This window comes from Meles meles, chromosome 13 (genome assembly GCF_922984935.1).
Source record: "Meles meles chromosome 13, mMelMel3.1 paternal haplotype, whole genome shotgun sequence".
Lineage (NCBI taxonomy): Eukaryota > Metazoa > Chordata > Mammalia > Carnivora > Mustelidae > Meles > Meles meles.
This window is the reverse complement of record NC_060078.1, coordinates 25044084-25620799: the sequence shown is the minus strand read 5'-3', so window position 1 is coordinate 25620799 and position 576716 is coordinate 25044084. Positions and strand designations below refer to the sequence as shown.

General features: G+C 38.4%; 4 protein-coding genes and 1 non-coding gene across 14 annotated transcripts; 1 reads left to right on the top strand and 4 right to left on the bottom strand.

Moving 5' to 3' along the window:
* Positions 1 to 37666: 37666 nt before the first annotated feature.
* LOC123955376 (60S ribosomal protein L32-like) lies at positions 37667 to 38150 on the bottom strand. The gene has a single exon (XM_046027356.1). The coding sequence runs from the start codon at positions 38103 to 38105 to the stop codon at positions 37698 to 37700; it is 408 nt and encodes a 135-aa protein (XP_045883312.1). The 5' UTR covers positions 38106 to 38150; the 3' UTR covers positions 37667 to 37697.
* Positions 38151 to 146971: 108821 nt separating this feature from the next.
* On the bottom strand, positions 146972 to 244019 carry REEP3 (receptor accessory protein 3). Of its 3 annotated transcripts, none has more exons than XM_046027803.1 (8): positions 243781 to 244019; positions 198119 to 198191; positions 174722 to 174798; positions 172278 to 172398; positions 171986 to 172099; positions 160048 to 160195; positions 149274 to 149428; positions 146972 to 148585 (listed from the first exon to the last, which is right to left on the bottom strand). In XM_046027803.1, the coding sequence occupies exons 1-8, from the start codon at positions 243810 to 243812 to the stop codon at positions 148529 to 148531; spliced, it is 777 nt and encodes a 258-aa protein (XP_045883759.1). In that variant the 5' UTR covers positions 243813 to 244019; the 3' UTR covers positions 146972 to 148528. The 3 variants fall into 3 exon arrangements, with proteins under 3 accessions (XP_045883759.1, XP_045883760.1, XP_045883761.1); XM_046027804.1 differs by having other exon boundaries at positions 149283 to 149428; XM_046027805.1 differs by lacking the exon at positions 243781 to 244019 and adding an exon at positions 206901 to 206907.
* On the bottom strand, positions 169952 to 170023 carry TRNAD-GUC. Its single transcript has one exon. It is a non-coding gene; the product is annotated as a tRNA-Asp (tRNA).
* Positions 243523 to 561839, top strand: JMJD1C (jumonji domain containing 1C). 8 transcript variants are annotated; one of them, XM_046027799.1, is made up of 26 exons: positions 243523 to 243625; positions 370824 to 370988; positions 471577 to 471690; positions 512415 to 512520; positions 515564 to 515688; positions 516619 to 516762; positions 516860 to 517052; positions 517172 to 518859; positions 523213 to 523385; positions 523833 to 526042; positions 531201 to 531402; positions 534028 to 534242; positions 535372 to 535524; positions 539010 to 539099; positions 540355 to 540482; positions 540672 to 540885; positions 541403 to 541617; positions 542268 to 542543; positions 545574 to 545742; positions 546292 to 546382; positions 546874 to 547004; positions 547404 to 547526; positions 550493 to 550632; positions 552101 to 552277; positions 560463 to 560594; positions 560913 to 561839. In XM_046027799.1, exons 4-26 carry the CDS (start codon positions 512514 to 512516, stop codon positions 561000 to 561002), a joined length of 7086 nt encoding a protein of 2361 aa, XP_045883755.1. In that variant the 5' UTR covers positions 243523 to 243625; positions 370824 to 370988; positions 471577 to 471690; positions 512415 to 512513; the 3' UTR covers positions 561003 to 561839. The 8 variants fall into 8 exon arrangements, 7 of the variants coding, with proteins under 7 accessions (XP_045883755.1, XP_045883757.1, XP_045883758.1 ...); XR_006821311.1 differs by lacking the exons at positions 243523 to 243625; positions 560913 to 561839 and adding exons at positions 298422 to 298604; positions 551603 to 551643 and having other exon boundaries at positions 560463 to 560596; XM_046027795.1 differs by lacking the exon at positions 243523 to 243625 and adding an exon at positions 298422 to 298604.
* On the bottom strand, positions 411306 to 411908 carry LOC123955592 (fatty acid-binding protein 5-like). Its single transcript, XM_046027806.1, has one exon. It carries the CDS (start codon positions 411906 to 411908, stop codon positions 411501 to 411503), a length of 408 nt encoding a protein of 135 aa, XP_045883762.1. The 3' UTR covers positions 411306 to 411500.
* Positions 561840 to 576716: the final 14877 nt, after the last annotated feature.

Here is a 576716-nt window from a genome sequence, read left to right as displayed (position 1 = left end):
TTAAAAGCTTCTGGTAGTCAGAGCAATGGTGGGGACAGATAATGGACATTCATTCTAGGGTAAGAAACATGAATAAAGAAAGGAAAGCAGATCCATTCTGAGTACCACAAGAAGCTTGCCTATGTCCTCTAAATAAAGAGTCTGTGTGTTGCTCTGATAAGTGCAAGGAAGAGGTAAGCTAGCTTTTCTCAACCAAGATAAGTATGGCCTGGAGTTACCATTAAGAATGAGAAAATAGGGGTGCCTGGGTGGCTCAGTTGGTTAAGTTCCTGCCTTTGGCTCTGGTCATGATCCCAGGGTCGAGATTGAGCTCCATGTCAAGCTCCCTCTCAGCAAGGAGTCTCTCCCTCTCCCTCTGTTGCCCCCCTCCACCCTGCCCCGCTTATGTTCTCTCTCTCTCTCAAATAAATACAAATAAATCTCAAATAAATAAATCCTAAAATCTTTAAAAACAAAACATAGGGAATGAACTAAAGAAACTTAAGATGTATATGATATGATAAATAATGAAAACCACTTTTGTGGGTATCACAGGTGGGATGTCACAGTTGGGCCTCCACCATGGAGGGCACTGAATGCCAGAGTAAGGATGCTTAAAGAAGAAGAAATAAGGCAGCCGAATGAAGACCAGAGAGGAAAAGTTTCGAAGCAGGTCATTCTGTTCAGGAATGACTGTCAGTTGGGGAGCGAGGAATTGATGAAGACCGGCAGTACAGGCAATGACAGGAGGAGTGGTGGGCAAAGAAAAGATGGATTTGACAGTAAATTCTTGGAAACTGATCAGTTGTAAATATAAGGAGACAAGAGAAGGATTTAAGAGCTCTAGCCTAATGGATGGCATCTATCAGGGAACCCAGCAAGATAAGCTGTGTAAGAAAGAAGCTAATTCATCCATTAAGGACCCACGAAATTTTGAATATTAACAGTATTTTTGTCCCAGATGTACTATATGCTAATTGTTTGATCTTGAACAAGTTGCTAACCTCTGAGTAACCAGGGTCCTGGGATCGAGCCCCACATCGGGAAGCAGGAAGCCTGCTTCTCCCTCTCCCACTCCTCCTGCTTATGTTCCCTGTCTTGCTGTCTCTCTCTGTGTGTCAAATAAATTTTTAAAAATCTTAAAAAAAAAAAAAGAGCTCTGCCCTAATATCTGAGCGATAGCAGGAGGTCAATAGTGTTAGCTAGCTTCATTATTATTACTATTATCATCATCATTATGATTGCGATCCATGTGGAGATGCCTGAAAGACTGCTGGAAATCAGTGCTCATGAGATAGATGAGGATTTGAGAGGGAGATTTATTATAACATAGACCTGAGAACTGAGTGAGTGAAATAAAAGAGGAGGAGGGGCACCAGCATGGCTCAGTGGGTTGTCTGTCTTCAACTCAGGTCATAATCTCAGGGTCCTGGGATCAAGCCCCACATCGGTCTCTCTGCTTGGCAGGGAGCCTGCTTCTCCCGCTGCCCCTCATCCCTCTCATGCTCTCACTCTCTCTCTTGCAAATAAATAAATAAAATCTAAAAAAAAAAAAAAAAGGGAAAGAGAAGGAGATGGCAAAGAGATGGGTGTAGTTGAGGAGCGGGCTGAGATCAGAGCTTTCATACAAGGGATGAGTGGAACAATAGGCATCAATGACACTCTCTAGGAGACACAATGAGCCATTCTTTGCCCTGCTCCTGAGCGCTACATGGCTGTACCAGATATGTCCAGGCACGGGGAGGCAACATCTTTAGATTCAGATCTTCTCTACATGGTTAAATGTCCACAGAAGCCTAAGCCCAGTATCATCTCTCTTACAAGCGCTTAAGATCCAGAACTGTTCTTCATGAATCATACAATGTCACCAGAATCCTCTCAATCATCTCACTATTTGTTTTCCAGGAAAAGAAACTGAGGCACAGGTCAAATTTCAGTTAATGACAAAGTCTAGACTTAAGTTGTCAAACAGAATGCCACAAAACCTATAGGGAGTATGTCATTGAATCTAGCAGTCTGGGAATGTGAAAAGGCCTTAAAGGGCGCTTTCAATCTTGAACTAAGTTTGGGGTAAAATTGTTTCTTCTCAAAGACTTTGCTTCCTTGGGCTTCTCAACCTCAGCATCATTATTAATATTTGGGACTGGACAACTCTTTATTGCCGAGAGTTGCCATTCCTACTGTAGAATGTTTAAAGCATCCCCTCTACCCGCTAGATGCCAGTAGCCTCACCCCCAACCCATTTGCGACAACCAAAAAACATCCACAGACATCCCACGTGTTGCCTGGGGGACAAAATTTCCCCAAGTTGAGAATCATTATTCTGACAGATACATGTTAATTATTTCTATTAAGAAATGATAAACTCACTGAAAGTCCAGAGTTGTAAAATACATGTACAGATTAATAAAATTGTAACTTTCTTTCTTTTGGCTCCTGATCTTGGAAAGCATTTATCTGTCTCCTTTAGGGAAAAAGGCTTTAGTGTTTGGTTATCTGAACTTAAAATCGCCATTTTATTAAATACCCATTTCAATCATGCAAATGACTGAAATACTCTAAATCATTATTAAAAAGTTCAAATGATTAAAGATGAAATAGTGATTTAGGGTATGGCCACAAAAAAAAAATTCATTTCTCAGCATTCTACCAAATATATGCTTAAATATCTAAACCCTGGTTTTTCTTTTTTCCCCAGAGAGAAAGGCGGGGCGGGGCGGGGGGGAGGAAGGAGGGGGTGCAGAGGGAGAGAAAGAATCTTAAACAGGATCCAGCATGAAGCCCAACCCACGGCTCAATCTTACAACCCCGAGATAATATCCTGAGCCAAAATCAAGAGTCAGATGTTAACCAACTGATACACCCAGATGCCCCTAAACCCTAGTTTTTCTAATTGCTCTGTCTATACCTGTGTTTCTACAAAAATGTTCCACAAAATCCTGGTTTCAAGAGATTCTAATAGACATTCAGTGGGAAAAAGATTTTATACTCAAGCAAATCTGGGAAATGCCGGGTTAGACAAAGTTAAACAGTTTTCTTTCCCACACAACTCAGCAGAGCCTCTACAATATGTATGAGCAATGTAAAATTCCATAAAGCACACACAAGGTGGGTTGTTTCTCTACCGTAATTGGCTATGCAAGGTTTATTTGTTTGTTTACAGAGTTTCTCGGTGTTGACTAATGTTCCCCAGAGCATGCTGGGAAGTCCGGCACTACCCCTGGCTATCTCACTAGTTCCTCTGGTCCTACTGACTAAGCTCTGGAACTGCAAGGACCACATGATGTAGAAGCAAAAGACAACAGAATGCCAGCCTGGATGTGCAGATCAGCTACTAACAATTTGTAGCCTTAGCACTGTACAGTTTCTCATGCAGGCACTAAATTTAATTTTAACTTCTCATCCAGGAATTGCTCTTATACCCGCAAGTATCTGTTGGGTTGTTTGGGGAGGAGGGCGTTGTTTGGTTTTTTATGGCAAACAATGGGAATTGATCCTACTCTATTAAGCTAAAAAGAGGCGTTTATTGAAAATATTCTGGGCGTTCTGAATTCTCAGCATTATGAAGGAAGAACCAAACACCACAGCCACCAGGACAGGAAGCAGGGTTGCCCCAGGGACAGCTGCTTGGGCTTCAGCCATCAGGTGGCCCATCTTCAAACCATCTTCTTTCTGGTATCTCCCCTAAAGTTTCAAATCCCAGGAGAAGATGTTGATTGGCTTAGCTTGGGTCAGGTGCCTACCATCCTTCTCCCCCACAAGTCCCCATGGTCATGTCTGACATCCCATGATTGACAGCCCTATGATATAGAACGACATGGAAGAGGACTAATTCCCCCAAAACATGGATGCTGAACAGAAAAATAAAATATGTGCTTTACATTCACTGAGCAGAAAAAGGAGACATGGGCTTTACTTTGTCGCACCAGTCCTATCCCTTCTACTTAACAGAGAGCACTGAGGTATTCCAAAAGGCTAAGCTTTCTTCTTCAATCACCTTAAAAAGACTTGAGAGCCTATCATTCAGAGAATTCACAAAAGTCCTTTTGAGTCCTTCTTCTAAGAAACCTGGCATTGTTGATTAATGACTCCCAAGGAAGAGACATTTAGTCTAATTATCAGCTAAACTCATTCATTCTTAACAACCACAAAAGACACAGGACAGAAAATTTAAGGCAATGTGAGGAGGAAGAGGAAGAGTTTAAAGACAAACGTAACAAATCAATTCTTCCCAACCTCCAAATGACCCATGTAAAGGAATTCAGTTAGGCATCTGCCCTTCTTCCATTCTCAGTCTATAGGCCCTAAGCTTTTCTTAGTAATTCTAAAATTCTTTTGATAATCATCAATTTCTGTGAAAACAGAGGGGAGTCTGTTTTATGATAATGTTTTTTGATCCCAGACTTAGATTATGTCTCTGCCTCTGGGGAAATTCCTTCTACAAGAAGAAAGTTTTCTGTAGGCCACTGCTTTTTAAGTATTTGCCATCCTACACTTTATCTGGCAGAGCAGAAGGACAACACTAAAGTTAGTATGTTGGGTGATTTTTATTTTTATATTTGAGCCTGCGTAAAAAAATAAATAAATAAAAAATTTCTTGGGCAAGTTCTCATTTGGGCTTAATTATTTGCTTCTTATCTTTGTTGTAGCTAAAGTCTCAATTTTACTGGAAAGAATTAAAGAAGAAAAGCAAGATTTCTAACTAAAATTTTAAACTACATTCATTTTTGTGAAATGAACTACATCACTTTGTTCATCTGTATTCTGGGGTGGAAGAAAGTTTCCAATGATCTTGATTTATTTATCCATTTTATTATACAGAAAACAGAAATCCAAGTAAGATATTATATTGCTTGAGAAAGGACAAATGGAGATAATCAACATATCTTATAAGCACTTCTTCCGAAGGAAACATCTCATTTAATATTCCAGTTCTGCAGAAAACAGCAAGTAGAATGGAAAAATCACCTATTGCACTAAAAAAGCCACACTGTACACTAAAAAGTCTTTCCTTTCCTCTCCTTTACCACAACCACTCTCGACACTTCTGTGGAGGCTGAGAAAAATTAAGGCCATCCCACCTCAGGTTTAGCCTTAGCATAAGTACAGCCATCTGAGCTCCGGTAGCCATCTCAGACCCCTGTGCCCAAGGGCTGAACTTTCCCCTACTTTACTTTATTTCTAAGGACCCCCACCCTGCTTTGGCTCCAGGAAGCCCCACCCTGCTTTAGTACAGGAAGCTCCACCCTGCTTTGGTTCCAGAAACAGGAATCTCCACCGTGCTTTAGTAACAGGAACCCATAAATACCCCTGCCTTAACTAAGCTCGGGGTCCAAGTCCCTACTCTGCTGTGTTGGGTATACTTGGGCCCAAGCTTAAGCTTGTCAAATAAACCCTCGTGTGACTGCATCGGTGTTGGCTCCTTGGTGGTCTCTCAGACCCGAAAACTTGGGTACAACATTTGGAGGCCCCAGCGAGATCTGAGAGACCCCCAGGACTCTGACCCAGAGGGTCCTGCGCCAGCTGGTGAGTGCACTCATTTTCATCTATTTGGGTGCATACTTTGGGAGCTACGCTCTACAATTTTTTTACCTATAGGAATTCCAATCGGAGTATCTGGAGTCGACATTGGCTCAAGCGGACACATGGCGGGCCATCAACCCGGGGGTCTTGAGAGACGTCCCTTTGCTCCCACCTGGAGGCTCGGCTGCTGTTTGTGTCAGGCCCGGAGGATGAGGGCCTTGTCTGGAGGCTTGGCTGCTGTTGCGGTCGGGCCCGAGGATGAGGTCCTTATCTGTGAAGAGAGCCGCTGCCGTTATGGCCGGATTCTCCCTTAACTTCCTTCCAGTTTTGTCTTCATGGCCCCGCCGAATCGTTTGTCTTTGTGAGTGTGCTCTTGTTAATTGTTGTAAGTGTATTTGTCTTGTTGTGGACTGAGGACGTGATGGGACAGACGCAGACAACTCCTCTGTCTCTGATGATTGACCACTTCTCAGACGTTAGGGCAAGAGCTCATAACCTGAGCACGGATGTACAAAAGGGAAAGTTTTGGACTTTCTGCATGTCTGAATGGCCATCCTTTAATATTGGATGGCCCGGGAAGGCCGCTGGGTCTGCGGTTGTCTTTGTCCTGTCTTTTTGTTGTCTGTTGCATTGTTGTTGTGTTTGAAGAAATGGGGCAAGCAGAGAGTAAGGGGACTCTGACTTTATCTCTTTATGTTCCTCCTAATAGATGTGGGGGATTCTCCCTCACTCATTTCCCATGTTAATGGCTATAACTGGAGCCAACTGGGGTTGGTCTAACTCAAGACAGAGACTTTAAGGAATATTCCCAAGCAGCTGCCGAAACTACCTTTGTTTTGAGGACATTCCTTTCCCTCTCTGGCCTGACGTGGACTGCCTACCCCCTCCCTCTTGCTGGCGAGAAAGCATGGCATCTGCTCCTCTCTTGGAGCTGATGAGCCCTACAACTGGGAACCCTTTCTCTGCCTTCTGGTGGCACTTTGTTCTGTTCTTCACTGTCAGGAAACAAGAAGAGCACCCCCTGAACCTAACACCCCCCACTCCGGATCTTCCCACCCATGTCTCAGGTAAACATTCAAAGTGGAGTGGTCCCAGATGGAATATAAATCAGTATTTGAGCCCACGCAGAGATCCTAACTGCCCACACTGAGACAGAGACGGAGCTGGAACCACATCCTTACCAACCCAGGGACTTGGTTTGGATACGCTGCTGCGCTGCTGCCAAGTGGAAAACTTGGAGCCTCGCTGGAAGGGACCCTACATTGTGATCCTGACGACTCCCACCACTCTCAAGGTTGACAGTATTACTCCCTGGGTCCACTACACCCACATCCGGCCAGCTGACCCACACGTCATTCTCAAGGACTTTGTTCCAGAATGAAAGAGCCAGCAGGACAAGGACAATCCCTAAAGCTGAGACTGCGCCATTCTCATGTACCCCCCTAATGTTACTTATACTATGCCCTCTTCTTACACCAGGGCGGGGAGTAAAAAGTAACCCTCATTATCCTCCTTCTCCTCCTTACCTTCAGGCCCTACATTATCAATAGATTAGTATCTTTTGTCAAAGACAGGGACAGTACAGTTCAGCTCATGGTACTCAGACAGCAATACCAACCACCAGACCTTGTTGCTGAGACCAGCCTGGATCCATGATTGGGTCCTTCCTTAGGTTCCTCTGAGAGGGGGAAGTGTGGAGGCTGAGAAATATTAAGGCCATTCCGCCTCAGGTTTAGCCTTAGCATAAGTACAGCCATCTGAGCTCCGGTAGCCATCTCAGACCTCTGTGCCCAAGGACTGAACTTTCCCCTACTTTACTTTAGTTCTAAGGACCCCCACCCTGCTTTGGTTCCAGGAATCCCCACCCTGCTTTAGTAACAGGAACCCATAAATACCCCTGCCTTAACTAAGCTCGGGGTCCAAGTCCCTACTCTGCTGTGTTGGGTATACTTGGGCCCAAGCTTAAGCTTGTCAAATAAACCCTCGTGTGACTGCATCGGTGTTGGCTCCTTGGTGGTCTCTCAGACCCGAAAACTTGGGTACAACATTTGGAGGCCCCAGCGAGATCTGAGAGACCCCCAGGACTCTGACCCAGAGGGTCCTGCGCCAGCTGGTGAGTGCACTCATTTTCATCTATTTGGGTGCATACTTTGGGAGCTACGCTCTACAATTTTTTTACCTATAGGAATTCCAATCGGAGTATCTGGAGTCGACATTGGCTCAAGCGGACACATGGCGGGCCATCAACCCGGGGGTCTTGAGAGACGTCCCTTTGCTCCCACCTGGAGGCTCGGCTGCTGTTTGTGTCAGGCCCGGAGGATGAGGGCCTTGTCTGGAGGCTTGGCTGCTGTTGCGGTCGGGCCCGAGGATGAGGTCCTTATCTGTGAAGAGAGCCGCTGCCGTTATGGCCGGATTCTCCCTTAACTTCCTTCCAGTTTTGTCTTCATGGCCCCGCCGAATCGTTTGTCTTTGTGAGTGTGCTCTTGTTAATTGTTGTAAGTGTATTTGTCTTGTTGTGGACTGAGGACGTGATGGGACAGACGCAGACAACTCCTCTGTCTCTGATGATTGACCACTTCTCAGACGTTAGGGCAAGAGCTCATAACCTGAGCACGGATGTACAAAAGGGAAAGTTTTGGACTTTCTGCATGTCTGAATGGCCATCCTTTAATATTGGATGGCCCGGGAAGGCCGCTGGGTCTGCGGTTGTCTTTGTCCTGTCTTTTTGTTGTCTGTTGCATTGTTGTTGTGTTTGAAGAAATGGGGCAAGCAGAGAGTAAGGGGACTCTGACTTTATCTCTTTATGTTCCTCCTAATAGATGTGGGGGATTCTCCCTCACTCATTTCCCATGTTAATGGCTATAACTGGAGCCAACTGGGGTTGGTCTAACTCAAGACAGAGACTTTAAGGAATATTCCCAAGCAGCTGCCGAAACTACCTTTGTTTTGAGGACATTCCTTTCCCTCTCTGGCCTGACGTGGACTGCCTACCCCCTCCCTCTTGCTGGCGAGAAAGCATGGCATCTGCTCCTCTCTTGGAGCTGATGAGCCCTACAACTGGGAACCCTTTCTCTGCCTTCTGGTGGCACTTTGTTCTGTTCTTCACTGTCAGGAAACAAGAAGAGCACCCCCTGAACCTAACACCCCCCACTCCGGATCTTCCCACCCATGTCTCAGGTAAACATTCAAAGTGGAGTGGTCCCAGATGGAATATAAATCAGTATTTGAGCCCACGCAGAGATCCTAACTGCCCACACTGAGACAGAGACGGAGCTGGAACCACATCCTTACCAACCCAGGGACTTGGTTTGGATACGCTGCTGCGCTGCTGCCAAGTGGAAAACTTGGAGCCTCGCTGGAAGGGACCCTACATTGTGATCCTGACGACTCCCACCACTCTCAAGGTTGACAGTATTACTCCCTGGGTCCACTACACCCACATCCGGCCAGCTGACCCACACGTCATTCTCAAGGACTTTGTTCCAGAATGAAAGAGCCAGCAGGACAAGGACAATCCCTAAAGCTGAGACTGCGCCATTCTCATGTACCCCCCTAATGTTACTTATACTATGCCCTCTTCTTACACCAGGGCGGGGAGTAAAAAGTAACCCTCATTATCCTCCTTCTCCTCCTTACCTTCAGGCCCTACATTATCAATAGATTAGTATCTTTTGTCAAAGACAGGGACAGTACAGTTCAGCTCATGGTACTCAGACAGCAATACCAACCACCAGACCTTGTTGCTGAGACCAGCCTGGATCCATGATTGGGTCCTTCCTTAGGTTCCTCTGAGAGGGGGAAGTGTGGAGGCTGAGAAATATTAAGGCCATTCCGCCTCAGGTTTAGCCTTAGCATAAGTACAGCCATCTGAGCTCCGGTAGCCATCTCAGACCTCTGTGCCCAAGGACTGAACTTTCCCCTACTTTACTTTAGTTCTAAGGACCCCCACCCTGCTTTGGTTCCAGGAATCCCCACCCTGCTTTAGTAACAGGAACCCATAAATACCCCTGCCTTAACTAAGCTCGGGGTCCAAGTCCCTACTCCGCTGTGTTGGGTATACTTGGGCCCAAGCTTAAGCTTGTCAAATAAACCCTCGTGTGATTGCATCGGTGCTTGGCTCCTTGGTGGTCTCTCGGATGCGAAAACTCGGGTACAACACTTTTGACACCAGCTGTGTGGGTTTTCCACACATCAAGCAATTCCACACCAGCAGGATGTCCCATAATCCAATTCAATTCTGAATTCAAGTCAATTCCATTCCATTCTAATAAGAGTTAGTGCCAACCCCACGATTTCGGGGTTGAGTCTCACAAGACTGTCCCCTCGCTCAGATGCCAATCCCAAGTCCTAGGTCCCCACGTTACTCCAAGCTTCTGTCTGACTTTGTTTCAAGCCAGAGCTTCCCATGACTCCTTGCTGTGGAGTCAATCATTTGCTCAAATGGTTCACAGAACACAGGGTAACACATTTACCAGTTTATTATATAATAAAGGATGCAGGTGAGCAGCCTTATGAAGAGGTACATAGAGAGAGGACTGAAAGGGTCCCAAGCACAGGAGCCACTGTCCCTTTGCAGCTGGGGTGCACCATCTTCCCCATTCATGGGTGTGTTCACCCATCTGGAAGATACTCAAACCCCACACTATTTGGATTTTTACAGAGGTTTAGTAGGTAAGTATGAGCATCTAGTAATTCCATTTCCAGCCCCTCTTCCCTCTCTTGTGAATGGAAGGTGAGACTGAAAATTCCAAGCTTCTAATCATGTCTTGGTCTTTCTGGTGACCAGTCCCACGGAGGCCCACCAAGAACCACCTCTTTAGAACAAAAGACACTGCTGTCACATAGGAAATTCCAAGGGATTTTGGAGCTGTGTCAGCAACTGGAGTCCATAACTAAGTGTTAGAAGAAAAGATTCTCATAGCACCCTAATTTACAAAGGTTTTAGGAGCTTTGTGTCAGGAACGTGGGGCATTCAGTATCTGTATTTCTTATTATCTCATGCATTTCTACTGATAATTATAAAGGATTCTGGCTATGTTCTGTTATTTTATTTTTTCCTTATTTCCTCTGTGTGAAAAGAAGGAGCCACGCACTTTTTTAAAAATGGGGTTCTGCCTGGGTGGCTCAGTGGGTTAAAGCCCCTGCCTTCGGCTCAGGTCATGATCCCAGGATCCTGGGATGGAGCCCTGCATCGGGCTCTCTGCTCAGTGGGGAGCCTGCTTCTTCCTCTCTCTCTGCCTGCTTCTCTGCCTACTTGTGATCTCCGTCTGTCAAATAAATAAGTAAAATCTTTTTTAAAAATTAAATAAATAAAAATAAAAATGGGGTTCTGGGGCACCTGGGTGGCTTAGTGGGTTAAGCCTCTGCCTTCAGCTCAGGTCATGATCTCAGGGTCCTGGGATCAAGCCCTGCATTGGACTCTCTGCTCAGCAGGGAGCCTGCTTCTCCCGCCTGCCTCTCTGCCTACTTGTGATCTCTCTCTCTCTTTCAAATAAATAAATAAAATCTTTTTTAAAAAGGGGGCGGGGGGGGTGTTCCGTAGAGAGAAAATTCACCTCTGCATCCAGCCCTGGGGGAGGAAAGAGCTGCTGTCTGCAAATCCACCCACCACCATTTACTCAAACAGAAGAGGAAGAAGAGAATACCAAATAGAAAAAAAACAAAACTACCAGCCCCCACACATCACTGATAATGCCTCAGGCATACATGGATCTACCCAATAGTATCTAATGACAAGATTTGTAGGAGGCATTTATCTTTGAAATAAATTTGAAAAGATGTTATTTAATCTACTTTAAAATTTGTACTGAGTAAATCCTAAGTAGCAAAATCTCAAAGTAGGAAGAGAGGTTATTTACATTCAAGGAGACAGAATTGGTTAATCAGAAGTAAAAAATTACAGCTCTGCTGGGTATGCATTTTAATTTGGTCTGCCGTCGAGGGCATTGTTAGTCGGAGCAATTACGGAATGAACCCACGGACTGGAAGTCATCATCTACGGAGGGTTTCCTGTAGGTTGTAGGTATAATAATATTCTTCCTTTTCACCTTCTGGCCATCCGAACACCATAACAAATTAAAGAAAACATTTTTTCGGTATTTAGCAAACTGTGATTTTGGCAATGGTGAAAGCCACAATAACTGGGGAGAATGGCCGGATCTTGCCAGTAGGGGGCGTTCACGCCAAATTAGCAACAGAGAGCTTCGGAAATGGGAGTTTGGGGAAGAGTAACTCTAAAGGACTCAGCTTACCAATCACAGCCCGAAACAAAAGACGGAGTAAAGTCATTTATGGTAGTACATACATGGACATAATCGCATGGGCCCAAGTGCTTTGAGAGAAACCTCAGTGGCCTGTGGGAGGGCAGCTGGGCGCAGGCGTTCGAGCACGCTGCCAAGGCGCAGGCGCGAGCTGCGTCCTTCCCCAAGGTCAGCTGCGTTCAGTCAGAAAACGAAGTTAAATCACAATCCCTAGGCGGGTTCCCGACTCCAAACTCCACAACATTCCCCCATGTGATTAACTTGGCTTTTCACACACACACAGGGCAGGGCAGAAGACAGGCCACACAGCAAACAAGACAGAAGTGAACGAACCCAACACGCAGTCAGTGTAGGGATGTGCGGTTGAGAAAGACTTCGGGGGTCAGGGGTCAGCTCTGGGCACTTAGGGCTGCTTAACTTCAAGTAGGGAAGGCTCTCGGTTCTGGTTGGAGATCCCTGGGGCAGAGCCTTCGGCAGCAGTTGCCTTTCTAAAGTGGTCAGAGTGGAGGGGTCAGGTCTGAAATTTCTGTCATTTTGCTGCTGTTGGGTCCCCAATGTTGGGTCCCCCAATAATGGGTCTGTGATTAAAGGAGCGAGACTGATACAAAGCGAAGGTCAAACAAAGCTTTATTTCCCGCCAAGAATCAAGAATCAAACCCACCGTCAAACAGACCGGTCGGGGCCACCCCTTTTACAAGAGAGGGCGACCTCTCTCTGCTTCACAGACTAACTTTTATAGAGCAAAGGCCATGTGGTTGGGCCTAGCCACACACAGGTGGCCAATGGAATTGTAACACACAGAGAAAGCTGCACAATCATGCTAGGTGACCAATTGAATTACAATTTACCCTAGTACACATTTGAACCAGCCTACTACCTTGGTCAGAATTAGCGCCCAAAAGGTGCCCAAAGGGTGGGGCCCATACTCCTTGGTATGCGCCCCAGGTGGAATGTCTCCACCTGACCTGACCCACCCTTGTATTTGGGCTTTTTTACCTGGGACTTGTTTTTAAGTAAGTTCCCCTTGGTGGGGGGGGGGGGGGCAGAGTCAATTTAAGTTTTACAACAAAATGGCAGTTCAACTGGGGTGGGGCTGCTCTGGCTGAATAGGCCCTAACACTGCCAAAACCCTCCCCTTTGTAAAGGGATTGAATCGGTCTCAGGTCCCTGCAGACCTGCTCTGGTTCTGCTCGTTTTCAGTTCTGGGGTGTCAGCTGACGGGGGTCCCCGGATATCTCCTAGCTGCGGTACCTTTAACTGCTTGCTTCCTTGCTTGACTCAGGCCCCTGCTTGACGTGAGAGACTCCATTTTGCTCTCTAGAGGGCCACAACAGATTCCATTTAACGTGTGTATCATAATTTAGCCTTTTATTTGCGCCTCCAACCCATTTTTTGTTTGGTGGTGTGTGTGATTTTGTTTTGCTAGCACACATAATGCTAAGATATATATCCAAAATAAGAATTTTTTTTCTTTTCTGATTTTATTTGAGAGAGAGAAAGATAGTGAGAGGGAGCATGAGCAGGGAAGAGAGAGAAGCAGGCTCCCCCCAAGGAGGGAGCCCAACTCGGGGCTCGATCCCAAGACCCTGAGATCATGACCTGAGCTGAAGGCCCACACTTAACTGACTGAGCCACCCAGGAGCCCCCAAAATGAGAATTTCAACAGACAAGTAGGTTACTCATTTTTCCCAAAACCTGTATTTTGGAAGAATTCCGTGGCCAGTATCCTACACATGCTATATAGTAAATGGTTAATCCTTGCAGATCTGAATAAAGATCTTTCACTACCCAAGTTGTCTGAGTCTCACTTTTAAGTAAGATTCATGCACTAATTTACTCTAATTTATCAAATATGGTTCTGTTTCCCTGGGGATACTCTCAAATTTCAGTCTCATTTAAAAAAAAAAAAACAAACAAAAACTTGCCCCTTTTTCTCTACAAGATTATAGATCCATCATTTGCAAGAGAGTCCTTCAAAATTCTATAGCAGCTTTCTCCCAATAAACAAGCCTTGACTTCTTAAAATAGTATTGTACATGAGGGAAGATGAGAATTATGCCAAATGCTACTTTTGAATACACTCTTTTGCATAATTGAGAAAACAGTTAAGAAAAAACATGGAGCTTTCTTGAAATATCTCCGTATTTATTCATCTTTCATCAGGCCACAGAGAGAAGCCCTTCCAACACAGTGGCTTGGAGCCTCCAGCAGTCTCAGGTTCAAATCCTAATTTTGTATTTACTGGCTAGGTGGCTTTAGAGAAGTTATCTTACTTGCTGAGCCTGTTTGTCTATAAAATGGAGTATTCAACTTCTTTTCAAAGCTGTTTGAGAAAAAGAGATAATGTATGCCCCTGGCATATAAACAATGCTTAATAAATGGTTGTTATTCTTAGTAAAATGGTGGTTAAATCGTGTGATCTTCAAAGACACAGATCCCCATCTCCTTCTAAGGAAGAGAGTCTAAGCTAACATTTTTCCATTGTAAAACACATAATAGGTCTTCTCTGGGAAGAGTTAGGCTGCCAAGAAGGTCAGAACCAAATGTTGTACCACTTTTCCTTGAATATACAGAGGGCTGGCTTCAGCAACGTCATCCTGCTAGAGATCTGAACAGCTGTTTTCTAAATGCAATAAAAGCAAGTCTACTTACAGAACAGAATATAAATATTGCTAACCTCCAAGGATTCTCTAAGGAATGGCATAGCTCACAAAAGTCAGAAGTGAGGGGAAGTGTTATTTAATTTCTCACCTTATATAGTGGAGTCAAGAGATAATGTTTACATATGATGGATCAGAAACAGATGTTCAAGTACATGCTTTATACTACTAAGGCAACCGTAGAGGAATTAAAAATAATTACGTTAACACATTTGGGAGGTAGAAGGGTAATGGAAGTGGGAGTTGTGTAAGTGAACAAAATCTCTGACAAGTTTAAAGCATACTAGTTATCGTTTTTAAACAGTTTGTTAAACACTAGGAGAAAAGAAAACAAATAGTTAATGGTGATTATCTATGACGACTGGACCTGGGAGTAGGGAGTTTTTCTCTTCATTTAAATTTTTTTGGCAGTGTCTGATTTTAATGTTTAATAAGCACGTACTTGACATATATAATAAATATCTCTTTAAAAGAAGGAAATAGGGTGCCTGGGTGGCTCAGTGGGTTGAGCCTCTGCCTTCGGCTCAGGTCATGATCCAGGGTCCTGGGATCAAGTCCCGAATCCCGCTTCCCTCTTTCTCTGCCTGCCTCTCTGCTTACTTGTGATCTCTCTCTCCTTGTTAAATAAATAAATAAATAAAATCTTTTTTAAAAAAATAAAAGAAGGAAATGAATACTGTGTGGTTGCAGGCTCCAAAATGATCCCCAACAATTCCCGCTTCCCAGTAATCGTACCTTGTGTATTCCCCCTTCCAGATTGTACCAACAACAGCATATAACCAAAGTGATGGTACATCATTTCCAAGCTGAATGAGAAACTACAGCTTCTGTCTAGGGTGTTCTCTCTTTCCTAATACATTTTTTCTCAAGATCACTGGCTCTGTGGGAAGCCAAGTTGTGAAGAGCCCTGTGGAGAGGCCTATGCAGTGAGGAAATGACGTCTTGGCAAACAGCACCACCAGTTTAGCCGGAAGCGGACCTCCCAGTCAGCTTTTTACATACAGCCAACAGCTTGACTGCAACCTAATGAGTGACTCTGACCCCATTAGGGATGCCTAATTCCTGACCCTCAGAAACTGTGTGAGATCATGTGCTTATTGTTTAAAGCTTCCAGGTTTTTGCATGACTTATTCCAGAGCAATAGATAACTACCACAGACGGCAACCCCTAGAGAAATAAAAGCAACTGAAGAGTCATCATTGCAGGTATCAGAAGCTAAAGTTAGGAGCTCAGAAAGCTTGGTTCTAACTCAGGAAAGCTCTGCCTAGCAATATCACTGAAATGCTAACTGTTTTTTCTGTGACAAGAGAGTCCCATTCCCTGCCTCCATCTCAGTGCAGCCCAACCTGAATGCATCAGCCTGACTCTGATCCATGGTTTTCTGTTTCCATTCCTCTTCACCATCCTCTCGTGTCCACAAGCCTAACCTCTCTCACCTAGTTTATCCCGAAAGCAGAGCTAGAGACGATGGCTTACATTCAAGTGGTTTGTTTGGTAGTGGGATCCCAGGGGTCAGAAGTGAAGGGCAGGAGAGGACAGAGACCACTACAACGATGTGATATCAAGTTGGCCAACATTCCAGGCTACTGGGTGCTCAATCACCTTATCAAATGTATCTCCAGTCTCCCCACCAGAAAAACAGAAAGGATGGGGCACCTGTGTGGCTCGGTTAGTTCAGGTCGTGATCCCAGGGTCCTGAGATCAAGTCCCATGTTGGGCTCTCTGCTCAGCAGGAGTCTGCTTCTCCCTCTCACTCTCCTTCTGTGCGCTCATGCGCTCTCTCTCTCGCTCTCTCTAAGAAATAAATTAATTAAATCTTTTAAAAAAAGAAAAACAGAAAAGAAACATGTGTCTGTTGGCTCCCAGATCCACTGGTCAGGGGAGTCTCCACAGGATATTAATCCCCCATTATCCCCCTGTTAGGAATACTGAGTGCCATGAAGGGCCTGAAAGAGCACAGAAGCCCCAGGGCAGGAAGCTAGAAGCACATAGTTCTAGCCCAAGATTGTTGTTGGATTGAAAAATGCATAAAGCTGCTCAAAACACCAAGAGGAGCTCGTAGCCAAGGCTCTGGCTGGATTCAGGTGAGAGCAGCAGGACTTGGAGCCCTATACAAGACATGTTCCATACAACCTGCAGCCAAATAGTGCCAAATCCTATTTCACAGGCATACATCCCTCCCATCTCCTTCCCCCTTTTTTCCATTTCTCAGCCACAGCTCTCATGACCTCCTGCCACCAGGGTTTTTCTAAGGACACCTCAATGGACTAACTCCCAATGTTATTTCTCATTCATCAAAACACCCCAATCACAGGCCAGGCTGAGCTCTGAGTCACAAAGTAATGATCGCTTTGCCCCCAGCTCACCCTTGTAAAACTACTCAGAGACAGGCTGGACTGGTCACCCAGGGGCGGAAGCCAGGAGAATGAGTCCTTGCTGGGCCAGCCCATTGGACAACACAGAATTCCAGCCTGGAATCAAGTGATGTTTTCCACATCCTCCGTGGCAACTAGGGTGAAGCTGTCACATACCGTGGGCTCAGAAAAGAAGGCCACGGTGAATTCAGGTAAATTGGAGGATATCTTTCACTAGTATTCACTCTGACTCTCAAAAGCATTTCAACACTTCCAAAAAATAATCTATTCCATAACTTCACAGCTAATTGGCTCCTCTGTATGCTGTATATGGCCTGGGGAAAATCATCCCCTGACATACTTTATGGATTAAAATATTAGGCAACATTCTATGATGTAACTTTTCTAGAAGTTGATGATGGATTTTTTTTTTTCTTTAATTTTCTTTGGCAGATTTCTTGACTTGATTCCTGCTTATATTACAAACATATTCCTTGAATCAGAGTAACCCAGATTCTGGTTTCAAGATAATTGTTCCATGCATACTACAAATCTAGTGTACCTTAATTACTTGTAATTAGTTGTACTGTAAACTCCAATCTGTTTAATTAGTTTTAATTAGCTTCATCATAAACGAAACAGTCAATTGTTACAGGTTGTCTTGTTATACTGATGGAGAACACCTGGAATGGATAATTCGTTCCCCCCAACAACAAATTAACCTGGACTACAAGCTGTCATTAATAAATATTTCACTCCCACCCCATTCCTGGAAAAAGCCTGAGATTAAGATCATACCATAAAGTCAAAATAAAGTCGATTCTTCAAAATAATAAAATAATAGTAGTGTGGTACTTTTTGTCTGTCCTAAGGCAAGTCCTTCCCTAAACGGGTGTGTATGTGTGAGAGTGTGTGTGTAAATACAAACATCTAATCATATACATACATACACACATGACTTAGAAATGCATATAGAAGCACACACATTTTACATTTATGTACTCCAGTCATTATCTTTCTAGAAACCAAACTAGCACACAAAATAGAAGTTTCTTTGCACATTTAATAAACAGTTACTCAGGGATAGCCTAAACCACCAAACAGGCATTTTTCCCATAACCCTGTGAAGAAGAGAATTTTTTCCTTTCTGAGAATGAGCTTCCTTGGAGACACAGACTTCCTTTCTGGGTAAATTTTGGCCACTCAAAGTCCATAGAGGGAAAGCTTATATTATAACGTTAAGTGGAAAATGCAGGGTACAAAATGGGAGCGACATCCCAGCCCAGCTATATAAACATGTGAAAAAACTGAAAAGAAATGTGCCAAGATGATAACAGTGTTTGTGTCTCAGCAAGTTTTTCTTCTTTGAGCATTTACAAATTCCAAATCCTTATACAAAAATCTTATACTAATTTTACAGTTGGAAAAACTCAACTTTAAAAAGTCCACGGAAATCCTGACTATCGGGATATTTGCTTAAAAGCCACAATGACCGGGCAGCAAGTACAAGGTTTTTACAAGAAATTATTTTTTACCTCAAGATGAAAAACTGAAAATTGAATTTGTTTTGCAAAACTTTGGTTTGGGAAATTTCAGCTGTGGGAATCAGAAACCCTATTTAAAAGATAAGCAGAAACAACAACTGGGGTTTGAGCTACTGCAGAAAGGACTTTTTATCAGTGATGGTGCTATTGCAGATTGGTGAAAGTCTTGAGAGGTTCTAAGGATTCTTCACAGCATAAGGTGCCACAGTGAGCCCGGGTTTGGGTCCCAGAACACCCCAGTGTGGGTCTAGTCTCCATCTGTGGGAAATTGTAACGCACTCAAAGGCACTGCATAAAGCACAAAATGCCCTTTAAAAATGTCCTTGCAGGGGACACCTGGGTGGCTCAGTCGGTTAAGCATCTGCCTTCAGCTCAGATCATGATCCTGCAGTCCTGGGCTGGAGCCCTGTGTTGGGCTCTCTGCTCAGCAGGGAAACCTGCTTCTTCCTCTGCCTCTGCCCCTCCCCCCTGCTTGTTATCTCTTTCTCTCTAACAAATGAATAAATAAAATCTTTAATTTTTTAAAATATTTTGCTTATTCATTTGTTAGAGAGAAAGAGAGAGCACAATCAGAGACAGCAGCAGGCAGAGGGAGAAGCAGGATCCCCACTCAACAAGGAGCCTGACACAGGACTCAGTCCCAGGACCCCGGGATTATGACCTGAGCCCAAGGCAGACACTTAACCAACTGAACCACCCAGGCATCCTTAGATAAAATCTTAAAAAAAAAAAAAAGAAAAATGTCATTGTAAGGGATATGTGAGATATGTGATACAGGCAGAGAAGATGCTCTTGTTTTATCTTACAAACAAGTGAAATGGGGAAACAGAAACCACTGTGCTTGTAGACTCATTGTAGCAGGAAAAAACTTCACCAACCTAAATATCCTTCATCAAGAGATTAAGTTATAAAATGAAACAAATCAGAGCTATGCAAATCAACAAGTATGAACCTCACAGACATAATTTTGAGGCAAAACATAAAGTTAGAGAATAAAATACAGAGACTATGTTAAATTAAAAAATCCAAACAATATTCTCTCCATCACTTTCAGTAAAAATCTGAAGACATCCACAGGATTGTTGTTACGTCCATGGGGTATGGGGGATTACTTACTATGTATCTAGCATTACTCACTGTTCCATACCTCATTCTACTTAGTCCTCACGATACCCCTACAAGGAAAGCCTTGTTATCCCATTGTAACACGTGAGGATCCTGGCTCAGCCCACTTCAATCATGTGCCCCAAGTCACTCAACTAAAATGTGGTAGAGAAAGGCTTAGGATTTGTCTCCCTTCCACAACATTGTCTCCAAGGATCTTTTTTTTTTATATATTTTTATTTATTTATTTGAGAGAGAGACAGAGATAATGAGAGAGAGCACACAAGTGAGGAGGAGAAGGAGAAACAGACTCCCTGCTGAGCAGGAAGCCGGATGTGGGGCTCGATCCCAGGACCCTGGGATCATGACCTGAGCTGAAGGCAGACGCTTAACCCACTGAGCCACCCAGGTGCTCCCTGTCCCCAAGGATCTTAAACACCCAGGATCCAATAACCCAGGGACCTCATTTGAGAAGAGGTATCAGAACTATAGTCGTTCCTCTAGCTGGCACCCAGCTCTGGCTTTCCCTCTCCACACACAGACATTCTCTTTGTTGGAAATACCATCTTAGAAGGAGTTGTGGCTGTTTTCCGCAGTTAATAAATATTTGTATTCTCCATGAAGACCAATCCCACAGCTACCCTTTCACCCTCAAGTTCCCCTCATCCCAAGCAGGGCCTCCTCCCCAAAGAATACACAATACTCTCTTCAGGGTCTCTCTTCAGGAAGTCAATCACTTTGTGTGGGATAGTCATGGGCTTCTCACTTCTCAGTCAAGACTTCTTGCACACTATTCCCTGTCTGTGGTTTTACTTTTTGTTGTTTGAACGAGAGGAATAAATGCTTGGCATTGAGGGGAGAGTATGCAGACTGTGTGACACAAGTCTTGAGTTCCAGATCCAGGGTGGAGTCTCAGCCTGGACTTCGTTGTACTTCCAAGGACAACAGTTAGCAGGCGGTCATCACAAAGCCACACTTTCTGGAGCTTTGGGAAATGCTTATTTTCCCCGTCAACGGACTCATCACTTCGCACCAACAACAGGCTGCCACTTATAAGACACAGAATGTGGAGGCTGTATTTCACTATTCTTGTAAAGCTACAGCTCAGAACAAGTGTGATATAGAGAGAAAGACTAGGAGGACTAGTGCTAGGAAACCAGGAGACTTGAGTTCTAGTTCTAGACATATATTCTAACCACTTCTGCCTCAGCTTCTTCATGATTGAAATGACAGGGCTGGGCTAGCTGAACTTTGGAGTTCAGTTTCCAGTTCCAACTGCATGGAATAACATACAGAAAACACACACGGCAAAACATAAACAGAAAAAAGAAATATTTAGGATAAAAGTAGCCATAAACAATTAACTTTGAATTCCCTTAACATGGCAAGATTCTTTTGCTATTAGGAACTTTTTTTTTTTAAGATTTATTTATTTATTTGACAGACAGAGATCACAAGTAGGCAGAGAGGCAGGCAGAGAGAGAGGGGGAAGCAGGCTCCCTGCTGAGCAGAGAGCACGACGCGGGGCTCAATCCCAGGACCCTGAGATCACGACCTGAGCTGAGGGCAGAGGCTTAACCCACTGAGCCACCCAGGTGCCCCAGGAACTTCTTTTTAAATTAGCAGGTATTAAGATAATGACATAATCAAAGTAAACATAAAACGTTTAATATTTTTTATTATTTAGCGAGTTTAGTGAGTGCAATGAAATTACGTATGCCTCGTTATTGGAACTCTTGGTAAAATTTTTAGTGATGGAGCAGGGAGACACTCTGGTTCTAGATTCAATTAATTTTAATATTTGGTTTTAATATCTGCTATAGTTGGAAAAAATACCTCACAAAAATTCATCAAATCAAATTGGAAAAAGTATGTCATTAGCTGAACTTACTGAATGGGGACACTCAGTTTTCAATTCCATGCATCAAACTTGAAAAATACCTTTTCTTATATTTTCCTAGTAAATTTTCATTCTCTTGAAGTCTCTCCATCAGCTCCAAAAACATTAGTAAACAGGTTAGAAAAATGTTGTTTTCAATTTGAAGTGTGCAAATATGAAAATTTCTAATGGGTAAAAATCACCCCTTTAATTTTGGCTACAAACTTAACGGATACAAATTCAGATATCTTTTCAAAATTCTCTGTAGCATGTTTCTTTTGCAAAGCAGTCATGTTCTCATTATTTTAAAACAACTATTAAGTTGAAGGGACAGAGTAAGCATGTTTAATTTTTTTGAATCTCCTGAAGAAAGACTACCTCATAGCCACTTGTCTTCACAAAAAAAGGCGAAAAAAAAAATTTTGAGCACTTGTCTGTTTTACGAAAGAAAAATATCGAATGCATTAAAAATTAGTTTTGAATCTTATATTTGTATTTCATTACATTTAAAGGTGTTACTTTTAAAATATTAACCTTGTTAAAGATATGTAGCAGCACAAAAAAACTAATTAAGCACAATATACCAAAGCAAACAAAAGTGAGAACGTTAAAACGTCATGCTCAACATCTCCATGTGGGGGAGCTCCCACTCACCCATCAGAATTGTTCTCTGCTCTACAGATATTACCAAGACATACATCAAACTTATTTCTTATATTTTCTATAGATATTTTCTTCCCAGAACCTAAAGTTCTCGTTAGAGATCCCAGCACTAGACTATGATCAATGTAAGAGCAGAGACCAAGTTCTCCTCTCCTTGGTACTATCTCTGCTGCCAACTCCGAAGGAAAGGTTTGGGACATAGTCGGCACTTTAGGAAGACTTACCGAGTGAAGATTGTTAGTCCTTTGTTTAAAAGGCTTTAACCTTCTTGTAAGACGTTGCTTTAGATGTTGTGGCTGCCAATGTTTCCAGGTTTTTCAAATAGAGAAAGATGAATGAAGGGCACCTGGTTGGCTCAGTCGGTAAAGCATCTGCCTTTGGCTCAGGTTGTGATCTCAGGGTCCTGGGATCGAGTCCCATGTCAGGCTCCCTTCTCCCTCTCCCTCTGCTTCTCCTCCCACCACCCCACCATTGTGCTCTCTCCCGCTCTCACACTATCTCAAAAAAAGTCGGAAGGAAGGGAGGGAGGGAGGGAGGAAGGAAGAAAGGAAGGAAAGAATGGAGGGAGGAAGATGAATGAAAGAACTTGTGATATAGGGGCACCTGGGTGGCTCAGTCGGTTAAGTGTCTCTCTTCCACTGGGGTGGTGATCTCAGGGTCCTGGGATCAAGCCCCGACTGGGGCTCTCTGCTCAGCAGGGAGGCTGCTTCTTCCTCTGCCTGCTGCTCTGCCTGCTTGTGCTCTCTCTTAATCTTAATCTTAAAACAAAAAAGGAATTTGTGATAGAGGTAAAGGCAGGGTTTAGGAAACAAGGGTGGTAAGGCAGTCAGTGACTAGCAATAGCGAGAAATTGTTACCTCCCACCACCCAACCTGGGAGAGCTAAACTGGCTAGGGAGAAAGGACCCTGTAGGAGTTGCTGCTGTGGGGGAACCCAGCTGCTGCCAGGGATATGATGTAAAAATAGAGAAGAAACAGAGAAAGAATACCCCCACATCTTTTCTCTGTCCTGTTGCTGCCTTTTGTTGGCCACACCAACCTGGAAGGCAGCCAGAAGGTGAACAAGGGAGATGTCATCTAAAAGGGTCACCTTCTGGGCACAGAGTGTGGGGTGGGGGGAGGCAGAGCAGAGGCAGGTACAAATGGAAAGCAACCCACTCAGATGAGAGCGCCAAACTTTCAACATTGGTTTGGATCCTTAAAACCAGCCAGCCCTTGTCCATACTATAGATAACTTCCTTCTCCTCTTGTGAAAAAGGAACGGGATCCTATTTCTGCTAACTCAGAGAATTTCCATCAAACCATATATTTCCTATGTCCACTGCGAATTATTCACGATCCAATCTATTTCATCTATGGAGCCTGAGGATGTAAGTACAGTAATGCTCTGGACTTTAAGAAAAAAAATCGCTGTTGTTTCCCATATTTGAATTTTACCTACCCTAGTTAAAGTAACTCTTTCAGCTTGGCTTACAAAGGTGAGTATTTATCAAAATATGAGCCATCTGTAGTGATAATGAAGTCTTATCAAGTATTCCAATGTTTTCAGCTCAATACCACAAACATTTAGGGAGCAGCCTACTACCTGCAAGGTATCATGGGAAATTCAAGGATGAATTACAGGTGGTCCACATCCTTCCTTCCTAGGGAGGTTACACCAGCATCTGAAGATGGACAGTGACAAATCTTCTCATAAAGATTAATTCTGTCAGGACTCAGAGATGGCCTAAGGGAGTAGGACTTACTAGAATCTAGAAAGGTAAGAAGAACTTTGACCAGTGGAGTTTGGGGGGAAGGAGAATTGGCAGGATACTTCAAGTGAAAGAGAAATTATTTCAGTTGAGCTAGTTTCTCAGACCAAAGACTTGTACGGTCATTGACTCTAGCTACTAAAGACTCTAGCACGAAAAAAAAAAAAGAAAGAAAGAAACAATGGCCTCTAACAAATTTGAAATACAATATCTGAGTTAAATTAATAAATAAACATCTCCTCCATCAAAACCACAACCACATCCCAGATTCAGAGCTTCTCATCTACAACACTCTCAGTGCCAAAGGTCTGTGTTGGAGAAACAGTTCTGAATGAATTCGAAAGTTCCAAAAACTCTTCAGACAAGCCTTTTGCAACTCGAGCAAAAAGTGGAAGCTGGGCAATTTCATTTCAGTTTCAAGTCCAGCTCAGCACTGCTCCGGAGGACAACATTGGTAAAATGGAAAGTGAGAATTGAATTTTCCTTGATGGTTCCAATCCCATCAGAAGAATTTACGGGAGAGTGAAAATCATTAAAGATAAAGGAAGCTATTATAAGGATCCAGTCTCTTTTGATTTCATTTTCAGGTTATATTTTAAGACAATACAAAATGGAATGCTAAATGCAATGGTGGTAAACATGTAACTTTTCAAATATATCTCTTGAATCTTCAATATTATGGCTCTACCACTACCAACCTGGCATTAACCAGATAGAACCTCTATCTGAAGGGTAACGATTATTATAATTTATAGAGCACTTACTATGAACCTGTCACAGTTCTAAGTGCTCCACATGTAATAACCCATATAATCCCACACTTAACAGATGAGGAAACAGAGACACAGTGCGCCTAAGGTCACATAGCTTCTAGGCTCCTACAGTTGTCAGATGAAAGACAAGATGCACAGCTGCATTTGAATTTCAGATAAACAACAAATCATGTTCCATGATTATGTCCCCTGCAATATGGGGGACATACTTATAGGAAATACTATTCATTGCTTTTCTGAAATTCAAATACAGGACATTGCGTGTCCTATAGTTTTATAGAGACCCATATTTTGCTAAATCTAGCAACCTTGATACCCAGTAATGGAGGAGCTCAAAGAGTAGTTGGATAATAGTGCATCAGGGAGTTTCCAAGCCCAAGAACTACCAGTGGACTTGTGGCATCTGTTCCTTCTTGAGTATAATAATGACATTAAATTTATTGAGTGTTTCCTAAGACTCTATTATAAGCACTTTACATAGATGATCTCACCTAATCTTCAGAAGGATTCTACCAGTATTAGGTCCATTTTACAAGGGAGATGCCTCAGAGAAACATGCCTAGTTTCATGAAATTAGTAAGCAATAGAAAGCGACTCAGACTGGAGTGCCTGAGAGTGCAGAGCCCAGACCACGCCAGCCTCACTAATGTGAACTCGTCCGCTCTGTGCTATGTCGCTGGATCATGGTATGTCCACAGATCTGTCTTTCAGAGTTTTCCAAAGATAAGCAAGTGTTTAATCTTGGCCCTCTTTGATTCTAAACCGGAAGCTTCTACAAAAAGGACTCCTTGAAAGCAGTAAAGTCGTGTTCATTGTCTCCATTCCCTACCAGGCCTCGCATTGCTATCAGAATACAATATGAGTGCAATGGGTGTTTATAGAGTATGACCCAGTATTACTTTACTCAGCATGCATAATGCATCAGAGTGTCTGGGTTTTATTTTTGGTCAATGACTATCCAGCTCTTGACTTTCAAGGCCCAAATGACCTTCTCTGTGAAGATTTTAAGGAAAGAGAATTGAAATAGCACCCCCCCCCCCAAAAAAAATGGGCTGGAAAATCCTTTCAACGGTCCTTATTTGGTTTCCACTGAGTTTGCTGAACTTCAAGAGCCGTCTAGGTCTTCTGAGAGTGCATCCTATGAATGTTGTACAAGTTCAACTCTGAAACCACTTAGATTACAGGAGATCATTCCTGATTATTAACTATATCTTTGTTACGGACTGAATGTTTGTATCCTCTGCCCAAAATTCATAGGTTGAGGCCCTAACCCCAACCTATGGTACTTTGAGGTGGAACCTTTGGGAGGTAATTAGGTTTACATAAGGTCATGGGGGTGACAGCCTGTGATGAGATTCTTTTCCTTAAGGAAGAAGAAAAGGTGAGCTCACTTGCCCTCTCCCCAGCATAAGGATGCAGAGAGAAGGCAGTCACCTGCCCACCAGGAAGAGGGCCCTTGCCAAGAACCAAATCTGAGAGCACCTCGACCTTAGATTTTCCAGTCTCCAGAACTGGGAAAAACGAAGTGTGTTATTGAAACCACCCTGTCTAAGGTATTCTGTGACAGATTGCAAGCTAGCTAAAACACCCTTCCACGGTAAGATCATCAGGGGCTCACTAACTCAGAGAATATATAACCCATTTTAGTCTATTTTTAATTTTGATCTTAGAAAAACTTCTGCTCTTATCTTGATTCCATTATCTGGCTCTTCAGAGAAGAGCTGGAGACCTGCATCGTTAAGAAAAGAGAGAGAAACTCGGAGGAGCTAATGCAGAAGGGAGAGTAGGGATTGTCAGAGAAAGGAGAGAAGGGACAGGAAACCAGACCTGGCCATGCCCCGCCACCTGCACTATCCTGCAGGCTGACATGCTGCAGCAACATCTGCTGGAGGTCAGGTGGTGCCCAGCAGCAGGCTTCCATCTGGTTCCAGCACCCCACAGGAGTCCTCAGGGACAAGATGCAAAGGACACACCCACGCCATCAACTGGTACAGCCCAGCTGGGGCGCAGACCTCAGAGACGCACTTGGCATGTTCAAGTCCAGGCGCTGATGTGACTCTGTGTTAACAGCAGGAAAATCACTTAACCTTCCCGTGTTTTCACTTTGTCTCAATAGTACAAATAACAGCTCCTCCTATTTTAGGAGGTTATTGAAAGTACTGAATGAAATAATGTCCGTAAAGTACTTACAACACTGTCTGGCATGTAGCGAAACTTCAATAACTTTTAGCACTGTCTGGTATAAAGGTGTTCTGTGGCATAAAGAGTGCCGGGAGATAGGGTTGGAGATTTTGATGGGGCATCCAGAGTTCATGGGGAGCTTTGAGGGCTCTGAACATCGAGAGAGGCCACCCAAGAGGCATTCCAGCACCCTGAAGACAAGGACCAGACCCGACACAGTGACACAGTGCTGAGCACATCAAAGACACTTAGTGCTCATAGAATGACTGACACCTGTCAACGAGGAAAGTGATCCCCGGGCAAGAGCTAAGATGGGGAGAAGGAGGATCGGGATGGAACCAGAAGGCTGAGCTGCAAATGGAGCCAGCAGAGAAGAGCTGTTCCGTGCCACAGTCCTTATGACATTCCTCCCGATCATCCTCCGTGCAGGGAGACAGCGAGAGCAAAAGCTGGTGGGCCATCATTATCACCATCATGATGTTTCTTTTTTAAATTAACGGTAGTATCAACATTTTTTTAAAGATTTTATTTATTTATTTATTTGACAGCAAGAGACACAGGGAGAGAGGGAACACAAGCAGGGGGAGAGGAAGAGGGAGAAGCAGGCTTCCTGTCGAGCAGGAAGCCTGACAGGGCTGGATCTCAGGACCCAGGATCACGACCCGAACCAAAGGCAGACGCTTAACGACTGAGCCACCCAGGAGCCCCCATCGTGGTGTTTATAATGTTTAAATACTAACAGCAACGGTAACTACACTTACTGAATCTTCCTGTGTGCCAGACACTGTGCTAAGTGCTTCCCTCCAGGCTGAAACGCCAGCTCTTAAAATACTGAGAAAATGTTATCATTACAAATGTTTACATTACAAACCAGCTATTACACCAAGCGCCCTCAGCGAGCCCCTGCTCCCCTGAGTACCTGAGCTTCCCCCAGGATCCCCTGGGTCCCCTGTTCCCAGGACCTAAAAGCACAAAAGGAGACCTCAGAGGCCCCTCTCCAATATTACGATCTGAGCCTCTTCAAATTGGTCAGTGCCCCTATTAAATATTTTGAAAATCACTCCTATATTCCATGCATTAACCAACTTAATTCTTACACTATTCTTTCATTCTGGGAGATGATACCGAGGTTCAAAAAGGCAGACTTGACCAGGGCCCCAGCTCAGAAGTGACTGAGCACAGATTCTATCTGACTCTATTTTGAGCTCCTGGTCCCCCATCCCGCCCCGACCCCAGAAGGGTAAGTTTTATACTGGAGACTATGGAACGTAACGCTGAACAGAGTGGTCACACTAAGTAAATCAACAGGCGAAATGTGATTTCCAGAAACTTCCTGTTTTAATAGGTCAGAGAGAAATCACGCAACTCTGTTAAAAACATCAGGCTCTTGAGCCTCAATCCATACCAAATACTAAGCCTGCCTAGCTAAGTTTATGCGATGGGTAACATTTCCTTGGGTGGTGACATTTATAGTGGACTGTTACATCTTCAGCTAGCAGAAAAACCCAAATTCTTTTCCTCCATCCTTAAATTTAACTGATCTCATCCCAGATGCTATGGTTATTTGCCTCTAGCTTCCACAACAAAAGGAAACGGCAGTACCATCTGTTACAGCCGGCTATGTGAAAAGGTCACCAGCCTCTCCCATTGTCTCTTTACTCCAAGTTAAGAGTTAACGAAAGAGAAAGATGTTTATTTAATATAAACTCTTGAGTTTCTTCTGGTGGTAATGGGAGAATCCAAAAATAGGACTCAATTTAGGTTGCCATAATACATGCCTGAGAATTTAACCAAGAAGTCGGAAATGGAATAAAGCCTAAGGAAAGTAAGAAGGACTTATTATAGGGGGGAAAAAAAGGCAGATTAAGGAATTTGAAAACCAGATTAATAAATAAGTCCAGCGGTAGCTTCTACAAGGAAAAATTTACAGATGAATAAAAATATAGATGAATACTTTTTCATTGTTTCAATTAGGCAGTATAGTACACACTCTGTAGGTCCTACGAGCATTTCCAAGGACTCCAAAAAGCACTTGAGAAAATCTGGCCTTCATTTTTGCCTGTTCTAGACAGATAATAACATATGTGCATAGAGAAATATCTAGAAGAATATTCATCAAAATGTTAACAGTATTTATCTCTGGGTGACAGATTTGGAGCAATTTTTCTTTCTTCTTTATACTTCTCTATACTTCTGGAATTGTTTACAGTGAACATTTCTCATTTTTATGGTCAGAATAAAAATTCTAAAGCCATTTTCTTTTTTTTAAGTGTCCCAAACATGATTCAGTGTGAAATATAATACATGAAAAAAAGCTCCATTAAGTGTGAAACAAATCATAGTCACATTTGCTTTGTGACAAATAAGCATCACACACTTTGTATCACAATGAGATCTCACCAAAATACCTACTACTCTCCAGTGGGATTGTGCCCCCCAGCACACGGAGGGCAGCAGGATCCCAGCGAGTGAATGAGTTCAGCAGTACGAGAAAGCCCATCTGGGGGCAACCTGATTAACCTCACCTCGGATCTGGAACACTAGGGCTCGTGGTGGACCTTCTCTTCCACGGCACTTCGGGCTAACACCAAAAAACAATGCCTAATGATCACGTTTACTTTTCTATAGAACAGTTTAACAGACTTGAAGACTAGCAGATAAACTTATGGTCATCTAAACTACTTTTAAATCAATAATCAGACTTGGGGAAAACACTCTATCTCAAATTTTTAATTTTTTTTAAGATTTTATTTATTTATTTGACAGAGAGAGAGAGATCACAAGTAGGCAGCGAGGCAGGCAAAGGGGGAGGGGGAAACGCCCCCCCCCCCCCCCCCCCCCCCCCCCCGCTGAACAGAGAGCCCGATGCAGGGCTCCATCCCAGGACCTGAGATCATGACCTGAACTAAAGGCAGAGGCTTAACCCACTGAATCACCCTCAGAGATAGGTGACCCTATCTCAAATTTTTAAATGCATCTTTCTAGTCATTAATGGAAAGTAATTGAGGCAGACATTTGAAAATTTGTGGGCGTCCATGTGGGGTCATGGGAATGGGCATGTGACCCAGATCTAGCAAGTTATTGCCCTCAATCCAGGGACTGGTCTAAGAGGTAAGCACAGAACAGGACCAATGAGTATTCCATTAGATGAGAAATACGGAGACTGGGAGACACGGGAATCACAAGCTTTAAGGACCACATAGGCCAGTCGCTGCTGGGGCCTGGCTCACCATGGCTGGGGAAGCAGGTGCCTGAGAATAAAGCCAAGCGAAAGCAAGCCGAGCTGAGAAACATGAAGAGACGGGATCCTGATGAACTCAGTGATGCCATTTTAACCCCTCAATCCAGTGCTACCAGTTTGAGTTGTGTGCCCCTCATTTGCTGCTGGTAGTGCTCAATAAATATGAGCTATTTACTTATTAATCCCCAGATGTTCCCTTGAACTCAGACTGAGATAGCATTTACATGGCACTAGAGTCCTCTTCACTGGGAAGTGGGAATCACACCTCTTCAGCTTTGTATTCTTGGTCCATCCCACAATATCACAATGTATGTGTTCTGAATGAAAGAATAAATGAATAACACAAACATACTTTTTAAAAACTGTATTGGATCAAATAGGACAGTGTGTCCTTTAATTAAGTGACTAAACTTATAAAAGCCATAATGATAATTCCTTCAAGATACAGCACCAGTAAAGAAATGAAACAGTTTGTTAAACCAACGAGCAGAAGCCATGGATTTCCAGAATCCTGGTTTTTCTAGAGTTTTCATTCAGGGCCTCCATTTCTTCCTGGGCCTATTAAGATGTGTCTATACTAACATAACACAATTAAAAAAAAAAAAAAAAGGAAAAAGGAAAAATAATTAAATCAGTTAAGAAAAAAAAAAGATGCGTCTATGCTTATATTCAAAACACACAGATAAACACCAGGCATCTGGAAGAACGATCCCAGCATTTGCATCAGCTGGTCTGTGGAAATGGGTGTCTGTTGGTTGGGACCAGGCCTGAGAAGTATGACGGAGCCAGTGGGTAATGTGGACAGAGCTATGTCCTCTGGATCCAGGAATCTGGAGGAGAAAACCAGAACAGAGTCTGGAATCACAGGCCAAAGTGAAGGGGAAAAAAGGTGGAAGGACCACACTTTAAAGGAACTGGAAGCAGGGGCGCCTGAGTGGCTCAGTGTGTTAAAGCCTCTGCCTTGGACTTGGGTCATGGTCTCAGGGTCATGGGATTCATCGGGCTCTCTGCTCAGCAGGGAGCCTGCTTCCCCCTCCCCCTCTCTCTCTGCCTGCCTCTCTGCCTACCTGTGATCTCTGTCTGTCAAATAAATAAATAAAATCTTTAAAAAAACAAAAAGAGTTGGAAGCAAAGTTTGAATTAGAGGCAGGACGTGTATTCAGGTGGAAAAGCAGGCTGGGTGCCGGGGTGGCATCAGGAAGCCAGGTTCCAATAAAGCCGGAAGCACGCTTAGAAGCCAGTTCTGGCCAGGAGGCTTGACAACGGTCCCCAGTGTCAGCACAGGCATGGCAAACCGGCAGTGCCCAGGAAGAATTCTGCCCAGAGAAAGATGTTGTTTGGTCTGTACTCTCTTTCTTTAAAAGGTTTTTAGACCTTTGCGTTTGAGTGTCATGAGCTGGGAACAATACTGGCAGGTACCCTTCCAATGCTTTGCATATTTGAACGCATTTAATCCTCATGAGAACATGTGTGGAGCGCTTACAATATGCCAGGCACTGTCCAAGCGCTCTTTGTTTAAGAATTCATGGATGCTTTTAGCGATCCTATCCCCATATTACCTATGAGAAAACAGAGGCACAGAGAAGTGAGTCGTTTGCCTGAGGTTACACAGCGCATAAACAGCAGAGACCCTCCCCAGGCTAACACTGTTGCCAGCCTCTGTTATGTTCAAAACGCAGTAAGCCTCACACAGGCAACAAAAGAAAAAATAACTGGGCTTGGGGCACCTTGGTGGCTCAGTTGGTTGAGCTTCACTGTCTTGGTTTCCAGTTGGGTCATGGTATCAGGGCGGTGAGATGAAGCCCCACTGCTCGATCTGGCTCTGCACTCAGTGGGGAGTCTGCCGCAGACTCTCTCTCCTTCTTCCCTCCTTTTAAAAAAGATTCTCTATCCCTCTGCCCCTCCACTCCCACCCTACACATTCTCACTCAAAAAAATTAAAGAGAGAGAGAGAGAGAGAAAGAAAGAAAAAATAACTCGCCTTCATCAAAATTAAAAAACTTGTAGAGCACAGAACACTATCAAGAGAATGAAAAAGCCCACAGAATGAGAGAAAATGTTTACAAATCTTTATATCTAAAGAAAGGATTAACATAAAAAAATGCATAAAACTCCTGTAACTCAACAACAACAACAAAAAGCAAACTGATCCAAAAGAAAAAAACGGGCAAAGGATCTGAATGGACATTTTCCCAAAGAAGATATATAAATGGCCAGCAAGCACATAAAAGGATGCTCAAATCACTAGTCATTAGAGAAATGCCATTCTCACAATGGGATACCACCTCACACCCATTCGGATGGCTCAAATCAAAACACTAGAAAGCAAGTCCGACGAGGATGTGCAGAAATTGGATCCCCCGTGCACTGGCATTGGGAAAGTAAAAGGGCGCCAGGGTGGAAAACCATCTGACAATTCCTCAAAGAGTTAAAATAGAAATATCATATGACCTGGCAGTTTCACGTCTGGGTACGTACCTCAAAGAAGTGAAAGCAGGGACTCAAACGGACACTGGGAGTCAGGGTTCCTAGCATCATTATTGACAACAGCCAAAAGGTGGAAACAAGTGGAATGACCCTCAACATATGAACAGATAAACAAAATGTGGTACATACAGAAACAAGTAATATTCAGTCTTACAAAGGTACTAAAATTCTGACACATGTTACAACATGGATGAACCTTAAAAACATCCGGCTAAGTGAAATAAGCCAGACGCAAAAGGACAAACACTGTAGGATTCCACTCACAATGAGGCACTTACGGTAATCAGATTCATAGAGACAGAAAACAGAATAACGGTCACCACAGACTGAGGCGAGGAAGAAACACGCAGTTATTATTCAATGGGTACAGAGTTTCTGTTTGGAATAATGAGAAAGTTCTGGAAATGATGAGTGGTGATGGTTGCATAACATTGTATGAATTGTGAATGTACTTCATGCCACCAAATTGTACTCTTAAAAATAGTAAAAATGGTAAACTCTATGTTATATGTATTTTGCCACAATAAAAAAAAAAAAGTGTTAAGCCTCAAAGAGATGTTATGCAAAAAAAAAATCTCCGCCCATTTGAAATCAAATACTAAAATCTGAGAAGAGACAGGGGAACAGATAGAAAAGAATCTATCCAATTAGCCAAAAGGATAGAAGGAAAAGAAAAAAAGTTTAGTAATAAATCGTCAGCAGAAATTGGGAAATCTTTAGGAGACATGAACAAAGCTTTTTTTTTTTTAAAGAAGCAAAAGGCTTTAAAAAAACTTTCAGAAATAATTAAATGCAAGAATGCCTACCAATTAGATATATGCTCACAGAGACATGTGCCAAGATAATAAAATGTTCAAATTCTCAGCTACCCTAATCCAGCAAAGTTGTAAAGTTAAATGTCCTTGTTTCACATGGATCTGAATGCAGAATAGAGCCCAAAAATTTTAATTACAGCAGAAGCCTACCCAGAGTATATGCAATGTCCTTGCGAGCTTTCAATCACTCCAAAGGACTAACACAAAAATTTAAAAATACAGTCACCCCTGCCTTGTCTGCCAGGGATATATCTGAAGACGAACAATCGATACCTGAAACATCAGACAGTCCCAAACCCTATATATACTATGTTTTTCATATATACATACATATATATATACACACACACAAATATACACACACACATATCATACTATATGATATGACTATATATGATCATATGACTAATGATACATATATAGTATGATATATATATACTATGATAAAGTTTAATTTATAAATTAGGCACAGTAAGAGGTTAACAATAATAATCAATAACAAAATAGGACAATTATAACAATATACGTAATGAAATTTTTGTGAAGTGTTCTCTCTCAAAATACCACTGAACTGTACTCACGCTTCTTGGATGATGTGAGATGATAAAATGCCTGTCAGATGAGATGAAATGAGGTGAAGGACCCAGGCGCTGTCACGTAATGTTAGGTTACTATTGACTTTCAGACCATATGTCAGGAGCGGGGACATCTGCTTCCAGACCACAGTTGACCATGGTAACTGAAAGCACAGAAAGTGAAACCCTCGGATAAGGAGGGACTAATGTATAAATCTGCCATAAAATTATCCATTAGAGACTGACATATTTTAAATAAAATGAATGTGAATTCCACAACTGCACAGCAAGGTCATGGGACTGTAAATTATTCTGCAGTTCTCTGTGTCTTCCATTGGAGCCTTCTGGATTCTCCTAAAACTTTAACTTGACCCACATAAAGTTAACGTGTGCTAGGGACTCCTACCCCTACAGGTATATTGGTTTACTTAAGAGAAGACTAGATTCAACCCTAGGACATGCCACTAAGTCCCTGGGAGGTGTTGGGCGAGTCATTCAACTCCTCCAAGCATCAATTTCCTTTGTCTGCAGTAGAGACTAGACAAAATGATTTCTCTTTAACACACTATGTCTCTTTAACACACTATGAGTCACATTTCGTTCCTTTCTTTTTGGGAGGGGTGACATTTTTTGCTTTTCTTTTCCAAATACATCACTGTCCAAACTGAAAGCTGCAGAGTTTCATAAACCTTTCATAAAAATGTTATTCAGTCCCTCCAAACGTATTTTCTTCTTATCTCCTAGCTGCTCACACACAAAGATGATCAGAGAACCCACTCTCCATTATATTTATTTTATGTATATACCAGCTTAGTCCATAAAGGATTTGAGTCTCTCTCATTTCATTAGCATCTAAAAATTTCAAAATTCTCTTATACAAGTACTGTGCATAATCTTATTTTAAAACTAAATCCTTTTCCCAAAAAAATCATGCTTAAAAATGTTTACTTGGGCTTTTTCTCCATTAAAACGGGAAAGTGACATATGCGTAAAGAAGGACGCTAAATGAATATAGATTTGATACTGATGACTTGCAGCCAACTACCGCCCTTTCTCTCCTGGCTTGATGGCTAATCACCAAAATACATTCCAGAGCTGTTCTCTCTCCTCATATACTTCATTTGAGAATGAATTAATTTCTGTTTCAAGTTGTCCCATCTGGGAAAACCTAGATCCCATCAACAACAGCTTGAGAATAGAATTGAGAGGAGCAGAAAGGCAAAAAAGAAGACTTAAAAATTAAAATAATCTTTCTTCAGTCTAAGTCCAGAAAGGAAGCTTTGGCTTTCGATGTGCAGTCAATCTATGCAAGGAAGATTCTGTTCTCTTTTGGTATTAAGTTAACCAAACACGCAAGTTAATGTTCAACATTAACAAATTAATAAATTAATTATTTAAAAATTAATTAATAAATTAATTAATGTTCAACAACATTAATTAGTCTTTAGTGAGGAGTACAACACCAAAACTCCACAGCGGACCTCTTTCCCCCGGCACAACAAATCTTAACTGAATTGTAAGGCCAGTTCTGGTCTGTCATGTCCCTAGCAGACCTGCCACAATTTAGCTGGAATTTTCTCAAAATAGATGGGAATTGTGTTTTGTAGAATTTAAAAAATGGGAAGACCCCAAGTAGGCATCTATATTTACACTGGCATCTATATTCTATATGAAATTTCTTCAGTTTATTCTATAATAACATCATAAGTGATGAAGATTACAAAGTGAGATCTAGGAAGATGCTATCTGCAAGCCAGTCAGGTCCCAAACCAAAGCAGAACCCAAATGTCAAAATAAATATCACTAACATGATTCATTCATTTATTCATCAAACAAAGCTTAAGCAATATCTCTTTTCAACTACTCCAGGCACTATGGGGGCTCCTACATCATTACAACCCCAGGGCAGAAAAGCGCTACTGGAGAAGTAAAAAATAGTGCCCTATTGCCCTATGAACCCCATTACAAAGATTCTGATGGCTTGGAAAATAGAGGGGGGGCCATATCATCTTCAGCCTCTAACCAGGCTGGGCCAGAGCAGGCCTTATGACAGCTTTGACCCAAAGACAGACAGGTGAGAACACTGGCCTCCTCCCAGAGAGATGCAACATGGGTATAGGGTTGGGTGGGCAGAAGCTGAGCTTACCTCGGGACAGAGAGGAGCTCTGGAGGGGGAGCCTTTGTCAGCTGTTTGACCCTGACCTACCATGGAATCCAGAATTTGGGAGAAATGAGACCCCACAGAGAAGCCATTACTACAATGGAGAAGAACAGAAAGGTGGGAAAGAAATCCTACAAATGAAAGTAATCCTTCCTCAGCCTAAATCAGGACAGGAGCTCAGGACCTCATTCCATCCAAGAAGCACAGAGAAGGTGAAACACAGACTCGAACTAAAAGAAAGAGGACTAAAGCTCTCTGAGGGCTAGGAAAAGAGAAAAGAGTATCCAAGTGAGCCCACATCCCAGAAAATTCTGTTTTGAACCATGGGAAGGAAGGCACATAGGAGAGAAAAATAGAACAGCTCAAGTTGCTGATGCGTGACCAAGAAATGAGACAGCCTGAGGAACGGATGACAGGAGTACATTTCCAAGCGTGGCAGTGATATAATGGAGCACACAGGCGTACTCATCTCCAAAGACGAGAAAAGACTCAACTCATTGTGAAGCCAAGTTTTTAATTTAGAATTCACAAGTTGCTCTTGTAAAAAAAAAAAATCTCTGCCCCAGAGTTTCCTCTCTGGCCAGATCAGACATGTACTTCACAGACTTCCAGCAGAAGACTGGAGTTTCAACAGGTACTGAGGAGTGGCTCAGAAATCCAGTTCCTAGAACCTCCAAGTCTAGGAATCTCACACTCAAGAGAGGAAAATAAAAAGTTGGGAGTGAAACGACTCACTGGTTAGCTGTTTGGGTTGCAAACAGAAAGATGCTAAAGAGTTAGAAGAGCGCAGAGAAACCAGAAGCAGAAGTTGGGTAGAATTAACACTGGGAATGAAAGGCAAGCCTTCAAAATACCCCAAAGTCGTAGACTTAATGTTAGAAGAGCTGGATGCCCCCCAAAATCTGCAGTGTTCAGCTAGAGCCAGCAGACAGATCTGTAATCACGTCGTCTAAGGAAGCTTACGACAACGGTCCTCACAGAATGGAATCCTCTCACAGATGCTAGCTTTGACTCAGTTCTGTCCTTCCCTGGGTTTCCAGTAAAATCATCTGAAACCCTTGCAAAGTATGTATTTTAAAAAGTTAAAAAGGGGGGCGCCTGGTGGCTCAATGGGTTAAGCCTCTGCCTTCAGGTCAGGTCATGATCTCAGGGTCCTGGGATCGAGCCCCGCATCGGGCTCTCTGCTCAGCGAGGAGCCTACTTCCCCCCACCCCTCTGCCTGCCTCTCTGCCTACTTGTGATCTCTCTCTGTCAAATAAATAAATAAAATCTTTAAAAAAAAAAGAGTTAAAAAGGGACTCTCATACAAGTGTCAAATGAACACGTGTCAAAGATGTCATTCAGTTTGTTAATTAACGAGGGAAACAGTGAGATGGTATAGCTCCTCCAAAGAGCATTTTCAGGATCAAGATTCTCCTAAGTATTAGGGACTCCGTTAGAACTAGATCACTGTGTTACATACAAAACAGGCTAACAACCAACGGAGCAAGAAGCCAGACCTTTGAGGTTATCTTTGCTATTGAACATAAATCATTTGCCAAATCTACATGTTAATATGTTACCTCGCTAAATTTAGAAAGTGTACTTAATAGTAATAAGTGGTTTGAACAAAGTATATTCTCCTGCCTAAATACTACTTGGGTATTAAAAGGACATATTACCCAACCTCTTACTTCCAAGTTTGTTTGGGGTTTTTTTTGCAGTTTTATGGTTTTATTAACACAAATATGACGTACACAACAAGCTGTCTATTCATTTTCTTCGCTGCGCAGCCTGGCGTTGGGATTGGTGACTCTGATTGCCAGCTGGGCTGCTCTTTCCACAATAGCTTTGCGGTTCTTGGAGGAGACGTTGTGAGCAATCTCTGCACAGTAAGATTTGTTGCACATCAGCAGCACTTCAAGCTCCTTGACATTGTGCACTAGGAACTTCCTGAAGCCACTGGGCAACATGTGCTTTGTCTTCTTGTTGCTCCCGTAACCAATGTTGGGCATCAAGATCTGGCCCTTGAATCTTCTGCACACCCTATTGTCAATGCCTCTCGGCTTCCGCCAGTTGCGCTTAATTTTGACATATCGGTCTGACTGGTGCCGGATGAACTTCTTGGTCCTCTTTTTAACGATCTTGGCCTTCACCAAAGGTCTGAGGGCAGCCATGATGCCCAGTAACAGATGGCTGCCACCTCCACAGGCAGCGCCGAGGAAGAGCTTACTTCCAAGTTTTAAATGATTTTTCTTAACTCCTTGATGCTTAATTTTGTAATAGAGCGTGAGCAAATCTCATCAATCACAGAAGCTGGAGAACCACCCCCACCTCACGGTTTTCAAAACTAGACTATCCAAACAAAAGGTCGACCTTGGCCTTGACTGATTAGCAGAAAGAATGGTGTGTGAAGAGAGAAGAGACATTGAGATGGCAAAGGGAAACAGCTAAGCCCTGCTAACCTTGGCCATCTGCTGGCCTGCCAGACCTCACTGACCATGCCACGCTGAAGTCTGGAGGTCAAAAGCGGAAATCATGCTCCGCTGTCTGAGCCAGACAGACCACCTAAGCACAGTTTTCTCGAGATGGAACCTCCAGTGAGAAATCAAATGCATATTCTGCAGAAAGACTAGTTTTTGAGTGTCATAAAAAAGCCAGCTTTAAGGTCCTCTTGGAGAGAGCAGGTGGTTGAAACAGTTGGTGTTGCCCTCCAGGACATGCCTTTCCAAGAAGATGTGGTTGGTGCAACCAGCTCCACATGGAATCGGGAGTAGTTACCTCACGTAGAACCCACCCCAGAGAGAAGAACCCAGCATCTGACACCCCAAAACCAAAACCCGGCCCTCCTTAACCCTTGCCTTCCATGCCCTCTTTTTGCATATGATTTTTTTTTCAACTACTTTCCATCAAGGATGAGCAAAAGATCAGTAAAAGCATTTTCCCATGAAGGCAGAGCTGTACCCTAGGAACAGGGTTGACACAGGTGTGAAAGTAAGTGGCCAGGTCTAGAAAACCGGAGAATAAAACCAGATTGGTGTTCTGAATGAATTTTACGGAAGTATTTGCCTGGTTTCTATCAGCTCTTGTGCTAGGTTGGAAGAGTGGGGGTAGGAAAGATACTTTGTGACCTCCTAAAAGTGAGAGCTGAAACTACAATGAGATACCATTTCACATTCACTAGGATGACTATAATTTAAAAATAATAATAATAATAATAATAATAATAACAGGGGCAGGGAATCATAACAAGTGTGAAGGAGGGTGTGGAGAAACTGAACCCTACTGAACCCTTCCATATTGCTGGTGGGAATATAAAATGCTGCAGCCACTGTGCTGTTTCTAGAAAAGTTAAACAGAATTGCCATAGCCATTCCCCTCCTAGGCACAGACCCAAAAGAGATGAAAACCAGTGCTAAAAGAAGTACTTGTATAGATGTGTCCACAGCAGCACTATTCACAGTAGCCAAAAGGTGGAAACAAACCGAACACCCACGAACAGGTGAACAGAGTGACAAATGGCTGCACGCACATGCAAGGGAATGGAGTTTTGTTCAACCGTAGAAAGGAATGGAACGTCGATGCCGGCCACAATGCGGACAAACCTTGGAAACGTTATGCTAAGCAGAAAAGGCCACACACGGAAGGTCACATATTGCCATAATTTCATTTACATGAACTATCGAGGAAAGGTAAATGCATAGCAATAGAAAGCAGACTGGTAGTCATCCGGGGCTGAAGGGGAGAGGCTGGGGAATAACTAGTTAGGTTGGGTGAGGGGGTAGTTATTTGGAGGCAATGAAAATGTTTTGGAACGAGATAAAGGAGGTGTTTTCACAACATGATAAATGTACTAAATATCGAATTGTACACTCGAAAAGAGCTAACCTTATGGTATTTTGAGTTTCATCTCAATAAATGAAAAGAAACAGAAAATAACAACAGGGGCACGTGGGTGGCTCAGTCGTTAAGCATCTACCTTCAGCTCAGGTCATGATCCCAAAGTCCTGGGATCGAGCCTGGGACTGAGCCCCGCATTGGGCTGCCTAATCAGTGGGATGCCTGCTTCTCTCTCTCCCACTCCCCCTGCTTGTGTTCCCTCTCTCTCTCTGTCAAATAAATAAATGAAATCTTAAAAAAAAAGAAAGAAAGAAAATAACAACAGTGACAATAATAGTATTAAGTGGCAAACCGTAAAACCCCAGTTAATCCAATGGCCTTCAGAATGTGAAACTATGCAGAGTAAACTAGAGTTTGGGCAGAAGAGGGAGCAAGAAACACACAAACATACAGAATTTATGTGATGAGAAAAGATTCAGGAACTACACTGATGACTCCCCCCATCATGTTACCGATATTCTACTTGACTGATTATCTCCTCTAAATACAGAAGAGAATAAAAGAGAATAAAAAACACATAAATCCTTCAAAACCAAGAAAAAAATACTGAAGACGCACAAAATTTGCAGCATAAAGAGTTGACCTGATAGATCATTCAGTCCAACCACCCTAACTTTGCATATGGGAAGTCAAGACTCTGAGAGACTGACTCCCTTTTCCAGGGTTCACCGCAGAGCTGGGGCCAGCAGCAACTGGGGTGGCCTGGGGACTCTGCTTTCCATGACAGAAGCTCCCACTGAGTTCTCTGTGGTCTTATTTTTTTCTCTTGAATCACAGATCTAAAACGTTTCCAGGCCTGCAGCAAAGCAGTGTCAGCCACCCCCTCCTCAGCTTTTCAGCATTCCCATCCCACGAAAATCAGGTTAAAATTAACATCTCTAGAGCAGCCTTCAGTGGAAAAGCCCCAAAGATGCAACCTAGCTTGTGTAAGAAATCAGCCCAGGAAGCAGGCACACTCTGCCTGGTTCCCGGGGATAGGGATGGGTCAGGAAGACACTGTAGGCATCTGCAATGTACGCGTCAACTAGGGTCACCGCGTCCTCTGATAGTCAGACCAAAGAGCCTGAACTCCTACCCAGGTGCTGTCTTCCAGATCATTCCTTCCAGCCTTCACCTTCCATTCTAAAAGGCTGATGAAGCAATTTTCCCAAACAAAGACCATTCTCTCCAAAGGCCAGATGTCTAAATAACTTTTTTTTTTTTTAACCCAACTGCATGTATGTCTTGGGACTGCTGTATTCCCTTCCTTCCTTCCTCCCCACGCCAGTTACCAGTAGGGGTTACTTCCTTGTGGGGCCTCCTCCAAGAGCAAGAGTGTGTAGTAGACCCCAGATGGATATTTCAGCACAAGGTTAAATGCAGGTAAGTAGCGGGAGCCGTCGGCAGGAAACCCAGAAGCTTCATACTCCAACAGGCCTACCACCAACTGAAGGCCAGCACCCAATACATTTAATTTATTTAATTAATTTAATTTAATTTTGCTATTTAATTTTGCTAAAAAGGGATCTTTGTCTTCATTATGTTTTCAAACTTTTAGTCCCTGTAACACAATTTACTTATTAAGTGTAGATTTTTGTTGGTGTTTTCGGAGCACCTAATACAGCATAGCATCATGTCAGAAAGGCTTCTCTCCCATAATTATTTAATTTCAAATAAAATTGGGATTAAGAATGTAGCACAGGGTGCCTGGGTGGCTCAGTTGGTTAAGTGTCTGCCTTCTGCTCAGGTCATGATCTCAGGTCCTGGTATGGAGTCTGCTTCTCCCTCTGCCCCTCCCCGCTGCTTGTGCTCTCCCTCTTGCTCTGTCTCTCAAATTAATAAATAAAATCGTGAAAAAAAATAATGTAGGCTCTGGAGTTAGAACAGTCATGTTTAACCTCCCTTGCCCTCAGTTTGCCCAGCTATAAAATAAACATAACAATAAGAACCTCCCTCTTAAAGCCATTATGAGAAAAACATGAAATCAAACATCTGAAGTATGCATGAGTTCCTGGCACATTCCAAGAGCTCAGTAAATGTTATCTATTGTTATCCTTCCCCAAAAGGGGCCCATTAATCATGCTTAAATCATGGAGAAGAACCTGCCCTAGCTCCTGTCCTAACCTGTCTGCTCTGAACTTTCGGAGGGTCAAGATGGATTCATGAGTTGGAAGGGTCTGATCTACAGCCCTCTCCAGACCTTATTCCCTCTCCCACCTCCCAAAACTCCTCTGCTTGAATATCGCTACCAACAGGAAACTCACCTCTTCTCCAGGCTGACCATGTCATTTTTGGGTGACCCACGGCTTCCAAACACACTGGTCCTACCTCTCTCCCCTGGGTGACCAGCAAAAGGCCCTCTTCCTTCTGCATGCTTAGCCTTTCAGACATAGAAAGACACTATCGTATTTCCATATAAAGACACTATCATATTTCCAAGCTGACTATCCCTATGTTCCTGAACTGTGACCTGATTTAAGGTCCCCTGGACAAGAAATTGTGCTTGTTAAAAACCTCAGAACCACCCAGTACCTGCAAGGGCATCCATCCAGCTCCAGAAGGCCAGGCAGGAGAGAGGGATATAAAGGGACAAGGGGACCAGGCCTTCCTTTCTTTCTTCCGCCTGCTGACCCCCATCCCTGTTCCTCTGCACTTTTGAGAATCTTCAGAGACAGGACACTGGCTTTTTTCAAACATTTCCTGAGTTGGATGAAATTGCCAATGACCTTTCAATGGTGCCTTAATGAAGGAATTCATGCTTTCCACATCATTTTAGGAAAGGAGAGAGAGGAAACGGTGTCCAGTGAGGGTTGTGTCAAGCTCAATGCTATTTTCCATACACTGCTTCATTTAAATAAACAACAAGGATAATGGACATCCTAATTATAGTCCCGTTTTAGAGATTAGGAAACTATGACTCAGAAAGGTCCAGCAGCTTTCCCTCAATCACAGAGTGGCTGAGCCCAGATATGAGCTCAGGCCCCCCTTGTGCTATCTCTGTGCAGGACATGTCTTCCAGGGTCATGTGCTCATGGACTCAGCTAGTGCACAGCTACTTGCTCATACTGAGCCTGCAATCCACCAAGCTACCATAGTAATAAAGTACGCCCTGAGACTAGGGCTCAGCAAAGTATAGTCTATGGGCCAAATCTCCCCACTGACTTTTTTTGTGAATTAAGCTTTATTGGGACATGGCCACGCCCATTGTTTTTCATCTTGTCTATGGCTGTTTACACACGTCAGTGGCCCAGTGGTTAAGGTACAGTGAATTCCTATTCTCTAATAATGTAACTTGGCTTCTCTAGGACAAGTGGCTGACTTGTAACAACATATAACATGTAACATGTAACAACATGGTACCTCTAGTATTGGACATCATTAGGTTACATCCCCATCGTTTCCTTCTTGAAGGCATTTGTCAGTTTGTGACAGCAAAGACACAGGTGAGGTCTTTTAACGCCTCCAACTGACAAGATAGCAAAGCACAGCTCACCACTTTGGATTCCTGACACTCACACCAGTGGGGAGAAGCCCGGGAACCAGAAAGACCCAGGAGATCAATGCAAACGAGCACCAAGACTCCAGGCTTCAGCAGGTGCACCCACAGCCCCTGGTCTCAACACCAAAATGTCTGCCAGGCAGTGAGAAAGAGATGGGTCTCCAAAGGACAAAGGAAATGGAAACTATTCCTGCATGAAAAGAACTATAAGAAAGGACTCTCAAGGTCATTGGGGGTGCCTGGGTGACTCAGTTGGTTGAACCTCAGACTCTTGATTTCAGTTCAGGTAATGATCTCAGGGTGGTGGGATCAAGCCCCACAGCAAGCTCCCTGCTTAGCAGAGAATTTGTTTATCCCTCTTCCTCCCTCTCTGCCCCACCCCCTCCCCAAGCCTTCTCTCTCTCTCTCTCTCCCCCTTTCTCTAAAATAAATAAATATTTTTTAAAAATAGGAAATACCCTGAAAAGTGGATGTCATTAGAGAATTAGAGATGTCTAGTTGAATTCCATCAATGATGGTGAACTCATTACCTTTCATTTTCAGACAGCACTGTCAGAAACCTACAACTCGAATTTAAATGAAGCCACACAAAACCACGCTGCCTGTGGCTTCTTCCCTCTGGCTACCCTTCCCAGCTCTCTCATTCACTGTTAACATATCCCCCTTAAATTTTTTCAGCTCCTAATCTAACATCCCAGATGCTCCACATCATTTTTCACGTGGCATGGATTTGATTTTCACTTCCCCGACCGTAGGAATCAATCAGGTCCTAGTAGGAAAGAGATGACACACTCAAAGTTAGTGATTCGAGGACACTTTAATAAAGGGTGCATTTACAAAAGTATGAACAGAGCCCAGGGAGACTACCAGGGATTCTGTAATTCCCCAGCGGCATTCCCACATTAGGCTTGAAGGAATAAGGAAAGCAGTCAGCAGAGTCTGGAGACAGGGCAAGCTATGTAAAGAAGGTTGGCTGGCAGGAGCTGTGACCTTCAGTTATAGATGGTACCCTCAGGGAAAGGAGCTGATGGAATAAATAACCCTTTCTCACACTTCCTCTTAACTCTCATCTCCTGCCAGAGCTTTCCATTGACCAGGAAGCTTGAGGGAAAGGTTGCTCATCAATGCAGTTTATACAAATTAGACCTCCGGGGGCACAGAACAGGGTGGTGGGTGGATCTGAGGGGCAAATGGAAAATATTCGGCACAGAGGACATGTCATGTCTTGCCTGCCTAGCGTGCATTCACTTTTATTCCGGTAAGAGTACCTCTAGTTTTTTTCTGAGGAACTACTCCCTGCCCACCCCCACCATGTGATTTAAGGCGGGTTGATTGCACCTCTGACTCCAGGAGCCCTCCGGTGGCTCAGGACTCAGGGCTGCCCCAGAGTCACAACCTTCTGATCACAGTGATTGGCTCAGAGATAAACATGGAACCCAGTCAGAGACAATAAGAGACAAGCTCTCTGCTGCAGAAGAGGCATGTTCTTCTTTCCTAGGATTGCAGGACATTAGCCTGGAGCTCCTGGAAGCCATACTGCCCCCCAAGAGAAGAGCCTGAATAAAAGGAAGGTCAATTCAAGTGAAGAGCAGAGCCAAGGAATAACTAGACCCTGGGAACTTGTTCGAGTTCCTGGATCCAAATGTGCCTGAAGTCTAGGCTGTTCATGCCAGTCTGAACTGGCATAAAACCTTGCAGTGTAAAGAACAATGGTGGGACATCACCTTCTAGCTGGGCAACGTAGGAAAGACTTAATTTTATGATCCTCAAGTCCCCTGACTCTAAAACAGAAAATTCTAGGCACACCTGGATGGCTCCGTTGGTTAAGCGTCTGCCTTCAGCTCAGGTCATGATCCCAGAGTCCTGGGATCGAGTCTGACACTGGGCTCCTTGCTGAATGGAGAGTTATATATATAAGACCAAAAAACAAAAAAACAAAAACAAAAACCCAAAACAACAACAACAACAAACCTACACAGGAAATTCTAATGCCCTTCTGGGCTTAGTGTGAGCACCAAACAAGATCCCATATCTAAAGGTCCCTTGCAAGCTGTAAGGCATTGTACAAATGTCACAGATGCTTCTTCAGGTCACCCCACCTTCAGATGTGCCACCCCTCAGGACATCGGCAACACACTGTTCCACAGGCAGGAGCACACAGCATTCTAAAATTACTTCCAAAGCTGAGTAATGACATACTGCATAGCAGCTGTCAAGTGCAGTGGCAATCTCAACCTTGCCAGATAGGAAAAAAAAAAAGAAAGAAAGAAAGAAAGAAAAGAAAAAAGAAATTGACAAAATTGGCTTCATTTTAGAGACAGACTGGAATCAGCAACGAAGAAACAGAATGAGAAAAATTCTGCTGAATTAAAAACTATGTCTGCAACAACGTCAGGACAGAGGGCGATCGGCATCGGGCAAAACTACAGAGATGGCCCATGCCTCGTGGGGTGCACGGGGTGATCCAAGCAGCAGGTGTCACAGCTGGACAGTAAAGGGGTCAAAACCAAAACCCACGGACCGACGAGATGGAGGGCTTCCCTGAGGACATAGAACTGTTGAAAGGAAACGTCCTTACATTACAACCATGAAATACTGGGGGGAAATAGAGGGAAAAAGGCCAGCAGCAAATAGGGAAGTAAAACCCAGGCCAGAAAAACACAAAGATAGCAAAATCCAACAGCGGAAGCCACCCCCGACGCTAAGCGGGGAATCCGAGAGCACTTCGCCGAATGGCTAAACCCCACGTGGAAATTTCAGAACTCGAATGGGAAAAATCCAAAGCACAGCGAGGAAAATGTCTTACCACAGAGGCAGAAGAGAAAAACATATGTGCAAATGCTTCACGGTGCTCGGAAGTACTCCTCGCCTCCCAGACACGGATCCCAGGCTCGCGTGAAGCGCTTGGCTCTCTGCTCGTCCTGTAACCCGACTCCACTGTAGACAAAAATCAAAGAGCAAAGGAAAAACTGACTTGAATCTCTAATCAATATGACAAATGCACTATAGCTTACTAAGGGGCTAAAAACTGAAGGAAGCATTTGGTAAAGCCTAAAGGAAAACAAAATTTTTCTTGTCCAACTGAAGAAAGAAGTGCTCAAAAGAAATGCATTTCAAAAAAGAATTTTCAGGATCTGCTATGAGCAAAGGGCAGGGCTAAGTGCTATGGAGCACAGGAGATGAAAGCCACACAGTCTTCTCCTCCCCACCCAAGCCAACTAAGAGTCCAGTTGGGAAGGACAATGGCAGCAGAAGAGAATGTAGAGTGGGTGACTGCGGGACGCACACACGGGCTTACGGGGCGTATAGCCGGTGTCTGCTCAAAGCAAATCACGAAAGACAACTCACAGGTGATGTCTTGCCCTCTTTCAGTGGAGAGAGGAAGTGACTAAATCAAACCGGAAGGAATTGTTGATGCCTTCTTCTCCCTCCACAGCACCTCTCCCCCAAACACAGCATCGGCACATCCTGCCACTTTCACCTGCCAACCGTCCTGGGAGTCCCCCTTCTTCCTCCAACCCCACGGCTACCACCCTCCTTGGGCCGTTGTCACTCCTTGCTGGGACTACCCTGATGACCTGCTTATCCCCGTAATCAGTCCTTCATCCGGCAGCCAGGCCAATGATTTCAAATGCAAACTGAATCAAAGCCCTTCCACAGTTGCCAAGACTAAAATGAAATATCAACTCCTCCAAGACCCGGTATCTTCCCGCCTCTGAGTGTGTCTCCAGGTCCATTTCATGCCAGCCATTTTCATTCTCCAGCTCACTCAGCCTACTCGAACCTCACCAACCTTCACTCTGATCTGTAGATGCCCCACATTCTTTACTAATCAAAGATTTCAGCATACACTGTTCTGTGTCTGCGATGCTGTTCCCCCCAACACTTCCCATAACTCTTACTTGCTTTCAAGTCCCAATGTAAAAGTCACTGCCAAAGAAAAGTCTTCCTGAACTTCCAGTATAAATTAGGTCCCAGAGCATCCTATACTTTTCTTTATCCTAGTAGGTAATTATACATTTATTCTGTGTTCATTAGTAAATGACCCCCCACAATACTAACCAGTGGGAAACCTTCCTGCTTGCTCCCCAATACCCTCATCTCCTAGCACAGCTCCTGGCACCGAGCAGGGGATCAGAAAATGCTTGCTGCATGAAGGGATATACATGCTATACCAAGTAGAACTCACGTCCTCTTTCTTCAAAGTGTTTCCAATCTCATAGACACAAAACAATAGGGAGCAGAATAAAATAGATGAAAATCACGTATAGAAAAGATTATTTGCTAAGTCCATAAGCCGTGCGTGGGCAGGCAGTGTAACTTACAAAACAGAAATACCAAATAAAGAAAAGGTATCCTTTTAGGGCTTTTCTATCTTCGGGGTAATTCCCATGGAGCCATTGGTAATCGCAATTCTCTACAAAGAGAGGAGGAGAATCAGGAAAAACGAAAAGAAACAACAAACCCACCCAACTGGTCCCCCTTGAAGATAAAAAGGGTGGGAAAGCATCACTACCCCACTTATAATAAGAAACAAGCTAAACAAACTGCAAATTAACTTTCACAAAATCCTTCAAGAAAGCTGAGGTCACAGAGCTAACAACTAACTCAAAATCTGAGGAAAGACAGGCATCCACAGGGAGAAAATGATCCAGGCCTTCACTTAGCTGGGACAGATTTCTCAGACACCATATAAGGCATTAGGAAGAATTTAGCTAGAAATTTTTAATGAATTTCTAAAGGCTACATGTAAGCTGGCTAAGGGCTGCAGTAATGGGAACTCCTTGTACTATCTTTGCAACTCTTCTGTAAGTCTAATGTTATGTAAAAGAAAAACCAGTTTGGGACTCATGAGCACTGTTGAATGTGGACAGAGACAAACAAACAACAACAACAAAAAAAAACCATCCCATGGGAGACTTCCCATTCCCAGGCATGCATGGGACTCTCAAAAGAGAAAATGCCCAGGGGCCTGGGTGGCTCAGTCAGTTAAGCCTCCAGCGCTTAATTTTGGCTCAGGTCATGGTCTCAGGGTCGTGAGATCAAGCCCTACATCAGACTCCTTTCTGGGCACGAAGGTTGCTTAGGATTCTCTCTCTCCCTCTCCATCTCCCCTCCCTTTCCTCCCCCCACCAAAAAAAAGACAATGCCCACGAACATGAACTCGCTCACAAAAAATACAAAGAAAAAAAATTAAAATTCTAGCAACCAAATCCATCCACAGATCCAAGTTTATTTTGACCTTCTAGAAATCATAATGAAGTTCACTTCGTATGAAGAAAAATAAATCCAGATGGAAGGTAGCGGATGCATGGCACAGAGGGAACAAAAAGTCAGAACAAGCGCTGGTAAATTTAAGTAAGAATTGACTATAAAAATAAGGAGGATGGGGCAAAAATAAGGGGCATGTGGGAACTCTCAGAACTTTCTGCTCAATTTTGCTGTGAAAGTAAAACTGCCCTGAAAACCAAAGTTTATTCATTTAGATAAATAAATAAAGATGATAACTTTTTTCCACTGGAAAACAAAATGGAAATAAAATACTAGATAAAAATAGCACGGAAGATGGAAAAGCTGCTCAAAGGCAGACAATGGGAGGAATATTTGAAGGAAGTTAAAGCATTCTAAAAATACTGATCTTGTTCAAGAGGAAGAGAGACATACTGATTTGCTCTCAACTTTGTTTAAAAATATATGATTAAGTAATAACATTTAAAAAATCTGGTTGCAGTTCAAGATGGCAACAGAGGATCCTGAACTCACCTGGTCCCACAGAAACACCAAATCTACAGCTGCATAAAGATGGACTTCCTGGGGCAGGAGGTTGGGGAGCGTGAGTAACAAAACCAAAACCTAAACCCCGCCTGAGCAACTCCTCTGCATCCAAGCCCCGGCAGAGGCTGGGACGGGGCCTGGTTCTGGACCCCATGCCAGCTGCTCCCTGAGGAGGCAAGAATTTAAACCCCGTACCAAGGCACCCCCAGTTTTTAAGACCTGCACCTGAGAGAGGCGCCCCTAAACCCACAGGACTCGTGTCCACAGGCCCACAAGCCCCCAGAGAAGCGGCGCGGCTCTTGCAGGCCTCGCCCGCGGGGACTCACGCGCCCAGGGCGCAGCGCTGCAGCCATTGGAGGGCCGCCCAGACGGCGTGCGGGAGAGGCTCCGTGGCTTGCCTCGGACCTGGGGCCTGAGGACAGGCACCTGATCTGACACACATCTGGGGGTTTGCCAGTGTGCTCACTGCCCCCCGGAGCCTGGCGGGGCAATCTCTAGGCTGGGGTCCTCTGCTTCAGCAGGTGGGTGCCCTCTTGGAGTTCCAAAGCACCAGAGCACAGTTCCCCCTTCCCAGCCCAGTGGAACCTTTGCAGGGATCCGGTGCCCCCGCGCCCCCGGTTTCCGCCTGGTGGCCTGGGCTTTGTGGCGTCTGCGCCAAGGAAGCCCCTCGATCACCTGACTTTGGCTGCGGCTCCCCATTGGCTGATAAAGAAACCAAAGAGGCAGTGATCTCATTCAGCGATGCTTAAGGGCCAGGAGACTCAGCCACCTACTCCCCAGCGCGGGCTTCCAAACCTAAGTACAGTCTTTCTGTATTTGTTCAAGTCAGTGAAAGACCTGAAAATGGGAATTTTTTTTAATTTGTAATTCTTATCTTGGAGATAATCCTAAATTTATTTCAAGGAAATAAACATGGGCATTTTTCAAGATTTTAGCTATAAAATATTCATGACATCTTAGAAGTAGAATTAAACATGAATTTTTCTCTTCTCTTGCTTATCTATGTGTTCTATAAAAACAAGAATTACTTTGAAATTTTTTTAAGACTTTATTTATTTATTTGATGGAGAGAGAGAGCAAAAGCAGAGGGAGCAAGAGAGGAAGAATCTCCCTCCTAAGGTTGTGGGGCTCCATCCCAGGACCCTGGGATCATGACCTGAGCCGAAGGCAGAGACTTTAACCCACTGAGCCACCCAGGCGCCCCTATTTTGGGATTTTAAAAAGAGGTTTTAATATCGTATTATTATTACTTTTAAGGTTTTTTATGTTTTCATTAAACTCAATTAATTATAATATATAACGTATTATAAGTTTCAGAAGCAGAGTTTAATGATTCATCAGTTGCATATGACCCCCAGTGCTCGTTACATCAATGTAATGGGCTCCTTAATGCCCATCATACAGTTACCCCATCCCTCCACCCTCTCCCCTCCAGCAACCCTCGGTTTGTTTCCTATAGTTGAGTCTGTCATGGTTTGCTTCCCTCTCTGTTTTCACCTTATTTTATTTTTCCTTCACTTATCTTATGTTCACTGTTTTGCTGTTGTTGTTGTTGTTGTTGTTGTTGTTTTAAAGATTTTATTCATTTATTTGACAGAGAGAGCGAGCAAGAGAGGGAACACAAGCAGGGGGAGTGGGAGAGGGAGAAGCAACTTTTCCGCAGAGCAGGGAGCCTGATGTGAGGCTCCATCCCAAGACCCTGGGATCATGACCTGAACTGAAGGCAGACGCTTAACCACTGACCCACCTACCCTATGTTCATCTGTTTTGTTTCTTAAATTACACATATGAGGGGCGCCTGGGTGGCTCAGTGGTTAAGCCTCTGCCTTCAGCTCAGGTCATGATCTCAGGGTCCTGGGATCAAGACCCAAATCGGGCTCTCTGCTTAGCAGGGAGCCTGCTTCCCCCTCTCTCTCTGCCTGCCTCTCTGCCTACTTGTGATCTCTGTCTGTCAAATAAACAAATAAAATCTTTTTTTAAAAAATTACACATATGAGTGAAATCATATAATTGTCTTTATCTGAATGAGTTATTTCACTTAGCATAATACCATCTGGTTCCACCCATTTCATAGCAATAGTAAGATTTCAATTTTTGATAGCTGAGTAATATTCCATTGTGTACATATATCACATCTTCTTTATCCATTCATTAGTCATTGGACATCTAGGCTCTTTCCATATTTTGACTATTGTGGACATTGCTGTATAAACACTGGGGTGCAGGTGACCCTTCTGATCACTGTGTTTGTATCCTTTGGGTATATACCTAATAATACAATTGCTGGGTCATAGGGTAGTTCTTTTTTAATATTTTGAGGAAGCCCCATACTGTTTTCCAAAGTGGCTGCACCAGCTTGCATTCCCATCAGCAGTGTAAGAGGGTTCCTCTTCAGAAATGGTCTTAAGTCAAACCATGAGAGACTGTGGACTCTGAGAAACAAACTGAGGGTTTTGGAGGGGAGGGGTGTAGGGGGATGGGTGAGCCTGGTGGTGGGTAGTAAGGGGGGCACGTATTTCATGGAGCACTGGGTATGGTACATAAATAATGAATCTTGGAAAACTGAAAAAATAAGATTAAATTTTATTAAATTAAATAATTATTAATAAATAAATTTAATAATAAATTAATAATAATAAAAACAATAGAGCAAATATAATAAAATAAAAATAATAAATAAAATTAATTTTTTAAAAAGGGTCTTAAGTATTATTAACTATCCTCTCATGTTCTACCATTCTATGACTCTACAGAAAGCAAATATTAGATTTTAGGTTATATTAAATCTCAAGCTAATACAAGCCCATTGAAAATATTAGAGATTGACATTTTGAAAGCTATTGGATGTTATAGTCATTATTCTCGTACTGTCCTGTGTTGCTTACAATAAAGACAAGTCACTGACGATGTCCCATCCTACCATGACTGCTTTTTGACTCTCATCTCTCAAGTTTCACCCCCTTCAAGAAATGTTTCCTGGTCCAGGAATCTGGTTTTTATGGCTGCCTGCTGGATCTCCATAGAATCCAATATATACCTGAATCTTTGCCCTTAACCATACTGGATGTGTTGTCTTACCTGCTTCCTAATTAGACTAAAAGATCTCTGAGGATTAGGGGCTAATTCTTTTTTTTCTTATGGTTTTATTTTTTTATTTGTCAGAGAGAGAGAGCACAAGCAGGGGGAGAAGCAAGCAAAGGGAGAAGCAGGCTCCCTATTGAGCAAGGAGCCTGATGTGGGACTTAGTCCCAGGACCCTGGAATCATGACCTGGGCTGAAGGCAGATACTTAACCAACTGAGCCACCCAGGTGTCCCTAGAGGCTATTTCTTAACAGACTTTTTATTCTCAGGTGCCAACACAGTATGTTTGCGAATGAAACACTCCTTAAGAATAAGCGGAAGGTAACTATTTCTTAATAAGATTCTGCATTCCATTCTAGCATATAGTTTCCCCCCCCACACACACACACCAAGTGGTTCTTCAAACACCAGCTGAGTGTTCTACAATTCAGTTCAGTCCTGACACTGTCTATGGAGACAGCTCAGGTAGCACAGGTGAAGGGCTCCCTCCTCCCCCCTCCCCTTCAGAGCCAGTTCGAGTCCAGCTTACCTGAGGTTCTGACAAACCAGCTATAGATCAGAGATTCTAATGACCCCCCTCCTTGAGCTTAAATTGCTAGAGCAGCTCACAGAACTCAGAGAAATGTTTTAATTACTAGATTACCAATTTATTTTAACTGGATATAATTTATTTTTTTTTATTTTTTTTTAAAGATTTTATTTATTTATTTGACAGAGAGAGAGATCACAAGTAGGCAGAGAGGCAGGCAGAGAGAGAGGAGGAAGCAGGCTCCCCGCGGAGCAGAGAGCCCGACGCGGGGCTCGATCCCAGGACCCTGAGATCATGACCTGAGCCGAAGGCAGCGGCTCAATCCACTGAGCCACCCAGGCGCCCCTTAACTGGATATAATTTAGTAACAGCCAAATGGAAGAGACTCATAGGGCGAGGTATGGGGAAAGAATGCAGTTTCCATGCTCTCTCCAAGCATGCCACTGTCTACAAATCTACATGTTCACCAACCCAAAGCTTTCCAAACACCATCCTTTCAGGTTTTTCTGAAGGCTTCCTTGTGTAGGGCATGATTGATTAAATCATTGGCTATTGGTGATTGAACTCAATCACCTCCAGCCCTACCCTCTGGTCAGGAGGCTTTCGAGGCTAAAGGTTCTAACCCTCTTACCACAGGGTTGGCTTCTCTGGCAGATGACTCCATCCTTAGAAACATTCCAAACATCCCCTCATTAGCATAACAAAAGACACCTTTCTTCCTCCCATCAAAGGAAATTCCAAGGGTTTCCGGAGGTCTCCACGGGAGCAGAGGAAGACCAAATAAATATATTTCACGTTATAATTACCATTACCGTGAACAACATAAATTAATGTTTTTAAGTCTTCATGGTCAAGTTTTTAAGGCTCTTCTGAATTTCAGATCATTTCTAAATGAATTTCGCCTAAATTAAGAGAGAGTTTCTTGACATTTCCTGAGCACTCTGCCAATTCTAAGAATGTGTGTGCGGTCACCATGGTTTTTTACCTGACCGTAATATGGCTTAATATTGTTTGGAAAATTTTATCCGTATCTGCCCTAGTTGCATTCATTGTGCTAAGAGAAATACCCTGCATGAATTCTCTGTTTCCAAAGTTAATTTGGCAAACATCTGTTACAAGAAAATGGTCCAGATGGTTTTTGACATGTAGTGATAATAAATAAGTGGTCCTTTTTACATATTGCATGGTGTTTGCTGTAGCTTTCTATTAAAGGGATGTGGTTTTTTAAAGGGGGGGGATAAACCTCATGGCCACCCAAGGCACATGGAAACACATGTGACTCGTGTTTCTGAATGCCAGACCACTCTTTAGAGATTCAAAGAGGGTCACATTACCAGGAATATCTGACATGTTGCTGACCCATGACTCTTTCTGGTATGTCAATATCTCCTACCCGGTGCTATACTCATATTATCTTAATCTTGTCAACAACCCCCTGCGGTCCCTATTATCATCTCTATTTCTAAATGAATAGCCCAAGGTTATGAGTAAGGAGTAGAGCATGTGACACCATGCCCATGTTCCTAACAGCCACACGCTCTACACATCAGTGGTTTCTGAGCATCCCCTACCAAGCTGTGTTCCCTGGGAACATGCTCCCGGGTGACATTTATTGTCCAGACCTTCTTCACCTTCAGAGTAGACAGAGGCACCTTGCCTTCCCTCTGAAGCCCAATGGCAGTCCCCTCCCATCATGCAGAGGGGCACAGGACAGCTGTCCCCTCCCAAGCCAGTGGCCCTCTTTACCATCCAAATGGCAGCTTATCCCTCTATCTCACACAGCATCTTCAAAAACCCCATCTCTGCCCAAGATCCCTCTCTGCCAACAAGGGACCAGAAGACTAGATCTAAGATACAACCTCTGCTTTCCCCTCCCCGGGGAGGTGTTTATCCTCCTGCCAGAACCCACTAGTAACCAAATGACTGTACACCAAGCTGGAGTCAGAGGCAGGCGGGCACCAGAATATCACCGGAAATGTAACCAGACAGAGAATCTGTATTTACCGAAACTCTTTCTGGGAAGGGCGGTGTGTAGTTGAAGGAAATACGTTACTATGTGTTGTAAAATGGTAAGATCCCACGAGGGTGTGTAAAGTGGTTGCTAAGCTGCCTGTTAGGGAAAGGATCTAGGTAGCCTCTGAGTGTGACTTGTGGAAGGTGAGCAAGGTTCAGTCCAGTGTGGACATCCTCTTGTAACAGTGAAGAGGCTGAGGGGGCTGTCTCCCTCCCACAGAGTGTTTAACCTTTTCCCAAGTGAAGAGATTTTGAACAAATACTTAAAGAACACGAGTTTGAAGGCACCAACTTGAGATACAAGCCTGCCCTATACAAACCTGCCCTATAGTTTTTAGCAATAGATATGGCCTGGACTGCTGCCGTAATTCCTACCTTCCATACAACTCTTTCTAGAAACTGACTCAACAGGGAGTCTGCTTCTCCTTCCTGCTCTGCCCCTGCCCCCTGCTCATGCTCTCTCTCAAATAATCAAATAAAATCTTTTTTTAAAAAAAGGTGATAAAGGGCCAGGAGGACAAGCCTTGCAGCAGAAACAGCTTGCATAAAGTGGAGACGTCAGAATAAAGCCCCAGAGTCCAACTTTGGCCGGCAGGACAATCTAGCCTATCACCTGTTTTAGTGTAGATGAGTTTTGAAACCTAAGAATGTCCTTTGCTTTTTTTTTTTTTTTTTTTTTTTAAGATTTTATTTATTTGACAGAGAGAGATCACAAGTAGGCAGAGAGGCAGGGAGAGAGAAGGGGGGAAGCAGGCTCCCCGCCGAGCAGAGAGCCAGATATGGGGCTCGATCCCAGGACCCTGAGATCATGATCTGAGCTGAAGGCAGAGGCTTAACCCACTGAGCTACGCAGGCGCCCTTGCCTTTGCCTTTTTTAATGGTTGAGGTGGAGGGAGAAGGTCACAAGGAGAATACCATTTTGCGTCCAAGAAGTCTTATGAAATTCAAATTTTAGTGTCCAAAACTTTTAGTGTCCAGAAGCTTTATGGCACACAGACACACCCATTCATTTCCACACCATCCGAGGTATAGCGGCAGAGTGGAGTACTGGCAAAGCAGTGTGGCCCCCAAACCTAAGATATTTATGATCTCATCTTTTATGGAAAAAACTGCCGAGCCCCTGGGTCAGAGCAGAGGTTCCTCTCGAGCATGACACAGAGAAGAAGTGTTACCAGCTCACAGGAGAGTATAAAAAAGAAGTATAAAAAAGTAGATATTTCCTAAATAATTGTTATTTAATATTTAATTGTAATATTTAATAAGTTAAACTTATTCAATTTAAAGAAGAGCCCTTTATCCGAAGATGACATCCTTCTTGCTTTTTGTGGGAGCAAAAAGATGTGCTTTCTGTTACCCAGTGAGAGTGAGTGACAGTTTGGTTCTGTTTAATCTCTTCATCGATGCTGGTTGATACGCACGGAAGGAGCAATGTCTTCTCTCTCTCGCCTTTTCTCAGCTTCTGTTTTTGGCATCCGGCTATTCTGCCCACCCTTTCTCATTCTTCCCAGCTCCAATACAGCGCCTCTGCTGCAAAGTTAGCGACCTCAAAAAGAATTCACACCCCACAGAAATAGCAAAGGAGAGATAAGACAGGTTATCTGCCACCTGTGTTTAAAGGTAAATGTCTGGTTTCGTGTGATTAAGTCCCAAGAAGTTCCATCATTTTATAAGCCAGTTTTCCTTCTCAGTAAAAGAAGGGGCTTCCATATCTCCTCATCAGAGCACCGGGCTCGGTACCTCTCCCACGTGGCAGGCGCTGAATGAATGTCTGTGCTGAGTTTTTAGGGGTTGATTCTAAAAGTATCAGTTTTAGGCTGTTGAGTGATCCTGATGAAAGTTGCTGTCAAAGCAGACAGAAAGACTGCCTCCCCAAACCAAGCCAGATACACATTCCTAGGCAAAACGATAATTCTTAAGTGTACGTAATTTTAAATAGATAGATGATAGATAGATAGATAGATAGATAGATATGTTGTACCTTTTTGTAAAACTTTCTACTGGTGTAAAATATGGAGACGTGCACAGACAAACCAGACTAGTGCAACTCCATGACCTCTCGGAAAGCAAACACACCCTGTAACCAGCATCCAGGACATGTCCAGCCCTTAGAATCCCTTAGTGCTCCAGGCCAGTCACTACCCACAAAGGGTTAAAAAGCCATCCTGACTGCCAACAGCATTGATTAGTGTTGCCTGTTTTTCGTGCTTTATATAAGTGGATCACCTAGCATATCCTCTTTGGTGGCAGGTTTATTTCCCTGCATGCTGGAGGAGGCGGGGTGGGAAGAGACATCTGCCCTCACAGGAAAGAGTATTTTATCACCTACGCTGCTCTGAACCATAACACAGGGTGAGAGTGAAAAAGCAAAACTGAGGGCGCCTGGGTGGCTCTGACTCTTGGTTTCGGCTCAGGTCACGATCTCAGGGTGGTGAGATGGAGCCCTGAGCCGGGCTCTGCACTCAGCGGAGAATCTGTGAGATTTTCTGTCTCCCTCTCCTTCTACCCTTCTCTGCCGCCCCATCACCCCGGGCTCTTTCTGTCTCTCTTTCCCTCTCTAAAAATAAATAAATCTTTTTGGGGGTGCCTGGGTGCCTTGGAGTTTGGGTGTCTGCCTTCTGCTCAGGTCATGATCCCAGGATCCTGGAATGTAACCCTGCACCGGACTCCCTACTTGGCAGGAAGCCTCCTTCTCCCTCTCCCACTCCCCCTCTCTGTGTTCCCTCTCTCACTGTGTCTCCCTCTGTCAAATAAATAAAATCTTTTTAAAAAATAAATTAAATAAATAAATATAAATAAATCTTTTTTTTTTTGAAAAACTGATTTTTAGTCCATTTTATTATTATTATTTTTAAATTCTTTACAGACAGGGTACATCCTTATTGTCTACACCTGGGGTGAACTCTTCCCATCACCCCTTGCACAAGTACACCACTGTTTCACCTACCATTCCTTTTAGAAGACGTGTTTATCTGATTGTGTGGGGATGTAGATGATTCCTTTTCATTGCCGCACACAATCTCATTGATCTCTTCTACCAATCTCTTCATTCATCTTCCCTCCGTCCCCTCGCCCCCGCCCCCCAGGAACCTATGCATGCATATGTCCCTCCAGAAGCACTTTCCGCCCTCGGGCCTCTTGGACTTCTAGGCCTGTGTATCTGGGCACACTCCAGCCCCGCAGGCCATCGTCCTGGAGTTAGAGGTTGCTAGCCCTGCAGTGCTCATACCTAGAGAGAAAGGCCGGATAAGACAGACCCCTTGCTGCCCTGTGCTCATTGGATACACAGAGCCTATGAACCGTAACACAGCGTGAGAGTGAAAAAGCAAAACTGAGGGCGCCTGGGTGCTCTGACTCTTGGTTTCGGCTCAGGTCACAATCTCAGGGTGGTGATCTCAGGGAAAGTCATGTCTCCCAGGTGGGCTTCCTGACTCATTTTATTTTGATGCTCACTGTGACTCTGAACATTTTCGTGTGTCCTTTGGTGACCATATGGGTGTATTTCTGCTGGATGAACACGTAAGAGTAGACCTCCTGGGTCATGGGGTATAAGACAGTTAGCTTTGATATGCTGCCAAACAGCTTGCCAAATGGTTGTACCAATTTACCCTCCCGCCCGCAGAGCGTGAGCACCCCTGCTGCCCCACATCCTTGCCACCACTTGGTATTTCTGTCTTTTCATTTAGGCCATCCTGGAAAGTGTGTTTTATATATCCAAATTATGAAATACCAGGGAATACCTAGGTTACTGGGGATACCCATTTCTTCAGAAGGGATCCAAAGACGAAGGAAAATATCAAATTCAAACAGACACAAGAAAGCCTCAAAGATCAACTCTATGTTAAGGGAACATGACCATGAGAAATAGGGAGACCTACGGAAATCAGTGATGTTGATTTAACAAGTATTTATTGAAGACATGTTGTTATGTACAGAATTGTTCTCTATCTCCCCTCAGCCCCCATATTTCATGTGTTTAACATTCAGGCCCAAATAAGCTTACACATCACTTCCTTAGGCATCAACAAGCTTGAGCCACCAAAACAAAACTAATGATAAAAAGGTAACAAAAGGGGGCACCTGGGTGGCTCAGTCGGTTACCGTCTGCCTTCAGCTCAGGTCATGATCCCAGGGTCCTGGGATTGAGCCCCTAGTCAGGCTCCCTGCTCATTGAGGAGTATGCTTCTTTCCCTCTCCCTTTGCTCCTGATTGTGCTCTTTCACTCTCTCTCTCTATTAAATAAATAAAAATAAAATCTTTAAAAAATTAAAGGGTAACAAAAGGGAATTATTCATGGAACTTAATTAAAACTTATAATAAAACTAATTATAATAATAATTAATAATTGGCTTATAAAATAAGCCTTCCTCTCTGTAAATTGTAGACACCTCATCCCATCCTTATGAAAGTAAAGGGAAAGTGGTTTTTTAAAAAGATTTATTTATTTATTTATTAGAGAGAGAGAGAGAGAGTGCTCTCTCTTTTGTGTGCACACAGAGGGAGAGGGAAAAACAGACTCCCTGCTGAGAGGGACTCAAATGCGGGGTGAGGGGGGGCTCCATCCCAGGACCCTGAGATCATGACTTGAGCTGAAGGCAGATGCTTAACTTAGCCACCCAGGCGCCTCTGGAAAATAGATGTTTTTTTCAGAAAAGTTCATATGCCTCAAAATGCACCTGCAAACAAAATTCCCAAATCATAAAAAATAATATCTAATGCTAAGAAAGTTAGCTAAAAATTCTACATTCCAAATATAAATGGATTTCCAAACAATTTAATTTTTTTAAAGAATCTGACAAAATTTGAAAATAAGTATATTAATTAAGTTCAGTGAAGAATGTTTCATCTTTGTAAAGCAAGAATTTGTGAGCAAAAATGATAAGAGAAAAGGTATATGAGAAAGAATGAATTTAAAATCTTTGAAGCAAAAATAGAGTGACTAAAATTAAAAATACAATAATCAGGAAAACTCTAGCCCAGGTACATTAAACAAAAAAATTAATGAAATGGAAGATAACAGTAAAAAACGTCCCCAAAACACAAACAGGTATAAAAAATGAAGGATGAAGGGCACCTGGATGGCTCAGTCTGCTGAGTGTCTGCCTTCTGCTCAGGTCATGATCTCAGGGTCCTGGAATCAAGCCCCATGTCAGGCTCCCTGATCAGTAGGGAATCTGCTTCTCCTTCTCTCTCTCTCAAACAAATAAGTAAATAAAATACATCTCCTATTAACAAATGAAATATTGTAAAATCATTAAAAGGAAGAACTTGAAGTTCAAGTAGCCACACAGATCCATCTTAACGTGAACCAATGTAAGCAAGTTGCAGGATGAAATGCATACTAAAATACCATTTCTATGACCTTGAAAAATACCTACAATATATTCTTCATAGATATGTACACATATGATAGCAGATATTGCTATGGTCCAAATGTTTGTTCATCCCTCCCCCACCCCCGCCCCAGATTCAAAAGCTGAAATCCCACTGCTCTATGGGATGGTATTAGAATGTGGAAGGTAAATAGTTCATGAGGTCATAGCCTTCATGAATGAGATTAAAGCCTTTATACAAGGGGCTCAAGAGAGCTCCTTTGTGCCCTACCCCCATGTTGGGATACAATGAGAAGTCTGTGACCCAGAACAGGGCTCTCCCTTGACCATGCCAACACTCTGATCTCAGATTCTTAGCCTCCAGAACTGTAAGTAGTAAATTTCTGTTGTTTAGAAGCCGCCCAGTCTGTGGCATTCTGTCAGAGCAGCCCAAATGGACCCGGAAAGGATTAAATACATATGGCATTGAAAACATCCTAGGCAAGGAGGGGTGTGGAATTCAGGACAAGGACACAGGGGATTTCAACTAAATCTGTAAGTTTCTACATGTTTTAATCTGAGCAGAATTTAATATGTTAAAAGTGGTTTTCTCATTATCTTTGAAATTCAGCTAAGGCCCTACAGCCAAAGAGACTTCCTAGACACATTTCTGCAGAATTTTATTAAAAAATGATCAAGCTGATCCTTCATATCTTGGTCCCTGTTAGTTCTCTCCAGAGATTTTATTTTATTTTTTAAAGATTTTATTTATTTATTTGACACAGAGAAAGAGACAGAGAGAGAGGGAGCACAAACAGAGGGAGAGGAAGAGGGAGAAGCAGGCCTCCTGCCAAGCAGAGAGCCCAATGTGGGGCAGGACTCTGGGATCATGACCCGAGCCAAAGGCAGACGCTTAATGGCTGAGCCACCCAGGAGCCCCTCTCTCTAGCCATTTTAAAAGAAGGCCATACATTCATTTAAATGGGATTGGGGGGCGGGGGGAGTTGCCCCCTCCCATAATCGAATGTTTCTCACCTACTGCCAAGCCAAGAGAGAGGCTCCAAGCAAATCAGTCACAGGGACCAAGAGTGCCCAAAAGACAGTAAACTGCCATCTTGCCTCTGCTGGATGTTTACAGAGCCCTAAAATCGAAGGCCCTGGTACTACTTGGAGACCAAAGAAGAGAAGAAAGAGGTCTAGGGAAAGACAAGAAGCATCGCAAGCATTTGTTGGCACCTATACCTGGGCTATTCTGTCCATCTGGAGAATTCAAAAGCAGAAGACTGGCTGGACCAGCACATTTACGGGGCAGGGACAGAGGGCCGATTAGATGGGTAGGCATTTGGCAGGAAAAAGCCACATGATGTCTTCCTGTTGACCAAAGGGACCTGTGGGGTATAGCGAGGCATAAGCCATCCTGAAGAGACTCTACCACCCAAGACCACTGAGGGCAGGGGTCCCCAGCAGGAAGAGGCTGTGCAAGGTGAGGCCCCGAAGACAGAGCAAAGGTTGAGAGGATTTCAAGAAGCCAACCAGAGAATGACTTAAAAGCTTAAACAGTATGAAGCCGCATTCACGGGTTCTCTAAATAACCAACATCCTCACCTGAAGAACCTGTCTTTGGATGCTCAGATTAATGGAGGGAATGAGTATCATCTAGAATTAGCCAAGAGAGGACTATTACACTATCAGCTAAATATGAACCCCTTTTGCTCCACTTTAATCCACATACTGGACCCCATGCTAGAGCAATTAGAAAGCAAGAAAGAAGCAAAAAACAAAGTCAAAAAATTCTTGGAAGAACCCTGATATCTTTCTTCACAGAGTCAGCAGCAAGAAGAGGTAAAGAGAATGGAACTGAAGTTCAGAGCACGAAGCTTTTTCATCTCTTGGCACAGTCCAGTGTGAGCCACAGGATCTACCAGAGATGTCAGTCACCGGGCAAGGAAGGGAGATTGAGCAGTGGTTGAAAGCCCTTGGGAAGAAGAAGTTCCTTCCCATTTATATCTCTCAGGGCTAAACTCACTCAGGAGGTAGTTACAAAAACGGGCCAAAATGTTTCTATTTAGTGAAGCGTGAAGGTGGGTGTTCCAGCCAGCCTTCAAGATGGTCCCAAAGACTGCTGCCCCTGCTTTTCACACCCTGTGTAGTCCCCTACCACATGGTACCAGACCCAGGCATACCAGTTTGAGTGACCAGTAACATACGGTAGAAGCCAAACATTCCTTCTGAAACTAGGTTCTAAAAAAAAGACTATGGCTTCCCCCTCTCTCTCCCTCCCCACTTCCCTTCCTTCTTCCCTCCTACCTCCTCTCTCCCTCAGGCTCCCTTCTCCTCTCTTGCTCTGGAGGAAGATGTCAAGAAACTGTGAAGAAACTGAGCCTCTGGCAGATAGCCAGCCAGAAACCAGAACCTGCCACCAAATGAGAGTTAGTTAGGAGGCTGTTCCCTCCACCCCGGTTGGCTTCGAGATGACCGCCGAGCCTCCTGAAGCCTGGAGGGAGACACTAGCCCAGAAGCACCCAGGGAAGTCACTCCCTGACCCCCGACCTTCAAACACTGTGAGATAATCCGTGTTTTGCTGTTTAGTCTGCCTGCACTGAGGCGATTCGTTAAACAGCCGTGGATAACTAATACAGCAAGTACACCGAAATTTGATCTATTAGCTTGATGTTCTTCTGAACGTCTAAACTATCTCCCAGTGATTTACATATAGATCATGAAGATTTTTCCCATGTTCAGCATCTTGAAGCTAAAGTAAAGGGCTCCTTCAGGGGTGAGCACATGATCTCTAACTTGGATGAGCATCCTTATGGTCCCCTGAGAGCCCGCTCATGAAAGAAACCGTGCTTGGGAAGTCAGAAGTGACATGAAAGGTGTTACTCCAAAATCCAGTTATTAAAATAGTCTACAGAACCCGTGGTCGCTGGTAAAGGAATCAAGCCGCAGCACCTGGAAAGGCTAGATAATACAGAAGGAAGAGGAGGGAAGAGGGACAAGCAACATTGCGGCAGTGTTCCTTACTGACACTAGATGGTGATAAAGTTTTATCGTGCAATTAAATTTCAATTACACAGTTTGGCTAGGGTAGAAATCCTTTAAAGAGCATCCCTTCAAGAAAGCTAAGCAAAACCTTTACCTCATTATTACTTGGTTCATACTGGTTTTGAATTATAATTTCTGAGTAGAAATCAAAACTGAGTTGCTTGCATTGATCCCTGACCTATATCCATCTTTGGAAGGAGGTAGTTTAAATAAAGTAAATGTACTTAGAAAAATGCACTTTACAAAAATTAATAGCAATTTTAATAACTGTACTATTAGCATGCATTCAGTTATTCCCAAACAAATCTGAACTTTGGGATAATTTAGGCAGAGCTGAGTCATAGTTTGCTTTTGAAAGATCAATACCTCTAAATCAAACCAGGAAAGCCCTCCAATAATTATAGTACGTTTTCATTCCTTTCCTTCAAAATATTTCCTGTTACAAGAGGTTGTCTAGCTTAATAATTAAGAGCACAGACCCTGGAACCAGATTGCATAGATTTAAATCCTAGTTCCCGTTTGGATTGTATCTTAGTATCATTTTGTAAATGAGTTACTGAAAAAATAATATATGTGAAACACTAAGAATAATACTTACAATTTCAAAATGATGTTTAAATATAAACTATAGTTATCATTCCACATGCGTTCCCTGTGTCTGAGGTACAAAGTGCTATGAAGGGTGCCTGCGTGACTCAAGAATCTGCATTGGACCCAGTTCATGACCCCACTGTTCTGGGAGGGTTCCCTGCTCAGCAGGGAGTCTCCTTCTCCCTCTGCCCCTCCCCACACTAGTGCGCTCCCTTTTTCTATCTCTCCCTCTTCTTGCAAAAACAAATAAATAAAATCATTTAAAACAAAGTGCAATGGAAATGTATAGCAAACACTGAAGCTTGAAATCCAGGTCAATTTCCCAACGTTACACAATAAGCGGAGTCCAAGTCCACGGATAAAAGAGACAAACACCGGGAATTGTACTTTACTATTGACAGAGGAGGTATGCTTCCAAAGAAGAGGCAGGACTGGAACACAAAACTTGTAAATCTTGAGACAATGAACCTTCCACTGCACCACAACAAATAATTCTTAATTATTGCCTGAAGGAACTCCTAAAAGACACGTCTTTGGCAATATTGGCTGCTAGTTCACTGACAGATGAAATTTTGAAATATTAACAAACACTTCCATCCATCTGCATTATTTTAGTTATCACCACCCTCTGCCTCATGGGATGTTCTGCCTTACTTGCCTCAGAGATGGAATGATACAGCAGAATCCAGAAAAAGAAAACATTTTTTTCTCTGTTTTCTTCTTCTTCTTCTTCTTTTTTCTTTAGATTTTTACCTTAACTCCAGCTAGCTCACATACAGTGTTATATTAGATTCGGGTGTACAATAGAGTGACTTGGTGCAAATATCGTGCTCCTCACAACAAGCACAATCCTTCAACCCCATCACCTATTTCACTCATCCCCCACCCCTTTCCACTCTGGTAACCAACAGTGAAAACCAAATATTTTTAAACCTTTGGTCCAGGTATTAAGGCAAAAAGATTTAGAAGGAAACCTGACATGTTAGAACAGAACTTCCCATACTGTTAATACTCAAAGATTCCTCTGATACGGAGGACTAGGGAGATTTGAAAGGAAAGCAAAGATACCAGTAGGCTCCAAAGAAGGGACTCTAGTCTCATCCCACTGATGTCCTAGGCTGAGCCCTCTGATTGAGGCTGGGGAGCGAAGGATAATGAAATGCCCAGATATATTTGGGGATTCTGGAGCAAAATATTCTGCCCCCTCTCTAGGTAGAATCTGGAAGCCAGAGGACTCGCTATTCCCGGGTCCAGCATATGCCCAGGAGTAGATAGAAAATCTGTATGCTGGATCCAGACAGATGGTTCTGTGAGTCCCACAGAGCTTTCAAAGCCACAGACTGGGGTGGTGGCAGCAGAATGATGCCAGAAATGCAAGACAAGCACAGAAGCAGAGTTTCTCATGGTGCAGCTGGCAAGGAAGCATTAGAATATTCCTGACACAGAGAGAGCTACAGCCCTGAGAACCGACAGCAAGAGGCTTGGCTATCAGAAGCCAGGAGGAGCACAGCAGGAACCACCCCGGAAAGTGGGTGTATCCTTTAAGATATTGACCCAGCTGCTTTCACAGAGACCAAAATAACAGCCTTAGCAAGACAGAACACTCATTTCTGTCCTATGCAAGTTCAAGGTAGTAGCAGTCCAGGGAACTGGTTCTGCTCTGCTCTACCAGTCCAACCAGGAGCCACTGCTCCCCCACCCCCGACCCGCCCAGGATATTACCCTTGTGCCCTCCAGAAATCAAGGGGCTCGTCATCACCCTATCTTCATTCCAGCCTTGGAGAGAAAGAAAAAGGAACATGGAAAGCTGAGGGTCAGCAGATGCTGCTTGAGGACATGACCCAGAAGTTGACGCATTGTTCCCGTTCACTACCCATGGATCAGCCAGCCCTTAGACACGTGTCCATACCTAGCTTTAGGAGACCCAGGAAATGCAGTCACTAGCTGCACAGCCATGTACCCAGATTAAAATAAGGTGATTTTTTACTAAAGAAAGAGAAAATGGGTATCTGTAGATAAGTGGTGATCTTTGTCCTGTCGACACCTCATAAAAACCAGGTGGGATATGTAGAAAGGGCAATATTGAACACTGTCAAATGCCTCCATTCTGCATAAATCCATAAATATTTTGAATCTTAGATGCAACCCTGGGTAGGTAGGGGAGGCCTGAAAATTAACAAAATTAAGTTTCTTGCACTTCATGGAATGGAAACATAAAATAGAAATTAAATTCAACTATCAAAAAAATGAAAGATACATTTTAGTACACCTTAGTTTGTGGACTGGCATTTATAAGCTACTCTTAACTCAGACTATTTAAATAGGCTTGAAAAAATAAAGCTGTAGTTCTCTACAAAACCTTGACAGATGCTGATTTTGCAATTATTGTGATATAGTAACAAATTAATAACAACGAAGACCTTGTTAGATATGTTTTTAAATCTTCAGTATTCTAAACAGTTCTGCCAAATTTATTTATTCTGTTTATCTCCAAATTCCTATGCAGTTTATTCCCAAACTTCTTTCCACAGATGGCTATGACAGGTGTGGGCATGTAATCTAGAACAGTCCGTCTGTAGACTGGCCAGTGCGTTTCAGATGGCTTTCAACAAAGGCTCTGCCCAAACCGATTATGATGATAAACAAGACAATAAGACTGTCCCTCTTGGACATCTGATCCAGAAGTAGATTGGAAAGAGTGTGATAGAACTAATTAGAGGAGCAAAGAAGTCACAGAATCAGGCTATGGTCTCAAGGTACCATCAGTTAAATAAACACCTGATGTGAGATAGAAATCACCATCCATCCTTGAGCTGGAAACTCAAAAGCAACTGATCTGTTTCCCTACGTTTTCTCCTTTTTCTTGCAGGTGGGTTGGAGACATGGATCTAGTTCCCGCCCATGAAAGGTGAGAAGAAGTGTCTTGTATCACTTCTGGGTCCAGGTTCTGAGACCCAGGGGGAGTCCTTCAATTCTTCCATTCCTTGTGCAGTGACTTTGGAAGCCACGTGTTAATATGGGAACATCACAAGATGGAGGCGCCTGGAGTCTGAGTGGAAGAAAACCTCTACTGACAACCTCATTTTGTGTGGGCACGAAATAAATATTTGCTGTGTAAAGCCCCTGAGATTTAGAGCTGGCCCATTGTCGTAGCTAGTGGGTAGTTGTCCAGACTAACACAGTAACCAAATGTCTCAGTGTTGCCCATGCTATAATTGTTCTAAGGCTAATAATTGCACAGTTGCAACTTACCTTTAAAAAGAACCAGTAAGTCTGGAATAGTCCTATACAGCTGGGGTCTGTCCTGACCATGGCCGTGTCTGTTCTGATTACGCCCTTGCTATCTCATTTGGTAAACATCATATATTGCACTATGTCCTTCGATATACACTGTGAGTACTTAAAAATGTAACATGTATTTTTAAGTTATAAGCCAGAAACTTTAAATTAATGGATCAAATCCGAGAGACTTACTCTATACATGAGACAAAAAGAGAAAAAGCTTAAATACAGGGGAAGAAAACGAGACCAACTTAGAAAAAAGAAAAAGAAATAAAGTCTTTATGTCTTGAGTTAGTAAGATCAAGAGGAAACAACTGAAAAGAGAAAATCGTTATCTATCTATGTGAGAGGAAATGTATTAACGTGTAGGTACCCTTCAGTTATTTTAGTCTGTAAAATCATGGCATTCCAAGAAGAGATACCATTTCGTCTTGCTTCTTAGTAATTACCTGTGCCTCTTTGTTATATGCCCATCACTTGAATACACTTTGAACAATCGTAATGTATTTCATATACATTCCTCAAGTTACAATTTGTGTTTCATACACTGGTAAAATAGGAAAAGAGGTCATCTAACCACTAACATGAATGTTTTAAAGGATTATAGCCCATTTTCATTTGATTCTCTCTCAAGATAAAAAGATTGCCTTTAGCATGCAGGGAACAAAACTCTCAAATTGTTCTTGTCCTTTCTGGACTTATTGTTGCAATTATCATAGTACCATAGAATACATATGTATCCAAATAGTGCATATTACCTTAGATAAATCTTTAATATTTAATTATATATTAAAATGATATTTCATTTAATATGCTTAGGACATAAAAAGCTACCATTGTTATAGAATGCAAACTAGAATTCCGAAGTTTAAAAATATATTCCATTTATAACCTGCTTTCCCTACAAAGCTAATAACATGAAATCAATTTTTTTAGCATTGACTTAGATAATAAAGTTATTTTTAACCAATAAAAGGACAGTTCCGTTAACTTCCAGGCCAAGAGTTGATTGGGAACCTGAATGTGAGTAAAGCTATTTTCCTGAAACTCACCCTCCCATGGAACGCTTAACCAGCTGAGCCACCCAGGTGCCCCCCCCATAGGGCATTTCTATATTCAAATACCTTTTGGGTCTATTGTACATTGCTGCAGCTTACCACACACTTTTAAATATAGTGATCCTCTGAACAGCTCTGTGAGATAGAGAAGACAAATTCTTATATTCCTAAGGTACACCAACCCAGCATACTGACCGTCCTCAAGTTGAATTCAGTCCATAGACCTGGATGTCTATTTTATGAGATTCATAAACTTTTTTGGAGTTAGTTGCCAATATTTAAAAGTTTCAGACTTTCACACTTAAAAATTTTTTTTTTTTAATTTAAAAAACTTGGGGCATCTGGCTGGCTCAACTGGTAGAGCCAGCGAGCGACTCTTGATCTCCGGGTTGTAAGTTCAAGCCCCACCTTGGGTGTAGAGATTATTTAAACCTATAATCTTAAAACAGAAACAAAAAGAGTCTTGCTGTCCCAGAGGCCCACATTCCCAAGTGGTAACAAGTGGCTTCAGCTGAAGTGGGTAGAGGCTGCCCCATTTTTGAGGGCTCTCTCTCTCCCATTCACTTCGATCCCCACTATGAACCCCCCAAGACCGATAACTGAATCAGTTGCCACTATCTTGTTCCGCGGGGCTCCTTCGCGCAAAGCGTCACCCGCCTGGCCTCTGGGGTGTGTGGGAAAAGGATTCAGCCAGGTCACCCCAGTCAGGCCAGGAACGGTGGGGGTACGCCACTAGAGCCGAGGCTAGTGGTGCTCGTTGGAAATGCACGCAGCTGGATTTGGAGACAACTTAGTAGGTTAAATATGGAAAAGACCTTCACACATCATCTCAAACTCCTCATTGTACAGAAGAGGAAACTGAGGTCCCAGGGGGCCCCGTGACTTGTGCCGTTTCACACCGCGAATTCACAGAAAAGCCCAGCTCAGAGGCCAGGTCTTTCAACTTCGAACTGAATCCCCTGGAAAAACAGAAACAGCGGGGGAAAAAAAAAAAAAAAAACCAACTGCAGAGAAAGGAAGGAGAGTAGGGACGAGCTCTCCCTTCCCCCGCCCCCAGGCTGTGGCAAGCAGCCAACTGCAGCTCACTGCATATTTAATTTAAACCTTTGTCTGCCCTGGCAAGGACAAAGTACAATCTGTTTTATGTAAAAAGTCTTCCCTGAGGAAAGCCTCGGCCTCCAGCTGCGAAACTGATTGATGTTCCTGAAGCCCCCGGGAACCTCGGCCGGGATCCGAGGTTGTGGTTTCCAAAAAAAGAGTTTGTGAAAAGGGAAGCGCTGAAAACAAATTTTTTTTCCTTTATTGTGTTTCTCTCAATCTGGGAGAACTAGACTGCAACATGAGGGGGGAACATGCAAATAAAGACTATCTTTTTTTTTAAAAGGAGCTTTCGGAGTTCCACAGGGGAGGGGCTCCGGAGGCAATCTGCTGGGGGAGGAAGACAGGAGATGTGTCTGGAAGCTTTATTTGCATAGCAAGCACTCTGCTTTACTTAGATTGCCCCTTCCAATCAATAAAGATACCAAAATGTTCTAAAGATGCTTTAGCCACACTTGGCAGAAGACCCAAAGCATTTGTATTTCAAATACAAAGATGTTTGTATTTGAAATGGGTGTGAAATGTTCTAATAGAGATTAAAATCCATGTTATTTTGAGAGTTTTGTGGTATTCCTGATACCCGGTTAAGGAGACCCCGATCTGGGGTGACACTTCTGGCGACACCAAGGCCAGTTTTGAAATCCAGTCCTTGAGTTGCCTCAGAGTGCTCCTGGACGAGGCAGGGTCAGGGCATCTCCTGCCAGGCTTCTGTTCCAGCCCCGGTGATGTTGACACCAACTTGGGGCCCCACGCGCAGACAGCACCGAAGGGCTCAGCCCCAGCGTGAGAAAAACCTACAACAGTTCTGAAGCTAAGATGAACCCATAGGACCGGCCCTCTCCACGGGCCCTAAGTCTCACCTAGAGCAGAGTACGTGGCAGTCTGAGAGGCAGACGAGGGTTAGGGTTCAAGGGCCTGCCTTCACCTTGTGGCTCTGTGGGGGGCTGAACTTCAGCTACGAGCCAGAACAAAGCCACGGCCAGGTCAGGGCTAAGGAGCTGGGGCCAATCTTGGGATGGTGCCAGGACCCAGAAACCACTGCCATGAGCCACCAGCTGGCTCTGGTCCCAAGACCATGTGCAGCTGCCCAGCAGGCCAGACTGGGCCTGCAGACTGGCGCGGAGCCAACGGCCCCATTAGGCCTCCAGGGCTCTGCTCCCGTCAGGCTCACACCCAATGGCCCGTGTACTTTGGCATCAGCATGCCTGTAGGTATATTCTGAGGTGGCTGAATAGACCTTCAGAAAAGCCGCGTGACCTGCTGGTTCTTACAGTTCTGGACACGACCCTGTTGTTCTAAAAATCCACAGAGGTCAAGACGGAGAGTGGCAAATCTCTGAAGCTTGTTGGCCTAAAGAAAATGAAAGAATCGACTACTTCCCTTAACTCTACGTGGTATAAGATGCCTGTCATTAGGACTCTGACAAGAACAATCCAGACACCACTGGCTGTGCAAAATAGAAATCCCACCTCTTACGCCCGAGCCAGGGGAGGCAAATCAATGAATGGCCATATACACAGCTGTTTCTAGATGTGCTTCCCGGTGTCTTGAGCATTACGCTTTACCGAGAGCATTAACGGCAATGCAATCATATTGAGAAAAGACTGAAAGGGGGGAAATTTTGATTAAAAAAAAAATTATAGTATTCCTTTTATATACTAGATCATGTTCTGTATCAGTGGTTATTCTCCAAAGCAACTGGTCCCACTGACCTCCTGGACACTCTGTTCCAAAAGATCAAGCTTCTTCTTCCCCTAATTTTGTTCCCTGACAAACTCGTTAGGCCCTCTCCAGCTTGGGTCCAAATCCCACCGTCTTAACAAGCTGTATACCTAGTCCATCTTTACATTCTCCTCTCATCCGGGAGAATCCTATACAATCGTTTGGTAAACTATGGCCTTAGGCGCGCTCTCTAATGAGAATAAAGGTCAGCATCCTACCATGCGGCCAGCAGGATCAGTCCCATGGAGAGTAGCCCAGTAGGGCTTACTCTATAAAGACAAATAAGAAGAGATCTCTATACTAGGGAAGCTTATAATCTAGGCGAGGCCGTGGATATGCTGCTTAACAAGGTGATAAGTGGAAGCCAGCAGTGTGAACCAAGTGTGAGAGGATCAGAGGCAGCAGTGATTAATTATGCTGGGTGTGGGCATTAAAGATCTGGGACTGCTTCCCAGAGAGAGTAATGGTTGAGCTGAAACTTAAAGGATAAGCAGGCTTTGATCAGGAGGAAATTTAGTGGGCAGAGCGCTCAGCAAGATGCCTTCCGGGAAGAGCCATGGTGCAGAGACTTCCAGACGCTGAGAAGTGATGATGTACGAAATGTCAGGAGCGCGCAAGACCGTCCGTCCGCTACAGCTGAAGTTTCTGGTATAATGTCAGCGTGACACAAGAGAGAATCAAGAGTTAGCTTAGGCCAGAGGATGACGACCTTGGAAAACGAACTCCGAGGACTTTATCCTGAAGGCAGGGGTGAAGCAAGTGAAGGGTTATGAGCAACCGGCTGGGAAAAGAGTTGAGGTTCGTGTAGTGTGGGTGACAAGCAAGATTTTCTAGAAATGACTCTGGGAGGTCACTTGAGGCAGCCTGGGCAGGCCTATGGGAGCAGGGCCTTCCTCTTCTCCTAAGGAGGATGGACTCCGTCCAACTCAACTCAGCTTCCTCTATAGAACTGGAGCCTTCTTCTCCACCCCCTCAAGTCTCCAATCTCCAAAGCTGAAAAACCGGCTTTCCCGGACATTTTGGAAACATTTAACACTACTTAATGCCTGGTGCCCCCAGATCTGTTTGGATCCCCCCTGATGAGTTGTGCTCTCACTTTCCCTATATGGAAAGCAACAAGGAGATAGAACATAAGCCTTCCACATTCAGGTAGATGCCTTTCCTTAGATCGATGAGAGGCTAAGATCACAGACTCCTGCTCTTCCTGCAGACACTCGCTTAGTACATTTCATCAATAAAATCTGTTTCTAAATCCATCTCATAGAGTGTTGTGAAATGCTTTCTGACCGTGGGGCTTTCCAACCACAGTGACTCATGAAGGTACCATCACATTGCACCATAATGGGGTATCCTAGGAATGGAATAAGACATCTCCCATTGTCAGTTAAAACTCTTTCTGCTGTAATGGGGATGCCTGGATGGCTTAGTCTGTTGGGTGTCCAACTCTTGATTTCAGCTCAGGTCATGATCTCAGAGTTATGAGATCAAGCCCCAGGTTGGGCTCTGCACTGAGCAGGGAGTCTGCTTGAGATTCTTCCTCCCTCTCCTTCTGCCCACGCCCCCCCACCCCACCCCAACACTGCTCATGCACATACACACACACACACTCTCTCTAAAATAAACAAAATCTTTTAAAAAAATATTTTTAAAAGACTGTGTTGTAACAGAGGATCCAACTAAAACAGCTTTAAAATTGAAGGGGATTCTTGGTTCTCGTAACTGTTGGGTGGACATAGTTCATCAAGCATTTCAACAGTATTATCAGTGACCCATTTCTTTCTGCCACTCTGCTCTGCCTTCTCTAGTGTCAGCCTCATGAGGCTGACTCCCTAACAGTTGTAGGAAGGCTGCCTTTCATAATCAAGTCTCAAACATTTACCTCGAGTGGCAAAGAGGACTTCCACACCAGCATTCCAAGCCAGTGTCCTGAAATCCATCCTAGTTAGATAAACTCATCTCACTTATCTATGCTCACATCAATCCATGTATTCATGTAACAAATATCTATTGATGTCTACTACCTGTTAGCCACTGTTCTAAATCCTGACCATTGAAATAACATTGAATGATTGTTTGGGTTAAGCCAACTGGTACCCACCAGCAGAACTGAGCATATGTTCACTTTCCTCCAAAGTGCATGGACTATATAGGAATGGAAGTAAATGCTTGGATAAAGATGTCCTTACCATTAGGAGAAGGGGAGGACAGGTGACCAAAAAACTCTTTATAGTCTTGCTACTGAAAGTGTGGTCCATGAACTGCCCTTATTGGCATTGCTTGGGAGTTCACTATAAATGCAGAATCTCAGGTAGTACCCCAGTTCTACTGGATCAGAATTTGCATTTTAAGAAGATCCCCAGGTGATCCATTTGAACATAAAACTTTGGGAAACACTCATTTACAGTAGATAAAAATGGGATGACTAGGCCAGTAAGGGAAAGAAGTTGGAGAACAAACCAGAGGGTCTATGTAACCAACACAAGTTGGGATGACTACCAGATCATACCAGTTCCCCCAGGGAGAAATGTGCAGCTGACCCCTCTCTCAGAGATGATTCATCCAAAGGGAGACATAATTGCCAAGGTGGGCCAATGAATTCTTCTAGGCCTTTGAAACATGAATCAGGAGAAATGGTTATAGAAGGCCATTGGGAAAGAGTCGCAGGTTGATAGAACCCCGGCAGGTCCTGAAGTACCTAATCTAGGGACCCTCAAAGTGCTCTGAGGCTTGGTTATTGGCAACCACTCTGGTTCATCCATCCCCTAAAATATCCCCTTTTTAGCTTCAATTAGCCAAAAGGGTTTTTATTGGTTGTCATTGAAACAACCTTAACTTACATTGCTTTGACCTTCTCAGTCTAATCATCTACTGATGATGATAGTATTTGGTCTGCCTAAGAGGAAGACCACATGTAATCCATTTCCCCACATAGTATCTAAGATGCATACACTGCTTTTTCTCCTCAGCTTCCAAACTTGACTTCCACCACAGGCCATGAACACGGAATTTCATTCACAATTGCCACATGCATAAAAAGCCATTTTTACAGAATTAAAAAAAAAATTCTACATATTCTGGAGGTGCCTGGGTGGTTCAGTTGGTTAAGCATCTGTCTTTGGCTCAGGTTGTGATCCCGGGGTGCTGGGATGGAGCCCCACGTCGGGTTCTCAGCTCAGTGCGAAGCTGGCTCCTCCCTCTCCCTCTCCCCCGCTTGTGCTCTCTCTCTGTCAAATAAATAAACAAAAAAATTTTTTTAAAGATTTTATTTATTTATTTAACAGAGAGATCACAAGTAGGCAGAGAGGCAGGCAGAGAGAGAGGAGGAGGAAGCAGGCTCCCCGATGAGCAGAGAGCCCGATGCGGGGCTCGATCCCAGGACCCTGAGATCATGACCTGAGCCGAAGGCAGAGGCTTTAACCCACTGAGCCACCCAGGCGTCCCTAAATAAATAAAATCTTTAAAAAAACTTCTACATTTTCTGAAATGCTCGTGGGTTTCATAACAAATGTTGTATTTGGGGTTTACTTTCTGTGTATAAATTAATGTATCTTTCTAGAAAGATCGATCCATGTGTCCTCTTTAATCTCACCATCTATTGTTGACTTTTTTTCAGATGCAGCTGCCTTTTATAACTATATCTACCAAATGATTGAATTGTTGTTATACCAATTTTTCCTCTTTTACATGCAAAATGTTTTCAATCAAAGGTTGGCTAACAGCTAGGCTGTTTGGAAATTAACAATCCTAATACATGGGAAAACAATACAGGCATTTAAAGCTTAATTACTCCTTCAGGCTCACTGTGAGAAAATCAAGGCTTTTTTTTTTAATTAGTCTGATTCTGTATTCCTTGGAGTATTTCATCTTATGCTACAATATTCTCATTTTCTCCTTCTTCAAAAAAAAGAAAACAACTCTAATACAACAAAACAACGAGGAGGTCACATCTCACAAGGAACAAACATGACATCACATGGGGAAGTGAGTCACCGTGCATCAGACTGGGAACTGAGTCAGGACTCAACTGACTCACATCTTTCTGGGCCAAGGACCAATTCTAGTTATATCATGCTGGAAAATGACTCATAGACTACCTTTATTAGGTCCCCTCGACATCAAATCAACTGCAAATTGGAGTAGGTCTTATGAAACTTAGGTGGCTCTGCTTGAGCCCTTAGTTCTCTGTCTCTGTTGGTGCACAGAGGATTTGCGTCTATGAAACTCCCGGGTCGTCTGGCCGCAAGAACTCAGAAGCCAAGATTCGCCAGCAGCGTGTTGGCGCTTATCTGAGCTGACCACATCAAAACAAGAGTATGCATAAACTCTGTAGTCTCTTTGCAATGCGCTCATTTGTCCTTAATCTATTGGTTGACTGAAAATCTATTATCTTTCATGTCTTAAAAAAAAAAAAGTTTGCTGTAGAAAATAATCTGAAAAGGCAACTAACTGTTCAATGCTTTCATCAATTGAAAGTCAAAGTTCAGCAATAACTAATAGCAAGCACTCTTCTCTGCCTGAGAGTTACCTCTTGCCATTAAACAGAGTGAAACAGAAAGATGTACTGATAAAGTATTCCAGTTAAAATGGGAAAGGGAGGGGCACCTGGATGGCTCAGTTAAGCCACTGACCCTTGGTTTCAGTTCCTGTGGTGACCTCATGGTCAGAGGTCGAACCCCACAGTCGGGCTCAGCATGGAATCCACTTGAGTGAGGTTCTTTCTCTCTCCTTTTCCTCTGCCCCTCCTGCTCCAGCTCTCTCTCTCTCTCTAAAATAATAATAATAATAATAATAATAAATAAATAAATCTTTTAAAAAAAATGGAAAAGGAGACAGGGAAAATTAGACCTCCAAAATTATAAGATAATTTCCAAAGCATTTTCAATAAATACATTATGAGGAACTATAAGTATTACTATCACCTAAAAGTCTAAAATGGGTATTGTTTTTAGCAGAACCCCCTAATTGGCTAATCTAGTCTTAAACATATAGAAATTCCACGTACATATCCAGAAGTTCGGACAACACCACTGCTACTCTCTCGTGGGACAGTTGGGTAGGAGAGGACATCAACTGCTCCCTGAAGAGAGGACATTTAAAGTGCTCTCCAATCATCTACAGGTCCCCACAGCGCCCACTAGTCCCTTTGGTCATGACCAAATTCATTTCTCATTACTTGCTTGATCCCTGATAAGCATTTGAGTTTGCCACCTCTGATGAGTAGATTACAAAATTTTTCTTACTGCTAAATAATAAAAAGAAATAAAAAATCTTAAAGGAAGGTGAATATTTTAAAATCATATTCATATTGCAACTTGGCCAATCTTGTTTTCAATTTTTCAATCAGAATTTTCTTTATTAAACATGGACCACGCATCCTGTTCGTGCAATACAGTGTGCTGGATGCTTGACATTAAAATGTAGGCTACTGTCCTTGTCCTTGAATTGCTTGTGATGTAATTGGACAGGTCATAAAACCATGTCCTTTATTTAAAATTCAACCTTAAAAAGCATTAACATGAGGCTCCAAGACTTTATATAATTTAAGCAAAACCACAGACACTAGAGCTTGCCTTTGTCCATTTAGGGGTCTCTACCCTCCAATTAAGAACATTGCAGTACTTAATATTTGAGTAGCCCTATGCTAAGGGATATGAGCTCCTGTAGGGCACAGTCTTTAACCACAAGACATCTCTATTATATTAGGATTGCAAAGACATTAACCAAATAATTCAAATATCTGGCAACATGCGATGATACGTAGGGCCGAGAAACCATCTTAGAACTCAAAGATCACTTTCTGCGTGGCTGTGTGGAGAAGGCCCCATCCCACCTCTGAGGCTTGAGCAGCTCTTCTCTAAACATCATCCTTGACTTAATTATTCTAATCTTAAACCAAGGCTGTAAGCCAGCTGAAAAAGAGTTGAGGTTTTCCCCAGAAAACCTACATAATTCTGACTAGTAACCACAGGGAAAGTTTAAGCAAGGAAGTAGTGGTGAGAGTGGGAGGAAGGAGAAAGAGAAATAGAAAGTCCCAAAGGGAAGCTCAGTCAGGTCCTCCAAGAGCCACAGCAGGCTCCGGATAACCTTCAGATTCTGTAGTCCCTGCCCACTTGGATTCATCAACTGTCAATGAAGATTTTACCAGTAATGGGGTCAAGAGGATTCAGTTAAAGTCAGATGGTGACTGTCGTGTGGGGGTTCTGAGCCTATTCACTCTATGATCCATTCTCCTCTCCCTTCCCTTCACGTCCTTCCTCCACCATCCCTCTCTGACCTGTATTGCTGGCTAAGGGAAGCTGATCTCCACAGTTTGTTTTCCCTGAGCTCCCAATGTCACTGGCTGCCCTCTGCAATGGGCCAACAAGAGGCACCAGCATGAGATTGTGGAGGAGATGGGGGGAGGGGAGAAACATAAGGCCATAAGTCCCTCCATCTTGGGTGGCCTCTCAGATGACTGAATGGTCTCCTCTCTGGCTTTAGCTCCTGGGACAGGGCTGTCATATTTTCAGTCAAAGCTAGGTGACCCTTCTTCCTGTGTCCTTGCCTGTATGTAACTCTGCCTCCCTCACCTCCCTCTCTGTTGATGAGCCCATTTCTCCCATCTTCTTCTTCACCTGTGTAAACAGTTCCTATGTTGAATTTCTTCTCCTGAAAATACTTAAAGTGCTTTCTAATTTCCTTGTTAGATATATATACATATATATTTGATATATTAAAATATATATACATATATGAAAAAACATCTATTAGATACATTAAAATGATGACTTGCCAGGTAGTCCAGTTACAATATTCAAGAGCAGAGCACAATTACTAAGTCTTTCCCACCCTCCATTTGCCACCCTCCAATATGTTGGAATTGCACAAATGACTATCCACAGAAAAGGTCTATCTCCCTGAGCTTCAGGAACAACCGGGCCCCTAGCTGAGTAGGAGAAATTGTAACATGAATGCATTGTCCTAAAATTGTGTAATAAGCACCCAAGTGCCCACAGTCACCATATCTTTGGCTCATCACCTACGAGAAACGAGCATTGTAATAGGCATGCAGTTCAGCCCACAAACTTGGGTGTGCCAAGAGCTCTTGCAATTCTTGGGCTTATTTAAATAAAGAAGATTTAAAGAGGTAGTGAGAGGAGATAAAAGCAGAAACGTTTCTACTTTTTTTAAAAAGAGGAAGGCAGAGATGAAAATCAGAAAGAGAAGGGGTGAAAGGAGCTAACTTGTGGGGTCTTGTGGTCTGAACAGCAGTGCACTCAATCATGGGACAAGGACAAGAGGGAATGAAACGTGCTAGTTCCTCCTTAGTTAGGTCATCCTTGTGGCTTCACAATTGAGCCAAAATCCCGCATTTTGGAAAAATACATATTTCTTGACAAAAATTCAACACTGCATTTCATAGTAAACAAGAATGATTTGCAAATGGACTTCCTTCTTACAAATCAAAATATAAAGTTTCTCTTCTTGAATATATAAACACATAGATAGGAACACGTAGGTGGCTCAGGCCGTTAAGTGTCTGCCTTCCACTCAGGTCATGATCTCAGGGTCCTGGGACTGAGCCTGCTTCTCTCTCTGCCCATCCCCCTGCTCGTGTTCTCTCTCTCTCTCTCTCTCTCTCTTTCTCTCTCAAATAAATAAATAAAATCCTTAAATAAAAAATAAACACATGTAATATATAGTAAAGGGTGGCTTACATACTAAATTTTTTTATCTCTTAGACTACAACTTATGAACAATCATACAAAGGATACACAAATGCAAAGCATGGGCATATATAAAATGTTGCCACATATTTAAAAATTATACTAATTATTTATTAGTATTATAATAATTAGTATAATTAAACAATTATACAATCTATAAGTCGCTAAACCAAATCCTTTATGTCATACTTTCCAAAGCCTGGCTATTTTCTTTTTTTTTTTTTTTAAGAATATATACACAACCCTCCCCCCCATTTCTCGAGATACTTTTAAACAAATTCACTTTATTAATAGAAACCAGGCTTAGATTTTTTTACATTCTATATTCACCTGCATTTTTCCATTAAAAAATGTAATAAAAATGCAGGCACATGCTGCAAATACTAAATTAGAAAAACAGCTGTGCTTTTTACATTGTCCTGCCCTAGAAAAAAAACACCCAAGACAATCCCAGCAGCTGGCATCCTCTTCACGGTGTGCTCATTACCACAAGTAAATAAAGTCAGTAAATTACTGGCAGAGCACAGGAGGCCATGATGAGTCTAGGAAATCACGCTTTCATCAAACTCTCTGCACACTGTATATTGCCAAGGCAAAAAGCAAATAATGATGATCAATGGAGGATTAATATTTTAGTCAAAAGAGGAATGGAGATGAATGCATACTATAAATTATTAACCAGCACTTGTACTCTATCCCCTTGGCACAGCCTGAACTGGGCTTCTAAAGAAACAGGATACGTATCTTCTACTTACCTAGCAATATTTTCTTCGAACAATGAATAATATTCATGAGACGCACATTTCTGAGATATCCAAGAGGGAAATTTATACCTGAATTTCTCTACCTTTCTGTAACAGAATGTAGGCAAAACATAAATATTTCTTTGTTGGTATTTTATAAATATAGATGTGTGCTGTGTTATGTCTATAAATATTACTGTGCTGTGAAGCACAGCAATTTATTGGGAAGTCACTGGGCTGGGAAGCAAGATGGATCTGGTCTAGCTCTCCCTTGGCTGTGACCGGCAGGGACACGCAAACCCTCCCTGAGCCTCAGGAGTTTTTTTTTGTCTTGTTTTTTTTTAAGATTTTTTTTATTTATTTGACAGAGAGAGAGATCACAAGTAGGCAGAGAGGCAGGCAGAGAGAGAGGGGGAAGCAGGCTCCCCACTGAGCAGAGAGCCCGATGTGGGGCTCGATCTCAGGACCCTGGGATCATGACCTTAGTGGAAGGCAGAGGCTTAACCCACTGAGCCATCCAAGGGACCCTTTTTTTTTTTCTTTTGTATTTTTAAAATTTTATTTATTCATTTGTCAGAGAGAGAGAATGAGCGAGATAGAGAAGCCAAGCAGCGGGGAGCAGCAGGCAGAGGGAGAGGGAGAAACAGTCTCTTCACCAAGCAGGGAGCCCGATGTGGGACTCGATTCCAGGACCCTGGGGTCATGACCTGAGTCAAAGGCAGATGCTTAACTGACTGAGCCACACACATATCCCTGAGCCTCAGTTTTCTGAACTGTAAAAGAAAGGGTTGCATGAGAGATGAACTTAGAGGATCTTTTCAGCTTTAAAGCTCGTCTAAGGGCTTCATACTAAGTAAATAGTAGGAAGAACTAGGAGCTGGTTGTAACTAGAGGCATAACAAAAAGTAAAAACAAATATAAGAATTGTTCAGTTATTTAAGCCAACCATATACACACTGGCCCAGGAGAAAATGTGTATGTATGTAGAAAATCATATGTACCCGCAATCATACGCACATATAAGTTGCTCTTCCCTTAACTGAGAAAACAATTAATTGTCAACCACTAACTATACACTGAAATAAAGGAGTTGTATATCTGCGTATCAGTAGCATGCCACGAAGGTTGCACAAGAGATTATGAAATACTTAGCATTTAAAATTTAAGAAATAGTGATACTTGAAACACGGAGCAATCATAGACTTGTAATTTCCTAGGATATGCAGTTCTACCAAACAAAGGCAAGGCAGCATTTACTATGTGTTGTAGTGACCCTGAAATGAAATGAGTGACTTGTTTGCCGAGAGCCCACCACAGAAGGGAGGGGAATCACTCTCAATAATATAAATTAGGGTGTGATGAGGACACTCATAGGAAAGCTAGAGAGAACAGAGCCGGCAGAAGGAGACCATAGAGAAAGAAATCCTTCTGATTCCTGTTAAGATTTGTTTTTGCAAATTAAGAAGCCTCCACATCACAGCTGTGCACAGAAGTGGACGTCAGAGCTCAGACATATTTAGGGACCATTTAGTTATACCCTCCCATTCTATAGACTGGAAAAGTTAGGGTCAGAAAGGGTATATACTTTGTCCTGTGGTAAGTGTTTGGCAGAGCCAGACTAGAAGTAGATTAAGTCTTCGAACTTCCAGTCAGGCTTGCTTTCCTTCACTGCCTCCCTTCTCTCTGTGTGGGTCCAAAACAAATTCTTCCCTGACTGACTTATGGCAATTGGTCCTCCTGGGATGAATAGAATGTACTGTTACCTCTCCCTCCCTGAGAATTTCCTCCCAAGTCATAAAGTTTTTCCCAAGCTGACTAATGCTTTGCTTGGTCAGAATTGTTTTTCAGCCATCATTCTAAATATCATCTCCCAGCTGAGTGATCTGGGAACCAAGCTGTTCATCCCCACTGACTTTACCGTGTTAGTCCCAGAGTGGAAGAACCAGCACGGCCTGGGTGATGTAGGTCAGTGACTCACAGACAAAGTATCACACGAAGGAACAGAAGCTCTCTGAAGGACTCAGGGTTTGATGTGCGATGAGCTATAAATGTCTCTGTGTCTCAGTTCTCTTATCTGTTTGTTACACAGGGATAAATATTCATTGACGTTTCCAAGACTGTGGAGATAGAAAACAATCCTTCATGTTTTTTAAAAATTCGACTTCAGAAATACAGATGTGACTCTTCAAGTAGGAAGCACATCTTAAAGATGATCTAGTTTATTTCCTCATTTCACAATTTCTCACATGAGAAAAAAAGGATCAGAAAAATTTCTCTTTGTTTGATATGAGCCCGCTAGATGGTTCTAGAGTTCAGGCTGTAAACTGGGCCTTTCCACATGCAATGCAGTGCCTTGGGCCTCAGCTGCATTGTTCGCCTCTTTAAAGGGCTTCATAAATGTGACGCTTATAGAACACGGGAAACCCTGTATTCATACTGAGTCGTGGTAGACACAAGATGGCAGTCTCTTACACTAGCAAGACAGAGGTTCCCCCCACCCCCAACATACACCAAATTAATTGTGTTTCTCGTAAATTATGTGGTAGGCCTTACCATATAATTTCAGATACGGAGACGGATTGGGAGTCATCTCCTACAACCTAACAATTTGAGGTAATCAAGCTGGGTCACGATGAAGGAGGAAGCCAGAGGAGGAGGGGCTCACAATACTAAAAGAAGGCTTCACAGGACCGTAGGTCCGCAGATCATAGAGGGGACCCATCCCTCCCTCTCCCAGCCACCCCCTCCCCCACCCCCCACCCGCAACATGGGGAGTTGGTTGACCTCTCTCTCACCCACTTGGACACATATCACTCAAGCTCCAGATTACTTTCTGGCAATTTCATTCAGGCTCCTAATCATGGGACAAGGCCTGGATGAAAATGACAGGTATGGAGAAAAAGACCCAAAGCGTCAAGGCTCTAACTCTCCACTGGGACCGGTCATTACTTGGCACTTGCCCTAGGCTGCTGTCGTCCAAAGCACTCAATTATATTATTCTTTGGAGGAATGAAGTCTACTCTCCTAGTCAAAATGGCTGAAAACACCACAACTGGATGGATTCTAGAGGGAAAAACACCCAGAGCTCTCGGTTCGGGTGGGAGGGAGAGGTGGGGAGCAGGTTTTAGTATGGGAGGGAGGTAAGGAAAAGGGCTAGCTATTTGGGCGAGTTTCTGCGAGGACGAGGCTAGTACGGGGTGGGAACACCTTGCAGGAGTTCAACTCTTTGCCTGTGCAAGCTTGGGCGCAGCGGCCAGAAATGCATCTCAGACCAGTCTTTTCTGGACAAAACAACAGCAACCTTTCAAAATTAGAAAAGAAGGATTCTTCTCAAAGACAGGAATCATTCTACAGACTTGCAATCAGACCACACTGAAGCCCTGTCTACAAAAATAATGGTTTTTCCTGACATTTTAAATAGCACAATTTAACGGCTCAATGTTGCATTTGACATTTAAAAAGTCATCCATCTCCAAGAAGCTTATTGGCAGATCTTCTCAGTTCCCAGAATTAGCAAATGTAGTATGCATGTGAACTCATTCTGCAAGAGCCCAAAACACTGTTTGAAAAGGAAGCCCAGAACACTGAGAACTGGCTGTTACCCATACTGAGCTCGCTCTGCCCCTTGCCTCCGGCCCCGCCAACCCCCTTCTGTATGCCATTCGCCCTTTGTGTTCATCAGTCTCCCCATGACAAGAAGGAAGAAAAATCATAGGCTCAACCTAGTTCACTGTTGCAGTTAAGAAGGTGTCTGTACCAGAGAGGAGGCTGGGTGACTCAGTTGGTTGAGTGTCCGACTCTTGGTTTTTGCTCAGGTCGTGATCTCAGGGTCGTGAGATCGAGGACTGCGTGGGGTTCTGCACTGAGCTGAGCATGGAGCCTGCTTAGGATTCTCTCTCTCCCCCCTCCCTCTGCCCCTCCCCCACTCACATGCTTTCTTTCTCTCTATCTCAAATAAATAAATAAGTAAAACAGACTTTAAAAAAGAAGATGGCTGTGATAGAGACAATGAAAGAATTAAATTACTCAGGGTACAAAGTGGGAAAGTAGGTATTCAAGAGCAAGATTGCCTCAGATGGAATTGGGGCTATTCTGCAGATTACAAGCTGCGTCACCTTGGGCACATTACTTAACCTCTCTGTGACTTGGTTTTCTTATTTCTGAAACGGGGACAGTGCCAGTACCTATCTCATTCGGTTGTTAAGACGGTTAAATGGGTTAATATTTGTAAAGTCCTTAGAAAGAACTGGCCGAGAGGGGTTATATGATTGTTAGAAAATAATAAATAACATGTATATATGAACTCTTTCAGATAATTTGTGTAAAATTCTCACTGTATGTGACACAAGCCGAAGCCAATCAACGTATCCCGTTTCTCCTGGTCTCTGTGACCTCTCTGGAAATGTCACATGTGCCCCCTCAGAGCTAATAGGATGATAGCAGTCTACTTCTGGAGCTCCTGACTCTTTCCTGAGAAAGATGAGAGGATAGAATCTGAGAGGATATTGAGTCTGGAGCTGTTGGCACCATCTCTCACAGACGGAAGAGGAGTCTGTCAGAGAACAATAGAGGAAATGGGTTCTGCTGACATTACTTGAGCTGTCAGATTGTGGGAGGCTTGAAGCCAAACTTCCCTCTAAACTCTTTACTTGTAGTAAAGAGCCAATAATTTTTCTTCTTTTCCTTAAGTTAGTTTAGGCTGGGTTTTTGGTTTTTTGGATTTTTAAATCACTTGCAACTGAGATAGACCCAGCTGATACAACTCACAGTATATCTCAGGGCCCGTAGTAGGTATCATGGCCAAAAAATTACAGCTTCACCAGCACTTAAAACGTCAAGTTCTGGTTTTGTACATTTTGTTAGGTCATTTAATTTTTCCTGGTCTCAGTTTCCTCATCTGAAAAATCCAGAAATTGAGCTAAAATTTTTTATGGACCCTTCTAAACTCAAAAATTTTATGACCATGACTGAAATTAAGGTCTTCTTGGCAGCCTTCAAGATTGCTCTTAAATTCATTCCTTCCATTCACTATAAAGCCAAGAAGAATAATTCCAAAAGAATGGTTTGTTTGTTTTTGGGTTGTTGGCATTTTGAGGTGGAAAGTGGAAGGAAGTGGAGAGTCAATCTAGTGATGACTTACATGAACTTTCAACAGCTTTACTTTGTTTCATACATCCTAATTAGAATTATGCACCTACACTCATATATGGAAGACATGGGTTACGTTTAAAAAAAAAAAAAAACACAAAAAGGGGGCGCCTGGGTGGCTCAGTGGTTTAAGCCTCTGCCTTCAGCTCAGGTCATGATCTCAGGGTCCTGGGATCGAGCCCCGCATCGGGCTCTCTGCTCCACGGGGAGCCTGCTTCCTCCTCTCTCTCTGCCTGCCTCTCTGCCTGCTTGTGATCTCTGTCTGTCAAATAAATAAATAAAATCTTAAAAAAAACACACACACAAAAAAAACTTTAAAGAAAACCTCGAGAGTCCAGAAGCTCACAGAGAGTTATATGGCCATTCTCTGAGAGAGAGTATGTAACCATCACCTTCCATGATAGCCATTCCTTTTCCCGGAGGCCAACACATTCTTTGCTGTCCCGGAATGACTGCCAGGATATGGAAGCATTTGTAGAAATGGGGAGGAAAGAGTAAAGAACTGGGATACTCGATGCAGAATATATATTACCAAATAAAAGGGAGTATGATAAAGCAGTTAGCAATTACACTCAATTATTCAGAATATAATTGGTGTTTGGAAGAGGAGGAATAAAGGCCATTTCTGAGTAAGTCAGGTAGATGTCTCTTCATCCAAGAATTAAAGATCATACGCATGATTCATAAGAAAGATCTTTAAACTATTCAACTTAATTTTATTTTATTTTTTAAAATATTTTATTTATTTATTTGACATAGACACAGTGAGAGAGGGAACACAAGCACAGGAAGTGGGAGAGGAAGAAGCAGGTTTCCTGCTGAGCAGGGAGCCCGATGCAGGACTGGATCCCAAGACCCTGGGTTCATGACCTGAGCCAAAGGCAGCCACTTAATGACTGAGCCACCCAGGCACCCCTCAACTTAATTTTAGACAAAATTCTAGTAAGTTGATGTCTTCATTTCCCAGGTCACCACAAATTAGCAACACTCGCTTAATAAGAGAGTGAGACTAGGTACTAGAAATGGACTCAACTGGCAACCACCAGAAAGAGAGGAGGCAGAAAAACTATAAAATGCCCACATAGGGGCGCCTGGGTGGCTCAGTCAGTTAAGCGTCTGCCTTCAGCTCAGGTCATGATCCCAGAGTCCTGGGATGGAGCTCCGCCTCAGAGCCTGCTCAGCAGGGAGCCTGCTTCTGGTTCTTCCACTTCCCCCACTCTCTTCTTCCCCGCTCTCTCTCTCTCACTCTCTCAAATAAATAAATGCGAACATAACTTAAAATGAGTACCACAGCAGTCCAAGGTCATTCACTTTCACCTCAGTAGCACTTGCTGAAACACTTATTTTCATGTAACATACACAGAAATAGTGCTGACTATGTGACAAGTACTATTCTAAGTGTCCTGCAAATATTACCTCACTTAAGCTTTTATAATAACCCTATAAAGTACGAAGAAGTTGTATAACTTGCCCAAGGCCATACAGTTCATTATCAGCAGAACCAGGATTCAATCCAGGCAGCCTAGGCCCCTGGGCCCTTTCGCTCAACCACCACACCACGGTGTTGCACCTGCCACTGTCAGACAGCAAGCTTCCTAACTACTCTTCACTATTCATGATGACCACCGGCAAAAAATACTGAAGAGATAATCCACACATTCTGGGCAAGAAACCCAAAAAGTGAAAAATTCAGTGTAAAATATTTTTCTTCCAAAGTTATATACAAATATTACTAATATCATAGCATTGTAATAATCATAGTTGGCCTTTCAAAATAAAAACTTGAGGTATCCCAATGTTTATTGCAGCAATGGCTATGGTCGCCAAACTGTGGAAAGAACCAAGATGCCCTTCAACAGATGAATGGATAAGGAAGATGTGGTCCATATACACAATGGAGTATTATGCCTCCATCAGAAAGGATGAATACCCAACTTTTGTAGCAACATGGACGGGACTGGAAGAGATTATGCTGAGCGAAATAAGTCAAGCAGAGAGAGTCAAGTATCATATGGTCTCACTTATTTGTGGAGCATGACAAATAACATGGAGGACATGGGGAGATGGAGAGGAGAGGGAGTTGAGGGAAACTGGAAGGGGAGATGAACCATGAAAGACTATGGACTCTGAAAAACAACTAGAGGGTTTTGAAGGGGCGGGGGGGGGGGGGTGGGAAGTTGAGGAACCAAGTGGTGGGTAATAGGGAGGGCACGTACTGCATGGAGCACTGGCTGTGATGCCAAAACAATGAACACTGTTATGCTGTAAATAAACAAATAAAAACAAACAAACAGACCAAAAAAAAAAAAAACCTTGAGGTATCCGGGATGTTCATTAACCTGAAGGTCCTCATTCCCGATTAATGAGAGATAAGTAAAATAGGAATGTTATATCTCAAATTCCTTCCATTCTAAGCAACTGTCATTGCCTTGAGCCTCTGCATTGAAATTTACTTACTCTATAAAACCTTTAAACACCAAGACAAAAACCTGTGGACAAAAAGAGAAATCATTAAGTTGTGGTCACAGAAAAAGTTGGGGGATGCAAGCTCTATCTGGGAATGAAATTTATGATCATCAAAAGTTTTTTCTTGGGTAAAATATTAAATCTATCATGTATAGTAATATCATTGAAATACTTAGATTTGGGCTGTGGGAATGGAGAATATGATAAAGAATAAGAAATTTTGGTCCCTGATTATCTTTCTTTGTGGAACAAATGGCTTCTTGGAATTCTCTGGAATGTTTTTGCTCATTTTATCATATTTATACCATATTTATATCTTTTACCCTGGGATTAAATATCACTCTAAGGTCACTAATTGTAGAGTTGGCTTTATTCAATGTCTTAGGAGTAGCTCTGTGTGTGCGCCAGAGAGAGGGGGGTGGGAAAAGGGAGAGCGTTTACATTGTGTGTGGCCAAAGCAAGAACTATTTACTTCTTTAAAAGAAATATCAATAATGTTCATGCCAAGACAGCAGCCAAAGGAAGAGGAAGCCCAGAACTGGCCATAGAAGCAAGCCAGAGAAAGTAGAGCCAAAAATAATCTGGCTGAAAGAAGGAAAAATGACAGAAACAATGAAGTTGGTGAGTGTCCAATGCTGAGAATATTTAACCTTTCATTATTATCACATATGGATTTCCTGTACGTTTTTCAAGACCCAAACCTAACCCACATTCACACATATGAATTGAGGAACCGAGTCTAATATATAAATTCTGGCTGTTTCTTTAAATTCACCTTTCCTAATTTTATCAGTAATTTTGAAGTTATACGAGACGCTTTTTACTGCCTGTGTTTGCTAGTTGAAATTTACGTTTCATACTTTCTCAGTCAGTATTTTTGGTGTTGATTCTTACAAGTCCCTAGTCTTTCTTAAGCAAGTGACTATTACCGAATTGTGTATGTGCCCAGGACTGAGTTAATCAAGCCTTTTCTTTCATAGCACCCTGGATCACTGGTCCGCGCAAGGTTCCTCTTTCTACCATCACACCCCTTCTTCCTTCATCACCATGCCCAATACCAGCCTGGACTGTGGCACCTGGTGTATTTGATGTATGTATACACCTATCTTTGTAATATCCACTTATCCACTTTATAAATATCCACTTATCTTAGTAAAACACATACTGTTATTTTGTGTTAAAAATAAATGTTTGTAATTTATGTAACTGGTATTATTCTGTAGAGGTGATTCCTCATATATATATGTACGCATATTATATATATATATTTTACTTTATGCTATATTTTTAAGATCGATTTACATGCAGTAAGTACATCTAGTTTAGTGCTTGTAATAATTGAGTGATAGCCCACGGTAATCATGTTATCCAAGTTATTTACCCATTCTCCGTGCATGGCTCCCTAGGTAACTTCCAGAACTCTCCCACTAGCAATAATGCTGGCATCAACATTTTCATACATCAGTCTTCTGTAAAAACACTTTTTTAATCATAGACTGTTTCAGAGTTCCAATACTTTTATTTCATCGCCAAGGATTGCAACTGAAGGAGGTACATTGAAAGAGGTTAAGCATTTTGCACCCAAAGGAAAGAACTCCTCACGTAGGAGAAAAGTAGTTAAGTATCAAGAACAGGAGCGAGACTAGCTCTCCCCAACTCTCAGACTGCATCCTCTAACACACTTACGTCCCAGGTGTATAAGATACAACCTTTTAAAATCAGGTATTTTTCATCCCCTGTGTATTGGAAGTGGGTATTGAAGTGGCTTGTTCAGATAAATTCAATATGCTCTATCCTCGAAGTCCTAAGTTCTGAATATGGGACTGTATCCCACTAACTGAAAAAAAGGATAAAAGCATGAGCTTCGAGGAGCTACACTGGTCCGACACGGGCTGCAGTTATGTAATGTCTTTAAAACGAAAACGTTGGGAAATAACCCAAACTCTACCTCCGACCAGCTGTGTGGTTTGTTATTTTTGTGAAGAAAGCTTCCAAAGGGATGTGAATCTGGTATCTTTGGGGGAAAGATTCTGTGCTTCTGCACGGGGAATGGCCTCATTTATCATTTTGCGTCTTGTGCACTAGGCCCTCGACAGAGCACTTGAACACAGTCATTTTGGAATCGCTGGTGGGAGGCTGGAGTGGTAGAATACAAATAGCTCCATCTCCTTGGACAGCTTGCTCTACTTCCACGAGCTTCTGTTTCCTCATCTAAAAACAAGGGAGAGTCTGGCATGTAACAGACAATGAATAAAAGGTATCATTTTTCCTTACCCTTATTTTTTAAAGCCCATGTGTGCCACGACACTTTATGACAAATGGGCTTTTGTTCTTTTATAATGACATAAAAATGAGATATGCATGCCTTTAATTTCTGTATTATACTGTGTCTTACAATTAGTGAAATAGTATGCATGATGTGTGCTGAAGCGGATTTACCACGAAGCTGATGAAGCCGCAAACCCTGGCTGCTGCTGGGGGTAGCGGAATCTCCTTCATGGGGAAGGGAAGGTACACTGTGCTTGGAAATATCACTCTGTGTTTTTGGTAAGTCACCTCAAGAGATCTCCAAAGAAAGGGACTAGAATCTCAAAATCTTCAGTAATTTGTTTGATAGGTTTTCTATTCTAAATAAATATTCCCTTTTTTTTTTTTTAAGATTTTATTTATTTATTTGACAGAGAAAGATCACAGGCAGGCAGAGAGGCAGGCAGAGAGAGAGGAGGAAGCAGGCTCCCTGCCCAGCAGAGAGCCCGATACGGGACTCGCTCCCAGGACCCTGAGATCATGACCCGAGCCAAAGGCAGCGGCTTAACCCACTGAGCCACCCAGGCGCCCTAAATATTCCCTTTTATACCTAATTTTATATTTGCAATTTTGTGTCCTTTAAAACCCCTCCCCCAAATTAAATGACTTTAGACTCCACAAAATCTGGGTTTGCCCTTGAACGTATGAATAACATTGTAATTAAACAATTTGAGAAAAGCACGTAGATAAATCTCAATTCACCTAGAAGAGTTTTCTGGAGCAGAACGGGTCCCCTAAGCTGACTCTTTGGACAAGTCCCTCTTCTTTTGTCTGAACCTTACCTTTTTTACCTTAAAACATTCGCCTTTGACTGGCTCTGTAAGATCCCTTCCAACTAGGCAATCCTGACTTGATACCTGTCTTGCCATACTTCCAATATTATTTTCTAACAAATCATATTTTGAAGGAATTCCAAAATGAATTCTCATTTTAAAAATTTTAAGGTTTTAGTACCAAGAATAATTACATCCTCCCTCCAACAAGTATTTGTTTTGTAAATGTAAACAAATGAATGTAGACCTTAAAGCACACTCATTACAGCATGTCGCTATACAACTAATTTGCTTTATAAGGTCAGGAACATTTCTTCTGGTGGTTCTAGTTCAAAATAACCAAGATAAAGCCACGCACTGATTTTCATTTATATCATTACTCAAAATAATCCATTCTGAAAGAGGAAGAGGTATTTTTACAGTCCCAATGAGACCAAGTTGTTTTAGAAAAAATGAAATAGATGAGCCATTTATGAGAAATCAATCGTAGTTGTTCTCTTCTGAGCTTAGATAGTTGACAAGATCGGGGAGGATTTTAAAAGGAAGAAAAAAACCGATAATCTAGTTTAGTCTGCAGACATAAGAGCAAAACTCAGAGCTTGGAGTCATTCTTTCCTAGCAGTGAATACCGCCACATATCACTCTTATGGGGCACGGGGGATCGGTTCTTGGAAATCTGGAAAGACAGTTCTGATGGAGTCAGAAGGATGGGAAGGAACCTCATGGAGCCAGTAGAATTCACATATTCTAAGATGGAAAAGCTGAGGCCCAGACAGAAGCTTGACTTGCCTCAAATCAAAGACCCAGATACGGCAATACTGAGGCCTTTGTGACCTTTGTGACTCTTGTGACCGCAAGTCTGTCTGGTGCAGTTTCTTCCTCACGCATCTGGGTTCGCAGAATCATCTGAGTACTTTCGTACTTCAGAACCCATCAGGGAGCTTATGGTACAAAACATGGGGCAATTTTTGCTCTACTCAATATTAAATCTAACAGTAAATTTATAGTAATTAAGATAATGGGTATTGATGGAAAGCTAGGCAGAGAACACAATGTGGAACACAGTGGGGTACCTCAAAATTAGGTTCACACACAAATGGAATCTTGATGCATAAAAGTGGTGCATTTGTAGAGAGTAACAACGGCCAATCAATCAAGACTGCTTGAACAAATGGTTACCCATATGGAAACTAAACAGAACAAAACAAAACCTAGGTCACTGCTTCAAACTGTACACTTGGTCTCTCTCTCTCTCTCTCTCTCTCTCTCACACACACACACACACACACACATTCCAGTCTGTGAAATGTAAAAAAAAACAAAAACTTTATAATGTTTAGAAGAAAAATAAGAGAACGTGTTTATGACATTGGGATGGGGAAAGATTTCTTAAACAAATCACAAAACACAAGCCATAAAGGAAAATATTCATTAATTCAACCACATTCTAAAAATGCATCAAGGGATGCCTGGATGGCTCAGTCCGTTAAGTGTCTGCCTTTGGTTCAGGTCATGATCCCAGGGTCCTGGGATGGAGTCCTGCATCAGGCTGCTTGCTCAGCAGGGAGTCTATTCTCCCTCTGCTGCTCCCCTTGCTTGTGCTCCCTCTCTCTCTCTGACAAATAAATAAATAAGATTTAAAAAAAATAAATAAAAATAAAAATGCATCAAGATACATAATATATTTATATATATATTCATATGGTATATTTATTTGTTAAAATTTATTGAACTGTATCTTTACGATTTGTGTACTCTACATGTATCTCTTACATTTTAATTTTTTTAAGTTTACCAAAAGCAAGATACTATAATAAAAGTGAAGAGGTAGGCCACACTCTGGGTAAAGATATTAGAATACCTGTAATCGACAAAGGATTATTATCCAGAATATATAAATTACTTCTGCAAATCCAAGGGAAGAAGATAAATATTTAAACAGAAAAATGTGCAGAAGATGTGAATAGGCAAGTCATAGAATAGGAATCCAAAATGGCCAATGAACTTGAAAAGATGTTTAACCTCCCTGGTCACATGAAAATAACCATAATGAGAAAACATTTTATACACATTTAATTAGCAAACTTCAATAAGTCTGCCGCCAAGACCAAGTTTTGGTGAGAATGTAAAGCACCAGAAACTTCATACATTGCTGGTGGGAGCAAAACTTGGTAAAAAATTACTTAGGAAGTTTTGGAAATATATGTTAAGTTATACACAAATGCCATAATCCAGCAATTCCTCTTTAAGCAAATACCAAAGAGAAATCCTTATACACATTCCCTCAAAGACATGTACAAAAATATTCTTACAAGCATTGTTTGTAATAACAAAATAGCAAACGACCTAAAAGTCCAAACAATAGAACAGATTAATAAATTATAGTATAGTCAAGCAATAGAATATAGGTTGTGAAAATGAATTAATTAGAGCCATATGTATCAACATGGATAAATTTCAGTAAAATGACATATTAAATGGAAAAGAGGAATTTACAGAAGGATGTTTACAGTGTGATTGTGGGTCTTAGTCTGGCATTATTTCATTGATTTTACCAAAACCCTTTGGGGAGATAGCAGGCTAGGCCAGGAGTGAGTCCTAAGAAACACTGGGCTCACCTAGTTGGGACACTTGGCAGGGCATAGTATGGCCTAGATTCTGGACATCAGGCAGGAATATGGTCTGTATTTGCTGCTTCTGATCTCACCTTGGTTAGCATTTAGCTCTCAGGAGCAGGTCCAAGTAGAATGCATATACAGAGGGAACAAGTGTCCTCACCTGACCCATGCAGGAAGAGAAGAAAAGGAGTTTTATCTGCACATGACCCAAGAAAGCAAAGTACAGATGAGCATAGAGCCAGACTCACCCAGCCATTTCTAGGTCGAAAAGATGATGACATATATGCCTCTGAGTCACACTGTGCCAATCTGGACCATGACATACAGTTGTCACTTGGGGAACTCCCTTCTCCATCATTTTGGGGAGTCCCTTCATCTTTTCCCTGAGTGGTGTATCCTGTTTTTTGCATCCTATGTCTTCCTCTTTCTTCATTTGTTCATTTATTTTGGTGGAACGTATCACCCCACAACTTTCTTAGAAATTATTTTGGGGAGATAAATGTTTTGAGTCTGAAAATGTCTTGCCTTGATACTTCATTAATAGTTTGGCTGGATATGAAATTCTAGCTTACTCTCTGCTTTGCGGGGAGCCTGCTTCCTCCTCTCTCTCTGCCTGCCTCTCTGCCTGTTTGTGATCTCTGCCTGTCATATAGATAAATAAAATCTTTTAAAAAATAAGAAGATAAAATAAAATTCTAGCTTAGAAGTCATTTCCTTCAGAATTTTGAAGACATATTCCCATGGTCTAGTTTCCAGTGTTGTTGTTCCTTAGTTTGAATCTCTTTCAATACACTGTGCTGAGAACGCTTTGGGACCTTTCAGGTTGGAAAGCCCATGCCTTTTGATTCTGGGAAGCATTCTTGTTGATGATTCTCTCTTCTCCATTTCCTCTCCTACTGCTTTTTTTTTTTTTTTTTTAATTCAGATTTTAGAATCTCTGTCCCTGGTTCTTTACTTGTCTCTAAGATGTTCTCTGCTGGGGTGGCAATGGGGGGCCTTGGGATCTGAGTGCTTCTTACCAGCCAGTCTTCTTTAGGTAACCCCCTGCTTCCTCTCACTCAAACCCCCCTCCCGTCCCTCTCACTCCCCACCCTACCTCTAGCCTGGTGCTACCAATGTTGAGGTTTTTCAGGGCTGTGTGGTATAAACCTAACTGGTTCTCATCTTTTCCCAATATCAGTTTAGGATTTGGCTTTCCCACTCACGCATCTATTTTTAAGCATCTCAAATGCTGTTGCTATGGATTCCCCTTGGCTGGGAAACAAAATACAAACTAAGCCTGGTCATAAAAAGAAGAGACCAACTAGGAAGTATCTATTATCCGTGATTTGTAGGTAGGTTCTCACTGTTCAGTTTGCGGAGACAGTCATACTCTCCTTTTCGTTGTAAGTTTATGCCCTCAACTAAAAATTCGTCTCTGTGTAGCTTAAGTGGGAGTTCATGAGGGACTGAAATGATGTGTGTGTATCAAAGCCACCATCTTTACCCAGCAGTTTATATAATGATGTGACTACCGTTTAATTCTGTGTAGCTTTCATCTTAAGTGTCATCTCATTGATGAATGAAAAAGCTGAGATACTACACTAGAGTCATGAAGTTCAAAGAAATGTACCTCTTTGTACATGGATATCTTGAAAATTCCATCTATGTTTGGACAGGGCTTACAGAGCTTAAGACTATCAAGTCCAACCCTCTCCCCCTTATTTTCAAGAGGAGCAAACAATACTGTGATTTGTCCATGAACATTAGCAGCAGAAGTAAAATTATCAGTAAAATCTTCTGCTTAACGTATCCCAAGACCTCAGTCTAGTGTTTTTTCACAGTAAACTAAACTTCTTCCCCAAACATTCAGTTATTCTGTTTAGTGTTTTTCTATTGATAACATTCAAATGACTCAAACTTCTTATAGGTTCTACTCATCACACCATAATCAAGAACTCAATTTATATACATTGCTTGAAGCAGTCAACCAACTAGATATTTTTATGTGAAAAATCTTTTCTTAAATAAGGGATAAAATGGGACAAACTTAATCAGTTTTTCATGGTGGTTAATCTGGACTAGCTCAGGCCTTCTTTTTCACATGATCACTTAACTAATTTTATATATATATATAATCAGTTTGCCAAGCCCTGGGTGTTTCACTTGGTTTGGGACACTAGATGTTAAGTCACACATTTTCATTATTCCTACAGATGTCTTTAATTTTATATTCAGACTTACATTTGCATTCTCATGGGTGATGTGTTGCAACACCCCCTCTGCCTTTCCACATCGCCTTGGGAACACAGCCATCTTGGGGATTCAGGAAGCACACAACCCAAAAAGGATTTAATTGTGAAAGTTCATTCCATTTAAGCAAGGCTTTTCTCCTTTGTAAACTAATGTGCACGATGGCTTATAAGGTAATTATGCATTCATTTTAAGACTTCAAGAATTGAGGACTCAGATTTTTCAAAGCAAAGAAAATAATCAGATAGTTTTCATATCCCAGAGGGGTTTTTTCGGGGGTGGGGGGTGTTTGTTTGTTTGTTTGGTGCAAAAAGGTGGTGTTTGTTAAAGCACGGGGACAGGACTCATGGGCAGAAAGAGCTACACCCAGGGTCGTGAGGGGTGGCCGACAATATACTTTCAAATTGGGAGGGGGTTAGGGATAATGTAAGTCTCTAAGGAATTTTGAAAGCAAGGTTTCCAGGAACTTATGATTCCATAAAAATGTCTGATAAACACACACACACACACACACACACACTGAGCACTGAGCTACTGGGAAAATATTCTAAATAAATGAATCTTCCAGAATGTTTTCATTTATTATCCTTTTTTTCCACAGAAAAAAATTGAAAAATACACTTACTTTCACTTCAAGAATCTGAACAGAACTTGTAGATGCCTGAACAAAAAGCAGATAAGACAAGCAGAGGAAGACCTCACTCCTCAGACACATTTTTAAACTTAACAGCCACAAACCTGTCTTCAAATACACCCCATTCTCTACTGATTGTGTTAATGGATCCTAAGTATTGGATAGTTTGAGGTTAAATATAGTGCTAGAACCTGATACCAGAATGCCAGATGATTCACAGATCCTTGATTTGTGATTTTAAATGTGGGCATGAGGTAACATTTGGTGGGGCTTTATTTCTACCTGTGCCTGATGTGGTCCCGAATTACCTGCTGTGGTGAGCCGGGTGAATGGCTGGAGAGCAGCTGCCTGCCATTACATTCATCTGCTTCTCAGAACCATGAGGACAAACAATGCTGCAAAGCTCAGCCTTGTGCCTTCTGTTAGTTCAGTCTCCCCTTTTCAGCCCAATGTCCCTAGTCTCCATCCTTTTCCTGGGAATGAACAATATTCGTCTCATGAGAGTCTTACGTACATTATGAAAGAAAAACAAAAACCAGGGAAAAAACAGATTTGTATCTCCACAGACTGCGTTCTCTCTTCTCCGGATCTCCAAGTTCCTGTGAGGGGTGAAACCAGAAATAATAACTATGAAGCATTTCCTGTATCCTAGGCTCTTTACATAAGCTGTTTTATTTAATCTCTACACACTTTACAACATGGAGACCACTGTTATTCCTATTTTATACATAAGAAAATTGACACTTCAAGAAATTAAGTAAATTTCCCAAGGTGACTCAGCCAGCAGCTGGTGAGCTAGGTTCAAATCCTGATAGCCTGAATCTAGAAACATAATGCTTAACCCATGGGTGCCTGGGTGGCTCAGTGAGTTAAAGCCTCTGCCTTCGGCTCAGGTCGTGATTCCAGGGTTCTGGGATCGAGCCTCACATCGGGCTCTCTGCTCGGCAGAGAGCCTGCTTCCTCCTCTCTCTGCCTGCTTCTCGGCCTACTTGTGATCTGTTTGTCAAATGAATAATTAAAATCTTAAAAAAAAAAAAATGTTTAACCCATGCCTTACTGAAAAAGAATCACCTCACAGCAATTGCTAGAAGAGCGTCCCCAATATCACCACCCTACTTTTCAGTAAACTATAAAAATGTTCCCTATGTCACTGCTGGGCACCATGTTGAGACTAATTTGGATGCTCTATGAAAGAATTATCTTGTTAGGGTGCCTGGGTGGCTCAGTTGGTTAAACGATTGCTTTCAGCTCAGGTCATGATCCTGGAGTCCTGGGATTGAGCCCCGCATGGAGACCTGCATGGGGCTCCCTGCTTAGCGGGGAGCCTGCTTCTCCCTCTGACCCCTCCCCCCTCTCATGCGCTCTCTCTCAAATAAATAAATAAAATCTTAAAAAAAAAAAAGAATGATCTTGTGAAAAATAACTTTAGTGCTAAATCATAATGAAAACATTTTAAATCAACTTGATTGAAGTATAATTTTTATACAATATATACCATTTTCTGTGTGTAGGCTGATGATTTTTGACACAGGTATAACCACACACTCTCACCCTAGTCAAAATATACAATATTTCCATCATCTCAGGAAATTCCCTTGTGCTCTTTTGCAGTCAATTTCCTCAGACCCCCCCACAGCCAGTCCCAAGAAACTACTTGATCTACTTTTTACCATTATAGATTAGTTTTGACTGCACTTGTCTCTTCAGAGAAATGGAATCATATGGTATGTACTCTTTTGTGTCTAACTTTGTTAATTTTTTTTAAGATTATTTATTTATTTATTTGAGAGAGAGAGATCACAAGAAGGCAGAAGAGCAGGCAGAGGGAGAGAGAGAAGCAGGCACTCTGCTGAGCAGGGAGCCCGAAGCAGGGCTTGATCCCAGGACCCTGGGATCACAGCCTGAGCTGAAGGCAGCCACTTAACCAACTGAGCCACTCAGGCGTCCCTACTTTTTAGTTTTTTATTTTTATTTTTTAGGTAGGCTCCATGACCAGTGTGAAACCCAATTTGGGGCTTGAACTCATGAGCCTGAGATCAAGACCTGAGCTGAGATCAAGAAATGTACCGTTAACTGACTGATCCACCTAGATGCCCCTCCGTCTTTATAATTTTAGCATTTGAGAAGTGAGATCTTATTATTTAAATTTACATTTTTCTGGTGACTAATAATAATAATGATGATAATGTTGAGCATCTTTTCTCATGCTAATTAGTCAAACATGTGTTTTTCTTTTTTTCTTTTCAACGTATTTACTGCAAACATAGCAAACACTGATAATTTTTTTTTATAATTAAAGAAAACCAGAGGAACGCTACCCCTATACGTTGCATCTCTCTCTGGAAGAGGTTGCCCGTGACCTCCCCAGTTATAATCTGCTTTATGACACCTGGGATTCACATCTAGGTTTGAGCAGCAGCTGTGGCTTCCCGTGTCTGAAGTCCTGCTATTCCAGTGCAAAGTGGACATCCCCCAAATATCTGAATTAAAATGGATCGAATTGATCTATTCTTTAGATGGAGCAGAAGCTGCATTGGGACGTGGGCAGGATGGGACTCTTTTTTACCAAGGTTTATTTACAAATATCTGTCTGGTCAAAGCATTGTTTTTTGTACTGCATTCTACAGTCTCGCATTTCATTATTAACTATTTAATGTCCTTACACACCATGATGACAAAAACTAATAGACTATATTCGCTTCAAAATTAAATGTTACAATCTATTAGCTTATGGTGGGTTAAAAGACATTTTGCTTTAACTCTTCCTGGTAGCTTCTGTTGGTGTCATTTTACAAATCGTTTGACCTTCTGTGAATACTGCAGGAGGGACCAATGTGGGAATGAGAGTGGTTTACTCCACATCTAGCTTGGCTTTCTACATTCCCAGATGCTCAGTGAGTTCACAGTGCTTCTGGCCTCTCAACATAGATCCCCTCTCTATCCAAACTCCTCAAACTAAAAGCCCATGTAGAAGATGAAATTTGAGGTGGCAAATTAATACAAAAATCTTAACTATTATTTTTATCCATCATCCTTACCAGATTGCATTTATTTTCATTAGTAGCACTACCTCTCTTATCCCAAAGGAGTGAAGATTGAAATTCACAAGCCCTGGGGTAGGACAGAGTGATGAGTAGGGAAGTTTTTGGACCATCTTTTTCCATGCTTCTAGTGTAATGTGAATGCTCTAGGACATGCCGTGTTCCAACTTTCCATATAACCCCTTGATTTTAAAAGACAGTCATCAGCCCTCTTGGGAAGCTACATATAAGCTTTGGTTTACTCCATGTGAGTATTTCAATAATCTAAAAAGAAGTGTGAAGGACAAAACCCCAGAGGTATTTGGTACCTCTGCCAAGGGGGGCCAGTCATCATACCAAACCCCAACACTGCACAGAATTTCATGCATAGAACATGCACAGAATTTCATATCATCTGCAATTTTCTTTCTTTTTTAAAATTTTTAAGAAAGATTTTGTTTATTTATTTGACAGAGGGAGACATAGCGAGAGAAGGAACACAAACAGCGGGAGTGGAAGAGAGAGAAGCAGGCTTCCCGCTGAGCAAGGAGCCTGATGCCGGGCTTGATCCCAGGACCCTGGGACCATCACCTGAGCCAAAAGCAGATGCTTAATGACTGAGCCACCCAGGTGCCCCACCATCTGCAATTTTCTAAACTAACTTAAAGCCAAAGTCCTTTTGAAACTGTTAAAGAAAACCTACATAAAGCTTCTGCATAGGGGTACCTGGGTGGCTCAGTGGGTTAAAGCCTCTGCCTTTGGCTCTGGTTGTGATCCCAGGGTCCTGGATTGAGCCCCACATCGGGCTCTCTGCTTGGCAGGGAGCCTCCTTCCTCCTCTCTCTCTGCCTGCCTCTCTGCCTACTTGTGATCTCTGTCTGTCAAAGAAATAAATAAAATCTTTAAAAAAAAATCTTCTGGGGCGCCTGGGTGGCTCAGTGGTTTAAGCTGCTACCTTCAGCTCAGGTCATGATCTCAGGGTCCTGGGATCGAGTCCCGCATCGGGCTCTCTGCTTGGCAGGGAGCCTGCTTCCTCCTCTCTCTCTCTCTCTCTCTCTGCCTGCCTCTCTCCCTACTTGTGATCTCTATCTGTCAAATAAATAAATAAAATCTTTAAAAAAAAAAATCTTCTGCATAAAACAAAACATAATCCATAACCAATGTTTCTTTTACATGTCTATTATTATGTCATAAAAGCATATTCTTACGCTAATGACAACAAAATCTACTACAAAGAATGCTAGAGTGAGAATCAAGAAACTCATGAGCCTTTGTCTTACCTCTGCTCTCACTAACTTTGAAACTCCAGACAAATCACTTATCCTCCATGTATGAAATAGGATTGTAATAAATATTTCTCCCTCTGGAGAATAATAGGAAGATAAATGACTGTAACAGTGCCTTGAGTTACAACATAAATCTGAGGCATTATTATTTTTAGTACAGAAAGCTTAGAAATAAATACCATATTGTCTTACCATTTTTGTTATTTTAATTGGTCCAAATTATATGTTTTTTTGTGGGATTTTTATTTGGCTCTTTGTGCAAGAGATAGACAAAAAAGAACAAAGTCATGTGAAAACAGAGAAATAAGAAGAGGAAACAAATAAGACAACTTTGATTAACATATTATGCTAAAATTACTGTGAGAAATGAAAGGCGATTCTAAATTAGATAGCTACAAGACATGAAATTCCCTTCCTGAGCTATTTCAAACCAAAACCCTGTGAGAGAAAATGAAGCTAAACCAAGAACACATGTCATGGTAAAAATGAAGTAACAGAAAGCTCAAAGAGCTGAACGGTCTCCATGATTAGAAATAAAGAAGGCGTATTAGCGAGTAAGTGGATCCATCCCGTTGTCAGGAAAGTATACAGATCTCCCTAAGGGTCAGGATGTTCTCTCTTGAGTCTCTTTCAGAGTTAAGAGGCTAAGCACCAGAGGTTTCAGGTCCTTGATCTACATGTGAAATCTGGGCCTGCAGGTTTTTAGCCAAGGGCTGACCCTGAACCTCCACAGCCAGTTTCATCTTCTTTCCTCTGGGATAACAGCCTCCGAAAGCAAACAACATCCATCTTCAGATTTCTATCTAGTTGGTGAAAACCCACACACTTGAGGATCATAAACAGCAACTATTGCTTATTTTCATATTTAAACATATAAGAAGATTCCGTACTCTTGGTCTGAAAAATGTAAATGTTAAAAAGATACAAAAGTTAGTGAATTACATGGATTAAAAAAAAAAAAAAAAGACTGTCCTTAACTTGCCAGGGTAAGAGAGCTCCTCTTGAAACTTAAGCCGGCACACTTAGGACAAACAAAAGGAAGTTCTACTTCGAACGGTGGAATTCACACGCGGAAGGTCTCATCCCAGCTTACCACAGAAAGAGTGTAATTTTCAGGTCCCTTGTCTGAACTTTCAGTTCCTTGAAGGCTGGATCTCAGTCACTGTTCTGTCCCTTCCCTCTCAGCTCTTTCTGCCCACGGGTCCTGTCCCCGTGCTTTAATAAAGCCACCATTTTGCACCAAAGACATCTCAAGAATTCTTTCTTGGCTATCAGCCCCAGACCCTACCAAACCTCACCAAAATGTTCAAAAACTATATCGTATACGTGTGTGTGTGTGTGTGTGTGTGTGCACATACACACACAATTTATAATCTACACTGAGATTATAATGCCATGGACAGATAAAACCAACTCTCAGCAGGAAAAATAGAAATTCTAAGCTAGTGGTTCTCAAAGAGGGATCTCTGAGTCAGCAGCAGCAGCAGCACCTGAGAACTTGCTAGAAATGCACATTCTCAGACCCCATCCCAGACCTACTGATTCATAAACTTTGGCACTGGGACCCAACAATCTGTGCTTTAGCAAGCGCTTGAATGATCAAATCTACAAGGATGCACAATGTTCTACGTGAATGAAATCTCAATTCAAATAAAAAGCAAGTCCTCCACGTGATTCTGATGCACCCCACAGTTTGGGAAGTACTGCCCTGATCCGTATATATAACTATCTTGTTTTACCAACGAGGTAACGTGAACACATACATAACGCAGCTAATGGAGTCTGGGATAGGAGCCAGCCGTTGTGACTGAACCCGATGTGCAGTGATGGAAGAAAAGAATCAAGTCAAGAACCAGAAAATTTCTGATTCCTAAGATGGATACTTTTTTCACTGAGGGAGAAAAAAATTAGTTAAATCTTCTTAGGCTTCAGGGATTTCATTCTGTGATATGGGATTGTAATATTGTACTAACCTCGGAGAGCTCTGGATGAGAGATAAATCAGATAACGTAGGTGATGATGATTTTTGGCCATAAAGAGTCATAACATTTGGTCATTATCATTTCTACAGTTTTTTGATCTCATGAGAAAACATACTCTCGCTTGCTAGTCCACACTTCTAGCCACAGGATATACATAAACTTTTAAACATGATCTACTTGTAATTTTGGTTTTTGCTATAATAAGTTTTCCTCCAAGTTGCAAAATTACATGAGCTATAACTCTACTCAAATAAAAAAAAATTTTAAGATTTTATTTATTTATTTTGACAGAGAGAGAGAGAGCACAAGTAAGTAGAGAGGCAGGCAGAGAGAGAGGGGGAAGCAGGCTCCCCACTGAGCAGAGAGCCCGATGCGGGGCTTGATCCCAGGACCCTGAGATTACGACCCAAGCTGAAGGCAGTGGCTTAACCCACTGAGCCACCCAGGTGCCCCGCAAATCAAAATTATTATGACCTGGGGGCACCTGGGTGGCTCAGTGGGTTAAAGCCTCTGCCTTCGGCTCAGGTCATGATCCCAGGGTGCTGGGATCGAGCCCCATATCTGGTTCTCTGCTCAGCAGGGAGCCTGCTTCCTCCTCTCTCTCTGTCTGCCTCTCTGCCTACTTGTGATCTCTGTCTGTCGGGTAAATGAATAAAATCTTAAAAAAAAAAATTATTATGACCCGTATTTTTGTATAAAGAAAAGAGGTAGTGCTATGTCATATTTTTCTAGAGAAAAAAATCAAGTGATTTTAATTTTACAACAATTTCTCAAAGATTAGATTGGTGCATATCTTGCGCATTTATAATTTCTTTCTTTTTTTTTAATATTTTATTTATTTGACAGAAAGAAATCACAACTAGGCAGAGAGGCAGGCAGAGAGAGAGGAGGAAGCAGGCTCTCCGCGGAGCAGAGAGCCCGATGTGGGGCTCGATCCCAGGACCCTGGGATCATGACCTGAGCCAAAGGCAGAGGCTTTAACCCACTGAGCCACCCAGGCGCCCCTATCTTGCGCTTTTTAGCCCACATAAAAGTAGCTTTCACAGTAAATTACCATTCTACGTTGATTTTATACAACTGGCATTTTTGCGTGCTAAGTGGCCTTTATATAATAATCTCATAAACTATGTGTTCACTTTTTTTAAGTAACTTTAACTTTGTTATAAGGTATAATAAGACCATTATAAGTAGCTGGGAGGAGCACCTCTGTGGTTCAGAGGGTTAAGCATCTGCCTTTGGCTCAGGGCTTGAACTCAGGGTCCTGGGATTGAACCCCAGGTAGGGCCCCCTGGTTGGTGGGGATCCTATTTCTCCTTCACCTTCTGCCACCACCCACACCTGCCCTGCTTGTGTTTGCTCTCTATATCTCTGTGTCAAATAAGGAAATAAAATCTTTAAAAAAAAATAAGTGAAAAATGACAAAAATATATTCCAAAATTGTTTTTGAATTTGTATTCCTACCAATCAGCAATAGCTGCATTCTGGTTTTCGTCTTTCCAGAATTTTTTATATGCATACAACACATTCATACACATTTTAACAAATAGGAGGATCTGATTTGAACATTTATCAGTATATTGTGAAAATATTTCCAGGTAATCATTTCTCCTTTATCAGTTCAAATGGCTCCATTATATCTGATTGGATGGATGGATTTCTTAACCAATCACTTATTATTGGACACTTGGATTTTTCTACTTATTTCATTTTTATAACCGATGGTTCAATGAATACCACATACTGATTTAATTATCCTCTCAGAATACATTCTTAGAAGCAGAGTTCCTGGATCAAAGAGAAGCTTATTTTTAGGGCTTTTGATTTATATCCCAAATGGCCCTTCTAGAAAGATTGTACTTTTAGCCTCACCGGTAGTATAGTATGTATTTTCCAACATTCTTCCTTCTGGAAAAAAAAAAAACAAAACAAAACCTTTTCTACTTGAACATGTCAGAATGATGTCAAAATATGTCAAAAATAATGTTTCATTGTTTTAATTGCATGTATTTGATTGTTAATGAGATATCTTTTCATATGAGTAGCAGACACTGCCAGGCCTTCTCCCATCCTTCTGTATCCACTTCCATGGCTTCTGGTTGCTTCCTCCAATGCTGAGCGTGTTTCTTTGGTTGTCTAGCAGGGGCAAGCTGTACAGGGCACCTGGGAAGGGCCAAGGAATTAATACCTTCAGGAGCAACCTCCACCAAGTTGAGAGATAAAGACCCCAATTGCACTGCCGAGGTGAGATAAGTCTAGGGAATGTTTCACTCTCTCCCACAGTAGGGAGGGAGACTCTGGGCTAAGCCCCAGTGGCCCAGAGGAAATGGCTTGATGACTCACTCTGTTTTGGCTTCCTTGCCTTTCTTGTGTCCCTTCTCCTCTTCCTAATCAGTGTTTTCTAGGATCATCTCCCAAACAAACTACTTGAACTTCAACCTTTATCTCAGGGTCCTCTTCTGGGATGGAGAACCCAAACCAAGAGGATATGAGCTTTGTTCCCTCCCTTTTCTTAGTGGATTACTTTATTATTCATGCATTTCCCCATTTTCAACGTGGGAAACTCCTATATCATATAGGAGTTAGAATTATCTATTTTAAGATATTAAGATGGAAGAAATATTTATGAAGGGCAACCTTAAGAGAACACAAATCAGGAGATTAATAAATAATTATAGTCACTACCAAATTGTTTTAGTAAATAAGATTTAAAATATTACAAATTATTATTACTAATAGTGATAACTATGTTATTAAAAGTTAATTACCTCTTTATGTCAGATGTGTTGTATTGAGCTAAGATTTTCTTGTAGATATAAATTACACTAAAATGTAGGAAAAGGGGGAAAACTAGCAAACTATGGTGAAGAGAAGAGTTTAGCCAATATGTACTAAGTGTGTTGAGTTCTACCAGAAAAGCTACATTCAACCTTGTAAATATGATCGAAATAGATTGCCATCATCTTTAACAGGAGAATTAGGGCTCCATGAGAAGTCTGCTGAGACGGTTGAGACTGGAGAGACATTTTGGGTCAAAAGACATTTGCTAGTATCTAAAATCAACATGTTCTTAATTAAAATACCAATCTCCCAAGATGGCTCTGAAACCGTAAACAATGTTAAACTAAACTGGCTCAGAGCCCAGAAAGTCTGGGGAACTTAGGAGTGCATACAACTAGGCAAACAAAACAAAACAAAACAAAAAACTTTCAAAAGCAGAACTAACCATTTGTAATTGGGGGAAAAGGGCAGCGGTGGAGAAGGGTGTCAGTACACAAAACAAAAGAAAATTGTCAGTTTGTATCTTGCTCTGGGCTAGAAATCAGACACAATCACTCCAGCAAAACCTGTTTGGAGACCATTCTTGCAGCTGCACGATTTAAACTATGCCTTCGCAAAGGTAAAACAAGGACAGTCTAGTCAACCTAACTTGCCTTGTATGGACAATGAAAGTTTTTTTTTTTGTTTTTTTTGTTTTTTGTTTTTTTTTTTTTTTGGACAATGAAAGTTTTTAGGGAGGACACATGAATGTAAATCCATAAAGTCACACTCAAAAACCTCCTAAGGGTTATGACTGCCCTGAACTTTCATGTTAACCTCCAGAAGAGTTAAATGAAAGAAAGAAAGAAAGAAAATTTAAAAAAGCGTTACTCGGTCATTTTAACAGATTTTATCAGGACAGTTTGTAATATATTTTTTTAAGATTTTGTTTATTTGACAGAGAGAGAGAGAGAAAGAGAGTGAGATCACAAGTAGGCAGAGAGAGGTGGGGGTTGGGGAAGCAGGCTGCCTGCTGAGCCTGATGTGGGGCTTGATCCCAGGACCCTGAGATCATGACCTGAGCGGAAGGCAGAGGCTTAACCCACTGAGCCACCCAGATGTCCCTGTAATTTTTTTTTTTTTGAACTTATAAGATACATTAAGGCCTTGTGTCTACAGAGTAGCAAACACTCCCAGAAGATATTTATTTATTTATTTATTAAAAAAAAGATTTCATTTATTTATTTGACAGAGAGAGAGACACAGTGAGAGAGGGAACACAGTGAGAGAGGGTATAGCAGGCCCCCCTCTGAGCAGAGAGCCCGATGAGGGGCTCAAGCCCAGCACCCTGAGATCATGACCTCCGGCAGAAGGCAGATGCTTAATGACTGAGCCACCCAGGTGCACCCCAGAAAATATTTAGACAGACAATTCTGTCCAGATTAAGATCAGTGCAAATGAATGGCTGTTGGATCTCAAATCTGGATATTTGAGTTGTACTAAAAGAGAAACGCCCAATAATCCATCAGCTCTGTGCTAGTCAGATTCAAAGAACTCACAGGGTAATCGGTAAGGAGGAGATTCCCCTGAACATTTCTGCTTCAAACTAAATATTTATTTACTTAAACACATGTATTACGTGTTCTTCGAAATATTATCACTAAATAAAGACGAGGTATTTACATTGCCAATGGACTGAATGCTGTGAGACGGTCAGCAGCCATCAACTAAATAAGAAAGAATAGAGGTAGCCTTGGGTAAACTTCATTAAAACACAAGACAGTTTCAGGTTAGTCAGAATAGACTTGGTTTCTGTGACAACAAGCCACCCCCCAAATCTTGGTGGATTAACCCAACACAGGGTTATTTTACTCCTCATACTCCTTGCTCCCTGTGAATCAGCAAAAACTCTTACACAAAGTCAATAAAGGACTCGGGCAGATTAAGTTTCTACCACCTTACAGCTGCGCCTTTTGCGACACAAGACCCAGAAGAGGTGATGGAAGGAAAGGGAGAGACTGGAGGATCCCACATTGGTCACTTCTGCTCGTATTTCATTAGCCGGAAGTAATGCCATAGTTCCTCCTAACACAAGGGGGTGGAGAAGTTCTGCGTCAGTAGCGCCTGGAAGAGAACTGGATATTAGAGCAATTTCTACCACACACTCCATGACCCGGAACTTTGGCTGATGTCCTAATGCAATGTAAGGACAGAAGCAAACGTTGAGAGGCAAAGCTAAGGACACATGACAAAAGGCTGAGTCGCGGCTCAGAGGAGATTTGGAGAGCTGTAAACCAAGAAGGAACGAAGCATCAAAATCCTGAGAATGTCTTTAAATGGCAAAAGCCAACCTGTTATAAAGCTCTTTTCATTGACTTTATTTTGACACTGAGGAAAATTTTCTCAGGGCATCTTATTTATTTATTTATTTATTTATTTGAGAGAGAGACAGTGAAAGAGAGAATGAGAGGGAAGAAGATCAGAGGGAGAAGCAGACTCCCTGTGGAGCAGGGAGCCTGATGCAGGACTCCATCTCAGGACTCTGAGATCATGACCTGAGCTGAAGGCAGTCGCTTAACCAACTGAGCCACCCAGGCGCCCTCAGGGCATCTTAATATGTCACTTGATATCTGACATTCTGCATTCTGACATATCTGTATTCTGAAAGCGTGTCTCTGCCTCATCAGGAACAGATAATGTCTGAGGGGCTTTACAGACATACAAATTCGTAGGACCCACCCAAAATCTTACAGATTTAAAGTCTCTGAAGATTGTAGGTCCAGGAATCTGCTTTTGAACAAGGATCTTTTTGGTAATTCTAATGCATTCTAAACTTTGAGAATCTGTTTTAGATTTTGCCAAGATCCAGAGCAGGTCTGAGATCTGGGTTGGGTTTGGGCTCTGGGAAAATACCTCCATTTATCCGAGGGATCAAGTCAAGTCTGCTCTGGTACCAGAGGCATTTGGTAAGGTCAAGACTGTTCATTTAGGTAAATGGGGGACTTCTCTAGGTGAGAAAAATTTGAAAGCATGGAAAGTAGGTTGATTTTTGAGATTCTGCTGAATTTGGTTTAGGAAAGACTGGTTGAACACAGAGTAGCTTCAAGGATAACAGAATTTGTAGATGGGTTTGCCAATGGATTGACAATGGTGGGGATGGAGAAGAGCCTGGAGTTTCTGTTGAGGTTTTGGAAATGGTCAGGTGGAGGAGATGAGGGCCTTGGGATTTTCCAGGCACGTGATGCAAGTACTGCTCCTTAAAGAGGCTGTCCTGGGGACAGACACCCAGTGAATCCTATGCTCTCTTTGCTAATAATGGGGGGGGGTAGTGCAAAGTTCTGTCATGGTTAATAGTAACTGTAAGGTAATAGAAAAAATATACATTGATGTCTGCCCCCAGCTTTTGGCAGAGATTCCTAAATCCCTTGGAATTTCCTGGGTAATAGCAATGTTCTTTGTTCTACTGAGGTGACTGTTGGTGGGCTCCCAGACGGAGTGAACTAGTCACTGGAAAGACCAAGTCATGATTAGAAGTTTAGAATTTTCCTCTTCACCTGCCCATTCTCCCAAGACGGGAGAGAGGCTGAGAAAGGAGTTAATGATCTATCATGCCTACACGATAAAGACTTCACAAAAATTCTAATTATGTGGGTTTGGGAGAGCTTCCAGTTGGTGAACATGTAGATGAGCTGGGAGAGGGACATACATAGCCCGTGATGGCATGGAGTCTGCAACAACCCCCTCCCCGAACTTGTCCTAAACCATCTCTTCAGTCGGGATAGCCCTCTGTATCCCATATCATGTCCTTTTATAATAGGCTGGTAAACAGTACGTAAACTGTTCTCATGGTTTTTGTGAGCTGCTCTAACATATTAACTGAATGTGAAGAGTGGGTCATGGGAACCTCCAATCTGTAGCCAATTGGTCAGAAGCACAGGTGACAACGTGGACTTGTGACTGGCAGTCTAGTGGGACTGAGCCCTTCACTTGTGGGGTCTGATGCTATCTCCAGGTCGACAGTGTCATAACTGAGCTCAAGTGTAGGACACCCAGCTGGCGTTATGGAATTTCTTGGTGTGGGGAAAAACCCCACATACCTGTTGCCAGAAATGTGGTTAAGTGTGGTAATAGCATGAGGGTAAAGGAGAAGCATAGGATGAGGACTGGGTTTTTTCCAACACAGAAACTTTTTTAAATTAAGGAGAGGGGCGCCTGGGTGGCTCAGTGGGTTAAAGCCTCTGCCTTCAGCTCAGGTCGTGATCCCAGGGTCCTGGGATCGAGCCCCGAATTAGGCTCTCTGCTCAGCGGGGAGCCTGCTTCCTCCTCCCTCTCTGCCTGCCTCTCTGCCTACTTGTGATCTCTGTCTGTCAAATAAATAAATAAAAATCTTAAAAAAAAAATAAATTAAGGAGAAAAATACGTGCCAGGTCATTGTAAAATAGAGCTATTTACACTTAACAGGAGGGAGTAGTGAAAGCAAAATGGACATACCAGAAAGTTTCAAAGCTTCCACAAACTATGATTAATGGTGAACCATGGTTTAAAATTCCCTGCTGCGAAGTTTGAGAGGAAATTTTGATATTTCCTCTCAAACAGAGCACAACTAGGAATCTTGGGTTGACAAATAAGAATATGAACAAAAGGATTATGATGTCTATGTATATGGAGGAGGGTACCTCCAAAATGTAAAGTGTCTTATCTTAAAAAATTGTTTATTATCCCTGAGGGAATTATTTTGCTCAAATAGAAGTATCTATTACCTGAAGAATGGACAAGCCCTCTGAAACTCTTTGAACCTATGATCAGGAAGTGAGCTCTCTTTGGAAGTATAACTTCATGGCCTGCATAATGTGGGGCCTAGGGTCAGCAGCACAGGTCTTGGAGTGGAGAAGTTCAGACCATTATGTAAGAAGAGACAAGGTACTGAGCACAGTGGCTCTTGGCAAATAAAAGGAAAGGATGGTATACCAATACCTACAAACAATGTTATCATGTTGTGGTAATTAATACTAGCAGGTATTAATATGCACCCCAGTGCTGAAGTACTGCTGAAGTACACTAAAGATTTCTCAGTGGCTTAACAACAAACTTCCTTCTCTCTTTCTTTCTTCTTTCTTTTTTTTCTATTTCCCTTCCTCCCTTCCCACCTTCCTTCCCTACTTCCTTCCTTCCCTTGTTTCATTCTGTTTCAGTTTTACTGAGGTATAATTAACAAAATTGTAAGACATTTAAGGTGTGCGTCATGGTGATTCGATGCAGTATACATTGCGAAAAAAATTCCCACCATCTAATTAAGAGATTTTTCTTTCTCACTTTCCTGTCCAATACAGATTGAGCAGCTCTCCTTAGAGGCCGTCCTCCAGACAGTGCCTGAGAGATCTGGGTCACTTCTGAATTATGGCTCTGCGATCCCTCAGGGCCTCCATGGACTCCTCTGCTTGATCATCACTCAGTGTCGAGTAAGGAGAGGGCACAGGGAAGATCTTTCAGGACTACAGAATATACAACATCCAGAAATCTCCTGGATGTACAATGAAAAGGATCTGGGAGCATCTAGCCAATCTCCATCACACAATGCCTACTAATAACAGTCCATAATCTGTAGTCCATAATCTGCCTCTGTTTCAGTTAAAAGTCATACAGCTTCCTACAGTTGTTTAAGCATGTTTTACAGTGTAGATCCCAGAATATATTGTTATTTTTATTATGTTAGCCACCATACAGTACTTCATTAGTTTTTCAAAATATATTATTAAAAATTGCAAAAAATATTTGAATGTCATTATTGGAATAGCTGATGCTCACTAAAACTTTTAGAAATGAAGGACTCCCTGGCGGTGTGTGGGTTGTTTAAAAAAAAAAAAAAGAAAGAAAGACTCTTCAAAGTTCCAAATGTTTCAATTTAGCAATTCCATCCTGGACTTTGGAGGGTAGCTAAACCCTCATTCTTATAATATGCCTTGTGAGCCCATTTTTGAAAAGGGTATATGATAGAGAACAATGTGGGTTGTAAATTCCAAAACTTATTGATGAATTTCTAACACATCATTTATAATCCAAGATCCATTCTAATACTGTATCTTTTTGCACACTTATGGCAGACCCAGTAGAAAATCTGTTGACTCGTGACAGCTGGTTTTGAGTATTTCTGGGGTATCTCCTCTACATACATACAAATCCTCATTGCACTTTTTTTCATATTCTTACTTTTCAACCCAAAATTTACAGCCTGTATTTTGTTTAAATATTAGCACCTCTTCTCAATATTCTAGAGCAAGGAATTTCAACCTGTGGTTCCCCATTAATTTTTGTGAATTGTGGAAGTTTCAAAACTTTCTGGTGTGTCCATCAGGCATTCAACTCTCTCCCTCCCTATTTCTCTTCCTCCTATAAAATATGTAATAGCCCACTTTATAATTACCCTGCATGTGCCTTTCTCTTTGTTTAAAAATTTTTTCCAATAGCCATGACAACATTTTAAAACTTACCCTAATGAAAGCTATCTAAATATGAAACAGATGAATAAGTATATCTTGGGCAAAACAACTTACAGATATGACAAAGACAATTAGAGTAGGCCTATGTTTGTGGTTCAGAAACCATATCTATCCAAATGCATGGGAGAGGAATTGTATGGATAAAAGAAAAAAAATGTCTATACAGAAGGGTATTGTCGAGTTGTTACATAAGCAACTGAGAATTCTGGGATGACACCCAACCTCTTTGGCTGACAAAGTGTCTTCAACTAGATGCCTGAAATTGGAAACAATTTCAGGTGCCAGGTAGGTAAAAAAGAAAGTTGATTGGGTCTACTTTACCATGGCATTTATTTCTGGGACAAGACAAACAAAATATACATGCATCAGCATCAAATGTTCATTGTGTTTCATGTGTTTGCGAAACTGTCTACAGATATTGGCATTGAAAACATCTCAAACTTTAAGCAAGAGCAGGCCTTTATGAAAGAAATTAATGTAAACCATAGATTAAAATCAGTGTGGAAATCATTATTACCATATTTCAAATAACTAACAGTAAGGAAAACTACAAAAAGAAAAAGTTATTGAGACCCCCAACTGTGAGATCTAATATTAAAATAAAAAGCAGTCTTGCTATTTTAAGTCAATAGTAGTGTTACTTATAAAACTTTGGTCAATAACAGCTTGTTGTATAATCCATCTTTTTTTTCTCTATAAAGATTTTTTAAAATTTTATATTTGTTGGGGCGCCTGGGTGGCTCAGTCATTAGGCATCTGCCTTCAACTTGGGTCACAATCCCGGGGTCCTGGGATCAAGCCCTGTGTTTGGCTCCCTGCTCAACAGGGGAGTCTGCTTCTCTCTCTCCCTCTGCTCCCAGATTGTGTTCCCTCTCTCACTGTATCTCTCTCTCTCCGTCAAATAAATAAATAAAATCTTTTAAAAAATTTTTATATTTGTCATGTAATCCATTATATTAATAGTTACTTAAAAGCTGATTAAAACAGACTCACTTTATCCACCATCTTTATACAAATGGTGGAGCCCTCCTCAGCTGGAATTGTGGCCGAAAAGTCATAGTGTAGACCTTGATCTCTGACCACTTTTGGAGAGTAACCAAATCAAGACAGAAAAATCTAATTTTGCCAAAGACCACATAGGAAGTTCTTGGCAAAGTCAGATGAGAAAACAGAGTTCATGAACTCCAAGGGTGGACATTTTTAACCACTGCTTTTGTTCCTTGTTTTGGAAACCCCTTCCCCCCCCCCAAAAAAGTAGAAAATCCTGGATTTTGCTTGTTTTTTTCCATGATCAGTTTAACAGAGTGGTGCAAAGAGCTCTGCACTAAGAGTCAGAGGCTTAGACTCTTTAAAAACAAAACAAGTTTTATATAATGGAACGTTTAAATGAATCCTTTGACCATCACTTAGTTTTTGAGAACCTTAAACTCATAATCTATCTTATTTCACCTAAATCCCATTGAATTCCTTTCACCCATATAATTTTGAAGCAAACCCAAGACATATCATTTCATCCATAAATAATTCACTATGTATCTCTAAAAGTTGTGTCTTAAAAAAATAACCACAATATTGTTATCATATCTAAAATATTTGATAATAATAATTTAATGCCATCAAATACATAGTGTTCAAAATTCCAACTGTTTCAAAATACAATACTTTTTTTTAAAGATTTTATGTATGTATTTGACAGAGAGAGAGCCAACACAAGCAGGGTGAGTGGGATAGGGAGAAAGAGACTCCCCTCTGAGCAGGGAGCCCAATGCGGGACCCGATCCCAGGACTCTGGGATCATGACCAGACCCAAAAGCAGATGCTTAACAACTGAGCCACCCAGGCACCCCAAAATACAGTAATTTTTAACAGTTTATTTGCATCAAGATCCCAATAAAGTCCACTTATTGTGATTCACTACATGTTACTTAAGTCTTTTAAAAAATGTCTAGGCTTTCCCTCCATCTCTTTTCAGATTTGTAACTTACTCGGGGAAGAAAGAAACCAGTTCATTTTTCCAGTAGACAGAGGTTGGATTTTGCTGACTGCAACCTGTGGTATATGTTTAACATGTTCTTCAATTTTCTGTTTTTAAATCAGTGGTTGAATCCAACAGGTTTGGAAAGATTCAGATGTGATTGGCTTTGGTAAGAGTCTTTAATAACCAGTGTATGTTTCCTTCAGGAGTCACTGACGTCATGTATCTTTTGTTTTACTATGTTAGCAGACGTCGGTGTTCAATGTGTAGATTGTATAATGAGGGTATTATAATTCTATTAGTCTTTTATTTTTCTTAGCCAGGACCCTGGGATTGTGACCCAAGTTGAAGTTAGATGCCTAATGACTGAGCCACCCAGGCACCCTGACAAGAAAATTGCCCTCATTTACTATACAGTTCCCCAGAACTATAGTTCATAAAGCAAAAGAAGGATCAATTCTTAATTCTTTTTATTATCAGTTTTCAAAATAGTGAACTGGGTTACTAGTGTCCTAAAATGATGACTAACTGGTTATTATTACTTGTTAGTGTCATTGTGAACTCATAGGAGTTCATAGTCCAGTGGAGGAAACAGATGTACACAGATAATTACAATTACTATAGTATTTTGTACTTAGTAAAAATAAGTAAATGCACCATAGGCATCTAGAGGTGGGAGTATCTAACCACTTTATTGGGTATGACAAAGGCCTCAGAAAAGGAGACAGTGCTTGAGTTGAACACTGAGGGATAAAGGTCACCAGGCAAAGAAAATCAAGATTTTGGTCGCCTCTGCTGCTATTTCCAAGCTTTTTATCTTGTATAACTGATAGAGTGGTGGAAAATAGATGAAATTCGCTAACTCAGGATATAAAAGGGATAAGCAGGAAGAGTCATGGGATCGGATGTATATAAGAATGTAATGAGAATTCAGTTTTTATGTGCTGAGTTTGTGACACTTTGGGATATCCAGGTAGAAATGTTTGGCAGATGCCTGGAAATAATGGTCTAAATCTCAGGTAAACCTTACTTATCTGGACAGGTCAATTTCAGATTCCCCAACACGTATTACTAAAGTCCTGCAAGTGGGATGGGCTCCCTCAGGAGGGCAGAACAAGAAGAGAAGGCACAGAAGAATTTACCTGGATATTTAAGGGATCTGCAGAGGAAGAGAAATCTATAAGGAATACTAAGAAGAAGCAGAGAAGTAGAAAATGGTATGAAAGCCAAAGGAGGGGAGAATTTCAGAATACACTGAGAGGTCTAGAAAAATACCAGCTGAAAGGTAGCCATTCATCAAAGCCTCATCAAAGGCTCATCAAAGACCCCATCAAAGGCTGTTTCAGTTGGTTAGTGAGGACAGGAGCTACATTTCAGTGGACACAGACTGAATGAGAGGAGCCGAAATAGAGACAGAAGCAAAATTACTTTTTTTAGAAGTTGGCAGGGTCTGACAGCATGAAAACTCATTATTACAGTTTGTGTCCCATATGAAGCATAAAAATCAACCAACCAGTAAATATCAATCATAAGCTTATAACATGTAAGCCATTATGTCAAAGTACTACTAGTGTGAAAAAAGGTATTCTTGACACAGTCCTTGCTATAAGGAAGACAATCGGGAAGGAGAAAGCATGCAAATGTATAAATGCATGTTTAAAAAGAAAGCTTTTCAGAAACCCTAAGAAATCAGATTAAATAGGCATTTTAAAAATATGTTGACCTTGATCAACTCTAAAACTGCACAAAGAATGCACACGAGTCAAAAAAAAAAACAAAAAACCCAAGTAAAATGCATGCTGTTTAACAAGGAAATATATAGGTTAGGGGCGCCTGGGTGGCTCAGTGGGTTCAACCTCTGCCCTCCCCTCAGGTCATGATCTCAAGGTGCTGGGATTGAGCCCCACTTTGGGCTCTCTGCTCAGCAGGGAGCCTGCTTCCCTCTCCCCCTCTGCCTGCCTCTCTGCCTACTTGTGATCTCTCTCTATCTCTGTGTCAAATAAGTAAATAAAATCTTAAATAAATAAATAAACTTTTAAAAAGGAAATATAAAACAAACCTGATGCATAAAACAAAAACCATTCTATAAATCCATATATTTAGGAGTCTTTTGATTAGGAATAAAGCATAGGGTTCTTGTGTTTATTCATTGAAAGATCAGGTTCAGTTTCCCTGACTATAGAAGGGATAATCGCTTTATCTTACCTGCCACAGGTAGACTATGCATATGGATCCCGTACGGCGTCTACAATAAACACATTCCTTATTAACAGCCCAACAAAGTCAGCAGTGGTTACTGAAATGCAACATTCTTTGCGGAGGCCCCCTCCTCAGACTTTTCTTCCCTGTCCATTGACTTGCAGTAAAGACTTTTCATATTTAACAAAAGGACCCTCATAGTTGTCTAAGTGTTTTTTTCACCACCTTGCTTTCGATCAGCTTTCTGATTACAGCCTACTTCATATTTAAGTGGAGAAGGAAACTAACCACGAAAGTCACTTAGGGTTACATGAGTGCTCCCTCCCAGCAGCAGCCTGAACTACGAAGAGTCTTGGCTTTTGCAGCACTTGGAAATCTAGGAACCAGGTCTCAACACAGGCAAATTTTTTGGCAACACAGAGACAAAAAATATGTGTCAACATGAAAGGAGTCCCAGTTGGAGGGCACCACCTCTTTCCCTAAGAAGGAAATGTTTCCATTGACTTTTAGTTCTATCATCCACAGTAGGGTTACGGATAAGAGGTCAAGGAAGACAAGCTAGCAGAAGGATCATCTTTAACACTGGGTCCATCTGTCTTTTCCTCTCCTTCCTCAGACTCAGTCCTGGCCTTGAGTTTTGTCGGGGAGACATAATGAACGCTGGGCAGTGCTCCCACTGAAAGGATTCTCCATGTGTTTTGGCAGGCGGTTCGCACCTCGAGGAAGGTTAGGGAAAATTTTTCCCTGCTCCTTGTCCGCTGGAGAAAAGAGACTGGCTGGTTCTGAGATTGGGTCGTACAGTACCGCAGTCTGACCAGACTGGGCCTTTTTGGTCCGCAGAGTGGACCCTGAATAAATCTTTCAAATATCTTAGAGCAAGGAACTGCAGGTTCATCTGTGTATTATATAATGACCTTCTTTCCTCTAGCGCCTGAGACCAGATGGCTAAGTAAATAAATAAATGACAACCAAGTCTGTTTCAATGTTATGACTGGAATTTGAGATAATTCCTTTAATCAGTCATCCAACGAGTTGAGTCTTCTTTGTGTCCTGACCTAGAAGCAGATATCTTTCACCATGACTTTCAGAGTCCTTTAGTGATAAGAAATTTTTCAGTATCAGTGAATATAAATTCATGCTTTATTACTGAATTTTCTGGGGATGAGTTAATGAAAACCTCTGGGTCCCATTTTCACTGTAGAAATAGCTGCTGACCTTTAAGAAGTGTTAACGAATTGGGGAGCAAAATATAAAATTATATCATTGTTTTAGTCTTAAAACAGAGATTTCAAAAATAAGCCAACTTATTAGAATTCAAAAGAAAACTTCAAAACTCAAAATTCCAAGACACAACTTCTTTTTCAGACAGCCAGATGCTCATCTTCTTTTCACATTAAGAAATATCAAGTACTTAGACAGGGAGCTGTTCTATGCCTATCAGAGATTCAAAGGTGACATAGCCGTAAAAAAACTATAATGGCTGACTTGAAAAACGCTGATAGAAAAAAATCCTATGGGCCCAAATCATACTACTAGAATAAGGAAATATTGTTTTTGTATTAACAAATTGATGGTCCATTAAATCCCTGGATTACTGAATTAGTTAGCTCTTGAGAACGTGGTTGAACAATAATCAGAAACCTTAGTGCAATACACAGTGATTTACTGTATATCAGTAGTTGTAAACTCCAGCTCTATTAAACTCATAAGAGTGGGGACATTTCAAAAATATCGACTCCAGGCCACACTCCAGAGATTCTGATATAATTGGTCTATGAGAGCTCTAAGATCATATTTTTTCAAAACTACTCCCAACCTCCCATCCCTGTCCAGGTGTTTCTAATGTACTATCAGATGAAAAGCTCCTGATCTAGGTTAGTTGTCTAGCTTTTTATGTTACTGAACTTTTTTTTTTTTCTTAAGATTTTATTTATTTGTCAGAGAGAGAGAGCACACACAGGGAAAACAGCAGGGAGAGGGAGAAGTAGGCTCCCTGCTGAGCAAGGAGCCTGACCTTGGAGCTGGACCCTAAGATCATGACCTGAGCCCAAGGCAGACACTTAACTGACTGAGCCACCCAGGCATCTCTATGATACTGAACTTTTATTTATAATTGATATAAGCAATAAAGAGTGACAGGTGTACTTATAAAATATTTCTGTTATGGCTGCCTTGAGCGGCTTAGTCGGTTGCTGCTTAAAAAGGAAATATAAAATAAACCTGATGCATAAAACAAAAATCATCCTATGAATCCGTATATTTATGAGTCTTTTGATTAGGAATATACAGCACGAGGTCCTTGTATTTATTCATTAAAAGATCAGGTTCAGTTGGATATTAGTGTCCCTCATGTCAACTACCCTGTTCCCCAGACATGAGCTACAGTAGCATTTGGAGAATTAGGAGAAATAATATTTGTAAGTTTATTTAACACATCAGTTCCATTTGTATTGTATTTTGGGGGAAGGAGAATTAATTTAACCAAGAAAAGAAACATTTTGATGCCCTTACCCATCAAATAAACTGACTTTCTGCCAAATGAATGTGATCATAGGCCAAGGGTGAGCTTTCCAATCAGGAAACCAGAAAAGGACAAGATGACACCAGGCTCATTTTACAGACTTTGTGTTTGATTTATAGCACTGTAGGAGATTTAAAAAGAAAAGAGACTATACTAAAATGATGTCACCTACTTACGGAAAAACTACATTTCAACATGCCTATATTAACATCAAGGATACAGCTGACAAAATATATTCCAGCCTTAGAAAGGAAAATTTATCATCTTCATTCTTTAATTACCTTGGTTTTTGCAATCAAAGATTGAAGCTATTTTTTTTTTTATATTTTATTTATTTATTTGACAGAGAGAGAGAGAAGTCACAAGCAGTCAGAGAGGCAGGCAGAGAGAGAGGGAGAAACAGGCTCCCCACCGAGCCGAGAGCCCGATGCGGGGCTCGATCCCAGGACCGTGAGACCATGACCCGAGCCGAAGGCAGAGGCTTAAACCACTGAGCCACCCAGGCGCCCCAGATTGAAGCTATTCTATTTCGTGTTTCTGAAAAAATTTCGGCAAATGGTTATAATTAGCTATAATTTCATTTGAGGCAAATGAAGCTTTTGAAAAAACAAGTGACTTTACTATATTCATTAATTCATTTAACAAACGTTTATTGTAAGCCTACTAGGCACTGTGCTATGGAAAATAAGTCAGTGTCTCTACTCTTACAGACATCACAAACTGGGAAGAAGAGGGGTGGGGTAAGAGGGACAATAAATAAGTCAAAAACCTAATAAAAGCACAGCTTTTAAAAAATTTTTAAAAGATTTTATTTACTTATTTGAGAGAGAGAGAGAGAGATTGCATGAGCAGGGAGAGGAGAAGAGGGAGAGGATAAGCAGACTCCACACCAGGCACGGAGCTGACACAGCATTCCATCCCACCACCCTGAGATCATGACCTGAGCCAAAACCAAGAGTCAGACGTTCAACAGACTGAGCCACCCAGGTGGCCCAAACCACAGAGATTTTTTTTTTTTTTTTTTTTTTTAAGATTTTGTTTATTTATTTGAGAGACAGCACAGGCTGGGGGTAGGGAGAGGGAGAAAGAGAAGTGCCCCACCCCCCGCCGGCAGGGAGCCTGATGCGGGGCCATGACCTGAGCTGAAGGCAGACACTTAACCACGTGTGCCACCCAGGTGCCCCTAAACACAGAGATTATTAATGAAGTACAATGAAGAAAGTAAACAGAGACTGTAAAGAAGAATAATGGTGAGGTCATCTTTACATGGGGGATCAGGGAAGTCCTTCCTGAAAATGTAACACCTGAGCCAAGACTTCAGTGATGAGAAGATAGTGCCATTGAAAGTCAGGGAAAGAGTCATTCATGCAGAAAGAGCTAAACATGAAAAGGTCCTAATGCAGAAAAAAGCTTTACTAACTGACAGAAGCAAGGGAGACAGTGGCATGTGGCTTGAGGAATCATAAGGGAATATCATTTTTAGGGCCTTTGGGCCATGCATGGTAAGGGACTTGAATTTTTATCCTGATGTCAAACATTAGAGGTGTTTAAGCAGAAGCTGATACAGTCTGATGTACGTTCAGTGTATGTGTGTGTGCATTTGATTTTATCCTACGATTAGTGTGAGGTGTAAGAGAGATGTTAACATTGGTATGACTCGAAAGAAAAAGAGACTTTCTTTCGGTCTTGATTTCATCCTTAACTATTTGTGGAATTCCAAAGTCAGGCAGATGCAACAGTAGCGAAGAAGAACAGAGATGTAACAAAGAGTGCCAATAGAATAATCTCGGAAAAAGGTATCTGGACATAAGACTTTTCAGGTCTGGTCTGGACACTTAGGTCTAGACTGAGGTAACATCCTGAAAATTTGGTCCCATATTGCAAACCCACTCCAGGACTCAAAGCCTTTTAAAGTCAGTAACTTCTCAGGACTTTATTGGCATGGAAGGAAGTACAGTTATAGAGACATCATCTCGAGGGTAGAAAGAAACCTAAAACAGTGCTTTTTCAAACACAAGATCACCCTGGGATCTTGGTGAGAATGTTTTGATTACAGTGGGGCATGAAATTCTGCACGACTATAAAGCTCCGTAGGGGATCCGTGAGCTCTGAACAGAGAAACAGGCTATTGCGTTCAGCCCCTTCTCGGCCCCCAACCTGAGTTCCCTAGACTAACCTGCATGATTTCTTGTGGCTTTCACCTCAGGATCCTCCATTGTATCAAATATATATGGAGCATGTAGTTGGTGCTCAAAACATTTTCAGTAACTGTCAGTGGATGGGTGAGTGGATGAACGAATACCTCCAACCAGTATTTACCAGCCTCTGATGAAAACCTCCCAATCTCAGGATTATCAATGAAGAAAGCTTTTTTTTTTTTTTTTTTTTGACAGTTCTGGTCATTGGAAATTCCTTATCTGAACTGAGCCAGCGTCTGTCTCTCTGTGATTGAGGCCATTGATCCTTGATCTGTCCTTTGAGGAAACACACTTGGCTCCGCCTTCATTTTTTACATAAACAGGACTGGGTCTTGCTTCGTGAACAAGAAAAGAAATCATTTAAAGTAAAGGGCCGTGTTCTAAAAAGATACAGTAAACATTTTATTTTAACTTAAAATGTATGAATGTACATTCATTCATTCATCTTCTTTGTAGATGCAAGGCTGGGAAAATGGACCCTTTGATTATCTTTATCAGCTTAGGCTGTCTGTCAGCATAAACCACACCTATAATAACAGATCAAGCACACAGGAAACAGTGCTAGAAAGAGAAGTATGTGCATTGAGGCGGAGAAAGAAAAACCTGCCTGGGGACCAATCGGCACTGATACGGTTTCTTCCTAGCAAAGGCATTGTGTTGGGTGGGGTAGAGTCAAAGAGGCCTGGAAATGGTGGCTGTGATCGCTCTTCACCTACACAGCATAAGGCTGATTTATTATTACCTGCATCAAGAGAAGAAAGCATTTATGGGGCTTTCAGACAGGTCCTACCTATATCATAAATACTAATAAAAATATAAAAATAATTCCTGGGGCACTTGGGTGGCTGAGTGGGTTAAGCCTCTGCCTTCAGCTCAGGTCATGATCTCAGGGTCCTGAGATTAAGCCCCACAGCGGGCTCTCTGCTCCGCAGGGAGCCTGCTGCCCCCCTCCCTTCCTGCCTCTCTGCCTACTTGTGATCTCTCTCTCTCTCTGCCAAATAAATAAATAAAATCTTTAAAAAAAATAATAATAATTCCCAAGCTCCCCCAAAGCAAGATAGTATCAAGTATCTGGTTGTCAGTTTTCCTTTCATTTAATAAGACATTTCAAGATTTACCAATTAATGGAATGTTTGGACACTTCTTTGACCTTCATTTTGAGAATCAATTTCTATCTCTGTCTGATAAATGGATTTTTCGTTTATTGTATGGGTTTAATTACCTTTTCTAATAAATTAATTGGTTTTACCTGGTCTCTTTTCCTTGAATTTTTAGGTCCTGCTTCCTTCTATAATTCTTCGAAGAGGTCATCTATTTGTTAACGCTCAATTTAAAATTTAAAGACTGAGAAGAGTATTTGTTCTTAAAATACAGTGACATATTTTATTTAATAGGTAGCACCTAGCCCAAAATACTCATCCTCATATTAAGAATTGAACAGTGCCGTATTTTTTCAGTACAGTGTGGTTTCACATTCATTACCTTGTTTAAGTCTCAAAGCTACTGTGGGAAGTCAGTGGTATCGCTTCTGTCTTGAAAAGACAATGTGAAGCTCAGAGGTGGTCAGTGTCTGGCATCCAGTCCACCCAGCGGGAAAGTGCATAAGGTTGGGAGGACCTAGCCTTTTGATTCTTTGGGCCTTCTTTTAAATCTTATAATTGTATCAACTAAGGCCAAAGAGCAATAAATGGGGCTTCTGCCACTTCACCCCAGGGCGATGCTCTAATGTATTGGCAGTTTCAAATAATGCTATTTATTTGAGCTAAAGACTTTCTTCCTTCTAAAAGTGTGTTAGGTTTCTGAGATGAAAATGAAACCAAATTATTTGGGAAGTCTTTTGTTTATTAGTTTGTTTTAAAATTTTATAATATATCTGGAAGTAGTTCTAGAAATATTCACAGTGTATTTTTTTAAAAGATTTTATTTATTTATTTGACAGAGTGAGAGCACAAGCAGAGAGAGCAGCAGAGGGAGAGGGAGAAGCAGGCTCGCTGCTGAGCAGAGAGCCCGATGTGCGGGGTTGGATCCCAGGACCCTGGGATTATGACCTGAGCCAAAGGAAAAGACTTAACCCCCGGAGCCACCCGGGCAGCCCAAAACTCACATTGTTTTGAAACTAGAATTGAAAATCTCTATCTGATGTTGATTTAGCTGTGAGGACTGGCATCATTGAAGCATGGCATCATTATTGGTTTATGGTAAATAATCATCTCCTTATTGTGTTCTAGCAGAGTACATATTAAAATTTAAAGGGTTATTTAAAAAGTAAACTACAGGGGTACCTGGGTGGCTCAGTGGGTTAATCCGCTGCCTTCGGCTCAGGTCATGATCTCAGGGTCCTGGGATCGAGCCCCACATTGGGTTCTCTGCTCAGCAGGGAGCCTGCATCCCCCTCTCTCTCTGCCTGCCTCTCTACTTGTGATCTCTCTCTCTCTCTCTCTGTCAAATAAATAAATAAAATCTTTAAAAAAAAAAAAAAGTAAACTACGTTGCACATTTTTACCTAGGCCAATGAATAAATACAGATCGACCACAAACCGGGTGGGGGGGGTATTTTCAACAACCCTGAATCATGCTCTGATTTGGATCAGTCCTTGGTAACAACTTTAATGACCTTTCTTAACATTCAAGCTAGGAAATTCAAAATCCAAAGGGAAAAATGTAAAAATAATCCTCCGAATCATTTAGTGTAAATTTGGTTTAAATTTATTCTACCCGAGGGGAGTTTCACTATTAATGTGGTCAAAAGAGCTGGTCCTAGCTTCAGACCTTTTCAGTTTATGAAGAACATTTCTCATATTTTTATTTAGAAGAAAAATATAATTTCTAATTATATATGTAATACCTGAAGAGATAATTCAGTCATCAATATCTTTTTTTAACTCCAAATAAAGAGTAAAATGAGAAAGGCATAAGAAGTTCATGTTTTACCAGAAAATTTTAGGTTCCTCTCTCAGTTACTTTACATGTTATTGTCTCCTTCAGGTGGTCTTACTTGAGTTTGTCATGACTCAGATGACTTTCTTCTTGGTTGGGACAACCTTCTGGCTCCTCACAGCCCAATACAATAAGCAGAAACATATATGCCAAATATTATTTTTTCAAGTGAGACCCATATTTTAATGAATAATAAAGTGAGAGGGAAAAAAATCATATGTAAGTGATTTAAAAAGTCAATATTACTCACCTAAACTAGATTGTACGAAGGACAAATGTTCTGCTGAACAACTAACATTTATCGTAAGTGGTGTTGAATACCATAAAAAAGAAAACAGGGACATAAAAAGAAATGGCTATGTCTTTGGTTTAAATCCACTGTAAAACATACAGATTTTGACTTACATAAAAGACATGGTAAGGAACTTTCAGTTTTAGGCATTGATTTAAAAGATAGTTGAGGGGGTCACCTGGGTGCCTGGATGGCTCAGTGCATTAAGCCTCTGCCTTTGACTCAGGTCATGATCCCAGGTTCCTGGGATCAAGCCCCACATCAGGCTCTCTGCTCAGCAGGGCATCTGCTTCCTCCCCTCCCCCTGCCTACTTATGATCTCTCTGTCAAATAAATAAATAAAATCTTTTTAAAAAATAAAAAATAAAAGTAGTTGAGGGCCTATGGTGAAGGTAGTCATAATACTGTATTAGTGACGAGGAGAGCTTGCAAATCAGAATTTTGGCTGAAAATCCAAACTGAGAGTCATCGCTCAATTATACCCACAGTGACATGACCCTAAATATTTTTTTTAAAAAAGACATTGTTGGGGCGCTTGGGTGGCTCAGTGGATTAAGCCGCTGCCTTCGGCCTTCGGCTCAGGTCATGATCTCATGGTCCTGGGATCGAGCCCCGCATCGGGCTCTCTGCTCCGCAGGGAGCCTGCTTCCTCCTCCTCTCTCTGCCTGCCTCTCTGCCACTTGTGATCTCTCTCTCTGTCAAATGAATAAAAAAAAAAAAAAAAAAAAATCTTAAAAAAAAGACATTGTTTATGCTCGACTAAAGATCCACATCTATCATCATTTTCATTTTTTTTTTGGTCATGCACACTCAAAACTCATCTTTCTTACTTACAATGCTATCTATTGATTCCTACTCTTCCCCTTACTGCACCAGTGGTTTCATACCGCCTGGGAGGTTGAGGATTGACTTGTTTAAAAGGTTGATCTTAAAAATAATATCCATGCATGTATTTTCATCATACACCATTAACTATAGGGTAAAAATAAACTATAATGGTTATTGTAATGTATAAACTATAATGAAATCTACTTGAATTTTCTAAGATCACAGATTTGCACTACAGTAACCCTAACTAGATAGAATGAGTTTACAATGTCCATTTCCAAGTCTAAATGAGAGTACTTGAAGAAGGATGATGTGACTATTGGTGGCACTTTGTTTAGGGTTCTTTGGCTAAACTGAGAAGGAGGTGGACTCTTCTCGGATGCTCACACCTCAGGTGGTCGGTGATGTGGCGCTGTCTCCTGGTTTCCTGGGACACCTACCACACTGCTTTTTGGAGGGAAAATGGCAAGGGGAGAACTCCAAAAGCGAAAATGAAGCTCCCAGTAAGAAGACAATTGCTTCATTCAAGTAGAGGTGACTTAGTTTAGGGTTGTGGTGGTTAATGATGGTGATAATGGTGGTAGAGGTGGGAAAGAGTGAAGAATTTGGGATAGATTTTGGAGAATTAATAAAATGTACTCATGAGTTAGATTTACAGGTTGAGGAAAAGGAGGAATCAAGGCTATTCTTTAGGTGTTTACCTGAGCTGCTGGGTGGGTGGTGGTTAGTGGGTAACACTTATTAAGATTGAGAGGAACAGTTAGCTTTGAGTATTAAAAAAGTGAAAGTTAAGAGTTCTGTTTTAGACATGACCTACTTTAGATACTTTTTAGCCATCCAGTTAGAGATGAGAGTTGGCTGGGAAGTCTGATATTTTGAGCACGTAAGCCTCTAAATGTCAGCTCAGATTCTTTGATATAAGATGTTCCCGTGGAATGACGACTCTGGGAGAACTGAGATATCAGGTAGGAGAGAAGAGTTTCCTTTTTTTTTTTTTTAATTTATTTTTTAAATTTATTTTTTCTTACTTAGAAGAGTTTCTCACCCATGAGTGCTTAAAGTAGAGATAACACAGCTGATATTTCCCACTGCTGTCTGTGCTTACTTGCCTTTATATCACACAATGCTTTAACACTTGGGTTGGAATTTGAGGGTTGATCAGCCTGGTTTCAGAGGGAAGAAGGCACCCAGATGGACGACTCAGCCCTCTCTGACTGATGTTCTTAGTTCTATGTAAATATGCTTGGAGGGTTTGGATTTTCCATATTGAATCTCTTTTAGGTATCATGGCATTTCCCTTTGTCTGGAGGAAGACAAGAAGAGATGTCAGATCTCTTTCACTACACATTTGGTTCATGATTATTTATTTGTTTATTTATTTACTTACTTACTTATTTATATTTTTAGTAGGCTCTGTACCCACATGGGGCTCAAACTCATCACCCCTAGATCAAGACTTGCATGTTCTATACCAACTGAGCCAGCCACACGTCCTACAATTCATGATGCTCTAAATGACTGGAACTCACAAATTAGCCAACTCCTCCTCCTCCAAGATGGTCTGCTAGGGTCATCACCTCCTTGTCTCTATGTCTTGGAGTGATCTCATCCTACATTTAATTAGTGCTGAGGGCTGCCCTGAGCTATCAGTAGGTGAAGATGAATAATTTCTAAGGCTGGCTCATAGAAGCATTGCAGCTTCCGTCTTGTTCTCTTGGATTTCTCACTCTGGTGGAAGCCAGTTTTCATCTTCTAAGGACCCTCAGGTGGTCCTGGAGAGTTCACAAGGAAAGGACCTGAGGTTTCTCCCCAACAGGCAGCACCACTTCACTAGTCACGTGAATGAGTGCCCTTCCCTTGGGGGTGGGTTCTCCAGCCTTGGTCAAGACTTCATAAGGCTTCAGCTGACACCTGACTATAACTCCTTTTATTTTTTTAAATAATTAAATTAATCTTAACTTTTTTTTTTTTTTTAAGATTTTTATTTATTTATTTGACAGACAAAGATCGCAAGTAGGCAGAGAAGCAGGCAGAGAGAGGAGAGGAAGCAGGTTCCCCACTGAGCAGAGAGCCCGATGTGGGACTGGATCCCAAGACCCTAGTATCATGAACTGAGCCAAAGGCAGAGGCTTTAACCCACTGAGCCATCCAGGCACCCCCTGACTATAACTTCTTGAGGTAATAACCAAGTCAGAGCCACCTGTCCAAGCTGCTCTAGAATTTCTGACCCAGAAAAATGAAAGATAATATTTGTTATTATTATTTTAAATTCTGGGGTGACTCAGTATGCAGTAATAGATAACATCCATCTTGTCCTTAAAAAGATAACATTGTTGTTATGAACAACCTTACGAATAGAACTTTCTATTTTATGATGTTTAAAAACATGGAAAATAAATACACCTGTGCGTTTTCCGAAAGAGAAACAATGACACAATCAACTACAGATTTTTTAAAAATTCTAAGCTCCACACGAAGGAACCAATAAAGCAGAAGTTGTGATCATTTATGGATAAAGAAGCCAAATAACCTAAATTTAAACTGTGGTGTTTTAGGAACTCAGCCTACATGACAAAACACAAAAATATTTTGGATCTTTTGTTTTCATGTCAGAAACAGTTCCAAAGTTCAGAGGAAGGAACTCTGGTGTTTCCTTTATACAAAGCAGACTGAGTTGTGCTATTTTATTTATCTGAGAATGGGAAGTTATGTATTTTTGAATTCTGGGTATCAGTCAGAACTATTCACAGCAAATATCACCTAGGATGTAACTTCTAATCAAAACCCGGCTAGAAAGTAAGTCCCCCCGCCCCTTATTTTTGTTCTTTGAAAACTTGCACACATTTAAAAAGAATATGAACTAGTAGAATTTGTTAAATCATAAGTTCATTTTCTGTGCAAGTACCCCCAAAACTTAAAATGTTACCCCCTGCTGTTTTTAAGCGGTGAGAGTCCTTTCCCACCTCCAACGTAGTGTCTAAACAGCTAAGTACTGACAATCCTGTACCATTTTCATCAGTTTCAAGTTTATTTTGCATCCATAATTGCATCTGAATTTAAAACCACCCTGTGGGTGGGCATCTCATCCCCTTAAACAGATAAGAAAACTGAGGCACAGAAAGATGATTTACCCGCCTCATCTTGAACAATTTCTCAAGTTACTTTATTGCTGAGAAACTGGTGGGTTGGATTGTTTAGAACTGTCTTCCAGCCTTAAATTTTCCTTTATTACACTCTATTTGGCCAGATCAAGTCAATGTGTGAGATACAAAAGCACAGCCGTGGAGTTAGGTGGCCTGGATCTTTGTTCGACAGTTTGCTGGCCTTGAACACTGGGAGGAATCATTGAAACTTTCCAAATCTCAGTAGCCTTGTCCGTAAAAGGGAGCTAACAAGATATACCTAATAGAATTATTTTGCAGGCCAAATGAAATGAAACATGTAAGTCACTTATTTGCTCTGGAAACTTGATCTCGTTACTCGCCCTGGGTCCCAGTTTCCCAGGCATAAAATAGGGATCACAGCCAGGAAACAAGTGCACTTTTGGTAAAATACAGGGGATGCTGCGATGAGCCCTCCCAGTTTCCCTTCAGGACCGCAGCTGCCTGGAGCCTGTCAGCTCACAGTGCTCATCTAAGTCTCCCCAGAGAATTGCTTGCTGCTGAAAGCAGCTGCCTCGTCCAAGGTCATGTCCCTTTCCAGGAAGCATCTCATATCCAATGACTATCAATTCAGGGCTATAAAGGACAGGGCCCCTTGCCTCAGTTGGGGTGGGGGGAAGATGAAGGACTATCTCAACTCCAGAGCTCCTTGTGAGGTCGGCCAAGCCCCCTGTTAGGGCACAGAGCAGTTCAACCTCTCTCTGGACCCAGTGCTGTTTCCTTCCACGCCCTCACAAAGACTGTTTCTGAGAGCACTCTCCCCCAGAAAATTCTTGCGTGTAAATTTCCATCTTAGAGTCTGTTTTCTGGGAACCCAACCATCGTGTAGTAACATGACGTTAGTGAGATAACAGATAAGAAAGTGCTTTGAAAACTGTAAAGTTATCAGCAAAAGTGGATACCACTTACCATTGCAGAAGGATTATCTAGAAAGTACTGAACTGATGTGTTTTTTCATTCTTCCCGTCAGTTGTGTTCCTCTGCGGCCATCTGATCACTGTGGCCCCAGAGAAAAGAAAGGGCAAATTTCACCTTGCACACGAGTAGGATATGACACTAGGGTAACACCTTTCTGCCAAGAATGGAAAGTCTAGGACAAGGTTAAGTTTCCAGAGGAGAGGAGAGATAGAAGGAGGGGGTAGGGAAAGGAGGTTGGAGGCTGCTATCCACAATTTACCCCTCTTAGGGTAGGGATTGTGTAGGGAGGTGATAGAAACATCCAGAGAGGTTCAGGTGAGACAGGGGACTTTGCAACTGGTGGCTTTCTCTCCTGGGAAGGTGCACCACAGCAGGGACTGCATCAGCACTGCGAGGCTTATGCAGTGGTAGAAAGAGCCTTGTTTCCCATGATCTGCATACAGCTGGTGGAAAACAGGCAATGCAGAAACTTATGGGTGTCCTTCCCCTGCCCCGGCCAGGGAGAGGACAGGACATTGAGAATTTTGGCAGGCTGGCAGAAGCCCAGGGTTGGGAAGAAGAGAAATGAACTCGGCAAGACTACCAAATCACGAAGGCCTGCTGAAAATATGACAGGCTGACTTCAGGGAGAAATCTGGATGAGATAATGCCAGTCTGGAAGGTGGTTTGAAAATTGCACAATAGTCAGGGAGGTCGGGCAAAAAAAATCGTCTGCCTGTTGCTTACGGAAATAAATGTTTTCCTTTAAAAAGCAAGTATTAAAAACATAAATTTAAAGTAAGTAAAGTGACGTATGTGTTGGTTTGTGGTCTGCTTATGTTCTATGTTTTAAAGATATTACTTCTCATCCTATTTATTTTTTTTAGTTTTTAAAAAAAGATTTTATTTATTTGAGAGAGAGAGAGAGAATGAAAGAGCAAGTGGTGAGGAGGGGTGGAGAGGCAGAGGGAGAAGTAGACTGCCTGCTGAGCAGGGAGCCTGGCAGAAGCAGAGACGCCAAGATCATTACTGAGCTGAAGTCAGGCACTTAACCGATTGAGCCACCCAGGTGCCCCACATCCTTCCCAGTTTTTAACAGCATTAATGCTTTGGCCTCGTTATGTTCTAGTATCTAATGTATTCTTTATTTGTAGCTCTGATAGCTTTCATTTTCCAGAAACTATCAAAATTTCACTATATGTTATACCCTGTGGGAAGTTTTAGAACCCATCATTAGTGATATAGAAGTTATGACTTGTTGCCATTTTCATTGTAAAGCTCTAGTTTTGAATTGTTTATGCTTAACTATGGTTTTACCTTCCTTGGGGCTGAAAGTTGATAGAATTTCAGATAGCCTTCGTGAAGAATGACTTAAATTCATTGTGCACATCAGAATCTTGGTTTCATAAGAGCATGGGGCAAAAATCTGTAATCTGCTTTTGTATTAAAAAAAACTTAGTTACTTTGGTAAAAATTAAACTGGTGGATTATATGAATCAGTGTTTTTTGAAAACTTAGATTTCAAAAATAATTACTTGTGTGCAGTTAAATCATTTAGATATAATTGGAACATTAGCTGAGAACGTGACGCTTTGCTTTCTATGACATATCCTCTAATTGAAAGCCTAAGAGAATAACGTAATGTGTAAAATGAAACATGGCCAACGTGCAGACTTTTTCCTAATTGTATTAAGTAAAATAATTTGAGTGCTTATCTAATGAACCATAAGTGATTCTCTAATAAATCAACAGACACGAGATGTCTTTCATTTATAAATGTATTAACATTTTCCCGAGGAGTAAGGACTTCCAGCATAGTTCTCCAGCATCCAGAATTAGAACTATGCTTTTCTAAGATCATTTGTGTGTAATGATATGTGTACCCTAAAAGTTTTATCTAAAGGAAGCGGTGGTTCAAAATAATTTTGGGGAAAGTCAGGATGGTGTTGATTCTGCTCCTCTAACAAAAACCTTAATGGAAAGGTTTTCATAATACTAATATGAATTTAATCTGATTTCATTGTTTTTTGAATGTTAGACTTTTAAAACTTAAATAATTATATACATGATCACAGTTTAGTGTCTTTATTGTTTTGTTTAGATATGCTGATGTAGTTTTAATAAGGCTTAGTGGTTTTTAAAAACTTTTTATTTTTTTATTAACATATAATGTGTTATTAGCCCCAGGGATACAGGTCTGTGAATCACCAGGTTTACACACTTCATAATACATACCTTCCCCAATGTCCATAACCCCACCACCCTCTCCCTCCCCCTCTCCCCCCAGCAACCCTCAGTTTGTTTTGTGAGATTAAGAGTCCCTTATGGTTTGTCTCCCTCCCGATCCCATCTTGTTTCATTTATTCTTTTCCTACCCCCCAAACCCGCCACGTTAAGGCTTAATGATTATTATTTTTTTTTTTAGATTTTATTTATTTATTTGACAGACAGATCACAAGTAGGCAGAGAGGCAGGCAGAGAGAGAGAGAGAGAGAGGAGGAAGCAGGCTCCCTGTTGAGCAGAGAGCTTGATGCAGGGCTTGATCCCAGGACCCTGAGATCATGACCTGAGCCAAAGGCAGAGGCTTTAACCCACTGAGCCACCCAGGCGCCCCAAGGCTTAATGATTTTTAAAGATCAACTTTCTCTGCGATTATTTTCAAAATCTTGACCATGTGATTTTTTTTTCTTTTAAACACACGCCAATTTTATCAACTATTGTGAAAATACCATGCTTGCCAGATTAGGGGGAAACAGTAATTTGTGATTCTAAGATGTCAGTGTATTGATAATAAAAAGTAGAAATACTATACTGGTATTTATAGAATCATAAAATAATGTCTTGCCAAGCCTTTAATGTAGGACAAATTTGTATTTGGTTTTAGGCCATGATGTGGAAAGCAGCTAATTATCATTGCCTTAAATTATCTCTCCCACTGTAATAGAACAAAAGCTAATAGTTGCATTTATGATTTTTAGATTAAGTTATCTATTAAATTCATTATTAAGCTATTTTATTTAAAACTAAGCAGGGACATACAGTGAGAACCAGTTATGTCTGCAGAGGGCTTTTTAAATGTGTTGTATTTCTGAAATGTAAGCACATGTTTTCAATGCGCACTTGAATAACAATTAAGGAAATAAATGAAAAATTGTAGTAAAGAGCATGTTATCAAACTGAACCATTTGGGTGGTCTCAACATACTTTTGGTTGAATATAAACTTCAATGCAGTAATTCTTGAAGTATGATTTTTAATATGTGCATCAGAGAATTAAAAGAATGCTATACATGCATAGACTAACTATAGTCAGAAGTGACTCCAAATGTTAATAAGAGTTTTTGCCTCATGGCAATTGATTTTTATTTCCTTTTTAATATTTTTGTATTTTTCAAATTTTTTATAGTGAGTGTATTAATATTTGATTCAGAAAATGTACCAGTAAGTGCTAACAAAGAGCTTCAGAAGAATGACTATCTGATTCTACCAGTAAAATTATCTTTGGGGCACCTGGGTGGCTCAGTCGGTTAAGGGTCTGCCTTTGGCTCAGTTCGTGATCCCAGGGTCCTGGGATGGAGCCCTCTCCTTCTGCTTGTCATTCTGCCTACTTGTGCTCTTTCTCTATCTCTCTTTTAAAATCTTTTTAAAAAATTATCTTTAATAAGAAGACTGAAAACAACCACGAGGAGACCATGGAACCTGACATGCCATGGTGTAAGTCTGGAATCTTAAGTCTGGAAGTTTAAGGAAAGTTGTGAAGGATTTGCATCTGGCAAAGATCACTCTGGGTACAATGTGAAGAATGGATCAGAAGGAAGTAAATGAGAGGCACAACATCCACAAACCTGTGTCCTTTCTCAGATGCCCTGACTACCTCCTTCCTCTCCCTCTCTAGATCAGAGCTTCACCTGTGCTGAGCTGCTGCTCTACTTTTGAAATCTGATGACATAGTACATGTTGGGCATGGGATCTGCCTTCCTGGGAGCCACCAAGTGCCCAGATGATTCGACCTGGAAGAAGTTCGGGGGCATTCAGGGTAAACTTCACCAATGACGAATGGAGCCGGGAGAAGGGTCAGCAGATACCCTCCTCCTCTCTAGCTGACCAGTCGGAGATGTAGTTTCTCTTGAAACCCTTCCAGAGAACTCTCATGCCTGCTGAACAATTGTGTCATTGCACAACAGTAGCCAGTGTGGTAACACAGGGTGCCTCACTGTGGTACATCTTCCCTTGCCTCATACCCCTTTCCTCTCTCTCTCACCATTCTGGGCTGATTCTCCTAAACAGGATACCCCAAACTCTGCTCTCTCCAGTAGCTGAGCTTAGCCCACCTTCCCCAGCACGATGATTGGGAAGTGAGTGGAGCGGAGGACAAAAATACAAGTGATATTTGAAGGTAGTATTGATACCAGTTTGGTGGCTGACCTCATATGTTGGGAACAAGGGACAAAACTGTATTTGAAATGACTCCTAAGTTTTCAGCTTGGATAACCAAGTAGCCAGCACTAGGAAAATTCCTAGCACATATTAAACCCTTGGTCAATATTTATTGAAAGAAGGATGTTGGGGCTCCTGGGTGGTTCCATCATTAAGCATCTGCCTTTGGCTTGAGTCATGATACCAGGTCCCAGGTTCCCTGCTCAGTAGGGCGTCTGCCTCTCCCTTTCTGCCCTTCCTCCGGATTGTGTGTGTGCTCGCTCTCTCTCTCAAATAAATAAATAAATAAATAAATAAAATCTTAAGAAGAAGAAGAAGACGGATACTACCATAACTAAGGTAAAGACAAAAACAGGTATGTTTATTAATGCATTATATGTAGAATAATCTCAAGGAGATTTTATCAGACATTAGGAGGGGTGTTTCTTAATCCTTTTTTAAGAGGCCCTGATACAGATCTGTATGAAAGAGTGATTTTGGCCCTGGGCAGAGCGGTGAAATGTTGAGCCCAGGGGAGTACTGACAGACTGTCCACAGTTCAAGGAAACTTTATTCTTGTCGAATCTGATGAGAGCCTAGTCTGTTCCAGAGAATACAGCAGAGTTTAAACCATCTCCATATTCCCCGATTCACAGAGCAAACAGGCACAGTTAATATCGTGCTAAACCCCAAAACTCTCTGCTAGGAGCGGTTTTCATTTTCATGAAAACCACAGAAAAACAGAGCGAAAGAGATGTCCAGAGATTATTCCCCTGGTTCAGGGACGATTTGGCACTCAGTTTAGGAAAAGCACTGATACTTACTGTTCTGCAGGACTAACCCTCAACTACAAAATAACAATATTATATATAGAAAAGCTGGCCAAGGAGAACTTAAAGAACTGAGGAGTGAGGAAAATCTTTTGTTCAACTAAAATAGAGGGGATGACCCCCTGAAGGTACAATTTCTTTTTTGGGAAGTTAGGGAAATTTTGGCCCAAATGGAATTTATGGCCAAGCTAAATGTTAGAGTGTGCTTGATTGTTAAAACTAAAATCAGAGTCTAAAAACATCATGAAAACTCCGGTGCCAATCACAGCAGAGCAGGATCTTACATTAAAGTCCCTGAAAAGGGGAATACTCATACAAGGGCGCCTGGGTGACTCAGTCGGTTAAGTGTCTGCCTTTGGCTCCAGTCGTGATGCCAGGATCCTGGGATGGAGGCCCAGGTCAGGCTCCTTGCTCATCAGGGAGCCTGCTTCTCCCTCTCCTTCTGCCCCTCCCTGCCGCTTGTGCTCTCTCTCTCTCAAATAAATAAATAAAATCTTTAAAAAAAAGAAAAAGAAAAAATACTCATATAAAACTTATTATGTTCCAAGCACTGCTCTAAGAACTTTGCAAATGTGATTTATGTAATCATTATAACAATCTTAATACAGAGGCAGCATTATAGGCCCCTTTCCCAGATAAGGAAGTTGAGGCACTGAAAAGGTAAGTTGCCCAAGGTCACACACCCGCATGTGTGCATTGAGAATTCAAACTCACTTCCCACCTGCTTTGCAGGGCCCATGATGTGCAAACAGTTAACCTTCTAAACACCCAGCACAGCACATTGATCTGACTAGGAAGAGCACAGAGGAACTTGGAGGAGGTGAGAAGAGAGCAGATTCTCTCTCCCATCTCAGGTTTACTTCAGTACCTACATTTGCTAAGCGGCACCTGGGTAGCTCAGTGGGTTAAGGCCTCTGCTTTTGGCTCAGGTCATGATCCCAGGCTCCTGGGATCGAGACCTGAATGGGGCTCTCTGCTTAGCAGGGAGCCTGCTTCCTCTTCTTTCCCTCTCTGCCTGCCTCCCTGCCTACTTGTGATCTCTGTCTGTCAAATAAATAAATAAATAAAATCTTAAAAAAAAAAAAAAAGGTAAGCTAATTACCCACATTATTTACATTGTTTTCTTTTCCCCTCCTGGACCCAGTGAAGTTTAATTCACATATTTATAGGCATGTAGGATTGAACTCTATTCTTAGAGTCAAGATCCAGCTTGGAGCAGGAGACAGTCAGGAACAAGCTCATGAGATCAGGGACATTCCAGGTGAAGACTTTTTATATTCATCCATTCAACAATTAGTTTTTAAGGGCCTTTTATAAGACAGGCACTGTTTGCGACTGGAGATGCTTTGTTGAACAAGATCAACCGAGTCCCTGCACTCACAGAGTGTACATTCTAGAGGTGAGACAAATAGTAATGAAGTAAACAGATAGACATTTAAGAGATTTGATAAAAAATATGAAAGGAAACGAACCAGGGAAGTTGGTGAGGGAGTGACTATGGCTAGGTTGCATCTATATTAAAAAGGATGATTCAGGGCGCCTGGGTGGCTCAGTGGGTTGGGCCGCTGCCTTTGGCTCAGGTCATGATCTCAGGGTCCTGGGATCGAGTCCCGCATCGGGCTCTCTGCTCAGCAGGAAGCCTGCTTCCCTCTCTCTCTCTCTGCCTGCCTCTCTATCTACTTGTGATCTCTCTCTGTCAAATAAATAAATAAAATCTTTAAAAAAAAAAAAAAAAGGATGATTCAGGGGTCCTCTCTTAGGTGACACTTGCCCAGAGACCTGAATGGAAGGGGAATGTGAAAATCTGGGGTGGGAAACAGCAAATGCAAAGACCCCTAAGGAGGAGTCTGCTTGACATTTTTTTAAGGAACTGAGAAGGTTGGTACGACTAGAGAGGAATGAGCAAGGAAGAAAGTGACAGAGGATGAGGTGAGAGAATTAGACAAGAGTCAAATCCTAGAGGCTGTCATTGGAAGTGTGGGTTTTATTCCAAATATGATAGGAGACTGCTAGAGGACTTTGAACGAGAGACTGAGCACATTTCATTTTTATTTGAAAAGGACTGCTGCAGGGGCACCGGGGTGGCTCAGTGGGTTAAGGCCTCTGCCTTTGGCTCAGGTCATGGTCCCAGGGTCCTGGAATCGAGCCCTGCGTCGGGCTCTCCGCTCAGCAGGGAGCCTGCTTCCCTTCTTCTCTCTCTGCCTGCCTCTCTGCCTGCTTGTGTCTGTCAAATAAATAAATAAAATCTTCAAAAAATAAAAATAAATAAATAAAAGGACTGCTGTGGCTGCCAGATAGAGAATGAAATGCAGGGTAAAGAAGTGGTCACAGGGATCACAATGAGGAGGCTACGGCAGTAGCCTTGCCAAGAAACAGTGATGCTTGGACTGGTTGGTAAAATAGGAAATTGTAAGAAGGGGTGGGGTTTCCCATGTATCTACATCCACAGCCATAACCACATGTATAAGTTAGAGCGTCTGACAGGAATGGTTGATAGATTGGATGTAGAGCGAGAGGGAGAAGAATCTAAGGTGATGGGAAGTGGGGGAGCTGCATTTTTATGCGGAAAATATCTCAGGGAAGGTGATGACAGGAAATTGTATGGGAGACATTCTGAAGTAAAATGAGATTAGAGCTGTGGACATAAGGGCTATTGTTCTCCTTCTTTCTTGGGAGACTTTCTTGTTAACACGACAGGAGGCCCTCAAAAGGGCACACTTTTCTCATCCAGTCAGAATCATGAACACCCTCTGGTCCAGCCCATTCTGCTGGTAAGTCAAAGGAAGAAAATTTTACCTTGTTTGCTGGTGGTGGAAAAACTTATTAAAGGATGATCTGTGTATATAGAATCTATGCTGTGGATAAACTATAAATACATATATTTGCTGTGACTCTGGATCTCGAGGTTGTGAGTTCAAGCCCCATGTTGGGTGTAGAGATGACTTAAAAATAAAATCTTTTTTTTTTAAGATTTTATTTATTTATTTGAGAGACAGCATGAGCTGAAGGGAGGTGGGTGGCAAGCAGACTCCCTGCTGAGCAGGGAACCAGATGTGGGGCTCGGTCCTAGGACCCTGGGATCATGACCTGAGCCCAAGGCAGGCACCCAACTGACTGGGCCACCCAGATGCCCCCAAATAAAATCTTTAAACAAATAAAATAGATATACCAGTGCATATGATATAAATATATCCACTGTGTGCATAAAAATGTTTGCAATTACCTGCAAAGTTATAGATACTTTTCCTTGGTTTACAGTCCAGTACTGATCTGAGTTCCTTCATTGCCCTCCCTCATCACCCAGTAATGATCATTCTCAAGCCCAAAGCCTCTCAAAATCCCTTCCTTTCCCCTGCGGGCCCTGGCATACACAGGAAATACCACCTGGACACAGCAACCTTTAGAAACTAAAGAATATCAGTGCAGGAAGGAAAAGGAAATCCAACCCCTTTACTTTACAGTGAAGGAAACTGAGCCTGAAGAATTTAAGACTTAAATAAATTCCCACAGCTGCCCTGTGTTCCCAACAGCCTTGACTTTTTCAGACTTATGCATTATGTGCATCTAAAATAGTTCTAAAGACCCACATTTTCATTTGCTACGGAGGCTGCCCTAATCAGATTCTAGATTAGCAAAGGGAGAGGGGCTGTGAGGAAAAGGAAAAGGAGGGAAAGAAAGAGGGGTTTTGCACTCCCTGGTGAAATTTTCTCAAAGAAGACTGATCTTCTCTGGGAAGGGGTTTTAATGGGAAACCCAATAATCAAACTCATGTTATAAAAAAGTCACATTATAAAGAAAGCTTATGTATCATTATTATCATTTCATCTAAGTTCCTCTTGGAGCTGTGACCAGAGGGTTGCAGGTTTTACTAGTTCAGCAGGTATAAAGGCTCATACTCTTTAAAGGAGGCTACCTTTTCCAACTGCCATTGCCACGATTTTTATTTTAGTCATACATAGAGGCTGCTCTCATGGACAGTGATGATAACAATACTGAATTCTCCTTATGCATTGGGCTTTGTGTTAAGCATTTGATTGCATTAATCCTCGATCCTTACACCATCCGTGTGGTATAGGTATAGTTACATTTTAGAACGGGGAGACTGAGGCAGCAGGCTCTAAGAGGTAACCTGCCACAGGCCACAGAGGTAAGCAGCCGAACAGCTATTTGGATACTGTACTCTGAGTACCTAAAAGCCTGTATTCTTCTGATTGTTCTCAACGAAGCCTGGCAGTCTTTGGGGAGGTGACTCTAAAGCTTGTCCAGTTTCAGCTGGCGACTAAGGTGGGACCAGAGCCCATCCATGCGCTTCGCCCCTAACGGGGGAGATGCGCCATACATTGAAGGCTGTGAATAGAGTTATTTTGGTGGAGAATACGCGATGACTGGGCTGTCAGATGAAACAGGACCAACATCTTTTAACATTTTCCTGTCGGCTGTGATTTATTTTAGGATATTTTTCTCCCGTTGTGACACCCTTAGGATGAACATCTAAGGACACGTTGGATGAAGGAGAGCGTTTAAGAACACGGTCTGCCTTCACCTTGGTTAAACAAATCGAATGGAAACAGTCTGTCCAGATCGGAGCCTCTTCAAAACAGCCCTGACTCCTTGGAACACTCAGCTAGACGTCAAAACTCCAGCGCGCGCCACGCAGCCTTCTCCTGCAAGCTCGGGTTTCTGAGACAGTCTAGACGCGTGTGTAGCTCCTTCCTCTCTTGGTTCGGGACAGGAAGGGAGAGGGTCCGAGGCGCAAGGCTCGCCGGCTCCGCCTCGTCTGGGATGACGCCCTTCGCGGTCCCGGGAAGGTGCAGGGCGAGCGGGGGCGAGCTGCTGCTCGGGAGGAAACGCCTGAGTCTTCGCTCTGGAGCAGAGGGCGAGAAGGAGGGGGAACCCCGCCCTCAGGGCCCGCGGGCTCAGCGTGCCCCCGCCCCCCGGAAAGGTGCCTTTCTGCCCCTCCCTCATCACCACCGCCTGGGGTTTGGGGCTGTAATATCCCACGCAGTGGGGAGGACTCGGGAGCCCCGCGGGGCCTTGTCTCAACTCCAGCACCACAAGCGCCCAGTACCCCGCACGTCTCCAGCCTTCATCCACTATCTCAGCACCCCTGCCCTTATCCCCCATTGTGGCTCCGGCACGCTCAACGGTCCCCGACCACGGCCCCAGCGCACACCTCCCCCTAAAAAATCCCAACCGCCGGGCCAGCCGGCCCTTTCCCGGCCCTGGGGGCGCCTCCCGAGTCCGGACCCCTGCTGTTTGGGCCGCAGGGAGGAGCCGCAGCCGAGGAAGCCCCACCCTTCGAGGTCTTAGACTCCGCGGCCCCTTGAACATCTTGGACGCGGGGGTTAGCGTTCGAGTTGTGGCTCCTGGGCGGCCAGATGTGCGCGCTCCACCGCCCGGGGCCGGGCGGCCGGCGAGTCTGGACCGACGCGTGGGAGGGGCTGGGAGTTTCCCTCCGACCTGACTTAAAAGCCGCCGGAACCTCTCAACCCCTCGGGCTTCCCGCCTTGGCCTCCGAGCGATCCCCGACGCACCGCCAAAAGGAAAAAAGTTTCCAACCTATCCCTGCTGCCCTAGGAGTTTCTCAAACCAGCAGGGAAAACCAGGGCCGCTTTAGAGGATTCTCCAAAGAACAACCCTGTGTTTTGACCCAGCGGGCCTAGCTGTGGCCGTGGGACTCCAGGTGCGCAGCCAGCGGCCCGCAGGTGTGAGAGAGAAGTTGCGGTGGGATTGCATCTGGGGCTTGCTCTAAAGCGCTCTTTGACCGGTTATGGATTCCATTTTGGAAGTTGGAGGTCGTCTTCCACCTGGTACAAGCAGTTCGGGACGGGAGAAGAGCCAAGTGAACCCTGTGACTCAAGCCCCTTGGAATGTGCCTGGAATAATAATGGGGACTTGAAAGGTTTTTACGGCCGGGGTAGCTGGGGGGAGCCGCGGCTCCTGCTCCCGCGGTTGGCGGCCGGCCGAGGGGGGCAGCATTGCCTTGTGCAGAATGCTGCATCTGCTAACTGGACAAAAATAGGCAGAGCATCTGGTTTAAATCAACCCAAAAGCATTTCTATCAGCTTAACCCACCGTCTTATGGAACCGACAGAGCAGGACAAGCCAAGTATATTCCCGGTGCTCTTTTAACACTCCAGCGATTGCTAAACCCAATCACCATTTACCGCTGGTATTTCTAAGTGTCCTAACGCGCAATTGTCGTTATTTTAATGTTGCGAATTAAACTTCCTTTTCTGAGGTTGTGTGTGGGCATGTGCTCAAGTATTTACATTTGCCAGTAACGTTCTGAATGTGTTGCCCTTTATTTCTCTCTCTCTCAATTTATGTTGTTGATCAGGGAGGCCCTCGGATAGTAAAAAGTATCCCAGGCCGACATATGGGTTGTTTACACTACTAAATATATAGCCGCATTTCCCTCCCTAAACGCCCTACTCAGAATTCCAAAGGCAAGTTGGAACAAAAGGAAAATGTGTCTGAGTGTAAAGTGAGGATTTGTGCCAAGAATTACAGTCACAGGGTAAATAACCTTGTTTTCTCCTTCATCAGTGGCCGCTACCAAATCCCGTTCTTGGAAGGGGGCCAACCGTCTGTCTGGTGGAGGGTGCTGCTAATTAGAGAGAGCCCATAAACCTCCCTGTCAAAGAGGGCATATGACCTTCCCTTCAAGTCTAAACAATAAAGCTGGCCAACTGCAGACTGCGTTGGGCGCTGGCTGCCGCGCGGATTCCCTAAATAGGAACAGGATGAAGGCCAGGCTTGAGAGGTTACCATAGCTCTGCTCTCACACTTTGAGGAATCGGTCACTCTACTTCCCAGTATAACTTGTTTCAATTACTCTCCACAATCTATTTAGAGGAGAGCTGCTTTTGGAGAGAGCTCATTGTCTAATCTAAATGAGGAAGCAATTATTGCTTGCTGCAGTCTAATGGGCTTTGAGACTGTGGGGTCAAATAGCAACCAGATCTCATGTAACTGTACTTTGTGCTTTGGAAGATATATAGCCTTTTCATGATAATTACTTACCCTTGCTTCTCTGAGCCCCGTTTTCCCTATTAAGGTTACAATATGAAGGGTCCCCCCTCCCCCCCTTCATGCTCCGTTATCTTTTATAATTTGAGAATGTAAGTTATGGTAAGATAAAGACCACAACCTCACCTATACATCAGATAATGTTTAATATTTAAAAATTTTTTTTTTTTGCTTTTTTATAGGCATCTTCTTGGAATATAGCAAGAGAGTACCCCCAAGTCTTCCCTCCTTTGTCTCATTTACCTCCTTGGAAGCCCCCCTGCAAGCTTTCCTTTTATACAACATGTTGTGAACTATAAATATACAGTCCCACTTTCCTAGAACATATGGAAACTGTCCCCTGCCATATATACGAACTGTACTTGCTTTCAACTTAAAAGATTGAATAAAGTTCATCTCCTGTGTAAAAAGGCATTTGGCCTTTTTTTGTGTGTTTTATTGGTTAAAACCCAGTATGGAACAATGCATGAGAATTCTTGTGAACAGAGCACATAAAAGGGTTTATAAGGTGTGGTGTGAAGGGAGGAAGCCACAGAGCAAGTGCTGGTGGGGAAGGAGAGGAAGGAAGGAAGGAAGGCACTTCCTGAGAGGATACTCCTCACGTTGAAGCTACATCCTCTCTTCAAATCTCTTCCTGTTTGTCTTAGCCAATAATTGATAATAAATTATGTCTTTATTTTTCCTCTCCATTTGAAAAGCATCCTTTTTCTCTCCTGACTGAAGCTAAGAATGAAATCTCTTAACATCACATCACTCAAAAACCTCATTCCATTTAATCTTCTGAGAAATAATCCAAAATTTTTGTATAATACATGCTAAGAATCATTTCTATGTGAGTTGTTTAAATAGTCTGTGATTGCCAAGACAACTGAGTATGATGGAATTAACAAGAGTCTGAAGTCACAAATATTGTAGTTGGGTCCTAGGCTGGTTAATATTGAGTCCTGGGGGGCGTTTGTGTGGCTCAGTCAGTTGAGCATCCAACTCTTGATTTCAGCTCAGGTCATGATCTCAGGGTCATGAGATTGAGCCCTGCCTCAGGCTCCCCGCTCAGCGTGGAGTCTGTTTCAGATTCTTTCCCGCTCTCACTCTCCTGCTGATATGTGTCCTCTTTCTCCCTCTCTCTAAAATGATAAATAAAATCTTAAGAAAAAAAAAATAGAGTCCTGGTTTCTGTATCTGCAAAACAAGGTGATACCTCTATCCAAAGTGTGAAAATAAACTGATATACACATATTAGCTTCATGACTGAATGTAAGAGGCATTAGAAGCCAAAGTAGTTTTCCTCTTCCAAACAAACCCCATGCTGCAACATTCCCTTTTTTTAAAAAATTTATTTTTTTCAGCGTAACAGTATTCATTGTTTTTGCACAACACCCAGTGCTCCATGCAATACGTGCCCTCCCTATTACCCACCACCTGTTCCCCCAACCTCCCACCCCCGCCCCTTCAAAACCCTCAGGTTGTTTTTCAGAGTCCATAGTCTCTTCTGGTTCGCCAACATTCCCTTTCTTTATAAGATATACTCATCAAACCCAAGACTTGCAATTTCGACATTTACTTTTATATTTCAGGATAAATATTTTCTTTTGGAATTTAATTAGGAACACTGTGGTGGTTAATTTTATGTCAACCAAGTAGGCCACAGCATTCAGACATTTGGTCAGTGTTAGTCTAGATGTTACAGTGAAGGTATTTTTTTAGATGAGATTAACATTGTTACTCAAGTAAACTTTTCATAAAGCTCATTACCCTTCATAATGTGGGTAGCCCTCATGCACTTAGCTGAAGGTCTCAAGAGGGAATTCACCTACAGTATACTTTGGAACAGAAACATCAGCTCTTCCCTGGGTCTCCAGTAAGCAGTCCTGGCCTACAGATTTGAGACTTGACGAAGTCCTCCCCTCCTTATCTTTCTCTACACACATGCATGCACTCATACACATTTATTGGTTCCATTTCTCTAATACACATAGTACTCTTGATTCTTGCTACTACCCTGATCTGTTGATAACACTCAAATTTAGAGTAACTGAAATTAGGTATAACATTCTGGTAGGGGGGTGCCTGGGTGGCTCAGTGGGTTAAAGCCTCTGCCTTCAGCTCAGGGCATGATCTCAGGGTCCTGGGATTGAGTCCCGCATTGGGCTCTCTGCTCAGCAGGGAGCCCGCTTCCCTCTCTCTCTCTGCCTGGCTCTCTGCCTACTTGTAATCTCTGTCAAATAAGATAAATAAAATCTTAAAAAAAAAACAAAACCATTCTGAGCGGGGGGAAATCTCTACCTTTTCTGATTATCCCCAATTCTTTCTCAGCACTTTGAAACAGCGTCATGTCAAAACACATTATAATTCAGCCAGTTACTCTAACTTGGCTCCATCAATTATTCTCACTCACCACCCCCCCCCAATTTAGCATTAAAGAATGCTCGGAAGAGAAATATTTCTCTCCCAAGGCTGATGTGCAAGACCACCTGCCCCTTTTCTTCCCCTCCCTGCTTTCTTCATAACCTTTTTCTATTTCCCAAAGATACTGGTTCAAAAGATAAGAAGCTGTGACAGTTTCATGGGATCAAGATTGAGTCACCTTGAAAATTTGTAAGGCTACAAAAAATGTTGTAAGGTCTCAAGAAATTCTGCCCTAAAGGTTATGCTTTGAGTACTCCAGGTGAGAGCTGAAGGGAAGGTGAGTTGAATAGTCAGATTCAGGATTTGGGCATACCTCATTTTATTGTGCTTCACTTTATTGGGCTTTGCAGATTCTACTTTTTTTTTTTAAATACAAATTAAAGGTTGTGGTAAGCCTGCATTGAGCACATGTATGGGCACCATTTTCCCAACAGCATTTGCTCAACTTTGTATTTTTGTGATACATTTTGGTGATTTTCACAATATTTCGAACACTTCCAACTGTATTTGTTATGGAGATCTGTGATCAGTGATGAATGACTGACATTTTTAAGCAATATATATATTTTTAAATATTTTATTTATTTATTTGACAGAGAGAGATCACAAGCAGATATAGAGGCAGGCAGAGAGAGAGAGAGGGAAGCAGGCTCCCCACTGAGCAGAGAGCCCGATGCGGGACTTGATCCCAGGACCCCGAGATCATGACCTGAGCCGAAGGCAGCGGCTTAACCCACTGAGCCACCCAGGCGCCCTTAAGCAATATTTTAAAATAAAAGTCTGTGCATTGTTTTTTTAGGCATAATGCTGGTGCACATTTAATGGACTACAGTAGAAGGTAAATTTATGTCTAACTTTCATTTGCCTTGCTTTATTGCGATACTTATGTCACTGCGGTGGTCTGGAACTAAACTGGCGATTTTTCTGCAGTCGGCCTGTATATTTCGGACAGAGTCAAAAGGGCTTAGGACTGTATTGGATGTAAGAAGTAAGGAAAAGAAGGGAACCAAGGATGAAAAACCAAACAAATAAGCAAACAAAAATCTGCTCTGAGAGAAACCAAATAAATTATTTGATGACCTACAAGAAAACCCAGCATAAATCATCCTCAAATAATTAAAACATTTGGTTTTTAAAAAGCGAGAATTATTTCCCTTAAGTTGTTATGCTACCCTACTTGGATCCAGGCATTGTGCAGAAACACGGTAGTGCTGCTCCACACAGCAGGTACTCGAAGAGTATTTCTACATGAAAAAAATGGATGCTACTCTGATTTGCACACAATGCCAAAATACCATGTTTTCCTTTTTTCCTCCTCTTTTGCCTTTAATCTGGGATTGCCAGAAAAGCTAAGGCTAAACTTGGCGATTTTCCTGCTTCTGCGCAGCAGTCTTTTAGTATCCTGCACGTATAGCCAATGATCAATTTTGTGCTTTAAGATTTCAGTTCAAAGCTTTATCTTATAAAAAGCAATTTAAAGAACACTACCAAATCCAGACCCCAAGGAGTGTTTCAAGGCTAGAATATTGATGGGAGAGGTAAAAGGGGGGGAATGTTTTCCACGAACATGGATCGGTCTCTGAGACATGATTTTTGTTCCATGAATCTCTTTCTTCAGAACAGTGAACCACTTAAAGGGAGAATAAAATACTGGGGAAAATGCTGCTATTTGTATATCCACTGTGTCTTTTTGAATTTTTATTTAAGTTTCTAACTTCTCTGGATCATCACAAGGATATATCTCCTAATAAAGATGAAAACGTAATTCCATTTGGAAATACTTTAACACATTATATAGCATAATGAAGTAACATACAAAAAAACCCTTTTTAAACATAGGATTTCTCTCTAAAGCTTAAATGTGAGGCAGACAGACGTCTGACTTTAAAACAGATGGAACCCCAGAACATTTCCAGGATACATAAATCTGAATTTTGTGTTATATTTTATGTCTGAAACAGCTAACCAATACAAATTGATGGCTAGGGTTTCTGTACTAATTTTTTTTTTTTATATATCTTCCCATTCCAACAACCAAATTTAACAATTCAGTGTTTCTTCTGTAATTCTATGACCATTCCAGAATGTATATGGTTTTTTTTATGATTTGCTCTGTGATTTAGAATCTTAAGCATGTGCAGGTTATCTATTATGTAACATGTAATATGTACATAATATTATATACATAGTCCCTGATAAATAATATAAATTTATGGAACCCAACATAGGTACTCTGACACACACAAAACCATACAAGTTGTCACTAATAAAATGAGTTTATTTTATATTAAAGTTTTCAAAAACACATTTGTAAAATTACCCCATACTAGGCCTAAAGAGAGCCTTTACAAAGAGTTTAAAAAATTATAAAACTGCTTTCTTTTAACTATGAAAGTACACAGATTTAAGAGGTGTTAAGAGGCGAAAATGTTAATTCATGCTCAATTTTTAAAATGTTAATATACAACAAATCTGTAGGATACTACTAGAAGATTAAATCTTAACCACTTAGAAGAAAAAGCTGTATTTTTCTTTCAGAAAGTTTTACTCTTAAATGATATTTACTTAGAAATATATACTGCATATCATAGAAACAATGATCTCAAAATTGCTTAATTGCTTTGGAAATGAATCAGCCTATAGGAACACGTAGGGAATTGCTTGTCAATACATATTAACTCCTTAATTTCCCTGACAAAAGAAAATCAAAATAAAAATTCAGTTCATTCCAATTAAACATACAAATTACTGATATTTAATACAAGATAGCATCGGATTATTTTTAACAACACAAAAGTTCAAGTATTACAGAAGCTCAAACTATGTTATTTCAAAAAAGGAAACAAAAGAAGACATATTTATCTAACCAGTGTTTTACAGAAATTTGGAATATTTACATATTTTATAACACTGTAGGAATCTTTGGTGGTGACATATGGATTCAATTCCCTGAAAACACTTTAATAATTTTGTTCCATCAATCTGTGTAGTCAAGTATTTATAATCAGTAATGCTGGCAGTTACCACTTTCTAGCCAAATCCACATATATACAGTGAATTGTGTGGAGGGAATCTTGTGTGGGACCTACATGGGTTTACATAATTAATTACTTACCAATGAGACGTACTTCTGGCTTGTTTTTTTATCCCAGAAAAAAACATGGTAAACTAAAGAACAGATCAACTGTCACTTCTCAACAAACTCGGGAAATAGTTAATATTAATGCACAAGTTGAATGAATACATAATAAGAAAAAACACTGGGTACAATTTCTGCATACATTTTAACAGCTACCATAATAGCGCCTTATATAGGCTTGTGCAGCATCTGATGCCCCTTCACCAAATGGTGGTGTTGGGGAAGCAAGGCACTGTGGTCGAGAGAGAAATTTACCTCTTTTAAAAGCAGTGGACTCAAGCAGGGAACCAAAAATGACCTGTTCTACCTTAAAAGAGACAAAGGTTTCTAAGCTTCTCATACTAAGTTCCAAGGAAAGGGCATGCTAAAACACACACAAGAGAAAAGCAGCAAAATTTCGGAAATGTAAGGAAAGGAGAGAAAGGAAATGATGGAATAGCATAGTGACATCCACTGAGTCTAAGGCTATAATAGAAACAGATCAGAGGAGGCACTGTGTGGGGAGATGTGATGAAAAAGGACATGCATTACCCCTTTGCGACCTGTGGTGTCTTGTTTGTAGAAGTGTAGAGGGATAAATAATGTCTCCAATTTAGAACAGTACTCATGAATTTACTATAATTAAGGAATTGGCTTAATACTCAGATCTGACTTAGAAAAGATAAAATGGAGCAGAGCAGCCCACACAGGTAATGTTTTCATGCAGAGTCACTTACATGACCTTGTCAGGCAACTTGACATGACACTGCCTTTGGGCAGGAAAGACAGACATGGTGTAGCATTTGTATTAAGTCTGGTACTAGGCAATATATGTAAAACTCTCTTCCAAGAGTTTATAATCAGAATTCCTAGCAATTTTGAACACAAATTAGAGAATATTTCTAGAAACTCAAAGGCTACAAATAAGTCAAGGGAAAGCAGATGAAGATATTCATAGAATTAAACTTTTGGAGAAGGGGCACCTGGGTGGCTCAGTGGATTAAGCCGCTGCCTTCGGCTCGGGTCATGATCTCAGGGTCCTGGGATCGAGCCCCGCATCGGGCTCTCTGCTCTGCAGGGAGACTGCTTCCTCCTCTCTCTCTGCCTGCCTCTCTGCCTACTTGTGATCTCTCTCTCTGTCAAATAAATAAATAAAAAATCTTAAAAAAAAAAAAAAAAAACTTTTGGAGAAAAGAAGTTGAGCGAATTTTTTCTTGATGTTATATATCAAGAATGTGAGATAATCCAGAAAATGTTTTAAGACTTGTATCAAGAGCAGTGTATTAATTAAACTAAGATACTCTTAAATAAACATTCTGTTCTCTGCCAACACTCTGAGGAGGTCCTGAATATACATTGCCTGCTGGTTTCATTTCTTAAAAAGGTAGAAAAGTAAAGGATCTCACAAATCTCACTCATTGGTTTTTTTGTTTTTGACAAACAGAACAGTCAAGTCAATTACCTGAATTAACTGTACGAATCTGACTACCGAACTAAAACCACCACCAGAAATAGAGACTTCATAATGCATAGTTTATCAATTCCACCTAAAAAAGCCTCCGCGTTCCATAATTCAAAATCTCTTGGATTAAAAAACATTTTTCTAATATCTATTCTAGTAGCTTCTAATACGTAAGATTAACAACTGTATTTTGCATTGGCACCTATCTTCAGGAAATGAACTCAGCCAGGAGATGGGAGATTTAAGTGATTCTAGTCAATATAGATTTATAAATCAGCAGCACGTATCAGTGCTAGGCATGTGAGTGGACCAACTGCTGGATAACTTCACGACCCTGTTTCACAAAAACTATTTTTAAATGCTGAAAATGTAACCAGTGTTAACAAGAACATGCTGAGTTCAACTATGATGTATGGAAAACTGGCTGATGTTTAAAACAGTTTCTTACCTACAGAGGATTAGACAGTTGAAAATAGTTCAAGTTGAACAGTGAGCTGTATTTTCATATTATTAGAATCTAATGAACTTAAATGAAACCCACAGGAAAAGAGATGACAAAATTCAAGGCATACATGTGACATGTCGGGATGTGACAAATAAAAATAAAGACGGTGTCAATAAAACTTAAACATACAGTTGCAAATAAGTAAACAATTTTCAAGTGTGCAAAACTAGTCAGGAATAAAAGTGCTATGTGGAAACCTGGCTTTCAAATATTTGTTTCGAAAACTTTCAGTCAATGGTGGAAAAACCAGAAAGTATTAAAAAAGTAAAAATTTAAAGAATACATAAAACACACTGTTATCTTACATTATGCCCTTGTCCTATTACTGCTGGATCAGAGGCCTGTTTAATTATTATCCTCATGTGATAGGCAGAATATAAACGGAGGTAAACACAAATACAATAGCACAAAGGCTGATGTATTTTAAACCATAAAAGGACTCTTTTCAAGTACTCTGTGGGCTTGAGTTTCATCTTAACATCCGAGGCACTCAGTGTCATTGAGGAATTTGAAAACAGATAACACAATTTTTCTATTACTTCTGAGATATATATATACATACACATAAATAAGCTTTGCGTAACTACCTTTAGTAGTCAGGACATGGAAGTAATGGTGAAAGAAATAAAAGCTATTTAAATTTATGAAATTATAAACCCTATCACTGCTGCAATTTAAAGTATTATTTTAATGTGTAAATCCTGAATGAATAACGTTAGCAAAAAAGTCAATGTATTAGTGTAACTTGTCTTGGGATTCTTTAAGTGCAGATGACTAAAAATACACCTGTGGTCTCTTCTTCACTCTGTATTTTAGTGATCCATATCGCACCTGAAGAGAGAAATGTGCCATAATTACAAATCAGATGATGATTTTTGAACTTCGGTAGAACTGAACAGTTCATGATCACAGTAATAATTTTTTAACTTTTCTAATATGAAGAATCTGTTATCCTAGAAGTGTGCCTCTATACTCAGAAGACCTCGCTGCTGACGTCCTCAAAAATGGAGTGGACACTACGTTGCGTAGATGCTGTAGCCTATCACCAATGACAACCAATAAAAACATTAACTGTTGTTAGTTCTGCTTTGCCTGGTCTGCTAATGGTTCAAATGATCAGAGGTCATAGATTGGACTCCTCCTCCACTTTCTGGACACAAAGACGATGTATTATTATGGATAAACTTCTAGTTAATCCCCATGTGCGGTTGGTTCACAGCAGAAGTAGGTAGCTATTTTTGTTAGCTGCTCTCTTCACCTGTGTGTAGGGCTGGCACCGGGTGCTCACGACCACCGCAGGACTTGCTCTATGAGAATACCCTTTTCTACTCACAGGGGAAGTAGGGATTGAGCATTTTGTAAATTTCCAGAGATCCTAATATATCCAATCTGAACAGAGAATTTTAAGTGTAACTGCCGATCTCCCCCTCTGTCCTTCCTTTATGGATCGTTAGTATCCTGAGTGATAATGCAACAGGGAAAGCCTTTAAAAGGAATCATTAGGAAGACAGCTCTGTACCTGACTAACCTCTTTGCGGCCTTTCACGGTTTTCACAGATTTCATGCTTTGCGTTCTTCGCAGCCCTTTGTGCGTTAACATCTCATCATCTGAATAGGGCCCCTCCGCTTCTTCATCGGTTTTTTCGTTTCCGTCCTTCAGTGGGATTCCATAACCTAAACGAGTCGTCAAAACCAGCGTGTTTTGGTGAGAGGACAGCGCTCAGTCCGCCCGAGTGCACGTCTTTGCCTGGTTTGCAGTCGCCCCCTCATCCCCCTGCCTTTCTCATCTGGAAAGTGCTCCCTGCCCCTTATCATCAGTCTCTGCTCTGAGCACTGTTCTAGATGAAGCTGATACAAGTTTCCCCCGACCATTCCTATTTTTACTATGAGCTTTTCAGAACAACTCAAAATAATTTTGTTTTGAGTAGGTAACACCTTGTTCGAAAGTCAGAGAGTATAAGCAGGTATATACTGAGACAGATCTCTTCATGAGCTCTAGACTATCTAAGCCATCTTGTGTTTTACTGAGTTTGTCATTTGTGCCTTTGACTTTCATGAGAAATGAAGGCTTCCTGCCCACCAAGTGTCAAAACTTTCGTCGAGATTGGGAATGGGAGGGTAAATGTAAGGAGTCAAATAATGCCCCAAAGGGGCTGGAACCTGGGGCGAGATGTTCACTGGGGGCAGGTAATGGAGATATTAAGCCAATACTGTTGCAGCTGCTGAGATACAACCCAGCTGGACAGGCTACAGTAATTGGAAACACCCTGGGCTGTGATGACAGATGTTAGTCAAAGCAAACAGCCAACCTCGGGAAGGTCAGCGTGAAGCCGTGCAGGCATGCTAAAAAGGCTGCTCTGCATAGCTCCAGAAGACTGGACATTGGCCAATCCCCAAACATCCAGGTAGTCAGGCTGGTTATTGTCAGGAAGTCTGACAGCATTCCCGTGCTGGGATTCAGAGATCTGAAGCCTCGGTTCTCAAGCTTAGTAGAGTTTATTGGTATAGACTGATTAGCACACATGCGGAGGAGTCATCTGGAGCACTTGGTTAATACAAAGATTGCTGGGAGGAGGGCAGGACTGAGAATCTCTGCCTCCCACAAGCCCCCAGGTGACGCTGATGCCACTCAGGGCCTGCATTTTTGAGAGCCACCACCTGGATGGAGCAACACAGGGGCCCACGTCTATAGCAAGCAGAGTGCTAGAAAGATACGCAGTCAGGTAGAAAGACAAGGGGGAGGTTAGGTTACAAGGCCCCATTAAGTTTCAAATTCTCCTTCACTAAGGATAAGGTGCATGAATATCTAAATCCTCAGGTGGAGGAAAAAAGGAGTTTTCCCAGGTTCAGGAGGGGCCAAGGGATGGACTCCTTGCATGTGAAGAGAAGACATAGTAAACGTTCATTAATTGGCTCTCCCAGGCCACGAATAACTTCAGACTCATGAAACAAACCAAGAAGAGTTGTTAATAAGCTTCTTAGTCTCATAAGATACGCACCTTTAATTGTACATTATACAAGTATAATTTTATGCTGCCAGGCTTCTGGGCTAAAAATTAGGAAGGATTTGGGAGTAGAATCAGTCATAATTTAGGCCAAGATCCTTTGTTCTACTGACTCAGTCCAAGGAATTGTGTTCAAGGTAGAAGGGGGAGCACCTGCTGGGGGTCATGGCAGGGGGCGGGGAGGGGGCGGGGCAGCTGCTTGCTGTTAAGACTAGCGTGGCCCAGGGAGGGACTGAGTCAGTGGTCCAGGCAGAAGTTCATGATACAGTATGACCTGGGGAAAAAATGTACATACAGAAACAGGAAAAACAACAATGAAACCATTAGAGCTCCTGAAAGTGGGCTTTTAGGTCATGTAAACATTTTTTTTAATTTGCCCAATTTTATTAAAAAATTGTATTATTTTTATAATTGGGGAAAATAAGACAGAAAATTGTTTTTAGGTTGCCATTTCTAGATTCTTCTCTATTGCTGTTGCTTCCACAATATTCCTAATCCCAATAAAACTAAGGTAAAACGCAGAATGGGGAATCAAGGAAAAAGTTAGAAAGGAAGCAACTGTGACCAGAAAGTTCTCGAAGGTCACAGATGAAGCATAAGACTACAGGTCAACAAACATGACCCTTGCTATTTTAATTGCCCCTCACATTATGAATATGATTAGGAACTGGACCTTCATTCAAAAGAGGATTATATATACAGCTTATCCTTTCTTTGTTTCCTAATTTCAGGTAACAAATCTCGTTAGCTCCCTAATTATGGTTTCAGAGAAATTGATGGATTCCTTGTTCCACAAATATTAAAAAAATTCTAGGGCAGTGCGCTAAATTATTGGGAAACAATGATCGAAAAGACACAACTGTCATTTTTTACCCAAAGAAACAGTCCATTAGGGGAACCAGACTTGAATGGGCATTACTGCAACAGATGCTGTAAATCCAAGATAAGGATGAGGTACTATGGGAGCCCACATCGAGATAATCAACTCAGCCTGGGTGCAGGGGGAATGAGAGGAGAGAGAGGACTTCTTGTAGGAGGTGGTGGCTAACCTCTGAAGGCTCATGATTCTGTACAACTAGCACAACTAGAACAAGGCAGGGGAGCTACTGAGTTTGGACCTCATCAGAGAGCAAATGTGGGGGGCCAGTGAAGCATTTCAAGCAGAAGGGTAACATGATGACTTCTGGAGTCTTTCAAAGATTCTTTTTACGCTTTGGGGAATGAATCAGAAGTGGATGAAAGCTTGAAGCAGGGAGGTTACTGCAGTATGGCAGATCAGAAATGATGGGGTCCAAACAGCAAAGAAAGAGACAGTAGCCAAACTGGGGCTCTATTAGAAGATGGAATTGACAAGTTTAACTTAGCAATTTATTCAACCAAACCGTGCATTAGAAAGAGAGGGGTCAAGTCAAATACTTTCACTAAAATGTGCATCTTCCATTCCACTTAAAACCTGGAAATGGGGGCGCCTGGGTGGCTCAGTGGGTTAAAGCCTCTGCCTTAGGCCTAGGTCATGATCCCAGGGTCCTGGGATGAAGCCCCGCATCAGGCTCTCTGCTTAGCAGGGAACCCGCTTCCCCCATCTCTCTCTGCCTGCCTCTCTGCCGACTTGTGATCTCTGTCAAGTAAATAAATAAAACCTAAAAGAAAAAAAAAAGCAAAAAAAACCTGGAAACGAATATGAATGAACATTCTGCTGTGAGTGGTGGAAATGTTAATCAAAGTTGTCCAAGCATTTAGAAGTGTTGGGAGCAGCAGGGAGAGGCAAGACTATGAGGGAAGTCCAGATCTGGGTGCCATTCCACAGCAGGCACTCGGCTGGGGGGCGGAGTGCTTGATGGGACTGACAAGCCGGGGCAAAGTGAAGCTGCTGGTGCCATTCAAAGCGTTTTTGATCATCACTGATCTACACTGGACAGGGTCCTCGCACGCAGGAGCAGTGACCGGGGACCCAAGGCTGTATGACCCTGGGCTCTGTCTCCACTTTAGGAAACCGAGCTGGTATTCCCACAGCTCCTCCATCTGAGAGCTGGTGTATTTTAAGATTCTCCCCCTTATGGTAATACCTTATGGTAATAATAAAAGCCAACATTAATCCAGTACTTAGCAATCCACTGCTTTAATTGGGTTCTACATATTAACCTAAGTGCAAAATCACAGAAAGTTTGACCCGGAAGGAGACCCATGTTAGAAGACGGGCGTACTTATAGTCAACTAATCTTCGACAAAGCAGGAAAGAATGTCCAATGGAAAAAAGACAGCCTCTTCAATAAATGGTGCTGGGAAAATTGGACAGCCACTTGCAGAAAAATGAAATTGGACCACTTCCTTACACCACACACGAAAATAGACTCCAAATGGATGAAGGACCTCAATGTGAGAAAGGAATCCATCAAAATCCTTGAGGAGAACACAGGCAGCAACCTCTTCGACCTCAGCTGCAGCAACATCTTCTTAGGAACATCGCCAAAGGCAAGGGAAGCAAGGGCAAAAATGAACTATTGGGATTTCATCAAGATCAAAAGCTTTTGCACAGCAAAGGAAACAGTTAACAAAACCAAAAGACAACTGACAGAATGGGAGAAGATATTTGCAAACTACATATCAGATAAAGGGCTAGTATCCAAAATCTATAAAGTGCTTAGCAAACTCAACACCCAAAGAACAAACAATCCAATCAAGAAATGGGCAGAGGACATGAACAGACATTTCTGCAAAGAAGACATCCAGATGGCCAACAGACACATGAAAAAGTGCTCCACGTCACTCGGCATCAGGGAAATACAAATCAAAACCACAATGAGATATCACCTCACACCAGTCAGAATGGCTAAAATTAACAAGTCAGGAAATGAGAGATGCTGGCGAGGATGCAGAGAAAGGGGAACCCTCCTCCACTGTTGGTGGGAATGCAAGCTGGTGCAACCACTCTGGAAAACAGCATGGAGGTTCCTCAAAATGTTGAAAATAGAACTACCCTATGACCCAGCAATTGCACTACTGGGTATTTACCCTAAAGATACAAACATAGTGATCCAAATGGGCACGTGCACCCAAATGTTTATAGCAGCAATGTCTACAATAGCCAAACTATGTTAAGAACCTAGATGTCCATCAACAGATGAATGGATAAAGAAGATGTGGTATATATACACAATGGAATACTATGCAGCCATCAAAAGAAATGAAATCTTGCCATTTGCGACGACGTGGATGGAACTAGAGCGTATCATGCTTAGTGAAATAAGTCAATCGGAGAAAGACAACTATCATATGATCTCCCTGATATGAGGACGTGGAGATGCAACATGGGGGGTTAGGGGGATTGGAGAAGAATACATGGAACAAGATGGAGGGAGACAAACCATAAGTGACCCTTAATCTCACAAAACAAACTGAGGGTTGCTGGGGGGGGTTCAGAGAGGGAGAGGGGGGTTATGGACATTGGGGAGGGTATGTGCTATGGTGAGTGCTGTGAAGTGTGTAAACCTGGCGATTCACAGACCTGTACCCCTGGGGATAAAAATACATTATATGTTTATTAAAAAAATAAGAAATAAATAAAAAAATTAAAAAAAAAAAAAAAGACGGGCGTACTTGACCATCTTTTAGCGGTGAGACCCAGGCCTCTCCAGGCCTTTGCCTTCTTGTACGGTAAGGTGGTGAGACAGATGAGAGCTGATGAATGCCAACTCTGACCCAGCTGAGCTGTCAGGAGCATTATGCTGAGGGGGCCTGTGAGCCAGAGTGGGAAAGTACCAAAGAAAGTACCAAAGTCCTTCAGCAACGGCTGCCACCGTGGGCACTAGAGCAGGGAGCAGGCATGACACCTGTTTGCCATCTTTGACTAAAGCAGTGCTAAGGTTGTTACCTGCTCAAATTATTGAATTCCTAGTTCCAGCCCAACTGTACCACAAAGTGTAGCCTTTTTATAAATGAGAAAGAGAACCTTGGACACCTCATTTCTGTCACTGACTATGTAGTTATTAGCCCGACAGGTATTTTAATCTCCTTCTGCCTCAGTTTAATTAACTAAAAAAAGGGGCACCTGGGTGGCTCAGTTGGTTGAACGTCTGCCTTCTGCTCAGGCCATGATCTTGGGGTCCTGGGATCAAGCCCCATGTCGGGCTCCCTGCTCAGCAGGGAGCCTGCTTCTCCCTCTGCTGCTCCCCCTGTTTGTGCTCTCTTGCTCACACTCTCTCAGGTAAATGATTAAAATCTTAAAAAATTATTTAAAAAATAAAGATTAGGGCATCTGGTGGCTCAGTTGGTTAAGTGTTTATCTGCCTTCAGCTCAGATCATGATCCCAGGGTCCTGGGATTGAGCCCCACATAGGGGGAGTGGTGTCTGTTTGCTCAGTGGGAAGCCTCTGCCCCTGCTGTTCCCCCTGCTTGTGCTCTGTCAAATGAATAAAATCTTAAAAAAAAAAAAAAAGAAATAAAAAAATAAAGATGAAATACTTAAACCGTGTAGTCATCTTAAGGAGTAAATAAATATGTAAAGCACCTAAAGCAAAACAAAAAATGTTTTATTTCTTTATTTACTGCTATTGAAACTGAATATTGGGCTTTTTTTTTTTTTTTAAAGACTTTATTATTGGGCTGTTTTTAACTGATATGACGCAGCAGTATCTTTGCAGAAAAAATATTCCCACTTATTACAATGTGGTGTTCTTTCAGGGAATGCGAACATCATGTTCAAGGTGTCCATTTTCTTTTTCTTTTTTTTCTTAAAGATTTTATTTATTTATTTGACAGACAGAGATCACAAGTAGGCAGAGAGGCAGGCAGAGAGAGAGGGAAGCAGGCTCCCTGCTGAGCAGAGAGCCCGATGTGGGGCTCCATCTCAGGACCCTGAGATCATGACCTGAGCCGAAGGCAGAGGCTCAACCCACTGAGCCACCCAGGCACCCCAAGGTGTCCATTTTCTTAAATAGAAGCATTTGTGCTGTAGTGACAACATACAAACTTAAATCACTTCATCAAAGTAGCACTTCTCTTGACCACTTAGCCTCAAACCACTCAGAGCAGGCCACTATGAGTTTTCAAATTGGACTAAAATTTCCAGATATTTGAGTTTGCTTGTGGGAACAAGCAGAGCATCTGAGGTGAATGTATTGATCACATGAACCAGTACACAGACTTTGCAATGTGGATGCAATTACCACACTGAAAAACTTACTATTTTTTCTTGAGGAATTCTGGAAGTAAATGAATAAAAAAATAATTCATGACATAAAAAAAAATGAGTATCAGGGCGCCTGGGTGGTTCAGTCAGTGAAATGTCTGCTTTCAGCTCAGGTCATGATCCTGGGGTCCTGGGATTGAGCCCCACATCAGGCTCCCTGCTCACCAAGAAATCTGCTTCTCCCTCTGCCTTTCCACCTGCTCATGTGTTCTCTCTCTCTCAAATAAATAAATCTTTTTAAAAAATGAGTATCTTAAATATTTTTCAAAAGGAAGAGTACTGTTCTTTCTTGTTTTGAAAATAGGTTGATTAAAAAAAAATCACTGAAGTCCCATACTCAGAACTGAACACTTGATATTTCAGCAATACCCTTCCAGACTCTTTCCTATGTATACACATTTGAAAAGTAATTCCAATATATTAATGCATTTCATCTATTTATTGTATCTCTACAGCACTTTGTTTTATTGTTATTGTTTATTTCCCCACGATCTGTATGTTTTCATGTCAGCAAGTATGGACTGAGTGTATGAATCTTCTTGGCTAATAAACCACACTTCTGCTTAACCATTTTTTTTAGGTATTTGGTTTGTTCCAGTATTTTGTTACTATAAACAATGAGATGAACATTCTTAGACACACAACTTTGAACACTTGTCTGATGGTTTCTTTATGACATAGTCCTAGAAGTTTCTTGCTGAGTTAAAGGGAATAAATTTTGATAGTTATTGCCAGATTGTCATCAAAAAGGATCATTCCACTTAAGCCTCATAAAAAGTGTTTGAGAGTGTTTGTTTCCCAACATGCTTGCTGTGGTGATTTTAAAACATGACCACAAATTCTGACACTTTTCTCCTCTCCCCTTAGATTTTTTCCCACTTTTGTTTAAGGTTATCTCCACGTCCAACATGGGGCTTGAACTCACGATCCCAGATCAAGAGGCGAGTCGCACGTTCCACTAGCTGAGCCAGCCAGGCGCCCCTCCTCTTCCCTTAGATCTCCGGGATGTGGGTATGTACTTGTCTCAAAGAACTGCCCTTAGGCAGAAGTGCTGCTGCCTGATTCCTGCCACTTCTCTTGGAACACGGGCTCTGGGAGCTTTTAGCTGCCATGTAGGAAGTGCCAAAACTCAGAGAGCACGTAGAGAGGCGTAGAGAAGCAGAGGCCAGAGAGGCCCCACCTGTTTGAGCCATCCGCTGGGACTCTTCCCACCTACCACACCAGATGTGTGGGTGACGAAGCCTTTGCCATTATGACCCCAGCCCTAGGTGCTGTCCCCTGTGCCTGCAGCAAGAGCAGGACCTGCCTCCCTGAGCCCAGTTGCCCCCAGATTCAGGAGCAAAATAAATGACTGTGACTTTTTTTTAAGGCCATTGTTTGTAGTTCGTTACACAGAAATAGAGAACTAGAAATAGTTACCAACCCAGAACACTGCTCATTAGGAAAATCTTTTTGCCAATCTGGTGAGCAAAAATTACTATTATTACCATTTTAATTTACTGTTTCTTTGACTGTGAGGCTGAGTATCTTTTTCATGTAGTAATTGGTCAGCTGTATTCTTTGGTAGCATTAATAGGAATTGGCTCGTAAGAATTCTTTGCATGGTTAAAATCTGAGCCCTTTGCTTGTATCAGATGAGAATATTTCTTCTAGTTTGTTTTTTTATGGCACGGAATATTTTTCCCTTCTGTGTTATACATTTTTTTAATATAGAGAATGAACTCTCAAGTTTTTTCTTTTATGTCTTCTGGTATTGATGCCATGCTTAAGAAGTCTGGCACCTTAGGGTGCCTGGGTGACTCAGTCAGTTAAGCATCTGCCTTCAGCTCAGGTCGTGACCCCCAGGATACTGGAATCAAGCCCCGCATTAAGCTCCCTGCTCAGTGGGAAGCCTGCTTCTCCCTCTCCTGCTCCTCTCTTCATGTGCTCTCTGTCAAATAAATACATTAAAAAAAAAAAAAAAGTCTGTCATATCCTAAGGGTATAAATAGATACTCAGGAATGTCCCACTATATTATAGCTCAGTGTGTTACATTTAAGTCTTAATCTTTTAGGTATTTTGATGAAAGGCTTGAGGTAGAGATGTAACTTCATTTCCTACCCCATCTTCTAAGTCTACCAATTATTCTGACACCACTTATTTATCTGCCTTTCCCCCACCCACCTGAAAGGCCATCATCCCCATTCGATAAACTTCCACGTATATCTGGACTGTGTTTACACAGACGATCTATAATTATCTTCTCTTCAACTATTCCTGTCCTGGAACCTTACTACGTTTTAAAAATACTTTCAAGAGCGAACATTTTTGTTAAATTTCTTCCTTAGGGAAGAAAGAGCTCAGAATACATAGAATGGTATGTATTCTGAGCTCTTTCTTCCCTAAGGAAGAAATTTAACCATTTAAGTTTAACATTTAACCATTCTGTAGGAAATTTGAAACTTGGGCAAAGTAACGCATATTAAAATTTTAATTTCATAACTGGACAAGTCCCTTTTCTGTACTGCTACTACTTACTTCGTATCTCTCTAACCTTAAGTTATTTTAACTTCATGGCTTAAAATTTAACAGAAGAACTAAATAGGACCTTACTATCTTAAAATAATTTGTCACATCATTTTAAGTTTAATAGATGAATATCATAAAGAGAGCTATGGATTTTCATATTTACTACCTTGTTTTCATTTAAATATTAGAATATCATTCTTAGCCAATTCTAAAGTATAATTATTAATAAACTGCTGGCAAAGGGCTCAGGTAACTGGTCCAAGTGAAACAAAGTATATATAGTAGACCCTAGAATCAAAATCAGTAATTTTTAAATGTATATTAAGAAAATGCTTATATTGGAAACTACTTTTACATTGTTAATGTACTAAGGATAACGGTTCAAAGTTCTATGGTTCTCATTCTTAAAAATATTACTACTTTAATCAATGGCCAATGCTTAATTACTAGCAGTCACCCACTTTCTAAAGTCATTCACTCTAGACAGAATTCAGAAGTAAGTTCACTATTTTTCTCTACAGGATGGAACTTTTATTGTATTTCTCAAATTGGTTTCAATATAAAGGACAATTTTTAACCTCCCTCAAAATAAAACCACTTAAAAAAACAAAACCAAAAACACTGGATAGCCTTGTACCTTATGGACTTTAACAATATAGAAATAAGAAATGTCATGAAGATCTTAATTTTCAGCTGAGGCTTGAACTACAACTTTCTTTTTTTAAAAATATTTTATTTATTTATTTGACAGACAGAGATCACAAGTAGGCAGAGAGGCAGGTGGAGAGAGAGGAGGAAGCAGGCTCCCTGCCAAGCAGAGAGCCCAATGGGGGGCTCGATCCCAAGACCCTGAGATCATGACCTGAGCCAAAGGCAGAGGCTTTAACCCACAGAGTCACCCAGGCACCCCTGAACTACAACTTTCTTACATTGTGGTAAAATGACTAAGGAGCGATGTCTTTTTATTTATGGGTATATTTCTAAGATAAGAATAATTTGTTGACGTTTTAGAACATACTGACTCTGCCATGCTCCTAATTTATGTCAGAAATACCTACAAGTCAGTTCTTGAACAAGAATATGTCATTTCAATATATTCCCCACTGCAGTAATCCTATTTATAAACTGAGTCACCCTTTGTCACCCACTTCAAACTTTTTATCTTGTGAGTCAATACCCTTATTTGTTCACGGCATTTACAGTAAAGAGTGTTTAACTATACAACTCCTTAGATGTCACTACACAGTTTGAGTCGAAAGACGGCTGATGACAGGTCCGAACTGGTGCCGGTGGTGGGGAAGGGGGAGCCGCCACGCAGAGGGCATCTAAAAACTCATGGAGGCCCAAGAGGCTACTGTTCCTTTCTTAGTTGGATCATCTTTAGAGTCAACAAAAGGCAAGCCCCAACTTCATTCAGAGAAAATTGAGAGAAAGAGAACTCCAGTTGAGTGTAAATTCACAGACATCAGCATGCATCGTGTCTACTCAAATTCAGAGAGTTACCATGTATTATTTTCGTACCCACCTGGACTCAAAATTCCAATTGCGAAGGGAAAATATGTCAAAACAAAACAAAACAAACAAAGCGCACCTGCTGATTCACCGGAGACTGATTTACTTTTCTTTCTTGTTTCTTGTAGAGGTTGGAATGGTCTCTGTCCCACAGGCTCATCACCTTGGATAGCTGTTAGATCATGCATACTAAAACTTCGTAAACGCTCGGTTATTGCTCCTTGGCTCTATTTAACAGAGAAGTTAACAGAGAAAAAAAAAACACACATAGACACACTTTAAAATATTTCATAGGCTTATGTTTAAGTTTCTCCCAACATTTTATCATGAGGCTGATTTTATTATGAAACTTTCAGAAAAGGTGAAAGAACAGCACAGTGAACAGCCCTAGATTGTTTCTAGTTTGCTGTATTTTCTTCACCATGCATCTACCATCTATTCATCCATCAACCCATTTTTAAAATGCATTTCAAAGTAAGTTCTAGACATTGCACTCCCAAACATTTCAGCTTCATAATTTGTTTTAAATATAAAAAAAAAAAAAAGTATGATGAGCTTACCCTCTGAGTAGACAGCAACCATTATTTTGCTCTCTCCTAAAACTGGCGCTTTGGGACTTATGATTTACAAGTTTTTAAAGTAAAAGACATACTGTTTAACTTTTTCTTTTTAGATTTTATTTATTTATTTTATTTGAGAGAGAACGCTCATGGCGGGGAGGGGCAGAAAGAGAGGAAGGGGGCAAGAATCTCAAGCAGACTTGCCGCTGAGGGCAGAGCTGGTTACAAGCCTGAGATCATGACCTGAGCCAAACCAAGAACTGGTAGCTTAACACAGACAACCCAAAGACGTACTTTTTTTTTTTTTTTTAACGATTTTATTTATTTATTTGCCAGAGAGATCACAAGTAGGCAGAGAGGCAGGCAGAGAGAGAGGAGGAAGCAGGCTCCCTGCGGAGCAGAGAGCCCGATGCGGGGCTCGATCCCAGGACCCTGAGATCATGACCTGAGCCGAAGGCAGCGGCTTAATCCACTGAGCCACCCAGGCGCCCAAAGACGTACTGTTTTAAAGATAAGCTCAGTCAGGAGTGGCAATGACTCTACTTAGTATAAGGTTAAAAAAAAAAAAAAATAAAGGCCAAAGAATCTTGGATACAAAAATGATACTTAGTTAATGAATTTACTATATGGCAAGGCATATCTACTACTATGCAATTTGACTTTAAGTCATTTTACTTATTTCTTCATTTAAAAGATTTTATTTATTTATTTGAGAGAGAATAAACAGGGGGAAGGGTAGAGGAAAAGGGAGAAGCAGAGTCCTGCTGAGCGTCGGCCCGGATGCGGGCTAATCCTAGGACCTGGAGATCATGACCTGATGGGGAAGTCAGATGCTTAACTGACTGAGCCACCCCGGCATCCCTGAGTTTAAGTCATTTTAAAGCCTTAACAATATGATAGACACTGGGCACATGTGGGTATTTAAATTTAAATGAACTAAAATTAAAAATTTAGTTCCTCAAGTACATATTTCAAATGCTCAATGGCCACATGTGGCTAGTGGCTGCTGTACGGGACAGCACAGACAGAGAGAATATCTCCATCAGAAAATTCAATAATTTTTATCACTGCCCAGCTCTGAAAGGGACATTTCTGAACTTCACAGACCTAACTGCATTTCTTTCCAAAATATAAAGGGAAAAAAATAATTTCTAAATTTACCCACTTAAAATTTGCATAGCATACAGATGACTCATTTCTTATTTATAGCGGTTTTAAAAATATTCTTCTAAAGGTCTTTTTACTCTTATTATTTCTTCTCACACGTGTGAATTTATGATTGCCTCTACTTAGGATTGTACTACAGAAGCACTCATCCTTAATGGTGCATCTCTCAATTTCTAGATTTCAAAGCCTGAGGCACTATGAACACTTGGACCTTATAGTATTTTATGCTGAAAAAAGATCTTGATTCAGCTACTCTGAGCTAGTGATATCATATTATGTCAAAACCAAATGCCATTCTATACCCACTTAGGCTCTGTATTTGTACATTTTTAGATTGTGAAAATAAATTGTTACATTAAAGGGTCTATATTTTCAATAAAAATAATTGGGTTCCACATGTCTTTAAACATTCTTGTAATGGTTTAATCCATTATACTTTCTTCCTCTTTATCAGATATCATTTTAAGGATATAGGGGACAGAAGACATCAGAGATGCATGAGAAGGAAGTGACCAGTGCATGTCTGAAACAGACCTTGTTTTCTCAGAACGGTCAACATTTCTTTTTTCCCAACACTGGTATTTCTGTGCCCCCCTCCCAGCAATTCTTGACTTTTCACCTACTGCCAAATGATGACAACTGGAATACACATCTGTAGGGCCTGCTACCTGACTCAGGAGCAATTTCCAAGGTGGGCTGTGACTGCCACCACTTACAAAGGAATGTCTCAGAATGCAAATAAGTCCAATGGCCACTCAATCAATCCAGCACTGATTCACCTACGAACTTTGGTTTCTTTAACGAGTATGATCCACGAATTATTTAGAGCATACCTCACAAATGAACTCACATATTCTTGTTAGTTCTAGTGTTCTGCTGTGAAAATCCTGTCTCCAGAGGAGGAATTTCAGAAACCAAAGGAGAGTGACTAATTTTAGGCTTCTTCCATTCTCCTGGTGGACTGACTGGTATGTCACTGGTAGTGAGCATATTATAAGTAAACTAAATGTTCTGCTGCTGCTGTTTCTTTTTCATTGCTCTCGACTGCTCAAGAGTTCTCCGCAGACACTGGACTGCAGAAGCAGAGGCTGGGCAGTGAACTGCAGGTATGGTCCTGGGTTCCCATGGGAAGACCACACCATCCACCAGGGGTTTGCTTTAGGCTGATTAATGATGAACAGTGACCAGCCCTGAGGTATCTGGATTTTAACAGAGCTCTTGAGTAACCAACCCTATAGCCCCAAGTATTACCAATATGCTCAAGGCTTCAAGGAAGGCCAAGTACTATAGGGAAAAGCAAAAGGGGGCTGTGTACACTCTTTGAGGATTCCCAACATTTTCAACAGCTACTACCGCCTCAAAGAATCGGGTTTTCCACTGTGTATTTTCTTATGGGCCCAGAATAGAACGAATGTGGGAAGAGAGAATTAATGCAGTATTGTGCACTTCAAAAACATTACATAAATCCTAAGTCTGTAACCACTTTAAAGTGACCAATGTGACCACTTTAAAGAAGTGTAATTATAAAATAATCATGCTTAAAGGCAGACCTATTCCCTCCAATTTTTATAGCACGAAAAGCCCATTAACCAAGAAATTATGTTTAAAATAAAACGTTAAGTGGAAACCTTCCCCTTGACCTCAGAATTCTAAATCATATCCACAATATGGCTGCAAGTATGTAGTATGGCTTAAGCAGACAGGGAAAATATGCAAAAATGAAAACAGTATGATACTGAGGCAGATGGGATGGGTGATTTTATTCTTTTTCTCAATAATTTTTTTCAATATTACAAAATTAGAATTATAGATAGTATAGCTAAGTTTTTGTTTGTTTTTTAAGATTTGAATACTGTTTATTATAAACTGGATGGGATCCTGATTTCTTTTCATTTCCTCCAATGCCTGGCTACAAGACAACTCTCCAAATGAACATTTTCTATTTTTACAGTGATGTTTTAACTGTAATGTTAACTGTAAGAATTTCTGATCTGTTTCCTGCTCATTTCCCTTGTATCCAATCCCTTACTCCTGCTATCAAAAGAAACACTGTTTCTCTATTTTGAGGGCACAAGTCTGGCATTATAGTTATTTGTCAGTAACAATGCTAAAATGTATGGAAGTTTTGTTTAAATTGATACCATTTTATTTATTTTCTTCCTATTTGGTTTAAATAACATTAAGCCAAAAGTATAAAAAAATGCAGACACATTCTAGTTTGAAGAGGAAAAGGCATGTGGAAAAGGCACTTTTGGTCATTAGTCAATAAGGAGGAAGGGAGTTCCCATCTACAAGGTAAGTCGATATTCCAGATTTTAGATCCCATTCTCCATGGAATTATATGTACGCTGCTTATGCTAAAATTGATCCTAAAAATCGAAGAGAAAGCAACAGAAAGATTATGATGAGAACACAAAAATCAAAGTAATTAGGAACTATTTTGCAGAATGTTTTACATTAAGACTGTTCCTCACTAGCAGGAGTATCTTAAAACCTTCAGGTGACTCAAAGTTCTCAGGGTTTGAATTTGGATAGGCCCAGAACATCCATTTAAAATGTTCCATTTAAAACGGGAACACTAGGGACACCTGGGTGGCTCAGTCATTAAGTTGCTGCCTTCAGCTCAGGTCATGATCTCAGGGTCCTGGGATTGGGCCTGCTGCACGGGGCCCTCTCTCAGCGGGATGCCTGCTTCTCCCTCTCCTACTCCCCCTGCTTATGTTCCTTCTCTTGCTGTGTCTCTCTCTGTCAAATAAATAAATAAAATCTTAAAAAAAAAAAAAAAAAGGAAAACACTTGTAGGAGCTGACGGGGTCGGCCCTTGGGTTCAGCACATTCATGCTCTATTTCAGCTGAGAAAAGGGACCTTGTATGTAGGACTAATTCTAACTCTGTTACTCTCGAAGAATTCTGCCTTTGTTTAAATACTTCATTTCCTGGTGACACACTATGTTAAAATTATTCTATGTTGTGTTAAATAAGGGGAATTTACCATGCTTATCAGTATCGTAGGAGAAAACTTTCAACTGGGGCTCCTGGGTGGCTCCGAAGGGTAAGCGTCATGATCTCAGGGTCTTGGGACTGAGCCCCAGGCGGAGCTCCCTGCTCAGGGGGGCAGTCTGCTTCTCCCTCTCCTCCCTGCTTGTGCTCTCTTGCTATCTTTGTCTCTCTCTTTCTCTCAAATACATAAAATCTTTAAAAACTAAAAAACTTCCAACCAATTCTATTCATATTTTAAATTAAGAATTTAAAAACAGGGGTGCCTAAGTGGCTCAGTCTGTTAAGCCTCCAACTGCTGATTTTTCCTCAGGTCATGATCTCAGGGTTCTGGGATTTGGAGCCCCCAAGTCGGGCTCTGTGCTCAGTGGGGAGTCTACTTGAGAATTCCTTCCCCTCACCCCCTTTACATGCTCTTTCTCTCTCTCTTAAATAAAAATAAATAAATCTTTAAAAAAAAAGGAATTTAAAAACATAATCAGTAGTCTTTGTGATCTTACAGATAATCTCCTACAGAATAATTCTTACTATACTGTTCAATAACAAATAGCTATTAAGCTCTATTTCTTGTTGTTCTTTGACATATTACATTAAAATGCAGATAAGGTTATTTCCAAGTTTTTAGGGACATCTCCTTTTCCCCTAAGGACATCTGACAATCTGATTAAGTCTAGAATGGAACTGACTGCATTTGTATTAGGTGAATAATATATTTTAATGCTTTTTTTAAAAAAAAGATTTTATTTATTTATTTGACAGAGAGAGAGATCACAAGTAGTCAGAGAGGCAGGCAGAGAGGCAGGCAGAGAGAGAGGAGGAAGCAGGCTCCCTGCTGAGCAGAAAGCCCAATGAGGGGCTTGATCCCAGGACCCTGAGATCATGACCTGAACCGAAGGCAGAGGCTTTAACCCACTGAGCCACCCAGGTGCCCCTATTTTAATGCTTTTAAGATTAAAGCAATATATATTTATCAAAGGACATTCGTAACAGAGGAAGATATGAAAAAAATAAAATCATTTGTAACCTACCACACCAAAACTGTCTATACATAGTCATGTATCATTTTAAGATTTTTCTGGACTCAAACTTTTTTTTTTTAAAGATTTTATTTATTTATTTGACAGACACAGATCACAAGTAAGCAGAAAGGCAGGCAGAGAGAGAGGGGGAAGCAGGCTTCCTGCTGAGCAGAGAGCCCGATGCAGAGCTCGATCCCAGGACCCTAGGATCATGACCTGAGCCGAAGGCAGAGACTTTAACCCACTGAGTCACCCAGGTGCCCTTGACTCATACTTTTAGATCAAGTTTTCTCAGTCTCAGCATTATTGCTGTTTTGGGCTGGAAAACTGTTTGTTGTGGATCACAGGATATTTATGCAGCATTCCTGACTTCTACCCTCTAGATACAAATAGCAGCACCCCTCACTGTCAGCTGTGACAACCCAAAATGTCTCCAGACATTGCCAAATGTTCCTCTGGGGGCAAAATCCCCTCCCACTGAGGACCAACCACCATTTCAGAGGTCTAAGAGGTTTTAGCAGTCAGATTTCACCTCTTTGATTTATAGGTGAGAAAATTAATACTTAGAGAGATCAGTGCAGACGGTCTGCCCAGAATCTCATGACTAATTAAATTAGGGTAGAATCGGGCTAGAAAATGCAGATAACTAGACTATTAGTAAATTAAATATTCATTATAACATTCTGCTTCCCTAGATTGTAGGGAAAATAGTGTGACCTTTCTTTCTGTTGTCAGGACAAATGCTGTTTTTTTTTTTTTAAATGGATGATACAAAGCAGCTGAATATCCTCAAATCCTCTTATAAACAGAAAGCCTTTAAAGCAGACAGCAAGATGTCAGGAGTATGATCTAATCATTATCATTTATAGTTTATTAGATTTTAGCAATTTTACCTGTAAGACTGTAATTTCTGTGATAGTTGATTTTTTTAAAACAATATCTGCTAAAGATTTCACCAAGAAAAGACTGCCAGAGAAAATTCGGAGATGGTTAATATGACTAACAGTATTTTTCTTCCTCTGTCCTTTATCTGTGTTGCTCATCTGTAAAAACCACCTGCATTTCTCATGTGAAAGCAGTGGAATGTTGAACGTCCTCAGCAAAGTCCTTGAAGGTCCTTCATATGTGTGTGCTTTGCTCAGCCAAAATAAACTTGTACACTGACCTTGCGAACAGATGCCTGGTAATGAGGTCACAGAACTGAGTAACATTTTCAGAAAATTGCTTTACAGTGTCATAAATGTTCTGATTAGATTCCTATTTTCATCTTTAACATGCTCAGGTGGTTCAACCTGGGAATCCTAGGTAGGGCTATTACCCATCTTTAAAGGTCACACCAAGAGTCCAATCATTTTTAGCCTGAAAGATATTTTTAACAAACTATAGGTTGTAAAAATCTTAAATTAATTCTCAAGGCTTACTATTGGCTTTCTTGAAGTTTCTCCTTAAATTTGACCTATTTCCTATTTCAGTTTCAATTTACTCTTTAGTCTGAAATGTCTGGTTCAGTGATTTCTTCCATCATCGTGCCTTTCTTTGACATCTCCAGAGATGAAACTAATTTCACTTACACAGTCCAACTTGAGGCAAACAGTTTTAACATAATGCTACATTCAGCATATTTAATGACTATTTCTAATGAATAAAAGCCAGGATGGCTGAAGCCAACATTCGCTGTGTTCATGCTGGGATGGAGACAGCTACCTCACGCACAGTGATCTTGATAACAAAAGGACCGCCACATCACAAACAAGAAGGGAAAGTTCCAAAATGAATTCAAATTATGGGACATGTGTCTGATTTGCAGTGGTAACTCAGATGATTCTTCTGTTCTCTATTTCCTGCCTTTGAAGTGGGGAGGTGGTTTTATGATGCTAAATATATAGATAAAAACAAACAATGAATCACAAAGAAGAAATGCTTGTATAGCCTTTCTGAAGAAACGCATTTCTGTGAGCTAATGCTTATTTTAATAATGGGAGGGCAGGGGGAAAGCTCTTAGCCACTGAAGATGAGATACAATTTTCAGTCAGTGAAAACAGACCCTCAGCGAGACAGCAGCCTGTGAGAGGAGGGACTGTGTCTGTCTGGCCCACGGCTGCATGCCCGGCACCTGCCATATAGCAGGCACTGAACAAACCCATGTTGAACAAATACACAGGATGCCAAACACCGATCACAGCAAAGGATAAAATACAAATAAACGAGGAGACAGTGAGGAGAAGATAATATAGTGGGGATTTCTGATTCCCCACATAGAGGCTTTGGAAGTAGTAACCGTAAGTCCAAGTAAAATAAATATCCCATGATATGGTCACAGTATGTAGAAAGGGGTCTCACAGAGTTGCAGGACTAGAAATGATACTTAGATGTTAAAGAGAGGAAGAAAAATGGGATTTCTATGCTTTTCTGTTTCCCAGAACAATGTTCTAAAAAGTCCTTATTTTCTAAGCAGTGTTTCAAGTTGCAATTTGATTTTTAGTTGCTATGCCAAAGAATCATATTGAACGATGCTTTTAAATATGTAAAATTCAGAAAGCATCTTCTTGGGGGGATGGTTTAAGACCTGTACCAGTTGACCCTTGAAAAATGTGGGGGTTACAGGCATCAACTCACTGGGCAGTAAAGAAATCTGTGTCTAAGTTTTGACTCCCTTGGGATTTAACTAATAGCCTACTGGTGGCTGTAAGTCACACTGATAACAGTTGATTAACAAGTACTTTGTAGGTCATATGTATCATATACTGTCCTTTTACAATAAAGTAAGCTAGAGAAAAGAAAATGTTACGAGAAAATGTTATTAAGGAAGAGAAAATACATATTCACAGTACTATACTGTATTTACTGAAGAAAATTGGTATATAATTGGATCCAACAAGTTGATAGCCTTGACTGTTCAAGGGTCAATGGCACTTCATTTGTGAAGTCGAATAAAGTTAAATTTTGTAACAGAAGCAATCAGCTTCCTTGTTCTCCTGTCCATCTTCTTGCTGGCACCATTTTAAACCCTCTACTTTCCTATCTGGCAGGTGAGGGTTTTCTTTCTCTCCCACCTTCTCTCCTTCCCCCACCTTTCTGATAGAGCAAAATCACAGCTGTTCAATCTACAGTCTGTATTCTCATGATTATGACGTGCATGCTGTTTGCTGCTGGGTTGAGTCATACTCCATTATTATTATTATTTTTTTAAAGATTTATTTATTTATTTGACAGACAGAGATAACAAGCAGGCAGAGAGGCAGGCAGAGAGATAGAGGGAAAGCAGGCTCCCTGCTGATGCGGGGCTCGATCCCAGGACCCTGGGATCATGACCTGAGCCGAAGGCAGAGGCTTTAATCCACTGAGCCACCAAGGCGCCCCCATACTCCATTATTATACTTCCTTTCCTACATAACTTTCTTTTCCAGAGCTAACAATATCCCATTTTTAAGTATTCATTTGATTAGTCGTCCTATGCCCTTGGTCTTAACATTGCCTCTAGTGCATTTTTCATCGTGTCTCGTGTGTCTTCTGGTTGACTGGTTGGAGCATTTGCTGACCAGTTTAAGTGTCATTCCTGCAGGGGATTAAACCTATTAGATACTCTTCTCCCTGTACTTTTCCCTGAGACCCCTGTCCTGGCACCCTCAACCCATCACATCCCATCTTGGCCTGCTGTACTCTGGCCTTGCACATTCTCCATGTTTACCCTGGGAAGAAGTCCTGTCACCTTCCTTCTGTGTTGGACTCCCTGTCTCCTAGATCCTGTGGGTTTCCTTTTCCATGGATTAGTCCCTAATTTTGGCAGAGCACAGTACCCTGATAAAGAACACACACGAAGTCAATTTTGTGACTTTGCATGCCTCAAAAACAAAAAAAGAAGAAGAACATTTATTTTCTAGGCTCACACGTGACTGATAGCTTGACTGCTACAGAATCTAAAGGTGAAAATCATCATGGTTTCATGGATGGTATTACTCTTCAGTCTTCAAGCTTTCATTGCCACTATTTAGAAATTTAATTGCCATTCTGATTCTCGATCATCTGAATGTGACATACTTTTTTTTTTTTTTTTAAAGACTTTATTTATCTATTTGACACACAGAGAGAGATCACAAGTAGGCAGAGAGGCAGGCAGAGAGAGAGAGGAGGAAGCAGGCTTCCTGCTGAGCAGAGAGCCTGATGCGGGGCTCGATCCCAGGACCCTGAGATCATGACCTGAGCCGAAGGCAGCGGCTTAACCCACTGAGCCACCCAGGCACTCCCCATCGGGGAATCGAACCCCGGTCTCCCGCGTGACAGGCGGGGATACTCACCACTATACTAACGAGGACGGCGGCGGCCATCCGGCCTGAATGTGACATACTTTTAATCTTTGGAATCCTTAAATTTTTTTTCCTTCTTTCTGGTGTTTTGGAATAGTCCAGTGACCTTGCTCCCAGTCAGTCTTTTTTTTTTTTTTATACATTGTGCTATGTACTCTGTGGGCCTTTTCAATCTAGAGGTTCATGTCCTTCAGTTTTGGGAAGTATTAATGTATTATTTCTTTGATAACCGCATCTGTGGTCACTTGTAGAATTCCTAGATGTTGAATATTAGATCTCTTGGATGCTCTTTTTCAGTACATGTGGAAATCAAGCATGTATTTCCATTAAGCAAGAAATAAAAAGCAAATGAACTTTTAAAATGGAAAACAGTCCTTCAATAAGATGAAAATTTTACTATTTACTATTTCAGTATCTGTTTTTATCTATACTAATAAAAGAAAAAGATTTTAAAAGCCAAGTAATGGGCAAACTGTACTTCACTACAGTGCTGACAGTTAATAATCGTTAATAATACAGTTGTCTTATATGGCTAGGGATGCAGAGTTAGTAAGTTTCTACCTAATTCTTTTTTTTTTTTTTAAGATTTTATTTGTTTATTTGACGGAGAGAGATCACAAGTAGATAGAGAGGCAGGCAGAGAGAGAGAGAGGGAAGCAGGCTCCCTGCTGAGCAGAGAGCCCGATGCGGGACTCGATCCCAGGACCCTGAGATCATGACCTGAGCCGAAGGCAGAGGCTTAACCCACTGAGCCACCCAGGCGCCCTCTACTTAATTCTTAATGTAACACTTCTGGGTATATAATTTGAGTATAATTTTGATTTTTAAATCTGTTGATCATATTAATTGTACTTGAGCTAAAGATCACTCTGAAAAATTAAGGATCATTCTGGAAACCCCATTGAACATTTGACATCCCTTCACCATTGTTATTATATAGTATCACCACTTAATTAGAGTATTTATTCCCACAGCATTGGTATTTTGGTTCAAGATAACCGAGTTGAAAAAGCCTAACTCAAAAGCTGGAATATTACTTAATCTCAATTTAAGTTAACAGCAACAAACCCAAATTTTCACTGGAGAGAGAGGGAGAGACATTGATATTAATGTTCAGTGGAGTCCTACTATATTTTGGCAAGCACTATGCTTTTGGATATGCTCTCACAGATAGGTATGTTACCCCCATTTTAGACATGAAGCAACCAGTGAACACAGAGGTAAGTAAATCACCAACAGTTATTTAGAAAGTCACACTCAGCATTTTCTGGATCTGAAGCCCATTTTCTTTCCATATAATACACACACACCAAAATCAATTACGCTACGGTATTTAAAATAAATCACATAAAAAACTACATGCAAAGAAATCCAAATGCCATAATGCGAGTTTTCACAGAAGGCACGCATTGGATAACTTTACTTGCAAAACATGACACATGACATTAGTAACTTGCTGAGTAAAATCTCAAGTTTTAAGAACAGAATTTTTCATGCCTTATTTTGAATAATTAGTTACCTCAAATTGGTTGAAGTAGGGGTGCAGGAGTAAGCCAGAAATCCTATCAAGATATTGCCATCGAGGGGGAGGAGAGAGAGACAGACAGAAAGAGGGGGACACCAGAGACAGGGAAAGAAAGAATTGTCATCTTTACTAGAGGTGATTTATTCAACCTTACTTTAAGATTAAAAAGAAGGAAAATTATGACAGAATGACACCTTTAGGTATGCCTTTCTATATTAACTAGCTCTCATTTTGTGATCAATTAAGACTTCCAAAGTATTGAGTAGTTACAAAAAACATGCATTAAAGTGTTTCTTAAATTATCCACTTGTTCTTTCCTGCATTACAAAAATAAGCAGAAAGCAAAATTCTGCCAAAATTTTATAATGATCTGGAAAAAAGCGCCACCCGACTTTGTCCATTGGCTTAATGTGACACCGGATAAAACACGTAACTAAACAGTTACCTTCACGGCTGCAGTGACAGCAGCAGTGGCTGCTAAAGCCAACCCTTGTCGCCCGAAGTTGACCACCGTCTCGTAGCCCCGCTCCTTGGCTTGTACAATATAGTCATCGATCTCCTGGGGAGAAACAAACAGACTCACAGATAGAAACATGGTGTGATGATAGTGTCAAGAAGCTGAAAATGAGGACCTTCCCCTGCCCATGAAATGACAGTTTCACTTGTTTTATAGCGTAAACCATGCCATGATGTACATTTCTAACAAACAATTTGTAGAAATAATTTATATATCTTACCCTTTCCTTGGAAGACAGAAGTGGATGAAGGAATTTCCTATATATTAAACTTGCTCCTTTGGTATAGGGAGAGAGCAGCCACACAACAAAGGCAATCTTAAGCTCATAGTACAGGGGGAACCTAATAAGAAAAAATTTGAAAAAACTGCTGGTGAAACTAAACGACAAGAGGGAAATCATGTACGCACACACTCACGAACGCACACAAGATTTTAAGAAAGTTCAATCACTGAGTTAAGTCTTCACATGTAAAAGTGAGCAATTAATGAAAGAACTGTATTTGAAATTGACTTAATTTCATTAACTATAAATGAGTTCCAACCAAAGAGGGTTACATTCTCCTGCAGAGAACCAGCAACTTCTAGTACAATATTCTTCTGTTGAAGAGACCACAGGCAAGATGCCAACGGACTGTAGTGGTCCAGAGAGAACATTAATAGCATCTACCCAAGGTGGTGAGGGGCACTCCCAACCCTTCCACAGGTCGGTCGGTACCTGACATCTCTCTGCACACCAGGACTCAGTTTTACATGCTCCACGGGCACAAAGTTATGCCACGAACACATCTCCTTCTCCTTCTCAGAAGCCCCTGAGAACTTCCCTTCCAATCTCATTTGGCTGGAACTGCAACGCTGGGCAGACAATCCTTCACTCTAAGGGGAATGGAATTCCCACGTGGTAGACTGGGAATTAGCGTTATCCACCAACGCATGCCCCTTTCCATGTGACTTTGCAGTGCTCTCTCTCCCTGTAGGCTGAGTGTACTTCCTGTAGGCATGTGACTTGCCTTGGCCAACTTCACGTCAGTCTGACATATCACATGCATGCAAAAGCTTCAAATGCCCCTTGATTTCCTCACCCTGGCATCCCCCAACCTCTTGCTTTGAATTTTTGCTGTCTTTCATGAGAACAGCTGCTTCTTCAGCCTTGGTCCTCAAACAAGAAGACACTTAAAACTGGGCTGAGCCCAGCAACGCTGCAGTCAACCTTCTGCCCTTAAATGACTTGAGCAAGAAATATGTTTGTTTTTCTAACTCACTGTGGTTAAAAGGTTGTCAACTGCCACAGCAAAAGTGAACTAATATACTGTAGGGGACTGGCATCCTCGGGCAGGAACTATTAAGATATGTGACATCTGAACAAATCTGGGCTCTCCTGACAAGGCAGAGGGGTACAGGGCAGTAAGGAATGACTGCTGTGTAGTCAACAAAGGGTCTTTGCCTGGTGCAATTATAGAGGAGTTTCCGGACTTCTACTGTTCCTGGTAAACTTTTTCTACATCACTTGCTTTTTACTAATGTATACATGCTACATCTGCAATCAGGAAAAAAATGAGTCTTGAAAAAGAGAACCTCAAAACTTAAGAGACCTAGCATGCTTTGAAATTGTTCTGCCCCTTAAAACCAAATAAAAACCCTCCCCCAAAGCTCTACCCAAACACTGAACAGGTAAATGAATGAGCTTTGGGATAGAGGAAGGACTACTTAGGTTTCAAATCAGAAGAGAAAGATGGGTGCAGACACAGAGAAGTTCACGAATGAGGGCAACTTGTTAAGAACATTTAAGCCCGGTGACTTCTCTATTTTTTTCTAGCAATCCAACGTGACCTAATGTGCTGTGAGAGTATGATGAGAAGAGCAAAGCCAGGAAGACAGTTTAAGGAGAGAAAAATGTTTGAAACAGAGGCAGGAGGGCATGGAGGTAGTGAGTAAAGGGAATGGGGAGGTTCAGACTGATACCTATATGGGCACCTGACTGATGCTCTGGGGGGGCTGCCTTTGGGAGCCCAGGTAAAGATACAAAGTATTAGGTTTAAAGATTTTAAAAGGAGGACCTCTCCAGTGATGGTAAGGTTTAGACAGAAATACACCAGTGAAATATGGCACAAGGAGATTCAAGTTGTTCCACTTGGTATTACTTCTTGGTAAAATGTTAAATCCTTGAGGATATAAACAGGCTTTAATTTTGTCTCAGCTATTTGGAACAGAGCAGCCAAGGAGTTGGTGGTGAGTGGGTGTCCATGTGGATGCTGACGTCATCCGGTCTGAATGTCTGTAGTTGAGAGTTTTAAGGATGGGGAGGGAGTGCTAGAACCAGATGCTGTGGGCTTCAAAGGGGTAGTCATTTAGGAAATGATAAAGAAAAATAGCCTGAAGTCATCATGTGGAAAAAGGATAATGACAACCAAGTTTTTCTATTCCAAGATACTGGGACCTGTGTGGGATGTGGCAAAGAGTAACCCATGGGGAGAAGAATGAGCTGCCCTTATCATGAGGGGGGCCTGTAAGGAAAGTAATGTTCTTACGCGGAAGCCAGATGAAAATGAAACACTGGATAATTAGGGAACTTTATCCAATTCCCTTGGTTACCAGCAAGAGTAGGTAAGAACTTGGGACACCAGATAAGGAGTCTATAGTCTGGCCCTTTTCAGTGCTAGAACTTACCAAGCAACTGTTTGATCTGCTACTGTTTCAATCACAGTATACAGAGCAAACACAATCCAGTACATCATCCATCGGACCTGGAAATAATAAAAATGCTTATGAAATAAGAGACTAAGATCATCTGCAACTCTCAATAATTACATATGTATTTTTAGATATACAGCAGGCTGGATCAAATGCAGAAGGTGATGGTTTAATTCTCAACAGGTTTATGTCTGTGTTCCTCATATCCTTACATCAACAGTCTTGGGATAGAAGATGAGAATCGAAGAATAACAAATCTCTAGTCCTGACACAATATAACGTAGGAATTTGAAAGACACAATATAACGTAGGAATTTGAAAGAATCAGAACAATAGGTTAATTTTTCTTAAGTGGAGCAAAGTTCTTTAAAAGATCTTATTCTTATCTATATGCTTCTTCATGATGATGATTAGCTATTTATTATATAGTAACAACATAATACGATATGATCACATTTTAATCTTTATTAGTCTTTTAAAGTTTGCATTCCTTAATTCTCAAAATATAGAAACTGGGGGTGCCTGGGTGGCTCAGTGGATTACGCCACTGCCTTCGGCTCGGGTCATGATCTCACGGTCCTGGGATCGAGCCCCGCATCGGGCTTTCTGCTCCGCGGGGAGTCTGCTGCTTCCTCCTCTCTCTCTGCCTGCCTCTCTGCCTACTTGTGATCTCTGTCTGTCAAATAAATAAATAAAATCTTAAAAAAAAAAAAAAAAGAAAATCTCTCAAAAAAAATTAAAAAAAAAATATAGAAACTGTTGAGGAACCAAAGAACGATCCTGGGTTTGTTAAATTCATAAAGCTAGTGACCCAGTTTGAAAGTCCGTTAGTTATTCTTTTCCCTGAAGCTCCTTGTACACCTGCAACCTCCCACACATCATTTCCTTCTTCTATCAACACCACAATGGTAATTGCAATAGAGTGAATATTTGCGTCCTTCCCCTCAAATTTGTATGCTGAACTCCTAACCCTAAACGTGTATTAGGAGGTGGGACCTTTGAGAGGTGATGAGGTCACGAGGGTGGAGCTTATCTCATAAATGGAGTTAGTGTTCTTCTAAAAGGGCCTCCAAAGAGATCTCTCTTCCCTTCCACCAAATACAGAGAAAATAGCCATCTATGAACCAAGAAGTGGGTCTCACCAGATACCAGACTTGCCTTGATCTTGGACTTCTAGCCTCCAGAACAGTGAGAAATAAATTTCTGTTGTTTATAAGCCACTCAGTCTACGGTACTTTTTTTACAGAGTCTGAATGGACTGAGACGGTAGTTCAGGACATTTCTACCTCTTGCCTGGAATATAGCATCCTAATCAGTCCCTGAGACACCAGTGTCTCTCTGTATCAATCCTTTCACAGAATGCTACCAGATTAATTTTTCTGGAACTCACTTCCTCAACTATACTTTTCCAATTACCTGAGCATGGAGACTCTCTTATCACAGGCTGGATTTTCATTAAGGATTACAATCTCTGATCTTTTGCTCAATATTATAATAATGGCTAATACACAAAACCATGCCAACCATGGGCTAGGGATTGTACTGAGTGTATCACATATTAAATCACCCACTCTCCACAACAATATACAGGAAGGAAACATAATTATTTCCACTACAGATAAGGAAACAGTGACAGAGAGGTAAAATGACTTGTTCAAGGTCACTTAGCCAGAATTTGAATCCATTCTGCCTGACCCCAGATTTGGTGCTATTAATTATACTATGTAGAGAAAGAATATGTGAGGATTTGCTAAATGTGAGATCCGAGAATAACCACTACTTCCTTTGTTTCTTATCCCAATGGGATGACCAAAAAAAAAAATTAGGTCTCTATAAATAGCTAGAAAATTGACCTAACTATTTAGTTTTCCTATAGAAGCTTGTTTAGGTATTCCATAGACAATAGAGACTATAACTCAAGTGGCTTTTATGCTTTTCTCTTCACATGGAGAATTCAATTAAAAACAGCCATGAATAACTTTTGAAGCAATGTATCATGAAACAGAAATATCAATTTGCTATAGTTTATAGACTCCTGAAATCTTAAAAAATTTGCCCAAAGCAAATAATAGAGTATATTATCTATTTGAGAAATACAAGGCGACTGATTTACAATGATCATCTCAAATTTAAAAAGAACAGAACAGCCCAAATGTACTTTTTAGTAAGTTTTTTTTACTTTTCATGAGTTCTCATAAATCGCTCACTGCTGCCAATTCCAAACTTTTGTCCAAATATGGGGATTTTCTTCCAGGGCTCACATCCTATGTGTATTTTTTCCCACCCCTCCCTTTTTAAAGGAAAGTGATACTCTTCCCCGAGTTCATTCACCCAGCCTTCCAGCTCCAAACATGAACTCAGTCAGCACCTTTCCCTCTCAACTGTATCCGGAGGGTTAGCTTTCAATCCGACTGACTAAAGCCTCTCCCAAGAAAAAAATGAAGGAAAGAGACTGCAAGCGGAATAATGAGCTTTTCCACAGTTAGGAGGGATCTTAGAAGTGACACAACCCTTTACTGAGAAAAACTGAGAGACAGTCACAGAGAAAAGCGCTCCCACTGGGCCTCGCATTCCGCCCGCGGTGGGACTCTGGAGGAGATGCCAAGAACCCCGAGAGCTCCCAGGGCAGAGCCTGAAAACAAATAATACAGTAAACTCTTAACTATCTTGAGGCCAAAATAAATAATGTGCACAAGGCCAGTGAGCTAAGAGATGGCCGGAGGAGGCACAGTCTTCCCTGACGTGAACACGACAGCTTCTCAATGACTGGGGGTGGCCTTCAGACCCCTCTTGTCAGTCCTTTTCCCTCTCCTTGTACTCAACACAGGGATTTCAGTGTGACTATCATTTTTCCCAGGAAGGTAGAGGTTTAAATTTGGTTGTCTGTCTCATAGAAAATTTAGGAAACTTTCAGAAAGGCAAAATTATTTAAGTCAGTGCTTGTTACTTTTCATTATTTCACTATTTCCCACCACCGTTACAGTCGTGAATTTCCAAATGGATAACAACTTCACAAGGAGTGTAACTTGCTGGTTAGCAGAGTAGAGGAGAAGTGACGGAGACTGTACACAGAGTGACTGGTGATACCTGAATGACTGGTTTTCAGGGAATGAGCAGCTTCATGTCCAACAGATTTCAAGGGCTTATTCGGTTTCCAAATGAAGTTATTAAATTAATTTTAAACCTCACAAAATAACAGTGCTTTAAAGAATGTAATGTTTACCTCATTTTTTTTTTTAAGGATTTTATGTATTTATTTGACACAGAGAGAGAAAGAGAGAGCACAAGCAGGGATGGGAAAAAGGGAGAAGCAAACTCCTCACTGAGAAGGGAGCCTAGTGCTGGACTCGATCCCAGGACCCTGGGATCATGACCTGAGCTAAAGGCAGATGCTTAACCAACTGAGCCACTCAGGTGCCCCATGTTTATCTTTTTAAAAACTCCCATGTATTTATTTAGGTTGTGAGAGTATTTAGTAATGTCAAAAATTTAAAAAGGAGAAAAAGAAGAAGGCCATGCTATTGCCATTTTATTATTTTATTTTTTTTAAAGATTTTTATTATTTATTTGAAAGAGAGAGAGAGCACAAGCCAGGAGAAAGGCAGAGAGAGAGAAGCATGCTCCTCGCTGAGCAGGGAGCCCGATACAGGGCCGATCCCAGGACCCTGAGATCACATGAGCCGAAGGCAGATGCTTAACGACTAAGCCACCCAGGTGCCCCATTGCCATTTTAATTAATACACAACCAACTATCCAACTAAGAGGGTATTCCTGGACATTTTCCTGGAGTATTGACAACAATTTTATATAAGCAAAGCTCCACTATATAGGAATTTGTCTTTAATGAATAAATTCCTTCATAATCTGCTCTTTTTTTAATAACATTTTTTTTTTAAAGATTTTTATTTATTTATTTGTCAGAGAGAGAGAGAGAGAGCAAGAGCGAGCACAGGCAGACAGAGAGGCAGGCAGAGACAGAGAGAGAAGCAGGCTCCCTGCGGAGCACGGAGCCCGATGTGGGACTCGATCCCAGGACGCTGGGATCATGACCTGAGCCGAAGGCAGCCGCTTAACCAACTGAGCCACCCAGGCGTCCCATCATAATCTGTTCTTAAATTTAAGGATTTTTTTGGTTGTCTTTACCAGAAATATGGACCTTAAATTGTAACAGGCAGGCAATAATAATTAAATGAATGTAATGAGTATGTAATGAGTATTCGTGGGAGCGACCACAAAGAAAGTTAACCTTGAAAAGATACTGCTTTCTTTTTTCTATTAATGGATTTGGTTGGGATTTTATACCAAACGATTACTCAGCAAAGCTTTTATTAAAACTATACGTCAAGGTCACACAGCCTAGTGCTTAAGGTTTTGCTCCAAAGAAATAACAAGAAAGAAGTCAAGGTCAAAAGGGGAAAAAGGGGCGCCTGGGTAGCTCAGTTGTTGAGCGTCTGCCTTCGACTCAGGTCATGATCCCAGGGTCCTGGGATGGAGCCCTGCATTGGGCTTCCTGCTCAGTGGGAAGCCTGCTTTTCCCTCTCCCACTCCCCCTGCTTGTGTTCCCTCTCTCGCTATCAAATAAATAAATAAAATCTAAAAAAAAAAAGGTGGGGGGAGACCAAGTCACAAAACTATAGAAGTATAATTAAAATGTGTGAAGATTAAAGATAAAATATTCTTTAGATCAAAAGAAAACATCAATAACAAAATGCAAAAATAAAACCAAAAATTGGTAGGAAAATAATCACACTGATAATCTGTGAATGTATATAACCGAATAAAATCACCTTTAAAAAATGTTACACAGATATAAATTAGTAACTTAACTGGTAACCTTAATAAATTACAACCTCCTTTTAAGTTGCGGGGGTGGCGGGGAGAGGAGAGGATATGGCATCAACTTCATTTGTTAAAAATTTATGTTCTTGGGCAAAAAAAACTGTGTTCTTAGGGAAGTGGAAACAAATAGTATATAGTATCTTTGTAGTTCGGAAACAATTAGCAAAATCAGCAAACCACTGTCTGGATATCTCCACACAAACAACGAGTAGTAAGAAAGCTGTACCTATGGGGCTGAGCCTGGGTGGCTCAGTGGGTTAAAGCCTCTGCCTTCGGCTCGGGTCGTGATCCCAGGGTCCTGGGATGGAGCCCCACATCGAGCTCTCTGCTCAGTGGGGAGCCTGCTTCCTCCTCTCTCTCTGCCTGCCTCTCTGCCTAGTTGTGATTTCTCTCTGTCAAATAAATAAAAAATATTAAAAAAAAAAAAAAAAAAGAAAGAAAGCTGTACCTAACTCTTCTTAAAAAAGTCTCTCTTTGGTCCCAGGGAACTGAACTATCCAGCAAGGTGAACCTTATACCGATAAGCACTAAGATGGGCATACACACCCTACTTTGCTAAATCTTTCCTATCAAACATAATTTAGACCATTCTTAAGGACTCGGGGGCATCATTACATAGAACACTCACCAGTACGATGACAGCACACCCTACTTACTTTATGTTATGAGAATACAAACATGAACAAGATAGCTTCTGTCCTCAAGGATTTAACATTTTACTGGGGAAAAATGAGTAAAAAACTGTGATTAAAAAAAACAACAACAAAAAAAACAAAAACGGGGACACCTGGGTGGCTCAGTGGTTTAAGCCGCTGCCTTCGGCTCGGGTCATGATCTCGGGGTCCTGGGATCGAGTCCCACATCAGGCTCTCTGCTCGGCGGGGAGCCTGCTTCCCTCTCACTCTCTCTGCCTGCCTCTCTGCCTACTTGTGATCTCTCTCTGTCAAATAAATACATAAAATCTTAAAAAAAAAAACACACAAAAAAAACAAAAAAAAAACCGTTCTGCTGTTTTGACTACATTAGGTGTCCTGGCTTCCAGTGTCAATCAAGAGCATGAGAATCGGAGGAAAGCTTACTAAAGGGACTATTTATAAAGTTGTGAGCAAGGTTCAGGAAACCCAATGAAAGGATACGGGTGCACCCTGGAGTTAGCAACAGTAGGAGCTGGCATTACCCCTAGATGTGAAGGGAGGGGGGAGAAGGGAGGGCAGGGAAAAGTTTCCTGGAATCCGGAGAGGGCAGCTGTAGGGGAGAGCTGTAGCCTCAGGCAGACAGTCACTGTCAACCCGTGGTGGCAGGGGAGGAAGGAAGGATGCTGGAGGACAACCCTCCGACCTCATGCTCATCCTGCCTTCTGATCTTCTGCAGAAGCCTCTCATGGGCCAAACCCAAAAGGACGCCAGAGGTGATGCAGTCCTTATGAATCAGCCTCCCGGGCCATAAGCGACGTGGAGAAATGTAGAGGGAAAATTCCACTGGAAGGGCCAATGAAAGGTCTGAGCACTGCCTCGCCTGCCATCTCTTTCATCCACCCAGAATGGAAGTCTTTTCTCACCACTTCCACAGATCCCTCCCCAGCCCCGATGACCACGATCTCCTGTCTGCGTGATTCCAACAGCATCCTAACCAATCACACTCTGCCTTCCTGGGTCACTCCTGCATACAGCAGTCTGAGGCTCTCGTTAAAACGGAAGCCAAATCACATCATTCCTCTCCTCAAACTCCTCTTCCACGGGGGCGCCTGGGTGGCTCAGTGGGTTGAACCTCTGCCTTCGGCTCAGGTCATGGTCTCAGGGTCCTGGGATCGAGCCCCGTATCGGGGTCTCTGCTTAGCGGGGAGCCTGCTTCCCCCCTCTCTCTGCCTGCCTCTCTGCCTACTTGTGACCTCTGTCAAATAAATAAATACATTCTTAAAAAAAAAAAAAAAAGAACTCTTACCACGGCCTAGACGACCCTGTGGATCAGGTGCCCACTCTCTGGCCTCACCTGCTCCTCCTTGTTGCCCTGTTCTGCTCATCACCTTGGCCCTTTTACTACCCCTTGTGTGCGCAGATATACTCCTGCCTCAGGACCTCTGTACATGCTTTCCTTGTTTATTTATTTACTTATTTTTTGGTCTGAAATGCTCTTCCCCCAGTCATCCATACGGATCCCTTTTTCACTTGCTTCGGGTCTCTGCTCGAATATTTACCCTAGAGGTTTTGAAAATATCAATGTCCTCTTAGCTCCCTTATCCTGACTCATTTTTCTCTTTAGAAACATATCACATATCTAGCAAATGTTTAACTTAAAAAAATTTTTTTTTGGGCCTTTCCCTACTAGAATGTAAACGCCTAGAGGAGAAAGACTTTTATTTTGTTAACTGCTGAATTCCCTGTGCCTGGCCTTGACCGAACTCCATAAACACATATTGACTTGCTGAATGAATATGGGCTGTGCACAGCTCAGCGAGCTCCTTTCTTTAAGGACTGCAAAAGGCCAGACACTCGAGAGGAGATGTAGCAGGACCAGTGAGCATCAACCAGCCCTTTGAGAGATCTGGTTTTAAAGGGGGCGGGGGGGGGGAAGAGGGGGAATAAAAAAAAAGTAGCATGAAGCAAAAAGAAAGCAGGTTTACACTCTCAAGGGTTGAAAATTCTACCAGCAAGAAGATCCAAATGAAGAGAAAGCAGGGATACTTAATGGAACAAGATCCCACATGAGAAAGACAAGAATTAGATTATGAAGAAGAGTGGCCTCAAGAAAGCAGGAGAGAGGCATGCTCCTCTGGGATCGAAGAAAAGACTGGCTGTGTTGGGAACAGGACCAGAGCTAGGGACCTCGATCTTTACTCCAGAGGTCCAGAGGGCAGGTCATCCTTTCAGGCTGGGTGTGAGTGGGAAGGAGGGTGGGTTGGAGGACAGTAGTAAAGGTTTAGACAAGCTGTTCATCTGGATAGGAAAAGCAGCAGCCTAGGGAGGTGCTATTTAGATTATGAGACAAAGGATGGCCTCAGCTGCTCTGGAGGTTAGATCCAGGAGGCTGCCCGTGGTCCAGGTTGAGGACACTGAAACAAGAGAGAGATGGGAGGTGACAGATTGCTCTCTGTAAAGCAGCCCAACAGCAGAAGGGTGGCTGTGGAGCCCCCCCTTTGCAGGTAGGTGGGGCCATGCGTCTAGTTCTCCCCAGCAGAATGGGAGGTGAGGCTTTTGAGAAGTGGGTGTATCTCCCCCACAGGCTCTTCCTCCTTCCTGTGGCCTGGGAAGGCAGGGAGCAGGGCAGTGCTGGAAGCCATGTACTGAAGGTGGGTAGAATCCCAGTTCTTGAAGGATGGCATGAGGAGAATTTGTTGCCAAAATGAACACCTAACCTGGACTGTTATATATGAGAGAGAAATACATTTCTATATTCCTGCAGCTGTTGCATTTTTATTAGACACTATAATTATAGTAGCTTCGCCTACCCTAACATGAAAGGTTGTGCTAGGGCAAGGCTGTGGTAGCAAAGGTTCCAGAATGAGGGAAGAAGCATCAGTCCCAGAGCCACCGGCTGCCATGGGCAGCATGACTGATGTCCTGATTGGTGGTGAAGGTGATACCACCACAGTAATCTGAAAATGGAGAAGAGGACTACCATGTTAAGAAACTCTGGTTGAGACCCTTCAGGGGACTCTCAGCAGATTTTGGAAGATAGGAAGCACTGATGTTCTCATGCAGCAGATTGGGGAACGGCCAGAGAAATGCTATTTTAAACTATTTTTGTGATCTCTTGGCAAATGTGGTTCTGTCTCTGTGAATGTGTTCATTCTCATCTGCACTGAAAGTCTGTTATGGCTTCTTTGGCAATCCCCTTCTATTTTCATGAGGCCAATAAATCAGATAAGTGAGCTAGTTAGAAAGATGCGTAAAGTTTTAAAGTGGGTATATTCTGAGTGGGAGGCCAAGATATCCAAAGTATAAAGTACATAGAAGTCAGTGGGAATACTACTTGAAAAATGTTATTTGATGCTTACTTTGCTTTGTCTTGTTTCCCAAGAATATACCTGATGCCTCCTATGGTACCCGGAACAAAAGACATTCTCAAAGATATTTATTAAAAGAACTAAGGAACTAGGCTAACTTATATACAAGACTAATTTCCATTCTTCCTAATTATTTAATAATAAACCTCTTTTGAAAGTGGTCACAATGAACTGGCAATTATATTTAAATCTTGGAACGCAGGGCACTTGGGTGGCTCAGTTGTTATGCATCTGCCTTCTGCACAGGTCATAATCTCAGGGTCCTGGGATTGAGCCCCGCATTGGGCAATATGCTTGGTGAGCCTGCTTCTCCCCTTCCTGTGCTCTCTGTCAAATAAGTCAATAAAATCTTTAAAAAAGAAAAAAATAAATAAATCTTGGAATGCTTTATGTACTATATTTTTTGTGATTAGAGAAATATGAATATTTTAATTTAAAATACAACATTTATAAGTAAAAGATTCCTCAAACGGAATCTTAAAATCATTTAAATATCAAAATGAATTTATATTCCAAGAAAATATACTTTTATAATTAAGCAAGTTCTTTTGGAGATTATGGACTCATCTGTGATACGAAACCATAGCATCTAAAATTACATTCTAGTTTCTATAGTGCATGGATCAGATTAGCTTATTTAACAAGCCAGCACCTGCTTTATTATTACTCAAAATCCATAAGGCTTTTATAAAGCCTTAGCATTTCAGAAACCCAGACAGTCATGTGATGGTGTTCTTAGCTTTACTTTCTCAAAGGAATTAGAGGATATTTTAAGCCTGAGTGAATACTGTAAAATGAATATACCCATAGGCTAAATTTACTATCAAAAGACCATGCTCCATTTAATAGGTATGCATTTACCTACCCTTGATTGCAAAAGAAAAGTAGGCCTCATTTCATGATCTTTTAACATTTTTAAGAAAACAAGTTTTTATGATTTATATCCTTAGACAATGAAATTGATTGAAATCCTCAAACAAATAAAGCAAATAAAAAGTGAAGCAACCGTGAAACCATCCTTCTGATTCCATCACAGAAATTGAGAGCAATGCACAGGCCCCAAATATACAGTGGAATATCATGTTCTCCTGGAAGGAGGCATGTTGCTATAGATTTATGAGTCATGGTAATAGCAGTAATGCCATATTAATTAAAAAATACTGGGGTGTCTGGATGGGTCAGTCAGTTAAGCCCAGCGGAGGTCTTGATGTCAGGGTCATGAGTTCAAGTCCTGTGTAGGGCTCATGCTGGGTGTGGTGCCTATTGAAAGAAAAAATAATTTTTCCTCTTTTTTAAGATTTTATTTACTTATTTGACAGAGAGAGAGAGAGAGAGAGAGAGAGAGCACAAGCAGGGAGAGTGGAAGAGGGAGAAGCAAGGCTCCCCGCTGAGCAGGGAGTCCAACGTAGGACTCCATACCAGGACCCAGAGAACCCAGAGATCCGAAGGCAGTTACTTAACCAACTGAGCCACCCAGGTGTCCCCGATTTTTTTTTCTTAAATTGTATCTTTATAACTTATTCTGTGCTAGGATCAGTGTGATATTATAACAACAGTGATATTAACAGTAACATATGTTAAATGATCTCAGTGTATAATTACACTTGCATGATACAAAGAAAAATTATGTGGTATCTTAATTTGATAGATATTACTCAGGGCCTTTTAGCAACAAAGCCCTTCTACATGAAATAGGCATAAACCTGATGTCAAGGTATTCCTAGCACCAAGAAGCTTTCGTAGGAGGGATTAGTAAATGAGGACATAAAAGAATAAGGTTTGGTGAAAACCAACAGAATGTTTGCCCACCATGTAACTACTAATGTATTATTAAATAGTATATATTATTTATTTGCCTTGCAGGAATGAAGTTTCTTCACTTCCAAAGGAAAGCCTTCCCTAATTAACTCCCGCCCCTCTAAAGGTCATGTATAATCGCTGTGCACCATCCTTTCTTAGCAATGGTTTATATAACACCTACCCCTGCTGCTTAGTCTATAACAACCAACAGGGACAGAAACCATTCTGTCCACTATCATGTTGCCAGTACCTAGCACCCTGGATCAGGTAAAACAAGACCAGAGGAAGACTCTGCTTAATAGTTTCTTAATTTTGGGGGCTCAGTCTGTTAAGGGGCTGCCTTCGGCTCAGGCCATGATCCCAGGGTCCTCGGATCAAGCCCTGCATCAGGCTCCCTGCTCAACCAGGAGCCTGCTTCCTGAGCAACCCCCCACCCCCCACCCCGCTCCTGCACACACACTCTTGCTCTGTCTTAAATAAATAAATAAATAATATAAATTTAGTTTCTTAATTCTAAGAAACTGGACTGATGCAAGAGTCAAACAAGTATGGGGCACCTGGGTGGCTCAGTAGGTTAAAGCCTCTGCCTTCGGCTTGGGTCATGATCCCAGGGTCCTGGGATTGAGCCCCTCATCGGACTCTCTGCTCTGCAGGGAGCCTGCTTTCTCCTCTCTCTCTGCCTGCCTCTCTGCCTACTTGTGATCTCTGTCAAATAAATAAATAAAATATTAAAAAAAAAAAAAAGACTCAAACAAGTAACAAACGAGTAACTCCGGACTGCAAACAGCAGTTCATAACATACAAAATAGTCTATTCTGTCAAAGTTGTTCTCAGACTTACCAGAGAATAAATAATTTTCCAACATTTCACAATTCCAGATTCTTTGAATCATAAAGCAATTAATGCTGGTCTTTAAGAAAAAATGAAAAATTACATATGCCTAATGATTTCAATTATAACCACACTAAGTAAATCCAGATCATAAAATGCTAAAATATGCTTCACAGGAAAAAAAATTTTTTTTGCTGAATCTAAAAAGAAATAAACACTGCTGAATTTCAGACCACCCAAAGAGAACTTTATTTTCTGACCATTATTATTCACTCAAGTCAATTCACCCAAAACATTCATTCTGTACCACATTTCAGAGACAACAGAGAGACCTTCTAATATAGAATTCTTTAGCAATAGTATAGAGTTGAAAAGATTTCTCCCGTTTCATTAACATTATGCAATAATTTGGTTACTTCATAATGATTTTTCCCCACTAAAAACAAAAAGGAACAAAATGTGAGAAATCAATAGAAAAACTCCCTCTTTTATCCAACCCAGATGGCTCAGTTATGGGATTTTTCCCACAGCTGTGCCAAGTTAGAAGCATGCTTGAAAATAAGCTAGTTGAAGTTCAATCCAAAGTGAATAGAGACCATGGCTGAAAAGGTTCTTTTTTTTAAAAGGGGGCATGTGTTTGGGGTGAATACATGAGGCTAGAATTGATTTGGGCTTCCTCAACTTTGGGGTCCTTCTTCCCCCACTGCCCCAATTTAAGAATATCTTAACTTTGTACAGCTCCCCCAAACTCTGATGTCTGGGGATTATACTCTCAGATGGTGAAGCTGCTGCAACACGGCTTACCTGCAGATCCCAGGCATCACTGCCAAAGACCTCACGGATTAATTAACCTGTAGGTATGAAGGACTGTACCTAGAAATGGAAGCCTCTGTCACCCTACTTCCTTGGTCTTCCCCAGTGACTGTGCATCACAGAAGCCCCGTGTATCTCATCCCTAACCTCAGCAGTCTGAGGAACTTGAGAGAAGGCAAAAGTGCAAAAATATTTAAAAACTAGGTGATAATTAATTTAAAAGAGAGTGTTGGAAAGAAGATGTAAAAAGCAGGATCTGCTTATGGGTACTATTCCTGGGAGCAGAATTCAGGAGAGAATGACCTTTTCATCCAAAATAACTCTCTCCACCTATACTGGCTGAGAATTCACAGTTCACTTTTTTATACTATTTAAGGTACTACTGATTTATTTGGGATAATAAATATTTGTGAGAAAAACAGTTCCCTCATAAAAGAACCACACAGAATTTCCTGGGAGGGGCCCAGGGAGAGCGAGACAATCTCAAGCAGACACCCTGCTGAGGAAAGAGCCTGATAGGGGCTCAGATGCCACCAGGCTGAGATGGTGACCTGAGCCGAAACCAAGAGTCAGACACTCAACTGATGGAGCCACCCAGCTGCCCCTTAAATGCGCTTTTAACACTACCTTGTCACTCTACCTAAAAACAAATAAATGAATAAAAAGTAAATGGTCACTACCTTCTTCTTTCCCTAAGTGCTCCCAAAGTCTTAGCCCATCATGTTTCCCACGTATTCCAAGGACTGGTACGGAGGTACCACCATTCCATCTACCTTCACACATGCAATCCCATCTAGCTATTTCCACAAATGAACTAACTGAGCTACTCCAGGATATGCTCCTTTGTCCAGGTGACAGGCAAGACTGCAATGGACACAGAACATGACAAATGTCATTCTTTAGCTAAAATACACTCTTTTATAGGCAACTTGTAGTTTTATATTCTGGGCTCAACAGCATACTTTGAACCTACGATAATCATTCAAACAGTAAGAACCAGCCTTTATGCCACATGGGATAACACAGTGTTCTTGAGAAGCAAAGACTGGTAGGGAAAAAACTCCAGGAAGAATAAATCTCTGTCGTGACTGAAAATGAACTTGGGGTATCAAATTACTTCCCTTCAAAAGCATGTGCAATCAATCTCACCTAGAGAACTGAAGTTCACATTTGGGTGAGTGGAGAAGGATGAGTGACAGGTCACAGGACACTTGGGGGTAAGAAAGGGCTGGCTGAGTGCCACGGTGCAGGACAGCCTGAAGGCCCTGGGTAAACACAGTCTTCGGAACAAAGAGGCAGGAGTAAGGTGCAGAAAGGGGGATGATTCTAGGGAGACTTTACTGATGGAAGAAATTCTGTGTATGGCCAGCCTCACAACACCGGAACTAGGAGAAAGTCCAACTGAATATCTTTACCCCCATAATTGTATTGTATGATTAATTTTGTTAAAGCATTATTTTTCTACAATATGTTCCAAGTTGTTAATTAGTCCATTTACTTACAGATGTTTCTAAAACAAACTATTTGCTATTTGATGTCCACCTGCATACATAAACTTATATTTAAAAAGTACAGTGTGGCAAAAACTATTCACTTTTCACAATAACGTAAGATACCTCTTAATTATTTTCACCTTGGCTGCAGATAAAAATTACTTGGGGATTAAAAAAACATATTTAGGGGCTCATGTGTGGCTCAGTCAGTTGAGTGTCCGACTCTTATTCTCTGCTCAGGTCTTGATCTCAGGGTCATGAGTTCATGCCCTGTATTGGGCTCCACACGGCATGGAGCCTACTCAAAATAGTAACAAAAAAAGGATATAACATAATAAAACTAAAGTGTTAGATCTTCATTTGAAAGAGGCCTATTGGAAGCCTCTGAAAATAATACAAATTTAAAAATAAAACTACTCAACTCCATCGACTTTTGTGACTTTTCAAGATCTTTTGAAGATTTTTTTGCCCCCACTTTACCTACAGAATTTGGAACTGTGGTTTAAAAACAAAGGAATCAGTCTATATTTAATCTGATAGCCAAGACACACCTGTCAGAATGGCTAATATCAACAACACAAGAAACGAATGCTGGTGAGGACATAGGCAAAGAGGAACCCTCTTACACTATAGGTGAGAATGCAAACTGGTACAACCACTCTGGAAACATTATGGAGGTTCCTCAGAAAGTTAAAAATAGAACTAGCTTGTGATCCAGCAATTGCACTACTAGGTATTTACCCACAGAATACAAAAACACTAAGTCTAGAGGATACGTGCACTTTGATGTTCACAGCAACATTATCTACAATAGCTAAATTATGGAAACAGTCCAAGTGTCTATCAATTGATGAATGGATAGATATCTGGTACATACATATACAACAGAGTATTACTTAGCCATCAAAAAGAATGACACCTTGCCATTTGCAATGACATGAATGGAGCAAGACAGTGTTATACTACGTGAAATAAGTCAGTCAAAGACAAACACCAAATATCTTCACTCATATGGGGAATTCAAGAAATAAAACAAATGAGCAAGGGGGAAAAAAAAAGAGAGAGGCAAACCAAGAAACAGATTCTGAGAGAACAAACTGAGGGTTGCTGGAGGGATGGTGGGTGGCGGGATGGGTGAAATAGGTGATGGGGACAAAGGAGGGCACTTGCGATGAGTACTGAGTGTTGTATGTAAGATTTGAATCATTATATTGTACACCTGAAACTACTACTACAGTGCATATTAACTGGAATTTAAATAAAAATTTTTAAAAAAATAAAAAATGTCTACTGGAAATCTTTTTAAGTCAATACAATATTTTAAAATAAAACTACTCAACTCAATATACTTTTGTGACTTTTCAAGACCTTTTGAAGATTGTTTTCTCATTTGACCTAGAGTTGGGATATGTGGTTTAAAAAAAGAATCAGTATATTCTGATAGCCAAGAGACAGACAAAAATTTCATGTATTTGTATAATACAATTTTGGGGGTAATTTTTCAAAAGAATTTCATCTTTTTACATTTCTATTATATTTCTGAACATCTGTCATGAGCTTTTTTTTTATTTCTTAAAGATTTATATGTTTATTTGAGAGAGACAGAGAGACAGAGGGTAAGCTGTGTCCCCATAGTGAGGGTGGTGGCAGTTAAGTGTTTTGGTTGCTGTAGCCTTTCTGATTTTCAGCTGTTCCATCACTGGGGATTGGGGTGGAGGTGGCTAGGCCTCCCTCCAATTTACTCCTTAACAACATTTCCTTTAATGGAAACAACTGTTTCTGTCCCTATTTTCAAAAATCTATTTCCATTGGCACCACACTGGTCAAATTCTTCTTAGATAATAGCAAAAGCCCAAGTTAGCCTATTGGGTTTAAATGTTACTATGAGAATTTTTTTTTTCTTTGTGTATGTTTTCCAAAGCATTTGCATTGGAAGCTAGAAAAGGACCAGATAGCTGTGCTTGGCTAGCAATATCTTAGTGTGAAAATCAGAGGCATGCTTTTGTTGACTTCATAAAGGTCAAGAAGTACTGTAATTCACATTCTAAAATTTTAGAAGGAACTGTGCTAGACATTCACTTAACACACCCCCCAATTATATACCTTACTTAAATTTAACACTTGTTTTCTAAGTGGGTTCATTGTAATGGCCATGAGATGATTATGAAGAAATTGGTTTTAGAAAATGTAAGGAAGTGTATAAGTCACTTAATTATAATAGCATCAATTACTTTAGCAGTGAAAATACATACTGGTATGTATTTAACATATAATAAGTAAATGTGGCATATCAAAAATTAGGTTTACAAATGTAAGTAGATTTATTTCATTGAAGGATAATAAACTGTCCCAAGTGAATTTTTTTAACAGTCCTAAGTGAAAATTGTGATTTTTATTTATTAGTACTTGATTTACAAACCAAATAACCCAAGACGAGATGGACACGCATGTATTCACTGTATGTCAGTAAAATTAACTTTTAAAATGATTGTCAGAGATCTAAAAAATGATATCTATTACTACTTTTAACCTATCTTCTGTGTAGATACATTTAAAAGCCAATGTTAATGATAAAATAAGTCTTATTTGATATCGCAGTATATTTCAACCAGAAATATGCCACTCACAAAGTTAATTTGGGAATCTGGGTAAAGATGATAAACTGAATATACACATTTAATTGTATTCTTACCACAAATCTCATTAAAACAACAATAAAAGAAAAAAAACAAAAAAACAACAACAATAAAAGTGATTTTTTAAAAGATACTGAGTCCGGAAAATATAGAAGAGAAGACAAGGTTGAAATTTTTGGAGCTAGGAAGGAAGAGGATGAATAGCAAGACTTAGGGGGCCCGAAAAAACGGAATATTAAGCTGAGAGTGGGAAAAATTGAGAAGCAATCCAACTTGACACTGCAGAGCTCCAGAAAGGCTCAAGAAATGGTGACATAATTCTTGGCTACTAGGGCAAAAGACAGGAAGAATGGCTGTTAAGTTGGCCTAAGGAGCAGGCAGGCCCCCAGATGCCCTCCCACTCTAGTGGTTTGGTGATGTGCCTCCTTCCTCCCAGAAGAACCTTATGGCTGATTCTCTGGGAAGAGTGAGTCAGAGGAGCTCTGGATTTGCAAATCTCTGACACAGTTGAGAGAGGAATTAAGTTACAGTTTATAAATTAATAACTGAGAGCCCCCAACCATTATACTATCAACAGAATGCTAGCAACCAGTACCTTTCAGAATGGTAGAATCTTCTCTGAAGAATCTGACTTGCATGAGAGAAAATACCAAAAGATACAGACAATTTGACAACCTTCCAAGTAAACAGTTTTTATGGTTTAGACTGTCTCCCTCAGATATGTTGAAGTCTGTTATGGACTGAACTGTGATTGCCCCAAATTCATATGTTGAAGTCATAAGCCCCAAGGTGACTGTATTTGGAAAGGGGGCCTTTATGGAGGTTATTAGGATTAAATGAAGTCATAAGGGGGCCCTAATTTGATAGAACTCATGTCCTTATAGGAAAGAGACACTCACAAGAGTCTTTGTCACACCGGCACCTAGAAAAGGCCACATGAGGACACAAGGAGAAGGTGGCTGTCTATAAGCCAGGAAGATGTGTCACCAAAAACCAATCCTGATGGCACCTTAATCTTGGACATTCAGCTTCCACAACTGTGAAAAAATAAATTTGTGTTGTTTAAGTTCCTTGGTGTGTGGTATTTTGTGATGGCAGCCTGATCTAACTAATACAAAGTTGTAACCCCCAGTACCTCAGAATGTGACATCATTTGGAAACAGGGTCACTGCAGATGTCATTAGCTAAGAAAAGGTCACACTGGGGTATGGTGGGCCCCGAATCTCATGTGCCTGGTTCCTTGGAAGGAGCAGGGAAGCGACTCTGAGACACAGACACATGGGTAAATGACCATGTGAGTGCCGGGGCAGAGTGTGAAGGGCTGCAGCTAGAAGGTAAGGAGCACCAAGGATTGGCAACCACCAGACCCTGGAAACAGGCAAGAAAGGATTCCCCTCAACAGGTTTCAGAGGGAGTGTGGCTCTGTCCACATCTCGATTATGTGCTCCGCACCTCCAGAACCATGAGACATATATTTGTTTGTTTGTTTTTAAAGCCATTCAGTTTGTGGTACTTCCTCTCAGGAGCTCTGGGAACAAATACAATTGCCTCATCAGATCATCCTACACTGAAGAGGACATTCAGGCCTCTTCACGCGCACAGGGTCTCCAGCCAGCTTGTGACTATCATACCCTAACGTGAGCAGAGGACCAAGGACTATCCAACATTTGAGAAAAATCAAACATGAGAGACAGAGGCTGAAACAAACAAACAGAATTCAAAGGAAAGATTATGCAGAAAGCAGACATCTAAAATACCATCATTCATAGATTCAGACAAAAGGGAAGCTATTTTAAACAACATAAGAATAGGACACTAGAGGAAAAGGAACATTCATTGAATGAAAAGCGCTCTTAGAAATTCAACACACAGGAGCAGGAATTAAAGATTAACTAAAGGGTTAGAAAATGAAATTGTGAAACCCATCATAAAATAGAGCAAAAAGAAAAAGTGACAGGAAAGAGAAGAAAAAAGATCAGAAAACCGCCTCTTATACAGCCTTCTGGTAAATAAACATAAGCATGTGACTTGAAAAACTCATTTTCAAAAAATTCCACCTTAATCAGAGGTTAATCTTTGTACTTGCCAAAAGAAAGCCCTTGAATCAAATGAGTATTTTTAATCCAAAATATGAAAAGACGGGGCACCTGGGTGGCTCAGTCAGTAAATGATCCCAGGGTCTTGATCCAGGGTCCTGATATCAAGCCCCACATCAGGCTCCCTGCTCAGTGGGGAGTCTGCTTATCCCTCTCCCTGATCCTCTCCCTGCTCATGCTGTCTCTCTCTCAAAAAAATAAATAAATAAAATCTTTAAACAAAAATATGAAAAGATGCCTGGGAATACTTCCTGACAATATAAAAATGTATACTTCATTGTATTTTTTCCTCTTCTCTATCACCCTAAAACTAGCAGACAGCTTCATATGTTACCAGTTGAAAATAACTATTAAGCTGGTATGTGGTGTATTTGTTCATTTTCATATCACCCAAGTATCCAGGAAAAATTAGGTCACTTTCAAAAACCAAGTCAATAGGGTTTTAGAGGGCTATTTCTAAGCCTTTTAAAAGAGTAATCTCTCGGAGTTTTCACTGTTCTTTGTTCTTGCTCAGAGTAAATCTCGGGACCAAATGTCTGATTTTGATTTTTTAAGTGCTGTCAGCCAATCTTTTCACTGCCACGTTCTCCAACATTCTTAGAGTAAGAACACGGTTTCCTAGAAAAGCTACAGCAATTACACACGACTTGGAAGTAAACACTCTATTTTCAAGTCACGAGATGGTATAAGCCTAAAAAAATTTGCAAAACCATACTAATTCTTCAGTAAGTTTACATTTCAATTACTGCAAGGCTGAAAGACTTTAAGTAGGCCATATCAGCCACACTATACAGGAAATTATATCCTAGGAAAGCTCTGTTTTAAAAATAGGCAAAGGAAGAAAGGAAGGTTGCCAAAATACACAGCACTTTCCATTTGTTTTGATTTGAGCACAGCATCTGTTTTATCAGGTGCAATCTACTATTTGCAGGCTTAAGGGGAATGGTAGTAGTTAGGGTGGAAAGAAGTAAATTAATCTAAAATGTTTGCTTTCTGAAAACAATTTTGAAGTAGATATCAGTGGAATTTAGGTAAAAACCAAATACCACAAAGAAACTTGAGCTTTGGGGTAAGTCAGACTGGACTATAGACTCCTTAATCCAGCAGAATCAAAGCTGAGAAACTAGACCAATCCATTTAAGAAATGTGCACTTTTCAACTCTACTTCCTTTTCTTATTCTTTCTTTCTTTTTTAGATTTTACTTATTCATTTGAGTGAGAGAGAGCATGAATGGGGGGAGAAACAGAGGCAGAGGGAGAGGCAGACTCCCCACTGAACGGGAAGCCTAACATGGGGCTTGATCCCAGGACCTGGAGACCATGATCTGAGCCAAAGGCAAAAGCTCAATCAGAACCACCCAGGTGCCCCTTTCCTTTTCTTATTCTGAATATTCATTCACTCACTCATTCAAAAAATACTGAGTACCTACTATAAATACCACGTCCTGTTTTAGGTAGGGAATGTAGCAGTTAACAAAACAACAAAACTCTGTGGAGCTGTCTCTTGCGGGGGAGGACAAACACACATGCAAACAAATAATGCAGTATCAGATAATATGAAAGCCTATTAAAAATATAACAGGGAAATCTGAAGAAGGTTAACTTTGCTAAGAAACTACCATATGCAAAACAAAGCAAATGTGGATGGGATCAGTAGACAGGAAAACAATGAGCACAGAGTTTTAGTAAAACCGTTAGATCAGAGTTTAAGTTTAGGTGAGACTCAGTAAGAAAATAATATTCAAGCATTTCGTCAAAAGTAAATTTAGACTGGAAATACTTCAAGAACTGCCAGTACTTTCAAAACCCAATTTCACCTTTAACCGTTTGATCATAGTTGATTTAGATGCTTATGAGTTCTGTCCTAGTACCGACTGTTTAAGCAGCCTCAGTGCCCTTCGTAAAAAAAAAATACCCTTATTTTTGTGGCCCTGGCAGGTGTACTTTGGAAGCAGGTCCACTGGCTGGCTGTGAAAATTGTTCCTACTTTTTCCTGAAGCTAGAATCCTCATTTACTTTTCTAAAGGTAGCATGGTAGTAGAGAAAGAATAAACCATTATGAACAAGATATCCAATCTGATACCATTCCTGCCTAAATGATCCATGTGACCCTGGACGAGTTAATTTACTTCTCTGAAACTGTAATACTGAAATATTTCCCCACCTACTTTACTTATTGATTTAGAGTTGTCATGAGGACCAGTGAGATATAGTACACAGGATAATGTCTCCTTCCCCCAAAGATGTCCAAGTCCTAATTCCTCAAACCTATGAATATGTTAAGTTATATGGTAAAGGAGAAATCAGGTTGCAAACGGAATTCAGGTTGCCGACCAGGTGACCCTAAGATGGGGAGAGGATCCTGGTTTATTCAGGTAGACCCAATGTAATCACAAGCACCCTTATAAGTGGAAGAGGGAGGCAGAAGAGAGAACCAGAAGGATGGAAACATGAGACGTCTCACTCAGCTCAATGTTTCTGGCTTTGAAGATTATGAATTTCAGATTTCTGATCTCTAGGACAGTAAGAGAACACATTTGGGTTGGTTTAAGCCAGTAAGTACATGGCAATTTGTTACAGTAGCAGTTAGAAACAATAATGTATCAACGGACTTTGAAACTGGTAGGAAACTAAATAAATGCAAATGTTCTCAGGTGACATCTCAGCTTGGTCTCGCTAGCAGCCCTGATGGCAGACAACCTGGTCGCCAGGTCTTCCGAGTTGTATCGTATTTCCTTGTTAAAGGTAAATGCCCTGCCTTTTCTTTTCTGATACCTGACCATTTTTGCTTTTAGCTTTCATTTCGTTTGTGGAGAGGTGATTACCATGTAACTATCAAACCAACTGCCTTTCTACCTGCCTAGTTTCTCTTCAACTACTCCTTATTCTGATGTTCCCAAGAGCACATTAAGAGAACTTTTCAGAGTCACAATATCACAGCAAAATTATGTACAGATAGTTCCTACTTTGTTAATAATGAGTTATTCTCTGAAAACTACAAGACAATATGTGAAATATATACCCAACTACACACATGTATGCATACATATGTACATATATCAACATATATCCAGTTTTATAGTTTTTCCATCAGTTTGAGTAAGAATGTTACTGGATTCTCTTCCATAGGTTATCTTTAACTTGTGAGACAATTAAAACTGCAGGGTTAGATCTTCTTATTAATCCCAAATTTATAGACAAATACAGTTATAAAAATTTGAGTATTAAGGCATTAGAACACACAAACCCATGTTTTTAAGTCTCTAAAAATTAACACTAACAAAATTAAACAGATGCATAGTAAGAAACAGATAAATATTTTATAATGTCCTTAGGTCAGTCTTTTTTGCTCTTTTAGCATTAACTTACACATGACAGGCCTATTCCTTTTTTTCCCAAATTACTACACTTTCATATTCCTTACCATTATTCCCTTTTTATTTTAGGGCATGGTATTTGTGTGCCCACTGGTAATATCTTCGTATTACTACAGAATCTCATTTAAACTTCATTTTCAATTTGTACTTAATTCTTTTCCAACAAAATCACCCAGATTTAGAGGGAAGATAGGTGAATACCACAACTACGTGGCACACCAGTTTGCATATCCTGGGTTTAAAATGCTTTACAGGTAAAATATGTGCGAAGTTGAGAAACTTCACCCTGTATTTCAACTGTAGTTAATGAGATTCAGGAAAAAAGATCTTTAATAACAGTATGACAAACATTCCAAATAAGAAGGAATGTAAAGGCTAGTACAGTTGACCCCTGAACAACACAGGTTTGGACCGTGCAGGTCCACTTACTCAAATTCTTTTTCAATAAATCTAGCACAGTCCTATAAATGTATTTTCTCTTCCCTATGGTTTTTCTTAACCTCTTTTTTCTAGCTTGCTTTTTTTTTTTTTTTTTTTTTTTTTAAAGAGTAGGCCAGAGAATCCTAAGCAGGCTCCATGACCCTGAGATCACGACCTGAGCTGAAATCAAGAGTCTGAAGCCAAGCCAACTGAATCACCCAGGTGCCCCTCTCCAGTTTACTTTTAATAGAGTATTTAACATACCTGTGTTAACTGACTGTCTACCTTATGGGTACGGCTTCTGGTCAGCAGTAGGCAATTAACAGCTAAATTTTGGGGAAATTCAAAAATTATACTCAGACTTCCCACTGGCGGGGAACCCCTGTGTTGTTCAAGCATCAATTATAGAGTCTGATTTAAGAAGAAAAAGGACTGCAGTTGTCAGTAGTGATGAGGTACTCGTGTATTTAAATCAATTAAAAAGTGACATTAACAGCTATAAAAAAAGGAAAAATGTTTGGGGTGAGAAAGAATTATGTTCTCAGTCTACCTATAAATTCACAGGCTAAAAAACAGTCCACCCAACTTCTTTTTTTTTTTTTTTAAAGATTTTATTTATTTATTTGACAGAGAGAGATACAAGTAGGCAGAGAGGCAGGCAGAGAGAGTGAGAGGGAAGCAGGCTCCCTGCCGAGCAGAAAGCCCGATGCGGGACTCGATCCCAGGACCCTGAGATCATGACCTGAGCCGAAGGCAGCGGCTTAAACCACTGAGCCACCCAGGCGCCCTCCACCCAACTTCTTAAACTGGAACTTAGACAAAAAGAATAGAGATCCAATTACCCATCTGGAAATCATACACTTATTAAATGCCAACTGACAGTGAACTTTTTTTTGAAACTCCACTTTAGAATTGTATTCAAAATCAGTTTATGAAGTTAGTCTTTTTATTTACATAACATTTTTAACCAAAAACATTATCCCAGCTATTTCTAAAATAATTTTTCTATCTTGTATATCATAGATTCATTAAGCCAGACTTAATCACTCATAAATCTATACTTACATATTCCTTCACGTTTTTTGTTTTCACAGCTTTGTAGGAATAATATGCAGGATAAAGCATTCCAAACACCAACCTAAAAGTAAAAAGTAGAAGACTAATCAAATACAACAATGCTTTTAACTGCTTATAAAAACCTCATCTAATAATAAGAAAAGTAGAAATTACATGGGAAACATACAATGGTGTACATTTGTATAAATGCAAATTTGTGCACAAACTAAATCCACTCAGAAAGCAAAAGTAAAAATACTTTTTTTTTTTAAACGAAGAGGATTTCAATATTCTAGGTACAGTATCATGGGAAAATTTTATTTTCAAAATTATCAATTATCATTAACTTTCTCATCGTATACCTGAAACTAATAACACCGTTAATTATTGAATTTAAAAATAAAACCTTTGTCATCACAAAAGTCTATGGTTCCTTGAACACTTGGAAAATGTAGAAAATCCCCCAAAATAAAAATTGTCCCACCCCTACTAGAGAGAACAGCAGGCAACATTTTATTATATGCAAATTCTACTTTTTGTCCACATGTAATATTCCCAAAACCTAAATCTAACACACGTTATATGCAACATGTGTGTCACACACAACTTGTAACACAAAAGTGGTCCTTCACTCTATTTTAAGAAGTACTGGCTTCTAATTATAATGATGGTATTGTCAATACTTGATACATTACAATATGCATTAAAATATTCTCTTTAAACATTTATAAAATGCCTAAATCATTAACAGGATTTAATTTAACTCCACCTGTTAAGATTACTTTGCCAAATCGCAGATCCAACAGATATGTACAATCACACATACAATGAAAGGACAGACCCAAAAATGGACAACACATATACATGGCTTACAACTGGCATTTTCAGGTACTACATCATGGAGTTTTTTTGCCCTCAAATATTCTACGTATGTATTCTTAATAACTTTATTACATTCCTCATTGAGATTCCCTTAGTTTTTTAAATAATCCCATAAAACAGGCTTTTGGTTGACTTCCAGGTTTTTGTGATTGCACATAACGTAAAAACAGTTCTCTGTCCATTATACTCACTTCCTCGTTAGGATGTTGCTGCTTCAAAGAGCACGTACATTTTTACCTCACATCAAAATGCCCTCCAGAGAAGCAGTTCCACTTTTACACTCCTATACATTGCTGATCACTGGCGTCATTATTTAAAAAAATGAAAAAGTTTGCCAGCTAAGTAGGAGAAAAATAATCTCACAGATGTTTTATTATACATTCCTGAAAACCAGTAAACATGACTTTCTGAAGTGTTTACTGGCTTTTTGATGCATACAGTATGATATCCTGTTCTATACTCTTCTGATCTATTTAAAATCTTCTGGAATAGTTTTAATTTTACAGAGAAGTTGGGAATACACTATAGTTACCATAAACCCTACATGTTTCCCCTCTTACCTGTATCTTGCATTAGTATGGTACATTTGTCACACTTCACAAACCAATGTTGCTATGTTATTAACTACTAAAGTCCATATTCTATTCAGATTTCTTTAGTTTTTACCTACATCCTTTTTCTGACCCCAGATCCTATCTAGGATGGCATATTCTATTTACCTACCCTGTCTCCTTAAGTTCTCCGGTTTAAAAAAAAAAAAAAAAGAAAAAAAATTCTCAGACTTTCCTTGGGAAATAGTTTGACAGTTTTGAGTACTGGTGGATATTGGAGGAAATCCCTTTACTGGAATTTGTCTGGTGTTTTCTCGTGATTAAATTGAAGTATCAGTTTTTTGGGAGGAGGACCATTTCCTATTGCATCAAGAACACGCTATCAGCATGATTTATCACTGCTGATGTTAACCTTGACCAGCAGGCTGAGGTAGGGTTTATCAGACTTCACTGTAAGGTTACTCCCTATCCCACCCCCGTCCGTGCTGTGTTCTTGGGAAGCTGCTATGCACAGTCCATACTTCAGGGAATTATGTTCAATCTTCTTCAGTGGAATAGCTACACGAATTATCTGAATTTTTCTGCACAGGAGAGTTATCTCTTCTCTATTTATTCAGTGATTTATCTATATCAATATGGACTCCCAAGTTTATTTTACACTTCGGGTTTTAACACAGTAGTACTTCATTCTGCTGCTCAAGCCTTTGAGCACCAAGGTCTTTCAGTTTGCTCCTGTGTCTCTCTGACAGACCTATAATTGTGAGGTTTATTTGTTTGTTGTTTTTCTGAACAATATGCCACTTTCTGGCACTATATGATGCCCCAGACTCACCCAATGTATATTCTACCTTATTCCTATAATCAGTCATTTCTCCAAGGAGTCTTGGTTCCTTTCACTGGAGGGTGATATTTAAGACCAAGTTCTGGGTGCTACATATGATCACTGTTACTGGAGTGTTGTAGATTCTAGGTCCTTCTTCGTCTCTTTGCATATTAAGCAATTATCTGTCTACGTTCTTATTATCTTCTGAGAGTGTTTTAGTATTGTTGTTTGATACTGTTTTGGTATTATTTACATTATTGCTAAAAATATGTGCTGAACTATGTTTGTTGGGCTGTCATTAAATAGTACCACAGAGTAGTGCCTGGGTGGCCAGGATCCTGGGATCAGGCCCAATATCAGGCTCCCTGCTCAGCAGAGAGCTTGCTTCTCCCTCTCTCCATCTGCTGCTCCCCCTGCTTGTGCTCTCTCTCTGTAAAGTAAATAAATAAAATCTTAAAAACAAAACAAAACAAAAAAACACAGATAGGATGGCTTAAGCAATAGATACTTATTTTCTCATAGTTCTGCAGGTTAGAAGGCCAAGAGCAAGGTGTTGGCGGGTTTGGTTTCTTTTGAGGCCTTTCTCCTTGGATTTGTAATGGTCACTTTCTCACTGTGTCCTCACATGGTCATCTCTTAGTCTGTGTAACCTCTTTCTTCTAAGAACACTAGTCCCATTGGATTAAGACACCTCAAAGACCTCATTTTAACTTAATCACTTTCTTTAATCTTTTCTCTCCAAGTACAGTCACATTCTGAGGTACTGGGGATTAGGTCTTCATATGAATTTGGGAGACACAATTCAGCCCATAACACCCATATTTACGAAGTTTTATATTAAACAGGTGTTTGCATTTATAGTAAATAAGCTTGTCTTACCTTGAGAATGACTATCTATATTCCTATATTTTTAGTTCATTTATAGTTTATTTTTTGGTGGGGGAAGGATAGTAAATCCCTAGTGACTTTGCTATTCTTCATAAAGATGAGCCCTGGGTTTGAGGCTGATGTCACCAGCTCAAAGGAATGCCAAGTCTTCTGCTGGGGATTTTATCTTCACCAATCTCTGCCTTACCTAACAACACTACCCTGTGAAGCTACTTCAACAGAAGCCAATCCATAGACACTGGATGCGGGATTTTTTTTAGCTTAGCCACAGAACCTAGGGCTTTATGATGTGGCACAGGGGCTATCCAGAACAGTAAGTTCTGAGAAAGCAACAAACCTTAAGAACTGAGGGGCCAACCAAAACACAACTTCAAGGCCTCTGCCTTCGGCTCAGGTCAGGATCCCAGGGTCCTGGGATCGAGCCCCGCATTGGGCTCTCTGCTCAGCAGAGAGCCTGCTTCCCTTCCTCTCTTTCTGCCTGCCTCTCTGTCTACTTGTGACCACTCTCTGTGAAATAAATAAATGAAATCTTTAAAAAAAAAAAAAAAGAAAAAAAAACCATAACTTCGAGGTCTGCTGTATTCATCCCCACGGCTGATATAAGGTACAGATCCTGCAGTGAGCCATCGTAGTTCTAGTTTACATACTCAAGTTAATTTCATTCTACTGTGTATTTCCCTTTAGAATTTGGATACAATCAATGAATTATCTTCCATGAGCCTTACAACCCAGCACGACTGCACTTAAATTCAACATGAGACTCTTCATTACTGTCACTCTTGACTCTTCCTTCCTTTGCTGTAATATCTAACCCAGTCCTGTTGGTTTTTCCTTGGTGTGAGTCCAAAAATCCATCTTCCTATTTTATTTTCAAACCCATGGCCAATGATACATTTAGACTCATGCCATCTCCTCTGACTTAACTGTATAATTTCCCAACACACGCCTCTGGCTCCAATGTCAAATCAATCTTCCTAATACACCTGCTGCACTGCCTTTGCTTAAAGACTTTAATAGTCGGCCTCCTTACCGCCTTGTTGACCAGCCCCTGTGGTTGCTCATCAGAACATAATTTGAAAACCTCTTCCTTATATAAGCCATCTGTTCCAACACGGTTTCTTCAATATGCCTCCTCCCCTCCCCTGCCCGCTCAGTTAATGCCTTTTTTCTTCAAGATTTACCACTCTTCCATAGACTTCTAAATTGTTTTGAATTTTAGAGTTTGTCAGGATTAATTGTTTTGCCTTTAGTATATTCTAGTTTATATTTTTTAATGTAACTGACTTCCAAAACATAATTTTCTCACATATTGTAAGGATTTGGTACTAGTTGATACTATGCTTATAGATGGTTTATTTTTTAACCTCTGTATTGAATAGAATACAGAGGTTAAAAAATTGAATTTTAAATTTTAAATTTTAAAAATTTATTGAATAAACACAATATCCCCTAATACCTAACTCTTATAAGAGTAGAAAACAATAATACATTTCATTTGGAACATGGGAAAGATTAAATGTCTTAAACAGTGAGACAATTTTTAAGGACCACCACTATTATAATTTATTACTGCTCTAATGTGAATATTACTGAGTAATTTATTACTAACATCTGTAATATTTTCTAGGTGTTGTTTTTTTCTGGTTTATTTTCTTTAATACTGGGTCCTACTCTGGATGTTTGCAACCTGGGAGGTCGGGCATAAAGCCAAACCATGAGCACAGTGTATAAAATCAAGTAGTTTATTTTAAAAGGCCACCTACAAGATAAACTCATGGTTTATAAAGAAAGTGTTTGCTACAAATGAAATTCACCTATAAATTTGAATACTGTTTCAGTTATAGAGGCAGGAAGAAATTGTTACTCATTTCCTCTTAATCTTTTTTCTGCCTAAAGAGGGAAGACTTTGCCAAAATACTCCCGATACCTTTCCCTCCCACTAAGGTAAAGTTTTCTATATTTACACTGGCTATACTGAAAAATTTATACTATTTTAAAAAGAAATTTTATGAAATGTATAGTAGAGATGGCCCTTGTTTTGTATTTCACATATGAAAAATACTTGAAATGGCTATTTCCTAGACAGATATTCAGACATAAATCCATCCTTCACCAAAACTGTCTTAGAGAAGAACAGTATTGTTCAAAGATGAGTCTCAGAAGCAACTAGTAACAGTGCTCTTAGCACTAGAAGTAATAAAATCCTTAATGCATAAAAATTATCAGTATTCCATTAAAAATTGATTAAAGCTTTTCCTAATTAAGATTCTAAACATAGCTTACGCTAGAATTTTTAGAAGATGTTAAAAAAAAAGACAAAAATCACTAGTAATTCCATTACTGAATGAACCATCTTTTTTGTCAAATGCTATTCCATACATTTATATATATTATAATTTTTATCAAATGTTCTCAAATCTGACCCATTCTCTTAAAAGATTTAAAAACCTTAAAGCACCGGGGCACCTGGGTGGCTCAGTTATTAAGCAACTGCTTGGGCTCAGGTCATGATCCCAGGGTTCTGGGATCGAGCCCCATATCAGGCTCCCTGCTCTGTGTGAAGCCTGCTTCTCCCTCTCCCACTCTTCCTGCTTGTGGTCTCTATCCCGCTGCCTCTCTCTCTGTCAAATAAATAAATAAAATCTTTAAAAACAAAAACCAAAAAACAAACAAACAAAAACCCTTAAAGCACCAATAAAAATTTAATAACAAAATTGACCGAGGGTTAATTGACCTCTAAAGAGGTTACAAAACACTAATTCTAAGGATTTAAACTTTGTTATTGTCATTCTTTTAAAAAATGATTATGAAATATGAAAGTCTACAGTACAGAAACAAGAGTATTAATATAATCCCCCTCTACCTATCACCCAGTTTTAAGAATTATTAATATTGATCCTTAACATTTTGGTATTTCCAATTTTTTCTACAATATCTTTAAAAAAACATTATTTTAAAACAATTAACATATTTAAAGACAATATTTAGGAACAATATTTTATAACAGGACTAAAATATAATTAAAACAATTAACTGACATCTTAGAGCATATAGACTTTAAAAAAAATATTTTATGGGGCGCCTGGGTGGCTCAGTGGGTTAAGCCGCTGCCTTCGGCTCAGGTCATGATCCCAGGGTCCTGGGATCGAGCCCCGCATCGGGCTCTCTGCTCGGCGGGGAGCCTGCTTTCCTCTCTCCCTCTCTCTCTGCCTACTTGTGATCTCTCTCTCTCTATCAAATAAATAAATAAAATCTTTAAAAAAAATATTTTATTTATTTACTTGAGAGAGAGAGACAGTGAGAGAGAGCATGAACGAGAAGGTCAGAGGGAGAAGCAGACTCCCCATGGAGCTGGGAGCCGGATGCGGGACTGGATCCGGGGACTCCAGGATCATGACCTGAGCTGAAGGCAGTCACTTAAGCAATGAGCCATCCAGGCGCCGGAGCATATAGACTTTTATCCTGCCCTTTCTCTAAATGGAATATTATGAGCATTTTCTTAAATCTTCACATATCCTTAAAGAATGTCATTTAAAAACTACAGGGGGGGACACCTGGGCAGCTCAGTGGGTTAAGCCACTGCCTTCGGCTCAGGTTATGATCCTAGAGTCCTGGGATCCAGCCCCACATGGGGCTCCTTGCTCAGCAGGGAGCCTACTTCTCTCTCCACCTCTGCCTGCCTCTCTGCCTGCTTGTGTGCTCTCTCTCTCCTTCTCTCTGACAAATAAATAAAATCTTAAAAAAAAAATAAAAACTACAGGGTATAATAGTCCCTCATATGGATGAAAGTCATTCAAATCCTTTCCTGTGTTTACTATCTTAATGAATGCTATGATGAACAATCTTTCTATGGGTACTAATAAGAGCAATTTTGACATTTATATGATGTAGGATATCAAGTACTTTCCAAATATTGCTGCAGTTAATTCTTACAATAATACCCAGAGATAGGTATGACTTTCATACCTACTTTACAGAAGTGAAGACAGAGGCTGACAGAAGTTAAATTACTGTCACACATCTTGCAAGCTTATTGTCTGGATTCAAAGCATGCACTCTCATTCCAAAATCCACATTTAAAAATCAGTTTTCATCTTCTAATGATATCCTACACATGGAATAACTAGGTCGAAGGGTTTGAAATTTCAAGGGTTTTTAAAATATATTACCAAATTGTTCTTTAGAAGAGTAGCATCAATTCATATTCTTATAGGGAAATACTCATTTAGGATCTATTTTTAATAGGATTAGAAAAATCAAACAGATAGTGGGCATTTTTTTTTTTTTTGAGAGAGGAACTGTTTCTGAGATATGGATTAAAACAATCATATTCTCTGCTTAAAAAAAACAAAACCCAAAACATGATAGCTGATGATATTAACATTTCTGAACTACTTTAATTTCCCTTAAGACTATCTTTAGATAATAATCCCTCTTTAATAATGTAAGAGAATTTTAATTGCAGTTTCTTAAAAGTAAATGCAACAAATACCTTGTTGCCAATAATCTAAACTATATGATACTAATATATAATAAGACAATGTACTTATAGGAACTACTTGGCAAATTTTCCTTGTTCCAGTGCTTTTAGAATCCTACTCCCAAACAAAAAATAGTAATGATAGTGTTCTATTAGACTAAAGGACTGAAAACTAAAAACAATGAGACTAGAGATGAACTAGAATGGGATACCAAATATTAAAATAACAAAATAAACTACAGAATCAAAAATCAGAATGATGAAAGACCGATGGACCAGGCTGTTAGGATGAGTCAGTCATAATTAACATAGATACTGAATACACCCTCAAAGAGCAATACAAAATACAACATTCCAGGCCCTTATCAAAGACCATGGGGGTGCAGGGCTGGCTCAGTCTGTACAGCGTGGCACTCTTGATCTCAGGGTTCTAAGTTCAAGGTCCACGTTGGATGAAGAGATTACTTAAAAATACAATCTTAGGGATGCCTGGGTGGCTTCAGTTGGTTAAGCCGCTGCCTTTGTCTCAGGTCATGATCCCAGGATCTTGGTATCGAGTTCCACATTGGGCTCCTTGCTCGGTGGGGAGCCTGTTTCTCTCGTTGCCTCTGCCTGCCACTCTCCTGCTTGTGTGTACTCTCTCTCTCTCTGACAAATAAATGAATAAATAAAATCTTAAAAAAAAAAAAAAAGACTGTAAGCCCCATTTGTCTGTAATCTACTTTACACTAGAGACTGACTGAGACCAGTGAAATTTATATAAGATAGCCTGGTATAAGAATGGCCAAGCTGCAGAAGTTTCTCTGCTGTTCTCCATTCCTCCAAACAGATGGCTAGTCATTCACCGTAGCCCCTTCCGCTGACCCCGGCCTCAGCATCCTCTTTAGCACAGTGCCTTAAACTCACTCACACCATCTAAGGACAGGAGCTGAGTAGTCTTATTTGCCATCATTTGACATCCTTGTTCTAAATCTTTATTCCTATAGGTGGTGTCATTCTAAATTTGAATCAAGCTTGACCACCTCATTATATTTGAGGAAAAATAGGAGGATAACAGTGTAGACTGTTACACCTATATCCTTTAGGGGAAAAGTCATTTCGACTGAGATGCTTTTTAATATCACATTCTTATTTTTTCTTCACGTACAGGAAACAGCCATATGAAACCCACGGCTCTAAATACTAGAGGAACAGTGTTCAGGGCATTGTCTATTAGTACCCCTATGTATGAATTTTCATGTATGAGGTCTTCTTTGGAACTCCGTACAATGCAATGTTTAGCTTAACAGTCTTTTGTTGCTCATAAATTTAACATAGTAACTAACTTAAAGAACATAAGAATGTAAATGCAAAGTTAAGTCTTTTTCCATTTTGATACACTCTAGTTCCCCAAAGGTAGGCATGGAAATAAAATCTTGGGTATTCTATGGTAAAATAATTTAAATATATAAAACATTAGGGGGTTATGGACATTGGGGAGGGTATGTGCTATCGTGAGTGCTGTGAAGTGTGTAAACCTGGCGATTCACAGACCTGTAACCTGGGGATAAAAATACATTATATGTTTATAAAAAAAAAATTGGAGGGGGAGGCGAACCAGAAGAGACTATGGACTCTGAAAAACAACCTGAGGGTTTTGAAGGGTCAGGGGTGGGAGGCTGGGGGAACAGGTGGTGGGTAATAGGGAGGGCACGTTTTGCATGGAGCACTGGGTGTTGTGCAAAAACAATGAATACTGTTACGCTGAAAAAATAAATAAATTAAAAAAGAGAATGTAAAAAAAAAAAAATATATATATATATAAAACATTAAAAGCCGACCATTAATATTCAAACTCCTCATTTTCTAGTTATCTTATTATATTTTAAGTGGTCTTGGAAGTTAACTTCATCTATTCTGTGTGTATGATGGAAATGTTCCCTATGGCAGGTCTTTCTTCCCACCTCCACATTTGGAGATCTCACATTGGTAGCTTGAAATAGACCATTATTGTAGGGAGAATTTATATCTGGGAAATTTGCAAATGATAGGAACCCATCCTCTTTCCTCCAGTAGTTAAGCATTAGCAGCACACTAGTACACAGTATCGGTCAGAAAAACCATGAAAACACTGTGTACGGGGAATTCACAGAACTTGCTGGAATAAAAAAAGGCAGGTTATTATGGCAACCAAGTTTATAAAGGGCTTCATGCGAGACAGAGAAAAAGGGCAAGGATTTTCTGCCCTTTATCACAATTCACTTTAATTCTGTTTGAATATTAGGTCTCTAATATTAACAAAGACTCTTGTGAATTTTCAAAATAGGATCAGACTCTTAAATGATAAGGTATCCTAGAAACGGTCTATAACAATAGTTTCCTGACTTTTTCCAAAGCAGTATTTTTCTTCTAGAGGAAATTCTTCTTAGGAAATTCAAATAAAACAGATATGAATAAAAGGCAAATATAAGGGGCCCCTGGGTGGCTCAGTTGTTACGCGGCTGCCTTCGGCTTGGGTCATGATCCCAGAGTTCTGGGATCAAGCCCCCAGTGGAAAGCCTGCTTCTTCCTCTCCCACTCCCCCTGCTTGTATTCCTTCTCTTGCTTGCTGTGTCTCTCTGTCAAATAAATAAATAAAATCTTTAAACAGAAAGAAAAGGCAAATATAATTAAGTTGTCCTTAGAGAACTCAATTTCATTGATCCTAGAATCCTCTAAGGAATCCACAAGTTCTTCTGAACTATTTGGTTTTCTTAGAGAGAGAAAGAGACTGAGATTGAGAGAGCATGCATGTGGTTGGATTGGGGGGGAGGGGGGTTGTACAGAGAGAGAGGAAGGAGAGAATTTTAAGCAGGCTCCACACTCAGCCCGGAGTCCCATGGGTGCTTGATCCCAGGACACCAAGATCATGACCTAAGCCAAAAACCAAGAGTTGGATGCTTAACTGACTGAGCCACCCAGGCACACTGCCTACCTTCTGAATTACTTGAAAAGCAGCCTCTATAAACAGTTTAGCTTCCAAATGAATCCATGTATAAGAACCAATTGAGAATGAGAATCTTTGGAAGTGGGGTCCAAGAACATGAATTTCTGAGTTCTGCATCTTCAGCAAACCTAAAGTGTGACAATATTCTTAGTTTGGTTTTGGATTAAAACTGATTATGATTAAGCAATGTGCTATCAGCATCGTAAGCTGGTTTTGGTGTAACAGAATTTTTTAAACTAATGTGAAGATAACTATAGGCGATCTTGACTTCTGACAAACTTTGTCCTTACTCAGACACTAAAACAGATTATAAGGGAAAAGAGGAAGAGTTACAATATACTAAAATTTAATATCCAATAAATATTAAATAAAATTAATATTTAAACTTAATCTTTTGAAAATAATGAATTTATGCCTATTTAAGTCCAAATGATTGCAACTAGTGCAAGGCCCAATAACACACTGTACCTGTATATTCTTCCTACTTGAGTCATTATGCTACTGTTTAAGCAGCCATTGTGGAGCAGAAGTTTGTGCACGATCACTGCCAAAATAATATGTAACTTCTGTCCTTCATGAATTTCGAGAAGGATCTGTTGCAAAGAATCTCTGCTAGTAGAGAATTCCCATTCCGTAAAACAACAGTGAAGTGGCCATCAGGTAACGACAGTCTTGAAGAAAATTATGAAAATTACATACAGAAAGAAAAAGTCAAACCCATGAGAAAACCCCAAATCCTGAATTCTGTAACCAATGATAAGTTTAAAACTGCCAAGGAGAGCCAAAGACAGTAAAAATTCCTTTGAAAGACCTTATGCATGTTTTAATTATAGTCATCAAGCACTAGGAAGCTTGGAATTTTCATGTTGTCAGAGCTGAACTTCTAATTTTACTCCAGAGCTTCTCATTTCTACTCTAAAAGGAGAACTAAAGATAACACTAGGGGAAAGAAATTGGTCCACAGCAAATCAGGCTTGTACTTCATCCTCACACTCTCTCCCCTAGCCACCCACACCCCTTCCCACCACTAGGACCTACTAGGTGCTAGACCCAAACCAAAGAAAAATGTTTAAAAAGTATGCTGAACTCCACAGAGTACATGACAGAACCAGGGGCTAGAAACCCTTGAAGCCCTCAAGTAACCTTGCATCCTGTGGGCAGAGTTCCAGAATGTGGGAACCGTCATCTGTTATGTGAACCAATCTCCAGCACTCCCCAGTTTGCCAGGTATAACTGTTCTGAGTGTCACCACAAATAAACTCCTAGTTGATAAACATAAGGGTCAGGGACATTGAGGAACTTCTGAATTCAGCATCCAGCAAGCGTCAAAGCCAAAATATAATAAACACAACTTCTAATTTTTAAGAGTTGTGCTCTTCTTGCTAGAGCAAAAACACTTTGTACTTCATGTAATGCATAATCCATTGCAAGTGGATGCCCAGTATTAGTTGAAGTCAATATTCAGAAGTTACCTAAGTAATTGTGGCCTGCCAATACACTACTGTCGTACGTAAAAAGATGTCTGAGACCCATTTTTTGATTGTGCACAAAGTCTACACGGAGGAAGACCCCCATCTTCCGTCACACTCTCCAATTCCTATGAAACTGGTTAGGTGCCTATACCAGATGGGGTTAAGAATTACTCCACCATCTGACCAACCCTAGACTCCTCAGTTAACTCTAAACTCTGAGGAACTGCTTTCTTCATTTAGCCCCTTCAGCACAGGATATGTTGAAACTCAAACTTAGCATTAGCTCCATGAACATTAAAGATAACAAGAGTTTGGTTGTAATCTAAGGTTTTAAAAAAGCTTCTTGTGAAGAGAAAGAACACACAAACCACTACTACTGAAAATGCTGGGAAAGTTTTCTGTTTTAAAATACATGCCTCAACACAAATGAGTAAAGGAAAGCCATAAATCTGGATTCCATCTTGTTCTCTGGTGGTCACTGGGTACCACATTGAGTATGAAGTGAACTTCCCTGAATTGAACTCAGCCCTAGAAGTGCTGCCAAGTCCTCCCAATGGACACTTCCGTGTGGCTTGGGTTGCAGAACAGTCAACTCCAGTCACCTCACAGATGCACGTGTCCACCCTGCCAGGCCCCACCCACTCTAACGGGAATTTAAAATTCTGCTTTAAAATAATCTTAATTCCAAAAATAACAAATTAAAAAAAAATTTCTTAGCCACAGGCTCATATGAAGGCAGAAGGCTATGTACATATTAGCACTGAAACCCTGATAATGCATCCATGAAATTCTTTTGTGTAGCAGTATAACCTGTCTTGCTAAAATTCATAGTATGTTTTCAGTTTTGCCATAATTTTGCAAAAACTGAGTGTTACTGACTCCTAGTTTTAAAAATCATCCCTGTTTCCCCAGTGTTAAAAATAGCCTACATTTGAAGCAAAAATTATGACACATTTTTAGCCATCAAACCATAATGGGGGGGGGAGAAGGGTATTAAAAAATCAAAGCTATAAAAAAAAATCTTGATTCCTCTCCAGTGCACAAGACCAGGTATCACTGATGGTATACTATACGCTACGCACTGCATCTTCTAGCACTACGGACACATCTGCAAACTCTCCACCGCTTTCTAATTTAAACTTGCAGTGATTTGGAAACATTCACTTTCATATTTCTTAAAGCACTTCATTTCATTCATTCAACTCTTTCTAGGACCTCCAGTATCGCCGACTCAGAGGTTTTTAAATTTCCCCTTTATGCCTCACCTTAGAACTAGAACAATCTCCCTCTTTCCACAGGCACCCTTCATGGTATGACCTCTCATTAATGAGGTTGAAAGGTTTGACTCCTTTATTCTGTATACAAACAAATAACAGAAATTTTAATGTTCTGATTATTTTTGTAACCTAAACTTAAAAGGATTAAAAACTATTCTTTATGTCCTCCTCTCTTGGGTGGTCAACTGATTAGAGAATGTCTAAGCCCTTTTTTTCGTATAAGAAAATTAGAGGGGGAACATTATACTGTCTTGGGCAACTCACCAACAGAAAAAGAAAGCAAACATGTGCTACAAGAACTACACCACCACCTAATTTAATCCTGACATCAGTAATTACAGCACAAAACCAGCATGCTAGTTGGTTGGTAGTATGAAGCCCTCGGCCTCTTTTGAAACATCAAATGTTATTTCACGAAAAGCAGTTTTGGATGACTGTACTTCCAGTTGTGAGAAATGGTGTAGTCTCTACCAACTGTGACTTTCCTGCGTTTTGCTCCTTAAAAAACATGTACATGTGATTAAACAGGGCGCCTGGGTGGCTCAGTTGGTTTAGCGACTGCCTTCAGCTCAGGTCATGATCCTGGAGTCCTAGATGGAGTCCTGCACTGGGCTCCCTGTTCAGCGGGGAGTCGGCTTCTCCCTCTGACCCTCCCCCTTCTCGTGCTTTCTCTCCTTCTCTCTCTCTTAAATAAATAGTCTTTAAAAAAAAATAAATAAGTGATTAAACAAAGGGCAGCTATCTATCCATTTTCTAAAGAAAGGGGCGTTAAAATTCCTCCTCATCAAGGGAATGTTGTGTGTTAAAGAGACTAAAGTGAAATGACAATTAAATGCAACATGTCATCTCTGATTGGCTTCTGCATTAAGAATGACAGTGCAGCTACATGAGGAATTATTAGGGCAATTTGAGCAATTTGAATATGAACTGTACTTTGGGTGTTACTATCTCAATAACGTTATTTTTTTAGGTGATATTAGTCTTGTGGCTATATAAAAGAATGCCCTTGTTTAGGAGACCTAATAATTAGGACTGAGTGTCATAATATCTTCAACTTTCTAAAAATTTTTAATTTTAATATAGATTTACAGAAAAACTGTGACAATAGTAGATACTTCTCATCTATCACATATGCAGTTTCTGCTATTAAAACCTTACATCAGAATGGAACATTTGCACAATTGATGAACCATTAACAATACATTAGTATTAATTAAAGTCCATACTTCATTCAGATTCGCTAAGGATCTACATCTATCTAGTTTAGGATACCATCTGGGATCCCACCCCATTTACCACATTACATTTATTCATCATACGTCTCCCTAGGCCCCTCAGAAAGTTTTTCAAGCCTTTTTTTTTTTTTTTAAATATTTTATTTATTTGACAGAGAGAAATCACAACTAGGCTGAGAGGCAGGCAGAGAGAGAGGAGGAAGCAGGCTCCCTCTTGAGCAGAGAGCCCAATGAGGGGCTCGATCCCAGGACCCCGGGATCAAGACCCGAGCCGAAGGAAGAGACTTTAACCCACTGAGCCACCCAGGCGACCCCTCAAGCCTTTCTTATTTTTGATGACTTGACAGTTAGGAGTGCTGGTCAAGTATTTCTTTAGAACAACCCTCAGTTGGGATTTTTCCTTTATTTTTTTGTCAGGATTTGACTGGGGATAAGGGTTTTTGGTGGGTTTATCACAAACATGATATGACATCTTCATCACATATCAAGAATGTGTCCAATTAACATGACTTCCTCACTTACAACGTTAACCTCGATCACCTGATTGCAGCAGTATTTGTCTACAAAGTTACTAAACACCCCCCTGAAACCCTGCCCCACTTCCCATATAATATTTTTTGGAAGAAAATTACTATATACAGCCTATGCTTATGGAGTGGCAAGTTATGTTCTACCACCTTGAAGGCAGAGTATCTACATACATTATTTAGAATTCTCCTGCATGGGAGATTTTTCTATTTCCCCCATTCATTTATTCACTCGTTATTTATATCAGTATGAACTCATGGATATTTATTGTGCACTTTGGCTTCTATTACAATAGTGCTTTATTTTGTTGCTCAATTGTTCCAGATTTGGTCATTGGATCTCTTTCAGTTGGCTCTATGTCCCTTTGACATACACCATCATTGTTCTTATTTTTATCTTTTTTGAGCACTTTGTTAACTTTCTGGCACTACAAGATGGTCCAGGCTCGTCTTGTATACTTTTTGTCCCACTCCTAAAATCAGCTATTTTGCCAAGGAGCCCTGGTTCCTTTTACTGGAAAATGTATGGGAAACTAAGATCTGCATATGCTACTACTAGAGTATTTTTTTTTTTTTTTTTTGGGAAGATTTTATTTATTTGAGAGAGAGAGCACACAAGTGGGGGGGAGAGGGAGAGGAAGGCTTCTCACTGAGCACAGAGTTCCTCCCCCCACCACCCAGCAGAACTCAATCCCAGGACCCTGCCTGCAATCATGACTTGAGTCAAAAGGAGACGCTTAACCAAATGAGCCACCCAGGTGCCTCCTTACTAGAGTATTATTGATTCTAGACCCTCTTTTGTCCATTTTATATCTTAACCAATATTTTTCTAGTATCTTTTGATTTTCGTTATGAATTTTGCCAACATGAACGTGTTTTCTGTGAACCCTTATATTAAATAAATTTGCATTTGTATTTGTGTGTGTGTGTGTATATATATATACTTTTTTTATACTGAGAGCAAGTAAATATCTCTTTATATTTTTTGTTCATTTATTGTTTAATTTCTTGTGGTGGGGGAATGGGCAATAAATCCTTGGTGAGTTTGTTATCACTCACAAAGATGAGCCTTGGGTTTGGGGCTGATGTCACCAGCTCGAAGGAATACCAAGTCTTCTGCTGAGGATTTTATCTCCACCAACTGGAAGTCACATTATTAACAATCTCTGCCTTACCTAACAGCACTACCCTGTGAAGTTACTTCAGCAAAGCCAATCCACAGACACTGGATGTGGCATTTGTAGCCTAGCCACAGAACCTAGGGCTTTACTATGTAAGACAGGGCAACCCTTAAAAGGCACAGGGGCTATCCAGCCTAGTGAGTTCTGAGAAAGCAACAAATCTTAATTAAGAACTGAGGTGCCAACCAAACACAATGTCCAGGTCTGCTGTATTCATCCCCATGGCTGATACAAGGTACAGATCCCACAGTGAGTCATCGTAGTTCTAGTTTACATATTCAAGTTAATTTCATTCTACTGTGTATCTCCCTTTAGAACTTGTATATAATCAATGAATTATCTTCCATATGCCTTACAACCCAGTACCACTGCATTTAAATTCAACATGAAATTCTTTTTTTTATTTTATTTTTAAATATTTTATTTATTTATTTGACAGAGAGAGAGAGAGAGATCACAAGTAGTCAGAGAGGCAGGCAGAGAGAGAGGAGGAAGCAGGCTCCCTGCTGAGCAGAGAGCCCGATGCGGGGCTCGATCCCAGGACCCTGCAATCAAGACCTGAGCCGAAGGCAGAGGCTTTAACCCACTGAGCCACCCAACACGAAATTCTTAAAAAAAACAAACAAAAAAAACCTTTACAATCCTTATTTTATTCATAAATTATAATTATGATGATGATGTTCTTTTGTAAAGCTGAAGACCTTAGAAGACATTTTGTAATACTTTGCCATGAAAAAGCCTCTTTATATTTTGTTAGTCTGGAGTGGTGTCAGCTCACTTGTTCTGTCCAGATTTGGTAGCAAGATAGGATTTTTCTTTTTTTTTTTTAATGCTTCTTTCCTTTTTTTTAAAAAAAAAAATTGAGATGTAATTTACCTAAAACATAATAGTTTCAGATGTGCATCATAACAATTTGATACTTGCATATATAGCAAAACGGTCACAGGAAGTCTAACACAGTAGTTAGAAAGTTTTTCATGTGATGAAAACTTTTTAGATCTACACTCAACAACTTTCTTTTCTTATTTTTATTTTTTAAAATATTTGAGAGAGAGAGAGAGAGAGAGAGAGAACAAGCAGGGGGAGCAGCAGGCAAAGGGAGAGGGAGAAGTAGGATCCCTAGCTGAGCAGGGAGCCCAACGTGGGGCTCAATCCCAGGACCCCGGGATCATGACCTCAGCCGAAAGCAGAGGCTTAACCAACTGAGCCACCCAGGTGCCTTACACTCAACAACTTTCAAATATGCAAAACAGTACTATTAACTATAGTCAGCATGCTATACATTACATCCTGATTATAACTGGAAAATTGTACTTTTTGACCCCTTTTACCCATTTCTTCTTCTTTTTTTAAGATTTTAAAATTTATTTTAGAAAATGAGAGAGAGGGCACACACAAAGAGACCAAGCAGGAGGGACAGAGGTAGAGGAGAGGGAATTTGAAGTGAGTCTGTGCTCAGCACAGAGCTCAACACGGGATGTGATCTCACAACTATGAGATGATGACCTGAGCTGAAACCAAAAATTGGATGCTAAACCAACTGAGCCACCCAGGTGCCCATTCCTCACCTTTACCCATTTCAATCAGGGATCTTTGAGTTCTCCTTCCCCTCCATCCAATCTGTGACCCAGTCCTGTTAGTTTTTCCCTGGTGAGAGTCCAAGCATCCATCTTCATCATCAATGTTCAAACCAGCAGTGGTCAGAACCTATTCTCTAGGTTCATACATCTCATCTGACTTTTTCCCAACACAAGCCCCTGGCTCCACTGTCAGATCAAACTTCCTAATACACCTGCTGCACTGCTTTGCTTTAAGACTTCAATAGCCTCCTTAGCCCCTTGCCCACCAGCCTTTGAAGGGCTCATCAGAACATAATTTGAAAACCACTGCTTTATATAAACCACATGTTCCAACATGGTTTCCTAAATACACCTCTAGTATTTCTGCTTCAGTCTGGGGAATGTGTGTTCCCAGCCTGCATGCCTCTCTCCCTCATCTTTCCTCTTTTCCGCATGGTTCTCCCTGTGCTTATTTGTCACCATCCATTCCAACAGTGAGAAACATTTAGCTAATTGTTTAATTCAAGAAAACATGCGTAATGGTTTGAAAACTGTTAACTCATTATTTTCATGGGCTACAACTTTACTAATCAGAGTACAGTGCCATTTAGAGTTCTTTCTTACTTTAGTCTTACAGCCTCTGATTATTTCCCAAGTTACTTAGATCAGCACCTTTTCCCTCCACTCCCTTCAACAAAGTTAATACATTTATACACATTATTTTGTCACATTTAGCATCTTGTCCCGATTCCTCAGTCTCCTAAAATGTTATTTTAAAAATCTGCATAATTAAGGTTTCTTTGTGCTGTAAAGTTGTATGAGTTTTGACAAATGAACAATGTCATATATGCACCATTATAGTATCCTATGCAACAGTTTTACTACCCTATTAAAACCCTTGGGAGTCATCTATTTAACACTCCCCCCAGTGCCTGACAACCAGTGCGGTCTAAAATCTCTATAGTTTTGCCTTTTTCAGAATGTCATACCAGTGGAATCATACAGTATTTAGCCTTTTCAGACTTGCCTCTTCCACTCAGCAATATTCATTTAAGATTTATCCATGTTTTTGTGTGGCCTGATAAGCTCATTTCTTTTTATCCTTGTAGTGTTCTACTGTATGGATATACTGGTTTATTCATTCATTCACCTAGCAAAGGACATCTTGGTTGTTTCCAGCATTTGGTCTATTATAAGCTTTCTTCTATGAACATTCACATAGAGGTTTTTGTGTGGATCTAAGTTTTCAGTTCAGTTGGAGAGATCTGTATGAGCATTATTGCTAGATTCTATGGTAAGATTATGTTCAACTTTTCCATAGCCAAACTGTCTTCCAAAGCAGCTGTACCATTTTGCATTCTCACCAGCAATAGATAGAGGAGTTTTTGTTTTGCACCCTTGCCAGCAATTGGTGCTATCAACTTTTATGATTTTAGATATTCTAATAGGTGTGTAGTGGTATCTCACTGTTTTAATTTCCATTTCCCTAATGACATATGGGATGTAGAGTGTGTCTTTTCACATGTGCATTTGCCATCTGTATATCTTCTTTTGGTGAGGTGTCTGTTCAGTTCTTTTGCCCATTTTTAATTTGGGTTATTTAATTCCTTGTTAAGTTTTAAGTGTTCCTCGCATACATTTTCTTTCAGTCTGTGGTTTGTCTTTTTATTCTTTTAACAGTGTCCTTAGCAGAGCAGGTTTTTAGCCCAATTTATTTTTTTCTTTCATGGACCATGCTTTTGGTGTTGTATCTAAAAATTCATCAAACCCAAGGGCACCTAGATATTCTCTTATATTCTCTTTTGGAAGTTGTATAAAGGTTTTGCATTTTACTTTCAGGTCTGTGATCCACTTTGAAGTCATTTTTGTGGAAGGCATAAGATCTTTCTTTAGCTTTTTTTTTTTTGCACAAGGACCTCTAATTGTTACAGCACCATTTGTTGAAGCAACTTTTAAAGGTGAAGTAAAACCAAGAGTAACAAAAACCTGTTGCTATTGCAGAATTACAGTGAGAGAAGGAGAGGAGGGAAGGGAGGGAAGAGGAACAAAGAGATAAAGCAACTATGACAAATCATTAACAATCAGTGATTCTAGGGGCCCCTGGGTGGCTCTGTCTGTTAAGCAGGGGACTCTTGATTTCAGCTCAGGTCAGGATCTCAGGGTCTTGGGATTGAGCCCTGCGGGCCAGCTCCATACTCAAGGGAGAGTCTGCTTGAGATACTCTCTCCCTCTGCCCCTCCCCCTGTTCACCTGCACACTCTCTCTCTCAAATAAATCTTAAAAAAACAAAACAAAACAAAATAGTAAGTGATTCTAGGTGAAGGGTAAATGGGCATTCCTTAGACTCTCAAATTTTCTGTAGCTTTTAGATTTTTTGTATAAAAACAGTGAAACAATTTTACAAAGAAGGTAGGGAACAATGAAATGCATTTTAGAAGTATTTTCACTAAGTTATTTCTCAAAGGGTTAAGTTTCAGTTATATAAAAGACTGAAATTATGTACAAAACTGGATTATCTGAAACTGAATTAACAAACTCCATATTCCTAAAGAAAAACGTACAAGAGGAACAGTAACAATTGAAGACAGAAATATTTAAAATATTTTATGTTAAAAAGTTCCTACCATAACTGTGGATTTATCTATTCTTGTAGTTTAGTACATTTTTGCCTAAATACATTCTCTTGTAAATATTTAACCAGATTCATTATGCTGTCTGAAATCTGTCTTTTAATTACAATTATTAGTTTATCTGTTTATTATAATTCTGATTTATGCTTAAATCTAACATCTTATTCTGTACTATTTGTTCTACTTGTGTTTTCTTTTTTCTCTGGAATGACTGAGACCTAATTCTCTAGTTCTTGGTTTCTGGCTTTATGGTATTAGACTGCCTACACTGGGTGTTAGTTCTGGTCGCAATATGAACATGAGATTCTTATGGTCCCCAAAAAACCCCACAAGATTCTTATTTTAAGCTATTTTACCCTAAGCATCAAATGATGTTAGGTACTCTCAAATATAAGCAGTTTAGGTGATTAATTACATAATTCACATCGGATACAAGGAACTCCCATCTCTCAGCTAGATCTTTCAGCCCCAGAAGTGGTTGATAGAGACTGCTAGAGGCCTTAATGGGTTTTTGGCCTGTGCGGAGTCTGTGCTTCCTAGTCACCTCAGTGGGATGTGTGTGAATGTGTGTGTGTTTTAAAAGATTTTTAAAATTTGAGGGACAGAACACTTGGGGCGGGGTGAGCAGAGGGAGAAGTAGGCTCCCTGCTGAGCAGGGAGCCCCATGTAGGGCTCAATCGCAGGACCCTGAGATCATGACCCGAGGCACAGGCAGACACTTAACCTACTGAGCCACACAGGCACCTCTTAGTGGTGTATTTTGTTTTCTTTTAAATAACTCCAAAGGCATTTGTTTTGATTGTTAGAGATCAACATCAGACATTTTTAATTTCCAGCCATTATACAAAACCATACTATTTTCTTTACACAATATTGATAGGTTTTAAAGTTTTTAATTGATCATATTGCTAGCTAGTATTTTCATTTTATTTATAAGAATACTCATATGACTTTCACCACCGATACATTTAAAAATATGTCACAAAGTATTTAATCTAGACTTTTCTCATGTTTTCAATAAGAGGGCCCATCATAGCTACATTTTTGTCCACCAGGCTGCTCAAAATGAAACTCTAAACTGCTGTTTAAATTTTCAGAGGCTTTGCTCTGAAAAGATCAGAACACTCCATAAGGAAAAAGGAAATCCTTCTCTATCAAGCACTTCTGGAGCTGGAAGATCTAGCTGAGAGATGGGAGTTCCTTGTATCTGATGTGAATTATGTAAATTAATCACCTAAACTGCTTATACTTGAGTACCTAACATTATTTGATGCTTATGGTAAAAGAGCTTAAAATAGGAATCTCATGTTCAGGGATAGACTTTTTTTTTTTTCAAATGTACAACCATTCAAATTTTAGGCCAAATTTGAACAATCTCAATTTCTATTCAATCCTAAAAATTTAATAGTATAAAAAAAAACCACTTGGAAGCTCTAATTCTTTCCCCAAAGATATATAAGGAGGATAGAAATGTGGTTCAGCATTACATAACGTTGCCACCCACTCCAGAAACAGAACTGAATGCCTAGCAACAGTAAAGGGTCATCTCAGGAGAGTGCTGATTGCTCATTGGAGCATTCTAAACACAGATGCTTTTCTATCCTTATCACTTCCAGTTTCCACTAATCACACGCCGGTTACCTTAGATCCCAGGGCCATCTCATGAAAACCTTCCTCCCATGACCATCAATAACTGCTAGTTAGGGCAGCCTCTAATTTTAGGTTACATTCAAAATAAATTTTCAAACATTATAAGAAAATATGCATTTTTGGGTACAGAATAGTCTCTGCATTTTTCTTCTCCAGTGATAATTCCTTTAAGAGAGGAAATGTTCATTTTCGTGTTGGTATTTTTCTTACCTGGCACCTCATACCCCAGGTTTGAAGGGTCTGAAGAGCAAGGCCAATTAATATCAATTAATAACAAAGGGTTTAGGCAGATACTGCTGAGGCTCATGGTAGGAGAACTCTTCTTGAAACAGTAAGCTCATATTCAAGAGTTGGTTTATATTTTCTTTAAATAGCCATTGAAGTTTTAGTACAATTTGAACAGTCTCAATTCCTATTCAGTCCTAAAGATTTAGTAATACAAATACAGACCCAGGAAGCTCTATTTTTTCCCCCTAAAGATATATGAAGAGGATGGAAATGTGGTTCAGCATTACATAATATGGTCACGACTCCAGAAAAACAAGTGAGGGCACCTTTACTTATGTTTATTGGCTATTTGCATGTGTCCTCCTCCTCTTTCACGGTGTGAAGTCCCTTGTCCATTTTCCTTCATATAGTCTGAATATTTTCTCCCACTCTGCCCTTTATTTTCACTCTTAATGGTGCCTTTTGATGAAGTGTTTAATTTTCATCTATTTCAATTTATCGTTCTCTTTCTTTTACTTTATGAGTAATGCTTTCTGTGCCCTGCTTGATTACTTTTCCTTATTTCCAAGTCACATAGATATTTTCCTATATTATCTTCTAGAAACTTTGTTTTACTTTTTATCTGTAAAGAAAGTGGACATTTTGTGTATGGTCTGAGTCTGGGGCTATGATTATACGAATACATGATATCCAATTGGCACAGGACCATTACTGTAAATAAAAACCTTTTCCCACTGCTCCACGGTGCCACCTCTGTCACAAAATAAGCATCTACCTATGTATGGGAGTCTTTCCAGATCCTATGTTTCATTGGCCTCTTTGGCTATCTTTGCCACAGTATCACATTGTCTTAATTACCACAGCTTTGGAATCTTGAGATCTGATTAACTGATCCGACTATTAATATCTGATCACGTATGTTGTCCCACAATTTTTGCCCTCTGCTCTTTTAATTCAAGATTGTCTTGTCTACCTTTGGTCCTGCATTTCTATGTTTTAGAGATAATTTGTCAATTATCTTCTCTCCTTTTTAAAAAGATTTTATTTATTTATTTGACAGAGATCACAAGTAGGCAGAGAGGCAGGCAGAGAGAGAGAGAGGAGGAAGCAGGCTCCCTGCTGAGCAGAGAGCCCCCATGCAGGTCTTGATCCCAGGACCCTAAGGTCATGACTGAGCCAAAGGCAGAGGCTTAACCTACTGATCCACCCAGGCGCCCATTCTCTTCTCAAGGGAATTTAATTTCATCACTTTGAACATCTACAGCCAATCTGTCAAGCAATCCTCCGGGCTGTATCTTTAAATCTAGAATCTGATGACTGCTATCAACCTGGCCAAGAAACGACCCATCTCTCATGGGCTTATTAACATAGTCTCCTAATGATCAAACTTCCATCCTTGCCCTTTTACAGTCTACTTGCTGTGGTAGAGAAATCTTTTAAACTAAGATCTGGGAGCACCTGGGTGGCTCAGTTGGCTAAGTGTCTGCTTTCAGCTCTGGTCTTGTTCTCAGGGTCCTGGCATCAAGCCCTGCATTAGGCTCCCTGCCCAGTGGGGAATCTGTCTTTCCCTCTCTCCCTCTTGCCCCCCCACCCCGTCCCTGCTCATGTGCTCTCTCACTCTCTCTTTTTTTCTCAAATAAATAAATAAAATCTTTAAAATAAGATCTGATAATGTCACTCCTATGTTTATAACCCCTCAATGGCTTCCTGCCTCCCTCAGAGTAAATGCCAATGTCCTTAACAATGGCCTACATCTCTTGCTGAAGTAGTGCTCTGCCTGCCACACTGACCTCCTTTTGCTGAGCACAACTCTAGCTTGGGGCTGGTACTGAGTCAACTCCCTGAGAAGCTCTTCCCCAGGATCAGAAAGGCTCTTGTCCTTACCTCCTTCAAGTCTTTGCTAAAATAAATGTCAACTACCCACCGAGGCCTTCCCTCACTACCCGATTAAAAATTCCAAGTCACCCAGAGACGAAATGGAAACTATTCCAAACAAGATCTTGATAAAGTAGGTCCTTTAATAAACATAAGCAACTTTAAGAGGAAGATCTTTTTTTCAGGTAGCCTTTCAATCTTCCTTGTATTTGTTAAAAATAAGACAGTCATTGGGGCCTGTGGGTGGCAAAGTGGTTTGAGGGTCCTACTCTTGGTTTCTGCTCAGATCTGATCTCAGGGTTTTAGGACTGAGTGTGGAGTCTGATTGGGTTTCTCTCCCTCTATCTCTGCCCCTTTCCCCTCTCAAATAAATAAAATCTTGAAAAAAAGAAAAAAAGGTCATGGCGGTTGACCTGACAATGATAAGTACCACAAAGCTGCAGAGGATACAGTCCCTTCTGCTGGCCATCAATCCCATGCTTCTTTTGTTTCTTAGTTTTAAATTTTAATGTGTGGGAAAAGGACTAGGTAAATCAAATGATCGTTGCTTTAGTGGCATATGACTAAACTCTAACGCATATAAGGAGAATTAGGATGTTTTCTCCAAATCTTAAGGTATTAGAGTATTTTTTTTTTCTAGAGCAGTTTTACCAAATGCTACTTTTTTTTTTTAAGATTTTATTTATTTATTTGATAGACAGAGATCACAAGTAGGCAGAGAGGCAGACAAAGAGAGAGGAGGAAGCAGGCTCCTCACTGCAGAGAGACCTATGCAGAGCTCAATGCAGAGCTCAATGACCTGAGCCAAAGGCAGAGGCCTTAACCCACTGAGCCACCCATGCACCCCCCAAATGCTACTTTTAAAGATTTTTTTTTTTAATTTTATTTATTTGACAGAGAGAGATCACAAGTAGACAGAGAGGCAGGCAGAGAGAGAGAGAGAGAAAGGGAAGCAGGCTCCCTGCTGAGCAGAGAACCCGATGCGGGACTCGATCCCAGGACCTGAGATCATGACCTGAGCCAAAGGCAGCGGCTTAACCCACTGAGCCACCCAGGCGCCCCCAAATGCTACTTTTAAAGTTTACTATGTACTATCTGATCTCTACTAGAGTATATATAATATCTATACAAGTATAAGGTCCAACAATGCATGTGAACCCAAACCCCAAATTAAAATGAGAGCATTGCCAATAACACCCCATCTAACTCTGCACCCCTTCCCGGTCTCAAGTGCTCTGACCACCTTTCCTAATTCAACCCCTTGTACTTGCTGCTGCTGTTGCTCAAGCTTATTCTCTCTTTCCCTCCCTCAACCTGTCCTTCCTCGTGTTTCCCATTTCACAAAATGGTGACACCTCCCACTCAAGTAATCCAAGCTAGATATCTGAAATTCTTTGCTCGTTCTGTCAAATCCCACCCCCCAATGTCTCTTATATCTGTTGTCATGTCCCAAACACCTATCTCAGCCTTAATTCTGACCCATTTTATTAAAGGTTTTATTTATTTATTTGACAGAGAGAGAGACAGTGAGAGAGGAAACAAAAGCAGGGGGAGAGGGAGAGGGAGAAGCAGGCTTCCCGACGAGCAGAGAGCCCGATATGGGGCTTGATCTCAGGACTCTGAGATCATGACTTGAGCCAAAGGCAGACGCTTAACAACTGAGCCACACAGGTGCCTCCCATTTTATTATTCATGGGGACTGCCTGTCCTCATTACTTTCTCCAAGCTCCCTGTTAATATTACTTAAAATCTTTCACTGCTTTTCCTTGCTTTTCTCAATGAAGAAACAACTCATCACGCTATGCAAGGTTAGACTTCTCTAATCTTATCTTGGCAAGTCTGTGCTCCAATGGTATTGAAATAAGGGTTACAATTCTGTAATACTCATTAGTGCCTTGCTATAATGCAACGGACTGTTTTAAGGGGCAAGGACAAATAATGTATTGCTGTGTAGGCCCACGTCAGTGTTAAGGACATTCACAGAGAAGTGCCTCAAAGCAACCTAAGTTAATCAAGAGCAGAATTATCTCCGTTTTAGGGAGGAAGTAAAGGCATACTACTACAGCTGACCCTTGAACAAAACAGGTTTGTACTACGTAGGTCCACTGACATGAGGATTTTGTTTTTGATAAATACAGTACAGTACTATAAATGTATTTTCTTAATTTCTTTTCCTCTAGCTTACTTGATTGTAAGAATATAGTATATAACACATACAACATACAAAATATGTGTTAATTGACTGTTATTGGTGAGGTGTCCAGTCAATAGTAGGCTATTAGTATGTAAATGTAGGGGGGGGTCAGATGTTACACACAGGTTTCTGACTGTGTGGTACTTAATGCCCCTAACCCCTGCATTGTTCAAAGTCAACTGTACTAACAAGGAGTGATGTCCCCTGCTGTGACTCAAAAAGGTAATGATGTGGGGTGCCTGGGTGGCTCAGTGGGTTAAGCCACTGCCTTTGGCTCAGGTCATGGTCTCAGGGTCCTGGGATCGAGTCCCGCATCGGGCTCTCTGCTCGGCAGGGAGCCTGCTTCCCTCTCGCTCTCTCTGCCTGCCTCTCTGCCTACTTGTGATCTCTCTCTGTCAAATAAATAAATAAGAAATCTTAAAAAAAAAAAATAAAAAGGTAATGATGTGAGATTGCATTTTACAAAACTCCAAAGTCTGTAAATTAGAAATAATGACATGAAAATATTGATATTTTTACCTTATACACAAAACCTGAAATGCGTCTCCAGAGTCATGATAATTTCACAGTAATTCTAAAGCTGGCTGAAGAAAGGAACTGAAATTGCTTTTCTACTGCTGCCACAGAGCATGCCACTTTAGTTGGCAAAAAGAATCTATCCTTCGTTGAGACCTTGTTATTATGAAATCCTGAAGAACTTACACTTGATGTAAAATGCTACCAGCTGAACTCTAAATAAATCAAGCACACACACAGTGCTGTCCTCAGGATAACTGGAGTTTCTTAACCTTTAAAAAATAATTTTCTGTATAATAAATGTTAGTATAAAGGTCATTAATTTCTGTTAAATTACATTGGTAGGTGGTTGTACTTCTCTGCTAACACATATTGCTATTTGGATTTGAATGCTACCACTTAGAAAGATTTCAGTCTTGGTTGGTATTGAAATTTGAAATGAAGTAAAGGCATTTATTTTTCTGAGGGAAACTGTATTAAAACTAGTCTTTGATTTAAAGAATAGGTTATAGGGATACTGGGGTGGCTCAGTCAGTTATGCATCTGCTTGGGCTCACATCATAACCCCAGGGTCCTGGGATCGTCCAGCATCAGGCTCCCTGTTCAGCAGGGAGTCTGCTTCTCCCTCTGCCCTCTGCTCCCCCTGCTTGTGCTTGCACGTGAGCTCTCTCTCTCTCTCTCTGACAAGAAATAAATAAAAGCTTAAAAAAATGAAAAAATAAAGAACAGGTTATATACTTTAGGTTATGTATTTTAAAGAGCAACATGCTTTAAGAATGTTTTTTTAAATAGAAATGTTTCCAAAAAAATGATTCATAGTTTTAATAGAAACATCACCAAAAAGAACAAAGAAATCTAAAACTCAGATTTACTCCTCAGAAATGATCAGTAATAACATTTGATGATCCAAACATTATTCATTAAGTGGGAAAAGAAGATTGATTAAAAAAAGTAAATAAGATGGGATCTTAATATACATATCATTTAAAATAACCCAATATTGTTTAATTTAACAGATGATAACACTGAAGGAATAAATAAAATTTAATTTAAACAGCAGACATGTCAGAACCTCAAGTAATCCTCTGAGTTTAAGAAAAGGATTAGAATGCCTGGTGTTTCAACTCCACACATCATCAGTCCTTCTCCTGGGAATGATGAAATTTGCCTTGAGCTTCCTCCCATCTTCCCCTGGCCTCCAGATTTTCATTACCTGTTATATTTTTAGCCAATTACAACACATTCTGATCTACAATATTAATACTATGGACACTTTCAAAGGCACGGAATGATTTTGATGAATTTAAAAATAAACATAAATCCCCACACCAACAAATTTTAAAGTGATCTTTTTAAGGCAGTCTAAATTGTGTACTGCTGCAAACGTGCTATTTAGCCAATCTGACAAATGTGGTATTTTGCTGTTGGCCAGACTTTGTCTCACATGCTAGCTGGGAATATGAAATGCGTTTCCAAGGTGAATTTCATGAGGCATTACTATAGAGAATGCTGTAATAAAATCCAGACATTCCATCCACTACATTTCTATCCTCTAATACTTCTGTAATTCAATCTAAAAAGACCAAGCAAGTGTGTCTGGGAAGATCACTGCTTTAGACACCACTAATGTTCCTTATTGCTAAGCTTCAGATGTTTTCTGGGTACTCAAATGTTCTGAAATCACTGAAAACCAAACTAAGGATATTTTGCAAGTTTTTTCTCCTTGTTTTAAAGATTTTTTTTTTTTAAGATTTTATTTATTTATGACAGAGAGAGATCACAAATAGGCAGAGAGGCAGGCAGAGAGAGTGAGAGGGAAGCAGGCTCCCTGCCGAGCAGAGAGCCCGATGCGGGACTCGATCCCAGGACCCTGAGATCATGACCTGAGCTGAAGGCAGCGGCTTAAACCACTGAGCCACCCAGGCGCCCTTCTCCTTGTTTTAAATGGTAAAAATTCAGCAACTCAGTTCTGTCATGGTTTCCTGACTCTACTATTTCTTAAGATCCTCAGTACGTTTTCTCTTTCATAACCTTTAGTGCAAAGATTTTCAAACCTGGGTGCACATTCTGATCACCTGGGGAGCTTTTAAAGCTAAGAACGTCCAGGTCTTATTCCAGATCAATTAAGTCAGAATCTTTGAGGATGGAGTCTGGGAAAGTTGTTTTAAAAAGCTTTTAAGGGACGCCTGGGTGGCTCAGTTGGTTATAAGCGGCTGCCTTCGGCTCAGGTCATGATCCCAGCGTCCTGGGATCGAGTCCCACATCGGGCTCCTTGCTCGGCGGGGAGCCTGCTTTGCCCTCTGACTCTGCCTGCTACTCTGTCTGCCTGTGCTCACTCTCTCTCTGACTAATAAACAAATAAAATCTTAAAAAAAAAAAAAAAAAGCTTTTAAATACCATACAGTGCCTTGTGAGTTCTTATTCTAAATGAAGAATCCAAGGCTTCTCTATGTAAACAGATACTCTTAATTAAACCCATGTTCAGAAACAGTGAAAATAATTTTACTAAAATTTTTAAAAGGTGAAAGTCATCATTCTATCAACAATATTTATCATAAATAGCTCCATTTTCAACATTTATAAAGCAATAGCACTGCTTTTCTGGTTCCAAAGCCATAATTTTAAAGTATCCCATCATACAAAACTTTTTTAAAGGATAAATAAGGTTAGGAAATCTTGTCTGTTTATCAGGAAGTTTTAGGGTGAGTTTGAGGGACTAAATGTTAGCAAAACCTAAGACTGACTGACAAAACCTTAAAACAAGGGGCGCCTGGGTGGCTCAGTGGATTAAGCCGCTGCCTTCGGCTCAGGTCATGATCTCAGGGTCCTGGGATCGAGCCCCGCATCGGGCTCTCTGCTCCACAGGGAGCCTGCTTCCTCCTCTCTCTCTGCCTGCCTCTCTGCCTACTTGTGATCTCTCTCTGTCAAATAAATAAATAAAATCTTTAAAAAAAAAAAAAAAAAAAACCTTAAAACAAGAATCCGGCAAAGAGTAAAAGAAATAAATGGTCACTGATTTCAGAGCTCGTTTACACGCTAACTTTTTTTTTCTTATTTGTTTTTTAGTTTATTCCAGCTTTCAAATTTTTTATTGTTTATATTAGTTCATTTTATTTCATGAATTTCTAATTATGTTTCATAAGAAATGTTCCATAACAACCCACTTCATTTATCCCCCAGTATATGGTATACACTTGGGCTTTTGGCAGTATTCCTGCACTTGTTACAGAAGCTATTGATTCCTTTTCTGATTTCCTCCTTTTTAAACCATTCTCACAAAATCCTCCAGTACTCCTCACTCAAATTGGCCAAAAGTCCTCACATTAAAAAAACAAAAAAGTGTTATTCAAACTAAGTTGGCCACCCTGTTGGTATTTCTGGGAGACTGCTACAGTAGTATAGAACCATGGAAAACTTACAAAGTTAAAGCTAGTAAAGTTACTTACTTTGCATTTCCAAACTAGAAATCTCTGCGACAAATCTGCAAATCTACTAGCTAATTACCTCCCAATCACGTTCCTGAGATGCTGCAAGGTTCTGAACGCCCCCCTCCACTAACCAAGAGAACACATGGAATGACAAGGGAGTGAGGGGACAGCCTAACAGGCCAAATAATTCCTGGCCATCAGTGAGTGACAGATGTCTCAGCCAGATCACCCCCACAGCAATGCTGACCACATGGAAAATACAAAGCTCTCTACGATTTTCCACTTTCCTCCTTTTCTATAAATGAGGCTCAGCATGTGTAAGAATCAGAGCTGTATGTTGGTATAAAATGTTACTATTAGACATTATTTCCCAATGATACGTTCAGACCCATCCCAGATTCTAGGACTAACCTCACTCACCTCCTTTGTAATAGTAGGGAATGGCTCTGAAATAGAACCTGAAAGTTAAATTCTTCTTATGGAGCCATTAGGGAGTTTCAAGTAATGTAATATTTCCAACCAACTAAGCTCTCCAAATGGACAAACAACATCGTTAGGAATACAAAGCAGACCATAGAGTTAAGACAATTATTCTATGTTTCAACATTAACACTCTCAGATCTGTTTTAGTCTGGAAGTAGCTATAGTGAAGGCACATGAATTTAAACATTTTTTAGACATTGAGTTGCTTTTTATAGCAATATCCCACATATCAAATGGATAGACAAGAAAATTACTGTCATCTGAAAATAAGTGAGGGGGGGAAAGAAAGCTCTTAAGTGTTTATGCACCTACTTCTAGAACCTCAAAAATCCTTTGGATATGTAAGAAATTGGACGTTCTTCATTGGACTCATACCAGCTTTGAGAAAAAGAAGGGACTAGAGACAGCCTGCCTAGTGATCTCATAGGGGTTTTGGCCTTCTGTTCACAAACTCTTCACGACAGGTGCAGGCCCTTCCCTCCCTCCATCTGGGGCCTGGCTAAGCACTAAAACTGGCCTCTACACCAGCAAGAAGCATATGGGCTGGGACAGGGGCAGCCTCTCCTTTCTGATGGTATCTGCTCCCTGTTGTCTAAGCTTGTCCCCTTAAATACTGTATCTTTGTCCTGTCTTACTGGGTCAAGCACTTCTTCTTCTTTTTTTTTTAAAGATTTATTTATTTATTTTAGAGAGAGTGCAGGTGGAGTGACAGGCCAAGGGAGAGACAGAATCCTCAAGCAGACTCTCTGCTAAGCAGAGAGCCCAGCCTGGGTCTCCATCTGAGGACCTGGAGATCAAGACCTGAGCTGAAATCAAGAGCTGGCCGCTTAGCCGACTGAGCCACCCAGGTACCCCACCCCATGCATTTCTTAAATGTAATAGCTGATATGAAGAAAATATGACACACACTTCTAAGCCATGAAGCACAATGAAGTGAACCAGTCATCCAAAATCAAGATAGAATACCACCATTACCATTGCTTCTGAGCTTTTTCCTTTGCTAGGGTATTCCCTTAGAGATGACCCCGATCCTAAAATCTGCATTTATCATTCTCTTTTCTTTTTGGAAGAATAGTTTGCTATTAATATATATATCTCATATAGTGTTCACTTTTACCTTTGTTGGGGTCTTTAAAATGGTAACCTACTACATGTAATCCTATCTGGCTTTTCTTAAAAACAAGACAAAAAAACAAAACTCACTATAATTTCCCTAACAGACATCCATGTTGAAACTTGTAAGTGGTATCTCATTCAGCTTTACTGCTGTGTAATACTCCATTATGTAAATATACCCACAATCATTTACCCAGTCTCCTCTCCATGTAAACTAGTGTTCTTGGTAGATTCTCGCTTTAAGAACCTTCCTATGAATATCCTTGTAAACTTCTCCTGCTGCAGGTATCAAGGTCTACCAGGTAGTGGAACTGCTGGGTTGCAAGGTATGTGAATGATGAACACTGTAAGTTTCCAGAGCTGTTACATCTTCCTCTCTTGCCATTCCCAAAAAATGTTGTTCTGCCCATCCTTGCCAACACTTGGCATTTTCAGACTTCTTAATTTTTGCAATGTAGAATGTGTGAAATGGAATTTCAATGTGGTCTTAATTTACATTTTCTTGAAAACTAATGAGTTATGTGATGCTTTTTATATGTCTAGTTGCCATTGGTTTCATCTTCTAGGAGATGCCTTTTACTTTCGTCCCATTTTTTTTTTTAGATTGTTAATTTTCTTATTGATTTTAAGGAATTCTTTACATCTTCGATTATACTTTGTCATTTATGTTACAAAACTGTCTGCATTCTTCACCCTCACTGGGCCACAATTCTAGTGCTGGCTTCCATTATAACTTCCTGTCCAGCCCCAACTACTGAGGAATTGAGAAAACAGCAATATGGGTTTTCAAATACAGTTTTAAAACACATATCCTAAAAACAGATATTTAAAATAATTGGGTATTTTTTCGCAGAGATTAGCAAAGATAAAATTGTCAGGGATGGCACAGGTGGTAGAAATACACACTGAACTACCACTGTTGAGAATGTAAAGTGAACCTTGATCTTGATAAGGGTGGTGAGACATGAGTATACGCATTTGACAAAACTCACTGAAATTATTGCATGCAAATTCTTTCACACAGGTTGGTGGTGTGGTATACTGGTTCAGGTCTGGGTCTAGAGCTAGATGCCACTTAGCTCTGGCACTTATTAAGTTATTTCATTTCTCTAAAGCCTTGGGCTTCTCAATGGCAAAAAGGGGATAACAGCAGTATCTGTAACATTAGGGTCATTGTGAGACATAAATGAAATTGTGTGAGAGTGCTTAGAATAATGCCTGATGCAGGAGCATCAGATGTATGTTAATCAATCATTTACAGTTTGTTGCAGGGTATGGAAAGTTCTTCTCCACCAAATCATAACTGTAATGACATTCTCCTATATTTTCTTCTAAAAGTTTAAATATTTTAGTTTTCACATATAGGCAGGTAGTCCACTTATAATTTATTTTTGAGTTTGCTGTGAAAAAAGGATGTAATTTCATTTTTTTTTTGTGAGAGATAACCAAGTTGTCACAACACTATTAAGTTACCCATCCTTTCCCACCGATTTTGAGTACTACTCTGTCACATCAGATTTCCACACGTGCTGGGTAAGTTTCTGGATTCAGTGATTATGTTCCCTTGAGTTTATCGTCAATCACTGCACCAATCCTACACCGTCTCAATTCCTACAACATAATAATCAGTCTTAATATATAATAGGACAAGTCTTTCTTCCTTGTTCTTTTCAACTGTCTTACTCATTGCTAGGGTTTTTACTCTCTCCTGTGAACCTTAGGTCATTAGGTTCCATGAAAACAAAAACAATAAAAATCCTGTTGGAATCCCACTGAATTTATAGATTTAGTTGCGAAGACCTGATAATCATTAGCTAATACTGATTCATCAACTTGAGCTATCCATTTAGATCTTCTTTTAACTTTCATGTTTTACAACTTTCTTTAGTCCCCAGTGTTCCAGACTCTTTTAACAGGAGAATGCAATCTGTGTACATTTACTGTCATTACTGACATATTTGAACTCATTTTCTGCATCTTTTTTTCCCCTGTCCACATGTCCTCCCTCCCTTGTCTCCTTTATTTTGGTCTTCTATATCTCAAATAGCTTCCGTTTCACCCCCCCACCCCCACCCCGCGCTGGTTTGGAAACTATAGATAAATAACCTTTTAAATTGTTGGATCTCTGCATGTGACTAAGGCCTTACCGTTGTCTCCTTGCCTTTCCCCAGAGTGAAAGGAAAAAGAACTAGAAAAAAAGGTGAGAAAAACATAAAGGGGAGGACAAGAGACAGTGAAGACGCACTTTGAACTGAGGAGTGGAACTGAACAATTGAAGGAACAGGGCTGTGCGCTTTCCTTCCTCCTTTATATTTCTTAGTCATTTGAGGTAACCAAGGTCTGTTTTTATTGTAACTATTACTGTTAAAATGGCTTACCACTTTCGTTTTTCTAATTAGTTTTAGGTGAGCTATTTTAGTTAAAGCACTACAAGAACTTGTCACTAGCAAAAATTTAAGGTAATGCGGTATAGATTTACTGGAAGATGGCACATTTTATTTTTTAAACTTAGGAGACCATTTGAAACAAAGCAGTATTTGCATCTTTAACCACATAAAATAATACAAGATTTAGGATTTAAAAATTCCTAAAAAAGTATTTAATCATGATAAGAAAGCATAAACTCTGTGTGTATGGGGGCAGGGGGGAGTTTATCTCCAATTTGTATTTCTTTCATTTACTTGGCAAGGAAAAGACCAGATATCCTTTCAGAATATTTTTATACAAAGCTTTCAGGCCACTTTTCTCATAGAATTTTATTATTTATTATATATATTTTATTATTATAAGGCAATAATGCCTTAATGTTTTCAGGTTAAGATTTACACCCTTCTAAGGCCCTTTTATATGGATCTAGGGTTGTATCTTTAAAGGGTACTTTCTCCTATTCATTAAACACCTTAACACTACAATCATTTCTATTTGCAAGATTAATTTAGGTATATAAAGTGAAAACTGAAAGGATTTATATTTCTGAAAACCAGAAATAAAAACTAAGGTTGATGAAAATTAATGATTTAAAAAAAAATCCAAATAAACAAATACTGAACAAACAACAGTTAGGAGGTTTGTTCACCAATACTGAGATTAGTTGGTGTCCCCAAAAGAAAACAAAAACCATAGGCACAAAGGAGCAAAGAACTGATCATGGCAATTATGACCCCCGTAGACAACTATCACAAGTTCTCTTCTGTTCTCATATCTGCACTTTCTTTAAATCCACACTCAAGAATGCCTACTACCTACTATTTCTGTGGGCCTCTAGAAGTTTTAAACACAGAAAAGAAGGCAGTTTATCCACTCTACTGTTTTGGTGAAAGTGCATTTTAAATTTTGGGAATCCTAAAGATCGGTGATTGAAGTCTGATGATGTGAAAGTATCACATTAGCAGAATCTTTGGCATATAATTTATTCAGTGCTGTATACATTCACGCTATTTTTTAATGCCAAAGAATGCCACTTATTAATCATCACTGATACTCATGTAATACAAGGGTCATATATTCATTTACTTAAATAACCAAGTAGTTTTTTTAACCTTAGATTTTATTTAACTGTCTGAATATAGTTGACACACGATGTTACATTAGTTTCAGGTGTACAAGATGGTGATTCAATTTCTCTGTAGCTTATGCTATGCTCACCCCAAGTGTCGCCACCATCTGTCACCATGCAACCCTATTAACAATACCATTGACTGGGGCGCCTGGGTGGCTCGGTGGGTTGAGCCGCTGCCTTCGGCTCAGGTCATGATCTCAGGGTCCTGGGATCGAGTCCCGCATCGGGCTCTCTGCTCAGCAGCAAGCCTGCTTCCCTCTCTCTCTGCCTGCCTCTCTGCCTCCTTGTGATCTCTCTCTGTCAAATAAGTAAATAAAAAATCTTTAAAAAAAAAAACAAACAAACAAACAAAAAAAAAACAATACCATTGACTGTATTTTCCAAGCTGGGCCTTTTATTCCTATGACTTATTCACTCCATAACTGGAAGCCTGTCTCCCATTCCCCTTCACAGATTTTGCCCATCCCCCCACCTCCCTTCCTTCTGTCAACCATCAGTTTATTCTTTGTAAATATCTAAGTAGTTTTATTAAATACAAAACAGTTCACAGCTTCTCACAGAAAAGTAATTTATCTATGGCTCTCCATAGGAAACATACAAGTAATATAGACAAGATCTTCACTGAGGGTTCTACTCTCCCTTTCCTGCCCCTAGTGACGGAGAACACACTGCTCTTATGAGACTGTCAGTGTCAATGGTGAACAACTCTGGGTATTAGAAAGCTTTCCCTTATATACAAAAATAAAACTGTCTTTCCTATAACATCCACCTATTGCCCTAACCTCATATTCACAATAAGGGAAAAATCACTACTGTCTCCACCATGTGACAACCCTTAAATTAAGAGAGTTATTTTGTTAGACATTAATTTTTCTCCTTTTCTAATCTAATCCTTAAAACCTCCTTGGCATTTTAGTTTTTCTCAGGATATGTAAAAGAGATTGTTATAAACTGAACCATGCTCCTCCAAAAAAGATCTGAAGGAGTCCTAATCCCCACTACCTCAGAATGTAACCTGATTTGATAATCACATTAAAATGAGGTAATTAGCATGGTGGGTCCTCACCCAAAGAGACTTCCAAAGAGACTTCCGTTCCTTATTAAAAGGAGAAATTTAGGGCGGATGTTCTTGGGTGGGGCCGTCTCATACCTAAGGCAGGAAGATGGTGGCTGCAAAGAAGACGAAAAAGTCGCTGGAGTCGATCAACTCTAGGCTCCAGCTCATTATGAAAAGTGGAAAGTATGTGCTGGGGTACAAGCAGACTCTGAAAATGATCAGACATGGCAAAGCGAAGCTGGTCATCCTCGCCAACAACTGCCCGGCCTTGAGGAAATCTGAAATAGAATACTATGCCATGTTGGCCAAAACTGGTGTCCATCACTACAGTGGCAATAATACTGAATTGGGCACAGCATGTGGGAAAGACTACAGAGTATCCACGCTGGCTATCATTGATCCAGGTGATTCTGATAGCATTAGAAGCATGCCAGGAGAGACTGGTGAAAGTAAATCACGCAGAATTTTTCTTTAATAAAACTGGCCACAGCTTATTTTAAAAAAATAAATAAATAAAAGGAGAATTTAGACACAGAGACCTTCACAAAGATGAAGGCAGAGATACAGGTGATGATCTATCAGTCATGGAATGACAAAGACTGCCAGCAAACCACCAGAAGCTGAGAGTCTTGGAACAGATTGTCCCTCACAGCCCTCAAAAGGAACCAAGGAAGCTACCGATACCCTCGCCTTGACTTTTAGCTTCCAGAACTGTGAGACATTAGGTTTCTGTTGATCAGGCCGCCCAGTTTCTGGTATTTTGTTATAACAACCCCAGCAACCTAATACATTTCTTAGAAATGTGACATGATAAAAGGTTAAGGAAATTTTCCACAGCAGAAAGCTTGGTTTTGTTTATGGGTGAGAATAATTCTTTCCTAAAATAGACTTACCATTGCTTGGAAACCTAAATGCTCTCAGCAATAATATATCTGGATACTTCCTGAAATTATGTTTTGAACTATTGGTTAGTACAAACCTATTATGTTTAGTTTTTTCCCTATGACTTTTGCTTTCATGATTTCCTCAGTACCTCTGCTTTTGCACAGCTGATGAAACTGTTAATGGTAGAAGAGCAAATATTCTGGTAACCCTTGGCTCTGTGTTCAAATCCCAGTATCTGAACAACTTACTGGACCAAGAAAACTATAACCTGTAAACTACACTTTATTTACAAATTGAGAAAGTAGGGAATATAAGAGTCGATGAGCAGAATATATGATTACGTAAATAATTTTCAAAGTACACTGTTTCAGCAATTTTCATCAATTTTGCGAACTTCTCTGTAAATACTGAAATAGAAATTAATTTTGAAACACTAAAAAAATTAAGATCAGCAACAATATTTCAGAATTAAGAATTCAGAATTAAGAAAGTTCTTAAGCAAGAGATATCCTGAGATGCTTATGAATTCCCAAATATCATTTTATAGCCTGTAATTTTTTCCCACAAAGTATACTGGAGCAGCCAACAAAACCATTTTCAAATGGAAATGCTGAGCAGACTGTGCCTTGTAAGGGATCACTTCAGTTGAACTTTCTGTAATGATGGAAATGTTTTACTTTGTGCTGTCCAACAGGTAGTTACTAAGCTGGAATGCCTATGGAGCACTTGAAATATACCTAGTATGAAAGAGAACTTAATGTTTAGCTATCTAAATAGCCACAGGGTCTAGTGGCACCATGCTTTTTTTTTTTTTTTTGAAGATTTTATTTATTTATTTGACAGAGAGATTGCAAGTAGGCAGAGCAACAGGCAGAGGAGAGGGGAAAGCAGGCTCCCCGCTGAGCAGAGAGCCCAATGTGGGGCTTGATCCCAGGACCCTGAGATCATGACCTGAGCTGAAGGCAGAGGCTTAACCCACGGAGCCACCAGGTGCCCCAGTACCATATTTTTAAAAAGATTTTATTTTTATTTTACTCATTTGAGAGAGAAAGAATGAGAGACAGAAAGGACAAGCATGGGGAGGGGCAAAGGGAGAGGGGAAGCCGACTCCCCGGTGAGCAGGGAGCTCAAAGAGGCCTGGGGCTCCATCCCAGGACCCTGAGACCGTGACCTGAGAGAAAGGCTTAACCAACTGAGCCAGCCACCCAGGTGCCTGTCGCACAGCTTCTAGTTCATTCCCTCCCATACATATTTTTCTTCTCTTTTCATTTAAGAGTAGTTCTCAGCCAGTGGCAATTCTGCCCACTAGGTAACATATGGCAATATCTGGAGACATTTTTGGCTGTCATAACTGGGAGGTACCAAAGGCATCTAGTGGGGGAGAGGCCAGGGATGCTGTTAAACATCCTACAGTGAACAGGACAGGCATTCTCAAGAAAGGATTATCCAGTCCAAAATGTCAAAAGTGCTAGATTAAGAAACCTAGCCATATTTAAAAGCTCTTCAAATGAAATTAAAAATACTTTGCATATCATTATGAATGGCCATATAATATTCTAACATTAGCTAGAGTGTTTTTAAAATCTTTTGCCAGTGTTCAATATTTCCATCCCAACTGCTGTTTTCTCTTTTCACAGTCTCTTAGTAAGTACACTATTTCACCTGATTTTCAGTCATAGTGGCTGCTGTAAATTTCACATGACTGAAGCTGATAACTTTACTTCAGTAATAGGGATAAAAGTATGCGTAAACTCTTAACCGTTTTGTAAACATGAAGACATTTGTAACACAATAACTTTCACTTATAACCTTTTATTTAACTTTATAAATACACAAAAGGGCTAATTTAGTGCAAAGGCATAATCGATGACATAAAAAGTTCATGTTCTGCTTAGCAGAGACTCAGCAGTAGTTTTTTTCCACTTGACAAAACAGTAACATATTTATTTATTCATTTATTTTTAAAAGATTTTATTTATTTATTTGATAGGGAGGGACACAGCGAGAGAGGGAGCACAAGCAGGAGGAGTGGGAGAGGAAGAAGCAGGCTTCCCTCTGAATAGGGAGATAAATGTGGGCTCAATCCCCTGATCCTGGGATCATGACCTGAGCAGACACTTAACTACTGAGCCACCCTGATGCCTCTATTTAAGATATTTAAATTACCTATTTATGCCATTATTATTATAAGACACTCTTTATTTAAACATTATAATCTATACCAAAAGAGGAGAAAATAAAAATCTCCATCCTTAAAGAGTTCAAATATGCAGTGGAAGAAGAAATAGTTAATATACCCACGGTCACAAAAAATGAACAAAAGCAAATTGTTTCTGAGATGAAGGCTCATAAAGGAATCTTGTTGGAAGTTCTGGCCTCTGCAATGAAAACAAGACCCAATAGTTTAGGATGTGTTTTCTGTCAGCGAAGGAAGACAGAAAAGATGATCTCTTACAGGACATTCATGACAAATTATATTTTTAAGCTTTTAATGTGCTCAATTTCCTTGAAAATCTTGCTCCTATTTACTTTATTTCTCATGGCCTGAGTGCAATTTCTGTAAGTATCCTATTCTTAGACACAAATCCTAAACACTTCAGTTATTCACATGATAAATCTCATCAAAACTGGAAAATAAAATCTACTTTAACCTAATTAAAAGAAGATAAATTTAGCCATCACTGAGATTTTACAACCATTTAAAAGTATGTAAAGCTCATATCAAGGGAGAAAAATATCACTTATAAATTGTGACTGTCCTCAAACTTCCACAAGGATTTAAAAACTACTCAAGATGTTTTTCATTAATCCTACATGATCTCAACACACAAAGGGGAGAAGCAGGATGCTATTACAATAACACTTTTAAGAGATGATGCTTGCTTGGACTATAGTAACATAAGTAAAGGTGATGAAAACTGGGGGGATCCCGTGTATATTTTGAAGGCAGAGCCAACAAGATTTGCTGTAGGATTCCATGCAGGCAATGAGAGAAAAACCAGTATCAAGGATAATCCCAAGGTTTTTGGCCTGACCTACTGGAAGGACTAAGCTGTCATTAACTGAGCTGGTGCAGGCTGGGAAGGAAATGCAGCTCAGTTTTGGGTATCTTAAGTTTGAGATGACTTTCAGATGTTTCCAACTGAAGTAGGCACCTGAAAATATATATGATCATGAGTTCAGCACAGAGGTCTGGGTTGGAGATGTGAATTATGAGAGTGCTCATAGAAAAGAGAAAAAAAATCTAGGAACTGAACTCCTGCACCTGCCAACTTTAAGAAGTCAGAGCATGTGGAGGAATGTGGCAAGGGAGACAGAGTAGGGAACGCCAGTGAGTTAGGAAGAGTATGAAAACAAGGTTTCTTGGAAACAAGTAAAGGAAGCACTTCAAGGACAAAGTGAGCAACTGTACTAAAAGCTCCTGATAAGTTAGATGAGGACCTAACAACTTGGTCATATGGAGGTCACCTCTTGACCTAGAGAATGGCAATTCAGTGGAGTGGTTGGTGGTAAAGCCTATATGATGTGGGTTCGAGAGTGACTCAAAGGAGAAGAAGTAGAAAAAGTGTATATTGATTGTTCTTTTGAGGAATTTTTGCTTTAAAAGGCATGGTAGAGGGAAATGGGATAGTAAGATGAAAAGTCAGCTGAAAGAATTTTTTGTTAAATGGGAGAAATGATAGCATGTTTGCTGACAAAGATCCAAGAGAGTGAGAAAACATGCTGGAAAGAAGGGAGAAAACTGCTGGAGTATGGTTTTTAAGGTACATAATTTAGACTTTAAAGATACCCATTAAATACAATCGAAGAGGATCAACTTACTTCTGCCAGATAATAAAATTATGCCAAAACCAAATAAAAGTGTTATTAATGTAAAAAGGGAAATACAGACATATAGAATTAAAAAGGTCTCCAAATTAATCTAATTCTACATGAGAAAGTAGTACTTACCAAATGTCTAGAGTAATTAGTATTCTATATTTAGAAGAAAAAGAAATCACAATGTAAAAAATGAAGAAGTTGAACTGTGTTAAGACTATAAATCCTCTTTTCAACTAAAAAATAAAATATCTAAAGAAAAGTGTAGATTGAGAAACATTTAAATCAAATATGATTTAAGGTTAATTAAATAAGGAGCTCAGACAAACAAGTAATTATCAAGTAACCAAGAAATAAATGGGTAAACTACATACAGAATATTTGTACAACAGGAGATACAAGAAATATCAGGACAAATATTAAAGCTTGCTAATAGTAAAATCCAAAAGAAAACAATTAGATCTGTCATATTTACTAAGAAAATATGAAAAAATTGAAATACCCAAATCTGGCTACACTGTGGGAAAGACAGTAATCAGACACTGTTGGTGGCAATGTAAAATATTAACATCATTTTGGACAGCAATTTGGCAATTCATATCAATAGTCATAAAAATATTCATAGCCTTTGACTCAAATACTTCTCTTGGATATTCAGCCTAAGAAAATACTTAAAGAAAAAAGTATATATAAATGATGTTCACTGTACATTATAATTAACTTTAGTTATGATAGTGAAATATTAAATATGATCTAAGAGGAAAATTTAAAAAATGAATGGTTATGAAAATCATGAATTTTGGCCTGATTACAAAAGAGATAAAATATGATTTCAGAGAAGACAGAAGATGCTTACAATATAGTAAGGATAATATAAAACTTTTTTTTTTACTATACTCTAATTACAACTATGTCACCTACAATGAGACAAAGAAAAATGTAAATTAAAAACAGTTAAACATTCAGTATGCTGGGACTATAGGAGAATATGTTCTCCCTTGTTCTGATAACAACTACTAATACTGAATATTTACCATGTGTCCAATGCTGGACTATAAACATTATGTATATGGACACATTTAATCCTATGGGGTAAGTTGTAGCCAATAAATGGCATAGCTGATATCTGAATTCAGGCAATCTTTCATCCTGATCTTAACCATATGATATATACCCAAGTAAGGAAAGTTCTAAAAGTGGGATTTCGCTCATCCTGTAAGAGTCATGTTTCAAAAGGTAAGCGATAGGTAATCACAAATGAACAAAATATCACTTGGTAATCTCAGACTACTATCCCTTAATGATTGCTAATTAATTTTTCAATCTTGCCTGCAAGTTAAAAATGACTTTAAACAGAATGGAAAAACAAAACAAAATAAAACTATTTCATACCAATACAGAATGCTAGACCTGTACAAGAAGAGTTCAGATTACTAGATCCCTTTACCTCTACAGAGAAAGAAACTGAGGACCGTAATCTTGAGGGGCTGACTCAAGGTTATTCAGGTGGTTACTATAACTAAAGCTAGTTCTAAATTCCAGGTTTCCTGATGACAGCCCGATAATATTTCTTTCTATACTATCTTATTCCCCTTCCCGATAAGAAATATCTGTATCTATTATATTTTTTAAGTGCAGAATAAATGTCAGGCAACACATCTGGTGTTTTACATCACCTTACAATAGTTTTAATACAACAGTTTTAATAGTAGTTTAATATTATAACCTCTTTAAGAAAGGCAGACGCTCGGATGAGTTTAGCACATTGCCCAGCAGCACGCAGCTATTAAGTGGCATCCAGACCTGATTCCAAAGCCAGTGTTCTTCCTCCGATATCTACTACAAGGTCTGGGGAGAAAGCGCTCACGCACACAGGGAACTCTGAAGTTCCTTGTGTTCCCTGCGCAAGCCACCAAAGGTTCACTTTGAGAGAACTGTCTGATCTTTCTTCGGGCTCAAAACTAAGCTGGCTGTACCGTGGGTTAAAAAGAATGTAAATAAATTCTATCTCCTGGCATGAAAAAAAGTTTCCAAGTGTGTGTCCATCCTGGGACTGGGCTTTTGTGTCCCTTTGGTACAATCAAAGGAGTAGAAAATATTTAGTGCTTAGAGATTGAAAAATTGAGCACGGGGCAAAAGATAATGATGCTTATTATTCTTGACAATTGTGCTTTCTAGTATGCTAATGGTTCAATGGCTCATGAAATACAATTCTATAACCTTTTCTCCCTTACACTTTGGTTTCTTTTCTTTTGCCTCACACTTCAAATTCCATAGATTCTAGCACTGCAGGCTTTAATCTCCTCTCTCCAGTTGTCTTCAGTGTTTCCTCATTCACAACCATCTCACTCAGCAAGGAAGAGAATCCTCCAATGCAAAGCCACCATTACCTAACAAAATTTATCACTTTTTCCTTAAATTCCTTGAAAACAGGCCCTGTTCTATCTTTCCAGCTCGCTCTCTCTCTCTCCAGTCCCTCAAGTTCCCTGTAACTTATCTGGGCTTACCCTCCTGTGTTTTGGCTCACAACAATCGCTTTATCTGGAATCCTTTACTCTTTCATCTTTGGCTGTCTAAATTCAGATGGTCCTCTAAGGACCATCTCAAATATAATTTCCCTTGTTTTTTTCTGATTCTCCAACCAGATTTAATTCCCTCCTTATCTAACCCCTATAGCAGTGGGTGTAACTCTTATAGGACTTGATACTGTCATCTGTACTACAGGTATGAGTATATCTGAACTGTCAGTTTCATTAACATCGTTAATAACTTTTGTGTTATAGGTAGCACCTAGAAAAGACTTTCATATTCATAGTCAATGATCAAAAACAAAAATTTGAGTTGAGTAATGCAAACTACATCAAAGTACTTCATGATTTTCTGTTAAAAAAAGAAAATTGGTCAAAGGAAACCAGAGTTAAAAAAAAAATAGTACAGCTACTTCAATTACTAGGTGCAGACACACACCTGATATACAATATCTAGGTGCAGACACACACCTGTTATACACCTGCTAGGTCAAGAAAGGTATACCTGTATTATGTAAATGACACTCAAAGGCTTAAAAAGGCTAAAAAAAAAAAGATCTGAAGACATATGTAGTATGTTTTTATTTCCCGATTTTTAGTTCTGTACAGATGAACGCAGGAAGCTCTGAAGCTTTAAATCTAGAAACTGTAGGGAGGTAGGACAAATTTCATTAAGGCAATCAAATATAAATTTAGAAGGCTATTGCAAATCAAGTTGAATAGAGCTACTAAGTGACTGATTCACTCCCCCAAAACCAAAACTCGCAGAAAATTTAGCTCCTTTTTTCCCAGTGAAAAACAAAATATGAAAATCTGGTAATGTTATTTTTTCCACATTCTAAAGCTAATCGGAGAAGCCTGCTACCTCACAAAAACATTTCATAAAGGTACTGAGGTAATATTACTCCTACAGAGATCATGAATAATGAATCCACGGGCTCCTGGCTGTACCTACGTCACTGTTTACTTTGTGGTTTTTTTTTTTTTTTTGGAAGAGTGGGGGGTTGAGGTGAGGAGGAAGGGAGAAAATCAGTTCAAATTGTAGTGAAACAAATACTTTTAGTGGAGTTGCGGTTTTTTTTTTTTTCTGTACCTGTAGCACTTGTTGATAAGAGCACAGTGAAATTAACCTATAATTTGAATAAAGGCAACAGGCACCTGCAGCCTCTCAATCACTTAGCAAACATCTCTGACAAGATAGGGCCAAATTCTGCGATCTGGGCGAACAAGCGGGCGTCACCATTCCATAGGAGCGTCTTTCTAGGTAAGCTGCAAATCTTGGGGCAACTGGGCTCTCTCCCAGGGATCTGAGCTAGGAGCGGTCTCAGGTTTTTAGACAAATCTCTCCTCCTACCACACGTGACCGAATGGCATTCTGCCGCCTAGAGAGACACCGCACTACACCAACCGCGGGATACAAAGGCTCGACGCCGCAGCCGCCGCCGCATCCTTGGGAGGATCGCCGGGCCTCCCGCGCTCAGCGTCTGCGGAGCCTGCGCAGGGCGCCGCCGCGAGGCGCGCCGCTCCCAGGCCCACAGGGCGGTGCCGCGCAGCGCGGGGAGCGCGCGCCTTCTGCCTAGCGCGCCCGCCCGCCAGCGCCTCGGGAGCAGGGCCGCCGCGCAGCACGCAGCCCGGCCGCGCCGCAGCCGCCGCCGCCGCCGCCGGGCCTTCGTCCGCCGCAGGGAGCCCCGCAGCAACGTGGACCAGGGTGAGGAGGCCGAGGGCCCCCAGCCCCCGGGCAGGCCCGGGGCCGAGCCAGCACTCCCCTGCCCAGGCCTGGGCCTTCCCCTCTCCTAGCCCCTGCCCCTCCCTACGCCTTCCCCGGGACTTTCGCGGGCGGCGGGTGCCGTGAGCTGCACTTACACCACGGCTCTGGAGATCATCCAGGACACCATCTTCCCGGGGGCTTGGACCCCAGCTCGGGGACGGGTGGGCGCCAAGCGTGGCGGACCAGGCCGCCAACGGCAGGCCGCGCGCTCGCCGGCTCCTCGCGCTCCCCCGGGCCGCGCTGGCGCCCTCGGGAGCCGGGCCGGGTGTATGAGCGCAGCGGCTGGAGCTGCGCGGCGGTCGGTCCCCCGCCCGTCCCCGCCCGCGACCGAGCCGCCGCCGAACCCAGCCGGCCCCGCCCCTGCACTCCGCTGATAGGCGGCGGCGGCGGCGGCGGCGCGTCGGCCGAGGCCGGGTCTGGGCGGCCGTGCTCCTAGGGCTGGGCGGTGGGGACCCCGGGCCCCGCCGGGAAGCCTCGCGGCCCGGGCCTCTGCGCTCGAACCTCCACCTTCCTTCTATTTACATCTCTGGGACACCCAGCTGGCGTGGAGGGGAAGAGGGGGTGGCGGGAGGCTGAGACAGGGAACTTGCGGGTAGGGATTGTGATTAGGTGTGTGAAAAAATAGCAGGAACTCTATGTCCGATAGACTCCTGAATCAGGCCCTAGAATCTGGGGAGGCAAGATCTTGAGATGTGTGTAGCCATATCCCGTGTCGCCTCCGTTCACTGAGGCCCAGCGTCCTGGGCATCCTCAAAGTAGGGCATTTTAAGGGAAACGTCGGGAGGATCCTTGCACAGGCCTCGGTGTATACCAGGAGTCTCCTGGTGCGTGGTGCAGTGCAGGGAGGGGCAGAGGAGGATGGCATTGGATTTCATGTTTGCAGCAGTGGGTGTATCGATATCACTGCTTTGGGCCTCTCAGAGCACCTTTCCAGTCGCAACATCTGCAAAGCCTGTTTTACAGACACACGTCTGAGACTGCCAGGTATTCAAAGTAAAAACTGGGCCTGGGATTCCTCACCTGCTCTGCTATACATTTGTCTTTATGGGGGGAGGTTGGGTTACTGCCTGCTCCTTGCAGTTCTTGCAGATAGCGTGATTTCAGGAGACGGGGTTTAAAAACAGTTTTTTGGTGGCAGTACCAAATTGAGAAACTGATCTTCAAGTTTAGTCTTGTCTTCCCCCCCCCCCCTTCCCAGTTCACAGGACAGTAAAAGGTAATTCTAATACTCAGGTGGTACAAAGAATAGAGGATGAAATGTCGGCTTCAAGCCTTTAATTAAAGTCCTAGAAATCAGCTTACTTTGTGACCATGTAATTTATTTTTTGTCCCTCAGTTTCTTCATAGTAAAAAGGGACTAATAATACTGTAGCTTACCTCTTGCCTTTCAGAGTGACATGAGGCACTGCTAAATAACATGTTTAGGAAGTTCTCCAACTTGCTTGGAAGAAGATGGATGGCATGTATAAGATTATTCTGAGTTCTTTTAAGTTCCCAGGTTCAATAAATTTAGTAATACTATTTTTACTTAAGAATTGAGCCCAGAAGTTGGTTTCTACTTTAGGGTTGGGTTCTTTTTGTTATTTACTCATATTAAGAATATGTATTTTAGTTTTAGGAATCTCATTAATGAATATTTGTATTTGGAATCTTATTGTTGGCTATTATTCAGCATTCTTTGGGGATCAGGTGTGTCACATTAGTACCAGTTTTCTGGAAAACTCTTGCCCAATAAAACTCAGACTCATCTGAATAGCACTTAAATCCATCCATGAACAGGTCCTGAAATGTTTTTACAACCTGAGTTTTTACTGCTTTCCCAACGCTTTGGGACCCCTACTTTTTCCCTAGCTCTCTTCTCTGAACCAAATTGTATTTATATGCCCAGTACTTTTTCCCAGACTTTATTTTTTTCTTCAATGATTTACTCTCCATTCTCTACCTATCACAATCTTTGTTTTTCAGAGTGCTATGCCATGGGATGTCCTTGATTTTCCCCAGTGAAAATTATTCATAATTTTTCCGTGGCCCCCATAATTTATTAGTTGAATTTCTATTTAATGCCTATTTCATTCCGCTTTATATTATAGCTATGTTTTACTGATGTCTAATCTACTGGATGGTAAAATGTTTGAGGACAGACTTGGTATGTTGGATATCTTTTGTGTTTTCCAAGGCTGTAGAATAGGATAATTGCCCAAGGGAAGTTTGAATAAGTTTGAAAAGTTTGTTAGTATTGGAGCTTTGTTTGTTAAGTTTGTTTGTATTGGAGCTTTATGGAATTTCAGCCATGTACTGCGGAAGTATCTTAAAGATGTCTTTCTTGTGTTCTTAATTTGGGGGTCATTCATTCTGAATATTATTTCACTGCCTTCACTGTAATATATGCCTTCAGGGGTTGCTGAGATATATAGGACTCTTGGCTGCTCTCAAATGTCCCAAGGCTGCTGTGTGTTAAATTTCATTTTGTACGCTTATTTTATCTTCAGACTCTTCCATATTCATATCACTTTTTGCTGTTCTCAATCTGGAACAACCTCCTTCTTTATACATCTCAATATGCCATTTGCTGGAAACCACCTGCCCTGTGCTAAGCACATGTTGTGGAATCAACCTTTACAACCCAAAAGGTGTAGGTAGTGTTTATCCCCATTTGATATACAAGAAACTGAGGTTTAGGGAGCTCACTGCCAATGACCATATAGTTCATAGGTGAAACTGAAATGGACTGAAACTAGTCCATTCTTCATGAGTTTTCTTGACATTATACTGTGATAGTCAAATGTGACTAAGAAAGTAGGTCCAGATGGGGAGTGCCCTCTTGGAGGAAGTTGGGAGGCAAGTTTTTTGTTCGGTGGTTGGGGCTAACCACTAGCATTTAATGGGTGGGGACTAGGGATGTTATACTTTTTGCAGTGCGTGGGCTACTGTGAGCAAAGAATGTTCCCAGGTCATATATGACTAGGAATATCCTGCCTGACATTTGTGTATTCATAAGTATTGGAATCCATTTTACATATAAACTAATGGTTTTAACTGAGACTGAACTTTCCAGTCTCTATTTCCACATGCAAATGTTGTGTGAAAGGAAGATTTGTTTTGTTCACAACTTGAACAAGAGTTATTTACAGTTTTGGAAAATTGCATCACAAACCACTTTGCTGTCATTTTCATGTACTAATTAATATGTCTTCTAGTTCAGTTTTGTTTCAGGATTAACATTGAAATACTTATTATCTTATAAGTTATTTTCATTTTCCTTTTACATTTATATTTAGGGTATATGGTTTTGTTTGTAAGGAAGATTGTTATTAATTTCATTTCAGGGTGATAATGAATAAATGATAATGATAAAGTTGGAAAATATTTTATGGAGGGGAAACACTGAGTCTGATAAGGTTCAGAATTCTTGGGCTAATAAGAGTAAATTCATCTGATAAGGAGTCTCTTATGGAAAGTGCCCAGATTTTAGTAGTAGGTGTTTCTCATCTCTATGTATTGGTCTGAATCTTGGATGGTAGAGATCCTCTAGTAGGTGGCCATCAAAAAGTGCTTTGTGGTGTGAGGCAAGGCTCTAGAGACTTGGAAGAAAAAGAAATGTATAACCTGTGGCCTAGAAGCTTTTTTTTTTTTTTTTTTTTTTTGAAGGTTTTATTTATTTGACAGAGAGAGACGGAACAAGAGAGGGCACACAAGCAGAGAGAGTGGGAGAGGGAGAAGGAGGCTCCCCGTTGAGTAGAGAGCCTGATGCAGGGCTCAATCCCAGGACCCTGGGATCATGACCCAAGTTGAAGACAGATGCTTAACGACTGAGCCACCCAGGCATCCTCATAGAAGCTTTTAAAGTTTTGTCTCATTTGACATATTTGAGATCATTTCTTGTATAGAAAATAGAAAATTATTTCTTTAAATACTAAATGGGGCGCCTGGGTGGCTCCGTGGGTTAAGCTGCTGCCTTTGGCTCGGGTCATGATCTCAGGGTCCTGGGACCCAGTCCTTCGGGCTCTCTGCTCAGCAGGGAGCCTGATTCCCTCCCTCTTCTCTCTTTGCCTGCCTCTCTGCCTACTTGTGGTCTCTCTCTGTCAAATAAATAATTAAAATATTAATAAATAAATAAATACTAAATGGTTTTTTCTTCTTTTTAACATATATTACTAGTATTAATTTGTTGTGCTGTGGAGTGCTTCCTTCACTGTATTATGCAAAGGCACTTTTCTGTGGGTATTGAATTTAACGTGGAGGGAAGTAGCATATTTAGGGCAAAGGACCTTCTATCTGGAGACCTATTTCTGCCCTCAATAATGTGATGTTTGGCAAGTCCTTTTAAATGAGGTTGATAATGTTATCAGATGCAAGGGGTTTTAAAACTTAAGGCTAATTAATTGGACTCTGTTAGAAGAATTGCTTTTTCTCCTACGTTTTCACTTAGTATTCCTAGGAGATATGTAGAACGTGCATCTTCTATGCGTTAAAGGAGTTCGTTTATTAGGAAAAAAAAGAGTAGGAAAGTACCTAGGAGAGCTGGTAGTGAGAGCAGAATTACAAGGTGGAGTGATAGTATCTAATTTGTGTAATTATTAATGAGTATGCCAATGGTACTAAATACTAGGTCATCTTCCCCTTCCTACTGGAGGAATATTTTCAAGTGCTTGAAAATATTTTTTATTTGGAGGATGGCTAAAATTACTAAATGGGTCTGCTTTAACAGTTGCTTAGAAAATAGTTTGAGGGAGAGGTATCCTAAAGAGAATGGCTTAAAAGGTGAACCTGTTCTTTTTCCATCTCCTGCTAGATGAATATTTCTTTTATTTTAGCCAATTTGCTTTACAGTATTATGATGACAACAGAGGTCAAATTTGCCATCCGACATTGAGATAAAATTATGAAGAAAAGTAATATTCCAAATACGATAATCAGATTGCAGGAGAATGGAAAGATTAGATTCTGAAGAAGATGAAAGCAAAATATGTCTGTGATGGCTGGATCTAGGGAACACACATTGTAAGGAATTGACAGTATCTGAAGTTCTTACACATTTGAAGTAGTAGCTTTACTTACCATAATGAAGGATTTAAACAGAACTTTTTTCCCCCTTCAAGTCGTGTGTTTGATTCTGTTAAATGGCAGGAAAACACGTAGTGCAAACCATATTTGGGGCACTTTTGCTATTCATTTAAAATAGAATAGATTAAATCATAGTTCCTAGTTTTTTTTTTTTAAGTTTTTATTTATTTATTTATTTGACAAAGAGATACAGTGAGACAGGGAACACGAGCGGGGGAAGTGGGAGAGGGAGAGGCAGGCTTCTGGCCAAGCAGGGAGCCCAAGGTGGGGGGCTCTACCCCAGGATCCTGGGATCATGACCTGATAACGACTGAGCCACCCAGGCACCCCTCATAGTTCCTAATTTTAAAATCAGGGTAGATCCATGATTTCAAGTATTGTTTAGGTGCATATAGGGGTTGTGGTATAATTTGCAGAAAGCTGAAATATTTGATAATTCTACCATGTATATTAGCCAGACCTTAAAATTTTTTTTATTGATGTTTTTGAGTGGTAATTCAAAGCACATGGAATAAAATTCACAAGGGTAAACAATGAAGTTAGTCTTTTTTTTTTTTTAAGATTTTTTTTTTATTTGACAGAAATCACAAGTAGGCAGAGAGGCAGGCACAGAGAGAGGGGGAGGCTGACTCCCTGCTGAGCAGAGAGCCCGATGCGGGGCTCGATCCCAGGACCCTGGGATCATGACCTGAGCCGAAGGCAGAGGCTTTAACCCACTGAACCACCCAGGCACCCCCCCTGTATCTATTTTAAAAATTGAATCCATTAATAACCTTTCAAAACAAAGCACCAGGCCCAGATGGGTTCATTGTTGAATTCTACCAAGCATTTAAGGAAGATATTATACCACATCTTTATAGTCTCTCCCAAAAGATGGAAGGAGAGAGGATTATTTCTAGTCTGTGAAGTCAGCATTTACCCTAATACCAAAACCAAAGACATTACAAGAAAACTACAGATCAGTTATCTCTCATGAACACTGAAGACAACCCTCAAAATATTAGCCAATTGAATCCAACAATGTGTGGAAAGAATTATACATGTACAGCTAAGTGGAATTTATGCCAGGTATGCAAGGCTGATTCAGCAATTGTAAATTACTTAATATAATCCGTTATATCAACAGGCTAAAGAAAAAGAAATCAGATGATTATAACAAAATCTAACACCCATTTGTGATTTAAAAAAACTCCATAAGGTAGGTTTGGAGGGGGAACTTCTTCAACTTGATAAAAAACATTTATTAAAAAACGTACAGCTAATATTATACTTAATGGTAAGAAATTAGAAGCTCTTTAATAAGGTCAGGAATGAGGCAAGGATGTCCCTTCCACCATTGCTTTTCAACCTCATATTGGAAGTCAGAGCTAATGCACTTAAGGCAAGCAAAGAGGAAAAAAAAATGAGACTGATTGGGGGGAAATAAAACTGTTTTTTTAGTGGTTTTATTTCTACATGGTCATCTATGTAGAATATCTGAAAGAACTGACAAAAAATTCCTAGATTAGAAATAATTTCAGTAAGGTTGTAGGATACAAAGTTAAGATACAAAAGGTCATTGCGCTCTCTCTCTCTCTATATGTATATATATAATCAGTGAACAAGTAGAATTTGAAATTGAAAGCTCGGTGCCGTTTACTTTAATGCCCCCTCCCCCCCCATGAACTACTGAGGTATAAATCTAACAAATTACTTACGAGATCTCTAAGAGGAAAACTAAACTCTGAATAAAGTCAAAGAACTAAATGAGGGATATTCATGGTTAGGAAGACTCAATATTGTCCAGCTGTCAGTTCTTCCCAGCTTGATCTATAGATTTAATACAGCTCCAATCAAAATCCCAGCAGGGAATTTTGTGGATATTGACAAACTGATTCTAAAGTTTATATGCCAAGTCAAAAGACCCACAAATAGGCAACTAATTTTTAAAGGAGAAGGACCTTCAGAGAACTGACACTACTTGACTTCAAGATTTACTATAAAGCACATTAAATCAGTGCACTGTGGTCTTGGCAAAAGCATACATGAGTAGATCAGTGGAATAGAAGGGAGAGCCCAGATATAGATCCATGTAATTATAGTCAACTGATCTTTAACACAAAGGAGCAAAGACAGTGGATTCAAGCAGATAGTCTTGTCAACAAATAGTTGTGGTACAACTTGACATCCATGTGCAAAGAAATGAATCTAGACATAGACCTTATGCCCTTCACAAAAATTAAGTAAAAATGTATTATAGGCCTAACTGTAAATTGCAAACTTCAGAAACTCCTAGAAGATAACATAGGAGACAACTTAGGTGACCTTGTGTGTGGCAACGGTTTTCTTATATACAAAACCAAAGGCGTTATCCGTGAAAGAAATAATAAGTGGGAATTCATTAAAATAATAAAAAAAAAAACTTCTCTGTGAAAGACATTGTCAAGGGATTTCGGAGATACGGCACAGACTGGGAGAAAATATTTGCAAAAGACACATTTGATAAAGGAGCGTTCTTCAAAATATACAAAGAACCCTTAAAACTCAAAATAAAACAAAACCTGATTGAAAAATGGGCAAGATTACTGAACAGACATAGAACCAAATAAGATAAACAGATGGCAAGTAAGCATATGAAAGGATGTTCAACATCACATGTCAAGTCATTAAGGGAATTCTAAATTAAAACAAGATGTTACTATACACTTATTAGAATGGCCAAAATCCGGGGCGCCTGGGTGGCTCAGTGGGTTAAGCCGCTGCCTTCGGCTCAGGTCATGATCTCAGGGTCCTGGGATCGAGTCCCACATCGGGCTCTCTGCTTAGCGGAGAGCCTGCTTCCCTTCCTCTCTCTCTGCCTGCCTCTCTTGTGATTTCTCTCTGTCAAATAAATAAATAAAATCTTAAAAAAAAAAAAAAAAAGAATGGCCAAAATCCAAAACATTAATAACAAATGCTGGCAAAGATGTGGAACAACAGGAGCTTTCATTCATGCTGGTGGGAATGCAGAATGGTACAGCCACTTTGGAAGAAAGTTTGGCAGTTTCTTACAAAACTAAACATACTCTTACATCCGATCCAGCAGATCCAGCAATCACTTTCCTTGTTATTTACCCAAAGGAGTTGAAAACTTAGATCCACACAAAACCCTGCACATGGATGTTTAGATCAGCTTTATTCGTAGTTACATAAACTTGGAAACAACCAACATGTTTTCAGTAGGTGAATGGGTAAATAAAGTTTGGTACACCCAGACAATGGATTATTCATGGTTAGAAAGAAATGAGTGTCAAGCTATGAAAATACATGGAGGAAACTTGAATGCATATTACTAAGTGGAAAAAACCAAAGGCTATATACTATATGAGTCCAACTACATGACATCCTGGAAAAGCCAAGACTATGTAGACAGTAGAAAGATTGATGGTTGCCAGGGATTAGGGACAAAGGAGGAGATGGTTAGGTAGAGTACAGAGGAATTTTAGGACAGTGAAACTATTCTGTAAGTTAATACACTGGTATAAATATGTCATTAAACATATATCCAACCTGTTAGGTAATCTAGATTTTGGGTGATAATGATATTTCAATATAGGGTTCATCAGTTGTGACAAATGTACCACTCTGGAGGGGGATGTTAATAGTAGGAAAAGTTGGATGTTTGTGAGGAGAGAAGGTATAACGGAACTCCCTGACCTTTCCCCTCATTTTATGTGGACCTAAAACTGCTCTGAGAAAATGAAGTTTATTAATGAAAAAATAAATCTTGGGTAGAAAAAATGTACAAAGTTTATCAACAGGCAATTTACAAAAGCAGTACAAATGGCCAGGACATACTGTAACCCTAATTAATCTAGAGATAGACGTGGTCCAAGACTCAAGACTGGGTCCTGTTCAAGATGCATAGTTCAACACCAAAAGTTATTACAAAAGGAATTCCATTTGTTTTCAAAGAACATTATTGGGAATTTAATTCATAACCAGATTAATAATTCTTACAGGATCTTTTCTCCTCCCCATTTCTTTTACTGCCCTGGATCTGCTTTTCACAATTCTGGCTCTAAAGCTTTTTTCTCAAATCCCAGGTAACAAGGCCACTTGCCCCTAACATTTCTTGTTTCCTTAATAATGTTGATCAACTTAGTATCCGCAAGTCATTCCTTTTTAGGAAGGGACAAAATAAGTGGAGGGAGGAGGGCTGCTGGCATTCACGTGTTAATACATTTTTCCATGTCACACTAAGGAAGTATTTTTGGTTTCACTGATTAAGGAAATCCAGATAGAAATTTTCTTTCTTATTGCCAAATTAGCAAGTATTAGGGTGTTGTTGCTTAGTGTTGGTGAGGGTGTATGGTACTTCCAAGTCTCTGTTGAAGTGTTTGAGGGAGAAATTGCACACATCTTTACTTTTTTAAAGATGCCAGATCTTTAATATTGAGGTCCACTTCTAAGAACTCATCCTAGGCCTTTTGGTTCCACCTGTGTGTGAGGTGGCCTATCAAGTATGTGTTTAAAAGTTATTTTCATCTTCTCTGTTAGATTCTCAAAAGTGATTTCCATATTGTGTATCTCAAAACTGTTTTTACAACCTATATTCAAATCATTTGTGATGCTTCTAAAAAGAACAGATTCTCGGTTCGTATCCCAGACCAACTAAATTGGAATGTCTGGGTAGGGCCCAGGAGTCTTTTTAAACAATCTCACCATAATTAGATATAAAATTAACTAAATGGTTTTATAATTTCAGAGCTAAATGGCTATAAAATTCTGAAGAATTTTAGAGTTCTCTCAGACTCTAAAGTTTGTAAACTGCTGCTCTGATCAAGCTCCAGTCCCATCTAGCTCTAATCCTGGAAGGACTTGACCATAATGCTTGTCCATCCCTAATTCTTTGAGTTTCTATTCTCCTTACCTTGAAATTCCTTTATATCATTTACCATCCTGCTCTTGGTACTAAGAAAACATGTTACTCCTTGAGTGCAAGGAGCCCTGGATCCCTTTTTACACCTCTTTCCAGACACTCTTTGCTCATCCTTTCTTCTCTCTGTCTCTACCACTTTCCCTCCTTTATTTTATACTCCTCTGTTTTTGAGAGTATCCTGTTGTTATTAGGATATTTTGGATGTTTGAATTTTTTTTTGCTGCAGCTGCTTATGTGAAGATTTATCTAAGGTGTGTGATGTGGAAAGCATCATATTTAAAAAATTATAGACATTTTTCTGATTATCATCCTTTTTACCAGGTTTTAAGCTTCTTGAAAGCAGGAATTGGGTCTTATGCATCCCATCCAGCATTGCCAACCTTACATAAAATAGATAATAAATATTTGTTTCATTGAGCTAAATTTTGTTTTTTACTGTTCATGTAACACCCTCTTAAAAACTTAGCTTTCTGAAAGCTTCAAATCTCTTGAAAGAACTGTTGATAAGCTACTTAGGCATGTTATGATACATGAAAATTGCATAAAAATATCTCAGTAACTTGATCAAAATAAATTTGCATTAGCAGGATAAATATGGGGAATTCTTAGTTCTTGTTTGACAGTATCAGTGTTAAATTGGTATGTCCTTGTGAAGTCTTTTAAAATATTACTACTTAGTTTCTTTTTCTGCAGATAGAAACAACCCCTAGTAAGTTATGTAATATTTAGTGTTTACAAGAAGCTTTCCTTTTAGAGATCTAGAGTAATATGAATAATGTAATAAAAATTTTAGCATAGAAAGAAGCATAGAAAGTGTTTGGCTTTATGATGTTTTTCTTATAGGACTTATGCTATTATAATAATAAAAAAAACTATTGTTAATACAGTCATATTGGTGCTACTGTACTATGCCGAAAAGATTCTTGAGGGAAGTTCTTTCATGCTTTTTATTTACCTGTCCTGGGCCCGGCACAGTGGCTTTAGTCCAGTCCACACCAAGTACTATGCCAAGGAACCTGGGGTTTATGGACCAAGCTCTGCCTTTTTAAATAATTAGACCCAGGCAAGTCAGTTCATCTGCAAAATAAAGGTAATCCCTTAAATTGCTTGTCTTTGTAGAGTTCTAGGATAATACTTTAGGTTGCTTATCCTCACAAAGTTCTTAAGAGAATTGGATAAGGAAATGCAGGAAATCTCTTTATAAAGTTAACACTGAAATCGGGATAGTAGGTACTATCTTCTGATTAGTAAAAGTCAGCACAAATAGTGAGGACGGCCTTTTGCAGTGGAATAACATTGAATTTGGAAGAAGCATGTCATGTATGAGAAAATGTATGTATAGATAATGACTATAGCCTAGGGTAATGTGCCAGGCAAAAACTTTTCCTGATTTTGAAGAAATTCATAGGAAAGAGAGAGATTATTCTCTTTGGGAGAAAGGAGTCAGATACTTTCGAGGATGATACTTTCATAGTCTTGGACCGCTAGAAGGGAGAGAAGTCTTGGAAGTGCAGTGCAAGGCTGACATCAAGCTGGAGTACTCTATTAGTGAAGCAGATCCTGGAGAGTGTACCCATCACAGCTGAGCTGTCCCATAAGCTATGAAGAACACTTAAAAGGACATTAAGTTGGTTGAAGGATAGATTTGAGGAAATACTGAAGGCAGGGCGATAAGTCCCATGGATATTCTATTAATCTGGGGAAAAAATGATCAGGGGTTTACCCACGGTCTCTTAACCTGGAGTTTGCAAATTAGGTGATCTTGGATAGAATCCAAGAGGCCATAAACTTGGAGAAAAATTACATTTTTTTCACAGCTAACCTTTTTCTGAAATTTAGCTTATCCTTCAGTTATGAGTATAGGAAACAAACCATAGTAATCTTAGTAGTATTTTTAATTTTTGCCAATAGAAATCTCACCTTTTTCTATCACATTAAAGTTGTTGCAAACATCTTGTATTATTGCTTACACCATCTATCATTACTCTGAAATTATAATAGTTATGAGTTCTGCTATGAGGTCTCTATTATATAATGAATTGCCAAAGAAGCATATAGAGTGTTAATCACATTTTCCCTATTTTAATAAGTGTATCAATACAATTGGTTTATTTTGTAATTCTGTCCTTTAAAACTTATTTTTAAACTAAAACATTATTTTGAGTCCAAGCTTCATCAGACCACGAGAGGGGTCTATGGCACAAAAAGGTTAAGAACACTTAGTAAACTGAGGCGGTGTCTCTTCCAGAAGGTACTGGTACTTTGTCATTTTGGCAAGTTTGAGTCACTGTTTTCTTTTCTAAAATAAAGTGGTCAAGTAAATGATCCATGATACCTCTTCCAACTCCAAAATTCTACTTTTAATTTCTTCCTTCAAGCCAACATCTTCCATAGCCTTCCCCAGCTCCCTAAATTATACAGTTGGCTTTTCCCTTCATCAAATCCAACATCTTCTCTAGCTTTGTTTTGCCCATCTCACTAACAGACATCACTCAAGTTAAAAATACAGGAGTTACCCTTTCTTTTTTCTCACCTGTTATACCCAATATACCATCAAGTCTTGTCAGTTATACTTCCTAACTTTCTTAATTTGTACCTTTCTATTTCTACCACCTCTCTCTGCTGCACGACTGCAAGACTTGTAATGGAACTCCCTATTTCTATTCTTGACCTGTAACAGTCTGTTGTCTGCATAGCAACCAGAGTGGTCTTTTTAGTCCACAGATGATAGGAATTTGTTAACTGCCTAGAACCCCCTCCAGCAGCTTTCCTTGCACATGGATTGAAATTCCTTTGTGAGCTGGCCCCCTGCTCTTCTTTCAGTTTCATCTCATGACACTCTCCTCCTGGCCTGCTAAGCTTTAGCCATGCTGGCCTTTCTTTTCCTATTCCTATAAACATGCTATCTTTGTCTTAGGCCCTTTTCATCTGCTGTTCCCTGCTCCAGAATGAGTGACTCTTTTCCCCAGATTGGTTTCTTAATAGTCTTTAGATTCCAGGGTGCCTTCTTCATTTATCACCCCAATAACCTGGATCATCATCCCATTTCTCTGCAGTACCACTCACTATTGCTGTTGTTCTTATTTTCTGTATCTTCCTCTACTTAGAATATAAAGTCTATTAAAGCAGAAACATGTCTGTTGTTTTTGCTGTTTTATTCCTAGTAGCTACAATAAATATTTACTGAAAAATTTTGGACTACATCAAGTCTTTGTGTAGTCCCAAATATTCATTCATTAAGTGCTATGAAACTATTCAAACTTGTCAAGATTTCAAAACTCAGAAAGCTAGGGACATTTTGAAGAAGTAGAGAAAGTGCCCAAAGCAAGTAAAATGGGGAGTAAGAAAGAGTTAAGAGTTATTGATGATTTGATGATGTCCTCATATAGCAAATAAAAATAACTCCTAAAGATTCCAAGAAAATGAGTCATAAATTACTTTATTCAGGGAGTTGGGTTTGGGGGAGGTTGTGAGGTTAGCTGTGTAGCATCCTTTAGGATTTTGAGTGGGTAATGAGCCATAAAAGCACAGAAGTAATGATTTTATATACTGGGTGTGATAATTATACTTCTTGTCCATGGGCTGCCCAGCATTTTATGGAGCACCCCCCCAACCCAAAATCAGCCATAATGTAACAATCATTTTACAGTGTCATAGTAGAGTGTGGCTTGTAGCAGCTCAAGTGGAACTAACAAGGAAGCAGAATAGTGAAAACAGAGCGCTGTGAGGCACAAACATGTGCACACTTGTGGAATTAGATACTTCTTAATCTGTCAGAAAGATCTAGATCCCAGAGAGGGGAGTTAGGATGGAGACTCAGGGATCTGTATACACTGAGCGACCACCAGGAATTTCAGTAGTTAAAGAAGCTGAACTAGGCAATCAAACACAAGGTAAGTCAGTTAGCAAGTAGCCAGGAGAATCAGAGGAGGAGAAAAAAACAAAAAAGGAAGAAACCAGGTAAATGAAAGAATTGCCCAGGATTCACAGTAAAGAATAAATGTTGAGTCAGTGTCAGCTGCCTTTAGTCAGCTCATCCTACTGAGAGCTAATCTCAGAGTTTCCTAGGCCTGCTGGTGATAATAGAAAGCAGCTGGTGGATGATGAGTGTGAGATTTGGAGGGAGGGAGGGATCAGAGTGAGGGTGGAGCAGACATATTTCTGGGGTAGAAGCATTTTTTTGGCAGAGAACCAGAAGTTGCTAGATCCATCATAGATCATTGAGGTCATTTGGTCCATTGTCTCCCCAAATTTTCACACAAACGATCAAATGTTTTTCTGCTGTGACTCCTATGTTACAAAAATGTTTTTCCTCAAAAAGTTATTAACAATTTGCTTCCCTGTTTTTAACCAAGGCTTGTAATTAGAATAGCATATGCTACCCATACTGAATTGACATAATTTCAACTAAAGGCAAAAAGCTCCCTACAATTTGTAGTTAACTTGTGGCGAAATGGTCGTTTCATACAGAGTTTTCAAATATTAAAAATGATTTGTGGCCTTCATATTGAAGGCGTTGGAGCTTGGCTATTGAAATCCTTAATTTATTTCTCAGGTCCTTTGATTTCAAATCTTAGTCACTTATAACAGTGCTTTTTTTGCATACGTTACTTTGCTCTGAGACTTAGTTTCTCCATCAGCAAAATGAGAATAACAGTAGTATCTACTTCAGGAACTTATTTTGAGGATAAATCACTTCAGATAATGCCCTTTCTCACTGGCATATTGCTTGATACATGGTACATACAACCTCCGTAATTATTAGCTTTTATTCTGTTTTTATAATTGTAATTGCTATTTAGAGCTATGCAGCTCAATTTCCTGGAAGTGTATTTGTAGGTTTTGGATTAAAAGTTTGATCTTTTTAATCCCTAAGAATTGATTGTCTCTCCTTTAACTCTGAGAAAAATGGAGTTGAGCAAAGAATTTATTATATTGGCGGTAATGGGTGGGTGGAGAATTGAGGAGCTGGCAGGTTTTTAAAGCCTCCATCCTATACAAAAAAAAAACAACAAAAAACAGCTGTTCTTCATTCACTGAGCACGGTGAGAGGAAACAGGCTTCAAGTTCAATAATAAGTGGATTCCTGAGGTGATATAAGGAGCTGCTGGTGATATTTTAGAGGTCACCTTATGTCAAAGTAAGAAGATAGAGGGGTAAAATTTGCAAATTGGCAAAACCTGTAAAAATGTTTCTGACCTTAAGTGTCTTTCATGCATTCCATTTTATTGCAACACATTTCATAATTGGAATCACTATGAAGATGACTGTACCTAAATGAATAAAGTATACTTCCTTGGTACCCATTGGCATGTTATTTTAACATAGGAGGAAAATTATTTTCCTTTGAAGTTATAGTTCAGCCTTATTTACTAATTTTAGAAAAAGATTATTGTGTTGAATTTGCTTGGATTTTAAATACTAAAATGTAGTCTTTCCCCTCTCCCTGCCTCTTTCTCTCCCTTTCCCTCCAGTGCCACCACTAGTTTGTTCTTATGGTGATTTTGCTGGAGATTTCATAAAAGAATCACCTGGCAGAAATAATGATACTATTCTTTATAAAATAATTTTTTACCTTGAAAAGAATCTTAGATTTTTACCTTTTGAGAGTAAGTATAGGTCCCTCCCTGCTAAGCAGGGAGCCCGTTGTGGGACTCAGCCCCGGGACCCTGAGATCATGACCCAAGCTCAAGATGGACACCCAGCCAGCTGAGGCACCCAGGCACCCTGGATTTGTTTTTAATGGATTTGATTTTTCCATTTCTTTCTTAGTATTTTCTTAGTGTTTGCATGTGTAACCTTGGAAAGGATATCCTTCAGTATTTTCTGAATTGCTCTTTTTCCATAATATATTTGCTATAGAGACTATTCTAAATTCAAGTCTTTTTCAATTAACATGAAGGCCAAAATTGATATTAATACATGAGTATTCAATCAGTCTTGCCTATAGATTTTACACAAGTTTAGAAATCCTTTTGTCTAATGGGGTGCCTGGTGGTACGGTTAGTTGAGCCTGTGACTCTTGGTTTTGGCTGAGATCATGATCTCAGGGTTGTGGGATTGCGACCACACTCCCATTCCATGAGTTGTGCAGAATCAGCTTATGACTCTCTCTCCCTCTCCCCTGCCCCCTCCCCCTGGTGCTTCTGCAGTGTATGCTTGTGGCATTTTTATCTTGGAAACCATTTAACTCTTTCCTGTGTCTCTGTCTTTCCTTACGGTGTGCTTTCTTTCTCTTTTTTTTTGATTTTAAAGACTTTATCTATTTATTTGACAGACAGAGATCACAAGTAGGAAGAGAGGCAGATGGGGGGTGGGATGGGGGGTTGGGAGGCAGACCCCCTGCCGAGCAGAGGCTTAACCCACTGAGCCACCCAGGTACCCCTGTGCTTTCTAATCCCAATATTGATGAAGTACTTTTAAAGTTCATTAAGCATTATGGCTTAATGATTAAGAGTGAGGATTTTAAAGTGAGTGACTCAGTGTGAATTCTGCCCTCACCACTTGTCTCTGTGATCTTCAGGCATGTACTTTTTAGTCTTGGGGTGATAAGGCCTCTCTTAAGGTCTTCTCAGAATTAAATTAGCTATTGTTTATAATGTGCTTATTATAGGGCCTGATGCAAAATGGTTGCTATTTTTATTAGAGCCAAACTCAGTTAAAACTTTATACCATTACTTGCCTGTCTAGTCTCCTTGACTAGTTTGTAAACTTGTTGAGAAAAGGAAGAAGATATAGTTTCTTTGTGTATCTGCCACTCTTCTTGTCCTGGTATTTTATATGTAAAGATATCTTTCCTCAGTTGAACTATTTGTTTCAGCTCTTTGAGACCTGAAGGTCCAGGAGGTAGTAATTTTTATAGTGTTGTTTAGACACAAATTAGAATTTTGCATGCTAGGGAGCCTTGCGTGTAGGAGTGAGTTGAGTCGCTCATCTAGTGGAGTTGAGAACTTTACCTAGTGTATGTGGTGACTTTCTGTTGTTTTTTTCTAACAAGTACATAGGCAAAATCAGGTGCAAATTTGGGGATTTGCAAATGTCTGGGAGATAACCTTTCTGTACCTTAAAGCCCACTATACTCAGTACATATTTATTGACTGATCTCTCTCTGAGGTGAAGAACAATTTTACTGTACCTTCGTACAGGACTGCTCTGAATGATCGGTTGCTTTGATATTTAACAGAAGTTTTGGGGTTACTTTTTCTTTGTTTTCTGAAGGTTTTCGTTTTTTGAATCCATATCATTTGAAGGGTACATTTAGAGTCTGTTTTTAAAAAAAGTTTTTTTTTTCCAGGCTATTATCCTGAACTTTTTATAAGGTATGCTACTTCCTTACCTTTTTTCTAGGTACTTAGAGCTTTTCAGTAATGTTGTTATTCCAGTGATATTCTCCCAGTTTGCCAAGAAAGCTTGTACAACTTTACAGCAGAAAAATGACTTACTTCATTTATAGTGATTTATCTTTTTTTAAGCCATTGATAGACTTTTAAAAATGAGAACTTTGTTAAGGTATAATCCACACGCCACCTAGTTCACTCAATTAAAGCATACGATTCTATGGTTTTTGATGTAGTCATAGACTGTACAGCTGTCATCACAATCAGTTTAAAAACATCCAAATAAAAAAAAATCAAATCATCTGCCAGAGAAACTCCAAACATTTTAGCAGTCACTTCCCTTTCATATAATGGAGTTATAGAATATGTAGGGTTTTTTTTAACTGACTTCTTTCACTTACCAAAGTGTTTTTAAAGTTCAGCCATTTGTAGCGTGTATCTGTACTTTATTTATTGCTCAATAAAATTCTGTTGTATAGATATATACAATCTTTTATTTAATTCATTTATCAGTTGATGCACATTTGAATTGTTCCCACTTTTGGGTCATTATGAATAATGCTGCTATGAACATACATCTACAGGTTTTTGTGTGAAATGTATTTTTATTTTTCTTGGGAGATAATTACTTTTATAAAGTAAAATAACCAAGTTCTAAAGGAAAAGAAGTTGTGTACTACTTTTAGAAAAATCTTTTGAAGATATTTAAAAATTTTGTATCCCTTTTATTTCCATATATTAGTTTCTGCGAGGTTTGCTGCACTAACAAATAACTTCAAAAATCTCAATAGTTTACAATAGTAAAGGTTTGTTTCTTATGTTACATGTTAGTTGCAGTTGTCTGGGGCTCTGTTCCATCTGTCTTTTCATTCCAGAATTCAGGCTGAAGGAACAACCGGTATTTGGGATATGCTGTTCTGGTGGGAACATGCATTAAAAGCCTTTGCTCAAAACTAGTATGTGTCACATTTCTGCTCACATTATTTGGCTTAGACAGGTCTTGTGGCAAACTTAACAATTGGCAAGGGAAATACAGTCTCCCTATGGGTTAGTCACATGGCATTAGGTGAGGCTATATAGCCTTCTTACATGGAAGGAGGCACAGATGGTCGGGAGCAGAAATTCAGATTGTCACACCTCAGAAGAAAATAACGTAACTTATGGAGGAAAGATGAGAAGGATGGAGGTGAAGCTGCTGAAACACCATGTCTTTTGAATTCAAGCATTGAGGTCAGGAGATAGCAAACTTTAAGCAACGGTATAAAGTGAGCCATAGACCCATGCAAGAGGATGAGGAGGGGGTTGAGAGATCCTATCATGTGTGTTACATATGATGCAATTTATGTACGAGATGGCTAATCAGAGAATAGAAAAGACTTACTTCTCTTTCTTCTTAAGACTTGTGGGAGCAGTCTTTTGACCAATCCCATTCCTTTCCTGACAGCTCATCATACAGAAGCTTATCCTCCACTCCGGGCACCACTTTGTTACCCTGTCACTTAGGAAATTGAACCGGAAAGAAAATTGAACCAAACCTATTTTCATTCTACCTACCCATTTCTTCTGATACCCCTTTCCGGCTATAGGAGGCATCAAAAGAGCTCTTACTGATTGTCTTCTGGGTGTCCTGTACTTCATACTGAGATTTCCTGACTAGAATATTCTGAGATGGGCCTCACTGGAGTGAGTGAAAGTAGAGAGGGTCTCAAGTCAGGCCAGTCCCTCCATAAATACATACTGTGCCTCCCAGCCCAGCTCTCTGTTACTACAGTAGTTCTCAAAGTATAGTCCTGGGACCAATAGTAGTTAGCATCATGTGGCTTCCCACATGATGGAATTCTAGAATTCTAGAAATTCTTAGGCTCCATGACTCTGGGCTAGCAGTCTGTGTCTTAACAAGTCATTTTGATACACACTGAAGCTTGAAAACCATTGTATTATTTTATGCTATCTACTACCCAACCTTAGAAAGGTTGCCTCCCTTTCTAATCAGTTTGTCCTTTCAAGCCCTTCCCTCCGTGCTACTCATATACTTCTAAGTCCCAGGCCTTGCAGCACTTTTTTTTTTTTTTGAGTTTTCATTATGGAAAATTTGGATATACAGAAATGTAGAGAAAGTAAGGAATCCTCTTGTACTCAGTAAGTAATTTCAGCAATTAAGAACACATGGTCAGGACTGATTTATCATTACTTTCACCAGTGCCTATCTTGCCTGAGATGATTTTGAAGCGAATCACACCAGTTATTCTGTGAATATGTCAATAAATCTCTCTAGAAGGTAGGACCGGACTTCCTTCCTTCCTTCTTCCTTCCCTCCTTAACCAACATACCATTACCCTTCGCTTCCAAAGAACCAAAACAAAATCAGAATCTTTTAGTATCATTAATATCGGGTCTTTATATTTTCCCTATTATCTTATATAATTTTATGTCTTAAAAATGTAGTTTGCTTGAATTGGATCAAGTTGAGATCTTTACGTTGTTCTGTCTCTTGAAGTTTTTTAATCTATAAATTTCTCCTCCCCTCCACCCTCATTCCCTTGTACTTTTTGTTGAAGAAATTAGGTTATCTTGTAGTGTTTCCCTCAGTCTTGATTGTGTTGATTGCATACCCACGATCATTTAATATGTTCCTCTGCCCTTTTGCACCTATAAATCGGTAGTTTGATTTAGAGACTTGATCAAATTCAGGTTTGAGGATTTTTTGGCCCAACTATCTCAAAAGTTGTATTGTGTCTTTCCATTAAGAGGCATTTAATGTCTGTTAGCAGCCACTGATGGATTTTGTCTTCCCACCAGTGACCTGACCAGGATGAAGTTCAGTTTCCTTTGCTGGAAATTTGACACTTATCTGCATTCCCTTTGTCTCTCTTCAGGTTTTCTCTGTCAGTAATAATACAGTAATGCTGCAAGAAATATCACTGTGTGTAAGCTCTTGTGCATTTGTCATGTATTTGATAGGACAAGAGTCTTAGAAGGGAAGTTACAGAGTTTAAGTATAGATACATGTTAACATTTCTTATAAATACTGCCAAGTCACCATCAGAAAAGGTTATAACAATTTATAGTGCCTATTTCTTTACACCTATGATCATGAAATCTTAAAACTTAGCTTTTTTCATTTATTGTCCGTTGTTTTGATTCTTTCCCAGAATATCAAAGGAAGTTCACTTTAATATGTTTGCCCCTTTCCTTTCCTTGTTTTTTTAAGATTTATTTATTTATTTTAGAGAGAGAGAGAAAGTGGGCAGGGGGTGAGGGAAGGAGAGAGGGAAAGAGAAAATCTCCAGAAGACTCTGCACTGAGCAAGGAGCCTGTTGTGCAGCTCAGTTCCACAATCCCGAGATCGTGACCTTAGTCAAAACCAAGAGGAGGTAGGTTGCTTAACCGACTGAGCCACCCAGGTACCCCTGTTTGCTTCTTGAAGTACAAAATTAATATATGATTTTTAATTTAAATATTTTTAATACTTTGGCAGCCTGGAAACTTATTTTATACTGGAGTTTTCCAATTCTTTACTATGGATTAATAACTTCTCTTGTTTTGTAGGTAACTCAAAGTCAGGATACCCAGAAATTATATACCTTTGTTTCCCACCAGTTGCAAAAAGAGAAGGCCGCCTGATTTCTCTCTCGGTCTCTTTTGTTTTGTTGTTTCGTCTTTTTTGGAATATGATCTGGAGGTCTGGATTGGAAAAACATTCTTTTTTATTTTTTAAAAGATTTTATTTATTTATTTAAGAGAAAGAAAGTGAGTGAGCAAGAGCGAGCACACGAGTGAGAAGAGGGGCAGAGGGAGAAGGAGAAGCAGACTCCCCACTGAGCAGGGAGGCCAACATGGGACTGCATCTCAGGACTCCAGGATCATGACCTGACCCATAGGCAGACACTTAACGGACTGAGCCATCTAGGTGCTCCAGAAAGAAAACATTCTTGGGGTGCCTGGGTGGCTCAGTCCGTTTAGTGTCTGCCTTCAGTTAAGCATCTGTGTTTGGCTCAGGTCATGATCCCAGGATGCTGGGAGAGAGCCCTGTTTCAGGCTCCTTGCTCAGCAGGGAGTCTGCTTCTCCCTCTCCTGCTGTTGCTCCCCCTGCTTGCGTTCTGTCTCTCTCTGTCAAATAAATAAGTAAAATGTTAAGAAAGAAAGAAAACATTCTTTTCTTTTTAAGGATATACTCTTTTTTTTTTTTAAAGATTTTATTTGTTTATTTGATAGAGAAGGACACAGTGAGAGAGGGAACACAAGTAGGGGAAGTGTGGGAGAGGGAGACGCCGAACAGGGAGCCTGATGTGGCACTCGATTCCAGGACCCTGCGATCATGACCTGAGCAGAAGGCAGACACTTAATGACTGAGCCACCCAGGCGCTCCAGGAAGAAAATATTCTTAAAGTAGTTTGAGAACCTTCTAATTTTACCCCCAGCTTCTTTCTACCTGTATATGATTTTATTGCCTCAGTTTATGGTGGCCATGTGTGTGGTCTGTGGTTTGTTCATATCAGAAGGATCCTTTTTATTACGCTAACCCATAAATTAATTTACATGTAAAAGCAGAACATTTGTGCTCTTTTTTAAGGTGCTATTGAATTTATTATCTTAATAATCTGTACTTTGATAAATTATATGTTTTGTCTACTTAAAAATGGACTGTGATATCTATCTATAAATCTAGGTTTTAATAGTATTGTGTCTGTTGAGATTTTTCTGCTTTAAATACACAATTTCATCAGGTCTCTGTACCCAGAGAATTTTTTGGAATTATGAATGATATTGAGAAAGAGAAAATCAAAGAAGTATTAAACAAAAAAAGGGAAAGAAATTGAAGAAATACAATTTAAGATCACTTTTCCCCCCCTTAAATGGAAAGCTAAAACTTTTTCATCTGACACTTCTCTTAAAGGTACAACTGTTATCTAGACTTGTATTTTATTTTATTATTATTTTTTTAAATTTTTAATTTATTTATTTGACAGACAGAGATCACAAGTAGGCGGAGAGGCAGGCAGAGAGAGAGGAGGAAGCAGGCTCCCCAAGGAGCAGAGAGCCTGATGCGGGGCTTGATCCCAGGACCCTGAGAGCATGACCTGAGCCGAAGGCAGAGGCTTTAACCCACTGAGCCACCCAGGCGCCCCTAGACTTGTATTTTAGTCTGAACCTCACAACTAAAATAAAGTGTAAACTTTAATATTGGGGTTATTCAGGCAAAACTGTGGGAGGTTATTTGAATTATTTTCAATTGCCTAGATTCCCCCCACCAACTTCATTTAGGACTTGACACTTTGAGCTTGATTTGTTTTCTTTCTTACATTTTTAATGACTTTAAATTATGTTTTAAAAAATGGACCTTTAGGGGCACCTGGGTGGCTCAGTGGGTTAAAGCCTCTGCTTTCGGCTCAGGTCATGATCCCAGGGTCCTGGGATCGAGCCCCGCGTCGGGCTCTGCTCAGCAGGAGGCCTGCTTCTCTTCCTCTCTCTCTTTGCCTGTCTCTCTGCCTACTTGTGATCTCTGTCTGTCAAATAAATGAATAAAATCTTAAAAAAAAAAAATGGACCTTTAAGTCTTTTTAAAAAGTTTATTTATTTATTTGAGAGAGAGAGATTGTGTGCACAAGCAGTGGAGAGGAAGAAGCAGGCTGCGCATCAAGCAGGGAGCCCGATGCCGGACTCCATCCCAGGACCCTGAGATCATGACCTGAGCTGAAGGCAGCCACTTAACTGCCTGAGCCACTCAGGCACCCTGATCTTTTAAGTCTTTGTCCTATATTAGAAGTTTGCTTCTCATGACTAATTTTGTCAGACTTTGTTCGTATCAGAAGGAACCTTTTTATTTGGAGATACAGCTTGCCTTTCAAAGAAAAAGTGAGAATTATTCTATGTTATTTAAAAATAATTCTCTATAAGGGCAAGGAATTTCTGCTAGGTTGAATTTTATTTTTCTTTTTTTAGTTTACAGAGAATTATCTTTTGTGGTGACAAATAACTGTTTCTGAGGCTGGCAAGAAAACTCCCTCTTGGGACTCTCATAGAAGTGTTGTGGCAGCTATCTGATCCAACTACTTAGAAAGTGCTCTGAAGGTTGCCTTATTTGTCTGGAAAGAATCTAGAGCCCAAACTTGGCTTTTTCCCTTGAGGAGGGTTGTATCTCTAAGCCGATATGGGAACAACTATGAAAGATTCTCTGGTGACAGTGTGAAATAGAGTAGTACCAAGACATAAATTTAAACTTGTACTCCAAAGCAAATTTGCAGACAGGATAAGGAAGGGGCTCTTTTTGGTAGCAAGTTTGCATAGTATTTATATTCATATTCACCTTCTTAGGAGACCAAGAGAAAGGAGAGGAAAGAAAAAGGAAGTCATTCAACAACCAAGCTGTCTGCTGTAGGAGTGTCACTGTTTAAGAAAAAGGAGGGTCAAGAGTATTGGTGCAGATTCCTTTTTATTAAATAAAATTATAGATCTTTGTATAATATTTTAATGAACACTAATTACCTTATATTAAAATATTGTATATTAAAGTACATCATGAAATTATTTTGAATCAGATTAAGTGGAGCAGAGAAAAGGGTCAATAATTTAAACTAATTGGGGGTGGGGAGGAAAAGTATTGATGAAAAAGAATTATAATAAGAAGAGAAAGATGAGAAAGACAAGAGGAAATAAGGAAATAGATCAGTTAAGGAAGAGAACAATTCCAGTTTTTTCCATCGATTGAGTCAGTTCCTCTCTGCCAACTTTGGGACTGCTCTGTGCAGAGGCTCACATACTAAGTTGTGTGACTGTTGGGCAAGGTAACTTAATAGCTCAGTGTCTCAGTTTTCTTATTTCTAAGGACGGTACTTTAGTACTTTATCTGTAAATTGCTCTGTAGTGTACCTGGCAGGTGATAAGTGCTCAGTAAATGTTAGCTATTATTATTACCATCACTATTGTTGTTGTTATCAGTACCTTCTATCATGTATTCAAAAAAAGTGCTTAGGAAGATACTCTGCTGGAAATTGGGGATTAAACAAGATGAGGTCTCTGCCCAAATTAAGCTTCCGTTCTTGTTTATGAGACAAGACAAATACAAGCTAGTAAATAAGTAATTATAGGTTGTGCTAAGTGCTATGAAGGAAATAGAGGGGCGAGAAAGGGATAGTAACTGGTGAGGTCACTTTAGGCAAGGGTGACGAGAAGGCCTTCTTAAAGAGGTGGCATTTTAAACTTGAAGTTTGACAATGAGCCCATTAAGTCAAGAGCCTGGAAAAGTGCATTCCAACAAAGGGAATAGCACATGCAAGGCTCAGGGGTTGGAGGCAGCTCCACCCATTTGAAGGACAAACATTGAAAAGTGTGCCTGGACCACATGGAGCAGAGAACAGTGGTCTGAGAGGGCGCGGGGCCCCATCCTGCTGCTGTCTTCAGCAGGCTCCTGCTGCTCAGTGCTTCTTGCCTGATGAACTCTCAGGGCTATCTGAGGCCCCGAGGGAAGATCACCCCTGTGCAGACACTGGGACTAGGTAGGGTTAGAGGACCTCCAAAGCTGTCATTGGTTAGGAAGCCAGTCATTTATTAAAAACTCTAAAATTTCAGTTCCAAACTTTTTTTTTAAAGATTTATTTATTTATTTTAGAGAGAGAGAGCACAAGCATGAGGGGCAGAGAGAGAAGAAGAGAAAATCTCAAGCAGACTCTGTGCTGAGCACAGAACCAACGCAGGACTTGATCTCAAGACCCTGAGATGACGATCTAAGCTGAAACCAAGAGTTGGATGGTTAAGCCACTGGGCCACACAAGCGCCCCTCAGCTACGTACTTTCTTAAACTCAACCAGTTATTACTGGTTGCTTCAGAAAAGACATGGTTTGGCTTTAGTTTTTTTTCAGTTTAATTTTTATTCTTTCTGGTTGTGCTGTCCATGGCTTCTCATAATTAGTTTTAAACTTATTAATAGTTTTAAAAAATAACTTTTATTTAAAATTATATTTTAGGATGATGGAATTAAGGGAGGATATTGATGTAATGAGAACTCTGTGTTATATGCAACTGAATCACTAAACTCTACCTCTAAAACTAAGAAGACACTATATATTAATTGATCAAAAAAGTTTGAGTCAAAAATAAATAAAAATGTTTAAAAAATTACGGACATTGGGAAGTGTATGTGTTATGGTGAGTGCTGCGAAATGTGTAAGCCTGATGATTCACAGACCTGTACCCCTGGGGCAAATAATACATTATATGTTAATAAAATAATTTTTAAAATGTTTAAAAAATAAAACTATATTTCTGACAAGGAGGCATAATAGGTAAAAACTGAAAAAACAGGAGAATAGAAAGAGGAAGGAAAATCAGTGAGAGGGAGACAATAAAAAATGATGTAAAATTTTTTTGCATTAAATATAATAAAATGTGTTTCTCCTTGTCTACTGTGAGTCACTTGTTACCTGTTTTTGGGAATTTCTGACCAAGTAGTTAAGAAAGGTAGTTCAGCTAATTTCTTTTTCTTTTTTTTAGTTCTTTAGGCAATTTTGTTAATCTGAATTTTTATTTTTCATGTTATTATTAAACACATTTTTAAAAATTACTTCTGAAACCAGGACATTAAAAACACTTTGGAAACTGGTTTAATTTAATTAGCTTTGTCTTTAATCTTAATCTTAGGAGAGAATCCCAGGTTTCAGGTAAAAAGAAAATGAAATCAATGTATTTGTCTGTTACAAACTTTTCGATTGAATGGGATGTCTTTTTTTTTTTAATATTTTATTTATTTATTTGACAGAGAGAGAGAGATCACAAGTAGGCAGAGGGGCAGGCAGAGAGAGAGGGGGAAACAGGCTCCCTGCTGAGCAGCGAGCCGGATTCGGGGCTTGATCCCAGCATCCTGAGATCATGCCCTGAGCTGAAGGCAGAGGCTTTAACCCACTGAGCCACCCAGGCACCCCGAATGGGGTGTCTTATAATTAGGTTTTTTTTTTTTTTTTTTTTTTTATGGTTTTGTGTTGGGTATATTCTGTGCTAAGAGGATTATATCCTTTTTGTTAAAAAATTAAAATTAAAAATATTTAATTTTCTTACTTGTTTTATCTTTTTGATTGCTGTCACATAATCGTAATCATTAGCCTGTGGAAAATGACCAAATTGAATTAAGTCAGTATATGTAATCTTTTTTTTAAAGATTTTATTTATCTATTTGACAGACAGAGATCACAAGTAGGCAGAGAGGCAGGCAGAGGGAGAGAGGGGGAAGCAGGCTCCCCGCCAAGCAGAGGGCCCCATGTGGGGCTTGATCTTAGGACCCCGGGATCATGACCTGAGCGGAAGGCAGAGGCTCTAACCTACTGAGCCACTGAGGCGCCCCTATATGTAATCTTTAAACTGTGTTGTGGTATGCTCAAAAATATTTTATTATAAAAATCAGACAGGGTCTTCTGTCATATTTAAAATAGAATATACTGCAAATTATCTAGATGCTTTTAAACGTAGGTACGTTTGAGGCACCTGGGTGGCTCAGTTGGTTAAAGTGGCCGCCTTTGGCTCAGGTCATGATCCTGGGATCGAGTCCCACATCGGGCTCCCTGATCAGTGGGGAGTCTCATTCTCCCTCTTCCTCTGCCTCTCCCCTCTGCTCATGCTCCCTCACTCTGACTCTCAAGTAAATAAATAAAAACTTAAAGAAAAAAAATGTAGATGAGTTTGACTTTTTCATTACATTTGCTAGCCTAGTTTTTAGCAGAAGGCCATAAAAAAGTGTATTTTAAAATTTAGCCTGCTTCTAAGGGTGCTGGTGGCTCAGTGGGTTAAAGCCTCTGCCTCCGGCTCAGGTCATGATCCCAGAGTCCTGGGATCAAGCCCCGCATTGGGCTCTGCGAAGCAGGGAGCCTGCTTCCTCCTCTCTCTCTGCCTGCCTCTTTGCCTACTCTCTCTCTCTCAGATAAAGAAAATCTTTAAAAAAAATTTTTTAGCCTGCTTCTAGAGGAAAAAAATGTTTATTCTAATTATAAATATTAGTTTGTCTTTTCCCAAACCTCCCTTGGTTTATACAGTTAATTTTTGATAAATTCTTTAAGATGTTATTCTTTTGGGTAACACTAAAGGCTTTTTGATCATCACCTTGCCTAACTGAAACTTGGCTTTCATTTTTTCTTACCATGCTTTTTTTTTAGGGCCATGAAGAATAGTGTCAAGTCCTCAATGCCTAGTGCCATTTCCAGAATACTCATCTTACCTCTTCTGACAGTCGTTTGTTCTTGAGGTTCATGTCTCCCAGAGCCTTTGTCACATTATTCCTAGATAACTATAGTAATCTTAGTAATGATTTCTTGGTCTCTACTTTCCCTGCCCTAATTCATCTCAAATGCTGGCCCCTCCAGATCTGCCTTCTTGAATTATTACTTCCATATTTACTATTTTCTTTTTTAAAAAGTTAGATTTCTTTGCCAGTAGTATAAAGCTGGGCATAGAAGGACTTGATAGATTGGCTCCAGAACCTCTGACCTTATTATCCATCTCTACCTTTTCTAGGCTAACCATTTGTCTCCTTGGTGCACTTTAGATTTTCCAGCCTCTGCACTTACCCAATAGGAATGTTCTCTCACTGGTGATGTTTCAGCTCTTCAGGCATTTCGGATACAAAGGCCATTTTGCCCTTCCCATTGGTGATGCTCTCCAAGGCCTCTCACATACTAAAATTTTTCCTTTTTCCTTCATAATCTGTTACCTTAACCAATCGCCTATCTTCAGTTCCCTTGTCTTGTTACCTTTCTGTTGATGTGCCTAGAAAATCTCCTAATCTGGATTGTTCCCCAGGCTTTCACACCTGTTAATGCTTTGGACCAGATAATTCTTTGTGTTAGGAGGCTATCTTGTGCATTCTAAGATGTTTAACAGCATTCAGTAGAAGCCAGTAGCAAGCCCTGTTCTGTATATTATGACAACCAGATTGTCTCTTGACATTGCCACATTCCCCAAGGGGGCAAAATTGCCCATCCCATCCTTTTTTGTTGAAAACCATTATTCTAACTGTATGCCTTAATTTGCCTTTTACCTGTATTCCTGATGACAAATCACGTGGGTCTTTGTCACCATAAATCCATAGTTTCTGATTCAGCTGGGTCCTTCATTGTGCCTGGGAGTTCTTTAATACTTTTCTAGAATTATTTCAGCCTTTCTTTATTCTCCTCAAATTTCCTATCTTATTGCCTTTCTCTTATTCTTAGTGGATGATTTTGTCTTCTCTTTGAAGAGAAAAGAAAATAGAAGGTTTTAGATTTGTCTTCTCTCAACTTTGTGATATCATGAGCGTATGTGAAATTGAATTCTGTCTCCTACACTTAACTAATTTTGTGACTTTGGCAAGTTAGCCTTTATGTGTCACTTTCTTTACCCATCTCCTGGCTGTCATGAACTTAGCATAGTGCCTTGCCCATAGTGTTAGATGGTGATGGGGTTTAGGAAATGTCAGAGCTGGGGAAGAGGGTGCTGTTATGTATGCAGGCAGAGAGAGCCTCACATTAGAGTAATATTTGAGTAGAGACCTGGAGAAAGTGAGGCATGAGACACATAGAGTTATTTGGAGAAAGGACTTTTAAGAAATGTGACTATAATATCATCTGAGAGAATAGTAACTGTAGGATGATGAGCACTCAGTTTTAGATGGGAAAGACATGAGGATTTCTTTCTTTTTTTTTTTTTAAAGATTTTATTTATCCATTTGACAGAGATCACAAGAGGCAGAGAGGCAGGCAGAGAGAGAGAGAGAGAGGAGGAAGCAGGCTCCCTGCTAAGCAGAGAGCCCCATGCGGGGCTCGATCCCATGACCCTGGGATCATGACCTGAGCCGAAGGCAGAGGTTTTAACCCACTGAGCCACCCAGGCGCCCCGATATGAGGATTTCTAAATGCCCATGGTAAGGTGTCATTAGAGGAGGAAACATTAAAGTTACAAGAAGAAATAGTAGTGCAGCAACCTCTTAATTATTCTTTCTTTATCCATTTTCCATGCTGCAGTGGATTAGTCATTTTAAGCGCAAATCTGATTACATTACTTTCCTGCTTGAAGTCCTTAAATGTCTCCACTTGCTGATATTCTAAAACCCAAACTTATAAGGTCATGGCCACTTGGTTGCTGCTAACATGTCCACCCTCAGCTCACACTGCTCTATCTCTCTCGACCTGTACTCCCTCTGTCCCCAAATACCCTCTGCCCCAATAAGGGTTTCAAACTTTAGTCATTTTGTACTGAATTTCTCTCAGTTCCTCAAATAGGCCGTGTTCTTTCATGCTCTGTTTTTTACATTTGACTGAAATTCTTTACTTTTCTCCTCCTTTGGCTGACTTTCATTCATTCTTCAGGCTTCATCAGTCCTGTTGGTTCTTTCTGATCACTGCTTCAACTCGAGCCCTGGATTAGTTTCCCCTTCTGTGTGCTGCCAGTCCCCTATCCATTTAGTATCTTCTCTTGGATTTCTCATACCTTAATGCCAAATGGTAAAGGTCTTTTTACTTGTTTGTATATCCACAGCTACACTGTAAACTCTGAAAGTAGAAAACATGTTTTTCCTGTTCACTTTTGGATCCCATGCTAGGCAACAGTGTTTGGCAAATGGTAGGCTCTTGACAAATGTTGAATAAGTTAATAGATTTAATTTTTGGTTAAAATGAGAAAAACTTTAATCCACATATATAATATTTAACGATTACTCTGATTGGCATTGTGTTAAGTGCTCTGGGGGATTCAAAGGTCCTCATCACTGCTTTCAAAATGCTCTAGTCCATTTGTGGGAGTAAGATGTGCACAGTGAGGTGTTTCTAAATATGAGTTCTCATAATTTGAAATCTGAGTAAATTTGCATATATTTGTAATACCTTTTTGTCAATTGTGAGAATTTTATTTCTAGAATAAGATGTTGCTCCTCATTATTCTACATTTAACTGTCACAGACTTGGAAAGAGAAAGGCATTGACCTTGAGAAAGGGAGAGTAAAATAACTTCTCTCTCTCTCTTTTTTTTTTTTTCCCCACTGCTGCTATTTTGTTCTGTTTAAATATTTGTGAGGTGGAGGGGCGCCTGGGTGGCTCAGTGGGTTAAAGCCTCTGCCTACAGCTCGGGTTATGATCCCAGGGTCCTGGGATTGAGCCCCGCATCTGGCTCTCTGCTCAGCAGGGAGCCTGCTTCCTCCTCCCTCTTTCTCTCTCGCTGTCTCTGCCTAGTTGTGATCTCTGTCAGATAAATAAATAAAATCTTAAAAAAAAAAAAAGAAAAAGATTTGTGAGGTGGGACCCCTTTGTGGCTTAGTCAGTTAAGTGTCTGCTTTCGGCTCAGGTCATGATCCCAGGGTGCTGGGATTGAGTCCCACATGGGGCTCCTTAAAAACAAAGAAAAAACTGAACCTAAATTTTATTTTTTTATTTTTTATTATTTTTTAAAGATTTTATTTATTTATCTGACAGAGATCACAAGTAGGCAGAGAGGCAGGCAGAGAGAGAGGAAGGGAAGCAGGCTCCCTGCTGAGCAGAGAGCGTGATGCAGGGCTTGATCCCAGAACCCTGAGATCACGACCTGAGCCAAAGGCAGAGGTCCAACCCACTGAGCCACCCAGGTGCCCCTGAACCTAAATTTAAAAAAAAATTTAAAAAGTTTGTGAGGTAAAATAAGGTTTTAAGGAAAACTTGTGTTATTTGAGGGTAACCCAAAAGAAGGGGATTTTAGAAGAACAAGTGGAAAGGGGAGAGCACAGAAGGTATTTCAGAAGTACCTTGGGCACTTTCCTCTGTTCTTTTTTTTTTTTTTTAGGATTTAATTTATTAATTAGAGAGAGAGAGAGAGTGACCATAAGAGAGAAAGCACAAGCCAGGGGTAGAGGCAGAAGGAGAAGTAGACTCCCTACCGAGTAGGGAGCCTGACACGGGGCTCCATCTCAGGACCCTGGGATCATGACCTCAATCAAAGGCAGACCCTTAACTGACTGAGCCACACAGGCACCCCTCCTCGGTGTTTTAAAAGTCTTTATACTAACATTTCCTTCTAACAACAATAAAAATGACAAATACATAACATTTCCTGAGCATTTACTTTATGCCTGGCACTGTGCTAGTTGTTTTGCATGAATTATTTCACTTAATCTTCATGAGACTAGTGTTTTTATTATCCTTTTAGAGGATGTGCTTCTGTTCCTGGATTTTTCTTTTTTAATTTCTGCAAAGAAGAGCTCATTCTTTTTTTTTTTTTTTTTTTTTTAAACAAACCTATCATGTCAGATCCTGACTCATCCTTTCAAAGAATGAGGGCAGAGGAGAACAGCATGAACCTTAGCTTTGTCCTGGTACAGTGAGAATCCTCAAGGCTTTGTGGTAGCGGGGCCAGAAAAACTGAAGAAACTCATTTCTTTTTTTTCTCTATTTTTACCACAAATCTGGAGACTGTCAGGAAATATGTAGGAAATTGTAGGAAATATGTCATTATCATCTCCAATTCAAAGGTCAATACAAATTAAGTGTATAGTAATCACTAAAACTGATTTTAGATATAAAAGTTGGTATGAATTTTTTATTCTTGCCATTATCTATGTGTATCAATATAAGTTACAAATAAATATAAAAATAAGATTGCCTTGCTTTCATAGTTTTGATCCAGATCTTCCATTTTTAAACCCTATTTTCCTATAGTCTTAAGTTCTTCAACTACAAATTCTTCTGTCACAAAAGTCACTATGAGGTTCAGTTGCTGTGCTTGTTCTGAGGTGAGGGGGACTAAATATTAAGAGGTATTGTTCATTTAGAAAAGTTAGATGGACTAAAAGTTGTATATTCAAAATTTTTTCAGTGAGGAAAAATGTATCTCAAAAGATAAGTTGTCGGGGCACCTGGGTGGCTCAGTGGGTTAAAGCCTCTGCCTTCGGCTCAGGTCGTGGTCCCAGGGTCCTGGGATTGAGCCCCGAGTCAGGGTCTCTGCGCAGCAGGGAGCCTGCTTCCCTTCCACTCTCTCTGCCTGCATCTCTGCCTACTTGTGATCTCTGTCTGTCAAATAAATAAGTAAAATTTTTTAAAAAAAAAGATAAGTTGTCCATTGATTGTTTTGAAGTGCTGGATGGTAGGATCATTCTTTCTGGTATAGAGCTTTTGAACAATGGTGATGGTGACTTGCAATCCAATCCTGATTATGTCAGTCACTAGCAGCGTGGCTTAGTGATGTTATTCTTTTTTTGCCTCAGTTTCCTCATTTTAAAAATTGGAGACATTAATACTTCTAAAGAATATTGTTAGGACTAAATGAGGACTTACATTAAATGTTTATCATGTTAAATGTTTATCACAAGCTTAATAGATCTCACATGTTGGTAAGTCTCAGCTGTTCCTTTGCTGAAGTACTGTGCCTGTGATTAGCAATGTAATGTGTCTGGTTTAAAGGGAGGATAAATTAACATTTTCAATCCTAATGCCTAAGGGGAAAATTTTAAATGAATCATAGTTTTGAAAAATGTATTAAAGAAGAATTACATCCTTTTGGTTTCTGCAGAGAATCCAGTAAGTGTAAAATAGACACAAGCTCCAATCCTATTTGCAAGTATTATCAAGGTAGTAAATGCATTGTCGGTAGATAATCCATCTTTTTTGTGATGTTATCAAGGAATAGCCCCCAAAGGAGGGGAGGGTAGAGGGGAAAACTTGGTTGTTATTATAACCCCTGTTTGTTAAAACTAAAATAACTTCTCACAGTCTAGAGCAACTAGAAGCAATTTTGCTCCTCGGGTCATTTGATAATGTCTTCAGACAGTGTGACAAGGGAATTGGGGGAGAAAAGGGTTGAGAGGGGAAGGTGCTGCTCACATCTAATGGGTCAAGGCTAGGAATGCTGCTAAAACATCCCCTAACACCCATGACAGTGCCTCCTCCCCAAAGAATTATGTCTTAAAACGTCAATAGTGCCAAGCTGAACCTGGGAGCTAACATTAGGATATGTTATGTGAATACTTTGCAGAAATGACTGGATTTTTTTTTTTTTTTAAGATTTTATTTATTTATTTGACAGACAAAGATCACAAGTAGGCAGAGAAGTAGGCAGAGAGAGAGGGGGAAGCAGGCTCCCTGCCAAGCAGAGAGCCCGATGCGGGGCTCGATCCCAGGACCCTGAGATCATGACCTGAGCTGAAGGCAGAGGCTTTAACCACTGAGCCACCCAGGCGCCCCATGACTGGATTGTTTTAATGTTTTATGCTTTATTTGTAATTGAAATAGTGGTTTACCTTCTTTAAATTGTGTTAGTTTTTCATGAAGGAATTAAACTAGCAAGTTTCCTAGGTAATCACTTCATTGTCTTCATGAGGAATAGTAAGAAACAGTCCAGCTGACCCATTTTAAAGATGATTTTCATTGACTTGTAGTTCTTTTACTTTGGATTTTATGGTTTCTATAATTTGAGATAGTTACATAGACTAGAGATGTTGAGACTTTACAAAATGATAATAGGTAGATTAGATCAACCATCCATGGTAATTGGGAATTTAATTTTTTTTTTTTTGAATTGAAAACATTTCACTAATTTTAAAGAATAAACAAAATACTGACCTTTCTTGGCAATAGCCAGTACTTATTGAATGCTTCCTCTGTACAGCTCTGTTCTAAGCACGTAGTGCGTATTCACTCATTGAATCTTCATAGCTAGTTCTTTATATGGGGACTATTATCATTTCCACTTACAGATGGGAAATTGAGGCACAGAGAGATCAAGTTATTTGCCCAGGGTCATACAGCTAGTAAATGGTGGAGCAGGGATTAGAATTTAGAGAATTTAGCTCAAATTTTTCCTCTTTTTTTTTTTTTCTTCAAATTTTTCCTCTTAACCCCTAGGTTATGTTATCCTGACTTGTCAACCAAGAATGTTAAAATATTTTCTGATTAACTAAACTAGATCTCTCTAAACTAGATCAGTATACGGTTGCCCCTTGAATAATGCACGGGTTAGGGCTGTCCACTTGTGCATTTGAAAGTTTGCTTTAATTTTTGATTCCCCAAAAACTTAACCTCTGTTAGCCTTTTCTTGACTGGAGCCTTATTGGTAACATAAACAGTCAATTAACATATATTGTGTATGTTGTATATATTATATACTGTATTCCTTCACTAAAATAAGCTAGAGAAAATACATTTACAATACTCTATTTATTGAAAAAATCCATGTGTAAGTGGACCTGCACAGTTCAAACCTGCATTGTTCAAGGGTCAGCTGTATAGCCAAAAACCCCTGAAAGGCTTGTAATTTAAAAATGTACTCGTGGTGTTGTAAAGTATTATACATCGAGATTAGAATTAGACTCTAGATTAGAATTAGAATTAGAAAGAATGGAAATTTAGAGTTTTTCTTCATTTTCGTGGTCTTTAATCCAAGAAAACCCATTGTTTTCTCTCTGATTTAGGTTTTTTCTTTTCCTCCTCCTCCTCTCATATGTTTTACTACTTTGTTTTTGGTTTTGTCTACTAATTTTTACCTTTGCTCTGTCCCTAAAATGGTCTTAATAAGCTAGAGATTATTAGTATTTTTTAAAAAGATTTTATTTATTTATTTGACAGAGAAAGACACAGCAAGAGAGGGAACACAACTTCGGGGAGTGGGAGAGGGAGAAGCAGGCTCTCCGCTGAACAGGGAGCCCATGTGGGGCTCGATCCCAGGACCATGGGGTCATGACCTGAGCGGAAGCCAGACGCTTAACGACTGAGCCACCTAGGCACCCCAAGAGTAAGAATCTTAAGCAGACACCACATCCAGTGGGGAGCTAGATGTAGGGGCTCCATTCACGACCCTGAGATCATGACCTGAGCCACAATCAAGAGTCGGATGCTTAACTTATAGAGCCGCCCCGGTGTCCTTCTCAGTGAATATATTTAATTTAATAAAACATTTGAGAATTCAGTATATAGTGATGTTTAAAATAATTTTGTAATGTGTTAGCATATGAATGGCATTTGTAAAATTTATAAATATGAACCTTTTATTATTATGAGTTTATAGTGTGGTTATAGTAAATATAATTTCTCTAACATATAAATATGAATTTTAGGCCGGATGCTGAAAATATTTACCATTTCTTCCCTTGAAAATTAATATCCTGTGATACAGAGAATGAAAGGGAAAGGACTGTTTGTAAGGCTCCAAAAAAAGAACTTTTAAAAAGTATCTAAATATACTGGAAGCCATGGTGGTCCTGGACTTTCTGATTTTCTATCCATCCATTTTTTATTGAGTGGTATACCAGGAATGTAGGGGAAAAAAAAACACCCATTTTGAACCAGAAGGGTTCTCTGTCAGAAATGGTGTCTCTTTCTGTAGGCATTCAAACTGTCTATGAGGAATAATTATTACTGTTATGTAATTATACTTTAAAATCATTAATAATATGTACTGAAAGAAGGTTCAGTGTATTTATCCCACAACCGTTGTGTTCACAGCTTTCAGTGCTAGTGTGCTAGGCTTTTGAGTTGTCCTGGCTTGTAAAACTACATATTAGGGGGCGCCTGGGTGGCTCAGTGGGTTAAGCTGCTGCCTTCGGCTCAGGTCATGATCCCGGGGTCCTGGGATCGAGTCCCGCATCGGGCTCTCTGCTCAGCAGGGAGCCTGCTTCCTCCTCTCTCTCTGCCTGCCTCTCTGCCTACTTGTGATCTCTGTCTGTCAAATAAATAAATACAATTAAAAAAAAATACATATTAGGCTGTTTACGAAGGATTCATTATTGTCTGCATTGAATATATGCAGTTGGGGTCTGAACTTGCTTCAGAAGATGGACTCTGTCTTGTACTTCTCAACTAAATTTGACTCCTACCCAGCTGGATCAGAACTTTTATATTGGTCATAGAAAAATGCTGTATGATTAGATAGCCTCTAGAATAAAAGTACTGTTTTTTAAGATCAATTTTTAAATTGTCAAAGAAACAGATACTCATTTTTTCATAGTACTTTTCCATAGTCCTGTGTTTGGAAGATCCAGAAAAATAGAATAAAGAACAATAACAATAACAAACTCTGGTAATCCTACCACTGGAATGAAACCATTGATACTATTTAGTCTTCTAAAAAAAATCTTTTGGGGCCCCTGGGTGGCTCAGTGGGTTAAAGCCTCTGCCTTCTGCTCAGGTCATGGTCTCAGGGTGGAGCCCTGCTTTAGGCTCTCTGCTCAGCAGGGAGCCTGCTTCCTCCTCCTCTCTCTCTGCCTGCCTCTCTGCCTACTGTGATGTCTGTCAAATAAATAAATAAATAAATCTTTTAAAAAATCTTTTTATCTTTTTGGTTTCTGGGATCCTCCTTGTCTTAATATCCCCAAATAGAAATCTGCAGTTCATTTTTGGTTGGTTACATCGAGTAGATCCCTGCTGCTGTGTCTGCTCTGGATCTTAATTTGTCTAGCCCCCTCACCTCCTGACTCATTCCTTTGCACAATCATTGTGTCAGATATTAAAATAGTCTTCTCTACTTGGTGGTTCTCTTTCTGTTGTCTTTCCTCTTATTCTTCACATTATTAGTAGGTTCACGTCCCTAAAAAACAAATATGATCCTATCACTTGGCTTAAAAACATACTGTGTCTCTAAATGTGGTTCTCTTTCTGTTGTCTTTCCTCTTATTCTTCACATTATTAGTAGGTTTACGTCCCCAAAAAACAAATATGATCCTATCACTTGGCTTAAAAACATACTGTGTCTCTAAATGCTTTAAAAAGCAAGTGTGGGCAACATACTATAGCATATATAATGTGCTAATAGCATTGGAAACGGGCTTTATTTATAGTGGCGTTTGTCTATATTATATATGTGACGAATACCGCACAACTTGATTATCCCTAGGTGCAACCCATATTTCCAAACACCAGTGTCCTCTTTTGTGCTATTTCCTCTGCCTTGAAATCTTTTTTCTTTTTACCTTTCCACAAAAATGCTTCTTAACTTTCAAAACATAACTTGGATGTCATCTTCCCTGGGAAGCATTATTAAACTGTTCAGATACAATTACTTACTCAGGTGGTCCGGGAGAACTAATTATACTCCTTTATAACACTTGCCAAGTTGTGTTATACTTAGTTATATATAACATGTACATTTCTGTTTTTCCTAGTCAGCTAAGGAGGTATAGATACCTTGTGATTTGGAATCGCAAGGTGCTTTTGACTCTCAGAAGGTAATCTAGGGAAGCAAATTTTGTTTCTCACATATGACTTTCACCTATTGCTTGAGATATTTTACTGTGTTGACTTTACTGTTTTTCTACCTATCATATGCCTGTAGTGTTTTATTTTTATGATTTTAATTATTTATTTGACAGAGAAAGATCACAAGTAGGCAGAGGCAGGCAGCGGGGCGGGGGGGGGGAGGATCAGGCTTCCTGCTGAGCAGGTACCCCAATGTGGGGCTCCATCCCAAGACCCTGAGATCATGACCTGGGCCAAAGGCAGACACTTGACCATTTGAGCCACTCAGGCGTCCCACCTGTATGTAAGTGTTCTCATTGACTTCCTGTATACACCCATGCTTTATGCCAAAGATATCCAAAAGATTTTCAAGAAGTTTTTAGGGCAGTGAGGTGGAGCGTTTTGAAATTTGGCAGGGGGGGGGGACCGTCTAGGACATACCTCCAAATTGCTTTGGTTTTCTTGATGCTGATAATTGTCAGCCTCTGAAAGAGGCCCTGTTTCTGTTAAAATTACTCAGTACATCCTTTCAGTGTTAAAAGTTCACAGTACTTCACATTAGCATTCATGCACTGTCCAAAGAATTCTGAATATATTATCACTATGTTTATTTCCATAGAATTCTGCAAGATAAAACAAAAGTTAGAAGGACAAAAAGAAATTGATAGTAATAAATAGGTATTATAACTTTAGAAGGTGCTGGATACCAGTTCATTATTTTGAGAATTTATAAATGGAAAAGAATCAAGAACTCATAGTTTTTTCCTATGCAAACTGTATTGCAAGACAACCAAATAGTTAATTAGGAAAAGTCTTTTTTAGAAGAATTCCAGATAATAAATGCAGGTGGAAGGATAGAATTAGAAAATTCCATTTGGTCAACCCCTATGTAAATAATGGAGAATGATCATTGAGTGTATCAGGCTGGCAACACTTGAATACTGTAACCAACATGAACATCACTTTAAGTGGGACTGCCAGGCATCATGTGTGTCCTAATGTGATGGATTAGGAAAGTACACGTATCAGCCATGTGAGTATTCTTGCCAAAAGGTATGAATCATGTCTCTAGATCTTACTACAGTTTACAGGAAATATGGAGAATGGAGGAATACGTTAACAGCAGGAGGAAATAGCTAAATTTAGGAGGTGATAAATTCCACAGGGCAAATCACTTGTTAAAGATTAAAGGAGACTTAAAGAGGTATATTAATCAGGTACAATGTATGGTTCTTGGCTTTGTTCCTGGTTTAGAAAAGCCAACAGGTAAAATTTCATTTTTGAGATGATTGAAATCTGAACATAAAATACATATTAAATGATTTTGAGGAATTGCTAATTTTGTCAGATGTGATAATGGTATTGTAGGGTCAATTTAAAGAAGCGTCTTTAAATGATAATGATACATTCTTTACTACGTATGGGTGAAATGATACGATGTCTGGGATTTGCTATAGAATACTCCAATCCTCGCCCCCCACAGAAGAGAAAAATTGTAGAATGGGAGAACTGAGATAATGAGACATTTCTGAGTTACATCGGCAAATATTTGCTCTACAATTATCTCCTTACTTATGTGAATGTTTGAAAATTTTCAGACCAAGACTTGAAAAAAATTAAAGCCTAAAAAATGTATAGCATGAAGGTTCCTAGCAACCTACATAGGAAGAAAGCTGGGTCAATAACATAACATAGTGTCTATATGAGAAAAATAGACACCTGCTAGGGAAAAGCATGATTCTTCCTATTAAGACCAAAATGTTTTCCTTTATAATATTCTTGAGGGCACCATATAATATATTGTTAAAAACATTTTAAATTATATCCCTTCTATAAATAGAATCTTGTTTTTTTTGTTTTTTGTTTTGTAGAATTCATGAAAATGGCTAGTGGAATACTATCCATGGTTAACTCCAGTGAAATTAGTTTTATGGCAAACTGTTATGATACATTCTATGAACCTTACTCCAGGCTGTGTATGGTTCCCCAGTAGAATTCAGTAGAGGTCTTATTCCTCTCTTTTAAAAGTTTAGAGAAACAGAGTACCTGGCTGGCTCAGTGGGTGAAGTGTGTGTTGCTTGATCTCATGGTCTTGTGTTGAGCCTCATGTTGGGGGTAGAGCTTACTTAAAAAAATAAAAAATAAAATAAAAACTACAGAAATAAAAGCTTAGAGCAACATAAAAAACTTCCTATCCATTCATCTCTCCTTGCCTCCATCTCTGTTATGACTTCTTTCCCTAGCCATCTTTTGCAAATTAATGTAATAGATAAATTTCCTTATAGCTATTCCAGTTGGCCAAGAAAATTTCATTGAGTTCTGTTTTCTGTGGTTTGTCTTAAAAACAAGTCTTTTTAAATGTAAAAGTATATTAAAATAGGCATTTAAAATACTATAGCCATTTACTCCCTCAGAGATATTGATAGTAATTCCCTTCCCCCTCCCCAAAGAATCGGTACTAGAGTAACTAGATGGACTGTATAAAGTATCCTGCAGACAGTTCTCCATAAACATTGTTTTATATGGAGCTTTCCTAAGTATTGGACACCAGTGAATTTGAGACTATATTTCCTGGCAACTCTCTAAAATACAGATAGATCATCTGTGTTATTGATTAAATTTGAACCATTACTCAGTGAAGCTATGTTAAAGTTTACATTCTTTTCTGAAAATTGAAATGACTAACAAGAACAGAACATTACCTCTAATTTGAGAGGAGCCCAGGGAGTACCTGTGATAAAACCAAGACTCTAAACAATAATCTTAATTACTGGTTTGGTCTTCCATTGCTGTGTAACAAATTGCAATAACAATTTAAAACAATACAGATTTGTTGTCTCATAATTTCCATGGATCACGAGTCTGGGTTTAAGCTGAGTCCTCTACTTAGGGTCTCCCAAGGCTACAAACTGAAGTGTTGGCCAGGGCTGAGGTGTGACTGAGGCTCTGGATCTTCTTCCAAGCTCTCATGATTATTGGCTGCATTGACTTCCTTCTAGTGATAAAATTTAGGGCAGCTTGCTTTTTTAAGGCCACAGGAAAGTCTCTGACCTCTAGATCCTCTTTGAAAAGGTTCAGCTTTATTAGGTAGGTCCATATAGGAAAATCTCCTCTTTGATTAATTGAATGCCAATTAGGGACCTTAATTATATCTGCAGAATCTTTCCACCTTTGCCATTTAAAATAATACAGTTGTGGGAGTGAAACCCCATTTCCTTTGCCCTATTCCATGGTTAGAAACAAGTTGCAAGTCCCACTTACACTCAAAGCGAGAGGATTATACAAGGGCATGGGCTGTAGGGGTCATTTTAGAATCTCATGCCTACCATAATGTATTACCTGTTATAACATTTTAAGTAGCTTATTTTGTTTGTTATTATACAGACAACATTAATGAAACTTGAAGAGAAAAAAAACTGTCACCTTGTAATCCTGGTAGCCAGTGTATCAAATATTTTCTTTTGGCTGTGTGACCGCATAATTTTATAAAGTATGAGAAAGCAGAGATAGTTTTCCTTTGCTTTTCACTTAGCAAGGGCATTTGTCGTGTTGCTTACATAATGTTTGTATGTATCATTTTTAAGGGATGAAATTGCTTCAGGTGAATGAGTCTGTATTACTGATTATCTTCTTAATCAAGGTATAACTCACAAACAGTAAAAATCATTGTTCTGTGAGTTTTGATAAATACATGTATGTGTATAACTATCATCACAATCAAGGAAGAATGTTATCTTGTGCCCCTTGGTAGACAAACTCTCCCCCGACCCTGCAAGGCCTTGGCAGTCACTGATTTCAGGCTCTGTAGTCTTACTCTTTCAACAGTATCATATATATGCAATCATAAACTTTGTAGCCCTTTAGGTTTGGTTGTTTTCACTTAGTATAATGCATTTGAAGTTGTGCAGTAAAGGAATGGCATTCCTGTGACATAATAAGAAATACATGTTGAGTCTTTGTCCCTGGTTCCTGATACAGAGCTCCTAAAACCCTTGTAATTTCCTGAAAGGAGCATCTTTTGTTATTCATAACAAACAATTTTGAATCATTCCTGAATTTATACTAATGAGGTTACTCTTTTTTTTTTTTTTTTTTTTAAAGATTTATTTATTTGACAGATAGAGATTACAAGTAGGCAGAGAGGCAGGCAGAGAGAGAGAGAGGAGGAAGCAGGCTCCCAGCCAAGCAGAGAGCCCGATGCGGGGCTCGATCCCAGGACCCTGGGATCATGACCTGAGCTGAAGGCAGAGGCTTTAACCCGCTGAGCCACCCAGGCGCCCCTAATGAGGTTACTCTTGATGGGCCCTTTGACAGCCTTAGGATGGTAGTGGGTTGCCACCTGTTTGCTAACCATATGATTAGAGGGTTGGCACTTTCAGCCCCATCCCTTGACCTTTATGGAGGGCACAATGGCTGGAAATTGAGTTCAGTCATCAGTGGCCAGTGATTTAATCAGTTGTGCCTGTGTAGCAGACCCTAAATAAAACCGTTTAGACAAATGGGGTTTGAAGATCTTTACAGTTGGTTCACATATCCACTTGCTGGTAGGGTGGCATAATCCAACTCAATGGAAACAGAAGTTCCTGTTCTTAGGACCCATATGAACCATATGAAGATGTACCTTCTCATCTGGGTGTGTGTTTGTGTCCTTTTTAATAGATTGGTAATAGTAAATAAAATATTCTTTGGAATTTTATGAGCTGTTCTAGCAAGTTACTGAGCTGAAAGGGAGATGGGGTTTCATCTCCGCCTTGTAGCCAAGTCAAACAGAAGTATGTGTAACCTGGGGACCCAATACTTGTGACTGGCATCTGAAGTGAGGGCAGTCTTGTGGGACTGACCCAAAAGCCTGAGGAGTCTGATGCAGACTGAATTGTTACTGTCAGAATGGAAGTGAATTGTAGGATGCCTGGTGGTATTTGGAGAGTTAAGAGAATTAGATTGTGTGAGGAAAAAAAATGATAAATTTGGTGTCAGAAGTGTCGTTTTGAGTAAAATACCTCAATTGCTCAAAGAATAGGCAACTCAGCTGCCCAAGGTTTAGCCCTTGCTCATCTCCTGGGAGGTAACCTCTAAGCCCTTGGAATATCCTGCCTGATAAGAGGGACTTTGCTTACTTGAGGGCCTTTGGCCACTCATGTTGTCTGTGTTGACAGTGTGGCTGAAAAGGTGGTGGAGACTTTGTGCAGTGTAGTATCAGCTTGACCTCTGGAGGAGTTGGAGGCTAAGGTCAGCTGTGCAGATGGCCAGTCCTGCCTACATGTCAGACCCCTGATAAAAATGCTCAACAGCAGGCCTCAGCTGCGTTCCCCTGGTTGCCAGTGCTCTATGCATGCTGTCATACATTCTTGCTTGGAGATCTCAGTGAGATGAAAGTGCTGTCTCTGCAACTCTGCTGGGAGAGGACAACTGGAAGCTTGGTGTCTCCTGGACCCTGTCCTATATCCCCCTTCCCTTTACTGGTTTTAATCTGTGTCTCTTTGCTATAATAAACTGACCCTGAATAAAACGGCTCTTTTGAGTTTCATCAGTTTCTAGTGAATCATTGAATCTAAGGGTGGCTTTGGGGATCCCTGAACTGCAGAGGTTCATCCCTATTACTGCTAGTATGAATACTCAGTTCTTTTTTATTGTTGAATACCATTTGGAGTTTCCTAATTCTCTTGTTGAGCTGGTTGTATCCAGCTATTGGCAGTTATAAATAAAACTGCTATAAACATTTGAAAATAGGTTTCTGTGTGAACATAGGTTTTTATTTCACTTGGGTAAATAACTAAGAGTTGGATTGCTGGGTTATATGAAAAGTGTCTGTTTAACTGTTTTAGAAACTACTAAACTATTTTGCAAAGTGGCTGTACCATTTCGCACTCCTTCCAGCTACCACAGTATGCGAGTTCCAACTGCTCCTTATATTCCACAATATCTGGTATGGGCAGTTTTATTTTTCTTTTAGTTTTAGTCATCCTGATAGATATGTAATAGTATCTCACACAAATAGTTGTGCTTCACATTTCCCTAATAACTAATGATATTGGGTATCTTTTCATGTGCTTTTTAATGCCATTCATGTATCTTTTGATGATGTGTCTGTTCAGATCTTTTGCCCATTAAATTTTTTTTTATTACTGGATTTTGAGAGATCTCTAAATATTCTGGATACCAGTCTTCTATCAGATATCAGATTTTGCAAATATTTTCTCCTAGTCTGTAACCTTTGAGAGGAATTTTTAATGTTAGTGTTCAGTTTTTGATTTTATAAACTTTACAGATTTTTAAAAATCTTTGCCTAACCCTGTGTCATGAGAAGTTTTTTATATTTTCTCCTGAAACTTTTTTAGTCTTATATTTTACATCTAGTTCTATAATTTTAAGTTAATTTTAGTATACGGTATGAGATATTTAGGGGGGCATGTGGATGTCTAATTGTTCTAGAACCACTTGTTGATGGGGCCATCCTTTTCCACTGAATTGCATTTTTACTTTTGTCAAGACTCAATTGCCCGTATATGTCTGGGTCTGTTTTTGGACTCTTTTAAAATATTCATCTGTTTACTCTTTTGCTGATGTCATGCTGAGTTGATTAATGTGTCTTTATAGGATAGTCCTGAGGTAAGATAGTATGAGTCTTCCAGTTTTTTCTTTTTAAAATTGTTTTGGCTGTTTCAGTTCCTTTGCCTTACTTATTTAGTTGATTTTAGAACCGAATCATTGATGTCAAGATAAAAAAAATTACTTTTTTTTTTTTTAACATTTTATTTATTTGTCAGACAGAGAGAGAGAGCTAGAGCGAGTGCATAAGCAGGCAGAGTGGCAGGCAGAGGCACAGAGAGAAGCAGGCTCCCTGCTGAGCAAGGAGCCGGATGCAGGACTCTATCCCAGGACCCTTAGATAATGACCTGGCAGCAGCTTAACCCACTGAGCCACCCAGGCGTCCCCCAAAAGTTTACTTTTCTTTTGATTAACATTACTTTGAATTTGTGGTTGAATTTGAGGAGCACTGAGTCTCAAACACATGCTCATGGTATATCATTCCATTTATTTAGGTCTTCATTCTTCAGTACTTTGTAGTTTTCAGCATAGAGATCTTGCATATATTTTATTACATATATATATATATATATTTTTATGTCTTTTGGATCTGTTATAAACAGTGCTGTTTTTGAGTTTGGATTTTCCTTTTTTCCCCTAGTGTATAGAGTTATAATTGATGTTTACATAGTGATCTTATTTTTGCAACCTTGCTAAATTTACTTATAAGCTCTAGGAGCTTTTTCTGAAGATTCTTCATGAATGGATACAGACAGTTGTGCCATCTGCAAATAGAGGCAGGTTTATTTTTTTCTTTTTCAACTGTATGCCTTTTATTTCTTATTTTTTCTTGTCTTATTGCACTTTCTAGATCTTGAGTATGTTATTGAATAGGAGTGGTGACAGCTGATACCCTTCTTCTGAATCTTTAGGAGAAAACATTGAATCTTTTATTATTAACTATGATGTTAGCAGTAAATTTTTAGTAAATGCACTTCATCAGGTTGTATCGGTGCCTTTCTATTCCTGATGTGCTGAAAAGTTTATCATAAACAGGGGTTGGATTTTCTTAAATGCTTAGTTTTTGCATTTGTTCATGCCATCGTATTTTTCTTCTTTGTTTGTTAACCTGGTGAATTATACTGAATGATCTTTTAATTTTAATGTTGAATCAACTTATATTCCTGGAATAAATCCCTATTGGTTGTGGTATTTTATTTTTTTTCCAAGTTACTGAATATGATTTGGTAATATTTTGTTGAGAATTTTTGCATCCATGAAGGATAATTATCTATAGTAATTTTTTTTCTTGTGATTTCTTTGTCTGATTTTGTTTTCAGAATAATGCTGGCCTCATAAAAATGAGTTGGAAATTGTTCCATCCTTTTCTTTTTGTGTAGATTTTTTCCCTACTCTTTTTCCTATCTAATTTCAGCTTTGATAATCTCTCTTGACCAATTTTCAAGTTCATTGATTGTTTCCTCATCTGTGTCAAGTCTATTGCTGAACCTGTCAAAGGCTTTTAAAAATTTTGTTACTGAATTTCTCAGTCTTTAGCATTTCAGATTGACTATTTTAGCTTTTCTGTTCAACTTTTGTAGTTTCAATGATATTTGCCATCCGATCATACCTATTGCTTGCCTGTTCCATTTGATCCTTCATTATTATTAATAATTATTTTAATTCATTGACTGATAGTTCCAACATTTTAGTTATGTCTTAGTCTGCTTCTGTTGACTATTTTGTCTCCTGACTGATTTGTTTGCCCTTGAGATTTTGTGTAGCTTATAATTTGGGAAGGGTGAGGGTGGTTTGCCAAATTACTTTATTTGAAGGAATGATGCAAACAAAAGAATTTAAAGAGATATTTTTATACAACTTATAGAAAAGGCAGTGTAACCTCAATATGCATGCACTGCCTTGGGGACCAGGGAAATCACCCCTATGACCAAGCTTATGCTTTTTGATTGAATGTCAGCTGTTATTTGCAGGATAGTAGAGATTGAAGTACATAGTATTTGTGTTAAGAAGTGGGTATGACTCTTGTTCTGCTAAGTTGTTTGAGTTGTTTGTGCATGTATTTGAACCAGTCTTGCATGGAGTTGATTGGTTTTACGTGGGGTTTCCTTGCTTTGGTTATATTCAGTGCATCATCAATTTTAAATACTTCTATCATCATTTTGTGCTTAAAGGGTAGAGGTTGATTTGCTGAGAAGTTTTAACTCAATTTTTTTTTAATTTCACCAAATCCTTAGGCCTTACTTACATATCTGTACTTCAGAGAGGCTGTCTCTGAGCACTTTAATTTTTTTCTCTGTACTGGAAGCTAATTTGCCTTATAGTGGTGAGCATGGAGCATATCTTTGGTCTTAGACCAACATTAATTGTAGGCAGGTTCTGTTTCCCTCTCTTCCTAGTAATCCTGCTTTTTCCCCACTAACAGTAGACCTCTGTTGTTTGGGGCCAGGGTATTTCCTGTCCCTCCACCAGGAGTAGATATTGTCATTAATTTTGAAAGGATTATGAAAATTTGAATTATAAAACTACTAGAAGAAAATATAAAAGAATACCTACATATTTTCTTAGCATGACGTAAGGTTGAAACATAAAGATACTAGCATATTTGTATAAAATTTTAAGAACTGGTGAATATTAAAAGCAAATTGCAAGTAGGGACATAAACATCCATGTAAATTTAGATTTAAAATCAAATGAAATGATTGTTTTAAGATAATTTTTGCAATTAAAATAGCTGAAAAAAGGACTTTTAAGAAAATTTTTTTAAAGATTTTATTTTATTATTTGACAGACAGAGATCATAAGTAGGCAGAGAGGCAGGCAGAGAGAGAGAGAGAGAGGAGGAAGCAGGCTCCCTGCTAAGCAGAGAGCTGGATGTGGGGCTCCATCCCAGGACCCTGGGATCATGACCTGAGCTGAAGGCAGAGGTTTTAACCCGCTGAGCCACCCAGGTGCCCCTGAAAAAAGGACTTTTAGGTATTATAATCAAAGAACATAAAGGCATGCAAATTAAAGGTTTCACATGTAAAGCTTATTTGTAATGCAGAGAATCTCAAAAATTCCTCCATCTGAAGTTAGTTCTGATAGATTAATATGATAGCTTTAAAGCAAATTTAGAGAGCAAAGGAAGCAATTCTATAGTGCTGTTCAAAAATTGTTGTTTAATTGGGAAGTCCTTTGGCCTGTACTATTTGTATGTATGTATTAATGATCAATATATTTATCTTCTGTGAGACCTTTGAGATAGAACCTTTCTGGCTAAACACATTTGTTTTCCTAAAGCAAGATTACTTTTGTTAATCCTTTAACATTTTTTAGCTTTGAAACTACCATATGACGGGAGAGGATAATTTGCTACTTGATGAATTATTCAGAAGTCTTAATTGCAAGCTTTTAGGAACCTTAAAAAGATTATATTAGCCTCTACACGTTATATATTATTGCTAGAGAAGCAAAGTGGTTTGTCCAAAGTTAGTGGTAGAAGTAACCTAGACTTGTTTGACTCCTGTTCTTTGATTATACTATATGACTGCTAATTTCTAATTTGCTACATTTGGGATATACATCTTAAAACATCCATTTGTAAAGGGCATATGGAATGGGAATTGATCAGTTTTAACCAAAATGTTTGTGTATTTTCTGAAAAGTGAAGTTGGTTAGCCTTTTGAGTATTTCTCTTGGCCATTTAATGTTCGGTAATATAAAAATGTGTCCTGGAGTAGCAGAATGGTTGGGGGGATACTGATTTCAACTTTAAGTTTGTAGTTGAGGTTTTTTTTGTTTTTTGTTCTATTTTGTTTTAGGTCTGGTTTTCATATTTGTCAGCTGTTATTTTAAGGGAAAAATCTAAGGCCTCTCTTCCTGTGAGCTTCTGTGAACACAGGCCTTGGAATTAGAACACTATTTTATATACTCTATTTAATTGAAAAAAATAAATTATCTGTAGTAGTGAAGTATATGTGTAGCTAGAAGACAGTGCTTTCCTTTATATGGAGTCATTTATTTTTACTGCATATTTATGTTTTGTAGTAGGTTATAAATCTTATTATACGTAATCATGTGGCTTTTTCTAGAATGCCAAAGAAAAGAATGACTAAAGATTCCCTATATTTTTACTGCTAGATCTTGTTTTGTTTTGGTTTCTTTGAAGCCAGATGTCATTAATTTGAGAAATGTGCTTCAGAGATGTATGTTCTGGATCAAAAAGTTCCTTCATATGTAGAATCTAGCTGCATCTTTGGGGAAGAACATATTTGAGGAAGAAGTATAGATAGCATGTTGAGGTTTTGAGTCAGTATTTTTGGCTTAGATTTTACTTTGACTTTCCCTTGTTTATAGCTTTAAATGTAAGAATAGAAGTTCTTTCCTTAATTAATTCTCATGGACATGAGCAGAAGTATTCTTTAGCACTTTAAGGTCTGTTACAACTAATATGTGGCTAAGTGAAATCTTATGAGAACAATAGGAACATAACCCTTTAGGAACCTAACCTGTTCATACATGAAAGAGCTATTATAGCAGTTGAAGATGCAAAATGCTGACTGCCATGTAGCATATTTTAATAGTAGTTAATAGTTGAAGCATTTATGAGAGGAATGATAAAAAAAAATGGACACCCGGGAAGACCTTGCTGAATGCTCAATTGGCAGCTCAATGGCAGTTCATTTCACTCTTGCTCGTAGCTCCTCATTTCAGGAGATTAGGAAAATTCCAATGTTTTGTGCATTCTTTCTAAATTAAAAAATGGACTGTGCTACCCAGGTGCCCCTAAAGTTTCATTTTTAATAGAAAATGTTGAGGGTGTCTGGGTGCCTCAGTTGTTAAGCGTCTGCCTTTGGCTCAGATCATGATCCCAGGGTTCTGAGATCCAGCCCCGCATCGGGCTTCCTGCTTGGCGGGAAACCTGCTTTTCCCTCTTTCATTCCCTGCTTCTATTCCCTCTCTCACTGTCTCTCTCTCTCTGTCAAGTTAAAAAAAAAAAAAGGCAAAAGAAAATGTCAAAAAGAAGTGGTAGGTTCCTGTGCAGCCAGAATATAAATTGGAAACTGCGTAACAAAAGCAGAGAGCATACAGTTAAAAAGGCTAAGTGGAGATTGCTTTTCTCTCTCTTCCTTTCCTTCCTTCTACCTTCTTTTCTTCATTTTCTATCCTGCTTATTCCACATGTCATCAAGAGGACACTGAGGAAATTATGTTTGTACATGGGCTTCATCAAAGAAATTGAGATTGTTCTCTTTAGAATACTAAGAATAGACTGGTGTTTTAGATATATATTCAGGATCATTTTTGGGTTTGCATCAGATTGGTTGGTAATGAAATGAATGTGTTTCTTGTGAATTTTAACTCTTTCTTCCTGTCTATACTTTAAAAATGATCCCCAGGAACAACTGTGCTTTCTTGGGAAGTCCCAAGTTTTATGAAGGCTTTATGTTGTATCTCCATAATTAAATGAAATAATGTGTAGAAGCCATTATTTTAAAGGCAATGAATAACTCTGTGGGAAGAACAAGAACTCATATTTATAAGTTTTGATTTAGAGATTCCAAGTTACTCTTCATTTGATTGGGTTTATAAAAAGGTACATTGTGTTATATTTGTTCATTGATTTGATGCCATTTAAGGAGTATCTACACTGCACAAAGCTTAGTTGATACTGGGACTATAGTTGTGGAAAAGATATATTGTTCTTGACTTTCTTGGAGCTTATACTCTACCAAGGGAGACAAATACAAAACAATTATACAATAAATGGTATAAAAACATTTGTGATAAGCACTAAGACAAATCGGGAATGTTTTGAAAGTCCCTAGTAGGGGATTCTAAGGCTTGGAATCAAAGCTGGCTTTCTTTAGGAAGTGACATTTGAGTTATATTATCATTATCATAAATGTTATTGGGGTGCCTGGGTGGCTCAATCATTAAGCGTCTGCTTTAGGCTCAGGTCATGATCCCAGGGTCTCATGGGATCGAGCCCTGCATTGGGCTTCCTGCTTAGCAGGAAGCCTGCTTCTCTCTTTCCCAGTCCCCCCCGCTTGTGCTCCCTCTCTTGCTGTGTCTCTCTCTGTCCAAGAAATAAATCTTTCTAAATAAATAAATAAATAAATGTGATCAAGGAATTCAGTTTAAGTAAGTGTTTAAGAATTCAGTTTAAATAAGTGTTTAGGGAAATACTTAAATGGAAGTTACTTAAGGTTTAGTGATAAAGACAGTAACAAACTTATTTTCATTTTATTCTTGGTCTTCCACTTGAATAATTCAGTTGAAATTTTTGACTTCCTTTATTTTTTTATTCTTATTTTTGATTTTTAAAATGTTATTTTTCACGCCCAGAAGTACTTTATTAAACACATTACCGTGGCTTTCTTCATTGTAATATTGACTTAATAAGAGTTAATAATAACTCTTAATAATAAGAGTTCCTAGATGTGCCTGTATATAAAGACTTTATAACCCAATCTAGTCATTACATTGATAATTAATAAAAGCCTCCAAGTTATAATAGATTTGAAAATTGTAAAAATGCACTTATCTTTTATGCCATTCTATTGATGCTTCCTTAAATAAACAAACTGAAGTATGTCTATTGTCTGTCTTTCTACTTACACTGTGAGCTACTCAAAGACAGAGGCCCTATCTCTAGAACCTTGCAGGATGTGAGACACATAATAAGTGTTAAATAAACAAATGAGTTATGAATAGCCTGTGTTAATAAGGAGGTGGCAACTTGGTGACTGACCTTCATGTTTCTTTTAAGTGACAATTTAGCATAATGCAGGCTGCTTTGGAATCATAAGGCCTAATTTTGAATCCCAGTTCTTCAGTGTGTATGCTTAGGTGAGTAACTTCATCTTTAAAATAAATAAAATAAGATTACAGGTATAAAATACTTAGCTTAGTGTCTGAGGCGTAGTAATGTCCCATAAATGGTGGCTAATATTATTATAAGATACATGCATTAATCTTTTATCTCTTTGTGTTTTTATATTATTTATAATAGGTACTTATCGTGACATAAAATACTGGTATTTAAGAGAGTAGATAATTGGCCCTTCCTTTAGCTACACCAAATCAAAAAGTGAAAAATTTACACCTAGTAGTAGGCTGTTTGCTTATTGAAACTAAACTTCATGAACTACTAATTATTGATAATTAAGTGGGTAATTATGACCCTTAACATTACAATGAATACATTTTCTTCCTTTTCATGTTTTTAAAAATAGTTTTTATGAATACATTTTTGTGGATTTTTAAAAAAACAATAATCTCACAATGTATCTTTTATATAAAGATATTTGATGTATGAGGTTTGCTTGAATTGAGGGGGTTGTATATATTTAAAGTACATATTACCTGTGGGGATGGAAAAAGTATAAGATCTATGTTTTTAATTTTTCAGCTTCTGTAAGTAAACTTAGTCATTTTAAATACTTTTGTGTCACTCTTTGCCTATGTAGTGAAAAATTCTGTAACTTTTTTTTTTTTTAAAGACAGAGATCACAAGTAGGCAGAGAAGAAGGCAGAGAGAGGAAGGGAAGCAGGCCCCCTGCTGAGGAGAGAGCCCCATGCAGGGCTTGATCCCAGGACTCTGGGATCATGACCTGAGCCGAAGGCAGAGGCTTCAGCCCACTGAGCCACCCAGGCACCGCCAAATTCTGTAACTTTTTAAAAAAATTGACTAATGCATTTCCTGAGGATCTTTATAAAAGTAAAGGATGTAAAAGAACTAATTGAACAAACAAATATTCTAAGGTTTCAAATAGAACTTTAAAATTTATCTTAATTCCATGTTACTTAGAGTTATGATTTGCTGGCAGAACAGTATAAATAGTCCTTGTAACAAAGCAAAAAATGCCAGAGCAAGCAAAAATCCTTTAAGGCCTTTTTGTTCTACATTTAAAAAAATATTCTTCAGGTATCTCCAAAAGCAAAACACCCAGAAATTTGTGATTTTTTTCTTTCTTGTAATTCGTTGTCATTGGCCAGAGTCAGGAGATTCATAGAATGCTATTTGGAATGCAGTAGTAAGAATATAAGACATTTGATTGAAGATGTTATGAAGATATATGGCCTTCTGCACTTGAAATATTTTGATTGATTTGGTGGATTTATGTGCTTTTCAGAGCACTTCTGAGGATAGCACTCAGCATGTAGTGAGGCCTCTTAGAAGTCCATTTAGAAATTTACCTATTAAAATTGAAATCAGGGGCACCTGGGTGGCTCAGTGGGTTAAAGCCTCTGTCTTCGGCTCAGGTTGTGATCCCAGAGTCCTGGGATCTAGCCCCGCATCGGGCTCTCTGCTCAGCGGGAAGCCTGCTTCCTCCCTCTCTCTCTGCCTGCTTGTGATCTCTGTCTGTCAAATAAATAAATAAAATATTTAAAATTGAAATCAGGTGGCAATTTTATGTAAGGCAACCCGACAGTCAATACTCCAAATATATAATTTAGTGAGTGGGATTTATGTAATAAGAGTGTTATTTTAAACTCTTAAGCGACTATATTTTCTTACTTGGTCCTAGAATATTACTGAGACTAGGAAGCAGGCAATTTCTGTAACAATTGTGTGGTACTCAAGATGACAAAGCAAATCACTGATAATTTGGTATCAATGCAGATCTTATTTTTTTCTTCTTCCATATTTTCAGCAGATTATTTTACTGGTTGCTTAATTCAAGTTGAGTTTTTTAGAAATCTTATTCTGTAGATCTCAAGATGATTAAGTATGCACTAAAAGAGTGGGGCTGGAAATAAAATTGCATAAGTGAAATTAAATTTTTTTCTCAACTTGCCAGTATGCATTTCTGGACATGGTTTTCCTTTATCTATTACAATTTTCTATTTGCTCTTCAGCAAAATTAGATCATGATGATTAAAATCTGTCCTCCTTGTTATTTTCTTTTTTAACTTATTTGCAGTGGTCATGTTTTTTCTACTTCAGACAACTCTGCTTGGGTGTTCTAAGAAAGCTAAAAACCTCAAGTTTATTTTAAATATTCAGATTACTAGTGTAAACTCCTTTAAAAAGGTAGTATTTGGGTTGGGGGTGCCTGGCTGGCTCAGTTGGTTAAGTGACCCACTCTTGATTTTGGCTTAGGTCATGAGATGAGCCTGCAGTTGATTGCACCCTGGACGTGGAGTCTGCCTAAGATTCTCTCTCCCTCTTTACCTCCCTACCTGCCACTCTCTCAAAATAATAATAATAATTTTTTAAAAGGTAATTTTTTTGGAGTAGAGGTTTAGGAAAATCTCTAAGAAACCAAAGTTTGTTTATTTTTTTAGAAACCAAAATTTAGAATAAGTTTTTATTAGGCTAGAAGGCTTTTTGGAGTTGATTATGGTCATTAGTGGCTCTGAAAAACAAAACAAAACAGCACGGGACTGGGATTTTTAAAACTACCTTTTAAAAACACTATAATGTATGTTTGAAATTGAACTGCTCACAGACATGTAAAAATTAGGTTTGATTTAGAAGAATTCGAAGATTGGATCAAGTAAGGAGTGATGGCTCCAAATTTGAGATCTGTAAGTGTAGGGAATACAAAGCCCTGTTGTGATTGGATGGAAAGTAAACATTATTTATTTTACTGAATTGTGATTGGCTAAAAACCTTTTCTTTCCACGATATTTTCTAATAACGAGATCTGGAGCCTTTAGCCCTGTTTTTATATGACGAGAGAGTTTGAGGTATGTGCCAGTACTGAAAGTACTCAAAGTGGCCCAGAAACTAGATTTTAGGGACATTGACAGAAGCCCTCAACAGGGCTTTTGACATATCTTACAACAAAGCAACAGCGAGGTGTAAATCTCTGAAGAGTTTAAACATGTAATTAGTATCGTTGCAAACATGAAGGATGAAAGGATGACAGTGTTTTCTTCATTTTCATTTGGAGTCATGTACTGTTCTACAGTGAGTGTTTTCAGTGGAAAGTCTTGCTCTGCTTTGTTTTTAGTGGAAAGTGTTGCTCTCATTTGCTGCTGGGACTGTTGTTTCAGGTGAAATTTGGACTAATTCGGGTGGCGGGCACTACGTGTTCTGAAAAACATAGCTTCAGAGATGCAGGGTTTAACCTGGAGTTTATTTTGTGACCCAGGGTGGAACCAGGATGCTTCACTTTCGCCTCTCTGCCACCCCCCCCCCCCCCATATACTTCTGAGGGAGCGGCGAATAGAGAGGTGACCCTCAAATACTCTAAATGGTGTTACCAAGGGAGAGCATTCCTTTATCCCACGCTGCTCCTTATTTCTTAGCCTGGCTGGCCCCATAGCCCCCTTGGCAGCTTTGTCAGGTACTACTTTCCGTCTGTGGTGGTTCCTCCGACCCTTTCCCGCGGCTCCCTGCCCCCGCCCGCACCGGCGGAAGGAGACGCACGGCGCTCTAGCCTGCGAGTGGATGGGGAGGCGGAGTAGTACTGTCCACGGTGAGGTAGCGGCAGCGGCCGGGGCTGCCTCAGGGCCTCCGACGGTGACCGGGGTGTGGGGATTTCTGTCAGTTTGTGTGTGTATGTGTACGTGTGTGTCTGTAGCTACAGTCAGAGAGGCTACTAGTCGGGGAGTCTGGGGGAGTGTTGAGGACTGTGAGTGACCGAGGTCGCTGTGCCCTTCTGGGCAGAGCGTCCGGTGCGCCCCCGAGTCCGCACTCGCTTGCTCGCGGGGCTGCCGCTGTCCCCCAGTCCGCTCTCCTTAGCATGGGCTGCCAGTAGGAACAGGGTTTCACTGGTTCCCCTGCAGTGGAGGAGACAGCAGCTGCTTCAGCAGTGATGGCTATGGCGGTGGAGACGCGGCTGGAACTGGTTGGGAAGCGGTTCCTGTGCGTGGCGGTCGGCGAGGAGGCTCGGCCCGAGCGCCGAGAGAGTGGACAGTGCTGGCGGGGCTGGCGAGCGGGGGTCATCCGAGCTGTGTCACACAGGGACAGCCGCAATCCGGACCTGGCGGTAAGAGAGCGAGTGCCCCTCAATCTCCCAACCCACACCCGCACTGCTTGTCTCTGGCAGCACCTTGTCTGGTTACCTCTGGCACCTCGCGCAGCCCAGCCAGCTGGCGGTCACGCCCCTCTTTGGAAGCGTCCGCTGCTTTGCCCTCATCGCCTGCTGAGATCTCCCATGTCCTCCTGAGTAGTTTCCCCCGTGGAGCGGTGCCGGAGTAGGACTCCCGGGCTTTTGCACGGGCCCCTCCAGGCCCCTTGGCCGCTGTCTGGGAGGGGGTCAGTGCCCCTGCCGTGGCCTTGGAGACCTTGCCGAAAGGCGGGGCCGTGAGCCAGTGCCCCTGGGGCAGGTGGGGGTTGGCGGATAGGACACACACCACCCGTGGCGGTAGGGGGCCATCTTCACCAACATCTCTTTCCTTGAAAAAGTCTTACTATTCCAGGGGTTAGAGAATTAAAACTTAGGCAGTAAGGTTGCTGAAGGGGAGGGAGAAAAGCAAAGAGACACCCCTGTGGTGTTTCAGACAGTCCTGGGATTCGTGTGTATTTTCCAGGCAAAGGCTGTGCAAGTGGTGGCATCTTGATGCAGCTTTTCTTTTCTTTTCTTTTTTTTTTTTTTAAATAGATGCTTGTAATTCTAACTGGAAATGATGAAAATGAAAAATTTTTATTTGAACGGCCGTAGAAATTAACCAACCCCTCCCATTCTTCCTCCCTTCCTTCTTTCCATTTGTTTTTCTGTGGGGTTGTGGTTTTTTAGAAAGTGAATAGTATTTTAAAAATCATATACAATTTTAAATGAAACAAGAAATATTATAAATTAAAATGTTATGCCCTGCTGAACCTTAAGGGTCTTTTTTCTTTGCTTTCTTTTCCTTTCATATGATACTGCCAATATTTTCTTTCAATAATGTAGGAATGTGCACCATTTCGAGAAGGGATATGCTCTTGATAGGGTTCCAAGCACATTTTCACTTGGGGACAGGTTGGAAGGGGCAGAGTAGAGGCTAGGCATTGACTAGTCTTCGCCAGGTCGATTTGGGAGTATATAATCCACGAAATTTACTGGTAGTGCCTTGGGGTATTTAATTTTTTACTGAAAACTTCAAACGGTAATATTTTCTTTCCTTTTGTATATCTGTGAGTTTACATTTCCAAATACACTTTAATATCTATCTATACATGTGCATATATATTTTAATATTTTTCCTGGTTTCTGACTGCTTTTGTGAACCCCTGTTTCATGACTGTACTTATTGGTATGGTTTCACTGGGCGTGTAGTAATGTTGACTTGATATTGCAAAATGGGCTTGTTTTGTTAATAGGTATTTCTAATAGGAAATAAGCAGAAAACAAATTTTGAAGATTTTACTTGGTTATTTTCATTGGAAAGAAGAAAAAGCAAATCTTTAAAAAAATTTCTTGTCTTAATGATTCTGTAGACTGTGTCAATTTGGTAACCTTTTTGTGTAAAAGGCATGTGCTGAGTTTCTCTCTCTTCCTCTTACTGTGATGCAGTATTGTCTTGGCTTTTATGTGGAAGCTAGTTGGATTATGGCTTAGCATTTTAAAATTACTTCGGAGCAAACCTGGCATGATATTTTGTTTTCCACAGCATTTGATTTTAGTAGGTGAATGAAAATTAAGGAAATGTAGTTTTAAATTATGAGTATCACTCATGACACTCAAGTTATCAGTTAAATATATTAACTTTCTTGCATGGAAATTTAAATGATATAAAGAATGGATTTATGTTTATCACATTTGTAAAAGGCAAAATATTAAGCTGGGTATTTAAAAATGAAAAGTATATGTGGATGGTGGGAAGGACTAGAAAGAACAGGAATGAATTTTCTCAGGTGATGGAAGTGTTTTGTATCTTGACAGTTACAAGAGTATGTATTAAAACTTGTTGAATCGTGTACTTAATAGTTGCTTTTTACCATATACAAATTTTACATAAAAATGCATTTTGAACCATAACTATGTGAACCTCCAGCAGTTTCTCCTATTTTTTAAAAAATTAATTTTATTTAAGCACTCTTTACACCCATTGTGGAGCTCGAACTCACAACCCCAGGATCAAGGGGTGCTTGTTCTTGGGACTAAAAATCCAGCCAGATGCCCCTCCAGCAGTTTTCCTGTGTCTACAAGTCTTTATTTGAACATTTTTTTATGTGGTGTAACTGAGTTTTTTCAGCATAGAACCTACAGTTTTAGAGTTATTCCCAAATGTTCTTACATTTTTCTTTTTTTTTTCCTTTTATATTCCCTAAATGAAATGAAATGAAACATGGGTCAGGTTAGCATCAATATCTATAATTCTCCTTCTAAACTTTTTTTTTTAATTTTATTTTTAAGCAGTCTCTACACCCAAGGTGGTGCTTGAACTCATAACCCTGAGATCAGGAGTTGCATGCTTCACTGACTTAGCCAGCCAGGCACCCCTTTTAGACTTTTATTACTGAAGAATAAATTTTTTTTTTAAAGATTTTATTTATTTATTTGACAGACAGAGATCACAGGTAGGCAGAGAAGCATGCAGAGAGAGGGGGGAGCAGGCTCCCTGCTGAGCAGAGAGCCTGATGTGGGGCTCGATCCCAGGACCCTGGGATCATGACCTGAGCTGAAGGTAGAGGCTTTAACCCACTGAACCACTCAGGCACCCCTGTTACTGAAGAATATATTTTAAAGAGCTTTATGAATTATATGAAAAACGCTGGTATAAACAGGGTATTTTTGTGTTTTTTAAAAAATATAGATCAACTTCCTTTTTAAGATTTCTTTATTTGACAGAGAGAGAGAGGGGACACAAGCAGAGGGAGTGGGAGAGGTAGAAGCAGGCTTCCTGCTGAGCAGGGAGCATGCTAGACCGGGGGATCATGAACGGGGGTGGAGGGAATGGGGTGGGGTGGGGGGAGGCAGACACTTAATGACTGAACCACCCAGGCATCCCGTGTTTTTGTTTTTGCTTTTTTTTTTTAAGTTAAATATATGTAACTTAGAGTCTGCAAGTGTATTAGAAATCTTAGTTGTATGTTTTTATGGCACATGATTTGAAAAGATAACTATAAGAACTTGAAAATAGTTTAGGGATGGGCACCTGGGTGGCTCAGTTGTTAGGGGTTTGCCTTCTGCTCAGGTCATGATCCCGGCATCCTGGGATTGAGCCCCATATCTGAGGCTCCCTCCTCAGCGGGGAGCTTGGTTCTCTCTCGCCAGCTCTCCTGTGCTTGTGTTCCCTCTCGCACTATCTCTCTCTGTCTTAAAATAAAATAAATAAAATCTTAAAAAAAATAGTCTAGGGAATACTTTATCTCAAAAGTTAATCAGTTAATTTTGATCTTATATATGAAGAATTTCTATGTGTATTAATGTTCTGTCACTGCTGTTAATTAATACAAGTTAATGTTTTAAACAATACAAATTGATTATTTATAGTTCTGGAGATGACAAGTCTAACATGGCACCCAGTGGACTAAAATCGAGAGAAGGTAGAACTGTGTTCTTTTCTGAAGGTCCTAGACAACCATGCATATCTTTTCCTCTTCTGACTTTAAGAAGTATCCCACATTCCTTGCTCTAGGCACCTTTCACTCTGATTTTCTTGCTTCTCCCTTCCACTTTTTAAGTGCCCTCATGATAATATTAGGTTCACCCCAATAATGAAAAATAATCTTGTCTGCTAATTAACAACCTTGATTCTGTCTGAATCTTAATTCTCCTTGTAGTGTTGGTACAGATTTCATGGTGTAGGACATGAGCATCTTTGGAATGGCATTATTCTGCCCACCACACCAAGGTAGCAAAAATACTCTTTTACACTGTGAACATAAATAATTTCATACAAGTAAATTAAGACTAAAATTAGTTGTATTTTTTCATGCCAGGAGTTTTAGTGATAATATCGCTATCTGATCTTTTGAGTAAATGAATTTAATTGATATAATTTTTACTGGACTATGCTTGAATAATTTTACATAATTTTTAGTGGTTTTTAAAAAATGCCTTGAAAACCTTTTCAGTTATCTGTATTGGAATTACATTAACCAACAAAAGACTTTTTCTGAATGTTTTTTATTCTCAGTAGAACCAGTTTGTTGAAGTGGAAATACATAAAGTATATTGTGAGTCCTCAGAATGTTGATTTTTTTGTTTTTGTTTTTTTGTTTTGTTTGTTTGTTTTTGTTTTTACCTCATTATTTAGAAAGTTTCTTGCTGGGACCCCTGGGAGGCTCAGTAGGTTTAGCGTCTGCCTTCAGGTCAGGTTGTAATCCCAGGGTCCTGAGATCGAGTCTCACATCGGGCTCCTTGCTCAGCCGGGGAGCCTGCTTCTCCCTCTGCCCTTCCCTCTGCTTGGGTTCTCTCTTTCTCACAAATAAATAAATAAAATCTTAAAAAAAAAAAAAGTGTTTCTTGCTTTGGTATACATTTTGATTGTTATTACTACCCTACTTTTTAAAGAATTTTCTGGAAGCCTGATGGTATTATAGAAGGAAAGCTGCCTGTTGAGAAGTACTGTTGCTTAATACTCATCCTTGAATAATATTGTCATACTAATTGAAGAGCAAAAATTGATGTAATGTTTGCTTGTTTTCCTTCCCGTCCATAACCTATAGCCCTTTATTTATTTATTTATCCAGCCATCTAGACATCTTTCCACTCACCTTGATGCTTAGGGTGATTGCATCATTGTTTCAAGCTAACCCTGTTTAAAGTGTATATATATTTTTTTAATGTCAGATTTTTCGTTACCCCAAAGGAACAAAAATTATATTTTGTTTCACACACCAAACACATACATTTGCTTGTTTGTTGGGGGATTTTCTGATGGTCAGTGACAAGATTTTAAACTGTTCTAAACTATACCTGCAGATAGAAGTTATTTTGCAGATCTTATGGGTCTTATATAAAGAAAATTTTCGTGTTTAGGAAATTTAAGGTGACCTGTGATTTTGTGTATAAGGAGGCCTTTTCCAGTTTTAGTCCTAGTATGGTTTTGTTCAGCTGTCTTTTCATTTAAGTTCCATGTTGAGTTGGTAACATTTGATACCCTTATAAATTTTGTTAGGGTAAGTCTTAGATAAGTCTGAAATTTATAATGGTCTTGCAGTATTGATAATGCTAATTTCTGGTCTGTTTACAATGAATGAATGATTTTTACTTCATTGCTCTGTATGACCTGGATGAGTTAACCATCAGGAAAAATTGGTTAGCTGGTAGGTAGGAGGACTTTTATGTCTGATTTGAGTACATAAATTATTTTTTTCTCCTCTCTTGAATTGTCGTTATTGGTCCCCAAAGAATTAGGTATAGTAAGAGGAGTATGTAAATTGTAGCTGTCTATAGTGGCTATAGTGGTACCTTATAAATTGTCCATTTCACTTTTAAGACTAGCTTAGCAAGGAGCCCAAAGTGTGGCTTGATCCTAGGCGCTTGGGATCATGACCTGAGTCATGATGGCTGACTCAACCCACTGAGCCACAGGCATGCCAAATAAAGTTTAAAAAGAAAGAAAGAAAGGAAGGAAGGAAGGAAATCGAAAAAAGAAAAAAAAAATTCAGGAAAAAGGAATCATTAGTATTTCAGAAATTAACAAGAAATTGGGACACCTGGTTGACTCAGTCAGTTAAGCGTCTGCTTTTGGCTCAGGTCATGATCCCAGGGTCCTCCCCATTGGGCTCCTTGCTCCGCAGGGAGCTTGCTTCTCCCTCTGCCTGCTGTTCGCCCTGTTTGTGCTCACACTCTCACTCTCTTTCTCTGACAAATAAATAAATAAATAAAATCTTAAAAAAAAAAGAAATAAATTAACTTTTAGTTTTTAGGTCATATACCATAAATGTTATATGTTTCTACTCTGTGTTATTGTTGGCCAGATGAATACCTATCAGTATACTCTTCTTTATCTGCAGTTCTGAAACTCAGATTCTTTTGTACTAACAGAATATTTTTAAGGATTCACTAGGCAAACCTGACTAAATGAACTTTTTAAAAAGTAAAATCTAATATGAATTGAATAATCTTGTTTTGAGAGAGAAATATTAATGTGCTTAATTTTAGGATGCTGCTCTAAACTCCACATACAATGTAGGTACTTTTACATGTAATATACATGTGATAAATACACTGTGTCACCATATTCAGCTACTACTATAATATGCCCTATGCAACTTTATAAAATTAAATTTTGAACTCCAAAACCCATCTAGTTGGAAGGGTTTAGGATGAGGTATTGTTATTTAAAAATTAATACTGATCTTTAAATTCATTTTTATTTATTTTAGAGAAAGTGCATGTATGTATGGGAGGAGGGGCAGAGGGAGAGAGAATCTTTTTTTTTTTTTTAAACTTTCAAGGAGAAAGAATCTTTTTTTTTTTTTTTAAAGATTTTATTCATTTATTTGACAGAGAGAGAGATCACAAGTAGGCAGAGAGGCAGGCAGAGAGAGAGAGGAGGAAGCAGGCTCCCCGCGGAGCAGAGAGCCCGATGCGGGGCTCGATCCCAGGACCCTGAGATCATGACCTGAGCCGAAGGCAGCGGCTTAATCCACTGAGCCACCCAGGTGCCCCTCAAGGAGAAAGAATCTTAAGCAGGCTCCACACGCACCATGGAATCCTACATGGAGCTAAGTTTAATTACCCTGAGCTCATGACCTGAGTGGAAATCAAGAGTTAGACAAGCGATTGAGCCATCCAGATACCCCTTTTCTGATCTTTTTTAATGGTGGTGATTTAATGGTAATAGAAGTTACTAATTTAATTTGTTTCAAGATTTGACAGTGATTATATTTCTGCCAGATGTTCAGTTAAACAGTTGTTTTCAATGTAAGTTTTTGACAAACTTACTATTTTTTGATAAAAAGTTCTTAATGTGATAAATCTTTGAGGATTACATAATTTGCCCTTTAAGATCATTTACTAAAATATAAGTTATCTAATTGGATGGAATCTTTTCACGTAGAATTTTTTATTTTGTAGCTATGTTATAAAATTACCCTAGTAAATCCATAGATGAAAATCTTGTGTTTATTTTATAATGTAGGACCTATTGATTTAATTATGGAATAAGTGGTTAATTAGTAGAAAACAGCATGTTATCCTTTTATTTTTTGGTTAGACATAGGGCTTAAAGTTCTGAGATAGAACACAGTCCAGTCCACATTTCTTAATCAGTTGGAACTGGGAGTCTTACAGGAATTTTTGTTATATTTGAGCAGAGTAGACAAATGCTTATACCTCTTATTAAAAAGTATGAATACAGTGAAATCTGACTTTTGGGGTTTATTGGCTGGAGACCTCTTTAGAATTAATAAATGTTTTGGATTACATATTTCTTAATACATTACAAATTTTAGGTACAGTATTTCATCTATATTCGTTCAAATCAGCCCAACAAAATAGGTCTTAATAGAATGTCTTTTGAAATTAGTTTGAAAAAATAGAAATTGTGTGTAAGTACATATAAATACATGTTACTGATCACCATAAAAGACCTTAAGTTTCAATAAAATATTTCTCAAAAGTACTTTTAACATTTCACTTGGTTTATGTAGTTTGGGTCTCAGTTTTCTCCTTTATCCTAGTCAGTGAATGGAATTAGTCTAGATTCAGAGTTTTTCCTGTTCTCTAACTCTAGAGTTGTGCTGTTAACAATTTCTATCTGGAATATCCTGGGATAAGGTGTTTATTAGGCGGAAATCAATTTCAGATTCCTCCCAAAAGCTCCTAATTCTGAGCTAATGAAATTTTTCATTATGATATACCTTTTGTATTGTATTATATGGACCACAATTCTGTACTAAAGTAATGTGATTTCTATTTAGTGTTTTTTTGAGATGATCAAGATGAGTTCATAAGATTTGAATTTTTGTGATTGTAGAAATTGTGGTAGAATAAATATTCCAAGGCTACAATATTAGGCCTTGAATATGATTGAATATGTTATTTTCTCATACACTTGACTTTTTGATGAAAATACTCTATGGTTTAAATTGATGAAAAGGAATGAAATACTACTTCTCTAAATGATGCCTTCGGCCCAGGTCATGATCCCAGGGTGCCTGGGATTGAGTCTTGCATTTGGCTCCTTGCTCAGCTGGAGCCTGCTTCTCTCTCTCCCTCTGCTTGTTTAACATCTCTCTTTCTCTCTCTCTCTGTCAAATAAATAAATAAAATCTTAAAAAAGATTAGTAATTCACAGACTTTCAAAGTAACAACAACAAAAAACAAAAACCCAAGCCTCTTCTATTGCTGTAATAAATACTCTCCTTGGGATGCCCAGCTGACTCTGTCCATAGAGCATGTTACACTTGATCTTGGGGTTGTGGGTTCAAGCCCTGTGCTAGGTGGAGAGATTACTTAAAAATAAAATCTTCTAAAAAAAAAAAAATTCTCCCTGAACTTTGCTCTTTTTTGATTTTTGTTAGCCTCATGATTCAAGTCCCTTGGAGGTTTCTTCCTTTCCTGATTAAAGTTTCTCCCAGCTTCTTAATTTAGTATTAGAGATCCAGTCCTTTGTTTACTGTTTTCTTTTGTCTCTCTCTCTCTCTCTTTTTTTTTTTTTTTTTTTTTTTTTTTTTACTCTTGTTATTCTCTTTAGAATTTACTGGTACTTGTTGCATCATTAGTCAAGTCTGCAGCTTAAGCATTGGCCTTCAGTTTGAATCCACCATCTCTACCTCCACCTCCTCCTTTTTAATCAAGATTTTTATTTATTTATTTGAGAGGGAACACTAAAGTAGGGGAAGTGGGAGAGGGAGAAGCAGGCTCCCCACTGAGCAGAGCTCCATCCCAGGACCCCAAGATTATGATCTGAGCTGAAGGCAGATGCTTAACCAACTGAGCCACCCAGGTACCCACGTACCTTCTTTTTTGATGAATTTATATGAATGTCCCCCCTTTGAGTATGATATAATGTTCCTAAAGTGTTTATTTATTATCTTCCTGTGAAATTAGTGTTCCTTTTGAGACTTGAAGTGGTCTCATACTGACTTTAAAAATTTCATTCACTTTCACCTTTCACTTCTCTCTCTCCCTCTGCTTGCCACTCCCTCTGCTTGTTCAGCATCAACAAAGCAGGTATTTATGGCGTTCTGCTAATTTCTTCCTTTAAATTGCAATCTTCCCTATTCCCACTTCTGTGTTTTTTCTCCCCAATTTGTATTGTCATTGGCTATACTTTTATTGTCCTACGTGCATATTAAGTGGTCTTTTTACTTTCAAGTTTCTTCCTTTTCTAGTCTATTCTGAGCAGTGTACAGATTCCTCATACTGAGTCTCCCATTAGCTTGCTTTTGCTTTTCCAATAAAGTCCAAACATCATCACCCTAGTGTTTAGACCTCGTCAGTCTTGCCTCATCCTTTGAAATTTAAAATTAACTAATCTCTTATGACACTGTTCCGTGGTGTTAAGTGCAAGTCTTGTTGGAATTTAAAAACTTATAACAAACTGTTTATGAAATCATAAAATGCATTTCGTATTTACTTCTAAACTTCATTTGCTGATGAAATTTCTGATGTCAAACTGATGAACACATTATCATTTGTTAAAAATGGTATTACTTTTTTATCTTGAGAGAGCCAGTAGTTCATTTTTGCTTTTGTTTCCCTTGCCTCCAGAGACGTATCTAATAAGAAGTTACTATGACTGAGGTCAAAGAGGTTGCTGCTTGTATTTTCCTCTAGGATTTTCGTTGTTTCCTGTCTCACATTTAGGTCTTTCATCCATTTTGAATTTACTTCTGTGAATGATGTGAGAAAGTCGTCCAGTTTCATTCTTCTGCATGTTGCTGTCCAGTTTTTCCAACACTATTTGTTGAAGAGACATTTTTCCATTAGCTGCTCTTTCCTTCTGTATGGAAGATTAGTTGGCCATATGGTTGTGGGTCCTTTTGTGGGTTTTGTGTTCTGTTCCATTGATCTATATTTCTGTTTTTGTGCTGGTACCAAACTTTCTTGATGATTACAGCTTTGTAATATACCTTGAGGTCTAGAATTGTGATGCTTCCACCTTTTCGTTTCTTTTTCAAAATTGCTTTGGCAAAACCTTCTGTACAATGAAGGAAACAATCAACAAAACTAAAAGATAACCTACAGAATGGGAGAAAATATTTGCAAATGACATACCTGATAAAAGGTTAGTATTCAAAATCTATAAAGAACTTATCAAACTCAACAGCCCCCAAATAGTCCAGTTAAGAAATGGGTAGAAGACATGAACAGATATTTTTCCAAAGAAGATATCCAGATAAATAACAGATACATGAAAAGATGCTCAACAACACTCATCATCAGGGAAAGACAAATCAAAACCATGATGAGATACCACCTCATACCTGTCAGAATGGCTAAAATTAATAGCACAGGAAACAGTGGATGTTGATGAGGATGCAGAGAAAGGAGAATCCTCTTACACTGTTGGTAGGAATGCAAACTAGTGCCAACCACTCTGGAAAACAGTGTGGAGGTTCCTTGAAATTAAAAATAGAACTACCCTATTACCCAGTAATTGCACCACTAGCTATTTACCCAAAGGACACAAATATACAGATTTGAAAGGACACATGCTGCACCCTGATGTTTAGAGCAGCATTAATAGTAGCCAAACTATGGAGAGAGCCCAAATGTCCATTGAGTAATGAATGGATAAAGAAGAGATGCTATATATGTGTGTGTGTATGTACACACAGACACAGACACAGACACACTGGAATATTACTCAGCCATCAAAAAGAATTAACTCTTACCATTTGCAAAGACATGGTGGACCTGGAGTGTATTATGCTAAATGAAACAAGTCAGAGAAAGACAAATACCATATAATCTCACTCATATGTAGAATTTAGGTAAGAGGGCAGGTGATCATATGGGAAAGGGAAAAGAAAAAAAAGGAAAGAAGGAAACAAACCATAAGAGATTCAACAATACAGAACAAACTGAGGGTTGGGAGTGGGAGATGGGCTGGGGATGAGCTAAATGAGTGGTGGTTGTTAAGGAGGACATTTGTTGTGATGAGCACTAGGTGTTATATGTAAGTGATGGATCACTAAATTCTACACCTGAACCAATTTTACCATATATGTTAACTAATTTGAATTTAAATAAAAACTTGAAATTAAAAAAATGGTATTTGGTGTTGCATGAACTGACTCAAGTAAAAAGACCAACTTCTAATCAAATTATATATGTAGTATTATTAGTCTATTTGTTTTTGAAAGACAAAATGCAGTTTAACAGCATTTTACACAATATTCTGGAAGGACCACTTTTCTTTGATTTTAAGATACACACATTCCACATTTTATTGTTTTTGAAATTAAGGCACAGCTCATAAGTAGTTCACATCAAAAGTGATTTGTTTATCACTGTTTGGTATATCAAGTGACAATATATTAGTGGTAGGCTGCCTGTAAAGTATGTGACCTTACTTGTGTAGAACTTTTCAGTCTTAGTATTCCTTTAAACTCTTAAAAATTAGAACTTTTGTTTTTGTAGTTTTTATCTATTGACATTTACTGTATTAAGAATTAAAACTAGGGGCGCCTGGTGGCTCAGTGAGTTAAAGCCTCTGCCTTTGGCTCAGGTCATGATCCTGGGGTCCTGGGATTAAGCCCCACATCAGGCTCTCTGCTCAGCAGGGAGCCTGCTTCCTCCTCTCTCTGCCTGCCTCTCTGCCTACTTGTGATCTCTCTCTCTCTCTGTCAAATAAATAAATAAAAATCTTTATTAAAAAAAAAGAATTAAAACTAAAAAAAAAACCCAAACAAACAAAGAATTTAAACTCAAGAGTTAGGACATACAAGTAGATATGCCATTACCTGTCACAACAGTGCTATCCCGCTGCATGTAGCCTGTAGAAAACTGCTTATACCCTGATAGAGTTAGAGTGAAAAACACAAGGATAAGTATTAAGAGATTTTTTTTTTTTTTTAAGATTTTGTTTCTTTGTCAGAGAGAGAGAGAGAGAAATCACAAACAGGGGAATGGCAGGCAGAGAGAGAAGCAGGATCCTGGCTGAGCAAGGAGCCCAATGTGGGTCTCAATCCCAGGCCCCGGGATCATGACCTGAGCTAAAGGCAGCCACCTAACCAACTGAGCCACCCAGGCGCCCCGAGGTATTTTAACCTTATTAACCAATCTTTTGAATGCGTTCGGTTACCCTTGAAAACTTTTAGTGAAGAGACCTGCCATCTAAATTTTTTTTTTTTTAAGACTTTTAATTTATTTATTTGACTGGGAGACACAGGGAGAGAGGGAACACAGAGCAGGGAGAGTAGGTGAGGGAGAAGCAGGCTTCCTGCTGATCAGGGAGCCCAGTACGGGGCTTGATCCCAGGACCCTGGGATCATGATCTGAGCCGAAGGCAGATATTTAACTAACTGAGCCACCCAGGGGCCCCTAATTATTTCTTTAGTTAGAATTATGTATAGTGATATAGTGATATAATGTAAAGTGATATAAGGTGCTTGAAGTTGTAGTTGAATTTGGCTTCATCATCATTTCAGATACTTATAGTATTTGCTATGCTACCACATTGCTGTGAACATTACGTATTTTAAACATAGAAGATTTCCCAATCACATGCCAGAGAATGTAGAAACAGTAGAACATGCAGTAGAAACTAACTCAATATTCCTGGAATAGATTTCAGAATTTTTCGAAACTAGGAGAGGTCTGTGTGAGTAATTCATGAATGACTGTCATTTAGGAGCTGACACATCTGATCCATCTGTCAAAATTATTAGTTTTATGATTAGAAAACATCTTTAGGCTCAGAGGAATGTCAAAGGAAGTAGCATGGTGATGTATGGATAAAGTTTTACATTGCCGTTTAATGTGAAATGGCTTTGTATATATCGAATGTCGGTTTTATTCCCTAAATTGTCATTGCTAAGATTGAATCTTGTCATCAAGGCAATATAAATACTCGGTAAGATATTTAACTTTTTTAAAATAATTTTTTAAATAAACAAATAATGTATTATTAGCACCAGGGGTATAGGTCTGTGAATCGCCAGGTTTACACACTTCACACCACTCACCATAGCACATACCCTCCTCAGTGTCCATAACCCTGCCACCCGATATTTAACTTTTGAAACAGTGTGTAGTTGGTAAACTGTTCCATTGTGTTAAATGGCACCATGCTATTATTTTGGTCTATTTTTTTCAAAGTCATATGATGAAACTCTAGACCATATTTATGGTGTTTTCCTTATTCCCTAGAAAATGTAATTATTGCCTTAACATTCAGAATCTATTATGTACCAATACAAAAATGAATCTTTTAAGGGAAACATTTTACTTTACATTTTGTACCTGAAGAAAGGGATTAAATAATGAAATAATTATGTTACTCTTTTTTTTTTTTTTTAAGATTTTATTTATTTGACAGACAGAGATCACAAGTAGACAGAGAGGCAGGCAGAGAGAGAGGGGGAAGCAGGCTCCCTGCTGAGCAGAGAGCGTGATGCAGGGCTCGATCCCAGGACCCTGAGATCATGACCTGAGCTGAAGGCAGAGGCTTAACCCACTGAGCTACCCCAGCGCCCCTAAGTATGTTATTCTTGAAGGGAAACTTTTCCTCACAAAAACTTCTGAAACTACAAGAGAACTAAGTAGCATACAACTTTTGCTTTTTAAAGATTTTATTTATTTATTTGGGAGAGAAAGAGCACACAAGAGCACAAGCAGGGGTTAAGGGCACAGGGAGAGGGAGAAGCAAGCTCCCCACTGAGCAGGGAACCCAACTCGGTGCTCAGTTCTAGTACCCTGGGACAAAGACCTGAGCCCAAGTCGGGTGCTAATCCATTTGAGCCACCCAGGTGCCCCTTCAACTTTTGTTAAAGACAGTGAATCTTGTTACAGCAAATTAAGAACTCTTTTTTAGTCATTAAGGACCAAAGGTGTAATTATAAAGTGACACTTGATGACGATATTTCTGCAACAGATTATTGTGGTCTAGGTATGTATTATTTTAGTGATCAGTGGATCTGGAGAAGAACCTAATACTTAACTTATTATAAAATATTATACTAATATTTTAATGTTTATCTGTGTCTTAGCATAATGTCATTCATTCTTAAGACTGAATAATATTCTCTTGCATGTATATACTCCTTTTTCTTCGTCCATTCATCTGTTGATGGACACTTGACAACTCAAGTTATACCTTTTGGCTATTGTGAAAAATGCCACTCTGAACACTGGTGTACAGATATTTTTCAAATCCATACTCGTTCAATTCAGTTCAGAAGAGGAGTTGCTAGGTCTTGTGATGGTGATGCTCTGTTTAGTGTTGTGAGGAACCACCATACTGTTTTCTTTAGCAGTGACACCACCACCAGCAGTGTATGTGGGTTCTAGTTTCTCAGCATCCTCGTCAACACTTGTTCTTTTCTGAGCTGTTGTGTTTGTTTAAATAGCTATCCTAATGGATGTAAAGTGGTTTTGATTGGCATTTCCCTAATGACTAGTGATGTTGAACATCTTTTCAAGTACTTACTCGCCATATGTATATCCTCTTTGGAGAAACGTTTATTCTAATTTTTTTGCTCATTTTTAAATTAGGTGGATTGTTTTTCTTTGGTAGAATTCTTTATATATTCTGGATATTAATGCTTTATCAGAATGATTTTGCAATTTCTCATTCTGTGGGTTATTTTTTCATTTTCTTGATAGTGTCCTTTGGTGCACAAAAGTTTTTAATTTTCATCTAGTCAATTTATCTTTTTTCTTTTGTTGCCTGTGCTTTTGGTATCCTATTCAAGAAGTCACTGCCAAATCCTGTGCTGTGAAGCTTGTGTGTGCTGTTTTTTTTATAGTTTTAGTTCTTGTGTTTAGTACTTTGATCCATGATTTTTTAATATAGAGTAAGACAAGGATCCAGCTTCATTCTTTTGTAGTATGGTTTTCCCAGTACCGTTTGTTGAAAAGACTGGTCTTTTTTTTTTTTTTAATATTTTATTTATTTATTTGACAGAGAGATCACAAGTAGGCAGAGAGGCCGGCAGAGAGAGAGAGGAGGAAGCAGGCTTCATGCTGAGCAGAGAGCCGGATGCAGGGCTGGATCCCAGAACCCTGAGATCATGACCTGAGCCGAAGGCAGAGGCTTAACCCACTGAGCCACCCAGGCGCCCCAAGACTGGTCTTTTTTCATTGAATGGTCTTGGTACCCTTGGCAAAAAATGATTTGACAGGATGTGAGAGTTTATTTCAGGTTCTCTGTTCCATTTCATTGGTCTATGTGTCTATATTCCACTATTAAACTGTTTTGATTGCTTTAGGTTTTTTTTTTTTGATTGCTTTAGGTTTGTAGTAAGTTTAAAATCAGGAAGTGTGGGTCCTCCCAAGTTTATTCTTTATTTACAAGATTGTTTTGTCTCTTTGGGTCCCTTGAGATTCCATATGAATTTTAGGATTTTTCTGTTTCTGAAAAAAATGGCTTTTGGAATTTTGATATTGTATCAAATCGTATCATAGATCCTTTTGGGTAGTATCACTATCTTAACAGTATTAAGTTTTCCAGTCCACTGAACACAAGATGCCTTTCCATTATGTCTTTAATTTTTTTCAACAACATTTTGTAGCTTTTGATGTGTAAGTCTTTTTTGCCTCTTTAGTTAATTCTTAAGAATTTTATTCTTTTTAATTCTATTGTAAGTGGAATTGTTTTCTTAATTTCCTTTTCCTATTCCTCATTGTTAATGTATAGAAATGCAGCTGATCTTTTTTCCTTTTGGAGGGGGAGTGGGGATAAGGGGCAGAAGGAGAGGAAGAGGAAGAATCGAAGAATCTTTTTTTTTTTTTTTTAAAGATTTTTTTTATTTATTTGACAGAGAGAGATCACAAGTAGGCAGAGAGGCAGGCAGAGAGAGAGAGAGAGGGAAGCAGGCTCCCTGCTGAGCAGAGAGCCCGGTGGGACTCAATCCCAGGACCCTGAGATCATGACCTGAGCCTAAGGCAGCAGTTTAACCCATTGAGCCACCCAGGTGCCCTGAAGAGGAAGAATCTTAAGCAGTCTCCATCCTTAATCTGACAACCCTGAGATCATGACCTGAGGCAGAATCAAGAGTCAGGCACATAACTGACTGAGCCACCCAGGTGCCCCAGAATACAACTGATTTTTATATGTTGATTTCATATCCTGCAACTTTGTTGAATTAATTTATTCTAACAGTTTTTTCTCTTTATGTGAAGTATTTAGAGTGTTCTACATATGTGATCATGTCATCTGCAAACAGATAATTTTTCTTTCCAATTTTGTCTTCTTTTTCCTGGTCTAATTTTCTGTCTGTAACTCCAATACCATATTTAGCATGTAGCAAAAGTGAGCATCCTCGTTTTTCATCTTAGAGAAGAAGCTTGCAGTCTTTTACCATTGAGTATGGTATTAATTGTAGAATGTTTATATATGGCTTTCATTATGTTGAGGTAGTTTTCTTCCATTCCTAGTTTGTTGTGTGTTTTTGTCACAAAAGTTTATTGAACCTTGTCAAATGCTTTTTCTACATCAGTTGAGATAATCATGTATGTGGTTTTCCTTTCATTTTGTTGCTGTAGTGTACATTACATTTATTGATTTCTATATGTGAAATCATGTTTGTATTCCAGGAGTAAATCCCACTTGGTTCTATGTATGACAGTTTTTATTGTATTTAATTTAAAAATAATTCTGTAATTGTCATTTTCCCTCTTCTCTCACAAATATCCTGGTGTAATTTTGCTTGGAACTGTATACAATTTCATTATAGACAAATTTGGTAAGAATAAACACCTTTCCATTTTTGAGTCTGTAATACAAATAAGATGGAATATCCCTCTTCCTATTCAGGGTTTTTTTTTGTTGTTGTTGTTGTTTTTAAGTTCTACAGTGATTTTCTTCAGGTAGCTCTTATGTTTTTGTAGGTTTAATTTTTAGACACTATATATTTTGATTTTTAAATGTATGTGGACATATTCTAAGTCATTAATGCATAACTTTATAAATGACTGATTTGTTTCCCCAAGCACAATTTTTGGACTTCTGTCCCCTCTCATTTCCCCTGTGTGTGTGTATGTATATATATATTTTTTAAGATCTAATTTATTTATTTGAGAGAGAGGGAGAGAACGAGCAGTGAGAGTGGCAGAGGGAGAAGGAGAAGCAGACTTCCCACTGAGGAGTGAGGAGGGAGCCAGATGTGGGACTCCATCCCAGGACCCCAGGATCATGACCTTAGCTAAAGGCAGACACCCAACAGGTTGAGCCACCCAGGCAACCCCCCATCATGTATATTTTTAGCTTACGTAGAGGTTATATGTAAGAAAATACTGTAAAGAAAAAGTAAAATGATAATATTACTAGCATCTTAAACCTTATCTTACCTAAGGTTTTCAGTAAACTGTTGAAGATGTTATTTCCTTAACATCCCTTTCATTTTATAATTGTAATCAGTGGGAAAAGAAAATTTACCTTACAGAGCTTTCCTTTTAGATTAAATATATAGCAGTTCATCTTCAAGTAAAATTTTATCACAAAATTCTGTATTCAAAAATATAGATAGATTACAGATATTTTGGTGGTGGTTATTTACTATAAAAAAAAGTACTTACCAGAATCCTTTAAATTTTAATTTTTAAAGTGTATTTAAATTATTTCATAAAGGTAACAGTTCCTTTTAGACACTGCTTTTTCAAAATGCTATATTTATGACATAAAATTACAATCTGTTAAGAATGGCTTATGTATAGACATTATATAGGTTTTTTTAAAAAATCTCCTCAGCAATTAGACTCCATTGTCAATTGATTTTTCACATGTTATATTTTAGAAAACTTTTTATTTCTTAAGAAACTTTGTTTATTGAAGGTTTAACCTTCCTTAGAGGATAAGAAACCTACATATGCTGAAATTTTTTCATAAGTTTTGCTCAGGTTTTAGTATTTTGAATGTTGGTAGAGTTGAGGAAATAGAAAATCCTAAATATATCCATTATAAATAAGTGGTTATACTTTCAGGATTCTTGACTGAGATAATTACTTTTGAAATTTTTAAATGTATGAGGAAAATGTTTTATTAAATTCAGAACATTTAGTTTTGCTAAATAAATGCAAAAAGAGTGAAGGGATCATAAGTGCATTAGGTCTAATTTATTGTGTAGTCTTTATTATTATGACTTTCTTTTTTTTAAAAGATTTTATTTATTTATTTGACAGAGAATGCAAGCAGCGGGCAGAGGGAGTGAAAGGCAGAGAGAAAGAGGGAGAAGCAGACTCCACATTGAGCAGGAAGCCCGATGCAGGGCTCGATCCCAGGACTCTGGATCCCAGCCTGAGCTGAAGGCAGCTGCTTAATTGAAAGTTATTTTGCCAGCAAAAGCTGTTATTCAGAAGTAGGGGACAGTTGCAATTTGGAACATGCATATTATGGATGGCTAAGCCATAGTCAAGTCCAACAAAAGAGAGTTAAGTTATTTTGCGGAAAAGAAGGAGGAAATTGGGAGGGGTTGTTTTGAACTAAAATTGTTTGGAGAAAAGCAGGAGTTCAGGGTGATGGCAATTTTTCATTGATGACAAATGCAGGTGTAGTTGCTTTCTTGTAGGAGGTGCAATATACATCTTTCCCTGCTGGGGCCTGTAATTAATGATTCTTTCTCTTTCAGAGTTCTTCTGTTGGGGTCTGTAATTGACCTCAAGTGGTATGGTTCCCCTTCCTATCCTCATACACCAATTTAATGAGGTTTCGTTTTATTAGTCTTCAGATGACAAAACTTTTATTCAGACTTTATTCCTGGGAAATTTTTCTATTGTTTGTTTTAAAGCAGTTTGACTTTGACAAAATTAACAATCAGTAGATACTTTTAAAAACCCTTAACTTGGGGCGCCTGGGTGGCTCAGTGGGTTAAAGCCTCTGCCTTCGGCTCAGGTCATGATCCCAGGGTCCTGGGATCGAGCCCTGCATCAGGCTGTCTGCTCAGCGGGGAGCCTGCTTCCTCCCCTCTCTCTCTACCTGCCTCTCTGCCTACTTGTGATCTCTGTCTGTCAAATAAATAAATAAATAAATAAATAAATAAATAAATAAATAAATCTTTAAAAAGAAAACAACCCCAAAACCCTTAACTTTTTTCTTAATGTCTTCCAGGTGATCTTTTTGCTATTGTGATAATACAAGGATAGGTATTATTCTCTTGCACCTTACCCCATACTTGACTATCAGAATTAGATGGACAGTGCATTTATATGCTGACTCTTTCTAGTTGAATGTTAATGCCACAGAGGCATAGAAAGTCAGTTTTAATCTTTTCAGATTATAATCTATTATCTTTTTTATTTCTGTCCTTTAAAATAATGTAAGATTAAATTAAATTAAAATAATGTAAGATTCAGGTTGAAGTTAGATGTACTGAAGGCTAGGAAAATGTACAGGCTGGGTGAAATTTGCTCACTTAGTGCTGTAAAAGGAAATGAAAGAGTTTGGGAGTATATTGACTTTGATTATAGGAAAAAGGTGAGGAAGGTATTAAAATCTATCTTGTATCCTTTAAAATTATGGGTTTTTTTTCTAACTCTGTTTTAAAGTCTTCCAGATACCATACCATAGTCTCCTTTTGACTCTGCTGAAGAAGAGGAGGTTTTTGAGAAGCTTTGTGGAAATAATGTGGGAATGTGGGGAAGAACTTAGTTGAGGTTGGAAAAGCTGTAAACCTTTGAGTGCTTTTGTGATGTGCTGTGCTCTGTGGGAGACTATCAGGTCAAACTTAAGAAACTTGCTTGTTATGCCTCCATCAGAAAGGATGAATACCCAACTTTTGTATCAATATGGATGGGACTGGAAGAGATTATGCTGAGGGAAGTAAGTCAAGCAGAGAGAGTCAGTTATATGGTTTCACTTATTTGTGGAGCATAAGAAATAATATGAAGGACATGGGGAGATGGAGAGAAGAAGGGAGTTGAGGGAAATTGGAGGAGGAGATGAACCATGAGACACTATGGACTCTGGAAAACCATCTGAGGGTTTTGAAGGGGTGGGCGGTGGGAAGTTGGGTGAACCTGGTGGTGGGTATTATGGAGGGCATGTATTGTATGGAGCACTGGGTGTGATACATAAACAATAAATTCTGGTACACTGAATAGAAATTAAAAAAAAAACTTGATATGACCATTAACACTTAGAGTATCCTATTTCTGTTGAGTTTTTTGAAAGAACAGTTTTTTTTTAAGTTGATTATATCTTCTTTCTCTGTTTATAAAATCTTACAAATATTTTATCCCTAGAGTTCTACCAATCCCTTGCAGATAACCTGGAACATAAATGTAATGGTAATGGAAAAACTGTTGGAAAGGAAAGAATTTCCTGGTATTTGGAAGGAAATTGGAATCCCTACTTTGTAAAGAATGTGATCTGTACTGTAGCATTGACCCTTTGACCATATAAGGTATATCCAAACAGTTATCCAAACAGTTTTCCAAACTGTTCCCTGAGTCTTGGCTCCTGTTATCCCTTGAACTACTCTAATAAGATTTTAGCCCCTCCCCCATTACTGAGGGAAACTGCTGTCATCAAGGTCACAAATGACCTGCTGCTTTCTAAATCAAAAGTCATCTTTCAGTCCCTTCTTACTTACCATATAATACGGTTAATCGCCCTCTCATCCTTCAAATACTTTGCTTATTTTGCTTCTAGGGCATTATGCTCATGTAATTTTCCCTTGCCTGTCTTGCATCTCTTTACAAGTTTTTCTTTGGTTGTGTCCTCATTTCTACAGCCTATTAAGAGCTTAGTTCTTGAACCTTTTTTCTTTTATATCCACATTCTTGTCCCTGTTTATCACATCTGTTCTCATTACCTTAAATACCATCTGTACCCTGGTGACTCCCACATTTATACTGTATTTTGGACCTTTTCACTTGAATCCCAGATTCCTTTTGGAATAGTTCTTTGATTTTCTTCATTTGGATCTCTAATGAGCATCTCGAACTCAGCATGTCCACAACTGAGCTTCTGATACTAACCCCCTAAACCTGCATCTGAGTTTTCAACATACAGTTAAGTGGTAGCTCTATCTTTCCATTTCTAGTCCCTTGAAGTCCTCCTTGACTGCTTTCTCTCACATTCCATATCCAAACTGTCAGCACAGTCTTTTTGGTTCTACTTTCAGAATACATTCAGAGTCACAACACATTTCACCGATTTCATTACACCCCTGTAGTCGAAGCCATCATGATCTTTTGCCTAGATTTTTCTAGTAGCTTTTCACTAGTTCCAGTACCCAGGTAACTAGTTACTAGTAAAAACTAGGTACCTAACTAACCTCCTGATTAGTTCTCGTTACCCATAAAAGTACCTATAGCAAGTAGTCCAAACATGTCACTCCTATAATCAAATACTTTCAAAGACATTTAAATTGATTCAGAGTAAAAGCTGAAGGCCTTATAATGGCTTGAGAGGAACTACATTATATTCTGCTCCCCCCCCACCCAATCAGCCTACTTTGACCTCCTCTTTCATTATTTTCTGATTTATGTGTTCTTTTCCAGCCACAGTAGCCTCCTTGCTGTTTCTTGAACATTCCAGGTATTATTCTCCCTTGTGGCCTTTACTCTTGTTTCTCTTCCAGGTAGGTCTGTGCAGACGTCAATATGCTTGCTTATTGTGCTCTATACTGTTCACCTTATCTAAAATTGACCCCTTCCCTCTTTCTTTACCATTTTCTATCTTCTATCCTGCTCTACTCACCTTGTCTCTAATTTCTATCAGACTAAGCCTTTTACTTATTTTTCTGCCCTAGAATTAAGTGTGGTGAAACTGGTTTTTCCATGTTTTTGTTAACTGCTGTTCTCTTAGCCACCGAGAACATTGCTTAGCAGCTAGTTTGTGTTCAGTAAGTAGATGTTTATTAAAATAAACAGAAATGTTAAAATTTTCTGAAATTTAACTCTAATCCTTTTAGATACATTTCTTTATAATGAAAAACCTAATGAAATCAATAAAAGAGAATTTTGTAATATGCATATGTAGAATCAGAACACTCTCCAATTATTGTTATGCATTGGCTCTCAGTAAATGTTGAATAAATACCAAGTATCTATCATGTAGTCAGCATTGTTGACTTACCCAAAATTTAAGACGTAAATTAACTTTCAAGGAATCTCTATTTCTAGTGGAGAGAAATTATTAATATATCCAACTTTTGATTTATACTACAAATTATATTTGTAGCACGATACAAAGATTAAGTTAGTTTCCAGTGACCCCAGTCATGCCTATGTAATCCTCCATTAAAAACTCCTAAGTAATATAGTTTGGGAGAGCTTTTGGATTGGTGAACACATCAAGGTCCTGGGAGGGTAGTGTACCTAGGGAGGGCACAACTTCATTTCCCCCTCACCTTGTTTGCCTCATTTATCTCTTCCATTTGAGATTCTTCAGTTGTAGACTTTATAATAAGCTGGTTATAGAAGTAGAGTGTTTTGCTTAGCTCTGTGAGTCATTCTAAGAAATTGATGAAGCTGGGAGGGGTCATGGGAGCCACTGATTTATAGTGAGTCAGAAGTACAAATGCCCCCATACTTTTGACAGGTGACTGAAATGATAGTCTTATGGGACCAAGACCTTGAACCCGCGGAATCTGTGCTATCTCCTAGTAGTTAGTGTCAGAATCACATTGAATGGTGGGATCCTCACTTGGTATCAGATTGTTGGAGGAGTGGTTTAGGAAAATATACCATGTACTTGTTATCAGGAGGGGAAAAGTCACTCAACAGTTGGGGGTTCATTATATGATAATATTAAGTGCTGTAGAAATTAGGAGAAGTGGCATTATTGAAAGTATGCCATAATTATATTTTCTATGATAGGAGGGCCTCATAGAGGAGCTGAACTATAAAGGATTGGTAGTATTTGTGTTTGATGGAAAGACTACATGTCAGAGAGGGTAATAATGTGAATATTGCCTTGGAGGGGGCAAGAATAAGTTTGGTATGGAAACAAAAATACTTAACTAATTTTTATGTCCTCTTTTTTAAAACCTTCTCTTCATTGTGTACTTGATTATGTTTTAAATTACCAGGCATGTATTTTATGCTCACCATTTATATAACATTCTACTGGGCCACAAGAAGTTACAGTTTATTCTTTTTTTTTTTTTTTAATGAAAAAAAATTTTTTTTTTGTGTGTGTGTGTTTTTTTTTTTTAAAGATTTTATTTATTTGACAGAGATCACAGGCAGGCAGAGAGAGAGGAGGATGTAGGCTCCCTGCTGAGCAGAGAGCTCCATGTGGGGCTCTATCCCAGGACACTGGGATCATGACCTGAGCTGAAGGCAGAGGCTTTAACCTGCTGAGCCACCCAGGTGCCCTACAGTTTATTCTTTTTAGAAATTTTAAATTTTAGTGACTCCTTGAGATCAAATCTAGTAAAAATCCAAAAGGACAAATAGGAGAACACACACACACACACCACACACACACACACACACACACACACACACACACACACCCAAAACTGTCTTTAAGTTTTTGTATGTGCATATAATGTAGTTTTAAAGCTATGTTATAACTTCTCTGTAGCCTAGGTTTATTAAGAGTGACTTACATCCATTAGGTAGAGAGACTAGGAGCAGCTTTCATGGCATGTCAAACACTGCTTTTTTTTTTTTTTCTCTCTCTCTCACAATCTAGGACACTTTTGTTTCTGGATGTGTTCATGATGATCTTTAACATATAATGAGAAAACCTGACTTTCTAATAGCTCAGTTTCCCTGAATCTTGGACAATTTTTTTGGTTGCTTGTCTACATTATTTTACTCAAGTATTTTCTTATAGATGATCTCACCAGTTACCTTGACCAGTTATCATTGTCTATGTATATCATCCTAGGTCTAATGCCCAAAACAGTGCTTAACAAATAGTAGGTGCTAGGCGAATATTCTTGAATATGTAAAATGTAGGTAAATTTATTCACTCACTTCTCCTTTGCTTTAAAAGCGGATGAGAGAAGCTGAATAATACCTATATATTAAAGATGACTAAATCAATAACATAACTGAGGACAAAGAACAAGAAGCGGTTAAAACAATGGGAATAAAAACAAAGGAAGAGAGTCAAGTACAAGTAATAGTACAAAAGGGGTAAAAGTCAGGTGTTTTTCCTACTGCCACCTTACACTGGAGCTAACTTTTTGAACTGGCAACTGACTACTATGTGATTTTACTGAAAATTGGGTGATGCTTGCAAAAGGAAAACTGAAAGAGAGCTTTTAAGTGGAACTTCAGAGATAGGAGAGAATGCAAAATGAGATGACCGAGAGAAGGACTTAAAAATCGAAGGCAGGAGGAAGGGAGGAATGGTTGGTTCATAGTGGTGATCTTAGTTTCCACTTAACGTAGACACCCTTGCTATATGCCAGGCATTATCTTAATGTTACGCGCTTACATCTGTTAATTTATTTCATTCTTGTATTAACTTTATAAGTTAATTATTATTGTTATTTCCACTTTAGAGATGTGCCAGGCATTTTCTAAACATTAAACACTTTACATCTATTAACTTGTTTCATCCTCACACTAACTTAATCGGTCAATTACTGCTGTTATGTCCATTTTACAAGTGTGGCAACTGAGGATATAGAAGTTCAGGAAATTGCTCAAAGTCATACGTATTGTAAGTGTGACAGCTAGTATTAGAACCCAGGTTCTGTGATTCCAGAGGATACTTTTTCCATGCCACAGAGTGGCAACTATCTAGTGGTTCTAGTCTGAGATTTAGTTGGTCACTGGGTTACTGAGTGATAGATCATAGAAACTGTAAAAGTGGTATCTGCTATCTGGTAGACGCTCATAGAATGCATTTTAACTCTAATAAGTAGAAACTTTTGCAGGAAAAGAATGTAATTAGAATCTTAGAAGGTCTTATAAAAGTCTGAATGCTTGGATGATTATTTGTAATTATCTGTTTATACTTTCTTATTGGTGTGAATACTACTCCCTTTATTAGCAGTAGATGATCTTTAAGATCTTAATAATTCTGATCCTTTCTGTATAACATGCTCATCTTTCTCTTTGTTTGTACCTTGTAAATTAAGGTTGCTTTTATATATCATTGTCACCTGAGGTAAAGTCATCGCATTTCATTCCCTTGCTTCTTTCTTTCTTTTTTTTTTTTTTTAAGATTTAATTTATTTATTTGATAGAGATCACCAGTAGGCCGGGAGGCAGGCAGAGAGAGAGAGGCAGAGGGAAGCAGGCTCCCTGCAGAGCAGAGAGTCAAGTGCGGGGCTTGATCCCCGGACCATGGGATCATGACCTGAGCCAAAGGCAGAGGCTGTAACCCACTGAACCACCCAGGTGCCCCTCCCTTGCTTATTTCTAGTTAATAGTAATACCATCACCCTTGCAGTTGCTAGAGAAATTAAGTAATGTCAAATTACTTTAAAAAATAGATTATGGACTAGCAGTATAACTATATTGTATTATAGTATTGCAATTTTATAATTTATTAATACTGTTATACAGTATTATAATATATATTATATATATCACTGATAATATTATCAGTGAAGTAATTTTCATGACCTATAAATAATTTTTTATAATTTTTTTTGTTTTCATATATGTGGTAGCATTAGAGGATTACACAGTATATTTGTCAATCACTTACTTGAACAAAAGATTTTGAGGTTGCTCTTATTAAAGGTAACTATCAGTAAGATTTACAAATAGGACATTTAAAAAATCCATGTAAACTCATATGGGCTCAATATAAATATATTCCAAAACTTAGATATATGAGCTAGAGGTAATTAGGTGTTTAGTTTAACACTGAAATTTGTTACATGTGTAGAGACAGTGAGAAAGAGTCAGGAATATATTGTAGGCTAGAAATTTTTATTAGCTAATAATGAACAAATTTTGAAAGAATGATTTTCCAGACTCTAGAGAGTTAAAAAATAAAAGTTATTTTCTTTTAAATAGTGTGTAATGCCATAACGAATGGTGTCATTTATAATGATTTTGTCCTTTATGTGGGGGTATTCTTCATGTGGCTTTTAAAAAATAATAATTCTCAGTAAAAGCCATAGACAAAACATTACACCATAACTTCTATATTATTTCTTAGAGAAAAAAATTGATTTAGAAATCCAGCTTTATAAAATGATAGTTTTGAATAGGTAGTAATAGGGTTGAATAACTTATCTCATAATTGAAGATCATTTTCTGTTCTGTTTTCTTTGAATATCACTTGTCTGCTCTTCTTTGACAGGTGTTGGATAGCAGTTCAAAAATTGAAGTACGGGGGTAGATTCTAGAGTTAAAATGCATTAAATACTTATTGCATGCCTATACATATCAGGCATGGGGCAGGGGGTTACAGTAGTTAAAAATAGAACAAAATGTTGCCCTTATGGAAATTAGTTTATAGTAGGAGAGATACAAACTAAAGATGATAAATAAGTATGATAAGTAGTATGTAAGATGGACAAATAACTGAAAGGAGAATAAAGCATGGAAATTGAGGAAGGTGGAGGTGACATTTTAGGTAAGATGGCCAGGGAATATCTCTATGAGAAGGTGACTTTTGAGTGAAGACTTGAAGGAAACAAGGGACTAGCTATACAGATATCTAGAGTAAGAGTATTTTAGGCATGGAGAAGAGCAAGTACACAGTTCCTGAATGGGGAGTGGCCAAACATATTTGAGGAGCAGTGAAGGTAATATGTCTAGAAAGAAGTGAAATGTGAGAAAGTTGGAGGAAGTAAGACCAGAAGGGTAACAGGGTGGTAAGGAGGCACTTTTGGAAGGTCCATATAGGGTTTTGTAAGGATTATAGCCTTTTCTCTGGGTGAGATAGGAAGGCATTAGTGACTTTGTTTCAGAAGGATCACTGCCTGCTTTGTTGAGAGTATACTGGAGTATCTGGCAAGAACAGAGCAGGAGAGCAATTAGGCACTTGAAATGTTCCAGTTGTACAAAATTATGGTAGCTTTGGACAATGGTCATTAGCAGCGTTAAGGATAGTGAGAAATGCTCAAATTCACATTTATTTTAAACACAGAATTGATAGAATGGGTTGCTAAACTGCTTCTGATGTAAGAGAAAGATAGGAGTTACAGATAAGCTCTAAAGTTTTGGGCTCCAGCAATTGGAAAGCTAGAGTTGCCATTTCCTCAAGTGGCATTGATGGTGGAGGAGGAGATTTCCTGGTCATAGTGGGGATACTAAATTTGATCTTTAGATATGTCAAGTGTGAGGAGTTTATTGAACATTCAAATGAAGTGTAGGCAGTTGGTTAAACTGTTGTGTCTGTTAGTTCAAGAGAGGTCTGACTGGAGAATCTATCTGGTGAGTATTCATTATATAGATAGCATTAAAAACTATGAAAGTGGATGACTTGATGTAGAGAGTGAATGTAGATAGAGACACCTAAAGATTGAGACCTGGAATAATACTTAAAGGTAAGATAGGTAAGAAAGAATGGCTAAGGTAAGGAAAACCAGGAGAAAGGGATGCTCAGAAAGCCAAATGGAAAAAAAAAATGTTTGAAAGGAAGGATTTATCTTTTGGGTCAAATGATATTTAATATTTCTTGTAGACCAAGCCTGCTAATAATGAATTATTTCAGCTTGTACACATCTGTGAAAGTATTTTCCACCTTTTAAATAGTTTATTTATAGTTTCTTTTTACTGGATATAGAATTCTAAGCTGATGGTTTTTTAGTTTTATTCCTTCAAAGATGTTCTGTTATCTTCTTATTTTCAATGTTTCAGAAAACAAATTACATTTCTTTGTACATAACATGTGTTCTCTTTTCTCTAACTATTTTAGGATTTTCTTCATCAGGAATTTTAAGCAGTTATATGATTGACCTTGGTGTTGATTCCTTCATGTTTCTTGAGGTTGATTTTAATTGAGCTTTTTTGATCTGCAGATTCAGTTTCCATCAGATTTGTAAAAACTTTTGTCCTTAGTTTTCAGAATTGCTTTTCTCCCTTAGTTCTTTTCTTCAGAGAATTCGATTATGCATATATTATTCAGCTTTGAGTTGTCCCACAACTCTTTTTTTTCCCCAGTCTTTTCCTACTCTGTTTAATTTCATATAGTTTCCGTTGCTTTTTGTCTCTTCAATTTCACTAATATTTTCTTTTGTAATATTGCGTGTATTCTTAGTCCCATCCAGTGTATTTTTCATCTTAGCCATCATAGTTTTCTTCTCCAGGATTTCTTTTTTTTTTTTTTTAAAGATTTTATTTATTTATTTGACAGAGAGCTCACAAGTAGGCAGAGAGGCAGGCAGAGAGGCAGGCAGAGAGAGAGGAGAAAGCAGGCTCCCTGCGGAGCAGAGAGCCGGATGCGGGGCTTGATCCGAGGACCCTGAGATCATGACCTGAGCCGAAGGCAGCAGCTTAATCCACTGAGCCACCCAGGCGCCCCTTCTCCAGGATTTCTATTTGAGTTTTCTTATTTTAAAATATATCTTGTTAGGACTATACATAAAATATTTAATCTTTCAACTTTTTCATCCTGTGGAATATAGTCATTAAATATTTAAATCTCATATACTAATTGTCTACTGATTTTATCATCTGCATGAAAGTATGTAGATGGGGTTTTTTTTTGGGTTGTTTTTGATTGAATAATTTTTTTCTCCGCATGGGTCATATTTTCTACTTCTTTGGATGCCTGGTAATTTTTTTTAAAGAGTTATTACTTGGAAGAGAGCGTGCACTGGAGTCAGGAGGGGCAGAGGGAGAGAATCTTCAAAGTTTTGAGCCTACCCTGGGGAAGGGATGGGGGCCAATGGAGGGGGCTGTATCCTGCCACCCATTAGATCATGACCTGAGCCAAAACCAAGAGTTGGGTGTTTAATCACCTGAGCTACCCAGGCACCCTATGGATGGCTGGTAATTTTTTTTTAAAGATTTTATTTATTTGACAGAGAGAGAGATCACAAGTACACAGAGAGGCAGGCAGAGAGAGAGAAGAAAGCAGGCTCCCTGCCGAGCAGAGAGCCCAATGCAGGGCTCGATCCCAGGACCCTGAGATTATGACCTGAGCCGAAGGCAGAGGCTTTAACCCACTGAGCCACCCAGGCACCCCAATGGCTGGTAATTTTTAATTGAATGCCATACTTTGTAAATATTACCTTGTCAGGTACTGGACTTTTTTGTAGTCCTATAAATATTTTGGAGGTTTTTTCCTGGGATGAAGTTAAGTTACTTAAAAACAGTTTGATCTTTGGGGTCTTGTTTTTAAGATTTTTTGGTTATAAACAGAATAGCTTTTAGTCTAGGGCTACTCACTCTTACTATTGGGAAGAGGAAATATACCAGGCTCTGGTATATTTAGAATTCCCCTCTCTAATCTTCTTGGTTTTTTTGTTTTCTCCTACCTTTGTTTAATTTTTTAATTAAACATGAGCTGTCAGACCTTATTTAGCTTAGGGTGCTTCTCTGGTGATCTTTCTCTTGGTGGCTTTTTCCTCCTTGGTGTTGTGTTTTACAGCTCTTATACCTTGGCCTGCCTCAGTTTACAGAAACTCTAGGCTGCATGTGGTTTCCTCCTCCTTTGCATGAAGGTTTGTAACTCTCTCCAGTAAATAAACTGCTATAACTGGAAAGGTTACCTAACCTGTGTCTCATTTTTGAGATTTCATTATCTTTTGTTGCCTTACGTTCACTATCTGGAAAATTATTATCCATTTTTTTCTCTGGATTTTTTGTAGTTTCAGACAGGATGATAAATAAGACCCTGTTGATTCATCTTGGCTCAAAGCAAAAGTTGGTTCACTACATTTTTAGGTTTTTGCCATTAAAGTTTTTATAAAATGTACATAAAAAGTACTTAATATACATTAGCTCCAAGGTTGCAAATTAGTGGTTTGTAGAAGTGTTTTACTGGTTTAAATGTCAAGTTAAATATTGAGGAATTTAACATAAAAACTTGGATCTAGGGGTTCTCTTAATAAATTGTACATTCTAGTAACATTATGTCTGAAATTGTCACTTCAGCAGTTAGCTGAAGCTGCAGTTTCCTGCTTTAGTCAAGGCATACCTTCTTTAGATTGTTAGTTCCTTTTCCCTATTTTAGAATTCACTTAATTTATGTTACCTGCCTTGCTTCCAGTAGAGTTTGAGTTTGGGGTTTGTTTCGGTTATCCATCATGATTGTGAATGATACAATTGAGTTACTGTGTCTTCTGTCACAGTCACGCTATCATTGTTGTTTTTTGACTTCCACATACTTAGCAAAGTTAAGCTCTTACTTAAGATATTTATATATAGAAAAATAAATTATTTTTATTGTGTTTATAGCCTCTGGTTGGTTGATAATCAAATAAGAGCCCAGGTCAGTTACTGAAAGCATCACCTTTTCTTAATCAAGTTTCTTAGTGTAAGAAAAGCATGCAGTTAGTTTTATGGTTACCATGAAAGTTAACTTAAGAGATGCTGATGGTGTTGTAGAAGGCATTTTCTTAGGTACTCAGAGTCTGTGTATTTCTGTTTTGAGGTATAATTGAAAGCTCTGCAATTTGTAGCTGGCCTTATGGCTTCTATGTTTGTGTATTAGAACTTGCTTCTGAGGGCACCTGGGCGGCTCACTCAGTTAGGTGTCTGACTCTTGATTTCTGCTCAGGTCATGATCTCAGGGTGGTGGGATTGAGCTCTGAGTTGGGCTTTGTGCTCATTGCAAAGTCTGCTTAGGATTCTCTCTCTCCCTCCCCCTCTGTTCCTCTACCTGCTCTCTGTCTCTCTCTCTCTCTCAAATAAAGAAAGTCTTAAAGAAAAGAAAAGAAAAGAAAAAAAGAACTTGCATCTGATCTTTTAAAGCTTTCATACTCTTCTATTTCATATATATATATAGAGAGAGAGAGCCATTTATTATGGTGTTGTATAGATATACCTATTCTTGGAGAGTTTAGAGGTAATTTTAGTTAGAGATTGAGTTTGGTTTCACTTAACCATAATTCCAAGTAACGGTGGTTAAATAAAATAGGTACTTAGTTGTCCCTGTTAAACAAGAAACCTAGAAGTAGACATTCCATATAGATATATGGGGGTTGTATAGATAAACCTATTCTTGGAGAGTTTAGAGGTAATTTTAGTTAGAGATTGAGTTTGGTTTCACTTAACCGTAATTCCAAGTAACAGTGGTTAAATAAAATAGGTACTTAGTTGTCCCTGTTAAACAGGAAACCTAGAAGTAGACATTCCAGGGTTGATGTGGTCACTTAAGGATGTTGCTTTTGAAGGTAGAGTAGTTCTCTCAATCTTTTCCTCAGGGTCAGTTACAACATAGGTGATGCTATTGCCTTGCCTGGTATAGCTCCAAACAGAAAGGAGGGCAAGGTGGAAAAGGGCAAAAGGTTCATATCAATCTATGTTTGTCCCTAGCTAAAGATCTTTCTAAGAAACCTCAGCTCACATTACCTCAAATCTTACACACTTATATCTTACTATCCTGAGTTGTGTCACATGGCCATTTCCAGGAGGCTAGAAAATTTAGAATTGGCCTGTATTGCCCCTAACAGAATTTGTGCGCTTTTGGAAAGAAAACAAGGTGTATGGATATTGGGTATACAACCAGAGCTTGTGGTACTTTGGGAAAAGCCTCTTAGAGCTATAGGCTGGAACATCTTATTTTTCATGGTGATGCTTCTTCTGAAACAGTAAATTAATTATGTCATTCTTAGGTGTTTTAGCGCATATTAATCTTACCCCATGTATTTTCCCCATTCCTTTTTTTTTTTTTTTTAAATAATTCTCTTAACCTCTTCAATAATTAATCTGGTCTTTTAGAATGGAATATAATGGTAAACCTTTTAAAATGTTTTGTTGAAGGGTTGAGAAGTGATTTTTGTTTGTAAATCAGTACACAGTCCTTAACATGGGTTTGAACTGTGCAAGTACACATATATGTGGATTTTTTTTTATAAAGAACAGTATTATAAATGTTTTTTCTCTTCCTTATTGTTTCCTTAACATTGTCTTCGTTCTAGCTTACTTTATTGTAGGAATACAGAATATAATACATATAATGTACAAAATATGTGTTAATCAACTGTTTATGTTATTGGTAAGACTTCTGATCAATAGTAGACTATCAGTAAAGTTTTGGCGCATCGAAAGTTATATGTGGATTTTCAACAGTGTGGGGGTTCATACCCTAACTGCTGTGTTGTTCAGGGGTTAAGTGTATAATTTATTTAAACATAATCTTTTATCTGTCTGACTTGTCTACTGTTTTAGGGTTCTCAGACCCACTTCTTGAACATAATCTTCATTTTTTAAAAAAGATTTTATTTATTTATTTGAGAGAGAGAAAGCACAAGCAGGGGCTGGAACAGAGGGAAGAGACAAGCAGACTCCAGGTTTAGTGTGGAGCACAACACAGGACTTGATCCCAGACCCTGAGATCATGACCTGAGCCAAGATCACACATTGGATGCTTTCACGACTGAGCCACCCAGGTACCCCTTGAACATAATCTTTTATGTGTCTGACGTGGCAACTCTTTTAAGGTTCCCAGATCCAATTCCAGTGAGTGGGGCTGGTTCCGCTACACATAACACCAAGTAGTTCTTGGACATCAGTGGGATGACTGAAAGTCAATTCAGTTCTGACACTTTCTACTCAGGATAGAATCAGATTCCACAGGTTAAGGGTTCATTCCTCAAGATTGCTCCTCCATCCCCCATTTTAGATGCCAGTTACGAACACCAGGCTGTTACTTGTGCTTCCAACTACAGATTGGAGGGTCCAACTCTCTCCTCCTTGGGTTTGTTTAATTTGCTAGTGTAGCTCACAAAACTCAGAGAAACATTTAAACATTTACCAGTTTATTAAAGGATATGATAAAGGATACAAATCAACAGCTGAATGGAGAGATATATTGGGCAAGATCCTAACAAAGGAGCTTCTGTCCTCATGGAATTTGGGAGCTGGCTCAGTGGTGCATGAAAATGTTCTGGTTTCCCAAGTCTAGAAAAGACACACACACACACACACACACACACACACAGATACACATACACATGCACGCACGCACAAAAGAAAGCTGTCTTCTTGGGTTTTTATGTATGCTTCATTATATGGTGATGATAGACAAAAAGTCATTGGTCATTGGCTAATTCAACTTCCTGCCCCTCTTCCCTCCCTGAAGGTTTAGAGGGTAGAATTGAAAGGTCCAACCCTCTAATCACATGGTTGATCCTCCTAGCAACCAGCCCACCCTTTGGTGGGATCCCAAATCACCTTCATTATAACAAGATAACCATTTCATCTTTATGGCTCCAAACTGTTTTGGGGAACTATGGATGAAGACCAAATATATATGACCAAATAATATTTCTTATAAATCGCAGCCACAAATTAGAGTTCTCATGACCTTTTTCCTCTTTTAGGTTGAATAATTTGCTAGAGCTGCTCATAGAACTCAGGGAGGTTTACTTAACTTTATAGCCAGGAGAAGAGATACATAAGCTGAAGTGTAGGAGGGTCCCAACTACAGGAGCTTTCATCCTCATGATGGAGGTTCATTGCCCTCCCGATGTGGATGTATTTACCAACCAAAACCTCTCTGAACACTGTACTGTTGGGATTTTATGGAAGCTTCCTCATATAGGCATGATCAATTATTAACTTCATTTCTAGCTCCTCTCCTGTATCTGGAAGAAGATGGGTGGGGCTGAAAATTCAAGCTTCTACCCTGGCTTGGATTTTCTGTTTGCCAGTCTCCATCTATCTAGGAGCCTACTCAAAGTCACCTTAATAGAACAAAAGATGTTCCTAGTGCACTTACCATTTAGGAATTTAAAAATGGTTTTAGGAGAACTGTGTTAGGGATATAGTCAAAGACAAATACGAGAATGAGAGATGCTCCTTGTTTTTTTTACCACCTAGGAAATGACAAGGTTTTGGCAGTTCTTTGCCAGGGACCAGAGGCAGAGACTAATAATATTTTCTCTTATCTCATGAGTCATTTAGAAGAATCTGAGCAAGCCACTCTTGTTTTTTTTTTAAGAGAGAGAATCTTTTTTTTTTTAAGGTTTATTTATTTCACACACAGACACACACACACACACACACATACACACACACACACACACACACACACACACACACACCACAAGTAGGCAGAGGGAGAAGGAGAAGCAGACTCTTCACTGAGCAGGGAGCACAATGTGGGTCTCGATCACGTGGGGCTCGATCCCAGGACCCTGGGATCATGACCTGAGCCAAAGGCAGCCACCCAACCGACTGAGCCACCCACATGCCCCAAGCCACGTTAAAATGACACTTGTCTTTATAGATAAAGTATTTTATATGAGAAATGTTGTGTTCTTCATTTCAAACGTATACATGATCATATATCTGATAATGGTTTAGTATCCAATATACCCAAAGAATTTCTAAAACTCAGTAACAGATGCGAAAGAGGGTGACACCTGGGTGGTTCAGTCAGTTAAGTGTCTGCCTTTGGCTCAGGTCTTGATCCCAGGGTCCAGGGATCAAGTCCTGTGTCAGGCTCCTTGCTCAGTGGGGAGCCTCTTCTCTCTCCGCCTCTTATTTCTCCTGCTTGTGTGCACACACACTCTCTCTCTCTGACAAATATGTAAATAAAAAATAAATCTTTAAATAAAAATAAAATAAAAATGGGGAAAGACTTAAATAAATTTCTCCAAAGATGATATAGTAATAGCAATAAGCATATGAAAAAGTCCTCGATTATCTTTACTCATTAGAGAAATGTAAATTAAAACCACCATGTAGTACCACTTCACACTTATTATGATGGTTATAACTTTTAAAAAGCAAGAAAAACCACATGTAAGACAAACCAAAAAACCAGAAAATGACATATGTTGGTGAGGATGTGGAAAAATTGGAATTTTCATACATTGTTGGTAGAAATGTAAAAAATGGTACAGCCAATATGGAAAACTGTTTGATGGTTCCTCAAAAAGCTAAACAGAATTACTGCATGACTCAGCAATTCCACTCCTAGGTATATCTCAAAGAATTGAATGCTCGGACTCAAACGGATCCTTGTATGCCCATCTTCATTGCAGTATGATTTACAATAGCTAGAAGGCAGAAACAACCTAAATACCCAACGAAACTTAGGTGGATAAATAAAATGTGGTAATAGATTCAGTAGGATATTACAAAGCCATGAAAAGGGATGATATTTTGATACCTACTACAACATGAATGAACCTTAAAAATATGCTAAGTGAACTAAGCTGTATCCAAAGGGACAAATACTATATGATCCTACTTATGTGAAATAGTTAGAATAAGCAAATTCATAGAAACAGAAGGTATATTAGAGGTTACCTGAGGTTGAGGGGAGAGCAGAATGGGGAGTTACTGCTTATGAATAGTTTGTTATGGGGTACCTGGGTGGCTCAGTCTGTTAAATATCTGCCTTTGGCTCAGATCATGATCCTGAATCCCAGCATTGAGTCCCACATCAGGCTCCTTGCTCAGCAGGGAATCTGCTTCTCTCTCTGCCCTTCATCCCACTTGTGCTCTCTCTTTCTCTCTCTCTCTCACTCAAATAAATAAATAAAGGAGTTTGTTTGGTAAAGAAGTCTTGGAAAAAGACAATAATGATGGTTGTACAACAGTGTGAAAGCAATGCCTGAATTATAAACTTAAAAATGGCTAAAATGACAACTTTCATGTTGTATCTATCTTATGACCAAAAAAGGACAAGAATAGCTTTGCACTAAACTGCCTCATTTTAGTATGCAATAGCAAGACCTTAGATTTTTTGACTATTTTTTTATGACCAATATTTTAATTACCTTCCCAAGTTTCACTGTTTCTTTTCTTGATAATCACATTCAGGGGACATATTGTCCAGCTGCTCTCCATGTAGTGTAAGAGTTGGGTAGAACATTTAATCGTATTTGACTAGGTCAACTGGAGAAAAGGGGTTAGACTGAATGAAAAATATTTCAGGTAGAGGAAATGTAAGAAAAGTGTGAAAAGGGTAAAATAAATGTATTAGTTGCTATGTCAGGGTGGGCAATTAGCAAGTATTCTTTTAACATTTTTGTTGCAGTTAAAATAATTTTTTAACTTTTTAAAAATTTCTCAACATTTTATTTATTTATTAGAGAGAGCATAAGCATGGGGAGCAGCAGACAGAGGGAGAGGAAAAAGTAGGCTCCCTGTTCCGAATGAGGCTTGATCTCAGGACTCTGGGATCGTGACCTGAGCTGAAAGCAGATGCCTAACCATCTGAGCCATCCAGGTGCCCCTAAAATAGTTTTATAATAAATGGCTTCTACTTCTCCATGGTACCCAAAATTTCATTAAATTTTTATTTTGACACCTGTCACCTTCTATATTTTTTACCTTTTAAAATATAGAACATAACTATATTGATCTGCTAGGGCTGCCATAACAAAATACCATAGACAGGGTGGCTTAAACAACAAAAATTTATTTTTCATAGTTCTGGAGGTTAAAAGTCCAAGATTGTGGTGTTGTCAAGATTGGTTTCTGGTGTGGACTCTCTTCCTAGGTTACAGATGTATACCTTCTTGCCCTGTCTTCACATTGCTTTTCCTCTGTAATGATGGTGAGTGTGGAGGGATCTTTTGTCTCTTCTCTTTTAAGGAAATCAGACTTGTGGGATTAGGGCCCCACCCATATGACCTCATTTAATTATCTCCTTAAAGGTCCTTTCTCTGAATATGCTCACATTGGAGGTTAGAGCTTCAACATCACGAATTCTGGAGGACATGGTTCAATTCCCATCAATACATGTCATACAGAAAAGCATTATACACTGTTATGCTGAAAAGAAATAAATAAAAATAAAAAATAAAAAAAAAGAAAAGCATTATAAAGTAGAGATTGTATAGTTTATTTATGTAAAGCAAATGCCTGTGTAACTACCCTCCAGATCAAGGAATAGAACATTGCCAGTATTCAAAAGCTCTACCAGTTCCCCTCACAGTCATCACAGCCCTTTTCTTCTACCTGTAAGTAACTGCCATCCTGATTTTCATGGCAATAGATTTTTCTTGCTTTGCTCTATAGTTTTGCCATCGGAGTTTATGTCTAAACAGTAAAGGTCTGCCATTTTGATAGCGTCTTTTTTCATTCTATAGTGTCTACCTTTTCCCCGCCATTAATCTCACCAGAGGTGTATCAGTTTCACTAATCTTTTAAAAAATGCACATTTTGGTTTTGTCAATCTTCTTTATAGGATGTTTGTTTTGTACTTCACAAATTTCTATCCTGATCTTTATTTTCCTTCTTTCATAGAATGCCTATTTTGTGATTCTCTTTCTAATTTCTTGTGATGGAGTCTTGTTAATTTCTCAGCCTTTTTTTTTTTTTAAAGATTTTATTTTTATTTATTTGACAGAGAGAGATCACAAGTAGATAGGCAGGCAGAGAGAGAGAGAGAGAGAGGGAAGCAGGCTCCCTGCTGAGCAGAGAGCCTGACTCGGGACTCAATCCCGGACCCCAAGATCATGACCTGAGCCGAAGGCAGCGGCTTAACCCACTGAGCCACCCAGGTGCCCCTCAGCCTTTCTTTTAATACGTGCAGTTAAGCCTTTAAATTTTCCTTTTTTAGCAGTTCACTAGCTACTTTCTACAAATTTTGATATGTAGTACATTTGTTGGCATTTGTTTTCACAGGAATACTTTAAATAATTTTTGTTGTTCATTTGATTCTGCAGGTTTTTCTTCATGTTGCCTTCTCATGTGCTTGGTTTTGTTTGTGTGCTGGGCTCCTTATTTGAAAAATGAGTTGTAGGAATAACTTAATGTCTAGGATGATACTATCTTTTCCATAGAGAATTTGTATTTGATTCACCCAGGTACCTGGTGACAGCAGTCCAGCTAAATATTTTATTCTAAGTGTCATTTGAGATTTTCTGACCATCTTTATTACTAAAAGATTTTCTGACTGTCTTATTCTGGTGTCATTTGAGATTTTTCTGACCGTCTTTATTACTAAAAGGTAGGCTTCAGACCATGCAAGAAGTGTTTTAATTCTGGGTCACTCTTGCTCCCAGAATGTAGCCTTCAGAGTTCTGATCCAGTTAGGGGAGTTACCATGGTTCTTAGCTTTGGTGGACTCTAGATAATGGACTTTGTTAGAGGTGGCCTTAGGGAGACCACCACGTAAGTCTGCAACTTGTTAGATTGCTTGGACTTTGAACTTCAGGGCAAGAGTAGCTGACAGTGCTATATCTATTTATGGGTTTTTTACCTCTTCATATTCTTGGCTCAAATAATCCTCTCTACCTTGTTAGCATTAGCAATCAACTTTAAAAAAACACAAACTTGAAATGTATTTTATCTACCATTTTAATTGTTACAGAGATGGTGATATGAATTATATAGAAAGCAGAAACTCGTACATGGCATTTTGATTATTTGTTTAAATATACGTCCTTTAGTTAGAGGTAGATTTTACTGTTTATAACTCCACTCCTGTCAGTGCCTGATACATAAGTACATAGAAAATACTGAGTGATTTTAGCTTGGATTTAAAAAATATTTAGACAGGGTGCCTGGGTGGCTCCATTGGTTAATTAAGCAACTGCCTTCAGCTCAGATCATGATCCTAGAGTTCCAGGATTGAGTCCCTGCATCAGGCTCCCAGCTTCATGGGGAGTCTGCTTCTCCCTCTGACCTTCTCCCCTCTCAGGCTCTCTTTCTCTCTCTCTCTTTCAAATAAATAAATAACATCTTTAAAAAAAAAATGTAGACAGACTTTCATTTTAGCCATCAAAGAAAAATAAAATGAATAGTTTAATGGCTTTATTTCTTCTAATACCTTCAGTACTAGTCTTAATAAATTTAGATGTTATGCTATTCACAGTGGGAAACCATGAAAGGTTGTTGAAAAACTGTTTAGTGCTTTTTAAGTGCTGTTAAAAGAAGATTAATATGAAAAGTGTGTGTCAGATTAGATACTTTGTCAGGATGCATGTTAGAGATACCCTCTAGTCTGGCAGTTTTCTAAGTGTGATCCTTAGAGCAGTACCATCAGCATCACTTGGGAATTTATCTTTTTATGATGATAATATTCTTGGAAAATATTTAGCACAGATCCAATATTAGTTTTTCTTAGAATTAAATTATAATCCTATATAAAAGAATGGCATTTATTAGAGCAAAATTATAATCCAGTTGAGTTCATTGAAAAACAAAAACTTACTTGGGGCGCCTGGGTGTCTCAGTGGGTTAAGCCGCTGCCTTCGGCTCAGGTCATGATCTCAGGGTCCTGGGATCGAGTCCCGCATCGGGCTCTCTGCTCAGCGGCGAGCCTGCTTCCCTCTCTCTCTCTCTGCCTGCCTCTCTGTCTACTTGTGATATCTCTCTGTCAAATGAATAAATAAAAAACAAACAAAAAAAAAACTTACTGTATTAGGAAGATGATGTAGTTCTTACTTGACCACATCTGTCTTAATCCAGTTGTTTAAAAAATTCTCTATTTTGCGCTGTTTTGTAATTTATATCTACAATATAGTTCCTTATTAGTATATAGCATAATCATAAGCAGGATTTTATGATTCATCTATTTCCCAATAGCTTTAACATATTTTTAAATGAGAAAAGATTTCTGTGTTACTTAAAGCTACTAACGTTAAACTTCTAAAAACAAAAGGTTCAAATAGTCACTTGATCATTTATGTTTTGCTCACTAATTTTCCGAGAGTCCTTTGGCAAAATGTTTTCATCTAAGATTGAAAACTCCTTTCGTAATTGGATAGGCTTATATAAAAGGACACATTCTTATGTTTAAAAATATTTCATCATTTTATGGCCACAGTGTAAAACTTTGACACCAATTTGAGTGTTTAACATAGAGTAGTAACTTGAAAGGAAAAGTACTTTAACTTTTAATTTTAGCTTTAATATATATTTTTAAAGATTTTGTTTATTTACTTAGGGGAAAAGAGAGCACATGAGCAGGGAGGAGTAGCAGAGAGAGAGGGAGAAGCAGAATCCACCCTGCTGAGCAGGAATCCTGAATTGGGGCTCGAAACCAGGATCCTGTGCTGAGGGCAGAAATTTAACTGACTCAGCCACCCAGGTGCCCCAAACTTTAATATTTATGTTCTTAAAAAATAGAAGATCCAATAAAACAATACCTCATATAAATCTGTACATTGACAATGCTTCTTATAATATTTATAATTCTTTGGTATCCTGTTGTGTTTCGTTACTTGTTTAAACAATTGATCAAGTTTCCATAGTTGTAGAGTATGGAATATGTTCAAAGTGATTTGGATCAAAAATTTTTTTGAAAGTAAGTGACATCAGTCTCTGTAATCATAGAAAAATCTGAATGACAAGTTTTAGCAATATAACTTTTTATAAACTCAGTCATCTTAATGTGAATTAGTTGCAAAATGAATCATTCTCACTGAAATAAGTGACCTGCTATTATATTTTCATACTTGTATACATAATGTATATACATACATAAATGTAATGATAAGTATTTATCATTTTTACATATTTAATATAAATTTTACATATTTACATATTTAATATAAATATGTATTTATACATATTTATCATGTAACTTATCATTACATTTAAATTATCCTTAAAATTTCATTTAGATAAATAGCACTTTTTTGGAATGTGAAATTAAAAAATTGATTACATAATTTTTTACCAAATGAAGGTATGAAGTTTTATATGAACATAATAAACATAATTTTAAAATAAAATGCAAATAAAATATTGTAACCATGTTTTAAATGTATGAATTCTGTGGGGGAGGAGATAGACTTTGCTACAGTTTATTACAAAGCTAGGGTTATATTTTGTTACTTATGTAAAATAGTGTTCTTTGTTGAGCTTCTTTCAGTGCTAGGAGAATTGTGTAGTTCCATTGATTGCTTCCATGCACTGGAAATCTGACCTTCAGCAGATGTTTGAGAAATTGCCAGCACACCATGATCAGCTGACTAGAGAGTTTTCCCCCTTATTTGACAGATATTTAGCTGTAGTAACATGCCAAAGAAATTTTAAACTTTTTTTGTATTATCAAATTTTTCTAAAATATTAAAAACACATTAAAATATTGACAAAACAAGATGGATTATTTTCTCAAGTTATTGATTACATTTCAGGTGATTTTTACATGTTGACATAAAAAATACACTAAGAAGATTATTATTGTTGAATGAAATATTTTACATTCTTATTGAAAATATTTTTGCCTGTAAAATATCATTAAGAATTGAAATAAGTAATTTTTTTCTTGGTCCTATTTTTCCTTGTGCAGTTGAAACATTACAAGTTTCTTTTATATTAGTGTTCTTATCTAGTTCTTATTTAATTGTAAGTATCCTTTAAAAGTATAGGCTTTTTTATAGAGATTAAGTGTATCATGGAGTGTTTATCTTCTGTGGAAGTCCAGAGCAAGGTGCTGCACAATTGCATGTTAAAGCCTGTTCTCAGAAGGACAGGATTTTTAGAGGATATACGGGATTCAGCTGTGTGGTTGTGGGAGCTCAGCATGAACACTCTGAGCTCTGTTTTCTTCAGTTTCATCGATTAAGTATACAGGAAGGCAGGGGAAGGAGTGCCTTGATGTTTGAGAATCAAGTAATGAATTGATAGTACCAACAGTTGCTAGACTGGATCTTTTCCTGCAGGTGCTGCTATTCCATAGGGCATTGCAGTTGCTTTTTATTGTGTCAGATATGCAAAAAAAAAACAAACCAGTTTTCATTTTGAGGAAAGTTAAAGTAATATAATCTTCAATAGTTCCATTTTATGATTTTGCAATAATTAGTTATGCCTTAGGTTTATATACTGATTAGTTCTTCTAAATAAAGGTTTATGATGAAGTTACAATTAAGTGTCAGTATGTGCTTATGTGTCACCTTGAAAATTAGAGATGTTATTTTAAAGTCATACATTCAATAGATTGAGTATCAGAAGATCCAAGAACATGCTAAGCCAAAACTTAAAAAAATCAAACATCTGAGCTATAGTTTTGTTGAATCAACATGAACCAAACTAATGGCCAGTATCCATTGTACTAAGTGATAACCAGTTTCATGTTTGCATATAAAAGTGTTAAAGAGAACAATATGGATCATTATTCCTTCAGTAATGTTACCACATTACGGTAACCTTTCATACTAGTGCTTTCTTACAAAAATCATGTGTAAGGTTTTATTAGGTGAGTTATATAATTTATAGCAAACTGGTGGCCTTAAAATATATAGATAGTATACCAAAGTTTATTTATTTTTAGGGTACTAAAGTTTATAGGTAAAATTCTAATGAGGTGTATCTGATCTGTCTATAATGCTGTGATATTACATAATAATATTAAAGTTTTAGGTAAGTCATTTTATGTGAGGAAAAATTGTGTTCTTAAGTGAGATTTGGTAAGTAACCATAGTCTTACCTATACCCACATTGCTACATTTACTCAATTTCAAAAATGCTGGAATGAAGTTGTATTTTAAGAGGTATTAGGTTGTAGAGTTGGCAACAACAGGGAAAAATGCATGTAATCAAATTAACTCTTAAAGCCTTTTGGGGAAGACTAACCTGTTGTTTTAGCATTCATCTGACACTGCTGGCTTTTTTTGTCTTAGTAATGGAATAGTTTTTTGGGCTTTTTTGTGGTGTGGGTTTTTTGGGGGTGTGTGTGTTAGATGAAGTGATTTTCTTACACTTATATCTTTCTTATATCTCCAAATATTAAAATCACACTCATCTTTTTGGGCAGGGTGGTCCCTTTATGAGAGCCGTGAGAAAGCTGTGAGGAAAGTTCTAGCTTAGGAAATTAAAGGGTCCTTTATATCTCTAAATTGAAATTTCTAAATTGGAAAATATAACACAGAGACTCAAGTATGCTTTTTAAAGAGAAAAAAAAAAAAAAGGTTTGTAGTGAAGATTTCCTGTTAAATAAAGTTTTCTTAATAACAGTTTTGGAAGGATGTATAGTATTCAGTTGATTTTAAGAAATAGAGTTATCTTTGTAAAAGTCTGTGCTTTTCATTCTTTCAGTATCTAGCAATCTTTTACTCTGTTTCTCTTTTAGGTGTGGATAGAATCAATCAACTTTTTGTTTCCTTCATTGATGTGGAATTTCATTGTGTTTGTAATTTTGAAATCCTAATTTTCATTACAAAAATTTGTGACTGTTCTCTATTCGGTTTTTAATCTGACTTGAAGAAGAAAAGTGTAAATGTTTGCTGAAGGTAAAAGAACTGCTTTACTTAGATTTCCTAGCATTCTTCTCTGTCTCTCTTACCCATAGCTTGCATAGATCCTCTGCCATTATCTCCTGATACCATTTTTTATCTCCTAGCAAAGCAGGAAAGAGTAGGTTCAGCATAAGGCAGCTGTGAAGGACTTTTCTCCCCCCAGAAGGGAGTTTAGCTAACTATTTTACTAAATGAATCTAAGATTTCCTCCTTCTCAATAGTTGAAACTGTTGACATTAAATGTTCCTACAATATGCGATTGTGTCTCTATTTTGTAAGACTCTGCTGAGGGAACTCATATTAAAAATCTATACGTATTAAGCTAGAACATCTTCATTTAAAAATATCTTATTTAAGAACATGTTATTTAACAGAGGTTAATTTATTTCATCCTTAACATATTTAAGATGGCAAAACATAAATACCCCTTTTTGGCATTCAGCACCAAAACTGTTTAAGTCCAAACAGTGCTGTCAAATCTAAATAGTGAAGAGTACTTGTCTTTGATATATTTTCCTATTATCTCTTTCAGATAAATACACAAACACATATATTGAAAGATGAGACTAAGTATTTGGAAATTATTTATCTTTCAGTGTGCCTGATTACCATAGGCTAAGTCTTAAGATAGCTCTGAACTAGGGGCTCCTGGGTGGGTCAGTGAGTTAAAGCCTCTGCCTTTGGCTCAGGTCATGATCCCAGGGTCCTGGGATGGAGCCCCACATCGGGTTCTCTGCTCAGCAGGGGGCCTGCTTCCTCCTCTCTCTCTGTCTGCCTCTCTGCCTACTTGTGATCTCTGTCCGTCAAATAAATAAAGAAAATCTTAAAAAAAAAAAAAAAAGGATAGCTCTGAACCAGTAAGTCTTCAATCATAATTTATTTAGCAAGTTTTTGTGATTATTATTTTGATAGTATATCTATGTGTTGTGGTTTATTACTTTTTAAAAAATTATATCATACAGAATATACACTATTCTTTAGCTTAAAAAATAGATTTTTATCTCCTCATGTATCTACCATCCAGATCAAGATATGGAATGTTTCTAACATACTATCCTTACCCAATTACTCCTTCCCAGTCTATACTGATCCTCCTCTATTCCACTAATTCTATCACTATGGATGAGATTTGCCTATTGTTGAACTTCAGGGGCATTTGAGTGGCTCAGGTGGTTAAGCTTCCAACTCTTGATTTCAGGTCAGGTCATGATGTGGTGGGATCGAGCCCCATGTTGAGCTCTGCATTCATTGTGGAATATGCTTAAGATTCTGTCTCTCACTCTGCCCCTCCCCGTGCTTGTGTGTGTGTGTGTGTGTTCTGCTCTCTCTCAAAATAAATAAATCTTGAAATAAATGGAATCATGCAGTGGCTTTTTCTTTTTTTAATGTGGAGGCTTTTAAACCCTATGATATCTGTGAAATTCCTGGTCTTAGTTTTCTAGGACTGCATTAACATACCACTGCAAACTTGGTGACTTGAAACAGTAGAAATATATTTTCTCAATTCTGGAGGCCAGAAGTATGAAATCAGGTTGTTGGCAGGGCCACACTCTCTCCTTGGGCTCTAGAGGAGAATATTTCCTTACCTTTAAAGGGAAGCATGACCCTGAGGACACTTGATTTCGTACTTCTGACCTCCAGAACTGTGAGAGAATAAATCTCTGTTTTTCTAAGCCATCAGGTATGTTAATACAACCTTAGAAAATTAATACATTCATGTGCGTTATTAGATTTACAAGAAGTTCATTCTTTTTTTGCCATGTATTTTCCCATTGTATGAATATATTATTGTTTAGCTGTCCTTTGAATGATGGGCATTTGGGTTGTTCCCAGGTTTTGGCTTCTGAGTAAAGTTGGATTTACTTGGATATTTTAACCATTCTCATTGGATAGCCCAGAGGAGCTATTGTAATTTTAATTTACATTTCATTGATGAGTAATTTGCTTAGTGACTTTTTATATGCTTATCGATGAGCATGCATACTCTCTCCCATTTTTTTGAAATGCCTGATCAAGTCTTAGACCTATTTAAAAATTTGTATTGTCTTTTTATTTCATAGGAGAAATTTATATATTCTAGTTATAAGTTACTGGCAGCAGGATTTGGGACTAGAGTGAAGCAAATGAGGCACCTAGGGTGCAAATTTAAGGAGGCACCCACTCTTAGGTTTGAGTTCCCAATGTTCCCAGATTGCATTTCCCCCAAAGCATTCCTATGGGTCACTCTCTAAGCCTCTATTAAAAATGTTTCCTCATTAGAAATAGCTAAATTAGCGTCCCACTCTTCTGCCGTTCTGTCATCCTAGACACCTCTGTTTTTCTTCATAGCACTTACCACCAAATGACATATACTTACTTATGTGTATGCTTTTTTATTTTTAGTTTAATGCCCTCCAAAAGAAAATAATGCTCTATAAAGTAGGGGTTTTCTTTTAATCCCCTGCTGTTTACGAGTCCCTGGATTAGTGTGTGGCATGTAATAAAGCTGTAATAAATACTTATTAGATATTAATAAAACGTTGAACTTGAGACAAGCAAGTATCAGAAAAAAATTCCATTTGAAGCATACTAAATATACTTTGCAGATAGTATAGATAGAGGTTGAACTAGGTCAGCAGTTGGCAAATATTTTCTGTAAAGGTCCAGAGAGTAAACATTTTATGTTTTGTGGCCCTTACAGGCTGTGTCACAACTGCTCAACTCTGATACCCATGTGAGAAAACATTCATGAGCAATGGATAAATTAATGAGAATAGCTATGTTTCAATAAAAGTTTTTGTATAAAAACAGATGGTTGGCTTGTAGGCCATATTTTGCTTACCACTGGACTAGGTAATGGAGAACTATAAACGTGAGAGTTAGAATCTTGATCATCATTCAGGAAGTAGTCATGATATTTTACGTTAATAAAGTGAGATGACAAAAGGAATTGTTCCAAGAAAATTAGTCTGGCAGTAGTAGGTAAGCTAGAGAAAAAAATGATTGGAGGCAGAGAAAATAATTATGAAACATAGAGATTACTATACATGAGGCACTTGTACTGAATCTTTATATTTATTAATTTATTTCATCCTCACAAAACCATGTGAGGTAGATACTGCTGTTAAGTAAGGAAATGCACCATGGAGAAGTTAAATAATTTACCCAGGTTCACACAAGTATTAAGTTGTGGAGCAGTAGTTGAAGATTGCTCCTTATCAATGTGCTGTTTTATTACATCTCATAAAGTAGTTGGAGCTAAACTAGAATATTGGCAGTGAAAGGGACAGGACACCCTCCTCTCCTCTGATAACCATCTGTTCTCTGTATTAAAAGTCTGGTTTTTTGCTTATCTTTTTTTTTCTTTTGTTTGTTTGTTTCTTAAATTACACATATGAGTGAAATCATATGGTATTTGTCTTTATCTGGCTTATTTCACTTAGCATTATAGTCTCTAGATCTATTCATGTTGTTGCAAATGTCACGATTTCAATCTTTTTTTTAAATATCTGAATAATATTCAGACCATATATATATATATACACACGTGTGTGTGTGTGTGTATATCTCACATATTCTTTACCATTCATCAGTCAGTGGATACTTGGGCTGCTTCCAGAGTTTTGCTGTTGTAAATAATGCCACAATAAGCGTAGGGTATATAGATACCTTTGAATTAGCATGTTTGTATTCTTTGGCGAAATACTCAGTAGTGAGATTACTGGATCATAGAGTAGCTGTTTTTAATTATTTCAGGAACCTCCATACAGTCTTCCACAGTAGTTACACCAGTTTTGCTTTCCTACCAATGGTGCACAAGGGTTCCTTTTTTTCCACATCCTTGCCAACATTTGTTGTTGTGTTGTGTTTTTTATTTTAGGCATTCCGACCAGTGTAAGGTGATACTTCATTGTTTTGATTTGCATTCCCCTGATGATAAGGGTTGTTGAGCATCTTTTCATGTGTCTCTTGGCAGTCTGTATATCTTCTTTGGAGAAATGTCTATTCTTTATACCATTTTGTAATTGTACCATTTGGTTTTTTGGTGTTGAGTTGTGTAAGTTCTTTATATTTTGAATACTAACCCTTTATTGAATACGTCATTTGCAAATTTTTTTCCCATTCAGTAGGTTGTCTTTTAGTTTTGTTAGTTGTTTCCTTTGCTATGCAGAAGATTTTTTCTTTTTCTTTTTTTTTTTGTAGTCCCAACAGTTTATTTTTTTAAAGTTTATTTGTTTTTCTAGTAACCTCTGTACCCAGCGTGGGGCTCAAACTCACAACCCTGAGATCAAGAGCCGCATACTCTTCCAACTGAAACAGGCTCTTCTCAGTAGTTTATTTTTGCTTTTGTTTCCCTTGCCTCAGGAGACATATCTAGAAAGATGTTTTTGCCAATGTAAGAAAAATTACTGCCTGTGCTCTCTTCTCGGATTTTTTTGGTTTGGGGTCTCATATTTAAGTCCTTAGTTCATTTTGAGTTTATTTTTGTGTATGGTGTAAGAAAGGAGACCAGTTTCATTCTTTTGCATGTAGCTATCCAGTTTTCCCAACACCATTTGTTGAGGAGACTGTGTTTTTCCCATCATATACTCTGTCTTCTTGGTTGAAGATGAATTGACCAGGTATGTAAGTTTGGGTTTATTTCTGGCTTTTCTGTTCTATCCTACTTATCTCTTTGTTTTTGTTCTAATACCATACTGTTTTGATTACGACAGCTTTGTAATAGAATGTGAACTCTGGAGTTGTGCTACTGCAGCTTTTTCTTTTTCAAGATTGCTTTGGCTATTTGGGGTCTTTTGTGGTTCTGTACAAATTTTAGGATAGTTCTAGTTCTGTGGGAAATGCTGTTGATATTTTGATAGGGATTACATTAAATCCATAGAATGCTTTGGGTAGTATGGACTTTTTTTTTTTTTTTTTTTTTAAGATCTATTCCTTTATTTTAGAGACCAAGCATGGGTGGGAGGAGCAGAGGAAGAGTGAGACAGAATCTCGAGTAGACTAGTGCAAAGCATGGAGCCCAGTGCAGGCTTTGGTATGCAGGACCAGGACCCTGAGATCATGGTCTGAGCCCAGAATCATGTGCTTAACCAACTGGGCCACCCAGGTGCCCCTGGGTAGTATGGACATTTTAACAATACTTGTTCTTCCAGTCCATGAGCACAGAATGTCTGTTTGTTGTGTGGTCTTCAGTGTCTTTCATCAGTGTTTAATAGTTTTCAGAGTATAGGTCTTTTCACCTCTTTGGTTAAATATATTCCTAGGTGTTTTATTAATGGTGCTTCATTATTACTGTACAAAAATTCAGGTCCTGAGCCTAGGACCTGAGCCAAAGGCAGAGGCCTCAATCCACTGAGTCACCCAGGCGCCCGGAGTTCATCCATTTCTAATAGGTTGTCTGGTTGGTTGGCATATACAATTTCATAATATTCTATAATTTGTAATTTTGTGGTTTCAGTTGTTATTTCTCCCCTTTCCTTTCTGATTTTGTTTCATTGAATCCTGTCTCTTTTCCTCTGATGATTCTGGCTAGAGGTTTATCAGTTTTGTTCATGTTTTAAAGAATCAGCTCCTAGTTTTATTGATCCGTTCTATTATGGTTTTTTAAGTTTCTATATTATTTATTTGTGCTGTGATCTTTATTATCTCCTTCCTTCTGCTGGGCTTACATTTAGTTTACTCTTTTTCTTAGCTCCCTTACCTGTAAAGTTAGGTTGTTTATTGGAGATTTTTCATGCTTCTTGAGTTAGGCCTGTATTGCTATAAACTTCCCTCTTAGAACCGCTTTTGCCGTATCCCAGAGATTTTGGACTGTTGTGTTTATTTCATTTCTTTCCATGTAATCTTTTATTATTTTTTTTGTTTCTTGGTTGACCCATTCATTGTTTAGTAGCATGTTATTTAAACTCTAGGTGTTTGTGCTCTTTTCAGGGTTTTTTTGTTTGTTTTGTTTTGTTTTGTTTTGGTGGTTGACTTTCAGTTTCATAGCATTGTGGTCAGAAAACATGCATGGTATGACTTTGATCTTTTTGAATTTGTTGAATCTTGTTGTGTGGCCTAATGATCTCTTCTGGAGAATGTCCTGGGTACACTTGAAATGAATGCATATTCTGCTGTTTCAGGATGGAATGTTCTGAATATATCTGTTAAATTCATCTGGTCTAGTGTGTCATTCAAAGCAGTTGTTTACTTGTTGATTTTCTATTTGGGCAAAGGCTAGCCTGGGAGGAGCCACAAAACATTGGTGGGTGGGGCATGTAGTTTTAACAGGGTATGTGCAGGTCTTCCTTGGGAGGGGTCCTCCACCACTGGACTGAGATCCCACAAGGGTCAGGAGATGCTGTGTTGGCAAGGTTTGGTTTGAGCTTCCAGGTGAGGGGATCTGCAGCTCCAGGACTCAGGCAAGTGTGACTGTAAAGGGTGAATCCACCAAATCTGGGGGGCGGGGCTTGGTGTAAGAGTTAAGTAGTTGAATGTTGGTGTTGTGCTAGCTCCTGCGGGTGGCTGTGTGTTTATGCTGGTAGGCAGGGGAGGGAAATGGTGCCTCCCAGCTCCTTTGTTCCTGCAGGAGTCTCCCAGTGATCTCTGCCCCTTTGGGACAAGCTCTCAGATTAGTTAAATCACTCTTCTTCCCATATATCCTGGGCATTTTTCAAACTGCTGCTTCTGCACACTCTGTGGTTATTGTGCTGTCTTTTTAATCGCAGGTACTCACCTTCCTGTTGGCCTTAATGTTTCCTAAGAACTGGGCTGCTTAGTTTTTAAATTCCAGGCTTTAAGTCCCACTGATTTTTAGAACTAAGGAAATTCGGCCCCTCTACATTTTATGGGGGTTTGCCTTACCACATGCAGGCTCCCAAGTATGATAGCCTGTTTCTCTCCCTTCTCTGCACCAGATGCCTTGAAAGGATCTGTATTTAAGCTGAAACTTGACTCATATCTGATTGGATATAGAATTCTGGATTAAGAGATTGGAAATGATTTTTCCTCAGAATTTTGAAAGCATTGATCTAATGTCTTCCAGATTCTGGTGTTGCTTTTAAGAAGTTGTGCAGTTCTGCTTTTTAATCTTCCATATGAAAGAAGCATGTGAGATCTCTTTTGTTTGTGCTTTGGAAGTTCATGACATTCCTAGATAGGAATCTCTTCATCTGAATGCTTATTGCTTTTTAGGAGTTGCTTTTCAGTCTGGGAACTTTGAGTTTCAGTCCTGGGAAATTTGCTTGAATTATTTCTTCAGTTTCCTCTTGGGTGTTTTTTCTCTTTACCAGAACTTTGTTTTGTAGTATAGGACCACACGGGTCCTCTTTCTATAATATTTTTTTCTCCCATTTTTTTTTGTTGTAGTTAGTGGGAAAATTTTTACAACTTTATATTCTAAATCTTCTGTCGAGTTTTTTCATTTCTATCATAGTTTGATTTCCTAAAGTGTTTTTGTTTTCCAGCAAAGTTATTTTTTGATAGCTACATATTTCTGTATTTCGATTGTTAAATTTATCTTATTGAGAGTATTAATATTAGGGGTTTGTGGGGGGGTTTGTTTTTCTTTTTGGGGTTTTTTGTTTTGTTTTTGGCTTTCTTCTCCTTTCAGAGTCTTCTTGTCTTTCAGTCACTTCATTTCTCCATGTGTAATTTAGTCTCTGTGTTTTAAATTTGATATTTTCCTTAGATGAAATATATGATGATTCTGACTACTCAGGTTTAATAGCTTTAACACTTTAAAACATACTGGGAGCTCTGAGCAACATGGTCAGGGTTTGTTGACTATACTTTTAACTGTCTGGAGATAAGGCTTCTTTGTTTTTTTTAACTTTATTTATTTATTTATTTATTTCTTAACATAGCATATACCTCCCCAATGGATCAGGCTGCTTTTTTAGGGAATACCTAATGTCTGTATTTAGGTGTGTTTAAACTGATCAGGTTTCCCAGAGGTATCTGCCAATCTTTTCCCTCTCAAAGTTTATACCCATCGAAGTAAATAAACAAAACTAGACATTTTGGGAGAGGTTTGGGTCTCAGCATATGTTATTCTTTCGCTTAATTTTCCTGTTTTAGTAGCAGTCTCTGTCTTCAGTCTGCTTTAATACACTCCCTTATTCATAGACCATTCCATAACCTTTTCTAGGGGGAAAAAACCTCCGCTTCTACAAAGTGAAAGAGGAGGCAGTTGCTAGGCTAGATCAAGGAAAGATTTGGGTGTCTAGCTGCTGCTTAACCAGACTAGTATCATTCTTCTTATTAGTTCTCAACCAATATTAAACCAATGTGGGCTTCTGGGGCGCCTAGGTGGCTGAGTTGCGTTAGTCATCTGACTCTTGATTTTGACTCAGGTCATGATCTCAGGGTGGGCATGGGGCCTCCTTCAGATTCTCTCTCAAGAAAAAAAAACCAAAAACATAAAAAAAAAATAAAATAAAGAACCATTGTGGGCTTCTGTGTTGTAAATTGGAGTGTTTATCACCTTTCCTAAATTCTAGCTTTAGCTTAACCTTCTTTTATTTCATGAAGTCAGCACTGCTCTTGATGTTATTTTAACATTAGTTGATTCTGCTTATCATTCTGTTGAGATAGCTGAGTATCTTGACTGAAGTATGAAGTTCAAGCCCCATGGATTACTTTTTAGACATTCAATCACTTTTCTCTAGTTCTTGGTTAATACTGTAAATTTTGTGTGGTTTTTTTTTTTTTTCAGTCCAGCTATGAGTACCAAGTTATTCTATATTAGTAATGACCTCAAGTAGTTTTTATTTTATTCCTCAAAGTATATTCAGTATCTTTCCCTACAATATTAGAATTTTAAAAATCTAGTATATTAGTTACACTGGCCTCCCTAAAAAGAAGAAATTTATCAGTAAAGAAAAAACTTAAGATCATTGTAGTGAAATAAAATTTGCTCTTGGTATAACCTTTTTCTTTTTTTAGTGCTTACAAGCCAACTTACAAGTAATAAGTTTTTTACTTTGGATATAGATCAACATTAATGGATTGTCAAGAGCCTTTTCAACTCAAAGGGTCTTTGTTTGATACACGATTTTCTAAGAAAAAAAAGTTTCTCCATTTCCCAAATCAGTGTATTTTAGGAATTATTTTCTTATGATGTTTTGCAGATTATACACATTAGAACTGCATGTCTAATTCAGACCTACGATTATTTAGGTTCTGTAGACAAAGACTAATTTAAAAAGTTAGCTAGGTATTCTCTTACTGTCTTCTTTTCTCATTTCAACTTCATTTACTTTTTAACTATGTTTCTTCTACCTTTTCCAGTTTTCTACTCAATTCTCCTTGGTGGAGAAGATGGATGCAAAAGAGGAGGTGTGAGTAGTTCTTTATTCTCTCTGCATCTGTTAACATTACATCATCTTTCCCATGCAATATTCTTGTTTCTTCTTAGTTCGTCCTCTTACATTTATACAACCAGTAGGCCTGTTTGGTTTTTCTTTGTACCACTGATAACATTTATTCTATTCTGACAATATTATAAATAATTAAGGTTTATGATATTAATTCATAAGTATTCTTAGTTACATTTCCCTCCTTCCATTATTTATATATGTCCTTTTAAAATATGACATCAGAAAACTCTATAGTAGCCATATTGTTTCACTCACTCATCAACTTCATTTATTCAGTCCACTGACATTTATTAAGTTCCCAAAGTATATCAGGCTCTGAGAAATAAGAAATTGATATTACTTTTACTAGTAGAGTTCATACTTTCATAGGTAGTATCTCCTCCCATTTCTTATTGGAATTATCCATATTTATATAATTAGAATTATAATTTTTACTTTTTGGTCTCCAATTCACATTGTTGAATATTCTTTTCTTTCTTGGAGCTATGTGTGATATTACAAAAGTAGACTCAGGTTTGAGTTCTGGCTCTGCCAAATGTTAACTGTGTAATGTTGAATAAATCAATCTTTCTGGGTTTTACATTTCTCAGCTATGAGATATACTTAGTGTCTACTTCATAGGGTGAGTTGAGAGGATTTAGTTGTTAAAAATGAATCGAAAGGAGTGTACATACATGTACTATATAAGCTTCTTAAATTTAAGGAGCTATACTGTGGTATTCTTATAAGGCTTGCTACTTAGATATTTATTGCAGTACTTTTGAGATATGATTGTAGGCCTCTTTGGAAATAACTGTGTCATACTGATAATTTCCATTGCAACTAGTAAATTGCAATGACTCATACTTTTGGATTGAATCTCCTTAAGAAATGGACTTAGAACAAGGATTAATATAGTTCCTATTTCTTTTCATGTCTATGTACTACCTCTTGGTCACAATTCTGACATAACAGTGACAAATAGGTGTGCATCTGATAGCATAGTTTCAAAATACCTCAAGTAAAATTTTATAAAATTGTAGAACTTACATATAAGCAATTTTGCAGTCATAGTTGGAAAATTTTAATACCTTTCCTATAGCAGTTGATAGAATAACTACATAAATAGCAAAGACATTGAAGATTTGACATTCTCATTCATCTTGATTTAATTGATATTTTTGGAACACTACACTTCATGCTGCAATAATAGTTTCTTTTCAAGTGCACATGGTATATTTATCAAAAGAGACCATATGCTGGGTCATGAAATAATTCTCAATAAATTTAAAAGGATGGAAGTAACACAAGAGTATGTTCTTGGACCATAGTGGAATTAAATTAGAATAATAACAGTATGATGTCATTCAAATGTTTGGATATTAGAGGATACTTACAATTTGTGGGTCAAAGAAGAAATCACAAGGGAGATTAGATGTCATTTCAAACTGAATGATATGATGCACATAATAATATATAGATGCATCTTCAGGGTTTAGAGAGAAATTTATATCTTTAATTGCTTATATTAGAAATGATGGAAAATATAACCAATGACCCAGGGATTTACCTTAAGAGAGAAAAATAAGAGCAAATAAAACCCAGCTATGAATATGGCAGGAAAAAAGAGAAGAGTAGATCAGTGTGGGTCTCCTGGGTGCTTCAATTGGTTAAGCATCCAGCTCTTGATTGTGCCTTGGGACATGATCTCTGGGTCATGAGATCAAGCCCTGTGTTGGGCTCCACACTGGGGATGGAATCTGCTTAAGATTCTCTCTCTCCCTTGCCCTTTGCCCCTCCCCCCACAACAAATTATAAATCAATGTAATAGCCTATAAAAGGGAAAAGGCGAACAAAACTGTACTGAAGTAATAATTTTCACCTGTCCAGTTCTTCCTCACTTCCCCTCTCCTTTCAAATTGCAACATATCCATTTGGTGAGACTGTGGAAGATAGACTGGAAGTTAGGCACTTTCTCAGACCTTGTCTATTGGAATACAATGTAGTACAACCTCGTGTATTGGGAAATTTGGCATTATCTAGTTAAATTAAATATTCATCTACTCTTTGATCCAGTAGATCTAACTCCTAGAAATTTATCCCAAATATAGGGTGGCATAAATACAAAATGATATATGTACACATCTACATTCATTGTAGCTCTGTTTGTACTAGCAAAAGACTGAAAGGACACAAGTATTCATTAGTAGGGTTTTGACTGCATAAAATATTTATTATTATGCAGTGGAGTATTATATGGCTGTAAAAGCAAATTTGAAAGCCAATTTATATTATTGTGCAGTAAAACTAATAAGTATGTTACTGTTTAAATATATATGTATATACATTTCTAATTTTATTTTTTTTAATTTAGGAATTAATAAAAAAAAACTATTCCACTATAGGGAACAGGAAATAGAAGCAATAGCTAGAGTTCTGCAAATATACCTTGTTTTCTAGGTGTGATGTTGAAACCATGTAAATGTTTTACATAACTTTAAAATAAGTTTTAATTACTTAAAAAACAAACCTAAAAGTGAAAGCAAAATAAAGCAAAGAAGCAAGCCTAAGTGGTATAATTATGGGAAGAAACTATTTTAAGTGACTTTAAAACACAGTAATTTGATTATACATGCTGGGTAGATTATACCCCGAGGACAGAAGAACAATATAAAAACCTTAAATGGTTTTCATTAATCATAGTGTTGTTATTATTCCCAAATTGTTGTATATATATTGTGCCATAAGGCAAATGATTTTAATTATTTGGTGACATTGTGTAACAGGAATCACATACAGGTTGGGAAAAGAAAGAAATATAAATATAAGATCAAAATTTTAAATCTATAGAATTTTATTTGGATGTATCAGTATAAAATTACACTAACTCTTACCACAATAAAAGGCGAAATGAGCACTCCTTAGAACCCAGACTGTTGTCTGTGGAAGCTGTTTCCCATTGAATGAAAAGTACTAAAGTTCCTTGTATATATGGTTAATTTCAGGTCTGGAACAGGAGATGGACAAGATGATCCTGGGATATTTTGTTATACCAGAAGTGGGAAAGCTATTAAAGACTACTAAGCTCTGTCTAAAAGACTCAGAAACTAATTGAAGAGGCTCTCACTGGCCAAAGATGGGAAAATTTGACAATAATAGAAATAAACAGCAATGCCTGGGTGGCTCAGTCAGTTAAGCAGCTGCCTTCGGCTCAGGTCATGATCCCAGGGTCCTAGGATCAAGTCCCGAATCGGTCTCCTTGCTCAGCCGGGAGCCTGCTTCTCTCTCTGCCTCTGCCTGCCATTCTGCCTGCTTGTGCTCTCTCTCTCTCTGATGGATAAATAAATCCTTAAGAAAAAGAATAGAAATGAACAACTACAGTAATTTGAAGCATGCTACATTTACTTAAATCTGAGAGTTTATAATGATCCCTCCCCTAAAAAACACAGTACCATTTTTTACCATTCTGGGAGGTTAAAATAGTAACCCATTATTTAAAAAACTAATACTGTTGGTGGGAATGCAAGTTGGTACAGCCACTTTGGAGAACAGTGTGGGGATTCCTTAAGAAATTAAAAATAGAGCTTCCCTATGACCCTGCAATTGCACTACTGGGTATTTACCCCAAAGATACAGATGTAGTGAAAAGAAGGGCCATCTGTACCCCAATGTTTATAGCAGCAATGGCCATGGTCGCCAAACTGTGGAAAGAACCAAGATGCCCTTCAACGGACGAATGGATAAGGAAGATGTAGTCCATATACACTATGGAGTATCATGCCTCCATCAGAAAGGATGAATACCCAACTTTTGTATCAACATGGACAGGACTGGAAGAGATTATGCTGAGTGAAATAAGTCAAGCAGAGAGAATCAATTATCATATGGTTTCATTTATTAGTGGAGCATAAGAAATAACATGGAGGACGTAGGTAGATGGAGAGGAGAAGGGAGTTGAGGGAAATTGGAAGGGGAGATGAACCATGAGAGACTATGGACTATGAAAAATAACCTGAGGGTTTTGAAGGGGCGGGAGGTGGGAGGTTGGGGGAGCCAGGTGGTGGATATTATGGAGGGCACTTATTGCATGGAGCACTGGGTGTTGTGCATAAACAATGAATTCTGTTACACTGAAAAAGAAAAAAAAACACTAATAAAAACCAAGTATTTATTCTTCCTTTTCTGAACAAGGTACTTCTTGGAAACCAAAGATTTAATGAGAATTTTCACTTACTAGACATATTATAGATAGTAAATAATGAAGGCATAATAAAATTAGAATGTCATTCTTTGCATGTCTTCTCTGCATTCTTTGCAGCTCTCAGTGAAATACTGCATTTAGGTGTCACTCCTTGTTGGCTGCTGTTACCACAGATAGAAGGCGATATGCATATGCCCCTTGCTGAAACCCAGTACTACATATGAGGTTGACTTCTCTGTGAATTCAGAATTTGATTAAAACTCTAAATTCAACAGTTACAGAAAATTACAAGGACAAGAGGAATTAAAAAATGCCTCAGGGGTATAGTCAGCAAAATATAGGTAATTGAAGTCTGCATGGAACAAGTGACTTCATTTCTTTAACAAAGACATTGCAGGAGGAAAAGAGGTAAAATCTTGAAGATAAAAAGAGTTGTAAGTTTCATGTCAATGAGTTGCAATAAATGGAACGTATTTATAATCTTAATTTGAACAAACTGAAAAGGAAAAAAAGTCTATGCTGGGAAGCTTGAATACTGACTGATAATGGATAATTTTGCAGAAATAATTTGTTTTTTTTAGTTGAAACAAGATTGACCATGAGATAAAAATTGTTAAAGCTGGGTAATGGGCATGAGAATCCCATTATGTTATTGTCTCTACAAAAAAAATAGATTTTTCAAAATAGCTTTTCATGTACAGGCATACTTAAGAGATACTGTGGAATCAATTCTGGATCATTACAATAGAGTAAATATTGCAATAAAGTGAGCCAAATGAATTTTTTGGCTTTCCAGTGCATATTAATTTACACTACAGTTTATTACATCTGTAATAGCACTATGTCTAAAATAAACAATGTACTTGCCTTATCACTAAAAAATGCTAACCATCATCTGAGCTTTCAGGTAGCTATAATCTTTTCGCTAGTAGAGGGTCTTGCCTCATTGTTGATAACTGCTGACTGATCAATAGAATGGTGGTTTCTGAAGGTTGGGTGACTGTGGCAGTTTCTTAAAGTAAGATAGTGAAGTTTGCTACATCACTTGACTCTTTCAGGAAGAATTTCTCTAGCGTGTAATGTTGTTTGATAACATTTTACTCAGTAGAATTTCTTTTGGAATTGGAGTCAGTTCTCTCAAACCCAGCTGCTACTTTATCAACTGAGTTTATTAATATTCTAAATCTTCTGTTGTCATTTAAAGTTTTCACAGCATCTTCATCAGGAGTAGATTCCATGTCAAGAACCCCCCTCCCTTTTTTTGCTTATCTATAAGAAGCAACTCCTCATTCATTCAGTTTTATCATGAGATAGCAACAATTCAGTCCTATCTTCAGGCTCCTCTCGTAGTTCTTTTCTTGTTTCTACCACATCTGCAATTTACTTCTGCTGAAGTCTCGAACCCCTCAAAGTCAAAGGTTGGAATCAACTTCTTTTGAACTCCTGTTAATGTTGATGTTTTGACCTCTTCCCATAAATTACAAATGTTCATAATGGCATCTAGAATGGCGACTTCTTTTTGGAAGGTTTTCTGTTTACTTTGTCCAGATTTATCAGAGGAAGCACTATCTGTGGCAGCTATAGCCTGATGAAATGTATTTCTTAAACAATAAGACTTGAAAGTCAAAATGACTCCTTGATCCATGGGCTACAGGATGGATGTTATCTTAACAGATACGAAAACAACTTTAATCTTGTCCATCTCCAGTAGAGCTTCTGAATGACCAGGTCCATTGTCCATGAGCACTAATATTTTAAAAGGAAATTTTTTTCTGAGCAGTAGGTCTCACCTGGGGGCTTAAAATAACAGTAAACCATGTTGTAAACAGATGTGCTATTATCCAGGCGTTGTTGTTCCATTTATAGAGCAAAGGCAAAGGAGATTTAACATAATTATTAATGACCCTAGGATTTTCAGAATGGTAAGTGAGCACTGGCTTGCATTTAGTCACTAACTGCATTAGCCCCTAATAAGAGAATCAGCCTGTCTTGAAAGGTTTAAAGCCAGACATTGACTTCTTTCTAGCTGTATAAGTCTTAGATGGCATCTTCACTGTTTTGCCTACATGAAAATCTGTTGTTTAGTGTAATCATCTTCATCAGTTAGCTTAGCTAGATCTTCTGGGTTTTCAAGTTTTTTTTGTCATATTCTTCTAGATAAGTTCTTGCTGCTGCTTTCACCTTGTACTTTTATGTTACTAGAGATGGCTTTTTTCCCTTAAACCTCACGCACCAATCTCTGCTAGCTTCAGACTTACCTTCTGCCCCTTCCTCACCTCTCTCAGCCTTAAATAGAATTGAAGAGAGTTAGGGCTTTGCTCTGGATTAATCTGGCTTTGACTTCAGGGAATGTTGTAGATGGTTTGATCTTCTATTCAGACCAATACAACTTTCTTCATATCAGCAATTAAAGAGGTTTTGCTTTGTTATTATTCATGTGTTCATGGGAATAGCACTTTTAATTTCCTTCAGGGATTTTTCTTTGCATTTGGTACATCTGGTATAAGAGGTCTAGCTTTTGGCCTGCGTTGGCTTTTGGCATGCCTTTCTAGCTAAGCTTTATCACTTCAGGCTTTTGATTTAAAGTGAGAGATGAGGGACATCTTTTCACTTGAACACTTAGAGGCCATTGTAGTGTTATTGATTGGCCTAATTTCAATATTATTGTATCTCAGGGAATTAGGGAGACCTGAGGAGAGGGAGAGAAATAGGAAAATGGCTGGGATGGTAGAGCAGTCAGAACCTACACAGCATTTATAAATTATGTTCTTAGTTTTATATGGTGTGGTTTGTGGTACCCCAAAACTATTAATGCTAGTAACATCAAAGGTTACATTGCAGATCACCATAACAAATGAAATAAAATGAAAAAATTAGAAATATTTCAAGAATTACCAAAATGTGACAGAGACCTGAAGTGAGCAAGTGCTATTGGAAAAATGACATCACTGGACTTGTTCCACTCAGGATTCCACAAACCTTCACTTAGTTTAAAAAAAAAAAAAGAGGCAATATCTGTGAAGTGAATAAAATAAAGTATGCATGTATATAAAATTAGAGGCATTAATATAGCATACTAAATAGTTGAAGAATTATTTGTGAACTTACATCGTAGCTTTCACTTTATTTTGGTAGAGCCATAGATTAAAAGATGAGATCAGTAAATAATAGTGATTTTCATTTGAAGGACTTTGTTGTGGTAATTTATTAAATTCAGGAATTATAGCTGACCTAATAAGAATTAAGAGATCAAAGCAATTCTTACTAATAGGTCTGATAGAAGGAAAAATTAGTTCCATGAATTTGCTGGGAAAAGTGCATACATTTAAATCCAGTCTTGTAAAATCTTTCTTCTACTACAAGAAATTTTATGAAATGGAGATAAAATATGCATACTAGCTGTTCCTCTCCTACAACCCTCCCAATTCTAGGGTAGGTCCTGTGGTGTACTAGAAGACATAATACTCTGTGTTCCAGTGCCCCCTTGTGCCTATTACGAAAAGACATCATTATTAGTTCCTCCTAGAAAAATTGGGATATACGTTCTAAGAGCTCTCTGGAAACAAAACATTGCAAGCTTATAAATAGGGTTCCATATTGTAAACCTTCTGGGCCCCAGATTTATGTCCTTTTGATTTCAGGGTATGCTTCTTCTATTAATGCTTTCTCTTTCCACAGACGCTGCTTCATTAACAGTTACATGGCATTTGGGAAGTATGTAGTACAGGTATATTTAATCTCAGTTTTCAGTGTTTTTATGTATCTCTCCTCTCCCTTAACTCCTTTTTAAAAGCAAAAAAAAGGGAAGTATGGAAATGGATATGTCAGAGGACTTCCTAAGTGAGGTTTTTCTTCTCTCTTAAGGAAAAAGAATCCTGGGATCACCGTGTGCCATAATGATGTACAATTGTAGACATTTTTGTCTATTAGGAGATAGCCTATGTTTGAAGTTGCCATCTCATTCTTCTATCCTTTACTCCTAAAGGCGTATAAGACTTTGTAGTATAATCCCAGTAGGTATAATGCTATTATATCACTGCCTTTAGGAGAAGGGAGTGGCTTGGTTTTTTATGATGATCATTTGTCCTTCTTTTTCAGTTCAATTCTCTACGTACAGCTGCTTGTTTTTTAATTAGAGTAAAATTTACCTTTTATTTGGTCAGCAGTTCTGAGGACAAATGCATAGTAATATAACTATTACCACAATGAACAAGTAGAGCAATTTAGTCACTTTGCCACAGAATTTCTTTTTGCTGTCAATCCTTCGTGGTCAAACCTTTAAATCCCTTCCATTCTTCTTAACTCTGGACGACTAACTAATAATCAGTTCCCAATCATTATTGTTTTGACTTTCAACTGAATGTCATATGAATAGAATTATATAATATTTATATGTAGCCTTTTGAGTCAGGTTTCTTTCTATTATCTAAAAGTGTTTGAGATTTATCCATATTGTTGCAGGTATCAGTCATTGGTTCCTTTTTATTGCCGAGAAGTATTTCATTATACGGGTATACCATAGTTTGTTTATACATTCCCTATTCGTGTTGTTTCTAGCTTTTGTTTTTTAAAAATAAAACTGCTATATACATTCATATTCAGATTTTTGTGTAAATGTAAGTTTTCATTTCATGTGACTGAAATTTTAGCCACTCTATTAGGTATGTAATGATATCTCATTATGGTTTTTATTGGCATTTCTCTAACAAATAATAATTTTGAGTATCTTTTCATGTGCTTATCTGACATCTGTATATCTTCTTTGGTGAAATACCTGTTCAACTCTTATCCACATGGTTTTTGATTAGTTTTCTTTTTGTTGAATTTTGAAAGTATATATTCTGGATACTTCTTTTTTCAAATGTTTTATTATAGTTTGTGGTCTATTCTTTCATTTTCTTAAAGTCTTCCACAATTTTTTTTTTTTAAATTTTGATGACATCTAGTTAATTTCATCACATTTTTTTTCTTTCATGGTCTGTGCTTTTGAAGTCCTTTCTAAGAATTTTTTCCTAATCCAAAGTCAGGAAGACCTTGTTCTTCAAAAAGTTTTATTTTTTATGTTTAAGTCTGAAACTATTTGGGTCTTTTTTTTTTTTTTTAAAGATTTATTTATTTGACAGAGAGAAATCACAAGAGAGGCAGGCAGAGAGAGAGGAAGGGAAGCAGGCTCTCCGCTGAGCAGAGAGCCCGATGTGGGACTCGATCCCAGGATTGGGTCTTATTTTTGTATGTAGTATGAAATATGGATTGAATGTACAATTATCCCAGCAGCATTTGTTGAAAAGATTATCTCCTTTGAATTGGATTTGTTCATTTGTCAAAAATCATTTACCAGTTTTTTATGGCTCTTTCTGGACTTCATTTTCTTGTATTGATTTGTGTGTCTATGGTTTTTGGCAATACACTCTCTTTACTATATTACTTTAACTTTATAGTGAGTCTTGAAACCAAACAATGTGAGTCCTCCAAATTTTTGTCTTTTCAAAATTTTTTGTGCATGTAAATTTTAGAGTCTGAAAAAATTCTACAGGGATTTTGATTGGAATTGCATTGAGTCTATAGATCAATTTAGGGAAGAATTTTCTTTTTAATACTACGTCTTTCAATTAATGAACACAAGTGTATCTGTCCTGTATTGGGACCTTCAGTTTCTTTTATCAGTGTTTTAACAATTCTCATATACACATGCTAAATGTATTTTGATAAATTTCTCTGTATGTTGTCTAATTTTTATTATCTTAAAACACTGCCAACTGTTTTGATTAGGACCAAGAGCATGCAGCATTATACATGCTCTTCCCATCCCAAGACTCCAGGAATCAAAGTACCTCTCTCAGGTTTCTGAGTTCTCGTACTTAGTCTCAGCTTCTTCAGTCAGAGGTCATTCTTACCGAATTAGATTACTGGGTCACCCTAGTAGAAAGAAAACTTTATATATTTTTACTTCTTTTAAGGTTATAGGTATTTTTAATCAGAATATGTATACAGCCTCAAAGGTATAGATTGTTTGTTTCATTTTGAGATAAGGGATATTCATGTATTTTTCTCATGTTTTTAAACTCAAGTTTTTATCTGCGATGAGGTAACTAGCCTTTATAGTTGAAGGAATTTTATAAAACCATAATGGTAACCAGATTATCATGACTCAAAAAACATGACTCCAGAAGAGTTATAATAGTGAATTCAGTTCCTCACCACTTGAGACCAAGCCGGTTCTGTTCTTCATTCCTTATTTTCTAAATTGGATCAGTACCATTAACTGACATAATTTAGTTGAGAGTATAAAAGTAATTTCAATATAGACTACTAAATGCGTTGTTAGACACTTAAGTGCATTGCAAAATGATAAGAGACCAGTGACTGAGTTCAAGTGATAGAAAATTGTTTTTGAGAACCAGACTTCTGAAGTGTTTCTTGAAGCCAGGAAATTCGAGCCCTGATAAGATACTATGTAAGGTTCAGGTTGAGTTGAAAAAGAGGTGGACTGCAGATACTGAATGGTATCCTTAATCAGTATTTGCTGAATGAATGGTGAGTGGACATTGAAAATGGAATGCTCAAAGAAAATGTGAAAGTAGGGACAAAAGGAAATAGTAGATTGTTAAAGATTTCAGATGGGGCTCCTGGGTGACTCAGTTGGTTAAGCACCCAACTCTTTGATTTTGCTCAGGTTATGATCTCAGGGTTGTAAGATCAAGCCCCAAATGGGGCTCCACACTGGGCATGGAGCCTGTTTAAGATTCTCCCTCCTTCCCTTAAGATTCTCTCTCCCTCCATCCCTCCCTCTATTAAAAAAAAGAAAAGAAAAGAAAAAGATTTCTAATTTTAGTATATGTGCTGCCGAAGCGAGCACAAGAAAAAGATTTCTAATATGGAGTAGTTCTGGAGGATGACAAGGTCTAGGAGGATTAAGTATAAAAGAGGTGAAAATCACTGTGGTTGAGAAATTTAGAAAACTTGGAGGCTCAGTTATAGTATTAAAACTATTAATACCTTAATAAAGGGAAATTTTTTCTCTTTTTAAAAACAGTATTTCATCTCTTTTTATTTGATCCCTTTTGACTCTTATTAATTGTAAAAGAATTTCTCAATGAAGGAATCCTTGATATAGTCAAATAAGTTAATTTGAAAAACCAGAAATGGAAGTACTTGATCACATCTCTTTCTGTGGGTCTATTCTATCAATTGTAAGGGTTAGGATATACCTAAGGAGAGATTCCATAAGTAATCTGTTCTATTTCAAAATAATCTTGACATGCAAGATCCCCTGAAATGCTAAAGGCCATATGACTCTTTAAAGTAGATTCTAGGCATTATTTTTAAATACTAGTAAGTTGAAAAAAATGAAAAAGGCTATCAGAATAAAGTAACTTTTATTCAGTGTCAGAATTCTACCAGTATTTAATTAAATACCACCAGTATATATTATTAAAAGGTATTTAGACCTTCTTTAATACTTCGATACTTTCAGCCAACTATTCAATACCTCAATTTTTATTTGGACCGTTATACATGATTTTTCCTACCAACCTCAGGTCTGAAGACAGTGCCAGCATTAAGTGTTACAGAAAGTATTGGGGAACAAAATTTCAGCCACTGGATTCTTGAAACTTCAGTAGCACTTAAACATTTAAGTCATCCAATCATGAAATTAAAACTAACAAATATTTTTTTGTGGTACTAGAACATCTGCTCTCTGAATAAGGACATGTATACTAAGGTCAAGCACCCATTTTGAGGTAGATATTTAGTTTATTCTATTCTCTTTAGAGAGAAAAGTCTTAAGATTCCAAATCTTTTTTTGCTTTATTTATTTTTTAAAAGATTATTTATTTATTTATTTATTTGACACAGAGAGAGAGATCACAAACAGGCGGTGGGGGGAGGGGGGAAGCAGGCTCCCTGCTGAGCAGACAGCCCCATGCTAGGGCCCGATCCCAGGACCCTGAGATCATGACCTGAGTGGCAGGCAGAGGCCAAACCAACTGAGCCACCCTGCGGCTCCCCCTTTTTTTGTTTTAATTGAAAACTGGGGCCTGCCATTTTTGTCAGCCATTTTAGACAATTAGAATTACTCTAGGCATAGGAGAATCACCTAATTATTTTTCTTTCCTGTCATATGCTTTGCTGATTTTATACTTGTTCAGGGATAATAGGTGTGACTACAAAGGGCCATTGCAAAGCCAGTGTTAAATGTCTCACACATATATGCTGTATACCAAGACACAATTATCACCACAGGTCCTTGGTGCTTAGCTAAGAGAGATCATGTGGATTTCCTGACATCTCAGTTTCTTTGATCTTCAGCTGAATCTGAAACCATTCAAATTTCCTGGGCTGCTGCATTGTCTTTCACATATTTTTGAGAATAGAGAGTGCTCTCTCTCTCTCTCTCTCTCTCTGTTATGTAAACATAAAGAGTATAACCTATGGAGAAAAGATCAAAATGTGGACTATTCCTTTGCTTATTTGACTTAGCTTTAGGCCCTCTACTTAATAGGGCTCTAGAAAATCCATTGCTGGATCTGTGTTAAAATGTGAAGACAATTTGTTGTACTTTTGGAGCTAACTAACTTTTGGCTTCAAAAACAAAGCAATAAATTTATAATTCTACTTCTCTTTCCCCATTAAGGGTACTGTGGCTATAGTTAGGTTTTATTATGAATAATGTTGTATCTTAATGATTTATCTATACCTTGCATCCCTTGGATTCTTTAAGGATACTGTATTAGTTCCTTAATGTATGTAAATGTGCATTATGAAGGGCACTGGACTGCACAGTGTCCCTGCTCTGAAGTTATTTTCCATCCTCAGTTCTTTTCTCTTACTATATGTATTAATTACATACCTTTTTGTGGCACTAAAATCTCATTTTGACACTTGTTTTCCGATTATTTTAAATGAGTGCATTACATGCAGTATCGCAGCTCATTTTTTTTTTTTTTAAAGATTTTATTTATTTATTTGACAGAGGGAGATCACAAGTAGGCAGAGAAACAGGCAGAGAGAGAGAGGAGGAAGCAGGCTCCCCACTGAGCAGAGAGCCTGATGCGGAGCTCTATCCCAGGACTCTGGGATCATGACCTGAGCCAAAAGCAGAGGCTTTAACCCACTGAGCCACCGAGGTGCGCCTCACAGCTCATTTTTATAAAAAGAATAAACTTTATTTTTTAAATAGTAAGCTTTTGTTTTTTTAGAACAGTTTTAAGTTTACAGCAGAATTGGGTGGAAAGTACAGAGTTTCTTATACCTCATCATGCTTCCAGTTTTCCCTTATTAGTAACTTCTTACAACTAATGAGGCAATACTTATGTGTCATTATTAATTGAAGTCCATAATTTACATTATGGTTTACTTTTTGTGTTGCATAATTCTGTGAGTTTTCACAAATGCATAGTGTCATTGGTCAGTCATTATAGTATCATATATAGTTGTTTTATTGTCCAGAAAAATCTCCTGTGCTTCAAATATATGCTCTCCCCCACCAGCAAATCATCGACAACTACTGATCTTTTTGTTGTCCCTTTAGTTTTGCCTTTTTCAGAACTTCATATGGTTGGATTGTATTTAGCCTTTTCAGAGTAACTTCTTTACCTTAGCAGTATATATTTTTATGCATTCATGTCCTCATGGCTTGATAGTCTTGAGAGTCCATTTCTTTCTTTTTTTTAAAAGATTTTATTTATTTGACAGAGAGCACAAGCAGGGGGAGTGGCAGGCAGAGGGAGAGGGAGAAGCAGACTCCCTGCTGAGCAAGGAGCCCAATGCTGGGGCTCAATCCCATGACCCTGGGATCATGACCTGAGCCGAAGGCAGATGCTTAACCAACTGAGCCACCTAGGCACCCTGAGTGTTCATTTTTTTCTATTGCTGAGTAATGTTTACTATATAGATGCACTACAACTTGCTTATTCACCTGTTGAAAGACATTTTGCTTGTTTCCAAATTTTGGCAATTCTGAATAAATATTATAGAATATAAGTATTAGCCATTTACATGAGAGTTTTCTAAAACACATTACTGCATCATTTTAGATAATCTGGATATAAATTTAGACTTTTCTTGTGTCATTCATAGGAGAGACAGACATTAAATATACACAGACACATTTCATTTGTGTCAGATGGTGCAAAGACCAGATGTATGTTGCTATGAAAGTATATAGAGAGGGTTTTTATTAACCTTTTGCATATATTTTTAATTAAACAAAACCCATTTAATATTGCATTATAATACGATGATACTACTTCAGGACTAATTTTGGGTCCTAGGGTAAAAGAGTTTCTGAACTATGAAACTTTGCATGGTTCCTTTAATTTTTATGCTTGTTTAAGATTTTACTTATTTATTTGACAGAGATCACAAGTAGGCAGAAGCAGGCAGAGAGGCAGGCAGAGAGAGGGGGATGCAGGCTCCCTGTCGAGCAGAGAACCTGATGCGGGGCTTGATCCCAGGACCCTGAGATCATGACTTGAGCCTAAGGCAGAGGCTTAGGCACCCCTCATGGTTCTTAAGAGTACTACAGAAGCATGTCCAAAGAGTCTCTCCTTGTTTTGCTTTTATAATCTGCTTTGCACTTGACTAGAAAGTATAATTTATCATTATCTGTCTACTAATGTCGGTGAGTTCTGAGTGAAGATGAGATGATTCCCCTTAGGGTAAAGTACATTTGCCTTTAGTGAATAGAACTTACAACATCTTTCTTGACTCATTAGTATTACCTACATACTGATATTATATTTAGAACTCAGTACATTTTCTCTCAAATACATTTGTTTCTGCCTAAAACTACACTTTTTCTGGTATTTAGTTATCTTCATTAATAATATAAGTAGCACGTTTCTCTATCCCAAATAACTTTTATTAATATATATTTGAATAGTTAGATCAAGAATTAGAAGCAGGGGCGCCTGGGTGGCTCAGTGGGTTAAAGCCTCTGCCTTCAGCTCAGGTCATGATCCCAGGGTCCTGGGATCGAGCCCCGCGTCGGGCTCTCTGCTCCATGGAGAGCCTGCTTCCTCCTCTCTCTCTACCTGCCTCTCTGCCTACTTGTAATCTCTGTCTGTCAAATAAATAAATAAAATCTTTAAAAAAAAAAAGAATTAGAAGCATATTTTAACCTTACTAAATTGTTACTACTCCCCATTACTGAGTTCCTTGTAAATAATATAAACAAAGGGCATTTACTACTACTTTACAATATTTTAGAAAGTCTTTATTTCTGTGGTAACTTTCTAAGAAACCTTTTGCAGAAGGTAAATGTAAGGAATTAAAAATACAAAAACTAGAAACCAGAAGTAATTTTTAGTAATGTGAAAATAAGAAACAAATACTTGAATTTTAAATGTAAAATATGAAAGAAATATGTTTTACCTGTGGCCAGCTCTTTGAAAAGTTATGTTACTGGGGGTGCCTGGTGGCTCCATCGGTTGAGCGACCAACTCTTGATTTTTGGCTCAGGTCATGATCTCAGGGTGCTGGTATTGGGCATGCTCAGCAGAGAGTCTGCTTGAGGATTGTCTCTCCTCCCCCCTCGCACATGCACTCTCTCTCTCAAATAAATCTTTAAAAAAAAATTTTTTTTTAAAAAAAGAAAGTGATTTAACTGGAATAGCAAATCTGTAAAGAAGAATATCAGTGATGGCTTTGTGTTTTAAATGCCTATTACATCATCTTCTGAAGCTCGGTTAATGCAAGACCACATGGCTATAGCCAAGAACATGGTATAGTCCCTGTTACATACTGTGGAAGGAAAGTCCCTAGTTCTTTTCCCCAGGCAGAAAAAGGAGCACTTGATATTCTTCAAATATGATGTAATATTTAGAAATCCTCCTAATGCAGAGGAAGGAGGTGGAGATGTTCATCCTTCTTAAATCACCCTCAGCACTGATTTTTATCATATTCCAGAAATTTGTAGTGTCTTAATTGTCCTCCAGTGGGGTTTTTCTATAAAAACAGTATACTTAATATAATCTCTAATTATGCCTCAAAAAATCAAAACCAAAATTTGAGCCTTTTTCTAAATAATGTTGCAGATATTACAAATGCTAACAAGCATTAGTAATATGTAGAACTTTGCATTTTTTTAAAAAGATTTTATTTATTTATTTGATAGACCGAGATCACAAGTAGGCAGAGAGGCAGGCAGAGAGGGGGGGAAAGCAGGCTCCCCACCAAGCGGGGAGCCCGATGCGGGGGCTCGATCCTAGGACCCTGGGACCATGACCTGAGCTGAAGGCAGAGGCTTAACCCACTGAGCCACCTACGTGCCCCAATTCTTGATGTATGTCTCTTATTTCTGAATTCCTAATGTTCATAATGTTAGCCTCTCAGTTGCAGTCAGAAGTGATTGCTGAGTGAAATCTTTCTTCTGTTTTTTTCTACATAATTATGAATGCAGTGATTAATTAGTAAGTGAAGCAACTGTATTCATGTTGTATTTAAGACCTTTTTTTCTTTTCTTTCTTCCCTTTTTTTCTTTTTCCAGATTAGTCCTTTATTCATACTCGTTATGTGTTTTACACAGTGCTGGGTTGTCACAATATTTGCTGAGTGCTTTAGTTTGTTAGGCCCCATGCCAGATACTAGAGATACAAAAAAAAAAAAAAAAACAACCAACAAAAAAACCCTAGTCTTTACCTTCAGGGATCTTGTATCTTTAGTTAGTAAGAAGGAAATAAGCAGGCTGAAGTACCCAATAGAAGTGAATGAAGTGGGAGTCAATATAAAGTAACATAAAATTAAAAAACCAAGTAAGTATAGACAGTGTTTTTGGTAGGTTTGCAGATTGATGGAAAGAAACTATGCCTCCAAACCTCACCCCACATACATACCAATACACCATAAGGCTAGAATACTCATTCAGTTAGCCAGGATGCAAAATCTTACCTGTATTGGTATAGAGAATCCAGCATGGGCACTGAGCATCCCTGCATGTTCTTGCTAGATATACCAAACATGGGAAACCCTGACCACTCTTTACTTGGGCCATTTCTCAGAGTTGTGTTGCAATGAACAATAATGAAAGAGGAAGTAATAACTTCTCCAAATAGTAGGCTTGCTTCTATTTATTATAAAATAGGGACCTCCTCCTCTCCTCTCCCGGCCAAGATCAGTGTTCCTCTCCTGTGACACAATTCTCTGTGTGCATAGGTATTCATGTTTGGGCTCTTGGCATCCTTTCTGTGGGTCTTAGGAGGCATGAGGGGTCAACACAAGCAGCACACTTTCCCTTTGCTGCAAGTTATAAGTAGCTTTTGCTGTAAGTAATAAAGTCCTAGGAGACTCATGTCTTTTGCCAGAATCCACGAAACAATAACAGACTAGCTTATTTTAGTGTCTATCTATCTATTGACATTCAAACACTTCACTGTTTTGATAATATGAAGGTAAGTTGGCTATACAGCAAAGGAAAAGAATTTCATTTCCTTTGTACTCAGGGTCCTGGTAGATTCCTAAAACTGTCAGTGACATGTCCATGCAAGATAAGCCATGAGTTTAGAAAACTCACTTCATGATGAAAACTTCAATTCTGTTATCAGGGGTTTTGCATCTGGAATATTTTACATTCAGTTAATGCCCTTTATGGTAGGGAAATGTTTAAAACTTTGGCTCTTTAGGTTCTTGACTGAAATATCTTATCAGTAAGACTGTATTATTGTCCGTGAGGAGAAAACAAAGAAAGCACTCAGATTTTCCTGGGCATTTTCTCAACTTCAGTTTTCTGTAGTTTTCAAAAGCTCATTTACACCACAACTTAGTGATTACATACTATTAGAAGATTTTAAGATTTTAAGTGGTAGAGAAATTGGTATAGTTATAATCTTTGCATAATATCAGGTAGACCTCAGCTCAACCATTTTCAGAAGGATCCATTTTCAGAAGGCAACAGTTTTGTTGGCTCCTTCCTTGACTTGGGCTCCTGCTCTGACTTGACAGAAATAACAGTATATTCTTTTTCCCAATTCTGACAGGTAAGTACATCTAACTAGCTTCCTAATGAGCAGGAGTAGAAAGACTTCAGAACCAAACATAATACCAGTTTGTGTCCATGTTTAAAAGTAAGTGATTTCAAGAGTCAGGAGGATATTTAATATTTATTAAATACTTTGCATGTATGCAGCACCATACTGGAAGCTGTAACAGCTTCACCTTCAGTGATTTTTTCAGCCATAATATAAAAATATTCTCATTATATTTGAGGAATACAGGGCAGAATCTGATTATATACTAAATAAATTGTATGAAAAATAAATGCTTGTAGGAGTTCAAAGGTAAGTTTCTGTGAAAGGGGGTTTATAAACATTCTGGAAGAACTTGGGTGAGGGCAGAAGAACAAACCACACTTAATGAAGGGAAAGTGAAACACTTGAGATGTCAGGGAGCAGAAGATGGGTGGAAGAAGAAAACAAGAAAGCCTCCAACAAAACTTAGAATGTAGTAGGGAAGACAGTTTTATGAAGAGATCATCTTAGGTATTGAGTGAAAAGGGATGAAAGTGGGAGAAGAAGAGGGTTGAATGGATGTAAGCGAGTCAGTTTCGGTTTTCCAAATATTAACATCCTTGTTTCTATTTTAGAGGAAAAGCTTTCAGGCTTTCACCACTCAGTATGCTGTTACGGGTTTTTCAGTATTATCATCATTGTTTTGAAGTAGCTTCCTTTTATTCCTAGTTGGAGGATTTTTATCCTGCAACATGTTGAGCATGTCAGATGCTTTTCCTATGTCAAGCAAGATGATCATGTAGGATTTTTTCCCCTCTGTTCTGTTAATTTGGTATATTGCACGGATTGACGGTTAAATGTTGAACCATTCTTGAATTGCCACCTGTCTTTGTAAGGAAAGTTTTACTGGAACCAAGCCAAACCCATATGTTTACATGTTATCTGTGGCTGCTTTTGTACTATAAAATCAGAGGTAAACAAGTATGACAGAGACTATGTGGTTTGCAAAGCCTAAAATATTCAATATTTCCCAACCTCTGCTTCTAGAATCATCAGCATCCACATAGTCTTTAGTATGTCTGTAGTAGGTATCAATCAGTCTGTACTGACTAATATTGTGTAATTTGCTTTTCTTAACATATGGTCTGTCTTCTCGACATACAAGTAGGGAGTTCTGATGTGGTTAATGAGAAAGTTAAAGAATGATTTTAAGAGAAATGTTAATTCAAATAATGTATTTTGTTAATGTCTTTTCTAATTCAGCTCCGTGCCTTTATTTTAAAGTAACTTACTTGAGGGTGGGGGGCGGGGGCGCCTCCTGGGTGGCACAGTTGGTTAAGCATCCAACTCTTGGTTTTGGTTGAAGTCACTATCTCATTGTTATGAGATCCAGCCCTGCATGGGGCTCTGTGCTCAGCTCAGAATCTCCTTGAGACCTCTCTCTCCCTCTGCCCCTCCCCCCACAACTCTCTCTCTTTCTAAAATAAATAAATCTTTTTAAAAATATGTGTATATGTCACATTCTGCATTGCTTATGGAGTTTTATGTTTTCTTTTCTATAGGTGTATGTGGAATTTGATGATCTTGAATGGGATAAACGAGAGTGGGTTAAAGTATATGAAGATTTTTCAACTTTCTTGGTGGAATACCACTTAATCTGGGCCAGAAGGATCGACCCTAGCCAGACTCAGGGATCAAAGAGCAAACAGATTCAGTGGCCTGCATTGGTAAGATCTATTCCTGTTTCATTAAACATTCTCAGTTGTTTGTTTTAAAAGAACAAGAACTGGATGTAAGTTCAGATTTATCTTGGTGATCATACATTATTCCTGAAGAGGCTCTGAAGTATCTGACAGAAATTTCAAACTATGGCTTTTATTTTGTTAAACAATTTTATGTGTCCTTTTTGTTAGTACTCCTTTAGAATATTTAGCCTAGAAATAGTTTAATCTATCCAGTTAGAAGAAACATATAAATAAATTTGATCAAAGGTTACTAACATAGTTGACTAGTTTGTGTGTAATGTGGAAGTTTTGCAAGCTTGAGACTTTGTAGGTAGACAATAAGAGGGTACTTTTTATAAGTATCAGTAGCATGTAATTTTCCTTCGTTTATTAAAATTAATAAAAGTTGACAATTCGGGCGCCTGGGTGGCTCAGTGGGTTAAGCCGCTGCCTTCGGCTCAGGTCATGATCTCAGGGTCCTGGGATCGAGTCCCGCATCGGGCTCTCTGCTCAGCAGCGAGCCTGCTTCCCTCTCTCTCTCTCTGCCTGCCTCTCTGTCTACTTGTGATCTCTCTCTGTCAAATAAATAAATAAAATCTAAAAAAAAAAAAAAAAAAAAAGTTGACAATTCATTGTGGATGATAGTAGATATTTAATGTGAAATTGTATGTTCATGTAATAGATAAAATTACTTCATATCAGAAAATGTTCTATTTAAGAAATATAGATTTCACAGAATTCTCAGCTAGTTTGAAGAGTTTTGTTCAAGAAAAATACTAAGGAAGTCTGGCTGGCTCAATCAGAAGAACGTGCAACTTTTCATCTTTGAGTTGTGAGTTGAAGCCCCATACATTAGGTGTGGAGATTACTTAAAAAAAAAAAAGGCACACTTAAAAAAAAAAAAGAGAAACATACTAACCAAATAAGATAGTTCTATTAGAAAAAAAAAGTTCTATTAGGAAGAAAGCCATATCTGTTTAACCACTGGGCTGTATATGTTTGAATGAAATAATGTTCTTACATTGATATCTGAGAAATATTTTTAAAGCCATTAAAACATTATTGCAGGTATTTGGTATAAATACCATGAGAATAGGTACTTTCAGATATTTTTTAACATAAATTAACTATTTACAAGAATAGTTTTTCTTGTTAATAATTGTATTGTTTGTACATTTTCTCTTTTAATGAGTTAGACCTTTAAAAATATGAGGAGATAAGTGGTTAAAAAGAAAATGCAGGGAGGGAAAAAGAATGAAATGAACTAATAATATTTTTTAAAGAAAATATATATAATATTAAAAGATGGAAGATGCTATCTATGATCTATAGTTTTGGTAAGATACTTTGAATGGTTTAGCAAAATAAGAATTTTATCCATGATAGATTTTTTTTAAAAGATTTTATTTATTTATTTGACAGAGAGAGAGATCACAAGTAGGCAGAGAGGCAGGCAGAGAGAGGGGGGGAGGCAGGCTCCCCGCTGAACAGGGAGCCCAATGTGGGGCTTGATCCCAGGACTCTGAGATCATGACATGGGCTGAAGACAGAGGCTCAACCCACTAGATTTTAAGAAATATTTGTTGGATGAATATATTGAATTGTTAATATGGAGATTTTAAAGCCATGACTAACATATTTTTTTAATTTTATAAACTTTAACTCAAAAATTATCTTGGGGAGCCTGGGCGGCTCAGTGGGTTAAAGCCTCTGCCTTCGGCTCAGGTCATGATCTCAGGATTCTGGGATCGAGCCCCGCATCAGGTTCTCTGCTCAGCAGGGAGCCTGCTTCTCCCTGCCCCACCGCCTACCTCTCTGCTTACTTGTGATCTCTGTCTGTCAAATAAACAAGTAAAATCTTTTTTTTTGTTTGGTTTTTGTTGTTGTTGTTGTTGTTGTTTTTTTTTAAGATTTTATTCATTTGCTACAGATAGGGAGAGAGATCATAAGTAGGCAGAGAGACGGGGAAGCAGGCTCCCTGCTGAGCAGAGAGCCCGATGCGGGGCTCGATCCCAGGACCCTGAGATCATGACCTGAGCCGAAGGCAGAGGCTTAACCCACTGAGCCACCCAGGTGCCCCACAAGTAAAATCTTTTAAAAAAAAATTGGCTAAAACTTGACATTCATGTGAATCTTGTATGAAAAGCCTCAAAGTGAGGAAGCAATAACAACAGTACCAGAAAGTATACCTCAGTATCATAGTTAAAGAATAAATAGAACTTTAGGAAATCTTTGCTCTGTCTTAGAGATAATTACTAAAATCAAGGTGAATTCCTATATGTTCATAAATTACTGATTTTGGAGAAAATTTTAATTAGAAAATATTGTTTAATAATAATTTTTGTCATTATTTTAGAAATTTATTTCTGTTGAGAACCTTTTTAACCTCACAAAATATTTAATTATGTAATCTCTTTAAAATTCAGCTCTTTTTCTTTCTTTGTTTTTTAAGGTTTTAATTTATTTATTTGGCAGAGAGAGAGATCACACATAGGCAGAGAGGCAGTCAGAGAGAGAGCCTGACATGGGGCATGACCCTGAGATCATGACCTGAGCCAAAGGCAGAGACTTAACCCACTGAGCCACCCAGGCGCCCCTCAGCTTTTTTTTTCTTACACAAAAAAGGTACACATTAAAAAGTTGGAAAATGCTAAGTGGTATAAAATAGAAAATCATAAATCATTCTATTTTCATCACCAAGCATGACATATTTTGACATATTTTCTTATAAAGTATTTCTCTGCTTTTTTCCCACCATAGAATTAAAGAATTTTTAAAAATATGGTAAAATATGCCTAACATAAAATTTTCCACCTTAATTATTTTTAAGTATAAAGTTCAGTGGCATTGAGTATATTCACATTGTTATACAATCATCCATCTACAAAACTTACTCCATCTTGCAGAACTGAAACTCTATAACCATCGAACAACAACTTTCCATTCCTCCTTCTTCCCAACTCCCAGCAACTACCATTTTATTTTCTGTGTCTAGGATTTTGACTACCCTAACAATCGCAATAGAGGTGGAATCATCCAGTATCTGTCTTTTCATGACTAGCTTATTTCACTTAGCATAATGTCGATGAGGTTTATTTTTATGTTGTAGCCTGTATGAGAATTTCCTTCCATTATAAGGCTGAATAATATTTCATTATGTATATACCACATTATATTTATTCACTTGTCTGTTGGAGGACCTGTATGTTGCTTCTACCTCTTGGCTCTTGCGAATTATGCTGCTATGCACATGGGTGTACATATATCTCATTGAGAACATGTTTTCAATTCTTTTGAGAATTGAAGAAGTGGAATTGTTGGATCATGTGGTAATTGTATTTTTAAAACTTTGGAGTAACTGCCATACTGTTTTCCCACAGCAGCTGTACTATTTTACATTCTTGGCAATACTTGGTTTTAGGTTTTGATAATAGCCATTCTTATGGGTGTGAGGTGTGGTTTTGATTTATGTTTTCCTAATGATTAGGGATATTGAGCATCTTTTCTTGTGCTTATATGCTATTTGTTTATCTTCCTTGGAGAAATGTCTGTTTACATTGTGCCCATTTTTTTTTTAAAGATTTTATTTATTTATTTGACAGAGGGAGATCACAAGTAGGCAGAGAGGCAGGCAGAGCCAGAGGGGGAAGCAGATTCCCCGCTGAGCAGAGAGCCTGATATGGGGCTCGATCCCAGGAACTTGAGATCATGACATGAGCCGAAGGCAGAGGCTTTAACCCACTGAGCCACCCAGGTGCCCCAACATTGTGCCCATTTTTTTTTTTTTTTAAGATTTTTTTATTTATTTATTTGACAGAGAGAGATCACAAGTAGGCAGAGAGGCAGGCAGAGAGAGTGAGAGGGAAGCAGGCTCCCTTCAGAGCAGAGAGCCGGACTTGGGACTCGATCCCAGGACCCTGAGATCATGACCTGAGCCGAAGGCAGTGGCTTAAACCACTGAGCCACCCAGGCGCCCCCATTGTGCCCATTTTTGAATCAGGTTGTTTTTATTTGTTTAGTTCTATGAGTTCTCGATATATTTTGGATATTAATCCCTTATTAGATGGATTCTTTGAACATTTTCTTATATTCTGTGGTTGCCATTTTACTCTGTTGATAGTGTCTTTTGATGCACAAAATTTTTAATATTCATTAAGTCCAGTTCACTTACTTTTTTGGTTACCCATGCCTTTGGGGTCATTTCCAAGAAATCATTGCCAAATCCAGTATCATAAAGCTTTTATTGTATGTTTTCTTCTAGGAGTTTTCTTATTTTAGGCTTTATATATAGGCCTTTGTTCTATTTTGAGCTAATTTTTGCTTATGGTATTAGGTGAGTGTTCGATTTCTTTCATTTCCTTGTTGATATTTAGTATTCCTATTACCATTTGTTAAATAGACTTCCCTTTTTCTTTTGAATGGTCTTGGCACCTAGTGCAAAAATTATTTAACCATATACGCAAGTGTTTATTTCTCGGTTCTCTTTTCCATCAGTCTATGTCTGTGTTTATGCCTGTACTACACTGTTTTGATTACCATAGAATACCAAAGTACTGAAATTTTTAAAGATTTGCTTATTTATTTTAGAGATGGAGAGAGAGTGTATGAGAATGCCCCTCTGGGGTAGGGGCAGAAGGAGAGGGGGAGAGAGAATTGCAAGCCAACTCCTCACTTAGTGCAGAGCCCAATGCAGGCCTCAGTATCATGGCCTGAGCTGAAATCATAAGTGGGACGCTCAACTATTACTGAGCCACCAGGGACCCTGTGTAGCTTTGTAGTAAGTTTTGAAATGAGGAAATGTGAGTATTCCTAGTTTGTTCTTTTTCAGGACTGTTTTGGCCATTCAGTGTCCCTTGGAATTCCATATGAGTTTCAAGATGGATACTTCTACTTCAGCCTGAAACTTTGGGATTTTGTTAGAGCTTGCATTGAATCTGCAGATTACTTGGGTAGTATTGGCATCTTAACAATAATAAGCCTTTTAGTTCATAACTACAAGATGTCCATTTATTTATGTTTTCTTTAAATTTTTTTAGCAGTATTGTGTAGTTTTCATTGTACAAGTCTGTCACCTTCTTGGTCAATTTTTAAGTAATTTACTCTTTTTGATGCTATTGTAAATGGAATGAATTTAATAATTTCATTTGCAGATTTTTCATAATTAGAATATAGAAACACAACTGGTTTTTATGTGTTGATTTTATATCCTTCTGCTTAGCTAATATCATATACAATTGTGAAAGAATGGAAGCTTTTTATCTAAGATTGAGAATAAGACCAAGAGGGTACTTTTCTGGTCACCATAGCATTGGAAGTTCTATCCAGAGCAGGTAGACAAGAGAAAGAAAAAAAAGGCATCTAAATTGGAAAGGAAGAAGTAAAATTATTTCTGTTTGCAGATGGTATGATCTTATATATAGAAAACCCTAAAGATTTTATGTGCCTTCCCATATATTAAAACTAATAAATAAACAGCAGGATATAAAATCTCTGCTTTCTAATCATGATTTTAGCTAAGACTGCATTAAAATTGTAGATCCTGCTTGTTTTACTTGATATTTCAATGTGTTCGTTCCTCCTCACAAGTATTAAGTTTTCAGTGGCTACATAATATTTTATCCAATAATGATCCATTGCCCTAATATTTGGTATTGTTCCTAATTTTTTTGTGATTATAAATAACTGATAAATATTATTGTGATAAAAATGTAAGTCTTTGTCTGCATCTCTGATTATTTTAAAAATTTAGATTCATAGTAGTAGAATTAATGGTCAGAAGTTATGAACTTGAAAAAAAATACATAAAAATCTCCTGATATTCTCCACAAATACTTATTGCCACTGTCCCCATTCAGTGTGTGAGTGCTTTCATCTCACCTAATCCTATCCTCCATCTTATTCCCACCCCCACAAACACTGATTACTTTTTTTCAGAATGTCTTGTTTTAAAAGCCAAACATTTACAATTTGAATATAGAAATGAATGTTTTAATTTTTAAATCTGCTAATTTGGTATTTTAAAGTACTATTTTATTGTTTTAATTTGCATTTCTTTAATGGGATGAATATTCATATTAGCAACTTGTATTTTTGTGATTATCTTTTTTCAATTACATATTATTAGGATTTTGTGTTTTTCTAATATTTGTTATAAGCTCTCTTTGTATTATTAAAGATGCTTTTTGTATTTGTCTGATGGTTTGTTCAGCTAATTTTATGATAGCAAGACTTTTTGAATTGTATGTTTATATTTAAAGGACATCTATATATTGAGATATCTTCCTTAATCCAGACAGTCAGGATGAGTTTTCCTTTCTTTCTTCCTGCTTCTTTTCTTTCTTTGTTTCAGGAGGTTGTAAAAATTAAGGGAACAAATAATTGAAATGAAAATGCTTGATATACTCTAGAAAATAACCATTAAGTTTCATAAGACTTCTACCAACATTCATTTATGTTTAGTACACATAACTGAGATTGTATCATTTCCCTACTGTTCATTAAAATGAAGCTAATTTGATGATACTTACAAGCAGTAGTTATGAAATTCAGAGTTTTTAAATTCATAAAGCAGTATACTGTATCTACAAATCTGAGAAATTTTAGGGTTACATATGAGATAAATAGAATTAAACACAGTGGGGGGGAGACTAAACAGCAGAAACTAATATTCTTGTCTTTAATTCTCTACAAATTTAATGTTTCTAATTCTGTGTATATGATGCTTGCTTTCATGTTCTTTTGTACTTAAACATATGTTTGTATTATCCTCTTTCTAGTTGTTTGACCCCTTGTGTGGTACCTGTTAAATATTACACATTGGTTATATTGTCTGCTTACTCTAAGAAATCAGTCGAAACTGGCAGTGTATCTGCTGGTTCTTGAAATCATGATATAACAAAAGAATCCTGTAGTCTCATTAACCTTTTCTAAAGTTTATTTTAAAAATTTAAAAATTAAAACTTCAACAAAATATGGGATAATAAAATACCCAGTTCTCTGGAGTTGTCTCTTCATCTTTCCCCCCCCCCCAATATATCAATAGCAAAACATACATTGGAGCACCAGCTATATAACATGCTGAAGTCGTGTCGTTTTGGTTTTTTTTTTTTTTGGTTTGGTTCTATATGATCAGGGTACCAACTGAGGCTATTCTGATGATGAAAGCCAAGGTATCTTATACATTTTTATGTAAGTTACTTAATATATTGTTAAATTTCATTTTTTAAGTAAAGTAAAATACTCATTAAGTCACATTTATCAGCATCAGGGAAAGAAAGTGTTGGCATTCATAATTGAAATCAACGAGTAACCTACCTAACTGGATTAGGGCCCTGGCTCCATCTCCTTTAGGAAAACTTTCTGTGGGGAGTGGGGCTTTGACCCTAACCCAGCTGGGCTGTAACACTGCTACATTTTCTAAAGGCCAGAGTTTTCTACTACTTTTCTGCTGGCTCAGCCTTCCAGATAACCCTAACCAGAATTAATTTCACCATCCCGTTTTCCTGTAGAACTTTGTTTGTATCTCTGTTTTAACAACTAGCACCTCTGCTTTGTATTATACCTATTTGTTTGCATGTCTGTCTTTCCCTACTAGATTGTAAGTTCCCTGAGAACAGGAGTCATGTCTTAGTCATCTTTGGATCATTCCTAGAAGTCTAACACAGTGCTTTATCCATCTTAGACAGTGAATAAATGCTTATTTATGATGTGATACCATGAATTTATTCTCCCCCAGCTACTGAAAAAGAATTTTATTGAGAAATACAGCAAGTTTCCTGGGTGTTACTTTATACTAAATTCAAATGACAGGAAAGCATAATCAGCCAGCTGTGCTAAAAATATGTAAGTTATTGGGGCGCCTGAGTGGCTCAGTGGGTTAAGGCCTCTGCCTTCAGCTCGGGTCATCATCTCGGGGTCCTGGGATCGAGCCCCTCATTGGGCTCTCTGCTCGGTGGGGAGCCTGCTTCCTCCTCTCTCTCTCTGTCTGCCTCTCTGCCTACTTGTGATCTCTGTCTGTCAAATAAATAAATAAAATATTTTTTTAAAAACGTAAGTTACCAATTTTAAACATAGTAATAGTCAAAGACAAATAATTAAAATGCTTATAATAGACACCCTTATTCTAATCAAATACAAATGTGAGATCTTAAATTGTCGTGGAAGAGAGGAGGAGATATACAATTACCCAAAGTGGGTTATTTTCAAGATGCAGAAGGAAAGAACTCATAATTTTATTGCCAACTAAGTATTCTAATCTGTAATAATTTATCTGATTTTCTGTAGTGAGTTTTAGGAAACTCAGACTTTTTCTTCCCAGTGCAACTTTTTCAACTTCTTTAGATAGGTCATTCTGGTTTGATCAGGAATTGTGATTAGATCATAAACATGTAAATGTTTATCAATATATTGCCTTTAGATTATTTGCCTAGTGAAAGGACTTTTTAGTTTTTCTCTGTTCTGAAAGAAACCCTTTCAAATGAGAATAGACTTCACTGTTCTTTGGGACAAAATACCTTTATATCTGGCTGTTACATCGCCAAACTTGGTTTTTAGATTACAACCTCAACCAAATTTTACTGAAATGTGAACCTGTGCCACATTCCAACTATGAACTTTGAAACAAATAGTTTTTACATATTGAAAATCGAGTTTCCAGAGTTAGAATTAATAGTTTTACAGTTCTTTGTACTTTGGTAAATAATGAAGCAGTAGAAAAGATACTATACCTTTAGGATTGTTATTTCTCTGCAAAGTAAAACACTTTATGAGATCAAATTATATGTAGTAAGGTATCACACTTTTTAAGTGATAAAAGCTGGGGCGCCTGGGTGGCTCAGTGGGTTAAGCCTCTGTCTTTGGCTCAGGTCATGATCCCAGGGTCCTGGAATCAAGCCCCGCATCCGGCTCTCTGCTCCGCAGGGAGCCTGCTTCCTCCTCTCTCTCTGCCTGCCTCTCTGCCTACTTGTGATTTCTCTCTGTCAAATAAATAAAATATTTAAAAAAAAAGATTTTATTTATTTATTTGACACATCACAAGTAGGCAGAGAGGCAGGCAGAGAGAGAGGAATGGAAGCAGGCTCCCTGCTGGGCACCCCATCATGTATTTTTTATTTTGGAAATGATTTTCTTCAAATGAATTCTTTTAGTAGATTTGTTTTGTCTTCTGTTAATATACTTTGATAGCATTTTTAAAGTTTTGTTAATACAGCATTTTTAATTAATGTCCTTTTTTAAAAAAAATTTACTTGACAGATAACAAAATAAAATATAATGACGCTTTATTTAAGGTTTGTTTTTGTCCATCTTAATTACTATTTGCTCATATATTTACATGGCTTGATATGACCTTAGAAATCTTCTAGTCTTAGGGGCGCCTGGGTGGCTCAGTGGGTTAAGCCGCTGCCTTCGACCTAGGTCATGATCTCAAGGTCCTGGGATCGAGTCCCGCATCGGGCTCTCTGCTCAGCGGTGAGCCTGCTTCCTCTCTCTCTCCCTGCCTGCCTCTCTGTCTAGTTGTGATCTCTCTCTGTCAAAAAAAAAAAAAAAAAAAAAAAAATTGAAAAAAAAAATCTTCTAGTCTTAGACAATGTATTTGTTGAAAAAGAGAACCTTAGCAGTCATCTAGGAATGTAGTGTAATATATTAACATAAGTCTTGATGTTGGATTTCTTTCTTCAAATGCCTACTGTGTCATTTGTGGATAATAGCAGGATGAACTTGAGTTATTTTTTTCTATGTCTCACTGTCTTCATAATAGTTGTACCTACTATACCATTCTTAGGTTTGTTAAGTCACAAGAAGGACTCCTAGAACTCTCTGACAACTGTAATTCTAGTGCCTACAATTTATTGCAGATAAAGGATAAAGATTAAAATAGGCCAATGGAAGAGATGCATAGGGTGCAGAATATAGGAGGGGTCCACAACATGGACTATAAGGTCATGGACATCATTCTGTCTTTCCAACCACAATGTACAACACTACACAGAGTTTTAGCAACCAGAGATGCTCATCTAAGTCATTGCTGTCCACAGTTTTTGTTGGATATGTTTACATACTGTCTGCATACCTGAGCTTTACTCTCTATTTCCTCCTGGACATTGGACTAATGCCTATAGTTACCACTTCCTCTGGACGTTGTAACTGATGATACTGAAATGCCCAAAGTGCCCATCATAAATCACATTATTAAACTGTTCAATGGCCAAAGTCCTCAGGCAAACAAAGACTCTTATCAAGCAGGATATTCCAAAGGCCTAGAGATCACCTCTTAGTAACTGACATCTAGGCCAGATCTCTTGGGTAGAGAAGCTTCTTCATTAGACAGGCCACCCCCTAGCCCTTGGCCTGTGCTCTCCTACAGCATATTTTTCGGGATATCTGTACTTTAAATTGCATTTATAGTCATAGCAATAGCAACATTATCAATATGCCCAACATTTGGAGGAGCTAGTGTGGAGTAGGGAAAGATATAAATAAATAGTTAATCTGACTTATAAAGCCATTTCATACATTTTCATATTCTTGTACTAATTTTGTTACTCATTTACTCCCATGATTTACTGCTATTTGTAATTTATGGTAAACTTATCACTTGATAAACTTAGCTTAGAAATTAACTGATGGCTAGCTAAATGTAGTTTTTCTTCAGGCCATTCTTTTTCTATCAGCATTGTGTTCTGAGAAGGCTTTAACCTAATCTCCTGATACATTTGATTATCACCAGTATTTTATTTTTAGACTTTTTTATATTGGTTGTGAATCTTCCCAACCATGTCATTGTTACATGTTGGTTACAATTGCTGTATGTTCATAATACATTTCAGTTTCATTAAAGAACAGATTAGTCAGAATTGCAGAGGAATCTGTCTCCTCAACAGAATTAACTCTTACCCATATACAATTGTATTAGTTACAGTTGGCCCTTATTCTGTTATCTCTGGGTTCCAAGTCAAGTTTGGAACAAAGCAATTCTCAGTCCACAAACTTGTACTAAGACTGGTTCCCACTGTGTGTTGTATATTGTAGGACCCACCTCTGTCCTACAGGAAGGGCACACGATGTATTCAGATTAGTTCCTTCCTCTATTAGGTTATACGGAAGGGTATGTTTTATTTCAATTGGTTGTGGGGGTAAAGCAGTCATACACAGTGCATCAATGTATATACAGCTGCCCCAGAAGAACTTCCATAGGTGTGGAGGTCCATAAAATCCCCTTAGGGATTAGGTGTGCCCCTTGAGCCTTAGTATCTAAGATGGAGGGCCATTGTCCCTGGTTACTATACTCTCCGTCTGTATTAAAACAGTCGGGAGGCCCTTTTAGGTCAAAGTATAGGTCTTTCTCAATGTTGGAAATGTTTTTGGAGTCTGCCTGCCCCATTATCTTCATAGGCTGATTCTCATCCCTTCCTTTTTCCTCCTGGAGGAGAACTCCCTCTAATCTGCTTATTCTAGTTAGTAGGTCGTCGTCTTCTGAATGCCACTACTCATTAAAAGCAAATTCGGGGCGCCTGGTTGGCTCAGTGGGTTAAAGCCTCTGCCTTCAGCTCAGGTCATGATCCCAGTGTCCTGGGATCGAGCCCTGCATTGGGCTCTCTGCTCCTCAGGGAGCCTGCTTCCTCCTCTCTCTCTGCCTGCCTCTCTGCCTAGTTGTGATTTCTCTCTGTCAAATAAATAAAATAAAAACAAATTCATCTTGTCCTACAATGACTAGACCAGTAGCAATATCCTCTAACGTCCTTTTCTGTTTTGTGTGCCTGTGTTGTTGAATCTACCATGCATTTTATTATCATTGTGTACTAATAGAGTACAGTTAGGATGCATCTTTTTTACTCTAAAATGTTGGGTCCTTATACTAGGATTAGATGAGTAATTGCACCTAGATATAATTTAGATTGTGCCATAAAGCCTCCCATAGTTCTTCCTTGTCTCAGGATGGACAAAAAACAAAAGTAAGGGTGATAGCAATTTGTGCATAGTACACTGTGGCTTGTTGGACATGGCCACTACTATGTTTTCTGTATTATCAATAGAGACCTTAGTAAGCATTTGGTCATCAAGTTATTTAGTGGTCAGTTTGCCAGAAGTTAAAGACCACATGGTCCATTAGCCCAATAGGACCCATATCCAGAGATTCTTCCCAAATGGTATCCTTTATAGTAGATATAGCCTAAAAAATAGGAGACAAAGGATACTGGCACTTGAGAGTCCTGTTCACAGGGCTATTGTCCACAGAATTTGTCTAGTTTCTTTTCTATATTATTTGAAATTAACTAGTGTGTGTGGTTTAGAGCATTCTTGTTGGTTCCCACTTAAACTGTCCAATCACTGCTGCCCTTATAATGGCTTTATAAGCTTTTTGTTTTATGGTATTACTTAATACTATTAAGTATTAAGAAGGAGAAACCTTCCCCAGTCAGATATAAGTAATATTTTCAGGTAAAGGAGATGCAGCTTACTTTACATAAAGTCTGTTCAAACACTCCAGTTGTTGGGGCGCCTGGGTGGCTCAGTGGGTTAAAGCCTCTGCCTTCCGCTCAGGTCATGAACTCAGGGTCCTGGGATTGAGGCCTGTATCAGGCTCTCTGCTCAGCAGGGAGCTGGCTTCCTCCTCTCTTTCTGCCTACTTGTGATCTCTGTCAAATGAATAAAGAAAATCTTTAAAAAAATAAAAAACAAAAAACCCCTCCAATTGTCATTTAAATGTTTTACTTAATTATATTAACCTTTACATTTCTATATCCCCTTAATCTAACTGTAGCCTCCATTAGGATTTCACCAGTAGATTTATATCCTTAGTGCACGGGGCTCCCATAGCAAGGAATCCCAGAAACATCTTTTTCTCTGCCCTGTTTTACCTACTTAATGTGCTTCTGATCTTTGGACCCCAGCTGGGTTTTGGCCAGGGGACTCAGGCATTCTCATCTGTAATCTTGTTTAGATTATGAAAACATTAGCTCAGAAAATTTGAAGTTCCTCATAGTCATCTTCCCCTTTCCTGATTTTTAAGTTTATCTCAAACTGGAGTGAATAAAGCAGATTTATTTAGGGCTCTTTAATGTTGGGGACCCTAGAAGTTCCTCCGGTCAGTTCTCCCAAACTCTAAGAGTGCTGCATGCAGTAAGATCTTTGTTTTGACATCTATCAGTGTCCACTTCAGTCGTCCCATTTCTTGACAACCATTGAAAGACTCTCACTCAGCCAGTATGAGTGTCTTGGCTCTTGCCTTTCTCTTTCCCTATTGTCTTAAAATCTTTATTATTTGTTATTTCAGCATAACTTTTCCCTATAGAAGTAGATCTGTGACTAGCGGCTTTAGCTGGTTCTGGATAAAACCTAAGCTTGGCTCAGCATCAGGCTTTGCCCCAACACTTTCCCTTACTTTTTCTCTTTAGCTCTTAGAGATAACAGTAATTAAGAGATTGTATAGTTAGCTAATTTTTTTAAATTTTGCATTTCTTTGTGTGTCTAGTGAGCTGACCCCTTGGGACTTAGATCTACCATTTCTAAATTCCATTGGTAAGTTGTCTCTCTAGTAACTGATCACAGTACAGTTATACTTCCATATCATGGATTGGCCTTGTGGCCACATAGCAATAAAGGGTTTGTTATCTCCTACCCTCTCATTCTTTTTCTTCCCACACCACACAGTTCAGCAGGTTAGCGTCTATTTTGCTAATACCAACTGCAGTGTGTTTGGCCATCTGTACATTTTGAGAGAATAGTCTCCATAAGACTGTCCTCATTTCTGACACCATTTTAAGTTCAGGGCCTTCCCAAAACCACCCTAAGGCGGTCCCAGCATCCCTAAGGTTTGATAATTTGCCAGAAAGACTCAGAGAGTGTCTGAAAACTGCTATACTCATACCTACAGCTTGTTACAGAGAAAGGATACAAATTTACATCAGTCAAGGGAAGAGTCCTAGGGTACAAAGGCCAATAGGAGTTCAAACATGAAGCTCTTGGTCATCTCCTATTGAGTCATAAACAGTATTACCTCTTTTCAGCCATCATGTGTGACACTGTGCAGATTAATGCCAACCAGGAAAGTTCAATCAGTCCTTTTGTGTTCATTGTTTTTATTGGGGCTTGATCACATACTGTTCACATGACTGACCTTTAGTCTTTAGCCCCTCCCAAGAGGTCAGACTCATACCTTTAGTTATCACTTCTGTGGAGGTCTCAGCTGATACTGTGTGGCCCAGAGCTCCCACTGTAAATCAGATGGTTAGATTGTCCCTTGGATAAAACCTCTAGGCAAATAGACATGCCAATTAGGCAGGACATCCCAGAGGCCTAGAGATCCCCTCCCAGTATCCCAGGGCTGAGGCCAGACTTACCTTTGGATTAGGTTAATTCTTCACTATACAAGCATATATTATATATAAAATGCTTTATAAAAGCCTTTTGTCATGGTGTTACTATCATTATTCAGTTTAATGTTCTCCCTTTTCCAAAAAAAAAAAAAAAAAGGAAAATCTAGGGTAACTGTGTTAGCTGATTTGTTTACATTTATTGTCAATTTAGTTAACACAACTGGAAATGGAACCCCAAACTCCTATCTCGAAGTTAATGATTTTTCTTCTGTAGTGAAACATATATGCCTTACCAGTTATTGCATCTTGCTAAGAAAAATAATGGAAATAGCATTTGTATTTTTCAGTCAGCTTAGTTTTAAGGAATGTCTTAGAAGGAAAACAATACTCATTTCACTTTTTGGGGAAGGTTTTATTTATTGTAATAGAGTGCATGTGAAAAAGCGACGGAGGGGAGGGGCAGAGAGAGAGAGAGAGAGAAATCTCAAGCAGACTCCACTCTGAGCACAGAGCCCAGCTTGGGGCTCAGTCTTATGACCCTGAGATCATGACCTAAACCGAAATCAAGAGTTGGACACTGAATTGACTGAGCCACCTAGGAGCCCCAATAATTCTAATTTCACTTTATTCCTGATCAGATAATTTAAGGCCTTGCAGATATAACCAGGAGGAAACTGAAAAGTTTGATCAAGAAGTCCAGAGAGTAAGGAGAGAGATACGCAGGTAGAAATGAACCAATCAATGATATAATAAAAGTTTATAAAAATGGGAGAAGTAGGAAAGCTGTCCCTAGCCTGGCAAGGGAGAGAAGAAAAAGCTATACAGAGAGTTACCCTTGATGTGATTTTAAGTGCTGAATTGACATCTGGTTGGAAAAGCATATAGAAGTCATTTTGTGAGAAAAGAGGTTCTGATTGGGAAATCCCAAGAATTTATGCCAAGCTGGAACATAATTTGTAGTAATTGTGATGGAGTGGCAGAAAATGAAGTAAGGAAGAGCAAACACAGAACAGACCATAAATAGTCTTGTGTTACAATAAAGATTTTGAACATTTCCTCCTGTACAGAATGGAAAGTCATTGAATTATAACATGTGGGTTGAACAGTCACTTTTCTATTTTAGGTAGATTACTATAGCAGCCGAGTAAAGTGGTGGGAAAGAGACTAGGAGTTTGTCATTTATTTTGTTTAAATAATCTAAGTGATACTTGGATAAATGTACCTGGTGGAAGACATGTTTATCTTCATTCCTCCAAAACTGCACCAAAATAACAATAAAAGTTAAAAAAGAGAGAGAACAGGAGACAACAGTAATAAGATATTAATAAAGTTGTAGAATATGGATGAGAAGCAGTGACCCACTTAATGAGATTCAAGAAAACTGAAAGATAAATATCAGCAGAGAATGCTGGGTTTTGGTCTGCTGGGTTTTGGCTTCAAGGATGTAGAGGTTTTGGCTTCAAGGACCCTTGCATCAGTATTTCTGGTGTGGCACAAGAGGACTACATGATAATCCTTTTACTAAGTGGTGCAACTTTTTTATTTTCCTTCAGCTCTTTTTCCTTTATTCTGTACTTTGAAGGTTGCTAGCCAAAACACCTAGGGAAATGATTAGGGAATTGTCTTCTCAGGGAAAGTGAAGGTCGCCAGAGAAAAGAGTAAGAAATACTGTTAAGGATCCTCCAGCAGAATGGTTAAAATTCTACCCATTCAGTCTATAAGGCCCACCAGAAATCCTACCAAAATTGCAGCAAACCTATGTGAAACAGACTAAACTAAGGTTACTGAGTCATCTGAGGATCACCAGTAATCTAAGGCCTGATCATAGTTTAAAAATTGTATATAAATAGTATATACTAACCTAATGGGATTTATGGTTAACTTTTTACCTGAATGAGGGCAACAATTATATACGTAAATGTATTCAGTATAGGCACAGGAACTGATAGAGTTATTGGGTAACTATGAATGAATGAATGAATGAATGAATGGCACTTTAATATGGTTATGAATTGAAAGGAATTTCATGTTTTTAGTGTTAAACCTCTTCTTTCAAAATAGTATTTTTAATATATCAATATTTCTAAAATCATATGAGAAAAGAAATGAACTAGTATTCTAAATACCTTAATTTTTTTCCAGGTTTGAATACCTTTGATATGTAGATCTAAATTTTTTTTACTCCATAATTTTGGGTTTTGCTTTCCATATTTGTTGACTGGGATCACATTGAGTAGGATATGCTTCGGAGTCATAAATTTAAGATATGCCATAAATAAAATTGGGAAGAAACCAACAAAGCAATTATGTATCAAATCCCAGAGGCATTTCTTTTCTCTGTTACTTTGTTACTCCTAACTTCAGTGTGCCCAGTTCTAGGTATACAAGTACCAAGATAATGTTGTTTCTTAAGACATTAAAAGAACTCATTTAATATCAAAATCAGAAAAGTTGTGGAAAAAGAAGCAAAAAATATTTATGATTTTAAGGCACCAGCCACAGTTAATGTTGAAAACAGTTTACTTTTAACATTTGAAATCATCAAAAGCAATTTAAAAGTATTTAAAAGAAACTGTATTTTTTTATACAAATGTGGGTTTTCCATTTTAAAATCTTATTTTTATTTAGATTTAATAATGGGGGGGCACATTATATATTACTGAATTGCACAGTTAATTTTTTTTCTTTTCGCCTTTTTCCTTCTTTTCTAACCCTGATCCATGATCTGTCTTACTTTTTTTGTGTATGTTTTAGGTTGTCACATTTCAATGTTTTAACCAAAAATAGCATTAGTTGCAATTAACTACAATTTATTTTTCAGAATAGTTAATTTTTCTCTGTAAGGGTGTTTATACTTGGTAGGTCTTTTTGTTTTTGTCCTTTTCTTGAGCCATAGTGAGTTATTATTCTCAGAATATAATTTATGAAATTTTTCTATATACTAAAATTATTTTGGGATCATTTACTTGATTATTTGATCTTTCCATTACAGGTATTTTCCATATCTATTCATCTTTTTTGTTATGCTTGGAATTGCTACAGATTTCATTTTGTTGCTCTTATAATTTGAAGCAGTCCAAAGCAGCTAGCCATGTAAAATAAAGATGGGAGAGTTTGATTTTATTTTCTTCCTGTCCAGAAATGTGGTTGCCATGTCTACCATGTGTTCTAATTTTAGAAGGTTTTTTTTTTTTTTTCCAGCTTTTGGGGGGAAAATGCCTTGTTGAGCAGTCTAAAAATGCCTACTTATTTACAGAAGTAGATTCTCTTTTATTATATATATACTTTTTCTTTTAATTGGTAAATGGTTACAAATAACTTAAAATGCAGCAGCATCATGTATGTGTTGCATGATAATTACATTCATTCAGTAAATATTCTTAGCCATTTATTGTGTGCTAATAAGCATTATGCAAGTACTGTGAATCTAACAAGTATGATCCTTGCTATCTGACAGTTATTTAACTGCAGTTGTGAAGAATTCTATGAAAAATAAATATAGATTGGGCTACCTGGTTGGCTTATTTGGTGGATCACATGATTCTTAATATGCAGGTTGTGAGTTCAAGCCCCACATTGGGCATAAAGCTTACCTAAAAATAAATTAGATAGATATCTCTTCTGATATGGTTTTAAAGTATTTATATTTACCTTTTGAAAACATAATTTAGGGGCGCCTGGGTGGCTCAGTGGGTTAAGCCTCTGCCTTCAGCTCAGGTCATGATCCCAGGGTCTTGGGATTGAGCCCCACATCAGGCTCTCTGCTTGGCAGGGAGCCTGCTTCCCCCTCTCTCTGCCTGTCTCTCTGCCTACTTGTGATCTCTCTCTGTCAAAATAAAAAAAAATCTTAAAAAAAAAAAAAAAAGAAAACATAATTTATACTGTGTTTTTATTATTTCATTGCATGTAATAGATAGTGATAGTAATAAAACATTATTTAATTTTTGAAGGCTTCCTAAGTTCCAGTTATTTTTTTCAATGTTTTGCATCATTCATTTGCGGATAGATACTTTTATTATCCCTGTTTTGCTGATGAGTAACCTGAGACATATAATTATGTAACACAGGTCAGAAGCAGCTGTGTACTGGAAAGTTTAAATAATTGTGAGTTATATAAGGTTAAAAGTGATAATTTTCTCTCATTTTCTTCTGTGTATTTCCCATTGGTGTCTGTCATTAACCAGTTGTTAATAAACATGTCCTTTTAGAGTTTCCTGTCCTACTTTTCTTCTTCCCTTCTTGGTAAACATATACATTTTTTTCAAAAAATCTTGTTTTAAAGCTGGAGAATTATTATGCATGTGAATGAAATGTGATTTTGATATTATAAAGTGATAAAGCTGAAGTGGATATATGAACCATGAAAGGTACCTATCAAACCATTGTAATATTTGTAAACTGGGTAAATTCAAAGGTAGTTGTGCTAACTTTGGAGCTCAACTAGGGATTTCTAGGAATAGAATGATTTGCAAGGTCTTTTCTCTTCTTCAGGGAAGGGTTAGAGGTAAAAATATCAAAGTAATTCAGTTTCAGAGTGAAAAAAAGGAGATCTTACCTCTTTTGGTTGAAGAAATAATTACAGATTTAGAATTATTTTTATCATTTGAAATGTCTCTGTCTCCTACTTTGTAGTGAGTAAAGCCAGGAAATCTCTGGTGTTCTGACATATGTTGTGTTTGCAGATGAATGTTGTCTTCTGTTTTGTAATCTGTGAAGTAGCGGTAAGGAATATGTATGTAGTGGTGGTACATATGATTTGGATAAAATCTTTTGCAATCCTTTTACTATGATATAGCGCTGCTATGTACTACAATATATAGATTATGTAAATCTGATACTGTTATAATTTTAAATGTGAGATAAATGGTTTTTAAGCTTAGTTTTTCCTCTTCTCATTGAAGTACAAGGAGTCCTCATTTAAATATAGCGTATTTGAAGAACATATGAGTAATTTTGGAGTACCAGATGAGTTTTATTTTAGAAAATAGTGATGCATGTAGCCTGCTATTTCTGCTAAATTATGGTTTTATTGGGCTTTCAATCGGCTGGTCTTGAAACTTGGTCATTGTGTAGTCCAGATAAAACTGGGTCTGCTTGCCTCTTAATGCTATACCCATATCATTGTTTAAAATAAATGCACAAGAGCAAAGAACATATACTATCTTCTTTGAATAAGTAACTGGAGAAGTTATGACAGAATGCTGAACAAAACTACAGAATCTTTACCTATCTTTCTTCTGGACCAAGAGCTACTCTCATACAGCTGTTCCTCAAAAAATCTTTTTTGCCTGTTCATACCTTTGATCTTTTTTTAAAGCTTTCCCCATAAACTGCCTGAATCTTTCTTTTCCAGGAGTACTGTTCTGTGTCCTTCCTTGTGTGCATCAATTTAGGTTCCATTTCAAGGTTTTTGTAAATGGTGTGAGGGCACTGGATTCCTTTTTTTTTTTTTTAAGGTTTTATTTATTTATTTGACACAGAGAGAGAGATCACAAGTAATCAGAGAGGCAGGCAATGGGGAGGGGGAAGCAGGTCCCCTGCTGAGCAGGGAGCCCAATGCTGGGTTCGATCCCTGGACCCTGAGATCATGACCTGAGCTGAAGGCAGAGGCTTAACCCACTGAGCCACCCATGTGCCCCAGCACTGGGGATTCTTGTGGTGATAGAATAGTTACAAATCATGGTTGTGGTGGTGGTTACATGTAATTTCCCCAAGTATTAGAGCATAGTATCTTGAACATCATTAACATACAGTATATGACAACACAAAAACATTATTGGTAACTTTTTGCTCCATACCAGACATTGTGTAAGTTACCTTTGTATCATCTAATTGAATCTTTACAACATCCTTATCATGTACATTTTGCAGATGAGGTAACTGATATTTATTTACTTGACAGAGATCACAAGTAGGCAGAGAGGCAGGCAGAGAGAGAGGAGGGGAAGCAGGCTCCCTGCTGAGCAGAGAGCCCAATGTGGGGCTTGATCCCAGGACCCTGAGATCATGACCTGAGCCGAAGGCAGAGGCTTTAACCCACTAAGCCACCCAGGCACCCCAGTAACTGAAATTTATGATGTAAGCACCTTGCCTGTGGATTTGCAGTTTAGTGGCAGACCTGGGATTAAAGCCATGACCATTCTGACCTAAGATCCTTATATTTAATCCAGTAAATTTCCTAGAAGTGAATCATACCTATGGATTACACAAAGCTTCTTATTAGTCATGTTGTAAGCTTTGGGCCAGTCTCAGTCTCCACAGCTAGTATATCTCCATAGTTTCATGATGTGTGGAGATGACACTTAGAAATTTTCATGGGTGACTCAATGGTATCTGCTTAGGATATGTCTCTTGGTCAAATGTGAAGACTTTTTGGTACCTTGATGATACTTGAATGTTTTCTTAACATCGTTATCATTGGTAAGCAGTAATGGGATTTCTTTGCTTAAAAAATGGATAATACTTAGTAAGTTTTATTTTATTTTATAAAGTTTTATTTATTTATTTGAGAAAGAGAGACAGAGAGTGAGCATGAACTGGACGGGGAGGGCAGGGGGGAGAGAGAAGTAGGCCAGGACTCCTGGGATCATGACCTGAGCCTAAGGCAGATGCTTAACCAACTGAGCAACCCATGAACCCCAATACTTAGTAAGTTTTAGATCTTAATTTTGTTTTTAATAAAACTTGAAATATTTGCTTTTAATATACTAATTTCAGGATAAATGCCTTTGGCTTAGATTAACAAATATAGTTTTCCTTATTGAAATTTCTTTCTTCCCTTTTTAACAAGAAGACAAAGTTGAAGGTGGCAAGAGTCCAGGTTTTATTATAGCTTAAAGTATAGAATTTTTTTTCCAATCCCTGACTAAATTTATAAGCAGAAGAAAATTTGCATGGAGTGTTTTTGGGTTTTACTGTTCCTAGTACTTGCTTCTGCTGCTTTATGCCTTAAGGAGCTGAGATTTGTGATATGGTATTACCCATTTATGAAATGTATTTTCTCTGTTCTAGTTGTACATTTTTAGCCACTCCACCAATAGCGGCTGTGCTGAAAAAATGGAGTTTCCTGATTTAAATTTAGTGATTTTCATTTGTGTATTAATTATAGGCAATAATGTTTAAGTATTTGTATTAACAATTAAGTATTTGTTCAAGTATTGCCATAGTTGAACAAGGCCTTTTGGGATCTCACTAAGGTTAATGTTATACTGGAGATAGGCTAGCAACCTGGGCCAACCACCAGTAAGTTTTGTTTTTCATTTACAGTTGTATAAATCATTAACATTTTCTTAATACAGTTTCACATCAACACTGCTGACAGCCTTGAAACCTAAGTTGTGAACAAGATTTAAAAAAAAAACAAAACAACTTATTTGTTTCTGATTGAATGTTCATATATGAAAAAAACTTAAACCAGGGATTGGATTTAAAAAGTTATATACTTGTATAAAAATGTAATTTTCATTTCTTCCTTTTATTTCTACTTGTAGAATTATAAAACTTTTTTGAAAATGTCACTCACTGGAGTCAGCTTTATTGTTGGCGTGATGATATAGTTGGTGTGCCCTATCATGCAAAGCACCTAAATCCTGAAAATTTTGGACCTACCTCTTTTCCTCAAAATTAAAGTTCTCAGTAGCAGCTGAACTTTAAATTTGAAATACTTTATTTTTGGGGTACGTGGGTGGCTCAGTCAGTTAAGCATCTGACTCTTGCTTTCGGCTCAGGTCGTGATCTCAGGGTCACGGGATTGAGCTTCCTGTTGGACTCCAAGCTCAGTGGGGTGTCTGCTTGAGATTCTCTTCCTCCTTCTCTCCCTCTGCCCCTCGCCCACTCACACGCACTCTCTCTTTCTCTAAATAAATAGATCTTTTGAAAAATATTTTAAAGTTTTAGATTTTTCCATTCAAGTTGAGATATTGATTGGAGTACAACGGAGATATAAAGTGTATATATATATAGATATAAAATTGTTATGCTTAATATATTATCTGTATATGTTTATGCTCTATTAATGATATTAGAAAAACTATTGAAATCACTAGCCAACTTCACGTAGCTTAAGTTGAAATTTATAATTTGTAAATATGTATTCTTTGTTCCTGCATCTATTCCAATCATTAAAGTAGCCTGGAATGTTTTTGTTTTTGTTTTTAAGATTTTTTTTAAAAGATTTTTATTTATTTATTTGAGAGAGACTGAGAGAACAAGAGAGAGCATGGTGGGGGGGTCACAGGGAGAAGCAGACTCCCCAGCAAGCAGGGAGCCTGATGCGGGACTTGATCTTGGGACTCCAGGATCATGACCCCCAGCCGAAGGCAGTTGCTTAACCAGTTGAGCTACCCAGGCGCCCCTATTTTTAAGATTTTTATTTATTTGAGAGAAAGAGAGCATGAGCAGAGGGAGTGGCAGAGGGAGAGAGAGAGAAGCAGGCTCCCCACTAAGCAGGGGGCCTGACATGGGGCTTGATCCCAGGACCTTGAGATCCTGACCTGAGCCAAAGGCAAACACTTAACCGACTGAACCACCTAGGTACCCCTGAATGTTTTTTTCTTAATTCTAATACCTCCTCATCCTAAATATATACAAGTCTTTTTTTTAATCCACCCAGGTGCCCCACAGATCTGTTTTGTTTTCTTTTGTTTTTTTTAAGATTTTATTTATTTGACAGAGAAGGGCATAGTGAGAGAGGGAACCCAAGCAGCAGGAGTGGGAGAGAGAGAAGCAGACTTCCAGCTGAGCAGGGAGCCCGCCCGATGTGGGGCTCCGTCCCAGGACTCTGGGATCATGACCTGAGCCGAAAGCAGACACTTAATGACTAAGCCACCCCGTCTCCCCTAATTTAATTTTTTTTTTTTTTTTAAAGATTTTATTTATTTATTTGACAGAGAGAGATCACAAGTAGGCAGAGAGGCAGGCAGAGAGAGTGAGAGGGTAGCAGGCTCCCTTCAGAGCAGAGAGCCGGACGTGGGACTCGATCCCAGGACCCTGAGATCATGACCTGAGCCGAAGGCAGTGGCTTAAACCACTGAGCCACCCAGGCGCCCCACCCCTAATTTAATTTTTAACTTACTTTATTACTTTTTTTAGACATATAAGTGACATGAAATACTCTATTTATATATTTATACAATATAAATGTGTATAACTGTCTGATCACCATATTGTGCACCTGAAACTAATATAATTACATTATATAATATATATTGTATAAATTAGTTATTAGTTACCATCTAACACCATACAGAGTTATTAAAATTTTATTTACTGTATTCCCTACTGTACTTTTCATCCCTATGACTTATTATTTTATAACTGGAAATTTGTACCTTTTAATCCCCTTCACTTATTTTGTCCTTTGTTCCATCCCCTTTTCCTCTGGCAACCACCAGTTTGTTCTCTTGATTTATGAGTTTGTTCCTGTTTTTGTTTGTTTGTTTTGTGTTTTAAATTCCCCGCATAAGGAAAATACTATGATATTTGTCTTCCTGACTTATTTCACTTACAATAAGATCCTCTAGGTTCATCCCATGTTGTCAAGAATGGCAAGGTTTAGTTCTTTTTTTTTTTTTTAGAGAGAGGCAGGCAGAGAGAGAGAGAGGGGGAAGCAGGCTCCCTGCTGAGCAGAGAGCCTGATGCAGGACTCGATCCCAGGACTCCGAGATCATGACCTGAGCCGAAGGCAGCGGCTTAACCCACTGAGCCACCCAGGCGCCCGGTTTAGTTCTTTTTATGGCTAAGTAATATTCGTGTGTGTGTGTGTGTGTGTGTGTGTGTGTGTGTACCAGATTTTCTTTATCCATTCATCATTGGTCGGTCAATTAGATAATTTTCATATCTTGGTTATTGTAAATGCTGTTAAGACATAGGGATGCATATTGTTTTTGATGTGTTAGTGTTTTTTTTTTTTTTTGAGGGTAGGTGAAATAGTGGAATTAATGGATTGTATGGTATTCTATTTTTAACTTTTTGAGGAACCTGCATACTATTTTCCATAGTGGCTGCACCAATTCATATTACCACATTCATATGGTCAATTAATTTATGACAAAGGAAGTAGGCATATACAATAGATAGCAGATAGTCTCTTCAGTAAGTGGTGTTGGAAAAAGTGGGCAGCTACTTGAAAACAATGAAACTGAACCACCTGAGGCACCTGGGTGGCTTAGTGGGTTAAAGCCTCTGTGTTCGGCTCAGGTCATGATCACAGGGTCCTGGGATCGAGCCCCGAATCGGGCTCTTCTTGGGGGGAGCCTGCTTCCCTTCCTCTCTCTCTGCCTACCTCCCTTCCTCTCTCTCTGCCTGCCTCTCTGCCTACTTGTGATCTCTGGTAAATAAATAAATAAAATCTTAAGAAAAACAAAAAAAAGAAACTGAACCACTTTTTTTTTTTACACCATACACTAAAGAAACTCAAAGTGTATTAAATACCTAGATGTAATATCTGGAACCATAAAACTCATGAAAGGAAATATAGGCAATACTCTTTAACATTAGCCATAGTAACATTTTTTGATATATCTCTCCTCAGGCAAGGGAAGCAAAAGTAAAAATAAACTACTGGGATTACATCAAACTACAAGTCTTATTTCTTAATAAATAAGTTTAGTTGGGATTCTATTTCCTGATCACCCTTACTTTTCTTAATCTTATGTCTAAGAATAATCTTCTATCTAATATATATATATTGGAACAGGGGTTGGCAAGCCTTTTCAGTATAGGATTAGATAATATTTTAGGTTTTGCTGGCTACATGGTCTCTGTTGCAACTGTAGACAACATGTAAAGAAATGAAAAGGATTATGTTACAGTAAAAGTTTATTTATAAAAACAGTCCTTGGACATTGATGTTCGGCCCACCTGAAAAGTTCTGATTTAGGTGATCTCAAATGAGATTTTAGAATCAGGTTAAAAGCTACCCAGTTGATTCTAATGTGCATTTAAGTTTGAGAACCACTGATTTAAAAGATACCTTTTTTAAAAAAGATTTATTTATTTATTTATTTATTTATTTGAGAGATACAGTGATCACAAGCAGTGGGGAAGGAACAGAGGCAGAGGGAGAAGCGGGCTCCCCGCTAAGCAGGGAGCCCAATCCTGGGCTGCATTCCAGGACCCTGAGATTATGACCTGAGCCAAAGGCAGACGCTTAACGGACTGAGCCACCAAGACGCCCCTGAAAGACACTTTGACATAGAAATAAGTTAACAGAAACCTTGTGAATTTAAATGTGATAGAAATGTTCAGTTCCATTACAAATATAGATAAGCCAAATGGATCTTTGAGGGTATCCAGTACAAATTTAAAGGCCTGGGGTTTTAGTTTATCACCAAATCTGACACTTTCTTTCAGTGCTTTCAGTCTTCCCTTCCTATTCAAGAAAGCACAAAATTACAACAGGTTTTCGTAAGATCTCACACCACACAGTGGCATTGCTGCATGAGACCATCCTTGTTCGGGTTAATTATTGGACCAAAGCAAAAATTGATTGATTTTAGACATGGTGGTGACCTTAAATATAAGGCCATAGAAAAGTGTTTGGGGAGATTAGAAAATGTTGTGTTCCTTGAGTTATTCAGTTGGTGTTACATGTAATACAAACAAAAAAAATACTAGTAATTTTCCCTTAATAATTTAGTATGTTTTATTTAATATATAAAAACAATTACATTTCATAATCTGCTTATAGAATATATGCCAGCCCCCAGAATGCCAAATGCTTTCCTGTTATTTTGTAACTGTGCTGGGAATTATCTTCCTTTCTAAACACAACACGTTTTCTTTGAGAATTGCTCCCTGCTACTTTCACTTTGGAGAACCTCATTGGCTTACTTCTGTACTGCAGAACCTGCCTTCTTTCTCCTTACTTCATTGTTGGGCCAAGGATGGACACTTACTCTATATAGTGCTAAACCCAGTGACAGGTAAATTTGGAGTAATGTGAGTGGCCCTTTTTGAGTAGGTACACATATAAAAGTTCTTAAGTTTTAGTTTGTCTCTAAAGATAGAATGGAAGCCTTCGCTGTATAAAGAAAATCAGCAATGAGAAAGATGAAGAGAATAGTTGTTTTGTTTCATTTTTCCCCAAAGATTTTATTTATTTATTTGGCAGACTGAGATCACAAGTAGGCAGAGAGGCAGGCAGAGAGAGAGAGGAAGGGAAGCAGGCTCCCTGCCAAGCAGAGAGCCTGACTCGGGGCTCGATCCCGGGACCCTGGATCAGGTCCCGAGCCGAAGGCAGAGGCTTTAACCCACTGAGCCACCCTGGTGCCCTGAGAATAGTTGTTTTTTTAAACAACTTCCTAGGTGTATGTATAACCTTTGTGGGACCCAAATTTTTTCTTTTTTTTTTGTTTCTGAGATACCTTTGTTAATTTTATAATTCTGCTTTTATTCTCTTGCTTTTTGTTGTTTGTAATAAAAAATCCTTTGTGTCGTTTATACTACACAAACTCATTCCCATTTTTTAAGTGACTGGCTGGAAGAAATGAACTGTTCTTAAAATATCTATATCAAATAAGGAAGAAGTCGTAATACTTTGAAATGAAAGTGAATAATTACAGTCTTTTGAGTTCAAAAGATCAAGAGAGAATTGAATGATTTATGGAATTCTTCAACTCAGGTCAGAGCTATCTCCTATCAAGGTTCTGTTAGGTAAGGTACCCAATGCCACTCTTGGCACCTCTGTTGTATTGCAGTTGTCTCAGGGTATGGAAATTATTTTTACTTTTATTTTTCCTATAGCCTCTTAAGAAAATATCATAATTAGATTGCATGTGTTATGTACAGTAAGCTTTTTCCCTAAAACAAAACTCTACTTCTTTAACTTCAGGTTTGCTTTCTGTACCTGGACACTGTTTTGTAAAACTTTTGTCTTTTGAAAACAGTCCCAAACTAATTCCAAATCCTCCAGGTTCTCTTCTAACCTCTATTTTCATGTATTCTCTTCTTTTCCATTATATTTACTCAGCCCTTTTTCACTTAAAATCTTACTGTCTTTTATGTAAATGGTCAAGGAAAGTGAACAGATGAGGTCCGAATTATTAGGAAGGCAGGCTAGATGCCAGAGAACAGTTAGGCCTTTAATTGTTCTTTTCCCCACATTTCGTCATCTTCTGCAAATAGACATTATCATTATTTTATCATGAACCTAGCATGATGGTTGTCATTTGGTTAGGTATTCAGTAAATATTTTTTTGTTGTTTGATTTGGCATTCAAAATGTGTCCTTTAGTTTTATTCTTTTAGATGTATAATTTGCATTCAGTAAAATTCACTCCATTTAATTGTATAATTGGATACATTTTGACATAAAATGTTTTCATCACCCCAAAATTTCCCTCATGACCCTTGTAATCAGTCTACCTAATCCCTGGATCATAGCAGGCACTAATATTTCTGTCCCTATTGTTTTGCCTTTTCCGAAATGTAATGTATATAGAATTACATTTCGGAAAAGGCAAAACAATAGGGACAGAAATATATATATATATATATATATATATATATATATATATATATATATGAATGAAATTTGTGTCTGGCTGCTACCATTTAGCATATGCTTTTGAAATTTGTGTGGTGTATATATATGTACACAATATATCTGTATCCATAGTTCATTCTTTTATATTGCTAAAAAGTATTCCAGTGTATGGGTACACCACAGTTTGTTTATCCATTTACCAAATAATGGATATAGTTGGGGCGTTTACAGTTTGGATGTTATAAGTAAAGTTGCTATGAACATTCCAGCACAAGTCTGTGCATGGATGTATGTTCATTTCTCTTGGATAGATACCTAGGAGTAGCATTGCTGGGTTGTATGAGTGTATGTTTAACTTTGTAACAAGTTGACACATTGCCAAAAACTATAGTTGGGGATGAGCATATTTTCATGTGTTTATTTGCTTTTAATGTATCTCTTTTTTTGTAAAATGTCTGATTAAATCTTTGCTATTTTTGAAATATACTTTTTATTTCGTAGCAATTTAGAGATGGAGGAAAGTTGCAACTTAGAATAAGAAATTTTACGTTATACACCTCACCCAATTTCTCCCTTGTTAACATCTTACATTACCATGATATATTTGTCAAAATTAAGAAATGGTATTGATACATTACCTCGACTTTCTTTAGATTTCACCATTTTTTACACTGGTATTCTCTTTCTATTAGGATCAATTCAGAATACTGCACTGCATTTAGTTGCAAGTTACCCCAGTCTCCTCTGGTTTGCGACAGTTTTTCAGAAAGTGTTACAAACTGAGTGTGTGTGTGTCCCCCGGAATTCATATTTTGAAATCCTGACCTCCAGAGTGATGGTAGGAGGTGGGGTCTTTGGGAGATGATTAGGCTTGTAGGTTAGGCTCCATCCTGTTGACTGGGATTAATGCTTTTTATAAAAACAGATCTGGAAAGCTCCTTTTCTCCGCCACCATGTGAGGACATGGTAAAAAAGACACCATCTGTGAACAGAAGTAGGCCTTCAGACACTGAATCTGTCCACGTTTTGATTTTAGGCTCTCTGACCTCCTGAGGAGTGAGAAATACATTTCTGTGGCTTATTTATTTAGTCCAATTTATTTAAACTAAAAGCAGAAGCAAAAATAGTTCACCCATTTCTCCCACCTTTCATTCCTGCCTCTGGCAAATACCAGTCTTTTCTTTGTATCTGTGGTCTCATTGAATTTTTTTTTTTTTTTTTAAATTTATTTGACAGACGGAGATCACAAGTAGGCAGAGAAGCAGGCAGAGAGAGAGGAGGAAGCAGGCTCCCTGCTGAGCGGAGAGCCTGATGTGGGGCCCGATCCCAGGATCCTGGGATCATGACCCGAGCAGAAGGCAGAGGCTTTAACCCACTGAGCCACCCAGGCGCCCCGAATTTTTTTTTTTTAATATCTCACATATAAGAGAAAGCATACAGAATATGTCATTGTTTTCTTATTTCTCTTACATAATGCCCTTGAAAGCCATCCATGTTGTTGCAAATGGCAGGATTTTTTTCTTCTTCATGGCCGAATAATATTCCATGTATATTCCACAGTTTCTTTGTTCATTCATCCATCCCTGGACACAGGTTGTTTTCATATCTTGTAAATAATGCTGCACTGGACATGGGATGCATATATCATCTCAAGTTATTGTTTTTGTTTATATCAGAAAAATGCCCAAAAGTGGAATTGGATCATTTCTTGAGGAACCTCCATATTGTTTTTCATAGTGACTGTACAGTCCTCACCAGCACTTGTTGTTTCTAGTCTTTTTGTTAATAAGCATTCTCATAGGCATGAGGTAGTATCTCGTGATTTTGGTTTATATTTCCTAGATGATTAATGATGTGTAGAACATTTTATATACTTACTGGCCATCTGTATGCCTCTTTTGGAAAAATGTTCAGATCTTCTTGATTGAAAGGGTTTTTTTTTTTTGTTTTTTTAATATGTTGAGGGGTTTTTTGTTTTGTTTTGCTGTTGGATTGCATGGGCTCTTTATATATTTTCGATATTAGCCCCATATTAGATATATGATTTGCAAATGTCTTCTCCCACTTAGTAAGTTATCTTTTCATTTTATTGATTATTTCTTTTTTTTTTAAGATTTTATTTATTTAGTTGGCAGAGTGACAGAGGGAGCACAAGCAGGGGGAGTGGCAGCGGGAGAAACAAACTCCCAATGATCAGGGAGCCAGATGCAGTACCCAATCCTAAGACCCTAGGATCATGACCTGAGCTGAAGGGAGACACTTAACTGACTGAGCCACCCAGGCACCCCAGTGTTAATGGTTTCTTTTGCTGTGCAGAAGTGTTTTGGTTTGATGTAGTGCCACTTGTTTTACTTTTGTTTTTTTTACTTTCAATCTCAGACTCAAAAATCACATCCAGGATTTATGTCAAGGAGTTTTTTTGCCTGTTTTCTTCTGCGAGCTATAGTTTTAGGTCTTATGTTCAATTCTTTAATCCATTTTGAGTTAATTTTTGTTAATGGTGGAAAGTCATGGTCCAGTTTCATTCTTTTGCATGTAACTGTCCAGTTTTCCCAAAACCATTTATTGCAGAGACTGTCCTTTCCCTGCTGTATATTTTTGGCTCTTTGGTCATAAATTAACTGGCCATATATTCCAGGTTTATTTCTGTTTCAGAGCTACGAAGATTATGGTACTTCTGTTACAAGAGCTTGAACAAGACAGCCTTACACTGTTTTTCATGACTTTAGTCTTGAATTACTAATTTTTCACTTTTTTTTGTTGTTGTTGTTCACTTGTCTTACTGAGTTGTTAAAGACCTTTTTGTATTCTAGGTATATATTCTTTATCAGATACATATTTTGAATTTTTTTAACTGTATCATTTTCATTTTTTTATTCTTTCAAAGAACAGATGTTTTGAGTTAGATGAGGTGTAATTTACTAAATTTTTATTATTTTTCATTTTCATTGTTTGGGGTTTTGGTGTCATCAGAAATTTTCTCTCTGACCCGAGGTCAGATGGGTTTTCTTTTAGAAGTTTAGTTTTTGACTTTACTTTTTTTTTTTTTAAGGTTTTATTTATTTATTTGACAGAGATCACAAGTAGGGATAGAGGCAGGCATAGAGAGAGGGGAAAGCAGGTTCCGTGCTGAGCAGAGAGCCCGATGCGGGGCTCAATCCCAGGATCCTGAAACCATAACCTGAGCCTAAGGCAGAGGCTTAATCCACTGAGCCACCCAGGCACCCCTTTGATTTTACATTTAAGACTACATTAGAAGGTAAGTTTTGTATATGATACAAGGAAGGGTAGAAATTTTTCTGATCTTGTCATATGAATGTCCAGTTGTTCCAGCACCATTAGCTGAAAAGACTTTCCATTTTTCCATTGAATTTCTTTGGCATCTTTATTGAAAATCAGTTGACACATATGTGTTGTTTTATATTTGAATTCTTAATTCTGTTCCATTAATGATAAATTTTTGGATTTGAAGTAATAGCATGAATTTAATACTACTCAGTAACCTACCACATCTCCTTTTTTCTGTTACATTGTTATTTTACTTGCCTCATTTTTATTTTACAGACTTTTCCCTCCCATATTAACTGTCTTCTATATAAATGAGAGTTAAGAATAGTTAATGTTTGCTTTAAAAAAAATAACACTCAGGGAAACACAGTAAGGCATTTAGTTTCTCCCATAGTAACATGTTGTACAACTTTAGTTCAGTATCACAGCGAGGAAATTGATACAGTTGCCAACTTTTTCAGATTTCACTAGTTTTCTATGTGTATGCTGATTATTATTTCATCACTTATGTAGATTCATGTGACCACCCCCACAATCAAGATACAGAAAAGTTTCATTGCAAAGGTCTCACATTCACCTTTTTATAGCCATGACCACCTCTCTCACCAACCCATGCCGTCATGAATCTATTTTCCATATTTATAATTTTGTCATTTTAAGAATATTATATGAATGGAGTCATACTGTACCTTTTTAAGATTGCCTTTTTCATTTAGCATAATTCCCTTAAGTTTTATTCAAATTGTTATGGCCATCAAAAGTTTGTTCCTACTTATGGCTGAGTAGTATTCCCATGACATAGATGTACCTCAGTTTGTTTAATCATTCACCTGTTGAAGGATATCTGGATTTTTTTCCCAATTTTTTGCTCTTAGGAATAAAGCTGCTGTGTGAGCATTCATGTGCAGGTTTTCGTGTTAACATAATTTATCTTTTGGGGGGGGATCAATGCCTGAGAGTACAGTTAGGATAATATTGTTTAGTTTTAGAAGAAATTATAAATTTTATAAGAAATTGTAAGAAATTGCCATATTCTTTTCCTGAGTTACTGGTGTGCCGTTTTTCATTCTTACCAGTAATGCATGAGTAATCTATTTTTTTGCATCCTTGGCAGTATTTGAAGTCATCAGTATATTTTTATATTAGCTATTCCAGTATGTGTAAAGTAATATTTCACTGTGTTTGAGTTTGTATTTCTCTAATGGCTAATGATGTCGAACATCTTTTGATGTGTTTATTTGCCATCTGTGTAAAATGTCTGTCCATGTCTTTTTACCCATTTTGTAATTGGATTGCGTGTGAATTTTTTGTTTGTTTGTTTGTTTACTGCTCTACACTTTTATTCATCATTATGGAAGTGATTGCATATACTATAAGGTACTACTAAAACTTCATTTTGGGGAATCATTATCTCAGCAAGATAGAGTCCATTCTTTTCCTGCCTGTCTCGATGCCTACTTTTGTCATTTGTTTCCGTGTATGTTTAGCTTTGTTTGGAGGTTTTCTCTCTTTTTTTTCTCTGTTACTCCCCCATATTACTAGTCTAGTAACACACAGACTTCATTACTGTGGCTTTATTTGTTTGGGTTTGTTTTTTTTCCTTTGCAGTTTTTTGGTTTTTATTTTTTTCCTTTCAGGTCTTTTTTTTCCTCATGCTGTTTTGCTACTATGGCTTTATAATTCAACTTGGTATCTGTGGGACATCCCTCCATGTACTTATTCTTTGGGAATATTGTGCTCCTTCTGGTCCTTTTGTTCTCACATACACATTTAGAATCCTGCCAAAAAAGAAGGTAATATGAATCAACTCTGCTATTGAGAACAACCCTAAAAGGTGAACCAAATAAAAATAAGGGTTTTGTTTTTGTTTTTGTTTTGTTTTTTTAAGAAATCAAATAGTCACCAAAGCTGTGAAGAATTAAAGAGCCAACACTCTGGGGGAAAAAAAGGCCAGTACACTGGCCTTCTTTCAAAGGCCTTCTTTTCCCCAGTGGTGTACACATTCCTGAAAAGGCCACTGAGAGGTTGAGAAGCTAAAGCAATTGTTTTGTCATACTTACTGAACTAGGGAGACAAAAGTTGGAGTTCAGGACCTCTGAGGGGAGAGCTCTTTGCTAAACCTCTTTTGTTTTATGTTAAAACCTCAAGGGGCTATGCTCTAAATCAAGGTTTCTCAGTTTCACCACTATTGATAATGATATTGACAGTTTGAATGAGATAATTCTTTGTTGTTAGGAACTGTCCTATGCATTGAAGTATGTTTAGAAGCATCCCTAGCCTGTACTCAATAGATGCCAGTACCAACCCATCACCCCTACTGTGACAATCAGAAATATCTCCATATATTGCCATATGTCCATTGGTTAAAAAAACCACCCATATTTAAGGAAAATTGCCCTGAATAGTATACTTGAATAAATCAGGCTTTACATGGATTGAAGCCCATTTTGGATCTGCTCTATCACTAATTGGATTAAGATAATCTGAGATATACTAGTTTCTTTTGCTTTAAGCTGCCTGTCAACAGGAAATTTTAGTCTACCCCCCAAAAGATTGTATTACTAAAGCCTCAGATTATCTCTTCATATTCTTACAAATAGTATCTGACAGTCAAAATCAATTAGAAGATCTGTATGTTGCCTAAAAGGATACAGGACAACACCTGATGAAAAACCAAGTAAAACAATATACAGCAGAAGCAGATAAAGAGAGGGTCCATAAAATGTAATAATTAAAGCTCCAACTGTAAAATAAATGCATTTTCAAGGAAATTAAAGATAAGATTGAACCAAGATAACATTCTAGAACTCAAAAATACCACATCTTAACGCAAAATTACCTGGTCAAATTCCACAGTAATCACTGTTTTTGTTTTTACTGCAGTTGCATTAGTTTAGGAAATAGCAACATCTTTACGCTATTGACATTCCTATTTAGGTTTGTGGTTTTTCTGCATTGACTTAAGTGTTCTTTAATACCTTTCAGTAATTTTATGCATAATAGGCTTACACATATTTTGCTAGATTTTTTTCTAAATAGTTTGTATTTTTTTTAAAGTTTTACTTTAAAAACTATTCCAAAAGCTAGAGGAGGAAGGAAAGCTTCCAAACTCATTTTATGAGGCCAACATTACCCTGATACCAAAACCAGATAAAAACACTACAAAAAAGAGAGCTATAGGCCCAAATCTCTCATGAACACAGATGCAAAGATCCTTAACAAAATATTATCACACTGAATCCAACAGTATATTAGAAAAATCATTCACCAAGATCAAGTAGGATTTATTCTCAGGATGCAAGGATGGTTTAGTATTTGCAAGTCAGTGTGATACAGCACATCACCAAAAGAAAGAATAAAATCATATGATCATCTCAATAGGTGTAATAAAAACATTTGATAAAATACAACATCCACTCAGTATAAAAACCCTCAACAAAGTAGGTTTAGAAGGAACATATCTCAACATAATAAAGACCATATATGAAAAACATACAGCTAACATCATACTCATTGGGGGAAAAATGAGACCATTTCTCCTAAGGTCAGGAACAAGAAAAGGATTTTATGAATTTATATATAATAGTAATGAAGCAGCAGAAAACAATCCCATTTATAATTGCACCAATAATAAAATACCTAGGAATAATTTTTTAAAAGATTTTATTTATTTATTTGACAGAGACACAGCAAGAGAGGGAACACAAGCAGGGGTAGGGGGAGAAGCAGGAGCTTCCTGCTCAGCAGGAAGCCAGATGTGGGGCTTGATCCCAGGACCTTGGGATCACAACCTTAGCTGAAGGCAGACTCTTAGTGACTGAGCCACCCAGGCACCCTCCTAGGAATAAATTTAACCAAAGAGGTAAAAGACCTGTACTCTGAAAACTATAAAACATCCGCAAGAAATTGGAGACCACACAAACAGGGAAAGACATTCCATATTCGTGGATTAGAAGAGAAAATATTGTTAAAATGTCCATATGACCCAAAGCAACCTACAGATTTAATGCAATGCCTATCAAAATACCAACAGCATTTTTCACAGAAACTAGGACAGACTATGCTAAAATTTATATGGAACCACAGGAACCCCAAATAGCAAAGCAATCTTAAAAGGAAAACAAAGCTGCAGGTACCACAAGTCCAGATTTCATATTTTATTACAAAGCTGTAGTAATTAAAACAGTATGGTAATTGCACAAAAACAGAGAGATCAATGGGATAGAATAGAAAGCCCAGAAATAAATCCAAACGTAATGTGGTCAATTAATCTTTACCAAAGAAGGCAAGTGTATGCAATGGGGAAAAGACAGTCTCTTTAACAAACAAATGGTGTTGGGAAAACAGGACAGCTACATGCAAAAGAATGAAACTGGACTACTTTCTTACACCATATACAAAAATAAACTCAAAATGGATTAAGGATCTAAATATGAGACCATAAAAATCCTAGAGGAGAGCACAGGCAGTAATTCCTCTGATATTGTCCCTAAAAACATTTTTCTAGATATGTCTTCTGAGACAAGGGAAACAAAAGGAAAAGTAAACTATCAGGACTGCATCAAAATAAAAAGCTTCTGCATAGCAAAAAGATACAGCTAACTTACTGAGTGGGAGAAAATATTTGCCAGTGACATATACAGTAAGGGTTTGTATCTAAAATACATAAAGAACTTCTACAACTCAACACCCAAAAATCAATTCAATTTCAAAATGTACGGAAGACATAAACAGACATTTCTCCAAAGAAGACATACAAGATGGCACATGAAAAGATAGATGCTTAGCATCACTCATCCTCAGGGAAATGCAAATCAATGAGTTATCACCTCACACTATTCAGAATGGCTACAATAAATAACACAAGAAACAACAAATGTTGGTGAGGATGTGGAGAAAAAAAAACCCATCTTGCTCTGTTGGTAGGAATACAAACTGTAATAGTCATATGGAAAACAGTATGGAGGTCCCTCAAAAAATTAAAAATAGACATAACATATGATTCAGTAATTCAACTACTGGGTATTTACTCAGGGAAAATAAAATACTAATTGGAGAAATATATGCACCCATGTTTATTGCAGCATTTTTTTATAATAGCCAATTATGGAAATAGCCCGAGTTACATTGAGAAATGAATGGATAAAGAATTGATAGGAGTGCCTGAGTGGCTCAGTCGGTTAAGCATCCTACTTTTCATCTCATCTAGGTCTTGATCTCATGGTCCTGAGTTCAAGCCCTCATGTTGTGCTCCACACTGGGTGGGGAGCCTACTTAAAAAAACATAAATAAAAATAAAAATTAAAAATGTGTGTGTGTGTGTGTGTGTGTATATTTCATTTTTTTATATATTTGCAACTAGAGCTGGATCTAGAGAGTATAATGCCAGTTAGATAAAGTCAGTCAGAGAAAGATAAATAAAGATAAATTTATTTTTCTTTTCTCTAAAGTCAGAGAAAGATAAATCTTTCTCTCTAAAGTCAGAGAAAGATAAATAAAAGATAAATTTCACTCATATATGGAATTTAAGAAACAAAGGAACAAAACAGAGAAATCAAGAAACAGACTTTTAATAAAGAACAGTTGGGGGGCGCCTGGGTGGCTCAGTGGGTTAAGCCTCTGCCTTCGGCTCAGGTCATGATCTCAGGGTCCTGGGATCGAGTCCCACATCAGGCTCTCTGCTCAGCGGGGAGCCTGCTTCCTCCTTTCTCTCTGCCTGCCTCTCTGCTTACTCGTGATCTCTCTCTCTCTCTGTCAAATAAATAAATAAATAAATCTTTAAAAAAAAAAAAACAAAAAACAGTTGGTTACCAGAGCGGTGTTAGGTGGTGGGATGGATGAAAATAAGTGAATGGGATTAAGAATACACTTATCTTGAGCACTGAGTAATGCATAGAATTATTGAACTACTATATTATATGCCAGAAACTAATATAACACTGTATGTTAACAATACTGGAATTAAAAAAAGTAGTTCTACTTTCTAAAAGATATAATTAATTAAATTAAATTTTTACTTTTGTGTGCAACAACCTTACAAAATTTTCTTGATTTTCAACAGAGGATTTATTATTTGCAAATAATGACAGCTATTTTTTTAATCTCTTAAATTACTTTTTAATTTATTTTTCCTGTTTTTATTCACTTGGACTGCCATTTAGTGTTGAATAAATGTATTGCGTGCTTCTTTGTCATCATTAAAGTTGATCTTTGCTGCGGATGTTCTCTGCTCCTCCCCAAGCAGAGAGCCTGATGTGGGGCTCCATTCCAGGACCCTGGGATCATGACCTGAGCCGAAGGCAGAGGCTTTAACCCACTGAGCCACCCAGGTGCCCTGAAAATTCTAGTAATCTTTTATCTAGGAAGAAATGTAGTCCACATATCTTCCTGACTATATGGGTGAATTTTCCTAAATAAATATTCTAATATTTCTTCTAAATACTTAAGAAGAAATAGCAGAAACACTTTTAAAGAACAGAAAAACAAGAAAAATCTTTTCTAGCTCATTTTATGAGCCAGCATAACATCGGTAACAAAACCTGAATAGCATATTGCAGGAAAGAAAAATTGCAGACTAATATAAAGCATGCACATGAAATGCAAGAACCATCAAAAGTGCCTCACCTAATAGAATCTAGTGATACATCAAAAAATATGTAGTGCAACAGGATCAGATGGGTTTTTTCCAGAAATTCAAAGCCAGTTTAACATTTGAAAAGATAATATATAATTAATTAAAAGAAAAAAACTATGTAATAGAAGAAGAAAAATGTTTTCATAAAATTCAGTATCTGTTTCTGATTTTTTTTAATTGAGGAACTAAGAATAAAGGGACTTTTATTGTGATAAAGGATATATACACTGAGCCTTCAGCTGTTAACATATTTAATAGTGAAATAGTGAATGCTTTTTGACTGACATTTGGGAATGAGACAAGAATATCCAGTGTCAAGGGGTGCCTGGGTGGCTCAGTGGGTTAAAGACTCTGCCTTCGGTCAGGTCATGATCTCGGGGTCCTGGGATTGAGCCCCATATTGGGCTCTCTGCTCAGCGGGGAGCCTGCTTCCCCCCATCTCTCTCTGCCTGCCTCTCTGCCTACTTGTGATCTCTGTCTGTAAATAAATACATTAAAAAAAAAATGAATATCCAGTGTCAATATTTATTTTCAACAGTCCTTGTATTATTCTACACGCTGTTTACGATTACATAATGTGTTCAAATTTATAATGTTAATGTGAGTAGCACAGTTAGAGATAAAACAAGGATCTAACTCTCATTGTTCATGTGATTTTTAGGTCTGCTATTATATAAAGTAGATTGATATTATGTAGTATGGTAGGTACTGCCAAGATTATGAACATTAATAGAAAAACAACTTCTTATAAAATTAAAACTTTATATTTTGTGTTGAATTTATTTGAACTATTTTCAAAGAAGCCATTATCCATGTTCATATGTAACCTTTGTTTTATCATTATTTCAAAGATTATAAGCACTTTTAAGTTACAAACTTTACTTTAATATAAAATGATTAAGTGTAGAGTTATACGGATTTGTGCTAAAGAGACCAGAAAAAGTTTCAATTCAACTGCCTCTTTAGACAGATGGGGAAACTATCTTCCTGTTGTATTTCCTGTGCACTCCTCTGTATTATTTTTCTTATATGAGAAAGAAAGTTATCATAGGTGTAGGATAATTACTCCTAGGGATTTTGGAATAGGCAGAGAGAGTGCCAAAGTCACAATAGTTAAATATGGCCAGAGGCACCTTTCTTTTAGGAACATTAGGGTGGATGGTTCTCTTAGTAGTTTCTCTTGTTTATTAATTTTAAGAACTAAGTTTTAAAGCTCCTGTACAAATTAGATATATACATTCTAGATTTATAGGACTTTTTTTTCCCCTGTTTTTCTTTTTTCAGTTAGGGACTGAAATGAGTTTCCACCAAGCTGTGTAGAGAGGTTACCCTTTCCTTTCCCTTCTAAATAAACCAGGATAACAGAAGTGATGATACTTTGAATATAAAGAGCCTGAGGGAGAGCTGTAAAATGAGTCACAGAGGAGTTAACAGCATCACTGCTTGGTGTACTGTTCAGACAGGCTTTAAAGCTTACTGTGAGACTCTTGGCCCAACTTCCAAGAGGAAGGAGTTGAGAATAAAAGGATCAGGGTGGTAGCAGAGGATGGGTACTTATTAGCTGTCCTTTCCCATCATTCCAGCTGGTTGCAAAAAAGACAAATCTTTCCATTTAATCATTGCATCTTGTAACTAAAACTATTTTTTAGATAAATTGAGACAATGGTATTTTCCTATGTTAAAGTAGAAAAATACAGTAAAGTTCATCTCTATGAAATGAGAGAACTAGAAATACGGTAGATAAATATCATAATGTATTTTCTTAAGTGGTTTTTTAAAAAAAATTTTTATCTTTTAAAGATTTTATTTATTTGATGGGGAGAGAGAGAGGGAGCACAAGCAGGCAGAGAGGTAGGGAGAGGGATAAGCAGGCTCTCCACTGAGCAGAGAGCAACACGGAGCTCAATCCCAGGACCCCTGGGATCATAACCCGAGCTGAAGGCAGACGTTTAACCAACTAAGCCACCCAGGCACCCCTACTTTAGTGGTTTTAATTAGCAAGCAGAACTTTAGGCTCCAAATTTAATTCTCCCCAGTGTAACTAAATAGGTGCCTCTTCATTATAGATCTTCTTACCATGTTCTTTGTTAAAATAGTGAAACCAACTAAGACAATTTTAAGCAGATAAAGGACTTGAATAAAGAACTTTAGAACACAGGATCTGAGCAAGATACAAGGACCATGCTTGGAGGCTATGTAGGAGCCAATATAGATGCAAAATCAAATCACAAAAGGGGTTCCATGTTGGACAAAGGCACTATGTGAGTACCATTGATGGTTATAGTAGCCATATGTCTTGGTTTTTCTTGGTAATAATTAATAATTCATTTCACTCTCAGAGGTGTCCCAGTTTGGACAGTAAATTACATGATCACCATTCTGATGTTGGAACATTACTATCTCTGGAAGGCACATAAATATACTCCTACTTCCAACGTTCTTGCCAGCATGGAGTTTACATGTCCTTTGCTTCTTCCCACAGGCTGGCTGGCTGCTGGCTTTCCCTCCCTCTCTCCCTCCTTTTGTCCTCCCCTCCTTTCGTTCATTTATTTATTCTTTCATTTTATTTTATTTTATTTTATTTTTGCATAGCACAAACACATTTATTTACTAACCAAAGGGATGATCCTAATTAAATCAACACTTTGAAATAGTTGCATGTAAAATGTTTGTGATAAAGATAACTGAACACAGTAATGGGAAAAAAAAAAAAAAGCAGTATGGAGATTTTCTCATTGAACTGAGCTTGTTCATCCTCACAGCTAATTCCTATCCAAAATGATGATGGAATTTTTACTCTACTTTTTCATAGACCTGAGTACAGGTGACATTGTTCATGACGCATTCCACCACTAATTTCACATTTTCCAATTTTCTTGTGATTGTGCTTTCCTTCCCATCCCATTCCTGATGTTGAACCAATGCGCCGTCTGTGAAGTTGCAGACCGTCTGAGTTTTTCTGCCATCAGCTGTACTTTCTTCAAACTTCTCTCTCAGGTTACATGAAAACTGGGTTGTTTTCAAAGTGCTCTCAGTTTTTATGGTGAGGTTTTTGCCATCAGAAGAGGTGATACAATCTGGTTTGGCTATTGCACCGACTTTTCGCAGAGCCATTCCCACTCCTACTTCCTTCATGTATTCGTCAAAGCCTTTGCTCTCCACTAAGCGCCATTTTCCTACCAGCTGCTGAATGGTGGCCATGGTGGGTGCGGGCGCGCTGAGCTAGCAGAGCAGAGCCGGGGCGTTGGGAAGCGTGGCTTGCTCTTTCATTTTATTTTTCAAGTAATCTCTACACCTAACATGGGGCTTGAACCTACAGCCTTGAGATTAAGAGTTGCATGCTCTATCAACTGAATCAGCTAGATGCCCCCAACCAAGCCCCCACCCCCGCCCCGCCCCAGCCCCAGGCTTTAGATTCAAATTCTGGGGCAGATTTGTCTGAACAAATGCACATAGATACTAAGGAGTCTGGAAATGTATCTGCATTTTCTGATTTCTATAGGTAAGAGACTGCCTGAAAAGGTAGGGATTTCCCTAAACATAAGACAGAGTTTCATAAGCTGGGTAGTCAAAGAATGCACATATTGAGTATATTATGCTTCAGTGATTGTCCCATTTTACTCCTTTCCTTTTGGTGTATTCAGTGCTGTCCTCTTCCTCCTGGGCTGGATAGATCTATGAAGCAATTATTAAGGAGAGTTATGTATCTGCTCAAAGAGAATGTTATTGAATGTTTAAACTACTTTTTGTTCCTTTTTTCCCTATAAGCAAGGAAACTCCAGTGGGATAAAGGAAATAATGTTTGCCATTCTCCCATCTTCACTATGTGAAAAAATAACTTGTCCCAGTACAAAAGATAGAGAATTAATCTTAATAAAAAGCTAAAAAGTTGAAAGATTATTCGTTCAAATTTTTAAAGTTTGTGCAGTTCATGTAGCATGTGTACTCAACCCTTAAGCATCTCTAAAACTGTGTCATTACATTTAGATCTGTCTTGGTGATACATACTTAAATTTTATCTGCATAACCTTTAGAAAAAATTCAGATCGCATTTAGATCTTTTCTAAAGAGTTCCAGATAAGCTTTTTAGAAATAGTATTTCTGTTAATTTCTTTAGGTTTGAATATTTTTTTGCCTTGATAGAACACTTGGTTTATTTGTTAGACAACTTGGATTTTATAAATCTTATGAGTTTATATATCTTTTAACCTCTTCCAGTTTTACTTGTCCTGGTTTCATTGGAAGTTGTTATGATTAAGTAAAATAATGAATGTGCAGGGTTTTCTTAGGTTATCAAATACTTTTTAAATGTGAAATGTTTCCTTATAGTAATAAGACCTGCCAGAATGTCACTAAGTATACTTCTGTCTGGGAGATCAGGGTAGATGGCCCTGGGCCATCTCTTACTATTCCTCACATATTTAGAAAGAACGAGGAAATCCAAGTAAGGATACCTCAACAGACAAGATTGCCACTGTAAGGGGATTACTATAAAAAAACAATCGTGGGAACACCTGGATGGCACAGTAGATAGAGTATATGACTCTTGATCTCAGGTTGTAAATTCAAGCTCCACATTGGCTATAGAGTTTACTAAAAAAGGGGGAAAAAAGTGGATTTTCTATGACATTACAAAACATCTTTGTAGGATTTGAAAACTGAAGGGTTAGGGTCTAATGCTGTGGACACTAATTGGGAATTAGTTCTTCTAAGATCCTCTTTATTTGCATTCTTCTGTTGTGGAGTTCTTCTTGTGTAGGGTTCTCAAGGTTTCCTACACAGGGTTTGTGTAAAACCAAGGAGTCATGGTAGCACCTTGATGACAACATTGAAACACATTGTGCTGAGAATATTTGTGATATTTGTCTTTTGTATTCTATCCATTATTACTGAGATTGAGCTTTTCATTCTTTTTTCTTTATTTGTGCCCTGGATTTTATTAAATATCCCAGGAGGTAGCTCAAGGAATAAAGATATAGAAGTCAATGGAAAATTAACTAATGTATGATTAGGGTTGAAATCCGGGTATGTAGTTTTGAAAAGAACATTGCTTTACCTTGTATTTTTAGCAAATTACACAGGATTTAGTCCTTAACTATTTTTTATTTTTTTAAGATTTTATTTATTTATTTGAGAGAGAGAGAACAAGCAGAGAGAGAGGGTGAAGTAGACTCCCCACTGAGCCAGGAGCCTGATGTGGGAATTGATCCCAGGACTAGGAATATCAAGACCGTAATTAACCATCTGAACCACCCAGGTGCTCCTAATCATTGTCTCTTTATCTCCTTATTTCATAGGAATATGAAGGAATATAAGGAAAACTTATCAAAACCTTGGAGGTTGTTCCAGCCTTCTCAGGACTCATTTCCCAGTTTCAGAGGCACATTCTTCCAAAGTTTACTTTCTTTCAGATTTCTTCCTCACATGTCTTCCACTTCCTTCTCCAAGCAAAACATAAAGTTATTCTTTCCTCTGTGTTTCTTTTCTGGGATGGACACTGATTCAGAACTTGTAAATTCCTAGGTGAGGTTTAAAATAAAAGCAAAGTAAACATTTACTGAGATTAAAAAATTTTAGAGGTATATGTGCAGTACCATATCTTACCCGATCTTGAAAATGAAGTTGGGGACACCTGTGTGGCTCAGCCGGTTAAGTGTCTGCCTTCAGATCAGGTCCTGGGATTGAGTTCCACATCAGGCTCCCTGCTCAGCTGAGACCCTGCTTCTTCCTCTACCTGCCGATCCCCCTGCTTTTGCTCTCTCTGTCTCTCTCTCTCTCTCTGACAAATAAATATATAAAATCTTAAAAAAAAAAAATGAAGTTGAAAGGCATTACATAGTAACCTACTAACTTGATAAGTACATAGTTAACATGAACCTATATGCTTAGATTTTATACCACTCATATGGTTAATGAAGACGGTAAGATAGTATAAATATTTCTATCCAATAAGGATTAAAAAAATTTTTTTTAAGATTTTATTTTTATGTATTTGACAGAGATCACAAGTAGGCAGAGAGGCAGGTGGAGAGAGAAGGGGAAGCAGGCTCCCTGCTGAGCAGAGAGCCCAATGTGGGGCTTGATCCCAGGACCCTGAGATCATGACCTGAGCCCGAAGGCAGAGGCTTAACCCACTCAGCCATCCACGTGCCCCAATCCAATAAGGATTTTTTAAGACAATTACACTGTTACAGATTGCACATCACAATGAAAATGCCATGTTTTAAAAGAAATTGTATTTGGAATTGTTTCCTTTTAACTGAATAGTAAATGGGATATTTAGCTTTATATAGTATTGCAAAGGCCTTTCTTTCTTGCATTTCATTGCTCCCATTACTAGATAATCATTATTTTTGGACATGCATCCAGTTGGTTGTCTTATAAATTTTATTATTAAGGTTGAAGCCACTTATAACAGCAGTCTGACAGCAACATTTAGAGGCACTTTGTCAGACTGCTGTGCTGACCTTATCCTCTGTGAGGTAGTGTCTCCCATTTTTCTGGGTCAGTTCCTCTTTGTAAAGGACTAGAACTCCTTAGCTCAGGGAACAGATTTATAAACAAAAGAAACCATGATTTTAAAAAAAGATCTTGGATTATACCCTTAGCATATGTAATTATAGATCATAATAACCTGTGTTAATTAATATTTTAATGCAAAAAAATTGATTCATTTTAATTTTTTAAAGTGAAAGCCAAATTAGATTTTTTCCCCCTAAATTTAAAAAGAGTAAAGTCTCATCTTTTTTAAAGAAACTTATTTGAACACAAATTTATATTCAGAAGGACTAGCAAAGACCATGTTGTATTTCTCCTTTATTAAAACATTTGATGCCAATAAATCAAATTTAATGGTACTGAAAAGGTGGTATAGGCTACAGGATAATGGAATGTATCTGTTACCTCTTTGTGGGTCAGCATCTAATGAATTCTCTGACAGTAGTCTTGTATCAGTACAGCCTCTGAAGGTTATTTAAGAGTGCTATGAATCATTTAGGTTGCTTCCTTTGGTTTTTATCAGTATATAAAATAGTCTCTGATTTTAATACATTTTATTTTTTTAGTTGTCTTGAGAAGTACCTTTTGACTTCATTTTGTTATTTGGCTTTAGAAAAATCTATCTTTATAAATTAATTTTGCCAAGAGATGCCTGGCTGGCTCAGTGAGAGCATGCAACCTATGATCTCGGGGTTGTAAGTTCAAGCCCCACATTGGGGGTAGAGATTACTCAAAAAAAAAAAACAAAAACAAAAAACATGTTTTTGTTGTTTTTTAAAGATTTTATTTATTTATTTGTTTATTTAACAGAGAGAGAGAGAGCATATAAGCAACCAGAGTGCCAGGCAGAGGGCGAGGGAGAAGCAGACTCTCTGCAGTGCAGGGAGCCTAATGCGGGCCCGATCCTAGGACCCTGGGATCATGACCTGAGCCGAAGGCAGATGCTTAACTGACTGAGTCACCCAAATACCCCGATACTTGTGTTCTTTTTTTTTTTTTTTATTTTTTTTATTTATTTATTTATTTATTTAATTATGCAACAGAGAGAGATCACAATCAGGCAGAGAGAGAGAGAGAGAGAAGCAGGCTCCCTGCTCAGCAGAGAGCCCGATGCGGGACTCGATCCCAGGACCCTGAGATCATGACCCGAGCGAAGGCAGTGGCTTAACGCACTGAGCCACCCAGGCTCCCCGATACTTGTGTTCTTAACATTCTTAGCTTTCTGCCTCCTAATTGCCAGTGGATTCTAAGTGGGAAAATTTTGCAGAGAAACGAGCTCACTACAGGATGGTAGTAGCATTTTTTATTCAATGGGATTTATACTTGGGAGAAATTTTTTTCTTTCTTTCTTTTTTTTTTTTTTTAAGATTTTATTTATTTGCGGGCGCCTGGGTGGCTCAGTGGGTTAAGCCTCTGCCTTCAGCTCAGGTCATGATCCCAGGGTTCTGGGATGGAGTCCGGCATCGGGCTCTCTGCTTGGCAGGGAGCCTGCTTTCTCCTCTTTCTCTCTGCCTGCCTATCTGCCTACTTGTGATCTCTCTCTCTGTCAAATGAATAAATCTTTAAAAAAAAAAAGATTTTTTTAATTTATTTGACAGAGACAGAGATCACAAGTAGGCAGAGAGAGGGGAAGAAGCAGGCTCCCTGCTGAGCAGAGAGCCCGATGCGGGGCTCGATCCCAGGACCCTGGGATCATGACCTGAGCTGAAGGCAGAGGCTTTAACCCACTGAGTCACCCAGGCGCCCCGGGAGAAATTTCTAATAGCAGTATTTTGCCCTTCTGATATGCAGGAAAGGGAGTACAGATACTGTATCCTAGCTGTCAAAACTGTGTTATGTAACTCATTATTTTAAAAAATTATGTCCTAACTTTTAAGGTAGGTAGTTTGTTTAATCACTATAGATAGAAAATATTAAGAATCCTAAACCTCGTGAAATGTAATTACAATATAATGTGCTTCTATATATTGTCTATTTAAACTTAAATGTAACCAAAACTAGTACCTCAAATTAATTAAAATGACCTTCTTTTTAGCAAAGTTAAAATACATCAAAACTGGATTAGATATTTTGATATGACCATTTATTAGACACTTATTAGATTGTGTTACATGTTAAGCACATGTTACATACTTGGAATGGAAAACATGTGAAGATATGTATCAGTGTCCTCAAGAGATAGTCTAGAAGGGGAAACATTTAATTTTTGGTGAAAAGTATTCCCATATTTATGCATTTATATATATGTGTGTTGACTTTCAATTTTGTAAATAAAAAATTATATCTGATATGAAACAGCCATGAATGACATAAAGCCCTCACCAATAAAAATTTAGAAATTTTCTAAATTTCTAAGGCCAACACTTGGTTTTATACATGTCCAAAAATACAGTATTATTGAAGTCATTTATGAAAATGTCTGTGTACGTATTTGTAATAAACTTGGAGCAGAAAACTTTTCTTTTCCTGTAAATGTTTTGTCTTATTTTTTATTATGAAAATTTTCAAATATGCACAAAAATCAAGAGTTATCAACCTACATTTTTATTAAGCTCCTGAAATCTATCTGGTACATATCTCAGCATTTTCATTACTTTCTTAAAAAGTTCAGAATGCTTTAAAAAAAAAAATCCAGGGGCGACTGGCTGGCTCAGTTGGGTAAGCGTCTGCCTTTGGCTCAGGTCATGATCTTATGGTCCTGGGATCGGGCCTGCATGGGGCTCACTGCTCAGTGGGAAGTCTGCTTCTCCCTCTACACGCCCCCCAACCCCAACTTGTGCGCGTGTGCTCTCACTCTCTCACCAAAATAAATTTTAAAGATCTTTTTAAAAAAAGAAAGCATTGACAACAGAATGAAAATCTGAACTTGGAATCTCTACTGGATCTCTCCTTAACTTTGTGATTTAGACCAAGTAAGTTTTTGAGCTTTTCTTTTGGTGAGCTTCTTCCTTAATTGAAATCTGGAGGTATATAACTAATACAAAATTAGTTAAGGGTGCCTGGGTGGCTCAGTGGGTTAAAGCTTCTGCCTTCAGTTCAGGTCATGATCCCGGGTCCTGGGATTGAGCCCTGCATCAGCCTCTCTGCTCAGCAGGGAGCCTGCTTCCCCCTCTCTCTGCCTGCCTCTCTGCCTACTTGTGATCTCTGTCTGTCAAGTAAATAAATAAAATCTTTTTAAAAAATTAGTTATAATGCCTATTGGTTATATCACGAAAAGGCATTAGGTACTTGGGGGAAGGCATGTATGTGTGTATACGCACACACACACATCCATAAATGTATATCTATCTTATGACAATGAAGTAGCTTTCTGTTTGTTCCATCCTTTTAGAAATTGTTATAGTTGATGAAAGCATAGTTGTGTAGACTTACATAAATTCATGAAACATAGTGGAAGGAAGATGATGCATGTTTTCGTAGAGATGTGTCTTGGCTCCAGATATTACTGTATTTTTGTAAAGTTTGTCCTTTTTCAGGTTAGAGGCTCCGTGGTATTTTTGTGGAATCACTGCATAAATTAATACAGTGATTACTAACTAATCAATCTCTGTCATGTTTAATTTTCTTTAAACATGACTTTCGTGGTGTTGTTATACTTTTCTGAAACCTTCAGATTTCTACCTCCCTTCCCTGTCAATTACAAACTTCTTTTCTTAGTTATCACCTATTCTTTTTACCCATTGTTCTCTCATATGGATCATTTACTACATGGAATATGTTGCTTTAGTTTCACCGGAACATAAAATACTCACGTCTTTGCCTTCTTATGTATTGCTGTTATTATTTAAAATATTTTTTTTTAACTCTCTAACAAACTTAGCTGTTAATATGTACAAGCTACATGGGATGAGCACACTTACAGTGTGCTAATCTACATAGAACACATGCATTAAGACATACTGGAGTGATGGGGACAGCTGTGATATATGGCCTGTAAAAACTTGGAAATATGATAATTTTGTGAGATTTAAACTAATAAACTTCATTCTAACAAGGATTATACTTAGCTGTCTCTGGAAAAATGAAATAGTTTTATGTCAATGATAACTTACTAGTTGTGTAAGTTAACTATCAAAAAGATACTTTAGGTATTTGGAAGATAGGACTAAAATGTAATCAGAATATAGTAAGCAGATGTATTATCTAGTCAGTTGTATTTGCTCCTATTTAGGCATTGGAAGGGAGAAAAAGATTCATTTTAGGTTAAAAATAGATAAAGAAAGGGGAAGTATAAAGAGCCAAAGTTGACATTGCTCTTCAGGTATTGTTTGCAGTAGGGATTACCCTGTTTTACTATTGTGGCTGATTATTCATTCATGTTTATTTTAGTTCATTCATGTTTATCAAGTAAAATTTTTATTATAATTTGATTTCTTAAGTAGCTTTTCTAAGGAAAAGATTACAGTATTGCTCATCAGTATGAAATCCATGCATTCCACACTGAGAGCTAATGTTAATCTTTTTAAATAATAAATTTCCATTGTTTTTTGTCTCACTGTCAATGAGCTTGATTAATGTCTGTCCCAGAGAGGAAGATGTTGTGTCAGTGTGTGTACAAGAACACATTTCTGAGTATGTAACACTGAGAATGAGACTGTGCATTTTGGTCACTTTGCGAGTATAATGGACACCTGTGATGGCTCAGGAAGATAGCCAACTGGCATTGCATGGTAAAAATAAGTGTTTGGTTTGCAACCTAAATTTGTACTGTACCACAAAAGACTCCAAATAGCAAAAGTGGTCTTAAGAAAAGAAAAGCAAAGCTGGACACACCACATTTCTGGACTTCAAATTATATTATAAAACTGTAGTAATAAAAACAGTATGGCACTGGCACAAAAATAGATCCATACAGGTATGAACAAAGTAGAAAACCCAGAAATAAACCCATAATTATGTAATCAATTAGTCTTCATCAAAGCAGGAAAGAATATCCAATGCGAAAAAGATGGTCTCTTCAACAAATCATGTTGAGAAAATTGGACAGCAAATGCAAAAGAATGGAACTGGACCACCTCCTTACACCATACCCAACAGTGAATTCAAAATGTATTAAAAATCTAAACATGAGGGGCACCTGGCTGGTTCAGTCAATAGAGCATGCAACTCTTGATCTCAGGGTTCTACCCCATGTTGGGTGTAGAGATTGCTAACAAAAAATAATAATTTTTTTAAAAAAGGACCTATCAGATGTGACACATGAAACCATAAAGATCCTAGATGAGAGCACAGGAAACTTCTTTGACATAGGCCATAGCAATGTTTTCTAGACACGCCTCCTTAGGCAAGGGAAACAAAAAAAAATAAACAACTGGGACTACATCACAATATAAAACTTCAGCATGGCAAAGGTAACAATCCATAAAACTAAAAAGCAGCCTATGGATTGTGAAAAGATATTGCCAATGACATATGCAGTAAAGAACTTATACAACTCAACACCCCCCAAAAACAAACAATCCGATTAAAAAATGGGTAGAAGACATGAACCGATATTTCTCTAAGAAGACATCCAGATGGTCAACAGATACATGAAAAGATGCTCATCATCACCTATCATCAGAGAAATGGAAATCAAAACTCCACTGAGAGATAACCTCACACTTACCAGAATGGCTAAAATCAACAGTACAAGAAACAATAGGTATTGGCATGGATGTAGCGAAAGGGGAAGCCTCTTACACTATTGATGGGAATGCCAACTAGAACAGCCACTGTGGAAAAGAGTACGTTGATTCCTCGAAAAGTTCAAAATAGAACTACCCTACGATCCAGCAATTTTCACTACTTTGTATTTACCCCAAAAATAGAAAAACAAGAGTTCAAAGGGATATATATACCCCTACGTTTATAGCAGCATTATTTATAATAACTAAGATACAGAAGCAGCCCATGTGTCCATTGATTCATGAATGGATAAAGAAGTGGTATAAATGTGTGTGTGTATAATATCTATGTGTGTGTGTATATATATATGTATGTACGTATGTATATATAATGGAATATTACTCGGGTATAAAAAAGAATTAAAGTTTGCCATTTGCAGCGACATAGGTGGAGGTGGAGAGTGTAATGCTGAGTGACATAAGTCAGAGAAAGACAAATTTCACTCTTGTGGAATTTAAGAAACAAAACAAACTAGCAAAGGGGAAAAAAAAGAGATAAACCAAGAAACAGACTTTTAACGAAAGAGTGAACAAACTGATGGTTACCGGAGGGGAGATAGGTAGAGGATGGATGAAATACCAGATGGGGATTAAGAAGTGCACTTGTCCTGATGAGTACTGGGTAATTAAAATAAAAACATCGATGTAATATAAGGATTTGATGATTTTGACAATATGCAGTCTAACTTGAAGTCTTTCTCAAGGCCTAATTCAACTTCTGTCTTTTTTAAACTTTCTCTGATTAAATTTACATGCAGTGATTACTCAGTATAAAATACCACCCTGAAAATCTTTATTCTCCCTAAATCCTGTATTTTTCTGTAAAGCATTTTTCACTGTCTGACAGGTCTGTCTTTTTACTTGTTTATTGCCATTTCCTCTCCATACATACACCCATACACAGTAGGATTGCAAGCTCCATAGGTAAGGATTTTGTTAATACATTGCTATATCTCTTTTAACTTTGCCAGTGACTGGCACATACCAGGTTCTCTTGAAACATTCATTGAATGAGTGAATTTAGTTCTCAATCTCCCATTCCTCTGAACTTCTCTGTTTATAGATTGTGTTATCTATGACACATTAATAATATCAACATATCTAACATTAATTAAAATGTTAAATTTTAACATTAATTTTTAACATTAATGTGAATTTTTGTGGTGTTCGATGTGTATAAATTGGGTTGTCATCACCTTAAGAAATTCCTAGTGCTAAGGGCCCTATTTTGTACTATTACCTGTCCTACCCCAGAGTTTTATTATGCTCAATAGTCACATTTGGGCTCTTGACTCAGCTAGGATGTGAATGGCTCAGCCATTTACTTGGTTTTGTCAAATGAGGCAAGTTTTCTGATCCTGCGCTAAAAGTGGTAGTGTTTTTTTTTTGTTTGTTTGTTTGTTTTTTAAATACTTTTTATTTATTTGACAGAGAGAAATCACAACTAGGCAGAGAGGCAGTCAGAGAGAGAGGAGGAAGCAGGCTCCCTGCAGAGCAGAGAGCCCGACGTGGGGCTCGATCCCAGGACTCCGGGATCATGACCTGAGCCGAAGGCAGAGGCTTTAACCCACTGAGCCACCCAGGCGCCCCTAAAAGTGGTAACGTTTTAAAAATGTACTAGGTAGGGGTGCCTGGGTGGCTCAGTCAGTTAAGTGTCTGCCTTTTGCTCATGCCCTGATCCCACGGTCCTGAGATCAAGTCCTGCATTAGGCTCTTTGTTTCAGGGTGGGGGGTTTCTTCCTCTGCTCCTGCCCCTGCTCATACTCTTTCTCTTTCCCTCTCTCTCAAATAAAAAAATCTTAAAAAAAAAAAAATACTGGGGTGCCTAGGCAGCTCAATCAGTTGACATCTGCCTTTGGTTCAGGTTGTGATCCCAGGGTCCTGGGAACCAGCCCTGGATGGGCTCCCTGCTCAGCAGGGAGTCTGCTTCTCTCTCTACCCCTCACCCTATTTGTTCTTTCTCTCTCCCTCCATCTCAAATAAATAAAATCTTCAAAAAAAATTTTTTTAAATGGGTAATTTAAAAAAAATATTTCTAAGAATATACTAGATAGTTACTTGAGGACATATAAATAAGATAGTTTATTTGAAAACTGAGAGAATGCGTAACATGGTCCATCTTATGTAGTAAGCCTAATAAAATGTAGCCATTATTATCTAGATGATGAAAGCATTTATTCATTCCTTTAAAAAAAAATATTTCATCTATTTGAGAGACAGTACCAAAAGGGGGATAGTCAGAGGGAGAAGCACACTACCTGTTGAGCAGGGAGCCCGAAGGGGGCTTGATTGTGGGACTTGGGATCCTGACCTGCACCGAAGACAGATGTTCAGTCAACTGAGTCACCTGGGCACCCCTATTCATTCCTTTTGATTTGTTTATATTCTTGTTTATAATAATTTTCAAGAAGGAAAAAAAAAAGTCTCTACATCTACCATCTCATTTTATGTATGCCACAGTATGTAAGAGGTTACACCACAGGTATATGAGAGGTTATTTTTAGTTTTTTGTTCCTAACCTTCCTTGTTGTACTCTTATCAGTGTGATTTCTGTGTTCTGATTGAAAAACATTGTTTTCCAGCTTGTGCTTCAGGACACACCAGTGTAATCTCTAGGCTTAGTTTGTTGTAGCCAGCAAGCTTCCCTGTGTTTTGACTCTGGCACCTGTCCTTCATGACTATTGAGTACAATTTTCTGATTTTCCTCTCTTGTTACTCTCTCATCCCAGCCCTACTTGGATCTTGGCCAAGTAGCCATTTCTATCCTATTCTTTCCCTTAGTATTGTCTAATTTTTGTATACATGTGAATTTTCATACATATTGAATATGTTTTTCAGAACCTTTTTCTCTACTAGGAATTGCATACCATTTTTATGACTGGGTACATAAACATATCATATATTCTGTTCTCAACTGTGCTGTGACAAACCTAGAAATTTTTGCCAGTTTCAATAAATGTAAAAGATTAGGAAACACTAATGTATCCTGACTTTAAATTCTTATGGTTTGTACTTTAGAATCTAGCAACTTTAAAATCTTCATACTAAGTGTGGGAGTTTGCTCCCTATGCTATTTTTTTCTGTCTTTCTCCCAGAATACCACCATGTTTCACTTATATTTCCTAAGTAAGAGATTGGAGGGAGGCTCCTTCTTGTAGGAATTCTAGTATTTCAGAGAAGAAATACTCTGACACTTAAGAGTCCTTCACTTAAACAGTCAGCAGTTTACCTAATCATTTTTTGGTGAGGCTGACACCCACTCATTTTCCAGTATATTTTTTTATTCCTCTTTTATATAAATTAATAGTGAAGGATTGCTCCATATTTGAGAAGACCCTCCCAATATGAGAGAGAAGAAACATAGAAAAAAAATGATAATCAAGAAATTGCAAGGAGCAGTTATGAAAACTTAAGGGGAAAATATCTAATATACTAGCAATCAGAAAATATTTCGTCATTAAAAAGAATGTACTGGTTCACATTCTTATAAAGATGTTCAAGTAGTGTGACTGTTGACTTCCTCACCCAAGATCAGCTTCAGCGGAGTTATAAGGAGAACTAAAGGTTCAGAAGATACAGTGAAAAAACTCTAAGATGGGGTAAAAGAGGGACTGTTTTTAACTGGTATGTGGAATGGGCGCTTTTTTGGGGGATGGAGGCATCTTGCTTTGGCTTTGGGAAGAAAAAGAGGAAATGAACTATTGGAGTTCTGCTCTTGCTTCTCCCCTTTAACCAAAATTGGGTAATCCTTCTGTACCTGCAGTGTCTCAGAATTCTTCTCCAGGTATCCTCGGGAAATGAAATCAGAATACCGCTCTTTGCCTCTTAGGGAGCGAGAAATATGGATTGCTGCCTTCCCAAATCACACTCATCAGATTCTTTGTACTTACAATCTAAAGAGAATCTCCCTTTCATGATGTTTTTGCTGCCTTCCCAAATCACACTCATCAGATTCTTTGTACTTATAATCTAAAGAGAATCTCCCTTTCATGATGTTTTTCCAGTGAACAAAGAGTAAAGCTGCTTGCCCAAGGAATTGTTTTTTGGAAAAAGGAGAGATTGACTAGTTTTCTGTAGCCTGAAAGTCTTTACCAAAGGTGTTTTCCACCTCAACATCCTGTTCTCACTGGGCCTGACAGGGACTTTTGTCTGACATTCTTCCATATGTGTTGCTTGAGTGAGTTTTCTTAGAAGAAAATGAGCACACAGGCCAAAATAATAAGACATTCCAAAGAAGAGAAAAGTAATGTAAATAGATGAAGAATATAAAATTATCCTAATATGCTAAAAATGGGGGGGGGGGGAAGATTAATGACACAAAACAAAATATAGAGATACCTGGGTGGCTCAGTTGGTTAACCGTCTGCCTTCAGTTCAGTTCATGATCCCAGGGTCCTGGGAGCAAGTCCTGCGTTGGGCTCCGAGCAGGAAGCCTACTGCTCCCTCTGCTTGTGCTCTCTCCTCTCTTTCTGACAAATAAATAAAATCTTTTTAAAAAACCCACGAAATTTAAAGAAGAAAAAGATACTATATATAAAAAACAAAATAGGGCGCCTGGGTGGCTCAGTGGTTTAAGCCGCTGCCTTCGGCTCAGGTCATGATCTCAGGGTCCTGGGACTGAGTCCCACATCGGGCTCTCTGCTCGGCAGGGAGCCTGCTTCCCTCTCACTCTCTCTGCCTGCCTCTCTGCCTACTTATGATCTCTCTCTGTCAAATAAATACATAAAATCTTTAAAAAAAAAATAGCTGACATGAATACAAAAAAATGATAAATATCAATAAATCCTCTGAAGATCAAAATAGATAATTACAAGATTAGAGTGAGATTGTCTCACAGGAAAAAGAAAAAGGAAAGTACATGGAAATTGGAAATATAAAGGAAAAATTGAGAGATACTAAGGACAAAAATGAAAGTATTAACATTTAGATAATAGGAAGTATTAACATTTAGATGATAGGAATAGAGGGGAAAAATTAATAAGTGTTTAGAAAATATTTGAAGGAATAAAGGGTATAGAGTTTCTAGAGTTGGGTGGGGAGAGAGATGAGTATTTCCAGATAAAAATTGCCCACAAAGAGTTCAGAGAGAGATAAGGAAAAACCCACAACACATTAAAGTTAAATGTAAAACTTCCAAAGGGAAAGAAAAATCTAAAATTCTCCAGAGATGGGAAAGAGAATTCACAAGGAAATAAAAAATTAGATTTACATCACTTTTTTTCAGACAGCAACTCTGAATTCAAGCAGAAAATGCATTAGTATTTTAAAAAATTTGAAGGGAAGAACTTGGAAATTTTTTATGCCTCCAAAGTGTTATTTGGATATAAATGCATAATAATAGGGTGCTTGGGTGGCTTAGTTGGTTAAGCAACTGCCTTCAGCTCAGGTCATGATCCTGGAGTCTCGGGATCAAGTCCTGCATCAGGCTTCCGCCTCCATGGGCGTCTGCTTCTCCCTCCGACCTTCTCCTCGTTCATTCTCTCTCTCACTGTCTCTCTGTCAAATAAATAAATAAAATCTTTTAAAAAATAAATCAATGCGAGGCGCCTGGGTGGTTCAGTAGGTTAAAGCCTCTGCCTTTGGCTCAGGTCACGATCCCAGGGTTCTGGGATTGAGCCCCGCATCGGGCTCTCTGCTCCGCAGGGAGCCTGCTTTCTCCTCTCTCTCTGCCTGCCTCTCTGCCTAGTTGTGATTTCTCTCTGTCAAATAAATAAAATATTTTAAAAAAAAAAATCAATGCATAATAATAAATCTTATCATGTCTCAGAAGGTCTGCTGTGTAAATTCTTATATTAAAATTAGCTTTAGGGGCACCTGGCTAGCTCAGTTGGAAGAGCATGTGACTCTTGATCTTGGGGTCATGAGTTCAAGCCCCAAGTATAGAGATTATGTAAATAAATAAAACTTTAAAAAAGGGGGGGGTCTATGAAATAACCATGTAAAAGTGGTAGTTTTATGATTTTTTTTAAGATTTTGTTTTTATTTATTTGACAGACAGAGATCACAAGTAGGCAGAGAGGCAGGCAGAGAGAGAGGAGGAAGCAGGCTCCCTGTTGAGCAGAGAGCCCGATGTGAGACTCGATCCCAGGACCCTGGGATCATGACCTGAGCCGAAGGCAGAGGCTTTTAACCCACTGAGCCACCCAGGCGCCCCGAGTAAAATCTTTTTTTTTTTTTTTTTGAAGATTTTATTTATTTATTTGTCAGAGAGAGAGAGAGAGAAAGATCACAAGTCAGCAGAGAGGTAGGCAGAGGCAGAGGGAGAAGCAGGCTCCCTGCCAAGCAAGGAGCCCGATATGGGACTCGATCCCAGGATGCTGGGATCATGACCTGAGCCAAAGGCAGCCGCTTAACCACCTGAGCCACCCAGGCGTCCCTCGAGTAAAATCTTTTTATCGTATACTTTATAATAGACCTTGATATACAGGAATATGATTAATTATTGCATAGTGATATTTTGTCTGGGAGACTTTCTGAACTCTTTCAACTGTTCTAATAGTTTGACTAATGAATTAGTTGGACTTTTTGCCTCATGACCATTTTATTCTTCTTTTCTAATGCTTATGCCTTTTTCAGAATTTTTCTTGTCTACTGTGTTGACTAAAAACTGCGGGTCTGTGGATACAAACAATCATAGCAGGCATCTTTATGCTATTTGTAGTAGGCATCATTATATCATTCTTTTTTTTTTTTTTACATTTTATTTATTTATTTGTCAGAGAGAGACCACAAGCAGGCAGAGAGGCAGGCAGAGAGAGAGGAGGAAGCAGGCTCCCTGCGGAGCAGGGAGCCCGATGTGGGACTCGATCCCAGGACCCTGAGATCATGACCTGAGCCGAAGGCAGTGGCTTAATCCACTGAGCCACCCAGGTGCATTCTTGATGGTCACGAGAACACTAACCTCTATGAGGAAAAGGTTTGCAATACCTTTTAAAAGTATAATGTAAATACTGAGTCACAGTGCTTTTTCAACCTTGTTCATGTCATGGCATACATAAGGCAACTTCTTGTAATTTGAGTTCCCATTGCCTTAATCTTCACTCACCTATCTCAGAGGCTAAATGGCACAGAATTAGGGATACTACCTTGTTAAATATTGAAGGCGTTGTAGTTGGAAATCTCTGCTCTAATGCTTTACCATTAAAAGTGATATTAGCCCGAGATTGTACACAGATACTAATTTATTAGTTTAAGTAATTCCTTGTTTTTTATATTACTTAAATTGTTTTTTGTTCTTCATAAATGATTACTGAACTTCATCAAATCCCTTTTTTGAATCTGATGAGATAATTACATAGTTTTCTCCTTTAATATAATATGGTGAATTACATTCATAGACTAGTCTTTGCATCCTTAGGAGAAGCCTGCCTTAAGCATTTCTAGATCAATTTAACAGAAATTTTTTAAGTTATCTGAATCATCATGTTGCAAGCCCAGTAAGTGTAAACATTATTTTTAAAATTGTGAAATGTGCTATAAAATAAAAACATATAAACATGTTTATGTAATATTTTATTTACATAAATTTTGAGCATGAAATGACCTACTCTTTACTTGCTACACAGTTTAAAAGGTAGAACATTACCAGTGTTTCTCAGTTGCATTTCTTCTTTCTTTCTCACCTCAAAACCGGTAACTAGTGTCATGACTTTTGTGTTACCATTCTCTTGCTTTTATTTATAGCTTGGTAACCCAAGTATATATCCCTAAATAGTTGTTAAGTTTTCCAAAACTGAGTAACAGATTTAATTCTATGGAGTATAATATTGCCACCAATGAGGAAGGCTTCCAGAAGAAGATAAAAGCCTAATAGTTCATAGGTCATTAAGTGACTTCACAGCCTCTTTTGAAGGAGATCATAATCACTCACTCATAAAGTGAATAGTTTGAGTGGAGGAGTCCTCTTTACCACCACTGAGGCATCTGGAGGGCAATTACTAGTATGGATACTATATAGAATGTAGCCAGAGGAAATGGGCTACTATCTACTTCATAATTCTAAACTTATTCCATTTACTGTCTCTTTCTCGGAAGGAAGGAAGGAAAAGAAAGAATGAAAGAATTTATTTATTTATTTATAAATAATCTCTACACCCAACGTGGGGCTCTAATAATTCATAACCCCAAGATCAAGAGTTGACTGAGCCAACCATGTGCCTTGTCCTTCTTGGTAATAATTTGTCTAGGTATTTAATTCTAGCATAAAAATAAATTTTCTTCACTAATTTGAAGATGCGCCATTTCATTTAAAAGCTTCCACGCCAGCTGTTGAGATGCTTGAGGACATTCTGTTTCCTGATCCTTAGTGTGTCACTTTTTTTTCTTTGTGGAAGCTCACAGAATCTTGTTTTTTCCCCAAAGGTTCTAAAGTTTTTCTGTGAGGTTTCTTTTTATCAGTTTATTTTCATCCATTGTGTACAGCAGTCCCTTTTAATCTGGTAGCTTACTTTCTCAACCCTGGGAGATTTTTTTGTTTGGTTTTGTTTCCCCCCCTTCGATTTATAGCTTTCCCTCCTACTTTTCTGTTCTCTCCTAAACTGGATGTTGGCCCTTCATTTTTCTCCTGGTTCTCCATTTATCCTCTATTTTTTATTTCTCTGTTTTTGTTGTACTTTCAATTTCTAATGTGCTAGAAAGTAAATTTCTTGGGGTGCCTGGGTGGTTCTGTCAGTAAAGCACCTAGCTCATGATTTTGGCTTAGGTCATGATCTCGAGGTCTTAGGATCGAGCCCCGCGTTGGGCTACATACTCATTAGGGAGTCTGATAGGGATTATCTCCTTTTCCCTCTGCCCCCTCCCCCCACCCTGCTCTCTAATAAGTCTTTGAAAAAAAGTAAATTTCCTCAACTTTCCTCTTAAGATTCCAACTCATTTTCTCTTATAGCATCTTGTTTTTGTTTCATGGATATCTTATTCTGAGACTATAAATTTTGTTTTTGTTCATGTTTTGGTCTCTGTTCCTAATCTCTCTTTCCTACATACTATGCTTTTCCTTTCATCATCTATTTACTTACAGACTCTGTCTTTTAAGTTAAAGGCTTTCAAAGATACCACATATCACTGGCTGGCTGCTCATGATTCAGGAGGAAACCAAAATGCTGATTGGAAGTTTCAAGTGCATGGATAGGGGGTTTATCTATTTTGAACTTTATTGGATGGTTGTCTGGGAAGACTATTTGTGGGTCAGACTTACTGGTAGGATTTTCAGTTATTTCTCAGACTGGTTACTTTCCCCAGGGAAGAGTCACTCTCCTGCATATATGGTAAGGATCCCAAGTTGGAGAAGGCTAGGTTCTTTGCCTTTAGGTATAGATATTTAAATATTTTAGATAGTTGCTTTTCCTACTTTGGTTTGGACAAGAGGATGAAGCCCAAAACTGAGTTTATATTATCTTTGTCCAGAGAGACTCTGTTTTAAACTTTTCAGAGAATGAATGTTCAAGACAACATATCTCCCTAGTATATGGAGTCATGGAGGGGATTGAGAGATCTGATTGTTTTTCTTAAATAGTTGTCACTGACATCCTTCTTACTTTATTAGCCCTTTACTCCCTTTACCCTCAGTTCCATTGTTACCTGATAACTGCCAACTCTTAAGCTTTTTGAAAGTTCTATGGGGTAAAATAGGTTGGTTCTCACCTTTTTTTCTATCTTAGCTTGGAATTTAGCTTTCTCTAAGTCATTTACCATTGCTCCCTTTCCTTTCTAACTTTAAGAAGGTCATTAATTTTCCTATCCTTCTAAAATATTTTTCCTCCTAAGGGATTTCCCTGATACTAGTAGAGTTTCAGGAGGGATTGAAATTAAATTCGTGTATATAATTCTCCATTTTAACCCAGAAGCCTAAACCCACATTTTAGTTGTCCTACTTATTTTTACTATGTACAGTATTGATGATGAAGCATTGAAATAGCTGCAAAGGGTAGTACCTAGGTGTACCCTACATTTAAAAAAAAAATAAAACATTAAGAGTATTAATTATTTTTGTGAGTATCAACTTTCATACTTCCCCTTTTGGAACAGAAACTAGATTTTAAAAAAGGACATAGTAGGACAATTCAAATGAACCTGCCAAATTATTCACAGTGAATACCAATCATAAAATATTGAAATAAAGGAATTTTATATTCTTTAAAGATAATGGTTACTGAGAATAATGTCAGAAAAATTTATTTTCATTAAATTACTTACGGTGCTATAAAGGTTGATTACAAGTATAACAGTATGCTTTTGAGAAAGACCTTCTAATCAATTAAATTCAGTTAATTCAGGGATGCCTAAGCCATGAAAAATGAAGAGGAAAATGACCAGACTGAATGATGATTCTTGTAACATACTGGAAAGTACTTTTGTTTTACATGATAGTAAAACCACCTACAAATTTTATCTATTTATGGTGGTGCTTACTTGAATATTTGGAAAGTAGAAAAATGTCTTTCTGTTAGCTTAGTAATGTACCTGGTGTTATTAATTATGGATTTAAAAATACATAAATTAATAAATTATTGATAATTAAGTTTCTTATATTTCCTCTATGGACTTAATGGTGGGGACACTTAAAAGTCATTGCACTTGAAGCACGCCTAGCTGGCTCAGACAGTAGAGCATACAACTATTGATCTTGGGGTTGTGAGTTCAAGCCCCATGTTGGGTGTAAAGATTACTTAAAATCTTTAAAAAAAAAGTCATTGCACTTGAATATATATTTTCAAAGTATATTGTACACTTTTAAGATTATAAAAACATGGAATAGGTAAGTCAAGATATGTATTTTATAAAGGTATAGTCTTATCTCACATACAAGTAGTTCCTGCAAAGTTTGGAGATGTAAACTACAGAAAAAGACCAAAAAGTTATGTCATAGTCAAGGCAGAACTTGGTCATTTGTGTATCATGTGTACTTTTAAAATTATTTATTTTACTCTTTACTGTTAAGAGTTACCTAACAGTTTTAATATACTGATATTCATGTTGTTATCTCTTGAAGAAAACTTAGAACTTATGCAGTATGCATTACCTAAAAACGTGTTGCTCTGCATATCAAAGCTCAAGTACTTAGTCTACATGAAGAATAAATAAAAGGGAAGAAGAAACAAACTGTTGTGTGACCAAGTCCTTTTTTTCTTTCCACCATATAACATCCTACCCAAAAGCCCTGCTTCAGTGGAGGCTAGAATTGTTTAATGTGAATTTTACTCAGGATATAGTGACTCATTCTGAGACTTTGCTCAGAAGACAAAATTCTGTGTTGATGGCATGTACATTGCCCACTTCTTTCCATATATGGGTCCCTGCAGTTTCACTAGAGCTTTATTTTGTGAAGTATGTTAAATGATAAAACACCTGCTGTATTAGTTTGGTAGGGCTGCTATAACAAAATACCAGAGACGGGGTAGCTTAAACAACAGAAATTTATTTTCTCACAGTTCTTGTGCTTGAAGTCCCAAGATAGGGTGTCAGTAGAGTTGGTTCCTTCTGAGTGCTCTGAGCAAAGGACCTGTTCAGATATCTCTCTTTGACATAAATGGCCATCTTCTCCCTGCATCTTCATATCATCTCCCCTCTGTACCTATGTCCAAATTTCCTCTTCTTGTAAGGATACTAGTCTTACTGGACTGTCTACAGCCCTAATGACCTAATTTTTAAATTAATTACCTCTGTAAAAACCCTGTCTTCCAAATATGGTCACATTTGTAGCCCCTGGGAAGTAAGACTTAAACATATGACTTCTTTTTAGAGGAGATACAATTCAGCCCATAACATACGCTATTACAAAAATGTATCTTCAAAGTGGAGGGTGTATCTGTCTGACAAATTAAATAATTTATTGAAATGTACTTGAATATTACTATAATCATTGAGAACTTTGTTTCCCTTTTATCAGAAGCATGGTTTTTTGAAAGGGAAGCAATAGTGGAACCTCTGCAGTAGTTCTGGGAAAAGCTAACTCCCTGTTAAGTAGATCCTTTAAGAGACAGCTTGATAATCACTTTTGTTGTAGGAACTGTAGCCAAGAAATAGATTCGTTCAATACTGTCCTAACACTAGACACTCTACAAATGCTTAAACAGATGATACTTTGTGCTTATCTTTACCCAGATACCTTTATCTATAGGATACCCAAGTCTTTCTTTTCTGTTTTTTTAAGATTTTATTTTTAAGCAATCTCTACACCCAATGCGGGGCTCAAACCCTCAACCCTGAGATCAAGAGTCATGTGCTCCACTGACCAAGTTAGCCAGGCACCCTCAGTCTTTCTTTAGTTAGGTATGCTAAACAGCTAAGGTTAATTATTAAGAAGTATAGGCAAAGCTATTATATGAGAATTTGGATAGAGATTTCTTACCATGTTTGAAACCTGACTGTGGTTTAACTTTTTACATAAAATTGCCTCCCCCCCCCATTTAAATGAATAGCTTGATCAATATTAAAGATGTTTTTAGGGGTGCGTGGCTGGCTCAGTTTGTACAGCATGTAAGCTTGATCTTGGGGTCCTGAGTCTGAACCCTATGTTGGGGCTAGGGTTTACTTTAAAAAAAAAAAAAAAGTTTTGGAGCACCTGGGTGGCTCAGTCAGTTAAGCGTCTGCCTTCAGCTCCCCTCACTGGAACCCCGCATCAGACCTCCTGCTCAGCAGGCAGTCTGCTTGTCCCTGTTCCTCTACCAGTCCCCCTGCTTGTGCTCTCTTACTCTCGCTCTCTCTCAGATAAATAAAATCTTAAAAAAAAAATAGATGTTTTTAGAACATATCTATTTGAGAATAAAGTGGAAGTGATTTATCACTTTATACTAAATATATATATGGAATATGGCTTACATACATATATACATATATATACATATATAAATATAAATGGACTATGCTTTCAAATTCTGTTAAATAGCCTTTCCCAATAGAATTTTTTTTTTTTTTTTTTTTTTAGATTTCATTTATTTATTTGAGAGGAAGAAGGAAAGCAAGCACCAGCAGGGGTAGAGGCAGAGGGAGAAGGAGAAGCTCCTCCCTGAGCAGAGAGCCCATTGAAGGGCTCAATCCCAGGGACCCTGGGATCATGTCCTGAGCCAAAGGCAGATGCCGAACCAACTGAGCCACCCAAGTGCCCCTCCCAATAGCAACTGCTATCTGCTGTCTGGGAGTTATTCCACCTTAACTCAGGACTCAGTGTTTTTCTAGACAGACTTATCATAGCTGATATTCTTGTTGTGATTGATGCTACCAATAATAAAAGTTGATTTTGCTTGTCAATAAAGGAAGCTCACATTTAGAGTTATTCCCGTCAACCTAAAAAATAGTTTATTAATATGCATCCTCAAAAAAGTATGGTACTTTTTTTATACTTGAGTACTTTTCCATTTTGAAGTTTAACAGGCAGCTCTGGGTGTGTTATTGTTTGTTTTTTTTAATTTTTGGCTCTGAATCCTAAATTCTCATCCCCTCAGATGTCGCCAACAATCTGGGTATGGCTGTGTCTGAAAGGTACAGACAACCTTCTGCCTAAACTTCTCTTACCAACTCCTGATATCTAATATGAGTTATTTTTTCTATGAGTTATTTTGATTGCATTCCTGATAATGGCAAAGGCAGTAGCTAACTGTTATTCATGTTTAAGATGTTTTCCAGGGCGCCTGGGTGGCTCAGTGGGTTAAGCCTCTGCCTTCGGCTCAGGTCATAATCTCAGGGTCCTGGGATCAAGTCCTGCATCAGCCTCTCTGCTTGGCAGGGAGCCTGCTTCCTCCTCTCTCTCTCTGCCTGCCTCTCTGCCTACTTGTGATCTCTCTGTGTCAAATAAATAAATAAAATCTTAAAAAAAAAAAAAAAAAGATGGTTTCCAAAAGTTTGAAATTTTCATCAGTTTGGCCTTTTCATTCCTTTCAGGGTCATAACAATTAAGAGATTTTATTTAGTACCACCTATATGAAGAATATTCTAATTAAAAGTTGGAGCCAGAAATTACAAAGATGAGTAAGGCAAGATCCTTGCACAGACAAGTACATTAATTACTGTAATTCAAGGTAAAGTAAGATTAGTGCCAATAGAGTGTATCATCCCTAGCTTCAGTATATTAGAGACTATGACTTCTCAGGGATTTCCTGGCTGTTCTTTCTGAGACTATTCTGTTGTTACCAGAAAAACTCTTAGTAAGAAATTAGACTACTTTGTAATATAATCTAATGATAAATATATATATATTTATAATCTAATGATAAATGTATATAATGATAAAAATATAATGATAAATATATAATCTAATGGTAAATATATATAATCTAATGATAAGCATATATATAAAAATCTAATGTCTAATATATATTAGACGAACAACTAATGATAAATATATAATGAAAAATATAAGTATATATGTAATCTAATAATAAATACAATTTTTGGCTTAGTAAAGTCAAATAACAGGCTCTTGTTTACTTCTTTTCTGGGCAGAGCACTGTTTTCTACTGTGACAAGTTTTGAAGAAAGTATCTTGTTTTTCTTAAAGATTTGTTTATTTGAGAGAGTGCTGAGTGCAAAGGGAGAGAGGCGGTGGAGGGGAGAGAGAGAATCTCAAGTAGACTCCCTGCTGAGCTTGGAACCCAACTGCAGGCTTGATCTCATCATCCTGTGATCATGACCTGAGCCAAAATCAAGAATCTGATGCTCAACTGTCTGAGCCACCCAAAGAAAATATGCTTTTAAAAGGACCTACTTTCAGACAAGTATCATATGCTTTCTCTGATATGAGGAATTTGAGAGGTAGGGTGGAGGGGTCATGGGGGGCAAGGAGGGAAAAAATGAAACAAGATGGGATGGGGAGGGAGACTAACCATAAGAGACTCTTAATCTCAGGAAACAAACTGAGGTTTGCTGTGGGGTGTGGTGGGAGGGATAGGGGTCTGGTTTATGGACATTGGGGAGGATATGTGCTTTGGTGAGTGTCATGAATTATGTAAGACTGATGATTCACAGACTTTTACCCCTGAAGCAAATAATACATTATTGTTAATTATAAATAAGTGAATGAATGAATGAATGAATGAATGGACATACTTTCAAATTAATCGTAGGTGCATGAAATATCTTATGAACCCCAAAAGCAATATAACTATGGACAAATAACATGATATGAAATAAAATATACAAGCTCTAGCTAATAATTTAGCATTGGTATTGATTAAAAGCATGAACAAAGTACAGTAGTCCCCTCTTTTTTTTTTTTAAAGATTTTGTTTATTTATTTGACAGAGAGCACAAGCAGGGGGAGCAGTAGGCAGAGGGAAAGAGAGAAGCAGACTCCCAGCTGAGCAAGTAGCCTGACTCGGGACTCAATCCCACGACCGTAGCATCATGACTTGAGCAGCCGCCTAACCAACTGAGCCACCCAGCCGTCCCCAGTAGTCACCTCTTATCTGCAGGAGAGATGTTCCGAGGCCCCCAGTGGATGTGTGAAACTGCAGATAGTACAGAACCCTATGTTAGTTACTACTTGTGATAAAATTTAATTTATAAATTGGGCTCAGTAAGAGATTAACAACAACTATTAAAAAAATAGAACAATTGTAACCATATGCTGTAATAAAAGTTATGTGAATGTGGTCTCTCTTACAATATCATTTTGGACTGTACTCACCCTTCTTGTGATGATATGTCTCTAATAAAATGCCCACATGATGAGATGAAGTGTAGTGAATGATGTATATAGTGTTAGGCTACTATTTACCTTCTGAGGGTACATCAGAAGGAGAATCATTGGGTTGGCTGAGTGCCTCAGTAGACTGATCATCTGCCTTCGGCTCAGGCCATGATCTAGGGTCCTGGGATTGAGCCACACATCAGGATCTCTGCGCAGTGGGCAGTCTGCTTCTTCCTTTCCCTCTGCCTGCCACTTTCCCTGCTTGTGCTCTCTCTCTCGTTAAATAAACAAACAAAATCATTAAGAAATTTTTTTTAAAAAGCGGGGGAGAGAGGAAGAGGAGGAGGATCATTTGCTTCCTTACTGTGATTGACCTCAAGTAACTGAAACTGCAGAAAAAGAAACTGGGTAAGGAGGGATTGCTATGTAATCATAGAGCCTTTCATGGAAGAAATTTTTAATTATATGTTGGTACAGGTGTTAAGTATGAGTTTTACCCTAAAGTATTTTGGAGAGTGTATCTCAAACTGTACCATATAAAAATCTTAGTGTTCTTAAAAAAAAAGTCTCTTGTTCAGTAAGGTCGGGGAATATCTCTCCCCCCTAGGTGATTCACAATACAGTGAAATTAATAGATAGGGAATCTTAGGCCAAGATGTTTTTAAATCATTAGGACAAGAGTTGGTCAGTTAGGGATTGTGATAATTATACTAAAGCATGCATAATAAATGTTACAACTTAAATTTTTTGTCTGTGACTTTGAGTTTTAATAAAGTTTATATGTTTATAAACTTTAGGAAGAATATGGATATTTAACACTTTTAGTTTCTAAGGGATAATTATTATTTTTAAAATAAATTTTAAAGATTAGCTTTTTTTTTTTTTAAGTTTTACCTGTTTACTATAGGGAGAGAGTGAGTGTGCATGCCCACACTAGCAAGGGCATGGCAGAGGGAGAGAATCCTCAAGCAGACTCCCTGCTGAGCTCAGGCCCTGTCCTTAGTCTCTAATATACCCAGACCCATGAGATCATAACCTGAGCCCTAACCAAGAGTCTGACGATTAACCAACTGAGCCACCCAGGCACCCCTCTGAGGGGTAATTATTTTTTGAATGTGGCCTAAGTCTACTTATTAAGAAGCCATAATTATGGCTAATTCCAAGTAAGACCTGACCTAACAAATCGCCTTATTACTGAATCTAGCCAGTACTAGCAGTCAGACTGCAACAGTCACAACTTGGTAAACATTTAAAGTGGTGAATTAAAGTTTTGATTCTCATATGTGATTCGTAATTGAAGTAAAAGTACAGTTATTTTTTGTAAAGATTGCTTTTCACTTTTTGTCCAGTCTCGGTAGTCTAAGAAGTTAAACATACTTGGGAGCTCTTGAAAGAGGTTCTCATGCAAGAGAAAGCTATAATGGGATACCATTTTTCAAATACCATGTTAGGAAAGATAAGAAGTTTTGATAACATCTTTTTGGAAAGGATGTGAGGAAACTGCCACTCATTCATTGCTGGTGTAAGTATGTTTAGGTATAACCTTTAGGGAAAGCAGTTCTAGTTATAAGTTAACTCAGACATTTTTTCCCCCAAGAATTTCTTCTACAGTCTTCATGCATTTATGTGAAATGATTTAAGTAAGGGCTTCCTCTTGTGTGTAACAGAAGAAGAGTAGGGACAGTGTAAATATCTATAATAAACTATGATATATCCATCCAAAGGAATGGAATGTAGCCAGCCATTAAGAAGAATAAAGTAGTTTTGTTTATATTGATAGAGAATGGAATGGTTTCCAGAATATAGTGATTTCTTAATTTTATTTTTATTAATTTTTAAATTTTAATTCCAGTACAGTCAACATACTGTATATGGGCTCCTGGGTGGCTCAGTCGTTAAGCGTCTGCCTTCAGTTCAGGTCCTGATCCCAGAGTCCTGGGATTGAGCCGGCATTGGGCTCCCTGCTGAGCAGGGAGCCTGCTTCTCCCTCACCCGCTCCCCCTACTCGTGTTCCCTCTCTCACTGTCTCTCTCTTTCAATTAAATAAATAAATCTTTTTTTTAAAAAGTGTACAGTATAGTGATTATTCGACAGTTCTGTACTCATATGATTAAGGGTACTGATAAGAGCTTTTTAAAAAATGTGCTACAGGGCACCTGGGTGGCTCAGTGGGTTAAGCCTCTGCCTTCAGGTTAGGTCATGATCACAGAGTCCTGGGACTGAGGCTTGCATTGGGCTCCCTGCCCAGTGGAGAGTCTGCTTCTCCCTTTCCCTCTCTCTCTACTCTTCCCCCCACCACTTGTGCTTGTACATACACTCTCTCTCAAATAATAAATAAATAAAATCTTTTTTTTAAATGTAGTACAAAATATATGGAATTTTTGAAGCCATTTGTTTTACATATGGTCTTTATATTACATATACATATTCATGCCTGAATATGTGTACAGTATCTCTAGAAGGAGACATAAGAATTTGTTGTAAAACTTGTTGCATCTGGGCTAAAGAAATTGGATATGCTTACCTGGAATGTAACTGGCGTTTCCCCGCATATACTTTATATCCTGTGTTTCTGTGAGTTAGTGATTCTCAAGCACTTTATTGCCCTTCATGTATTATATGCCTTAGTCACTATTAAGGAAATTTGCTGAGGTCTTCAAATTAAATATGCAACCTTCGTAAATGGTTCTTTCTTAATGTCATTTTCTTAGGTCTCAGTTTTTACGCTGAAAGCAATGCTATGCTGTTCAAATGATCTACCTTTAAGATTTAGAAAACAAAATAGTAAAGATTTTGTTCATGTAAGAAGGATGGTTCTATAAACGTATTCTTCCTGTGATGGGATATTTTCCTTTTTCCAGAGTCCTCCAGACTATATTATCATTTCCTAAAGTAGTAAATTTGAAGTATGTACAGATTTTTGTTTTTGTTTTTGTTTAGCCAAAGAAGGATAGCCTCCCATTCCCTGTGATACAGATATTTCATCAGTAATTTTGTTGTGCCTTTGATCACAGTGGTGACTTATTATTTTAAGGGGTAGTTTGTGGTTCTGAAACCAAACATCTAAATGAGATAGAGTCCTTAAGCTTGGCTTTGTTAGTACTATAATTAACATAACTTTCCAACTATATTAGCACATTACCTTAGATTTTTGGTTGGATGTTATATTCACTGAAGTCTGATAATGGCCTAGTGGAGTAGACATTTAAGAAATACATTTGTTTAATATATACTTCTATGTTTCTTTAGAAAATGCAGATCTGAGGCACCTGGGTGGCTCAGTGGGTTAAGCCTCTGCCTTTGGCTCAGATCATGATCTGGTCCTGGGATGGAGCCCTGCATGGGACTCTCTGCTCAGTGGGGAGCCTGCTTCCCCCTCTCTCTCTGCCTGCTTCTCTGCCTATTTGTGATCTCTCTCTCTGTGTCAAATAAATAAATAAATAAAATCTTTTAAAAAAAATGCAGATCATTGGCAGTTCTAATGGTACATACCCATTAACACAGACATTCCACTTCTAGGAATGTATTGTAAAGTCCACATATATTTGTTAGAAATAAATAAAGGATCACTATCATTATTTTAAGTGACATAATTCAAAGACTTAATCATCACAGAAAACAAAACTCAAGAAGACTGTGTTCTTTGAGAGGTTTCCTGTTTGTTACTTATGGAGATGATTTTTCTGATGGGCTTGAAATTTGAACATAAGGATAAGAACATTCATGCAGAGCCTCTTGGAATTCATAGGAATTGACATTATCTGGTTATCTGCAGATAATTTTATTATTTTATTTTTACTAAAAGTTATAAACTAATAAAATTTTATTTAAAAATTATGGGTATCAGTAACAGGGTGGGTATGTATTTGTAAGGTATTTGAAACGGGGGTGAAGGGTGTGAGCTCTGTTCTGTTGTGAAGTATCTATTTTACAGTAGGCTTGCCAGTATACTATAATAGGGAATCCAGTTTTAGTGTTGAAGGATATAGTAATTCAAAGATCTTACTAATTTATTTGTCAGAGAGAGAGAGAGAGAGAGAGGGAGAGAGAGTATGAACAGGGGGACCATCAGGCAAAGGAGAAGCAGGCTTCCCGCTGAGCAAGGAGCCCAGTGCAGGACTCCATCCCAGGACCCTAGGATCATGACCGGAGCTGAAGGCGATGCTTAACTGACCAAGTAATTCAAGTCTCCAAGTAATTCAAATATCTTTATCTCTAAACCTTTTCCATATTGCACAATTTCTAGAATGGTTCTTGACATTATAGACTGTCTAGAATATGTATTAGATATGTAAATCATTGATTAATGATTTTAAAAGATCAGAACAAATAAAGCATTCTGTCTTAAGTGGTGTAGAGAGAACACTTCAAATAGAGAAATATTTGAAGGGAACCTGGCTGGCTCAGTCGATTTGGCATCGGTCTTCAGCTCAAGTCATGATTCCAGGGTCCTGGAATCAAAGCCCACATTAGGCTCCCTGCTCGGTGGGGAGCCTGCTTTTCTTCTTCTCTTTTTCCTCCCCACTGCTTGTGCTCTCTCTCTTGCATTCTCTCTCTTTCTCTCTCAAATAAATAAATGAAAATCTTAGAAAAAGAAATATTTGGAAATAATATGTTTTGGGTTAAAATGTGTTCACCAAAGATATTTTGAAGCCCTCACCCTTGGTTCTTGTGAATGTGCCCTAGTTGAAACCTGGGTCTTTGTAAATATAATCAAGTTAAGATGAAGTTGTTAGGGTGGGCCTAATTCCAATACAGCTAATATTCTTATAAGAAGGGAGAAACGGACACAGATACACAAAAATGATGGAAATTGGAGTGATGCAGCTGTAAGGCAAACAACACAAAAATTGCCAGCAACACAGGAGGAGACAAGGAAGAAAACTTCCTTATAGGTTTCAGGAGGTAGCAGTGACCCTGCAGACACCTTGATTTGAGACTTCTTTACTTCTAGAACTTTGAGCCAATAAATTTCTTTTGTTTTAAGCCACCCAAAGTACTTCATTACAGTGGCCATTGGAAATGTTAAAAACAACAACTTTAAAATATTTTGTTTTTATAATTTGTGTCATATATTCTAATTTAATGTCTAATTTTTAATCTTTCCTTTTTTTCTTGTTTTCTCACCTTTTCCTATTTCCTTATTCCTTTGCCTTTTTCTTTCTATACAGTTGACCCTTGAAAAACAGAGAGTTGGGGCCCTGACATCCTCCCGTACAGACAGTCAGAAAGCTGCATATCACTTTTGACTGGCCCAGAACTTAACTAGTAATAGCCTACTGTTGACCCAGGAGTCTTAATAACATAAACAGTTGATTAACACATATTTTTATGTTTGTATTATAACTGTATTTTTATGATAAAGTATACTAGAGAAAAGAAAATGTTATTTTAAAAATTACAAGGAAGAAAAAAATACATTTACAGTACTGTGTTGTACTTATTAAAAAAAAGTCCACATATAAGTGGACCCATGCAGTTCAAACCCACGTTGTTCAAGGGTCAGCTACAATCTCATTCTCTACTCTACCCAAGGCTGTAATCGAAGTCCTTTCATCCAGGTTTATCTATCAGGGCTATAAACTGAACCTTTTTTTTTCTTCAGACTGTGAAGTCTGTAATACAGAGGCATGTTGAAACACTGAACCAGTCACTAAAGATAGAGCAAAGCTTGCCTTCATGGTCCCTAATAGTCTTTGTGAGAAACTTAGGCTCTATAGTTTTAGAGCTGTATAGTGGACTTAAAAGTCATCTTGTCCAACGTTTTCATTTTGCAAATAAAGTTTGTGAAAATGATGCAAATGATACAGTTAAAAATGATGAAAATGATGCAGTTAAAAGTTAACATTATATGAGGCGCCTGGGTGGCTCAGTGGGTTAAGCCTCTGCCTTTGGCTCAGGTCATAATCTTGGGGTCCTGGGATCGAGCCCCGCATCAGGCTCTCTGCTCAGCAGGGAGCCTACTTCCCCCTCTCTGCCTGCCTCTCTGCCCACTTATGATCTCTGTCTGTCAAATAAATAAATAAAAATCTTAAAAAATTAACATTATTTGCTTTTGTATAAAAGTGTACTTTATGGGGGTGCCTGGGTGGCTCAGATGGTTAAGCCTCTGCCTTTGGCTCAGGTCATTATCCCAGGATCCTGGGATTGAGTCCCATATTGGGCTCCCTGCTTGGTGGGGAGCCTGCTTCTCCTTCTCCCTCTGCTGTTAGCCCTGCTTGTGAACTCTCTCTCTCTCTCACTCTCTCTCTCTCTCTCTCTGTGTCAAATAAATAAATAAAATCTTTCCAAAAAAAAAGTGCACTTTGCACATGTGCACTGTTTGTTTAAAATTAGTAATATGGCTTTGACTTTTCTGTGAAGATAACTTTGTGCTGTAATTATAGCTGAAATAGTAGCTCTAACCAACCAAACTTTTTTTCCCACTAAATTCAGCAATGACTTAAACCTAGTGATAGTTGAATTTTTGTATCAGAAATATATTATTTCAGGGGTGCTTAGGTGGCTCAGTCAGTTAAGCATCTGCCTTTGGTCAGGTCTTGATCCCCGAGTCCAGGGATCAAGCCTCTCATCAGACTCCCTTCTCAACGGGGATCACTGCTTCTCCCTCTCCCCCTGCTGCTCCCTCTGTTTGTGCTCTCTTGCTCCCTGTCAAATAAATAAATCTTAAGGAAAAAAGTAGATTATTTCATAGGTGAGAAAGTTGGATAAGCTTCATTTAGACATGAGTTATAGTGCTGTTGGTTTCAATGTTAGCGATTCAATGTTAGTGATTCCACAATGTATTAAATAAAGTGTCTAGAAGCAGAAACACATAAAAAGTTACACACTGATAGGTTGATTAAAATGTGACTCAGAGGCTTGCAGGAACCTACTCTTACATTTCCACTAGTAGTAGTGTGGCTCAGTATTTGGTAATTCAGTGTTTGTAGTAACTTTATAGACCATAACTACTGCAAATAACAACAATTAGCTGTACTTACCAATTGTACTTATGAACTAAAACATTACAAAAAGTGTCCTCAGATACTTTGGAACTAATTTATTCTTGATCAGCAGGCTAACTGGTGAACTTACATGGATTCAGTGCAAGAAAAGAATCTATGAGGGGCACCTGGTTGGGGCAGTTGGTTAAAGAGTCTGACTCAGTCTGGCTCAGGTCATGATCTCTCAGGGTCATGAGCTCAAGCCCCACATCAGGCTCCTAGCTGAGGACAGAGTCTGCTAAACATTCTCTTTCCCTCTCCCTCTTCCCTTCCCTGCCTCACTTTCTTCTCTTTTTCTCTCTCAAATAAATAAATAAATCTTAAAAAAAAAAAAAAGAATTTATGAAAAAACTCACAAGAGGGGCGCCTGGGTGGCTCAGTGGATTAAGCCGCTGCCTTTGGCTCGGGTCATGATCTCAGGGTCCTGGGATCGAGCCCCGCATCGGGCTCTCTGCTCTGCAGGGAGCCTGCTTCCTCCTCTCTCTCTGCCTGCCTCTCTGCCTACTTGTGACCTCTCTCTCTGTCAAATAAATAAATAAAATCTTAAAAAAAAAAAAAAGATTTAAAAAAAAACTCACAAGATTGAAACACTTCATTTCTTATTCAGGTTTTCATTTTCTAGTACTTACAGCTGCCCTCAGAATTCTTCTAAATGCTAACGAGATACTAACTAGTGTACTAAGATTTTTTAGTATTTCAGAGAGAATTCCTTACCTCCAAATTCCCTTTTTAACTTGGTGGCCTCAGAATGGTTGTGATACTACGTTACATAGTAGCCTCATATAAAACTGCATGCTGAATGTAACAGTTCAGTTCTGCATTTTTATTAGTGCCATTTTAAAATTAATTTCTTAAGGATTTAGAAGGTGTTTTCACTTAAGGACCATCAATTCTAGAAATTCTTTACAAATATTTAATGATAGTCTTTGTTGTGCAAATCCTTTGTTTAGACACTATATGGAAAAAACAAAGATGAAAGCAAGGGATCTTTGTACTCCTAAAGCTCAAAGTTTTATGAAAAAAATACAGGCATCAATAAATAATTAAAGCTGTTTTACTGTGTCATAGTAAAAGTCTAAACAAACAGCAGTGGACATATAGGACAGGTAAAAATTAATTTGACTGTGGGTGATGGACATTGGGGAAGGTATGTGCTATGGTGAGTGCTGTGAATTCTGTAAGACTGATGAATCACAAACCTGTACCCCTGAAATAAATAATACATTATATGTTAATAAAATTTAATTAAAAATATTAATGTTAACTGGTGATACCTGAAGAGTTATAGAAAAAGTTGTGTTTGAACTAGATCTTGAAAGAAAATGCTTGATCGAATTTTAATAGATGGATATGGGAAAATATCTTGATCTAATCAGAGGATAAATGAGAAAGAATGGAGGATATTTAAGGATGTAAGAATTGCATGATTAGGGAAATGAAGTAGTGGGAAAATGAGGCAGAAAAGGGAGTTCATCTGTAAGAGTGAAGAAGATTTGGACACCTTTCTGTATGTAAATACCAAAGTAATTTGAACAAGGGAATGATTTAGTCAAATTTGCTTTAGGGTTAACTTGGAAAAGTAACATCAAAGGTCAGAGGGCCAATTAAGAAATCAAAAGAACTGAATTAATACAGTGAGGAAGGTCAGAAAAAAGGAACCTAGATTTGGCAATTTTCTGCGTGTAGATAATACTGAAAACCATGAGGTGTTCAACTGGACTTCAAAGTGATAGACTTAATCTTCAGCCATATCCACATTTAAAGGTTGAAAAGCAGTGGAGCCAGCTGGGAAGATGGCAGAGAGTCAAGAAGAAGCATCAGAACTTGTTATTTTCAGTCAAAGAGGAGTAAGTTTCTAAGAACATTAACGTAACATGCTTCTGCATACTGAAAAGAGACTGGGATTTGCCAATAAATGGGCCATTCTTTGAGAGAACATTTTGAAGAAATGCAGAAATAGGTAAATTATATTGGTTTATAAAACTAGCATAACTTGGGGCACCTGGGTGGCTCAATGGGTTAAGGCCTCTGCCTTGGGCTCAGGTCATGATCTCAGGGTCCTGGGATCAAGCCCTGCATTGGGCTCTCTGCTCCGCGGGGAGCCTGCTTCCTCCTCCTCTCTCTGCCTGCCTCTCTGCCTACTTGTAATCTCTGTCAAATAAATAAATAAAATCTTAAAAAAAATAAAAACTAACATAACTTGAAGATTTTATCTTGAGGCCCTCTTTTAATGTCAAGGAGTGTGTTATGTGAAGTGTTTACCGTAAAGGAAGATAAATAAGTTTTATGGTGTAGCACTGAGAGTGATAGTAGTAACATAAGTAGTAACTAAAAGAAACAAGAGAGGTCTTCACTTCAGAATATGGCTAGGAAAGTATTGATTGTTGTTTATCCACCCCTACAGGAGTGAAAGCTCTGTGAAAGCAGGATATGTTAGTCTGGCTCTATACAGTGCTTCTCTCCAGATACTGGTTGGTTGATTTGATAGCTAGATGGATAAATAATACTATAGGGTGGCCAGGTTTTCCTTCAGCTGAGGTTTCATGGCAAGGACAGGATTTCAGTAAAAGGTGGAGGGAATCATTTATTCTGTGTGATTAGTTTTAAAATAACAATAGTGTAGATGATTATTCCTGGTTGAGGGATAGAGTATATGATCCTGTTGGAAAAGATAATGTGGCCAGGTTGCGGGTAGACTATGGCTCTGCAGAAGATTAAGAATGGTGAGTGGTCTTATCATGTTAATAATGAGGGAATACAGGGGCGCCTGGGTGACTCAGTGGGTTAAAGCCTCTGCCTTAGGCTCAGGGCATGATCCCAGGGTCCTCATGATCCCAGGGTCCTGGGCTCTAGCCCCACATCAGGATCCCTTCCCCCACTCTCTCTGCCTGCTTCTCTGCCTACTTGTGATCTGTCTGTCAAATAAATAAAATCTTAAAAAAAAAAATAATGGAGTAACAATGTGGTTTGGCATTAGAATGTTTGTAGACTGTTAGTATGACATAATGATATTTGTCCTGTCTTAATTATTCACACAGATCCTAGGGTCATTCAGCCTGTGGGAATGACTACTAGGGTAACTTTTTTTTTTTAAGATTTTATTTTTAAGTTATCTGTACACGCAGTGTGGCGCTTGAACTCATAACCCCAAGATCATGAGTCCACACACTCCACTGAGTCAGCCTTAAAGCAAGTTATTAGGAGTACAGTTAAAATACAGAAGAGAAATACGAGTATTTTATGTCTATACATATTTTCCCTTCTATTCAACTTTCCCCCTCTCCCACAAAAAAAGGAAAGAAATGTTAAATTAAAAGATTAGTCTCTAAAAGGCTTTAGGGTCATCTGGGTGGGTCAGTCAGTTAAGTGTATCTGACTTTTGATTTCAGCTCAGGTCTTTTTTTTCTTTTTTTAAATTTTCTTTCTTTCTGTTTAAAAAAAATTGTTTATTTCTTTAACAGAGAGAGAGGAAACACAAGCAGGGGGAATGGGAGAGGGAGAAGCAGGCTCCCTGCACAGAGCCTGATGTAGGGCTCTGTGATCCCATACCCTGGGATCATGACCTGAGCTGAAGGCAGATGCTTAACAACTAAGCCACTCAGGCACCCATCAGCTCAGGTCTTGATCTCAGGGTTGTGAGATCAAGCTCTTTGTAGAGCTCCACACTCGGTGTGGGTCCTAATTTTAAAAAGGGGGGTGGCACCTGGATGGCTCAGTGGGTTAAAGCCTCTGTCTTTGGCTGAGGTCAACGAGCCCCGAATTGGGCTCTCTGCTCGGCGGGGAGCCTGCTTCTCCCCCTCTCTCTGCTTGCCTCTGTGCCTACTTGTGATCTCTGTCTGTCAAATAAATAAATAAAATATTTAAAAAGGGGGGGCTTTATTCTGGAGAAAAGGGTAACAAAAATTTAATGCAAAAGTTCTGATTTGGCTTTACTTTTTTTTTTTTAAGGTTTTATTTATTCATTTGACAGAGAGAGTGAGAGAGCACAAGCAAAGGGCAACAGCTGAAGGAGAGAAAGAAGCAGGCCCTGAACAGGGAGCCTGATGCAGGACTTGATCCCAGGACCCTGGGATCATGACCTGAGCAGAAGGCAGATGCTCAACCATCTGAGCCACCCAGGCACCCTGATTTGGTTTTTCTTAATAAAATACTACTACCATTTGGAAATGATCTCACAGATCATATAACTAATATATTTAATATTCTTTCTTAAAACTATCTCCCAGGGCGCCTGGGTGGCTCAGTGGGTTAAAGCCTCTGCCTTCAGCTCAGGTCATGATCCCAGGGTCCTGGGTCCCAGGGTCCTGGGATCAAGCCCCGAATTAGGCTCTCTGCTCAGCATGGAGCCTGCTTCCCTTCCTCTCCTTCTGCCTGCCTCTCTGCCTACTTGTGATCTCTCTCTCTGTGTCAAATAAATAAATAAAATCTTTAAAAAAAAAACAACACAACTATCTCCCCAAAAGAACATACTTCATACTTGTTATTCTTCTTGCCAGTACTCTTTTCATGAGCTTATAACATAAATTTCTACAGGAATTCCTAATTTAATCATTTTGTCTTTTATTGCAAAATGAATTCCAACCCTGAATATAAATGATTTTTTATTAATATCAAAATTGCAAAAATTGGGGTGCCTGGGTAGCTCAGTGGGTTAAGCCTCTGCCTTCAGCTCAGGTCATGATCCCAGAGTCCTGGGATCAAGCCCCGCATCCGGCTCTCTGCTCCGCAGGGAGCCTGCTTCCTTCTTTCTCCCTGCCTGCCTCTCTGCCAACTTGGGATCTCTCTCTCTGTCAAATAAATAAATAGAATCTTTAAATAAAATAAAATAAAATTGCAAGAATTTTGTAAAGTGTGTATGTTAGTCTTTTTCACAAATAATCATCTCAGGGGAAAAATTTTTTTAAAAATATCTCAGGGGAATCATGCATATTAGAGATGGACAAATACAATTAGGTCATTTTGTTTGTATCTTGCCAGTAGGGTAGTCTTTCCCTATAGTATCCCTCAGTAGCTTTTGCTGAACCAGTGTTAAATGTTTCCCGAAATTTCATAAATTTTCAGAGTTTCCCTGCAGTCTAATTTGTACCTGTACACCAAGAACATTCTTTAAGGATATTTTGTTAGTGTTGGCCTAAACTTGCTTTTATTACTTCCTAGAATATTTATATAATTTATGAATTTCAGTATTATACTGTTTGTCTCTTTATTTGAAAAAGGGTATATTATACATGTTTGATTTTGTTCATCTACTGTTAATCTGTCCTTTTAGATATTTTTATGTGATTTTCATACTGTTTCTTAGAATTTTTGTTCTGTAGTCAGGCTTTTGAATAATGAATGACATTTTGAAAGCCTCATGGTTTTTAAATATTTATGACATCTATGATTTTACTTTATTTTTTTACAGATTTCTTTATTTGAGAGAGGGAGAGCATGAGGGCACATAAGCAATGGGGGAGGGGCAAAGGGAGAGGGAGAAGCAGGCTCCCTGCTCAGCAGGGAAACTGACACAGGGCTGGATCCCAGGGCCCTGGGATCACTATCAGAGCCTAAGGCAGACCCTTCACCGACATCTCTGATTTTATATTTGGGTAATATTATAGTAAATACTACTGTATTAAAAGCTGTGTTTAAAAAAAAAATAATAAGTTTTTTTTTTTTTAAGTAATCTGTACACCCAGTTTGGGGCTTGAACTCATAATCCTGAGATCAAGAGTTGCATGCTCTTCAGACTGAGCCCCCTAAAAATTTTTTTCTTAATTCAACCAGTAGCCTACAACTTTAATATCAGCTGCAATAATATTTACTTTAGAATTAAGAAATTTGTATAGTCTCGGGGCGCCTGGGTGGCTCAGTGGGTTAAGCCTCTGCCTTCGGCTCAGGTCATGATCTCAGGATCATGCGGGATCGAGCCCCACATCGGGCTCTCTGCTCAGTGGGGAGCCTGCTTCTCTCTCTCTCTGCCTGCCTTTCTGCCTACTTGTGATCTCTGTCTGTTCTGTCTGTCAAATAAATAAATAAAGTCTTTAAAAAAAAAAAGAAATTTGTATAGTCTCTTGGAATTTTATTATAACAGATTTAATTTATAAATACATTTATTTAAACTATAAATAAATATGCATATACCATCCATCAAGGAGATTTAGTTACTATTCTTGAAAAGCAAGACCCTGCTCATTGCCTTAATTTATAACCCAGAGCATTGCTGCTATTGCTAAAAAGAGAAAAGAAATATTTTTAAAGTTTCTTACTGTCCATCAGTTGTTTTTTGCTGTTTTAGTTAACATTTCTAGCCATGACTTTACATCTGTGGGTTTTGTTTCTTTACTTCAGATCATAAATAATTTTTATCATGTGCCTAGAAAATGAGTAATTAGATAGTAAATTACTTGTCCTCCAGGAGAGAAAATGTTTAGTTATCTCTTATGACATTCTTCTATGAATAAACCAAATGAAAGCCTTTTTACATGACTATCAAAAGAATGAACTGTGAAGTACAATGATTTAAACTTCATTAATTCTAAATTTTTGATTGGTGAGCTAAAGTTTACTAGAATTATATAGGAAATTACTCTGATGTGGTATACTTTTTATGTGCACTAACTGACAAAGTCTCTGCAACAAAAGCTCTGCAACAAATAGTCCCACATCATATTAAAATATGTTTTAATATGAATTAAGATTGTTAAATCAGTTTTAAAATATATAGCAACAAGTAAGAGGATTAAGAGAATAAGAAGACAGGCCATTATCTGGAAGAAAGTTTTTGCAAAAGTACATATCTGATTAAAGACTATCATCAAAAATATATAAAAAACTCTTAAAACTCAATATAAGTAAATAAAGAATTGATTAAAAAACAGTCCTGAACAGACATCTCAGCAAGGAAGATTTATAGATGGCAAACATGCATGTGAAAAGATACTCAACATCAAATGTCATTAGAGAATTGCAAATTTAAATAAGGAAATGCCACTACTATATATACCTACTAGAATAGGAGCAAGAATAACAAAGTGCTAATAACTCAAAATGCTGACAAGGATACTGAACAAAAGGAATTCTGATTCATTGCCGGTCTGAAAGTATAATGGGTACAGACTTTGGGAGATAGTTTGGCAGTTTCTTACAAAACTTTAATACTCTTACCATATGATGTAGCATTTGTGCTTCTTGGTATTTACACACATGAGTTGAAAACTTATGTTCATACAAAAAACTGTCCCTGAATGTTTACAGCAGCTTCATTTATAGTTACCAAAACTTCGAAGCAGCCAAGGTGTCCTTCAGTAGGTGAATGGATAAAAATGGTACATCCAGACAGTGGAATACTACTCAGCACTAAAAAGAAATGAACTATGAAACCATGGAAGAGCTGTAGAGGAAACTTAAATGCATGTTACTAAATGAAAGAAGCTGGGGTGCCTCTCTAAGTGTGTTAACCTTATGCCTTCGGCTCAGATCAGGATCCCGGGGTCCTGGGATTGAGTCCCATGTCTGTCGGGCTCCCTGCTCAGCAGGGAGTCTGCTTCTCCCTCTCCCTCTGCCCCCAACTCCTGTCCCCCACTCCTGCTGTCCTTTCTCTCTCTAATGAAATCTGAAAGAAAGAGGGGCACCTGGGTGGCTTAGTCATTAAGTGTCTTTGGCTTGGGTCATGATCCCAGGGTCCTGGGATCAAGCCTCCCATAGGGATCCCTTCTTGGCTGGAAGTTGGCTTCTCCCTCTCCGACTCCCCCTGCTTGTGTTCCCTCTCTTGCTGTGTCTTTCTCTGTCAAATAAATAAATAAAATTTTTTTAAAAAGAGAAAGGAATGAAAGAGAAAGAAATAAAGAGAGAAAGAAAGTAAATAAAAGAAAAGTAAAATCTACCAACTTTTAAAAGAGGCCCCTGGCTCACTCAGTTGGTAGAGTGTGTGACTCTTAATCTTGGGGACATGAGTTCAAGCCCCAAACTGGGTTTGAGCTTACTTTTAAAAAAGATAGGGGAGCCTGGGTGGCTCATTTGGTTAAGCATCTGCCTTCTGCTCAGGTCCTGTTCCCAGGATCCTGGAATGGAGCCCCACAGTGGACTCCGTGCTCAGCAGGGAGCCTGCTTCTCCCTCTTCCTCTGCCCTCCCCACCCCCCACTGCCACTAACTCTTCTCTCTCTCAGGCTCTCTGTCTCTCTTTCTCTCTTAAATAAGTAAGTAAAATATTTTTTAAAAAATTAAAAAGATACATACAAAATTTTGAAAAGAAAGTAGGGGAAGGATATGAGGTTGATGAAGACATTCAGGATACAATACAGTTGAGATGAAAGGATCATAATTCTGAGACTTAACAAGTTCTTTTGTCCTGTCTATGCCACACAACCTTCCCTGCTGATAACATAACTATAAGGACCAGAGTTAGATATGACCCTGGGAACTCAGCCAAGGGAAGGGGCCTGGAATCAATACATGCTTATTTTTGCAGGAGTCAGTAAGCCTGGCCACAAGTAATACTCGCCAAAGACTTGCTGAGCAGCCATGCCTTTCATCTTTTACATTTTTGGCAGAGGATGTATGAGGCCATAATGGGAATTATCAATGAATGACCATTTAGGGATTACATCTGAGTTTAATGATTGGATTTACTTGGTGTTTCCATGTCTTCTTCTCTTTCTGTCTGTTCTCTTTTTATGTCTACTCTGCCACACTGGGTGCTTGCTGTCTATACGAACCACATCTTATGAGTTTCATGTTTCCCATTTGTTGTTGTTAGCTAGAACAGAATTGGATATTATCCAAAACTACAACATATATTTACAGCTATTTACCATGTCATATACCTCCTGCCTATAAATGAAATTCTTACATAATAATGATTTTAGCTTGTAATACACTTTTGACAAATGTCGAAAACTCTTACGTGCTTAAATATGATTTAGAATTTCAAAACAAATATTTTTTTCAAATTAAAGCCCTGACAGATTTGAAAGTGTACCTACATTACATTATCTTATACCATGGTATTGTATATAAACACTCTGTATAAATGCCTTCTTTCTGAGATATTACTCCTTTATAAAGTAGCTCATTCTATTACTAGGCAGCTGAATTTATTATAGAGCTTTTCCTAACATTGGACCAAAATCTGGTTATGTCTAACTTCCATTAGTGGATCTAGTTTAATTTTAGGCACCAGTTCTTAGATCTGTTGGATCAGGGGACTCCTCTGAAAATCTGATAGAAACTATCAATAACCCTTTCTCTAGGAAGAGAAGAAAGTGCTTGTAGTCATAAATTTTTATAAATAATTTTAAGGACTTTCTGGACTCCTCGAAGGCTTTCATTTTTCTTTCTTCCTTTCTCCTTCTTTCCTTCTTTACTTCCTTCCTTCCCTCCCTCCCTCCTTCCTTCCCAGGTTAAGATCACTGCTGTAGAACACAGTATGTTAAGTTTGCCCTATATATAAAAGTATAGTAGAGACCTTAGGTTAAACATTCCCAATTCCTTTAACCAGTATTAATATGACTTGATTATAGACAGAACTTCCACTATCCAGATCACCTGTTTTTGTTTATATTCTAATATACATGTCTTTCTAAATGGGATGCCTTTAATTTTCATGTGAAGTGATGTCAGTATATTGAGACTGTTACTTAACATATTTGGAACACTCTATAATAGCATTTTTAGCATTCTCACCACAGTACATTCTTGCCTCATAATGAGTTTCTGTTTAGCCTCATCTTTGCATCATCCAGAATCTCTGGGACAATGCTTAACACATTGTAGATGTTCCAGTGAATATTTGTAGACTGAATAAAACTTCCTAATCCTTTTTTGCATCAAAAGCTGCCAAGCAAGTTTTACCACATATTATACTAATGTGTGTTTGTGAAGGATGGGGTGGGAGTGTGTGTTGCACCATACATAAGTAGTAGCTTTTTGGAACCTAAAATTAGAGATTTAACATTCACTTTTGTTAAATTTCATTGTGTAAGAGCAGTTTCTTTGTTATATAGATGAGTACCAGGGAAAATATTATTTTCCAGGGGCGCCTGAGTGGCTCAGTGGAGTAAGCCTCTGCCTTTGGCTCAGGTCATGATCTCAGGGTCCTGGGATCAAGCCCTGCATGAGGCTCTCCGCTCAGCAGGGAGCCTGCTTCCCCCTCTCTCTCTCTCTGCCTGCTTCTCTGCTTACTTGTGATCTCTGTCAAATAAATAAAATCTTAAAAAAAAAAAAAGAAAATATTACTTTCCTATTTTTAATACCATACACAGTGGGTAGGTAGCACATTATAGGTGCTTCACAAATGTTCGCTAGCTAATGAACTTGTAGTGATCAAAGTGTGTGCCTGGAAAGCTTGATTCATGAGTAGTAAATGTTTTATGCTTTATATATCAAAATGAGTAATATTTTGAATGTATTTTTTGAAAGATGAGCACCTTAATTATAACTTCATGTGTACTTTCTAGATGTCAGGATAGAACACTTAACCTTAGTCTCCACCCCTACCCCACACCCCAAAATAGCTACAATTGATCATATGTGATAGAAACATTTATGGTGTAATTTTGGGCCTTCAACTCCTTGGACCACTGTCTTGAGCCAAGTCATTCTGAGTTCATAGTTCATGTGACCTGGGAAATTTTTTTGCTTCACAGGCGATTTTAATCAGCTTTGAAATCTTTTGTTGAATGATTAACTACACTTCTGGCTCTTTGTTTCTTCTCTTGAGGCACTTCCTCTTTGTTCCTCCTACTGTGAGTAGAAAGTAGGGAACATCAATGATTGGAAACCTCATCTTTTTTAAGCATCAAGAGGAAATTACCTTTGTGGTTATATTGTTTACTATTTGGGCTGTGTTTTCTCTTTCTGTGTAATCTAGGGAAGCAGCATTGCCACTTTCTAAGCCTGCTGCTTTAACTGCTTGATATTTTTAGGAAGGGAAGGCATCTTTAAATAGTTATCTCTCTGCATAATTTGAAAGAGGTTAGCCTCAGCTAGCCCTAGGTTACTTGAATTTGAAAACCTGGTGAGTGAAATTGTTCTCTGCATGGCTCAAATATCCCCACCTTGAGAAGGAACAGCTTTCCAATGTAAGCTATTTAAAGATCCTGTGCTTCCTGAGAAAGTAGAAGGTTAAGTTAGCAAAGTGACAAGGAGACTGATCTGATCCATCAAGAGAATGTCTGAAACCTGGGCTGGGGCATTCTATCCTGAGATATAGTCGCTGTAGGCCAGGTGTTCTCAACCATGATTTGTGGTTCCCAAAGCTGATCGAATCTCACATTTAACTCAGATAGTATTTTAGAACTAAGGATTCCTGGGCTTGTCTGTGTTCTTTTATGCGATGTTCAGTCAGATGCAGCCATGAGAGGAGACCATAGGAGAGGCACAGGAAAACAAAGTTTATTATACTCATAGGCCCTAGAGAGAGATAAAGTCACTTTGTGCCAGGAGGAGCTAGGTTCAACCAAGCCAGTGTGGAACCAAGGGTAGAATACAAGGACCTGTGGGTTAGTGCCTTTGTTGGTGTGTCAGGTTGGAGTACACAAGAAAAGGAGCAAGGGGATTTCATTGGTGTGTTTGAATGTTATTAGGTCATAGGGGAGGGCAGGAAGGAGAACTTCTGGGCCAGGGACCAACCTTATCAATCTGGAGCACATGGTCACCTGGGTAGGATAATTAGAGCTGGTTTGTGGGGATGTTGAAGCAGCAGGAGAAAGATTTAAAAATGAAGTTTTTTGTTTGATTGTTTGTTTTAAAGATTTTATTGATTTATTTGACAGACAGAGATCACAAGTAGGCAGAGAGGCAGGCAGACAGAGAGGGAGAAGCAGGCTCCCCACTGAGCAGAGAGCCCGATGCGGGGCTCAATCCCAGGATCCCGGGATCATGACCTGAGCCGAAGGCAGAGGCCTCAACCCACTGAGCCACCCAGGTGCCCCTAAAAATGAAGTTTTAAAAATATTTATAAGTATAGTACCCCATCCTCAGAGTTTTTGATTCAGTAGCTCATCAGGGTTAAAACTTAGGAATGTATATTCTTAGATTCTCCTGATGATCTTGGAAACCCCTGAAATTGTGATGCAAATTTTTGTATTTTCATGTTTCTGGGGAAGGTATAGCTTTCATCAGAGAGTTCCTCCACTCCAAAAAGGTTAAGAACATTTGCTTTGGGGCCCTTGGGTGACTCAGTCAGTTAAGTGTCCGACTCTTGATTTCAGTTCAGGTCATGATTCTCAGGGTCATGAGATTGAGCCCTGCCTCCATGCTGAGTGTGGATCCTGCTTAAGATTCTCTCCTTTTCCCTCTATCTCTCTCTCTCTAATTTAAAAAACAAAAAACGGGGCGCCTGGGTGGCTCAGTGGTTTAAGCCTCTGCCTTCGGCTCAGGTCATGATCTCAGGGTCCTGGGATCGAGCCCTGCATCGGGCTCTCTGCTTGGTGGGGAGCCTGTTTCTCCCTCTCTCTCTGCCTGCCTCTCTGCCTACTTGTGACCTCTCTCTCTGTCAAATAAATGAATAAAATATTTTAAAAAAAAAAGATAAAAAACAAAAAACACTTGGGTTACATCACTGCGACTCAGATTTTACAGTGCTTCAGAATTACTCAAAGACTTGTTACAACACAGATTGCTAGACCCCACCACTGGAATTTCTAATTCGGGTAGTGTGGGGTGGAGCCTGATGTGCGTTTTTAACTAGTTGCTTGTTATTGCTGATGCTGTTGGACAAAGCGCTACCAATTGAGAACCACTCTTCTAGGACTTGGCTAACACCTCTCTGTGCCTTCAGCATCAAGCTCTGGAAGCAAAGAGCACCTTTCAGAATCACTAACCCATTAATATAGTAATAAACATAATGCACCATCTAGTTTACCATTCTAAGAGAATGCTAAAAAAGACTCTTGGCAAAGGAAGTGGCAATGGAAAATACACAGGCATTCTTAGTAGATCCATTCACTGATGAACCGGTTTCATAAATAATTGCTTTTCTATGTAGCATTTTTTCCTATGAGAGTAGAAAACTTCATAGTTCCATGACAACTGTTTTGTTTTTTTTCTTTTTCTTTAAATAATGTAACTTTTAAAGTATGCTGGAGGTACCTGGTGGCTCATTAGGTTAAGCGTCTGACTTTGGCTCAGGTTTTGATCCCAGAGTTTTGGGATCAAGCCCTGAATGGGGCTCTCCACTTAGCAGGGAGTCTGCTTATCCCTCAGCCCCTCCCCCCACTCATGTGCATGCACGTGTTCTCTCTCTCAAATAAATAAAATCTTTTAAAAAAAATTAAAATAAAGTATGCTCATGTTCTCCAAGGCCAAGTAGGATAAAGTTCAAAGTTAAAACATTAAAATATAAATTGACCCAAATGTGATGGAAAGCAATTTCAGCATTTAGGAAATTAGGAAAACTTATTCTACTTTAAAAATCTCCATAGCAGGTGGTCAGGTTATCAATGCAGGGAAGCTTTCAAATCAATCGCAAGGAAAAAGCAACTGTTTGAAAAGCTATAAAGCACTACTAAATCCACAGGAGTCCCAAAGAAGTTTGTTTGCTCAGACTGCTTCCAGTCTGTCTGAAACTTTGAAGGAAGCTAAGATCCTGAAAGGAATCTTGATTATCCATGAAGAGTCTAATTTTGAAACTTTCCTTCTCTCTACAGACATAGACTTAAGCAAGGCTTCTGGGCATCATTACTGGACCTCATCATTTTCTTCCCAGTTAGTCTTGGGATTTTTTGTTGCCTCATCCTTGAGAGGAGAGTCCTCAGTGAAACAGGAGCTGACCTGAATTAAGAAAACATAGAGCTTTAGAGGGGATGGACTTTGTTTAAAGGAAGTGTATTGAGATTACATGAGATTGACATGAGATTACATCTTCTCTGTACTTGTTTGCAGTACAACTTTTGTTCCAATTTTAGAGTATGTGCTGCCAAAGTCAGCACATAATACAACTTTTGGTTATACATGTCATAAAAGAAGAAAAGTTCATTTTAATGAATCATTAATTTGTTGATAATTGAAAGAAAACACTTCAGTATCAAAGTCTTTATTTGTAAGTTTTCTCTTTCATTTTAGTTTTTTTGATTTGCATTGCAGTATTTTGATATATCATGACTGTCAAAATGTTGGCATAAATTAATAATAATTAAAGAAACATGGTTGAAACTTTGATAATTTTGATATTAACCATATTTTGAATCTAAGTGGTACTTAGCATACATGATCATCACTGCCTAAAAAGCGTTAATTTTTTAAATGAGTAAAATAATATCATACTTAATGGAAATTGTGAATCCCCCCATTAGTTGAAAAATTCAGCTTCCAGATTGTTGCTGACATCATCAAAGTTTTTGACAAACAAGGAGTTAATGGAAAAATAATTGTAGAGCCTTGTTAACTTCTGCTGCACAAGAAACAGATGTTTGCCAGACGGAAATGAACAAAACCAGTAAAGAAATAGATATTTTCTTCAAGTTTCCAAAAGTACAAACAGTGAAATGATTAAGAAAAATTAGAAAATACAATTTTAAAATTAGTTTTAGAACAAAAAATCCACGAAATCAGTTGTATGCAAACATATTAGTGTGTATACCTTACTTTCTGAGGATGGTATGCTTGTCAGGACTCAAGATTGTAAGACATATTTTCTTTTAGCTTAACTTTGAATTTCTTCTGTGATTTCATTATCCTTTTAAGACATGCTTCGGATTTATGGTGGGTTGATATAATTTATAATATTTCTAATTCCCATAAAATTACATTTGCTTTTTTACCATAAAAGATAAAGGATCTGTGGACTACAGAAATTCCATATCACAGAAGTCTCCCATGTAGTTTTATTTCTACCCAATGGTACAAACCTTGGTTAACTTAATTTATTCTGACATGGGAGAAGTTACTTTTTACTTTTAATTCTGCCACCTTATCTGAATAATACATGAACATTCAGCAGGATTCATTTTATGCTTTCACATATGCAAAAGTAGAAGCAGTGTTTTTGAATAGTTTGATTTGATCTTCCTTATCTTAACTTTGCTCATAAACATGAAGTAAATGGCTTAAAGAAGACAGTATTAGAATCTTAGAATTTGAAAGGATCTTTAATATATTTTTTAAGATTTTATTTATGTATTTATTTGACAGACAGAGATCACAAGTAGGCAGAGAGGTAGGCAGAGAGAGAGAGGGGGCAGCAGGCTCCCTCTCGAGGAGAGAGCCCGCTGAAGTAGGGCTTGATCCCAGGATCCGGGATCATGACCTGAGCCGAAGGCAGAGGTTTTAACCCACTGAACCACCCAGGCACCCCAAGAATCTTTAATATTTTATAAATTACTCCTTGCCAAAGCCAGAAATGGGATCCTTCAATGACAGACTTGTCAAATGTTCATCCAGAGTTTTCTGAATTGCTTCTATTTATTGGAAATTCACTACTACATGAGTAAATCAGCCTTGGCATGGTAATGTTTAACTATTATAATTTTTTAATTCGGGTGCCTGGGCGGCTCAGTCATTAAGCGGCTGCCTTCGGCTCAGATCATGATCCCAGGGTCCTGGGATCGAGGCCCACATCGGGCTCCTTGCTCAGGGGGAAGCCTGCCTTTCCCTCTCCCACTCCCCCTTCTTGTGTTCCCCCTCTCTCTGTCTCTGTCAAATAAATAAAATCTTAAAAAAAAAATTTTTTTTTAAATTCTTTGTGCTGAGCTAGAATTGGCCTTTGAAATTTTTCTTACAAGGTCCTTCCTTTCCAAATTATCCCACACTTTAAATAATTGTAAATAATTATTTATCTTTCTCTTCTTCTCCAGGTAAGACATTCTCCATTCCTTTAAATGATCCTAAGAATGCATAATTTTTAAATGTCTTTAACCCATCTCAGTTTGTAATTATTTCTCATATTATGATTCCTCAAATTGAACAGGATACTCAGAGATAGTATGACCAATGCAAGATCTCATGGGACTATTGCCTCTCTTTGAATCATTCTGTCATTTGTTAATTTTTAAATAAAGATGGCTTTTGTGTGGTAGTATATAAGACAAAAGATGAAACTTAGTACAGGTACAGGTTAAATGTGTAAGTTAATTTGTAGGTTATTCAGCATTGCTTTAACCAGCTTCACATGCATCAAAAACTGTCATCCAGTGCATATTTCATTGACTTTCCTGTTGCAGGTTGTCTTGATAAAGTAAACTTTGACTTTATTAAAAGACAAATTACTCTCTTGGGGCGCCTGGGTGGCTCAGTGGGTTAAGCCTCTGCCTTCAGATCAAGTCATGATCCCAGGGTCCTGGTATCAAGCCCCGCACAGGGCGCTCTGCTCAGCAGGGAGCCTGCTTCCCCCTCTCTCTCTGCCTGCCTCTCTCTGCCCACTTGTGATCTCTCTCTCCCTGTCAAATAAATAAATAAAATCTTAAAAATGAATGAATGAATAAATAAATAAGATCTTGTAAAAAAAGGCAAATTACTCTAAATGAGTATATCTGGCTCTTAGTAATCACTGTGTATTAGTTTTTTCGTGATTCTAATTATCCATCTTGGAGTTTTGCTGGAGTTCAAGTTTACTAGCATGAAATTTGTTTCTGAATTGCCCCCTTTCGTCCTTTAAAAATACCAATAGATGCCTATCTGTAATATCTTGTTAATGCCTTGATTTGTTTTTTCAGAGACTATCTGTAATGGCTCTGAGTTTATATATATCAAGTTTATATGCTAACATGTAATTTATTTGAACCTATCTAAACTTGGGTTTTTAGTTAATAAAAGCATGATGATGTTCCTGTTTTTTGTAATAATAGAACAGTGAAAAAAGGTCTAAATATCCAATTCTAAGAAAATGCATAATAAAATTCAGTGCTCATTTACTTGATTAAGTTTTTATTAGGTAGCTATTTAAAATAATGGCAATGTAATAAAATGAGTTTCAAGATACAATTTATAAGCTGCTCATTTTACACTGTATCTTGAAACTTGATAACAAATATACTTGTGAAAAAGGGGGGGCTAAAAGTCTAATTGCCTTTTTTTTTTTTTTTTTTAAGATTTCATTTATTTATTCGAGTCAGAGAGCACAAGCAAGCAAGAGGGGGAAGGAGGGCAGAGAAAGAGGGAGAAGCCGACTCCCTGCCAAGCAGGAAGCCTGATGGGAGGCTGGATCCCAGAATGTTGAGGTTATGACCCGAGCCAAAGGGGTGAAGGCAGACACTTAACTGACTGAGCCACTCAGTTCTGAACTGGCTAAGTAAACTATTAAAACTAGGGGATCCTATGTACCCTTTTTTTTTCATTTTCCAAATTATCCCTAATTATGTTATTTATAAGGAAAACTAATTTGATTTCTTAAAAAAGATCTTCTACTATCCTTTATGGTTTAGTTTATTTTTAATCTGTAGTTTGCACTTGCCATATTAAAAATAATTTCCTCGACAGAAATAACAGTAACGGGCGCCTGGTTGGCTCAGTGGGTTAAAGCCTCTGCCTTTGGCTCAGGTCAGGATCCTGGGGTCCTGGGATGCAGCCCACATCAGGCTCTCTGCTCGGCAGGGAGCCTGCTTCCCCCTCTTTCTCTCTGCCTGCCTCTCTGCCTACTTGTGATCTCTGTCTGTCAAATAAATAAATATCTTTACAAAAAAAAAAGAAATAACAAAAAAAAGAAGTTAAATTTTTCTTTACTGTTTAGCCATTAATGGTTCTTCATCTTCCCAAGTGTTCTTTTTATGAACACAATCTTAAAAACCCTTTCATGTTGAGTTGCTTTTTTTCTTAATCCTGCTTATTTCTTATTTCTGATAGGTGACATAACTGTTATTAAAGCATATTAAAAATACATAAATTATTATGTTTTACCCTTTTTTTCCTCAGGTATATGATTTTGTAATTTATTCTAGACTGGTTTCACTTTCCTCCATTTTATGCTCAAAGTTTAAGGTTTTATTCAGCAGATGGCAAAACACTTTGCTCTTTGCCACTTCATGCCAACAAGCATGAAAGCAATACAGTTCTTTCACACCATCCTAGAATGTAAAAATCATTCAGCTATGAATTAGGAAATCCAGGTTCTAGTCCCAGGACTTCTATAAACAAGGTTTTGGGCAAGAAAATTCAGTTACTTACTCTCTTTGTTGATTTCTTCATCTGTAAAAATTAAATTATTATTCTCTAAAGTTCCATTTCCCTTTTTTACTCAGTTTTTTCTCATTCTCTTCCCCCACCCCTCCGCCCATGATATGAAAATATACCTTTATCTTACACTAAATGTTCATACTTATCTGATGTTATTTAGGGACTTTCTAAACTATCCACTGATGACTACTGATTCCTGTTCCACTTTCACACTGTTGTATTAATGGGAGCATTGAAATGTAGTATCTGTTAGGGCTTGTTCCGTATCGTTTTTTCCCCTTTTTTCTCTTTTTCTTTCTTTTTAGAACTTTCCTTATTATATTTGCTTATCCATAAAATTAACATTTCTTTTTTTTAAATTAATTTATTTATTTGAGCAAGAGATCACACAGAGGGAGAGAGAAAGGGAGAGGGAGATGCAGGTTCCCGCTGAGCAAGGAGCCTGATGGCGGAGTTTGATCCCAGGACCCTGGGAATGTGTCCTGTGCCGAGGGCAGACACTTAACTGACCCAGCCACCCAAGTGCTCCCATAAAATTGATTTTTCTAGTTCTAAAATCTTAGTGGTATTTTTATTGAGGTCAGATTAAAGTTATGGAATAATTTATAGAATAATTACATTTTCATTATCAACAGTTTAAAAGGAAAATATCAGGTATTCAGAATATAATATGAGCATGGGAAACAAAGTAAATAATCAAACATGATCACTTTATTAATGAATTTTGAGGTATCTATATCTAAAGTAAGTAGTGATAGTACTTACAGTGGTTTTGAAAGAAGTATAAATTAGGAAAGGTTAAGCATTTAATTGTAGTCCTATTTGGCTTTATGTGGTGACAGGATATATGATAATGTCCTAATAACTGTATAAAATAGAAGTCTAAAAATATAGTTTGGAATTACTCATTTATTTATAGCAAGTAAAATTGGTTATCTTAATGGTACGCACCTGCAAAGTTTTCATGACAGAAGAGTAAATGGAACCTCATAATACTGGGAGGAAAGAAGTCTATTAATCAGGGAGATTCTGAAAAAGAAGACATAGAGATGACAAATTCAGAACTACTCTTGAGTACGTGCCTTATTAGTATTCAGAAAGCCTAGAAGGAAAAACTAAAACAAAAGAAACTGAATTCAGCCATATGCTTATTGAGAAATGTAGAGTCTATTTGCATAATGTTTTTATGTTGTTTTAGTATTCTCAGTAGTGATTTTTCTTAGCTCAACTATATATCATTAAAATCTGCAAGTTTTAAAGAGTAGACACGTTATGCTGCACTCCCTCTGATGACTGGGTGTGATATCAAAGATACAGTGAAGAAAGGAGGGAAAGGAACACTAATTCTCCAGTTACTGAGTTCTTAGCAAGGCGTAGTTTTTCATTTCTACGATAATTGTATTATCTGTTTCCTACTAAAAGTGTGGGATGTATGCTAGGGTAGGAATTTGATTGTCTTTTCCCCATGATTGTATCCCCAAGCAAAGCATAGTGTTGGTTGAATGAATGTGGTGCAAGCTTGAAGGAGAGAAGAGAATTTTAAAAATCCACAAGAGTAGGCCCATATCATCTGGAAATCCTTGTAGAACTCATAGTCTTTTGAAAGTAGGAAACAGTGCTACACAATCTTTGCAGTCCCTGAAGATTTTCTATAGATAGATGCATTTTTGTAAAGAAGTTAAGCCTTTGGACATTACCACAATACAGTAGTTATGTGTTTGTAAATATATTTTCATAGATTACAGGACAATAGGGCATATTGAAAAAATATTTTCCTGAATCTAGTTAGTCTTCACATACGCCCATATCACGTTGAAGTCCTCCGAACTACTGTTACTCATTTTTTTTTCTTAACTTTATGTCTATAAAAAATATTTACAGTGCTAGGCCATTGAACTTAGAGTCCTTTGGTTGTTGTGTGAAATCTATATACTTGGAGAAATCCACGTGTTTCTTTAGGCTTCTATATCTTTTTTTTTAAGTTTTATTTATTAATTTGACAGACGGAGATCACAAATAGAGAGGAAGGTAGAGAGAGAGGGGGAAGCAGGGCTTGATCCCAGAACCCTGGGTTCATGACCTGAACTGAAGGCAGAGGCTTTAACCCACTGAGCCACCCAGGCGCCCCAGGCTTCTATATCTTTAAAGATGAGGAATTTATTTCTTTCATGGTCCGAGATAAATGGAACCAAAATTCTCATTTATTTTAACCCTTAATGCAATGTAATGTTCTTACATTATTGGAAGAAACAGATTAGCTAGCGATACCGTGTTGCTTTCCTTTTAGCCTCTGTTTACTTTCTCACCTCTGTTGATTTATTCAGCTTGTAACCTAGAAACCAGCTAAAAAGGAAGGAAGTCAGAGATGTGTATTTCTGGGCAGTAACTGGAGTAGTTTCCTCTTCCTCTAGCCTGGTTTAGCTGCCAGAAAAGACTTTTTACTCCTTACCTTCACCCAGCCCCCATAAAAAGAAAGAAAAAGGGGAAGAAAATAAAAAATAATAATAACTATTCTACTTACTCCTTAATCCATTTAAGTTATAAGCCGTTAAGAACAACCAATCTAGAGGACTAAAATTCTGCCCTCAAAATGGTGCAAAATTTCACCAGGCAGCAAAAATGCTGTCTGAAAGATGCTATCTACCATCCCTAAGGACTTGTAAGAAGAGAAAATTAAGGAGACTTGATGTAAAAACTGGGCAATGTATTATGCTTACTACCAAGTTGGTTCTCTATATTGGTTTTTCACTGTTTTTATTTGTATTAGAAATTTACCAGAGTACCAGATCAGACTCACATTTATATATATTTTTAAACTATTTAAAAATATTTTTAAAATATCTGTGAGGCTCAATTTATGAAATAAGATATTTATGGCTTTCAACTAGTTCCATCTTTGTTTTCCCTTCATTTGCATTAAGAATTGACTACATAGTATTTCTTATTTTATTTTATTTTGAGAGAAAGAGAGAAAGCACAATGTGGGGGTAGCAGAGGGAGAATCAGGCTCCCCAATGTGCAGGAAGTCAGCCATAAGACTTCATCCCAGGACCCTGGGTCATGACCTGAGCTGAAGGCAGACACTTAACTGACTGAGCCACCTAGATGCCTCTGTATAGTATTTCTTTATAATGAGAAGAATTTTAATTCAACCATGATGTAGTCTGAAATAAAAATGTTTTTTCTTTATTGATATTACTTACTTTGATTTTTAAAGAAATTACTGCATTCTGTGTCACTAGGAATATATAAATATTGTGGCATTCGGATTGTTAGCTAAGTGTAGTTCTGTTTGCTGTTAGATTCTTTTTTTTTTTTTTAAAGATTTTATTTATTTATTTGACAGAGAGATCAGAAGTAGGCAGAGAGGCAGGCAGAGAGGCAGGCAGAGAGAGAGAGAGAGAGAGAGAGGGAAGCAGGCTCCCTGCTGAGCAGAGACCCCCCCCCCCCCATGCGGGACTCGATCCAGGACCCTGAGATCATGACCTGAGCCGAAGGCAGCGGCTTAACCCACTGAGCCACCCAGGTGCCCCTTGCTGTTAGATTCTATAGGGGATTGATACTACTTGAGGAACAAAGACAGCTTTTTTTAAATGTATATCATATAGTCAAACTTGAACTTATGTGAGCTTATAAGATGAATCCTGTGAAATATTAAACTCATTTTCTAATGTACAATAAATTGTAGAAATGTAATGTGGAATGTACTAAAAATGTGCTGTTTCATACTTGAATAGCCTCCATTAAGCATTTGATGTTTCTTTGTTGTTTGGGGGTAGACTAAAGCTGCCATATTGATCTAGTTTTTTTTTTTTTTTTTCTTTTTTGTATATTATATGACATTGTGAATTCTTTTATTTTCATATGTTTTATATTCATGTCTGAAGTAATTATAAATGAGTTATTTAAATGGTGTGTATGATGTAATAGGCATTTTATTTTTAAAAACATTTTATTCTAGGGACGCCTGAGTGGCTCAGTTGGTTGGGCCGCTGCCTTCAGCTCGGGTCATGATCCTGGGGTCCTGGGATCGAGTTCCGCATCAGGCTCCTTGCTTGGCAGGGAGCCTTCTTCTCTCACTACCTCTTCCTGCCACTCTGCCTGCTTGTGTGTACTCACTCTCTGACAAGTAAATAAAAAATAAAGTAAAATAAAATCTTAAGAAAAAAATATTTTGTTCTAAAGTTATATTTTAGTACCATCATTGTTCTAAAGCTGTGTCTTACTAACATTCTTAGAATAATCATTATCCATCTCTTTCATCCTTAAACAAAAAGTTTGAGATTTTTGTAGATATAGTGCATCATATACTAAGCTGAAAATATGTTTTATTTTAACTGGTTAGCCTGATGTTTTCTGTGAAATGAAACTGATACATCTGGAATAGGAATAGAGAGGGCATGGGCTGGTCTAGATGTTTTTCTCTTAATATGATTTGATGAATTGGTTGTGTGTGTGTGGTATTAAAAAAATATGAATTTTTAGGTTCATTAAAATTGAGATTTCTACGTTGGGTCATGTTCATAATAAAAGACCATTCACAACATTTAAAAATAGGTGAATGTTTTCTTACACTTACAGATATCTAACATTGTTTTTTCATGTTCAGTGCATATATTATATATACAACATGCATTTAAATGTAGACTAATCTCATTTCAGGTACTCAGTACCCATGTGTAGCTAGCTAGTGGCTATTGGACAGCACAACTCTTGAGGTTAGAAAGAAGTTACAAGACTATGTTAGGTAGCACATCAGAAAAATATATTTCAAATAATAGATATTTTTATAACTGTGAATTGTCTACATTAATTTTTTTTAAAGAATAAAATTGTTGGGACGCCTGGGTGGCTCAGTGGATTAAGCCGCTGCCTTCGGCTCAGGTCATGATCTCAGGGTCCTGGGATGGAGCCCCGCATCGGGTTCTCTGCTCCGCAGGGAGCCTGCTTCCTCCTCTCTCTCTGCCTGCCTCTCTGCCTACTTGTGATCTCTCTCTGTCAAATAAATAAATAAAATCTTTAAAAAAAAAAAAAAGAATAAAATTGTTTCAGGAGTATTTTTTAAAATCTGCCAAAATAAACCCCACCAGTTTTTCTTTTGAGTAAAGTGTTGTGGTTATGTCATTTGATTTCATTTGGACTGTTACTCCAAAAAGTGTTTTTTTCCCGAGTTTTTTTTTATATCAGTATATTTTAAAGGGCAAATGATTAAAATTAAAATAAGGACTTTAAACCACACAAAGTATTTTCAGTAGTTTAAAGTTATACTTCATTTTTTGCCAACTCGAGAGATATTTATGTATTATTTGTTTTCTGCACTTTCTTACCTTGGTAAATCTGAAAAGCAAAAACTTTGTATTTGCATTTGCTTTATTGAAAGAGACAGTAAACTTGAGGTCTCAGTCTCACCACTAGTCTGTCTTTGTCTGTTGTTAAAATTATGAGCCAGTCTCTATGGCCGCAGCCAAATGAGTAATCACCAGTAATGTGACTCGTGCTGGAAGTGACTCCATCAGCACCTGTGACGGGGGATTAGTTACAGTTTACAGAGCACCGCCTCTTCCCTTCTCTCAGTGTGCCCTAAGCCAAGTAGTCTTTCTCATTTGGGTGTCTGCACTGTTGGAAGCTACTGCAGTGTGTTTCCACGCAGACAGAGTACAGTGGGAAAGGCTTTCTCTAGCTGATGGATGGCTGTTCTCTCTATTTGGAGTATCTCACTGGTTATGTAAGCGACCTCGGGAGAAATTATCCTGACCCAGATCGGAGGATGCAGTAGTGCTTCAGCTGCAGGATTTCTTAGTCGTTAACACCACAGTGCTGATGACAAAGAGCGAGTTGTAATCCTCATCACTGCCAGGCTGAGCCAGAGCAGACAGAAAATCGTCATTTGCTCGTCGGAGACTTGTTAGGTTACAGCTCTGCTTCGTTTTGTGGTCTTGGCTTTTCTTCCTATACAATGACGACGCTGCAAGTGAGCTCAGAAATGCTTGGTTTGAGAGCCATTTGCCTGTGATTTTTGAAGACTAAAGAAGTATTTAGGCTAGATAAAAAATACTGCTCAAGAGTGAAATGGAAATGTCAGCTACTTCTTGACCTTTAAAGCTGTGTCGTGGATTTCTGAGATTTAAAGATACTTTAAAATCTAAAGAACAAAGTACGGTTTGTATTTTTCTGCTTCCTTTTTCTTTTGTCTTAATTTACATTTGGTTTTACTTCTCAGCCTTAGGAATTAAGGTCGCTGCCTTTTATTGATCTAGCCTCAATGTTAATAGTTTTAAGAAATTTTTAACTATTTTCATTTGTTCAGGAAGGATAATTGTGTAGTAATTTCATAACACTGTAAAAAGATTAAAAACTAAAGTTTAATTGTTTAAGGTATTACAGCAGAAATATTTCAGATTAGGGTTTTTAGAATATAGTGTTTTAAAGGAAGTGGGGGTATTTGATTTGTGAGGGGTTTTTGTGTGGTGTATTCCAGTCCCCACCCCCAACTTGTTTTCTAACAGTATCGTGTTTTTCAATAGACCTGCTTGGGTGGGAATTTGGACTTTGTTCTTTCAAGTCACTCCAGTCTTTTTTTTTTCCCCCCGCAGACTAAACCTTGACTTCTAAAATGTTGCTTCGTTTTCTGCTTCAGTATTTTCCTTTAGTGATTTTTATATCAGATTTTTTTAGTTAATGAGCGTGTTTCCTTTTTTTAACTTGGAAAAGGAATTGTTAAATGTTAACTGGAGATTGTTAGAAACTCAGACTGCAGACATAAACTCCATGAATTTTCAGTTAAATGTTAAATGTAAGCTTTAACACGGTTTGTTTGAGCAGCTGAGTTATGTTTGAGAGCTGTAGCTGATTTATTTTAAAAATGTTTTTTTGAGGAGGGCTCATCTGTTCTCCTCTTCCTCATGAGAATGGAATGTGGTGCAGCATGGAGCCCCAAACAGGATACAGTTGTTCTAAGCATTCTTCCTATAGCGTGGTGTAGGCCCTACTAGAAATGCAGGCTCTCAACTATTTATTTTGGCTTTAGACTATTTTTAAAGTATGGTCAGACAAAGGACCTTAAAGGAACTCTTAATCCATTAATAAAATTGAAAAAGTTTTTTTTTCAAATATGAATATTCGATTTTAAATTAGTAATTATATTTGAATTTTCAAAGGCTTTTTTTCATCATTGGGATAATAATAGTCTTTTTGTGATAAGGGCCATATTCTGCGTTGACTTTCATTAGATGGTAGCTCATTGCTTCCCTTTAGGCTGTGGAAGTTCCTCATAGAATGATATATCTTTAGAGACTTGAATTACTTAGTTATGCATGAGTTCTAGTTTCTTTACATTCCAGTACACCTAGACCCATGAAATATTTACTACAGATTCATCATAAAAGCTGTAGGATCTGTTCACATTTATTTAAATATTTATGTTTTTATTTTTTAAATGTGTTCAACTTGGATTCAGATACTAATAATGGTTATATCGTTGATTTGCCACTTTAAAAAAATCTATGTTTTAACTACTTAGTTTCATATGTTGTTTGTCTTTAATTTTCCCATAAAATAGTAACACAGTCACATTTTCAGGGTTGTTTGTTTAATGCATATTTGAAACATTTCTCTAACAAGTACTGTAAAAGTATTTATCAGCACTTGTTGGGAACATATTTGTAGCTTAAATATAATTGCACATTTAAAATTTTGCATGTTGTGGCCCTATTTACTATTTTAAGAAGGCTGATATACTTGACCTCCATTTGTACAGGATTAAAAGTATTATTTTATCAGAAGTAGCCTTTTTTTAAACTAATTTTTTAACATTTCTGATAGGTAAATTCTCCCGGTGGCTTTCAGTTAGTTATCTTAAAATGAGAACATTTTTTTTATTTTAGCCGAGAAACTAAACTAACTCAGTAATTTAAATTATGATTAGTTGACCTGTTAAAATTTACCCTTAGAATTCTGACCGACCTTAAAAAGCAGTTTCTGAGAGGGTTTCTTCACAAGAACGTTTTTCATATTATAAATGACTGTGTCTCATAGGAAATGCAAACCACCTGTATTATTTGCGTAAGAAAGAGGCACTCAGACAGGAGTTTACTTCTTTTTCAAATCCTACTTAATTGAATTGTACCTTTAGCCACTTAGATAATAGCTTTTGTGAACCTTTTTGTTAACCTTCTAGAGTTGACCTGACATGGTACTTTTGAAAAGAAATAGAGTATTTGAATAAAGTTCAAGGAATAAATCAAGTCTTCTTGAAAAGGTGCCAGTGTTTTCTAGTTTACTAAAAACTAAACATATATAATATGAAAAATATTACGTACAGCATGTTGATCACATCCTGTTAGACCTTTTAAAGTCTAAATTAGATCAGTGATCTTGAAAACTTTAGTCACTTGTTAGGTAAAATAATAGGATTTTATGAAATAATTTTAGGCATTTAGTCTTGGCAAATGGAAAATTCTAGTTGGCAGTAGTTGCAGGAGATACCTAAGTAATGGGGGAATGTCTGTTTTGAAAATGTAATTTCTCACCCAAATAGAAATACTCCTGATAATTATGTAGTGCTTAAAAGGTTTGCCTTAGGACTAGGGAGAAAGGAACTTACAGTGGTTAGATTTTCTAATCATAAATACCGAAAATAGGTGGGGATGAGTTTTTTCAGTCATATTAATTTAGGAAAGAAGATACTATTTCTAAGTTCATGCTATAGTATAGAAATAAGGCATGTTTAAAATGCTTCTGTATTCTCCTGTGTTTAAGCTTTTTCAAAAACACTGTTATAGACTCCTCAATGAATCAGAAGCTTTAAAAGGAATTTCTTAAATACAGAAATTAACTCCTTAAGAGCCACTCTGAACTAAAGATCTTGAAAAGTTTTCCCCCAGAGTGCGTATTAGTTGTGATTAGCAAGATGTTAAGATTTCTTTAAGACATAATATAAGAGAGGGGATACACAATGGCTTTGAATCTCCTCTGAGGATTTTTACTGTCTGTGCCAAAAGCTTTAGTTTGTATCCGAATGATCACACAAGTTGGCTTGTATAGCAAGAAGGATTTCTCCATGTTATACAGGGAATTTATAAGCTAAGTTGGTTGTTAATTCCATTTTCCAAACTTAGATTCTTTTATTATCCTAAAGCCATTATGTTAAGTTTTTACAAAAGTACCAGAGAAGTGACACTTGATTTTATTCAAGTTGCTTCTGCTTCAGAAGTGTGACAGTAATTAAAAACTGCATACATTGTACCTTTGTTTCCTTCCTTCCTCTTCCCCTTCTGCCTCCCTCACTCCCACCCCACCCCAAGATCTGGGTATACTCCTTTTGTAAGAGATGAGTCTTCTTTAAGATAATCAAATGGCCATGGATCCCCACTTCCCAGCCCCCATTTTTGGTTTGTCTCTTCGTTTGATTTTTTAAAGTAGCAGAGATGTGGACTGAGAGGTGGTTTTGTGTAATACTTCTTACCTCCCTCTTTTTCTGTTCCCTTCCCCCATGCCGCTCTTACTGAAGCAGCTGGATTTTTATTTGTGCTTGGGGCAGGGGCAGGGGCGGGGGCGGGTAGTACATGGGGTGGAGTTAAAAGACCAGATGCATCCTGACCATTTAAAATCCTTGATGTGAATGAGCTAGCAGAAAAAGTAACTAACTATACCTGCTCTGTTTTTATAAAGATTAATACTTAGTAATTTTTAAAAAATGAGTTGGTAAATATGCTCTCCTACCCAGTTGACTTTTTCAGAAGCAATTTCTCATTATCTTAGAAATTTTTATATACATGTATATGTGATTGTCTCCTTTTTAAAATAAACAACTTATAGATTACTTCATTCCTTTTTAATATAAAATACTTTACTGTATGGATAAAAGCATTTAGATTATAATATGAAAATATTGGTATTCTAAAGTCATTATGATAATGACATTTATACATTGTATTCAAATATACTCTTCGTGTTTGAGTATAAAACCCAGAAAATAACCATTATGAATTTTTTTTTCTCTTACCAGACTTTCAAACCCCTGGTTGAAAAAAGTATACCTAGTTCAATCACTGCGGTAGAATTCCTTGTAGATAAACAACTGGATTTTTTAACTGAAGATAGTGCCTTTCAACCCTACCAGGTAAGAAATTTTAGGTTGCTTTTAAAAGTTAGCTAATCTTTAAACTTCATTGACGTTCAGATATTCTTTTAAATATTCAGTTCAAGCTAATATGTAGGTGTTCAAGGAAGCCAGTTCATTGAATAAATTTTGATGATAGGATAAATGGTTAATTTATCCAATTAATAGATTTATGTACTTAGAACTTTATATGAACTCGGCAGCATTTTGTCACCGGCAATACACAAGTGATCAAAATTAAGTAACTGCCATTATAAATAAGTTCATCATTAGTAAATAACTGGTTAGATATTAGTATAAATTATCTTTGTCTCCAGCTCTAAAGGTTAAGAATTGGGTCAATTAATGTAATTAAATGAGATTAGTGTTTACTGTATGCATACAATAATGGTAGTTCTTCTATTTAAGTGGGAAGTTTCCTTTAGATTGTCATTAATTGTTCATTTTCTAAATTTTAGTTCCCAGATGCAGTTAAAGTACAAATACATTTACTTGGAAAAACATTTTTAGTAGGCTTTTAGATTCAAATCATGTGAAGAAACTCATCAAAAATAGTAGGCTAAATGAGTTTTTAAATTTCTAGTGAAGTGTTCTATCAGTTAATTTTTTAAGGTAGAAGTAAAAATGCACAGAAGTTTGTTTCCTTTGTATATTTGGATTTCAGATTGAATTAAACATCTTCCATACAGTTTTAATTTTAAGTGTTTAAAATAATAGGTAACGACATTGAAAGAAAGGATGGGTGAAATTGTTTGACTATTTTCCTGTTTTAATGGAGCTGAAAGTCAGTACTCCTATTTCATTTCAGAATAGTTACTGTTTTCTGAAAATAAATGTAGAGGCATCGTTTCCATGGAAAGAACAAGAGTTTGACTTAATGAGCAATGATTTATTTTGTGTGGACTTACAATACTTAGGTAATTCGAGCAGTTATATGCCTCTTCTGTTAGATTTCCTAAAACGAGATGATAGTTCCCTGAGTTAAATGTAATTTTGAAGTCTGCATAGATGTGCTTTTGTCCTTTCATATTATTTTTCTTATTTCATTAAATGCCCTAGTTTTTATACTGTTAGCTTTTGTTCTTTCTTTACAATATTTATAGCTAAAACTCATAGCAGTCCCAGTTTAATATTGGAGGTGTTAGAGCTTTTCTCTTGGGTTTTGTTTTGTTTTGTTTTTAATTGTGAGTGCCATTTAGCCTACTATGGGCCTTCCTTACTATAATTTGTTTCATTTCTAACAATCTTTTAGTGGGATTAGACTGGGTGAGTCTAGGTAAAATCAAAGGAACCTTCCAACCCTTAATGTTTTAACTTTGTGGTTGCTGATTAGCAGCACTCTGTAAATTTCAGCTTGGATTTGATTTAGAGAAGTGAAATCATTATGTAGAAATTACTTTTAAAAATAAACTCTTATGCCAGGTGGCCTAAAACTCCACAACATGTTTATTAAAATTATAATGATTGAAAGAATGTGCTGACATTTTATAGGGTTTTTTGTTTTGTTTTGTTTTACATTTTAAGCTTTTGGATTCTGGTAGTTCTGTCATTTTATTTAAAAAATAAAGGCACAAGAACGAAAGTGTTATTTGATTTGGTGAATTATATAATTGTCTTTGTTAGTAAGCCATTTGTGTTGCTCAGTTAGTATGGGCAGGTTGATCTCTGGCTTGAAAAATATTCCGTCTTCTAAAGGTGAAGTGAGTCTCTTGGCGTTTTAACCATTTGTCTTTAACAAATGTGAGCGCTCAGTTCCAGAAAATCAGAAGGAATTACACTAACAGCACTTGATTTAGGGATCCAGCATACCTTAATTTTAGAATTTCTTAGGAGTTTTAAAAGTAATTAGATGGTTTTACAACAGAGCTTTTTAATATGTGTTTTAATATATTTAGTTTCTTACTAATCAAGTTAAAGTATATATATATATATATATATATATATATATATATATGGATATTTTCTCTAATATGTAAGTGATAGACACCTGTTTTAACATTTTGAATGAAAATGTACTCCAGAGACCTAAGATGGCTCAGTCTAGTTTTTCAGATTTACTTATTTAAATGAGTTTATGAAATACAGCTACATTCTTGATAAAGGAAACAGTTTTAAAGTTTATGTAATTAGAGTGGCTTTATCCCAGAATGCTTTTCTCTAACCACTTGTCCAAACAGTACATTAAATTCCTTGGCATCTTAAACATGGCAGCTGTTACTGGCATAGATTTTGTAAATAGTGTCTTGACATATCCCAACTTTAGGGTAACCCGATGTAAGTCAAAGGGAGCTGGGGGAAAATTGAACACATTTTTTAAATGCTCCTATTTTTCTCACTTTAAATTTCATGAGGCAATTTCTTCTGAATCTAGATGTTAATTATCCTTTGTAGACTTCTTAAGTATGATGGGGTAAAGCCTTCTTTAGAAATAGCCTTTGGGTATAGAGTGATGGGTATACATAACTTTTGTTTTAAAAATTCACACAAATTGCTTTGCTACTATGGTTTTAAAGGGAGAATTCCCACCTACCATCTTTCTCCTTGGTTCTCAGCCGTTCTGTAGTAGTATACTCCCTTACATTTCCTTAATAAAGTTGTGCAGCCCTATTTTTTAATATATCCAAATAGTATCATATTGTTAAGGTAATAGTTAGGAAACCATTGACTCAAGATTAATACAGATCATTTCACTTTTAGGTCACTGGTTTGAATCCTATACTTACCTCTGATTTCAGTGCATTGCATATCAAATACCATGCATTAAACTTGATTTGGTCAATTTTTTAGTTGGAAAATTGAGGCACAATCCTCATTTTTACAGTTTTCAGTATTTTGGAAAGAAAGTTGAATGAGGAGAAAAACCAAACCAATGTCTTACAGATAATATAATCGATGTATATTAATTAGGTCACTGAAGCAGCATGGTATTGTTAATTCTGTTTTTTCCTTCCTTATGCACACAAATGAGCTTCTGCTTCCTCCTTTTAGATTTCCTGATCATGCCTGGCTGCAGTTAACTTTCTTTGAAGTAGAGGGGGAAGGGAAAAGAGAGGAAGTAGGAGGGAACTCTGCAGATTATACTGTGTCTTTCAACTGGGAAGAAAGAGGAAAAAACCAAGTTATTGATTCTGAAAGATGGCTTTTAAAGTTTGGAGTTTTCTTAATATCTATTATTTTTGTAGTATTGTTTCGTTTCTTTGGAGGATGATTACAGAAATTTTAAAAATTGTTTCATTAAAACTTGAAATTTTGATCAAGTTAATATAAAAAACAGTTTGATAATAGAAATATGAACATTGAACTTTTAGCATGATTTTGAAATCATCTTGTTCTGAGTTTTGGCTTCTGGCCATGCACACACCTGCAGTTTTCAGGTCGGGTTGCTTCATAGAGGATATAGAGGAGATTATTTCTTACCTGAAAAATTGTACATGACTCATATCAACAAATCTGTGTTGGTCTGGCTTGTTAGTCCAGTATTTTCTAGGGATCACAATTCTCTTTGTTTTTAAATGTAGTAAGGGATAATACGAAGGGTGCTAGTTTAAAAAACCATTAGAGATTTGAAGCAGAATGTGCTTGTTCAAACTTACGCCTTATGTTTATCTTATTATATATTAAAATTCATTGTAGTATTAAGATATATTCCCTACTATAAGGTAGAATCATCCTACATCCTTCATCCTGAAGGAACGATTCTTTTTTTACATTCTGGGTCATAATAAAGTGATTCAAGTTTAGAGATAAGACTGTTAATTCTATAGTTTCTGTCATCATAGAATATAGACATTGAACTGCTTTACTAAATACTAGATATAGTACTCCTATGCTGTGAATTGCTGGCTGAAGGAAAAGGGAACAGGTGGAGCAAACCTGAGTATTTTCTTAGTACCTGAACTAAAAATTGCTTAAAGACTTGCACAGAGAAGAGTCTTAAAATATTCAGTGAATGATGTATGTGGACTTAATCAGATTTGTATATCTATCATTTCTGTATTCCTCCGTGAGAAGGTTGTTTTCCCTGTTTCAGTCCGTTTTGACCCACAAATTTTACATCATTGATGATATAAATTTATTGGCTGTGATTTCAGAATATCCCTAAGGTAGTTGTTGCTTAACACATCTGGTTTACTAAAAATAGCTCAAATGGTTGCTTAGGATAAATTACCAGTAGTTTGGGAGTGGAATGTAGCAGAGACCTGTATTTTTTCCTTCTTAATTTTTGTTATTGTCCTGTGGACTTTGAAATTGCTTCACAACCTGGATGAGATAATGTGCATGAGGTAAAATTCAGTCCCCTGTCAGCCAAGGTGAACAATTAACTACTGGCTTTGTTGTTACTAGCCAGATGTTTTATTTTGTTGAATTAAATATTTGACATAAATGAGCCACTGGCAAAGTTTAAAAATCTTGTTTGTAGTCATTCATTTTACGAACAGATTTATTCTAAGCCAGGGTACTATGGTGGTACTACTAATAGTTTATAGACGGAAGTAAAAAGAACTTCATGATAGTTAGTATTGCTTCAGTGGGTAGAGAAAAAACTTGATTTTTTAAACTTTTCTTTATTTTCACTTCAGTTGTGTGTAGATCTATCATTTTAAGATTGACATTTCTGTAGGGGAAATGGGATTTTGACTTGGTACAGGATTTATTAGTATAACTGTGTAAATGTTTCTGTCCCAGAATATCTCAGATTTGTTCTCTTCCTGATATCAAATTACTGTTTCCCGTTAATTTAATTAACTAACAGAAAAAAAAATTGACTTCCAGATAGTGCCCAACAAACAGTTGTTCTTTTAAAGAAAGAAATTAGAATTTTTAAAAAATAATAACTGAACGTTCTATTAAGAGATATGTTTTATAGGGATTTTTAAGAAACACTGGAAGCATGCCTTTTAGGATATGGGCCTGGAACACACCAACACCGCCAACCCCCAGGAATGAGAGTTTTGCAATGTGGTTGAGAGAGGGAGAAACAGGCCCAGAGCAGAAAGAGAAGCTAGAGCTCTTAATTTGTCTTCGACTGGGGTGCCTGGGTGGCTCAGTGGTTTAAGCCGCTGCCTTCAGCTCAGGTCATGATCTCAGCATTCTGGGATCGAGTCCCACATCGGGCTCTCTGCTCGGCAGGGAGCCTGCTTCCCTCTCTCTCTCTCTGACTGCCTCTCTGCCTACTTCTGATCTCTCTCTGTCAAAATAAATAAATAAAATCTTTAAAAAAAAAAAAAATTTGTCTTCGACTAACTGTTTACTCACTTGATTCTTCCCCAGAAGGGAGTCTTTAAATGGAAATTTTATGCTTAGACTCTACTTCCCTTTGACTTATGCTTAAAATTTTTTAATGTCTGACCTTGGAAACATCCCAACTGACTTCATTCATTTAACGTTATTTAAATTCTGTGGTTTCCCTATGCACAGCATCCTGCTAGGTGCTTAATGGTTTAAAAAATTAATATACTAAGTCTCAGTACTTATTTTTTCCCAAGTACTTTATAATTCAGAACAAGAACTTATGTTTGAAAATAGACTTGATTTAAGGAGCCAAAAATACATAATAAAGACTAGGAATACAAAGAAAGGAGAAATTAGTACAGATTGAAATGGTCACTCTCATGAAGAAGGTAGAACTTGAATGGGATTCATTTAAATTTAAATGGAGATGAAAGTGAAAGAGTAAGATCAGACATTTGGCAGGAGGGACAGCATTATCAGTGAGGAATGGTGGAGGTATATTAGGAAACAGTAGAATATCAGCTAGAGAAGAGGGTTTGACTTTTAATAGTAGACATCATACTCAAAAGTAAGTATTATGGGGTCAGATGAAAGAGGAAAAGCATTGCTAAGCACAATTATTAAGTGAATTTTTTAACTTGTAGGCCAAATGAATCATTGGAAGCTTTGAAGCAAGAAAATGAAATTTTCTACTTAACAGTGGCATCTGATATTATAATACAGGAGAAGCAGCTAATTGATTGGGTCTTCACTAGAGTCTTTTGTTCTAGAGAATCAGTATAGCATAATGGTTAAGAACTTGTGTTTTGAAGTCAATTCATGCAGACATGGTTTCAAATCCATGCTATTTGCTAGCTATGTGACATTGGGAAACTCTCAAGCTTTCTAAATAAATGGTTCTTTCATGTACAAGTAAAGCTGTTGTCTACCTCAGAGTTGTTAGGAAGCTTAAATGAAATATATTGAGCTATTAACTGCATACAAACTGCTCAGTAGAAGGTACCTATCTAGACAGATTCTGAATTTCTCATTTTGTAAATGGTATCTTAAACCTTTTTGGTAGATCTTTGAAACTCCTTTCTCTTCCTGTCATACATAACCATTGAATATTTGTCTTCCACCATCTGCACTTAACTTTTAACAATCTTTCTTATTTGTTGTCTCTGGAACTCTTACCATTTCTTTCTACAGCTGATTATAGATCAATTTTTTAGCTGTCTGTACAAGCCTTGGTCAGTGCTCCTCCTCCCCCCAACCCCCTCAGGGAAGTTTATTTAGATAAGATTCAGTTGGTGACTTGTTAAATTATTTTAAGAAAATGGTATTAGAAAAGATGCAGAACCCTCTCATGTGATACTAACCTCCAAAAGACTCTCTTACCTTTTTTCCACAGGGAAAGTCAAAGGTTCCATTTACTGCTGATAGTTATTTATATCTTTAAAAAGTGTAAGTGTTACTAAGCAAATTACAGAATTGTTTTTCTTTATTTGGCTCTGGTGAAAGGCTATGCAGATAAAGTACTATGTTTTGGAAGTCCTCTAAGCATGGAATAAGTGTTGGACTATATATGACCTTCGAACTTGCTTCTTAACATTAAAAATTCTGTGACCTTAAGGTGGAAAAACAACAGTTCTGACCAACATTAACCTAAACAAGTTAATCCCTGACTAATTATTTTAGTCTCAAAGATAAGAGACATTCCACCTAATTCTAGGTTTATCTCGAAAGGGAAAACTAATGAGTCAGGCAAATCAAAATTATACAGGTTTAGACTAACAGAATTGTTTGTATTAGTAGTACTTGCCGAGAGAGCTTTATTTTTCAGTTTCTGTTACTGAGTTATATTTTGACAGAAGTTGAGCACATTCTCCATTAGTCTCTGAGTTTTTGTATGCATCTTTTTCCATTTCATTTTGCATTCATATTAGCATTTGATTGAAATTTAGAGGTGCATTGTTGCCATAAAGTCAGTAAAAATGAGAACTGTGAGATTGTGGGATATACAGTCTGCCAAGAGTGTAAAAAAAATACAGGATCATAGCCATAGCTGTGAACTGACTGTTGGTGGATTATTGGCATGGTAGGATCAGCATCTGTGGGCAGGCATTGGCCTGGGGGTGGTCTAGAAGATGAGGCCAGAGCAGGAAACTGCTATTGTGTAGTACTTGGCTTTATTCCATTTCTAGTCAAAAGTGACAGCTTGCAATAGTGGAGCCAAGCTGAAGCCTAGAAAGTAGGATGGACTACAAGAAAAGGGGAACCAGTAGTTAAAACAGTCATTGTACTTCCTTATTTAACTAGGCTTTTTTAAAATTTAAAGTTGGTATATAATGTTTTAATATCTAGTAGTTTTATGCTACATTCTGTTTAAGTTCTTTTTTTTTTAATGTCCCACCTACCTGATTTTTATATCACTGTAATTTCAAAAATAGTTATAAAATATGGTTATTAACATCCTACAAATCAGGTGTGTTGATTTACCCAAATGCATATCTCCTGATATTAAAAAGGGAGTTCTTTGTTTGTAAAAACTGGTTGCAAAACTTGGTGTGTTGAAAATGTATCCATGGAGTCCAGGGACATGTTATTTTGACTGAAATTTGGCCCAAGTGTGAGCTGTTCTGCAATATTCAGATTAAAAACATTTATAAGTCACAGTCTGCAGTAGTTCTCTCTTGGTCCCAAATCTGCTATGATCATATGCTGAAAAATCTGCCAGTCTCTTTGTAATTTTTTGTGACTGCTGTTATGAATTTAAAGTATGTGAAATTATGCTTGTAGACATCAGATTCAAAAGATGTAAGCCATCTTAGTTACCATTGAGAAAGATTGTCTAATTTCTGCCATTCAAAATAGGTTGATATTATTCTTCTTACCCAACTGCAAGTTCTTACTAAAGCATAGCCATATATATCATTTTAAAATCTCAGGATTAAAATTTTTATTTCTTAGTGTGTTAATATTTTATATTTGTAAAACTTGACAATTTCCAAAATATTTCCATGTGCATTATTTTAGTAAATCCTTATGGTATCCTTATGAGTAAGACAGATTGTATTATCTTAATTTTGTATAATGTTTTCAGGGTATACATATTAATTTATTTAATTCACACAAGTCTTTGAGAAGTCTTAATTTCCAAATGCATAGGTAGCTAAATAGAAACCCACTTAAACTGGCTTAAGTAAAAAAGGTGTTGGGGGTAATACAAAGATACAATAGGCAGTGTCAGGGAGAGCTGTAGCAGAAAGTACAGCTGAATCTTATTCGGAATAGAATTAGGAACTAGAAAGTCAGGAACGCAAGTCACATATTCCTTCTTCCCCTCTTCTTCAATGTCCTTTCTGCAGACATGTTTCATCTGCTTACTCATAGGTTTTGCTTCTCATAATAGTAGTTTCCATGTGACTTTTTTGTGTATCATTGTCAATTCACCCACCTGCCCCCTGCTTACAAGAACTTTGAGATCTAGTATTTGTGTTTATTTGTAAAAGTAGAACTAGAGAGTCTAGGAGAATGAAAGTCTGAAAGGGGAAGAGAGGAGGAAATATGAGGAAGGGAGAGACAATATATGACAGCAATTTTTATAGGCAAAGAAGGTGAAGTTTAAGGAAGTTGTGACTTTGCATCGAGGTTCATACAGCTAGTGGAAGCTGGCATCATTCTTTATTTGGTGCTTTATTTTCTCAGAGTTGATATCTTTCCTAAATATAAAATTATTTTTTTTCTCATTTTATTGCCCACAATTTCCCTAGACTTTTCAAACACTGGCATCTAGCTATACTCCAAATCTGTGTATCATTTTCAGACCCAGTTTGTTCCATAGGCAGAGAATCCAAACGGATTAAGACATTTTGCGCACTCCTTATTTTCTCAGCTGCCTAATTTTCTTTGCTGTGCATACAAGTATCCTGAACCCTAGATATACTCAAGGTTAAAAGTGAAAAGTAATGGAGTCCTTGGGGCACCTGGCTGGCTCAGTGAGTAGAGCATGTGACTCTCTGGGGTCATGAGTTCAAGGCCCACGTTAGTGTGGAGATACCTTAAAAAATAAGTAAATAAATAAAAGTTTTACATGGAGTCCTTTTCAGAATCTTGCCAAAAGGATTGTCTCTAAAATCCAATTCTTCTAAGCTTCAGACTAAATGCAAAACAGCACTAGCCCTTAGTCAATAAAGAATAAGGATTGGGGCCCGTTCATTCATATATTTGAGGGCCTGCTGTGTTGTATTCAGCAATACAAATAACTTGCCTTCATAGAGTTTATAATCTAATGGGGGAAGCACACACAGAAAAATAGAAAAGTAAATACAGGCAAAATGTGGTCAGTAGAAGATACCAGGGAGGTATACAGAATCCACCCTAGTTGTGGGAGAGGTAGAAAGGATGCCCCTATTAGAGTAGGTGACCCCTAAACTGTCTCAGGATGAATGTAAATTAGTTAAATAACTAGGACAGCAAGGCTGGATAAGTATATGAAATCCAGGGAATAAGCAGAATTTGTGTTGAGTGATCTGCTTGAATACCTATCCATACCTTTCCTGTGAAAGTGGACTGATGGTGATGAGGTTTTGTTTTGTTTTGTTTTTAAGATTTTATTTGCTTATTTGACAGAGCTCACAAGTAGGCAGAGAGGCAGACTGGGGGTGGGGGAGTAGGAGGAGGCGGGGGAGAGGCGGGGAGGGAAGCAGGCTCCCCACTGAACAGAGAGCCCGATGTGGGGCTCCATCCCAGGACCCTGAGATCATGACCTGAGCTGAAGGCAGAGGCTTTAACCCACTGAGCCACCCATGCGCCCTGATGATGATGATGATGTTTTTTTAACCATATTCATTTGGGTTAGCCACCTGACTGACTTCAAACTCATTGTCCTCATAAAGTAGAATAATAATGGATATTTGTTTAAAAAGAAGCAAACGTTACCATTTTAACCACTTAAATATATACTTCATTTACATTAAGTGCATTCACAAAATTGTACAGCTATTACCACTAGCAATTTTCAGAGCTTTTTTATCACTCCCAACAAACTCTCCTCCTTAAACAGTAAGTCCCCACTTCCCAGTAACCCCAGCCTCTGGTAACCTCTGTTCTATTTTGTTTGGTCTACATATAAAATGGTGTCATAAATACTTTTCTTAAGATTTTATTTATTTGTCAGGGAGAGAGAGAGTATAAGCAGAGTGAGAAGCAGTCTCCCCTCTTAACAAGGAGCCCCATGCAGGACCCTATCCCAGGACCCTGGGATCGTGACCTGAGCTGAAGGCAGACACTTAACCGACTGAGCCATACAGGCACCCAGTATCATAAAATACTTGTCTTTTTGTAATGTACTTATTCCACTTAATGTTCTCAATGTTGAAGCATGTGTCAGAATTTTATCCTTTCTGTGGCTATATAATTCAATGTATGTATATACCACATTCTTTTTTTTTTTTTTTTTTTTTTCCCAATTCATCTGTTGATGGACATTTAGGTCATTTACACCTCTAGGGTATTGTGACTAATGTTGTTCTGAACATTGGTGTACAAATTACTGAGTCCTGCCTTCAGTTCTTATGGGTATATACCTAAGGATGGAATCGATGAAGTATTTGGAATTTTATGCTCTACTTTTTGAAGAATAGCCAAACTGTTCTCCATAGCATCTGCTCCGTTTTATATTCCTACCAACAGTGGTTTCATATCTGTAAGAACACTTGTTATTTTCTATTTTTTTAATAGCTGTCCCAGTGGGTGTGAAGTTCTTTGCCCATTTTCAAATTTAGTTATTTGTTGTTGAATCCAGGGGTTCTTTCGATCCTTTATCACATATAGATGTTTTCCAGATATTTTATCCCATTCTTTGATTTGTCTTTTCTCTCAGTAGTGTTTTTGATGTACTAAGTTTTTAATTCTGATGGAAGTCCAATTTACCTATTTTCGTTATTGTTCTTTTGAACACCTATGCTTTACTATTATATCCAAGGAATGTTTACTAACTCCAGCATCATAAAAAATTTCCCTTGAGGGTGCCTGTGTGGCTCAGTTGGTTAAGTGTCTGCCTTCGGCCCAGGTCATGATCCCAGGGTCCTGGGATCGAGCCCCGAATCGGGCTCCCTGCTTATTGGGGAGCCTGCTTCTCCTTTACCCTCTGCCTGCTGCTCTCCCTGCTTTTGCTGTCAAATAAATAAATAAAATCTTTAAAAAATATTTTCCCCTGAGAATTTTGTAATTTTAGTTCTTAAATTAAGGTCTTTGACTCACTTTTAATTAATTTTTTAAGGGACATAAGGTTAAGGTCCAGCTTAATTCTTTTGCTTGTGGATGTCCAAGTTGCCCAGCACCATTTGCTGAAAAGATTGTCCTTTTCCCATTGAATAATCTGGGCACCCTTATCAAAAATCAGTTGACCATTTATTCTAAAATTTTATTTTGGAGCTATCTGTTCTATTTCCGTAGTCTATATGCTTGTCCTTATGCTACTACCACACTGTTAATTACTTGGGGTACCACTTTTTTTTTTCCACTTTTCTTCAACTGTGTAATTTGTCCAAATGATTGTTAACTCTAAACATAAATATTTAAAGTGTACTATTCTGCCTAACTTTTGAAATTTTCTGAAGCACCTAATCAGTCCTTTTGGGGGTATAACTTCTGTCATGTAAATTATTAGACATTTGCCCTGTAGAGAAGGCATTTTTTTTTTTAAAGATTTTATTTATTTATTTGACAGAGACCACAAGCAGGCAGAGAGAGAGAGAGAGAGGGAAGCAGGCTCCCTGCCGAGCAGAGAGCCCGATGCGGGGCTCGATCCCAGGACCCTGAGATCATGACCTGAGCTGAAGGCAGCGGCTTAACCCACTGAGCCACCCAGGTGCCCCGAGAAGGCATGTTTTTAAGAGTCGAGGAAAAAAAATCAGTGATTAATGAACTATATAAGATACAGTTATTCATTCATTCCTGTGTGCCAGTCACTTTGCTAGGTATTAAGGAAATTATTTATTTATTTATTTGACAGAGAGGGAGAGGGAGATCACAAATAGGGAGAGAAGCAGGCAGAGGGGGAGTGGGAAGCAGGCCCCCTGCTGAGCAGAGAGCCTGATGTGGGACTCGATCTCAGGACCCTGGGATCATGACCTGAGTGAAGGCAGAGGCTTAACTCACTGAGCCACCCAGGCACCCAGGTACTAGGAATTTAAAGACAGATAAAATACTTTGGTTTTTTTTTTTTTTTTTTTTTTTCAGGTCGGGGGAGGGACATAATTACAGCAACATGCTGAAAGTTCTAAAATTGTGAGGTATGTTCATACTGTTCTGTGGATTCAAATGATGCAGTAACACCAAATATTTGCCTGGTTTTTTTTTTCTTAATTTTATTTTTTCCTCAGAAGACAATGATGGGAAAGAGATAAGGAAAGCTAATAGTACTAATAATATTTCTCAATAGGGTACTGTAGTAGAATTCTCTAGCAAAACAAAACCAAGAGTGTATGTGTGCGTGCATGCACGCGTGTACACAAGAGTTTGTTCACACATGCATGCTCCAAGCTTGTGTAGAGAAAAAGGAGGTGAAGGGAGGAGTTTTAAGGGGTTGACTTGTGTAATTGTAGGGACTGGCAAGTCTGAAATCCACAAGCCAGGCCAGCAATCTGGAAGTTCTGGCAAGAGTTGATTTTGAGAATGAAGACAGTCTGGAGGTAGAATTCTTTCCTCTTTGTAGAACATCATTCTTTTTTCTTAAGGCCTTCAACTGATTGTATGAGGTCCAAATACATTATGGAGGGTGGTCTGCTTTACTCAAAGTCTGCTGATTGAAACATTAATCACATCTGAAAAGTACCTTCACAGCAACATCCAGATAGGTGTTTAACCAAATAGCTGGGCACCAGAGTAACATAAAGAATTACCAGTATCGAGCATTATTGATATTTGATTCTTTGCTTTGTAGTTAATTGTAGGATGGTAGGCTCTCTGGCTTTGGCACAGTTAAGTGTCTTTACTACCTCTTCTCAGTTGTTATGCTAATGGAAGAAAAACATCCTCACACATTTCCTTCCCTCCTCTTTATTTAGAGCTTTTGGGCTGTAGATTAAGATAGCTGGAAAATTTAGAAAATGGCCTAAATGTGAGAAAGTATCATTCCTTTCTGAATGTTCCCATAGTTTTGCTTCTTCTTGAGTCTCTGGTGCTATTACTGGTTCCCTACCAATCCAGTTTCATTCCAGATCACTTTCTTAATCACTCATATTCTCCGAGACATAGTTATTTGATTATTAATCATAATGCATAATATTTTCCCATCAGATTTATAGTTGAATAGGGATACCTGTATATCTTAAATATATGGGTGATTTAAGTTAATCATTAAATTAATCCATAAACAGTATGGATTAAAAGAATCCCGTGTTTTTCTAGATATTCTTTGCCTGGGAGTCAGGTACTCTACATGGGAATAACATGTTATTGTTCCCAATTAATAATCCTTCACCTCTCTGCCATTTCTGGAAATAGAAAATTCTGTAAAACAGAATAAGAAATCTGTATAGGTAAGGCTTCCTCATGTATGTATAGACTTCAGACCTAGAGCCTTTCAGACATTATCCAATATGTGGACTTCAAAACACAATACCTCAGAAGGATTTCTTTTTTAAGATTTTATTTTTGGGGCACCTGGGTGGCTCAGTCAGTTAAGCATGGAATCTTAATTTCTTTTCTTTTCTTTTTTTAAATTTTATTTATTTACTTGAGAGAGAGAGAATGCACAAGAGAGGGAACGTCAGAGAGAGAAGCAGACTCCTCGCTGAGCAGGGAGCCTAATGTGGGACTTGATCTGGGGACTCCAGAATACTGACCTGAGCGGAAGGCAGTTGCTTAACCAGCTGAGACACCCAGGTGCCCTGGACTCTTAATTTCAGTTCAGGTCATGATCTCACAGTCCTGAGATGGAGCCCCATGTTAGGCTCCATGCTTGGCACAGAGGCTGCTTGGTATTCTCCCTCGCCACCGCCCCCCCCCCCCGCCCCCTGCTTATGCTCTCCTTCTCTTTCTTATATAAATAATTTTTTTTAAAAGATTCTTTTTTAGGGGTGTCTGGGTGGCTCACTCATTAAGTGTCTGCCTTTGGCTCAGGTCATGATCTCGGGGTCCTGGGATTGAGCCCCACATCAGTCTCCCTGCTCCATGGGAAGCCTGCTTCTCCCTCTCCCACTACCTCTGCTGTATTCCCTCTCTTGCTGTCTCTATGTCAAATAAATAAAATCTTTAAAAAAAAAAAGATTATTTGTTAAATAACCTCTGAACTCAATGTGGGGCTTGAACTCATAGCCCAAGATCAAGAGGTGCAGGTTCTACTGACTGAGCCAGTCAGGTGCCCCCAGAAGGATGATTTTTTAATTTTTTTTCTCCATATTCACTTCTGTTTTCAAGGAATTAAATTCCATCATATACTAAGGATTCGTTCCAGTGCTTAAAAAGCTTATTGTTGAGAATTTTTCTTAATGTTTATTGCACATACATTGTATCAGTCAAGCAAATTTGCCTTGGTTGGTATCTTCTGACTGGCATGTTGTTTGTGTTGTGGAGGATTATGAGACTGCTCTGGCCAAATGTGTAGTTAATTAATGATGTTCACTACCAGCATTGTAAAGGAGCGGGCAGAACAACTGGTTTGTTTTTATTGGTCTCGATCACTTCCAAGGTATCCCTTTCCCACTTTGTCTTGTTCCAAAAATAGGTGTTACGTATACATATTTGTACTAAAATTTTTATTAATGCAGTTTGGATGATGGCACAACTTGGGTAACTGCCTTTTGCCCCCCAAACTCCATGAATTTTACATTACAGTATCTGATTTAGTGCCAATATGGTTAAAATCAGAAATAATTTACAAATGAATCAAATTTAAAAGTATAGAACCAAAATCAGCATCCAACAGTTAAATGAGTTACCACAGTTTTTGAAATTCTCTTTTAAGATACATAGTCATTTGCATACATTCACATATATAAAGTATATCTTATTACGGAATTTTGGCTCTTTCGAGGGGAGGAAAAAGTTTACATCTATTAAAGTACCTTGGTAGAAGCACAAGCCAATTTGGAGTCAGATCCTAACTCTGCTGCTTATTCTAAAATGTTGGGCAAGGCGTATAACCACTTAAGAGTTTATTTTTCATATATAAAATTAGGTATGTAATACCTGCTTCACGATAGTGTTGCCATTGTCTATGAGATAGTAGAAGAACATTATGGCCTATAAAATTCGGGTGATAAAAAAAATCTTTAGGTAGGAGTTTAAAAATAAATAGGTCTGGTTGAGTAAATCTTAGCTCATGACATGTGTGCTTTCAAGAAGCCCATTAGAGGTAACTTTTTTAATCCCTAAAGCAGACAAAATAGATCTCATTCATAAACTTTTACCACTTTACCGAGGGGTTGCATATTTGATGAATTTCCTGTATTCTAGTTTTCTCTTCGTTTTTTTTTTTCCCCCAGCCAAGATACTTCTTCTGTTTTATATTATTTCAGCCATTCTTACCAGCGCCTTAACTCCCATATGCCCATTATGCATTTGTCTTTCTGTCACATCTGTGTTTTAATTTCTTATCCTGGATCACTCCTATTATTTATTTTTTCCATTTTTTAATACCCAAAGATTGTACTGCCCATCAGTGATCACATGTGGCTATTTAAGTAACAGTAAATTTAAAAGTTCGTCAGACTAGCCACATTTCAAGTACTCAAATAGCCATATGTGGAACAGTGCAAATATATAACATTTCATATTACAGAAAATTCTCTTGGAGAGCTTTGCCCAAATGCTTAAAAGCTTTTTAAGGCTAAAAAGCAGGAGAAAATTACGCCCAGGTATTTTGGTGTCATTGAATTGTCTCTGATCTCAGCTGATCCTTTCGTACCAGTTGGCATCCTTTTCTGTGCTTGAGTTTTCATTTCCTGAAACAGTTATTTTAAATTATCACTGTTCTACTCGGCTTCCTCCTTTTCTCTGAGTAGAAGACCTTTCTCCTGCAGCACAATGGAAATGGAGGTTACAAGCAGGAACCCCCTTAACTTCCTGTCCTTAAACCTGTTTTTGCACCTTTCCTTACCTCCTTTTCTCTTTTCTCAGAGGTGTGTTCCTTTTTTCAGTTTCCTGATTCAGTTTTACAAATATTTATTGGGCACCTGCTATTGCCCAGGCACTGTTTCTGGCAGTTAAGGTACAACCGTGAACAAAACAAAACAAAAAATTCCTTGCCTTCATATAGCTTTCCTTGTAGTGAGAAGAGACAGCAAGTAATTATTTTAGTGTATTGGAAGACCGTAAGTGCTATGGAGAAAAATAAAACCTGATAGGAAGTATTAGCTGCAACAGAAAAATAGAAGGACCCTAAAATGAAGGCATTCATAGAATAGCAAGAAGATAACTATATAGAGATTAGTAGGAAATGAAATAAGAAAGGTAGATAATGACTTTGTTTTTTGTTCTAGTTAAACCGAAGTGGAAGCCTTTGGAGGTTTTTGAACAGAATTGTGATGTGGTGATAAAACTTTTTTGCCCAGATAATTTAAAACATACAGATGTAGAATCATAAAATGAATTCCCATGTACCTGTCATCTGGCTTTAACAATTACCAGTTCATGGCCAACATTGTTTCCTCTCACTGCTCCTCATGTATTATTCATTTTTTTTTAATCTTTTTTTTTTTAAGGTTTTATTTTTTTGTCAGAGAGAGGAGAGCGCAAGTAGGGGGGAGTGACAGGCAGAGGAATAAGTAGGCTCCCCGCTGAGCAAGGAACCCAGTGGGACTTATATCCCAGAACTCTGGGATCATGACCTGAGCTGAAGGCAGATGCTTAACCAAAGGAGCCACCCATGCATTCCTCCTTATGTATTATTTTGAAGCAAATTCTATATATCATATTATTCATCCATAAATGTTTGTGTATACATATGTAAATTAAAAAGTATTCATATATAGTGAATTCTAATTATTCATAGTAATGTTCTAAAAACTTGTAAGTTCTCAGCAACATCAGGAATGATAGAATTAGAATATCATGTTATATATATAAATAAATATAAATAAATGGTGGTCCCAGTGGATGTCATTGAGCAGATAAAATCCATGTGTTTTGCCTGTTGTACTAAATTTCAGCACTCGGATCTTGTCATTCTTTGCAATCCTGTATCCTCGCTACTGGTGTGACCATATCTACCCTGTTTTGTCAGTCAAATAGACACCTGGGAATGTTTTAGGTTCCTCATTTGCCATTTCATATTGGCCTCCAAAAATTGCTGATTCTGCCTACCTAGCATCACTATGTCCATCTTGTCCTCCTCATCTTAATTGTAAAGCTTTGATTCTCACCTCGCTAAACTATTACAGATCTTTCCAAATAGAGTCCTTAAATCTTCCTACTTAACCTAATCTCCTGTCCTCACTCAGTCCATACCATTGTACTTACACTTCTCCACTTATGCCATATTGTTTCATTTGTCTGTGCCTGTACCTGCATTTCCCTCTGTTTTGAAAGTCCTTTTCTGGGTGCTTGGGTAATTCAGTCTGTTAAGCCTCTGACTCTTGATTTCAACTCAGGTTATGATATTAGAGTTGTGAGATTGAGCATGGAGCCTGCTTAAGTTTCATTCTCCCTCTCCCTTTGCCCCTTCCCCCTACTGCCCTCTCCCACCCCCACCCCCACCCTCCCCACCCCGTCTCTGCTCTCAGGATAAATAAATAAATAAATAAATTTATTTTTGAAATCTGATCTCCCATAACATAGCAGGTGTCCTTGAATCTTTGAAGTTTCAACTCGAAAATTTTGAAATTCTAGATATTTGTGCTTTTCTCAAGTTCCAACTCTTGTGTAATACCTTTCCCCATACATCTAACTAGATTATCTTTCCCCACAATCTTGTCTCACCTCTCTACCCTATGTAAAACTCTTTTTAACCTGTATTGCTATGAATTGTGTGTAAATCCCTGTTCCAGCAGGCCATTAAGATCCTTGAGGGTTTAAACTCTTACATGTATTGCCAGTCTGTAGAAATAGATACCTGGTGTTCAAAGTCTTATTAAATGAGATATATTCCCTAATATATTTTACTCATATTTACTATATTTTACTCATAAGGGAGCTTCTTAGTCCCACACTAAGAAACTATTTCAAACATAATTGCATCAAGCTGTCTAAACTGGTTCTTTCTACTACAGCATATGAGAAGCCAAAAGTAGAATTTTTAAAGTCTGGTGATGGTACACTGGGAACTTGATAGCACAAGAGGAGGATACAGAAGAAACTAAAAAGTATTTACAACTCAAATTTTGTCTTTATGGGCTGGTTTGGTATAGAGGCAACAACACTTTATATCAGTTAATACTTTTAACAGAGTCAGAATAATCATTGATGATGATAACTATGAGTACTGATGAAAAGCATCAGTTGTATTCAGTTTGTTATTTAGTAAACAACTATAGAAGTACTTTCATTCAGAATTAGTGTTTTGATAAATTTTCTTATTTCTATCACTTTTTACAACTTTTTTGTAGACATACTATTGAATGTTTAACACATGTCATTCAGTGTATCTTCTCTTCCCTTTTCTAATTAGTTTTTCTAGATGAGCTAAACTTACCCTTTTAGGAATAGCATAACAATGATTGGAAATCATCCTGAAGTGTATTATGCCATACTGTCTTCCTTAATAGTACTAGGTAAATAAGATGTTCTTGTGTTAAGATACTTTGGAATTGTAGTTTTAACTCCTTCCTTTATCTGAATAACTTGACACATTTCTCATGTATTTGTGTTTACTTTACTAGACGCTAATGAAGCAAACAGGTAGACTTAAATTTGGGTCAGATGATAAAAGACTAAATCCTTCTTGGCAGATCCAAGTCTGTCAAGTTATAAGTTTTGTTGATTGTATCAGTTTGCACTGAATTTCTGAGAAGTACAGTATAGTAAGTTGTTCAGGTTTATAGTTTTATCATTTCCATATCTGGAAATAGTAGAAATTGGAATAGTGAAATCCAGCTCCAAATAGTGTGTGGTGTGATATTAATCTTGAAATTATATCCTTTGCAGTTTACACTTCTTAAATATTTTATTAAAGTGAATGTTTGCTCTGTATAATCAGTGTAGTCATTGGCACAATTGTATGTATACTCCAGCTTAGTATTAGTTTGTACCTAGGAATTATTTTTAGTAGAATACTTATTTAAAAATATTATGCAAGCATACAATTTTATTTCCTCCTTAGGTTGAACTCCCTCTCTCCCCAGGAAGGAGGAATAGAAAGCAGAGTGACACTGCCATAGGTGGAGTGCTCATTCAGGGCAAGGAAGTTGGCGGGCGGGCGGTGGGGGGTGGGGGCGCTGTTATTTTTTTAAACATGGGCTGTTCTGAAAGAATATTTTCAGTTGCTACTTTGGAAAACATTAAACAGTTCCTAGGCCTTCCTGAGTTTGTTCAGTTGTAAGTTTGAGGAAGCTGCAGTTAGTAAATTGTGGTTGGCAGATGCTGTAAGCAGGTGACTCAGTAGGTTGAACTCATGATGACTCAACTGCATAAAAATCATGCTGATAAATAGCATGCAAAAAAATTGCCTTCCAAACTTTTGAACTGCCATAAAAAGTTCAAAACTATTATTAAAGGTATCACAAATATTAACATGTGGCTTTAGGAGGAAACATATTTTCCTTCAAGAGGTCTTTAGAGTTTTTCTTAATTGTTCTGATTTTTGTCCTGTAGTAATTCTGAAAGGACCTTATACCAATGACATTTACTAATTTGTAGTTTAAAAAATGCAGAAATATTGCAGGTCTGACTAAAATTTATGTAAGAGAATACTTCTTTGAAAGGTCAGTTTCAGCTGGGAGATTAGCAGAGAAACCCAAATGATAGTTGCTGTTGTTGTTTAATTTCATTTTTGAGTAATCTCTACATCCAGTGTGAGGCTAGATGAACTCATAACCCTGAGATCTAGAATCACGTGTTCCACCAACTGAACCAACCAGGCACCCATTTTAATTAATATAATAAAAATAATTTAGTTAGATTTTTTATTTAACATTGATATAATTGAACAAATAAAGCAAGATATGTAGTCATTTTCTTATGTTTTGATGTAATAGGACATTTATATTAATATAGTATATCCCATTCTAAAATGCTTTTGGATGATTTAATCTGATAATTCATATTCTGTTTATGATATCCATTCCAAATCTTAGAAACCATATTCCTGTGAACTGATAATAATTTGGCAAACAATTTTCTGTATTTAAAATAATAAAATAATTTGTTTTATTGGGGTTTCTTTCACTTTTTGCGATCATATTTCTACTTTAATAAGTAAACTTCTGGAAACCCAGCAGAATGTATAAAATTTTGATTCTACAAGTGCATGGATTGGAAAAAGGTTAAGTGGGAAAAGCTTTGACAATAGGCAAATTGATGAATTTGCCTTCTAGCCATGTGATGAGGGTAAATTACCTAATCTTTGAGTATTTTTCCTCACCTGTAAAATGAAGAGAATGTCAAACTAGCAAAGGGGTTGTTACAATTAAATGAAATCAACATTTCTGGCAGTTCTTTCAGTTAAAAAAATGTTTTTATTTATTCTCACAAGTAAATATGCTTACTCTTAAATTGATATTTTTTAGAGGCTGAAAATAAATTTGTCCCATAAAATCATTTGCAGTTAATTTAAGATACAGTTACATTGAACCTAAGAATACTACTCATGTAGGATGACTGATGAGTGGTAATACCAACAGTTCAGAATCTTTAAGTTTGGGTTGTATAATGTTTTGAGAGGTAACAGATGTGACTATCATCAGACTATCTTCATTTTGGTTAAATTTGAGTTAAGTTGCAAAACCTAGTATTGAGTTAAGTTGCTTTTTTTGGAAGTGGCCATATAGAGATGAGTTTGTAAGAGTGAAGGGGCAGCTGGACCAAGATACTAAAGTAATCTTTATGAATAATTGGGAACTGAGGAAGTTTGGTTTTTGTGTTCATTATATTGGTTTTCTTAAGTTGCTGTGTTGACTCAGTACTTTAAAAATAGGCATTTAATTGTCTAGCACAGTATCTGAAATACCACCTTACGTTTCTGCAGTGAATATAAAATACCTGTTTTATTTTACATGGGTGCTTTCTAAATTACCTCTTTTTAAAAGTCATTTATTTGTGTGTGTGTTCTTGTTAGTTTTTTTTCCCTGGACATTAATCATCAAATGCATTGTAAAGTGTTTCTTTGTACCACAACCTCTCAGTGAAAAAAAAAAAAATTTCCCCTAGCTCCATGAAATGTAAATTTTATGACAATATTTATCAAAAATAGATTAGTGAATTAAAGATTTTTATTTTTGTTAATAGTTTTGTGGGGTTCTTTTTTTTAAGATTTTAAAATTTATTTGACAGAGAGACTGTAAGAGAGGGAACACAAGCAGGGGTAGTGGGAGAGGGAGAGGCAGGCTTTCTGCTTGTCAGGGAGTCCAACATGGGCCTCGATCCCAGGACCCTGACTGAGATCATGACCTGAGTCACCCAGGCACCCCTGTAAATAGTTTTTATAAGACATTCAGCTGAACCATACTTAGTATAATCAGAAACTTAATAGAATTGTATTAAATAGCCTGTTCTTCTTGTAGGCCTTTTTTTTTTTTTCTTTCTTTTTAAAAGATTTTTATTTATTTGTCGGAGGGAGGGAGGGAGGGAAGGAGGGAAGTATAAGCAGGAGTGGCAGGCAGAACAGGCAGATAAGCAGGGAGAAAAGCAGGCTCCCAGGCAAGCAGGAAGCCCCATGTGGGACCCTGGGATTGGGACCCTGGGATTGGGACCCTGGGATCAGGACCCTGGGATCAGGACCCGAGCCAAAGGCAGATGCTTAACTGACTGAGCCACACAGGCATCCCTTTTTGTAGGCTTTTAACTCTTATTTTTTAGAATAAATTTTAAGTAGCTATGTTTTTAAAAGTTTGTGGTTTTTTTTTTGTTTGTTTTTAGTAATTCTTACAAAATTATGTAAGGAGTTTGTATCATAATCAGGGTATTAAGATAATTTTTTTTTAGTAATTCTTACAAAATTATGTAAGGAGTTTATATCATAATCAGGGTATTAATATTAAGAGACTACAAAGAGTATTTTCAGGTGTATCAAAATCAGCAAAATGTCTGAACTAGCTAAGTTTCTATGGAATATACTCATTGTACTGAACTATCAGATTGTATTGTATTTGCTTCTGAAACTAAGTTTCTTCAGCTGAAATGTCAGTGTATAACAAAGGAAATTATTAATATGAACAAATTGTTCATCATTCTTTGCATTTTAAAATTAATTTCTTTTTATCATATATAAGAAATATATGTTCATTGCAAAATATTTTCAGAAAGGATATAAAAGTATAGCAAAAAAAGATATGTAATTTAGTTAGCCTGGGTGGCTCAGTGGGTTAAAGCCTCTGCCTTCAGCTCAGGTCATGATCTCAGGGTCCTGGGATCGAGTCCTGCGTTGGGCTCTCTGCTCAGCGGGGAGCCTGCTTCCTCCTCTCTCTCTCTCTGCCTGCCTCTCTGCCTACTTGTACAATAAATAAAATATAAAAAAAAAAGAAATTACTATTAACATTTGGTATATAATTTCCTTATCTAAATACTGTATAAAAATACACACAACATACATACATACGTATATCTTTATAATAGATTTTGATAGTAATGAAACACATCACTCTAATTTTGTGATTTTTTTTTCTTCCTATGTCATGAGCTTCTTTCCATGTCAGTCAGTGTATATCTATAGAATCATTTTTACTAGCTTTATTGTGTTATATTTGTATAGGTATCTGATCAACTAAAAAATTGTTTTTTGTTTCAAAACACATAGACTCTTGTGCATGTATTATTTTGTTATTCATTCATTTATTTTTTTAGATTCTTTCAAAGTTAATTGTGTGGAAGAGTCTGTATTTTAAATGTATACATAGGTATGAATGACCTTGTTTTACAAAATCTCACACCACAGTAACAGGGATTTGGGGGGAAATGGTGTTGGTGTCGATTGTTCAAAGCTTATGCAGATTTTGAATGAGGGTGAACATAAGCAATAATCTTCTAATAGTTTATTTATAATAAAGTTAGGTAAATATAGTACTTTACCTTTAAGGAAAAGAGGAAGGTTGCTTGATATTAAGAATGTGTAAGGGAAAATTGAGATTGTGAGTTAAGGAATCAAAAGTAAAAGAAGACTGGGCAATGTAATCAATATGAACTTCTGAATCAGCATGTAATCACATTAAAAACGAAGAGAGTGAAAAGCATTATGTCTAGTACTATGTTCAGCTTTATTTGTGTACTTAGCATTCAACCACTCATACTAGACGTACCAAAAAAATGGTATGTGAACCATCATTACTTCTATGTTATACTAACTTTACCTATTTTTTCCAAGTCCCTGAAGACTAATTTGAGTTACAGAAACACCGGTTGTTTCAGAATAGGATGTATCATCAAGCTACCTTTCAGAAAAGTTTGTCTCCCATAGTTAGTGTTTATATATGTATGCCTCTAATTTTTGCCTTGCCAACCTAGTGTCATAAATTTCTTAACTTTTCACAATTGATCAACCAAAATATTAGAATACATTTAAATTTTGTGGTTCCTGAGTAATGGTGAAATGGACTTTTTTCCTTTTTCAGAGTTTTTCTCATATATTTTTTGTGGAATACTTTTTTTGTCATTAGCCCTATGTCTAACTGGGTGGTACTCCTTATGATGTGTAACAACTTTTTACATATAAGAGAGCATTTATTTTACTATTATGATAATTATAGTATTTTTCTCAGCTTGGAACTATCAAATTTTATTTTTACCTTTTAAGAAAATACTTTCAAATTATACCTTTATGAAATCAGTTGGTTTGGCCAATAAAATTTTATTAACTTACGGATTACCTGGTTAATTCTAGGCAGTTGAAATAAAATGATAAATGAGAAACATCTTAAGATGCTTAGTAAAGATAAAATTTTAAAACAAGATGATATTAAGGTAGGGGCATCTTCAAAACTATGAAAGAGCACTGAGAATATAGCAAATAGTTGTCCAAAGTTAATCTTTCAGGAAAGATTGAATTGTCTTTTCTTTCTTGTCCTTTGAATTTTTTCTAATATCATTCACATATGCTTTTCATTAAAAAAACAAAAAAACAAAAATTAAAAGAGGGATAGTATTTAATCATAACTCTACCACCAAGACACAGCTACCATTTTTTACACATTTCCTTCCAGGCCCGGGCCCCGGGGGATTATTTAATTTAGGACTTTTTCTGTTTTGTTTTAGAGAAGGATGCATGGAGGGATAGAGGGAGAGAGAGAATCTCAAGCTGGCTTGATGCCCAGGGTAGAGCTTGAGGCTGTGCTTGATCTCATGACCCTGAGATTATGACTTGAACCAAAATCTCTCATGACCCTGAGCTCATGACTTGAACCAAAATCAAGAAGTGGATGCCTTACTGACTTAGCTACCTGTGTGCACTATTTAGGACTGTTTAAATCTGGGGTCAGTTGGGCGCCTGGGTGGCTCAGTGGGTTAAGCCGCTGCCTTCGGCTCAGGTCATGATCTCAGGGTCCTGGGATCGAGTCCCACATCGGGCTCTCTGCTCTGCGGGGAGCCTGCTTCCCTCTCTCTCTCTCTGCCTGCCTCTCTGCCTACTTGTGATCTCCTGTCTCTCGCTGTCAAATAAATAAATAAAAATAAAAAAAAATCTTTAAAAAAAAAAAAAAGATTTAAATCTGGGGTCAGCAAACCATAGTCTATAAGCTAAATCTTACCATTACCCTTTTTTTTTTAACTGCTTAAAAATTTAAGGATGGCTCATTTTTTCAGCTGTTAGGGGACCAAAAAAATCAAAGGGATAATATTTCATGTTGTGTTAGAATTAATAGGAAATTCATATTCTGATGTTCATAAATAAAGTTTTACCAGAATATATATCCATACTCATGTGTTCATGTGTCTATGGCTTCATTTTGTGCTCAATTGGCAACATTGAGTACCAGAATATTGCTGCAGAGTCCTAAAATACGTAGTCTCCATCCCTTTACATAAAAAGGCTATTGATCGGGCACCTGGGTAGGTCACTGGGTAAAGCCTCTGCCTTTGGCTCCGGTCATGATCCCAGAGTTCTGGGATTGAGCCCCTGCATCGGGCTCTCTGCTAAGCTGGGAGCCTGCTTCCCTTCCCTTCTCTCTCTGCCTGCTTGTGATCTCTATCAAATAAACAAATGATACCTTTAAAAAAAAAGGGGGGGGCTATTGATCTTTCATGTAGATTCTGTTTTGTTTTTTAAGTTTAACTTTACCTTGGCTTTTTTGTTTGTTACCAAAAATTATGGTAATGGCAATATAATTCCCATATCGAAAGAACCATTTTTTATCCCAATGTCTGACATTTAGATGTTTGATTTTTTTTTTTTGCCCCTGTGTAAGTGCTGTGGTAAGTCTTTGTCTGCTTTTTGCATTTTTCTTAGAAGAAAAAAATTTTTAAGTAATCTCTATGCAGTGTGGAGCAAGAACTCATAACCCTGATATCAAGAGTAGGTTGCCCCCCCAGCCGGGCACCCCAGAATTTTTTAGTAGTAGAATTATTGTATCAAAGTGCATTAATATGTAAATTGCCTTAAATCCTAACAAGTTAGATAGACATCCACTGATGGATGGTAAAGTAATTATAGACCAGACAGAATAGGGATATTCAAAGGCAAAAAGATACGAAAGGAAGATAGTAAAATGTAATTGAAAGTGTGTACTTTGAGGTGCCTGGGTGGCTTAGTGGGTTAAGCCTCTCGGGGTCCTGAGATCGAGCCCTACATTGGGCTCTCTGCTCAGTGGGGAGCCTGCTTCCTTTTCTCTCTATGCCTGCCTCCCTGCCTACTTGTGATCTCTCTGTCAAATAGATAAATAAAATCTTTAAAAAATAAAGTGTGAACTTTAAGTCAAACTTCTGCTGTTAAAATCCATATACCACCCCAGCACTTGCAGCCTGTGTAACCCTGGACAAATCCAATCCACCTCTGCCTCAATTTCTTCTCCTTCCCCCACCTCCTGGAATATTTTTATTTGAGAAAGAAAGAATACATAAGCCGGGGGTGGGGGGCAGAGGGACAAGCAGACTTCCTGCTGAGCTCAGAGCCCAACTTGGGGCTTGATCCCAAGACCGCAGGACCATGACTTGAGCCAAAGCCAGATACCCAATGACTGAGCCACTCAGGCTCCTCTCTGCCTTGATTTCTCATCTATAAAATGGGGATGACAGTACTTACATCACTAGGTTATTTTGAGAATAAAGTTTATCACAGTGATCATTTATAGTAAATACTGATGAACTCTACAAGTAATTGTTAGAATAGTTTAGTAAAGTAATTGTTCCTGAAAGTGTATTGGGCACCTTCAGTCAGTTAAGCATCTGCCTTTGGCTCAGTTCATGATCTCGGGGTCCTGGGATTGAGCCCTGCAAGGGGTTCCCTGCTCAGCAGGGAGTCTGCTTCTACCTCTGACTCTCCCCCCTCCCGTGCTCTCTCTCTCAAATAAGTAAGAAAAAAAGTTTTATTAATCTCTTTCTAGTTAGAAAAATAAGAAAAAGAATGTTTTGTGATTGTATTTTTGATCTTTGGAGCCAAGATATGGTATTTTTATTTTTATTTTTTTAAAGATGAACTTACTTATTTTAGAGAGAGAATGTTCATGCACATAGGCAGGGGTGGGAAGACAGAGGGAGAGGAAGAGAGACTCTTAAGCAGACTCCTCACTGAACATGGAGCTATATGTGAGGCTCAGACTCAAGATCCTGAGATCACAACCTGAAACCAAGAGTTGGGTGCTCAACCAACTGGGCCACCCAGGCGAGACAAGATACACAGTATTTTTAAAGCTATATCTATTTAGCTAGGTTTCCTTGGAGAGAATATTTTAATTCCAGTATATACATATAAATTTAGACCAATAATAATAATATATTAAAATACTTTTATTTTAGTGAATTTTGTTTCCCTCCTATGTTTTTTGTGATTTGAGATTTGTCCTTTGATTAGGCATGATGTCTAAAGCTTGATTCTATTTTATTTAGTGTATTTTTTTTTTTTTTAAGATTTTTGTTTATTAGAGAGAGAGAGAGATCATGGAGGGAGAGGGAGAAACCAACTCACCGCTGAGCAGGGAGCCCGATGCGGGGCTTGATCCCAGGACCCTGAGATCATGACTCAAGCTGAAGGCAGACGCCCAACCAACTGAGCCACCCAGACGTCTCTTATGTAGTCTATTTTTCTTGGTACTACTATTATAAGCAGTGTTTTTGTCCGTGAAAATGATTATATTCTTCTACCCAGAGAAATATATTTGATAAATAACGTAAGTTACCATTATGCTGTGAAGAGTTTGAAAAACAGTAATGCTCAGGGTGCCTGGCTGGCTCAGTCAGTAAAGCATGCAATTCTTGTTCCTGGGGTCATGAGTTTGAGCCCCACTCTGGGTGTGGACTTTACTAAAGAAAAAAAGATTTTTTTTAAAAAAGGAAAAACAGTAATGTTCAGTATATTTTAATTTATATGGATAAACTGGATGCATTTTTTACTATAATGAATTAACTATAACTATAACTATAATGAATCCCAACCTTTTCTGAGTTGGGATTCTATTAAATGTTCAGTTTGGGGTTTATTTCTTTTGTATTGATAATTTTTGGTGAAAGCTTTCAGGCCAGAGTCACTTTTGGAAATCAGAATGTGTCAAAATTAGCTAATGAAGAAAATTACTTAAAATGTTCAGTGGAAGTAGAGATCACTGTAGTTAGAACCTTTCTCACTTTAAAGGACATTTACTATAATATTTGAATTCCTCAAAATTATGAATTGCCAGATATTTAAACAGAGGAAAGATTTTTTTAAGTAAACAGAAAATTAACTTCGAAATTGATTCAGTGATGAAGGTATATATAATGAAAATAATATTGGAATGTTTCACATTATCTTATTTCAGTTGTTACAAATTTGGGAAATCATTAAGACTAGAGAAACATAGAACTATAACTACACATGAAATTTAAAAATCTTGAGACTTGGAAAATTTGGAATCTTTTCACTGTTTTTTGCTTTTGGTGTTTTTTTGTTTTGTTTTGTTTTTCACTGTTTTTTTTTTTTTAGTTTCTTGCAGTGTATACTACTCTTAAATTAATTCTACCATTTTCTTTTTAGTTACTATGAAGTAAATAATGGCAAATAGTACCAGACGGAAGTTTCAAGGGGAGATTCCTAAAATATTTGGATTAATCTATAATGACTGGTTGGTTATAGTGGCAAAAAGCTTCAAGGTAGATTATTGAGGATGATTCTTCTCTCTCCCACCCCACCTCCTACCCTTTCCTTGGTTAAGACTCTGGGATCAAGCTACATTCAGGGTTTTATAGGTAAAGATAAATTATGCTATCAGTGCAGAGGACCACATACAGTTGTAATATTATTTTTTTTTAACATTCACTCAGTAAAATTGCTTTTCTGAAACTAGGAACCATGAGATACGGTAAATATAGGCATGCATAGAAGATCCTGCAGATTCAGTTCCAGACCACTGCAATAAACTGAATATTGCAATAAAGTGAGTTAAATGATTTTTATGGTTTCCCAGTGCATATAAAAGTTATGTTTACACTATACTGCAGTCTATTAAGTATGTAATAGCAGTATGTCTAAAAAAGGTCAATGTACATAGCTTAATTAAAAAATACTTTATTGCTAAAAAAATGCTAGCCATCATGTTAGCTTTCACCCAGTGTAATCTTTTTGCCAGTGGAAGGCCTTCCTCAATTTTGATGGCTGCTGACTGAGCCCAGTGGTAGTTGTTGAAGGTTGGGTGCCAGTGGCAATTTCTTAAAATAAGACAACAATGACTTTTGCCGTATGGATTGACTCTGTTTCATGACTAATTTCTCTGTAGCATGCAGTACTGTTGGATACCATTCTACCCACAATAAAACTTTCAAAATTGGAACCTCAGTAAACCCTGCTGCTGCTTTATCCGCTGAGTTTGTGTAATGTTATAAATCTTTGTTGTCAGCATGCTTCAGAGCATCTTCAGCAGGAGTAGATTCCATCTCAGGAAACAACTTTCTTTGTTCATCAGTAAGAAGCAACTCCTAGGGGCACCTGGATAGCTCAGTGTGTTAACCCTCTGCCTTCAGCTCAGGTCATGATCTCAGGGTTCTGGGACTGAACCTCTAATCGGGCACTCTGCTCAGCCTCTCTGCCTACTTGTGATCTCTCTCCCTCTGTCAGATAAATAAAATATTTTTTAAAAAAGAAGCAACTCCTCATTCTTTCAATTTTTATCATGAATTGCAGCAATTCAGTCACATCTTAAGTCTCCACTTCTAATTCTAGTTCTCCTGACTCTTTACGCCACATCTGCAGTTATTCCTCCACTGAAATCTTGAATCCCTGAAAGTCATCCATGAGGGTTAGAATCAACTTCTTTTGAATTCTGTGAATGTTGATATTTTGATCTCTTACCATAAACCATGAAGGTTCTTAATGATATCTAGCATGATGATTTGTCCAGATTCATCAGAGGAATCACTATGGCAGCTATAGCCTTACAAGATATATTTCTTAAATAGTTAAGATGTGAAATTCAAAATGACTCCTTGATCTGTGGTTTGGAGAGTAGATGTTGGGTTAGCAGGCATGAAAACTACATGAAATGTACATCTCCAGAGCTCTTGGGTAACCAGGAGCATTATCAGTGAACAGTAATATTTTTTTTTAAAGATTTTATTTATTTATTTGACAGACAGAGATCACAAGTAGGCAGAGAAGCAGGCAGAGAGAGAGAGGAGGAAGCAGGCTCCCCGCTGAGCAGAGAGCCCGATGTGGGACTCGATCCCAGGACCCTGAGATCATGACTTGAGCCGAAGGCAGTGGCTTAAACGACTGAGCCACCCAGGCAAAAATATGGAACGCTTCACGAATTTGCGTGTCATGTGAACAGTAATATTTTGAAAGGAGTCTTTTTTCTGAGCTATAGATTTCAACAGTGTCCTTAAAATAACAATAAACCATGCTGTAAACAGATGTGCTGTCATCCAGGCTTTGTTCCATTTATAGAGAACAGAGTAGATTTAGCATAATTCCTAAGGACCATAGGATTTTCAGAATGGTAAATGAGCATTGGCTTTAATTTAAAGTCACCAGCTGCATTAGCCTGTAACAAGAGCATTTGCCTGTTCTTGGAACCTTTTTTTTTTTTTTTATAAGGTTTTGTTTATTTGACAGAGATCACAAGCAGGCAGAGACTGAGGGGAAAGCAGGCTCCCTGCTGAGCAGAGAGCCTGATTGGGGGTGGGGGGCTTGATCCCAGAACCCTGAGATCATGACATAGTCAAAGGTAGAGGCTTAACCCACTGAGCCACCCAGGCAACCCCCTGGAACCTTTGAAGTCAGGCATCAGCGCTTTCTAGCTATCTAAGTTCTAGACGGTATCTCCAATAAAAGGCTGCTTCACCTACATTGAAAATATGTTGTTGATTGTAGCCACCTTCATTAATTATCTAAGCTTGATCTTCTAGGTAACTTGCCGCAGATTGTATATCAGCACTTGTTGTTTCACCCTTCACTTTTATGGTATGGAGATAGCTTTTTTCCTTAAACCTTATTAACCAACCTCTGCTAGACTTTTCTTAGCTTTTTCAGCTCTCTCTCGGCTTTCATGGAATTGAAGAGAGTTAGGGCCTTGCCCTTGGGTTAGGCTTTGGTTTAAGGGAATGCTGTGGCGGATTTGAGCTTCTATCCGGACCACTCAGACTTTTTCCATATCAATAATAAGACCATTTTGCTTTCTTATCATTCATGTGTTCACTGGAGTAGCACTTTTAATTTCCTTCAAGAACTTTTCCTTTGCACCCACAAATTGGCTAACTGTTTTGCATAAAACACAGGCTACCTACAGCCTGTCTCAGTTTTGGCATGCCTTCCTCACTAAGTTTAATTATTTCTAGTTGGATTTGAAGTGAGAGACAAGTGACATCTTTTCACTTGAACCCTTAGAACCCGTGGTAGGGTTATTAATTGGCCTGATATCAGTATTGTTGTGTTTTAGGGAATAGGGAGGCCAGAGAAGGAAAGAGACTGGGAATGGCTGGTTGGTGGAAAAAGTCAGAACACACACGTTTATCAATTGCATTTGCTGTCTTATATGAATGTGGTTCGTGGTGCCATAGAACAGTTACAGTAGTAACATCAGAGATCACTGGTCACAGATCACCATAACAAACATAATAATGAAAAATTTAGAAATACTGCAGGAATTACCAAAATATAATACAAAGACATGAAGTGAGTGAATGCTGTTGGAGAAATGGCACCCATATAGATTTAATCTTCAATTTCTAAAGCACAATAAAATGAGGCATGCATGTAAAATGATTTAGAAAAATTGATAAGTTATTTTAAACAGGACAGTGTTAGAAAGGGGACATTCTAGAAGTGTGATTTATTTTAATATATATTATATACTGTAATATATCTACAAGAAGATTAAGACTATGGCAAAAACAAAACAAAACAAAAAAACCTTCAGAAGAAACAGTGTAAAAGTAAGCCCTAAAAATAGAAGAAAGATTCTGTATTTTGTCTTAGGTGCTTGTAATTCATAACATAGTACCCACTTCTGGATTCACTGCTGACCTCAGGTTTGCTCACTGATTTCTACAACCAGTCAGTGCCTTTATTGTGTTTGACAAGAATTTCTAAGGCCACCAAGCTATTTGCAACAGGTCATTGCTTCTAAAGCTTGCATTTTAAAAAATTTATTATTATTACTTTTTTATTTGACAGAGATCACAAGTAGGCAGAGAGGCAGGCAGAGAGAGAGAGAGAGAGGAGGAAGCAGGCTCCCCACTGAACAGAGAGCCGGATGCAGGACTTGATCCCAGGACCCTGGGATCATGACCTGAGCCGAAGGCAGAGGCTTTAACCCACTGAGCCACCCAGGCACCCCTTGCATTTTTATTTTTATTTCAAGATTTTATCCATTCATTTATTAAGGGAGAGAGAGCATGAGCAGGAGTCAGGGGCAGAAGCAGGCTCCCCGATGAGCCAGGAGCCGAATGCTGGGCTCAATCCCAGGACCCTGGAATCATGACCTGAGCCTAAGGTAGCCACTTAACTGACTGAGCCATCCAGTGCCTCCAAAAGCTTGCATTTTTAGAAGTGTGGCTTGATTTCCATTGAAGTCAGTTTTCTCTTAAAAAAAAAAAAAAAGTCATACAGATTAAGGAGGAAGATTGAGTAAATTGTATAAAGCAGCTTATTTCTGATTAAGGTATGTTAAGGTGTTACTTAATGTTTTTGTTTTTTAGTGTGGATATATTAAAGTCTCCAACACTCTTGACTGCAAAATATTGACGTTTTATGTATATACAGGGAATCAAGTAGTTCATAAATTATAATAATTTAAGATTCTGTCTAAAGCTTAAAATTTTAGTAATAACAAATCCTATAAACTTTAGGTTTTATCATATAATGTGTTGTAAAGAGTTGTCATCAAATCGATTCACAATTATGTTTTAGAAATGTCTTAGACATAAACAGGATTACCTTTATGTAACAAAAAAAAAGAGAACAGGTAAATTATTTGAAAACTGTTGATCATTTATCCTAGTAGTATATGGAGGCAATTTTGTGGCAAGATGTGGTAACATTTTCTTCCTCTTCAACCCTAATTGTTTTCTTTTTCATTGTGGCATATAGTTAGCCCTTGGAGGACAGAAAAAGACAAAGAATTAGTGTGTGTGTATCCATCCATCCCTGTTTTGGTCCTCCCCTCCCACGTTTTTTGTTTTTGTTTTTGTTTTCCTATGAGTGTTCCTTTGGAGACCATACAATTAAGAATAATTTAATCTCCCCTTACAGATATAGTTAAAATACCTTCTCATGGGAAAAAATCTCTGTTTTCAGTCTTAACTTCTAACCAGAAATTTTGAAAATGTGTCCCTTGTATTTTTATAATCTCTAAACTACCATTGTGAATATAACTAAGTATTTTGATTGTATTTATGTTTCTTATTTCATGGAAAGGATAAAACATTTAGTTCTAGAATCCTATACTGTTTGTAGAACCTTCTGGATATTAGATAATTTGTTATTTTCTTACGTTCTTAAGATGAGATGATGATGCTGTGAGAATGGATGGTATTGAAAACATGAAAAATGTGGGAAACTGTGGTGGTGTTTTCATTTTATGCATAAACTTTTTTTTTCTTTTTGAGGTTTATTTATTTATTTGAGAGAGATGGTGTGTGAGAGAGATCTCAGTGGTAGAGAGGGAGAAGCAGTCTGTCCATCAAGCAAGAAGCCTGATGAGGGCTCAATCCCAGGACCCTGAGATCATGACCAGAGCCAAAATCAGCCACCCAACTGAGCCACCCAGCTGCCCCAGAAAAATTATTTTTAGAGGAAAAACATAAATATATCAAAATAGTTCTTGTGGGCGTTGACTGAAATTGGTTTGTTTGGATCAATGTGGGGTAAAGACCATTCATCATTTTTAAAATTTTTGTTTCTAAGTAAAAATAAAATGAATGATGAGAATATTACTTAAAAATTATAAAATATTGAAATGTTAGAGTTTGCTATTTTCCCTTTTACAAGAATCATTTTTTAACCAATAAAAAATACACCGAAACATTATTTAAAATATTTAAATATTTAAATATTAAACATTAATATTAAATATTAAATATTATTTAAAATATTTATTTAACATTATTTAAAATATTTAAATATTAAAACATTAAATATTAATATTAAATATTAAATAATAAAATATTTAAATTTAATATTAAATTAAAATTATCTAAAATCACTCCCATTTCCAGAACTGTTTAATGGTATTAATTGAAAACAGAATTTCATGGTATTGATTATATCATTTCTATTAAGAAATTATTAGAAATGAGGGTCACCTGGGTGGCTCAGTCATTAGGCATCTGCCTTGGGCTCCGGTCATGATCCTGAGGTCCTGGGATCCTGCTCTGCATCAGGCTCTCTGCTCAGCAGGGAGCCTGCTTCTCCCTCTCCCACTCCCCTTGTTTGTGTTCCTTCTCTCTGTGTGTCTCTGTTAAATGGGTGAATAAAATAAAATAAATAATAAATAATAAAATAAAAGAAAAAATTATTAGAAATTAGACTTTTCCCAGACTTCCCACATGGTTTCAGAACATAAATAATTGAGCCATAAGGAACGTATATCATATTATTTACTTGATTATACGAACAAGGCAAGAATTGTATGGATAATAGAAAACAGTAGCCCATTTTCTCTTTCTGCCATTTGAATCTTTATAATTTTGTTTTTTGAAAGATAGAAATTCTATTTTTTGTTTGTTTAAATCATAGTCTCAATTCTAGGCCTCTGAATTAACCAAAACTAAGCAGGAATTATGAATCATGATCTATTTATTTTAATTATGTAAAATGTTTATATATCAATATTATATATGTAGAGAAATTTAAAAATTAATCTCTGGCGTTCTTAATAAATCAGACATATGAAGCATAGGATTTTTTAAAAATTAAAAAAATATATTTTTATTCTCATTCCAGTACTTTTTGGGGAAATACGAACGTAAATAAAATGTAAAGAAAATCCATCTCTGTGCTTTACCTGGAAGTAAAATCAGAAATCTCCTTAGTATTTTTCCTCTCTACCTTCATATTCCAGTAGAAATTGTATTTTCATATCTGCCACAATTTATTATTTCACAGAAAAATACAAGCCACACAGATCTTTTACTTGGTGTGGACACAAATGGAATTAACATTTACAGCATCAGGTTGTTTTTTTGTTTTTTTTTCCTCCTAGTAAATCTTTTGTTTTTATGCTACCTATAAGACATATACTTTATTTATTTAGTTAGTTAGTTAGTTGACATAGACTGTATTATTTGTTTCAGGGGTATAGGTCTGTGATCATCAGTCTTACATATAATACCAGTGAAGCATAAGATTAATGTTGGAACACTATATTTAGGAAAATTTTTATTTTTCAGTGCGTGTACCTATTTTTACCCTCCTGTGAAGTTTACAGATGTGGTTGGTACCAGTCTTGGTATTTGATGAGTGTAATCCTCATTGACCTAAGAGAGTAAACCTTATGTTTCAAAGTGGGTGATTTTTCTACTTCAAAAACAGATACATTATTATATTTGGAACATAGTACAGGGATACATCAATATATTTTTTTCTTTAATTATTTTTTTTTTTAAGATTTTATTTACTTACTTGACAGAGAGAGATCACAAGCAGACAGGCAGGCAGAGAGAGAGAGAGGGAAGTAGGCTCGCCACTGAGCAGAGAGCCTGATGCGGGACTCGATCCCAGGACCCTGAGATCATGACCTGAGCCGAAGGCAGCAGCTCAACCCACTGAGCCACCCAGGCGCCCCTATTTTTTTCTTTAATTATTAATGTAAGGGTTTAGTCATTGAGTTATTTTCCTGTGCTCATGAATATATATGCATATATATATTCATAACATATATATGTGTGTCTGTAATCATTCTATTACATTCCATAGATGTGTACATATGTACGTGTGTGTATACACATATAAAATGCAGCCATTTATGGAAATAGAGTTTGTAGTCAATTTGCCATCACATTGCATTGCCTTTTGCACCAGTAATTTATTTGTTCTTATTTTAAATTATGGGTAGACAGACTACCACCACAGGCCAAATCCAGCCTGCCTCCTGTTTTTTGTTGTGTTGTTTTTTTTTTTTAAATTTTATTTATTTATTTGACAGACAGAGATCACAAGCAGGCAGAGAGGCAGGCAGAGAGAGAGAGGAGGAAGCAGGCTCCCTCCCCGCTGAGCAGAGAGCCCTATACGGGCCTCTATCCCAAGACCCTGAGATCATGACCCGAGCGGAAGGCAGAGGCCTTAACCCACTGAGCCACCCAGGTGCCCCTGCCTCCTGTTTTTATAGAGCCTTTTACTTTTTTTTTTTTTTTTCATTTTGCTGGTAAGATATATAGGCCTTTTGCATTTTTAAACAGGAAAAAAGTCCTAAGAAAAATAATACATCATAACACCTGAACATTTTCTAAAATTCAAGCTTCATAGAATGCCAATGAATAGTTATTAGAATACAGCCATGCCCGTTCATTTATATATTGTTTATGGTATTCTTTGGCAGCTTTTGGTACTACAATTCAGAGTTGAGTACTTACAGTAGAGATAGTATGTCCTTGAAAGCCTAACTTATTTATTCTCTGGCCCTTTATAGGAAAAGTTGGCAGACTTTTTTGCTAATCCTTGGTTTAAATCATGAAAATACATGGAAGCTGTCATTGGTAGATTTAATTAAACTGCAGATGGTTTAGACAACTGCTCTTTGAACATCTTTTTAGTGACTCTTAGACTAAGTAGGTTTCCTGTTCCAGTAAATCCTAACAAAGTGGATTCTTTTTAAGTTATACAGGAATTGCTATGATAGTAATGGGTGTCACTCTTGACCTATATGGACTTAACATTCATGTTTTTTTTTTTTTCTTTTCTTTTTTTTTAACATTCATGTTTTGAACTGTTAGTTAGCAACCCCAGGGATCTAAGGACAAGCAATCATTTATAGTTTTGCTAAAGTGTGAATTTAAATCATGACTGTGGGAAAATGGCATGGCAATGCATATTTAATTACCTAACCTGATAGTCAAGATACAGGTAGTTACTTTTATGATAACTCTTAATAAAATACAGTCAAATGTGATTTTTTATGGGGAAATTTATGTAATATGAAGGGATTTAAGAGGTCATGACAAAGGTCAAAGATTTTATTACAGGGAGAAAAATCATTCCATTACTAAGCCACATGTCAGTAAAAGCAGGTATTAGGTTATTGTTTATTAGAAATTGTCCAAAGTGAGAGAAAGTTGGTTTCGAAATACTTCTTGAAAGTGCTATTCTAGGGGGCACCTGGGTGGCTCAGTTAAACATTTGCCTTCTGCGTAGGTCATGATCCCAGATTCTGGGATCAAGCCCCTAGTCAGGCTCCCTGCTCAGTGGAAATCTCCTTCTCCCCTGCCCCTCCCCCTGCTCATGTGCTCTCACTCTCTTGCTCAAAGTCTCTTCTCCCTCTCATAAGTAAATAAAATCTTTTAAAAAAAGGGGGGGTGGCTATCCTAGACATCAGTTAGGACTTTAGAGCAAATCTCTGACATCTCCTAAGCCATTTAGCTCAGTCACCTAGATAGAAACTAACAACTGGTATATTATTCTCTAATTCAAGCCTCCATTGGCTGTTCTGTCAGTAGCATCCAGAGAATATATGACATAAAAAAAATATTTGTTGAACCAGTAAGGAGCACTTTGTCATAGTAAGACATATCATTCCCTTATTATCTTAGAAAATTTGTTACATGTATTATGATCACACTGTCATAATACTCCTATCATTAAACCTAGTCAGGACTGTCTAAATTATCTTAGTGCCATAATCTTACTTTTTTATACTATTGTAATTGTTACTTATTTTCCTTTGAACTGGAATGAACTAGAGAATCACCTAAAAAATAAAGTTAGTACAGTAGTCTTACTATCCAGAATACAGTACAGACTACAGTAGAAATACAGGAGCACCTGGATGGTTGAGTCAGTTAAGCAAGTTCAACTTTTGATTTCTGCTCAGGTCATGATCTCACAGTTGTGGGATCAAGCTCTGCATTGGTCTCCATATTCACTGGGGAGCCTGCTTGAGATTCTCTCTTTCCATCTCCCTATGCACCTCCCCCCGTTTGCTCACACACTTTACCTCTCTCAAATAAATAAATAGATAAATTTTTTTAAAAAGAAATACCTATTACTTACAGAGCACTATTCATAAAGAAGTACTTCAGTAACAATGTGGCTATCATATGCTTGGGTTTTCATTGATTTAGTAATACCATGGATAATTCAGAATTGGATGTATTAAGAAAATTAGTTTCAGTTATTTTTAAAAGTCTTACTAGGAAAAAGTATTCATTAAGGTGGAAAGAGGCATATATAGATGCTTTATAGATGAAGAAATTGATATTTAGAAATTTGAACTTCTATAAAGTCATTTCAGTAAATTTAAGTTACCAATTTGTTGTTGTTGTTGTAGTTTTAAGATTTTATTTATTTGAGAGGGTGACAGAGGAGGAGGAACAGACTCCACACTGAGCAGGGAGCCTGACTCTGGGCTGGATCCCAGGACCCTGGGATCATGACCTGAGCTGAAGGCAGGAGGACCCTGGACTCCTGATCTCATGGTTGTGAGTTCAAGCCCCTTGTTGGGTATAGGGAGTGCTTACAAATAAAATTTTAAAGAAAAAGAAAGAAAGTGAATGGGTCACTGTTGAGGAAGTGTTTGTACGTTTAGTCATGTTGGTAATGTAGCCCATTACCTAACTTTTAAAATAAATGATATATAAATAAATGTTGAACAATTTTTTTATCCCAATAGGTTTTTTATTTAATATGTAAACTCTACACCCAGTGTGGGGCTTGAACTCATGACCCCAAGATCAAGCATCACATGCTCTACCAATTGAGCAGTGAGGCACCCGTAATTCCAATACTTTTAAACTGTAAAATATCAATACAGGAGATTGGTCTTATAGAGCATACCTGTACCTTTCTACAAAGTATTGTCAGTGCTGCTTTAATAGCAATTTATTAAACCCTTCCACCCCACTGACACCCATATGATTGTGTGGTTTTCTAGACAAATGCCCATCTTTTTGCCAGTTAAATGTCTAGAATAAGAGAAGAATGGTTGTAATAAAGGTAGGTGTTTAGGGAAGACTCATAACTACAGAAACAAAATCAGAATGCAAATGTTTTAAGGAGTATAGGGTAGGAAGGTGATTGGGCTTACATTTGTTTAACTTAAGTTAAGCTTGGATCTGTATGTGGAAGTTAAAGTAAGAAAGAACTTGATGGCTGGTCAGAGCTGTCTGGGAATGGTAATGGTTTTCCTTGGGAAATAGAATGTTTCCTGTGTTCTGTCTATCATAGACACACCTGGTGTGCATCAAGAGGTTTAGAATCTGAACTTTACCTTGTATTTTCTGTTCCTATGATGAAGAGGTTACCTTGAGTGGGCAGTGCATTCATTATTAACGGGGTGTGGAGAAAAGGGATTCTAGAATGTTTCTTTACCATGGACACTTTTCCCCCCAGATGACAGATTTTACCTACTTTTGTATGATACTTTCCCACTCCAGTATTTCCTTCTATAAAGTAGCATTTCTTATATATTTTCCAGGGAATATAGTTGTTAACTTTGCAGTCCTTTATTTCTTCCCTCTTGGTGTTTGCTAGGTATAAATGATATATCAGGGTATTCACAACACTATTATTGTAAAAATGCCTATTAGTCCCTTACAGTAGTGATAAGATGAGAAGAAGCAGCTTTATTTAGGATAAACTTTGGAGTAGAAGAGTGAAGTATGACCTACATGATTAGGGGTCCTTCTTTGTACTCTTCAGATACTTTTTGACTTTTCCAAATTGCCACATTATTTTAATTCATCAGATAGAATTCCCTTCACTTAGCTCCCTTCTGTTCACTGGTTTCCATGATCTGCCAGTCCACTTTTATAAGGGCCCCCAATTGACAGTGCTGCTTTGTTGTTCTTCCCAGCTCTACTCTAGGGCTCCTGCCGCTGATCTCAAATGCAGGAGCAGCAGAGGTGCTTTGAGAGAGAGAGAACAGAATGTCAAAGAGTCCAGCGGGGGACCAACAGATTGTGGGAAACCATGTGACTGTGTGATTCACATCTCCAAGGAGAGAGAACCGGTTGTTTCTGTGTCTAGATCCACCCTGTTATGAGGATAATACCATCAATAATGTAATTTTGATTGCCTGGATGCTTTGACACTGGCTTGAAAAAATAAAACTTAACAGTAAAGTTACTGGTCAGATGAGTTTGAGTAGAACTGAATTGGAAGACATTTAAATCAAGATAGTAGATAATGACTTTTGTAGTTTAAAACTCAAGCATTTTAGGCATATGGAAAGAGAGGGAATTCATCTATGTGTATATGTATTGTCACTAAAATATTCACCTTGATTCTTTTGCTACCAACCTTAGATGACCTGATGCTATTTGGTTTGTATATTGCTTCTCATCATGAAACTCTTAAAAATATGACTTATCTAAGGCCACTCTTAAAGTTAGAAAACACATTAGTAGATTTCAGATTTTTGTCTTTAGGCCATTGTTGTCAAGGATCAAATCTTAACACGGGTTAATTTCTTATGCTCTGTTATTATGTAATTGCTAATGAACTATATAACTTAATGAATTTGTGTTTTTGCATATATTTAGATAAAGGAATTTTCTTCAATCCCTAGAAAATATAGGAGGGAGAGTTTGTAACATTAATGTTAGGACAGCATAACATGGACCTTTTTTTTAATCTGTAATTCTAGGACGACATAGACAGCTTAAACCCAGTTCTCAGGGACAACCCGCAACTTCAGGAAGAAGTGAAAGTCTGGGTAAAGGAACAAAAGGTTCAGGAGATTTTTATGCAAGGTAACTATTTTGAAGTTATGCATTAAGTTTTTTTGTTTTTTGTTTTTTGTTTTTGAACTGGGCAGTTTTTCATGTTTGGTTTTGTTTGTTCAGTTACATGCAATGTTAATAGAAGACCAGTTTAATATTTTGAGCTCTATCCAGTCCAGGGAGAATAATAGCAAAATCATAATTTCAGTAGAAAATTGATAACTTCACCAGTTTATTACCTAACAGGACCTAACTGACTGGCATGAAATTATAATAACCACACACAGGTGTTTTGTTGGTAGGAAAATTTCCATATTACAGAAAACAGTTAGGTGTGTCCTTCCTGGAAAAGGAAACATTGTTTGCAGTTGAGGATTGCCCAAAGCCAAAATTAATTTCCTTTGAAGAATGCTGTTAGTATCTGATAAAAATGCTATTTCAGTTCACCGACTTTAGCAATGACCATAATACTAGTTATAGTTTTGTTTCCTTTTTTTAGTAAGTTATATATTTGTCTATAACATGTGACTTCCAAACCAGTGAGTTTTTATGTAATTCCTAGTGATTTCTTTTTCTGTCAGTAGAATCATTTATTGTAAGCTTTTTTTGTAAATCGAATTGAAACTGGGAATAGTATGGTTTGAAGTACTGATATTTTGTTGAATGTTTTTAAAAAGGAATTTTGTTGTTAAATACTCATAGTCAAATTCCATGTCATTTAATTTCAGCATTAATAATCTCTAAGGTGTAGCAGTGGCTCTTTTGCTCTTTTGCTTTTTTAATGGGTATTTATAGCAGCAGATCATCTACTTATTAAATTCTTCTTAGGCTAAATATTCTTTAAAATTTAATACAGAGAATATGAAAAATGTACAGAAATAGAATATTTCATTAAACTTCCATGTGCCTATCTTCCAGCCCCAACAAACTGTGGTCCCGCCCCGTCCACACTACTGTTTACATCCATCAAATTTCAGACATCAAATTCCATCTTTTTTTTTTTTTTAAGATTTTATTTATTTATTTGACAGAGAGAGAGAGATCACAAGTAGGCAGAGAGGCGGGCAGATCGAGAACCAGGAAAGCAGGCTCCCTGATGAGCAGAGAGCCTGATGCGGTGCTCAATCCCAGGTCCCTGAGACCATGACCTGAGCTGAAGGCAGAGGCTTAACCCACTAAGCCATCCAAATGCCCCTAATTCTATTTTTTTTTTTTTTTTTAAAGATTTTTACTAATTTATTTGAGAGAGAGAGAGACAGTGTGAGAGAGCATGAGAGGGGAGAAGGTCAGAGGGAGAAGCAGAGTCCCCATGGAGCTGAGAGCCTGAGGATGTGGGACTCGATCCCAGGACTCCAGGATCATGACCTGGCCTGAAGGCAGTTGCTTAACCAGCTGAGCCACCCAGGTGCCCCAGTTCTATCTATTTTTAAACAAAGCCACCATACCATTATTGTGGCCCCCAAATTAATATTTCTTTAATATGAAATACTGGATACTCAGCTTCAAATTTCCATTTATTTCATAAATGCCTTGAATGATTTTTAATAGGATTGACTTATTATTATTATTATTATTATTATTATTAATTTATTTATCTTAAATCAGGAGATCTAAAAGAATGTCCACAGTTTAATTGGTTGATATGTCCCATCATTTTTTTTCCTCCTTTCTTTGAAATTTATTGAAGATACCAGGCTAATATTTTCTTTAGCAACTTTCATTTCCTTATCATATTCTTAGAGGTGAAAAATTGAGGTGATGTAGTTCCTGTCCATCCTAAGCAGAATTATTATATGTGGCTGACTCCAAGTTTTGTTTTGTGGTAGGAATGAGACAGTTAAGAATTGAAAATTGTGCCAGTGGAAATTGAAAATTGGTCATGTTTGGAGTTACTCTGTAAGCTTTTGCTATAATACATTTTTAGAGTCTTTTATTCTTCCATAGTTAGAAAAGACTAGAGTTTGTATAATTGATTATCATGGTGCTGAATATATTTAATTTGTAGGTCAAATGGAATATTTTCTACACATTTGTTAATTGACTTATAGCCTGATACTGGCAGAGACTTTTTTTTCCACTGGTAAATAAATATTAAACTATTAATTGGTATGTTAAATGGCTTGTAACTGTCAAAGAAAGCATCAACCTAGGAATCAGAAAAATAGATTCATTCCTAGCTTTTTCACTTAAAATTTAATTTAACCTAGCAAGCTCACTTTCTTAATTTTTATAAAAGGAAAAATGATATTAATTGAAGGAGATTAAATAAGCACTAGCACTTTGTAAATTGTTCATATGTAATACCATCATCAAGGTGATGACAGTATTTTCTACCCCACCCCTCATAGTTCTTGTTAAACTTTCAAGTATCAGCTATCATTCTAGTACTTGAATTGAAGAAATTTTTATCTTCTATTATTCTCTCCCCTGAGTGACTTTTTTTTAAATAGGCGTATTTGAATATATGCAGGTACATATCTTTTATTATTTACTCCTTCCCTTTAAAAAGTGAGTTTAATCCAAAAGTACACGATACTTCTTTATTTAAAAACATTTTAGTGCCATATTTCAAATTCACTTAATAGTCTCTGTATGTTGTAAGACTTTGGCAGCTTTCTCTGGGTCTCAGAAGAATTAATTTATAGTTGTTATGGTAGAGTTTTGGCAACTTACAAAATTCAGATAGTAAATTACAAATTACCTTTCCATTTCAGCCAAGTAGCAGTCCTGTATGTACCCCAAACCTATTGGGTAGCTTTGCAAACTTGTGATTTTCTTGACCACGCTAACTTCACATTTTGTATTTAACTCATGATCCCAAAAACATTCTTTCTGACTTAAAATACTTTATTTCTATTGAATTAGGAGATATATGTGTAGTAGAATGAGTTCAGTGTTAACTTCACAGTGATCTTGCTCTGAAGTATGTATGTATCACTTCTAATACATTTTTTTGAAAACTGGTACTTGAATAAGATTATTACTCCTCTATCACAAAGCTCATGTTTCTCTTTCAATGAAAATGTCTCCATATAAGATACCCCTATTTCTTGTGTGTGTGTGTTTTTTTAAGGTCCTTATTCCTTAAATGGCTACAGAGTGAGAGTATATAGACAAGACTCTGCCACCCAGTGGTTTACTGGCATAATTACTCATCATGATCTCTTCACTCGCACCATGATCGTTATGAATGATCAGGTAAATAGTCCAATTAATATTTTTGGAGATATTGATAATGCAGATATGGTTCGGCAGGTTAACACTAAATAATTTTCATCTCTAGGTTTTTTTGTAGTCAGACATTCCTAATAAGTTTAATGTTAGAGGTCATTTTAGGTCACAGGGAGATTAATGATGACAAATTTATTTCAGCAATGATTAGCTAAGTCCAAAATAGAAGCATCAAACTCTAATTGATTAGTCTTTTTTTTTAATCCTTAGGTGAACTAAAATTTTCTCTTAAAATCTTGTTTTTTCTGTTTCCAGTAATAAATTTCCCAAGTAATTGCTTTTCACTAATGAAAACTAATGCACACCACTGTAGGTCTTATCAAATCAAGTTTCATAGCTGGTATGCTCCCTTAAGTTTTATGGTGAGTATTAAGGACACAAAATTCATCTGAAATTTTAAAGAGCAATGTGAATGTCTTGATTTTTAAATCTTTCAAAGCTGTGGGTTATTTACCAAAAAGGAAAAAAAAGAAATTTACGCCTTCCAAATCGAGTGCCCCGTTGAAAACAAGCCAAATGCTTTGGGTTAAAATTTTAGCCAAAATACTGAATAAATTATATTGTTTGGTTGTATTTAATTTTTTTCCTAAAAGGGTGATAAACTTCTTGGGAAACTTAGAATTGCCTTTTGTTTTTAAAGGAGTTGCTTCTTTAAACTGTCTTTTAAAAATTACTATTATTTGTATTCATTTGTACATTTTTTGTCATTTTCTTCTTCTTAAACTCTACTTTCTTAGTTTTATTTTATAGCTGGTTTTTGGAAATTCTTATTGTTGAAATATATTTTGTGACTTGGTATTATACTGCTGATTAATTCTTATTCTTGTTTTATATCTAGTGTTATATTGACTAGCTGATTGGATTTAATTTTTGTTCTTGTTTTGTGTCATGGATTAGGTACTAGAACCACAGAATGTCGATCCTTCTATGGTTCAAATGACTTTTCTAGATGATGTTGTTCACTCTTTGTTAAAAGGTGAAAATATTGGCATTACATCACGGCGAAGGTCTCGTGCCAGTCAAAATAGCAACGCTGTTCACGTATGTATGTTGTTATGATATATTATTATAAAACATTTTTCCTCAAATTACTTAGGATCAGGTAGTAAATAATCATTGTTAAACTGGTTATTTTTAGGGTCATTATACACGTGCCCAAGCAAATAGTCCCAGACCAGCAATGAACTCCCAAGCTGCTGTACCAAAACAGAATACACACCAGCAACAGCAACAAAGAAATATTCGTCCAAGTAAGAGGAAGGGCTCAGATAGCAGTATACCAGATGAAGAGAAGATGAAGGAGGAAAAGTATGATTATATAGCACGAGGAGGTAGTACTCTTTTTTTTTTTTAAGGGAATGAGAACATAGAAAACAAATACATTTAAGATGTACTTATTTAATATTTTAATTATGAAAAATAAAACAGTTCCTTTTTTCAAATTTTACAGAAAATCCTAAAGGGAAAAACAAACAGTTGATGAATAAAAGAAGGAAACCTGAGGAGGATGAAAAGAAACTAAATATGAAAAGATTACGAACCGACAATGTTTCAGATTTTTCTGAGAGCAGTGACTCAGAAAATTCAAATAAGAGAATGATAAATAATTCCTCAGAGCAGAAGCCAGAGAATGAGTTGAAAAATAAAAACACTTCAAAGATAAATGGAGAAGAAGGAAAATCCCAGAATAATGAGAAAGTAGGAGAAGAGACACTAATAATAGATAGCCAGCCTCCCTGGGATCAAATACAGGAAGATAAAAAACATGAAGAACCAGAGAAGCAGAAATCTCTTGACTCTCAGCTTCAAGAAAAAATGATTATTCATTCATCAGAGCAGGCCACACTTTCTGATCATAATCCTAGTAATTTACTTCTTCAGGAATGCAGTATGGAAAAAACACATACATTGGAATTATTACCAAAGGAGAAGTTTGTATCCAGACCACCCACACCAAAATGTGTTATTGATATTACGAATGACACTAATTCAGAAAAGGTGGCTCAGGAAATCTCAAATACCTTTGGCCTTCAGACACTTCAGAAAATGGATCCTAATGTTAACGATTCAAAACATTCTATCGCAAATGCGAAATACTTGGAAACAGCAAAACAAGATTCTGATCAGAGCTGGGTTAGTGATGTAGTTAAAGTAGATTTAACCCAATCAAATGTTAGAAGTGTTTCCTCAGGAAATGATCACCTGAATATGGAAAAAGAGAAAAATCAGTATGTCTCTTACATGTCTTCTCTAAGTACAGTTTCTGTCACAGAAGATAAGCTACATAAGCGAAGCCCACCCCCAGAGACAGTAAAATCTAAACTTAATACTTCAGCAGATGCTCTCAAGACAAAATCAAATCCCTCACCTGAAGTTATTAAGCCCAAAATTACCCATTCTCCTGATTCTGTAAAGTCTAAGGCCACTTATGTGAACAACCAAGCTGCTGGTGAGAGAAGACTAGCAAATAAGATAGAACATGAATTATCAAGATGCAGTTTTCATTCAGTTCCTACTCGAGGCAGTACATTGGAAGCTACAAAGAGCCCACTTATTATTGATAAAAATGAGCATTTCACAGTTTACAGAGATCCTGCACTTGTTGGGTCAGAAACAGGAGCTAATCACATTTCACCTTTCTTAAACCAGCATCCCTTTCCTCTTCATTCTTCATCCCATAGAACCTGTTTAAATCCGGGTACCCATCACCCTGCCTTAACTCCCGCCCCTCATTTACTTGCTGGATCATCCAGTCAAACTCCATTACCTACCATTAACACACACCCTCTGACCAGTGGTCCACACCATTCTGTTCATCACCCTCATTTACTTCCTGCCGTGTTACCTGGAGTGCCTACTGCCTCCCTACTTGGTGGCCATCCACGACTAGAGACTGCTCATGCCAGCAGCTTGAGCCACTTAGCATTAGCACACCAGCAACAGCAACAGTTGTTACAGCACCAGTCACCTCATCTTCTTGGACAAGCCCATCCTTCTGCTTCATATAATCAGCTTGGACTTTATCCAATTATTTGGCAATATCCAAATGGAACACATGCATACTCAGGACTTGGTCTACCTTCATCAAAGTGGGTTCACCCAGAAAATGCAGTTAATGCTGAATCTTCATTAAGGAGGGTAGGTTACACTGTGATTTGCCTCATTCGTATATACTTATTAATCACCATTAATCACATTTTATTATAATAAAATGTGTTAGAATTTTTCAAACATTTATTTTTCCAATTATGGTGAAACTTTTGATACTTACTAACTTTGGTACAATAGAAGCTGAAATCTCAGAAAAGCATATTTATTTTATTTTATTTTACTTTATTTCTTTAAAGATTTTATTTATTTATTTGATAGAGAGTGACAGTGAGAGAGGGAACACAAGCAAAGGAAGTGGGAGAGGTAGGAGCAGGGAATCTGAGATGGGGCTCAATCCTAGGACCCTGGGATCATTATCTCAGCCAAAGGCAGATGCTTAACTGACTGAGCCACCCAGGCACCCCACTCCTTTTTATTTTAAAAAGACAACTTAAAATTAAGAAGTAAAACCTCTTAGATTGCTTCTGACATGTCTATTATGAAGAATGAATGTCTTCATAACTAATTATGGTACCTATCTGTAATTATTTTGCTCAGCTAAATTCCTAGAATTGAAGTTTGTAGAATAAAATTTATACAGAATTGTGAGACTTTTGTATATATGATCATCTTACTATTTTTTTAAAGAGGGGAGGGAGAGGGAGAGAGAGAATCTTAGGCAGGCTCCATGTGAGGCTCAGAGCCCGATGCAGGGCTTGATCTCACAACCCCAAGATCATGATCTGAGCTGAAATCAAGAATTGGACACTTTGAGCCACCGAGGTGCCCCATCATCAAATTATTTTTAAGACAGATTGTTGTTATATCCCCCAGTTAGATATATTGGTGGTATGTTACAAGCTATGATTCTCTGAGGCCCTTTTTCTTGTGAGGGTGCCTAGGTTGGAGACTTACGGTATTTGGGAGTAAAGTTCGGGCTGAGATCCTGCCAACATCAGATATGAGGAATGTCACTGAAGGTGGTGGTGTAGAGAGCTCTTACTCCTTCATGAGCTAATGTGGTTTCTCTAGCCAAATTTATTTTCATACTAAGAAATGATTGTTGAGGAATGCATAGGTAGCTCAGTCAGTTAAGTATCTGCCTTAGGCTCAGGTCATGATCCCAGGGTTCTGGGATCGAGTCCCGTATTGGGCTCCCGTATTGGGCACTAATTACTACAGTATCCTCCTTGCCATTATTGAAAGCAGGCTCTTTGCTTTGTGCGGAGCCTGCTTCTCCCTGCTCGTAGTCATTCATTCGCGCGCGCGCTCTCTCTCTCTCTGACAAATAAATAAATAAAATCTTTTAAAGAAAAGAAATGATTGTTGAGGTCATTACCACCCCCAATATCAAAAATAGTGAGACTTGATATCTTAAATTCCAGTACACAACTTAGTTGCTGGTGCAGTCCAAGTTGCTCTTCAAGTATCCCCCAGAATATTTTTTTTTTTAGAGATTTTATTTATTTATTTGACAGAAATCACAAGAGAGGCAGGCAGAGAGAGAGGAAAGGAAGCAGGCTCTCCGTCGAGCAGAGAGCCCGATGTGGGACTCGATCCCAGGACCCCGAGATCATGACCTGAGCCAAAGGCAGCGGCTTAACCCACTGAGCCACCCAGGCGCCCCCCAGAATATTTTTTTAAATACTATTTATTTGTATTGTGGTAAAAAGCAGTGAACATTAAATTTACCATCCTAATCATTTTTAAGTATGCAGTTCAGTAGTGTTTAGTATATTCCCATTGTTGTGCAGCAGATCTCTAGAACATTTTCATCTTGCAAAACTGAAACTTTATACCCATTAAACACTAATTTCCTTCCCTTTCCTATTTCTTGGGCAACTACCTTTCTACTTTGTTTCTGTGATTCTGACTGCTATAGATAATCATTTGATAAAATCATACAGTATTATCCTTTTGTTGCTTCTTTCATGTAGCATGATGTCTTTGAAGTTCATCCACATTGTGGTGTGTAACATGATTTCCTTTGTAATGTTCTTCTGTGTAATGTTCATATGTGCATATACCACATTTTCTTTATACATTTGTTGATGGAGTTTGGGTTACTTCCACCTCTTAACTATTATGGATAGTGCTCCAATGAACCTGTGTATTTTTGACCTCCTTCTCATTTGAGCAAGGACTACAGTAAATATGTTGGGGGTGGCAATTTGAAAGATACTGCTAGTGAGCTTCTCACTTCAGGGATAAGACTGCTTATATAGAGCCTTGGTAATAGACCCAGGGGTGGTGAGCCTCACGCCAGAAGTTCGTCAGAGGAATTGTTATATTCTGGGTAGCAGTGATGACATAGACGAAAGTTGTGAAGTTCGTCAGAGGAATTGTTATATTCTGGTAGCAGTGATAGCAATATATTATAGTCATGAGTCCTTCCTTGATTCCCAAGTTGTGATTGTTGCCCTTGGTGGTAAGGGGCATCAAGTGGTTAGTGGTGCCAGATAGAGTTCTAACAGTTTTGAGTGATACTTTGTATGGTTTAATCCCGTAATAAGTTATCAACTCTTTTGGTCTTCACTCCTATATGAGCTTTGGCCTTCTTTAACACGGTCACCCGTAAACATAATGTATTCTGTACCAGCATGCCCACATTCAATGCTGGCAGGATTTCAATTCTAGAAGAATTGTGCTTGCTTTGATCTGATTCAAAAGCTTCTCGTGTCCATTCTTGATGTTACTATTGAACTTGTGGTAGGTGGAATCTTAATGGAACATTATGTAGTAGAAGAGGCACTAATTACTACAGTATCCTCCTTGCCATTATTGAAAGCAGGCCTGGTGACCCTAGTGCCTAATACACCCACATTTTCACTCTGACCCTTCACTCTCATTTCTTGAATGTTAGATGCAACTGATACTGATCAAAGACAGGCTAGAAGAACACATGAGCTGGCAAATAGTTTTGAGTCTTCTTCCATAATTTCCAACCCTGAAAAACCAATCTAAGTAACAAAACTAGCTTGGGTAGGATTTTCTCTCAGTATATGTCATTCTAGCCTCCATGCATATAAGGGCATAAAATGTTTTATTAACTGGTCATAAAATTATTAAACTAAAAGCAAGCATATGAAATTTTCATTTGTTACATAAAAATTTAAAGGAGCATATTTAACATTTTGAGCAAAAATGACCTCTTAATAATGTGAGAAGTAAAGAAAATATTAGGAAATACTTATTAATGATATTTTATATTCAGAAATTAATTATTACCATAATTGACTGCAACTTAATACTTCTGGATCATGTAGAACTGAGTCCTTTTAAACATATTTGAATAATCCTTATGCATGTGTATATATATTTTTTCATCTAATGTGAGATTTGTGCTTTATAATATATATTTTTAACCTAAGCAGTTTCATAGGAGCATATTTTTGGTGTGATGTATCAGTTGCTTTTGCGTTATCGCTTTGAGATGTAAAACTCTCTTTGTTAAAACAAAGGGGATTATATTTTCTCAATATCGTGATGGTATATAACTCCACAAAGTATGTTCTGAAAAAACATCAGTGTGTCATAGTATAGAAACATTCCTTAAGCATGTAATTAGAGAGTTTTAAATATCAACATAGAGGTAAATGTCACCAAATATTGGGCTCCTTGGTGGCCCAGTCCTTAGACGTCTGCCTTCAGCTTGCTTGGGTCATGATCCCAGGGTCCTGGGATTGAGTCCCATGTCGGGCTCCCTGCTTGCAGGGGAGTCTGCTTCTCCCTCTTTCCCTCGTCCTACTTGGTTCTCTCTCTCTCTCAAATAAAGTCTTCAAAAAAAAAAAAAAAAAGGCACCACATACTCAGAATGAGAAAAGCAGCATATTGATATATAAAAAATTAATTTTGTTGTACTTCCATACCTCCCAAGTTTAATGATCCAACAGTGTTTTATAGCATATAGTGAAATGGAGTACAAGTGGGCTTTGAAAATAAAATCATCTCTCTATTCTAAGTAAATGGTTATATTGAAAAAGTTTGTTATTTTTGACACAGATATTGGCAAATGAACTTGATATTTCTGTTTCTGGTTACATGTACTTTAACATTCTGGTTTTGTATTAGCAATATACTTTTGGTGTTAGAATGAGTGGAAATCTGATGAACTAGGCTTTCTGTACATTTGTAAGTTAAAGGCAGTGATTTCAAGATCTACATTCAGTAATTACAAATCTTTGCAAATTACGAGTTTGATGCTGATTGATTTTCTCCATCATATGGAAAAATCCACATAATTATGTTAGTTATTTGTCTGAATATTTTTCATAAGATGCATTTAGAAAAAGTCATATGCTTCATAAATATACATTATAGTCCTGTGATGATACTGTGTTTAACTTTTTCTAGTAACTGAAGTCTGATATATATATATTTTTTGTTATTGTTGTTAAATAGAATTCTCCCAGTCCTTGGTTACATCAACCCACCCCTGTGACTTCAGCAGATGGTATTGGATTACTTAGTCACATTCCTGTCAGACCTTCCAGTGCAGAGCCTCATCGGTCTCTTAAAATTACAGCACATTCCAGTCCACCATTGACAAAAAGTTTAATAGATCACCATAAAGAGTAAGTTCACTAATGCCTAAAACTTAGAAATACTTTGTCTTGGGGTGCCTGGGTGGCTCAGTTGGGTAAGTGTCTGTCTGCCTTTGGCTCAGGTCATGATCCCAGGTGGGATGGAGCCTGGCATCTGGCTCGCTGCTCAGTGGGAACCCTGCTGCTCTGTCTACTTGTGCTCTGTACCTCTCTTTAAAAAACAAAAACAAAAAACTTTGTCTTTTATAGTTTTTCTTAATTCACTTTCTAAACAGGTTATTTTAAGTTAATAAACATCTTAAAAGTAAGCTTTGAATAAGTACTATTCTTTCCATTTTGATATATTTTCTAATTTACTCAGGAGTATTAAAGTAAATGCAAAGTTGTGTTTTACTTTCATAATATTGCATAGATGCTATCTTCATATTGTTCAAGAAAAAGTTAGTATAGAAACCTTTATGTGTATTTTCTTTACAGAGAATTGGAGAGGAAAGCTTTTATTGAACCATTACGTTCTGTTGCATCCACATCAGCAAAAAATGACTTGGATCTAAATAGGTCACAGACTGGAAAAGATGGTTTATTGCACAGACATTTTGTGGATCCTGTACTGAATCAATTACAGAGACAACCCCAGGAGACTGGAGAGAGATTACACAAATATAAGGAGGAACACCGTCGAATCCTTCAAGAAAGTATTGATGTTGCTCCCTTTACAACTAAAATCAAGGGGCTTGAGGGTGAGAGGGATAATTATTCCAGAGTACCATTGTCATCTTCTAGCCCTAAAAGCCATGTCATCCTCAAACAAGACAAAGATGTAGAATGTTCAGTATCAGATCTTTATAAAATGAAGCACTCAGTGCCTCAGAGTTTGCCCCAAAGTAACTATTTCACTACATTATCTAATAGTGTGGTCAATGAACCACCAAGGTCATATCCATCCAAAGAAGTTTCAAATATTTACACTGAAAAACAGAGTAATTCTGTTGCAGTAGCAGCTAATCCTCAAACACTGACTTCATTTATTTCATCTCTTTCAAAGCCTCCACCTTTAATTAAACACCAACCAGAAAGTGAAGGTTTAGTAGGCAAGATACCAGAACATCTTCCCCATCAAATTGCTTCTCACTCAGTAACCACTTTCAGAAATGATTGTAGGAGTCCTACCCATTTGACAGTTTCTTCTACAAATGCACTCCGGAGCATGCCTGCTTTACACAGAGCACCAGTATTTCATCCACCAATCCATCACAGCCTGGAAAGAAAGGAAAGCAACTATAGTAGTCTTTCCCCTCCAACTTTAACCCCAGTCATGCCTGTAAATGCTGGTGGGAAAGTTCAAGAATCACAAAAGCCTCCAACTCTAATTCCAGAGCCAAAAGACTCTCAGGCACATTTTAAGAGTTCTTCTGAACAAAGTTTGTCAGAAATGTGGAAATCTAATAATAACCTCAGTAAAGAGAAAGCTGAATGGCATGTAGAGAAAAGCAGTGGAAAGTCACAGGCTGCTATGGCATCTGTCATTGTACGTCCACCATCTCGTACAAAACTTGAGAGTGTGCCAGCAGTGCAGTCAGGTTCCAAAGATCGAGTTAGTGAAAGATCTTCAACTGGGGCAAACCAAACAGATTGCCTCAAACCAGCAGAAGCTGGAGAGACTGGAAGAATCATTCTGCCAAGTGTGAATTCAGACAGTGCTCACATAAAATCTGAAAAAAATGTCCAGGCTGTCTCACAGGGCAGTGTTCCCAGTTCAGTCATGTCTGCTGTAAATACAATGTGTAATACCAAAACGGATGTATTCACATCTGCTGCCACTACCACTAGTGTTTCCAGCTGGGGTGGTTCAGAAATAATTTACTCTTTATCAAATACCATTTTGGCCTCTAAATCCTTAGAATGTACCTCTTCAAAAAGTGTCAGTCATTCAGTGGCTCAAATACAAGAATGCAGGGTCAGCACCACAGCTCCAGTTACACCAGCCAGTAGTCAGACAGGAAGTGCTGTTCAGCCCAGTTCTGGGTTCTCAGGCACAACTGATTTTATCCATTTAAAAAAGCACAAGGCAGCATTGGCTGCAGCTCAGTATAAAAGTAGTAATGTCACTGAGACCGAACCTAATGCTGTGAAAAATCAGACATCTACAACCTCCCCTCTCTTGGATAGCACTATAGTCTGTAGTACAATAAACAAAGCAAACTCTGTAGGAAATGGGCAAGCATCCCAGACAAGTCAACCTAACTACCATACTAAGCTGAAAAAGGCCTGGCTTACTAGACACTCAGAGGAAGATAAAAATACAAATAAAATGGAAAATTCAGGGAATTCTGTATCAGAAATTATTAAGCCATGTTCTGTCAATTTAATAGCCTCTACATCTAATGATATACAAAATAGTGTAGATAGTAAGATCATAGTTGATAAATACGTAAAAGATGATAAAGTCAGTAGGAGAAAAGCCAAAAGAACTTACGAATCTGGCTCTGAAAGTGGAGACTCGGATGAAAGTGAAAGCAAGTCAGAGCAAAGGACTAAGAGGCAACCTAAGCCAACTTACAAAAAGAAGCAAAATGATTTGCAGAAGAGAAAAGGTGACATAGAAGAAGATTTAAAACCCAATGGAGTCCTCAGCAGGAGTGCCAAAGAAAAAAGTAAACTGAAATTGCAGAGCAACAGTAATAGTGGTAAGTTACTTTTTTTTTTTTTTTTTTAAATCTCAGGTAAAGTGGGCTGTATGTTCTTGAAATAATGGTGTCTAATGAAATAAAGGTGTCTTTCTCAAAAGATTAGTGAGCTAAATAAAAGGCATCTTTTGACTTTGTTTGCATGCCCTTGTCTGTTATATGTGCTCATTGACCTCATTTCTGCATTTTACAAGTATCCGTAAAAGGAAATGAGAGAAGACCTGTCTCTCCATTTTTAAGATACTTGTAGATAATATGTTTTACCTAGCATTCATATTGACAAAAAGCCAATTTGTAATTTAGTAGTTACTCAGAATTTTGACCATTTCTAAGAACTGTTGAAATCACACCAAAAGAGGATTCCTTATAATTAAGAATCCTTTACCATGATGTAGTTGTAAAAGAAATCCTATTCACGTGTACTTCCTTTAAGTCACATTTTTAGAAGAAAATTACTTCAGTTAATGTGGATGTGGCTCTATTTCTCTTACCTGGTAACAAAAGTTTATTGAAATTACCTTCTATTTAACTAATACTGCTACTCACTCAGGAAGTTCTTAACAACGGGTAAAAGCTAAATAAAAGGAAGGGATTGTGGTTTTGTGTGCTCATTTCTATATTCAAGAAGAATTTTCATAAGTAAAAGTTTTAAAACTGATAATACTTACATTTTGTTTGTGGCCTCAGCAGGACGAAATAAGTGATGCTTGCCAGTAGTATACACTACAAAGTGTTTCTATGTTTTTACTCTAGAAGTAGTTTTTCTCAGTTTGCTTATTTCTTTTTAGGTATGTTATACAATGCAGAAAGCACTTAATAGTTCACTATACCTGTGTATTCATCCACATACAAGATAGGAAATATGTGACAGTGTGGACATTTTTTTTACATGCCTGTGTGAAAGCCAGAGGCAGAGTGAAGGAGAGAAAAACAGGAGGATGGAATCATAGAAAAGGACAGTCAGAAAGTAAAAGACCAAAGGAACATAAGCTCAACTAGAGACAGAGGCTGACAGACTAAATTTAAAACATAGTCAGAAGAAAGAGAGGGACATTGACATTGGAGGATACAGGATACATGGCCATTTATTTGACTTTTGGATTGTGTACAGTGTTGTTTTTTCTTTCTCATGTGTTCTACTTCCCCAGTGAATTCTTAAGAGACTTAGTGTGGTCAGTAATTGTTTTCTTTTCTGTTTCATGTAACATTTCCTTTGTTTGGTATTGGGTATACAAATACTTGAGTTAAATTTACAGAAAATGGAGATAGGAATCTTCTAGCTTTTAACACTTAGAAAGCTCTTGTGACATTAATTTTATAAAATTAACTCTTAATGAAAATTTATAAAATTAACTCTTAATAAAGTACATGTTCTATTTCATTTTGAGACCAAATGTACATGTTCCCAAGAGTTCAAAGATAAAGACTGGAATCAGTACTTTCCCCTCAACTTGTGATGCCTAGTCAAATCTCTTCATCCTTAGTACCTAAAAATTAACCTCAGAGAGAGTATTCTAAGCCCCAAGTCCAAAATAATAATAAGTAACTGTTAATTGCCATCTGTTAATTAAGGCCAGAGTTGTCTAGCCTTTGTTATGGCTATCTAGAAAAGTTGTCTAAATTGGTAGTTTATGAATCTAACTTCCAAATTTGAGTGGATTATCTATCTCGTAGATTAAATATGACCTTATTTCATAGTCAAAAAGAATACATTAAGTCTGTACTTAGAGAATATAATGTGATTATATACACTGTTATACGTGTATTAATTATATACACGTAACACCTATGAAGAAACTTGTGTTAGTACATTCTAAAGCGAGGCACAATAGATTTTATTTGCTATTTCGGAATGTCTTCATATCTGCTGCCTTTTCATAATGATAATTAAAAGTTGGCTTTTTTTGTGACTAAATTCTTATATAATTTTATTTTATAAACTGAAATTGCCAATCAAACTTAAATGTAAGTCCTGTGATAAAACCATTGGTTCTATTATAATCAGTTATTTCTGTATCCCAAGAAAGATTTTTTAAGGTGATGACATCAGAGATTAAAGGTTAGCGTGTGTTTGTTTCCTGTTTCCTGTTTTCTTCCTCCCTAGTTTTCTGTTGGCTAGACCAACTGTTTGAGGATTTGCTAATAAATTGAGGACTAAGGTAATGGTAAAAGGAATACTAGGTATTTTTCGTTGACTAAATATCTTATTCTCAAAGTTTAGATTTTAGATGTTGCCAATAAATTAAGATATATAGAATTGAAAGAGAAAGTTATTTTATTTTACAAATACTGTTGTAATAGTTGTGAAAGGAGTTAATTACTGTGATGTGTCGCCTAATTTAGAAGCAAAAGTTATAATATCAAAAACGTCTATATGACCTGGACCTTCATGTTTTTGTAATTCATGCATTCGTTTAAATTTTTTTAAACATTTTAAAAAATTATTTTTAAAGATTTTTATTTATTTATTTGATAGAGATCACAAGCAGTCAGAGAGGCAGGCAGAGAAAGGGGGGACGCAGGCTCTCTGCTGAGCAGAGAGCCCGATGTGGGGCTCGATCCCAGGACCCTGGGATCATGACCTGAGCCGAAAGCAGAATCTTAACCCACTGAGCCATCCAGGTGCCCCATATTTGTTTAAATTTAAAAAGTAGCTCTGAGTGTCTGTTTTGTGTCACAGAATTGAGATTTGCTTTGATGTCTGTTTTTTTATTATATACTGTTATATATATATATATATATATATATATATATATATATTATAATATATATATATATATATATATATATATATATATATATATATATATTATAATACTGTTTAAATGGTTCACAGTGGTATGGTTATCCATACTCTTTGAACTGTTCCATTACCTGGCATATAAAAGCATATTGGTTAATAGTTGTTTTCTTTTCTTTTTTTTTTTTTTTTAAGATTTTATTTATTTATTTGACAGACAAAGATCACAAGTAGGCAGAGAAACAGGCAAAGAGAGAGGGGGAAGCAGGCTCCCTGCCAAGCAGAGAGCCCCATGCGGGGCTCGATCTCAGGACCCTGAGATCATGACCTGAGCCGAAGGCAGAGGCTTTAACCCACTGAGCCACTCAGGCGCCCATAATTTGGTTAATAGTTGTTTTCTAATCAAAATAAAATTGATTGAATTTAGCTTATTCTAAGTGTAATAAGTAAACAAGTAAGTAAATGATTGGAAGCAAGTATGCTAAGTAAAAATTTATGAGTGGTGTACCATTTTTGTCGTTCATTCTGACTTCTAAAAGCTCTGAATTTTTTATACTTTCTATAGGGGAAATCTGTCTTATATATAGTGGAGGAGATAATAAACCCTTTATATAAGGCTTCTGGAAACATTTTATTTCATAAGTGATTTGTGTGCGTGTAATAGGTCTTTCTTTAGTGGATTAAGCCAAATGGCTTGCCCTAAGTTAGAGATAAAACAGGGGGAAACATGTCATTGTAAAGAACCAGGCAGCAATCCTAAAAGGTCATAATAACTGGAAGCAGATTTTATTTTTTATTTATTTTTTTATTTTTTTAAAGATTTTATTTATTTATTTGACAGAGAGATCACAAGTAGGCAGAGAGGCAGGCAGAGAGAGAGGAGGAAGCAGGCTCCCTGCGGAGCAGAGAGCCCGATGCGGGGCTCGATCCCAGGACCCTGAGGTCATGACCCGAGCCGAAGGCAGCGGCTTAATCCACTGAGCCATCCAGGCGCCCCTGGAAGCAGATTTTAAATGGGTCGTCCCAGAGCTTTAAACACAATATAAAATGTGTTACCTTGCTGTCATTGTACCGCTTATGCTATGTGCAAGTAAGTGATAGTGGGAGCTCTTAAAGGTCTGATACATGTTTCTGCAAGAAGTGTATAGTCTCGGGAGAATAATTATACTGTCTCTGTTCCACAACATCTGAGTAATTAGAAAACACAGGGTAGGAAATATGTTTTAACATGACAGGAATAGCAAATTATGTAAGTCTCATACCTGACATACAGGTATATTGTAAGTATATTTTTAAGAGTTTGATATTGGCTTGTCCCAATATAGGTTGTTTTTAAATAAACGTGCTTTTAATTTTTTTTGAAGATTTTATTTATTTATTTGACGGAGATCACAAGTAGGCAGAGAGAGAGAGAAGGAAGCAGGCTCCTTGCTGAGCAGAGAGCCCGACGTGGGGCTCGATCCCAGGACCATGGGATCATGACCTGAGCCAAAGGCAGAGGCTTTAACTTACTGAGCCACCTAGGCACCCCTGCTTTTAATTTTTTAATCTGCCCTCTAGATGAGTGATAACCTGAGGCGGTATTATTACAGCAACTAAGTTCAAGTTAATAAACATGGGGCAATGATGTAGAGTATAAATAAATAATTTCTTCAAATGTTAGTCATCTGAGGGTTTTTTTTAGACTTCTCTGATGTTTTTCTTTCTACCACCAAAAAGTCAAGTTAATATTGGCTTTTTTATTTTCTTCAAACCCTTTATTTTCTATAAGGTACTGACGGCCTTGTCAGTATATTGAATCAAATGGAGAGCATCATCCTGAGGGAGAGGTACTAAGAGAAATAGCTTACCCCTCTTCTCTCAAATGCTGGTATTCTAAAATTAGCACTTGTCTTAGTGAGCCACACTTACCTTCGGAGAATCAGATTAAATATTTCAAAATGATACAAGTATGTTTGAATTAGCCTGTAGTTTCTAAAAGTATTAACTTTTGGTCTTCAGGTTCTTCAGGTGGATCTTAAAAGAACTTTCTCCTGAATATACCAAATTCCTGTGTAGAAGGGCTGTATTTTTAGCTATAGATTCACATAGAAAATGAATGATTCCTTTGTTTGCTGTTACACAAATATGAATATTAATATGTAGAGATTTCAGTCAGCTGGAAGATTTACTCGGCTTTGCATTTCCAGTATACTGACAATAAGAGTTCATTTGATTAATAGAAAGTGAGTAAATAGAAATGCTGCTGTGGACTTTTCTGTTACTAATGAGGACGTAGAACTATAATGTCTTTGGTTCTTTTTTATAGTCTTAATATATTATGACAATTGTGTACTTGTCTTGAATTTTATCTCAAGGGGTGTATGTGCTTTTTAAAAAAGTGTTAATCCTGTTAATAATTTCCTACTGGTTTTACAGCTGGTATCCCTCGTTCAGTATTAAAAGATTGGCGTAAAGTCAAGAAGCTGAAGCAAACTGGGGAATCCTTTTTACAGGATGACTCCTGCTGTGAGATAGGGCCTAATTTGCAAAAGTGCCGGGAATGTAGACTTATTCGGAGTAAAAAAGGAGAAGAACCAACTCATTCACCAGTGTTTTGTAGATTTTACTACTTTAGACGGTAAGTGAAAATAAGTAATTAGGGGAAAGTATGTTTATTCGCTATCGAAAGTTATACTATCATTCTTAGGGTCTCACGTAAAGGTGGAAATGAGTCCTTTGAGTTTCCCTGTTTCTGAAACATTATAAAAGAGTATTAAACTTTTTTTGTGGTAAATTTAATAGTAGCTAACTATGGGACTAAATTCATAATTCATATTGTTACTTGTGTTAATATGGCCTTTCACTTTGAAAGATTTATTCATCCTTAATGAAAAAATGTTATTCTAGAAAATAATAGGAAACTAATTTGTTTAAGGAATTTTTTAAAAGTTTATATACTTTGAACAAAACAGTGTTGCATTTATATATATCTGTGTATTAGCTAGCAATCAAATAGTCTATAAATGTAGGTAAACAGTCTAGGCATTAAATTAAAGTCATTGCATTACATTGGACTACCCATACTTTTGTTAAATGTGTAGCTATAAAAATACAAGTTAGGAGAAAAAGGATGTCAGTACCATGTCCTGTCACATTTCACAGGTTTTGTAGTAAGTATAAAAACAACTTGTAGTTGTTACTCTCCTACATTCTACTGTAATATTAGCATTACTAAATAATTCTTCAATACTAAAGTCATATATAGACCTTTTTTTAAAAAAAAATATTTATTTATTTGAGGGAGAGAATTGAGAGAGTGAGAGCATGAGAAGAGGGAGGCTCAGAGGGAGAAGCAGACTCCCTACCAAGCAGGGAGCCCGACACGGACTTGATCCTGGGACTCCAGGATCATGATCTGAGCTGAATGCAGTCGCTCAGCCAACTGAACTGGCCAGGGGCCCATAGACTTTTAAGAGTTCAACAAAAAGAATAGCTGGGTCACCCAGCCAGTGGAGACTAATTGTTAATGTCTCAGGTTGTAGAATCATTCATTCCTGAGTTTTAGCTCTTTCTCTTAGTTCTTGTATGACTTTATTATAGCTAAGACTGTCTCATATGCATAATACTAATGATAGTGATACATACTGCAGAGTGATTTCATGATTAAATGAGATAAAGTACATAAGTCCTTAATTTAGTACCAAGTGCAATTGAATGATATATTAATGTTAGCTTGTTATTTTCCTAATCATCAGCATCATCTTCATAAGAGGTTAGGAGACACTTTGCTCTGGCAAATATACCTATGATGGTGGCCCAGTAGAGACTCTAAGAAATGTATTCGTAGGAAAAGAACAGATTCTGTTCTTATTTTTACTTCTTGGGCTTTCTAGCCAATAATCCCCAAAGGACAGACAACTTTAAAGAATAGTTGTAAAAGGTTGTACACATGGAATTGCAGAAAAGATGAAAAAGAAATCAAAAGGAAAGTTGATTGGGGCGCCTGGGTGACTTAGTCAGTTAAGTGTCTGACTCTTGATTTCAGCTCAGATCATGATCTCAGGTTGTGAGATGGAGCCCCGTGTCAGCTCCCTGCTAGGCATGGAGTCTGCTTACGTCTCTCCCTCTGTTGCTCCCCCCATCCCTCTCTAAGAAAGAAAAAAAAAAAGGAAATCAGGTTTAAAGGAAAGAGTCAGATAAAAATAATAACACAAAGCTGAAGTGAAATGATGGATTATAACAAAGGGAGAAATCTGGTTTTAAAAAAAAGGAAGGAAAGTTTAAGCAATAAAAGTATGAGAAAAGGGGGTGGTAAAAGGAATTTCTTGGTGTCCATTGGAAAAAGAGAGATTAAACTGTAATATGCTGATATCCCCTGATTGTGAATAAAAAGAGTATACTATGATAACAAAAATAACCACCAACAAGGAAAAGAATGGCAATTTTGCCTTCCATTTACCCTAAGATTTTCTGAATTGAGTAATTACATGCATTGGATGTCAGAAGCTGAGAGGAACTGAAACATACATAATTGGGTTCCTAATAAACATTTGAGAGTGTCATCCTTGTTCCTCCTAGTCATAAATAGTCATTTTAATTAATGAAAATAATGTATCTGTACTTGGCATTTTTTTTAATCCTCCCAGTGAACGTCTTAAGGTAATTTAGGGCATTTTCTTTTTATTTATGTATGTATATATTTACTTGGGGGGGGGGCTACAGAGGAAGAGGCAGAGGGAGAGAGAATCTTAAGCAGGCTGCTCGACCCGCAAGAGGTCAACTCGGGATTTGATCTCAGGACCGTGAGATCATGACCTGAGCCAAAACCAAGAGTCAGACGCTAAACCAACTGAGCCACCCAGGCACCTCAATTTAGGGCATTTTCAACTTAAGACAGTCTTGATTTAAGGTTATGTGTAAAATAACAGCATTACTATAAGGAGCATTTGGCCAGGATTTTATCTCTTGTCCTCATCAAACACTTGGATATAGTTTATATTTGATTGAAAAAATCTTATTTCTTGAATAACCTAAAATTGGTGCTGCTTATCATTGCCATTTGTATAACACTGTGGGAGTCATTTAAATTTGTTAAATTTAACTAATAATTACGTGTGTATATGAAGGACTACCCTATTTTCTTATTTTTAACATAAATATTTATATGTTTATAATATAAAATGTAAATTAATTATAAATTTACAACTTTATAAAACTGGACTTCTGTCTAGGTATCTAATCCTTTTATGTTTTAATATTTCAGATTGTCATTTAGTAAAAATGGAGTGGTTAGAATAGATGGTTTTTCTTCTCCTGACCAATATGATGATGAAGCTATGAGCTTATGGACACATGAAAATTACGATGATGATGAACTAGATGTAGAAACTTCAAAATACATCTTGGATATCATAGGTGATAAGTTCTGTCAGTTAGTAACATCGGAAAAAACAGCTTTGTCCTGGGTGAAAAAGGATGGTAAGGAAGTTAAATATACAACTGTACGCATTTCATTTTAAAAATTTCTCAAATATACTTAGGTTAAGTCCCTAATTTTCCCTGGTCTCCTTGATACTTAATTTTGATAACACTTTTTTTTTTACATACAAATGAACCTGTATGTACTTAAGGTAACATATTTTCCAACTGAGGCTGTAATGAATGGATTAACAGTTCGGGAAATCACAATAGCATTATGCTCTTTCTGCCATTATTATGTATAGTTAGCATCATAGGGATGTTTCAGAAGTGAAATGGGGAAATTTCAGCATTTGCCAGAGAAAGATATAGTCCTTACCAATTACTTAAGCTTTGAAGAGGCTGTGGTTCATCACAATCTTTTTTTTTTTTTTTTTTTTTAGTTTTCTTTATTTGATATGGTGCACAAGTAGGCAGAGCAGCAGGGAGAGGGAGAAGCAGGCCCTCTGCTGAACAGGGAGCCTGACATGGGGCTCCATTCCAGGAACCTAGGATCGTGACCTGGGCTGAAGGCAGCCACTTAACCAACTGAGCCACCCAGGCGCCCCATCACAGTCTTTAGAGTTAGATGAATTTGTATTTGAATCTCAGCTTTACTCCTTGCTTTTAACTGTATGATTATAAAATGGGAATAACTATCACAGCTTTGTTTAGAAAGTAGTTAATTATATTTAAATATGTAAAGCACCTAACATGAATTACTCTGAATGTTAGTTTCTTTTCCCCCTTTTCTCTTAAATCAGTGGTTTGTCCTTCAAAGGATATTTAACAATGAATGACTGGAGACATTTTTGGTTGTGTAACTGAAAGGTTGAGGGTGGGTGATAGAGTACTAGCATCTAATGGGTGGAGGTCACAGATGCCACTAAATATTCTACATTGCACAGCATATAGTTCCCTCACAACAGAGAATTATTCAGTCAGTCTTTAAAGTGCTAAGGTTGAAAGAGTGCATTAGATGTAAGTCTTCTGAAGAGAATTACTAATTGAAGAAATCTGTTGATCTTTAGTTAATATATCCTTTGATGTTCTTGGTTTGCCTTTAAATTTTTGTTTTTGTGTATTTCGGCGAAAATTGTGTGTAAAAGAGCCATGTTTGCCTTTAAATTTTTATTTCTCTATATTTCAGCCAAAATTGCCTGGAAAAGAGCAGTGAGAGGAGTCCGGGAAATGTGTGATGCATGTGAAGCAACATTGTTTAACATTCATTGGGTCTGCCAAAAATGTGGATTTGTGGTCTGCTTAGATTGTTACAAGGCAAAGGAGAGGAAGAGTTCTAGAGGTTGGTTTATACTCTATAAACTGAAATTTTTGTAATGTTCATTTTCTTTAGGATCACTCATCTGGAAAATGATATGTATATGAGGGTTTTTTTTCCCCCTACTTCCCTTTATTTTGAATATATTACATTAAAGAAGCTTTGTGAAGTTTATTAATGGCCAGATTTTCTAGAATGAAAACTGCATCTATATCCTTTTATCCTCATTAGTAAGATCCACTCTCTCATTCCAAGCAGGTAGTTGTGATGTTGTTTTTTAAGATTTATTTATTTATTTTAGAGAGAAAGAGTGGGGTGTGAGTAGGGGCAGAGGGAGAGGGAGAGAGAATCCTCCAGTAGACTCCCTGCTGAGCGTGGACATGAGGCTGGATCTTATTCTCCTGAGACAAAATTAAGAGTCAGATATTTGACTGAGCCACCCAGGGGCCCCCTCAAGCAGGTAGTTCTTTAATGTAGCCCAATTTATAATAAGCTTTGCTACTTTCAGATTCCAGTGTATAGGAGCCTGAAGTCCATTCTAGAACCTGTTAAATACATGGTCATGCATATAAGTCACAGCTGAATACTTACTCGTGTGAACTGATTTTTTTAAAATAATTGGTCCACAAAGTTTTTTTTTTTTCTTCAAATTTTTAAAGTTAGTTAATGTAATTAACTGTATAACCAATATTGGTTTCTGGATTAGAATTCAGTGGTTCATCACTTACGTACAATACCCAGTTATCACAAGTGCCCTCCCTAATACCCATCACCCATCTAGTCCATCTCCTATCCACCTCCCTCCATTAACCCTCAGTTTGTTCTCTGTCCTTAAGACCATAAAATTCAAATCAAAATGTTCAAGAATATGCCTCCATCAGTATCGTTTATCTTCTAGTTCTTATAGAATGAAAAAGTCTTTATTACATATAAAAGTAGTCTCTGAAGCTATTATTTCTAATTTCTATATAAAATGGCACAAAAACAGGTGTTCTGCATGTTAGTACAGCTGGAGATAATACAAAATTTTAAAAGGAAGTAACTAAATTCACCTTTTCTCATGCTTGTGTTTTTAGAAGATGTTTATCCAAGGCAAATTTAGAAGTAGCTTCCTAATACTGTTAACCTAAAATTTTTCAGTAATTTGTTTGGGATAAAGTCATCATGAAACGAGAGGATTCAAATTGTGGAATTATTAGAAGTAAAGTCACGTTTAGTGATAGAAACTGTTGAACATCTAAAAATGATAGATAAACCATGAGTTAGCCATCAGTATCTTTTCCACTGGTAAGATTACGAAAGCCTTTCTAACTTTTTCTTAGACAATGAGCACTTAACCAAAAAGACCCCTGGAGTAGGGACATGTTTCCAAACATGGCTGGAAGTTTCTGTGATATGCAAAAGATGGAAAATATGAGTAAAATGTGAAACTGTAGTAAGGAATGCATTCTAGGGGTACCTGGGTGGTGCAGTCAGTTAGGTGTCTGACTCTTGGTCATGATCTCATGGGTTGTGAGATTGAGCCCCACGTTGGCCTCTGTACTCAAAGAGTCTGCTTGGAACTTTCCCTCTGCCACTCCAGTATACATGCGTGCATGCACGTGCTCTGTCTCTCTCCCTGTAAAATAAATAAATAGATTTTTTTTTTTTAAGGGATGGATTTTAGGCATTTACTATTCTCAAAATTATAAAAATATATTTGGATATTTTCTGATAATAGAATTAGCTGTACCCTTACAGAACTTCATCACATGCATTTTATATTCCTTTTTCCTGGCTCCATATCACTTTTATTTTCCTTTTCCAAATTAAAAAAAATTTATTATATTTTGCTACATTATATGCATATATATAAGTATGTTGTATTTTTTGAATAAGATAATGTATGTATAATAAACCTAGTTGTGTTGCTATTGATATTCATAGTACTATTTTAAAAGCATGGTCTGTCAGTCACTATCTTTTTTTTAGTTTAACCTTTATGCTTATGTTGTACTCTGTTATCTATATATCTATTTCACTGTTAAATATTGTAATAAACTCATATTGACTAGATTGTAGCTATATATAGTGGTAATTAGCGTAAGTGTCTAAAATATAAACAGAAAACATTTATAAGTTACTATGTAGGCTCTGGAAAGGAAAGTTGGGGTTTTGGTTGGTGGTTGTTTTAAGATTTTATTTATTTGAGAGAGAGAGAGAGCAAGAGAGCACAAGCAGGGGAGAGGGGCAGAGGGAGAGAGAATCAGACTCCTTGTTGAGCAGGGAACCAGATGCGGAACTGGATCCCAGGACCCTAGGATCATGACCTGAGCCAAAGGCAGACTCTTAACCAACTGAGCCACCCAGGCACCCCTAGTTGGAAAGCTTTTAAAGAAAAGCAGTTTTAGCCATTTTTAGGCTAGATTTGAATTTTATTTACTCTGAAACTTTTCATGAAATAATAGTTGTAGATATTTTTTATGCTGAATAGAATGAGCTTTCTGATATTTATTGAAGCTGTTACAGCCACATTAGTTGTCGTGTGTCATTGAATTTACAGAAAAAGATTTCCTTGAGATCAAGATAATTGAGTATTTTTCCTTTGTAGTATTTGCCTCATGGTATGCCTTAATATGTTTACAATTCTAGGTATGGAGCCTTGTTTGAAGGCAGTAATAACAGTTAAATATTTTGTATAAAATAGCAGCTTTCTGACATCTCATGGCAGTTCCTCTACATGTCTTGAAAGCATAAAAGGAAAATAGTTAGCAGTAGCCTCAAATTTGTGTCAGTTTAATGTACTAAGATCAGGCAACAGCCCTGTTGGGCACAGAAACTAGTGAAGAGATAAAAGGAGATTAGTGACAGAAGCTAAAATCAAATAAGGCAGAGATAACAAATACATTAATGACAAAAAATAACGGTAATTTTAGAAAGGGCTAAATAACATATCAATTTTGTATCTTGTTTTTATAAAATTCTGAGAATGATGGAGCTGTCTTATTTTTTTAAAAACTGAACATTGAAGCTTACTGTTGACATTTTATATAATTGTTAAGCTCTTGGGACACCTGGGTGGCTCAGTTGGTTAAGTGTCTGCCTTCAGCTCAGGTCATGGTCTCAGGGTCTTGGGACTGACACCACATCAGGCTCTCTGCTCAGCGGGGGTGGCGGGGCCTGCTTCTCCCTCTCCCTGCTGCTCTCCCTGCTTGTGCTTGCTCTCCTCTGTCAAATAAATAAAATCTTTTTTTTTTTTTTTTTTTTTTATTTATTTATTTGACAGAGAGAGATCACAAGTAGGCAGAGAGGCAGGCAGAGAGAGTGAGAGGGAAGCAGGCTCCCTGCCGAGCGAGAGCCTGATGCGGGACTCGATCCCAGGACCCTGAGATCATGACCTGAGCCGAAGGCAGCGGCTTAAACCACTGAGCCACCCAGGCGCCCAATTGTTAGGCTCTTTATATATAAGCCACCAATTTTATAATTATAAAACCATGACAGATACAAAAGTATGTATGTTGTTCATACAGATAAAGAATTGTATGCTTGGATGAAGTGTGTGAAGGGACAGCCTCATGATCACAAACATTTAATGCCAACTCAAATTATACCTGGTTCTGGTAAGTATTAATGCACATTATTTACTTAGTAGTGTAATAGGTCTTGCTTGCTCTAGATTATTTAGGAGTATGATAGAATGGAGAGGTAAGATTTATCTAATTTTGAATTGTTCTTGTTCAGTTCTTAGAATCTTCTGTGTAATAAAGCTACCAAGGCAAGCCCAGCCCCAGAGCATCCATTTAGAGGGGGAAAACTAGAGTATAGTGAAAATGCTTACTAGATTTAAGATATTCTCCCCTTTTTGAGCATACTGAGTTTTTAATAGTAGAGGTAAGAGAAAAAAGAATAGAGAACATGAATTTGACTGAATGATCAAACCTGAAATAGAAAAATGGAAGAGGTGAAGAAAAAAATGGGAAGAAAAGTGAAAGGACACAGAAAAACCAGTACAAGAAAAACAGGAAAATATTTTATGATCTTTTTTTTTTTTTTTAATAATTAAAAAAATTTTATTAACATATAATGTATTATTAGCCCCAGGGGTACAGGTCTGTGAATCACCAGGTTTACACACTTCACAGCACTCACCATAGCACATACCCTCCCCAGTGTCCATAACCCTACCACCCTCTCCCTACTCCCCTCCCCCTGGCAACCCTCAGTTTGTTTTGTGAGATTAAGAGTCTCTTATGGTTTGTCTCCCTCCCGATCCCATCTTGTTTCATTTGTTCTTTTCCTACTCCCCAAACCCCCCACATTGCATCTCCACTTCCTCATATCAGGGGGATCATACGATAGTTGTCTTTCTCTGATTGACTTATTTCGCTAAGTTTAATACCCTCTAGTTCCATTCACGTCGTCACGAATGGCAAGATTTCATTTCTTTTGATGGCTGCATAGTATTCCATTATATATATATATCTCACATCTTCTTTATCCATTCACCTGTTGATGAGCATCTAGGTTCTTTCCATAGTTTGGCTATTGTGGGCATAGCTGCTATAAACATTCGGGTGCGTGTGCCCCTTCGGATAACTACGTTTGTATCTTTAGGGTAAATACCCAGTAGTGCAATTGCTGGGTCATAGGGTTGCTCTATTTTCAACTTTTTGAGGAACCTCCATGCTGTTTTCCAGAGTGGTTGCACCAGCTTGCATTCCCACCAACAGTGTAGGAGGGTTCCCCTTTCTCCACATCCTCGTCAGCATCTGTCATTTCCTGACTTGTTAATTTTAGCTATTCTGACTGGTGTATATTTTATGATCTTAACAACTAGGGGCAGTCCTTTTGGTAACCACTATTATTTCTTTGTAGTTTTGACAGATCTTCTAGATGCAATGCACACTCTTAGAGAAAAATACGGTATTAAATCTCATTGTCATTGCACTAACAAACAAAATACACAAGTTGGAAATTTTCCTGCAATGAATGGTGTATCTCAAGTGAGTACAGCTATCTAATTATTCATTTAACTATGAAACACATAGTTAAATTACTTGGCTTTGATATTTGAAATCCAATTTAGGACTTGTGTTTGGTAAACTTATGTTTTCTATGTTACTGTATAAATATAACTGATTGAATGATTGAAAAGGTAGTATTTTAAAAGTTCAATTGCTCTGTCCTTACAGGTTTTACAGAATGTTCTTAATCACAGTAATAAAATTTCTCTGTGCATGCCTGAGTCTCAGCAGCAAAATAACCCTCAGAAATCTGAGAGTAAAGGCAACAGCAGCCCAGGGAGTGACATAAGCACAGACAGCAAGTTAACTCCTCCAGAATCCCAGTCACCACTGCACTGGTTAGCAGATCTTGCAGAGCAAAAGTCCAGAGAGGAAAAAAAAGGTAAATATAATTAATATGTAATAGAGGACCATAATATAACCAGCAATGCACATTAATGTGTAATATTCACTTATTACAATTTACATTTCTCTTTTGCTTACATTATGAATGGCGTAGATTCAGGAAAACATTTGTTTTCTACTGGTAGGAACTCACCTTCCTATGATTATATCAAAATTAGTTACAGAATCATTTGTGGATCAGCATATCATTAAAGCCAGGAGGGCAGTAGATTTGTAACTTAAACTATACTTTCTCCCTGTCTTAGCTGTAGCATTTTTCATTTGTGACAGGTGCAAACTCAGCTACATGTGTAAGATATTGAGGAAGGCCTTTTCATATTCAAACTGTTTGACTCCATTTTGAAGGATCTAATCCATCCTCTGGTGTGTGTTCAGGTGAATAAATCACTAGTGCTACACTTTTTACCTCTCGCTATCAAATGTAGGGTCCCAGTTTTTTCTGTACTTTCACAGCATGCTTATTTTATTTGAGTTTTGTAAATGTTGTATTTCAGAAAACAAAGAATTTGCCCTTGAAAAGCAAATTAAAGAAGAGCGAGAACAAGACAGCCCTGATTCTCCAAATAGCAGAACATCACCTCCTGTGTCCCAGAATAATGAACAAGGCTCAACTTTACGAGATTTGCTGACCACAACCGCTGGCAAGCTACGTGTGGGTTGTACAGATGCTGGGATTGCCTTTGCCCCAGTGTATTCAATGGGAACCCCAGTGAGTAAGATGCCAGATTTTTGGTTTTCATATGGACCTTAAATTTAGATGATTTGGCTGTGAACTACACAAGAAATAGATGCAGATGAAATAAAATACTTAGCTGCTGAGCATGCTTCCACTTGCATTATAAATCTCATAGCTTAAAAGCTGGAGATTGGGGTTCCCCCCCAGGTGAAAAGGGCTGAGGGAGGGGCGTTTTATGTGAGAAGAGCCCTAAGAGACTCCTTCAGAATTTGAAAACGATGTATGTAGTAGGGGAAATAAATAACATGGTTAATGTTTTATTATTCAAAATATTTAGTAATCAGTAACAATAATTGCATAGGTAGGCACAAATTTTTAGTGATCTTTAGAAGTATATGGGAGATTCTACCCACCTGTCTCCCCTGCACTAGTCCTAAAATATGTAAAAGTCCTCACTTAAAGTTTCTGCTGATCTGGTAGTTTTCTAACATAGAAGACTACCAAACTTCTGGTTCCTATCTGTTAGTAACAGTGTAGGGACTATAGATGTGTTCCACTGACATGATTACATATTCTTGAAGGCACACAAAATGTTCGTGTTGGTTGTTTGCTATGTTAGTAGTAAAAGTGAAAGTTTAAAGATGTATACATTTCCTCTCAAAATACAACTTTTTCCCAAATAGAGTGGTAAAAGTGGAAGGACCATGCCAAACATTCTTGATGACATAATTGCTTCAGTTGTTGAAAACAAAATTCCACCAAATAAAGCCTCTAAAATAAATGTAAAACCGGAGCTGAAAGAAGAGCCTAAAGAGAGCAAAAAATCACCCATGGAGGAAAACAAATTATATATTGATATACCACATTCCTGGATCTGTGAGCAGCATATTCTGTGGCTTAAAGATTATAAAAATATTAATAACTGGAAGCTTTTCAAAGAGTGTTGGAAACATGGACAAGTGAGTATTTTAAGGTGATTAGTGAAACTGAAACTGGTTGGATTGGAAAAAAGGGGAAAGATAGTACTTAACACTTAAAGATTAGTACTTACTTTGGAAGTAAGATATCAAAAAACAAAAAGGTTACCAGAATTACTCTTTCTGAATTCTTACCTTTTTAGTCAGATTTATATGAATTAAAAGGGAAATACTGATTGATGTTAATTTTTAGCTATCAGTCGCGAGACTTTTAATAAAGCCATATATTTACAAAATATGCTACTTCCCTTTTTTACATTTGTATTTTAGTCCAGTTAACAGATTCATATCTATAGAAGCATTTGCCTCAGACTAAAAGTGTAGATGTTTCTGCCTTTAATGTTCGTCCATAGAACATTTATTTATATATTAGTTCATCAGATCTTGAATGACATTTAATTCTGTTCAAATGAAAATTATTTTCTCTTTGACCAGAGTTTTCATAGAATGTTTGGGACAGCTTTCAGATGGCAGTTTATTACATTAATGCAGAAACTGTGAACAGGGGGGCCTGGGTGGCTCAGTGGGTTAAAGCCTCTGCCTTCGGCTCAGGTCATGATCTCAGGGTCCTGGGATCAAGCCCCACATCGGGCTCTTTGCTCAGTAGTTAGCCTCCTTCCCCCGCCTCTTTCTCTGCTTGCCTCTCTGCCTATTTGTGATCTCTCTCTCTCTGTCAAATTAAATAAATCTGTAAAAAAAATTATGAACAAAATTAACAATTTGCATGATTTAGTATTTATGTTGTCTTTTTCTTTCTGGAAAACATCGTTTCCAATTTTATTTTACTTTCTTCATTCAACAGATAGTTATTGAGCTCCTCATAAAATCTAGTCTTTGTTCTGGCCATTAAGGATATAAAAATTAAGTCATATAAAAACAAGTAAGATGAATAAATTATTTTAGTGCTGTGGTTCTTAATCTTTTTAGGTCACTAATTCTTTTCACGTTGTGAAGAAAACTTGGTTCCTTTCTTCCTAGAAAAAATTCATACCTGTATTGCACATACACAATATTTAGCTTTTTTTTATTTTTTAAGATTTTATTTATTTGTTTATTTATTTGACAGAGAGAGACACACACACACAGTGAGAGAGGAAACACAAGCTGGAAGAGTGGGAGAGGGAGAAGCAGGCATCCCATCCCGTTGAGCCAGGGAATCCAATGTGGGGCTCAATCCTAGGACCCTGGGATCATGACCTGAGCCACCCTGGCATCCCAATATTTAGCTTTTTGTTTCTTTTTTTTCTTCTTCTTCTTTGTGTTCTGGTTGGCTCCCCTTGAAGCCCTGATGCCATTGGCAGGTCATAATTTAGACCACTTGATTTGGTATGTGCTTGAGCTGTCACATAAATATTTTAATAAGTATGTTAAATACTCTGTGAACTTCGTCAAAGTGCTGTAAAAACCCAAAAGAGGCAATGACTAGGCTAGAGTACTAATTCAGAAATGGTAGTCTTAATTGATGCCTCAGGGGTTAAGTGAAATTTTTCTGTATGTGAACAAGAGGTTGGAAATAAACAAGAGCATCAGGTACTTGGGGAACTCCTAAGTAGTTTTGTTTGGAACATAGATAAAAGAGTTATGTGGGAGAATGGTAAGAAATGGTAGAGTTATGATTATGAAGGGCCTTTGTATATACACTGAGGAGTTTGAATTTTATCCTGTAGATGATAGTAATTGATGAGTCAAGTTGACATATTAAAATAATTAACAGCAAAAGCAGATTGGAAGTTGAATTAGAGGAAAATAAAGGTATAGGCAAGGAATCAAAATAGGAAGGTTTTTAGTATTTTGAGAAGATGATGATGATGATGATGGTAGCCTATGAATTCTGCTTGAGAATATTCTAATACACTAGCTAACTTGCCCCTCCTTTTTTTTTTAACAATATGATTACCATTAGAGCGGCACAGGACTGGATAGCCACAGTAGGGGCTGGGAATTAATACCTGAATTGCCAATGATAGTTAATTAATTGCTGAGCCTATTTTTAATAGTTGGATGTATTATTACCCTGTTGAAGGGAAGTTTAATGGAGTGGTCCCCCGAGTAAGTTGTTAACCAGATTCAGGGTAATTTTGTTGTTTTTCTTTTCTTTTTGAGATACTTTTTGCGATAAGAACCCTAGCTAGGGTATTCTGCTGTATAGTTCCCGAAATAAAATTACCTTAATGAAGTTTAAGAAGACTTAATAAATGCCGTATTTTACAAGAGAATCTCAAGTCACAACTTTCTTTGTTCTCTATATCCCAGACTTTTGCTTCTAAAGGAATATTTAAAACCCAAAACCTTGGAGATAGTATATCAGATTGTTGTAGAGGTCTTTTTACATCAGCATTGGAGTTTTAGAAGCTTTAAATCTTCAATTGTTAGTTTTTGGGTTAGATAGCCTTGAGGGAATTCAAATTCATATGATTTCAAAGGAAAGATTTACTTTCAGAGAGTCAGCCATTAAGCTTGAAATTTATGTTTTGCCTTATTGTTTAATATTTTCATTTATCATGATCCTTCTGTAGATAAGGACCGTGTGTATGTGTTTTAAGTGATACAAATTATGTTTTAATCTCAAGGACTATATATATGTTTTTAAAATCTTTTAATATATATATCACACATATGGATATATAAGTTGGTTATGTTCTATCTTCAAAAATTAGTCTATAAATAATTCAGCCCAAAATTCATATTTATACTACCTAGAACTGAAATTTTTAGGGTAGCCCTTTAAGACTTCGTTCCTGAAATTTACTACACGTTAATTTTAATTTTTTTAAAAAATGGCAATGTATTTACATGGCATTCTCTCTTTACCTATTCTCAGTGACAGTATATTATGTGTATCTTTTCAGGTCAGGGACTATTTTCAATAGTCCCTTTTATTTTCCAATTTGTCATTAGTCCTAAAACTTAACATGTTACCTGTTTGTTGTATGTGTGTATAAAATTGAATTTTGGAAGTGTCCATATACCTTTTCACTTATCGATCTATCTATTTATTTATTTATTTATAAGCCTGCAGTGGTTTCTGGTGTGCATAAGAAAATGAACATTAGCTTGTGGAAGGCGGAGTCAATAAGTCTCGATTTTGGAGACCACCAAGCTGATCTCCTGAACTGCAAAGACAGCATTATTTCAAATGCCAATGTTAAGGAATTCTGGGATGGTTTTGAAGAAGTTTCAAGTATGTTCTTTTTTGTTTGTTTTACTGCTTTCTGAAACATAGCCCCCCAAAATTATAAATTGCAAACATGACTTAACAGATTTTTAATCTTTGAAACTTCTGTATTCTTTGGCTAATAAAGAAGAGACAGATACTTGGAAACAAGAGACTAGGTCTTACTCCTTGGTTTTACCCCTAATATCCTTTGACCATAAATAAGTTATTTATACCATGTTTCCTTATATGATATGGAGAATATTTTTGGCAACCCCATAAACCTTTGAGAATTATATATTATGTAAAACACTTAGAAAATTAAAAGTAAAAATGTAAGACTAGTTTCAATAACACTTGTAAACAGATTTTTAAAGAATATTTTTGCAATATTATAAATACCTAAATACATAAGGAATAAAAGTCCTAATACTATGTAAGTACATAAGAAATTAAACTCAGTAAGCAAGCATTCATTAAATACATACTGTACAATAATCAAGTCATTCATTCCAAACATTAATAAAAATTAAAAGGCAAAAATTACCTTTTAATAATAAACTGCATTCTTTATAGAACGACAAAAAACGAAAAATGGAGAAACAGTTGTTTTAAAACTGAAGGATTGCCCTTCAGGAGAAGACTTCAAGACTATGATGCCAGCAAGGTATATATTTTTAAAACTTGTTATTTTAACCCTTGAGTTTTTGAAATTCGCTGAGATTATCCCCAGAAGTAGGATAAGGAACTACGTATTTTATTTCAGGCATTTTCCTTGCCAATTAAGAATAAATTAAGAACAAAACTCAGTCTCTATTCTCAGCAGGATAACGTCTTTTAGTTAGGGCAATAAAGGAAAAAATGTTAATATCAAAGGATGTGGGGTACTGTTTATGACCTTCCTTCTCTTGATGCTTTTAATTTGCTATGTTTAGAGAAAGAGAATTGCAATTCAGAATTCCGTATCACTTCTGTTCTGTGCTTGTCCTTGTGTTAGGCATTCATTTAAACTAAATGAAGTCAAGGGAAGTGTTAATTGTCAGAATCCTTAAGGAAAGGTTTAAACAACCTGAAAATTTGTATTTGAAAATTTGTATATGAAGGCACCCAAGAACGTTAATCTGTATTCAGATGAAGTCAATGTTGTTATTTTTTCAGATACGAAGATCTTTTAAAAAGCCTACCATTGCCAGAATATTGTAGTCCAGAAGGAAAATTCAACTTGGCCTCTCATTTGCCAGGATTTTTTGTACGCCCTGATCTAGGACCCAGGTTGTGCAGTGCCTATGGTAGGTATATATTTGCATTTCTTTGAACTTGAAATTATATGACATTTTAACCTCTGTCCAAAGATAAATTGTCTAGTGATTTTTAGGCTCTATAAAATTCATTTTTTAGTAATCCATTGAAGTCTTTTTTTTCCCTATCAGTATATTAGAAATTAATAGCCAATATAGTTAAGTACTTGCTAATTCTTGCAAGTACAATTCTTGCAAAGTATTTACGTTTTCTAGTAATTTGATTTTTATGGAAATTTGTTGGATTGTGGCTCTTGGGGAGCAGGCTTTGGAACAAGGAAACTAAAGTTCAGATTACAATTAACAAATTTTCCTCATAGAGCTGACTTTAGGGGGAATATCTAGAATATGTTTTCAGTCAAATAAAATGTTCTAAAATTTTATACACAGGTGTAGCGGCTGCTAAAGATCATGACATAGGAACAACAAATCTCCACGTTGAAGTTTCTGATGTTGTAAATATTCTAGTCTATGTTGGCATAGCAAAAGGAAATGGCATTCTCTCAAAAGCAGGTAAAGAAACTTGAAGAATAATGGTCTTTGCGATGAAACTGAATAACCATACACACTAGGATTTATTATCTAGAATGTCAGCCTCTGAGTAAACAGCAAAGATTGCAAAAAGAATTGCAGTGGATATAGGGATATTCTAATCTTTAACAGTGCTTGATTTACCTTTTTTCAATACAACAGAAATTTTAATTTTAAAAATGAGTATTTTTATTTTTTCCTTTCCTATCTTTAAATGTTCTGTTTGTGAAGTTTTATAAGCTTACTTATAAACACTTTATTGGAGAACAGAAACTGGGTCCTGGGGTTCTGAGGATGATTAAGATTTGGTTTGTGCCTCAGACATTCATGTTTTCCCCTCTACTATCAGAGAGAGAAGGGATCTTTTCTCCAAAGTAGATAGAACCTTTCTATCCATTGTAGTGGTTTTAGATTCCATCCTCTAGTTTTCTTTCCAAAACCTTGTTCCATCTGCTATCCCCTTCTATGTAAATAGGTCTTTAAACTTTTCCTCTCTGCTGGTTATTTTCTTCAGAGTAGAAATACACTCTAGACTGTTCAGAAGAAAACTTTCAAATCTCTTCTTCCTTACCACCATCCTGTAGCTCCGGCCTTTGTAACAAATTCTTTGCTGTCTTTGTCAGCTCTTACTCACATTTCAGTTCTATGCACGTTGGCCTTAGACCTGCTGCCCCACTGAAATTACTTACAGCAGCCCTCACTAACATTCACAATTGGATAAGTGGTTTCAGTGGTTTCTTTCTGGTCATCTTAATGCTTGCCCTTCTGAAATAAATGCACTGTCAATCACTGCCTCTTCTTCAGATACTGCCCTTGGCTTCTGTGATACTGCTCCCCTAGTTCTTAACTAACCTTATAGAATCCCAGGCTTTCCTAGAGTCAGAGAATTTTTTTCTTACCTTTCTAGTTTACATGTACTTTATGTGAAATTCTCTGCATGACTCAACCACCATGTACATAACCAGCTCTGTATCTGGGCCAAGAAGGTATCTAAAGCTTAGTGACTAGGTGCTGAGGACATGGGGATTCGTACAGTATTCACTCTACTTTTCTATATATTTGAGAGCTTCCTTAAAACACAACGTAAATTCCCCCAAAACTAGAAACTCATTTTTATACTGTTTCTCAGCTTCCTAAGTTAACATTGATTATAATCGATAAACTCTTCACCTCCTCCACTCCCAAGGATTTGAGAGTGAGGCACACTTGTGTTATGACTTGTGGTTCAGATTATCTTTTCAAAGCCTGTGACTACACAGAGTTCATTATCTCTTTTGTATCTCATTTCACTTTGTTCAAATCAACCCCTTTAGCATTTGTTCTATAATACAGAATTTATACCGGCTTTTCTCCTCTACTAGTCTTTCATGTCCTTAATTGCTGAGCCTTTGTTATTCATCCTTGTTCCTGCTCACCACCCATCCCTCATTTATAAGTATAGTATTTTGGGGGCGCCTGGGTGGCTCAGTGGGTTAAAGCCTCTGCCTTCGGCTCAGGTCCTGGGATCAAGCCCCACATTGGGCTCTCTGCTCAGCGGGAGCCTGCTTCCTCCTCTCTCTCTGCCTGCTTCTCTGCCTACTTGTGATCTCTGTCAAATAAATAAATAAAATCTTTAAAATCAAAAATAAAAGCATAGTATTTTGTCTTTTAAGAAAACATTTCATCATTTTAATCCTGTGGCTGTCTTTATCTGAAGATTTTGCCACTCTTTATAGATGATCACCAAAAGAGTGTTTTAGGGTAAATGCCTAAAACCTCAAGAAACACCAGTTTAAAGCATATGCTTTTTCCTCCACCTACCTACCCGTCTTCCTGGCAAATTGCTTCAAAGTGTGGCTCAGTGTCATCTCCCTGCCCCTAGAGGCCTTCATTTAAAAAAAGCTTTCGGAACACCTAGGTGGCTTAGTGGGTGAAGCCCTCTGCCTTCAGCTCAGGTCATGGTGTCTGTGTCCTGGGACTGAGGCCTGCATCAGGGGCTCTGCTCAGCAGGGAGCCTGCTTCCCCCTCTTTCTCTGTCTGCCTCTCTGACTACTTGTGATCTCTCTCTCTCTCTGTCAAATAAATAAAATCTTCAAAAAAAATAAAAAACCAATAATCCCCTTCCTCCTTTTTTTTTCCCTTGATTTTATGTATTTATTTTGCGAGAAAGAAGAACCCTGAGCAGAGAGAAAGAAGCAGACTCCCTGCTGAGCAGGGATTCTGATGGGGGTCTTGATCCTAGGACCTACTGAATAAAGAATAAATGACTGAATAAAGAAATCCTTGCAACCAACTTTAAACATAAGAGAATTTACTGTTACAAATCAGGAAACTTTTCATGTATTCTTTGTAGCAAGCAATAAATTTACTCTGAAAAGAACATTTCTTTAAAATGTTCGCTATAGTTGGGGCACCAACTACACTCAGGTCATGATCCGCTCAGGTCATGATCTCAGGGTCATGAGATTGAGCCCCGAGTCAGGCTCCACACTGAGCTGGTGCTTGCCTGCTTAGGATTCTCTCTCTCCTCCCTGTCTGCCCAGCCCTCCCCCCCCAACCCCCAAAATAAAATAGAGGTTATGATCCTTGTCTACCTTACTAAGTGGTTAGTAGTAGCCATGAAAGTCTTGTGTAAGTTAGGAAATGGTGTATGAGTACAAATCACTGTTATGACCACCCCCTTGGAACAGGAAGAAAGTTGATGAAGTTTGATTTAGAAACCCTTGAGTTTTTAGTCTCTTGTTCCTTGGTTTGCAGAAAACAAATGATCTGGGAAAGTTACCGTTACTCTGTCCCTTGTTATGCATGGTCAGTGTTTTCTGTTTTATAACAGTTTAACTGGGTTTACTTCCTCTTTAACTAAGAGTCTTGATCTAGTCTGGCACTGTTCTGCTCCCATAGATCAATTCTAGGATACTTGGCTTTCTGGTGGTCTTTAATGACCAATTTGAAAATACTCTATGTTTCAGGAATACTCAAGAAATTTGAAGAGGAAGATTTGGATGACATTTTAAGAAAACGATTGAAGGATTCAAGTGAAATACCTGGTGCTCTGTGGCATATTTATGCAGGGAAAGACATTGACAAGATAAGGGAATTTCTTCAGAAGGTATAAATTTAGGTCTCAAATAGTTTATCTCTTTACCTTGAGCCAAGGACTTAGTAATTTTTAATGTAACTTAATTTGGCATTCAGGAATATAGGATCAATAAGTAATTTTTACTTCAAAAGAGGAGGGAACTTCTTACTATTGTTATAAGTCAAAAGCTCCTTTCTCTTGCTCCTTTTAAAGCCCTTTTCATGTTGAGGTCTTTGAATGGCACCTTCTTCTCAGTTGCTAGTGCTCCCCTATCTTATATAATGAACTAATCTGTTTATGAGTCAGAGGTTACCCTTATTGAAAAGTGGTGAAAATTATAGGATATAAAAATATGTTATAGAAACATCTAAAGAAGGTAGTATCTTTTTTTTATTAATAGTTTGGCTGTTGACACAGGTAGTAATTCTGCTCCTAACCACATCAATTGCTCTGTTACACTTATTTGAATAGACTGAAATTTTGAGTAATCATACCTTAATTTAGTTGTTAAACACTGAATGAAACACATTAATTTAGAATGATTAGTTCAATCCTTTGCTCAAATATTTGCTAAATATGCAATTACAGGCATTTCTCTCAAGGGACCATCATTGCTGCTTTTCTCATTATACTGCATTTTCTTTCAGAATGGACTTAAGGTTTGTCTCTGTTTAGTATGAAGTAAAGGAGCTGTAGCTCTGTACCTATTGTCTTATCTCACAATACCTACCAGTATTTTAACTTAAAATATTATAAATTATGCTTTTTAAAGCAGAATGCTTAATTCACTGGTTAGTAAAAGGGTCCCTTGAAATTGATTTGTCAGAGATTAGAGGGTTAGCAATATAAAGATATTTATTTTTGTACTTAACATTTTAAAAAAAGCAAGATCAGGAAATGTTCAAGTCCATACATATGGATAGTTTAGCTTTTGACAAAAAAAGCTACTAAACTAAGCTTTTCCTAATCTCTGTGCTATACTGTTGAAACAATTATAAAGAAGAAACCAAATGGATGGAAACTTCATGGTGGATGGAAGAGGTGAGAAGGTGGTAGTATGATTCACTTTATTTTTTTATCCTTTTTTAAGATTATTTATTTACTTATTTACTTATTTGACACAGAGAGAGACCTCAAGAGAGGGAATACAAAAAGGGGGAGTGGGAGAGGGAGAAGCAGGCTTCCCGCTGAGCAGGGAGCTTGATGCGGGGCTCGATCCCAGAACCCTGGGATCAAGACCTGAGCCAAAGGCTGATCCTTTGACTGAGCCACCCAGGCGCCCATTATTAACAGCATCTTAGTGTGCAGTATTGTTTTAATATCCCTTGGCTTTTCAAATTGTTGTAGAATATTATTTTCTTTAACTTAAGCACATGCATCATTCCATGAGATTCTAAGAACAAAAGATGATTATTGCAAAGAAAATTGGAATTTATCTGAACAGAATTTACCTTACTTAAAATTGAAGTGTATATTTTCATTTTAATCCATACTGCAGATTTCAAAAGAACAAGGCATTGAAGTTCTCCCAGAACATGATCCGATACGTGACCAAAGTTGGTACGTGAACAAAAAGCTCCGCCAAAGACTACTTGAGGAGTATGGAGTTAGGACCTGGACTCTCATTCAGTTCCTTGGTGACGCCATTGTCTTACCAGCTGGAGCCCTTCATCAGGTACACAAGAACTTATTCTTCACGGGTCTATTACTAAAGGAACCGATTTTGAAAAGGAAGTCCTGATAAGTAAGAGAATGACCTGCACCCAGTTTGCTTTCATTAAGAAACCACTAACATAACTTTGCAGTGCTTAAAGAGATCTGACATGATTAAATGCTTTGAGAACTTAAATTGGTTCAACGTGAGCCAGATTTCCATATTTATATTGTTTCCACTTAGTGGATCAAAATCTTTTTTTTTTTTTTAAGACTTTTTAAGGAGGAAAAAAGAGACATACTATATATTTAGTTCTATGTAGGGAGACTTAACACTTAAGTATTAAGACCTGAGATCACACATTTTCTAGGCACCAAACTGAGCAGAATGAAGTGTTGGCTAGAACATTCCATAACTCAGGCTTTTAGTGTAACTCCTGCCTTGTTTGCTAACATAGCAGTAGTGTGTCCAAAGAAAGATGATAATGTAATTTTTATAGCTATTGATCCACAAATTTAAAAAACTAAAATAAACACGTTATCTTTGTTTCTGTGGCTTGACTCTGTGGACCTGGAAAAAAGGCATAGAATAGATAATGGGCATGGAGGATTGGATTAAAAGCATACCGTGGATTTCTATAAATAGACTGGAACTACCACACACCAGCTTAGCCCTCATAGTAGGAGAGTGTGCAGAGGAAATCCAAGAACCCCAAAAGCTAGTTACCCTCAGAGTTGGTTCCCTACCTCTTCTACCATCTGATAGTTGAGATGTATCAGATGTGTGTCCTTTTTTTTTTTTAACCAAGGAATGTTTTCCACATTTTATATAACTGTATATGCAATTATTGCCTATGCAGCATTGTCACACCATTATGAAATAGCACAAATAATCCTTAAGTGATAATATTTGCTTAGTTTTTAACATGTCAAGCTCAAGGTTAGATTTATCATTCTTAGATCTCAAATAGCATTTATGACAGTAAAATACAGACATCATAATAAATATACCTGTTTCATGATAATAACTTCCTAGAGAAAAAAATGTGTTAATTGTACTAAGTTTAATGCATTATTTATGTTAAATTGTTTTATTGTGCCATGGTCTTACCTGATCATTTCAGAGATGTTGTATCATTAATGATTCAAGTTCCCACATACCATTTTTTTGCCTTCTAGTCTCTTATCAGAAAAGAGCTAATCTGTATCAAAATGTAAAACATCCTCAATGGAGTAGCCTATTGAAGAGAATAGTACATTTTGTACAGTTTTGTAAATAGAAAGAATTTTTTGATAATATAAGACAGGTTCCCTTGAAAATCCATTTATATTTAACTTATCCAATATTTATTTTCTTAAAATTAAACTGGACAGTGCAGTTTTTTAAATTGAGGTATAATTTTAGCATGCAGTTCTTTAAGTTTTGAGAACTATATAGTTAGGTAACAACACAACAAAATACCAAACACTTGGATTACTCCTAAAAATTCCCTCCTGCCTTTCTTTTTTTAGTCATCTCTCATCTGACATTCCTACAACTACTTGGTTTTCCTCCTATAGTTCTGACTTTCTTATTCAACATATAATACATTTTAGTTTCATCCATGTTGTTGCGTATACTAGTATTTGGATCCTTTTTTTTTTTTTTTTTTTTTTTTTTTTTAAGATTTTATTTATTTATTTAACGGACAGAGAGAGATCACAAATAGGCAGAGAGGCAGGCAGAGAGAGAGGAGGAAGCGGGCTCCCGGCAGAGCAGAGAGCCCCATGCGGGGCTCGATCCCAGGACTCTTGAGACGATGACCTGAGCCAAAGGCAGAGGCTTAACCCACTGAGCCACCCAGGCGCCCCTGGATCCTTTTTATTGATGGGTAGTTGTTCATTATATAAATGTAACAGTTTCTTAATCCATTCACCAACTGAAGAACATTTGGGTGTTTTCCAGCTTGGGACAAATAATAAGTAAAGCCACCAAAACATTTGCATACAGGTTTTTCTGTGAACATCGATTTTCATTTCAGTTTGATAAACACCAAGTGATGGGATTTCCTGGTCATAAATGTTTGATTAACTTTACAAGAAACTGTCAGGTGGTTCTCCAAAGTGATTGTACCATTTTCTATTCCCCAAAGTAGTATATGTGAGTTCCATTTCCTCTGCTTATTGTCAGTTTTGTTTTTAAACATTTGAATAAGCATGCATTGGTATCACATTGTAGGTTTAATTTGTTACTTTTTCTTAATAACTAAGTATGTCTAGCATCTTATCATGTATTTATTTGCCATCATCCATATATCTATGTTGGTAAATCTGTGTGTTCAAATATTTTACACATTTTTCCAGTTGTATTTTCTTTTTTCTGAGTTTTGAGTGTTAACTACAATACTTTATAAGCCCTTTATCTAAAACACTATAATACTTTATAAGACCTTTATCTAATATATACTTTGCAAATATATTCTCCTAATCTGTGGCTTGTCCTTACATTTTGGTAATAATATCTTCCAAAGAGAAGTGTTTTAATTCTGCTGAAGTTCAGGTGATCAGTTTTTTCTTTTCTGTATCATACTTTTATTGTTTTATATCCAGAATTGCTGCCTAGCCCAAGATAGCAAACATTTTCTCTTACATTTTCTTTTAAAAGCTTTATTGTGGTTAGTCTTAAATTTAGATCTATAATCCATTTTTAGTTAATTTTTATACATTGTGCAAAGTATGTACCAAGGTTCGATTTGGGGGGGAGTATGGATAGTTTAGTTGTTTTATGCTGTCTCAATTTTTATTTTGAAATGTAAGGGGCCCCTTGGGTTAACCCTCTGCCTTTGGCTCAGGTCATGATCCCAGAGTCCTGGGATAGAGCCCTGCATCAGGCTCTCTGCTCAGCAGGGAGCCTGCTTCCCCCACCCCCCACCCACCCCCCGTCTGCCTCTCTGCCTGCACGTGATTCCTGTCTGTCAAATAAATAAATAAAATCTTTAAAAAAAAAAAAAGAAATGTAATACAGTGACACAATTTTTAAGAGTCTAAGTAGTACATATGGACATTGGGGAAGGTATGTGCTATGGTGAGTCCTGTGAAATGTGTAAACCTGATGGTTTTAGAGACCTCTACCCCGGGGCAAATAATACATTATAAGTTAATTTAAAAAAAGAATCTAAGTGTACAATAGGTTTCACAGTAAAAATTCAGTCTTTTTCTCACCTTTGCCTCCAGTTGCCCTCCTGCAGAGGCCGTCAGTGTTTACCAGAGATTCCATGCCATGTACATGTCTCTCTGCTGTTCCTTTTTTTGTGGGTAGAGAGCCTTGTTTTCTCAAAATTGTAGGCACAGTGATCATGTTAAAAAGTTTAGTTCACATAATACTGCTCAAAGCTTCAAAAGGTCCTGAATGATCTGTATTTGTATCCTGTTCAAGTCTCACTGCCTTTCTTCACTACCTTTCTTCCCTACTTCCCTCCTCCTTCTCTGTGGCCACCCTGCCCTCTCTGTGGTTTTCACATACACCATGCACGTTTCCTCCCCAGGGACATTGTGCTTGCTAATCCTTTGGCCTGGAATTCTTTTTTCAGATCTCTATAAGAGATCTCTAATTGCTTCTTCACATTTTTTAAAGGTTTATTTGCTCAAATGTCACCTTCTTCAGTGAGGTCTTCCTTAACACCCTCGTTTTAAAGTGCAAATTGTGTCCCCCAGTTCCCTGTCATCTTCCGTGCTTTATTCCCCATTTGAATCATCACCTTCTAATATTATTCATAATTTATTTACCTTGTTTATTGTCTTTTAATCCCTACCTGGAATATAAAGTTCATTAGGACAGAGTTTTATGGGTTTTTCATTGCTCTTTCCTATGTTTAGAATAATGCACTTAAATATTTGTAAGTCCTGACAGCCTGAAAATATGTTCTCATACACAGCATATTTTTGCACAAGTACAGATAAAAACAAAGTTACAACTTTACATGTAAAATTTATATGTATTGTGCTCTTTGTACAAACATGTGAATTTTGGCCTCTTCATGTGTCTTCCGGCCCCTTCAAAAAGTTTACTTAGGTTGGACTCTAACTTCCAGTTACGACTGTATATATAAGTATATAGGAAAACATGCTTTCTTTTGAGATACATGGAAATACCACTTAGATTCTAGAGAACGAATTTCATTTCTAGAGTATAAAAGATGTTATACTTAAATACAGCATGTATAACCTAGATTGGCAAATTCTATTCTGAGCTCTGCTACTAACTTGCTGAGTGTTCCAAGACCACTCTGCTGCATATTTTGGCATAGAATTGCCAGCTATAAGCACAAAAATTTCTGTCTTTTCCTTATGTGGTGTGATAATGACAGCATGGTTATTTGTACTCTTTTGAAAGGGTGTTGTCCATGACTCAGAAGTGATGATAATGTGGTTTTGAGAGAGAATTAAAAGGAAGTAAGAACTCTATGTTCACAATATTAACTTGCATTTGAGATGTAATTATTTATAACTTACTTAGTCTTTAGAGGTCCTGAAAGCTTTTCATTGATGACTTCACTTCCAATGGACTATAGGTAGCCCTTAAAATAAACCCAAAGTCTAAGTAAGTGCTTCTCGCGTGTTAGCGTACATCAGGATTTCCTAGAAGATTTGATAAAACAGATTGCTGGACCCTACCCCCAGAATTTCTGATTCATCGGGTCTGCGGGAGGGACCTGAAATTTTACATTTCTAACAAGTCCCCAGGTGATGCTTACAATACTCTCTGAAGACCACACTTCAAAAACCATTAGATAGAAAGTCCTTACAAACACAGGGCACCTATCAAAAAATGGTTTTGACCAGATATGATACATTGTATTCTTCGGTTTGTCAGCCATGAGAACTTTGAGAAGCCACACTGAGGCAAAGTATCATAGCCACAACCCTCCATATATTAAGAACAATGGCAGGCTAATCTTCTGTTGGCAAATGTGAGTGAATCTGTAGAACCCCAGTATATCACCAGATGGAGTAGGTGGACCCTGACCTCCAGGGTTCACTTTGTCTTAACTCTAGTACCCTGATGTCCTCAGTGGCCTTCATTTTATTTGTTTATTCATTTATTCATTCATTCATTCGTTTTAAAGATTTTATTTATTTGAGAGGGAGCAGAGAGAGGGGCAAAGGGAGAAGCAGACTTCCCACTGAGCAAGGAGCCTGATGTGGGACCTGATCCTAGGACCCTGGGATTATGACCTGAGCGAAGGCAGATGCTTAACTGACTGAACCACCCAGGCACCCCAGCGGCCTTCATTTTAAACAGCCCCCCCCTTTTTTTTAAGCCAGAAGATCTTTAGGATAAATTTGTCCTTAATTGTTTATCTTAATTGATTATGCTTGGTCATCCATAGTTTATAATATTGCTAAGTTGTGAATTTTCGCATTCATAATGCTAAAAGAACTTATGGCAAAATCTTTCACTCTTAAATTCTCATAAGTCAATATGTATATGGCAAGAGTTACATTTTCTTAACACTACCTGTTTATGATTACAGTTGATCCCACAGGCAAGTATGAATAAGACAGTCTGTCAAAGAAGTGAAATGTAAATGAATCAAAGATAGCCCAAAAAAGGAATTAGTGGAATGGGAAGTTCAAATGGGTTCTACTTTTAAGACTGAACCTTGTCTCTTCAAACTAACCTGTAAGCCTTTGAGCAAAATATTATCGGGTTGATCATTAGAAAGCATAATACCATTTTTAAGCACTAATAAAAGTCACAGGTCTAAAAGTGATTTATTTAAAACAACCATGAACTGGCAAAAACGGACAGAATCAACTTTTTTAGAACTCTGGAATCAAATCCAAATTTACATCAGTTGGGGAACTGCTCAGTGAAGAAAAGGGCAGCTGATTTGGGACATTTAAGGAAATCTCTGACCACTAAAGATATCAGAACAGACTTCAGTGATCACACCCGACAAGGAACACAGCCTTTGCAAGAATAGTGTGGGAAAGTAACAAGAAATGGATGACTATGGCCTTGTCCATCAGCAGCAACAATGAGGTAGAGAGAGAATCTGATTTCCAGTGACCACATTATAATGTTCATGTGTCCAGTTTTCAGCAAAAAGGGATGATAATCAGCAGAAACCGTCCCTGAGGAAGCACAGACACTGGACTTACTAGACATAGACTTTCTTTCAGCTGTCTTAAATGTACTCAGACAGTTAAAGGAAACTGGTGAAGAAAATCAGGAATATGACATATGAACAAAATTAGGATATCGATGAAGAGACAAATTATAAAACAGTAGAACTAGACATGCTCAAAGAAAGGTACATTCCAGAACTCTTGAAGGACTTAATCCACACAGCATGTTCACATAAGTGAAAGACATAACAAGACAGGACATTTGGAAACTATGCTGGTGTGACTGAGTTAATATAGGACCATAAAGCATCTGTTAGACAAGATGTTACAGAAGCTGGGCTCCTGTTGGCTTGCCATTTGTTGGCTGATTTTTCTTGGAACAGGCACTGAACTTCTTATCCATAGTTTCCTGCTCTGTGAAGTAGAGCATCTGTTCTAGAGACACATAGTGAAGATCCAGGCAGACTGTATAACAGTGCTGAAAATGTGAGGCATCACTGTGTTCATCCTGCAGAGGAACCAACAACCTAATGATTAAAGCAAGAGAATGTTTATATATGCTATCGGGTGATCAACAGAGGGACAGTGCTTGACTTAAACAACGTGCAGACTTGAACAGCTCTAGACAGTATGCCCGGAGGAGAAATTTCAGTGCCTTTGGATTCTACACTCTATTGTTAGATTTTTTTCACTGTTCTCTGTTCCCCACTTAACTATCTTCTTCTTCTCACACCTCCCAATTAAACCTAAAAATTAGGATTAGTGTTGGCATGGCTGGGTGGCTCAGTTGGTTGAGTGTCCAACTCTTGATTTCAGCTCTGGTCCTGATCTCAGGGTCTTATGTCAGGCTCCATGTTCAGTGTGGAGATTGCTTGTCCCTCTCCCTCTGCTTCTCCCTTCATCTTTCTCCCAAGCAAATAGTCTTTTTTAAAAATTAGAATTAGTGTAAATGCTTAGTTTTCAGTTATTTCTCCTTTCCTAGGAATTCTGTGATATCCATTCATATCACTAGAAGACAACCTAAAATGTCATAAAATCCAGATTGGATCACCCCGGTCCTTCTGTGTGATTATACTAAGCAGTAATAGAAAACAAATCCAAGAAATAGTGAAGTACTGAGTCAATTTGTACATGGTATACAAATAACATAAGACTGTTCGGGGTTTTTTTAAGATTTTTATTTATTTATTTGACAGAAAGAGATCACAAGTAGGCAGTGAGGCAGGCAGAGGAGAGGGGGAAGCAGGCTCCCTGCTGAGCAGAGAGCCCGATGCGGGGCTTGATCCCAGGACCCTGAGATTATGATGTGATCCGAAGGCAGAAGCTTAACCCACTGAGCCACCCAGGTACCCCAACAGATAGACTGTTGACCGTCTTCTTCCGAAAACCAGAGTCAGGGGAGGGATAACTATTAAAAACAGTTGTACCAATGGAGCCTGAAGGTATACTTTAGTATTTGAAAGAAAGGCACAAATAAAATCCTAGGCTAATTCTAAAACTTGTGAGCAATAGATACCTGGAACTACAGTTTTCACCCCCATTCATCACAAACTAAATTTCGTTTCTTTTGCTTTCATCTACGTTCTGTTTAAAAGTTAACAGGGAAGGGCTCCTGGAGTAGAGTTCTAGGGTCCTGGGATCAAGCCCCAAGTTGGGTTCCATGCTCAATGGGGAGTCTCCCTGAGATTCTCTTCCTCCCTCTGCCCCTCCCTTCTCTCTCTCAAAAAAAAAAAAAAAAAAAAATCTTAAAAAACAAAAGCTAACAGTGAAATGATCCAAATGCTGAAAGCCAAAGGGGCACCAACAGATTGTTTGCACTGAATGGTAAAGTAGATACCTTCCAGTTAGCTTTTTTGTTGCTGTTTTTGCTAAAGTAACACCAAAAAATCACCTTGACTAAACTGATAATTTAGGATCTGATTATCAGCCTCTCTGAAGGATTCCTTGAAAAGTTCTGTTCTTTTCATCATGTAAAAGTACTCCATTTATAAAGTCCTGTTCTGCTTTGAAATGCATTTGATGTTTTGGAGAAAATAAGTTCTCTGATAGTGCTTCCTCCTAAAATTGATATTTCACTGTTTTTGTTTTGGGGATAGGTACAGAATTTTCACAGCTGTATTCAGGTAACTGAAGACTTTGTGTCTCCAGAACATCTTGTACAGTCATTTCATTTAACACAGGAACTGAGACTTTTGAAGGAGGAAATCAATTATGATGATAAACTACAGGTAAGAGATGAACTTTCTAACGAGCTCCTGCTCTGCATGACTTTTCTATTCAGAAATAGGAAACCTGCAGAACTGCTTGGGTAATCACTGCCTAGTTTGTCATATTTGGATAACAACCACAGGTTAACAATATGCATTTGATTATATGATTTTTAGTGGCCCTTACCTGACTTGCAGTTTAACATTTTTAACTATGACATTTGTTTTTCTTGAATTTGGCTTTGTTTCATTAAGAAAAAAAAAATTTTAATATAGCAATTTTCATTTGTTACTTTTATCTCCAGCTAATGTGATTAGAAATGCCAACTTCTCTTTCAGGTTAAAAATATATTGTATCATGCAGTCAAGGAAATGGTGAGAGCTTTGAAGATACATGAAGATGAAGTAGAGGATATGGAAGAAAATTAGGTGTGGTCCAGTTTGATGTTTTTAGGCCATTGAACTGGAATTACTTACTCTTGAACGATGTTATGTATGCACATTGACTTAAGCTTCATAAAACCATCAGTGCCAAGAAATTCTCTTTTGTAGTAATTACTTGTTACTGATACCGCAGCAGTATAGCATACGTCACAGCCCCTGTGATTCAATGTTAGTTATGAAAACAAGCTAAATTTAAAAAGCAGCGCTTCCTAGCTGTTTTTGTATTATAGTGTATATGATGTTTGTGAAAATGCCAGATATAAAATGATGTATTTATTTTTGAAAAAAAAAAACCCACAAAATTCTATGCTATATTGTTGATCAAGTGTAAATGTGACCTTGTACAGTTTACTAAAATAACTGATATTTTTCACTACATTGAGACAGTTACTGTGAGAATAGGACACAAACACCAGCTATTGCCTGCATTTGGGAAATTGCTGAATCGCACAGCACTCATGTCATAATCAGAAAATTACTGCCAAATAATTGTAAAATTTGTAAAATATGAAGTATATAAAGTAGATACTAAATAAGGACACTTCAATATTTTGTTGAAGCTATTGACTGTACAATTAAACATTTTCAAAAGGTGTAATTTATTTAAAATTGTCTCATTTTGGTAAAATTTATGTGAACTTTTAAAGCTAAATATTAAACTTAATATGCTATGTAAATATATACATATATACATTTAATGATGTATTTTTTTAAAACATTGGCTTGCTTTTATTTGTTAAAAGTGCAAGTGTTACATATGGCTTTGTACATTAAAGTTGAAAGGGGTTTTACATTTTCCATTAAAAGGACTTTATCAGAAAATGGCTTGTTCCAGAGTTCTTCCTTTTAATATACTACTGGGGATTCATTGTTGTGATGACTGCTTGCATTTTCTTTTTTTTTTTTTTTTTTTTTTTTTTAAGATTTTATTTATTTATTTGACAGAGAGAGATCACAAGTGGGCAGAGAGGCAGGCAGAGAGAGAGGAAGGGAAGCAGGCTCCCTGAGGAGCAGAGAGCCCAATGCGGGGCTCGATCCCAGGACCCTGAGATCATGACCCGAGCCGAAGGCAGAGGCTTTAACCCACTGAGCCACCCAGGCGCCCCTGCTTGCATTTTCTTATGATAACGTTCTCTTCTGGAACATTTCTCCTTATAAGTTTCCAGCTTTTCTATAGATTTTATGAGCCATCATAAGTGTCTCAACTTAATTGTGCTGTGGCCCAGCTAAAGAAAGGAAAACAGGTAACTCCCATTTGTTATTTTATGAACACTTTCTCATTGAAAGAAGAACCCATAAATGAATTAAAAAGCCATGATTATGAGCGTATGTGATCTGTTTCAAGTAAGTTTTTCATAGCAGAGACAGCTGATAATACAGTTTTGTGGGTGGGAAGAAGTCAGGGGAAGCAGTGGTAGGGAAGAGGCTAAAGTCAGCAAGCCTCAGTTGAATATGAGTTCTGCTTGGTAATTTGTTTTAATTTTGAAGTCTTGGTTTTAATGGTTGTTACCAGTTGGTCTCTTTGAGGTTCACATTGCCCTGTTTGAATGCTCCTGGAAATATGTAGTTCTCCACTGACACCTGCAGGATATTGAGGGGACAGCCTTTTATCTTCATCTGAAATAACAGTTTAAAAGAAAAAAAGTAAGTAGCCCACGTTGTGACCTTGCAAGTTGCTTGGTGTTTTTTGTTGGTTTTTTTTTTGTATTTAATTAATTTATTTTTTTCAGCGTAACAGTATTCATTGTTTTTGCACAACACCCAGTGCTCCATGCAATACGTGCCCTCCCTATTACCCACCACCTGGTTCCCCCAACCTCCCACCCCTGCCCCTTCAGAACCCTCAGGTTGTTCTTCAGAGTCCATAGTCTCTTATGGTTCGCCTCCCCTTCCAATTTTTTTTTTTTAATATAAACATATAATGTATTTTTATCCCCAGGGGTACAGGTCTGTGAATCGCCAGGTTTACACACTTCACAGCACTCACGATAGCACATACCCTCCCCAATGTCCATAACCCCCTCCCCCTCTCCCAACCCCAGTTCCCCACAGCAACCCCCAGTTTGTTTTGTGAGATTAAGAGTCATTTATGGTTTGTCTCCCTCCCAGTCCCATCTTGTTTCATTTATTCTTATCCTATCCCCCTAACCCCCCATGTTGCATCTCCACGGTTTTTAACCTGTTGTTTATATCTACCATTTTTAGCTCCATGTGAGCTATTTATTATATCACCTTCCACTCAGGCAGGATTCAGCCAGGAATGTGAGCAGTTACATTTCACATTAATGCCCCATGTGGCATAAGAGTTAATGGGAGGGAGGATGACTACTTGGGTAGAAAAACTGGGCTGAGGCACAGTTAAAATGATTATGTGAATCTTCTTCTTCTGTAAGTTTTTGACTTTCTAATGTTTTTCAAAACATGTTTCATCACATAAATGGCAATTTTTGCTTAACACTTTCAAAAGTCCTATTTGATTTAATTTTGTGGTGAAATTAATTTAAGCCCAAGATAATAATTCTGGAATAGACTGCCTGTTCGTCCCCTAAAGTATACCAAGAACCCAGAGGCTTACGCTGATTTTCTTCCAAATGGTTTTGCTTCTTTAGCTGTTGTTTGAGCCACCTTTTTAACCATACTACAAACCCTACAGAATAGCTAAACTAAGGCAGTGTGGCTTCTTTCAAAGGAGACTCATCTGATAAGAGTATTTGATTCTATCCGTGGTCTGAATTTCATGCTAGTGACTTAATTCTTGGTGAGGCAGGGTGGGATGAATGGACTATAATGCTTACTAAAGACATCGACTTCTGGATGCTGGCAGTTGTGTTACTTATCATATTGCTGATCAATTGCTCCCTGATGCAGCAGTTCCTCTGACCATTTACCTTGTTCCCTCCATCCTTTTGCTTAACTCACATGCTTCTCATATATGAAACCATCTGAGCATGTCTGTTTCCTCCTGATAGTGATAGAGAGTAAGTAATAAATGTGTGGAATAATCTGAAAAGTTTCAGGGAGACTTAATAGAGGGAAAGTTGTGCTGAATATTTAGGTCCCCCCCCCTTTTTAGTGTAATTTTGGACCTGAATATGAATTCCTTTTCTGACCAATGAATTACATGAGTCCAAATCCATTTCTCTTTTGCCAACATATTCTGAGACTGTAACACCCATAAAATGTCTAGTTTCTTGTTACTTCCCTTCGGTAGGTGGAATGTGGGTTTAATGATATCTCTGTAAAATTAGTGAGCTTCAGAAGAAAAATATGCTCTCATACCTTTACTTTGCTTATTCTGTGTGTGAACACATACCAAAGATACAGAAACATAAATTTAGCATGTTCTATCTCTGGATGCCAGCCTATCAAAGATATTCTGCCAGACCAGACCAGGAATGTTGACCACAGAAGAGGGGGAAAAAACGATTCAATTACTATTCTACAACTACACTACGCACTATGAACTGGGGTATAGCAAGTGGCCAAGATTCAGGCTCAAGTTACGACGTACCTGGTTACACAGTAATCTCAATAGTGACACCTTGAAACTATAGGAAAGTATAGGAACTGAGTACTTTGGCTTTCATAGTAATCAACCTGGTTCTTTTAATGAAAGCAAAGTGACTCTCAAACAAAAATGAAATGTAGGCAAACTCCAGGCCACTGGCTGCATACAAAGAGATTCCCTTTCCAGACTGGGAAGATTTTCACAGCTGACTTAAGCTCTTCATGGCAGTTCTCTGTAAATAAGCCAACCAGCTGCCGTTAAGACTGGAGGATTGCCTGTCTTTTCTGTGTCTTGTCTTTGAAAAAGACCTCAGCCCTGGGGTCAGTGGAGGGGCAAATCAAGAATGGTGTGTTGTATGTGAGGGTCACAGCTGGACTCCATCTTGGGAGGAGGTACATTCTGAGGACAAATGAGTCCCAACAATGCTCTCCTGGCCCCTAGTCTTGGACCCTCGATTTGACAGATGCTGAAAAAGTCGGAGAACTGGGTCAGTGAACAAATCAAATGAACAAGCACAAGTTAAGATGGGGACGGACTCCAAGGGGACCAGTATAGTCCTCTGCTAATATAGTGAGGATGATAGCTGCTTCACAGGTCCTATCAAGCTATTAATACAGGAATGAGGGAAAAGGACAAGATTAATATGAGCATTCTTGTTAGCAAACTTTTTTCCAGATGTAAATATTAAAGGTCACCCTATAACTAATGTCTTGGGAAAGGAGATTGAACCCCTTAAATCCCATTAAACTCAGTCCCTAAAACTCACTGTACTATGCTGAGTCCAGTAAAAATACCACAGGACTCAAAGGGGAGAAAGGGAGGATTTGGGCATAACATTGGAAAAACTTTATCAGTAATACATTTGAGACGATAATGTCTTACATATGTTACATGTTTAAGTAGATTAACACTATAAAATAAATATGGCACATTATCTTTAAAGATTTTTATTTATTTGTTTGACAGAGATCACAAGCAGGCAGAGAGGCAGGCAGGAAGAGAGAGGGAAGCAGGCTCCCTGCTGAGCAGAGAGCCCTATGCGGGGCTCGATCCCAGGACTCTGGGATCCTGGACCTGAGCCAAAGGCAGAGGCTTTAACCCACTGAGCCACTCAGGTGCCCCAATATGGCACGTTATCTTGAAGAAAACCAGAAATTTGCTTTGGAAATGGGCATTAGAACACTTGCTGCTTGTGACAAGCACTGTGAAGTGGTCAAAATAGGGTTCTATGAGATCAGAAGTAAAATGCTTACACCAGATGCGGATGGATGGGTGGGACCGATGTCATCATGAAGGTTCAGGTGGTGCAGTTTTCTGCACTCACTTGAGTTTTTCTTGCAGACAAAATTGCCCCTTAAGCAAACAAAATGCACATCATGCTTAGATTATTCCCTATAAATTTATGTTGGGACAAATTTGCATTTTCAAAACAATACTTACCTCTGAACTGACTGTACAACAAAAGATTTTTCAAACCAAAGCTTTGAGCCAATGAAGCCCTAGGGTTTCAGGAACAAATTCTAGTAGTTTAAAAATTTGGTATATCTGTTGAATTGTTTATCCCATGACTTGATGCGTCATCTCATATTCCCTCCCAGAGGAGAAATGTGGCTGTGGAGCCCAGTGACTAATGGTTATGTGTTCTAAAAGAAATGGATAAGCTCTAGAAATCATGGGAATTTGCTGTTCATTCCTTGTTGATGGAACTTTTGAGGAGGTACATAGGACATACTGATCTTTCATAGTCGGCTTTCAAGTATGCTGAGTTAGGAGTCCACGTTTGGTTCTAAGTATTCCAGTCACATCTTCCCAACCAATAGCAGTTTTCTTGAATTTTTCAAGTCCAGCGTTGATTCCTCATCTTCCTGGTGTTTAACACGTTTTCTGTGGTGTTCAGTGAGCTCAGTGTCAACTGAACAGGGAGAAGGGTTTATTTAAAAGGGAGAAAGGGGCGCTTGGGTGATTCAGTGGGTTAAGCATCTGCCTTCGGCTCAAGTCACAATCCCAGGGTCATGGGATTGAGCCCCAGGTATGGCTCCTGCTTTCCCTCTGCCACTCCCACTGCTTGTGCTTGTTCTCTCTCCCTTTAAAAAAAAAATATGGGGCACCTGGGTGGCTCAGTGTGTTAAGCCTCTGCTTCAGCTCAGGTCATTGTCTTAGGGTCCTGGAATCGAGTCCTGCATTGGGCTCTGCTCAGCGGGGACCATGCTTCCCCCTCTCTGCCTGCTTGTGATCTGTCAAATAAAGAAAATCTTTAAAAATAAATAAAAATAAAAGGTAGATAGGGATGACCACTAATTGAATGAAGCTCAAACCGGTTTTGATTGTTAAAAACCTCAGCAGTCTCAAAAATTACTTATTTTTCCTGGATTTATCAAGATATGTACCAAGTACCATGTACTTCATACCAAGTATGAAGAACTGGGGGTAAATGGGGGTGCTTGTCGTTTCCCCACCTAGAGGTGACCACTGTTAGTAGTTTACTTACCACAAATCTTTCCTATGTGTTTGTTTCACTTCACAAAACAGAGATCATGTATTATATAAAAACTGGTATGCTATTTGGTTTTTTTTACCCCAACTACTACTGTGCCGTCCTAACTTTTAAACTAAGTATTTCTAGTAACTTTATAAACACACAAATAGATTTGCCACCATGGAAAGACAATGAAAAATACCATTTAAAAATAGCCAAAGATAGCTAAAATTAGCAAGTTAGGAAATGACAGATGTTGGCGAGGATGCAGAGAAAGGGGAACCCTGTTGGGATTGCAAGCTGGTGCAGCCACTCTGGAAAACAGTATGGAGGTTCCTCAAAAAGTTGAAAATAGAGCTACCCTACATTGCACTGCTGGGTAGTTACCCTAAAGATACAAATGTAGTCATCCGAAGGGGCATGTGCACCCCAATGTTTATAGCAGCAATGTCCACAATAGCCAAACTATGGAAAGAGCATATATGTCCATCAACAGATAAGTGGATAAAGATGATGGGTGTGTGTGTGTATGTGTGTATGTATGTATGTGTATCAAACAATGGAATATTATGTGACCATCAAAAAGATGAAATCTTGCCATTTGCAACAATGTGGATAAGTGAAATAATCAGAGAAAGACAATTACCATATGATCTCACTGATAGGAGGAATTTGAGAAACAAGACAGAGGATCAGGGATGCCCCGATGGCTCAGTTGATTAAGCCTTCTGCTCAGGTCATGATGCTGTAGTACTGGGATCGAGTGAGTCCCGTATCGGCCTCTCTGTTCAGCGGGGAGTCTGCTTCTCCCTCTGACCCTCCCCTTCTCGTGCCCCTCTCTCTCAAATAAATAAAATCTTTAAAAAAAAAAAAAAAAAGAGGCTCATAAGGGAAGGGAGGGAAAAATGAAACCAGAGAGGGAGACAAACCATGAGACTCTTAATCTCACGGAACAAACAATTGCTGGAGGGGATGGGGTGGCTGGGTGATGGCCATTGGGGAGGGTATGTGCTATGGTGAGTGCTGTGAATTGTGTAAGCCTGACGATTCACAGATCTGTACCCCTGGGGCAAATAATACATTATATGTTAATAAAAAAATAATAAAAACGGAAAGAAAAAAATTAAAATAGCCACAGATAGGGGTGCCTGACTGGCTCAGTCATTAGAGCATGCAGCTCTTGATCTTGAGGTCATGAGTTTAAGCCCCACATTGGGTGTAGAGATTACTTTTTTTTTTTTTTTTTAAGATTTTATTTATTTATTTGACAGAGAGAGATCACAAGTAGGCAGAGAGACAGGCAGAGAGAGAGGAGGAAGCAGGCTCCCCGCAAAGCAGAGAGCCCGATGTGGGACTCGATCCCAGGACTCTGGGATCATGACCTGAGCCGAAGGCAGAGGCCCAAACCACTGAGCCACCCAGGCACCCCTAGAGATTACTTTTAAGAAATTTTTGCAAATATTTATTTATTTACTTGACATAGAGAGCACAAGTAGGTTAAAAGGCAGGCAGAGAGAGAGGGAGAAGCAGGCTCCCTGCCGAGCAGAGAGCCCAATGTGGGGTTCCCAGGACCCTGAGATCATGACCTGAGCAGAAGGCAAAGCCTTAACCCACTGAGCCACCAGGTGCCCCTTAAGAAATGTTCTAAATAATTAAAAAAAAAAAAAAAAACATAGCCTAAGTCCAAATCTCGGTCTTGAATTGTGAGCCTATTCATTATGTTGGCAGTTTTCCAATAAATGAGCCTACATTTTAAAAATTCAACAAATACCTCAAGTATCCTACTCAATCAACATTTTTAATAAGTTTGTAAAATTTTAATTCCACTATAGTTAACATCCAGTATTCTATTAGTTTCAGGCATACACTAGAGCAATTACACAATTCTTGTACTCAGTACATGTACCATGAGAAGGGCACTCTTCATCCCCATCACCTATTGCTCTCATCCTCCCACCCACCTCCCCTCTGGTAACCATCAATTTGTTCTCTACAGGTAAGAGTCTGTTTTTTGGTTTGTCTTTTTTTCCTTTGTTCATTTGTTTTCTTAAATTCCATATGAGTGAAATCATACGGTATTTGTCTTTCTCTGACATATTTTACTTAGCATTATACTTTATCGATATATCCTTGTTGTTGCAAATGGCAAGATTTAATTCTTTTTTATGGCTGAATAATATTCCACTGTATATTTCTACCACATCTTATCCAATCATCTATCAATGCAACTTGGGCTACTTCCATAATTTGGCTGTTATAAGTAACGCTGCAATAAACATACCCAGTGCATATATTTTTTTCAAAGTAGTGTTTTTGTACTTTGGGGGTAAATATCTAGTCCTGGAATTACTGGATCATAGGGTAGTCCTATTTATAACTTTTTGAGGAAGCTCCATACTGTTTTGCACATTGGCTACACCAGTTTGCATTCCTACCAACAATACAAGAAGATTCCTTTTTCTCCACATCTTCACCAACACTTGTTTCTTGTGTTTATTTTAGCCATTCTTTGCAGTATGGTGTGAAGTGATATCTGACTATGGTTTTGATTTGCATTCTTCTGATGATAAGTGATGAGCATCTTTTCCTGTGTCAGCCATCTTCTGTCTTCTTTGGAGACACATCTGTTCATGTCTTTTGCCCATTGTTTTTTTTTTTTTTTTAGGATTTTATTTGACAGAGATCACAAGTAGGCAGAGAGGCAGGCAGAGAAGGGGTGGGGGAGCAGGCTCCCTGCTGAGCAGAGAGCCTGATGCGGGGCTTGATCCCAGGACCCTGAGATCATGACCTGAGCCAAAGGCAGAGGCTTAGCCCACTGAGCCACCCAGGCACTCTTTTGCCCATTTTTTAATTGGATTATTCGTTTTTCTGGTGTTGTATAAGTTCTGTATAGATTTTGGATACTACTCCTTTATCAAGTATGTCATTTGCAAATATCTTCTCCCATTCAGTAGGTTGTCTTTTTTAGTTTTGTTGGTTTTTCCTTTGCTGTGCAGAAGCTTTTTATTTTGTTGGTAGTTGAAATAGTTTATTTTTGCTTTTGTTTCCCTTGCCTCAGGAGACATACCTAGAAAAATGTTGGTATAGCCAGTGAAAGAGAATTTACTGCCTGTGCTCTCTTCTAAGATTTTGATGGTTTCAGGTGTCACATTTAGGTCTTTAGTCCATTTGGAGTTTAGTTTTGTGTATGGTATAAGAAAGTGGCCCAGTTTCATTCTTCATTGTCAAGGATTAATTGACCATATAATTCTGGGTTTATTTCTGTTACATTAATCTATGCATTTGTTTTTGTGCCAGTACCATACTGGTTACTACAGCTTTGTAGTATTTCTTGAACTCTGGATTGTGATATCTCCAGCTTTGTTCCTCTTTGTCAAGATTGCTTTGGCTATTCGGGGTCTTTTGTGGTCCCTTGCACGTTTTAGGATTAATTGCTCTAGTTTTGTGGAAAATGCTGTTAGTATTTTAATAGGGATTGCATTGAATATGTAGATTGCTTTGGGTAGTATGGACATTTTAACAGTAGTTGTTCTTCCAGTCCATGAGCATGGAATATTTTTCCGTTTGTTTGAGTCATCATCAGTTTCTTTCATCGGTGTTTTATACTTCCCAGAGTACAGGTCTTTCACCTTCTTGGCTAAGCATCTTCCTAGGTATTTTATTTCTTTTGGTAATATTGTAAATGGGATTATTTTCTTAACTTCTTTTTCTGCTACTTCATTAGTAGTGTACAGAAATTTTTGTGTATCAGCTTTGCATCTTGAGACTTAATGAACTCATTTATTAGTTCTGATAGCTTTTGGGGGAGTCTTTAGGATTTTCTGTATAGAATATCATGTCATCTGCAAACAGTGAAAGTGTTACTTCTCCCTTATTGATTTAGATGCCTTTTATTCCTTTTTCTTTTCTGATTGCTGTGGCTAGGACTTCTAGTACTAGATTGAATAAAAGGGAGTGAACAGGCTTGTTGTCTTACACCTGACCTTAGGGGAAAAGCGCTCCATTTTTCACCATTAAGTATGATGTTAGCTGTGGGTTTTCATAAATGGCCTTTATTATATTGAGGAATGTTCCCTCTAAACCTACTTTGTTAAGGGGTTTTTTAAATCATGAATGGATGTTGTGCTTTATCAGATGCTTTTTCTGCATCTATTGAAATGATCACATGGTTTTGATTTTTTCTCTTGTTGATGAGCTGTGTCGCGTTAATTGATGTGTGAATATTGAACCCACCTACATCCCAAGAAATGAATTCCACTTGATCATGGTGAATGACTTTTTTTAAAAAAAGATTTATTTGAGAGAGAGAGTGTGTGTGTGTGTGTGTGTGTGTGCGCGTGCGCATGCGTGCATGGGGGGAGGGGCAGAGGGAGAAAATCTTCAGGCACACTTCCTGCTGAGCAAGAGCCCGATGCAGGGCTGGATTTCATGACCGACGAGATCATGACCTGAACCGAAACCAAGAGGCCAATGCTCAACCAACAGCCACCCAGGCACCCTGGTCAATGACTTTAAAAATGCATTGTTAGGTTTGGTTTGCTATTTTGTTGAGGAATTTTGCATCTGTGTTCCTGAAATATTTTGGTCTGTAGTTCTTTTTTGTAGTGTCTTTATCTGGTTTTGGTATAAGAGGAAAGCCAGCCTCATCGGATAAATTTGGAAGCTTCCTTTCCTCTTCTATTTTTTGGAACAGTCTGAGAAGAATAGGTATTCACTTTTCATCAAACGTTTGGTAGAATTCACCTGTAAAGTCATCTGATTCCATTTCATTGCTGGTAATCAGTCTGTTCAAATTTTCGATTTCTTCCTGTTTCAGTTTTGGGGGTATTTTTCCCTACTATTACTGTATTACTATCGATTACTTCCTTTATATTTATTGTTAGCTGCTTTGTATTTGGCTGCCTCCCATGTTGGGTGCATATTTACAATTGTCCTGTCATCCTGCCAGGCTGTTACATTTATGGTTATATAATGTCCTTCTTGGTTTCTTGTTCTATTCTTTTGTTTTGAAGTCTGTTTATCCGATAGTATTGAGTCAGACCAGGCTTTTTTGCAGAGATGCAGTAGCATCAAACTGAGGGCCACTCTTCCTGTGTTGTCCCTGAAAAAACCTTCATTAGTGGGTGGGGTCTGCAGTCAGATGAGTGGTTTGCCCCCAGCCCACTGCTGAGCCACAGTCTGACTAGTGTGTGTGCTTATCTTAACCCTGTGCCCAGGGCAGGAGTCACCTTGGAGGGTACTCGTCCCTGTTGGGACTGCTTGCCGCATTCCAGGCTTCTGGCTCCTCTTTGAATAAACTCCTGCCAAAGACATATTGGAGGGGTCAGGTCTGCAGAAGGCAGAGGCAGGACAAACAGTGGTTGCAAGCTGTGGACATGTGGGCTTTGGGAGGGGATCTGGAGTGGAGGCCTGCCTGGAGGGGGCATGTCCAAAGGGGCATATGGGGGTGGAGCCTGTGGTTAGCAAGTTGGGTAGTGAGTGTTGGCACAGCACTGGCTCCTGCAGGTGTCTGGGCTGGTGGGGGGCGGGGGGCGGGAATGGCACCCATTAGGTCCTTGGTTCCAGGAGGAGTCTCTCAGTGATCCCTGCCCCTCCAGCATGCACTCTTGAGATGAGTAAACAAATCCTCCCACGTGCCCCAGAGGTTTTCAAATGCTGCTTCTATGCAGTCTTTGCAGGGTGGTTTGTAGTGTTCTCCAAGGGTGGGGACTCCGTTTTCTCTTGCCTTCCTGGTTCTCCCAGAGCTGAGCCCACTGATTCTCAAAGTTGCAGGTTTAGGCCCCGCAGACTAAGAACTCACAAAATTATGCCCCTCTGGTTTTCAAAGCCAAACATTTGGGGGATCTGTCTTCCCTGTGCGGGTTCCAAGGCCTGGGGGTGCTTGTTGTGAGGATGTTTCTCTCCTCTTTATACACCGAGTTCCCTCCCTCCCGTGGACAGTCCCACAGGTCCCTTTACACTGGACCACATCACGCCACCCTTCCTACCGTCTTCTCTACCTTTAGCTGGGAAGTCTGTTCTGCCAGTCTGTGGGTCGTTTTCTGGGCTATTTACACTGCTGTGTTACCTCGTTGTACCTGTGGGACAAGGTGCGCTTAGGGTCCTCCTACTTCACCATCTTCCCCAGAAATCTCAATCAACTTTAGAGTGCAGAGCAAAGGTCCTTCTAGAACTTACAATATTCAAAGTGTTGGGTATTTTAGGGACACCTGGGTGGCTCAGTCGGTTAAGCAGCTGCTTTCAACTTGGGTCATGATCCCAGGGTCCTGGGCTTGAGCCCAGCATGGGGCTCCCTGCTCAGCAGGAAGCCTGCCTCTCTCTCTGCCTGCTGTTCCTCCTGCTTGTGCTCTCTCTCTCTCTGGCAGATAAATAAAATTTTAAAAACAAGAAGTGTTGGGTATTTAAATAAAACTACAGATGAAAAGGGGTCTGTGACCCTTGTCCCACTTGATTTCTTGCTGCCTCCATAGTTTATTTAGTTTTAACCCTAAAACTAAAGGGTCGGAGGGCAGAACATCTGAAACAGACACATCTGTTTCAGATAGCGAGGCCCCTCCCTGAACAGCCATTTCTTCATAAGAGGGAATTACCTAATCCAAAGCCAGTAAAAGATCTACTGGCGGCAAGAGGGGCTCTGGGACTTCATAATACCCTCAACAGCAAAATTCTTCTTTGTGGAATTGACTTCAAAGGAGCATCGGCCTAAACGTTATCTGGCTTCTCAAGCCAAGAACCCCCTTTCCAGATTACAACCTCCTAGAAAGTATCCTTTACCTTTGGAAACCCCTTATGAGACTTTAGTACCTCAGTCCTACCCTAACCTGTCTTGTATCCTTTATGTAATCTGGGACTGTTTGGTAACCGTAAAGATATTTTCATTTGTAACCTTGATTCCTTCAGTTTTCATCCCTATGTCGTAACAGGAATACCCTGTCCTCTTTTTCCAACCTAGCAACAGAGAAGCAGACTAAGGACCACAAAAACTGACCCCAGCCGCTGAGATCCTTTGGGCTACTGAGCAGTCCCAGCCTTGAGAGCATATTCCAAGTATTTCCCACTCCTCAAGACCAGGACCTGATCCCGACCCCCTCACTTTTAGGAAATAAAAGGACAATCCGCATGAGCCTCCACCAGATTTCCACCTGTCTTGTTGTGATGATTCTGACCAAGCTCTTTCCCATTTCTGACTCTGTACTTTATTGTTCACGCTGTTCTCTACCAAGAAAGCCACTTCCCCATCCTCTGATCGCCCTTGCTTCTCCCGTGAAGGCTGCACTAGCTGCTTTGTAGTTTCAGTGGCAGAAGGAAAGCGAAGTATCTGGTGCCTGACTTAAGTTGAGGCTTTTTTTTTTTTTGTCTCTACATATCTACAAATGACTCGAATATTTATTTACTAAATAAATACTTACTAAATGCTAGAGGAGCATTTAAATATGAGGTATTTACTAGTGACCAATTAAGGATTTTTTTTTTTTAACCTCTGTGGCCCACACTCCCCCTTTGACCTAACATGACCCTAACATGACCCAGAAAAGCTTCTCGCCATCCACTAGGTGGCACTGCTCACTTGTTCAGCAGTGACCCTTAAAGGATACTTTTCAAACTGGACAAAATGGACAAATCTTTTTTTTTTAAAGATTTTATTTATTTATTTGACAGAGAGAGATCACAAGTAGGCAGAGAGGCAGGCAGAGAGAGAGGAGGAAGCAGGCTCCCTGTGGAGCAGAGAGCCCGACGCGGGGCTCGATCCCAGGACCCTGAGATCATGACGCGAGCCGAAGGCAGCGGCTTAATCCACTGAGCCACCCAGGCGCCCCAAAATGGACAAATCTTGAAGCTGCTCTTCTTTTTTAAACCATGCTACTTGCTCGTGCAGAAGTCTCCAGTTAGGCTACACTGGGATTATGATGAAATACAATAGTTATCCCTTTTGATCTTCACATCTATAGCCTACTGGTCTAAAATGACCCAGTAATAGCTCTATTATTACAGTTCATAAGTCCTTGACTCTTCAAATACTTTATAACCATCTGCCTCAAGCTAGTAATCATCTTCACCTTCTAGAACAACAAAACTTTACTCAGTTCGTCACAAATGAAAAGGGACCCCACAGAAAGCAGGAGATGAGGCGTTTTACAGTTGAGGGCAGGGACAGCCACCTTTCAGCAGGCAGTCCCCGGCTTCTCCCGGGGAAGCAGAGTAGCTGAGGCACAGGATACAGTGTGTGCCTGTGGAGAGATGTGAATGACCTGGTCATTTAGCACAAGTAGGAGACCGGCCAGCTCAGCCCTGGGCGGTCCCAGAGCAGAAGCACGGGACGGGTGGACCACTTTCCTCCTGGCTCTGCTCCCAAGCTGGGATAAAACTTCATGCAAGTTAACCTCCTGGGCCTCAATTTTGTTTCATTATAAAGTCAGAAGTCTTAAAGGCTTTAAAAATTATGACAAAATATATAAAAAACCTACAAAATGTTAAAAGCAGAACATTATAGATTTAGCATTCTGAATTTAGAGGCAAAGTATTTTCATTATTTCAATAACCTTGATAAAACATGAGGGACAGACAATGGCTGTAAAGGAAAGATCTTGAAAATATCTTCTTCCACCTTCTCTTAAGCCCGGTTTCCAGGCAGGAGGGATGACCTGTGGTTACCATGGCAGGAAGGCGGAAACTTACTACACACCACTTACCAGCTGAAAGAAATGTTTTTGTCCTTCTGTGAAGAGCTGAAAAGTAACTTTCTGGCCTTTCTAACACGTAGGCAGCCAGTTTTCTGTGTTCAGCGGCAAGACGCCACCACCGAGCAAGTTAGAACAAGAGCCCCCTAAGCATCCGGACAAGCAGAATGCGTTGTCATTCCGTGGACACAAGCTATTCCTAAATCCCATTCAGTGTCTTAAGCTAAATGAAGACCCAGAACTCGGGAAACCCCAGCTAGCAGCGGGGCCATGTGTCAGAAGCTGGGTCTTACAATTAAATAAAACAAGTGGTTATTTCATCGTCTGCTCTATGGAAGACACCGCTAGGATGCTGCAAAGGTGCCAGCCATGGTGGTCAAGAGGCACGTGCATTCTATTAACCGATTCAAACACGAAACTGAACCAGATAAACCTGAGTACGAACTAGTGTGAGGGTTTCACACCAACGACAGAGCAGAAGTCCATGAACATGTGTTTGCTCTGGAGACCCTCAGAACGGGGACCTGACAGAACAGAGGGCAGGAAGCCAGGGCACGCTGGCCATGGGCGAGGAGGACTTAGAAAAGGTTCAGGTCAAAATACAGCAAAGCTCGGTTTTGAGAGAGAAATGGTGAGGTGACTAGTTTTATTTTGCTTAAGCAGGCTCAATGCCCAGCCTGGAACCAGACGTGGGGCTTGAACTCAAGACCCTGAGATCATGAGCTGAGCTGAAATAAGAGTCCAATGTTTAACCCACAGAGCCACCTGGGCGACCCTGGGGCACGAACTTTCTTAAATTTCAAGTTTTGTGAAGAACGTTAGCCAAGCACAATATTCTGAATCTGGGATATTACAACACCGAGATGGACAAACTGACGTAACTTGAACAGAATAGGAAGAAGTCTTACTTTTAAGAAGCTAATTTATTTTGGGTTTCACCTGCAGCAGGGTGAGACATGATAAAGCATGGCCTCCGCAAGCTCGACTTCATCTCATCCTACTTCTGCCAGTTTCATTGCCAAACGTGTGGCCAGTCC

Coding starts and splice junctions, on each gene's coding strand:
- JMJD1C (XM_046027795.1), top strand. CDS start 298,431: ATGGCTATGGCGGTGGAGACGCGGCTGGAACTGGTTGGGAAGCGGTTC. Junction 534,243..535,371: donor GTCCTGGGTGAAAAAGGATG/GTAAGGAAGTTA, acceptor TCTATATTTCAG/CCAAAATTGCCTGGAAAAGA. Junction 542,544..545,573: donor AGTGTTGGAAACATGGACAA/GTGAGTATTTTA, acceptor TTTATTTATAAG/CCTGCAGTGGTTTCTGGTGT.
- LOC123955376 (XM_046027356.1), bottom strand. CDS start 38,105: ATGGCTGCCCTCAGACCTTTGGTGAAGGCCAAGATCGTTAAAAAGAGG.
- LOC123955592 (XM_046027806.1), bottom strand. CDS start 411,908: ATGGCCACCATTCAGCAGCTGGTAGGAAAATGGCGCTTAGTGGAGAGC.
- REEP3 (XM_046027803.1), bottom strand. CDS start 243,812: ATGGTGTCCTGGATGATCTCCAGAGCCGTGGT. Junction 172,100..172,277: donor TTCTGTCTTCCAAGGAAAGG/GTAAGATATATA, acceptor GTTTCTCCCCAG/GAGATCGATGACTATATTGT. Junction 148,586..149,273: donor GCCGCAAAGAGGTTAGTCAG/GTACAGAGCTGT, acceptor TTCTCTCTTCAG/GTGCGATATGGATCACTAAA.